Genomic DNA, 576,716 nt, shown 5'->3' with positions numbered 1-576,716 from the left:
TGCTGGAGAAACCATCAGAGATATCTCCTGTACGTGCCCATTTGAGATCTGCTCTGTGCTTGCTGGACAAACCAGCTACAATATCTCCCGGGCCTTCCCATTTGAGATCTCTCTGGTGCTTGCTGGACAAACCATCAGACATATCTCCTGTACCTGCCCATTTGAGATCTCCCCTGTGGTTGCCAGACAAACCCTCTGTGATACCTCCTGTGCCTTCCCATTTGAGATCTCCCCTGTGACTGCTGGACAAACCATCCGAGTTATCTCCTGTACCTGCCCATTTGAGATCTCTTCTGTGCTTGCTGGACAAACCATCTGTGATATCTCCTGTGCCTTCCCATTTGAGATCTCCCCAGTGCTTGCTGGAGAAACCATCAGAGATATCTCCTGTACGTGCCCATTTGAGATCTGCTCTGTGCTTGCTGGACAAACCATCTACAATATCTCCCGGGCCTTCCCATTTGAGATCTCTCTGGTGCTTGCTGGACAAACCATCCGATATATCTCCTGTACCTGCCCATTTGAGATCTCCCCTGTGGTTGCCAGACAAACCCTCTGTGATACCTCCTGTGCCTTCCCATTTGAGATCTCCCCTGTGACTGCTGGACAAACCATCCGAGTTATCTCCGGTACCTGCCCATTTGAGATCTCTTCTGTGCTTGCTGGACAAACCATCTGTGATATCTCCTGTGCCTTCCCATTTGAGATCTCCCCAGTGCTTGCTGGAAAAACCATCTGAGATATCTCTTGTGCCTGGACATTTCAGATCTCTCCTCTGCCTGACCCGTATCTCTAAGGGACAAATATCAAATGTTCTTGTGTCCACGTTTTTAACTGACATTTGGCACTTCATGTGCCTACAGAGTTGTCAATTAGTAAACATCCTTCCAGGGGTGTGTATTAATTTCTGTAATCGTTGGTTCCACTGGAAGTAATGTTGCAGTACCTGCAACCCCATCGATGTCATAAGAAGTGCATCAATGAAATGTGAACTAATGTCACAATAGATGTACAACTAATAGAAATAGCTGCAAAACCCTACTAAAAAATGTTTACTAACAGACAGAGGTGTCCAGATTAGGGCATTATTATGAGTACACATGGTGGTAATGCCCCATTTTTGCAGTCCATAGGAATTTTTGGTGGATTTAACAGGCTGGGAGTCTGCTGATTTCTTAAGATAAAGTGGAGGATTTACTTCCAGCAACAAGCTGGAGGTGAATCTGCCACTTTTCCTCCAAAAATCAGCAGATTTACCGCACAGTAATTTCACCGGCGGTAAATCCCCCAACAATGATAATTTGACAGTATGTGAAAAACAGTGGTAATTACGTTACCACCAAAAAAGTGGTGATAACAGAATTACCACCCCTTTTTCCTGCTGCGGCAATCTTGTAATGAGACCCTAAAAGTTCAAGAGCTATAATCATCAATAGGAAAAAACTCACGGATAATCATATAATCAATATAAACGACATGATTTTCTCGTCTACTACCGGAAAAGCCTCTTTTGGCAATCATGGGGGTGGGAGGAAGGCCTAGGTATGGTTACACACGTAACATTCACCAAGGCTCTAGGCTGTCGGTTGCCTGAGCAGTGCAGCGACTGCTCTTTCAGGCAAGGATCCAGCACTGCAAAGTCCTACCAATGACAGCTGTGCGCTATACAAAACACCTTTGACATTCAATAAAGACACATATGTTTCTCTAATTCTGAAATTAACGGTAATTTACACAAATAACCCCTACTACTCTAGTCTAGCTCCAAGATGTTGTGGATGCCATAGCAACAGCCAAATAAACATGTATAGTGCCCTATTGCACCCAAGATGCCTGTCAAAAATATTCTTTGGGAATCACTACCTGTTATGCAACAGCGTGGCCACTCTTTGTAATTAAATATAAGCTTTTGTTAGTAAATATAGCCACAGCTTCATATTTAAGCAATATTGTGGCTATTCTTTTTCGGGCTCACCACCGCCACAAGAATCACTATTATACATGTATTAATCAATGATCCTTAGTCATCTTGGGTAGGTTCCACAAGTAAGCTTTATTCAAGATACATTAAAATGGTGAACATGAACCACTGGGTCCCATCACCCAGACATCCTGTCTGTGCCTTCAACATCAGCCACTCATTCGATGGAAGATGCCCACCCATTTCTACCCATACTCTATTACTCTTAATCACGTGAACTCGGAGGCGTCCCCCCCTTTATTCACATACACACCTAACCAATCCCTCACTTCACTTTAACTCTGCCACGTCCAAAAGTGTGATCCAATGACCCCACCTCACACCGGAGGAGAGACCCGATACTATACTATACTATACAGAAACTTGGCACGGTGTCGCCAGAAACCTGTTACCTTCCTCACTCTGGAGTTTTTCCACCCTATACCATACATCCAAAAATACTAGTGACCCCTCCTCACACTGGAGGAAGGGTCCCATACCATACTATACAAATACTTGGCACAGTGTCGCCATTAACAGGTAAATCCTCCCTCATACAGGGCAAGTCCCATACCGCACATAACTACCCAAACATCTTTAAACCACTCTACAACACTTATACAGTGACATTTGTAAACCCTTTTTAACATGCCTTAAAAGTCCCTCAACTGACGACATCTGATGACTTGAACCTCCTTGAGCAAGTCAAACTACCCATACTTTCAACTGACAAGTTTTTAAAGGTCTAAATAACCTAATTTTAACGAGATAAGGATCGCATCCTAAAAGTCCATAGCTGTAATCAGCTCAAACCTGAAAAATCTCAAAACATGTTGCCCTTTCCTATACCTTGTAACATTTTAACATATCCCTAAAAGTCTATAGCTGAACACAGCTCTAAACTTAGAATTCCACAAGGTGGATAAGCTAAGAACATACAAGTATCCAGCCGAAGTTACACTATCATACTCACTGCGTCACCAACACACATTGTGCCATGAGTACTTCAACAAATTACTTCCCAGTACTGTTCCCTTATCTCTCCATCTGTCATGATCACTGTTCCCAAGGAGTCAGGACTAGCCCAACGTCCTTGGGAGCAGGCCCCTAACCCTAATCCTAGGCACCAGCCGGTCCCTACTGGGACCTTTTGGACCCTGTCCTGGCGCCGGTGGCACCAGGCTCATCAAAACCATCGGTCCCGGCACTGGAAGCGCCGGGCTCATAATTGGAGTGAAAGTGCTTGGGTGGACTTACCTGCAGCAGACCATGCTGCTTACTCACCAGCCACTTAGAAGCCCTCTGTGAACAGGAACTACTTTCTTACCTTCTTACCTGGGTGGGGCAGCTCCACTCCCTGGATACAGCACTGGAACTCTTCTGGAAACTGGAACTCTTTTCTTACCTAGGCGGGACCGTGGAAGAAGACGCCTCATCACTCCAAGGCTATTTAAACCACACCCGATAGATGAAACGTGCTTCGCGTTATCCTGCATCTGCAGCAGAACGCTCACCGAGTCTGTTCCAGCCTTTCCTCTTTCGATCCTGAACCTGCAAGAATTATACTTACCATTCCTGTATCCAGTCAACATCAGCACCTGCGAAAGACAAGAAACAACAGGTTAGCAAGACAAACTCTACACACGGTGCTTTCTCACCTGATCCATCAGCAGCGGCCCTGTCTTCACGCTGCACATTCGCCTGCAAAGACAAAAGCATTGTTATACTTACCGGCACGCCGTGAATTCCGGATTTCTTCATTCTGCATCGCCGCCTGAGAAGACAAAGTTTGGTTAAAACTTACTAGCATTCCGCTGACTCCGGCGCTGCAAACCAACATCTGAAAGACAAAAGAAAAAGACATTAAGCAGGTACTTACTCACGCCCATCACGCTCGTCGCAATAAAACGCCTGCGAATACTCCGGCGTCTCTTTAACACGAACTAAGCTGCAAGGAAAGAGACAATTAGAGCGCTTGCCATACTTACGAATTTCCAGGCGCTTCACTCCATCTTCCATCCCAAGAGTCCTGCAATACATAAGGGAAAAGCATTATACAGAGTCTTCAATATTAACGTGCCACGCATTTAAAGACTATAAAGACAAAAGGTGTCCAGAAACTCACCGCTCGTGCAGATAACGACGGTAACCATCCTCTGAATTCAAGAGGCCAATGTTTCACCAGTGAAGGAACTGGCAACGGCACCCTGCACCAGACGCAGATGGAGAGCCCAGCATTCACCTATCTAAGGTGAGCACGTTGACTTGGGGGGGGCTCCACAGAAAAGCTGGGAAGAGAGAGAGAGGGACATTCAACAACCCAGGCCATTAACCCCCATATTCTTTCACCTGCAGAAACCTCACTCTTCGAGTTCGACACACAGTGCGAAGAGGTTCGACCCCAGAAGCCAATCGAGTCCTGCACATCACTTTTCGAGTCACAGACACCTTCCTGCCAAGACCCGCGCCTCCGTGGGAATCAGGTGAGCGTTACACCATCAACATATACAAATACTTACTATGCAGTGTGCATACTTTTCATAAGATCTTTTCCCAAGCTGAGATTTGCTACATAAACTAATTGAAAAGTACTTCTGATACAGCATATGCCACCACTGTGTTGGCATTGCACTAGGGCATTTTAAATACCCTTCAATCTCACTGCAAGGCACAGGAGCATAAAGCAGCAACTATGGATACCTCCTGTGCAATTCAAACTCAAGCCGACAGTACGTCATATTTCCAGGATTCCCTCCTGTATCCTCACACTTCCTCGATGCCCCTCTACAGGGCCGACCTGTCACGGTGTTCCATATACAGTAGACGAGAAAATCATGTCGTTTATATTGATTATAAGATTATCCGTGAGTTTTTTCCTATTGATGATTATAGCTCTTGAACTTTTAGGGTCTCGTTACAAGATTGCCGCAGCAGGAAAAAGGGGTGGTAATTCCGTTATCACCACTTTCTTGGTGGTAACGTAATTACCACTGTTCACAATGTCAAATTATCATTGTTGGGGGGATTTACCGCCGTTGAAATTACTGTGCAGTAAATCTGCTGATTTTTGGCAAAGTAAAAGTACTTCATCTTTACCTGCTCATCCCATTATGCACTCCGCCACGCAATCCACAACATCTCCTTCTCACTTGGGAGGGCATCACATTGCGGCCACTATTTTGCCCTTTGCGTGTTGCAAAACCTTTTGAAAGTGTCGCGCTTTGACAGTGACCAATTTGCTGGTGAACCGGACAGCCAAAACCCGGCTGGTGGTTGCTGAGTCCCTCCTTCTTCCTAGTGTAGCATTGAATCCTGTTACACCGCTCTTACGTACAAGGATTCATTTTTCTAATAAAGGCACACTCCCAGAGTTCGGGATCTGTTCGCCTTCCACAGAATGCAGAATTGTTGATACAAGCTGGAAGTAAACTCTCCTTAGGCCTAGATTACCTATGGGAAAATTAACTTCCGTTTTTGAATATTATCTGGAGTATATATATAGCCCTTATGAGAGATCACTTTATATTCGGTTCAGGCATGGGCACATTCATACTAGCAGAACATTGGAAAAAGTATCATCAGATCAATAACAAGGTTGGAATGAGGTTTATAGGCCTAAAAACAGTACCAAAACAACCCAAGGGCTGGTGACAGATAGAAAGAGTTCAGGAGAATGGAGGCAAAAATGATATTGCAAATATAGAACAGTATTGAAAGGCATTAACTCAGACCATGACATGGGGGTGTTCCTGTAAAGATAGCATTGTAAAGGTTTGGTGTATGAACAATGTGTCTGCTGACAATAACATGTTTCAAGGGCTGATAAATTTGAGTATACTTAAAAATGTCAAGCAAGGATTTTGAAGGTTGTCAAGATTTAATATGAAAGTCATGGTTCTAAATAATGTGTTTGAATGTCCACCAGCGAGACTTAAGTATTATTTTAACATATAATTTGTGAACAAAATGAATCATTGTTTGCTAATTCAGCATCTGACTGAGACCAATTTAATATACAAATTAAGTAGTTAGTCCCTAAAATGGTTAAAAAAAACTAATTGAGTAAGTTGATTAGCAACAGGGGCTTCGATATGGGCATTTTAATAAGGGTCAACATGACACATTTAGATTGTCGATTAAAGGGCAGTAGAACGGACAATTATGAATATGGAATTGTCAAGTTGAGGGGTGTGCACAGATGCTCATTCTTGCAAAGTAATTGGCTGGATATATTTATGTTTTTTTTTAAAAAAAAACAAGTAATTGATTATTTTAATGCAACTTGAATATGGGTATTTTGATAATAGTCAACATGACACCTTTAGGGTAGATTAAAGGGCAGTAGAACAGACAATTGTGAGTATGGAATCATCCAGTTGAGGAGTGTGCACAGAAGAACATTCTTGTAAAGTAATTGGCTGGACATATTTATGTTTTTTTTTCATTAAAAAAATTGATTGATTATCCAAAGGATGATAATTTGTGATTTAGTGAGCAAAGCTGCACTTTCTTTAAAGTCCCGTTCAGGGCTTGGTGAAAAGATTATGGCTGTATGATTGGCTTAAGGGGATTTGCGAATTGTTAAATGTTGATAGCTGATGTTGATTATATGCCAAAGCGGACTCAAAAAATAATATTGAGGGTGTATGAGTCGGAACTCAATGGAAGAAATGCTACTGTGGTTAAAAAAAGAGAAGCTTCTTTAAGGAGAGAGTTGGCATATCATAATAACAGGCAGGCTCACGCAATGAAACGTTGCTTGTGGAGAATTTAAAATTAGGCTAAAACAAAATGGCACCCTCACGCCGCGTGGAACGGTGCTTAATGGAATTGCTGGAATGGAACAGGTTAAAGCTGTGGGAGAGGTACTCTATTTGAGATAGAATGTGAAGAGGATGGCCCTTTGAGGATGTCAGATTAAGGAGTTCCTGGTAAATGTTTCTGTTGAAATTAAACTCCAAACCCAGCTGTGGCTGTGAGATTTATGTGGTAGATTTGAATTGGCTAAAGCTTCAATGGACCAACTAGGAGAATTCTGTTTTAGGATTGATGAGGCAGAATGATATCTCCATGAATTAATCAGAATTTATGACAACACTTATATGTTTGACGCATTGAGCGATAAATTAAGGTTTGGGACAACCTTTTTTGTTGATAATACAACAGGACTTCCAAGAGTAACTTGAAAGATGATTTGCAGATCTATATGTTCTGTGATTAGGTTATAAGAAGTAGGAACTTTTGTGAAGGTTGCTGGTCATACACCACAGTGTTCTGAAATTGGAAACATTAGGTAAGAAAATTCCTTGTAAGGAAGATGATCCCTCCAAACATGCACAACCCAGATCCAAACGTTCTAGTTTCAGCGACACCATGCTTGATGCACAAGCCCCCCTGGCTTAGAAGGGGCTTCCTACCCACTTAAGACAGGCTAATTCTATTGGCCACTTTAAGAAAGGAGTGAAAAGCCAATTGTTCAAGCTTGTCCCAAATTAACTATTTTTCCTGTTTTTCCCTCCGCACTTCTGAGTTTTGTATGTTTGTAATGTTTGGTGTTCGGTGCACTCTGAGGCCCTTGGGCGGTTTAGCACGTTATAAAAATTACATAAAATCAACAATTTGGCAAGTTCAGTGGGGAGTATGCAACGGTCGCACAACGAGTTCTTGACAATATTCAAATCCACACATTCTCGAAACAAAGTGAAGTCTGCAAAAAAGTAGTCTTACTCCCCCCCCATACCAGGTATAACTTCTTGAGTAGTCACCCTGCAAATTTCCATTCAACATATACAATCCTACAGATGCCAACCCCATTGACCACTTCCTTCCAGACTTCACCTTATCTCGTAAACCAATGTACTCGTTATGCCTATTACATAATTCTGCCTCCGTTACTATTTCAACACACGTTGAGTTTAAATCACCCGCCAGGATAACTCGACCATCAGGTTTCTCACATTTCCAATGTAAAATTAGCCTGGTGATCACACTCAGAAGCCTGTCACAATCACTCACCCCTTTGTGCCAATATATGTTTAAGAATAGCAGTGGTTTTACATCATCACAAGGACTCCCTGATAATAATGGCTCCACTAATATACCAAATGGGAGATTAGGCAGTTTTCTGGCTGCCAAGTCTTGATAAGACTTAATTGCTGATATAAGTTCCCCTGAAGACCTACCCCCAACACTGGGTTTCACCTCTTGGGTGAAGACTTCAAATCCATCCATAAGGCAGGTATCCTGTAGAAGTAAACATCTGTCTTTCAACAGGAGCATCGCAATCTCATTATTGAAAAGGTGAGCACTACTCCGTGAGTTCCACAAGGCGATTTTCATTCTTACTTCTCTACTAAAGAAATTGTTTGCTGCGTGCAACGGGCCTTGTCAATGACACTGCCACCCAAGACCAGTCTACTTTTTTTTGTTTTCCCTTGGATTATTATTCCCAAATACAACTTCACAGTATGAGCCAGCCACGGCCTGTACTGAAATCATTATGTCTCTCCCCCTATCATGGGAGTCCTGTGCACAGAGCTCTGATGGGTGATCTCGATCGATATTTATATCGAAACCCGTTAATGCCAGGTTTCTTACTATATGGGAACCAAAATATAAAACCAATCCGTTTTGATCGGATCAACAAATTCAACACTATGGATATGATAGGAGGAAGCCGCACTGAGATTGGGAATTTCGGCAAAGATGGCCAACAAGTTAGCTCTATTTAGGCAAATAGGAATGTCTTTATCCCACATGCTCATCTACAACACCCTATTTTTTCCAGGGCTTGGAGTGGTTTTGTATTTTTAGTTGTAATCAGGAGAGTTGTGTTCGTTGTACTCTCCTTTTTTCTTTATGAGCCTTGCCTTACCCTATCCATATTGATCTTGACACTCAGTAGAACCTCCCAAATAGTTAGCCTTTATAGTCAGGGTAACTCCTGTGATTTTGACTTCCTTGTCACTTATTGCCAAACTCTTTGAAATCCCCCCACCCCCGTCCAGGTAACTCGGAATAGAAATGTTAGGGTGAGATGTGCAAACCGGTTGACTCTGAAAGCAATTCTCCCTCAATAGTTCAATTTTTTACTTAATTTCGCTCAATAAGAGGGTGCGAGCTCTCACTTGCTCGCAAGTGTTGCCATATAACTCGACGAAGGAGCGCAACATGTCGGAGCCGAAATAATGTGGGAGGTAAGCTTAAATCGCTCATCCACCTCCCTCAATGTGTGATACAAAGACCTTGCCCGCCCCCCCTCATTTCCACTTCCTGAGAGGATTTATTATCCAGCAAGTAAGTTAACTCTGGTAGATCCCGGTCCCTGTCCCTCCCCTGAACACTGGTCTGATTCCACACTAAAGAACTCTATGTCCTCCACCCGTATGGGCCTCTCGGGCCCAGCATGGTCTAAAACCACATTTTCCACACAATCAATCATACGGATATCGCTGATATGAGAGCATTCAGTTCGAGCTATAGCACAGACGGCGTTGACTGAACACATTTCTGTACTCGTTGCTGACTTGGGGGGAAAAGTCCTTTATTTTGTGTGCCACAATTGGAATAGCTACATTCACTAGTAGTAAAGCTGCCTTATCTCGGAGGACCAGTTCAGCTCTTTCATGACTTCCTACTGGGGTCACGGGCTCCCCTGGGTTATGTACGAAATCTGTAACCAAGATTTCCTCTGTAAAACCACCATTTGCCCTGGATTGACTAATGTGCAGGGCCACCCCAGACTCAATGTTAAAAATGGGGTTAATTTGACTTCTTAGACCATAAGTAAACGGCCTGCCATAGTTCCAATCACACCAGCAAGCAGTGCAACTGTAGGGCTTATGTAGCACTTGCCTTGTGCATGGATAACTTAAAATACAATTGCCAGGCCCCAGTCAAGATCAACAGTGAGCTACGCCGCGCCGATGCCAAGCTGATACTCGCAGGAACATCCCTTCGAGTCCAAATGGAAAACCGAATCCCCGCATTACAATCAGTTACTGGTATGTTCACCACCAGCCAGAGTCCGACTTTATGCTAGACCAGTGACGTCAAGCGTGTTAACAACTGCACAGTTAAACTGTAAGGGTAATACGGGTCCTAGTGCACAGTTGTCACAATAGTCTCACAGATGGAGACAAAAACAGAACAAACAGCCAAGAGTGTGTTTCCCAGCACTCACAAACCACCAGTGGTCTAGGGGCGCTTTTGCCAAGAATGCCACTTCACAGCTCACTCCTGATACCCAGCGGACCACTGCAGACCACTCTGTTTGCCACTCTGTGTATGTCTGATCATTTTATGGCAAAGATGCAGAGATCCTGCTGTGTGTGCCGGTTAGGCAGAATCCTATGCGGTTCCCTTAGGGAGCACTACAGAAGATTAGGACTACAGGTATATGCAATAAATCCCCTTTAGTATCAGTCTGTACCACACAGATTTAGTTGGTAGCTTTGGCTGAACAGTCAGACTTATCTCAAGAGTGAGATGAGCAATATTCAGTGTTTACACAATAGGACCATGGAACTATGGGACAAGGAAACACTGACTAAAGCTTTGTATCAAAAAGAATATATATTTATTTTACACACGTTTAACTCTACACACAAATCACTATCATTAAAGCAAGTTAAAGCAGTCACGAAAAGTATACACAACTCCCTATTTAAATTGTAGACAAGTTTGAGCAAGAGTGAAAACTGAGTAAAATGGCAGTGTAAACCAAGCAGAAATGGCACTCTAACAATTTCTTCAGAGGAAGGGGAAAGGTCAAGTTATACAGGGGTCAACTTCTAAACACACCAGCAACACTTCCCAATTGGATTGTGAACAAGTTAGGCAAGGTAGTACTTTAGCACAAGCAACACTTAGGTGAAAACCGAGCAAAATGGCACTTCAACAATATATAAAGGGGAAGGAAAGGTGGTTATAAGAGTTTAGGTGCACCAACACATTTCTTGATGAAATGCAATCTAGACAAGGCAGTTGTAACAGAATTAGCCATTGTCAATAGGCCTGTGCCAGAGTCAGTGGTACAAGGCAAAGTGCCCAGGTTCAGACTGTTCTAGTAGCTGCAGTCAAGTCTTTGTTTAAGGGTTGAAAAGGTGGGTGCAGAAGGTAAAAGATAATGTTAGACGATAGGGTCAGCCAGCTCAGAAGGTAAGTAAAGGATTTAAAACACCTTTAGAAGTACCCACCGAAACGGGAGGCCTGGCGGAACAATGTACCTTAAAAGTGGATGAGGCTCCGGCAGTGGCGGTAGTGCCTGGCAGTTCCTGCAGTTTGGGAGATCCAGCAGATGAAGAGAGGCTCTCATCGTGCAGGAAGGTTTGGTTTACTGCACTGCCCAGGGATGAAGCCGGCCGCAGTGATACCAAAACAGAATAAAAAGTACACTCCTTTAAATCGCGGTCGTGTTGGACGGGTGCCTGTATATCTGGTCTCCTAGTGCTTGGCACTCGCGATTCGACCAAGGCAGGTTCTGGAAGGCGATTGCCGAACTGGTTTGTCCCACCAGCTCAAGGGAAGAAGGCTCTTGCCGGTGAAGATCTTCTCATGTCGTTGGAGAAAAGTGGTGAGGATCTGCAGCAGGGCTTCACCGGTGGTTCAGTCGTTGCAGATGTCTTCGGCTTCTCTCCTCTTCGGATTTCTTAGGTCCAGTGGCAACGTCTCTCTTCCAGTCCGCAGGTCCTTGCTTTTATGCAGAAAAACACCCATTCATACAGCCTAGCTGTCACTCACACAGTGGGGTGGTTATCCTGGCGGGATAACCCCCCAGCCTATCAGGAAAGAGTGTGACTTGGGTTGCTTAGGCAACCCTGTCCAGGGTGCCTATTCCCCCCCCCACACATCCTGTCTACCCCAGACTCACTGGATCCTGAAGGAGGGCTTCTGTCCAGAAGCCCGCCAAAAGGACGAACAAAGGGTCCCAACCTCGATTTGGATTACAGAGAAAGACACGAGAAAGAAATATTATTAAAGATCTGGCAAAAAAAACACTGGAGTAAAGTTAATAATAAAATAATCCGGCGGTATGTTAAAGGCTATCATAAAAAGTGGTAGCCTCGAACAATGGAAAAATCCCATAGAGAAATATTTGCGGTCGAATATTTATGGTAGTAACCACTGCCACCAGCCAGAAACTTTGGAGAGAGGGACTGGACAGTACCCTCTCGAAAATGAACACCAGGGAAAAACTATTAATCCTTCCCAGTACCTCCATAGTAAGATGGTTTGTACTGGTTTGTTCATAACTATTGACTAGCAAAGTCAATGCTAACTGTGCATGTCCTGGGAGACAGTAGTCAGTCCCAGGGTATGGAGTCTATGTTTAGGGGTCACTATGACACCCTGTGTTGCTGCACTCAGGGTGTTGTGTAACACACATATAAAAAGATGATACCTATGGAGTGAGAAAAACTCCATAGACCAATAAGCACAAAAATAGCCTCAAACACACATCCAAAATACAGCTAAGAGTGGGAAAAAGAGTCTCACTCTAAGCAGGAGTAAAAAATAAACCCTAGAAATCCAGCAAAGCTGCTGGGGGACTCTACAGGTAAGGGAAATTAGCCTTTTAAGAGAATTCTCCCTAAGAGTGCCACCTCCCACAATTGTCACAAAAATAAATGCTCATGGTCCTGTCTGGAATAACATGAATGGGTTATTTCTATATGATGCACCCTAAATCTGTCAATCAGGCAATCCAGATTGTTGCCCTTTTTACAATATTTCTGCCATAAATACTGAAACATAGAATTAGTCTCCATAACCGACACTATTTGGAATTCCATGCTCAATGTTTTAATATTTTCGCCATCAATGCTGTTCCAACCATTCTTCTACACTTGCCTCTCCAAGGTCCCAACCTCCAATGTAAGCTCTCTTTCCTGAGGTACCTTCAATTTCTTGATGAGTGATTCCATTTATATCAGAGCACCCCAATAGTGACTTTAAAGCCCTCCCACAGGTTTGCCACGGAAACCTCCCCGGTATCATTACTCCACAGTTTGTTCCTGGTTTCTTTTACATGTGGTCATTATAGATCCACTTAGCTTTTGAATTACCATCCAGCCAGCTTCGAGAATTGTATAAGAGAAAGCATGATCAGACCCAGGCAAACGATACATCATGTCTCTACCACATCCCACAGGGAATGTACTTGGATAAGGCCGTAATCTAGGTAGCCCGATTGTCATCCCACACTTCTAAAAACCTGCAGGTTTGGTTTTCAACCAGGTTTCTTTCATTTCTCTCTTTTGCTGTAAAGGATTTGGACAGGGTATCCTTTGTAAGATTTCTTCTATGTAAACAGGTATACATTGATTTTGAGCTGTTTCAAAATAATAAGAACAGTAATAAGAGTCCAGTGCCAATAGTTAACCACACCATGTAAAGCCTGGCAGCAAACTTCAGTTTGCTTTGTTTTCTCATAGGCACCGTACAAAAGTTAAATTCAAAGGAACACCTCGACATCGGTAATATACCGGTCTCTCAAAATAGCAGGTATATATAACTTCTGAGATGAATAGAAAAACAGCTCATAGAGCCTGCTGAGTATGGTATCTTAGACACTGATCAGACTCTGCAGTGACAAGAAGATTAAAACCTTCCCGATGGCTATATTACAGACCCTGGACAAGAACAGACCCAGAAGGCGAGTGAATACAAAAAGGTTGCTTTGGGATATAGCTCAGACCCTGGTAGAGACCAGAAACTGGGAAGGAAGGAAAGCTTCTAACCTGTTGAGGGCTACATCACAGACACCGACCGGGTCAGACACCGTGAAGATGAGAAACCAACGAGACCATAGAGGGTGTTATCCCAGACACTGGCGGGGCCAGACAATGCAAAGATGAGAAACCAGCAGACCCTCACAAACTGGCAGGGGCCAGAAACTGCGAAGATGAGAAACCAACAAGACCATAGAGGACTATATCACAGACACTGACTGAGCCAGACACAGTGAAGATGACAAACCAACAAGACCATAGAAGGCTATATCCCAGACTCTGGCGGGCCAAACACTGCAAAGATGAGACACTAACAAGACCATAGCTGGCTAAATCCCAAACACTAATAGGACCAGACACTGCGAAGTTGAAAAACCAACAAAACCACTGAGGGCTATATCCCAGACACTGGCAAGGGTCAGCCACTGTAAAGATGAGAAACCAGAGCTGATATTTAAGCATCTCCAAATGCTAGTGCAGAGGTTCATATGGCAGGGCAAGACCCCTATAACCAAGCAATCCACTCCTACCCTTCACAGGGAGGAGGGAGGCTTCGGCCTTCCGGACTTTCAGCTATATTACAAAGCAGCCCAACTTAGGGTTCTATTGGAACACATGCGGGACGACATGGGAACATATTGGTCGTAATTAAAGGCTATGGAAACACACCCACTCAAAGTAAGGGATCTGATATGGGCCCCAACAAAGAGATTCTGAGCAGGTTACTCGACCACCCCACGCTGGGAGTGTTGTGGTCAATAAGGAACGGGGACAAGTATACAGAGACCCTGTCGTCATGGCCCTCCCCGTTGTGCTCTCTCTGGGGCACTGACATAAAATTGGGTGACAAGGGATTCCGGATCTCCCAGGATTGATCAGATAGGGGGATGGAAATGGCAGGACAATTATTCCTAGAGGGGGGATTCCTCTGGTACGAAGCAGTAGCTGAAGTCCTGGGCACAGGGAGCATCTCTATTTGAATACTTGCGGTTGAAAGGGCTCCTGACTGACAAGAAATGGGGATGGAAACTATGGCAGCCACTAACCCTGCTAGAAAAAACTATAGACTCAGCCAATACTCGGAAGGGGATGGTCTCCAAACTGTACAGGGTAATGAATGCAAGTGATAAGAAGGATAGGCAGGGTTTTAAAATGTTTTGGAATGAACTGGCTGGAGAGGAACTCAACGAAGAGATATGGGGCAAAATATATAGAGTAGTGTATCAAGGAAATCTCTTCACAGCAGACATGGACCAAATTTTAAGGTTCTTTAGGCATGGCAAAGAGATCCCCTTAAGATATCCAAGATGTTTGCAGGTGCCTCCCCGCTGTGCCCAAAGGGGTGCAGCCAGATCGGGGCACGAGAATGTCATGATTCCTTCCCCTCATGTCCCCAGCCCTCCAAGATGTCAGGCTGGAGCCAGGCCATGATCACCTACATGGCCCTCAAGGGCCTCTCCATCCCTCCAAAGACCCACTTGGAGTCAGACTTGGCGCTTGTGGCACCAGACTCACTCACTCCCATAGGATAACATTGGAGATTGGATTTGTGGTTCATTAATGGGGACAAGATGGATGCCCCACATATTTCAGTTCCCAGAACTGCATGTGCAGTCTAGTCTTTTGGGTGTGGTTCAGCCCAGAGACACCTCGGATACCCAGAGACTATTTAAGCCACACCCAGGCTGAGAAACATGCTTTGTGTTTTCTGCACCTGCAGCGTGACACTCACCGTGTTCGGATCGGTCTCCAATAGGCCTGCATCTTTCTTCTGCGCCCAGCTCCTGCAAGAACAAGAACACTGTTAGGAAAAGCCTTACCTTGCGGCGCTTCTGCCCATCATTCATCACTCCTTCTGTTCTGCGGGCATCTTCGGCGGCGTCATTCCCATCCCGGCATGCCGCTTCCTAAGGAAAAGGGAAAAGAAAAGAAAAAAGGCATTAGTAAGCATTCAGCGAATCTTCGCTTATTTTTAAAGACTGTACGAGCTTCAAACGCTTACCTGAATCCCAGCTGCTCTGGGCGAACTCTCTCTGGAAATTCTCATCCATCTGCAAGAGGCAAAAGACACTCCAGGTTAGCATGGAAACATCTAGAGGCGCTGCATACCGCGCTTACTCACTGCATTTCTTCTTCATAACCACATCCGCGCTGAAAACGTTGCGGCACCTAAAAGACACAGAAAAAAACTCAGTTCAATACAAATACGAAAGGGTCACATCGCGCATTGCGCTCTCACTCACCTTCAGCGCTACTCATCTCAGCAGCACGTCGCCATCCCCGGACGCCGGCCATCATCTAAAGAAGGAAAGGAACGAAGTTAGAGAACTGTTCAAAAGACTCATTATACTTACCTGTTGGACTCTTGCCAGTGAAGTAACTAGGCAGCAACGAGCCCGCATCAATCAACGTGCCCCTGCACTGAAAGCAGGATGGAGAGAATACTTTCCAAGAAAACAAGGTGAGCTGTGAGGGAAGGGTTGGACCCCGGGGAAGAAGGGGTTCAAGCACACAGAGACAATAGGGAGTTCAACTCTACCAATCCTGTGTTTCAGGCCGATTCTCCAGTTGAATAGGCGCCAGGGAAGGGTTTTAGGTTGTGAGAAATCAGAACAGGCTGAGTGACGTCCCCGTGGATACCAGGTGCGCGTTACAGAACACAAAGCCTCACATCAAAATCCACCTGGGCGTCATGGAAACATCAGAAACCAACCAGTTAGCCCACATGTTGGGCCAGCTACGATCCGAAGTACATGCAGCCAGGCAGGAGACCACCACCCTGAGGAGAGAGCTGATAGTAGCCAAAGAACGCACTGATGATTTAAGCGGGCAACCTCTCCAGTCACAAGTAGGGCATGCACCATTGCCTGGAAGCATGCCCTCGATGCCAGCACCATCAGCCAATCCGTTCAGATAACCCTTCTTGGGGCAGTTCCCTTGGCCACACCCGAACGGTTTGCGGGGGATCCCAAGAGGTTTGCAACGTTCATGAACCACTGCCGCCTGCACTTCCTTTGTAAACCAGGGGTCTTTCCGAATGACCAATCATGGGTCACTTTTGTGCTATCCTACCTGAGTGGTAGCACCGCGGACTGGTCTTTACCCTTTGTGGCCCAAGACGATCCTTTGCTGCATGATTTCAAGGGCTTTCAGCAGGAGATGGAAAAGCTGTTTGGCCGTCGTACTCATGGGCAGGTATTAGACAACGAACTTCTGTCCCTACGCCAAGGGAATCAAGACCTATTAACATACATATCCACGTTCAATAGACTCGTCGTTGAAGCAGAATGGCCAGTGGAGAAGAGAACCATGTTATTTCATCAGGGTTTGCGGGGGGAGCTCAAGGATGTTCTCGCACAAGTAGCGAACCCCCCGAAAGACTGCTCAGAATTCATTGACCTTGTTATTCAACTGGATCATAGGTTGCAGGACCGAAGAGCAGATCGAACCAGACCGGACCGTCGCCCTATGTATGTGCGTTCAAAGGACAATATTGCCCACACAATGGAAGGTTCAGGAGAACCAATCCAAATCGTGGGGTCAGATCCCCCTTGACTAAAGCGGAAAGGGATAAAAGGAGACAGCAGCACTCATGTCTGCACTGTGGAAGGTCAGGTCATTTCCGTAAAGAGTGCCCTGTGAAGCCACTGAGGAGGACGGTAGGAGCCACGGACAAGGAAGATACCATCAAGGAATCGGAAAACTCCCCAGCCCGGCAAGTGTAGGGGTCCACTTGTCGAGCGAAGAAAGTGAACTACAGACCTCCCATTTTTTTTTCTGTGGTCTTGATCAATCACCAACAACCATCCTAGATGCACGCAGTAAGAGCGTACATAGACAGTGGAGCCATTGGGAATTACATCGACCAGGATCTTGTGGCAAAGATGGGGCTTCCGTTACGCCCTAAATCAACCACCGACACTGTTACCACTGTCGACGGCATGGAAATAGCTTCTGGTTCAGTATCCCAATGCACTGCAGCTTTAACTCTTCTGTGCCATTGTTTCGACCTCATTAAGGCACCACAGTTCCGGTTGATTTTGGGAATGCCATGGTTGGTAGCTCACAATCCTCGAATCGATTGGCAAGCAAAAGAATTGGCCTTTCCTGAGACTTGCGCCCACACATGTTATCGCCAAGAGAAACAACCAATAGACACCAGAACATCCACGCTTGCAACTGTGGCAATCGGCACCCTACCAAGTGAATAACAGGACTTTCAAGATGTCTTTCAGAAAGAACAGGCTAATAACCTGCCACCGCGTAGACCATATGATTGCCAAATCGACCTGATACCCGGCGCACAAATCCCTTGTGGGTGAATTTACGCACTCACGGAACCAGAAAACCAGCACCTGAAGGCCTATCTTGACCAATACCTGGCCACCGGGTTCATCCGTCCCTCGAAATCTCCAGCAGCCAGTCCTCTATTCTTCGTACCGAAAAAGGAGGGGGACTTGAGAAAGTGCATCGACTATCGCGCACTGAACCAGATTACCGTAAAAAACCGTTACCCCCTGCCACTGATTCCTGAATTGCTTGATCAAGTCAAAGATGCCCAAATCTACATAAAACTAGACCTGAGGGGGGCATATCACCTTGTTCGCCTAAAACAGAGGGACAAATGGAAAACCTCTTTTCGCACCAAATGCGGCTTAAACGAATATCAAGTAATGCCCTTTGGCCTTTGCAATGCACCTGCAGCATTTCAATACTGCATGAACGATGTCCTACGAGAATTGATTGATGTCTGTGCTCTAGTGTACATTGACGATATTCTAGTATATTCCGCATCAAAGCAGGACACGTTAAACACGTCCGATCCGTATTGGAGAAACTCTGTCAACACCAGCTTTACGCCAAGCTCGAAAAGTGCTCATTCCACGTCTCACAGGAGGAATTCCTGGGCTTTATTCTCAGCCCGAATGGATGTACACAAGGTAGATGCTATCCTGAACTGGCCATCCCCAAATTAATTCAAGGGGGTTCAAAGTATGCTGGGTTTTGCAAACTTCTACCGCTGGTTCTTCCCAGGATTTTCGCAAATCGTGCATCCCATCATATCATTGCTAAGGAAAAGCAACAAAAAGTTCCAGTGGACAACAGAAGCCATGGAAGCTTTCCAGGAACTCAAAGCAAGATTCACATCTGCCCCAATCTTATGCCACCCTCGCCCTGATTTCCCATACCTGGTGGAAACGGATGCCTCAAGCATTGCTATGGGAGCTGTGCTCTCACAAAAGGACCCCGAAACAGGCCAGTTACACCCTGTTGCCTTCTGGTCGCGTAAATGTACACCCCCTGAACTCAACTACGCTATCACAGACAAAGAACTCCTGGCCATTAAGTCAGCCTTTAAGGCATGCAGCACTACGTCTTGGGTGCCAGACACACAATCACTGTAATAACTGATCACCAGAACTTCCAGTACCTAAAAACGGCAAAGGCCCAATCCTCACGACAACTACATTGGGGTTTTTTTTGCTGAATATGACTACGTGAATACATTTCGACGAGGGGTGAAAAACGGGAAGACCGATGCCCTTTCCCGTATGGGGGTGGAGGAGCAAGGGTATCAGACGCCTGACCCAATAGCAATCATCCGAGTGACAAGCTCCTAGGAATCACAGCAACCATAACTCAGAAAGAATTACATGAAGAAATCCAAAATCTGATGAGTCCGGAGCAATTACAAGCGTGGAGTGCATAAGAAGAACATTACATGATAAAAGATCAGTTGCCCTACTTCAGGAATCGTTTATTCTTACCAAACCAAGAACTATGAGAACAAGTCATGTCTGGTTATCATGATTCCTTGATTGAGGGCCACCTCAGAATCGCTAAAACCCTAGCCAAGGTAAAACGATATTATTGGTGGCCCACGTGGCGTAAAGACATTATCCAATTCATCCTATCTTGTGGAGTGTGTGCTCAAAACAAGTCATCCAAGCAGAAACCGGCTGGGCTATTACAACCATTGGAAATCCCACCAGCACCCTGGCACACGTCGTCCATCGATTTTATTACTGATTTACCACCCAGTCAAGGGTTTAAGACTATTCTTGTGGTCGTGGACCTATTTTCAAAAATGGCACATTTCATTCCTCTTAAGGGGCTCCCAAATGCTTCCACTCTGGCAAAGATATTTCTTGAAGGCATCGTACGGCTCCATGGGTTTCCTTCAGTTTTGGTCTCAGCCTGAGGTACTCAATTCGTATCTAACTTCTGGAAAAAATGCTGCTCTATGGCCCAGATCGACATCCGGCTATCCACCAGTCACCATCCCCAAACGGATGGTCAAACTGAGAGGACAAATCAGGTGCTCGAGCAGTATCTGCGTTGCATGTTACACCAAGGTGAAGGAAGCTGGTTCGACCTATTATGGATAGCTGAATATGCTTATAATAATTCCCTACACACCAGCACTGGGCAGACACCCTTTTATACCATGTATGGCAAGCACCCACGTACTTCTGAGTTAGACGTTCCTACAACCCTGGAAATGCCAGCAATCAAAACCTTGCACACAACCATTTCTCAAACCTTTAAAAGGGCAGCTGAACACCTACTTCAAGCTAGGAATCGCCAAAAGAGGTTTGCTGATCAAAACTGAGCAAAGGCCCCCAGCTACCAAGTGGGAGACGAAGTCTGGCTGGCATCTAAACACGTGTCCATTAAAGGAACCCGAACTTTCCGTCCAAGATACCTGGGTCCATTCACCGTCACCTCCGTGATAAATCCTGTGGCGGTCAGACTAACTTTGCCGTCAAACATGCAGATTCATCCTGTGTTCCACGTGTCTCTCCTTATACCTGTTCAACCTGGGACCCGGGTAGCAACGCCACCGCAGCCAGTAGTAGTCGCTAGGGAGCCAGAATTCGAAGTCAAGAATATCCTGGATTCAAAGTACGTCAGATCCAAATTATACTACTTAGTAGACTGGAAGGGGTATGGTCCACAAGACAGGACATGGGAGCCTTGTGAGTACATCCATGCACCTCGCTTGCTTAGACGATTTCATCAAAACCACCCAAACAAACCAGGACCAGACAGAAGAGCCACCTTGAGAGGGGCCTTGGGGGCGGGGGGTGAGAGCTGTCATGATTCCTGCCCCTCATGTCCCCAGCCCTCCAAGATGTCAGACTGGAGCCAGGCCACGATCACCTACATGGCCCTCAAGGGCCTCTCCATCCCTCCAAAGACCTACTTGGAGTCAGACTTGGCGCTTGTGGCACCAGACTCACTCACTCCCATAAGATAACATTGGGGATTAGACTTGTGGTGCATTAATGGGGACAAGATGGATGCCCCACATATTTTGGTTCCCAGAAATGCATGTGCAGTCTAGTCTTTTGGGTGTGGTTCAGCCCAGGGACACCTGGGATACCCAGAGACTGTTTAAGCCACACCCACGCTGAGAAACATGCTTTGTGTTTTCTGCACCTGCAGCGTGACACTCACCGTGTTCGGAACGGTCTCCAGTAGGCCTGCATCTTTCTTCTGTGCCCAGCACCTGCAAGAACAAGAACACTGTTAGGAACAGCCTTACCTTGCAGCGCTTCTGCCCATCATTCATCGCTCCTTCTGTTCTGCGGGCATCTTCGGCGGTGTCATTCCCATCACGGCACGCCCTTCCTAAGGAAAAGGGAAAAGAACAGAAAAAAGGCATTAGTAAGCATTCAGCAAATCTTCGCTTATTTTTAAAGACTGTACGAGCTTCAAACGCTTACCTGAATCCCAGCCACTCTGGGGAACTCTGTCTCTGGAACTTCTCCTCCATCTGCAAGAGGGAAAAAACACTCCAGGTTAGTATGGAAACATCTAGAGGCACCGCATACCACGCTTACTCACCGCATTTCTTCTTCATAACCGGCATCCGTGCTGAAAACGTCGCGGCACCTAAAAGACTCAGAAAAAGAACTCAGTTCAATACAAATACGAAAGGGTCGCATTGCGCTCTCACTCACCTTCAGCGCTACTCATCTCAGCAGCACGTCGCCATCCCCGGACGCCGGCCATCATCTAAGGAAGGAAAGGAACAAAGTTAGAGAACTGTTCAAAAGACTCATTATACTTACCTGTTGGACTCTTGCCAGTGAAGTAACTAGGCAGCAACGAGCCCGCATCAATCAAAGCGCCCCTGCACTGAAAGCAGGACGCAGAGCACACTTTCCAAGAAAACAAGGTGAGCTGTGGATCAAAGGGAAGGGTTGGACCCCGGGGAAGAAGGGGTTCAAGCACACAGAGACAATAGGGAGTTCAACTCTACCAATCCTGTGTTTCAGGCCCAGTCTCCAGTCGAGTAGACTCCAGGGAAGGGTTTGAGGTTGTGAGAGGTCAGAACAGGCTGAGTGACGTTACAGAGAACGTGTGGTGGCACTGCCCACATATACAAATCTATTGGGGGAATTTAAGTGGGTAGATGGCGGAAAGCATCAGGGAATCACTCCCGCTAGACCTGTTGCAAATGCTACTGGGGATACCTCTCAGGGGGACAGAGGTGTATGGATACCCCAGGATGTGGGAAACTATGATGCGGGCGGGGTGGGGGGCCCTCACCCATAAATGGAAGAGTGCGATAACCCTGAATAAAGAGAAATGGTTGAAAAGAATTGAAAAACACGCTCTAGAGAATCATGATCTTAACAAAAGGGAGGGGAAGTCGGTCTCAGGGAAATGCAGGGATGCAACTAGACAGACAATTAATGAACAAAAGTACGCAACCTGAGGCCGATGATAGAACGGATGCATCGACCACGAGAACAATTATGCCAACATAGTCATTTATGGCAAATACGATCAAACAAAGGGGAGTGCTCTCACCATGACGGGGGACACTCACTCTGACAAATACTACTGAGTACTCTGATAACACTGTGTAATAATACCAGTACTGTTTGTTGTAGGAGGATGATGGGGGGGGAGGGGGTGGATGGAGGGATAGCAGAGCTTTTATGTAATTTGCAACACACGGTTTCTGTTTTGGTCTTTAAAAATTCCAATGAAAACCAAAGTAAACAAAAAGAAAGATGAGAAACCAACAAGATCATAGATGGCTATATCCCAGACACTGGTGGGGACAAGGCACTAGGAAGATGACAAACCAACAAGACCATAGAAGGATATATCCCAGACACTGGCGGGGGTTAGACAACGTGAAGGTAAGAAACTAACAAGACCATAGAAGGCTAAATCCCAGACACTGGCGGGGCCAAACACTGCAAAGATAAGAAACCAACTAGACCATAGAGGGCTATATCCCAAACACTGGTAGGATCAGACACTGCGAAGTTGAAAAAACTACAAAACCACAGAGGGCTATATCCCAGACACTGGCGGGGGCCAGCCACTGTAAAGATGAGAAACCAACAAGCGCATAGAGGGCTATGTCTTGGACACTGACGGGGTTGGACAACGTGAAGATGAGAAACCAATGAGAACATAGAGGGCTATGTCTTAGACACTGTCGGGGGTCAGACAACGTGAAGGTAAGAAACCAACAAGACCATAGAAGCCTATGTCCCAGTGACTGGCGGTGGCCAGCCAATGTGAAGATGAGAAACCAACTGCATCATAGAGGGCTATAAACCAGACCTCGGAGGAAATGAAACATTGAGAGATAATAAAGGGGACCCTGGCATCGGAGGAATGTACATGGAGCTCTTGAAAATCCTAAGCAAGGTGGGAGCATTAAACCTTGCCCTGTACCCCAAAGCAAGGGGGAGATGTGCTTTCCGGTAGGTGAGATCAAGGCACTGGCTGGGTGCTACAACCTTGAGACTGTGCTACAAGAAGCACTCTGAGTGCTATGCACTGGACACAGTAACTTCGCTCCAAGAAGCGCTACATCACAGGCACAATGAAAGGATATATTGGGGAAGAACAGCATTCCCATGGATCGGCCCTATACTCACATTGAGCGATCCCATCCCGCCAACTCTACCTCGGGCATACTTTATTGTTTCTACATTAGTTCCCCTAAACTGGGCGGGAGATAACCTCACCCATATGGTTCTAGTGTATAAAAGGGTTGCCCTTCACTAGCCACTCCTCCTGATTCTTCATTGAACAGGGTTCAGTAAACTTCTTAGAAGCCCCCATTTCATGACTAGACGGAGAATTGATTTTTTGGCTTATAAAGAGGTCTTGTTATATAAGAAATATGCTATGATATGAAAAAAATGGTGTATTTGAAAGTACCTTTCAGTGTAGCATATACAGTAACACTGGAAGCTGGGCGAGGCATAGCTGCCACAAGCAATGGCTATGCAGGTTCATCTCACCAGTGGAGAAGCAGTGCCTCCTCCAATGCTCTGCAAGGCTGCACTGCACACTTCTCCTAGCCTTGCCTGCAAGTGATTAGTGGGTTGTAATGGAGTTTGGCCAAAGGGCACATTTCTCAACTATACTGGGTATACACCTATAGGTTCTACAGACATGTGTGGAAGGCATCTTACGAAACAATTAAAGTCTTCAACAATAGCCAACCGGAATGTTTCCACTGCATCTGAAAATACGTTTACGTAGAAGAATTGTATTGTGTCTAGGAAATGTAAGGATCAAGGAATTAACTATCAGGAAGAAGTTTTAAAGTGATGCTGGATGTTGATTGGATGTCATTCTTTTATGTGTTGGTTCTTGCGAAAGGTTTGCTTTCATTCAAAACACACTTAATAATTAACAAAATGCATGTAGGTGTACAGATCAGAAGCAGCACACAGGCTGGAGAGAATTAGTCCCAGAGGTACAAGATCCTATGTCATGCAGTAGGAGAGATCACGACCAAATGAAGTACACCACAAGAGACACGATCAGTTGACATGAAAAGGAAATCACTCTGCAGGAGAATGTGCCATCAGAAACCATATAAAATGTGTATTAGAATTCATGGGTCAAACACGCGCCCATCACAGTTCCTCTACCACAGAGTACTCAAATGGGAATTACTACACCACAGAGTACTACGATTGGAATCCTTGTGTCCCTTCGTTTACATTTCCTGAGGCCACTTGCTGGTGATAGGTTTGTTTAATAATGTCTAACCTGCAAACTCGAATGCCTAAATGCATTCAATTGCTCTTAGATTAGATTGTTGTGCCACACAATGCCTGCCAATCAGTCGCCTCCTTCCTCTTCCACCCCATCTCGTCACGTCCGTCATTTCGTTCAGTCTCAGCCTCTCTCCTGATTATCTTTGAGCTCGTTTTCTCTCTCCATCCACGTGTTTCTCTGTCCTCTCTACACCTATTTACTGGCCCTTCTATCCTTCAGTTTCCATTTTAGTCACGCTCTTCTCCTCATCCACCATATCTACAAGTCACCCTTCTTCTCTTTCTATTCTGTTTGCCCATCTCTATTTCCATGTTCTTCTCCCGCAAACGTCCTCCCCGCTCTCCTGGCTCCACTCTCTTGCAGTGCCCATTCCCCCAACTCTCTGTGTACCCTCCTCCTATATCTGTGCCCATATCCCGCCCTTGCTGCACCCGTTTTCCTCTCTGTGTCTGTCTCTCTCCATGTGCCTTATCTCCTTCTATACCAATCTCACTAAGTGTGCCTCCTCCTTCCTTCCCAAACAGGCACAAATTGTTAGAAGATGTACAAATACAGAGTTGTACTTCTTTCAACCAAGATCCCTCAGATTAGATCCCTCTTTCCATTGGATTACCCTCCAGGAGTGGTGGTTCTCTGCCCATGGGTCAAGTTCCAATCCTACAGATGATCAGGGGCACCCCTCTAGCATATCAGTGTGGGGAAATTGTGCAGGTCTTTGAGGACTAGGGCTGGACAAGCAACGCCCCCGCAGCAATCTGGGGTCCCTCCCTGTGATTGTATCCTGAGGTTTCCACATTCTGACAATCTGGGTACTTGGTGTGTACTCCCTTGGATCACACCACTGGCTACCATAGCGCCAGTGAATGCCAACACATGCAGTGGGAGGATGTGGTCAATGCCTGGCCAACAGATCTGTAGATGCCCACTCAGCAGCACTGTGTGGGCCTTTAGAGATGTTAATATCCCTGCGGTGGGCCCAACTACATTAGATTCAGACCCCACTTGCTAGACAATCCTGGCTGTGACTGTGCAAAACATACAAAGCTAAGGATTGGCACTCTGGTCAGCCTCTTGGGAAGAATGTATATACCAAGGCCCCTCATGGGTGATGTGCAAGCACACAAGGGCAGAGCGGGCTGTCCTGTGCTCTGATCTTCTTCCCCATTCCTGGTTCCCCAGGAAACATTGGCACAGAGTTCTTGGCAATCAGTTAGGTGTGGGGATGTGTGGGGATGCCCTTTAGTTAGGCTGTGTTGCAGTATGCGTACCCCTGCAGAGAGTCGGTCTTCTATACTGTTCAGTGCCTGAGGCGGGAGACAGGGTCCTCCTGTGCGGCTCTTCTGTGTCCACAGGACAGGCCAGCCTGGGGACCCCACATAAAGGACTACACTGGCGGGGAGAGGCCCACCTGATGCTAGGAGGGTTCTCGGATTGATGGGTGTCTTAAGTAGCTTAATTATGATTCCAGATTCCCCTGCCTCTACAAAAACTCATTTACTCCGCGTAGCAGACGCGGAGTGGCAGTGAGTGGCAGTCTTGCAATCTGCTCCCACCAATCCAGTATTTCTTCCAGTTCTACTACCTTGGAGGTGTGTTTCCAGATTCCCCAGCCTCTACAAAAACTCATTTACTCCGCGGAGCGAACGCGGAGTGGCGGTGAATGGTAGTCTTGCAGTCATGCCAGGCAAGACGGCAAAGGCTACAAAGTCTGCACCTCCCTGGACGCCGCCTCTCGACCTAGAGGACGCCACAGGACGCTGCCTAAGGAGTTCTCGCAAGGCGTCACCAAACAAAACTATAAACATTGTACAAGAGCCCAAACAACCTTGCTCTACTCAAATCGACGAGAACCTGGTAAACCCTTCTAGGAATGGAGTCTGTGCACATTCAATACTCAAAGTATGCAGTGAAAAACATTCTCTACTCCAAAAAGAAGCAGCTGCTTCCTTTCGTGAAACTAACACTACCTTGGATGTCTCCTGCGACGGAGTTCGGGTCTTCCCCGTAGCTTCTGCCCCTCCGCACGCTGGCTCAACGCTTGCAGGAGCTCCGCGGTCCCTCGGAGGGGGGGGCCACATCGAGTTCTTCGGCTTTACCAGCTGGCGCCCTGCCTGAGCGAGCTACGACGGTTCCCGCTGTGGCCGGAGCGCTGCAGTCCCCCAGAGGGGTGGCGGCGTTCAGTTCTCCGGCAGCGCCGGAACTGAAGATAGGAGACTCCACCTTGGCCTTGCAGGCCGCCCCCCTGGTGGGCCGTTCTGCTGGTCCGCCCCCGAGTAGGGATGATGATCGAGGACTCGATCCTGCTGAGGAGAGCCCGCCTGCAGAGAAGGCTCCATCGTGCTCGCGTGCGCCGGGAGCCGTGTGTTCGGCTCCAGGCTTGGAAAGCGAAAGCAACACTTTCCAGCTCCACCCATTACTGTATTAACGGTAAAAGCACTGATTCATAGTAAGCAAACTTTAACGTTGTCCCTCGAAGAGCAGGGACTTGAAACAATTAACACCATCTCAATGCCCCAAACAACGCCCCATGAAAAGGGGGAAAAACATCTGACAATCAAAAAAAAAAAGAACTCGGACTATGGAAGATCCAATTGATGAAAACCTTGATAAAGGCAAAACAAATAAACAAGTAAAACCCTCAGCAAAGCAAAAGACCACAGAAAAACAGGGCAAGGCCATCAAAACGGGCCGTGCTGGCCCCAAAGGTGCAAGAAAGGGTACTAAAAAACCCCAATGCCCTCTAAAACTGCTATCAGACTTCTTTTGCAAGCACTCTAGAGTCATTCAAGAAAAATGCAAAGAATTAGCAGACGCTGAAATACTTGAGGGGGCAGATGAAATCACACCCCCTCGCAAGCAGTGCAGGCTGGTAGTAGCCCAAAGAAAATCCTCTCTATCCATCTTAAAAGGAGACAATTACCTAGCCCAAATGATAACCAGGGCTAACTGGCAATTCACAGAAAAAGTCACTCCTGCAAGCGTACAAATAAAGCCGGCCGAGTCGCCTGTTGAGCTTGTCCCAGACCCAAACCCCCCTTCAACGTCTTCTACAATAAATTAAACGATAAACGCAGCAACTGACAAGACCAAAGTCCCTGAGCCAACTCAAGAAGAATCACAAACCTCCAACATCAATGAGCCCGAAGCTGAACAGCAAATCCGGAACCAGCCCCAAGAGGTAACAGAGGCGGTGAGGTCCCCAACTCCACCAAATAGTCCGATCACACCAATGCGCGGATGTTATGACACAGCCAGGCCAACTTAACCTCCGCCTCAAGACCCGACAACTAATTGGGACCCAAAGCTCTGCATAGGGGAAAGTGATAACCACAAAGATCAAGTATTTGACCCCCTACCTCTGGCCCCAGAAGAGCCACAGAGATCTAATACACAAATTTCAGAATATGAGCACGGAAATAAGTATCTCCTCAAATCCAAAAACAGACTAGAGTTTGAGAAAACCATAGACTCTTTCTACTCAAATTTAGACAATTACAACAACCAAAGAAGACACTCCTTAGATCAACCAATCAGAATGCCGTCTTCTGTAAGCATTCCAATTACGTGCCCACCTTCTCCAAGTAGGGGTAGAATATCCTCTCAAAGCTCCACAACTCCAAAAGAACCACAATCAAAAAAACCTGATGTGTACCTTGATGTCAGCATTAACGATAGCCCTTACTCCATTCATGAAACTGTACGAAACAATTGGAGACACCTTGAAAGATCACACATCGATCCAAGCTACAATGTTTACTAAATTGACTTTCCTCGAAGGTTACATTATGGCTTTAGAAGCAAAGAAAATCTCGGCCGATAGTACACTAAACCAAGATCCACCTTTAACTCTCCTTACCCAAGAAACAGCATTGAGTACGAGACCCACAGGCCTAGTAAAGCTATCCACAAAATCAGAAGGTACACAAACCTCAACATGTATCGACCTAACAGTCCCAACGTCTTCTCCGACTGAAAAGCGCAGGACCCTTAAAGAAACTATTGAAGTCAATCCCAAACGTAAAGTAAACCTACTACTTGAGCCTATTTTTCAACAATAAGAGCTAGTTAAGAACAAAGTGATACCTCCTCAGAAATGTCCAGCGTCCCTTCTGAAATCGAAGACCAAAGTAAAAGATGCACGAGAGTCACATAACGAAGAAATTGAGACAATCAACTAATCCCCAAGAGGGGTTGAAGCCTTCTTAAACAACGAGGATATGATGAACATTACCCAACATATTGCAGACCCAACAACAAGCCCACACTCGGAGCCCCAAGGCAATTCCTACTCTACCATAATGCTCTCACACTTAAATACCAACGAAGAACCAGAGAACTCTGAATCTCCATTCCTTACCCTTGAAAATCAAAGACACTGAGCTATTAGGAATCATAATGACTCACAAAAGCTCCCACCTCCTCAGTTTACCCCTACCTCTCAGCCTAGATCTAATCTTCAAAAACATGAAAGAAATAAGTGAGACAACCACACACATCGGTTGAGGACACGACATGAAGATAAACCACGTAGAAGCTCCAGGGAGCACCGCCTAAATGTCCAACGAGAGAAAACCCCAATCAGAGATCACGCAAAATTAGCTCCAAGGATTACCTACAAATCCAAAACGGACAAGTGCCAAACGAAACCTCAAACCCGATGGATACTAAAATTAGAGCAGATTCCTGGGAACCACGACAAAGTCATGTTAAATAGAAGAGCTGTCATTGACCTATTCAGCCACATCCCGAAATTACGCTCAGTGAAATCTGCTGACCTCCAGATAGTCGATCCAAGTCATTACCGCTCTAAGGCGATCTCACATCTGTATATAGCATCATCGTCCATTAACAACCTCCTAAGAACAGCACTAGAAGACCTGCTAATAATGGGCTATGACCTAACTGAATCCTAGAGAAAAATAAAACCATGCAAAAACCTGAAACGTAAAGAGACCCATGAGTTTGAAAAAGAAAGCGATCGACCCAGACCATCATACCAAAAACATCGCAGTTCACCGAAGAGAACTAGCACTACTGTAGGGGCTAGGGAAAGGCCGAATAAGGCCTACTGGAAAACCGAAACAGTAATGCCTTCAAATTGAACTGTCAACTCTATAAAAGTGGTCCACAAAAACCCAAGCCATCAAGACCCCTCAGAAGCCCTAGGCTCTCAATTTAGGACCAAACATCCAAAAGACGATGAGAAAATTCAAAGGAAGGTCCAGAACGACGTTTGTTCTGTCGCGGCTATACCTCTTCCAAGTCCCTCACTTCAGTCCATGTGATCGTGGCTGCCAAAAGCCTTAAAGATAAATCGCCAAAAGTAGCCACTCAAGAATAAGACCTACAGCAACTCGAGCGACCCTCGGACAACTAACGATCAAGATCAAATAAAAATGTGTTCATGGAACACACAAGGCTTTCTCCACTTAACAACTCCTGGCTCTATAAACTTGAGCGAGTATGACATTCTCTGCCTTCAAGAGACATGGCTACTCCAACCTCCTATCCTCGACGGCTATGTGACCAGTAGAGTCCTGGCCAAAAAAGGATCTACGGGACCCCCAACAGCAGGCCTACTTATTGCAATCCAAAGTGGACGAGGCCTAACTGAAATCCAAAAACAAAGAGAATCATTACATGTTGATGGTGAAGTTAAATTGGCTAACAAGTGACGTAAAAATGAACATAACACAGACGAGGAAGATAATCGTTATTACAATCTATTGGATCCCTGCCACCATAGACTGTGCAAAATACATCAGCACAATCGAACTGGAAATCGACTGGGCTCAAGCAAATCACCAACTTGACCATATAGTTATATGTGGGGACCTTAACATCAACTGCCAACCCCCCACCGACGCCACCGCGAGCAAACCAAAAAAACTACCAACGGACCAGAGGTCAATTAAATGGCAAAACCTGATGAAATCCAGATCCTTCGCCAACCTTGACCAAGTCTTTTTCGACCCAAACAGACTACCAACTTGGGAAAGAGCCAATTCTAAATCAACAATTGACCATATTTTCGTGTCACGATCCTTGTTACCGCAAATCACCTCATGCAAAGTGGTAAGAACACCTGAAAGTGACCACAACCTTTTAGAAACTACTTGGGCCTCGAGTCCACCGAACAATCAATTAATGAGTGCAAACATAGAGGTAACACCGCAAGGTATAAGACTCAGGATGACAGAAAGGGCAATAAATTCTAGGACATCGGCCTACAAAGGCCTTAGCAACCAAGTACACCGGATGGAGGTGGACTATACCTCAATGCTGACCACTTTCAGAGTCCCACAGAGGAAAAAGAAGTTAACTACGACTAAACAAAAACATATCTACGACAAATTGATTGCTGAAAAAAAGAGAGCTCTTAGGAAAACAAAAAGGCAGGCACGAAAATTAGACTTCCAGCAGTCTTCAAACATCATCAAAGCAGCCGTAAAAACCTACAAATCATGGCTGAGAGGCCACCGCCATAAACTTTACCAACAAGATGCCGAAAACATCCTTAAGGCTATAAATGGCAATCACGCTAGAGACTTCTGGTCCCTCATCCACTGAACAACACCAGGTGCTCGACCATGCCAACTTAACGGAATTGGACAATCGGCTTGGGAGGCCTACTTCGAAACTCTCTTTCAGAGACCCAAAATCACTCAGGTGATTACGGGAAATTGTGACGCTCCTTGAATCCGTCTGGACAAAACTGAGGACATTAAAGATCTGATTAGAAAATTAAAACCATCGCGCGCCCCAGGTCCTTATGGAATTACCAACTTTTACTTGAAAACACACCCAGAAGCTTGGTCAGCCCTCCTGAGTCTAATCTTTAGTCGCTGCTCCTCCACCAAGTCCATCCCTCCATCATCGACATGCGCGAACGTAGTGCCCATCTACAAAAAAGGAAACAGGGCAGACCCAGCCAACTATCGCCATATTGCCCTTCTAGACGCATAGGCAAACTTTTTGGGTCTCTTCTCTTACAACATTTTACTTCTTGGGCCAACAAAGCTCCTTGCCAGGACAAACTGCAAACCGGCTTTAAAAAGAATCTGGGCACAAACACAAACATCCTTATCCTGAGCTCGCTTAAAAGCAAAATCCTAGAAGGTCGACCTTGTCTATTCATCACTTTCGTAGACCTTACCCAGGCGTTTGATAAAGTTGATCGTTCAAGATTGTGGCAGAAACGTATCCAATGGAAATGTCCACAAGATTTACTTGGTCCAATTAAAGCCCTATACTCTAACACGTCCATGCGGGTCCAATTGAACCAACAAGGGACCCTCTCAGATTAAATAATTATGGCCAGAGGTGTTAAACAGGGCTGTCCATTGGCCCCGGCCTTGTTCTGGACTTATTTGGGCGATTTCCAGGAAACCGAAAAATCAGTACGAGCTTTCCCACCAAAACTCGGAGGCGACCAGATCAGCCGACTGCTTTATGCAGATGATCTAATTCTCTTAGATCACACTCCAATAGGCTTACAACACCAACTCACCAACTTGCAGCAGTATATGCCGAAAAACAACCTGGAAATTAATGAAGCAAAAACAAAAATGATGGTCATTGAAAAAACAATAAAAAAGAAGGAAAAGATCCACCTACATTTGGGTATGACCACAATCGAGAGAGACACTAACTTCAAGTACCTTGATGTTATCCTGGACAGCTCGCCTAAAGAAAAAGCGATGCAAGAGGCTCTCCATGCCAAAACCACAAAATTGGCAACCCAAGGGAAAGTCATCGTCATGAAATTTGGCCAATTATCAATCATCCCAGTCAGAGATTTCTACAAAAAGAAGGTCATACCTTCTCTGGCCTATGGCGCGGACGCCATGCCGAATCTTCCCACAGAACTGTGGCCAAAACTAGAAACGATCTTTTGGAGATCAATTCTTGGTCTCCCAAAAATCGACACCCATCACATTGATTAGACGCAAACTCAGTCTCTCATCTTTGGCAACAACAATAGACTGAAACAGCGTCCTGCTATACAGGAAATGTATCTAGAAAGATTCGCCATACGCCTATCGCCTGATAAACGAAGAAATACGGCTTGGCACTTGCCAAATGCTGATAAGATGGGAAACCAAGAACTTGTCCATTCTACATTCAGTAGAAAGTAACGCGTACAAGCTCATAACCAACCCAGTAAGAATTATCAAAAAGATCAGAGAGCTTGACTGGATTAAGACTATCGAAACCGCTAACAAATACAAACTCACCAGCCATCTCCCACCGTTCTTCAAGAAGTTGGACTCTTTACAATCCTACCTAAAGCTTTTCCCAAGTAGGTCGGCGCGTAACTACTTTAAAAAAAAAAAATCCGACTGAACCTAATGGAAACAAATGAAGTTTTGGCTATCAGACAACTATCTTCAACCAATTGTTGAAGAATTTGCAAATCCACTACTGTAAAGGAAACAATTCATCATCTCCTCCTGAACTGCTTAGCAACGAGAGATATTCGTTTTGCATATTTGAAAGACAGTTTATCTAACTTCACACTTCAAGATGAGGAAAATTGTTGGAACAAATTGGTAGGAGGTGACAAACAGAAATGGCTCCTAGCCACAGTAAACATCATGCAACATATTTTCAAAGTGCCGCTTCCCTCTCAGATCTTAAACACCGTTCCAACTATACCAACAAACTAATTTCCCTCATCTTCCTTTTAGTACACTGTCCGTCCTTTCTCTTCTGCTAGTAAACTGTTTTTCTTTTTCTTTTCAGTTCGTTCTACAGTTGTTTAGTTTTTCTGTTTACTTGCTACAACTACTACACTTCTTTGTAATAAAATCTGTAGAGATTAAAAACAAATAAAAAAAAAGTAGCTTAATTATTGAATTGCGTGACTGACTGCAAATGCTTTGTGCAGAGTTGCTTAGCACAAGCTGTAAATGCAGGGTACATGTTTGGATAAACACAGTCTTTTTTATCTTTGCTGAATTTAACAAGTTCCTCGACCCTTAAGAACTCAGGAAGCATGGGCACTTCAAGGCCCTGCGAAAAGATATGCTACTGGCAAGGACTTCACTTTTCGGTGGTATGCATCACACTGCACCGCAATCCGCATCTACAGCATTCGGCCCTATTCTTGTACTGGTGCTCATGGCACAGTCTACATCGGAGTCTAACCTGAGCCAAGCTGCACCTATACTTGGAGAGGCAAGGAATGTTCCCCCTGTTGTGACCAGAATATGTCTTCGGCTCACCTGTTGTGCAGGGACACCCTGGAAGTCTTTGAACCCTCTTAGGAGATGGGTGTAAGGTCGGGACTGTACTGCATACATTCCCCAACTCCGGCTTGTCCCACCTGATGGTGTGCATGCGTTTATCAATGTAGTAATGCTTTGTGAACCCCTCGTTCAAATCCCTCTCGATTTCCATGTTGGCATTTTATTGGCAAATTGGAAGCATTCCCCTACATATATTTTAATTGTTCACCTTGCTAATCCAACTTTACCTGCAGGATTTCCTTGGTGTGGTTAGCTACATGTCTCCAAAAATGGACTTTTAGCTAATTGCCTTAGTTTTGTTTAGGTAGTACACATCTGCGCTCCTAACATTGATCTATTGAAGGTTTTGTGTCAATCAGACCATTACTGCCGAGTGCAGGATAGAAGAGAGAAGGGAGTGTGAGAGTGAGCACAAGATAGAAACCAAGACGGATATTAAAATGAGAGGGAAAACAGTAGCCTTTAGGGTTCGTCAGAAGCCGCAATAGTTCTCTTGGAGATGAACATGGGAACGGAAGGAGGTTCCATAGGATAGAAACCAGAACAGCAAACACTCAGCCTCTCAAGGCGCGCAAGGAGAATTTTGCAATGATTGTAATGGCTGGGAGGGCATAGCTGGGGATCTGAGGGGTCTTGCAGATTGGTAGACCTTGAAGGAATTATTTTCGTATGTAAGACATTGGTCATGGATTGCTTTTTCAGCCATACAGAGATGTTTGAATTTGATTTGGGAGCCAATAACTCCTCTGTCCACCTCCTGAGGTCTAGCTGAACTGCCTCGGAAATTGGAAGCAGCACCGACTGGGGTGGAGTTTCTTGTTCCAATCAGCAGCCAAATGCAGCAGATTCTCACTTATGCGAAGCGTTGCATCCGGGGCCACTACAACACGTGACCCCATTGGTCCCACTCCCAGAACTCACTGGGGAGAAGAGCAGCAGCACATCCAGGAGAATGAGGAACAGATATGCTGAATCATCACCCGGGGTAGACACTCTGTTCAAGTTGGTGTCCCAAAGAGGGACAATGTATTGGGTTTGCTAATAGGAATGAGGGAAGACTTCCTCAAGTTGACTGTCCGGCCCAGATGGAAAAACAACTCTAAAGTAGGGAGGGAAGGAAGGCACATCCTCCTTGGGCATTGCCACCCATAAGGCAGGTGGTTATCCAGGTATGGAACCATGTGTATCCGTCGCTGATGAGGAAGTGTGATTACCATTGCCACCATGGCTAAACTGTAGGAACTGGAATTGAAATGACTGCATCAAAAGAGAATGTGAGGAATTTCCAATAAGGAGGCTGAATGCATATGTGCATTTATGTATCCTGGTTGTCTAGTCAACACAGCTACTACCCCAGCTGCAGTACACAATCTGCGCTGACATGCCCATCTTGAACCTGCCCATGAGGAGGAACCTGATGAACTTGAAAGATCCACATGGCCTGCAACCCCCCTTGTCTCTCTTTGGAACTGTAAATAAGCAAGAATAGAAACTGTGCAGGGGGCCTGATAGGAGGCTTGGGGAAGGGATGCCTCTATCCCATTGATCGGAAGTGAACTGCAATTTCCTCCCTCAAGTTTCATGAAAGTTGGGTGGGGTGGGGACGAGTATGAAATCATGCTGGACAGCCGAGATGGACCATTGCTCAGGGTTATTTGTCTCCAGGAAGGAAGATGTAAGGAAACCATGCCCTCTTCTGGTGTTGGATGATACTGAGGCTGAAGACTGCTGATGATAATTCTGCTCATCTGCAGAAGATGTCCCTGTTTGGCAGAACCCATTGTGGACCTCCCAAAAAGGCGGTCATGTTCATTTCTACAAGATGAGAGCTAACCTGAACACCACGGACGCCATGGCAAGAGCACCTTGTATTGCCCGTTTGTACTGAAGAAGTGGCTGGCCCCTACTTTCTCGGTTGTGGCATAGAAGGATTTTGCATTGAGGGGATTGGGTTCCTGGTTTGTGAGCTCATCAGTGGAAGGATAAAATAAATCGAGGGAAGCCCTCACAGTCTCATGTGCCTCCATAATCAGCTTTGTGCTTTGCAGAATTATGTGATGGCATACTTCATGCCCTAAGCACATGCCTCTAGATGCTGTATCATATCAGGAGGACTGAAGTGTATCATGGGTGATCTGTTTAGCAACTGCGTTTCGATCTGCAAATTGTTGCTTGCCGTCTGGCCAAATCTAAAATATGTTACCAGAGTTTAGCGTTTAGTCTGCGAAAAGAGCACCTGAGGTGTTCTTAATTATTCCCTCCATGTCCAAGGGTTCAAGAAAGGTTGGGAGAAAGACTTGGTAGACTGCCAGACATGTGCTGGAGAAGCCACACTAGTACCAATTAAACTGGTGGATACGAGTTTAAACACATCTTTTCATCTGCTGCCATGGGATATTTTAAATACAACCATTTATACATGTTTTGGGACTGAACTAGCATCCCAATCATCGTCAAACAGTTACCGGTCTGATCATAGGACTGCCAGAAATGCACCAGTTTCCAGGAGAGCAGCTTAATTGTAGGTCTATAAAATTAATTCTATAGTTATCAGTGATGCCATCAATGACATTTGTGATGTCATCTTTGATGTCCTGGGTGTTGGTCTTAGCAGTGCATGGTGGTGGCATGAGTTATGGTTGCTTAGCTTACCATAACTGCGAATTTCTGAGGTGTGTAAGAATAATTGGGCAGTATCCAATATCTAAGTGTAGCCATTACAAAATAGGTGCAAATTAGGTGCACAATAGGTGAAAAGCAGTTTTCATTAACAGCCAGCAGGCAATTTTTCAAAGCATTTAGTAAAAGGTTTTAGCACTGTGTGCTTTCATTTTAAAATGAAGAGGTGCACTTTTTTACAGATTGGATGTTTTCATGTATGCAAACTGCATTAGAAATACATAATTAACATTGTACTAATTGCATTACTAATAAGTTAACCCCAATCCCTCTAAAATTAATGCAGTTTCTGTGCACAATGAAATGTATACTATATTATTACATGCACGGTTTAAAATCCACTTCATTTTCCATGAAGAGATGCACACTCTGATATTCATTCCATGTGAGTGTTTTCCGTGGAGAGCAGAAATATGCCACGGGCAGGAAGGCAAATGGAAACAATTGCTTTGCAGGGCTGAAATCTTCATTGCCTTGAAAAACGAGGGCTAGTACAGTACCCAATCTTTTATTCCGATTGGTAGAAATTGGGGGTGGATGGGCCACGTCAATAGAGGGCTGACCTAGGGGTGATAGGCAGGAGGAGTTTCCTTAAGGAATAACTAGGGGGGAAGAGTTCAGATCGAGCTGGGACAGAGGTACAGACAGTGCTTCCAAAGAAATGCTGCTGGACTCCATGTGGGTGTGAGCGCTGGCTACAAACTTAAACAGCTGGGAGCTCCCCACACAAAGAGGTTGAGTTGCTGGCTTTGACGCAAAGGAGTCCTTAGCACTGGGTCTGCAGATAAGGTCCTGACAACGAGAGTTTCAAACTTCACTGGCCTGGGTGAGTTAGTGCCAAGTGAGGAAAAATAATGAATGGGAGATGACATCATTTGTTGGCAGTGCATGGAGTTAGATAAAGAAATAATACTGCATTTTCATCTTTCTCCATGTTTAAAAGTGCTGAACACCAAATTCGTTTTATTTGCAATGTGCCTGTTGTTTTCTGTTCTCTTTTATATTTTGTAGGCTCAATGCTGTGATATCATGTGGTAAGATGTATTTCTGTTTATAATTGTTATATAATACAGAGTGTACAAAAAGCAGAGGCTGGGATTTTGGTGTCATTTCATGCGTCTGTGAATCATTTCTACACAGGGAAATCACAAGGGTTTGATGTTTATACCAGAGCGGTAAAGCATTTGATAATTTACCACTGTAGCTAAAATAGCAAGCAAGCAAAAGTGGATAAATACCTGCAAGGTAGGAAGGTGTGTGTAGGAGTTGTGAGTGAGCCCTTCTTTGCATGCTGAAAAGAAGGCAGTGTCAGATGAGACACATAGATTACTGGATGTAAATAAGCCAGTAATACCAGCCACATACAATAGGTGGCATTCTTGATAAACTCACTGGGTTCTCTAAGGGTGTGATACGTCTGGGGGGCTCTCTACAGGCGACCAAGAGATATTCTGAGAGAGGAAAGATGTGTTTTATGGTGGGGCTGTAGTACAAAATGCCATGCTCACCAGTATAACACAACAATAAGGTAATTCTGAAAATAGCTCAAAGTAAGATACCACTAAAATTACCACCAACACAAACTAACACTATAGTATCACCAGAATAGGGTAATACTAAACTATCTCTAAATATAAGGCCAGTGTACCACCAAAATATTACAGTAAGAAAATACCACCAAATCCCAAATTTGCCCCAATAAGACAAAACCTCCTACATAATAAATGGTGTGTTAGGCCTGTGGGAACAGACTGTAGAGCAACTACTGGGCATAGCAAGTGTGTTCCACACCTCCATACGTGCATTAAAGGGAACTCATTTTGTGAGAGAAGTGTGACACTGAAAGTGAATCTCAGAATGTGTTCAAATTGATGCCACATTCCCAGAATTGATGAAATATTTAGAGACAAAATTATATGCACATGGAACATGGTCAGCAAATAATGCCACAGAATGGCATGTCCGTATCTATAGGGAAGTCCAGAAAGAACGACTGGACATCATTTTTGAAGAGGGTTGCATAATTCAGGTCTGTCTTCTGAGATTATTAAATGCTGCTGACAAACCTGCAGGGAAAGACTGTTTGATACGGCTATGTGCCAAAACATGGTTCATTTTAAACAGGTCTCTGCGAATGCAAGAAAATTATGCCAAGCTAATTAGCAGACTAAAAGTCGAATTAGATGGAACTAGTGAACAGGTGAAAAAGTTAAGCGCAGAACTGGAGGTATGTCAAAAGGACATCCAATCAAAGTGTAAAGAATTCGACACTCAATTGTCTCAAAGTAGAAAACAGTTTGAGGACAATGAGCAAGAATTAAAACACTTGAAAGGATTGGTAGAGGTCACATTAGACAAGATAAAGAGGAGGCTGTTTTAGAGATGCAAGTTTTACAAAGAATGAATCTAGAGAACCAAGGTGAGCTCCAGACTGTTGAACAAGAGATAGCTAAAATGTTTCAAGAAAGGGACAAGCGGGACAAAGAGTTTAATGAATATCAAATGCAGATGAGCAATATGCAAAATGTGATTAATAAAATGGGTGATGAAAACACATACTTGCGTAAGGAGGCAGCCCGACTCCTTAAAAAGTGCAAGGATTTGGAACAGCAGATATGAGATTTCAGGTCCCAGGGCAAGCGAAAGGGCACCACATTCAATGGGATTGAGGTGAATTCCATTTCTACACGGGGAGATAGCACCCCAGTGGCTGTGCCGGTGTCTGGGCTTGGTTTCAGCACATTTGGGGGGTTTGACTCACCCATTGGGGGTTGCCACCAATCCCATACACCTGAGACAAAGGTTGAACCACAAAGTAATGCAATTCCAAATATAGCGCCAAGTAACCCTATCAAGATAATGAAGTCAATCAAGGCCCTGACCAAACCATTCAAAAAAGGAGGGGAGTGCTTTATAGAGGACCACTTGGAGGCAGTGCGCGATATATTTAAAGCCCTACACATACCCAAGAAAAAATACAGACAATACTTTCACTTAACTCTGGATGCTCCCACAGCGAGCATCATCAGGGGATTGAATGAACAGGAGAACATGTCATGGGCAGAATTTGAAAAAGAAGTTAGGCATCATTTTTTCCATTCAAATCATTACATGAGGCGAAGAAAGTTGCATACACGATCACAGCTGAGCCAAATACATCACCTCGCCATTTCTTCAAGACTTAAAAAGAGCTTTTTCTCATTTTGATGTATCTTTTAATCCCAATTCCAATGAGCTTAAAACTGCCTATCTTTATGTTTTGCAGAAAGACATTATATCACAGTTAGTCCGCGAGTTTGATTGTGAGAAGTCCCTTGAATGGATTGTGCACCAAAGTACAAAACTGTATGAAGTGCTTTACTGTCAGGGTAGAGACGGCAATAAAATGAAAGAAAAAAGATCAAAACCTAAAGAATCCTCTGCAACAGTAATGGAGATCATGTCAGCTAATATGTCACTTGAATCCGCTCAAAGTCCAGGCAAAAATAATATGACACCCGAACAGAGGGGTACTCCACAGAGGTTTCCTCCATTGGCACCGATGTTTCAGTCACAAGATTCTAGTAATAGGGAGAGTTTAATAGGGAGAGTTATATTAGACCTAGGTACTTAGGAGACAGACCCCGGCTTGATATCTGCCCGATATGTCAGGCATGAACAACAATCAGAGACAAAATCAAGATCAAAGTAGTAATAGTCCCTACCAGACATTGGGGACACAGAGCAGATTTGACCCCAACACCATGATATATGGTAACCAAGACAGACCACGGTATGTGGATCGATTTACTGAAAATGGGAATCAGCATAGGGGACAGTACTCACAAAATGAGAGACAGGACATGAAGCAGAATATGAACTATGCTCCACGTCAATACAATCAGTCATCGCCACCAGGGGATTACAACCAAAGAACAGGTACACTGCGCTCCCCGCCCCACATGAATCAACAGTTCAGAAATAATCCAAATAGGAATCACTCTCCTGAGAGATACCAGAATAGATTTTACCAGGGGGAGAACAACCAATATCGGCATAGGCCGCAAAGAGAAGATTCTAGAGAAATGGAAAGATTCCAATGTCTCGAGGCCCAAGTAAAAATGCTGGCTGAACAAATAGTAAAACTCTTTACAGTTCAAAAAAAAATTTAGGGGCAGAAGGTCATAGAAGTGACCTGGTGGCTTCTGATAATAAGTGACTAAATATTCATGACACCTGCAATGATAAAAAGACAGATTCCCCTGAGCTGGTTTTGCATAATGGCCCTGAGCTGTTTACTGATTTAAAAATGAAAATACCTACAAATGAACATAAGGCAGAAGTTGCAGACACATCTAAAAAAGAGGTTTGGTTTAACCTAGAGTTGAATCAAACGTTGGAAATTTGTACAAATGAAAAAGGAAAAGGATAAAAACATGAAATTCCAAAGGAACAAAGAGACAGATTTAAGAAAGACAACTCATGCACTGATAAAATAATTGATGAGGGAGTAGATGTGAATGTTAGGAGACCCTCCCTAGACAATCAAGATGCTAATAAAATACAGGCAGGAAGAATAAGTACTAAAAAGGAGGGTACAGATCAGTCACCTGAAGAGTTATTTGAGCCACAGATTTTTGAAGAAATTAAAAAGACTGGTATCATGCCAACTACCCACAAATGCCCAGAATTAGAAAATTACAATTTATCAGGTGATGTTTATACGCATATTCAGTTGGAGAATTGCAGTGTGAACTGTGATGATCCCCGGATGGAAGTGCGAACAGTGGCCACACTCCAAATGACCTCTGAACATGGGGAGATGGGTAAGGTTTCTCAAATGGAAATGGACAGAAAGGAGGGAAAAATGCCCTTTCATTTACCGATGTGCGTAGCCAAGAATGAGAAGGGTCTGAGAAAAGTGAGTCCTGAAATCAGTAAAAATTCACACTTTTTGTGTGTATTAGAGGAAGTTGAGGACAGATATTATGCTCCCATTACTGTGGAAGAGAAGTGCAATACATTTGCAATAATTGAACAGGCCACAATTATGTCCAAAGAAATGGTAAAAAGTATCAAAGAAGGGAGATCTCCACAGAATCAGATCAAAGTGAGACAGAGTGAAGGCCCAGTACATAACTTTAACAGTGAGGAGGTGCCTATCGAAAGTGTCACTGAAGTTGACATAAAGATAGAGAAACACAGAATGAAACAGGAAGTATTGATCAAATCTATTTGTGAAATGCCATTCTTGATGGGAACAGATCGCCTGAAAAGATGGTCTCCTCTCATTGATGGGGTAAATGGGGTTCTGTGGTCTTTAACAAAAAAAAACATTAAGGTCTAAGAAAAGAAAGTCACGAAACAGCAGCGTAAATGAATGCCATGTTGTTTCCAAATTGAATGATGCAGTGGAGGTGTACCTCCAGAATAGCTGTGCCCCTTGTGTCACTGTAATTTTGATGTGTCAGGACAAAATGCAAAGTGAAAAAGAAAAACAATATGTGCAGATTTATTTGAATCCTAGGAAGAAATGGCAAACTGAAATAGATGAACACACATAGCGCTTCTGTTTAAAAGTGAAGAAGTGCAAACAGAACACCATCCTTAAAGCAGACACAGAAAAACACATCACCACTCTTGCGGCAATACATATTGAAGATGAGCAGTCAGGGATTCATATTGGTATAAATGGCCATTCTAAAATGATAAAAGCCACTTTGGCACTTGAACAGGAAAGGAGTTTTGTTAATGAGAAACTACTGCAGAGAATAGCGGAAATGGAGGAGATCCCGGAGTTTAGAATTAAAAACCAATACATTTCTGGATTGGACAATCCAGATTTTGAAAATCGAATCGCGGAAGGTGCATGCTAAAGATTGATGTTGGACAAAAAACCATCTACCACAATGTGTGGATAGTGAGTGGAACACAAAATGATTTTTATCTGGGCAATGATATCATGCACAGGATGTGCATGGTCTTAGATTTCCTTAACCAAAAGGTATGGTCCAGGCTAGGCGGGCTTGCGCCCGAATTTGAAGACAAAAGAAAGGCTTATCATTGTGCAAAATTGGTGCCATACGCAACTGAACTACAGATGAAGAAGGATATTATTATTCCTGCATTCACCAAGCAGGTTGCTATAACACTAAAGCGCAAGAATGGACAGCAAATGAAGGGTTCTGAAGCATTTGTGTGCTTGGTTGAGTCCATGAAACAGCAAGAGCTGGATTATGAATATACCCCATTGGTAGATACTGGGGAGGGGTCCGTCAAAACCATGGTGGATAATAGAGGATGTCAAGATGTTCATTTAAAATAGAATTCTGTGCTAGGAATGGCAATACAAAAATCACACTATAATGCAGATTTCAACAATATGGTAATTGGAAATATCACTGAGAGATATGTAAATGCACAGGGTGTCTTGCCAGAGTACCTGGATTCTCAACCCAAAGGGATGTTCAAAATTCAGTCTGTGTACCATTATGATTCGAACGAGACAATGTGCTGTCACCAAGAGAATTGTATATTATTTGATTTAAATGAAAATGAAACAGGAAATCAGCACATTGAAATGGAGGCTGATATGCCAAAATATTTAAAAGTGTCAGCTCTGTAGAGAGATACAGCCACACAGTTGGAAGAAAGCACAGAGGTTCATCCATTGGAGGATTTCCCAGAATTTTCTAAAATGGTAGAGGAGCAGATTCTGTTAGCAGATGCCTGTGATAGCGAAGAAGATAAGAATGAATTGAGAAAAATATTTATGGTATTTAAGGAAGTTTTTGCCAAAGGCGCATATGATTATGGCCTAACTGATTTACACGTTGCCACATTACCAGAGGGGTGTGGTAGAAATCCAGTAGAATTTGCCCCAATAAGACAAAACCTCCTATAGGTTATTCGGTTTTACTTGTAACAATAATATCCCTTTAACAATGTTTTTTCATTGAATTTCATAGGTTTTTATTAGTGCAACTTAACGATGATGTCCCTTTCACAATGTTTTTTCATTGAATTTTATAGGTTTATATTAGTGCAACTTAACCATAACGTCCCTTTAACAACGTTTTTTTCAGTGAATTGTATATGTTTTTATTGGTGCAACTTAACCATAACTAATATCATACTTACCCCAATATAGCAACATTTTTGTCCAATTTACAAAGTTTCACCTTAAAACTCTGCCATTTCCAACCTTCTAGCATAATTTTTAACACTTCTATACATTTTTCACTGTTTTTGCTTCCGTTGACGTCTGCAAATGTCTGCGTCATTGTGGAATGTCCGTACAGTACCACGTGACCATGCGCTTGCGTGCAGCATGTTGACATGTCCATGAACGTGTTTGCACTTTGCGTTCAGGTCCTTGCTTCGAGGACAGTTCAGAACTGCATTTTCTACTGATCTAGGAACTTTCAAGCTCAAAATGCACCATTGCACAGCTCCTACGTCTATTCTTACTCATTATCCATTAACTATCTAGTACAAAGCACATACTTGGAAGAATATTAGCAAAAATGCTATTTATCTTAAAAATGGCATCAGCTTTTGCCAGCGCTCCTCCCCAAGAGCCAGCAGCACCACCAGCTCGAGGTCCTACACAACAACAAAAGCACAGTACTTCTAAAGACAATGAAGAGGACCAAGAAGATGATGTAGGGGAAGTGCCTACCTCTAGCACCCAGAGAGAATTAAGGGTGTGGCAGTTCTTTACCACTGTTGGGAATGTACCAAAGGCTAAAGCTACAAAAGTGAAATGCACTGAGTGCAACTTTGTACTCAGTTGCAGACTACCTGGACATTACTTTTACAGGAACAACTCCATGCGCTGCCACACCAAATCCAATTACCACAATGCTCTCAGAAAGATTGTTCCTTTCGTAGCAAGTAGTAGGCTGTCTTCCTCCACATCATCTTCCTCAACCTATACTCTCACCACACAGCCTACTTCTGTGGGACATAAAATCCCACCAGCTACCTTGCAAGCAATAAAAGAGGCTGCTGATCCATATCTTTGAAAGACAACAGTCCTTTGTGTATACTTTAACACACCACTCTGCAGGGGGAAGCAATTTCGACGTGCTTTTGAAGCTATAATCAAAGTGCATGAGAAACACTGCCCACTACCTTAGAAGTAACACATGCGCAACCTCTTCCCCTGTCCACCTGCCCCTCCAAAAGAAAGGTTCCTTTAGGAACCACCTTTCACAGTAAAAAAATAGAACAAAAAAAAATCTTATAGACTCAGTAAAGTACATAGACTCAAAGGGCCTCATTATGACTGAGGTGGTAGCCGTGCGGGTAACTACCGGCACGGCTGTGGTCGGAGTCATGAAATTACTAGCACCCGGCAGTGGGGTTCTACCAGGGCATTCCAGCCCCGGCGGACCAGGTAATTCCCCATTTCCAGGTGCCGGTAATAATTACTCCCATTCCCGTTTGAGCCCCATTGGGCTCAAACGGGAATGGGGAGGTCTGATGCAACGGCACCATTCGTGAATGGTGCCGGTGCATCCGACATGGTCTGGTCAGACCTGATGGGCGAAAAGGCACCCGCGAGCAGACCTCGTAGTTTGCTGGTCCGGTAACAACGGTACGGCAAGCTTACTGGTACCATTGCTACCAGACCGGCAACCTTATAATGAGGCCCAATGTGTTTTTCCAACCTTTCCATTAGCATTTTGTGTTATGCTAATGGGAATAATGTGACATTCATCCCCCCGTTCTGGTCTCTAGAAGCCCAAGTTATCGGCCCAAGCAAAGTGTGTCTGTGTGCGCCCTGATATCTGCGGGGTTAGGCCAAATAATAAATAAATGAATAAATAACGAGGGCTGCTGACCATTATCCTCCATTGCAGCCCCTGCAATGGGAGATAAAGGCCACTAGCACCCCTGGTTCCCAAAGCGGGAACCCGGGGTGCTAAATAATAGATTGTTCTTCCTACAGTGGGATGCCTACGGTGTCCCGCTATAGGAAGGAAAATCGTTTTCCAAGATGGCCACAATAGAAAGAGAAGACAGGGCTCCGTAAAGAGCCCCTCTTCCCTTTCCATGGCAGCCTGCAGAACCCCATAACCATATTACAAGGAGCACATTTTTTTTCCCTTTCAAACCTATCCTACTTTCGAATAACTTTACCACATAGCCGGTCCCAGGTGGACATGGCCACTTTAAGACCATTTTTCGTCCCTCGCGGTCATGGCCAGTAGCCAGATGGTCTGGGTCATGACCTTATGCCATCATCTAGACAATTTGGCCACGGCCCATGGCTACTGGCTATACCTCAGTTACCAAAGGTATATCACAATTTGTTGTACCTACATTATGAGACTGGTCAAAAAATAAAACAAGGGAACATTTGCAAAACCATGCTTCAAGGACCTTGTCAATGCTCCTTACATGAGTTTGCTTTAAATCTGTGCAGGTTTTATTTTTTCAAAAGTGTCAAAACGTATGTGCATACAATAGTCAAATAACTTAGCCCCCACTTGACAAAATCCATTCAGTCTTTACACAAACATTGAAGGTTGGGTCTATAATCTTTCTGAAAACTTTTGTCCACATTCGTCAAACGGCAACAAAGTTATAAGCCATCTAAAAATGTTGAGACGCCTCCTCTAATTTTGCCCCTCTTGAGAAAATGCCACCAAACATTAGAAAAACATTTATATCTCGATCTAAAATCTTTTTGCAAACGTTTGTGTAGATTCGTCAAATAGCACCACATTTATTAGCCTTTACATTATTTTGGGACCCCCCTCTTCACAGAATCCCACCAAACTTGCCAAAACTATTCAGGATTGATGTCACTAGGGAGCCAGGTCCAATGTCATCACTTCTGGTGATGTCAGCAGAGATCAAGGGTTGTGTAATGTCACTTCCGCTACCCCAGGCATTTTGGTGAAATGACGTCCCTGGGACAATGCCTCATTTACATGCCATATATTCATCAATTTAAGCAAGGGGAATAAGTATCGGGACCTTAGGTCCTTGTAACCTGTGCAGAGCAACATAAAATAAAGAGACTCTTCACACACACACCACAAACTTGGCACCCCGTACCTTCATAACCATGCTAATTTTTCATAAAGCATGCCGCTTGTAATGTGTTGGTGTGAAGTTGTATATGTATATAAAGGGCATGTGCTAGTTGTTTTCTAATGACGTTCAAATAGATTTTGTACCCAAAGTTCTTTGTTCTCAAATATGAGCGACTTGTACTCAACAGGTTGCAGGCTACTTCCATGGTCCTCCAGGCTTCTTCTAGGCATGCGTATTTTACCAAGACATTAGTACGAGTATTAATTTCTTGCTATTCTCTACAGAGATTACCCAGATTGAGCTGCCGCAACCCTTGCCGAACATGGTTTAACCCCTTCCAACGATATTACATGAGCAGGAGCTTCTCTCTATTTTCTAAGAGATGTGGTAGTCCATAGCTTTACCCAGTAGAGCAAGAGTTTGGTACCCATCAAGGCCTCAGTAAGTGACCGGTCACATTCCATGCGAAGGCTCGAGCCTGGAGCTACCCTTGGTAGCATCAGTAAGGATTTCATCAATTTATTTTCAGCCATGCTTAATGCCTGGGCTCTCACGTGTCCCCAGATTTCCGCCCCATGAAGAGCTTGTAGTCTATAAATTTCCACAGCAGGCGTGATGGCACCCCCAACATGTGTAAAAAAGAATGTTCTGATTGCCCCAGGAAAGTTTCCCAGATTCGCTGCTGCTTTGGTCACTTGTTTCGACCTTAATATTTTTGAGGACCAAGGCAGTCCAGTCACAGGGTGGATAATTATTACGTACCTTAGGGTCAAGGGTAGTTTTCTTAAAGAAGAGGATACACCACAGACTCCTTAAGAGACTGTCGTACAACACCTTCGACTAATGTTTTATGAACAACTATGTTGGGTGAACAACGAATTGCTAACAATACCAATGGATGCTGTAACATTTAAAAGAGACAGTTTACCATGTTACCACAATTAAATAATGTACTTTTTATAATTGCAGTAGTCTGTGATTTCATCAAGATCATTTAGTTAATTTGTATTTAGTTCGACTCTTTTTTGCTAGTTCAACAAACAAAAAAATATATGTACATACAAGTGTGCGGGAGAGTAATGGAGGGGAAGGGGGAAAAGGTTAGCTTGGGGAACCCACCCATTAAAATAAAACAAATAATACTAACAAACAGTCAAACTAAAAGCAAACAAATGTTGTTGATGAAACCACAGAGAACTTCAAATGCTACATTCACTGAATATATAGACAATTATGTCTCGAAAAATGTCTTTACTTCTGGTATAGTTCAAGGCCAGAGTAAAAACAATGATCTGTTGCTTCTATGAGCACCACAGCAATTTTTGATTTCGTGTTCTGGCCACTGATTGGTTGCTGCTGTTGCTGAGCAGGCATGTTAAGCAGTATACTGTTTTGTGGGATGGGTTAGCAAAATATTTCGCTCTAACCCCAGCCCCACCATTCAGCCTCGCCCTCTCATTCAGGTCACTCCTACAAGCTAGAGGTGGAATCCCAGGGTAAATCTTTACTTTTTCCAGCACTGTTGACAACGGCATCTACTGAACGACCAGTGCCACACTCCATCTCAGAGTGGACAGTTAATCATGGTGGCTGTTTCCCTCTTATGGGATGTGCTCTCAGCGCTAGTCATGATAGTTGTCTCTTAGCCAAATGCAAACAGAAAAGGACACATGCCATAATGACAAGCCCCTTAAAAAGTGTCTTACCTTTAACTGAACAGGTGAAAGCCGCAAATAACTGAAGTGTGCCTTTAACGTTTGCAGTTCTGTCAATTGTAGTGGTTGAGGTGAAAAAGATTACATGAAGCACTGTGTGTTTAAGGACGGATTTATTAATATCTTAACATATAATAAAAAGGAGTAAGTGGGAGGAGATGATGTTGCGTAGTGATTACGCCGTAGGCGCATGTGCGTAGTGAATAAAGGAAGTCCCGGCCGGCAGTTGCGGCCAGGACCCCGAGCAGTCAACATGCGTCCCGTGTGGGTTCTTACGTGTGAGTGCTGGCGCATGTGTGAGTGCCTGCGGGAGTCCGGGGGGGTCCCTCGCCAATACAACACTGGCGAAGAGGAGCGGCGGCGACGGGGAAACGAGACATTGCTCCGATCGAGTCGGAGATAGTGTCTTTTCCTCACATCGTCGCGTACCTACGCACTTGGCCGGCGGCCATCTTGGATAATACGCGGATCGCAGCGGTAGCGGCCCAGGCGGGTGCTCGCGCCGGCTGCGATCCACTTTGCATATGAACAGTTTTTGTACACTCCATGGCCCTTTCTGACTGAAGGGCCGTGGCTAAAAAAAAAAAAAAGCTGGAAGTGATCTGGAACGGCTGGAGGCATCACCATCAACAGCTGCAGGGCCAGTACTCATCCAGCCTGTGCTTTTGGTGCCTGGGCACCCTTCCTGTGGCTGGAAGGTCAGGGGTGGTTTGGCTGGTATACCCTCAACCGAATTGTCATCATGGGTGAGGAGGGGGAACAAGAGGGAGCTCCTGCGCCTGTCCCATGCAGATTGCATAGCACCCTAGCACCCATGCCTGAATTTGACACCACAGGCCCACCATCAAAGCTAGGGCCGAAATGGCTACTGTGGGTGAAGAAGTTGGAAATGTTTTTCAGGGCATCAGGGGAGACGGATGATGATGCGAAGGTAGCCACGATGGTATACTCAGCTGGCCCGGAGGTCCACAGGATCTATGACTCGCTAAACCTCCAGGTGGTCACCTATGATGCAGTGAAACAGGCCCTCCAAGACCACTTCCTCCCCATGGCGAATGTCAATTTCGACAGATTTGTAATATGTGCAGAGAAGCAGCAAGGAGAGGAGTCACTGGACCAGTTCTGTGCACGGCTGAGGCACCTCGCAAGCACCTGCAGGTGGGTGAATGAGGAGGAGATGGTGAGAAACCAGCTGATCCAGGGGTGCAGCTCAGGGAAGCTGAGAAGGCAGGTACTGAGAGAGCCGGGCCTGACGCTGCAACAGATCCTCGACACAGGGAGAGCATACGAACTGGCAGAGTCCAGAGGGGCGAAAATGGATGCTGCTATGCACCCGGGGAAGGGTGAAGACGCTTTTGCCATCGGGCGTTCTGCCCCAGGGAGAGCGCGATGGGAACCTAGGAGGGAGGACAGCCCCTCTGCACCTGGTTCTCCCCAGTCATGTCCATACTGCGGATATGACCTGCCACATGCTGGAGAATGACCAGCGAAAACTAGGATCTGTGGCCGGTGTGGCACACCAGAACACTATGCAAGGGTGTGCAGAGCCTCTACCCCAGTGACAGCATCGAGGGGGCCAGCGAGGGCAGGCAGGAGTAATGCTTGGAGAGTGAGGGGTGTGTCGTCGGTTGAGCAAGGCATGCAGGATCTGGACATTGCTGAGGAGGAAGAAGAGGAGGAGGAAATCTTCATTTCAAGCATTGCTACAGGGGCCAGGATGAGTAGACAACCGACGTGCACAGTGAACATTGGTGACGTGCCCACCCCCGTCCTGATAGATACAGGAGTGTCGGTCTGTGTGCTGGTGGCCAAACACTATGAGGCACTGGCAGGCGCTCCCAAGCTGGAAGAGTCCAAAGCCCGGATATATTCTTTCGGTGGGGATACGCCGCTACCGATTCAGGGAGTGTTTGTGGCTCTGGTTTCACACAGGCTTAAGAAGATCAAGGTGAGGTTCTTTGTGAGGAGCGTGAGCCCGCACTCTCTACTAAGTTGTGCTGCTTCTGAAGCCCTTGATATTGTGCATTTTACGCTGGCTGTATATCACACTGACATTGATCGCCTCCTGCAGTGTTTTTACGGCCTCTTTCAGGGGGTCAGAAAGCTAAAGGGTGACCCCATCAGGCTCCACATTGACGGGTCTGTGAGGCAGACTGCCCTCAGGCATCGAAGAATACCCTTTCACCTGAGGGCACAGGTGGAGAAGGAACTTCAGTCGCTCATCGACCTGGACATTATTGAGAGGGTGGAAGGCCCAACCCGTGGGTCTCCCCAATTGTCGTTGCCCCTAAGCCCAAACAGCCAGGGGCCGTCCGCGTTTGCGTGGACATGAGACTACAAACATTGCCATCAAAAGGGAGCACCACCTCACGCCCACGCTGGATGACATCGTCGGTGAGCTGCAGGGAGTGAAGGTCTTCTCCAAAGTGGACCTGAGGTCTGGCTACCATCAGCTGAAACTCCTGAGTCGAGGTATATCATTGTCTTCACGACTCATGAGGGGCTGTACCAGTTTAAAAGGCTCAGTGTCGGTGTCTCGTCGGCAGCAGAAGTTTTCCAGAATGCAATCTGGGGAGCCCTAGCAGGACTGAAAGGTGTGATCAACATGCCATATGACATTTTGGTCTTTGCACAATCGGAGGCGGAGCACCTAAAGAGACTGGAACGGACACTGGAGAGACTCAAAAGTTTGGGGCTCACTCTGCACCGAAAGAAATGCAATTATTTGGATTTGTGTTCCATGCAGGCGGCATCTCGCTCGACCCGGAAAAAGTGAGGGACACACCTGAGGCGGCACCGCCAGAGTCACCGGCCGAGATAAGGAGCTTCCTCAGCATGGTTAACTATTGTGGACGATTAATTCACGACCTGGCGTCTGTCCGAGCCATTGCGGGACGCGACAAGGAATGACGCGGCATGGGCCTGGACGTCGAAGGAGCAGAGGGTGTTCGCCGAGATCAAGAATGCCTTGTCTGGCCAGGAAACAATGGTGTATTTTAACCCAGACAGGGAATCGGAGATAGTGGTAGATGCCAGCCCGGTGGGGCTGGAGGCGGTGCTCATGCAAGCAGATCCACAGGGGATCATGCGTCCCATTGCCTATGCTAGTAAAGCACTCACAGAGACTGAGAAGTGGTATTCACAAATTGAGCGCGAGGCCCTAGCCATCCAGTGGGGCTGCAAGCGTTTCCGGATCTACATCCTTGGCAAGCCTGTGGTTGTGATTACTGACCACCAGCCACTGATTCTGATTATGGCTGGTGCCTCCTCCAATCCACCGCCGCGCATCAAGAGGTGGATGCTGTCGCTCATTGAATATGGGGTCAAGCTACAGTATCGCCCTGGCACCCACAACCCAGCAGATCATCTGTCCAGACATCCGGGGCAGGGCGCCCTCGAGACTCCGCCGAGGTGGTGGGCTGCATTGAAGTGGTGCAGAACGTGGTGGAAGCAGCCTTGGCAGTAGCCCTGGCACGCCAGGACATCGCGGACACGTCGAATGCAGATGAGGTATTCCTGGTTATCAAGGAAGCCATGGACAGCGGGGAGTGGCGTGAAGTGCTCGTGAACAATGCCAGGAGGGAGATCGGGGCACAAAGAGATCTCTAAGCACTGTGGAAGGTACGCAATGAGCTGTCGGTTGCAGAGGATGGCCTTCTGCTGAGAGGGTGCCAAATTGTCATCCCGCGCATCTTGGTGAAGACTGTGCTACAGCTCGCCCACAAAGGTCACCAGGGAACAGCAAAAACGAAGGCACGGTTAAGACTGAAGGTATAGTTCCCGGACCTGGAGAGCAGGGTGGATGAGTTTGTGTGCTTATGCATACTGTGCCAGGCGGCTAGCCCAGTGGAGAGAGGGCCGCCCATCCAAGCAATGGAAAGGAGTGAACAGCCGTGGGGGACGGTGCACGCCGACTTCGGCTCCACAGGCAGAGGAATGTACTTTCTTGATGTTGTTGACCAGTGGTCGCGCTATCCCGAGGTGGAGTTGGTAGAATCCATGGCCAGCGACCACACCATTCTGGCCCTGGAGAAGATATTCGCCACCCACGGGTTCCCTACCGTGATTTGTTCAAACAACGGCTCGCCATTCCAGGGGCAACAATTTGCCCGATACTGTGAGAAGGGGATCAAGCACTGGAAAGTCACCCCGCTCTGGCCCAGGGCGAATGGGGCGGAGGAGCAATTCATGCGAACACTCAACAAGGTCTTCAGAATCTCACTGAATGGGGGAGAGGAACTGCGACAAAACCTCTTTGAATTTCTGCGTGAGTACTGCACGACCCCACATCAGTCCACCGGAGTCACGCCAGCCGAGGCCCTATTCAAGAGGTGTCCCAGAGGACTGCTACTGGAAGTGGAGGAGCGCAGCCCTGGAGTGATCGATAACAACTGGGTACGTGTGAAGGGGCCCCTAGGGTACCCTCACGTATGGAAACAAGGCACAATCACCACACAAACTGATATGCCAGACACAACATTGTATTCCCAAAAGCTAGGATTTATTGCAAAACAAATAGGCCCTCATTACGACCCTGGCGGAGAGGGGATTACGCCAGCGTAATGCATGGCGTACCTCTCCGCCAGATTACGACTTTCCGTAGCGCCATGGTGATTTTTACGCCCGGATTTTCCGGGCGGAAAAATCCATGGCGCTACGGGACCTCTTGTTAATTACGCCACCGTAATCTACAGTGGCGTAATTAACGCCTTCCCCACTCCCATTATACCCTATGGGGCAAAAATGGGAATGGGGAAGGGTAAATGGGGATTGGGGACTAACCGCCCCGCCAAGGTCGGAATGGGGCGGTAAGTCCGCCAACCCCCATGGCGGAGTTGGCAGCTCTGCGCCATGGTTCATGGTGCAAATTGCACCATGGATCTCCGCAAGGGTCGTAATGAGGGCCATAGTCTCAGTTGGCCAAATGGGTCTCACGCCCCGCGAAGTGTGTCTCCAGACCCCAAGGGACGCAAGAGAGCGAATCATTCTACAACAGTTACATATATACAAAATGAGCATCTTATAATCAGCGGTGACACATTAAATAGGCCCATAATGCATTTCCTTTGAACTGGTTTTGATGATTGACAATTGTGACGAGTATGACACCTTCAGACATTCATTTTAGCAACAGTTTGCAATTTTGTGAGCCTGCAGACAAAGTTCTTTGTTTAAGAGAACACATTGCTTCTGTTTTTGCAAGCAAGCTGCGTGCAGGGGAGAGACACATTCCAGGCCTCGCTATCTCCTAGTTTCTATTCACGTGCTAGGGGTCAACTCGCTCTCCTGAGCTCTACAGGGCTCAGAAAGGGGGGCCGCAAAGAAGAGCATAATTCAAGCCATTAATTGTTTGTTTCTACCGTTCCCACCGCATGAGCGAGACTGGCTGGCACGTGTGTAATGATTAAATGACTTGCTGCTTACTTCCAAGGACTGTGAGGGAGGAGACCGGGCATTTCTGTCTGGGTCGCCTGTGTTATGTTTCAACAAGCATCTCGCCGCCTTGCTCTATACATGAACAACAATAAAATAATAGTCGAGCAGAATAAGCTTTCAGCAAAGCAGATTTGACAGAAAAGCAAGAGGCGAAAGTTAAAAACAAAATGGCGATTTCAATCACTTCAAAATGGCTGCACTTTAGTCAAGCTGATAGAAGCGTATTTCTAAAATACAATGCCTCCATCATTGGGGGGGGTTCCTACTTTTTCTAGACTGACAAACCCTCCTTTTAGCCATATGCCAAACGCCTCCTCCATACATTTCATCCTCTTCTGACCAATTATCTGATTCTGAACCTTGCATACTGCTAGTTTCCTCCTCATTATCATTATCATCAATATTAATTGACATGAATTGTTTCACTGTCTTTATTTCATCATTTATTTGAGTATCTGTTTTAGTGGTGCTCTTTTTTGTTACTATCTGTATACACTCCTCACTTATTTCAGTACAAACTATAGGTAAGCAGTGTATACAACAACATGTCATAAATATTCCTAGTACTGCTACTAGGATCGCAACTAATTTCCATCCCCATGAGCGTAATACTTCCCAGAACCAGGAGCTTATGTTCAATTCCCAACTTCCTTCTGGGGGGTGTAGGTCAGAGCTCCAAACGGGCAACTTTCTTATAGCTTCGAAAATCGTAGGGGAGGAGTCGCTTACAAATACGCAACATGCTAATCCCACGATTTTGCAAACTCCCCCACGATCAACCAAGATTACATCAAGAGCCATCCTATTTTGGAGTGTCATCAATCTAATTCCTTTTTCCTCTAATGTCATATTGTATAATATATCCGTTGTCCCATTTATTGTTTTTTCTAATATTCTAGACCGTTGTCTTATATTATAGGAGTTTATTGCTTGGCCCCAAAATGGTATAAATAATTTTGCTATGTCTTCCGCGATCAAACCTCCTTCCTCATTTCGCCGCGGTCTTGACCTAGACAATTTGGATATGTCTGCTGTTCTTGAAAGGAATACCCCCGGGAACAAAAGTCCCAGGTAACAAGTACCTCCCCAATTTCTAAGCAACCAAGGATACACTTTTTCTCCACATATGAAAGAAACAGGTTCACCTCCATAAACTGGTTCTACCTCTCTATCAAGGAATGCTATATTCATGCATCTAGTGAATGTCCCCACTGAATAGGAGCCCTCTTTTCTTAGGCAAAAGGGGACAGAGCGTGGACTGTAATTTACTGTATAGGAGGGGGGCACTGTGTCTTTATTTCCTTCTGGGTTCATATGAAACGTGATTACAGAGGATTTATGAGGCACAAATAATCTGTCTTGTGGCATCACTACTGGTGTGATCAGTTGTGCTTTGTGAAATATAGAACAACCTACAGGTTTCATAACAATCTCCTCGAATTCATTCATATTTGTTCTAATTGACCAGATTCACGTTTGTTCCATTTGCCATAATATAATGCACTCAAGGACGCGTAGCATGCAGAACTCAATGGCAGTGGCTGCACATACCAACCAATTCCCTTACCGCCATGCTGTTACAAGTGGGCACATACCCAATTATTTTTTCTCAATACTGAGTGAGTCATATTCATTATTAACAATAATGTGTTATTCCCATAAACTTCCCTGTGTCTTTCTTCCATCGGGGACAAAGTGTAAGTAATTACATGGACTGGGCTTTCAGTAGTGGAGATGTTTCTAACAGGCACAAGCACTTCCAATGTGTGTATTTATTCTAAGTAGCATAATACCAGTACTGTTAATATTGGGGCTAATATACTCATCACACACATGACTATTGTCAAGATCAGCATACAATTTTTTCGGCAATTTGTTTTTGTAACCTTCCAGTCTCTATAGTTAACTCATTATCAGCAGTGGTGCAGGAGGAGGCAAAACCTGGTCCCGGCATTTTTCTCTTGCTGTCCATCCCCAATTCTATGTTCATCGTGAATATCTCTTCTCGTTGCACTCGTTCAAATGTCAATAGGTTCGGAAAATGTCAACAGTTTGTTCTGCCAGTTCTCAGCAGCCTGGATTGCTATACGTTGGGCAAGATTTCTGTGCATCTGCACATTGCTCAAAGAACTCCAGAGCAGTTATCAATTGCCTTCGTACCATGTGAGCCCCTCTTGTCCATAAGGGGTGATCTGCACATGGATTTTTTTAGCACCGAAGAGCCGCGCTCTTGAGCTGTCTGATTTGCACAACCCTCACGCCGCTCTCCCCTAGGCCTCCGTGATAGGAAACAGAGGCAACACAAGATCAAAAGAAATGAAGATTTGATCACTCCTTCTTCGAGGCCGTAAATTATACCGCCTTGCTCCTGGTATCGTAGGATCAATGAATAGTGCGGGTGCACTTCCAGACTCAGGCTCAGAGTCAGCTTGCGGCACAATGACAGATAGTGGGCGCCAAAGTGGTACACGCTTTGTGTCAGCCAGCCGTGATGCAGGTTCTGCTGGACAACGTTGGGGCACTCTTTGCCCTTTCTCCTTTATAGCAATTTTTTCAGGCTTCGTTTCAGGCTTTTTTTCGGGATTAGACAGATTCTGTGGCAAAGAACTGGCAACAATTTCTTTCGTCTCAGGGGCCGCCATCTCTTTTTGATTGTCTCGATCAGGCAGTTCTTCAAACGACAATGGGACCTTCTTTGCATGCGTTGCATGTATCCATGCCTTTCTCCCGTCAACGCGGATTGCAGTCTGTGTTGCCAAAAGTATCTGGTAGGGTCCACGCCATCTGGGTGCAAGTGATGACTTTCTCTCGTAATTCTCTCTAGAACCCATTCGCCGGTTTCCAGTGAATGCCCCGGACCAGTGTACCTGATGGGTAGAGCCTCCTGCACCTGCTGATGAATCAAACGCAATTTCTGAATTAAAAGATTACAGTAAATGCTGAGCACAGGATAGTCTATCTCATTTAGCCGCTTTGGCTGTGGTGCACACCAAACATTCGCTGGCCTCCCCATCACTATCTCGTATGGGGAGAGCCCAGTTCTTGCCTGCACAGATGTGCGCATGCACAGTAATGCTAGCGGTAATGCATCCACCCAGCTCAACTTGTTTCCTGCACAAATTTTACTTATTTTGGCCTTTAAAATGCTGTTGTGACTTTCAATAAGACCGGCCCTCATGGGGTGTCTAGAACAATGGAATCTCTTGTCAATCTGGAGACCTGGGCAAATCTGTATTATCACTGCGCCCACAAAATGCGGGCCGTTATCTGACCATATGACACGGGGCAGACCAAACCGGGAAAAATACTCCCTTAACATTACTTTTGCAGTGCTCATGGCGGTGCAGTCTTTTAAAGGATATGCTTCCACCCACTTACTGAATGCACATATAACCACTAAAACATATTTCAAGTTTTGGCACCTCTCCATCTCTATGAAATCAAAATGGATCACCTGAAATGGCATAGAGGGAGGGCCGAAACTGCCTGTTGGAGTCACCGTTCCCTTCCCCACATTGTGTTGTAGGCACGTGATACAATTTTGGACCAGCCTCTCAGCATTTTTCTTTATGTGTGTGTTCTCCCATTCTGTGGCTAGATGCTGGACTATCTTCTTAGCACAAATGTGTGTAGGGCTGTGGGCCATCGTGACGATTGCAGTTACATAGGGGTTGGGCAGCTTCCAGTTTTTACTTTTCTTGTCTACTCAGCAACCTTCTAGATCTAATTCTGCAGAGCCCTCAGCCCACCCTTTTATTTCGTCAGCAGTATCTTCTGCCTGCATCTCTTTGACAGTGGCAATTCCATTTTCTATCATGCAGGGCACTTCCTCAGACTGTACTGTCAACATTTTGGTATTTAAATCAGTGGCAGTTTGCTTCGCAATTCTGTCTGCAAATGCGTTTCCCTCTCAGCCCAGAGTCTGCCAAAGTTATGAACCACACCAAAGGCGTATTGGCTGTCAGTATATATGTTTGCACTCATGTTTTCAGAAATCTCACAGGCTCTCGTCAAAGCTATTATCTCCGCAGCTTGTGCAGAGTTGTAGGGGATTCTTTTGCTTTCTACAATACTTTTCATTGTGGTGATAGCATAGGCAGCAGTTGATGTGCCATCAGGTAATTTAAAACAGGAGCCGTCACAAAACAGTTCTCCATCTGGCTCTTTTTGTGGGGTATCCATTCAATCAATTCTTCCTTTCATTTCTTCCTTAGTGGTCATTAAACAATCATGGGAGGTGATTCATTCTCACCTAATTCTCCATTGGGCTGTGGCATTAATTCTGCAGGATTCAAAGCGCTACACCTCATAATTTGGATGTGTGGCGGAAACAGGACAATTTTGTATCTAAACAGTCTATCAGATGTGAGGTGTTGCGTCTGTGTTCTATTTAATAGAACGTCTATGGCATGTGGCACCATTAAAATTAAGGTGTGCCCCATTACCATTCCTTCCATTTGTTTCACTGACGCAGCAGCCGCTGCAACAGCTCGCAAACAACATGGTAGTGCGCGTGGTACATGGTCCAGCGCGGAAGAAAAATAGCCGCAATGCCTATTTCTTCCACCTTGTTCCTGTGTCAAAGCAGCCAACGCACAGCCTTCACTCTCATATACAAACAATCTGAAATTGTTTTCATAATTTGGTGCGCCCAAAACTGGATCAGAACACAATGCAGTTTTGAGCACATCAAATGCTCTCTGACGTTCTTCATTCCACTGCAAAGGCATCACAACATCCTTTTCTGTCAATGCCACCATTGGCTTCACAATCAATGCAAAATTCACAATCCACTGCTGGCAATAAGAAGCCATGCCTATTATAGCTCTGACTCCTTTCTGTGTTTTTGGAATAGGAATACCAGAAATACTCTCTATCCTTTCTGGTGTTAGTCTTCTCCCTCTTTCGAAAGTAGGTAGCCCAAATAAGCCACCTCCTTTCAACAATATTGTAATTTCTTTAAGCTTGCTTTATGGTCATGCCCTGCTAAGTGTGACAACAATAAAATGGTACTTTCTTTAACAAATCTCCTATGTGTCAGCAGCGATCAACAGATCATCTATATATTGTAACAATAGACATCCGGTCGGTAATTCTAGCATATCTAATTGTTCTTTCAATGCCCTACTGTAAATACTCAGACTCTCTGTGTAGCCCTGTGGAATGCGCGTAAATGTAAATGATCGTCCTCCTAATGTGAAGGCAAACAGATATCTACTTTCCTTGTGTACTGGAATACTGAAGAAGGCATTCTTCAAGTCTATAACACTAAAGTTCTCTGCCAAGGTGGGAATCATTGTCAAAAATCGTGGTGACGTCTGGGACCAATAGGAATTGAGGGTCAACCACTTTGTTTAATGCGCGCAGATCAATTATGAAACAATATGGTACTTGATTACCCCCTTTCTTATATACCGGAAGAATGGGGCTGTTACATATACTGCCAGTAATCTCTTCAATCACCCCCAGTTTTACCAAATCTGAAACAATACTTTTCAATCCTTTCTCTCCTTCTGCTGAAATGTTATACTGTCTAATACGTGGCAACGTTACTCCCTCTTTTAAAACAATCTTCACTGGCTCTATTTTCAAACATCCCACATCGTTGTCATTCATTGCCCATATGCAAGTTGGCACTTTACTCAATTCTCCTGGCAAAGGTTTGGACAAAAATTCAGATACTGGTACATTCTGTGGTGAAATTGTCAAGAACACTCCATCAGGAGTGCAATGAATAACTGCACTCAGTTTTTTCAATAAATTTAATCCCAAGAGATTTTCCCCACAATTTTCTATTAAGAGAAATGGACAATATTCAGTGAATGGACCTATTGTCACTGCTACTGGTTGGGACACTGGATTGATCACTGGGTACCTGCGAACCCTACTGAAATATTTCTTTGCCCTGACAGTGGTATCTCCGGAACCAAGCGATGGTCTATCGAGCACTTTTGCGCCCCTGTATCTACGAGAAAGCTATGCTCTCTATTCCCGACTTTCATTTCTACGTAGGGTCCTGTTTGATTCACAGGAATAGGCACTGGTTCCGACCCCTGTCTTGGGCTGTCCTATTGAGGGAACAACACATCATCCGATGTGTAATCACTACTATAATACGTATTTGGTTGTGTATCAAAAATGTTTCCGCCCCTCCCTCTATTTCCATTTTGCGTGTTCTGTTGGCTCTGGTTTTGGCTAAAAGCAGTCTGATTTTGAGCTTGGTTCTGGTTCTGGGCAACAATTCCTTGATTATTTTGGTGCTGCTGCATATTGTTTCTATTCTGCCCATTTGTTCCTGGGCGGCCCCTATGCTGTCTTCTCTGTCCATACCCATTTCTGTTTTGTAAATGTGGACATTGCGCTCACCAGTGGCCTTCCTCTCTGAAGTACGCACACTGATTTAATCACAGAGGCCCTCCATGCATGTTTGAATTACTTCTGCCTTGCGTGTTTCCTCTTCCTTTATTGTGTCCTGTCACTTGCTGAAGTAGCACCCTTGTTTTCAAATTCGCCCTATCCTTTAGCTCTTTCTCTGTATTCACTCTGTTCTCATAATATTGGGCCATATGCAATACTTCGCTCAACGTTTGTGCTTGTCATTTTAACGCCTCTCTTATACATACTTTTAGTTTTTCACTCGCCGGTCTTGACGGCGGAAGAAATTGCTGCTGTACATATGGTATTGCTGCCTCCCTACTGTCTCTCCTAACATCTTTATTCCTGTACCCCGGCATGGCAAACATTTCAGCATATGCATCATCAAGTTCATTCTTAAATTCAAAAAGCCTGTCTACATGTTCCTTTATTTCTTCATCTCTCTCTCTACATCGTGCCAACGCATTCAAATCGAACAACTGCTCTGGCGGTACCCTCCAAATGCACTGCTTCCATTTCCCCTTTAAATATTCCCCCATGCATTCCAACACTACCTGTCTTTCATTGCTCCTCCTGAAATCCTACATCGAAGCCAGCGTCGACATTTCATCATTCCCGGCTATAAACATCTCAACCTGTTCTTGCAGCTCCCGTTTTCTCTCCTTGCTAATCGTGCTACGGGTCACCCTAGTGCATTCACTTTGTCCCGTCCCCTCTCTTCTTTCAGTGAGTTCAAGTTCAATAGGTGGAAGTGCGGATGGGACAACGGGAACGGGAAGTAACTGCTGCAGCGCTGGCTGGCTAATGGGAGCCGCTGTTTGTATGATTTGTGGCTGTGCTGGGATCTGAACAATAGCGAGGGTCTGAGAAACTGGAGGGGGCTGGGCAATAGTCACTGGTGTGGTCTTCCTAGTCTCTCTCATTGGGCGCTCTCCCCTTGTTTCAGTTAGTATTTTGCTAATCAACTCATCTGATGAATGCAGCTCTTGTGGATATATCTTGTCTATACACAACTGATCACGTCTGTTTGATTTTCTCAAACTATCATCCCACTCCTCCTCCTGCTTTTCTTTCACTCTTTCTGCTTTCGACTTATGCCTGCGCACGCTTTTCTCTCTGCTTTTCCAAAGAAGCATAGCTTCCCTCCTCCAGTCTTTAAGGATATCAAATGCCGCAGGGCGTGTTTTCTTTTTCAACAACACCTTCTCCAAATAATTCAAATAATCTATCCTCAAAATCTCAAAACTCCCATGATTCGGCTTTTGTAGATCTTCCTCTTTTCTGGTTTGCCTATGCCAAATCTCACAAAACATTAACGCCCATACACCAAACTTCCAATACATCTCATACGCCGGCGACCCCACGGGTGGTGCGACCTGGCCAGTTTCCAAAGATTGTCTACCGCAGTGGAAAAATCCTGCTAAGGTGGACAATACCCCAGGCATGTTTTAACCTTATCCTCGGCTAATCAACCTTACACTGGGCGTTTGATTTTGCAAAATCAACTCTCAACCAATATCAGGGTTACTTCGAATCAGGGCACGACTCACCTGATCAATCTAGTCGTCTTTCAAGACGCAATTCGTCCGTATACTGATGCAACCAATAATCGTTGTGTCTGCGTATCTTGGCTCACTCTGCCTCATTTCGGGACCCTCGCCTCCTTGTTCTCTGGCCGGGCACGTCGATCAGGGATCAGTTGTGTACGGATCTGCAAAGGAGTCTCATCACCTTCGCTGGGGTGCCCCGAACACCTCTTGATCCCGGCTCGATCGTCCCATCCTCGCCGTTCTCTCCGCCTTCCTTATTTTACAATGTACACGATGGAACAAGTGGGGGAGGGTCCCTATTCGGGTGCCATTTTGAAGGGGCCCCTAGGGGACCCTCGCGTATGAAAACAAGGCACAATCACCACACACAAACGGATACGCCAGACACAAGGTTGCATTCCCAAGAGCTAGGGTTTATTGCAAAGAAAATAGTCTCAGTTGGCGAACTGGGTCTCAGTGCTTTTTGACTGCTTACTCTCTTTTCTCTCCTCCTTTCTCTTCTCCCTTTTCCCATCTCCTCCCCTTACTTTCTTCTATGCACTTACTCTATCAGAATTGTCCCTGGACCTAATATGATAGCAACCTCATCTGTTTCCTCCACCCTCCCATTACTGTTTTTTTCCTCCCCACCACCCCTCCAGCACTATCTGAAATGTCGTCAGGCCTTGATTGATAGTCGCTTGTTTTTTTCCTCCCCTCCCTTTCTGTACCCCTCTCCGTCACCTTTTGTTTTTCTCCGGCTCTACCAGAAATGTTGTCAGGCCTAGTACGGTAGTCGCCTGTCTGTTTCCATTTCCTTCCCACTCTCCCCCTCCCTTCCTTATCTATGTCTTAGCTCTTGCACTATCTGAAATGTCGTCAGGCCGAGTACGATAGTTAATTTCACATCCTTACTGTTTATGGCCTATAAGAATGTGGTTGTATTTTCCCTTGTACCCTCCCTTGCCTTGAAGCGCTTTGAAACACATTGTGTATAGGCGCTATATAAATAAACAATCATATCATATCACGCCCCGTTGTTGTTCATTTCTACCGTTGCTACCGCATGAGCGAGACTGGCTGTCAGCTGTGCAATGATTAAATGCCTTGCTGCTTACTTCCAAGGACTTGTGAGGGAGGAGGGCATTTCTGCCTGGGTCGCCTGCGTTATGTTTCTACAAGTATCTCGCGGCCTTGCTCCATGCATGAACAACAAAAAAATAATAGTCGAGCAGAATAAGCTTTCAGCAAAGCAGTTTTGACAGGAAAGCAAGAGACGAAAGTTAAAAACAAAATGGTGATTTCAATCACTTCAAAATGGCCACCCTTTAGTCAAGCTGATAGAAGTGTATTTATAATACCCACACATGAGGCGGTTGGTCTTCGGCCAACAAAATACATTGCCTCCATCATTGGGGGAGGTAACTACTTTTTCTAGACTGACACGTGTGGAGAGGGGTATCCAGAACGAGCAGGAAAGCACATGCCGGAACCTGCCGGAGAAGTTAATTGCAGTAGGGGACACTGTTCTGGTCCAGAATCGGAGGCCGGAGGGAAAGCTATCACTCCCATACGAGGCCCAACCGCTGGGCATGACAAGGGGTCTATGGTCACCGCGGCCAATGCTAAGGGCACCATCACGCGGAATGTGTCATATTTCAAGCGGATCGAGGCAACGCCTCCTCCTGTGCCGCCTGAGGCGCCCAGACCCAGGCCCAGGGCAGAGTCCTCGCCAAGGAAAGAAGGACCTCCAGAAGTTCCAGGGACACCGGAGACACCTCGAGAGGAGTCCAGGAGGTACCTGAGCCGTGAGGGGCGGAAGCTTCCGCAGAGGTTCCAGGACTTTATTATGGACCCGGTATCATGATAAGTAGAGAACTGCTCTGGAGTTCCAAAGTTGTTGTTATTGCCTGTTGATGTTATAGTTGTTTCTTGTTTGGGGGAAAAGGAGGGATGTTGCGTAGTGATTACGCCGTAGGTGCATGCGCAGCCCGTAACGAGGCTCGCGCATGCACGTATTCAATAAAGGAAGTCCCGGCCGGCGGTTGCGGCCGGGACCCCGAGCAGTCAACATGCGTCCCGAGTGGGTTCTTATGTGCGAGTGCTGGCGCACATGTGATTGCCTGCAGGGCCCGGGGGGGTCCCTCGCCAATACAACAGATGTGAGCCCCACCGATCACCAGCCCATATAACACGTTGATCTTCAAACACCACGTCGAGTTCCATGGTGCTCGCACATGCGACACAGGCATCTCACAAGCCCAGAATATCACGCGCTGATGCCTAGTGGAGAGCTGGATAGAATACTGCACATCTCCCTTGCTTGGTCTCTTTATAACAAAACAGAGAGTCTCTCCCCAAGGTTCTTCACGTACATTATACAAAAAGAAAGTCTCTACACTAAGTCCTTCTTGTAGTGAGGTCTGAGACTAACTCTTCCCCATCTTGACAGGCGTGGATTATCTGGGGTAGTTTTTGGCAAGAAAAAATGTAACATTCCGTTATCCCTTACAACTCTCCTCACACCACCTGATTCACTGACAGATTCTGCACTCTCACTACCAACTGCATTATTATCATCCTGTACAACTCGGGCACTATGTGGCTTCACCACACACACTCTTTCCATATTCCAAATCCTCCCGTCTTCCACTTTCACTGTATGTCTGAAAACCTCAATTACTCCTACAGGTTTTGATCACTTACACGGCCCATCTCTCAGGACGGGAGGAAGTTTGATCCTTACAAATCCTTCCACTGCTGGAGACATCACCTTCCTACTATAAGTAGGATTCTGTCATGGGCTAGTTTGTTTCCAAGTTGGGAGTTTCTAATGTTCTCACATACAGATCCAAAATCTTTCTTCACATTTTTTCTCTCCATCTAAGACAGTATTAATTTGGTGTTCGCCTTCCGCCCCCTACTTAACTCAAACGGGGATAACCCCGTCGTACAGTGTGGAGTGAAACGGTGAGTAACATTTTTTTCTCTTACTGCTTCCTCCCCTTTGAACCCATTCGACCAAGCCCATCGAATGGCATCTTTGAGTACTTTGTTGAAATGCTTAACTACTCCATTCGCCTGAGGCTGTTAAATTGCACTCCTTTTGTGCTCAATGGAATTCTTCACACAGAAATTGTCCATTTCTTTTGAGCGAAACTGAGCACCAGTGTCAGTCATAATACTTTTTGGGACCCTTCTCTCCCACAAATCTCAGATAAAAAAATCAGTAACCGTTTTGCAGTGATACATGGGCTAATCAATACCTCCACCCACCTGGTTAGTAAATCAATTACTACTAAACAAAACTGTTGTTTACCATCATTGTATATTGGGCATAAAACATCCATGCCCAACTCATCCCAGGGTTTCCCTGGAATTTGTCATTACCATTGGTTATTTCACACTCATGCACGCTCTATCACTCTCATTGCAAAGGATACAAATATGAATGGATCTTTCAATGTGTAGGTCGCATCCTGGCTACCAAAAGTCATCACATATCTTTTGCTTGTTTTTTACGACCCCTTGATGACCCTCGTGACCTAATTCAATAAGTCTCTGACGTAATCCTGTTGGCGGTTTAAATCTGTTGCCTCTCATCACTCTGCCATTCTCTACATTAGGTTTGTCAGCAATTCTCCAATACTCCATAAAACCAAGATCTTCAAACTTTGTCTTCCTGAGAGAACATTGACTTTGAATAAGTTGTTTCAATCGTACCATTAAGGTACCATTAAGATATCTCGTTCTTCTGCTTCCTCCCATTCCTTTTTTGGTATGGACATGGTCTCTATGCTCAGGACTACCTCGGAGTCATTCTCATTTCCATCATCTACTTCAGAAACACTGGTGAGCGCGACAAACAGTCAGCAGCAAGATTTTTTTACTCCTGGTACATATCGTACTGAAGTATCGTACTTGAATTCCTGTAGAAGTATCACCCATCTTCTTATACGGTTTGAAACTTTATCCAATCCCTTATTCATTATGACATGAATCAATGGTTTGTGGTCAGTGCGGAATTCCACCTCGACACCCCAAATAAAACTTCTGAATTTCTCTGCTGCCCATTTGATGGCCAAGGTCTCCTTTTCTATGGCAGCATAAGGTTTTTCAGCACCTTTCAGTAGTCTTGATGCAAAGGCAATTAATATTTCTTTTCCATCAACTTCTTGGGTAACGACCGCTCCTAAACCTAGATTACTTGCATCCGTGGTAATTATAGCTTTCCTGTCACTCCTGAAATTTTTTAATATCGGTGCTTTGGTCAACGCTGATTTGATGAGCTCGAATTCTTCTTCACACTCAATGTTCCATTCAAAAGTTTTCTTTTTCAAGAGTTCACATAATGGAACATTGTGAAGCGCAAAATCACGTATGAATTTTGAATAGTACTCCACCATCCCAACGAAAGTACGCACTTCCTCCTTAGATTTTGGTTTGGGCATATTCCTTACGGCATCAGCTAACTGTTAGTTCAGACGTATCCCTTCTGCTGAAATTGTGTGTCCAAGATATTCAATTTCAGAACTGTTTATGTTGCATTTGTCTTTACTCAGAGTCATTCCTGCCTCGTACAGTTTCCTGCAAACATACTTTAATCCCTCATTGCACAATTTCTGGTCATCGCCATGTATTGAGACATCATCTTGAAAGCATATGATGCCTTGGTCTCCTTCAAAAAGCTTATGCATAATCTTCTGGAAAACAGACGCAGCAGACACTAACCCAAAGGGCAACCTTTTGTACTGATATAATCCATTAGGTGTGATGAATGCCGTAATTTTTCTGGAATTCCTATGCAATTTTACTTGGTGGTATGCTGAAGTCAGATCTAGAGTGGAAAAATATTTTGATGGACCAATTGTGGAGACAATCTCTTGAATGTTCGGAAGTGGGTGTCTGTCAGGAACCACACATTTATTAATTCATTCATGTCTACACATATCCTCACCTTGCCACTTTTACTGGGTGAGGTGAAAGATGACATGAAGCAACGTGTGTTTAAGGATGGATTTATTAATATCTTAACATATAATAAAAAGGAGTAAGTAGGAGGAGATGTGAGCCCCACCGATCACCAGCCCATATAACACATTGATCTTCAAACACCTCGTCGAGTTCCATGGCGCTCGCACATGCGACACAGGCATGTCACGAGTCCAGAATATCGCGTGCTGATGCCTAGTGGAGAGCTGGATAGAATACTGCATCAATATAACAGCTTAACAAGCCCTCTGGCATCCACTGTATGTACATACATTTCTCTCTAAGTTGTGGCTTGGGGAGTCACGCTAGATGCTTCATTTCCTGACACATATTAAAAGTAAGATCACGAAGCAGAAATGAAGGGGCATAATGCCACTGTATTTGTATAAAAGGCAATACATGGTTCATCGTTAGACCCAGTTTGTACCTCACTGGCAATGCAGGCTGGTTTGATCAATGCAATAAACCAATCAACAGGGAACAGGCCTAAAAGGGCTGGGGGGGTCGGGTAGAGTTTATATAACACAATGGTACCTCTCCTCCTCAAAACCTAAGCCCCCCGTGACACCCGACTCGCTAGAGGCCGTCCACCCCCTCCTCCCTGCCACCCTGTACAGCTTTATCCCACCTCTGTGCCACTTCGTATTATCCTGCCCCCACTGTATATCTGTTCTGTTCTGTTACCTCTTAACAGTGGTCCGTTATGCCTCTGTAGTGTTGTATACCTCTGCAAAGCGCTCTGTTGCTTCTGGAAGCTAGGTCAGCGCTCAATAAATACCATCATAATAACAATGTTATGAGTCTTGCAGGAACAATGCACCATTCCAAGATAATAGAAATAAGTGCAAAAGGTGTGCACCATTCAATTAACCAACTGTGGGCTTAATACTTATTTATATGATTCTTGAAAAGATAAGTGGTCATATCCAGCGTGCTAGCTTTGCACTGGGGGAACAAAAACGATTAAATGTACTATTGTCCTTACCCTTTGAAATGAGGACAAATCCTTCCAGTAGGATCAAAGGAAAGTTTATTTCTAAAACAGCTACACAGCTAATGAATTCAGCAAGCCTTCTCCTTCAGCCGTACCAACTCAACTCCGTCTCTCCCCATTCTCGATCTCTCACACCGCATTCTAAAGTTCAACTACAAACATCCCAGTTAGAGACTTTGCCTGCAAGCTGTGCTGTGCTGATATTGTAATATGATAAACACTATACAAGTCACCTCTTCTCCTTTGAACATGAAGAGAAAGATGAGGGTGCCACAGGTGGTGGTGGGTTAGTGAAGGATGGATGGGGTGAGGAAAGGAAACGAAGGAAAGAAGAATTGACAAATAACAGAGAAAGAAGTTAGGATGGCACCATTACATAGTAACAGCATAGCACCCAACCAACCGTGACCACTCTCCTCGTATTCCACACAACACCACCTTCCAAACGCACAGCACTCCAATCCCTTTCAACCTCCCTTTTGCCAGAAAATCTGGACTCAAATTTAGTCCATTTCCTGGGAAGCTTGATTTTCACTTGATCTCCAACAGACAACTATCCTCTTACACCTGTGCTTGACATCGTACCTCAACTTGGATGCCTCACCACAGTCCCTTATCTTGTCCCCAATACTCAACAGTAACAACCATCTTTGAGCAATTCAACCCATCAGGAGTAAACTGGGTGTTGGGCTTCTGTCTTCTCATGAGTTCAAACAGAGAGAACAAAGTGAAGTGTTTATTTTCCTTTGCAAAGCTTTGGGTCCGACTAGAAAGAGCTTCAAGAGCTTGCATCTCGGGAGTGGGTACATGCCAAGGGGTTCTGTGACTCCCCTGCCAAGTGCCTGAGACCAAGGGTGGGTGACCAGGGGACCCTCCCCAGAACTTTCTGGGCCCATCATCCACTAGCTCGGGAAGGCCCCTTGAGTAACCACCTTCATGGTTCCCATAGCACCTTAGAGGTCCTTGTCACCCCACTCATACATCCCATCTGCAAATGTCATCAGGCAGGCTAAAGGGTAACTCTGGAGTAAATTGAAATGCACAATGCAACTGTTTGTGACAAGTAAGATGAAATATAGCCTGTTAAACAAATGGTAATTCAGAGACTGTACTTGCAAATATTCACTTATCTAAAATATTTTTTTAAAAGGCAAATTACAGTAACCTGTGCTTCTGGTTCTGACTTCATAACAGCTGCCCTGACTATGTGGTTGGTTTATTAGACTAGGACATTGTGTAGAGATGGAATGACAGCACAATGTCCCTCGCATTGGAGTTATGCAAATTACCCACATTTGTACATTTTGTAGGATGGGCCACAGGGATGTGGGGCACGCACAAGTGACCTTCAAGCCCACTGTGAAAAGTTGGCTTTGTTCATCTAAGCCTTCCACACAAGGGTCTTTGGGGTTAAGTATTTTAAAGACCTACTGGTAAGCTGATAGGGTGAAGTGTCACACTGTACTGAAATACTCTCCATAGTAAATCGCTCTGCCAATAGCTGTTGATCAGTACATACAACGTAACACCATACATGATGGTGTGGTTGAACCGCTCAACACATCCATTACTCTGAGGGCGATATAACGTAGTTCTCTTGAGGACTATCCCTTCATCCTTAAGCCACGAGTAAAATTCATTTGACACAAATTGTGTTCCATTATCACTCACCAACTGTGTTGATTAACCCTCTCTCTGGAACACATTTTCCAAAGATCTATTCAGGTTCCTAGAAGTGACCTCCTTGACAACTCCCACCTCAGGCCCTTTAGATAGCAAGTCCAACAACACCACGACAGAACTATCCCTGGACCCAGAAAAATTCAAAGGCCCAAGCAAATCCATTGCTACTGTTCCGCAGGGCACTTTACACACTTGTGAAACAACCATAGGAGGAAATCTGGTTTACAGTATGTTGTCACTATTATTATTATTATCATTTATTGAGCATGAATACGGAAACAACCAACAGGTATGTAAAAAGGAAAGGCAGCCAAAACAGGAAGGTTTTTAAAGAAGGGCAAATTGAAAAGTAAGGTGCTCTTGAGCAGGAAGGGCTAGAGGGAGAGCATTCCACAACCTCGCAGCTGCAACAGAGAAGGCCCAGTCACCAATCCTGGACCTTGGAATGTGAGGCAAAGAGATGCTAAGAATATTTTGTGATCCGGTAGTGAATTTTGCTTTGGATATATTCAGCTCCGGCTCCATAAAAAACACCTGATGCACCAAGCACAGAGATCCTTTTACCAACCGGGAGCCAATAAAGCTGCTGCAAGATGAATAAATATGCACTGCAAAAGGAGGATTGACCACTGTTCTTGTAACAGCAGAGGTAAAGGGAGTGGATGAGTCCGACCAAAGGCTGGGTGCATATATCGCATAAGATAGTGGGCAAAGTGGAGCTTGAGGTACTCCGCAAGACAGAGGCTCTGGCTCAGAGTGAAAAGTAGGAAGAGAAAGAGATTGAATTTGACCTGCTAGGAAACATTTGAACCAAGAAATGACCTGAGTGAACAGAGCAGCACTGGCAAGGTGGTCAAGCAGGGTTGAGTGGTCAACCATGTCAAAGGTGGCTGAAAGATTTAACAAGATTGGCACCCTCACTCCACCCTGATCAGCAAGACATGTTTAATCATTGACCACCTAAACCAGCACGGTTTCTGAACCGGGCCAGGGCAGAAACCTGACCGGAGGGAATACAAAATATCAGCAGTCTGCAAATAAGAGCTAAGCAAAGGGGAAATCAAAGATTCTAACAACTTCATGAAAAAAGGAAGTAAAGAAATAGGACAAAAATTACATAGAACTGATGGAGCTAAAGAAGGTTTTTTAGGAGAAGAACGATCAAGGCATGTTTAAGCACCTCAGGAATAATACCTTAGTCATTGATAGCATAGGTAACCCAAGGGGCAATGGCCTGCATTATTATCTCCTTAAGAATCGGGAAAAAAATTGGGTCCAGAGGAGATGCTGATTTTAATTTCTTATTAGCTGTGATTATGTCCTCCACTAGAAAAGACGGAAAAGTAGACCATGAAACTAGCGGGGCAAAACCGCTGCTGTAGGATTAGTTTGAGTTTGATCCAATCTCAAGCTAGACGAGGCAATCAAACCTCAAATATTCACGATTTTGTGAGTAAAGAATTGTGATAATGAATTACATAAGTTCTGTGAGGGCGTAATCCCCCCCTCTTGTGAGGAAGAGTGAGTAGACAGGGAGCAAACTAGGTCAAACAGAGTCATCGGCAGGTTGATTGCAGATTCAACACCATTTGTGAAGTACATTTGCTTTGCCTCACGAATTGCTGCGTGATAGATAGCAGAATGGTTGCTCAAAATATCGTTATCAGCCACGCCCCTCCAGCGACGTTCTAGTTTCTAGTCTAAGAGATGTTAGTTCATCATTACACCAGGGTTGGGATAGTTTCTAGATGCACACAGCTTCTGTGGCGCTAGATTATCAGCAGTGCTTTTGCAGATTGAGTTAAACGTAGGGAGTTTAAGAAACTCTTCTCAAGCCACGTGCGTTGAATTGTGCTGCAATGCCAGCCACTTGGAACAAACGCCACCTCTGTCTCAAAATAGCAGAGTTTACAGGCTTCGTCAGTGGGCCCTTGATCCGAAAGGAAAAAGGAACTAGGAAATAGTTAGACCAAGTGACAAGTAGCAGAGGTGAAACAAAGTGTAGAGGAGCAGCCAAATGCCTCTACAGGAAGTCCCACCCCTATTTTGCCTATATGTTGGAAACCCGAAATTGCAACATGTGCAACCCCAGCAATGATACCTATACCATGAAGAGTCTTTGGGGCAAGGTATCCGTTGAGAAGACCCTACATGAAGTATCCCCGAAAGACTGGTGCTCTCCCAAGGGAAGCACCTGAAGAAGTGTGAAGACATGAAAAAAGGAAGCTGGTTATGTCACGAAAGATGAGAATGACGCACTGAGAAGGATGACCAGAGAAGATAATGCATAGGCGATATAGAATCTGATGACGAAGTAAAGAATCCAGACGATTTTCATGTGCGGAATGAAGACTGCACGTGGGAAAAACACTGCAGAAAACACAAGTCGTTTAATAACTGTACAGATGCTGCAACACAAGTAGACTAAGTATTCAGAAGGCTGGCTATACGTGGTATATAGACTGCAGGCAGTGCCACCAACATATATGTATATAAAATTCTAGACATTCAATGATACAATTTTAGTAAGCGAGTCTCCGTGAAGGAAGACGGATTGAAAGCTATGTGTGTGTCGCAGCAAAGAATAGGCTTGAATTTGAAGCAAGACCACAGAGGCTGTCTAGCTTAATGTCAAAGACTGGAAGCAGCCAAGAACTGGTTATCAGCTCCGAAGAACAGTATACGTGAGAAGCCGAGGCATTCCTTGTTAAGTTGCAAAGAGAGAACACCATGAGTGGCAAGTTTCTTTATTAAAGACAATTGAATGCCATGATACGGGCCGATTCACGGTCTCTGATCACATGAGCCGAGGATGAAAATAGATAAAGAGCATGGTGCACCGGACTGAAGATAGCGCGTGCTCACACTCCTTTATATTCCCAGAGACGAGAAGCTACTACAAGGAGGAGTTCAAACACAATGTGAATGACAGACGGCATGAGTGATGAGAGATGATGGGCTAATTGGGTGGGAAGACACAGTCACGTTCACCCATCAGCACCTGGGGTACCAACGTACGTGCTGCTAGAGAATCAAATGTTCCAGAAGGGTACAAGCGTGCCAACCAATTGTAGAAGGCTGTATAACAAAGAGCCTTATAGTTTAAAGAGCCAATGGTGTGTAGTGTTTCTAATTACTGTAGAAGATGACTTGCACTTTGGGAGGACATGAGTGTCCCACCTGACTATAGACACCCAATCATGATCCTATCCCATATAGAAAGTATACTTAAATAGTACCCTTCATGCAACCACAATCTCCTGTAAGTTTTCCTAGTTTGCCACATATTGTAACATCATGCATGACACATTTATAGTACACAAATGTGATTTTTGTATGAAATTCGTTGAGATTATTCTGTGCGATGTCCGTTGATGTCCGTTGTACTCAGTTTTAGACAATTGCAAATAAAACAGAGTTATTTGCCAACTTCCTGAGTCGGTCTTATTGCTTAATTTGAGAAGTTATTCTGCGTCCCATCCATAGTATGATGTGTTACCTTGGGTTCAAAAGATAGGGCTTTCTGATGCAAATATCAGATCCAGCGTGTTGCCCAGGCTCAGAAACAAGCTCTAAGAAATCCAATTGGACTTAGCTGCAATAAATGATGCTGCAGGTCAAGCATTGGTTTGATTTATTCTAATATTAAAATCACTAACCCATAATACCTTTGGAAATTTCAACTGTAGGTCAGATACAAATTCACAAAATTGTTCACAAAAAGAATCTTGCCCAGGAGGCCGATAAATAGTAAGAATATACTGCGAGTTAGCCATAGTCATAGGAAACAGGACTACAAGTGCTTCCATATTAATATTATGGACAAGAGGTACGGAGATATCTGCAAATCTCACTTTATGTATCATGGCATCTCCATATCTTGTGTGCGTGGAAATACGATCACACTGGATAACACTGTACTCTGCTGGGAGGGCTTGAGACACTGCTGGACCAGAGCAGTCCCAAAACCAAGTTACAGTTACACAAATCAGGTCAGGAGAATAGTCATCTAATAAGTCATAGCATGATGCGGCATGCACCGACCAAGGAACAAGCATTGAGTAAGATGCAGTGAAGCAGGTCGGCGGTAGGCTGTGGGGTGCCTTTTTCACCCGGCCTCTGTATCCAAAATCTCTCTGGTAGCACAATGCCAACAGAGAGCAGATGATCTCTAGACAGCATAAACTGTCCATCCTGCTGTGGCTGTGGAGGATGAAGAGCTGGCCACAGCCCTTCCTACACATGGACGAGCACAGACGGACTAGACTTAGGTGTGACTTCGGCACATGAGACTGTAGCCTGCTGCGCTCGTCTGCTGCACTTCTGATACTGGGGGCCAGCATGAATACACATGCTACCGCAGCAGCCAATCCAAGGCCACTGCCATGATAGAAGGTGAAGAAAGACTACGCCGAGTGAATGCGGGCAGTGAAACAATAATTGACAGTGTAACTGGGACGAGACCCAACGACGCAGGGAAGCCAGGCAATTTCCCACCGAATGGGGTTTGGTTACAAGCAACAAACAAAAAATAAATGAAATAGCTAGAAAGCAAAAGTAGATCAGGAGTAATTAAACAAAATACATGAGTGTGTCGGCAAGAGGGAAAAGCCGTGTTTGACAGGAAATTAAAACTATTGTGACACTCTTCACATTCCTTGACACGCATCCCAATAAACTCCATATGCGGCCACCAAAAAGCCAGGCGAATATGGATTTCGTCCTCCAACACACATATGGCCTCGGTGACTTAAATTAACAACAGTCACTCTGGACCAGCTGCCTGTGTCCTGCAAAAAAACGAACTCTGCTTCAATGTTCAACTCACCTTTCACCCTCCTGTAATGCTTCTCTTTCAGCTGTCCTTCTTCAACTCCCTCTCTCCCCATTCTCGATCCCTCACACCACATTCTGAAGTTCAACTACAAACACCCCAGTCAGAGCATGAGCCGGCAAGCTTTGCTGTGCTGACATTCAAATATGATGAGCACTGTACAAGATACTCCCGTTAGGAATTGGAGGAACCTTCAAAGTCAATCATACAGCATGAGTCAAAATTGGAGATCTAATTTACTAGACTGAGAGACAGAATGTTTACCCGAGGATGGACGAAGTCCAGAAGGCATTCTTTGCCTGTGTTATTGAATTTTGGTTCACATATAACACCATTGCTCAGAAGTTTATTTACGTCAAAGTTATTGGAAAATATTAAGTATTTTATTCATGGAGTGTCCATTAGAGGTACTTCCAATTCCAAAAAGGAGTGTTATGACATTACTACGTTTCACTATCGAAAGACAGTGGCGCACCTTTAATACGGCGCTGCAATGCACATGAATCTGTCATACGTCAGCCTGGTATCGGTCTACTTGTGAAGCCCGGGTGTTATTTGGGCCCGTCATGGCAGCATTTGCACGACCGGACCCAAAGCCAGGGCATGGCTATTGTGTGACCAACACTGCTCCCCAGGCCAGATGTAGGAGAAAGGTTAGTCAGGCAACCTGCAATACCAAGATGAGCTACAACCAGCCACAACTAAGTAATTGCAGACCGCCACTCTCCGAGGTGGGGCTCAGTACCTGTGGTCCTCACCAACCTCCATGCGACCTCCATGGCAGTGTCTTGTGCTATGGTGTGGGTAAAAAGAAATCACTGCGGCCACTGGAATAATGTGCTGACTTCGTGGCGGTGACCTATGCCACCCCACACCCAGGGTCACCCCTGTCACTACTGAGGGGGCCGGAATCTTTGTTGTCCACATGGGACCCTATTGTCAGGTGGGGGCTGCCATCGGCGCCCCAGCCAGGAATATAGATTTAATTGCGGTGCACAATACCTAGCGTGGTGCTAATGTCTCTGTTGTCCCCCGGAACGCCTCTTGCAAGTGTGGAGTCCATCACACATCTCCCCAGCTTGATGGAACCTCCAAGCTGGCCGCATCCTCTTCTCATCCTGGCCGCATTATGGCCAGAGCCGAAGCTGACCGGTCTTCACAGCTCACCCCCCATCTGGCCCCGGGCAGGGTAACTTCACATCACAAGCCACTCTCACGCCGCTTGGATTTTCATGCGAGAACAAATACTGGCCATCCCTACGGGGTCCACATGTTTTATGACCCCGAGATCCATTGTAAGCAGTGCCATGCTCGCATGCCAGGCAGTGTTTACAATTACAATGAAACCCTCCTGGACATGCAAACATGTCGTGCAGGGTTTCATTTTAATTGTGAGAGACGCTTGCCATGTGCCAGGCAGCGCTTACTCAATGTTCAGGGCAAAGGGCAGCATACACGTGTACATTGACATTTTCCCTGCACTTTTGCACTACGCCGTGCAAATGACAAACAGAACCAGCACAGGAACAACATAGACAAGACCAGCACAGGCGTTCCTCAAACAGGTACTAGGCTATTGCAAGCTTTCTATAAAATCCATCAGGAACTGCATGGGCAGGGCCAGTGGATGCTTTCCACAGCAGGTAAAGCATAGGAAGGGTCAATTCAAGCTTCTCCAACAGCCAAGTAAGTAAACATACAGCATAGGCAGGGCTGGCGCATGATTCAATCTCAAACATATACAGCAATAATACAAGAGCAAACTTCTCTCACAAAGGATTCAGCATGGTCAAGTGAGCGTTGCCTAACAAAACGTCAAAGCATACGTCCCTCACAAACAAGTACATGGAGAGAGTGGACAGGCCAGCGCATGTTTCCCTCACAAGTGGGTTCAAGTGCAACACGGACAAGTCTATTACAAGTCTCCCTAACCAATGGGAACACGGAGAGCATGGGTAGGGTCAGGCAAGCTTCCCTCACAAGCAGATGCAACAGGAGGGTTAGTGCAAGTCCTGTGCAAATAGGTACTGGCATGGTATGCCAGGGACAGTGTAAAGTTCTCTCATGAATATGCACAAGAAAAGCATTGGCAGAGCAACTGATTGCATAGGCCTGTGCACACTGTGCTCAAATTGGTACATTAATGGCACAAACAGGATCAGTGAAAATTTCCCTCACTCACTGGCACAGGTGCAGAATGTGCAAGTCCAGTGCCGGCCTTCCGCTTAAACTTGTTCAGGTGCGGCATGGTCGGAGCCAGGGCCTGGACTACAAAGAAATTGCGGAACGGACCTATTAGGGTAGGCCAGTTCTGTTGGGTAAAGTGGGCACATTTATTTGATGAAAGTGGGCTATTTTGATGAGGTACTTCACTGTGCCACTAGTACTTTTAGCCAATCTAACTCAACGAAGAGTCTTCCAATTAAGCACCCAGTAATTGACAGACCTGTGCCTGCCGTCCATGCCTTGCCCTACTGGTAACCCTCTGCAGTGCAGACTCCTCCTAAAATAACCTGGAAGGGCACACCCACCAGATATAGAGGTCGTTCTGGGGTCGTTTTGGGCAGGGCAATATCTATTCTAGACAATATCGCCCCTAGTGCATGAAGCTCTCCAACATTTTGAAATACCTAGTAAATTGTGCGAGTCGCCGTTGTCAGATGGCAAAAGCTGCCAATCTGTGACAGTACCTAGAAATTATGCGAGTACCTTACTGTAGGATTACAACACCTGTAATATGGTGCGAGTATGTGAACAACGTAGGAAATGATGGAATCTTGTTGATGAAATTATAACGCCAAGCGAATTGTGATTGTACATGGGCATGTGATCTGAAAGACTACAGTAGGAGCAAAGAAAACATCCCTTCTTTCCACAGCAAATCGCGCACACAGGAAATTAATTTTGGACTCCTGCACATCAAAAAAAGCAGCTGTCCCCCTGACCGCAATTCCCTCAACCGTCAAAACCTCTTCTGCTCTAAACCATTGCCCTCACATTTCTCCAACTTCTGGCCACTTTGCCTAACACTTCAAAGACAGCACCAAACATAATGGACAAAAATGTGCTTTTCCCTCTACTTGTGCAAACCAACATACCTTGTTATTGTGATTCCATGTCACCCAAACAACTGTTCTCAGGTCCTGGGCTTTCATCTACCATGCCAATTCATTTGGGGAGTTGGAGTCTTTTTTTTTGTTTTTGACTGGCTAAAAATACCAGAAAACAATGATATGCAAAAGAAACCTCAGTGGTGTGTAGATGATGTGGAGATACTCATTTGATTTCACAAAAACATCCCACAAACATGAAAATTAGACTAGTTTCCTTCTGCAGGACTATACATGAATGCCAATTACTCTCTTCATCATATATCATGCCTTACTTTGGCCGGTTACTTCAGTCTTCCACTTCTACCCCCACAAACCCCTACTCCTGCAGACAGTGCATGGTCCTTTTGATTAAGCCAGCAACAGTGGTCGAAGTGGGCGTGAGCGGTCGGGAGCAGTGCTACTCTACTTCAATTAAAGTTTTACTGTTCCTATACTTTTATTTTAAAAAGAAACCATTTCCGGAATGATTTAGTTTTAAAATAAAAGTGTAGGAAGAAGTCGAAACTTGCACTTCAGTGCACTGCACTGAACAGTCCCTTAAACAGCAGGTATGTTTGTTTGGGATTTGGATTGCGCGTGGGAGGGGACGTGGCAATGGGGTTTGTGGTGAGCACAGGCAGGCCAGCAGGGAACATGGTATCCACTATGGCATATCCCCGGTCCAGTGGCTATAGATTAAGGCTATTAGCACACTGGGTTACCAAAGCAGGGTGCTAAACAACAAAAAATTCCTTTCCAAGATGGCCACCATGGAAAGGAAAGTGAGGCTACGTGCGGAGCCCCTCTTCCCTTTCCATGGCAGCCTTTGGGAACAAGGGGAAGGAGTGGATGCAGGCGGCAGAGGAGTGTAGGAGGGGACGAGGAGGGTTCATTAAATGATGTATACAATAGACAAGAGATTGTCAATTCGGTACATCTTTGAATTAAAATCTCCACAGTAATTACAGAATTAAGACTTACACAGCAGATCCCCGGGACAACATTGTGAATAACAGACATTGGAAAAGGCTGGAGAAGCCACTCTAATCTGCCTGGATGATCAAATGCCATAACCCTGGCCTCTCCATCCTGCTTGCCCAACTCACTCCCTTGACCAAGGCTTGCAATCCATGCAGCATGGCTGCTGATAAACGATGCTACTCTCTGTTGAAGGGCCCTAAGGACAACAACACAATATTAGCAAGTGGAAGATGTACCTTTTGGCGTTTGAGAGAACATATATGCTGGTTACAAAAATACAGTTGCCAAAACACAACAGCATAATCAAACTAAGCCTGAAACAATGCATGCCAGGGCTAAGAAATAAGTGTCAAAGCTGGCAAACACCGTTACAAGTGATGGGAGGCATTTACGAGGTGTTCCCATGGAATGCAATAACCCGTGCATCTGTCCATTTTGGACCCATTACATAGCCAAAACACATTCCCCTTTTTCCCCCAGAAAGTGTAACCTGAGTCTTGCTTTGTTTTTTGGCATAAAAAGGCAGCAGATTTATTTTCCACAATATCCTAAAACACACTGTATACATTAGTGGAAATAATACAGAAGATGCGGCGACTGCTCTGTGTCCAAAAACCTGCTTCCCCCTTTCCTTCCAAAAGTCCATCATAGGCCCAACTCTCCCAACCCTTTGCGCCTGAGCCTCGCCTGCCCATGCAGGTGTTCGTGGGCGGGGAGAGTGCCGTTTCCTTGGGGGAAGCTGAGCCCTTGTTGTTCCCCCAGACGCCCCTGCCGTTTAGGCTCCCAAGGGGCGCTGGTCCCAGAAGAGCGAAGACCCTTCCAGCTTTCTCCTGGCTCATCCGGAGTCTGTCTCTTGTGTTTGGTTGCTCAAACACCGCCACGCCACAGGTGGGTTACCGCCCACCGTGGCTCCCCCCTGCTGCCTTCCTTACATTTCTAGGATTTTGAGCACAGGTTGCAGAAGAATAGCCCCAACCCCGGTGGTGACAAATGTACCCCATCTCTCAGAAGATACTCTGGGGAATTTAAATTAATCAAGTCGTGCCTGATCTGGCCAAACCCCCTTCAGAATTTTGCCATTGCCCCCTTTAGCTTTCTTCTGGACCTCTCCACCGCTGCGAGGTTATCTGCACCCCTCCATTCTGGCCTTGGGTTTATCACTGACCGGGTGATTTCTGTTTCCCCCAAGTGGCCTGTCTATTCCTGCAGAGAGCCCATCATTTCCCGCCTCAGAGCCCACCTTCCCAGGCTTGTCAGGTTGTTACCTCCCAAGTGTATGCCTCAACTGAGTGTCTTACCACCCAGACCGATCTCTTTTCCTTCCGAGCTGCCGCTGGCGGGGAGAAAAGGTGGCAAGTCAATTTTACTTCTTAAAACACCAAGACCTCCCTCTACCAAGCTGCCTGGATGCTCATTCCCCCACGCCCATGGTTGCGGCTGACCTGGCTGCCCCAAACCGAACTGAGTGCGGCCCGAGTACTCCCCTTCTCTCCCCAATTTCTTCCAGCGTCAATTCCATACCCTCCTGAAATGGACGCGGCTTAGAGCTGTCCCATTGTGCTGCCCCCGTCCTGTCCGGGCATACTCTGGGCCTGCTCTGGGACACACCTGCCTCAGTCACCTTTCCATCCTGTTCCGCCTTAACCAGGGCGGGCCTGCTCCAGGACACTTCTGCCCTTGTCCTTTTCCACTTGCTCTACCTTAACCAGGGAGGGCCTGTTCTGAGACACTTCTGCCCCTGCCACCTTTCCAACTTGTTACTCGTACTGCACCCGCCATAGGTTCCTTACCCCTTTTATTTGGCAAAAAAGCTCCCCAACCACTATCTTTGCTCTGCCTGCCCTTGCAGGAGTTACCCTGTTGGGAGAGGGTCGTTCCTGGCGGGTGCGGTTGACCTGTATTCTTTTGCTCGGTTTCCAGAACCAACAGTGCCTTCTTTGCTCCTTTCCGGGCTTGCTATGGCTCCTCCACCATCCTTTGTCTAGCAAATGCTCCCCAACCAACTTCCTTGCTCTGCCTGCACTTGCAGGAGTTACCCTGTTTGGAGGGCGCCATTTCCGGCGGGAGAGATTGAGCTGTATTCTTTTGCTTGCTGTTCCAAACCCCTTTGCCTTTGCTGCTCCTTGTCGCCCCTTATCCCTTTCTTTCTCTTTCCTGGGCTCCCTCCTTCCAAATTCCTTGTCCTGTGGGCCCACTTCTCCCCAACCTCGGCTGGGCCCTTCCCTACTTCTATTCTTTTGGCAGGCTGACCGGCAGCGTTGGACTTGCTGACCTGAAGAACCACACTCCAACTTTTCCACCCTACATTGCCAACACTATACCCTGCTTACTTGCATAACACCTTACTTTCTAGACGAACCCTGCTTACATCCCCTTGTAGCTTGGTCCCGCCTGCCACCTCTCCCACAGGCATATCTCCCGACCCCTACTACCAGACCTAGCCATGACATGGTACACCCCTTTGTCCCACGCCAGTCTGCCTTAAAACGCCTGAACGTTTAGCTCTTTTAGCAAAATTTACTAGCTGTATGTGACTCACCCCTAGCTGGATAGTCCGCAACTCGGGGCTCAGTCCCCCCCAGTTAAAATGAAAACGCATAGAACATCGTCTTTGAATTAGTGCATTAAGCGGGCCTCAGGTCTCGAAACGCTGTTGTTCGGTTTGTAGGCCAGTCACTTCGCCACTGTACTACAGAACATGATGGAAATTTTAAAATAAGTGAAGGTGAAATGTCCCAATTCGATACTGTGAGTTTCGGGGGAAACCTTTGTATTGGTTCTTGGAAGATTTAAATTGCACACCCTCTGTGTTCCACAACACTATCAGACGAAAATATCCTCTCTTGGCTTCGTGTATGTGGATTTTATGCAAAGCAAATGCCACTCGTCCCGTTTAATTTGGGTGTTAATACAAAGCCCATGACTAAATATGCATATTCCACCTTGACATGCTAATTTCTGCCGTAGTCACATCCCATTGCCTTTGCTGCGGGGTCCCTCCGCTTTAATTTTTGGACTTGACCCCAGCAGCAACTACACACTGCCGCGTGCCCAAAATGGGCACCGCAACTGACCCTATTACCTCCACTTCATCCCACAGATGGTGTACTACCAATCTGGGCAAAGCCCTCACCTACACACCGCTCCCTTCCCCTTTGTTTTTTGGGGCAGTGCCGTTTTACTTCCACTGGTTGTGATTCCGCACCTTCCATGCAAGAGCGCCCCCCCCCCCCCGTGTTACAACTGTGCTATAGCCTCACACTTCCCCTAAAATCCAGTGCCCCCAGGGGCCGTGCTTGCATGTTCCGCGGCCCACATATTTGACATCAACCCCGCCCCTTTGCTGCTTTACTAGCTGCTGTTAACCCAAAGCCCATCAGGAATCTTTAATGCAGAGCCTGCCCCTGCGTTAAAACATAACCAGGGCCATGTCAAGAATACCTTGTGCTACCATTACCAGGAACCCCTCAGCAAATGGAAGCCCTGTACCACGCCAATCTAGAATCTTTACGCTGCCTGTGATAATTTGACATCAATAAAACACACCTGCGCTTCCTCTCGTATTCCTATAACAATCCAATCAATCAATCTTCATCCAGCTCCTTTTCCTATCCAACAGCAAAACCAGTCAAACCATCTCCCCCCGACCCACGGATCTCGCGCTAGCCACACCATGAATTTTGAATCACACACTTAGACCGTCTTTACCCATTTAACTGTTTACCATGCGACCTGGGGATACGAACTCCCAGTCGCCAGATTCACCGGTTGGGCCCCCTGGCCGCTACTCCATATAGACTGGGGAAGCAATGTCATGGAAGTCGCCTTTCGAACTGCACTTGTTACCGTAATGGCCTCCCAGTGCCGCGGCCAGTCCACCGCACCCCCCCTCCACCCAGGAGTCACCCATCGGGATTGCACGGCGCTCCCCACCCCAAATGAGTGTGAATAATCACATTTGATATAAGTGCGATACAAGTGCCATCTCATGTACTCCCTTCGGCGCGAACAAGTAATGTGGTGGAGAAACCCATAAAAGTGTTTAAAAAGGACTTGCATGCCGGTGTGGGCCATCTTACACGGCAGCCTCAGTACAGCGCGTTTTGACCAAAACTCCAAACCCTTCTGCGTAGTAATGCGCTTACCTTCAGTTGCATTGGTCCCACCTCGCAACGCACCACAGCCGCCCATGAACAACACATTATAGGCACAATGCCTTCTCCCCCAGTAACACGAGCCCTCTTTCATACTACATTGCCGCCATTTAAAACATGCCCAGTTCTCCTTCTAAAATCTAACCGTCGTTCGCCGCCATTTGTGCAGCCATGGACCCCGAATACAATGCTCGTTCAGAACCTTGTTTCAACTCCCTGGCTGCTCGTCAGGTCGCACCCCTTGAAAGTCAGATACCGGAGGAACAACGTGGCAACCCAATGCATTCCTCCCCAACTCTCCGTAAGCATACTCTTTCCATTTTTATCACGACCCCGCGGTCAAAAGCCAAACCCCATGCACCTTGCTAGCAAGCCGAGCAATCGCATTCCACCTGTCCGTTTCACAAACCTTTATATGCATAACATTCATAACGAATGCATTGTTCTAAAGCATTGATTTACCTCATAATTGAAAAGTGAGCCATGAAACCCTCGTGTATAAGCGTGCTATACTGCCATTTTGTTACATACCTTAAGCCGTCAACTCACAAAACCGCCTACTCACCCAGCTTGCCCATTTGTATGCACCTTGTTCCTCTGCGAATGTGCACCAGCCCCCAAGCCACTGCATTAATTGTGTGCGCCTATGCGATGCACTGTTACTCGTGGTGCAACCAAGCCGCGGCAGACAGGTCCTCAAATGCACACCATTTCCCTCTATCCCTGAGCGATATCCGTAACAAAAGGCTTTCTCTGCTCTCCATTCCGCAAAAACCCAATACCAACGTCACTCCATTTCACTTACTGGTACCTTTGAACCTCCTAAAGCATTCCATATGAAACAATTAAACCCACGCCAACCTGGCGTGCACCCGAACACAGCTGCCGTTAACCCTTTCTAAACAAGTTAATCACGCTATCCGTGAAGAGATTAGCACATTCGAACCTGCCACAAAACTTACTCTTATGTGCTGCATTCACAACTCTAATTTTACCGCTGGGTTTATACGAAATTGTTTAAATAACCCTGCACGCAAAAAGGCATCTAGAAGGACTTTGTAGGCTTGCATATGTATTTATTTAATTTGCATTTTGTAGCGCTCCGGGGGCATCGGGCGCTGTTACGGGAATATGCCTTAGTTGCATAATTCTAACGTGCTTAATACCCAGAGGTTTCTAAGCGCGGACCCGGGGATTTAACCTATGCTGCTTCTTGTCGTCTTGTTTGCAAGGCGTGCACGTTGCCGGTGAGCTATCCTGCCGGCCATATCCCAAAATTAGCAACCGTATACTGCAACGGTTTCCGATAACAAATCCGTCAAACTTTCCTTAAAACCCCCATGACTATCCCATGCACACCTTAAGCATGCGCACCCCCAACGGCGGCTTCTACCCGCCATCCAAACTCCATAGCGTATTGAAATACGATGTGCCGCGCGAAGGCCATGTAAACACGCATGAACATCCTGCGTTCATGCCCCGCTTTCGACCTCGCCGCCTCCTGCAATAATTCTGCGCACCTCGAAGGGGGGGGGTAAACAAACCCCCCACCCCACGTTTCAAGTGTACATAACCTCTTACCTAATTAATTTACAACGGACCCTGGGCAAATAACAGATTACCCCCAAGACACCCATCCCGTGTTTAATCGACCCCGGTATCCACCAGCGTGCCTCTCAAAAGGCCTACCGTCAACCGCCTCGCATTAACCCCTTTCAAAACGTTTTCCCGAGCCACAGCCCCCAACGTTATGCAATACTTTCAACCAAGTACCCGCCACTTCCTTGTTCCGGCGCACCCCCACTTTAATGCCCTTACCCGACGCACCCTTGTTGCTGCGGCTAACACGTCTCTTTTTTCTGGAACCCGAGCTCCTGCCAACCGGAACACATCTTCTTCTGGCACCGAACTCGAACAGCATCCCGAAAAACAGCCTTCCTGCACTGCTCCTGGAACGTAAAAACGAAGTCCTCTGTTGGCAGGCGGGCATCCCACTGTCGAGGCTGGATGCTGCCTGCAGTGGGGAGCCCGCCTGCTATAAAGAGGGGATAGCCCCGCCCCCTTCCATTGTAGCCCTTCGCGGGCTTTTCCTTCATTTTGCCGCGCCGTTTCCTTTTCGCGGGCTTTTCCCTGCTTTTCCGCGCTTCGGCGGCTACTTCCCCTCCATCCTGAGGAGGGGGAGGGCTCTTAGGAGGACACCGCCCGGGTTATCTGGGTGCCTCCTCCATTTTGGGATTCTCCGTCGTCACTGTCATGCTTTACGGCCAGCATCAGAATCAGATGCTGGCGGTAAATGCATGAGTGTTTGGCAGGTATAGTAGATGGGATGAAAGAAACGTATGTTTTGTTCAACCCAAATACGGTAAAATCTTCTAAACCAACAAAAGATGTGTGAAACCATATGTAAACGTTTAACATATTCTTTACTCATCTTTCCCCAGTCAGACACTCGCCCCATATATTCCAGGGCTTCAAGTGGGCCTAGGAGGCGCCCCGTAATTCTTCGATAACTGTTCCCAAAAGACACTCGCCCCATATATTCCAGGGCTTCAAGTGGGCCTAGGAGGCGCCCCGTAATTCTTTGAAAACTGTTCCCAAGCTAGGACGCCGACAGGGCTCTGTCCACCCACCAATAAGTGCCTGCTGCGATTTCTCCTGTGCGTGCGTCTGGACATGCCCCACTAGTTTATCATTGCAGGGACCTAGCGATTGCTTTACAAGCTGTCAAATGAATGGATTTAGATGAATAATAATCCGTCCTCAGCTCAAGCAGCACAGCCCAAGCAGCACACCCGAAAGCGCAGGCTGTCCAAACGTGTAGATTTAGAATGTAGAATGGCAGAGTGGAATGTCAAACCTCACTATGCGATGCAGAACGTTGAATAGCAGTGGCATGTTTTTAGAAATCAGTTGGATGCCAAGGATGTCATGAGGGATGTGCTGGGGGGTCTTAAGGATATTACTTGAAAGAATAAAGACTTTGTTCTGCTACACCTCAACCGTGTAAGCAGCATCTTTACAATTTGGTCGGTAGTGCACACATTTCACTGTTAGGGTGAGTGTTATGACAAAGGTTAGCTGGGTGCCATAGATCAGATTCTGGTGGGATCAACCAAGGAAAAAAATAAGACTTGAGAAAGGAAGAAGGTAAAAGAGCGAGAGAGAGAGAGACAGCTATAGTCTAGCCAGGAGCCATAGTCATGTTTCTGGTGGGACGGTCACAACACCAGCAAGGAACAGAAGAGAAGATTCCCTCGATGTGAATCTGAAACAAGGGAGCATGTTCAAAATCCAAGCCAGAGAGGCTCATTGCGAGATTGAGCTGGAAATGCTTGAACTGAACCAAGCAAGGACGGAGTCCTCCAGAAAGATTCTAGAACATCCAGGATAGGAGGAGTTTCTGTGAACTGAGCTGAGAGCAGGACCCAGTGGCATCCTGGAGAGAGCAGAGCCTGGCTATTTCTACAAACAGGACCAGACCAAACAACACTTCCCTCGGCAGAGGTGCCCAAGTTGGCGGCTAGAGTGGGACAATAACCCCAGGACAGGAGGGAGTAGATCAGCTGTTATGTGAAATCCAAGCAAATAAGCGTGGGAGGCTAAGCTTTCACCAGGAGCCTCCACGGGAGGCTGTCAGGAGCAATAGATCCCTGCGAGAGAATGCGTGTACATTTTACAGGGAATGCTCAACCTGATCACAAATCACTACAGGCTGAAGAATTTATAATTAGACTTCAGACACTGATCCTATTGTAAATCAGTATTTAGTTTTGCAAAGATCCCTCACACCCTTTTCTTGCTCCCTAAACCCTTCCAAACGTTTGAGGAGAAGCCCCTTGTTTGGTTACTTCCTAATACCAACCTGTGTCTTGGACCGAATGCATTTGCCTCAGGTCAACTATTTCCTCCTCAGTCTTTGACATAGAAAATAGGTCACAAATCAGGTGGCCGAGCGCCAATGACTGAGGACAGAAGTGCCGCACAATGTCTACCTCTGTAAACAAGAGCTCTCAGACTCAGAGGTTGTAAAAGAGAGCTCTTCCCCTTACCGAGTGACAAAGAACCAAACGAGTTGAGTTATCACTGAGCCACCAGAATCAACACCTCTGGAGATTTCAGAAAGTGTGGAATACTTCCAGATTAAAGGTCCTGTTGGAAAGGCAGACATCATGTCCCTCCTCAGGAAGTCATCTCCCACAGAGGATAGTTCATTTATCATCCAAGAGACAAGCAGTCCTTTATGTTCATAGGAATGAAAATGCCATTTTTACGATTAATCTTGAACAACAAAGAGGTTGTCCACAACTTTGTCATGCAACAAGGATTTCTAATGAATACAAACTCCTCCCAAAGTTTTTTTTTAATTAGTATTTCAACTCACAAACATTACATATAGCAACCATAAAACAACAACAAACATCACAACACTACTGGCACATCTGAGTTGGGGTTTGCACTACTTCTGCCTTCTTCTCGGTTTCCCAGCGAAGCCTTCTCTTCCACTGTCCACAATGTTCGTACGCTAGTCGGTATATTTCACCAGGGTGCGGCCCTGTCAAGGCTGCCTCTCTAACTTGTGTAGTCTTTTGCTTGCTGGGCTCTCCCCCACTGCCTTCTAGTTAATCCTCTTCCGGAGCCCTAGGATCTTCTGCACTGTCTCCCTCCTCACTTCCGAGCAGGGCCTGCACAAGGGTGTTCCATGCTAGTATCTTGGACTCACTTTCGCCCTCTACCCTTTGCAACGCCCTCATCCACAATGATGTTTCGCCAACCGTCCATTTCCTCAGGTCTGCCCACCACATTTCTGTTGATGGTCCCGTGCTTGTGTTCCACGCCATTGCTCTGCAGTGCTTCGCCAGCACGGTCATCAAGTCTTTCATTTTTGCCAAGTGTGTCCTCCGTTTATCTCCTCTCGGGAACAGGCTCAGCAGATAAGACTCCGGCGACCATGCCTTCATTTGGATTCCCCCCTCAACGCCCTTTCCATGATAGAGTCCCAGAAGTTTGTTATCACCGGGCAGAACCAAAACATGTGCAGCATATCCGCCAATTCTGCAGCGCAACACAGGCAACTCCGGGTCTGCTTGCTCCCCATGGCCGACATTCTTTTAGGCCTAAGGTATGCCATATGTATAAAATAAAGCTGCATCTTTCTGAACCGTGCGTTCCTGGAAACTTTCTTTGCGTATCGTTGGGTTTTGCTCCATTCCCTGTCCGTAAAGGATTTCTGGAGCTCTTTTTCCCATCTGGCACGTGCTTGTAACTCTCTTGCATTATCTACCCCCAGTAGCTGTTCATAGAGTCTGGACACTGTGTGTCCCCCCCTCCACTATATCAAACCATGCATCCAGTGCCCACCCTCCCCCCTGTGTCACTGCCTCCGGCGGGGTTTCCCCATCTTCTCCTGATTATTCGGACCATGTTGTTGTACAATATGAATTGGCCGCTGTGGATGTTCTGCTCTTCTGCCAGAGTCTGGAAGTCCACCCAATGTCCATCTCACCATAAATCCCTGATCTGGGCTACTCCCTTATCTTCCCACTGTGTTCAATACGCTGCCACAGTCGCTATGCGTGTGTCTACCAGTCTCGCGAGAGGGATCTGCCTGGAGCAGGGGTCACATATCCCTTGGATTTTCCACGCTCTCCTCCACAGGGCAAGGCACAGCTTTACCATGTTGCAGAGTGTTCTGACTGAGGCTATATCTATCCGCAAGTAATATTGTTGCATTGCCGGCTGCAAGAGCATTGAGTCTATGTATGTGTGCTCTCCCAGCCACTGTACCACAAATTGAAGCTGTCCTGCCAGATAATATCATTCGAAGTCCGGTAACCTGATGCCCCCCCTCTAGTCCCTTTGTAGTGTGCTCAGTGCTATCCTGTTTCTCCCTCCTCCCCACAGGAATTCCCTCGCCATAGTGTGTACTAGTTTAAAGAACGACCCAGGGATGTTGTAAGGGATGTTAGTAAAGTAGTACAGAAGATGGGGTAATACCGTCATCTTCAACAGGGCTGCCCTCCCTATCATCCCCAGCAGTAATGTCTTTCAAACCTGCATTGCTTTCCCTATGTTGTCTAGGGCCACCAGAGTATTAGCATTGTGTGAACTGCTCCCAAAATTATCCAATCTTTCTATATAGGTCCAGTGATATAATCCAGTAATCGTAAAAATAGCCACAGGAGGAGATTGGAGCAGCGTCAGTGGCACAGTGACAGTAGCACCAACTTTGTTGCAAGCAATGACAGCAGAATATTAACATTTATTTTTATTATTTTATTTATTTATTTATATCATTTATATGGAGGTAACCTTATCAAAGAAAATTATATATGGACCGCTTTACAGCATAAAAATACACAATCAAAAACATAAAACAAAGTGTAACAAACTGATGGTAAAAAAACATGACAAATAAAATAATGAATCATAATCCATTATTTAAAAACAAATTTAATTCAAAGTAAAAGGATGGGTTTTCGGTAATTTCCTAAACCGTAGTGAAGTTTCTGCTGTGCGGATGCAGGTAGGTAAAGTGTTGCAGAAGGTTGGAGCAGCTATGAAGAATGCCTGTTATTGCGTTTGTGCTTTCTTCACTTTAGGAAGCACCAACTACAAATGTATCTCCATTTCTAGAGTTCTCATTTCTTCGTAGAACACACATTTATCTAAAAGGTAAGAAGGGTGATTTTAACGAAGGGTCTTAAAAAAGTTAGACAACCCAGTTTAAAAAGAATATGTGACTGAAGAGGAAGCCAATGTTGAGATTTCAGCATAGGTGTGACAGGATCACATTTTCTGGCACCTACAATCAATTTAGCAGCCAAATGAAAAGTTATTTTAGAAGCCTTAGAGTGAAGTTATGTACCCCAATAGGGAATCGCAACCCCTCCATTAACGAGTGATAAGGGCAGAGCTAGAGAACGGAAACAGTTAAAGGGAAGAAACTCCTTGATTTTATGAAGCAGAGACAGCATTTAATGAACGTTTTGAATCCAAGAGGAATCCTGAGGATTTAGCATATGCGTTTGTTTAAAAAAGGTTTATTTCCCAGAGTTAGAAGTTGAAAACATGGTTGAATAGGTTTCATAATGTTATCTGACCCAAACCATATAATTTCTGTCATTGAGCTATACAATTTTAGATAAACTGACGTCATCCATTTTTCATTGTCTAATAAACATTGGCCCAGCTGAGAATATATTTTTCAGAAGAAACTTGCAGATATAATTGAGTGTCTTCTGCACACTGATGGATGGCAATCCAGGCCTAAGTACTAGATCTCCCACGGGTTCCATATAAAGGTTAAAGTATACTTTGACAATTTTATGTCTGTACGAAACAATGAATGGAACCAGTTTAGAACCATCCCCCTACCACCAACCGATATGAAAGGATGCTACGTTAAACAGAATGATCCACAGTATCAAATGCTGCTAAAAGATCTAACAACACAAGAAGGTAGGCATCTCTCTCCATCAGCAATGCGCAAAATATCAACCAGCACCTGAATGGTTGCAGTTTCAGTACTATGACTGGATCTGAGAAGAGTTGATTGATAAGGTTGCAGTAGGTTAGCTGTATGAATGCAGTCGTTTAGTTGCACAGCAACTAATCTTTCTAAAAATGTTCCCCACAAAGGTAGATTAAACACTGGACAATAATTCTTCAGATCCACAGAGTCCAGTTTAATAGAGGAGTGATAATGCGCATTTACAGCTGACCAGGAAAGAGGTCCTCTATAAGGGAAGAAGCCGTAATCTGGAATGGTATATTAAATACTCTTGCTGATAACCTTTTCATGATTTTAACCAGAATTAAATCACTGGCATAGAAAGTGAACATTAAAGAGTTCCTCATATTCAAGAACATCTCTAGCGCAGGAAGAGAGAAATGGTCCCAAGTAAAATTCAGATATTTACTTTTGGAATGAACATAATAATTTAAAGATTGACCCTCATTATTCCATATAAATTAGCTCAATTTTCTTTGAGAAATAGTTATTCAACTCATCAGAGAGATTGAATGAGGAGGCTAAAGTGATTGTTTTGATAGGATTGGCACATTTGTGCACAATATTAAAAACATTTTAGAAGTGCGGTTAGTGAAAATGTTAGCATTCGAATAGAATTTCGTTTTTGCATTTTTTATTTGTTTCTTCCTATCTGTACGTACATTTTCTACTTTAAAAAGGTCTTCACCAAGATTAAAAATACACCATTTCTTTTCAACTTTACAAATAAGGCATTCATTTTAAATCTGATGTATTCCAAGCATTGTAGGATTGTTGTCTAATCTCTATGGGTTTCATGGGAACCAATTAATTTCATATTTATTTTACTGTCTCATGATAGCTTTCAACTAGTTTATTTGTTGAGAGAGAAATATCTAAGCATTGTACACTAGAAACAATAGATTCTTCAAGGTTAAGGCGCAGGAGGGAAAATGGTGAAAGTTACTATCGTTTTTGCGGACCATAAAACAGTAGTGGATACAGGCAAGAACAAAGATATTAAAAACTGGTGTGACAAGTCTAGTTTGTTTGGGGTGCCACATTGCAATGGTGAGGATTCAGCAATGATTAAATACAGCGGATTCCCTCCAACATGAGCAGGGAATACTGCATTACTCCATATTTACTAAAGTTTGCATCAAATAATTACAAAGAGACTGTGTTGACCCATGAGAAAAACGATGGACATCTCTGTAAATATGTAAAAAAATGTGAGAAGTCACAGCATCACTTAAAAAGCTTAAAAAGTCTGTCTAAAAAGATAGCACAAGCTTAAAAGTCTGTCTAAAAAGATAGCATATGATCCAGTGTGGACAATATATTAAATGAAAACCAGAAGAAATTAGGTTTGTCGAAAGACATTAAATTGTATCCAATGGTTTTGGACATGAATGGTTTTGCATTTCAGAATATTCCTAAAAGTAACAGCAATGCCTCCTCCACTCTTTTCAAGTCTGTCCATATGTAAAATTGAGCAGTCCTGAGAAGATAGCGCAACAAAACAAGGGAAAGGGGTAGTATGGAACCAAGTCACTGTCAGTAACAATAAGTCAAGTTTGTGCAGCTGAATCACATTTTGGATTTAATTGGAATGTGCAAAAGCAGATCAACTATTCAGCAATGTGGCAGAAACTGACCCTTTCCTAATGTAGTTATTAGTTTGGAGTCAACCAGGATATTATTCCTATTCCTTTTTTACCAACTCAAACTGACCGTTGAATTTAGGACATTTAAAAGAGGCTGCTGATCCAACAGTAAAAATAAACAAGATATTTTCAGAAAAGCACCACATAATAAAACACTTTGAAAGAATCAAAGCCTAGTCTTGGCAAAACCAGCAAAAAAAGGCATTTAACAGTCCATGATTCCGCAAGAGAAGGTTGATGAGGAATCTGCGTGAGGAAGATTGTCTCCTTCAAGAACTCATGGAAGGTAAGAAATGTGTTAATTATAATTTTTTTGTTGTATTGTTTAGAGTGCGGATCTAGCTCAAGAGGATTGTACAGGGTACAGTTGCCCACGGTTCATAGTGATAATACCGAATACCAAAATCTCGAAAACCAAAATCTCGAAGACAAAAGGCCGAAAAAAAAAATATCGAATTTTTTTTTTTGACGTTTTTTTTCGAAATGGGGGGGTTCCCCCCCCAACCCCCCTTTTTATTTTTATTTTAACCATTTTTTTTACTAACCTGACCCCAAAAACGCATATAAAACAATTAATAAATAATTCGATATTTTTTTTTTTTCGAGATTTTGGTTTCGAGATTTTTGGCATTCGGTATTATGTATTCGGCCTTTTGACTGACCACCGTGGGCAACAGGGCAGTACTTTGAGTTGCGGCCTTTGCACCCATCAAGTTTAGTCCTTGGTCAGGTATTGTTAAAAAAGCCACGTTTTGAGAGCTTTGCAGAATTGGAGAATCGTGGGGTTATTCCGAACTGATACAGTGATCCAGTTGTAGAGAGTGGGTGGAGGATTGTTTGGGGGTCTTCTTTTTGCAGGAGAGTTGTGATTCCAGTTGGTTGGTCTATTTGCTGCATGAGAAGCATGTGCCACCAGATTTGTGTAGCTTAGCTGCCAGGTGTGTTGATGTGGTGTTTCGTGACTGCATTGTAGATGTTGCATGTATTCTTGAACAGTACCCTGGCCTAGGGAGGAACCCAATTTAGTCCCATTAGGACATGGTTGATTTGGTCAAATGTCCACACACCCGTAATGAGACATGCTGCAGCATTGTGCACTGCTTTTAGGGGAGCCAGGTGAACTGCTGTAAACCGTTAGCCCCATCCATGTGCTGTACACAATGAACAAGGGTCTGCACTGCAGTTTGGAAGTCCTGCGTGGGATGAAGGGTTTGATTTTGCAAAGGGTGGAGATTTGGAGCCTGGCTCTTTGGGACTTCACGGCTATGTGCTTCTGGAAGGACAGGCTTCTGTCGATAGTAAAGCCTAAGGATTTTTCTGAACCTGAAAGTTGCAGATCCAATCCTTCTAGATGCATACCATTGAGTCATTGTTGGAGGAGGAGCTGTTTAGTGGGTGGATCAATGAGGTTGAATTTGGTCTTGAAGGGAGGATGGCTCGATAAGTTCAAATGTGACTGATGTCCTTTGGGGTTTATAGTCTAAACTGAGTATCGGCAGTTTATTGGTGGTTGTCTATATTAGGAACTTTGAGGTGTATGCCCAGAGGTTCCATGTAAAGGTTAAACAGGATCTGTGAGAGGATGGAGCTTTGGGGGGGATCTGCAGGTATCAAACGGATACCATACTACTGTTCCAAAAACATCTCGCCAATCGCTGATCATGCCACTCATCCCTACTACGTCCCCTCCAGCCCTACTCCCCTCACCTGCTCCCCCTACACGTCCCAGAACCTTTGCTACCCCTGCATCCTACTTGAAACACCCAGGTGCATTCCCATTGCTTCCCAGCCAGGTGTGCACTTCATAAATCCTGTAGAGCACATTCATACATTGACTCCCCTCAGGAACATTCCAAACATTTTTTAATGTAGGATGGTGGGATGCAGATTGCAAGAACAACTTCCCTTATTTTTTCTTAGAAATTGCACCAAAACAGACCAAACAGGACAGGCTTCCTCCAGAGCCATAGTTCCCAGACAAATGCTTGGCCAAGGCATGGAATGACTTGGCCTGTGAATCTCACCATGTCTGCGGAGTGAAAGTGGGAAAAGGACTCCTGTTCGAGCAAACTCAAAATCCTACAGGCACCTGCTGACACACCACTAATAAAACAAATGTTTAGGAACTGAACAATCAAAGTAACAGGGATCTTTCAAGGACCAGCAAAGCCAACACAGAGCCGATTGTGAACTTATAACTCTTTCCACATAGGGACATAGTGCCTGGCAGACCTCGCCATATTCTACAAGTTTCAAAGCATATCCTCTGACATTGACAGTGATATATCCGTGCTCCTTGTAGAAGGCCTTTCTGAAAGCTGAACCACTGGTGGCTTGATTTTCTTCATGCAGTTTGCTGCGGAGTTCAACGTTCGTGAAAAGTCCTATAGTGAGAGAACATTTAGCCTAACATCAAATGCATTGTCCTAACAAAAAGGCCCATGTTTTAATCTAGTGCTGTGTGATCTAGGATTTGAAAGGCATCAAAGAAAACCAAAGGTGCCCTCATGTGGGTGCTTAGCCCAGACCACACATGCAACCCCTAATACTAATGCAATAGTTTGCCACCCAGGGGTTCCAAGAAATAAAGAACGTACTCTGAGAAGGTACATGGGCTTTGTGGGCATTAAAACACTAGAAAGGTTATTAAAAAACATGCATTTCTTGAAACAATAGGAAAATAAACTGCTTCTTATGTCAACAGGAGACAGTACCTTCCACCTCCAGGGAGTTGCAGGACTCTCAAAGAAATAGAGACTTTCTTTCAGGGGAGAGGTCAGTAAGAGAGTCAACGGGTTTTATGAACACCTGAGGTGTCGCCCGGTTCCCCCGAGATAGGTCCCCCCCATGAAGGAAAGACTGCGACGAGGAAGAAACTTAAAGCAGTCATTGCCAGTTATGATTCTCTGTAGCTGGGTCAGAATGGGGTGGCAGAGGTCTCTCGGAAGGGCAAGCTCAAAGTAAAAGAAGCTAGCAAGAGTATATCCTTTCATCTAGAAATTATGTGAATTCCTTGTATGACATTTTCTATTTGTAATGTATTCTTATTTATTGTCTGTGATTTTATGGAAAATTCTATTCCTAAGTAAATCACATTTGATGACCGATGTGTGACTGTGCGTTGGAGTCAAGCTTCCCATCACAGACAATAAAAAACACGATGACACTGTTCCATAAAGGGCTGATTAAATAGTGAGAGAAGCAATACGATCGTATAAAGCCATCAGTCCTTTACAGCACAAACAAGTCATACACCCATAATCCTGTCACCGAGAGCCCAGCAGCCTATAAACACACTCAAGCACAGCAGAGAACCCAAGAGGCCTATTAACAGGTCACACTGCCCAAGAGAAGGCACAGACACAAAACAAAACAAAAGCTTCATAAATCTTTATGGAATTAAATAGTTTACATTTGATTTTCACAGGACATTGATTCTTCCAGTTTTACCAGCATAATAACATGAATGGCAGGCAGACCCTCGGTTTTGTCCCTGGGATTCACACACAGCACTGTAAAATATGTGCGTGGCCCCAACTGGCTTACGGCATGACCCCAGGGGGCTGGATAGAGTACTACAACAATGGGTGTGGCTACCATTGAACGACAGCTTGGGAGGCACACACACACACACACACACACACACACACACACACGCACACGCATAGAAGCACATATATGTGCGCGTGCATTCACACACGCGCAACCACAAGCATGCCTGAGGTGATGTACCCACCAGTTACCTTCAGATTAACCCACAGGAGTCATTCATTGCCATATCGCTAATTGGCAACAAACAGGAATTACTGCATTTGCCTTACTCACTACATGATAAGTCCAACCAGTAAGGTGCAGTCCCACAGGTGTCCAACAAGGCTGGCAAGGACATAGAGGACTTGACAGAACTAATCATTCAACTATCCCGTTACCATCATCATCCAGTGTGATAAAATTACCAACTGTGTTGAGCCACAGATCTGTGAGTAACGCTCAACACAAGGGGCAAGAAAGCAGTCTTAAAATCCAAAAGCATAATAAATCGCCCAACCTCAACACAGTGTGCGGGAGCGACCTGAAAAGATCAGATCTGACAGTGTATGTAGACTTGGATCCAGAGAAAGTCACAGTAGCCTCTGCAGACCAGTCCGGCGAAAGGAAGAACCCAGAACAGGGGGGGGCAGTGAGGCTGGTAACAAACAGCAGTAAGCAACACCTAAGAGTCTGTATGAAGTAGGGTAAACCTCCAACCACAGGACCTTCAAGGTCAGAGCTCTTGTTCTCCTGGTGTTGGATGAGAAACAGAATGATGGTGCAGCCACACAGGGAATGTAACAGTCCATTGACTCATCGGGAGCTGCGTCTCAAGGTCAGACTCGCTGGATCTCAAACAGTTTGACATCTGTGTCGTACCAGATAGGGGGGTCCATATTCCTATTGAAAACAGAAAATGACATTTCCATCAGTAAGGAGTTCAGCTTTGAGAATCTCCAGCATTATAGTCCCATGCACACCCACACTGGCCAGTGAACATGCTCTGCCCACTAATGTGACACGCATGTACTGTAGACGTTGCTAGTTAGACTCACCTACAAAATGGGCGAGGGAGATATGCATTTTTGGAACCCAGCCCAAATACTGTCCTGCTCAAGACAACTCAAGAGGACTCTGTACATGGTTGACACACTCAGTGGTTAAAATGTATGATTTATTTTCTAGGACTCTCCAGGTGTAGACTAGTTAGGCAAGACCAGAATTCTACAATTCATCACACCCACAATGTGCTACTTCTGCTAGAAATATTGGTACACCATCGAAACATTTTATAAAGTTAACAAGTGATGAAATCCTAATTAAAAAGGTATACAAATGGTCAAGTGCTGAAAAATTCCTATTAGATTTAATCACTTTACAAAAACGAATGTGACCATTTACCATTGCTTTAAGGACTCCATCGCTTAAGGGCTGGGAAAACCCCATTTGAGAAATTAGAATCATTCTGAGAAATTGAAAAAAATCATTTTGTAGTCTTTGAGAATTATTTCTAAATGCACAGGTTATTCAAACGGTGTTTGTATTACATGCACTGGAGTAAAAAGTAAAAATAAAAGCAATAATAAACGGATCATTTTGAAATAAATTATTTCTTTTCTGCATGCTGGTGATTTTGCGTCGAGGGGAGGAGCTGCTGCAGCTGAGGAAATACAGAGCTAGAAAGAAAATAACCCAAGAAAAGTAGTGCTGGGAAGAGAGGAATTTTGCTTGTGGTTTATAAAGGAGCAAACAGGAATGGGAGGTTATAGTGGAGAGGGGCTAGGAAGGATGGATGTATTGTGGAAAGAGCCTGGTGTTGTGTGGGAAGACGGTTGGGTTCCTCCATCAGCCTACTATGCGATATAGGGGTGAACATGTTGTGTGAAAAGTGTTAAGGGCGTGTTGCACCAGTGCCAAAGTACACCGTCTCACTCAGGGAAGTGAGTGGAGGAAGGAGGATGGCCAAAGGGGCCATCAAGCAAGCAGACTAGGTCCTCCTTTGGTTCAGGTCATGTGGCAGGGGACAGTCGGAGACCAAAATCTATACAGACGCCCCTCTCCCCTCACCCCCAAGGAGAAAGGGCTTGAGTGTCGAACACTGGCTAGATCCAAAGTCCCAGAAAATGGATTCATCGACAGCCATTTTACATACAAGATACTTTAACCCCCACATTGTTACTGTCGATAAAGATTCAGCGGCAGAGAATAACCCATTCCAAAGGCCCAGAGAGAGTGAGCCCAGTCTTCCCGCATATGATACAATGCTGGCCACTTGCCATTTTTCGAGCAGTTCTACATAAAAAAGATACGAACTTCCCACCTCATTGTCTACTGGCAGAGTCTCCCCTTCTGCAATAGGTACAAAATTGTGAATTGTTCAAAGGGGAGGCATTCTTTTAAAATTCAGAAGGATTACAAAAACGGTTATGGGATTTTCAAGTATCGGAATCACACGCTTGGAAGGAGCTGTATTTTTACCATAGAGTGCCATTCAGTAACAGGGAAGGGAGAGTGGATTCCAAGATTGTGGACAGAACAGGCAAAGGCTTGGTCTGGCCTCCAGGCACCAGTGTAATCTCAGGTGAGCCTGTGAGGTGCAGCCAATCCCAGCCACTCATCAATCCTAGGGTGCAGCTGAAAACCCTCCTGCAGTGCCCAGTCCAGGTGGAGTGTGGGGGAGGTAAAGGGCTATAGAGCCTACATGCTCAATATGGCAGGATGGGAGCAGAAGAAAGGAGTCAAGCTAAAATTACACAGAGTAGAGTCTGGATACAAAATGAGGCAAGGAGGTGATTGGAGACAATAAGGAGACTGGGAAACATGAGAAGGAGGTTGGTGGAGAACAGGAGGTTGGTGGAGAAGAAAAGGAGTTAGGCTGACATCAGGAAGAGGTTGCAGGAGCAAAGACACATCAAAAGGAGGTTGGTGACATGCATCAGGAGGAGGTGGTAAAAGAGAGAAAATATCAGGCAGAGGCTGGTGAAGGAGAACCGGAAGTTGCAGGACAACAACAGAAGGCCGGCGAAGAAGCACAAGAGTCTGCCAAAATATATCAGGAGGGGGTGGAAAAATGTCAAAAGCAGGTTAGTGAGCAGAGGATGGTGGTGGACAGGGGTGGTAATCTCTACAGAAGTTGGTGAGGAGCGTTTGAAGAGGAGGTAGGCAGCGAGTAGGGAGAACGGTCATCGGAGTATAAAGAGGAGGACAAAGAACATCAAGCGGTGATGAGGGGAAAGGAGGTTACAGGAAATCAGGAAGAGTGGCACAAAGTAGCCAAGTGTAGGAAGATCCCAGTGTACTGCGCTGGCAAGGGGCAGGGAAAAGAGGCAATAGGAGTCATGGGCATCCAGCAGCGAGCAGCCTGGAGGTACAGAAAGACTAAGGATTGGACAAAGACCAAGATCCAGGCAGGAAGGATAGCCAGATGCAGGAAACCCAGTCTAAGGACAACATGATGTGTCTCATCCTGGACACCAGACATTCACCGCCTCTGTGATTCAGAGATATGAGGAAAAGGGAAGAAAGTGTGAGCCACAGGGGACACTGATGAAGGGTTTGGGACCTTAACACACAGCAGTAAAGATGCAGACACAGAACCCCTGCAACCGGCAGTGACTCACACCCTCTCAAGGAAGCAGTGCGAGACTGGGTGAAAATCCCAAACATAGGAAAGATAAGTCTTGGGTGACAAAGACCCACATGTTCGTCCATATTTGTTTTATTTTGGCCCATCCTATGAACTACATGAGTGGCCTTGGGATACTTCTTGATCCCAGTCACGTCCTTGATCCCAGTCACCTCATGGCACATCCTCTTATGCTTTCAAAGAGAAGAGGAAAAGGACGACCTTTGAATTGGTGCACTTGTAGGAGTCATCATTAATGTAATTTTAGTTTAAAACAGTAACGTTTGAGGTCGATTTGTGGTAGAATCACAGAGTACATACATATTGCCAATTATGGGTTTGAAATTCGAACATTGAAATACATTTAGTTATTTTGGAATCCCTTGCCCCCAAGGAAGACATGCTTCTCTTTCTTCAAAGAACAGGTTGGTAGGCAACGCATAACCAGGGCACTAAAATGCACATGACAAGAAAACAATATCATCTGGCAAACTGAGCTCTGAAAGGGCAAACAGTGACATGTAGTTCACAAGGAGAATCCTCTGACCATGTTTGTTCCATGATGTTGACGGCAACCATGCCTTATTGAGGGTGCCCCATACGTCCTTGCCAGGTGGAGGGTGTCCCATAAGCCCATCCCAGGTGCAGGGAGCCTCAAATAACTGATATGAGAAATCAGGTGTTTGTCACCTTTTGACAATAGAAAGTGAGTTTTGTCTCATAAATGATAAGGGAAGCAATTGTAACGTCCTTTGAAGTGAATGAACTATCCATTTTCTTTGAATCACGAGGGTATAAACAATCATGTGAGGGATATGTCTTGGCAAAGGGGTCAACACATGACTCGAAATCCAAATGTAGTTCAATGTTTTCTTTATTTTCGACAAGGTTAGGCTGGACTGTCTACAGTGATGGGTCTCTCCCAGATCTCAGAAGTGCTCCTTCGGCAGGTTAAAGAGTCACTCACAGTCTACAGACTTGTGTGGGGTCCCAAACAATTCTTTCTTGGACATTTCTAAAGTTGTCAGAATCCGATGTTGGTCCTCCAGGATTCGGCTGGTAGGTTTCCCCACACAGTAGCCTATGTTTGACGGATGCGTTCAGGTGTCAGACACTGCACCAAGTGATTGACCCCAAGGTATTTTAAACTTTCTGCCCCTCTTTGGCATCGACAGCCTAGTCACTCAATTTTGGTTAGGGATTTTCTCCTCAAATCTCGGTCTCTGGCCTTTATTCTGGGGCTTGTCCAACATTTTAGAATGGACCATTTTGGACCCGGTCTTAAAGGCTGTTACTCCCTTGAGATTTTACTTCTGCTGCGAACAGTCAAACGGCCCTGCAGTCCGAGGCCATGAGGAGCTCCTTCTTCCATCTTGAAGTGAGGCAGTGTAACCTTTCTGTTCGCCAGACACCGAGATGGCACATCAGATGTACGCAGTTACCTACTGCTGCTCTCAGTAGAACCTGCTTCCTTCCGATACTGACTGCACCCTTCTGCCCATCTCGATGGGACCATCCGGCAGGATCTCGAATTAACCATGTTTGGTTGTTTCTCAATCGTAATTTCATAAATGTCCCCCTGCAGCTTGTAGAGCCTTCTGCCACTGGGCTCACGAGAGGGATATTTCAGTTCTCAATGACTTTCCCTTTATGTTTGCACCTCACAGCTTACGAACCATGGTATCTCACGCTGCGAAAAGCACCCTAACAAAAGGAGGTTGGTGATTGCTTGAAGGCCCTCGGGAATCTGCCCTACACCACAACTGGGGCCAGCATCACAGAGCGTAGTGGTCCCAAACCCCTTGGGCCTCCCAGGTCCCATTTCCTTGCCTCTCAACTGTGACCTCAACACAAGGACCAGGGCATATCATGTTCCTAATCCATTTGGCTTCTTCTATGAAGAGATCCAACTGAACGCTCCTTTCATGGATTGAGTGGCATGTCCATGCTTCCACTATCACCACCATCAATACTGATGCCATTCTCACATTTACAACACTTGAATGTTTGTATTTTTCGGTGTACAGCAACTGCTAAAATAGTTTACTTCACTATAGTTGATGTATTTAAAATACAAATCTAAATACATCTATTTTATTTAAAAGCAGATCTTTATGTAGAAATGTGCGGTGTTCAGAAAAAATGTTTAAGCCATTGAGGAGTCTACTTGCTCAACAGGGACTGCTGATTTAATCAGTAGTCCCTCTGGAGCAAGTCTGCTCCTGTTGAGCCATGTTGAGAGACAGACTTTTATTATTATTATTATTATTATTATTATTATTTTATTGAGTGATATCTTCAGGAAGCAATGGAGCGCTTTACAATCATCGGGTGGGGGGGGGAGAAGAGGGTGAAGCCATCAAGCATACTCCACACTTACCCATGCCCTTTTGGTTGCTTTGCATATGTCAACCACAAAGCAAGCACTCACGATTCATCCATTCCAGCAGACACTGATTCCTCAGCGGCTGGCATCCTTACTGCCCATGTTGGTCTCAGCAGTTGGAAGACAGCAGTGGTACTCTGGTGCACTTACCTCAAGTAGATCACGCCCCACATGTAGGTGCGGAACCACATGGCAGTACCAGAGTTAGCTTGGTATTTACGTATCAGGATGGGATGAGGTACTGGCAGCAGTCCCACTAGCGTCCCATGCTGAAGGAACTTGAGGATCTCCGACTCATCCGTGAGGCCCCTGCAAAGAAAGGATGCATTAGAAATGCCGCTATACACACATTTTCTGGTTGTATTGCGCCCTGAGCCACACACCGACACAAACACACAAGGAGAACAACTTCAACAGGCCTAAGAAGCATACTCTGGAAGATGGATGAGTTGCTCTCACATTTGAGGGCTATTACACCACATTCAAAAGGCATCCTTAAGCAAGACTTGGGAAGTGGGAGCACATGGGGAGCCATTCGGCAAAATGTGCACCTCTCAACTGCATCTTTGCCGGATTCTCTCTAGCCATGTTTCAAATGGTTTGGGCCAGACCTATTCAGCCTTCACCCTCCAAGACACCAGTAAGAAAGCAGCAATCAAAACGCATTCCCATCTGGTGTTCAGCTCAGTGGCCATTGTGTCGTGGTGTGTGCGAAAGGAGATTCGTCATAGGTGAACACTTCTCACAGCCAACTCCAACACACATTATCTCCTTTGTTGATAGGTTATTCTTCCTTCCATTTTGGTACAAAGAGCTGAGGGCATCATCTGGCCAGTCATCCTGCATAGCACAGGTGTTAGTGGGCATATTGGGGCCGCTCACTCTAATGAGAAGGACAGTCATTTTCTGTGCTTAGTCCAAGTACTTTCACAGTCAAACATATTCAGAGCAGCATGTAGAAGAAATTCAGAGCAGCATGTAAAAGTGATTCAAGTGCAGCGCGTAGAAGTGATTCAAGTGCAGCGCATAGAAGTGATTCAAGTGCAGCGCGTAGAATTGATTCAAGTGCAGCGCGTAGAAGTGATTCAAGCGCAGCGCGTAGAAGTGATTCAAGCGCAGCGCGTAGAAGTGATTCAAGCGCAGCATGTAGAAGTGATTCAAGCGCAGCATGTAGAAGTGATTCAAGCGCAGCGTGTAGAAGTGATTCAGTGCAGCATCTAGAAGGGATTCAGAGCAGCATCTAGAAGTGATTCAAGTGCAGCATCTAGAAGTGATTCAGTGCAGCATGTGTTCTCAAACGTAAGCTCATTCATTGATTCCAGAACCAAAAAACTCCCTCCCCCATTAGCCCGCACCAATTCCTCTTTTCTACCGATACTCATTATATACGTACGACTATGCCCCTTCCACTACAGCCAGCTTTCTTCCCAAATCATTGACACTTTTCCTATCACTTTCCCACTGTCTGCCCCCTACCTCTTAAAGATCTGTGCAGAAAACATTCCTGTACGTCCAGTATTGGTTCAGAGAGGTATTGCATCTATTGACCACTGAACGTGCTAATAATGCTTTCTTTAAAAAAAATCACTCTTTAAACATCCATGTTTTTAATGTTTCGCACAACTATGCATCCTCCTGCCCAAAAAAGATTATGTAACCGACAAACTGTAACTTCCAATACCCGTTTGCCAGAGCAACCAAATAGCTTTCATATGCTACAGACTGGCTTTTAGGCCTGCCAAAGAGAGATCCCGTTACTTTTTTTTTTAATACTTTGCTAGTAAGCCATTCCTCAGTGTGGAGTCTTTCATGTGGATCCGCCTCCTTTCAGTCTCCGCTCTGGAGGGACCTACACGGGGCGGGGCTCCTTCATTTGGCAGCAGCTTAGTTCGGCGTCCTTTGGCTCAAGTGACTCATCCCCGTTGTAACAGATATAGCCAACCATCTTTTCACCTGCGAGTACATGGCATATTCTGTTAAGAGTACAACTGAGTGTCTTAAAAGGGTGGAATAGGTCTCAAAATGCGCTTGCAAAGTACTAGCTCTGCAGGTGTAGTACGTACTCTATGCCCAAAGAGGGACATGCTATTACAAAACATTTCCTTTGTGTAGGGAGGTATTTGTGCATGCTGCATTGGTAAAATGCCCCAAAGGAAGGAGTTGCACACGTAACTCTCTCACGTGGTAGGCTTTTCCCTCCTTGAAATCCTCTTCACCCTCCTGGACTACTTCCTTGTATTGACGTACCAAGGAAATGGAAGCCTGCGAGCAGAGCTTTGCTGGCAGCGGTGAAGAGACAACTCAGTGTGCAATGCTGCATTGCCAATCCTAGCCCAACAAGTGTCAGCTGTGAACCAGAGTTTGAATTTGGGAAGCCAGATCTGCTTCGGAGCGGACCACACAGCATAGATCAGAGATTTGCTACTCGCAGGTCCAGGAGACAGGTGCACAGCCCAATAAAAGGGCTTCACCCCAAAATACCGTAAACACCATGCCAGATGCGCTTTTTTGCGCATTCGTCCTGATACAAAATGCTGAATCCCAAAATGCTGAACTAGGTGAGCGGGGGTTGCGCGCTTGTCACGCGTACCTCTAGTTCGTCATTATGGGCTTTGGTGGACAAACAGCCAAAAAACGAAAATTTCAAGCAAGTCACAAAATGCGAACAAGTGGGCTTTGCAGTTTTGTGACTCAAGCTTTTCGTATCGGTACTGTAAGGCAGAACCCAATAGAAGGTGCTCAGGAAACCAATCCAGGGTGGTGGTGGTGGTGAGTGCCAAGCAGAGGTGAGGAAAGCGAGCAGGAGAGAATTCTAGAGGCAGGGGGAAATAAGGGTATGGAGCTAGCAGGAGAGAACAGTGGAGGTAGGGAGTGAGGGAAAGCAGAGTAGCCAGGAGAGAACAGCAGAGATGGAAAGGGCAGGAAATCTGAGTAAGCGGAAAGGAACACCGGCGGCGAGGAAACTGACCACGCTAGAGCATACAGGAAGAGGAGGAACCATGAGGCTAGCCTTGGAAAAGGAGAGAGACAAAAAAACGTAGGTGAGAAAGATTTGGGGGTGGAGGGGAGGAGGAAACAAACGGGAGAGGCAAAATATAGGACGGGAGAGAACGAGTATAGGGGAGGCAAGGGATCCAGAGAAGGAACAAATAACAACATAGGAAGACTAAGAAGAAATATAGACAATAGAAAAAAGTCTGGAAAAGGGACCATGAAAAGCCAGAATCACCCAGAGAAGAAGAAAAGTTAGCAGGTGAGTCAAGAGGGCCAGTTTCATTTCAGTAAATCGAGGAGGAAGACACAGGAAACACACAGAAAAAGGAGGAGTGCAGGAAGTTGAGAAGAGAAGGGGGGAGCATCGGAAAAGACAGCAGCAGCAACATGTGCTGTGCTGGTCGCAGCATTGGCAGAACCACTTGCCAGTGTTCTGATGGGCCATCCTAAGGACCCTGCACCCAGTAATATGTGTAGGAATGCGACCCAAGAGTGGTAAGACCCGAAAACAATTCCAGGCCCCACAAGTCCGGCAAGTGGGGCCGTCCACCTAAAAAGAGCTCAGCATCCGTCTACTGAGATGACAGCAGAAAGTGGACTACAGTGGCTGCAACAGAAAGACCTTACCCAATCCCAAAAGAATTGCAGGGGACATTGAAAACCCTACTGACTGAGTGACTTTAGTTTGACTGGCTCAAGGTAGAATTTCAAGGGAGCGAGAGATGGACTGGCAGACTAAGATCCGCAAGCAACTTGGAATTGCTCCTTTTTTGTTTCCCTGAAGAGTCCCCAATCCTTTTATCCAGTTTACCCTAAAATCCTGTGATAGTTGTGTTGTACAGAATGCTTGGCTGAATCCCAGATCTTAAGTTCCGAGTTGTGGTTAATTCTTCGGCCGTGACTCGCCCCTACCAGCCATTTGTCTAGAGAGGGCAGATACAGGCTTGGATTCTTCTCAGGAAATCTGCAACCTCTGAAAAACACTTGAAAAAAGCCTGTAACTGTCTTTGGACCGAAATAAAAGATCCAACATTGAAGATGTCGTAATGGAAGGAATTAGCAACAACACATTTTCAACTTGCTGTGCTAACCGTGATGAAGGAACGAGCTAGGGCTGGACGGGTAGAGTCTTTGAACCTCGGGAATGGGCAACAGGGGTTGGGCTTGGAGGTAGGTAAGTTTAGGTGAATACTAAATAGACAGAATGCAGGGAAAACACCGCAGGGAGAGGATCATGAAAGGGTTCAACATGGGGGCCACAACACCAGGGTTAGGACAGAGGGTGGGCATGGATCTCGCCCTGTAGCATAGTAGACTGGCTGGCCTCATGCTCGCTCATAAGAGGCCCGCTAGGCTTGCTAGAGACGGCATCTTCAAGTGTGCAACTGCCCAGGATATTTTTTATTTATTACATTTATAAAGCGCACGAGTCGGCCCTGCTGGGGCATCGTGGCGCTGTTACAGTAAGATTACTTAGTTACACGAAGCAGGAAAAAACAAAGGCACACAGCATCTGAGGTCCTTGGTTACAGTGAACCTGTGTCAGAGCGGGGTGCTTGAGGTATCATTGGTATAGTTACATTTCAAGGTTATATGGAAAATCCCTCAGGGCATCCAGGGGGAAATGGGCGATGTGAGCAAGAGAAGCATCAGCATTGTAGGTATCAGCTCTACTTTACAGGGGGAGGACAACGTGTGACTCTCGATCGCAATAAAGGTTTAGCATGTAGACCATCAAAGTGACTGATTTGACATCCCTTACATTTTAGGCAAAGGGATTTGGCCAAGAGTCCGTTCACCTTATGATGCCTTCAACTCAACCTCTGGTTCATGATTTAAAACTCCTTAAATACTGGTTTACAATGCTCGGGTATTTCTTTGTAAAGTTCAGAAGTTGGGTGTTATACATGCCTCAAAATATAAATATAAAGACAGGATCATGTGAGTGCATAACATGTACATTGTGTGGTCTTCCCTATACACTGACTGTTCTCCTCTCTCCCATATCACCCTCACTTTCCACAAACACTTACTTGTCTATGCATATCTTCTCTACTTGGGGGACCAGCACCTGTAACAGCCTCATGATCGTCTGCAGGGGGAGCTTTGACTTCCAAGATATCACCTGTCGATTAAAGATCAGCATATCAGTTTGTCTTGTTTTTTATGTTTAGCAAACAGAGAATATCCCAACTCATTTTGCTAAAATTATCACAGACTTGTGCAGAGTGGCGGCTCAGCGCAAGGAGCCAGAGTGGTGGCTCAGCACAAGGAGCCAGAGTGGCGGCTGAGCGGCAAGGAGCCAGAGTGGCGGCTGAGCGGCAAGGAGCCAGAGTGGCGGCTCAGCGCAAGGAGCCAGAGTGGCGGCTCAGCGCAAGGAGCCAGCGTGACAGATCAGCACACAAAATAAAAGTCAAATACAAATACAGAGCAGACCAAATTATAGATCCCCCGCCGCATACTACGGTCATATTCATAGACCACCACTGATCTTTGGATTCAGAAATCTACACTTGAGCTTGGTTGGCCAGGAGCTGGACCTAAAAGCCCAGTTTCTACAAAAACACATTTGACATCCCCTCTGCCTCTCACCCGCACGTTCCCAACCAGCACTTACCCAGTCAGGGGTAGGATTCCACTGTGTAATGGAAGACGTACTGGAGAGGCGTCGGCGGTCCCGTCTTGATCGAGCAGCTTCCTGGAGAAAAAAAAACAGTTAAAGCTGGAACACCAACAAACGAAACACATTATCAACATCAACTCAACTGCCTCAACTCAACATGCCAGTCTTTTGCAACTCCCGATCACATCACACCACCACATGCACCATAGTTCCACATCCCATCTGTGTCTTCTTACCCGTTGCAGGCCATAGCCACATATCGCCATGTTATGACAATGATTTTACTTCTCACTCATCCCCATGCCCAGTGTCTCTCTTCCACATCTCAAGTCCTGTGTCTCTTTAGAGTTCACAGGCCCACTTTAGAGCTCACAGGCCTGCGAGCTGTAAATTGTCTATATTAGGCAAAGATGGATTTGAGGAGTCCATCTTTGCATAATGGATGTATGTCTTTACTTTGCATGCATTCACTTCGCCATACATTCTCTTGGTCACTTTCACTTTGCCATATCTTTACTTCTCCTGTCTTTCACTTCTCCTAGCTTTCACTCTGTCATTACAGGGGGAAACTCCGGCAACCCCCCCCTTCTTTTCTGCCCCATATTCTCCCCCCTGCCACCTATTGACCCCAACTCTAAACTTTAGATAACCTTTACCACATCCATTGCCACCTTTACAACGTGAAGACAAAGGCAAAGTAAAGTCATTAAGAAGTAAACACGTGACTATGACAATGTCTGGTGAAGTCAATGTAGACAAAGTAATTGAAAATAGAGTTTTTGGGTCAAAGTTAAGGTGCAATACCTCACAGAATATGGTCAGGACCCTTCGGGTTTCCACATCTTACCAGCACACAATGGTTCCATGTTAGAATACCCATTGGCTATATCTAAAGAAAATTGACAAAAGTCTCCCTGTGTTTTAACTCCTCGCATGATTTCGAACCCCCTGTTCTTTCCCATCTTTCCTTTTCCCTCTTATGCCCTATTTTTCACTAACCTTTCCCAAGACCCTTTTTAATAATAGGCCACTGGGGCCAGGCCATTAGAAACAATTTGTCAAACTGTCTTTTTCCATCTTGAAATGGGTCCATCACAATGAAATAACATGGTCAATAACCTGTGGGGCTACTACTAGATTTTACCATCCCCAGCTCTTCCGCTACCACTTCTTTGTCCCAACCTCTGAACCTCTTGCACAGATCAGGAATCCCACACCTGGGCCTACTTAGCATCCCTTGTCCACGTCCTAAGACTCAGACTTATGAATCAGTTCAATATCTCACCTGCACCCATTCTGAATATCTTGCTCATCTCTGCGCACCAAGCTCCATCTCCCCAGTTTCCACAACAAAATGCTGCAATTGCTTTCCATATCTCGCTGTCGCAGGCTCTGAGCAGCATCTTGAGCTCCATGACACTGCCATGTCCCACCAATGCATGCTCCAAGAGTCCCTCCAAAGCACACTGTTTCCTGCTCCGAGATCCATGCCCCATGAACTGGCTCTCCTGCAAAGCACACTGCCCCATGATCTGACTCGCCTGCACTGCACAGTACCCCAGGATCTGGGACTCCTGCACAGCACGGTGCCCCAGGTTCTGGGACACCTGCAGTGCCCCAGGTTCTGGGCCTCCTGCCAGGCACAGCGCCCCAGGTTTGGGGACTCCAGCACAGCACAGTGTCCCAGGTTCGGGGACTCCAGCACAGCACACCGCCCAAGGATCTTGGACTCCTGCAAAGAATACCACCCCAGGATCTCCGACTCCTGCGAAGCACACCACCCCAGGATCTCCGACTCCTGCAAAGCACACCACCCCAGGATCTCCGACTCCTGCAAAGCACACCGCCCCAGGATCTCCGACTCCTGCAAAGCACACCGCCCCAGGATCTCCGACTCCTGCAAAGCACACCGCCCCAGGATCTCCGACTCCTGCAAAGCACACTGCCCCAGGATCTCCGACTCCTGCAAAGCACACTGCCCCAGGATCTCTGACTCCTGCAAAGCACACCGCCCCAGGATCTCAGACTCCTGCAAAGCACACCACCCCAGTCCCAGGATCTGGGACTTCTACAAAGCACACTACCCCAGGATATGGGGCCCCTGTAACACTGCCTCATTGTTGTAGACTCCTTTACATCTCTTTTTGACAAGCCCAGAGTCTCTTTGGTCTTCCATTCTGTGATAACGAAATAGCCTCCCTTAACCAGTGTTCCTGATTCCGTACATTTACATAAGCTTGCTTTAAAGTTTGGAAATAGAAGTACTACTACCAAAACCATTGCCATGATGACAGTCCGTAGTCTTTCTGTGACCGCCTACACCACCATGTGCTGCTTATACAACACAAAGAAAGGCAACAAAGAGAGGACTTTAGCTATTCAGCTAGAGGTGCATTGCAGGTGCTCCCCACACAGGCTTTAATCAACATCTAAAAACAGCTCACAACCCATGAAGGGTGCGCGTGACCCCAGGTGTCCCTCCATGCGCCAGGGCCTCCCTCTCACTGTTTCAGCTCTGACAGGTTTAGGGACTGTGAGGTGAATTATGGAGACATGTGAAGGCAGCAACGAGGAAAATGCAGAAGTGCTGATAACGCGTGTGCACTTAAGGTAGATTTATAGAGGCTGATCATGCTTCATCAGAGGAGTGTGGGCGGAGGGGGCGGCGTGCACGTGCAGATATTGCAAGGTAAGGAAGGGTCAGTGTTGGGTGACTTGTGGTACAGCTGAAAGAGTATGCAGCGGGTGTGTACCGAGAGGGAAGGGGAAAAGGTTTGCAGCAAGGGAACATGGTGCACGTGGAAGGGTTGGCAGAGGGTGCAATAAGATGTCTGCAATGGGAGATGGGGGAACGCGGCGGATAAAGTAACTCTTTCGGCAGTGTGCGTCCAGTGGTCAGACCTATACATCTAGTGTTTAACTTCAACCAGCCCCCAGATCAGTTCTACTCCAGACTGTCTTTCCCCCCTTTCAACCCGCACCCCCAGATCAGCTCTACTCCAGACTGTCTTTCCCCCCTTTGCGTTCCCTAGCTCCGATGCCAAATGTCCTCTTCCTCATGCTGAAAGGTCAGCTCCTACCCAATCGCTCTTTCCCTCAATGGTTCAACCCTCATGCAGACATTCCGTCCCATGTCCCAATCCTCATCTCTCCAAGAGTTAAGCTCTCAGCCACAGCTTTTCTGGCCTACACATCTTAACTTGCACAAGGTCCAATCTCAGTGTCATACTTGCTTAGCAGTATAAGCTCTTGCCATAGGTTAGTTCTCCCCCATATGTATGGTCCCCCAAAGTCTAGCTCACATTCAAGAAGTCCTGTCTCTCCCATTTCAAATTTCACCCAGAAATTATCCTGGAGACATCCATTCTTTTTCTCTCAAAACCTTACCGCCCTGCACCATGGCTTCCTGTCGACTCCCGGAGCAGGGTGCTGGCTGCGTGGTGGATCGTGGGCTCGGTGAACGAAGCTGTGCATTAATCCAGGCTGGGTGACATAGCAATTGGTGGGAGGCCTCATTGCCATTCTTTTTGCTCCCATCTGCATGGAGGGAGACGCTTTTCAGGAACTGGTGGGCCATTGTGAGTGGGAGCTGGCAGCATGGTTGCCATTGATATTTAGATATACCATCATGATGAAAGGCACAGGGAAGAAACCTGGTGGCATGGATCACGCATGCAGTGCCCAGATCAAGAGATGTGTCGCAGAAGGATCTTGCAGGAGTTGGTGGTGGGTTGGATATGCAGTTGGTGGCCCACTGCATATACAGCAACTTCTCACCTCCATGCGGAAGGGCTTTGATTCAATCAATGGTAGACTCAATGACATCTCAGCCAATTTAGCGTCTATAAGATCTCAGCTTAAGAGGGAGTCCCAGCGAATGAATACTGTCAAAGAAAGGATCAGTATAGTGGAGGACACCCTAACGGAAATGCAGGTTACCAATAGCTCTCTAACCAAATATATGAAATCAGTGTTAGCTAAATGCGATGATCTTGAGTCACAGTCACGCAGGAATAATGTGTGCATCATTGGGGTCCCAGAGGAATAATTTCATGGGAACATGGAGTGAACAGTGGAAGAGCTTTTTTGAGACATTTTGGGGTACCCTCCATTGTCGGCAAACTTCACAGTTTAACAAGCACACTGCGCCCTGACCCTCCAAGCCCAAACTTGTTGATAACCCATGTCTGAGAATTGCGACCCATGAAATTAAGAAAATTAGATCTACCCAGACTATTCTGTTGCTGTATAATATTAAAGAAAACAATTGCTAGGTGTCAAGAAACTCCTCAGGGAAATGAACATCTGTTTAGATGGATTTCTGAACTCTGACCTGGTGGGCAGAGGTTCAGGAGGACAGGGTAACCTTCTGGACAAGCCAGACCAATCAAGGTAGCTTGGCGGCAGTCAAGACTAGGCCTCAGGAGGGGTGAGGGTGACTGAAAGACCTCAATGAGCACACAGAGTAAAGGACACTTTCAAATCACTCCCAGTCAGGTGTAGATATAGATATATTAAAATACATATACATTTATTTCAAGGCCTTTGAGTTTCAACACACAAATCAAATCACAGTAATACTTATTAAGCCAACACAATCCTATCTAAATACATATATACAAGACCATTGGGGTCTAAAGGGTTAATGCACAAAATGGGCCCACAACCTAAAAGGCGAAGGAAACAGGCAGTGCAAATCGTCTTTAGTCCCTTCTGCATCCAACACACTCCTAACTAAGAGGCAGAAGAGTGGAGCCTAATGCTCCAATGTACATGCAATGCCAGCGCACGCAGTAGTTCAATTGGGCAAAACAGGGTCTCTTCAACGGTCTGTAGCAACTCAGGAAGGTGGGTGAGGCGATGAAGAATAGGTTCCCACTATTCAAGGAGGGCCTCTGCTTGAGGGCAGAGTCGATTCCAAGAGTTGGGTATAGTTGGCTAGTTCGCACTAGCAGTGGAAAGGAGAGGGGCCCCACGGGCCACCCGTGTGTAAAAATGGATGGAGGCGCTAGGGACCACCGGTTAGGGTTGTGATTATTCACCGACCCCCGGCGCACTCCGGACCAAACTTCGGCAGTCGAGACCACTTCGGTTGCAGGTTAAAGTGCAGCAATTTGGCAGCTCTGCGGCTTTCAGCGACAAAGATACAGTGATGATTCCCAAATGGGACAGTGGTGATTTCTCTGCTCCAGGTGGATGGATCAGGCCAGTTTCACTACAGTAGGCTTCCGGGGCAAGAGGGGCACAAATGCAGCACACCTACAAAGATCGTCACCACGGCTGGGCGACGCAGTAACCGCGTATACTCCGGTTTGGGCGCACTCGTCTCACTTCCGACCTGGGAATGCCAAGTGTATGAAATTCGGTGTGAGGGTGCCGTGAACACAGAGCTAGCGATACACCAAGTTTCAAGGGCCTCCTCAAAACGATGGCAGTGTGAGGGCAAAGAGCCTGCGTAAACTGGTCAGCCCACTGGTCGGCCCAGGGACACTTCCGGGAAGGCTTACTTGCAGGTTTTGATGAAGGTGCCCAGAATAGTTGGTCCCACTATTCCAATGGGTCAAAGTGTCTTCGCAGACCTTCGAGGACGATCAGATGCAGAGGGGTCCCACGGGACGACAGCAGACTCAGGGTGCCAAACCTTCCAGCAGTCCCCAGCAGTTCCTCGACTCGGCTTCTTAGTTTCAGGTTACTTGGATCCTATCCTTCTTTCAGTGAGAACTCCAGATATTGACCTGGTACGGGTGTTTGGGGCCTTCTCTTATCCAGAATCTCCTTCACGCCAAAACGAAGAGGACCCAGTGGGAGATCTGCTCACATACAGGCATACCATATGTGGACCAATCATGGACCACGGTGGTCCCCGCATTCACAGCACTCCAGATTCTCTGGCACCCAGGAAGTGTGTTGGAACTAGACGTTCCAGCCCACATCCTGGAGGCACACACACAAGGCATGCAGAAGTCCGCGAAAGCTTGCCGTTTCACGGGAGAATATATGATATGATATGATATGGCATTTGTAACGCGCCTATACACAAGTGTTTCAAGGCGCGACGAGGCAGGGAGGGGGAACAAGGGGAAGACAGACAACGATCCTACTAGGCCAGGTGTCATTTAGATCGCGCAAGTGCAGGGGTAGGACGGAGGGAAAAGTGCAAAGGGAAGGGAAGGGAAGGGGGAGAGTGCAGTACAGGGTAAGTAAAAAAAAAAAAATGGGGCCAGGTGGTGGCAAGTGCAAGTTAAGTGCAGACAAGTGCTAGGGAGGGGGGGGCTGTAGGGATACAGAGACAGTCCCGCAGTGCAGGGGTTGCCAGGGAGGCAGTGCAAGTGGAGAGTGGCTGGGCCAAGGACCGAGGTCGGAGAGAGTGGCCCAGTTGAAGATTCAGTGCAGTTTCAGTGAAGAATTTAGCAGGGGAGAGGGAGAGAGAAAGCAGAAGCAAAGAGGAAGCTTTTGAGGTGCTTCCGGAACCGGAGATGGTTCTCCTCAAGTTTCAGGGAGGCAGGAAGGCTGTTCCAGAGGGAGGCCCCTGCCGCGGAGAGAGATCTACCCCCAGCTTGTTGCTTCGAGAAGCGGCTGACCCTGAGGGAGTTGGAGAAGGATGAGCGAAGAGCTCGGGAAGGAAGATATTTAGGAAGAGAGAGTTGAAGGTATTTAGGCCCCAGGCCCCAGAAGGCCTTGTGGACAATGCAGAGGGTTTTGAACTTAATCCTCGCAGCCACTGGGAGCCAGTGTAGAGATTTCAGTCCTGGAGAGATACGGTCCCTGGGCTCGAGGCCAAAGACAAGTCTCGCAGTCCTGTTCTGGATGAGTTGCAGAGGGCGGAGAGTGGAGGCAGGCAGATTAAGATAGAGGCTGTTACAGTAGTCCAGCTTCGAGAGGACCAGGGCTCGGGAGACAGTGAGCTTCTGGGGGAAGGAGAGGAAGGGAAGAATACCTCTGAGGAGGTGCAGCTGGTAGTGTGACTTCTTAGAGACGTCAGATATATGAGGAGAGAAGGAGAGTGTGGAGTCGAAGATGACCCTGAGGTTTTTTGCCTTGCAGGTAGGAGCAGGAAGAGGGCCAAGAGAGGCTGGTCAGAGAGCTGCAGGGAAGGAGGGAGTGGGTGTGCCGATGAGTAGAATCTCAGTCTTACTGGCATTAAGGCAGAGGTCATTGGCGGCACACCATTCCTGGATAGCAGACAGACAGTCAGAGATGAGGGAAGGAGAGGAGGAGGCCGAGGGTAGCCTGAAAATGAGCTGGGTATTGTCCGCATAGCACTGAAAGTTGGGGCAGAGAGCGGCGATGCGGTGAGCAAGGAGTGGCCCGATGCACTTGCATTGTCTAGGTTGATTGTTTACTGTTTGGAGGGGGTTCTGCTACACTGCTACAGTTTGGGTAGTGGTGGGGGTGAGGGGGATTGTTGGGGAATTTGGGAGGATATATGGAAATGGCACTCGGTGGACAAGCTATGGGGGCGGGCAGAACAGCGGGTATACCTCTGGTAATTTAGTGAACAAGGGCACCCTTCGCTTGAATGACTACATCAAGGAGAGGTGAGGAAAAGGTCACGCTCATCAGCTGGAATGTGCATGCTTCAAGTAACCCAGTTAAGGCCCGGAAGATACTGTTGCATGCTCAGAGACATGGCGCTCACATATTATTTTTGCAAGAGACGCATGTGACTGCGACTCAGGCCTTAACCTTTGCAAAGCATTGGGGTGGGCACAGATTGTTTACTACGTGCTCGACACATGCTAAGGGGGGAGATGACTCTGGTGCACAAACAAAACGATTCCAGGTTTCGGGCACTAAGATAGCTAGGCAAGGGAGGTATGTTATAGTGCACAAGAAATTCAATCTATTGGAGGTGCTAATAGCTCATGTTTACAGCCTGTCATGTCTGTCTAGACTCTCAGCTGTAATGGGCCTAGAGGGATTTATTCCTTTCTGGGTAGTTGTTTAACTGGAGAGAAATAGAGGTGCACGTTATTTTCCTTACCTTACATTACAGAAGCAGGAACCCTTCCCAAGGTCAAGTGCTACACTTAAGCAGTGATTGGCTGAGGAAGACTGCTGGAATCTCTTTGAACATCCTAAACTGCCTTTCATAAAAGTCTTCAGGCAGGAAGGTCCAGGATTTGTGCGTCTCCTATTAGGTTTAATAAATGTGGTCTAAAAAACGTTACCAGATACACGAAGAACAATTAAACTTGGAGGTCAGGAACAGGTTAGGACACGCCTGAGGATAAGATGATTCTCTATGGTGCCACAGTTTTTAGCGGCCGCTACTGTCAAAGGGTTCCATGTAATAATGTTCCCTCAAAAATATCACCATGGAAAAAAAAAAATCACAGAATAATTGCAGTTTTTTGTGCGGGGACATTATTACATGTAACATGCGGGGGACACCACTGCAACCCCTCAAACCCCTTTTTTTCTCAAAGGGAGTGGGGGACACCCCTGCAACCCTTGCTCCCCCTGTCACTATATATACGGTCACCTATATAATGTCTCCACAACCTTTTCCCAGCTACATTATATACGGCAACCATTTATAAAGAGATATTATTAGCCGATACCTGTAAAAGCACGGCCGCCAGTTCTAACCAACTTGTAACATGGAATCACAAGAAGACACATCCTGCGTGCGAAGAACCTGGTTAGGAACATAGAGCTGACATTTTGCCTGGAGATATTCTGCTTCCTGTCCATACACGGCCCAGTGAGCGACACAGAGTGATTTGAACTTGATGCGTTGTATTACCGACAGCCAGTGAAGATTCCTTGGGATAGGTGTAATATGGGTGCCATAAAGAGAACCGGTGGCCACACGGGCAGCCAATTTGTTAAGTAGCTGAAGGCGCTTGATGATACACAGAGGCTGTGCCAGGTACAAACATTTGCAGTGATCTGGGCCTTCTACAAGCCAAGCAATGTTTGTTAATGAAATGGAAAGGTGCTGCCCCACCTTCTGCTGACATGTGGATGTCTAGTGTGTTTTCGGCCAATGATATGGTGGAATTGGACATCGGTATTGCCTTTTGCGCACACCTGAGTAATCGAGCAAAAGAGGGCAAGACTCCCAACACAGAACATCAGCAGGATGATGCATTGAATAATGTAATATAGGGGGGGTGCCCTGCACAGTCATGGTACACTTCCTTTCACACATCATCTGAATGGTATATTGGCCGTGATACCTCCAGGTCTGGGCGCCATCAACAAATACAATAAATAAATAATTATTGTGTGCATTGTACCACCAAGTGCTAATAAACAATGAAAAAAAGGCATACCCCATTGAAGGACTCTGTGTCACTGAGGAGAGCTGAAGGGCTACTCTCTACCGGGGACTGCAGGGAGGGCGAAGGCTCCACAGTGCGTAGCGTGCCATCCTCAGAGACTTGTGCTTTCTCAGTCAGCTTGTCGATAGCTTGTGCAAGTAGGAGAAAATATGTTAATATAGTTCGGGCTGGAGGAAGTACATGAAATGTGAAAGACTCACATCAAGAACAAACAATCTATAATAGCCTTTTCGATGGTTCTATGTTAGAACAATGTATTTTCTTTCTCCAAAGAGGTCAAAAGAGATGGGGATAAATCACACCAGCTGGGGGTAGGAGTATGGGCGAAGGGCTGAGAGGAGATATCATACTGGAAAGGTAAAGACATGGAGCAGAAAACAAGCAGAGGCTAAAACAATAACTTCGTCATGAGTCACACATTCTTCTAAAAAATATTTTCTTTGATAATAAAAGGTGAATTCTGCTCTGATATGTGGTTTTGAGCTGGAGTCTCCTACTTCCAGAAAACAACACATGTTTCTTTAATTTTTCAGGTTAAGAATATCTCCCACTAATAAAGCTTCAACTTTCAACTGGAGAAAGGGTTGCCCGATGTCTACATGCCTGCAGGGACACCATGACCCAGTACTGCACTTTCACTTCTCCATCAAGTGCCTGCTGGGAGATGTAGTGTTGGGTGGCTTTAATTAACTAAGCTAAAAGCAAAGCCCAGCAGTGGACTATAGTCCCGCTAATGACAAGAGGTCGTCAACGGGTAACCCTAACCAGTGAGTCATCATTTTTGCATTCAGGACTGTGCAGAAACAGTATTGTCACCCTTTCTCACTTTTAGCCCATCTACTCACATGAAAAACGATGCACGAGGCAGCCACAAATGAACAACATGACTGCACAGTCAGGACAGGAAGTCTGCCACACTATTTAGGATCATGCATAGATTGTGTGAGAAAAGCCTCAAAATAAGCAACAAGGTGTTTGGGATTGGAGAACAGGTTAAGATATTGATATTTTATTTATATCGCGCTCATACACAGGTGTTTCAGAGCGCGACAAGGCAAGAGAGGGGAAACAGGGGAGAACCAAAAAAATAAATAAGTAAAAACAACGATCTTACTAGGCTCCGTGACATTGAGAACGTGCAAGTGCATGGGAGAGAGGGAGGGGAAAAGTGCATGGAAGGGGGGGAGAAGTGGAAAGTGCGGAGCAAAGGAGAAACAGAATAAATAATAATAAAATAAATAAATAAGAGGCAACAGTGGTAGTGCAGCCAGCACGTGGCAAGTTCTATGTTTAAGGCAGTAGACAGGGTAAGTCTGATAAGTGCAGGAAGAACAAAGGGGGGAATGTATGGGTACAGATACAGACCCCAGTGCAAGGGGTTTCCCAGGGGCAGTGCGGGAGGGTGGCAGCGTGAGCAGGTACCTGGGCCCGGAGGACGGAGGGTGGCCAGGTGCACAGTGCCAGGAGAGAACAAATCAGCAGGGGAGAGTGGGAGCGTAGGCTGAAGCAAAGAGGATGGTCTTGAGGTGCTTCCGGAACTGGAGATGGTTCTCCTCTTTTTAGAGTGGCAGGGAGGCTGTTCCAGAGGGAGGCCCCAGCCGCAGACAGTGATCTACCCCCAGCTTGTTTCTTTGAAAAACGGCTGACCCTGAGGGAGTTGGAGGTAGAGGAGCAAAGGGCTCGAGAGGGGAGGTATTTGCGGAGGAATTGCTGAAGGTATTTTGGACCCAGGCCCCAGAAAGCCTGGTGGACAATGCAGAGGGTTTTGAATTTAATCATTGCATCCACTGGGAGCCAATGGAGTGATTTCAGAGCTGGAGAGATACGATCCCAGGGCTTGAGGCCAAGGAAAAGTCTTGCAGTCCTGTTCTGGATTAGTTGCAGAGAGCGGAGAATAGAGGCAGGTAGATTTAGAAAGAGGCTGTTACAATAGTCCAACCTAGAGAGAACCAGGGCTTGGGAGACAGTGAGCTTCTGGGGGAAGGAGAGGAAGGGCAGAGTACCTCTGAGGAGCTGTAGTAAGAAGTTTGACTTCTTAGAGACCTCAGAGATGTGGGCGGAGAAGGTTTCTTAGCCTTGCAGATGGGGGTAGGAGGAGGGCCCAGGGAAGACGGGCAGAGAGTGAGGGGAAAGGATGGTGAAGGTGTACCGAAGAGGAGGATCTGTGTCTTACTGGCATTCAGACAAAGATCATTGGCGGCACACCAATCTTGAATGGCAGTTAGGCAATAAGAGATGAGAGAGGGAGAGGAGGAGGGCGAAGGCAGCCTGAAAATGAGTGTCATCAGCGTAGCACTGGAAATTTTAGCAGAAGATGGCAATGCAGTGGGCCAGAGTTTCCAGGTATTGGTGGAAAAGCCAGGGCGAGAGGTTAGACCACTGGGGAACACCACAGGTAGAGAGGAAGACAGATGAAAGGAAGGACCCAGGTTGGACCTGGGAGGGTCGATCCAAGAGAAAAGAGGTCAGCCAGGCCAGGGCCTGATTAGTGATACCCAGGTTATCACGGAGACGGTTGAGCAGGATGGTGTGGTTGACCATGTAGATAACATGGACATGTGTCTATGAAATGAAGTGAGGCCCAGGAGAAGTGAAAAAGTGGGGGCAGCCTTGGGCAGGGCGATCACCCCAAGGTTAACTTGGATTTCCACGACCCCTGGTCTCTTGAGCCTTGGGGCCTCTGCACCAGAGGTCATGGGTAAATAACAATCCCTTCCGTGTGGCTCCTACGACATTTCCATGCAATACGAGTTTAGTTCTTTCCCAACAGTCTTGGGTCCATTTTCAGGTCTTCGTCATCATCGCCCTGTATAGCTAAAGCAGTCCTGCAGGGTTTGGGTTACTAGGATGGGCTCCTGCCACTCTTCTCCCTTTCTGGTTTTATCTCACATATGCCTACCACAGGCCCAGTTTTTTCTTAGGTTTCCACAGCCCTGATCAACTTCCAGTTTGCCTACTCTCAGGTACCCAGGGAGTCTTTGAGGTTAGTAGCTGTAGGCATTGGACCGCTGGGTAAGTCATTTGTATCCTTGGTGGGTGTGCCAATCCACCATATATTACTCCCGGGTATCCTATTTTACTCGTCCAAGTCTTTCTCTTTGAGGGATATTTTTCTTTAGTATGGTTGGCAATTCCACCAGGTCTGTATTATGCTACAGGCTAGCCTGCCACTTGTGTGTTTTACTCTCTTTCACAATGGTCTGTAGACTTGGGCTTTAGGAGGCTTCAGCCCCAGTACCACAAGGCTCTTGCCATCCGAGTGCCTCTTCCAGGAAAGCCCCACTGGCTCCCCCTTCCACCTCTTGGTCCCCCCTTCAAGCTGTTGAGCCCTCAAGATTGGACAATGTGGGATTGCTGCCCTGTAGCTTGTTTTCCAGCACCTCCTTTTAACATTATTCCTGCTAGCGGCACTCTCTACTTCCCTCCTCCAACTACTCTCCTCAGTCCTGTCTTCCTCCCTTCCTTTTCTTTTTATCTCCCTTCTCCCACTTCTTCCTTTCTCCATTAGCCTTCCTTCTCTCTTCTCTGGTGGTTTCCTCCTTCCTGCCACCCTTCTGACCTCACCATCATACCGCCTTCCTTCAGATCATTCCCTATTAATATACCTTCCTCCCCCTGCTTCCTCCTCCTCTATCCTGTGGGCTCGCTGTTTCTCTCCTTCCTTCTCAACTTCCTGCTCCTTCATGTTGCTCTCCACTCTCGCCATCTCCAAACTCCCACACTTTTATTGTAATGAATGATTTAATGTTTTTTATTAAACATTTTTGGCTGGTCAAGCCTTTCATGAGAAGACATATTAAAAACAAAAGGAGGATACAGAACAAGGTAGAAAAGAACACAAAATGACCCAGCCCCATTTTGTATTCTGAGCCGTAGGCTAATGGCAATGATAAAGCTTTAAAATGTGGTACCCGAGTGGACTTTCTATATACGTTTGAGGTTTGGTCCATGCTGTTCGACCCCACCCTCACCCCGGTGAAGCTAATGGATTCCAACATGTCAATGGGCAGCCTGTGGCTCTGTGGGCTGATAATATACATGCCTGGTCATCATCTTGGCATTAAGCAGCTTTCTCATGCTGGCTGACTCCAGCATGGCTCTCTCCATCTCCACCATGTGTTTCCCTCTAGTGGATTCCAACGTGTCAATGGGCAGCCTGCGGCTCTGTGGGCCGATGATATAAATGCCTGGTCATCATCTTGGCAACAAGCGGCTTTCTCAGGCTGGCTGACTCCACCATGACTCTCTCCATCTCCACCATACGTTTCCCTCTCCTGCCACATCAGGCATTCACAGCCAGCCTCTTCCACTTAAGCGTCAGTTTGCAGCCTGTGGCATGCACACATCACTTCATTGTCAAGGGCCTGTACCTGTGGCCCGCAGTTGTCAATTGTGCTTGTGCACAACCTGTGTTCTCTACAGCAGACTGTACTGCCTCCTTTTCAGGGGACTGACCGCTGATTCCGAGTCATTAGACCTCATTATGAGGCCGGCGGTAGCCGTACCGGTAAAACCAGCATGGCTGCCGCCAGAATCATTTATTTTCCAGCGTCCAGGAATGGGCGATTACCGGGGCATTACAGATCCAGTGGACCTGGTAACTGCCCATTCCCGGGCGCCGGAAAATATTAGTCCCTATTCCCATTTGAGTCCCGTTGGATTCAATGGGAATGGGGAGGCTGGATGCACCGGCACCATTCGTGAATGGTGCCGGTGCATCCAACATGGTCTGCTCGCGGGTGCTGGTCTGCCGGTAAGGCACCCGCAAGCAGAACTCGTAGTTTGCCGGTCCAGTAACAACGGTACCGTCATGCTTACCGGTACCGTTGTTACCGGACTGGCAACCTTATAATGAGGTCCAGTACCTTGAAATGGGGGAAAGGCCCATAAGAATCCCCTGTGCGCCACCTGTGAGGATGAGATTATGCAGCAGCTCGTCCTACCCAGCCCCTAGGGTTCCTCTCTAACACTTGCCAACCTGAAATCTGGGACTTTGTCACAAGTATTCTTTCGATACCAGAAGACCTGCTAAATGCAGAGCTTGGAGGGCAAAGCCATATTAACTCCCTGCATCTTTAAAAGGATTTTTAAAACGTGCTGAGCAGGCTATGGAAAGGAAAAGAATGGCACCAGGGTTCTTCCCGGTCATAAGCAGTGAACACAAGACTAAAATATATGGAGCATACACATAGAACATTCCAAATACTCATTGCTGAGATCATCTTACTCATTACTGAGGTGGAACAAGAAATTAGGACAGAACTCACTGTTTTTTTAAGCATGTCCTTTCGGATCGTATGAGTTTTTTGACTGTGCGAGATGAAAACCCATATATGGCACTCTGACGGTTGTCCAGACACTTTTTCACTTTTCTGTGATGGGCTCAGCGATTTCGCCCTCATATGTCCTAAAATAATGTCCAGTCAGAGACACCAGTCCACCAGGGTCAGTGTCACGGTACGCTATATGCACCTTGTTTCCCCTATGGAAAACAACCTGCTATAAGTGGCTGTTCAGGTGCCATTGGCTAGTGAGCCTTACAGCGTCCTCCTTTACTTTATGTTAAACTCCTCCCAGGGGCTGTTCCCATTGGTCTACTGTAAAATGGTTGTGGCCATATATGGACATGACGCTGCTGGCCTCAAAGTTCAAGGGCCAAAGATCTGCATCTGGTTGGATGTATGAATGGAGTATGGTTGCAGTCCTGGACACACATAAGTTAGAACGCCTTAGAGGGAGCCCACACAGTCTGAATGCGGTAGCCCCATCAATATTGAGGTGCTGCTCCTGCGACTTGAAGACCCGTGAAGTTGAGTTTCTGAAAGAAGCTGGCAAAGAATGAACATGAGGTATATTGCTGCATGCTGAAAAGGTTCAAGACCACTAGAGACAGAAGCCCTACATTAATGAGTGCAATCAGATCCATCAGTGTGAGGCCAAGAATGGTGCTCACTTCCTCTGACTTATTGGGAACCAGCCTTGTAGAAAGTCTCGTACCCTTTGTGCTCAAGGAAGGCTGCAGTGAAATCAACAACCAAAAGATGAGATGCTGGAACAGAGACGCCTGCTGACAGACTATTTTCACACATGCACATGCGTCTTGCCGTTTCTGAGATCCGAAGGGCTGGTAATAAGTTGAAGCCAAACATTGTGCAACAAACAAAAACAAACTCTGAGAGAAACAGAGTTCCTTGTGTGTTCGACTGCCTACTGTCACAGGCAGGTTGCAGTGAATTTTTCCATGCATGTGTGGAAATAAGTACATTCATAAGGTTGAGTGATAAGACCAACCACCAATCACGATAGAATCCATTAGTCTTGAGGCCAGCGCTCAGACCTACACGCAATTAAGTTCAGTGGCAAGAAATGCTATACACTCACAGGGTAAGTGTGAAATATCACCATGATGTAAAGAAATGTCCAGTCCTGAAGAAGGCCCAGAAAAATGCAGTTGACAGGCGTTAGGGATAACACCCACAAATCTTGAAGGGCCGAAACATATGTCGACCATCCAAAGCCATACTAGAGAGCTTTTTTTTGAGGTTACATCATCAAGAAACCTCAGATTGTTTTGTATTATTTTTCTTGACTGTTTTGTGCCAACCACTAGTAAAGAATGCTGTTGAAGAAGGGAGAAAATCTCCATCTCCCTTTTTATGTTTATGTCCGTAAATAATATCACACAGGACTACGTATGTTACACAAGTCACGTACAAACCCCATTACACACAACAAATTGGTGTATTTTTTTGAAAAAAAGTGAATAGCATTTACTAAATCTTTTAGTTGTTTTCATATCAAAATTGTTTTTTGTTTACACATGAAATATGTTTTTAGAACGACGAGATTTTGAATAAAGTATATTGGAAATTAACACATGTTTTGGGATAAATCAGTGTGTAAGAGAAAGCTGGCACGCTGTAAGTAAATGTTGCTGTATTTGATTTGTGTGGCATTAAGCTGCCTTGATAGGGACAGTGTGGCATCTAGGTATACTCCCATGGTCTTGGCATTGCTGGAGACAGGGATGGAAATGCTCTCAATGGTGAAAGCTTTGTAGGAGCGGCCCAGTTTGTTGGGCAAAGTTTGAGAACCAACCAGGAGAATTTTCTTTTCGTTGTTAAGGCAAAGAAGGTGGGAGGCCATCCATTCCTAGATGGAAGGGTAGATTGAGCGCAGGTTATCTGAATACGTTGAGTAGTTTCCAGTGAGAGGGAGAAGAATCTGTGTATGGTCAGCATAGTTGGTGTACCAGATTCCCTGGGCATATAGTAGGTCAAAACAGGGATTTGTAAAGATATTTGTAAAGATATTGTAAACACACAAACCTTGTGGGATACCACAGGTGACAGGAGCAATGGGGCAGAGGGAATGGGTAAGAACACTCTTATGGATCTGCCTGATAAGAAGGAGGAGACCGAGGAAATGGCTTCTGGAGAGAAGTGCACTGCTGAGGCAAGATGCTGGCACAAAATGATGTGATCCATAAGGTCAAATTCTGCTGACAAGTCTAACAACAGGAGGAGGGCAGAGTTACCAGAGTCCTTCATCTCATCCAGTTGTTTTTTTGAGTCCAACAGTTCTGATTATGTGCCATGGCCTGGTCTGACGCCACATTGCTGCAGGCCAAGGAGGTTGTTGAATTCAAGATAATATTGGTTCTGCAGGTACACCACTCGGAACAGTATTTTAAGGAGGAAGGGGGCAGTAGTGACAGGGCAAAAGTTAGTGGGAATAGTTGGGTCAAGCATGTTTTTTTTTTTTAGCAGAGAAAGGGCCCACGCGTCTTGAGGCTAGGGGGCACAGTGCAAGACGAGAATGAGGCATTGATAAGGGTTGTGTTATGATCAACTGTCAAGAAAACGGCCATAACAAGCAATAATCGAATATGCAAAGACAAGTTCAAGAGTTAGATAAATTGGTACCTCTACTTTAATCGGACAGGTAGGCAAGTCAGGATCAGCTACCACAAAAATAGACCCTCCCAATGATACCCCCTACTAGCTAATTTAACACAAAAGCTAGATGAGTTTATCATTTGAAAGTGCACGGGATCCGAAGCACCGGAAGACAGCAGGCTGTATAAGAAAAACACATCAGGAACAATGCTACTAGGATGTTACAGATATCTGAGAGTCGGTTCAAAACTGACCTGGAAAGTGGAATCCCAGGCTTCAATAGAGGTGAAACGGAATTCTCTCTTGGTAGCCCTAAAAGGCAAGAAAAGATGGTACGAAATGACCATGTTACGGTGGTAATCCTGCCCCCTCCCGTCCCCGAATATGGCCCTTCCAACAGTCTCCTTACCGCTAATGTTGATGCTCCAATGGGTAATTGATGATCACGTAGTCCAGAAAGAGATGAAGGAACAAACAACAGGAAGGGGAAAGATTGGTAGGGAGCTAACCCAAATGGCACGAGGAACGCTCTAGTGTCAGGCTGGTGCACCTGAAAACAGCAGAGCATCCAGAGTTCTATACACTAGTTCGTATCAAGGGAAGGACACAAGGAATTTGGACCAATACTTGAATTTTAGAGGAGGTAAGCAGACTGTCACCACTACACCCTTCGGCTTATTTTTATTAAGGAGAATACTAGATGCAATGGAGCTCTGAGGAGGAATGAGCTAATGAAGTAGCTGGAATCACTGGAGCTCTGAGGAAGAATGAGTCAATGAAGTAGCTGGATTTCCTTTAACGCTGAGGAAGAATGAGCTAAGGAAGTATCAGGTGTGGGATAGAACTCGAGAATCCCTGAAGCAGAACGTGATGATTAGTTCCGGGAAAAGAGGAACTCGAATAGCGAGGTAGGGATCCCACACAAGGTTTACAACGAGGACACATGAGTAAACATATCGAAACAAGAAGAAAACAAAACAAGCCATTACCAGTCAGAAGAAGATTGTGGCTTCAAACATGTCATTGGCCTGAAAGCCGTAATCCAGGAAACGTTTGTTAGAATCTTCAGGTACAGGATACAAAGTATCAGCGTATTTGTAAAGATATTGTAAACACACAAACCTTGTGGGATACCACAGGTGACAGGAGCAATGGGGCAGAGGGAATGGGTAAGAACACTCTTATGGATCTGCCTGATAAGAAGGAGGAGACCGAGGAAATGGCTTCTGGAGAGAAGTGCACTGCTGAGGCAAGATGCTGGCACAAAATGATGTGATCCATAAGGTCAAATTCTGCTGACAAGTCTAACAACAGGAGGAGGGCAGAGTTACCAGAGTCCTTCATCTCATCCAGTTGTTTTTTTGAGTCCAACAGTTCTGATTATGTGCCATGGCCTGGTCTGACGCCACATTGCTGCAGGCCAAGGAGGTTGTTGAATTCAAGATAATATTGGTTCTGCAGGTACACCACTCGGAACAGTATTTTAAGGAGGAAGGGGGCAGTAGTGACAGGGCAAAAGTTAGTGGGAATAGTTGGGTCAAGCATGTTTTTTTTTTTTAGCAGAGAAAGGGCCCACGCGTCTTGAGGCTAGGGGGCACAGTGCAAGACGAGAATGAGGCATTGATAAGGGTTGTGTTATGATCAACTGTCAAGAAAACGGCCATAACAAGCAATAATCGAATATGCAAAGACAAGTTCAAGAGTTAGATAAATTGGTACCTCTACTTTAATCGGACAGGTAGGCAAGTCAGGATCAGCTACCACAAAAATAGACCCTCCCAATGATACCCCCTACTAGCTAATTTAACACAAAAGCTAGATGAGTTTATCATTTGAAAGTGCACGGGATCCGAAGCACCGGAAGACAGCAGGCTGTATAAGAAAAACACATCAGGAACAATGCTACTAGGATGTTACAGATATCTGAGAGTCGGTTCAAAACTGACCTGGAAAGTGGAATCCCAGGCTTCAATAGAGGTGAAACGGAATTCTCTCTTGGTAGCCCTAAAAGGCAAGAAAAGATGGTACGAAATGACCATGTTACGGTGGTAATCCTGCCCCCTCCCGTCCCCGAATATGGCCCTTCCAACAGTCTCCTTACCGCTAATGTTGATGCTCCAATGGGTAATTGATGATCACGTAGTCCAGAAAGAGATGAAGGAACAAACAACAGGAAGGGGAAAGATTGGTAGGGAGCTAACCCAAATGGCACGAGGAACGCTCTAGTGTCAGGCTGGTGCACCTGAAAACAGCAGAGCATCCAGAGTTCTATACACTAGTTCGTATCAAGGGAAGGACACAAGGAATTTGGACCAATACTTGAATTTTAGAGGAGGTAAGCAGACTGTCACCACTACACCCTTCGGCTTATTTTTATTAAGGAGAATACTAGATGCAATGGAGCTCTGAGGAGGAATGAGCTAATGAAGTAGCTGGAATCACTGGAGCTCTGAGGAAGAATGAGTCAATGAAGTAGCTGGATTTCCTTTAACGCTGAGGAAGAATGAGCTAAGGAAGTATCAGGTGTGGGATAGAACTCGAGAATCCCTGAAGCAGAACGTGATGATTAGTTCCGGGAAAAGAGGAACTCGAATAGCGAGGTAGGGATCCCACACAAGGTTTACAACGAGGACACATGAGTAAACATATCGAAACAAGAAGAAAACAAAACAAGCCATTACCAGTCAGAAGAAGATTGTGGCTTCAAACATGTCATTGGCCTGAAAGCCGTAATCCAGGAAACGTTTGTTAGAATCTTCAGGTACAGGATACAAAGTATCAGCGTAGAACATAGTACAGCGCAGAGCTTCAATCAAAGAACAATCAGAAGCGCCGGCTTCTCGCAGAGGTATTGGCTAAATAGAGGACACGTGACACACTGCATCCACGTGATCGCGGGGAGACGAGTTAATCACGTTCCCCTTGCGACGTGCTAAAGTACCACCGCATAGTCACCATGGCGACCACCCCAACAATCTCTAGTGCGTATAGAACGGCTTAGAAGCTGTTTTGTATGCAAACGGGGAACGTCTTGCTCCGAAAACATCTGAGGCTCTGCAAACAGGTGGGACAGGAGGACAGCGCTTGATACCAGCAGTCCTGGAAACATTGGCAGGCATGACAGTACCATCCCCCAAAGGCCCCAGAACACCACTGGAGGCATGAAAATGACAAAGAAGCAGAGGAGCATGAATGTTGTACAAAGGCTCCCAGGTCCGAGCCTCCAGACCGTAACCTTTCCAGTCAACCAGGTAATATGAAACCACAGCACACCATCGTTCTACCAGCAAAGTGTTCACCACATATTCATCAGACCCACAAACCGTGACCGACAAAGGACGAGTGGGTGAACGAGTAGCAGGAGAACAGGGTTTCAGGAGGGAAACATGAAAAATCCGGGTGGACCCACCACCTGGCGGGGAGCTTCAACAGTACGGCCACCGGGTTGACACCTCGTGCGGATCAATAAAGCATGGCAACAACGATTTACCAGGTATCTGCAGGTTTTTGGTAGACAGCCACACCCACATGCCCTCGCTATAAACTGGAGTAGTAGACCTATGGACGTCAACAAATCTCTTGGCACGATCCAGAGCCCTTCTTAACTGTGACCGCACATTGTCCTGTATCTTGGCAAGATTGCGCGCCCATGAAGCAGCAGATGGAGGGCGCAAAGACTAGGATGGATCCAAGGGCTTCGACCTGGGGTGTTGTCCATACAAAGCATAGAATGTAGAAGTACCTGTAGAGGAATGTAATGAGTTATTATAGGCGAACTCCACTGAAGGTAACACGGACCACCAGGACAGACAATGCAGATACTGCTCCAAGGTGCTGTTTGTGCACTCGGTCTGACCGTCTGTCTGAGGATTATATGAGCTGGAAAATCTATCATCGATTAGGAAAGTGTTCTAAGTGCTCTCCAGACATGCCAGGTGAATTGAGAACCTCTGTCGGTCATAATGATGGAGGGCAAGCTGAAAAAACTGAAAACATGACGCATGAACAGCTCTGCCAGCACAGGAGCTGTTGGAATGCCAGTGCATGCAACGAACAAAGCCATTTGAGTGAAATAGTCCACTATGACCCAGATAGTGTTGAATCATTGGACCGTAGGCAGCTCAACGATAAAATCCATAGATACCATGTGCCATGGTTTATGGGGCACAGGTAGTGGATGTAAAAGACCCACTGGTTTTCCAGACAAACCTTTGCACTGAGTGCACACAGAACAGGAGGAGAAGTAATCCAGTAAGTCACGATTTATGGATGGCCACCAACACCACCTGCAAAGGAGTTCTAACATTTTATTTCTTCCAGGATGGGCAGCGACTAAGGATTCATGACCCCACTGAAAAGCCCTGTTCTGTATTTCATCATTTTGCAAATACAACATTCCTTGAACGAAAGGAACACTGTTGCGAACATCGAGATTGAGTTCGTATATCTCCTTTGGTTTGGCCATGACCCACTTCCAGAGTTGCTCTTTTAGAGAGGTTTGAGCCGTGCAACTGCATACGACATGGTCTGCCAGTACCTTTTCCTGTTTTGAACGTGACCGGGGCACCGCAGTGTCCAAACGCGAAAGAACATTAGCCTTGCCAATCTGTCGAGCCGGGCAATACATTATGTGAAACTCGAATTGTGTACAAAAACGTGTGCCAATGGGCTTGACGTGCAGTCAAGCATTTCATTGTTTTAAAAGTCAGCAAATTGCGATGATCAGAATAGACCGTAACAGGATTTTTCGTCCCCATGAGGCGATGGCGCCATTCTGAAAAGGCGTCTTTAAAGGCCAACAACTCTCTTTCTGTCACCATATAATTACATTCATATGGTGCCAGTTTTCCTGAAAAGAAATCCACTGGATGTATTTCACCGCTTTCGGAGCATTCTTGGGAAAGGATAGCCCCGACAGCAACCCCGGATGCATTGGCTTCGACAATGAACGGAACTTCAGGATTCGAGTGTTGCAGGATCAATGCTGTGGTGAAAGCTTTCTTCAGATATTCAAAAGCAGATTGAGCAGCGGAATTCCAGACAAATGGCATTTTGGAACTAGTCAATGTTGTAAAAGGCGCAACCACCGAAGAAAATTAACGGATAAAGCTCTGGTAGAAATTGGCAATGCCAAGGAAAGATTGAAGGGTCTTGGTAGAAACAGGTGTAGGCCAGTTCAGAATGGCTTTTACTTTGGAATGGTTCTTCTGGATTTTTGTGCCTTCACGAATAAGTGTTGTTCCCACAAGCATTGTAAAACAGATGTTATGTGTTGGATATGTTTTTGGTATGAAGAAGAATAAATCAATATATCCTCCAAGTAAATGACGACATGCTGATCTAACATGTCTCTAAAGATGTCGTTCATGAAGTACTGAAAAGTAGCTGGCGCATTACATAAGGCGAATGGCATAACCAGGTATTTGTATAGGCCATACAGCATCTTGAAGGCCGTCTTCCATTCTTCACCTTCCTTGATGCGTACGAGATTATACGCACCACGCAAATCCAATTTGGTAAAGATCTCTGCTGAACCCAATTGATCGAGTAACACCGATATCAAAGGCATGGGGTACTGGTTCTTTACAGTTATGGCGTTAAGAGCCCTGTAACCGATGCATAGTCTCAAATCACCTTCCTTCTTTGGGACGAAGAATAAGGGAGACGCCGAATGCGAGTGGGACTGATGGATGAATCGCATCTGTAATGTCTTGTCTATGTACTCCTTGAGTACTAGATCCTCCTGTTGATTCAGGGAATAAACTCTTCCCATATGTATTTTGGACCCAGGAATGAGTTTGATAGGACAATCGTAGGGCCTGTGTGATGGCAGCTGTTCAGCTATGCCCTTATCAAATACGTTGGGGAAAGCGGCATAATCATTTGACATGCCATTGCCCTTTGAGGTTACAGACCCAATGGATGGAGTTACCTCAATGAACGCAAGACAAGGATAACACTGTGTGATTTCCTGGTTCTGAAAACAATGTTCATTGCAGTAAGATGAGGGAAACTCCACTAGACGAGCAGCACAGTCAATACCGGGGTTATTTAAGGATAACCACGCCAGACCCAGATTATTGTGAATTGTGGAGCAGCAATAATGTCGAAGACTATTGCCTCGGTGTGTCCATGCTCCGTAATCATCCTTAGGGATATGGTTTGTTAAGTAAACATACTAAGACCAAAGCTGTTCTGTCCACAGTGTTTACGTCTTCAGGTATTGCCTTGGCTACTACCACAGGAATCCCGAAGGTTTTTGCATGTTGGACATCCATGTAGTTGTTGGTTGCACCGGAATCGATGACTGCATTAGCCTGGATTCTTCAGCCATCAATATCAATATCCAGGGATATTGGTAAAATAACAGGGGGGTGTGTGGATGCCGAGCCCGGGTCTGAATTCAAACCCAGCAGAGGGACCCCTTCTAAAGCAGAGTTTGGCATTTCCCGACATTCGGGGCGGTTTCTTTGAGCATGTACTCAATAGGTGTTCAGATGATTCACATTGTTTTTCCAGCGGCTCTCCCTCTCTGCAACGCATAACCAACCGCGGACTGCCCCGATCTGCATAGGTTCTGCCACGCTTGGGGTAGCTACTGGATTATCAGTGCATGGTAACGGTTGAGGTAGGGGTTTCCCTTTTCCCTTCTGTTCTGCTTCGCGCAAATCTATCTGAAGAACCAGATCCAGAAGTTCTGAAAAACCCGTAGGAACAACCGGGACAGTGGCAAGGAGGTCTATCACCTCCTCAGACAATCCCTTGTAGAACACAGCCGATTTCTTGGCCTCCGGCCAGTCGGTCTCAGCTGCAAGATGATTAAACCGGGCCACATAGGCCAAGAGAGAGAGGTTACCTTGCTGCAGGGTGAGTAACTCCAGGTCAGTCACCTGAGTTTTGTACCTAGTGTCGAACACCTCGTCATAGAGGAGATATCGGTTAGTCTCAAGCACAGAATTCGCCCAAGCCGTAGCTGTTACTCCAAGGTACGACAGCACAAAAGCTGCCTTAGTTGTAGAGTCAGGAAATGAGACAGGGCAACAAAGGAAATGAAGCCTGAACCTTTCTGGAGGAGCCTGGGGAAATTGGATAGACAGAAGGACGGGAACGATATCCTGGCAAGGAGCAGGAAGACTTGTAGTAGAGGCAGTAGCTCCATAAAGAACTTCCCCTGGGAGGAAGTGCACACCACATGTTGCAAGACATCGATTCTATGGCACATTGAATTATGTGCCGCAATCATGTCGTTCCTTAAATCCGTAACTAATTGCATCAAGGAGCCTAGGGTTTCTGTTACATCAATTATTTTCTAGGCTTCTGATTCTGTTATGATCAACCGTCATGGTCACAACCACAAACAAGCTATAATCGGATATGCAAAGACAAGTTCAAGAGGAAGATAAATTGATATCTCTCTACTTTAATCGGACAGGAAGGCAAGTCAGGAACCGCTACCACAAAAATAGACCTTCCCAATGATACACCCTACTAGCTTAGATTAACACAAAAGCTAGATGAGTTTATCATTTGAAAGGGCGGAGGGTTCAGAAGCACCAGAATTCACCAGGCTGTAATTGGAAACAAGCAACAGGAACAATGCTACTAGGATGTTGGATATATCTGAGAGTCAGTTCAAAACTCACCTGAAAAGGGGGATCTCAGGCTTCAGTAGAGGCGAAACAGAATTCCCTCTTGGCAGCCCTAAAAGGCAAGAAAAGATGGTACTAAATGACCCTGTTACGGTGGTAATCCTGCCTTCCCCCGTCCCCTAATATGGCCCTTCTAACAGTCTCCTTACCGCTAATGTTGATGCTCCAATGGGTAATTGATGAACATGTAGTCCAGAAGTAGATGAAGGAACAGCCGATAGAAAGGGGAAAGGTTAGTAGGGAGCTAACCCGAACGGACGAGGGACGCGCTTGTGTCAGGTTGGTGCACTTGAAAACAGCAGAGCATCCATGAGTTCTGTGCACTAGTTCGTATTGAGGGGAGGACACAAGGAATTTGGACCAATACATGCATTTTAGAGGAGGTAAGCAAACTGTCATCACTACACCCTTCGGTGTACTTGTATTAAGGAGAATGCTAGATGCAATGGAGCTCTGAGGAGGAATGAGCTAATGAAGTAGCTGGAATCACTGGAGCTCTGAGGAGGAATGAGCTAATGAAGTAGCTGGAATCACTGGAGCTCTGAGGAGGAATGAGCCAATGAAGTAGCTGGATTTCCTTGAGCTCTGAGGAGGAATGAGCCAATGAAGTAGCTGGATTTCCTTGAGCTCTGAGGAGGAATGAGCTAAGGAAGTGTCAGGTGTGGGATAGAACTCGAGAGCCCCTGAAGGAGAACGTGATTAGTTCCGGGAATAGAGGAACTCCAATAGCGAGGTAGGGATCCCACACGGGGTTAACAACGAGGATATGTGAGTAAACTTATCGAAACAAGAAGAAAACAAAACAATCTGTTACCAGTCAGAAGAAGATTGTGGCTTCAAACGTGTTACTGGCGTGAATGCCGTAATCCAGGAAACGTTTGTTTGTATCCTGTACCTGAATATTCTAAGTATCGGCGTGGAACACAGTACAGCGCAGAGCTTCAAAGCAAGAACAATCAGAAGCGCCGGATTCTCGCAGAGGTATTGGCTAAATAGAGGACACGTGACACGCCGCGTCCATGTGATCGTGGGGAGACGAGTCAATCACGTTCCACTTGCAATGTGCTAAAGTACCACTGCATAGTCACCATGGCGACCGCCCCAACTATCTCCAGCACGTATAGAACGGCTTAGCAGCCGTTCTGTATGCAAACAGGGAACATCTTGCGCCAAAAACCTCTGAGGCTCTGCAAACAGGTTGGACAGGAGAACAACGCTTCATACCAGCGGTCCTGGAAACACTGGCAGGCATGACGGGTTGTGATAAACGGTGCCAAAGATTAAGCACAGGCCTTAATGACTGGCAGGGCAAATGTCCCCTTGACAACATGAGGGCTTAAGGCCTTTGATGATCAGAATGACCTCCGATTCTGAGACCTGTTTGAAGTTGAAGACAGGTAATTCGTGGGGGGAAGGTTGTGCCCCAGTCGTGGGAGGCATAGGTGCGATATTACATAAGGATTTATTTTCAGGACTATTTTATTCTGAAGTGTGTTAATTTTGTGTAATAGGGAATTTCGGATTTTAACACATCAGGTGTTATCTTGTGTACAGTGAGTGGGAGAAGATCTGTGTATCGTCAGCATAGTTGGTGTACCAGATTCCCTGGGCATCTAGTAGGACAAATGCGGTGGCGCCAGAGTTTCGAGCTCACACAGTTGCCAAAGAGCGCTCGAGCACTCAGGTTTGCATTTGCAATTCTAGTGTCTAGTGTTGTAAATAGAACTTTTTGCATGTAGGATAGACTTTTTGTAGTTATTTGCTGCAAACGTAAAATCAATTTTGTTAGGCTCCGTAGGATTGTTGTTTCATTTAGTTTCCTCCTCCCATTTAAGGATGTAGAGGGCTTTGAGGTCAGCAGTAAACCAGGTATTCAGGTGGTACTCTTGTTCAGAGGAGAATTGCCTAGCATTTCGGCGCTGGACTGCCCCAGGGCAGGACAAAGGCTGATATGCGGGGAAAGTTCTTCTCTGTGAAAAGGACAGTGAGCTAAAGACTTGGTAGAGTCTCTCCCAGGGGTTATTCACCCAAGAACAGGTCATTGGGCTGTGTTCGTGCTGGTAGAGAGATTCCCAGACCCCCCTTTGTTTGTATTGATAACTAGTGTGAGGGTATGGTTGTATGTGTCGACGAAGATGGCAGAGTCGTAAGCGGGTGGCTGTGAGAGGAGTAGCTCATCCAACATGGGTAGAATACTTGTTTTGGTGATGTTACGAGTACTCTGTGTCACCGTAGGCGGTAAAGGTCGAGGACCCCAGGGGTGAGGGGGACTTGCCAAAGGAAGTTTGAATAGAATGATGTTGTGATCTGGCCAAGGGTAGGGCAGTGGAGGGGAGGTCGCTGTTGCAGTTAAGGTCGATAAGACAGTCTAGGTGGCATCCATTAGAGTTTATTAGGGCTAAAGATACGTTGCACGAAGACAAGAGCTTCAAGGGAACTAACTAAGGCAGAGGCATTAGTATCAGCCTCACCCTTGAAACCTGGGTTGAGATTGCTAAGGAGAATGGACTTGGTGGAAGGTTTGGAGGACGAGAGGCTATGCAGGCTATCCTCTTCAAAGCGTAGAAGTCGGCCAGGAGCACGGTAGACAACGTACATGTTGACCGTGGACATGTGGGAGAGGCTTATATTCATAGACAGAAGTTTGTCTGAGGATATGGTGAGGTTGACGATTTCTCAGAGAGGTAGTCAGTCTCTAGCTAAGAAGGCAACCACTCCTCCTCTAGCATCCAGCCTATCTTTGCGATAGACGGTGTACTTGCTGGTATTGCTAGGGATAAGGATTGGACAGAGGCTGCATGAAGCCAAGTTTCCTATATAGCTAGCAGGTTCAGGTTTTTGGTTGTGATCAAATCAGCTATGTCCAACGCGTGGGCAGTGATCGATCTGGCATTCACCAGGGCACACTTTTCGGGTTTGGTGGTCGTTTTAGATAATGCTTTTCAGCATTTAGTCTGCGTGACAGGGGGAGAGCAGGGAGCTTGGCGGTTCAGCGCCATTGTATTAGAGATCTGTTCAGAGTCAGCAGGAGCAGGCAAAGGAGAATCATGCAGGTGAGAGCTTGGGAAGTTTCAGGAATAAGAATATTAGAAATACTGCACGTGGCATAGTTTTTAGGTGTGTTAGAAATGACCTGACTGTCACCATAGGGTGGTATGGTTTTGGTGAAGCAAGATATGGAACTAAGGTTGGTTCTTAGAGCAGAAAGAGGTGAATACCTAGGAGCGGGATTGTAAGTGCAGCGCATAGGGTTGGAGGGAGGAAGGTTGGCAAGACAGGCGGCTGACTGTGCTGAAGTAGGTCAGTGGGTGAAGCAGCATAGAGTGGCGGCTGAGGTGGCCGGTAACCCACCTTCACTAAAAGGAACCACAGGGCTGCCATAGATGTTTGTTTGAATATTGGGTTGTGGTAGGGGGATAGGAATGCCAACTCCCACTTCTTCTTGGTGTGGTCATGCTGCTGTGGTCATGAGGCTGAAATGTCCACGCAGAAAGGCGAAACAGCCTTGCAGAGCCGGTACACTGCATCTGCATGCAATGAGGTGATCTAGAGGGAGTAATAAGGAGACTGATCAGCAAGTGGCCAGTGCAATGTCCACGCTGAAAGGCACGCCAGCCTTGTGGGCCAACACACAGCAGTTTTTAGTAGTGGGATGCACGAGAAAGTGACCTCAGGCTCCTAGAGTCATAGATCGGACATGCACTAGGCAACTGTAAACCACAGAGGGCACAGGAGGGCCCGAGGTCCGCATCTGGACTTTGAGGAGTGTAGGAAGATGATGGCTCACACGTCCGCCGGAGAAAGTGGGTGTAAGTGGCTACGCAAGGGCACGCTCGCACCATGCCACGGGGACAGGCAATCGGACACAGTCTGCATGTGAAGCCACGGGAGTAGAAGAGAGTGTGTACGAGGTCATGGGGGCAGGAAAAGTGATAAAAAGGTGGCAAGAATGTCGAAGGGGGAATAAAGTCATGCCGGGGCATTTTCAGGGGCACAGTAAACTTAACAGATGAACAAAATGGAAGTGTGAGGACATACCTAACTGGGGGGCATAATCTGATGACTTCCATGGCCTGACAAGTTCAGACAGGGGGCATCCATGAAGGACTTAGAAGAGGGCATATGCAGGGGTCCAGTGTCACCTTCCAGATCCCAGGGCCAGGAAGTTGAAAATCAGAGGCCATCCAATCGGATGGTGATATGTAGGAGGCGGGCAGTCCTCCGAAGTGAAATCAATTGTAAAAGTCAATGGCATCACAGCAGCCATTTTTAAAGGGCTGCATTTCATTCGCAAAGCGTTTCCATCACAACATTTCGGGTCACTAAAATGTATTTCTGCAGTTGAGCACTCGTTACTTAAAAGCCCATCACGGCTTACCTTAATTCAGAATATGCTAGGGTTCAACTGTGTTTCAGCAGAGTGTGCTGATGGGCCTGGCAGGTACTCCTGTACCACTGTAGAGTGGGCACAGGGCCAGACAGGGGGCATCCAAAGTGGGCCTTTGCAGGGGGCCGGCATCACCTGCTGGCTCCCAGGGCAAGGAAGTTTAATATCAGATGCCATCCAATCGGATGGTGATGGTGTAGGAGGCTGGCAGTCCTCTGAAGTGAAATCAATTGTGGAAGTCAACAGCATCACTGCAGCCTTTTTTAAAGGGCTGCATTTCATTCACAAAGCGTTTCCATCACAGCATTTCAGGTCACTAAAATACATTTGTGCAGTGGAGCACTCGTCGTTGCTTCGGCCGTTGATCCTATTATTGGGCCATTGCTGGGTCGCTACCACCTCATCCCCCCTTATGCTCATGTTCATTGCTTCGACTCATGTCTTCTCCATTACTTTTCCTGCTTCTGTCTGGCGGGTCATCCTCCTGGCTGTCTAGGTTACTCTTCTTTTAAGTTGTCTGGGTAGTCACATGTTGGTTCAAGTCTCTTGGCAATGGATCTCCTTGCCAGGCCAGCAAAGCAACCTCCATACTTAACAAGTTCTCCCACCCTTCCTGGGACGAATAGTGACTGGCTCCATGAGTACTTGTCCCAGTGTCCTGGGGCACTGATCTATTCCTTTAAGTCTTCTTCAGGGATCCCCAGGGGCAGAGGATAGTGACGTTTTGTAGACCCCCTCCTTCATGTACTACCATTAACTTGCATTGGTCAAAATCCGGCCCTGCACCTCCGACTGCCTGGGTTTTGAAGCTGGAGCTCTTTAATGGTGTTAGCGCTATGCCCATATGTGGGTCTTCTGTGAGTTGGTTTCTCCTTTGGCTGTACCTCTGAGGTAGATCTGATGCATACCTTACTTTACCATTTGGCTGAGCCTTGCCAATGAGCCTCGCCCCGTTGTTCCCTATGGGGAACACATGTACAAACTCGGCCTCCTCTATCACCTTTTGATATGGCGTCTGCCGCATCAGCCTAGTCACCTCAAAAAATACTTCAATGCCACCTCAAACAATTATATGGAAATCAAGTGTTCTTGCACCTAAGTCGGAGGTGATGTCTATGATGTCGGAGGTGATGTCTACTCCTCATTAAATCCCAGGCCTGTGGCTACACCTGCAGCAACTGTAACAAGAGTACCATTTTAAAAAAATTGCCAGTCAAAGACTGCCTCACATGGACCACCCGGGCAGGAGAGTAAATGTTTGGAGATCTTTTTCATACATAAAGTATCTCAAAATAGAAGGACAAACCTCTCAGGTACAGGATATACATCAACAAACTAATGGCATCCAAAGTCATCGACACAGGACCCCCAGTCAACAAACTTCCTGCATGAAAGTTCTGAAACATAACCTGAGGCCGATGGCTACAAAGTACCAATGTACACATATTTGTCTATGGCATCAAAAAAACCATTTCACTCAAGGACGCACTTGTCCCATTCATCACTCATGGATCATCATCAAGAGTATTTAAGGCTGAAGTCGAATCTGACATGTTTTTGAGCTGCAAAGCTGTTGAAGCACTCAACTTAATCCATTGCACCTTTCAGCTGCATGCCTGACCTGGAGAACCTCCTGGATGAATTCAAGTCACCCTTCTCAGGCATAGGCTGCCGAAAAAGCTAACCCATAAAACTTCATGTTGACTCTTCAATTCGGTCTGTCAACCTCCCCATCAGCAAAGTCTATTCTGTATGTGCCAAAAGATCAAAGAAGAGGTTATCAAACTCGAAACAGTGGCTATCATCAAAAAATTCTACCCGCTCGAAAACAAAAAAAAAACAATCAGGACAAATACACTTCTGTGTTAACAGGTGGCTCCCAATCAAAGTCATAAAGAAGGAATGGCATATCACCCCCAACATCAACAATGTAACTAACCTGAATGGTGTTACCCCCAACTCAAGCTACAGAAAAGCTCCAGGGCAATAATCACCCACACCGGGCCCATGCAATACACAAGAGCAAACATCTGTATTTCATCTGTTGCAATCTGGAGTTTGCTTACTGGCCTGGAGGGTGTCCACAATGTGAGTAGTGAATCTCTTTGCACTCGGCCACAAAAGAACACCTTCACACGGTAAAGGCAGTTTTTCAATGGAAGAGTGTGGCCTCACGTTCCGCTACGGCAAGTGTGAACATTTGAGGCACTGACTGGAATTCTTTGGGGACATCTACGACGACAATGTCATCAGAGCAGACCCGGACAAGGTCAACAGAATTAAGACAGCAACCCCACACCAGCAATTGGTGTGTGAACGCCGCAGATATCTCAGCATGGCCAAGCACAGTGGGTCGTTTATCCAGGGACTGACCATCATGGCAGAGCATCTCAGAGACCTGCACAACTTGGAAATGAACTAAACACCACCAAATTGCATTTCAAAACAACAAAGACACTCTGACTTGCAACATGACTGCGGTGTACTTTGACTAGCAGAAGTGAACATACCTTTTAGTAGAAGCCAGCCTATGCGGTCTGGGGCGGTGCTCACACAAATTGAGAAAGACAGACACCACCGTGCAGTAGTCTGCACCAGCACGGCCCAACCATTAATGGAACAACTATAGGACTGGTGCAGACAGTGTACATAGAAACACGGGTTCACGGTAGTCTACCTAATGACCACTAAAGCCATAAAGTCAACCAAATTGATCGAGGAGAGAGAAAAGGATGAGTGACTACAAGTTCTCCTTAAAGCAATTAAACCTCATAGGTGGAAGGACATCCTTCAAGAAAATGCACATTGAACCCAGGACTTTCGTACACGCGTAGCAGCCATTGTGATAGAAAAGGGAAAACTATTCAGATTGGCATAGGCACATGAATCGTGAACATGGAATCCATTACTGACCAAGTGATCTAGTTAGCCCAAAAAAAGATATCAAGGCATCATATACGCAAAGATCATACAAGAAAAAGTGTGCTGTCCCAACAATAAAAACAAAGTTGAAGCAATAATAGCCCCATGTGCCATTTAACACTCTATGGAAATAACCTGCTGCCGCCCAATCACTCACAAGACCGAGGTGACTGACCATAGAACAAATTTAGCACTGACTTCTGCTCACTACCAATGGCTCACGATAGCCCAAGGTTGAAATGGTACCACTACACAGCTGCCACACCAGTTATTCCTAAACTAGGAAATGTAATGGTGGGCCCATCGTATACAACGTGAAATGAAAACCGACAGCAACATGACTTCCCCGACTACCCTGAGTGTTCAAGAATCTGTCGCCTGAAAATCAGACCATGCTGGCCATAAGCTATCTGCGATTCCAAGCACTTCTTGCTTACATTAAACAAGGTGGCCCATATTGCCAAAGCAGGCCAATTTGGAACACAAGACAAACCAATTTCTACTGAGCTATCACATCGCCCCAAACCTTTACAGTAACTGCTCATCTCCAATGACTGCCCACTGGCAATAGTGTTGATAGGCTGCCCTGTTGCCATGACCATTCCTAAACCACTCATCATGGTAATCAGCCAGCATCGGCAAGGAATGGCCAGGGGCCACTATCCTATCAACCACATCAGTGCAATACGGGAGCAAGAGAGCCAGACTTCAAGATAGAAGACGCTGTGCTTATTAAAAATACAAGCCTGAGGAAAGGCAACGTTTCTGCTTGCAGCGAACCCATTGACTATCACACACAGACAGGCAACCCTAGTAACAATACATGGTGCAGATGGAGTAATCAAAAGAAACATGGCCCACTTCAGGAGGCTTGATGGACAACCTCCAAAGCCCACAACTTTCATGACAGCATCAATTAGGATCTACATTACTCGCTGTGATTGTATTTGATTCTTGTATCTGCTTAGATTCACATGCTATACATAGGCCGACATCTAGTGGTCGTCGCAGAGTATTACATGATTTGTTTTCGTAACTCAAAAAGAGACGTCGAATGGGCATGTTAGTAATACTATCCCTAGTGTGACGTCTACTATACCTATGGTCCTTCACATGTCGCGGTCCCTCAGATTGTTTTTTTTCTGACATGAGGTTGCATGAAGTGCAGCACGAGTAAGCAGAAAGGTAGATCGAGAAACATCTATGCACCTTCGACTCCAGGAGGGGAGGAAGGGTGGGCGTATGTGAATGTAAGCAGATACAAGCATAAGAAATATGATTACGGTGAATAATGTATGCCTTTTGAGGTTTGTGGATGTGCTTAGATCACAAGCTGTGCATAGATTAGCGAGCAGTACCCAGAGAAGGAGGTGGGTAGTGAAAAGGTACAGCAGCAAATAGATGTTAAAGCACCTTTGGATCTGTTTTAGAGTGTGTGTTAATGCGGAGTAAATATATGTATGGAGCTCTAAGTGTCTGACTTGCAAATTGCATCTAAGGGAACATTCGCAATAAACGTTAAAGTAGCTCCTGTACCTCTTGTAGAGTGAGCTCTTGGTGTAAAAGGCAGAGTCTTCTTTGATAGTGAGCAGGAAAGCTGTATGCAGTTGACTATCCATCTGGATATAGCGTTCTTTGAAATATGATCTCCTTCCCTGCTGGGTTCTATGGAAACAAAGACTTGGTCTGTTTTCCTTAGAGTTTTAGTTTTGTTTATGTAGTACAACACCACCCTCCTTACATCTAGGGTATGGAGACTTCTTTCCTCTCAGTTTGATGGTTTGTGGGAAAAAGTAGGTAATTCAATGGACTGGTTAACATGGAACCTAGACATGAATTTATGTGAGAACCTAGGGTGTGTTCTAAGAACCACTTTGTCTTTGTGGATGATAATGAAAGGGTCTTATACTGAGAGTGCCTGTAGTTCACGGACTTGGCTTATATAGGTGATAGCTACAAGAACGGCAGTCTTAAGTTAAATGTTTCATACTGGCTTTGTGCATAGGCTCCAAGGGGGGGACCCATGAACTCTGTGAGTACAAGATTAAGATCCCAACCTGGTGGAGGATTTAAAATGGGAGGGTATAATCTCTATTCCTTCCATGAATGCATTGATAGCTTGTACCTTCCAGCATGACATTTTGCTATGGGATGTAGTGTACTCAGACAGGGCTGCTAGGTGCAGTTTGAAGGAATAAAATACTAAACCTGAGTCTAGTAAGTAAAGCACATAGTGAAGAATGTTAGATGGTGAACATTCAATTGGATTTATGTTTTGTGATCTGTACCAAATGACAAATCTCTTCCACTTGTTAGAGTAGAAGTGTCTAGTGTTGGGTTTCCGTGCTTCTTTGAGGATATCCATATACCTTTGTGGAAGACTTAAGTGCCCAAACTGTATGACTTCAGGAGCCAAGCTTCCAAGTTCATAGTTTGAAGGTATGGATGGAGTGTTGTCCCCTCGTGATGGAACAGCATGTTGAAGGGGCATGGATGTTTGATTGGTTTGCACATTGCTAGTTTGAGTAGGTGTGGAAACCATAGTTGTAGTGCCCACATTGGAGCTATTATGATTAGAGTGACTTGTTCCTGGTGGATCTTTTGCACTATTTTGTTGAGGAGTGGTGTCAGTGGAAAAACATAGGAAAATTTCCCTCACCAACATCTATAGGGCGTTCCCCTTGTTGGATCCTGGTTGGGGAAACCTGGATGCAAAGTGTGGGCATTGTGCATTTAGGCTTGTTGCGAACAAATCTAGAGGTGGATGCTCCAACTGGGTGAACATATTGTTATCCTTGTGAATTTGCCACTCGTGCTCCTCGGGCAGTAGAGAACTTCTGCTTAGAGTGTCTATCAGAGCATTGAGTTCCCCTTCAACGTGTTGTGAGACTAGGAACATGTTCTGTACGAGAGCACATTTCCAAATCTCATGGGATAACCTGGACAGACTTAGGGAGTGTGTCCCTCTCTGCTTGTTTTGATAACACATGGCAGTGGTGCTGTCTGTGAGGACTTGCAGTGTTTGGCCTGCTAGATGTTGTTGAAAAGCTTGCAGTGCCTTGAGTGCTGCTAGAATTTATAGAAGGTATGTGGTTTTGGGCTGTTGTTTGTGTCCACATGCCATGTGCTGTGTGATGAAGGTAATGGGGCACCCACCATGAGAGTGAGGCATCCATTGTCAGAACAGCTTTTACTGGTGGATTGTGAAAGGGTTTTCATTATAGCAAGTTGTCTTTGGATCTCCAGCGTGGAGCTTGTACTAAAGTTAGCAAAACAACCACTAAATCATCCCACGGACCGCTTGCCATGGGATGATTTTCAAAACCATTGTTTTGCTAACCACTCCTGCGTTGGGTGCATAGGCAGCCAAACATGGGGAACCAGATCGATGCACGAAGCTATCATCCCAAGCAGGCGCATCGCCTTGCACATGGTTATTTGGCGACTGGCTAAATAATGAGGTACTTGGAACAATCTTTCGTTTGAGGGGAAGACCAACTCTTCTTAAGTCGTTATGATTGCTCCCAGAAATTATTTTCATTGACTGGGGACGAAAATTGATTTTTTCTTGTTAATGGAGAATCACAATTGTTCGTTTGTTTGTTTATTTATTTATAGCGCGCGCCAGACCCGAAGGTATCCGGGTGTGAATGCAAGAATTCTCTAAGCTTACAAGTTACAGTTACACATTTCAAGTAAATACAAAATACATTGACAGCAGGAAAAATGGTTACCCTAAAAAGTTTGTACAGAGGGTAATATGCAGGGTTACATTCACAGATATTCATACATAGATATGTATACACAGTATACATTGGGAAACAAAAACAAGGTGGAATAGGCTAGTGGAGGAGCATGTTAGTAAGCGTTCAATTACAGATTGATAGATAGGGTAGTCCTGGTGTCAGTCAGTTACAGGTAGTTTTCGTTGAGCCATTTGATACAGTCAAGTCTGAAGTGTGGATAGGATTGGTCAGACCTTAGCGAGGTCGGGAGGGAGTTCCACCACTGGGCTGCTTTGACAGGGAAGTTGTTCCTTCCAGCAGTGCTCAGTTTAAATGGTGGCACAACTAGCTGGTTAGTGTATGCTTCTCTGATGGGTCTCATGGAAGTTCTTATTTTGAACCTTTCTGTTAGGTATTTGGGGCTAAATCATTAATACTTTTGAATGTTAGCGATACTGTTTTAAGTTTAATTTTGTCCGCTGTAGAGAGCCAATTAGATTGTCTTCTGATATCTGAGATATGCTCTCTTTTTGATAAGGGCGTTATTCTGTAAGGTTTGGATTTTTTGCAATGTGTGTTTATTGGACCCTGTATGAAGTGTGTTACAATAGTCCAATTTGGATAATACCAGAGCGCTTGCTAGGGTGAGGCAGCTGGTAGTGGACAGGAATGGTTTTGCTGCTATAATCAGTTTGCAGGTGTATACAGTGCTAGAGGCCATCAAACTCACCTGCTTTGTTAGAGAGAGGCACGAGTTGAGGTAAAAACCTAATGTTTTTACCTCTTTTGCTACTTTAATGGTATTGCCATCTATAACGAATGATGAATAGTCATCGTTCAGTTTTTTTATATTTTGTGCATTCCCCAAAATGATGAGTTCCGTTTTGTCATCATTCAGACATAGACCGTGATGGGCCATCCATGGCTGAATGATGAGGTATATCTTGTTCACCAAGGCCAAATCCTGTTCATAATCCCCCGAAAGTGGGATGAGGGTCTGAGTGTCATCTGCGTAGTTCGTGTAGGTGACACCCAAAAAGTCCAGTTCCACGAACAGGGGCTTTGTGAAAATATTGTACATGGTAGGGGGGACGCAGGAGCCCTGGGGAACGCCACATGTGATAGGTACTGGGTCAGCCGCTGCAGAGGCAGAGAAAACCCTTATAGTTCTACCACTTAAGAATGACTTCATCCATGCAATGGCATGTGTGGAGAAGTGGGCTGCAGATTTCAAGTGGGTACAGAGCACATCATGATCTACCAAGTCAAAAGCTGCTGAGAGATCAAGTAGGAGGAGTTATCATCGACCTGGGTTTTGAGATCGATGAGCGCGGTTGCTGCACTGTGCTGAGGCCCGAAACCTGATTGTCTGGTGCCTAATAGTTGATGCAGCTCCAAGTATTTTTGGATCTGTAAGTAAGCCACTCTGTCTAGTATTTTTAGCAGAAATGGTACTGTTGTAATTGGCCGGTAGCTAGACGGGATGGATGGGTCCAACGTTTGCTTTTTAAGGAGAGGGAGGACACATGATTGTTTGAGGTTTTCTGGTATCGCGCCTGATGCAAAGGAAGCATTAATGAGTTTAGAAATAAATGGAGATAAGTCTCTGGTCGCACCTTCAGTTGGGCTGGGCATATGTCGCCTCGACAATTGGAGGGTTTGAGTGAGAGTATTATCTTTTCAATCTCTGGAATAGTCACTTTAGTGAAATGGAATGTTTGTTCTGGCTTGGTAGGTGTGGGTGGTTTACCTCTTTGGGTGGTTGAAGGAGGAATATTTAGTTTCTTTTTCTCAATTTTAGATTGAAGTGTAGCTATTTTGTCATTTAGTGCTTTTTGGATGTTCGAGCACCACGTTTTATTTTTGTTGCAGTTGCCCAGGGCAGGGATGGGGTTTTCCAGTTCCTTTAGTATAATGAATAGCCCGTTGGTTCCGGATTTAGCCTGCAGTATTCTATTGTTAAAGTTCTCTTTTTTTGCTCTCTTTATTTCGTTTTTGTAAGTCCTTGAGGCGTTGGTGAGAGCAGCTTTGTTAGCCTCAGATGGAGTTAGTCGCCAGACCGGATTCACATTTGCGTTTTTCAGTCCTTAGGGATTTGAGGTGGGGGGTGAACCAGGTGCTTAAGTCTGCTCTGGGCTTACCTTTTCTCATTTTCAAGGGAGCGATGGTGTCCAAGGCTATGGTCATGGTTGAGTTGAATTCATTCACTAGAGCTGAAGGGTAGCAGTTTGTCCGTGATTATGTTTTATTTTATTTCTGGTAGGTAAGGGGGGAGCCAGTATATTTTCCTTAGGTTGGGTAGTATTTTCATTTATAAGGAAGGTTATAAGCGTGTGGTCTGTCCAGATTTGTGGACTGACATCAGTAATGGTTATGTTACAGTTGTGGTTGTCTACCCAGTTGAGTGTTCGACCTTTTATGTGAGTAGGTTGAGATATTCTTTGGGTAAATCCTAATTCTGTGATCGTTGAAATCTAAGTTCAGGTCTCCCAGAAGGATGGCTTGTGATGAGTTTTTTAAATTATTTGAGAGGATAGTGGAGAGGTCCTCCTCAAAGGTTCCGATGGGGCCTGGTGGCCTATAGATGAGGTGTATATTAATAGATTGAGAGGATGAGATTAAGAGTTTGGCGGTTAAGGATTCACAGGATTTGGTGATTGATGGCATTTCTATTTTTATGGTGAGATTATTTTTTGCGATGTTGGCTAGACCGCCTCCTCAAGAATTGGTTCTGTCTTCTCTAAGAATGTTGTAATTTGGGGGCATGGCAAGCATCAGAGCGGGTCCTGCTGCTTGATGAAGCCAGGTTTCCGTTATTGCTAGGAGGTCATAGTCACCTGTTTGGATGAGATCGGCAATTTCAGTGGCATGTGCTATTAGTGATCTAGCATTAATAAGGGTACCCTTCAGAGGGGTGTTTGGTTTAGGTGTCGCTGAGGTGGCACGACTTTTCTTTTTGGATGTCCTATTACTAAGTTTGCAGTGAGGGTTAATAGGATTATTAGAGCAGGTAGTCTGGGGGCGTGGCTTGGAGCCGATGGAGGGCAGAAGCTGATCTGCCGGGCTCCGGCCGAGACGCCGCTTCCTGATCCTTTTTCTCCGGTACAAGAGTGGTTGCAGCCAGCGGAAAAGCACGCATCGGTGGGGGAAGTGCTCCCCATTAGGAATTACTCGAGTGTTGGAATTTTCGGAGCCCCCGTGAGGAAGAGCGGGCTCCGGATCCCACCCTCCCCTCCGCCGCGCATTGATCCAAGATGGCGCCTGGCACAGCTTCACGCAGCCCCTGAACCAGCGTCCCCTGACGGAGCGCTTTGGGGATCGGCAACAAGGCCGGGGGGGGCGACCCCTGTCTGACACTGGTTCGGAATCGACACAGGCCCCCAGGCCCCTGACTCCGTTACCCCTGGGCTGGCCCAATTTATGCAACGCGGACTACAACTAGAACCACGTGGATGGCATCACATAAAGAGAAACTCGCCACCTCTGAGAAGCAGCACCCCGCCCCACGGCCATCACCCGAACGACCTGATTCCAGCCGAAGCACTCGGGGGCCCTGAAACTCAAGGTGCGTGAGCCGACATAATACCCTTTGGTGGGCCCCTGACCACCACCGCACCCTTGGGCCGCCTGCACTTGACTCCCCGACTCGGCTGCCCCGGGGCACGCACTTGCCCCTGCATGTTCGGCGATCTACGTCCAGCGGCTTCAAGATGGCCACCAAGAACAAGAGCAGGGCCGCCACCATGGACTCCTTTGTCTCGACCAAGGCGAAGACCTCCACCCAGTCCAGACCTAGCCTCTCCGAAAACACTCATCCGAACGAAGGGGAGGTCAACGACAATCGCTCTCAGATATTGGATGCCATTGCCTCACTGAGAACCCACATTGACTCCAAGATTGATGAGTTCAAAATAGACATACAACTCATCCGCCAAGATGCCCGCAACTTGACGGAGAGGGTAACGACCGTCGAGAATTCCACGACGGAGCTGTCCGGGGCCACCACAACCCTGAAGTCCGAAGTCTCCGATCTAAAGAGGAGGGTCGCCTTCCTGGAGGAAAGGGCGGAGGAAGCCGAAGGACGGGCCAGACGGGGGAACATCAGGATCCTGGGTATCCCGGAGGGAACAGAGGGCCTAAACACCACATCCTATGTCGAAACCCTTCTGCTACAAGAGATCGGGGCCGGAAAACTAACCCAAGGCTTTGCGGTCGAAAGGGCACATAGATCCCTCCAGAGACGTCCTCCCCCCGGCTCACATCCACGGCCAATAATAGCCAAAATATTGAATTTTCAAGATAGAGAAATCATCCTACGGCACTCCAGGGAAGCAGGTCCCATTGAAAGGGGGGACTCAAAAATTACTATTTACCCCGACTATACCCAGAAAGTGCAGAGGGAAAGGAACTCATTCGTCCCGATCAAGGCGAAGCTTCGCCAACTGGACATTAAATACAGGCTCCTGTACCCCGCGCGCCTGAGAGTTGTTTATAATGGGCGAGCGATATTTCTCGAAAACCCGGAGGCGGCCAATATGTGGCTAGAAGATAATAATTTAGCCGATGGCAAGGATCCTCCTCGGAATGATGATTAAGTCCCGAGTCTCCTCGCACCACCAGTAACCGGACCCCAGCAGGTAATCCAAACAACAGTTTAACTTACGGAAGCGGCCCTCGCACGGCCCTGCCGCCTCGCACCAACCCTACCCCCAGCAGAAAATCCAATTGGGCCAGTTCACCGCCCGACCCAGCTCACGCCCGATTCCCGGATGGGTTCAGACGGCTCGAGAGCGCCTGAGCACCGCGACAGTGTTGTAGTCGCTGGGCGCACCAGTTTGTGTTATGTTATTAGTTTAGTTGGTTTTGCAGTCTACGAATCATCAATGTTGGTAAAGTACAAGATGGTGGCAAGTTACGACACAAGACTTCATGAACCAGGGCCCCCCCGCCCGCAGAACGCCACCTGTGGTTCGTTGTGCCACCGGGCCAGCGGGCCAGAACTCCAAGACGAATTCAGAACACCGATCCGATGGCGTCGCAACTTGTTGTGATGACATGGAATGTGAGGGGAATGGCTTCATACCTCAGAAGGAACCGCGTACAGTCCTACCTCAGGAGGAAGAAGGTCTCGATTGCGCTATTACAAGAGACCCACCTTACAGCGGACTCCATGTCTAAGTTAACAGATCGATGGGATGGGACCACGAGGGGGTCTCCTTACTCCAAATATGCGAGAGGCGTACTGATATGGGTGAACCCGAATGTGCCTTTCCAGCTAGAAGGCTGGGATTCTGACAAGGAAGGGAGATATACATCAATGTGGGGCACCATAGAACAAACCCCAGTGTGCTTCATTAACACATACTTTCCGCAGCATGGAATCCCGTCATACTTAAGCACGTTGAGTGCTAGACTGGCACAACACCGAGGCAGGACCTTCGTGTGGGGGGGAGACTTCAACTGCGTCATGGACTTAAGCAAGGACAGATCGCGCCCTCCTCCTCAGCCAAGCAATCCCGCATCCACCTCCTTGACGGAAACACTCGACCAGCTCAACCTGGTAGACATCTGGAGAGTGCAACATCCAGAGGCCAGAATTTACTCACACTACTCAGCTCCACATGGCGTCCACACAAGGATCGACTACTTGTTTGTTGATAAGGAACAATCTCCACTGGCCACATCCACTGAATATTTGGGGAGATCGATCTCCGACCACTCCCCGCTCGCCATGCATTGGCAGCTGCGTGGACCCAAACCTCCAATTCCCATGTGGAGGATGCCTACAGCAGCGTTGGATGATCCAGAGTTCAGAGAGGACCTTGCTGAGAAGCTAGAGGAATATGTCGAAATCAATAAGGGATCGGTGGCTACCTGGTCCACACTGTGGGAGGCCATGAAGGTGGTTACCAGGGGAGAAATCATTTCAAGAGCGGGCGGAACCCGCAGACAACTACAGTCCTCTCTTGAGGCCCAGGAATTAGAGATCGCAAGACTAGAGTCCGCCCCTGACATTTCCCCAGAGTCCGAGAAGATCCTTAAAACAGCCCGTATAAAATGTCAGGAATCATGGGTCAGACTGGAGAAATTTGACTTCGCAACACATACCGCCAGATCCCACAGCAAGTCTGACAAACCCGGAAGATTGCTTGCCTGGCTCTGCAAGCGGGAACACCCTAAACACCTGCCAAGGGAGATAAAGGACGAAAAAGGAGTAACACACAAGACGCAGATGGAGATCAACGAGACTTTTGCTAAGTTCTACTCCAAATTGTATGCCCACGAGTCCCAGGTGCCCGCCGCAGAATTAATCGAAACATTGGAGGAGATAGGCCTCCCTCAAATCTCCAGCGAGCAGAGGGAGGAACTGGACTCGGAAATCACTTCCGAAGATGTGACAGCGGCCATCAGATCGCTCGCTAATGGCAAAGCCCCCGGCAGTGATGGTCTCCCGTCCGAATTCTACAAGACCTACGAACCCATTCTCACCCCCATCCTGCATGAAGTTTATCAAGAAGCCTACACAAATGGCATCCTGCCCAACACCATGAAAGAGACCATAATTATTCCAATGCTCAAGCCGCACAAGTCACCCACCGATTGTGACTCTTATCGACCTTTGGCCATGCTGAATTACGACAGCAAGATCCTCACTTCTATATTAGCCAACAGACTCGCCAGAGTGGTAGGATCCATAATTCACGAAGATCAAAATGGATTCGTCCCAGGACGCAACACCACGGCCAACCTCAGGAGACTACAACACATCATGGCCGAAACCCACGACCGAGAGGAGGACCTGGCGATACTGTCACTTGATGCCATCAAGGCCTTCGACTCTATCTATTGGGAGTGGCTTGTGGAGGTTTTGAGGGGCTTCGGCTTTGGTGCGGGCTTCATCAGATGGATCCAGGTACTTTATAATTCGCCAATGGCAAGGGTTAAAACAGGCAGAATTGTCTCGGGATCCTGGGCAATACAAAGGGGCACGAGACAGGGGTGCCCACTCTCGCCCATGCTGTATATATTGGGCCTAGAACCAATAGCCATACACTTTCGCCAACAGTTTTTTGATGCGGGCATTAAGGTGGGCAACGTTTACAACATAATTTCATTATACGCGGATGATGTACTTCTCTACTTGAGGAACCCTGAGCTCAACGCACCCACAACGCTAGAAGTTCTCGACAATTATGCAAAGTACTCAGGGATACGATTCAGCAGACACAAATCAACTGCATTCCCCCTAGCTAGCCTGAGGGGCATTGCAGTAGACGACCTCCCGCCTATCGGAATACAGTGGCAACCTGACAAGTTCCGGTACCTGGGAATCAATGTGGGTCACACCCCGCTACTCACACACGAACATAACACTATAGCAGCAGTCACCGGCCTTCGGCCTTCAATCAAATTTTGGTCCAAACTACCACTGTCAATGGTGGGTAGAGCGGCGATTGCCAAAATGATAATCCTTCCTCGATTCCTGTACTTCTTTGCCAATATTTGCCACTACGTTCGCCCGCCTTTCTTCAAGACACTAGAGGCCATCATCAAGGACTTCTTGTGGGGTCCGCGCAGACACAAGCTCACACTGGCCACGCTGTCTCTCCCACATAAGGAAGGCGGAATAAAACTCCCAGACCTTCACCTTTACTACTTGGCGGCCCAGCTCAGTCACATTACGAAGTGGCTGTCTGATGACACATCGGCCGAACTGGAACTACTCAGGCAATCTTCCACAAACTTAATCCCCAAAGAAACTCTATGGTTTCCCCCTCGGCTACCTCCCGAAACTCCGCTGATTGTCAAGCTGGGCAGGCAGATATGGGCCAGGGCCTGTCACATAAGGCAAGTGAAACATCCGTACTCACCGGATAACCCCATAATGGTGGATGTGTGCAAGTCGGAGGAGGAACCTCCCACTCCCAGGAGATGGGAGGAAGCAGGCATATATACATGGGGAGACATGTTCACTGACGGGGAATTCAGGGACTTCGAGTCGTTACAGAACATTGAAGGACTATCCAAGGGCCAGTTCCTCTGGTACCACAGGATCAAACAGATCGCTAAGAAGCAGTGGAACAGCTGGCCGGAAGAGCCCACCCCAGGCCCACTGCTACAGGAAATGCATGACCTCTCAGATGGATGGAGACCAGTTTCCAGACTTTACAACAGACTCATAGACAAGCCTAACCCCAAAGGTCAGGCACTGAAGGCGAAATGGGAGGCAGATCTTGAATCACCACTTACTGACAAGGAATGGGAGAGAGCACTGATCTACCCCAAGAAAGTGTCCCGGAATTCCAGATTCGGACAAATACAGCTGAATGTCCTTTACCGGACATATATGACTCCCCACAGGATCGCCTCATTCAACCCGAAAATACCCCCGACGTGCCCATGGTGCGGAAATGACAAGGCAGACATGATCCACATGTTCTGGTCCTGCATCAAAGCGAAATCACTCTGGTTCAAAGCCAAACAATCCTGCGCAGAAGCTGGCATGGTAAGACACGACTGGACGCCCGGAGAGTGCCTACTAGGTATATATCCTAGACCGGGCAAATTTAAACATTTGGTGAAACTAATGGACATCTCATGCATTTTAGTCAAGAGAACAATAGCGATGGCCTGGAAGACTCCAGCGGGCCCCAGCCATGCTCGGTGGCTGAGCGAACTGGCGAGATGGACGACTGCTGAAACCAGGGCCTGGCAAGACGGGATCACAACCAGCGGAGAAGCCACAAGTGGAACCCTGGACTCCTGGAAAGCCCTCCTGAGTGACATGCGCTTCAAGGCAGACTATAAGCCTCCCTGAGGGACTGTAGCGTCCTACAACACCCGATTTTTCATACTGATACAGAGATGAAATTACCCGAATCTGTTCCCCTCGCTTCCTGTAACATCGGAACTATAATTTTTACTTGCCACCAAACATCTCATAATTAACGCTACATGTAGACTGCTGTTGTTTTGGTTGTTCTCACGTTACTTTTTTTTGTTGTATCGTTACTTTATTACCACACTTGTAAGTTTGTAATGTTTCTCACTTTCTTGAAAAAACCAATAAAATACTTTACAAAAAAAAATTAGAGCAGGTAGTCTCTTTTAGTGGGGGGAGGTGTTGACATTAGTGGCATTAAATTGGGCGTCACTTCTAGTACTAGGTTTGGTGGCTAGTCTGGCTGGTGGTTCGTAGATTTTAGGTAATTTTAGGTAATCTTGATCGTAATTTGGCATTTCTGCTTAAGGTGTCGCATGGGACGTTTGTTAAGGAGTGGAAGGGGATAGGTAATTTTATAGGCTGAAGGTCAGTAGCTGGGGTGAGGGTCAGTAGACGCTCATCAGAGTTTGATATTGCAGTGGGCATAAATTGCATTAGGAGGTTTACTGTTATCGCTGTGGACCAGAGAGTGGTCAAATAGAGGAGGGTGGCAGTGATCCTATCATAAAGATACTTATCTATGTCTTGTGGGGGCCACAATGATGTCTGGGTAATCATTGATAGATTATGGAGCTCATAATTTGTGACATTATGGTAATACCAGTCATAGTGGTGGAGAGCAGAGTATTGTCTTTGGGTGTTCAGTTTGCATATTTGTGGTGTTTCCTTGTTTTTGCCCAGTCATCCACGTAAGGGTACACTGGGATTGATTCTCTGTATAGGTGCATCGCCACTACTGCTAGTACTTTTTTGAACACTCTGAGCTGAGGCTAGGCCGAAGGGGAGTACCTTGAATAGGTAATGTTCTCCCACTATTTTGAAGCGCAGATAGTCTGTGCTCTGGGAACATTTCAATATGAAACTATGCATCTTTCGTATCCAATTGTGCCATGAAATCCCCGTTTTAAGAAAGGGATTACCTCCTGTAGCGTTGTCATGCAAAACTTTGGTGGTTTGACATATGTGTTTGCTGGGCGCAAGTGTAGTACAGGGCGCATAGTTAAGTCTTTCTTTGATACAAAGAAGTACGTTGAATCGATATCCTTGTATACCTGGTTTTCTGGAACTATTTTTATGGCGTCCATTTCCAGCAGGGTCTTTACTTCTAGAGTTTTTCCTTTGCCGTGATTTTTCTGTGTCTTGGCGGATTGTTGATTGGTTTCTGCAGAATGTTGATGCCGTACCCTCCTGCCAAGGTGGACAATGCCCACTTGTTTGATGTGATGCCCTCCCATGCGTGGGTGAATGGAGAGATGCGCCCCCCGACTGGAATAGAATGGAATAAGACCTGGATCTGGGCATCATTGTTTAGAAGTATTCGATCCCCTAGTGGCAGAGGCCCTACCTCGAGTTCTGGATATTTTGTAGCCTCTTTGAAAGCTGCCAGATGACTGGCCCTGTGAGTTACCCCACAATGGTGATTGGCTACCCTGGTTGTAACCTGTGTACCGTTGTCTACAAAAGAGAAATTACCTGGTGATAAACGCCCCTCATTGGACAAAAGGTGAAGTAGTCAGTTGTCCTAACTCTGTGGGGCATTTTCTGCACAATTACTGCGCTGATAATTGCGCTGCAGTAATTGAGCCGCAGTAATTGCACCGAAAATGGGCAGAAAGTCAGCGCAATCACCTCCAGCTAAAAGGATTGGGCAGAGCGGTAATGCAGCTGTAATAGCGCTACAGCTGCATTTTTACCACTCCTCCCAACCCGTGAAGAGGACCTTTAAAGTGTCGTGCTCTTCCTTGGCACTTTCTAGTGCATCCTCAAATGCTTTGTCAAACAAAGCGTTAGGTTTGATGGGCATGTTAAGTAGTGTGGCATGTTAAGGAGTGTGGCCTGCGTCTCCAGCTTGAAGCTTGACTGCCTTGACTTAACTTAGTTTAACCAGGCATGGCGCTTGATGAAGGTGCCCTCAGCTATAATACGGCGTAGATTATCTGGGGCATCCAGGATATTTGTTAAAATGCATTTAGCAATTTGTTTGCCTTCGGTATTGTTTTTGTGAGCTGAGATTTAAGGAGCTCGGGGACTGCATCAATGTGCTGTTGTAGAGAGTCCCACACATGGCAACTATAACTGGCCAGTAGAGTGGTGTTTGCGATTCTGCTATGATAAGCAGCAGAGGATGCCACTTTCCTGCCAAGAATATAAATCTCTTACTCTCTTTGCCAGGAGGTGCCTCAGCAGAAGATATGGGTGTGCCAGCCCTTTTCCTGGTTGTGGTAACGACTAAAGTGTCAGGTTTCAGTTGACCTCTGATGTAAAGTTGGTCAGTTGGTGCTGGCCTGAAAACGTTCTCAATGCGGTGGTTAATCACTTTTGTGAGGCTGGGTGTCAGTAGGGAGGGCTGAATGCACCTCTGCACTGACTGAAGGATGGGTATGAGTTGCGTTATTGATCTCTTGTATCCTAAAATGTTGTTCACAAAGCCCTTGTCCTGTTGGACCTCTTGAGTTTCAATCTTAAAGTGTTGGTGGCTTTTAGCAGCAGCTCATTGTATTGGAACTGGTTATCTATGGGAGAGTCAGCCACATGCTGATCCTGGTCCTTTGGAGACTGTATGATGTAAAATTCGGGGTCATCATCGGCATAGTATTGTTCTTGGTCCTGACTGTGTTCGTCGCCTTGAGACCCTGGATCCTGTGAGTCTGAAGGATCTACAATATATAAGTCCTGTGAGGAGTCGTGGATATGTGAGGCAACAGTAATTTGGGTAGAAGTTCTGGGTTGGGAGCTGTCCAACCTAACACTTTAGAAGGTGGTTCACTACTAGATACTCTTACACCCAGTGCAGAATCCAGTTGGCTTCTAAACTCTGCTGGATGGCTATCCATGAAATCTACGAAGCAAGAGATCTTTCTCATTACCATGTCAAAGTTTTCAGATGTCCTTTCAGTGGACATTGGGAAAATGGGAGGGCAGGTGTCTGTTGTCTGCTTTTTCTGATGCAGTGCCCCTCATAGTGTGTCCTCAAATGGAGTGTCCAGTTTCCTGTGGAGAAGCCCTTTGACGCATGAAAGGAGGGCCTTTTTGGGTGCTGTGTCTGAAACAGGCCTACTCTGTGACTGTTTAGGAGATCTGTCATGTGGCGAATGCGATGGCCCAGCGGACAAATTATTTTGAATGGGATTTCTCCTTAGATTCTGCAAGGGGTATGTCTTTAGTGCATCGTGGAATGTGTGTGCTCTTGCGCCGGGTGACCTCTCTTTAACAAGACCGCTGGCCTGCTTATTTGAGTCAGATGCTCGTTGATAAGAACGGTGACGCTGCCATCGCTAGATTCACCTGCCACATCTATGGAGGCCTCGGCTTGCATGGCATGGGTGGCCCAGCACTTAGTGCAGCAGTCTTTTAAGGTCTTCGGTCGAAAATGCTTTTCAGGATTTGCAGTGCTTCTCAACGTGATCCCGTGCAAGATGTGGTTGCACACCCGGTGAATGTCCTTCTAGGGATATTTCTGAACGCAAGACAGGCAATATTTAAAGGGTGCGTTTTCCATATTGAATGGGAAAGGCAGCATGGTGATAAAGGGGAAGAGAAGGTGGCAAAATATGCATTCTCTAAAGTAAGATTGTATGACCTCCCCCCCCCCCACTCTCCTTACTGTAAAGGGCCGAGGCCCGGTGAGGCCTGCGTAGGCCACAGTCACTGTTAGACGAGGCGAGGCGAGGCTTGGTGTTGACGCTGGGTCTGTCTGTCGAGAGCTGTCAAAGTTGTCCTTGAAGACGGCAGGTAATGGGCAGTCGTAAGAAATTTTAAAGTTAAACTTATAATAACTAAGGCGTTAGCCTGGAGAAGTCTCCGATGGTGCAAAAAACAATCTGAGGGATATCGATGCGTGTAGGACTATTGATACAGTAGATGTCACAGTAGGGAATTGTTAATACACCCAGTCAGCGTCCCTTTTTGAGTTTCGAAAACAAATCATGTAATACTCCACGACTACCACTAGATGTCGGCGTATGCATAGCATGTGATATAAGCAGATCCACAAGCCTCAAAAATATATATACACCTGACAAATGTGTCTTGAGGAGATGTCACAAACACCTCAAACGTGCATCGATGACAAAGAGCCCAGGTATAATATGTGACGTGGCAGTCGGCTCTCTACCAAACTAAGAAACTAAGATCTGAGTTGGTGAACAGTCAATCCAGTGCTGGCATGACCAGCCAGTGTGGTTTAATTCGACTAGATCTGTCAAATGTCAATGATTTTTTTAGGAGGGATGTAATGTACTATGGGTTCTCTCGGCCACACATGGCTCCAGGAGGAACGACAAACCCAATAAAGGGCCTACATTCGTGCTGGAGAACCGCAAATGGCAGAGTTTTCACAGACTGTGTCTTTGTTTCTACACTCAAACACGGACGGGGATGAGCAGCAAAGCCCGGTCTTTCCTAGGCATCACACTATTATGGATGAATGATGTTTTGAATGAATGTGCTTGTGCCCAAAATACAGGCCAGCTTTCCCACTGTAAAACACTTTCATGATCCTGTGCCCATAATATAAGTCCACAGACACAAGAAACGTTTAGCTGCCATAGCTCAGCATGGCTGGTGCGTCCATTTGGCGAGGTCAGTCATTCGCCTAGAGCGCACAATGTTAGGGCAGCATTTAAGTCATTTTTTTTTGCTCAGGCCTCGAAAAAGCAGAAGCAGTCAACTTTGGTTTAAAATAAATGCTACATTGCTTAATTTCTTTGCAGGGCATGCTCTACAAATTATAATTAGCCAGTCAGGATTCCGAGGTGACTGGCAGGTCATGGGACCCCGGGAGAGGAGGAAACATAATAAATCAATAAGTCATTTCAGAGCTCATGGTGGAGCCGGTTCAGGCCCACACAAGTGCGGATACTGCTGCTGTTTATGAACTTGCCTAACAGCGCCTGTCCTCCTCGGGCTAGTTGGCTCATGCAGGCTCCTGTGCATTTGATGTGTGCAGGAGACGGCTGGTGATCGCCACAGCAGGTCTGTTTGCAGCGCTTACATGTGTGTGCTTGGATGTGTGCAGAATGAATCCCTTATGGCGCCGTTGGTGTTGCCTCCGAAATTGCAGGCAACAGCTAACTCCCTGAGTTTGGATGAAGATTCACACACCATCTCCACAGCTTGTATCTTATGACGTAGAATTTCAGGTTGTATTTTTTGTTGCATTGGACTTTGAGTTGCATCTTTCTGCCACTCTTTTAAAAGCTGATTCACACTTTTCCTGGATAGTTGTGCCATCTGGATTTTTCTCAAGGTGGGGGCTGTGTTGAATATATTCAGCTCTTCAGTGCCCACAGCAATTAATAGCAGTGCTGCACTTCTGCCTGCCAGCACCTCCTCTGCTACTAGTGGCTCAAAGTACACTTTCTAGTTGGTCCTCCCCTGGCCCAATGTGATCACTAGTCTGTCCGGGGTGGGCAGAAACACCAGCTGAGGTGTTAGTCGCCTGCCCTGCTGCTGTCATTTTGCTCCAAGCTCGTTGTTGGGTGTAGGTCTTCTTGTTCTCCTGCTTCCACCTTAGCCCCTGCGTTGTTTGCATATATCCCACCTTTGTCATTATTGTGGAGGTTTTGCTGCTTTGCAAAATTGTGCCGAATACTCTGGCACAGGAGAGGACGTGCACGTGCCCAGGAAAGTGCATAAGCCACCAAGTGTAGGAATGGAGCCCGAACCAAGTAAGGGGGTTTCAGAGGGGGAAGGGGACATTTTAAAAATATTGGGTTAAAATGGTGCATTTTGCAGCATACTTCCTGTGAAAGATTGGGTCAAAAACCACAACATTTACATTTGGTTTTGTAGAGTGACAAATGAAAAAATCCAATAGATGCAAGTCACCAACGTCGCACAGAGCATTGTCCAACTAATTTTCTTGATGGCTTTGGCCACAATATATTCAAGAAAAAAAGAAATGTCATGCTGGCTGCACCAATAAATGTCAGATTTATCATATTAGAACATGCTGCCGTTGGCTTTGCCAGTAAAAAATGCCATGCTGCAGTTATATATATATATATATTTTCTATTTTATTTAAAATGATATAGTTTATATATACAATATATCCAGAATAGATGCACCAATGTATGCAGTATAGCGCTAAAATAGCACTCATTTCTGCTTTAACCCTGATGCTCAGTAAAAAATGCTATTCCACAGGAAGAAAAAGTAACCATAGTGGCTTCAGGAATGTCAATGAAAGTGAAGTGATCTTCAAAACAGAGTGAAAATGCTCCTTTTTGCAGATTCATGCCAACACCTCCTCATACCGGTAGTGGCTACAGACTTTGGGCAAGACTCACATAAAATTGCGCAAAGTAAAACATTTGCACAGAATGGGTTTTTTATTTTACTTAGACCACGTTAAGAAATGTGCAGGTCACCTTATTGAAAAAGGAGACTTGCACATTTTTGTAGGCTGTGCAACAGTGCAAATGATGTGCTGACCGGACCACTTTCATACAGTAGTATGACAGTCTCTCAGCACACAAATTGGTTCCGGGATCCTTTTTTACCAAGGGTCCGTTACTGTGAAATGCAAACAAACAATTAAAAACATTTCTATCCTTCTTTGGGGGATAGAAATGCATGTGTGACAGCTGTGTTTCATACACTGAGGCATATATGTCTGACCATGCCATGTGTTGCGCATCCCCAAACAGGTGCACGTTCCATTTCAGGATGCCCACAGAAATACATAGAAACACCCCCTTCTTTGCACAAATGGGGTAAAAAAAAAGGGGCTTGTGAATGTGTGCACTATTATGGGCACATTCACATGCCCTTTTCGATTTGGGTACATCTTTTTTTGGCACAAATAATGAGATGTGAAAATATGTCTCATCACTTGCGCCCCAAAAACGTTTTCAGGATATGGCTGATTGAGGTCCCAGTTTTGGGTCATACAACCCTCCTCAGACAGTCACTCACTCACTCACTCATTCATTCATTCATTGGCAGACTAAATATTATAAAGTTACATGCATACTGGCAAGCATTCGCGTGGGAGTTAGCAGTAAGATTACAGCTTACGTTTTCACGAAAGACAGCCGAAAGCGATGGCTCCCGGAAGTCGAGAGGCAGGCAGTTCACTGTTTCTGCTCCTTACATAGAAATGTAATGCAAGCTAATTCACACAAGGTAAAATCTTGCGAGATTCAGTCTGGTTGCACGCTGTGTCGACGAGAGCAACTTGAGGACGAAACTTTGCAAGGGTTGTGATGCAATTTGGGCGCCCATCCAATGGGGCCTTGTCTGATAAAACAAAGGAGCTTAAAATTGATCATGGAACAGGACGACAGCTGGCTAAGATTTCGTCTTTGACTCCAAATATTACTCGAATATCCGTGTTCTGTGTTTGTCCAAAATGGTTCATTGTTGTATTGCAAGTGTGCAAGGCCGGTACAATAGAAAGGCACCATTAACTGTACAGACAGGAAACCTCCAGCACTGGGGTGCCATCGGTAATATCCACTGTAGGTCCGTTTGCCCTATCCTATTATCAATCCTGTTATCAACACATTTGGGTTCAAAGGGGAATTGTTTGTGTCTTTCCTAAGTGGCAGACACCAATCAGGCCTCCAATAGCTTGACAGATCAGTTCAGATTGATCCTAGTATAATTCTAATGTTTTTCAGCTAAATTATTCTGTTTCTCTCAGTTAGGATTGGCCTTAACTTATAAGACAGTCATTTGGATGTGCAATGTTTTGGGCAAAAACCATGTAGTCCAATTTAGGGCAACAGTCAAACCTTAGTGTTTATACATATCTTCACATGTTTGGCATGCTCACAACTGTGTTCATTTTGGAAGTATGTTTTTTTGTTAATGATGACTTTTCATTTCTGACGTACAATGCATTGTTGATTGGGATCTAATAGGCACGTTCCGTGACTAAGTCGCTGCTATCCAAAATCACGTTTAGTGATATAGTGGCGTTGTTAAAAGGTGCACACGAAAGCGGTGCCACAGAGCACTGCTGTCATTCTTCATTTTGGCAAAGTTTGAACACTGTGTTCTTTTACGTTCACTGAGTATGCCCTTGGGTCTGTTTTCCTCCTCGTCTTTACCATGCGGCTCTCTTCTTTTCTGCTATCCATCATTTCCCCTTCCTTTACCCTCACCCTCTTCCAACACTTTGCAGTTCTTCACTCTGTCCTCGTTCCTCTAAGCCGATCTCCTAATATATTCTCTACTCCCTTTATCTAATGCCTCCAGTTCTGCATCCACTCTTTCCTCACTGTTGTACTAACACATACGCCATCGACTCCCTCGCCACTTGATGAACACCTAGGGACTCCTTATATCCCGTTCTCATTCTCCCTCCCCATGTTTCGCATGCTCTACTACCCTAATATCTCATCTTCCTCCCACCCCTCCCTCTCCCAACAATGCACAATGGTACACTAAGTCATACCCTTGTCTCCTCTTTCACCAATTCATGCATATGGTGAAGGCACATACTTCACATCTCTCTCGTAATTACTGTATGTAACTACTTTCCTTTCCGTTATCTCGGCCTCGATTGTGGAAACCCCTCTTTCGCACGCTTTCTGAACATATGGCAAATCCCTTTCTATCTACTGGGTATTGGAGGTTGGGGTGGGGACAAGTTGGTGGGCGCCTATCAGACAGTTCTCCTAGTGCAACAAAATACCTTGCACCGGCCCGGTAGATCAGGAGGGTCCGATAAGCCGCGCACTGCTTAGCTTTACTTTAAGTACCTTTATCTCTACCACGTACAGGACCAATTAGGTGACCCTTTTGATACATTGTATTTTCATCAATTGTCACTCTTTTTCAGGCACTTGTCCAAGGTTGTACAGATCACAAGTAAGCACGCTTATCTTTTCAATCACAGACATCCCCAGCTGATTCACTTCACTGATAGCATCTTTCTTCTCTACTCCGGTGATAACATGTTTCTCTTCACTGCGGGAAGGATTAGCTAGCATCCAGCCATGTAAAATATATTTTAAACCTATTTTTTCGCCCCGACATTTGTGACACAATGACTGCTTTAAAGCTCCAATATAAGTGAGGACATTTTCTTTTCGATCTCGGGCAGAATGAACTGCTCTATTCTGCGTAACATTAGAAAACATCACACCTAGTTAAAATCACCTATGAGAAATGTTAGGTACTCCCACTATACAGCACTTTACCGACATATTATAAGACTGGAGCTCGTTTATATAATTATACCGTTCGCAGAATATTTCAGGAAATAAAAACAAATATATTGTTTCTTTAATAGAGAGAGATGTTGGCCGTTGACTGAGGGGTATTAAATAACAGGGGAGGGTTCATGCCTCATCTTCCTATTGTTTAATTCACACGCCTTCAGAGAGTTACACATGCTACTACATAGAATAATTCAACTTTTAATCAAGCGTTCCAGAGAGCCGGCAACGGGTGAGGCAGCCAGGGGAGTTGCTAGGTCTGGAAAAGACCTGGGGCTACGCTGATGTCAGAACTGTTGGGACTGGGGGCTAGCTAGTCTTTTGGCTGTAGCTCCTGCGATTCTATCCGGGGCTACAACCAAAAGATCAGGGGCTATAGCCCCCTTAGCCCCCCCCTAGCAACGCCCCTGGAGGCAGCTGTAGGTAATTGGGGCATGGGTTAGGATGGTGTAGGGAGTGGTTGTGGGAGGGACAAGTGGCGAGGGAGCAGAGAATGGGGCTGGTGGCAAGCAAATGCTTTCACCCCAGGAGGTAAGATGGCAGCATACTGCTTCTCAGGAGGATTGGAAGGCGGGCAAAATCATGAGGTAAAAGTCCCCCCTTCCAAGCTTCCTGACTGACTGTGAGGTGCCATTAAGTCACCTACTGGGTTGCCAATCGAATAAATAAGAAGGTTTTGTGCCTTAGAGTTACGAGTGTGCCATCTCCATTTTGCAGCCAGCTTTGTCTGTTTTTTATATTACGTTTATGTGGTTTCGTGAACTGATCTTGTAACTTATTTTAGTACATAGGTTTAAAATAAGGTCAATGTTTCTTGCCACAATTAGTAAATGTCGAATCTAAAAACGGACTGTGGCGATATTATGATATATACCCGCATTCTAGCAAAGCGTATACTATTTGGTACACAATTATTTAGAATATGCACAGCCTTTTAAGAGCTTTGTTAAAACTTCGGTCCCTAAGAAGGCCTTTTCCTTCATGTACACGTTCACTTTAATGAAGGTCATAGTTTGGCCTCTTTCAGATATAATTGAAACTCTGATTATTTAAATCGATGATTAACGTTTAGGTTACATCTGTTGCAAGTCCATTAAATATTTATTTTTTCAGTAAATCATTTTAAAATAATTTCTATCATTGCTATAGTTGTGAAAATATATCTATTTTTGATGTATTTGTATATAATTTCTGTTACATTTGATATGTTATGATTTATTCAGGAAGGTTTGTTATATTGATCTATCTCAATTAGATTTACCCAAGAATACGCCTGAAAAAACAAAATACAAATATTCACTATCTATTTATCTGAATTCTAATGCTTTTATAATTAATGTAAAATTTAGCTTTGAATGGTCCCTCAGGAACCCTCTTCTATTATTCAGTGTTCCTCTTTTTGCACCTGCAATACAAGACAGCACTGCCATTGTAAAACACTTTCATGATGCTGTGTACATAGTATATGCCAGCATTCCCACTGTGAAGCACTCATGATGTTGGTGCCTCCAGTATATGCCCTCACTGCCACAGTAAAGCTGTTATGATGCTGCAGCTGCACCTACAAAGTAGTTAATAGAAAATGATTCCAGGACTCTGCGCCAGTAAGTCACAGTTGTTTGAACTTCATTCCGTAAATGTGCCCTTAATGATAACACGTGTTTCGTTTCGGCAGAGCCTTTCTCAAATCTGACCCTTTTTGGGACACATTAATGCAAAGAAAATAACTGATTCATGCCATGTATTAACACAATAATCACATAGAAACGACCTGATTTAAGTATGATAATACAGGTTGGCATTAATTATAAGAATTGGGGAATACAGCAAGCAGATGGTGCAAGCAAACCAACTACAGAATGCAAGCACAGCCAATAATGGGGTCAAATGTTAATATGTCATTTACAGGAAGGTATTGTGAGATTAATCCCAACTAAAAGGAATACTACTAACTCAATGAGTGAAAAGGCGCTATATTCCATTGGGTATATTACCCACTTCCTATGAAGGAATCATTTATAATTTATTTGATGAATATTACTGACATGATGGTTTGAATACTTTCTAACGGGATACTTCTTTCTCTTGTTTCTTTCTTGTCTTTCCCACTTTCTCCCTCCCCTTATGACGAATTGATTATGATTGCAATTTTTTTATTCCCCACTAATCCTCCCCAATACCAACCCTTATTTTCTGTCAGTATATTTGCTATTGCATGTTATGCTGATTAACAACAACTATATGATTTCAAATGTGACAAATAATGTTTTCCAATGGTGGAATATTTGGGCATTGGGGATGCCAACATGGCCAATATGATATATACGGTATCCAGTTAAAATTTCGAATAAATAATTTCGAATGTCTTTTGGTCGTATGTAAAAATGTCGAAAAAAATGTCGAAAATATATTTTTTTATTTTATGTTTTTTTTTGGGTTTAGTTAGTACAAAAAGGGTAAATAAAAAAACCGGGGGGCTGAGAGGAACCCCCCCATTGAAAAAAAATAAAATAAATTAAAAAAAGAAAACCAACATTTTTTTTCAACATTTTTGATTTGAAAAAAAGGCATTCGAAATTATTTAATTCGAAAATGTCACTATAAACCGATATATACCTTATGTCTTGTGAACAGCACAGCTTCACTGCAAGTTGTTAATTCAATTTTGAATATTAGCCCAGATTTGAGAAAGGCTCGGCCGAGCCGAAACACGTGTTATCGTTAAGGGCACATTTACGGAATAAAGTTCAAACAACTGTGACTTACTGGCGCAGAGTCCTGGGGTCATTTTCTATTAACTACCAAATAACGGGTTAGGCTTTATACCGTTGTACTCCAGAGATTTGTGACACTCTGTTTTACATGGACATACTACACTCAAGCAAATTCTTTTCTATAATGTGAACATTGTGGTTATCAAGATATTTTGGTTGATGAACGAGTTGCCCAGCAGACCAGCTGTGTAAAAAGGCCAAACTCTCCCATCGCACCTACAAAGTAGGGCAGCATTTCCACTGAAAAACCTTTCATGATTCTGCGCGCCCAATACCTTCTAGTATTTCCACAGTAAGCATCTTCCATGATGCAGCACCCACAATGTATCCCCGTCATGTGCAAAACCCAATTTGCCTATGTTTGCAAGCGTGCAAAAGTAGTCCTTAGGTATGCAGGCTGTGCTACGGTATTGCTGGGCAATTTACAGTGCATTCTGAGAGGGTGACAACATCATCCAAAAAAGTGCTGTAAAGTCTTAAAATATGGCTCTTATACCTATTACAAGTGGAAGCTTACAAGTGTGTGCAAACTGGCCTATGTACACTATTAGGGGAGCAGATCACAGAAGAGATGTTTGGCAAAGGGTTTGATACTCCTCCGGGGAGGGAGGGTGCTGCTGCCTCCATCTTCCTGAGTTCTTAAATTGAGTACCACAATGGGTTTTTGTTTAACAATAAAGGTAATTAGTAACGCCAGTTACACAGCACTCTGAAACTGGAATTTCCGCTATGCAGCACTGGATGAAACACTAGTATGATAATAATTACATTAAGAGTGTACATCGGGACAATACTTCTGTCCGTTTCTATTCTTAATGTAATAGTGTGCAAATTGTAACATGCACACATTTTTTAAAATGTCAAAAGTAATTACCAGGGGAAATTAAAGTAAGCTTGTAAATCTGGGTGCCAGTGGCTGCGCCATGAAAAGTGAAGTCGTTTCATTTAATGCTAACGTTCAGTTGCATTGGTGACAGATTAAGGCACAGTTAGGAGGCATAAATGGTCAGCAAAAATCGTATTGTGGGGGCAAGGTGGGGAAAAAGGGACCAAAGGTAGCGCCGTCAAATGAGTGACAAGAACATGAATCCATTCATATTGTGCCTGACGCGGTCACGAGGGGACACGTGACATACAGAGAGGAAAGGTCAAGTTAAACTACTGCTGTAGGTTAAACTCATCTGAAGGGAAACACTACACACAAATATGTTGGCCAGTTCGGCAACCTCCAGGCAAAACTATAAAGGGCGCGCCCGTAGCCAGCCGGTTGGAGAGGCGAAACGGCAGGCACAAAGGTCGCCATCATTGTGAGAAAGTGTGCATATTCAACAATAAATGAAGAACTGTGACTAAAAGTGCCGAGGTGAAAGCACCTTTTCACCTCTGCTCCTAGTTTAACGTGCGGCCTCTAGCCCAGAAATACATGTCTGGCCTCGTAGGCTGTGCATACTATCATATTATGCGTTAAGGGGACGACCACCGTGGTTTGTAAACATGTGCATGTGGCAAGAAAAATCGCATTAACTGTCTAACAAAGCTTTTATTTAGTGTTTCAAAATAAAACATCTTTCTTAATCTTGACTTCATGGTGCTTCGGCTCATGAAAGTCCCTTATGATCTCTTTGGGATTTCCTTTCATTCTCTAGGTGCAAGTTCTAAGCGTTTCAATATCTTTTAACAGATTCTCTTGTGAACACTTTGGTACCTCATCTCCAGGAAAGAATGACGTATCTGGCTTTTCCTTCGCTCAGGGTTTTGATTGGATACTTTAGCACTTGAACTACAACTCACAGAGAGTTTTCTTTCTCTCGCAATCTTACTGGATGCTTTGGTACTAGGACAGTTTTTCCAGGAACGCATCTTGTGAGCCTTCCATCTCCCAGTCTACACATGGGAGAATGTAGAACGTTGACTACAGCTCCCAGAGTATACTTTCCAGCTTTTCTCAGGGTCTTTATTCAATTCTTTGGTTGTTTGACTAACATTCTAAGAATTAAGTGCCTGAGCTTCCCTCATCTCACATCGTTACTGGATGCTCTAGTACGCTGATATTTTCCAAAATGTGTATTCGTGCAATGTGTAAACAACTCGATAGAATATGACTACACTTGGCCTTGCCCTTCCCGTTCCTTCCCTCTTGTATTTGTAGATGGACTTCCAGCATCAGTGGCTGTTGTGGATTTTCACGGCACACTGTTCGCCTCTCAGAACAGCAGCCACATCTCTCCCGCTCTTGTAGGACCTCTCACAGATCTTGTGGCGGAGCATCCAGCGTCCCTTACATGGGTAGGGGCATCTCCCTGATTATATTCAGATGTCCTGCCCCTAGCTCTAGGCACCAGAATCCCTCCAGAAGCCTAGTTACTCTGGCGCAAACTTCCACCTTGGTCCAGCCCCAACAACATTGAAACGTCTCCATCGCAAAGCCCTTTCTGGGGCATCCCTCCTCCACGCGTTAGTAGCTACCATTTCTGTATTGTCTTTTCCAGGTGCACACAGCTGCCCTCCCTTATCATATCGCTCATGACGTAATCCCATTGAGAGGTGAGGCGGGGCGAGGGGAAACCCATGAAATGTTCTGCATTTATTTTTGGTCTAAAGGTCTAAGGATCTGCCCCGTTGCTTACAATTCTCTGTTTATGATTTTTAGTTACAAGGTTTAGGAAGTGGAGGTTATTAATTGTCAGGCCGCCATCTTGGATTTCACAGCCATTTTGTTCTGGGACTGTTTGGCCAGCACTCTGTGGCCTCTTTCTCCTAGTTTACCAAAGGTGACTGACTGCGTGATTCTGCTTATACCATGATCTGCATGCAATGGAGAAGTCACTTTGTATGTGCATTTAGGATGCTTTATAAAGGGACTTTGCCACAGTATGCCACACATTCCAGTCACAAACAATGGAGAGTCCATGCATCTAGGTTCTAGAGCGGACCCTCATGGCCCTCGTTACCCAGCATGGATGCATCTTCAAAGTCTAGCGAGCCCACTACCCAGAGGCTCGTGGAAGGGCTCAGCATAATGACTGCACGCAGACCTGTGGTCACAACGGCCAACCTACAACATGAGAACAATACAGCCCAAACTGCTGTGACAAAAGTTAATCCCGCCATCCAAAGATTAGGCTGTAGAAGTCACAAACAAAAAGAAATAAGATCTCATATGACCTGGCCCCAGGTACAAAGCATCTCTGGGACCACAGTCACCATTGGCCGTGACACACAACTTCTCGATTGGGTTCGTTGTTGGCTTATAGACTATTCTTTCGATGCAGTGGTGGGCAATGTATGGACTGTGAGCGAGATGTGGACCTTCAGGACATTGTTTATGGCACTTCCAAGTCACACGATTTATGCAGAAGTGTTGTCTGGACAAAAGTCTGTCAGTCATTTAGTCCCTGTGGCAGTCATGTCAGGTGCACAATGCACCTGTGGTCTTTGCATCCTGATACCTGCAGTTTTCCCTCTATTTAAAAACATGATTTCTGTCTCATAATACAAATAAGTGAAAGTGGTAATGCCTTTACAAGGCTATGCATCATAATGTTACAGTTCAAAACTGGAGCATTAGTTGAGAAGTGCACCTCAAAACCCAGGTTTTATTTATTTTTTTAACTCAAATTCGAGCACTGGAGTCTCTAGCACCAAGCTTGTCCCCCAAAGGAAAGTTCCGAGCACTATATGATACATGTGTGGTACATTGGGCTCTCCAGGGAAAAGAGTGGTGCACCCATGCTCCAAGTTATCCAAAGCTTGAAGTTCCTCAAATAACAAAATGACTGATCCAAATGCGATGGCATATACACATCTTTACAGAGAGCCAAGTCAACAGGAAAGGCTACCTTCCCATCAACCTCACAGAAGGATCCGCTGACAGACATCCTGGAGTCAAGGCCCATAATGCCATGCCTAGTCTTAAAAAAAGATTTGTTGTGCAATTCTGAATTCAACCACTAGTGCGTATAACCATGGAAACGATGCAGATCTAGAACTGCTTCAAGCTACAAATCAGCGGCACCAGGGACTACGGCGCAAAGATGGTGTCTTACCAGGCGTGGCGATCAGGCTGGTTTTCAGTGTCCCCGGCTCTGCAGGAGCGGCAGGCCGGGATCCCTCCATGGAGGCACTCTCCTGTGAGTTGGTGCGGGAGATGGGTTCCGGGGCCTTCTTCTTTCGCTGTAGGGCCTTCTGGATGGAGGGTGGGTCTGTCGGAAGGTTGGCCAGCTGGTGAAAGACATTCCTCTTCCGGATGATGGCGTAAACTAGGCTGGAGTTGCCTTCAATCCCAAAGACACAAGAAGAACATGGTAAGGAAAATGCACACAGACTGGGCCACTGAACGCCGGCATCATGTCTAAGCAGTAACCAATCACAGCAGAGTAAACTCAGTATATGAAGACCACGCCCAAGCTCCTAGTAGGTCTGTCAGTGCAGAGGTGTGACCTCAAAGCAAGAGCCCTACAAATTAGGAACTGCAGCAGAGTGATCTGGGTTACATACCGTCAAACTGATACTGGATGATGTTATTGAAGACTTCTAGCAGGAAGAAGACGAGATGATGGTTCTGAACAGCAGAGAAAAGGAACCAACTGGTGGAGAAAGCCTCGAGCAGGTGCAGGAGCTTATTGGCAGCCACCATGGAGAGCGACTTCAGGTATGGGGAGACTGAGGAGAGTACAAGGAGATGGTTAGATGGAGGAAGGAGAGCAGAAGTTCACATAGAGCGTTGAATCAGAGGAAGGTGGAGGGAATAGCTAAAGTAGAGGGTGAAATGAGGGGCAGTGGAAAAGTGCATTTTCCAAGCAAAGGGAGGAATCGGAGAAGGGGGTGGGGAGTTCAAAAAATCAGAGCGAGAAAGGAGGGTGCAGCCAGGGGAAGGAGTGGGAAAGGACAATGGGGAAGCCGAGGCCAGAATACATGGGATGAGACAAGCCGACGATCAAGACATGCACATCGACCCATCACAATATATAGATCAGACAGAGGAGGGGCACACAGAGGCGTGGTTGAATGAACTTTATTAATAAATGTAAAGAAAACCTTTTCTAATCCCTACCTCCCAGATGGGTTCCCTATGCTACAAAACAATAAAGAGGTGTGTCAGTATGTCTCACAAATAGGTTCAGTTTTCCATCCCAAAACCTAGGCTAACCTAGCACTAGCCTAGCTCTATTGAAAGAAAGAGGATAGAAAACACATACTTCAACCCGAGAATTACTGCGGGCTGGTTTCTGACCTCCTCCCAGTAGTTCAAAAGAAAGGAAATGATTCCCCAAAAGAAAATGGTCTCTCAAAGTTCCTTTGTGTATTAAACGAATGTTCTGGTTTTAGCCCATCTCCAGGGATATGTGGATTTCACCCACGAAGGTCGGTATTCCCAAGTACAAAAATGTTTGTTCTAGTGCTCTTCTGAGGTCTCTCTCCTGGTGGGCTCGGATAGGTGCTGGGCTTCTTCGGCCCTGCTTGATTCGTTCTCGCGTTTCATGAGCTAGTCCCCCTCTTGGCCCTGGGTGGGCTATGGCGTCTTTAGTCCTGTTGGAGTCTTGGTTTGGTTCACCACCTTGTTGGAGTAGTCCTTCGGTAAGGCCCTTGTGGGCAAGAAGCAGGGGGGTCCCGAACAATGTATTGTTTGCTCAGTGGGGCCTTGGCATAAAAAGTTTGAAGACCACTGCCCTAGTTGGTTGCTGCATGTCATTCAACCTTCCGTGCGATAGCTAGTTCTTCTGTTGGCCCTTCATGGGTCATGGCCTTCCTGGCCCTGCCGTATGCTCGATTTTCATTCCCCCCCCCTTCCTGGGGTAGTCCTTCTTTTTACCCCTCATGTGCTATGGGCTTCTCTATTCCCTTCGGTTGCTGCATTTTGTTCACCCCCTCCTGTGGTAGTCCCTCGGTTATCCCCTGGCAGGCTTTCGGCTTCTCTGGCTCCGTCGGTTGCTGTGTTTCATGTACTCTTCCTAGGGTAGTCCTTCGGTTAGCCCCTTTGCGGGCTTTCGGATTCTATGGCCCTGTCAGTTGCTCAGTTTTGTTCACCCCTTCCTGGGGTAGTCCTTTGGTTAGCCCCTCGTGGCCTATGGGCGTCTCAGGCCCTTTTGGTTCCGTGTTCTCAACTCTGTCAAAGTAAAGGCGGTTTGCGGCCCCAAGTTTTTTCCCCCCTGCTGGGAATGTTGATGTTGGTACTCCGGGACGCCGGTACCTCTTGGCTTCAGTGGTGGTGGGGCTTCGAAGATACAGCGTTCTATGCGATGTCTCCGGTCTCCACCCACTACAGCGTCTTTCTGGGATTCGGCTCCTCCTCAGTTGAGCTCTGCAAGCCTGCTGTCCTCACTCTATGGCTCCTGGTTGATGTCCAGCAGTTTTTAAGTTCCTCCCTTGAAACGGAATGAGAGATTTGTTTGGTCCGGTCTTCCACAAAGAGGTGGCAACAAATACAGGTAAAAAAGCAATCCACCCCCATTAACGGGCCCCTGTACATAATTGCCCTGTTCACTTTGCATATAGGGAACAGACATGTTAAACTTAGGAGTAATGGGGTGGGATGTAATACCTTTTCCCCAGAGGGTGGGTTATCCCCGTGGGATCCCGCTTGCCCCGTCCCCTCGGGAGGTTATTGCATAGCTGGCTCACCTCTCTAGTCCCAAAGGAGGTGGCTCCTCCTACGGGATAAAGGACAAATTCATGGGATTCACCACAATACACACTGGGTCTGATTTCCTATCCTGCTTGTGAGGGACAGAGTCACATGCCAAAGGAGCCTTATGACTCACCACTCGGTGCATGGGCATTGTGAAGTGATGGCAAATCTATAGCAACAATATATTGTGCATATGCATACAACTCACATACAGGTGGCACCTCAGGATTCACTACCCTATGAATGCAACACACTCCTGCTAGAAGAGCTTCTGGACTTACAATCCTACATTTATGTGAGCAATGCAATCCCCGGAAGTAGCCTGGGAATTAACTATACTGCATGTATGTATGTTAACAGCGCTTTCCCGTGGAGTGGCCTGTGAATTTACTATACTGCACGTAAGAGCTATCCCCTTGAGTAGCTGGGGGTTTTGCTATACTGCATATATGTGAACAGTGCTTTCCCATGTAGTAGTATGGGGATTAGTACCCTGGGTATTTATTATACTGCATGTATGTGAACAGTGCTTTCCCCTGGAGTAGCCTGGGGATTTACTCTACTGCATGTATGTGAATAAAGCTATCCCCTGGAGAAGCCTGGGGATTAGTGCCCAGGGATTTACTCTACTGCATGTATGTGAAAAGCGCTATCCCCTGGAGTAGCCGGGGTATTTGCTATACTGAATATATGTGAACAGTGTTTTCCCCTGGAGTAGCCTGGAAATTTACTATACTGCATGTGGTGAATAAAGCTATTCCTTGGAGTAGCCTGGGGATTTGCTATACTGCATATATGTGAACAGTACTTTCCCCGGGAGTAGCCGGGGGATTTGCTATACTGCATGTATGTGAACAGCGCTATCCCCTGGAGTAGCCTGGGGATTTACTCTCCTGCATGCATGTGAATAAAGCTATCCCTTGGAGTAGCCTGGGGATTCACTCTACTGCATGTATGTGAACAGCGCTATCCCCTGGAGTAGCCTGGGGATTTACTCTACTGCATGTATGTGAACAGCGCTATCCCCTGGAGTAGCCTGGGGATTTACTCTACTGCATGTATGTGAACAGCGCTATCCCCTGGAGTAGCCTGGGGATTTACTCTACTGCATCTATGTGAATAAAGCTATCCCCTGGAGTAGCCTGGGGATTTACTCTACTGCATGTATGTGAACAGCGCTATCCCCTGGAGTAGCCTGGGGATTTACTCTACTGCATGTATGTGAACAGCGCTATCCCCTGGAGTAGCCTGGGGATTTACTCTACTGCATCTATGTGAATAAAGCTATCCCCTGGAGTAGCCTGTGGATTTTTACTACTGCATGTATGTGAATAAAGCTATCCCCTGGAGTAGCCTGTGGATTTACACTACTGCATGTATGTGAATAAAGCTATCCCCTGGAGTAGCCTGGGGATTTACTCTACTGCATGTATGTGAATAAAGCTATCCCCTGGAGTAGCCTGTGGATTTTTACTACTGCATGTATGTGAATAAAGCTATCCCCTGGAGTAGCCTGTGGATTTACACTACTGCATGTATGTGAATAAAGCTATCCCCTCGAGTAGCCTGGGGAGTTACTGCCTTAAGAGCCCTGGGAGTCACTATCTCGAGGGTACGCACTGCTCCACCTGCAGGAGATCCTTAAGAGTAACCATCTTGTGAAGTGCAATGTAAAGTGCTGGGACTTCTCGGCAGGCAGAAAATACTTTACAGGAGAGATACTGGCACTTCTTTGTGAGATGCAGGTGCTGTGTATGCAGGTCCAGTGGAGAAGCCTAGTACGCGGACAGCACTGCCTACTGGTGGAGTCCAGGGAGTTCCTAGTCTATGTGCTGGGCACAGCACTGTAAACAGGAGTAGTTTTGGGTTGCCTATGTATCTGGGGTTGACAGCAGAGCCTGCCGGAAAGCCCTGAATTCCCAAGCTTAGTGGAGGAGTTATCTTGCTCATTTGCACTGCACACTGGCTGCCCCTCTATAGGAATGTATCCAACAGCATCACCCTCGGAGCGTGAAATCCATCGCCCTCGGACACACCTTGCCAAAATATAGCATGCTCAATGCCATGGCTGCCATGCGGTGTGAATGGGGTCCGTCAAAGGAAGACCATCTGTGAGAGGGGGAGCATGCACTGAAAGGGTGGGAGCAGAGAGTCAACTAGTGGGCAGGGAGGAGACAGCGGGAGCACGGATGGAACAAGAGAAGATGATAGAGCAAGCCGATAGTCCAAGAGTGGGAGACCCCATGGGTGGGTGAGAACTGGGGGAAGCAGGTGGTCTGTGGGTAGCAGGGCGAGAGGGCACAGGAATCAGAGACTGTGTGGGCATTAGACAGGCTAGGCAATGGGTGCCTGCATGGGCGAGAACAGAAAAAGAGATTTAGGGTGTCAATGGGTGTGACGTAAGAGGGAGAAAAGGCCATAATCGGTCAATGGGGAGGTGGGAAGTAATGGAAATCCAGGAGTATGCAGGGAGAAAGGGGAACAGAGGGATCCGGGGGCAGGGGAGGATGCATGGGTGGGAAGGGATGAAGACAGAGTGAGAAAACAAGACAACGCAGGGAAAAAGGGGCGCAGAGCCACATTCCAGAGAGAGAGAGAGAGGACAGGAAAAATAGGGAGTCTGTGGCTGGGAGAGCAGAGGGAGCAGCAGGAGCTGGATGCTGGAAAAGGGGCCCACGGGGGGAGGGAGCGGTGAAGCAATGAGCCCACATGTAAAGGGCCGCCAGGGATCCCATGGGGTGTGGTGCTCTGCTCAGGAGATTAGGGCAGCACTCTTCTCTTTTCCCTCAGCCAGGTCAGGGGGCGCTGGGCGCAATGCCTACCATTCACCACGATAGTCAGGAGACAGTCGAAGAGAGGCTGCAGACGCTGGTGCCCGCTCGTTATTATCTTGTGAAATACCTGTGGGGGGGAACAAATTTACACACGTATTAGTGTACATTGTAAACGAGCAGTCCAGACTAGTGCAATAACAAACCCACTGTGTACAACTATCCCTTGTATTACATCCGCCCCTCAGATGGCATTATCTGCATGTACACGGCGATCGGTGTGTATATGCGCATGCCATGCTTAGAAAGGGCAACGTATGGACAGGGTTAGCTGCATGCGAGCTGCATGCGACCCAAGTATCTGACGGACACATTTTCTAGGAAAGAATCTACTAGACCCACCAGAGCCAACTATGCCCACTGTCTGAACATTCCTAAATTCAAACTTAACAAAGCAGCAGGTTCCAGTTTTCCTGTGCTCGCGGCCAAGTCCTAGAACAAGTTACCACCTGCACTAAGGACAGACCCAATGTTCCTTTCATTCCGGAACAAAGTAAAAACTTGGCTGTACTCACAAACTACCACTATGTACTATCGTGACTCCAGGACCCAGCTACCCTATCGGCCACGTCCATAGCTTAAGTATGCCCCACCAACTGGCCTCCTGTGGCTTATTGCAATACTGTCCTAAGCTATGTTATGAACCCTGTACATATTGTATGTATATTTCCTCATTTTGTATATTTCTGTATATTACTGTATCTATTACTGTATTTTGCATTATTGTCGTAACCATGTTGTACCCTAAGAAAAGCGCCCAGATACCTTTGGCTATATAAGCAAATAAAACAAACAAACAAACATGCTGGCACATGGATTATCTGTGTGGGCCATGCTTATACCGGGTAATACACGGTCACAGTGTAAGGACGATCTGCTTGCACGTTCTCACACAAGAACATGACTGAAAAGTTAACACTGGATTATTACTACTGCAGCATGTGTCTGCACAGTGTCCTTGCAGGGCAATGTTTAGGCCTGTCCATGGACCAGTTCTGATTGAGGAGCTCAGAACAGGCTATGCATGTGCTGGCGGGATGGGTGGTGTGAGTATGAGTGTGCAGGCATGTGAGAGCTTGCCTAAGTGTGAGAGAGAGAGAGAGAGAGAGAGAGAGAGAGAGAGAGACTTATTCAGAGACGTTGTGCCCCTCAAGGATTACCTGGGCACACCAATCTTTGACTGGTCTGCACACACTGTGCTTATACACAACTATGTGTATTCTATGTGCTTACACATGCTTATTTGACTGCATAATGCTTATGCAGACACCTATATTTGTGCACAGTGCTTATTACACGGCCATCTATAAGCAATATGCCTATAGGTGGTCTAGATGTGTAAAGTGTGCTAATGCTAGGATCATCACCGAGTACTGTGCTTATATAAGGGCAGGTTACTGTGCTCACACAGGAACTATCCGTGTGCACACAAGGAAGGTGTAAAAGGTGCTCATAGGAAGACGGCTGTATGAACTTTACTTAAACAGGAACTATGTGTGCACTGTACTTGACCAGGGCTCATCTGTGGGCAATGTGATTAGACAGGGACAGCGCGTGAGTGTTCTTACATAGGACAAAAGAGGTTTGTTGCTCCCGGCTATCTTGCTTGGAGTTTGTGAAATAAATATTTTTAACTCTTTGGTTGGTATGAATTAATTTGTTTATTGTTGGTGTTTTTCTTGGGTGGTTTTTTCATAAATACATGTGGTTTTGAGAAACACTATTTGGAACTTGACGAGCAAGTTAAGGTCAGCCGACACGTGTTTCGACCCTACGGTCGTTCTCAAGGCCAATTACGGTTGCTGTGTGCCCTCAGTGGGGTTCTGTAGTATTGAACTGTCCTTAAGGCAGTCCTGGCTCCTGTTGGGCCCTGTATGCTCTGTCTGGCGTCCCAGGCGGTGCTCTGCTGCTTCTGAACCCCACTGAGGGGGTAAACACATGTATTTATGAAAAAACCACCCAAGAAAAACACCAACAATAAACGAATTAATTCATACCAACCAAAGTGTTAAAAATATTTATTTCACAAACTCCAAGCAAGATAGCCGGGAGCAACAAACCTCTTTTTTCCTACTCACCAAACTGGGGCTTAGGCTAAACCCCAAAACCGCTCCTGTGATCTTGCCCAAATCACAAACACAATACAATTGGAGCTTAGCACTGGCAGGTTCCACTCCTAGAGCCTAAAACCCACCTCTTCTTACATAGGACATCGCTGCGCACATTTCTCATCAGTGACGTCTACAGACGGTACCTGTGAGCGGTGCTTATACAGGGCCTATGCATGCACAATTCTTATAGAAGATGACACCTGCTCATTATGCCTATGGCGCGACTATCGAGGTGCAATATGAGCCCATTCACACCTTTTTAAAGACAGCATATCGTGATAGCAAAGATTCAAAGGCAGTTGAAAGGAGCACAGCACTGCACACACACCATAGAGCTGCAGTCCAATCTCAGCACAGGGACCCCTCACGGGAAATGGCCCTTGGATCCACAATACATGCCCGGTCCAGCAGCCTGGCACTACTGTCGTGTGCCTAATTTGCACATCACGTGCATGTCAGCAGGCCACATTCTCAAAGTTCCCCCAAGAGGGTATAGAAGCAACATCACACGTGTGTGACGGCCAGAGAATGGAAGACTAGTGACCTTTGGCGCTCTCTCTCTCTCTCTCTTTCTTTTTTATTAGTGATGTTTGTTCAAACAAGGAATTTTTCACCACCCAAAGAAAACATACAAAAACATACATATCAGCAAAGACACACACCTTTCCTAATAGATTAAAACATTTTTCTTTCACACGTGTACACAAAGTTTTTAAAAAATGTAAACATTTAGAATTCATAAATTAAAACAAATTCCAACTGTTTGCCACATTATCGCGATAGACATGATCATTGTCCAATTGATCATCATAAGACAGTCGTAAAAAAGGCATATTACCTGACTGGAACAATTCTTTTAAAAAGCGCAATGCTGCGAAATGCAAACCATTTCTTCTAGAGGTCAGAATGTATTGCCATACTAGGCTACTTAAAATCCTTTAAGAGGTGACCAAAATAAAAGAGACGTCTATGTTTATTCTAAGTGGTAGATTGTCTCAATACTCCCTTTTTCTTGACAAAATCCATAACTTCTAAGTTCTCGCTTAACCTTCTCCTGAGCCCAAAGGATCGCTTTAGTAGGAAAAAGTTGTAGCTGTAGAAGCAGAAATACAGAGCGCCAAAATGCACTCAGGAATGTGTTTAAATATTCAGGTAATGTCGCGAGGGGCCTCACATCCAATAGAATTCCTGAGTGGAGCCGGTATTTGCGTACATCTTGGATAGAAAAGATCCAATCCAGTTCCCACATGTATTTTCTCCGTTTTGTGGGACTTGTCCTATTAGTTCCAAGGTTACGTTATACCGTACCATAGCTTGCCCACATTTAGTCTCCCACGTATTACACGATGCACTAAGGTTATTTCTGATCTTTTTTAGTTGCCACCAGTTAGTGGATTCCTCAAGTGATACGATCTTTAACAATAAGACCGTGTTTTTCCATAAAACATGCACCACGAGGGAAAGTTGTCCCAGTTCAAACACTGTTGTTTACTTAATCCTTCTTAAAGTTCTGGTTGAGCAGCTTCTTTGTTAGACAGGGCCTCCGATTATGTTTTATGCTGTTCGTCCTGTCTGCGCCCTAACACCCTCGGGTCCATGGCACCGCTATATAAATGTCTTAAAGTTAAATTTCAAAGTTCATATACAATAGCAGCTGCTGAAACAACCACAGGGGTCTTAAAACGTTCTGCCAAAAAAAAAACGAGTTTACTCCAGTTGTTGATGTTACTAAAAGGGTTCCCGCACTATAAGTAACAACCGGAACTACTTTCTTATTATGAAACTCTATGACAGGGATAAGAGAGAAATGACCATATTTCTTGTTTATCTGTGTAGTGTGGACTGCCAAGGAGAGCATCTTTGATCATTAGAAAACTGAATGGGACTTAATAAAAATGCAAATAAATAAAAATGAGCCACCATTTCAAGTGGAGTTCTTTTCCAAAAATTACTATATGATATGATAGGTTATTTCTAACGCGCTTAATACCCAGAGGTTTCTAAGCGCAGCCCCGGGGATCGAACCTGTGTTGCTCCATCTCATCTTGCTTCCAAGGCGAGCACGTTGCTTCTGAGCTATCCTCCCAAGACAAAGTTTCCTTCCAGGTCGAAAAGAAAATACCTTTGTTTTCTCTACATTTATGATCCGACTATTGCACTAGGCATATTCTTCAAGGCCAGCAGTGGAGTATAGTCCATCAGGACCATATCGTCCGCATGTAAAAGTTCATCGGTTTGATGCTAATCGTGGTGGGAAGCAACGAGTTTAGTTAAAAGCAGAGGCAATGGCCAAAATAAACAGACTAAAACCAAGTGGTGCTAAAATGCAGCCCTGTTTTAGGCAGCGGTTCTTTCGGATAGGTGGGGAAAGTATACCCAGTCTATTAAGTCTGACCCGAATAACAGTACTAGAGTGCAGAGCTACGATCAGGTTTAACAAAGATGTAGGGCAACCCCAATTTAGAAGTTTTAAACTATTCCTATCAATACTTTCAAAGGCCGTGGAGAAGTCGATAAAAGCGATATATATATTGGTATGGACCTCTGCACAGCTTCATTTTTGAGCAAACGGAGAATAAAACCATTTGCGTATGTTTCGGTGCCCTTCCAGAAAACGGTCAAAATATCTAACCTCTTAGTCTTCTTGGCCCATGCTGTCAAGTCCTGCAGCAGTAAAGATGCAAGCATTCGATGGGACATCCAGCAAGGTTATAGGTCTATATTTGGACGAGTTTGGTCTGCGTCGCTTTTTATATATGGGTATTGTTAACGAGCTTAGCCAGGAGTCGGGAATCTGCTTATGAGCCAAAACCCATTGGAAAACTGCCAACAGGGCACTTCCCCAGAAAGGAACATTCCCCTTAAAAGACAGGCCATCAGAGCCAGGAGCCCTGGAATTACTGCTGCAGGAAATCAAACCACATAAACCATCCAAGTCCATCTCAAGTTGCCAAGCCTCTTCAACAGTGTCTAATACTTCAATCGACTCACCATTCGTATTGGCACTGCTGAAAATGCCGTATCCATTTACCTTCTGCAACAGGGTTAACTTGTGTACTCGTTTGCAACTTTGAATCAGCGCGTATTAGTCGGCAAACATCTCGTGAATCTTTGCTATGCCTTCAAGTACTTTCTGTGAGTCATTCAACAACTGGTTGTGCTTATAGTGCCATCTCCAATTCCTGTACAGGTTCCTTATACTCTTACGCGGAATCATAGCTACAGTGGGGATTCCCCTCAAAGCTCTTTGCAATTCTCTTTTGTTGCACTGTAACTCGGGGTCATAAGCGTGTTTATGGACGACCTGGGACTTATTAGGAGACTATCAACTCATATACCTCCTTAATGATGTCCCAATAGGCAACATTTCTTAATAGTTCATCAAACCTCTCATCTGAATACATGACAGAAAGAGTTAAAAACCTTTGTATTGCGGCTTTTTCCAAGATATACGAGTTCTACGATGGCTAATCTCCCAAGCAATAGAATACAAATCATGGAACACGAGCTTCAGCTGAACCCTCCATTTCAAAAGAAGAGGGAAGTGATCGCCAACTGAAAACCTCACGATTCAGGGATTCACTGTTTATAAAAATGTCCGCCGACGCAAAGAAGTCATCCAAAACATTGGTGTGAGACACTCTATAGCAAGTGTAGGAAGGTGTTTCATCGCCCAACACATTTCCATTTAAAATGCAGAAACCCCCATGCATCCATAAGCGGCATCCATGCCCGTCCCCTTGTCATCACGGCATTATTTGTGGATGTACAGCGTTCATCCTTTAACATTGGAACACAAAGCATTCAGGTCACCACTCAAAAGAATAGAATTAGAGTTTCTTAAAATGTGCTAGTTAATACAGTTCTCTATTCCATCAAAGAAATCTAATTGGGAGACCTTCGAAGGGCTCCAATACAGATTCAGTATCCAGGGGAACTTTAACAAAGGATAAAGAGAAGTGTCGCAGTTTAACTCCACTGCTTGTACAAACGCGCTCGGTTGCGCGTAGAGTGCTGGTTGAACCTGCAGACTATTACTAACACTGCACAATAATCCAGAGACAGGTACCCTTATCCCCTTTCTATGCTGGGGAAAGTAACAAGGTAAAACCATCCACAACAGGGACCTCCTGAAGGCAGGGCTCCTGCAACTGTGCATACATCCACACTCTCAATTTGAAACAGATGAGCAGAACCCCCACTGTTGCAGGAAGTTAGTGGAATTTTTCTGCTCAAAAGGTAGTGACCCCCTGTTATTGAGGGTGGAATGGGCGGGTGTCAAGGGCATTACTGCCTACCAGTGAAAGCGCTCGTTATCTGTTGCTTTAAACCGTTTTCTCTATAACATTTGATCTGTAAGGCAATGCTGATTCGGGCTACAACCTCTGTTCATTTGGCTTTAGGTCACTCCTATTTTCAACGCACATACTGGGTTTCGGCAGAAATATAGAGCTATCATACCCCCATGACCTAACGTAGTCTGCGGCAGAAACAACTTGCACCATAGCTAGATGGGAGGTAAAATGCAGGATCACTTTATCAAAACGGTAGTCGGTGCAAAATTCCACTAGAATCAGAGGTAGCCTCACAGCTTCCCTTTGCAATTATTCTGGCCCAAAGCTTGGCATGTCAATCGCCTTGGCTCTTCTAATGTTAGGAAGGCAGTCGCCACAGGCCGTTCAATGAGGTGGATTTATTAGGGAGGACTTTTCCATTGATCTATTGTCAGTAACATAACCCCCATGATCTGCCTGATGGTTGTCCGCAGCTTGTTTTGTCAGTCCTGCCTCATTTTGGAGCTCGTGGGCCACCAAATCAAACTGCGTAGATACACAAAACAAATGAACTAGTGGGTTTAATGATGGGGTATTTCCCTAAGTGCCAGCCCATTCACACAGGGGAGTGCACTTCCTATTTCCACGGCATCCTCAGACGGATAATGGTGTTGAGGATCTCTACCATCACTCGGTTGTCTATCAAGTGGCTGACCATCAGCTAACGCGTTGGTCATCGGTGGCGTGGTCAGATTTCACATTTTCGAGACCCTTATGATGCATTCTCTTCTTCCAGCCTTTTTATTTTTTTAAACCTTCTTTGGGTCCCCTTTTTAGGTTTTCTCAGCTGGAGTACTGGAAAGTTGCCTGTCTCCTCAGGCCCCTCCTCCTCCACGACCACTACACTTCTTTCACCGTTTTCCTACATTAGTTCCTCAGCCACTTGCAGACACTCGCACTTGGGGGAGGAAAAAAAATAATGAAGCCGTTTGCCCATCCTCAAAGAAACTCTGGTTTACAAGAAGGAGGGAAACTTGTAACCTAGCTGTTCCCTCTACTTCCTCCTCGGTCCTCACTAACAATTTCTCCATGTCCAAACATTCCGTGGTCTGTGCTGAGGCATCCACCACAACTAGATTAGGTTTAGCATCTCTTCTAATACCAGCAATATAACCCTTGATAGGGGAACATTGAGTATTTAAGCTGGCTATCATAGTGCTCCCTTAGAGCACTGGCCACATTGTCATGCCATTTCAGCAGAGCTGAGAGGGCCAAGGTCAAAGAATGATGCACAGGAGCCACCCCTACATGTGGTTCTCACCGGAGCACGCCATTAGATGCTCATTTCGAGGGGTCAGGTGCTAAACCGAAAGAAACTTTGCAAGTATTCATCCACCCACCCCTGATGGATGGCATGAAGGGAGAGAGAGAGAGAGAGCCTTTTGCCTCATCAATAGGTGGGGAAGAAGGGTGGCTGGTACAGTCGACTTAATCGTAGGGGAGAGGTAAATAGAGCGGAAGCCGAAAGTGGGCCACAACACACCCCTCCAAACACTCTTGGGAGATTGCAAAAGTTACAATGACCCTCGAGTGATGCCGACACCTTTACAGGTGTAACTGCCTTATGGTTAACAATGTCACAGTCTACGTCACACGCCGTAAGAACAGCGGGGATGGGGGGAAACTGCCACCACCTCATTAGCACGCATGGAGCGAGCAGTCGTCGATGTGGATGTAGGTGCAAGGGCACACTCTGATAATGACACAGGCACGGCTCTCAGAAATTCAACGCGCATGCATTCAGCGTCTTCATCGACATTCATTTTAGCTTGTGGGAGGTTGTCTAGTGCCTTGTTGTTAGTCTTCGTGTTTACCCCCTAGATCTCGTTTCTCATAGAAGGATCCGGTAGGAACTTAGGATCAGGAAAAACACATCTGATTGGCCTTATCGTCTATAGCAGCCCGCACCTCCACCTGCCCACAATGTGAAATACGCTCCAGATCGGTGATTTCCTTTAGCAGTCCTCTGCTCGATGATAACAAGCCTTGAAAAGAATCTTCTGAAAACCACTGTGTGCCCTATAGCACTAGGCTGGGGGAGCAGGTTTCGATGGCATGTAAACTGTATAAACAGAGGTTTACGGTGTTGAAGCAAGCAGCTGTACTACATTGTGGTTCTTAATCACTGGAGGGTCCTTCCGAGTCAAAAAGACATCAGCGCTGCACATGGGCTAACACCCCCTTTGCCCCACCAAGTAACTCAAAAGCGTTGCCTACCACAGGGATTTCAGTACAAACGAGCTACAGGTACCTCCCGTTCTGTAGATCCACAACAGTTGACATTTCACTCCTTAGGGCCAATGATGAGCAAACTTTACTACGAAGCCCAATGTGAGGCATACTGCTGGTTGCTACAATTAAAGTGAAATCCGAGGAATGCAAGAACAAGCCACAGCAATAGCAGGGGGTCACCCCCATGATCAATACGATTCGCTTCGATGGTCAAATAATATGCCCGAATGGAACGACCGGGAACTGCAGACTGCCTAGACACTCCATCACACACTGTGCGCGCTCCGCAGAAAGATGGGGTTTTAAATCCTTGTGCAGCACACAAAGATGTCCAGGCTCCAACATTGCCTGGATAGCTGCAGGTACTGCAGGGACACTCCGTCAAACATACTCTTGTCTATGTGCAGGGACTTGCTGACATTCTGTCCAGAGGCTGAGCTAGATCAGGATACATTCAGTTCAGAGGCGCAGCTAGTTCAGGATACATTCAGTTCAGAGGCGCAGCTAGTTCAGGATACATTCAGTTCAGAGGCGCAGCTAGATCAGGATACATTCAGTTCAGAGACTTCGCAAGATCAGGATACATTCCGTTCAGAGGCTTAGCTAGACCACGATCTAAGGTCCTGTCTTTACTCTCTCCATTATCCCTTATCAAAAGATCAGGTGACTTATGCAAACAATTTTGGACAAGGCCTTGGCCCATGTGTGTATTTAAAGGATGTATACAGTGCCAGCCTACATACAAGAATGTTGTCCAAAGGAAGGGTTGGCATACAGAGAGAGAAAGAAAGAGTGGAGCAGCGAGAGGTGCCATCACATACCCAGCCTATGAACTGCAAAGGCAAGAAGCCCCAGTCGATGCGAGCTGCAATATGCCGGCCATGTGGATTCTTTATTTATTGTTAGCCGGGTCCATCGCTGGGCTCTGCGTTAAACAAAAGGAACAGAAAGAAAACACTTCATCCCAGAAAGCTTCACCTAGAAGTGTCAGAGAAAGGAAATCAAGGATAGGATAGATATCTGGATCAATTCAGATGTAGGCAGCTCCACACACACACAGGGACCCAGAAACCAATCAAGCAGCTGCAAGAGAGGGTGTGGTAGCTGGTCACATTACTCAGTCCATGGCCAATCTGGGGTCCGATGAAAAGACAGCAAAGCCATCATTACATACTCCACTGCTTAGTGAATAACTAAGTCACCATAAGTAGGATGTATGCCCAGACTCGAGCCCCGAGCTTCCTGTGAGCGAGAGGGACCACTTGTATAGTGTAGACTGCATAACTGCATCGCCTCTTGGCATTGGTCATCACTACAAAGAGCTTAGTTAGTAGAAGCGAGCAGCATGGACTTCGTCAGAACGAATGGAATGTCTGAACAAGCTTTTAAAATTGAGGACAAGATTACGGACACAAATACTTGCTGGAAACCTGTTCCATTGATTAGAACCCCTAACTAAAAAACGGCAGTCTCCAGGTAAACGCAGCGACCATTGGGAACATCAAGCAGGCCTTTATTGGTCGATCTTAGAGAAAATGGGGGATTATAGTGATAGTTGACAGATTTAAGATAAGCTGGTGCTTGACCCCAAAAACACTAATGGATAAGTCACATTGGGCCTCATTACGAGTTGGGCGGTGCAGTAAACATGCAGCGGTAATTATCATAGCAGCCGCATTACCGCACTACCCAACTACAAGTTTGGCAGAAAGTTGGAGGTTTCACCTCCAGCCATGAACTCTGTCAAGTTTTGGCAGAATCACTGCGGTGGAATTTCCACCACAGTATTTCTGGCAAAAATGCCGCATAGAGTTCAATGGACTCTGAAAAAATGGGGACTAACTCCGCCACCACCGGTTTTCTGTTGGGCAGTATTCCGGCAGATTTAGCACCGGAATACTGCCCAACTCCTAATGACCCCCATTGTTTTAAATATGATGCATTTTTTTTACATTAAGCCAGTGAAACAAACTCCTCCTGGCAGATGTTATCAGATTTCCTATGACCTAGAGTAAGTCTCACAGCGGCATTCTGAATATCTTGCCGTTTGCTGATAGAAGACTGTGGGAGTCCTGCTAATAGGGCATTGCAGCTCCCACCCACAACTGCTCGATCCTCTATGACAAGAAAGGGAACAATAGGTATGTATTCTCGAATAAGCAGGTTTTCCTAATTTCAAGGTTATGGGACGGAAGGGGCATTATGCATAAATTCCTGACTGGACGTTTGATACAGTAACTGTAGTAAGACGATTCAGTAGCTCAATCCCTGGAATGAGATGTTTAGTGCTCCTTGGGAGGGCCGAGAATAAAGGTTTTGGTTTTGAATTTATTGGATTCAACTGTAGCAACATCTTGAGCATTCAATCCTGTCTGGCAGAACGGCAGGAATTGAGGTGGTCAAGCTGAGTTGATGGGTGGTTCAAGATTTCAAAAGAGTTGCACGTCATCAGGAGATGACTGATATCCCATGCATGAATGATGCTAATAAGAGGTTGAATATACAGATTATCAAGTAAGGACGCGTTGGATGTACCCTGATGTACTTACTGCATCTGGGACATCAGAAATTGCTGAACCAAGTATAAGCCCTCCCTGTTCTTCCAAATAGAAAAGAAAATAGACAATAAATAGCTCCTTGAGTGAACTCTGGAGCAAGTTTCTGTGGTCCACCTTATCGGAGGATGCCGAAAGATTGAGCAAGCAGACCGTGGAACAGTGTCCCTGATCGTCTGAGGAGTAGGGTCCCAGATGAATAGGAGAGTGGACTTGGTGCTGTGTCCCAGATCGATAATCATCTAGAGGTTTGTCGGTAATTACAAACTCCTGCAAATGAGTGTGAAGGAGTCCAGGAGTTTGGAGACCAATGACAGATTAGCAACAGGTCGATCATTACACGAAGTGACAAGGTTCAGATGGGATTTCTTTGATAATTGGGCAAATCGAAGCATGATTGAGACAGTCATGAAAAGGAGATCATAATGTTAGTCATAATCAGAACACTGATTTTAGAGAATTCTCAACAACTGAAGTTAGTTTTTGATCCACTTGATAATTTTAAAGTTTAACAGCTAAAAGTGCAGTCTCCACTTCGACGCAGGAAACACCATGGAAGGAAAACAATTTATGTGAAGAGAGTTCCTAATTTGCAACGATTGTGAGTTCCTCCTCCTGTGTTCCCAATTACAGAAAGGGGGCCCTGTATTTCACTTATTTTACTCAAAAAGAAATTCTGAACCTTATCACAGAGTTCCGAAGATGGACTCAAGGGTCTGGAAGTAGCTTCCAGAGATGAAAGATCCTGTACTACTTCAAAATTGCCTCTGTATCTATTTGCATTTTCTCTGATTCTGGTACTATAAACATTTCTTTTGCCTTGTATATAGCTTGATGACAGGGGATGAAGGAAAGTGTGTAAAGTATATTTTCCTGGTCCATATGTTTATGCCACGTTGTTTCTAGGGCTCTTTGCTTGGTTGCGTAAATTCTTCACTATGTTGCAAAAGCATTGGAGCCTTCCCTTTCTGGGCTTTATATATTTTTACTGGGTCCAGAATGTCAAACTGACATTATAGCAATGATACACCAACTAAGTCACTGCGGTCATTATGCCGATAAGTACCATCAAGCATGAGGACTAATGCAGAGGCGAGAGAAGAGTCTGAAATATCTCGAAGGGAGCAGAAACCAGAGATGACTGCCAGAGAAACCTGGGGAAGCAAGACAGTAGGATGGAATAACCACTTGAAAGGTTATGGGACAATGATCCAACCAAGTAAGAGTTGTAGGAGGATGAGTAAGAATGAATTACCCTCCAATAGCAATAGCATGTAAAGAGGACCAAAGGTACATGTGCCTCCTACATCATTTATAAGACCGAGACCACGGATGCACCCTACCGATGACACCCAGCAAAGTTGCAACATATCTGGGGTTCATTATGGTCTCATGCAGAAAAGATGTGACCAAGCAGATTTTGTTTGACTGGGTCTTTCAACTTCTGTAACGACATGGCAGTGTTAAAACCAATGCTTAGAGGCGTTACCCAGAGCAATGCCAGCAGTTATGATTAATTCAAAACCTTCTAAGTATCTCTCTTCAATTTTGCAGAAGCTGTTAGATAGGTCATGAGGCAGGGCATGGCTGCTTGTGAGGTCGTGCATGCACTCGTGTATCCCATTCGTAAAGAATCATTTATGAATTTGAAGTAATGTGAGAATGCTTCCCAGATTCTGATGTTCTCCAGAGAGAGAAACGTACCCAAAACACCAACAATACTTGTCAAATACTCACCACAATCAACAGGTCGGCGTGGGTCCCGGTGAAGACTGGGATGTCCATCGGTACACGCACAGAGTATGGCTTGTTCAATCGGACCCCAAAGTTTCGCTCCCCACTGAGCAGCAAGAGGATGAAGACGCCAATGTGCATTAATCCAACTCTGGCTGTTGAATGAAAGTTAGGACAGAGAATGAGCAATAAAGTGTGTGAAACATTGATTCTCCCGCCCACAGACGGCATTCAGGACAGTGGCAGTATGGGGAGCACGAAGTCCAGCTACTAGACCAGACTGCCCCCCGCAGAAGGCGAGCATGGAAACGAGGGTGGGGGATACTCCCAGTCTCCTTTCCTTGTAATGCCTCCTACCCTGTTGTCTGGAGGTCTCTGCCACTCTGTGAACGCTGCCAGTATATGAGGCACCAGGGGCATTCTCTTTCATACCTCTAAGCAGGAGATTAAGGGGCGCAAGTTTTGATGAGGAAAATGGAGTAAAGGATGAACAACGGGGTACCCCATAAAAACACACACACACACACACACACACACACACACACACACACAGTCACTCCAGCAGTATTAACACAGTAACATCATTGCAGTGAGGCAGCAGGACCTCGATAATGTCAGAACCCAATCACACCAACGAGCACCCAGGAAACGTACTGGCTCTGCTTGTGCATTTCCAGCGTGATGCCCCATTTATATGAGAGACCCCTGTGGTACAGTGTAAAGGGACCTCACCACACTCCTCCTCTTTCATAAAACTGAGGACACAGAGTGTAACGAACAGTGTTCGCACATCCACAACATAGTCCGGCAGACGTGCAGGCTGTCTTCTGGACTCTGAGGGTACCTTTTCCCTCCTTCATGCTCCGGGACAACCTCCACCGCCCCGAACAGGAGCACCATGTTCTTCAAGGACCCAAGACACCTCTTCATCAGGGAAATCATGAACATTCTCTTCACCAGAACGTTCAGCACCAGAGGGGTATGGAACAGTCTCCTCTTGGATGGGGTCCCAGGCAACCATCTTCTTGAAGAAGCAAGAGTTCCTGGTCACAGTGTCACGACCATTGGATGCCGTCACCATGGACCTTTTACATCCACAAGCTCCAGCGGTCTTGAGGGATAGGTTGCCTTCTGGGTGTCGGCACCTCACCAGCACGGTGTATCCTACCACCAAATTGTAGTCCTGCAGACCTCGTCTGATGCCCTCATAGTTGTTTCTCATCCTCCTTTCTGCCAACACCTGCTCATCCTCAATCAAATCTGGGACTCTACTCTATGGGTCAGGTATTAAACCCTGGGGACATCTGCCAAATAACGCTTCTGCTGTGGGAATCCCAGAGGAACAGTGAGGCGGTGTACGATACTCACGCAGGAACTGATAGAGGGCACGTTTGAGACATAGGGCCTCAGTACAGGTCTGCTGGTATCCTGGTGAGATACCACCAGACGATTACCCCGTTCCTGCCACTTGGCCTGCTGGAATTACAGGCAGATTACAAGTGGCGCAAAGGGTTGTTAATCCCCATTCAATAGAGTTCCATAGTCCCTTAGTACTTCATGGGGGAATTGTTGGTAGTACCGGCAGGCTGTTTTTTGCCTGTGGGGTGCCTGACCTTCCTCCAGCTCTTGGCTTGTAGATTGCTGATGCGGAAACATATTGGTTAATATTATTACTGATATATTTCCACACCAGCAAATTTATAATGAGGCCAATAGTTCCTGGTCAATCCGGAATGCCTTGTTCACGGTTCTCATAAACCGCTCTGTTTCTCCATTCACCCGGGGCCACAGTGGTGAGATCTTCCGATGGTGAATACCAAGAAAATCACAAACCCTTCGCCCTGGAAAGGTGGCCCATTTTCAAAGCATATTTCCTCCGGAAAAACATGGCACGCGATGATCTTTTCCAGCGCCGGTAAGACATCTCTCAATGCAGTGGACATCACAAACTCCCCCCTTCGGGTATCTTGACCACTTATCGATCACCACCAGGAAGTGAGTGTCCAGACGAGTGGATACAAAATCAGTATGCACGATTTTCCATGGCTTGCAACTCCGTGGCATGGATTCAATTCAAGGCTCCCTTTGTATTGGAGTTCAAGCCTAACACTAGACATCTCTTTACAAAGTCATTGAGACCGTCCTCCAACCCCGGAAACCACACCTTCATGCGTAGGCGGCCCTTAATTTTGGCCACCCCTTGATGCCCATGGTGAGCCAACTCAATCATTCTCGGGACCAGATTGGAGGGAATTACCAGCCTCAACACTAAGCCATCATCTGCAAATGTTAATTCACTCGTGACTCTCCACAGCTGCCCAAGAGCTGTTTTAGCAGATGTTGTTCGCTTGTCCAGACCATTCAACGCCCATTTTCGGTCTCCTTCTTCCACTGCATCGAGAAGCTTCCTGGAGCCGTCATCACTCCAAGATGCCCCTCTTAGTTCTTCCATAGACATTGATTTCAGCATAGCAGATTCAATTACCAGACAAACAAAATCTTCAGTCTCTGCAGCATCTTGATCAATGGTGGAACAGTAGTTGGCAGAAAGTCTCGACAAGCAGTCTGCAGCGTTGTCATGGCTGGGGCGATAGACCAACTGCACTTGGTACTTCATCAATGCCAGCATCCACTTTTCAATCCTTGCCAGCAGGTTGGACGAGAAGTCGGCCAAAATAGGAATCAAGGGTTTATGATCTGATTTTTATTTCTGATGATTTTAATTTCTTTCTAACACAGCTGTGTGTGTTCCAACTTTTTTGCTATAGCCATGGCCTCCTGAAATGATGGCAGCACCATAGTGGTATATATTTTTTCAACCTTGACACACACCTGTGATTTTGCATACTATACAAAACATTACATCAATCAGGAAGGGGAGGATACAGAATTTCAATCAGTACGGAGATGAAGGAGACAAGCAGGAGTGAGAACGATTGCCATGTCAATCTTGCACAACTCTCTGAAAGTATTGTGGAATAACTAGCTTATTTGCAGGTACTGAGATGAAGAAGACAAATAGGAGCGATAATGATCAATCTGTAAACTTCATGCAACTTACTTAGCCAAAGCGTTACTGAGATGAAGAAGAAGAAAACGTGTGTGCTATTTGGCCTACAATATGGCGGCACACGCCCTCACATCGTGGGGTCCTTTTTTCTAGTCCCTTCCATGGCCTTCAGAGGGGCTTCCTTGGTACACGTCATAACACGTTCATGTGGCCATTCCTCAAATGCTCAGAGGCTGTTACCAATAACGTGTGCAAGCTCTCCCTCACCCCAAAATGCCTGTTAAATCTTCAATTTAAGGCAGCATAGTGCACTCACCGCTCTTTGCTAGATGCTGTACCAGATTTTGAAATGAGGCACCTTGCGGCTGCTTCCATATGGATCCGGAATGCTGGTGGCGGATTTGTCACCAAAATGATGTGCATTATTCTGCTTCTCAAAAAGACCATGGACCAGAGCAGGTAATAAAGTTCAGTTCTTTATTCAATAACTGTCAGCAGCCACATGCTGTGCTCCTTCTTCCTCCAGCTATCCGCCACCCCCTCAGCCATCATTCTCACTTCACCACATTCCACAAGCACACATTCTAATCCTCATATTCCACATATGCTCCAACACAATACACACTTCGCCTGGGGCAGCATAACGTCCTACATCGTTCCTGCATCATGAACGAATGGTGCCTTTGTGGAACCAACCCAATCCTTAATTCCACTCTCTCCTGTACCCTCCCAGTTACAGGACAATGTCAAACTTGGTGAACGTTTTAAAAGGGCAACTTACACTGATCTGCACGGGCATCGTTCAGAAAGAAGAGGATGGGAACAAGAACATCCAGGACATCACTACTCTTAAGCACAAAGAACAGGAACTTCTGCAAGAGAGCAAAAGAGATCGAAGAGTAAGACAGGTCTCCCATTGTAGGCTCAAATACCCTTGGAACGCTGCACTTTGGCATGGTTTACAGAACTGGCACAATACTACAAAGCTGCAGCCTATTCAACAGTAGGGTGACGAGTCACAGGAAGCCCCCACCATGCTCCCCTTACCACAATTAATAGGCAGGACCCTCCTTCAACTATTTTAAAATGATAGTGCCCAGAGTTTTTTTTTCTTGTTGGAACAGAGGGAACGTTCAAAACCTTTTTGCCAAGTTGCAACCCATAGTTTTAGCCTCTTTTTGGACAGAGTGTGGTTCATTCAACACGCAGGGGGAAGCTGTGCTAAACCTATGACAATGAAAGTTCCCCAGCGTGGCACATTGTGAGAAATCTTTCAGGATCTCCTGGCACACCATTCTCTTAAGAGGACCCTTGTACCTTGTTGAAGTCACAGAGCTTCCAGAAGAGGACCAGCAGCTCCTGGTGGAACTGGATCTTCTTAGCCGAGTTCGGCAGATATGTCTGCGACAAGGGATTCGACAGCAAACGAGCAACTCCCTTCAGGATGAACTGGAAATCCTGCGTAGAGAGAGTGATTACAAAGAGAGATGCTTTTAAAACCGGACGCGCAGTGGCATGGAGATCAAGTAAACACAAAGGGGGTCATTATAAGTTTGGCAGTATCCCGCCAGTAACTCCAGCGGGAAACTGGAAAAGGGACCTACCGTTACCGGTGCCTGATACACCAGAATTTCTGGTATATTACAGATGCCTGCAACAGAAGTTACATTCCCATTCCATGGAGTACATAGGACTTCATGGGGGGTTGCCGGTATCACCCGCACCAGTAAAACCGGTGCCAGTAATTCTGCCCCCCCACATCTTTCCCCACTGGCAAACAAGTAGTTTGGTTCTGCGGGAAACGTGGCGGTAACGGAATTAACCCCACTTTTCCTGCACTGCCAAATGTATAAGTAGGGCCAAAGAAAGAGGGATTTACCATGAATAAGAGCTCTACAGCATTGAGTTTCTAAAAGGATGTTGGTAAAATTACCTTTTTTATCAGCCAAGTTATAAAGCATTTACAGGGCACTCCAATGTATAGTTTATCAAGGTCATTTAGAAGGTAACCCATCTACTCAATTTTGTTTGGATACAGATAGGACAGACTTCAAAGAAGTTCCCTTGCTATTACATCACGCTTCTCTTTTTTTAAGGTCTATTCAGAATAACCTAAAATCGCCAGAAAACCGATGCCACAACTGTGCATTTGAAGGTCACACAGAAGAGCACCATTGCATGTCTCCTAGGTCATTTTCCAGCTTTTTACAATAAATAGTTACAACCTGGTTTTTTTGGTTATAAAGCCCTAATAAATAATTCACAATACTTTACAATCACAAAAAGAAGACAGAATATTGCCTGGAAACCTGTTGCTACATTTTCTCCTCCGCTTTCAATTGTACACCTTTAAACCTGGGGATGACTCAGGTGGAGGTGGGGGGGAGGGAACACACAGTGAAGATAAAGGTCATCAATGAAATAGACCCTCCATTCACACACACACAAATACCTCCCAATGAATAGCAGAATAGAACTGCAGGAGCCAATCATAGGCTTTACTGGCACAAATGTAAGGCACATTTAGGAAAGATGGCCAGTTTCATGATTAACTTTGAAGAGGAGAAGAACATCAGCGAACATTGACATATCACCAATCGAATTTACTCTGGGAATCCCTAGACCCTTTCATGGGATGGGTGAAAGGGGCGAGTGGTCAGAGTGCTGTGGGAGTGGGGTGCTTCCACAGCCCAGGTCAAGCAGCACCCGATCTCCTCAAGGAACTGAATCAAATGCGTCTGCGTCTTATTTTGGGAATATAAGAATAACCACAAAACGGTGTGTCTGAAAGAGGTCTGTGACAGTGATTCGCGCATTAAGCCCTTCTAGGCAAGTAACGCAAACTGCGCTCTCTGCTCATTCCATGAGTCACAACACTCACCCCAACAGTAAAGTGTTTGAAGACCACAAGCCACACACGCTCATCTGGAGTGTATCCGTTTCTGGATGTGAGAATTGGCTGTTTTGGACGTCTCATTTCCCTAAATGCAGTTAAGCACTCAGTCCCCCACTTACTGAGAGTCGCCTGAAGCACCACTCCACCTGTACAGGAGATATTGTTTGGGCTGATGCATCACAGATGGCCCTGGTAGTTTAGGCCAAAATGTCCCTTCGGTATCTGGTCTTTGCATCGAATGCCATTCCATCTAAATTTTTCCATCTAAAAAATGTCAATCTAATGCATACTTGTTGGGGGATAAAGGGTTAATTTTTGTTCAGGTGCATTTTAAAGGGTAAAAAAATAGGGTTTCAAAACAAAAGAAAAAAGAAAAAAAATGTTAAAAAATGCATTAGATGGACATTTTTTCGATGGAAACATTTCGATGGAATGGCATTAGATGCAATGGCATTCGATTCAAAGACCATAAACCCGTCCCTTCAGCGAGACACATTTTGTCGGCCTGTTTCCCAGTCTTGTTCCAGCCCAGTTCCTCCCCTGCCTATTACCAAGGGTCTTTAATTATTTTGAAACTGCCCATATCCCTAACTGTGAACTACCTGAAATACAGAAACTATTAGGTAGGCCTATTTCAAACAATATGATACAAAGAGTGAGGAAAGAAACCTTAAAACATTGCAGCTGTGGGTCTTCTGAATCAAACACCATATTTTGTGGTAGCCAGTCCCGCCTTTTCTGACAATTCGGCACCAGGGCATGGGATATGTGATTTGATCCAACTGAAGCAGAAAGAGTTCCTACCCAGTGTTAGGTTTCACAGAGCCTTATTCCCAGGGTGCTTGGCTCTGTACCCAGTCAATTTAGCGAAAACAAGTCAGAGTGGTACATTTCACCGAAGACCATAATACCGAAAAACATATAAAATATAAAATAAATAAATATATATATATATATATATATATATATATATATATATATATATATATAGATGGGGTAGTGGGGTAAGGGGTTAAAATGAGTCGGGTTCGGGTGGCATAGAGAATCGGCTGGCTCGGGGGGTGGAGCCCCCCAAATAAAAATACAAAAAAAGAAGTCAGTGTGTTTTGTTATTATGCTCGCGGTGAAATGTACGACTCTGAATTTTCCATCAGTAAAATCACATATCCCTTAGGTCACACTACCAATGCTAACAATGTTATTGACACAATAATTGCATTTACCAAAGTAGTGAGAAAAGATGTTAGACATCTGTATACAGGGTTTACAATTAAGGCACACGGCACCATTAATTGCTAAAACTTCACAAGACCAACAGTAGCCTGTTAAGAATATCTAGTAGTCTCTTGGGTATCCCAAAAGGTTCCTGAGGGTAGAGGTGATCAGCCCGCTCAGTTAGTGCAGGTAAATAACTAAACTAAAATTATTTAGTGCTGGGCAGATGCAATAAGCAGAATAGGGAGTTTGTGGTGAAAGGGAAAGCAGCTACAACCCATGAGGTCCAAAAGGAAGACGCACATAAGTACTCACCCAGACACATTCAGCCTCGACCAGCCACAAAAAGCTCTAACGTAAGCAGTACTTTGCACCCAATGCAAACCTAATCGTGGGGCTGGTTCAAGAGATATAAGTGGTTGTAGGCCCCCAGACTCCTAGCCTAGAAAGAAAGGTTCCAAGGAACAGTAAATTCCTGGGGGAAGACGCGCATCACTGTTGCTATGCAGGGTGGTCAGTACACAGGTTCAAGGGCAATCAATAGTGGGTGTCTCTACGTAGCAGTGGAGACCTCAGTCGGTAGGGGTTACACCCAGGTTCGGTAACATAATGAAGAAGAGACCCTCAGGCCTCATAGATGCAAGTGTTCCACTGACCCCGGGTAGAGCCTTGAGAATGTCCATGATGAGTTACAACCCTTCGACCAGCAAGAAGGCCTTGCAATGATGCACAGCTGGGCCAGTGCCTTGCAGAGAAAACGCAAAGATGCACACTGATGACCAAGAACAGGCGATGTACCTCAACCAGGAAAGCTGACAGGTTGGTCCCACCTGTCAGATGGAGGAAGGCACCTCGCAGAGGCCTTACCTGTTGATTACAAGGTGGAGGCTCACACACTGTAGTATTGGCAGAGCCAATGTTGGCTTCTCTAGCAGTCCCCTGCCGTCCATCAGTCGTTTTTTTCCTCTGGTTGTTTCAGCTCCAGTGGTTGACTTGATTTTTGGGTCCAGCTTGACTCCTCATGAGCGACCCTGGCCCTCCAATAAGGACACATGCAACATTCAAAATTTGAAATAGTTGTCTAATAGTGGACAGCCTCCCTGAATCTGCCCAGGAACCTCCAAGCCCCTGGAGGAATGGGGATTGGGGGCAGAAAGCCCATCCCCACTGCCTACCAGCTCACACACAAAGGAGAGCCTTGGCAGGCTTCTTGCAAATAACCTGCCAAGGTGCATGAAGAAATGGGACCCTCCCCCACCCACCAAGGTAGAGCAACCAAAAAAGGACAGACCATCCTGAACACGCAGCGAGGACGTTTTGAGTGTGCGGTCCTCTTAAGGGTATTACCATGACCAAAACGGCAACACAAGATAATGCACCAGCAAAACGGTAAACATGTAATGGCTCCCACCAGCCTATTCAGAAGATGCTTGGAAAGTGGCACACCACTCCACTCCACTCTATGTATGATGGCTTGTGCTGCAAAGGTACACACAAATCATAGAAAGGAGAGGACTACTCCTGCACTGCTAGATCTAAGAGCTACCCAGTGCACCCAAATCAACATTGCAAAATGGGCCATGAGTGTCCTGGCAGCACATTGCATAAGGTGGTGGGGTTGCCATAGGAAAATCATGGCAGCCAAAACAAGGCCTCCCTTCGCCGGAACCTTAAAAAAAAGGGACCAGCGTCTCAACAGTGAATGTGAATGCAGGAGGTGAGTGAGATCAAAAATGACTCAATCACCTTGAAAGTCAATGAAAGTAATCAATGGGAGTTCTTTAGTACTCTGTAGGGTTCCAAATTGCTGGCAGCTGGGAGCCATTTAGCTCCTGCTTCTACCTAAGGAGAGCCTAGTGAGCTTGAAATGAACACCTACAAAGAGCTACTTTTGGATGCCCGGGCCCACTGTTGCCTTACACGCATGCATATGTGACATTAACGTTGCGTGTTTGAGAATGTTCCTAAAAGAATAATTAGGACACATTTAAAAATAAAGGATCATAAATAATGACCAAAGTGTGCATATCATGTGGAGGTTGGATTTGCTGTGCGCTGTGTATTCCCTCTCGGGTCTTCAGTAGTAGCTCCTGCTCGCTTGGTGACCAATGAAACCCAGGAGCTGGTTTTAGCACCAGCTCTTCGAACCCTAATTTCAAACCCTGCTGTGTCAGTGTCTGTAATTGCTGAGAGCTCAGAGATATTTAGATCCTGGCTATTGCCTTGGAGTGCCTCGTTGGCCTGACAGCGATAGCTCCCAGGAGCTACCTTTGACTCCCCAAGCCAACTGGTGCTATATATAGACATACCTATGTGGCATTGACTCTGTGCACTTGAAAGGGTCTAAATGAGCATTAGGTCACACCTAGGAGACATTTAAATCATAGTGGATCACATATAAGGGAGAAAATGTTGTAGTTTGCATCCCATATGGAGTTACATTTGCGGCAAGCTGTATATTAGCTCCTCATTCCCCAGAGGTACCTCCTGCTTACTGGGTGATGCTAGAAGCCCAGGAGCTGTTTTTAGCTCCCGCTCATCAAATCCTTATTTCGATCCCTTATGCTGGAATGCCCGGGACAGAGAGGGTAAGATTTATAAATCTCTCTAACAGTTTGCATCCCATCCATCCATCACTAGGGCGAAAATGCCTTCGAAGCAGAATCCAATAGGAGCTATTGAGGCCTAAAGCTTACTCCTTTTTGTAGCACTTTCGTGGTCTTTCGTCTGCCAGCGTTGGGATCAGTGGTCTTGGTGTGGTGCTGCTGCCTGCCCCACTCTCCCTTCTTAGATCATCATAAAATGCCTGCCTGCTGAGGTAACAGCTAGAGGACAAGGCAGAGGGACAAGGCATTCTGGAGGACGCCTTGCCTTCTTGGCGCTGCCGCTGACTCACTCTCTGCTGGAAAGGTCTTTCATCGGCTTGCGTTGGGACCTGCCGTTGTGTTGCTTTGTTTCCAGTCCTCCCCGAAGGCTGAAACATCAGAAGATGCCTGCCCGCCGAGCGGGAGGAAGGCAGAACCCAAGGGAGGAACCAATAAAGCAAGTGCAAAGGACAAAGCAGTCTGGGACAGTGCTGGGTGTCAGGGCTGCAGGAACTTGCTGTGCAACTGGCATCCTGGCCTCATGTTGTTTATGATACTACCTCAGCCAAATAACACTACTCCACACACCCCCTTTCAAGTGTTAAGTCCACGGTTCTTTTGTCTCCAATCCATATCCATTCTTTTTCCATCATTTGCTTTTTTACTTGGGCTGGTTTTTATAGCAATAATTCTAGAAACACCTCATAATATTCCATAATTAAATCACATTTCTCCTTAAACAAAATGCCCCTCACCGCACAATTGGTCATCTGCTTCGACAATAGAGCATAGATTGAATTGCCTCCCCCAACCAGCAATTTATGGAATAGTAAAATAGTCCTCATCTGTACAATGGCTATCCTAACCTACTACATGAAATGTTCCGCAATTTAGCCAACAGTAGGTCTTCAAACTGAAATGTCCAGACCTATCCAAGAAAATACACCATTCCTTGTGAGAAGACTCCTCTAATCTGTACACACAGTCTGGAACCACTGTAGTTGTCCAGCTTTTACCAGTGCTCTAAAGACCTCCTTCAGAATGTGGGTTCTGTTCACAGGTTCTCTTTCGCAGCCTCGGGTTTAATTGCGTACACAGCATTCTGCGTGAGCAGGGAGATGATAAGCGGTTTTGGGTGCCATCAATCGATGACCCAAGGTAGCCTTGACCAATCATGGGCCGAAATATCCCAAATGATAACTTTACCTGCTTCGGTAGGCAGGGAGGTGGGCCTGTGAAAAAAGTTATCCTTGCCAGGCTCTCTTTTTTCAGTCTCTTCTCTATTTCTTCTTGATGGTTCCCATAGCTGAAGGCCCAAAGATGTGAAACCAAAGAGGTCTGCTCTCAAGAACAGCCATAGAAACAGTCGCACGTTATACATTCAGACTAGGGCTCCTCAGGTCCCAGGCAGAATTAATGTAGCAGCAACAGTACACACGCCAGTCATATGTGAAGTTTGGGGGGATAGGTTTGGATAAGGAAAATGGGTAGTTCTACAACGAAAGGGGATGACCTTCTCCAGGAACAATCAAAGCTAAACAGAGCCAGGAGGAATTAGCTCCAGGTGTCCCAAGGGCCTAACTATGGATATACAAACTGTCCCAGGGATCCCTAATCTAAGATGCTGTGTTAGGATTATAGCTCCCAGTCTGTTTTTGCTCCAGCTTTCAGTCTCGGGAATATAGTGCCTGGCAGTCTATGGCTTATGGATATAGTGCCCTGCTTGCTTACTGGTGAATCATAGGTTTCTTGTCAGCCATAGATCTACTTACCCTCTAGCTGTGGGTCCCTGAAAAGTTAAATTCACTCCTAGCAGCAAGCATTCCTTGCCCCTTGCTTGTTTTTCTTTTCAGGATGTGATACTGTTAGTCACGAGCCACAAACCTCCATCCTGGGCCTCCTGTTCCTCCAGCTGTCAAATATGCTCACCCTTTGGTCGTACATCCTCCTGGGCCAGTACACCATCAGTCCCTCGCTCTGTTTTTCTTCTACCAGTGTCTGAGGTATTCTGTACAGTTTCCTAAAGCATTTTTATCATGTGCCACCATCATAGCTCATCTGGTCTCTGCCAGTGTCTCGGGTACAGCACTCAGAAATCAGTCACATCTGGTCTCTGGTCCAAAAATGTTTTAAGTACTCATGTAGCCAGGGGCTTGGTCAGAACCCCCCCTCTTGCCCATGCCCCCCCCCTCAGCCTAATAATTCAAGTGAGTGCCCCTTCATTCCCCAGTCTCTGCCTTGGTCTGCGAGACTCACTGCAGAGCCCTGGGATCCTGGATAGTGTCCTTGACGCATTTGCTTATACACAAAGGCCCCGGATTGGCTGTTATTAGGAGGTTTCTCTACGAGTCCTCTGGTGAGGGTCTGTGAAGACCACCTTAAGTGGGCATACAGGTCACCCACTACATTAGTCCAGGCATTCACAATGGTAACGGGGCTGAGAGAAAGGGGATACTAAGATACAGTAAGTCACACGCGTGCACACAATGCATGTAAGTGCACACAGTATGTTCACTGAAAAATATACGCTTTATTATAAAGTCAAGCATCAAAAAACATCTACAGTGCAAGTATTTACAAATAGATACAATTATTCTAAAAAAAAAAGTAATGTGCCTATTACAAAATATGTAGGACGCAATTTAACACTTGAATACAATGTACAGGTTATTTTAAAGGACTCTAAATGTGTGCCAATCAAACAAGTGCTTGAAAAATAAAAGGCGAGTAGCTGAAAATCTGAAGAGCATCCCTAAATATCCCACATCCCCATCTGAATAAATCATGAAAAATGAGGTGTAATATAGTTTTAATCTAAGAGCTATTATTAAAGTGGTGCTTCCATTATGTGTCTGTCTTGGAACAAAAGAAGGCCGACAGCATGACAAAGAGAGGAAGAAACACAGTGTCTCCTTTATACCTAAGGTATGAAGGACATATCTACGGCGGCTGCATTCTGCTGTGCCAGGCCCTATATCCTGCAGTAAAGGATTCTTACACAGTGTCTCCTTTATACCTAAAGTCCTAATCTCATGAAGGACATATCTACGGCGGCTGCATTCTTCTGTGCCAGACCCTATATCCTGCAGTAAAGGATTCTTACACAGTGTCTCCTTTATACCTAAAGTCCTAATCTCATGAAGGACATATCTACGGCGGCTGCATTCTGCTGTTTCTCGGCCCTATATCCTGCAGTAAAGGATTCTTACACGGTGCCTCCTTTATACATAAAGTGCTAATCTCATGAAGGACATATCTACGGCGGCTGCATTCTACTGTACCAGGCCCTATATCCCCGTGTAAAGGATTCTTACACAGTGTCTCCTTTATACCTAAAGTGCTAATCTCATGAAGGACATATCTACGGCGGCTGCATTCTGCTGTGCCAGGCCCTATATCCCGCAGTAAAGGATTCTTACACAGTGTCTCCTTTATACCTAAAGTGCTAATCTCATGAAGGACATATCTACGGCGGCTGCATTCTGCTGTGCCAGGCCCCATATCCCGCAGTAAAGGATTCTTACACAGTGTCTCCTTTATACCTAAAGTGCTAATCTCATGAAGGACATATCTACAGCGGCTGCATTCTGCTGTGCCAGGCCCTATATCCCGCAGTAAAGGATTCTTACACAGTGTCTCCTTTATACCTAAAGTGCTAATCTCATGAAGGACATATCTAAAGCGGCTGCATTCTTCTGTGCCAGGCCCTATATCCTGCAGTAAAGGATTCTTACACAGTGTCTCCTTTAACCCAAGGTGCTAATCTCATGAAGGACATATCTAAGGCGGCTGCATTCTGCTGTGCCAGGCCCTATATCCCCGAGTAAAGGATTCTTACACAGTGCCTCCTTTATACCTAAAGTCCTAATCTCATGAAGGACATATCTAAGGCGGCTGCATTCTGCTGTGCCAGGCCCTATATCCTGCAGTAAAGGATTCTTACACAGGGTCTCCTTTCTACCCAAGGTGCTAATCTCATGAAGGACATATCTAAGGCGGCTGCATTCTGCTGTGCCAGGCCCTATATCCTGCAGTAAAGGATTCTTACACAGTGTCTCCTTTATACCTAAGGTGCTAATCTCATGAAGGACATACCTACGGAGGCTGCATTCTGCTGTGCCAGGCCCTATATCCTGCAGTAAAGGATTCTTACACAGTGTCTCCTTTATACCTAAAGTGCTAATCTCATGAAGGACATATCTACGGCGGCTGCATTCTACTGTACCAGGCCCTATATCCCCGTGTAAAGGATTCTTACACAGTGTCTCCTTTATACCTAAAGTGCTAATCTCATGAAGGACATATCTACGGCGGCTGCATTCTGCTGTGCCAGGCCCTATATCCTGCAGTAAAGGATTCTTACACAGTGTCTCCTTTATACCTAAAGTGCTAATCTCATGAAGGACATATCTAAAGCGGCTGCATTCTGCTGTACCAGGCCCTATATCCTGCAGTAAAGGATTCTTACACAGTGTCTCCTTTAACCCAAGGTGCTAATCTCATGAAGGACATATCTAAGGCGGCTGCATTCTGCTGTACCAGGCCCTATATCCTGCAGTAAAGGATTCTTACACAGTGTCTCCTTTATACCCAAGGTGCTAATCTCATGAAGGACATATCTACGGCGGCTGCATTCTACTGTACCAGGCCCTATATCCCCGAGTAAAGGATTCTTACACAGTGCCTCCTTTATACCTAAAGTCCTAATCTCATGAAGGACATATCTACGGCGGCTGCATTCTGCTGTGCCAGGCCCTATATCCTGCAGTAAAGGATTCTTACACAGTGTCTCCTTTATACCTAAAGTGCTAATCTCATGAAGGACATATCTACGGCGGCTGCATTCTGCTGTGCCAGGCCCTATATCCTGCAGTAAAGGATTCTTACACAGTGTCTCCTTTATACATAAAGTGCTAATCTCATGAAGGACATATCTAAGGCGGCTGCATTCTGCTGTGCCAGGCCCTATATCCTGCAGTAAAGGATTCTTACACAGGGTCTCCTTCCTACCCAAGGTGCTAATCTCATGAAGGACATATCTAAGGCGGCTGCATTCTGCTGTGCCAGGCCCTATATCCTGCAGTAAAGGATTCTTACACAGTGTCTCCTTTATACCTAAAGTGCTAATCTCATGAAAGACATATCTAAGGCGGCTGCATTCTGCTGTGCCAGGCCCTATATCCTGCAGTAAAGGATTCTTACATAGTGTCTCCTTTACACCTAAAGTGCTAATCTCATGAAGGACATATCTACGGCAGCTGCATTCTGCTGTGCCAGGCCCTATATCCCAGAGTAAAGGATTCTTACACAGCGTCTCATTTATACCCAAGGTGCTAATCTCATGAAGGACATATCTACGGCGGCTGCATTCTGCTGTGCCAGGCCCTACATCCTGCAGTAAATGATTCTTGCACAGTGTCTCCTTTATACCTAAAGTCCTAATCTCATGAAGGACATATCTACGGCGGCTGCATTCTGCTGTGCCAGGCCCCATATCCCGCAGTAAAGGATTCTTACACAGTGTCTCCTTTATACCTAAAGTGCTAATCTCATGAAGGACATATCTACAGCGGCTGCATTCTGCTGTGCCAGGCCCTATATCCCGCAGTAAAGGATTCTTACACAGTGTCTCCTTTATACCTAAAGTGCTAATCTCATGAAGGACATAACTAAAGCGGCTGCATTCTTCTGTGCCAGGCCCTATATCCTGCAGTAAAGGATTCTTACACAGTGTCTCCTTTAACCCAAGGTGCTAATCTCATGAAGGACATATCTAAGGCGGCTGCATTCTGCTGTGCCAGGCCCTATATCCCCGAGTAAAGGATTCTTACACAGTGCCTCCTTTATACCTAAAGTCCTAATCTCATGAAGGACATATCTACGGCGGCTGCATTCTGCTGTGCCAGGCCCTATATCCTGCAGTACAGGATTCTTACACAGTGTCTCCTTTATACATAAAGTGCTAATCTCATGAAGGACATATCTAAGGCGGCTGCATTCTGCTGTGCCAGGCCCTATATCCTGCAGTAAAGGATTCTTACACAGGGTCTCCTTTCTACCCAAGGTGCTAATCTCATGAAGGACATATCTAAGGCGGCTGCATTCTGCTGTGCCAGGCCCTATATCCTGCAGTAAAGGATTCTTACACAGTGTCTCCTTTATACCTAAGGTGCTAATCTCATGAAGGACATACCTACGGAGGCTGCATTCTGCTGTGCCAGGCCCTATATCCTGCAGTAAAGGATTCTTACAGTGTCTCCTTCATACCTAAAGTGCTAATCTCATGAAGGACATATCTACGGCGGCTGCATTCTACTGTACCAGGCCCTATATCCCCGTGTAAAGGATTCTTACACAGTGTCTCCTTTATACCTAAAGTGCTAATCTCATGAAGGACATATCTACGGCGGCTGCATTCTGCTGTGCCAGGCCCTATATCCTGCAGTAAAGGATTCTTACACAGTGTCTCCTTTATACCTAAAGTGCTAATCTCATGAAGGACATATCTAAAGCGGCTGCATTCTGCTGTACCAGGCCCTATATCCTGCAGTAAAGGATTCTTACACAGTGTCTCCTTTAACCCAAGGTGCTAATCTCATGAAGGACATATCTAAGGCGGCTGCATTCTGCTGTACCAGGCCCTATATCCTGCAGTAAAGGATTCTTACACAGTGTCTCCTTTATACCCAAGGTGCTAATCTCATGAAGGACATATCTACGGCGGCTGCATTCTACTGTACCAGGCCCTATATCCCCGAGTAAAGGATTCTTACACAGTGCCTCCTTTATACCTAAAGTCCTAATCTCATGAAGGACATATCTACGGCGGCTGCATTCTGCTGTGCCAGGCCCTATATCCTGCAGTAAAGGATTCTTACACAGTGTCTCCTTTATACCTAAAGTGCTAATCTCATGAAGGACATATCTACGGCGGCTGCATTCTGCTGTGCCAGGCCCTATATCCTGCAGTAAAGGATTCTTACACAGTGTCTCCTTTATACATAAAGTGCTAATCTCATGAAGGACATATCTAAGGCGGCTGCATTCTGCTGTGCCAGGCCCTATATCCTGCAGTAAAGGATTCTTACACAGGGTCTCCTTCCTACCCAATGTGCTAATCTCATGAAGGACATATCTAAGGCGGCTGCATTCTGCTGTGCCAGGCCCTATATCCTGCAGTAAAGGATTCTTACACAGTGTCTCCTTTATACCTAAAGTGCTAATCTCATGAAAGACATATCTAAGGCGGCTGCATTCTGCTGTGCCAGGCCCTATATCCTGCAGTAAAGGATTCTTACACAGTGTCTCCTTTACACCTAAAGTGCTAATCTCATGAAGGACATATCTACGGCAGCTGCATTCTGCTGTGCCAGGCCCTATATCCCAGAGTAAAGGATTCTTACACAGCGTCTCATTTATACCCAAGGTGCTAATCTCATGAAGGACATATCTACGGCGGCTGCATTCTGCTGTGCCAGGCCCTACATCCTGCAGTAAATGATTCTTGCACAGTGTCTCCTTTATACCTAAAGTCCTAATCTCATGAAGGACATATCTACGGCGGCTGCATTCTACTGTACCAGGCCCTATATCCCCGAGTAAAGGATTCTTACACAGTGTCTCCTTTATACCTAAAGTGCTAATCTCATGAAGGACATATCTAAAGCGGCTGCATACTGCTGTGCCAGGCCCTATATCCTGCAGTAAAGGATTCTTACACAGTGTCTCCTTTATACCTAAAGTGCTAATCTCATGAAGGACATATCTAAAGCGGCTTCATTCTGCTGTGCCAGGCCCTATATCCTGCAGTAAAGGATTCTTACACAGCGTCTCCTTTATACCTAAAGTGCTAATCTCATGAAGGACATATCTACGGCGGCTGCATTCTACTGTACCAGGCCCTATATCCCCGAGTGAAGGATTCTTACACAGTGTCTCCTTTATACCTAAAGTGCTAATCTCATGAAGGACATATCTAAAGCGGCTGCATTCTGGTGTGCCAGGCCCTATATCCTGCAGTAAAGGATTCTTACACAGTGTCTCCTTTATACCTAAAGTGCTAATCTCATGAAGGACATATCTACGGCGGCTGCATTCTGCTGTGCCAGGCCCTATATCCTGCAGTAAAGGATTCTTACACAGTGTCTGCTTTATACCTAAAGTGCTAATCTCATGAAGGACATATCTAAGGCGGCTGCATTCTGCTGTGCCAGGTCCTATATCCTGCAGTAAAGGATTCTTACACAGTGTCTCCTTTATACCCAAGGTGCTAATCTCATGAAGGACATATCTACGGCGGCTGCATTCTGCTGTGCCAGGCCCTATATCCTGCAGTAAAGGATTCTTACACAGTGTCTCCTTTATACCTAAGGTGCTAATCTCATGAAGGACATATCTACGGCGGCTGCATTCTGCTGTGCCAGGCCCTATATCCTGCAGTAAAGGATTCTTACACAGTGTCTCCTTTATACCCAAGGTGCTAATCTCATGAAGGACATATCTACGGCGGCTGCATTCTGCTGTGCCAGGCCCTATATCCTGCAGTAAAGGATTCTTACACAGTGTCTCCTTTATACCTAAAGTGCTAATCTCATGAAGGACATATCTAAAGCGGCTGCATTCTGGTGTGCCAGGCCCTATATCCTGCAGTAAAGGATTCTTACACAGTGTCTCCTTTATACCTAAAGTGCTAATCTCATGAAGGACATATCTACGGCGGCTGCATTCTGCTGTACCAGGCCCTATATCCTGCAGTAAAGGATTCTTACACAGTGCCTCCTTTATACCTAAAGTTCTAATCTCATGAAGGACATATCTAAGGCGGCTGCATTCTGCTGTGCCAGGCCCTATATCCTGCAGTAAAGGATTCTTACACAGTGTCTCCTTTATACCCAAGGTGCTAATCTCATGAAGGACATATCTACGGCGGCTGCATTCTGCTGTGCCAGGCCCTATATCCTGCAGTAAAGGATTCTTACACAGTGTCTCCTTTATACCTAAGGTGCTAATCTCATGAAGGACATATCTACGGCGGCTGCATTCTGGTGTGCCAGGCCCTATATCCTGCAGTAAAGGATTCTTACACAGTGTCTCCTTTATACCTAAAGTGCTAATCTCATGAAGGACATATCTACGGCGGCTGCATTCTGCTGTGCCAGGCCCTATATCCTGCAGTAAAGGATTCTTACACAGTGTCTCCTTTATACCCAAGGTGCTAATCTCATGAAGGACATATCTACGGCGGCTGCATTCTGCTGTGCCAGGCCCTATATCCTGCAGTAAAGGATTCTTACACAGTGTCTCCTTTATACCCAAGGTGCTAATCTCATGAAGGACATATCTACGGCGGCTGCATTCTGCTGTGCCAGGCCCTATATCCTGCAGTAAAGGATTCTTACACAGTGTCTCCTTTATACCTAAGGTGCTAATCTCATGAAGGACATATCTACGGCGGCTGCATTCTGCTGTGCCAGGCCCTATATCCTGCAGTAAAGGATTCTTACACAGTGTCTCCTTTATACCCAAGGTGCTAATCTCATGAAGGACATATCTACAGCGGCTGCATTCTGCTGTGCCAGGCCCTATATCCTGCAGTAAAGGATTCTTACACAGTGTCTCCTTTATACCTAAAGTGCTAATCTCATGAAGGACATATCTACGGCGGCTGCATTCTACTGTACCAGGCCCTATATCCTGCAGTAAAGGATTCTTACACAGTGTCTCCTTTATACCTAAAGTGCTAATCTCATGAAGGACATATCTACGGCGGCTGCATTCTGCTGTGCCAGGCCCTATATCCTGCAGTAAAGGATTCTTACACAGTGTCTCCTTTATACCTAAAGTGCTAATCTCATGAAGGACATATCTAAGGCGGTTGCATTCTACTGTACCAGGCCCTATATCCTGCAGTAAAGGATTCTTACACAGTGTCTCCTTTATACCTAAAGTGCTAATCCCATGAAGGACATATCTACGGCGGCTGCATTCTGCTGTGCCAGGCCCTATATCCTGCAGTAAAGGTTTCTTACACAGTGTCTCCTTTATACCCAAGGTGCTAATCTCATGAAGGACATATCTACGGCGGCTGCATTATGCTGTGCCAGGCCCTATATCCTGCAGTAAAGGATTCTTACACAGTGTCTCCTTTATACCTAAAGTGCTAATCTCATGAAGGACATATCTAAGGCGGCTGCATTCTGCTGTGCCAGGCCCTATATCCTGCAGTAAAGGATTCTTACACAGTGTCTCCTTTATACCTAAAGTGCTAATCTCATGAAGGACATATCTACGGCGGCTGCATTCTGCTGTGCCAGGCCCTATATCCTGCAATAAAGGATTCTTACACAGTGTCTCCTTTATACCTAAAGTGCTAATCTCATGAAGGACATATCTACGGCGGCTGCATTCTACTGTACCAGGCCCTATATCCTGCAGTAAAGGATTCTTACACAGTGTCTCCTTTATACCCAAGGTGCTAATCTCATGAAGGACATATCTACGGCGGCTGCATTATGCTGTGCCAGGCCCTATATCCTGCAGTAAAGGATTCTTACACAGTGTCTCCTTTATACCTAAAGTGTCAATCTCATGAAGGACATATCTAAAGCGGCTGCATTCTACTGTACCAGGCCCTATATCCTGCAGTAAAGGATTCTTACACAGTGTCTCCTTTATACCTAAAGTGACAATCTCATGAAGGACATATCTAAAGCGGCTGCATTCTACTGTACCAGGCCCTATATCCCCGTGTAAAGGATTCTTACACAGTGTCTCCTTTATACCTAAGGTGCTAATCTCATGAAGGACATACCTACGGAGGCTGCATTCTGCTGTGCCAGGCCCTATATCCTGCAGTAAAGGATTCTTACACAGTGTCTCCTTTATACCTAAAGTGCTAATCTCATGAAGGACATATCTACGGCGGCTGCATTCTACTGTACCAGGCCCTATATCCCCGTGTAAAGGATTCTTACACAGTGTCTCCTTTATACCTAAAGTGCTAATCTCATGAAGGACATATCTACGGCGGCTGCATTCTGCTGTGCCAGGCCCTATATCCTGCAGTAAAGGATTCTTACACAGTGTCTCCTTTATACCTAAAGTGCTAATCTCATGAAGGACATATCTACGGCGGCTGCATTCTGCTGTGCCAGGCCCTATATCCTGCAGTAAAGGATTCTTACACAGTGTCTCCTTTATACATAAAGTGCTAATCTCATGAAGGACATATCTAAGGCGGCTGCATTCTGCTGTGCCAGGCCCTATATCCTGCAGTAAAGGATTCTTACACAGGGTCTCCTTCCTACCCAAGGTGCTAATCTCATGAAGGACATATCTAAGGCGGCTGCATTCTGCTGTGCCAGGCCCTATATCCTGCAGTAAAGGATTCTTACACAGTGTCTCCTTTATACCTAAAGTACTAATCTCATGAAAGACATATCTAAGGCGGCTGCATTCTGCTGTGCCAGGCCCTATATCCTGCAGTAAAGGATTCTTACATAGTGTCTCCTTTACACCTAAAGTGCTAATCTCATGAAGGACATATCTACGGCAGCTGCATTCTGCTGTACCAGGCCCTATATCCTGCAGTAAAGGATTCTTACACAGCGTCTCATTTATACCCAAGGTGCTAATCTCATGAAGGACATATCTACGGCGGCTGCATTCTGCTGTGCCAGGCCCTACATCCTGCAGTAAATGATTCTTGCGCAGTGTCTCCTTTATACCTAAAGTCCTAATCTCATGAAGGACATATCTACGGCGGCTGCATTCTACTGTACCAGGCCCTATATCCCCGAGTAAAGGATTCTTACACAGTGTCTCCTTTATACCTAAAGTGCTAATCTCATGAAGGACATATCTAAAGCGGCTGCATACTGCTGTGCCAGGCCCTATATCCTGCAGTAAAGGATTCTTACACAGTGTCTCCTTTATACCTAAGGTGCTAATCTCATGAAGGACATATCTACGGCCGCTGCATTCTACTGTACCAGGCCCTATATCCCCGTGTAAAGGATTCTTACACAGTGTCTCCTTTATACCTAAAGTGCTAATCTCATGAAGGACATATCTACGGCGGCTGCATTCTGCTGTGCCAGGCCCTATATCCTGCAGTAAAGGATTCTTACACAGTGCCTCCTTTATACCTAAAGTGCTAATCTCATGAAGGACATATCTAATGCGGCTGCATTCTGCTGTGCCAGGCCCTATATCCTGCAGTAAAGGATTCTTACACAGTGTCTCCTTTATACCCAAGGTGCTAATCTCATGAAGGACATATCTACGGCGGCTGCATTCTGCTGTGCCAGGCCCTATATCCTGCAGTAAAGGATTCTTACACAGTGTCTCCTTTATACCTAAGGTGCTAATCTCATGAAGGACATATCTACGACGGCTGCATTCTGCTGTGCCAGGCCCTATATCCTGCAGTAAAGGATTCTTACACAGTGTCTCCTTTATACCCAAGGTGCTAATCTCATGAAGGACATATCTACGGCGGCTGCATTCTGCTGTGCCAGGCCCTATATCCTGCAGTAAAGGATTCTTACACAGTGTCTCCTTTATACCTAAAGTGCTAATCTCATGAAGGACATATCTAAGGCGGCTGCATTCTGCTGTGCCAGGCCCTATATCCTGCAGTAAAGGATTCTTACACAGTGTCTCCTTTATACCTAAAGTGCTAATCTCATGAAGGACATATCTACGGCGGCTGCATTCTGCTGTGCCAGGCCCTATATCCTGCAATAAAGGATTCTTACACAGTGTCTCCTTTATACCTAAAGTGCTAATCTCATGAAGGACATATCTACGGCGGCTGCATTCTACTGTACCAGGCCCTATATCCTGCAGTAAAGGATTCTTACACAGTGTCTCCTTTATACCAAAAGTGCTAATCCCATGAAGGACATATCTACGGCGGCTGCATTCTGCTGTGCCAGGCCCTATATCCTGCAGTAAAGGTTTCTTACACAGTGTCTCCTTTATACCCAAGGTGCTAATCTCATGAAGGACATATCTACGGCGGCTGCATTATGCTGTGCCAGGCCCTATATCCTGCAGAAAAGGATTCTTACACAGTGTCTCCTTTATACCTAAAGTGTCAATCTCATGAAGGACATATCTAAAGCGGCTGCATTCTACTGTACCAGGCCCTATATCCTGCAGTAAAGGATTCTTACACAGTGTCTCCTTTATACCTAAAGTGTCAATCTCATGAAGGACATATCTAAAGCGGCTGCATTCTACTGTACCAGGCCCTATATCCCCGTGTAAAGGATTCTTACACAGTGTCTCCTTTATACCTAAGGTGCTAATCTCATGAAGGACATACCTACGGAGGCTGCATTCTGCTGTGCCAGGCCCTATATCCTGCAGTAAAGGATTCTTACACAGTGTCTCCTTTATACCTAAAGTGCTAATCTCATGAAGGACATATCTACGGCGGCTGCATTCTACTGTACCAGGCCCTATATCCCCGTGTAAAGGATTCTTACACAGTGTCTCCTTTATACCTAAAGTGCTAAACTCATGAAGGACATATCTACGGCGGCTGCATTCTGCTGTGCCAGGCCCTATATCCTGCAGTAAAGGATTCTTACACAGTGTCTCCTTTATACCTAAAGTGCTAATCTCATGAAGGACATATCTAAAGCGGCTGCATTCTGCTGTACCAGGCCCTATATCCTGCACTAAAGGATTCTTACACAGTGTCTCCTTTAACCCAAGGTGCTAATCTCATGGAGGACATATCTAAGGCGGCTGCATTCTGCTGTACCAGGCCCTATATCCTGCATTAAAGGATTCTTACACAGTGTCTCCATTATACCCAAGGTGCTAATCTCATGAAGGACATATCTACGGTGGCTGCATTCTACTGTACCAGGCCCTATATCCCCGAGTAAAGGATTCTTACACAGTGCCTCCTTTATACCTAAAGTCCTAATCTCATGAAGGACATATCTACGGCGGCTGCATTCTGCTGTGTCAGGCCCTATATCCTGAGGTAAAGGATTCTTACACAGTGTCTCCTTTATACATAAAGTGCTAATCTCATGAAGGACATATCTAAGGCGGCTGCATTCTGCTGTGCCAGGCCCTATATCCTGCAGTAAAGGATTCTTACACAGGGTCTCCTTCCTACCCAAGGTGCTAATCTCATGAAGGACATATCTAAGGCGGCTGCATTCTACTGTGCCAGGCCCTATATCCTGCAGTAAAGGATTCTTACACAGTGTCTCCTTTATACCTAAAGTGCTAATCTCATGAAAGACATATCTAAGGCGGCTGCATTCTGCTGTGCCAGGCCCTATATCCTGCAGTAAAGGATTCTTACATAGTGTCTCCTTTACACCTAAAGTGCTAATCTCATGAAGGACATATCTACGGCAGCTGCATTCTGCTGTACCAGGCCCTATATCCTGCAGTAAAGGATTCTTACACAGCGTCTCATTTATACCCAAGGTGCTAATCTCATGAAGGACATATCTACGGCGGCTGCATTCTGCTGTGCCAGGCCCTACATCCTGCAGTAAATGATTCTTGCACAGTGTCTCCTTTATACCTAAAGTCCTAATCTCATGAAGGACATATCTACGGCGGCTGCATTCTACTGTACCAGGCCCTATATCCCCGAGTAAAGGATTCTTACACAGTGTCTCCTTTATACCTAAAGTGCTAATCTCATGAAGGACATATCTAAAGCGGCTTCATTCTGCTGTGCCAGGCCCTATATCCTGCAGTAAAGGATTCTTACACAGCGTCTCCTTTATACCTAAAGTGCTAATCTCATGAAGGACATATCTACGGCGGCTGCATTCTACTGTACCAGGCCCTATATCCCCGAGTAAAGGATTCTTACACAGTGTCTCCTTTATACCTAAAGTGCTAATCTCATGAAGGACATATCTAAAGCGGCTGCATTCTGGTGTGCCAGGCCCTATATCCTGCAGTAAAGGATTCTTACACAGTGTCTCCTTTATACCTAAAGTGCTAATCTCATGAAGGACATATCTACGGCGGCTGCATTCTGCTGTGCCAGGCCCTATATCCTGCAGTAAAGGATTCTTACACAGTGTCTGCTTTATACCTAAAGTGCTAATCTCATGAAGGACATATCTAAGGCGGCTGCATTCTGCTGTGCCAGGCCCTATATCCTGCAGTAAAGGATTCTTACACAGTGTCTCCTTTATACCCAAGGTGCTAATCTCATGAAGGACATATCTACGGCGGCTGCATTCTGCTGTGCCAGGCCCTATATCCTGCAGTAAAGGATTCTTACACAGTGTCTCCTTTATACCTAAGGTGCTAATCTCATGAAGGACATATCTACGGCGGCTGCATTCTGCTGTGCCAGGCCCTATATCCTGCAGTAAAGGATTCTTACACAGTGTCTCCTTTATACCCAAGGTGCTAATCTCATGAAGGACATATCTACGGCGGCTGCATTCTGCTGTGCCAGGCCCTATATCCTGCAGTAAAGGATTCTTACACAGTGTCTCCTTTATACCTAAGGTGCTAATCTCATGAAGGACATATCTACGGCGGCTGCATTCTGCTGTGCCAGGCCCTATATCCTGCAGTAAAGGATTCTTACACAGTGTCTCCTTTATACCCAAGGTGCTAATCTCATGAAGGACATATCTACGGCGGCTGCATTCTGCTGTGCCAGGCCCTATATCCTGCAGTAAAGGATTCTTACACAGTGTCTGCTTTATACCTAAAGTGCTAATCTCATGAAGGACATATCTAAGGCGGCTGCATTCTGCTGTGCCAGGCCCTATATCCTGCAGTAAAGGATTCTTACACAGTGTCTCCTTTATACCCAAGGTGCTAATCTCATGAAGGACATATCTACGGCGGCTGCATTCTGCTGTGCCAGGCCCTATATCCTGCAGTAAAGGATTCTTACACAGTGTCTCCTTTATACCCAAGGTGCTAATCTCATGAAGGACATATCTACGGCGGCTGCATTCTGCTGTGCCAGGCCCTATATCCTGCAGTAAAGGATTCTTACACAGTGTCTCCTTTATACCCAAGGTGCTAATCTCATGAAGGACATATCTACGGCGGCTGCATTCTGCTGTGCCAGGCCCTATATCCTGCAGTAAAGGATTCTTACACAGTGTCTCCTTTATACCTAAAGTGCTAATCTCATGAAGGACATATCTACGGCGGCTGCATTCTGCTGTGCCAGGCCCTATATCCTGCAGTAAAGGATTCTTACACAGTGTCTGCTTTATACCTAAAGTGCTAATCTCATGAAGGACATATCTAAGGCGGCTGCATTCTGCTGTGCCAGGCCCTATATCCTGCAGTAAAGGATTCTTACACAGTGTCTCCTTTATACCCAAGGTGCTAATCTCATGAAGGACATATCTACGGCGGCTGCATTCTGCTGTGCCAGGCCCTATATCCTGCGGTAAAGGATTCTTACACAGTGTCTCCTTTATACCTAAGGTGCTAATCTCATGAAGGACATATCTACGGCGGCTGCATTCTGCTGTGCCAGGCCCTATATCCTGCAGTAAAGGATTCTTACACAGTGTCTCCTTTATACCCAAGGTGCTAATCTCATGAAGGACATATCTACGGCGGCTGCATTCTGCTGTGCCAGGCCCTATATCCTGCAGTAAAGGATTCTTACACAGTGTCTCCTTTATACCTAAAGTGCTAATCTCATGAAGGACATATCTAAAGCGGCTGCATTCTGGTGTGCCAGGCCCTATATCCTGCAGTAAAGGATTCTTACACAGTGTCTCCTTTATACCTAAAGTGCTAATCTCATGAAGGACATATCTACGGCGGCTGCATTCTACTGTACCAGGCCCTATATCCCCGTGTAAAGGATTCTTACACAGTGTCTCCTTTATACCTAAAGTGCTAATCTCATGAAGGACATATCTACGGCGGCTGCATTCTGCTGTGCCAGGCCCTATATCCTGCAGTAAAGGATTCTTACACAGTGTCTCCTTTATACCCAAGGTGCTAATCTCATGAAGGACATATCTACGGCGGCTGCATTCTTCTGTGCCAGGCCCTATATCCTGCAGTAAAGGATTCTTACACAGTGCCTCCTTTATACCTAAAGTGCTAATCTCATGAAGGACATATGATATGATATGATATGATATGGTATTTGTAACGCGCCTATACACAAGTGTTTCAAGGCGCGACGAGGCAGGGAGGGAGGGAAACAAGGGGAAGACAAACGATCCTACTAGGCCAGGTGTCATTCAGATCGCGCAAGTGCAGAGGTAAGGGGAAAAGGAGGAAGTGCAGGGGGAGGAGGTGGGGGGGAAGTGCAGTACAAGGTAAGTAGCGTAAAAAATAATAATAAATAATAAATAAAAAGGGCCAGCTGGTGGCAAGTGCGAGGTAAGTGCAGAGCAAGTGCTGGGAAGGGGGCTGTAGGGATACAGTGACAGTCCCACAGTGCAGGGGGAGCCAGGGAGGCAGTGCAAGTGGAGAGTGGCTGGGCCCTGGACCGAGGTTGCTGAGAGTGGCCCAGATGCAGGTTTAGTGCTGAATTCAGTGGGGAGTTAAGCAGGATTAGCAGGGGAGAGGGAGAGAGAAGGCAGAAGCGAAGAGGAAGGTTTTGAGGTGCTTCCGGAACCGGAGATGGTTCTCCTCAAGTTTCAGGGAGGCAGGAAGGCTGTTCCAGAGGGAGGCCCCTGCTGCGGAGAGAGATCTACCCCCAGCTCGTTGCTTCGAGAAGCGGCTGACCATGAGGGAGTTGGAGACGGATGAGCGAAGGGCTCGTGAAGGAAGATATTTAGGAAGAGAGAGTTGAAGGTATTTAGGTCCCAGGCCCCAGAAGGCCTTGTGGACAATGCAGAGCGTTTTGAACTTAATCCTCGCAGCCACTGGGAGCCAGTAAAGAGATTTCAGTCCTGGAGAGATACGGTCCCTGGGCTTGAGGCCAAGGACAAGTCTCGCAGTTCTGTTCTGGATAAGTTGCAGAGGGCGGAGAGTGGAGGCAGGCAGATTAAGATAGAGGCTGTTACAGTAATCCAGCCTTGAGAGAACCAGGGCTCGGGAGACAGTGAGCTTCTGGGGGAAGGAGAGGAAGGGAAGAATACCTCTGAGGAGGTGCAGCTGGTAGTGTGACTTCTTAGAGACGTCATATATATGAGGAGAGAAGGAGAGTGTGGAGTCGAAGATGACCTCGAGGTTTTTAGCCTTGCAGGTAGGGGCAGGAAGGGGGCCAAGGGAGGCCGGCCAGAGAGCTGCAGGGAAGGAGGGAGTGGGTGTGCCGATGAGTAGAATCTCAGTCTTACTGGCATTGAGGCAGAGGTCATTGGCGGCACACCATTCCTGGATAGCAGACAGACAGTCGGAGATGAGGGAAGGAGAGGAGGAGGCCGAGAGTAGCCTGAAAATGAGCTGGGTATCGTCTGCATAGCACTGGAAGTAGGGGCAGAGAGCGGCGATGCGGTGGGCAAGGAGTGCCAGATACTGGTTGAAAAGCCAGGGAGAGAGGTTGGATCCTTGGGGGACACCACAGGTGGAGAAAAAGATGTCAGAGAGGAAGGAGCCCATTTGGACCTGGGAGGGTCGACCGGAGAGGAAAGAAGTCAGCCAGGCCAGAGCCTGACCAGTGATACCCAGGTTATCACGGAGACAGTTGAGCAGGATGGCATGGTTGACAGTGTCAAAGGCAGAGGAGAGATCGAGCAGAATGAGAACACAGGGAGTGTTGGAATCGAGGTTCAGGAGCAGGTCCTCACGGATGTTCAGGAGAGCAGTTTCCGTGCTTCTGGCCGCTCTGAAGCCGGATTGATGGTCATGAAGATTACCAACAGATTCAGCATGGAGGTTAAGCTGGGAGATGGCCAGTTTCTCCAGGAGCTTACCCAGGAAGGGAGTAATGGAGATTGGGCGATAATTGGCCGGGCAGGAGGGGTCGGCAGAGGGTTTCTTGAGGAGGGGGTGCACAAGGGAGTGCTTGAGTGGGGATGGGAAGACTCCAGAGGCGAAGGAGTGGTTGCAAAAGTCAGCCAGGGCAGGAGCCAGGGAGTCAATGTGGTCCTTGATGGTTTTGGAGGAACAGGGGTGAACCTGTTTAGACGAGGCTTTCATAGATCGGACTTGTCTGGAAACCTCATCAGCAGAAAAAGGTGGAAAAGCAGAGAAGGAGGGTGGAGGGGCGGCTGCAAGAGAGCAAGAGGAAGAGCCGGGAAGAGAGGGAGGGAGGAGAGAGGAGGAGAGCGAGGACAGGATGTCCTGAGTTTTTGAGATGAAGTGCGAGGCCAGTGCAGTGCAGAGGGCCTGGGAGGGGACAGGAGAGGTAGAGACTGCAGCGGGGTTGGCCAGCTCCTTGCAGATTTTAAAGAGTTCGGCCGAGTTGTTAGATGCCTCAGAGATGCGGGCTTGGATAAGGGCTCTCTTCTTGGTGAGAACGGAGAGCCGGTATTGCCTTTGGAGCAGGCGACAGGCCAGTTTGTCAGAGGATGAACATGAAGCACGCCATTTCCTCTCTGCCACCGTACACTTGCGTTTTAGGGTGACGAGATCCGAGTCATACCAGGAGTTACATTTGGCTTTGGGCTTCAGGCGGATTCTCATGACGGGGGCAAGGATATCGAGAGTATCAGATATAGAGGAATAGAGCATGGAGAGGGCTGTGTCAGGGTGGGAGTCAGCCGAGGGGGGAGGAGGGGGCGAGAAGGTAGCAGCGAAAGCCTCAACTGACACGTGCTTCATGGGTCGGATGACCGAGAAGGTGGGTGGCAGTGAAGAGGGTGGCTTTGCCTGTGGGGTAGAGAGGGAGAGGTGGGAGGATAGGAGAAAGTGATCGCTCCAGGAGAGAGGAGTGGAGAGAGGAAGGGAGAGGGGAAGGTCAGAAGAGATCAGAGCATCAAGAGTGTGCCCTGCAGAGTGAGTAGGCCCAGATGGGAGAATAGAGAGTGAGAGAGAGTTACAGAGTTCGCGAAAGAGACCAGTGGGGGGACAGGAGGCATCGAGGTGGATGTTGAAGTCACCGAGAAAGAGGAGTTGGGTGGTTGAGGACAGGAGTGAGGAGGAGAGGTCAGCCCATTCAGAGAGGAAGGAGGAAATTTGACCAGGTGGCCGATAGATAGTAGCCACGGTAAGGGAATGGCTAGGAGAGAGAGAGAGTCGGCAGACAAGGCATTCAAAAGAGGAGTAGGTCTGCGTAGGAGTGACAGAGGCAGGAATCCACTCAGGGAAGATAAGGGCAACACCACCCCCTGAACGGTTGGGCCTGGGCACGGAGAGGATCTTGTAACCGTCAGGTAGGAGTGTGTCGAAGCTGGTGGCAGAGCTGGCAGTGAACCATGTCTCAGTGAGACCGAGGACGTCGAGGTCCAGTTCCTCAAGAAGGCGACAGATATCAGAGGAGTGCTTGATGGCAGAGCGAGCATTTAGAGTGGCAATGTGGAGAAGGTTGCCACCTTTGAAAAACTTCCGGGGAGGGGTACAGATCAGAGGTATGCCCTGCGGAGGTGTTAGAGAAGGAGTTGAAGAGGGAGCAAGAGAAGGGGCAGGGAGGGAGGGGAGAGGCAAGGTAGCCGAGGACAGAGGAAGGGGGACAGCGGGAGCCGAGAGGAAGTTGATGAGGCGTGAGAGGCGTCTATCAAAGAGGTGAAGGTTGGCCTGAGGGCCTTGGACCAAGACGGTCCCGTTAGCATAGACATTAATGATGGCCTTAGAGGAGTGGAAAGGGGCCAAGAGGACATCCCAACGGGTGCCACCATTAATGGGAGAGGAGGAGAAAGGAGAGAGCACAGAGACCATGTGAAGGGTCCATAGGTCAGGTGAAGGCACGAAAAAGAGAATGTCAGTGAGAGTTTCCTTGGAGCAGGCGCTCGTGTAGGTGTCAGCGATAGGGAGGCCTGGGATGGAGACCAGGATGTCCTTTTTAAACTTTTTCCTACCGGATTTAGTGAGGAGAGCAGGATAGTCAGGATATCTAAGGCGGCTGCATTCTGCTGTGCCAGGCCCTATATCCTGCAGTAAAGGATTCTTACACAGTGTCTCCTTTATACCCAAGGTGCTAATCTCATGAAGGACATATCTACGGCGGCTGCATTCTGCTGTGCCAGGCCCTATATCCTGCAGTAAAGGATTCTTACACAGTGTCTCCTTTATACCTAAGGTGCTAATCTCATGAAGGACATATCTACGGCGGCTGCATTCTGCTGTGCCAGGCCCTATATCCTGCAGTAAAGGATTCTTACACAGTGTCTCCTTTATACCCAAGGTGCTAATCTCATGAAGGACATATCTACGGCGGCTGCATTCTGCTGTGCCAGGCCCTATATCCTGCAGTAAAGGATTCTTACACAGTGTCTCCTTTATACCTAAAGTGCTAATCTCATGAAGGACATATCTACGGCGGCTGCATTCTACTGTACCAGGCCCTATATCCTGCAGTAAAGGATTCTTACACAGTGTCTCCTTTATACCTAAAGTGCTAATCTCATGAAGGACATATCTACGGCGGCTGCATTCTGCTGTGCCAGGCCCTATATCCTGCAGTAAAGGATTCTTACACAGTGTCTCCTTTATACATAAAGTGCTAATCTCATGAAGGACATATCTACGGCGGTTGCATTCTACTGTACCAGGCCCTATATCCTGCAGTAAAGGATTCTTACACAGTGTCTCCTTTATACCTAAAGTGCAAATCCCATGAAGGACATATCTACGGCGGCTGCATTCTGCTGTGCCAGGCCCTATATCCTGCAGTAAAGGTTTCTTACACAGTGTCTCCTTTATACCCAAGGTGCTAATCTCATGAAGGACATATCTACGGCGGCTGCATTATGCTGTGCCAGGCCCTATATCCTGCAGTAAAGGATTCTTACACAGTGTCTCCTTTATACCTAAAGTGCTAATCCCATGAAGGACATATCTACGGCGGCTGCATTCTGCTGTGCCAGGCCCTATATCCTGCAGTAAAGGTTTCTTACACAGTGTCTCCTTTATACCTAAAGTGTCAATCTCATGAAGGACATATCTAAAGCGGCTGCATTCTACTGTACCAGGCCCTATATCCTGCAGTAAAGGATTCTTACACAGTGTCTCCTTTATACCTAAAGAGCTAATCTCATGAAGGACATATCTAAAGTGGCTGCATTCTGCTGTGCCAGGCCCTATATCCTGGAGTAAAGGATTCTTACATGTTTTAGTCGACCCAATGGTTTGTGTTGCTCATGAGAATTGCATTTATTGATTATGAACTCCACCTGAGAATCATGCATATTGATTATGGATATAAAATCTGCCCATTTTCACATGAGAATTATGTTTGTTGATTATTAATTACAAGGGTGGCCCACACATGATTCACTCAACTCTGAGCTTCCTCGTGCCCATTGAATAATTGGGTGGTGTTCTATCATATAATAATTTCAAGTTAAACTGTATGCACTTGACAAACGGTACATTCACACAAATTCTTTGGGACCCTGTATGTGTATGAACGGATTCATCGTGTGTTAGTCACAGGTAAGTAGCGAGTCATCTTCATCTGGACACTGTATTGACTCTCAATGTTAGTAGTTTGATTATTTAATGTTGGCTTTGGTTCATTTGGAACTTGTGTCAATGTCTCGTAGGCTGCTTTCTTGTCGCCATGATCTTGAGTAGTAATTACTTTGTTGTGAGTTCTAATACGTGTCTGAAAATACTTGAAACGGTAGCGTCCCTTGCATTCCCTAAATAGATAATGATGACTCACTACTTACCTGTGACTAACACATGAGTACATTCATATCATACAGTATAAACGTAAAAGTACAAATGTTAAAATTACTAGCTAGAAAATTTACAATCTGTAAATGTTGGAAATGCCACCGTTAAGGTTCCTATAAACAGTCAGTGTAAATTAAATATTCCTAAGCATACAGTTTCTCACACTAGAGATGAAACCTTAAATCACATTACAAAACTACTTCACAAAATTAATTGTAAATGTGAGGCAGTTAACATGAGGAATATGCCATGGTTAAAATTAGCCTTGTGAAGTAGTGGTGTGAATGAAGACTTAATTTGTAGTGTGAGAGACTATATTTATTTTTATGAATATTTAATTCACGTTCACTGTTTATAGTAAACATTAATGATGGTACTTCCCATGTTTGTAGACTTTACTTTTTATAGGTAGTAACTAACTGTTTGCAAAAAAAAGTCATTGATATCTGTCAGCCATTACTCAAATAGTCCTGCTGTGGCTTGAATCTGTTCAAAATCACACGCTTAGCAAGTGCCGCCAACTAGTGGTTGATGCGGAGTATTACAAGTTGTTTACTTCTCAAGTAAAAGGGTGACAACACAGGTGGTGCTGCCACACTATCACTATACTATGCTATGTTTGTACCCAAGATCACCAGACGTCAACATCCTCAGTTTGTCCACGTTTGATAGCAATAGAAGAAAAAGAGAAGGCAGTCTTCTGCCACTCCAAAGTGTTGGTGCATGTCACTCTAAACAGACATAAGAACACAGAAATATGTAGGTGGGCACCATCGTGAGTAAAGTACGGTTCGAGAATTTACTTGTATGATATGATATGATAGGTTATTCATAACGCGCTTAATGCCCAGAGGTTTCTAAGCGCGGACCCGGGGATCGAACCTGTGGTGCTCCATGTCGTCTTGTTTCAAAGGCGAGCACGTTAGATTAGTGATTTGGTGAGGGTGAACATGAATACAATTTGTAAGGATTTTCAAAACGATCTGGAACGTGGGAGTTTATTAAGTCTTTCCCTATGGGGGAAGGTTAATGCTTTAAAGATGGTATCGACCCCCAGGATCAACTATATCTTGAGTATTATCCCACTGAATATAGATACTCGGTACTGGATGGAATTGGACAGTAATATTCAAGGTTTTCTGTGGGACAAGAAACCACCTAGATTGAGCTTATGGAAACTACAATTACCAGTGGAGAAATGTAGACTAGGAGTGCCGAACTTTAGAGCCTATGACCTTGCCTTTATTTGTGACTTCATAATTGATTTCTTGGCACCGATATCTGATGAATGGGCTGTGGCGGAAGCAAGTTGTAATGGTCCTCTGTCACCCAGAGCCTTACTGACTACAGAATCAAGAGTGAAGAGTGTGAAGGACCTATTGACTGTCTGTCTGAGATACTCCTGGAAGAAATTCAATGGTTTGCTGGGTGTGGATGCATGTAGAGATCCTGGTGCGTCATTGTGGTACAATCCCTCTATTAGATTGGAAAATAAGACGCAATTCTGGGCAGACTGGTTTTTGGGTGGTGTGAGTTGGATTGATGATTTATTTAAGGAGGGGAAATGGATGAGTGCTAGAGAGTTGCAACAACAATTTCATATTGAAAATTTCAGGTTTTCGGATTACAGGAAATTGAAGATTGCAGTTGGTGAGATTGATTTCCAGGCGAGTTTGAATTTGGATTTTCTTACAAGAAAGTCATTGGTAGGTGAAGGTGGCTTAGCTAGCCGGGTGTACAAACAAATATTGAGTGAATATCAAGACAATGTTCAGCTCAGAAACGAGTGGAGTCGAAGAATTGGCTCTGAAATTACAGTGGAGACATGGACAAGGATGTGTGCAAATGTCAAATTTTGTTCCCTGGGTTTGACTGAGAGAACGAGACAAATAAAGGTATTAAACAGGGTTTATTGGACACCTGAAAGATTATGAAGCGAGGTTTGACAGATGACTGAGTGTTGGGCTTGTATTTGTGAAACTGGTACACTGGAACATATGATGTGGGATTGTAGGAAGGTGCGTGAATTTTGGAATGAGATTGGTGTGGTGATGGAAAAGGTCTTGGATGAACCGATAGGTCTTGATTTTGAGACATTAATACTGGGAAATGATGCTACCTTAGATATACTCACTCAAAGCCAAAAGAAGTGGTTATTTAGGGGAGCCATGATGGGGAAAAAAATCATCCTTAGGAATTGGAAATCCGACATTTCTTTAAAAAAAGAGGACTGGTTGAAAGAAATGCTTGATCTGGCGGATGTGGAAAAATGTATATATAGGAAACAAGGCAGGAATGGGTTGTTTAGAAAAATTTGGGGCAAATTTCTGACATTGTATTGATTCTGACAATTTCATATTATATGATGTGTACCTGGCATCTGTAAGGGGGGAGGGGAGGTATTTATGTGTTTGTAATTATGTATATAGTTTTTGCTACCAATTTCTTTGTTATTTCATGTTTTGTTGTTATAAGTAAAATGAAAATAAAACATGAAAGAGAATTTACTTGTATGATATGATATGATAGGTTATTCATAACATGCTTAATGCCCAGAGGTTTCTAAGTGCGGACCCGGGGGGGATCAAACCTGTGGTGCTCCATGTCGTCTTGTTTCAAAGGCGAGCACGTTGCCCCCGAGCTATCCTCCCGAGACGGGTAACAGTCAGATGTGGGGATAAGGAGCACGACAGTTAAACCAAAGGCACTTTGAGCCTCATCACGAGTTGGGCAGTATCCTGGCAGTAAATTTACTGCCAGAATATCGCCCAATACAATTATTGTTACCGCCACTTGGTCCGGCGGTATTACCGCTGGATTACAAGTGGCGGTGTAAATCCTCTTTTTTTTTTAAGTCCATAGGACTCAATGGGGTGTTTTTGGCACAATTACTGCGGCCGTAATTGCGCTGTGTTAACTGCCCCGAAAAAAGGACAGTCGGCAGATTCACTTCCAGCTCAGAGTTGGCCGTGAATCCTCCAACTTCCCCCAAAAATGTCTAATTGTGTGGTGCGGTAACATGACGGTAACGCTATTACCTCTGCATTTTTACTGCACCACCCAACTCGTGATGAGGCCCCTTGGGTCATGAATACTGTACAAAGAGACTCTAGAAGCAATTTTCCAGAGAGCTGCATGCTCACACCTGGAGCTCGAATGAGATTCAGAAACGTTGGTATATTAACCGAAATGTCTTTGTTTAAAAAATATTTGAAATAAGAGTTCAGCCAAATCATTAGTGGTTAGATATTTGAATGTTTAGATCCCATACAGTGACTATTAAGTCTGCCAATGCATTTCGGACATGAGTACGTCATCAGGGCAATACACAATACATACACATACATGGCGCAGATTGCCCTGATGACACTTTGCTGTTCACTGCATGATGCAGAGTTCTACACATTTTAAAGCATGAACCGTTTCCTAAACACAACTAAGTTCTTGGCAATATCTTTACTGCTGTTTTTCTTAGTATGGTGAGAGTGACAAACCAAACAGTGAGGGGAAAAGGAGCAAAAGAGTACAAACGAGAGAGCAGCACTAGCAAGAAAGTCAGACCAAGAGAAATAAGACGGAGACCTCACTGCTGCCAAGCGGTCCCACGACATGCGTGATGCCTTCCGTGAGTGAACACGCTGGGGCTTAGCCGTTAAAAACATAGCCCTACAAGTTCTAGCATACCTTGAACAAAACCACGTTTGGCTGCAGGCATCACGCATGACATGGAGTCACTTGACAGCGGTGAGATCAAATAGGAGTGAGAGGCAGTGGCGCTGGCGAAAAGCAACATTCGGAAGCAAGCGGCCCTCACAATCAGCATTCTTATGGACGCCCTCTTCTGGCCCAGCCAGAGGTTGCAGGCATTCAGTGGCAAGAGAGTTTCCCACTCGACTGAATCCCATGTACAGTGCTGGTGTTTAACTCACTCCTAAAGATCAAATTCAGGTTTCAAAGGGATGCAACTTTCAACTTGAAATGTGTAATATTCGTTGCAAACGTGTGCTGAACCTCACGCTCATAATAGCTTTAAGAAATGCTTTCCCCCTTTCAAACATGAGCCTAACTGCTGCTTTAATAAGAGGGGGACGCAACACAACCCTTTTTCCTGTGACCATTTTACTTTTAGAAATATCTGATTCTGGTGCATAGGATTACTTGCGAATGTCGCACTTCCTCTGGAAGAGCCTGCCTGCCTCTCTCGAACCTGAGCAGAACCAACTCCGGTTCCAGAAGCAACTCAAGACTTTCCTCTTCGCTTCCACTTTCTCTCTTCCTCGTCCCTACTGCTTCACGCACTGCTCACCGGGTCACCCTCTGAACTCAGGCCCAGGCTCCTGCATGTCCAGTTGTTTGTTTTATTATTTGTAATGCGCACCAGACCCGAAGTTGCACTTCGCACTGCCTCTTGGTTCCCCTAGCACTTGTGGTCTATATCTGCAACCCTACAGTCCCTTCTCTCTGCACTTATGAGCCACCCACTGGCTGCACTCCTTGAGTTACCTGCACTAGGCCACACGATGGCTGCACTTTTGAGTTACCTGCACTTCTTCCCTCCCCCCAAACGCCCTCCGACACTTCTCCCCTTCCACTTCCCTGCACTTGCGCGATCTGAATGACACAGTGCCTAGTAAGATCTTTGTTTTGTCCTCCCTATGTTTCCCCCTCCTGGTCTTGTCGCGCCTAGAAACACTTGTGTACAGGCGCAATATAAATGCCATATCACATCACCCTTTGAATGGGTGCTGCCCCTGTCATGGCATGGAAAGTCCTGTCTGCCATATACATCTAGGCAACCGTATTTCAACCTTGAGCTTTCTTGACGGGCTTGAAGGCTTCAATAACAATAGGGGACCTCCTCTCACGTAGAAGCTCTTAGCAGCCTGTCTTCTAGGAATGGGACCACTGTCCTCCGATTGCCAGTGATGAATGTCATGTCGATGTATGTGCTTAATGGACACCCCTGTAGCTCGAGTGAGCTTTACTAGGGAGGTCTCTTCAACCAGTACCATTTTTGTTGGACCATCCATCTAGGAATCTCTTGACACCTCTTCTTGCAGAGGATTAGGCCGCAACCATCAAGGTGGGTTGATCATACGCCGAAGGGCCTTTTGTGATGGTTTGTGATACGCACCCACAGCGAAGTACCTTCATCAAAGTACCGCATGCTCGCTTCCTGCACGAGACTCTGTGCTTTTTCCTTGCGGACACAGACCCGGACTATTGTGAACCAGTGAATCGCAGAGGTACCCAAGTCTGCCTGCTTCTTGCAACGCACTGCAAGCCTGAAAAGACTAATTTTTCTTTTGTTGGTTTATTTTCAGCAAAAATATTTTCTAAGTGTTGAGCTACGCCCCTTACAGGGTTGGACTTGTGTGTGTTTCCATAAAAAAGTGCGCACGCGCGCACCCACAGCGAAGTACCTTCATCAAAGTACCGCTTTGCCCGCTTTGGCCGCCATGGCTGAGCGTACTTGCACCTTTTACTTTTACTCATATACTGGGAACAATGTCCAAAATTCAATATTTGAAATTCAATCTTTGTTATTAATTGTGTCTGTTCTCAAGTCTTCAGGTTCATGTTTAATCATTTATATTCCTTAAAGTCGGGCATGCCTGACTGTACCCTTCTTGCATCAGCTAATCTGCATGCGTTATGTAGAACGCACATGTCAACTATGCATACCCCCCAGCCATAATAGTAAAGGCACAACAAATGCCTTTACAAATGTGAATAGTCTCGAGTGCACACACACTTTCAATACGCATTTACCTAATAAGCTACCCAGTCATTTGTCTTTGCCTTTTGCAAGAGCGGGTCCCGCAAGCGAACCTCGTAATAGGGTGGAATGGGGTTACCGCTCCGGCACAATTACCGGCGCTGTTAAACCCATTCCGCCCACCTCGTAATGAGGCCCATTGTCCTCTGTTATGTGCTAAAAGACAAATACATTTTAACAAGTTTTGCTCTTCCTTTGCTACCATGGATTCAAATCAATGCTGGTTATATATTTTTGGTTCTCCTAACTTGGCCCTTCAGATAGCAATTGTAAATGTTTTGTCCTCATTGAAATTAGATATTATTTGAAATTTTATGTTTTTGTCTTTCTTTTATTCCATGGCATTGTGATCTGCTTTAATACACAATGGGCCTCATTCCGAGTATGGCGGTAAGGGATAGCTGCCACCGGTAACGAGACCGGTGGCGGTGATCCCTTACCGCCATACTCAGAGTTCCCTCTGCGCCCTCGCCCTTAACGCCTGCTTTGAGCAGGTGTTAAAGTCGAGGGCGCAAAGGGGCCTCCAAGCCAATAACGGTGACCGTAATGAACGGTCACCGTTATTTGCATCTTCCCCATTCCCATTGAGCCCTATGGGGGCTCATTTGGGAATGGGGAAGAGCCTTGGTGAATGGGGAATTACCGCCCCGCCAACCTTGGAATGGGGCGGTAATTCCGCCATCCACCAAGGCGCTGCCGGTCCGGGTACGGCGTCAACCAAGGCGTTAATAGCGCCATTGGTTAGCGCCGTACTCGGAATGAGGCCCATTACCTTGTTAATAATCATTGAATGATGTTATGTGATATTATATTATGTTTATAATTTGTTTAAATGGTTTTATCATCAAAATTGTAAAAATGAATTTGATATGTGTCTGTAATCGAAACTGTTATATGTATATTGAAAAGTTGATTATATTCAAGTAAATCAATTTAAAAAATATATGGTTTGTGATACTATAAAGCTTACCCAGAAGCATAAGATAAGGTCTGTCTTAGAGCAGAGAAACCCCGTGATAAAACTGGACATCTCTTTCCTTAGAGCCTGCTCTTTTAAAGAACAATGAAATAGTACGAGTAAAATCTGCTCTTTTCATAGCCTCTATGTTCTGAAAGTACCCGGTGGGGCTGTGAATTCAGCCTCCCAGCCAATGAGGACAATCAGAACCTGGGCTTTACCACATGGACAAATCCCCCGTTCCGAGGGGCTGCCATCTTCCCCTGCCGCATATTCAGGTAAGTGCTCCACTGTGCCCCCATCCCCACCCCATTACCTCATAGTTAGCCCCCCCTCCCAGACCCACCACACTAGCATTACACTGCTGTCCTTCGCCGGCACTGGAAACAGTAGTGTTCCCGGCCCATCCCTGACACACGAATAGCCGCCATGGAAAGGGAGAAGGGAGTAGGAGTAGTTCCCTTCTCCTTGATCCATGGCGGCCATCTTATTTTGCAGTCTTTTTTAAAGTTGCGGAACAGCAAACACGTTATTGTTCAACTTTAAAAAAAAAACACTACGAGTTCCCTGGCACGTTGTACCAGAGTACTAATAGGAATATTCCCCTCAAAGGGAACCATTACCAGGGTGGCTCATGCCCCCCTTGCTCGGGTAATATTGCTTAAATATACAATACAAATTGAACCACTTACATAAATGCAATTTGTCCACGGACATATTCAACTAGTAAAATGGAGGCTGAATGCCTGCATTGAATGAGCACAGCTCATCACCCGCTAACAATGTGTCAACCCTAGTGTGGCAATTGACTCTGCACACAGGCGTGGAGGAAACCATCAATGGTGCCTTCTATGTGCGGGCCGCGTGTTACTCATGTTAAACAATCAGAGCTTTATACCCCACAGGTCTGGCATACTGGCATGCATTTTGACTGACATGCTCTCGTCTTGGACAGCACCACTATTGGCAGCCCCGCAGTCACTTTATTACCACGCTTTTCTGGTAATAATAAAACTCCACGTCTCTGAGCCACCCGTAATAATCATCATTTGAGGGTTTCCGTCCCTCTAGCACGGCCTTCCACATAGAACATTCACCCTGCAAATGAGGCATCTACTCTGGCCACCATGCCAAATAAGTGCTTACGAATCTCTCCAATGATGTCCCTGTCCATTCTCTCTCATCGCATCTGGGAAAGAACCAGTGGGGGCGTCCACTCTGGAGGTTCACTTAATGTCCATCATTCTCGGATATCTGCTCATGTAGTTACCAGCAGCACCCTGAGGATACCCTTCTGGATACGCAAATAACCATCTGTGTCGCCATTCTGCAATTGAAGAGATTGGTGCTCCCTGTGGCCATCGCACTGCCCTCCAGTCCGATACAGGGCTCAGGCGCTCCCAATACAGTCCAACTGCCCCTCCCTCCCACGTAACTCTTGGTACCTCCACTAGCCCAGAGCAACCTGGGTCCCTCCACAGCCCCCCTGAATGGTCCTAGTGAATTCTAATTCCACCGTGTCCTCTAAATACCCCCAATTACCCCCGGCACACCTTTACAGTGGATCGAGCTCAGTGCCTCATGCATACCTCTGGGCATTAAGGAGACATGTAACACCCTGTGTCTCTTTTCCCCGCCTCTCAGCCTACTTTTCCTAACCATATGCTTCTTTTCTGCACCTGCTGCGTTGGACTCTTTTGTGCCACATCAGTGCTCCTGCCTCACCCCTCCCCCGCACCGTGGTCTTCACACTCCCCATCCATCCTTGCCCAATGATTCCTACCCCTCCACCGCTAGTGCTATGCGCTCCCCTCCACTACAGACATGTTGGAGGGGCCATTGAAGCTACTCATATTGATATTAATATTTTATTTCTATCGCGCTCGTACACAAGCGTTTCAGAGCGCGACGAGGCAAGGGAGGGGATCAAGGCAGAACAAAACAACGATCTTACTAGGCCCAGTGACATTGAGAACGTGCACGTGCATTTCGTTTGTGCCAATCCTCCCACTCTAAAACTTCAGGCTCCTCCAAACCCCAAACGCACAAACATACTTTCAGAGGACCAGACCTATAGCCATGATGTAAAGACGTGTCACAACAGAACGAACGCAAATAAGCACACGCATGTTGGCACAGCCTGACTAAGGAGATGCAAGGACCTCATTTTCAGGGCCCGAGCAGGACTGCAGCACGTGACCTTCCCTTCAGCAGGGGGTGGAAGGGGCTGCCTCTTACCTCCTCGCGGTGGATCCTGGACAGGTAATTCACAAACAGGTTGTCTGGTCCTGGAGGCTGGAGATAAAGAAGAGGGGCGAGTTACAGAAATAGCCAATCTGCTGAATGGATCACAATCACCCAAACACAAAGCATCCCAGAGGCACAGCCATTATTCCAGAATGCAAAAGCTTGCCACAGAGTGCCGAACAACCTGGAAGATCCTTCTGAACTCTACTCTGGGGCTTTTGTTCATCTTTGACGCTTTAGTGGAGCAGAAGCTACCAGTATGAACTGTATTTATTTATATATTTTGGCGTTTGTAAAGCGCACCTCCTAATCCTCGGACATCTGGGTGCTGACGTTCTTAAAAGGTTACATGTTGCAAGAATACAAGGTAACTGGTTACGTACATGTGAGCAATGGTGTTCTTACAGGTGAGACGTACATGCATGGTATTGGAAACAATAGAATTAGCATACAGTTTACTGGTTTACATTCAAGTAGGGCATTAGCCATCCTAGGGTGTAGCAATGTGCCAATGAATAGTCGTAGCTGGCAAATATGTAAGAATTAACATCTAGCTTAGTTAGGGGTGTGTCGGTATTCCATCCTTTCTGTTTCGTTCTGGTATTGTGATGTGCTTAAAGGTAAACACTATGGGCCTCATTACGACCCTGGCGGAAAGTGACTGACCGGACCGCAACAGCGTAAATAGCGTTTCCGCCATTGCACGAAGGAGCAAAGTGCGGCTAATTACGACCCATCGGGCACGAGCATTACGCCATGGCGGAATCCGAAAGGCTGCGATGGCGGAAATGACCCCAAAACGGCCCTTACCGCCGCCGTACGCTGCACCAGGTGCAATACCGCCACCCATCTTAGCGGTCACCGTAATGAGCGGTCACCGTAACGAGCGGGCACCGCAAATTACGGGCACCGTAAATATACGGAAACGGAAGTAAAAGCATGTGGCCGGAACGGGAAACAGCACGCCGCACAACTATAAAATCCGAATCCCAACACAACCATTAAAAATCCGACCCTGACACACATCCCAACCCGTTAGCAACCCCAGTTAAAAAAATAAATATGGGAAAGGTAGCCAAGAAAGCGTGTGATCGCAAGCGGCAGGTACACTTCTCCCGAGAGGAACTGACCGTGCTCACCGAGACCCTCCAGGAAAATGCCGCCGTCGTCTTCTCCAGTCAAATGACCAGGACGGCCCTTGCCAACAAGAAGGCCATATGGGCCCTGGTGGCACAGCGCGTAAGTGCGGTGGGGACAACACCCCGCACGCCACAGCAATGTCGCAAGCGGTGGGACGACCTGCGGATCCGCGTACGCAGCATACTTTCTGCGAACAGGAACATCGCCACAGCTACCGGGGGGGGTTCAGAGTCGCCCATCAAGTTGACCCCCTGGGAGGATATCTGCGCCTCCACCATAGGAATGGAGAGCATAGAGGGAGTCGGAGGGATGGAGAAAGGAGTGCCGACATCCGGAGAATCAGGTAGGTTGGCCAAGAGAAACAATGCGAAATCCACAAAACACGAACATGTGCAGTACCATGTGACCCCATAGTGCAATACATACTTTGCCCTGACAGCGCCCTCTAAAAGTCAGAATGAATAAACAAATCAATCGAGATGCCATAAACAACCCCTACATGTGCAGCATGCACCCCCTAACTGCAGGCAGCCAAATGAATGCATCCTCAATCCACACGAAAATGAGACCACCTCCAAGGCCCAGTCCCAAATCAGCCTCATGTACCACCCCAATGCATTTGATACGTTGCCATTCCAAATCCGACAGACCCATAACTAACGCTCGCCCCTCTTTACTCCACCACAGGGTCCGATACCAACAACGAGCTGCAGGACACCCCTACCAGCACGCCTGCAAAGAGGGCCAGGACCAACGTCCCAAGAGCCTCCACCTCAGGTGCAAGGATCAAGACACGGCAGCAGCAGGAATCAAGTGGCAGCACACTGGAGGGGACTGCAACAGGCACCCCAGCAGCCAGCAAGTCCACAACCCCAGCACCACAGGTCCCCCCAAAGAACGTATCTGATGGCACTGCCTCTGGTGGTAGCAGCACCATAGGTGACACAGCTGTCATGCCAGCATGCTCCGACACGGAAAACAGTGCTGGCGACGTAGGTACCATCCATGACCTTTCCCAATCCCCCTGCATGTTCCATCCCCTACACCATGACGAAACCACGCAGGGGCACCCTGAAGACGACGACTGGCCAACCCCCACAAGTCCTGTGCCAAGGCAACATGTGTTGAGCAGCCCCCCTGTCACACCACCGCAAATGTCCATGGCCCAGCAGAGGCAACAGTCCCTCGACCTGCTGATCGAGCAACAGCAGGAAGTGTCCACGCTACTCAAGGACCATGCAAATGAATGCGGGGGTTCCAGGGCAGCCATGGAAACATCCACCGAGACACTCAGGGCACAAATAGAGAAAAGTAGTGAGAGCCTCAGGGGAGAAATGGAGAAAAGCACCGAGAGCCTGAGAGCACAAATGGAGAAAAGCACCGAGAGCCTGAGGGGGGAACTGCATGCGACGTCCAAAGACGTTTGTGCTGAACTTGCTGCTGTGCGCCGTGTGCTCTCGGAGCTCTCACAAACCCTCAGAGACATGCATGGACGCGAGCAGGCAGAGACATCATCCGTGGCAAGTTCCGTCCAGGGCAGCCCCCAACGCAGATCTGGCAGGAACCTGCGCTCCACGGGCAGGGGTGCCCCTGATACCCGTAGAGGGGGCTTGCAATAGCGTCTAACCACGGACAGCATGCATATTTGGACACTGGTGTTGGGGGGGGAGGTAGTAGGGTGGAGGGGGTGTGTTGGGCTTCACTGGGTGGCGGGTCCATAGGGTGTATAAATCAAATCACATTAACAATACAGCACCTCATTATCATCCAATGACATGTGTGGACATTGATATTTGCGTACGAGGCCTTCATAGGCGTACAGTCCACAATGTGCCTGTACTACACACACACAGTGCCACAGGTCCCCTTTCCGTGTAATAGGCACCATGCGTGGTTGCTAGAAGCATGCATCTATGATGCTCTGTCGGATTGCACGTGCATCCTGTGCCTCATGGACTCCTTGAGGTGCCTCCACATCCCCACCCTCATCATCATCATCATCTTCAGGTGCATGCAGTACAGCGTCAGGGGGCATGGGCACATTCCTACGTATGCACATGTTGTGCAGCATGACACATGCCATGACCATCTTAGAAACCTTCTCATGGCTGTACATGAGTGCCCCGCCAGACCTGCTGAGGCTGCGGAAACGAGCCTTCAGTAGGCCGAATGCCTGTTCAATGACCACACGGGTACGTGAGTGGGCATGGTTGTAGTCCTCCTCATGCTCGTTCTGTGGGTTCCGGATTGGTGTAAGGAGCCATCTCTTCAGTGGATACCCGGCATCACCTGTATGAGACGAATAAAGGGTGTCAGTGGAATGATAGTGCTAAGTAGCCCCCCCCCCCTCCTGCAAGGTCATTGACGCATCAAATGGGCCACGATGTCATGCATGGAATGAGACTCACCGAGTAGCCAGGATCTGTGCCCTGCGTGTCGCTCCATGTAGCGTGGTATTCTTGTGTTCCTCAGGACCATAGAATCATGGGTAGATCCTGGAAATCTGGCACAACAATGCGTAAATATCTTGTTGGAGTCACACACCATTTGCACATTGATTGAATGAAATTGTTTCCGGTTGCGGTACTGGACCTCCATGGCATGTGGGACAACCAATTCAACATGGGTGCAGTCGATGGCACCAATGCAACCCGGGATGCCGCCAAGTGCATGGAATCCCACTTTTGCGTTGGTAATCTCCTGGTACGTGCGTGGTAGTGTGATGTGGTCGTCGGCGTGCTTCAGGAGGGCATCGTGCACTTGGAAGAGTGTCCGTGAGAACAGTGGCTGTGAAATGCCATGCAACTGTCCCACTGTGTGCTGGTAGGTGCCTGTGGCCAGGAAGTGGAGTGCAGACACCACCTTCAGTAGGGGTGGGATGGCGGTTGGGCTATCTATCATGCTCACGAGGTCAGCATGTGTCATGTCCACAATGGCGATTATGGTGTCCCGGTCCAAACGGTAGAGGGTGTGGATCTGCTCAGCAGTGAGGTTGAACGGATCGGCTCGGAGGCGTGGGATTGCGGGCCGCCTGCGTGGTGGTAGTGGCAGTGCTTGTGGGCCTTGCTGACCCTGCCTTGCCCTCCTCCTCCTCCTTCTCCTCCGTCTCCCCTGTGCGCCCGGTTGTTGTACCTGTTGTTGTTCGTCGTCTTCTTGTAGTTGTAGCACTTGCAGTGCTATCTGGTCCCCCAGGCCCAACATCGCTAGTCCTGCCGGTAGCATTTTGGAGTGGGAGTGGTTGTGGGAGGGGTTTGGGTCTGCTATATATGTGCTGTCGGCCTGTATGGCCTCCACCTGTGCTGATTGAATGAATCTGTGGCAGATGCAATCCCTTCTGGCCGAGCACGTCCCGCACGTAAGGCTGCATTTGGCCGCATGGCATCTTGGGATTGGAATCATGTATCAAATCCCGATGGCAGTGTGATGTACTTTGACTGATTTTCATGCTATGCTCCCATTGTTACACATGCTATGATTGCAGCCGCTTACATACCTGTGAAGAGTCAGTGGTATGTAGGGCTCGATCGATGGCCGACCCTCATGCAGCACAGTAACGTACTTCACCGACGGGCGTGGCGTCCCATTTGTGATTGCAGCCAGTTAGCATTATGACACACAGCCGCACTACATTGATGTAATTGTGAATGCAAGCGTTCACAGAAGCCTTTTCGACGTAATGTTGCAAGTGAGGAATTCGAAGGCCAGCATTTTTGGTTTTGAAGTAGCGGCGAGGATACGCCCACAGGTCTGGCTGGAAATGTAACGTTCTATTGTAGAATGTCCTTGGGACATGGCCCATAACGAGCAAGCAATGAATGATATGAATTGAATGGGATGCGCAATAGCGTAGTGGACGATAAGGCAGGACGTTCCCAAATCCATCTTGCTTCACAACACTACAGATCCGGCCAGGAGCACAGTGGTTTTTGCAGACTGCATTACGCACAGACGCGATGGAAGTTTCACATATTATGTGAGTGAATATTCATGCGTTTTCATTGCGGGATGAGGGAATGATGAATGGATGCATGGACAGATGATTCCGTTTAGGGTCTGCCATGTACATGGGTTTTTTGAATCACTCCCCTTCCCCTGCGCTATGTGATGCAAGGCTGCCATAGTGGGACTTACGTCTATCTGCCCTTGTCGGATCCTCCCTGTCTCGACGCGCCTTCATACACTTGTGTCTAGGCACGTTACTAATCCCATGTCATGGGTTCTATCTTGACGGACGCATGCACAGTAACCGACGTTGCCAATGGTGTATTTACCTCGATTGATTTCGTTATGAATCGATACTGATTTAGGGGTCTGTATATTCCTTTGGAGTGGGCTAGCATGCATATGGGTGTGGATTTGGTGTGTTGAATGAAGATTGTAATGCATCATGAGTCCCGTAATGCAATCGGTTAATTTGTGTTTCATTTGGGTGACAGGTATCTCCTGCCCTATTGCAGATGCCATCTCTACGCCACTCCTCCAGATGGGTTTTACTCTCGACACCTGCAGCTTCGGGTGAATCAGTGGAGCACCATTTCGATCTTATGGGACGATCGCCAATGGGCCACATGCCCTTACGCTGTACTGGTGGCTAGGTGCAACATTTCGGCCTTTCAGCTCGACTAGTGCCTGCCTCATGGGACGAACCTGCGGTTCTTGCCGCTTCCATGTTGCCTTTTGGAACGTTGATGTAGGCCCTGTGTGCCATGATGGTACAGGGCGTCACACAAGTGGAAGCTGGTCAATTATTGCAGATGCAGCCCTCGGTGATGATGGATGTTTTGGTGTTATTTTGCAAATTGCTGTGGGGCCTTTGTCATTTGGATGTGCATTTAAATTGTATTCCGATATTTGTCGTGTTGCGTTATTCTTTGCAGGTGATGTGGCGATTTTCGATTTGTGGCGGTATGTATTGCGAGATGATCTGCATTGTGTTCCGCCTTCTGAGTTGAGTTGTGTGGTACAGTACTGGCCGCGTTTGCCTACGTAGCACAGTATGGTCACGGATAGGGGCTGCCATTGTGACTGTTTACATGATGTGCTGTTCAGGGGCGGGGGATTGGCTTTTGGCCGACTGGTGCCTGTCAGCCAGGTCGATTGGTGGAATGATGGGATGTTCAGAATGTGGCTGGTCACAGGTGACTGTGTTTGCGTGCGTTTGTTGGAGGGGGACTGGGGTCATGTCCATTGGAATAGCTTCTGTATTCATGCCATCTGTGCCCTGCAGCTCCCATCGGCCCCTCTTGGGATGAGCCTGGCTGCTCAGTCACTCTGCCAACTTGTGTGGTACATGCTTCTGCTGATGGTTGGTTTGTTTACTGGCAAGAGTACAGGGCTGGTGCAATCCCCCTCAGGATGCTGTTTTGGATGTTGCCTTGCGCTGGTGGCAAGCGATGGGGGACTACTGTTGTTTTGTGTCATGTGTTCTTGATTTTCATTTTGATGTATTGTACCTTCACATGCCTGTGCTGCATCAGTACGGCTATGGTGACATGCCGTACATGGATGCCCACTCACGGGGCGCTTTGAGCCCCTGCATGCATTTCTACGTTGGCATGCATGGGTGAATTGTAGATTTCACTGGTTGCATAGTGTGAGTACATTGCGCCTGCCAGGAGTTGTGCAATGTGGCCAGGGAGTGGAGTACAGGCACTCAGTGGGCCATTTACGGTTGGTTCACGATGCCGTATTTCTCGCCATGGCGGAATGGTACTTTACGACGTGCTTGATGGCGTTCAGTACATGTCCGCTAGGGTCAGAATTCGCGTACCGTTGCGCCATGGCGGTGATTCCGGTTTTGCAAGGCGCGCGTGCGCGTACTTGGTGCAGTTAGCGTTGCCGTTCACTGCGGTGTCGCTAATGGCATCGTACTTTACGGTGACGGGTCATAATCGCAACGAGCGGTGTTCGATGGCGGTATTGCATTTCCGCCATCATTTTTCCATTTCCGCCAGGGTCGTAATGAGGCCCTATGTGTGTGCCTTAGTTTTCATTGATTATCTCCGATGGCAACAATGTGCAAATGTTATGTTATGTTATTTTTATAGGCATTTGTGTAAGCGCACGTTCGCCCAGAGGCATCTTGGCACTGAGGAGGGAGAGACATGCTGCCAGGAAGTAGTTAGAAAAGCAGAGTTTTTAGTCTCCGGCGGAAATCAAGGTGATCAATAGTAGAGAGGGGTAGAGTATTCCAGGCTTGAGCGGCAGCCACCAAAAAGGCACGACCTCCCTTGCGGGCCAGCTTAAAGCGAGGTACGGCAACCCGCCGAGCAGTTTGGGAGCCTAGAGTGCAAGCAGGAAGATAAGGGGTGAACTTAACTTGCAAATATACCGATCCCACACCATAGAAGGCCCGATGGACAATACACATGGATTCAAACAAAATCCGCTTGGCAACAGGTAGCCAGTGTAATTGTCTCAGCAAGGGAGTCATATGGGCTCCAAAGGGTGGCCTACGGATGTATCTCGCAGCAGCTTTTTGGAGTAGCTGCAGACGTCTAGTAAGGTAGCCGGTTACGCCAAATAAAGGGGAATTACAGTAATCTAGTTATGTTATGTTAACAAATTTATATTGCGCACCTGGTACCCGAAAGCTAATGGGCGCAGACTAACAAACACAACACATACAAAAAATACAGCAGAGTAATTATCTAGACCTAGTAACCCTAGAGGGGTTTAGGCAAAGAGCAATGTTTTCAGTTTCTTTTTAAAGCGTTCAGTTGAGGCCAGCGTTCTTAATGCCGTGGGAAGGGCATTCCAAGCGATGGGTGCTGCAACTTCAAATGATCCCTGCCTTGTTTTGTTATTCTTATGCCTAGGAACACCAAGTGTGTTGGAATAGTCGGATCTAAGAGACCTACCCTTATCCTTCGCGACTATAGCCTCCTGCAAATATGAAGGCATTTTTCCAACAATACATTTTTGGGTAATGAGCAGAAGCCTAAAATGAATTATCTTTCCCACCGGCAGCCAATGAAGACTCTTTCTGGCATCTGATACATGATCTCTTTTACTCAAACCCTTAACTATTCTCACAGCCCCATTTTGAATTACCTGAAGGCGATGAATCTCTGTCTGAGTAGTTCCCACCAGAAGACTACATTCATAGTCTAATTTGGAGCCAATGATTGCTCTCGCCAAGGTTTCAGCATTTTTTTCCGAAATGAAAGGACGAAGATGACGGAAAAGTTTCAGAAAGTAGGAGGCTGATGAGACAAGACTATTCACCTGGGCCTTCATATTAAGATGCGAGTCCAAACATACGGCCAGGGTCTTAACTTTAGATAAGTTTTGATAATACAATCGTCCAGATTGATGTTCTTGTATTCTGCTCCTAACTTCTCCAATTTACTTGGCGAGCCTACCAAAAGAAGTTCAGTTTTAGCACTATTTAGAGCCATGCTATTGGATACCATCCAATCTTGTATTTTCAAATAAGTGGCATTAATGAAAGCTAAGTCCTTTCGATAAATTCCTGAAATGGGAAGGATGCATTGCTTGTCATCTGCGTAGTTGGCAAACACAATCCCTTCCTCCTCCAGCATCTGAAAGAAGGTGATCATGAAGATGTTATAAAAACATGGGGACACGCACGCTCCCTGAGGGACTCCAAATAGTAGTAGCATTGGATCTGCTTCTGCTATTTCACTGGCAACTCTAATTTGCCTATCCTTAAGAAAGGATGATATCCAAAGGATAGCCTCTTCCGAGAAGGACGCGTTTTCTCTTAACCTGGTGGACAGTATAGAATGGTCCACCAGGTCAAAAGCCGCCGAAAGATCTAATATCATCAGTAAGGAAATCTGGCGGTTGTCCATACCCTGAATGAGATGGGATTTAAGGGCTAGGAGTGCTGTTTCCGTGCCATGATTGGGATGGAATCCTGATTGATACTTGTGCAGAATTTGATTTTGTTCCATAAATTAGGAAATCTGGTTATATGCCACCCGATCTAGAATTTTAAGAAGAAAGGCAGTGTTGGTAATTGGCCTGTAATTCGATGGGGTAAGCGGGCATAGGTTTGGCTTTTTTAATAGAGGTGTGATCCAAGCGTTTTTCAGATTGGTAGGCACTACCTTCAATTCAAATGAGGCATTGACAAATTTTGTGAGAGCTGGTATTAAGGTGAGTAGGCATTCCTTAATTATGATGGCAGAACAAGGATCGCCTTTACAACTAGTGCTCTTGAGTTGACTAATGGTTTTTGCCAGTTCCTCTTCAGAAACTGGCATAAATCTGAATACCGGTTGATCTTGATTTTTAGCTGGGGTACGTATAGGCTTCTCCTGCTGATCAGATATGTTCAGGGCGCGTTTTTTAATCTCTATGGTTTCTCTAATCTTATCTAGTTTATTGGACATAGCTGACTGAATTTCTGTACACCAAGCCTTATTCTTAATAATTGGGGCTGGTGTGGGTCCTGGCACGTGTTTGTTCCTTTAGTATTTGAAATAGTTCCTTACAGTCTGATTAAGCATTACTAATCCTCTCATTTAGTATCTCCTTTTTGGCTATTATAACCTCCTTTTTGAAATTAGCAGCACTGCTTTTGTACCTTTGCAAATTGCTAACAGATTTATCTTTTCTCCAAGTGTGATAAAGTTTATTTTTCTTAGATTTTAATTCTGATAGCTCCTTGGAGAACCAGTTGTTATTATGATTGGTTCTCTTCATTTTATTTTTGATTGGGGCAAGCTTATCGGTTACTTTTTTAATTGAATTTATGAGCCTGACATGGTGTCTAGGTCTCCTAGTTTGCCTATGTCGATGTTCAAAGATTGGGCCCAAGGATACAATGTCTCTTTATTCAGATTTTTTCGATTCTTACTAATAACGGATGTTTTTGGAAAGGAAGATTTAGTCCTAAAGAATTCCATCCTAGACTGAAAGCCAATACTAAAATGGTCCGACCATGGGCATGGTTGTATATCTACATTGGTAATAGAAAGATTAAAAGTAGAAATCCAATCCAGGGTGTGCCCCTTGGAATGTGTAGCTGCTCTGACATGATGAATAAAGCCTAAGGCGTCAAGGGTATTCTCCATCAACTTTGCTGTGGTATCCGAATCGCTGCCCAGCCAAAAGTTGAAGTCTCCCAGCAGAACTAATTTCGTGTTTGGTTTCAAAAAAGAAAGTAATAAACCATTTAAAGATATAGGAAAGGTGGGGTCTACTGTAGGGGCTCTATAAAGTAAGAGAGCAGTAAGAGTGGTTTCTGCGCTAATAGCAATTTTGATGCACAGTATCTCTGACCCTGGGATGGAGTCAATTTTGGTTTCCCAGGTTTTCAGGGAATTTTTAATAATAAATGCCACCCCCCCACCCCGGCCCTGAGTCCTATCTCGTCTGATCATATGGTACCCTTCAGGAATGGAAAGTGACAATGTAGGGTCTGCCGCATCGTGACTCCACGTTTCCGTCAGTGCACAAATGTCAAGGTCATATTCTTCTAAGATCGATGCCACTTCTGTGGCATGTTTTAGGAGAGACCTTGTATTAAGTAGCAGGTATTTAAGAGAACATGTTGTAGTATTGGCATTGGGGGTTGCCTCCTGGTTATCTGTTGTTATTGTAGAACCTGCAGCTAGAGGGGCATTCGATGTCTCCACATTCATCATGCCATTCTGTGGCAAAGTACAAACTCTATTCTCTTTAATTTCAATAGTAGATATGTCCGGTGAAGTGTCTTGCAAGGCAATAGACAATGTCTGGGATATACCAGCAGCCTTTGTCTGTGAAGTTGATTTAACCTGCAATTTACTGCAGTCAGGGGCCGGCATAGATAGAGAATTCCGATGCCCATTATGGGATGTGTTCAATTGAACGCAGTTAGCTGGTGCCTTATCATGTTCACTTGCGGATTTATCTAGAAATATGGGCCCAGCAGGAGTGATGCAGAGCTAGTACACTGAGAATTAAGGCTCCCACCACCAGAGCCTGGCAGGCAGCTGGAATAAACGGAAGAACCTTCCGAGGCACCCGGAGTTTGAAGTGGCCAGATTTGCAGACCGCGCCAACCTGCTCATCCATGGTGAGAGTAGCAGAAACACGAACTCCCAGGTTCCAGACTGATAAAACAGGTATGGGGGGGAGGCCCCAGTGATGACGGCCAGAAGTCGGGTGTACAGTACAACTGAGGGGTAGAGGCCCCTACAACCAGGACCTCGTTCTTGCTACCATTCAGTTTAAGCCAGTTCCCAGTCATCCAGGTACCAAGTTCCTCCAGGCATTTTTTTTAGCATACTAGTTGTATCAGATTTTGTCAGGTCCAGACGGACCAGAATCTCGGTATGGTCAGCGTACGAGTTGAAATGAAACCCATGAGATTGGATGAGGAGCAGGAGATATCTTATGTAGATGTTGAATAGAATGGGAGACAATGCTGAGCCCTGAGGGACCCCACAACAGAGGGGGGCAGGCATCGAACAGAAGGGGGGGAAGAGAAACTGACTGAGAACGAGCAGTAAGTAAAGCTCTAAACCAATCAAGGACTTGGCCAGAAATGCCGACCTCCATAAAACGGGAAATAAGGAGAGAGTGGTCGAAGGTGTCTAAAGCAGCCGACAGATCTAATAGCAGGACTGTTCCGACACCGCCCTGGTCAACCAGGTGCAGAAGATCGTCCATCACTGAATTAAGAACAGATTCAGTGCCTCTGCCCGGCTGGAAACCAGATTGAAATGAGTCAAGAAACTTGGAAGATTCCAGGAATGTAGACAACAGGGGAGATACCAGGGCTTCTAAAACCTTCATTAGGAAGGGAAGAAGTGAAATAGGGTGGTAGTTGGCCATCACTTCAGGGTCCAGAGAGGGCTTTTTGAGCAAGGGAATCACTAACGCATGCTTAAGTGGACCTGGAATGGTTCCAGTAGAGAAGGAGATGTTAACTGCCGAGGTTATGTGATTAATCAGATCATCAGATGTCTCCTGCAAGAGGGCAAGAGGTATGGCATCCATAGGTGAAGCAGATTTGATTTTTTTTTTTTTATAGTGGATAGAACTTGCGTGTTGGAAAAAAAGGGGAGAGGAGGACCACAAGCCTCTAGTAGGTGGGCTGGGGGGGTTCACCGGCACTGGGGTGGCTTTAATTGCAGCAGCTTCAGTGGCAATGTTATCCCGTATGATGGTAATTTTGGAAAGGAAGAAAGTAGAGATGGAATCACAGAGCTCTTGAGAGGGCGGAACTGCATCTTGTCCTATTTTAGGCGTGGAGAGGGATTGGACTAGGTTGAATAGCGCCTTAGGTTTGTTAATGGCTCCCTCCACCGTCTGAGCAAAATAGGCTTTTTTTGCATTTACCACATCTGTGTGGTAGGCGGCAAGAGTGCTCCGGTAAAGAGTTTTAGGTTGGCGGAGTAACTATGACGCCATTTCCTCTCAGTTTGCCTACAACAGAGTTTGCTGTCCCTGAGTTTTTGAGAGAACCAGGGTTCCGGAGGGCAACTGCGTTGTTCACACAGTGTGTAGGGTGCCAATGTGTCAGCCCACATGAGGATGGCATCTTGTAATGTGGTAAGAGAGCAACTTTCCACAGAATTACAATAGGATTGTAGCAGATCAATCTATTGAGATTTAGGAACCCCTTTCCAACTACGTCTACGAATGGGGGGTTTCAGTGTAGCAGAAAAAAGGGCTTCACAGGGAATGGAGAAAGGAACCAGGGAGTTATCTGTCCATATAAGAGGGATGAGAATATCAATATCTGCATAGGAAAAGGGAGTAAAGATAAAATCTAGAATACCGCCCCCTTTGTGAGTAGGGGTAAGAACCCCTTGACAGAGGCCTAAATCAGCCATTAGTAGCGTGAAGTTGGCAACCAATATAGTGGTGGGACTAAATAGTCCCAAATATCTGAATCTTGACAGAACAATGGGCCTCATTACGAGTCCAGCGGTAACCGCAGCGGTAAAACCGCCTGGTTACCGCCGGACTCGTATTACCATTCCGCCTCCGTGATTCCCGGAATTACCGGGGGAATTACAACCCCGGTTTTCCGGGAATCACGGAGGCGGAATGGTGTAAATCCCCATTACCATTGAGTCCTATGGGACTCAATGGGAATCGGGATCATGGAAACACCGGCAGCATCTCGTAATGCTGCCGGTGTTTCCTCGTCCGCCTGCATGCGGGAGGTGTTAAACCCGCCAGGTCAGACCTGGCGGGAACATCACCTCCCGCCTGCAGGGGTCGGGATCAGGCGGTCCGGAAACAACGGTGGCGGCGGGTTTACCGCCACCGTTATTTCCAGACCGCCAGGGTCGTAATGAGGCCCAATGTTTTTTTTTTTTGGCCATTGGGTGTTGCCCATTTAAAATTATTGAACAGGGGTTCAGTTAGACAGGAGATGTTTTGTGAGGAGGGACACATCTGCACTTGACCATGTGCTTGTTGTAATGCTGGGAATTTCGGGTTTCCTTGTGAGCAGCAGAGTACTCCAGCAGTAGTCGTCTTCTTGCTCTTGGGTATTCTTCAGAGTTAATGAGGTTCTCACTACAGCAGGATATACGAGACCCCAGTGGCGCCAGAAAGGTTAACAAAGAGAATACAGACTACAAAAATGTTGAGGCGCAGTGATCACATAGATCACTTTTCCCCCTTCCCCATACCTGCTTCCCCTTTATTTATCTACTTATCTTTCAGCAGCACTCTTGTCCCCTTTATCCCAGTGGCGTCAGTTCCCTTCCACTAGCGTGGGTCAGATCTGATGTAGCAGGGTCCTTTTTTTCCGCTTTATTGTCCCCCACTTTCCGTCCCCCGTTTTCCATGTAGTGGAAGCAGGGGACACCCCTGCAACCCCCAAACCCATTACACCGAACAAGGGGAGCAGGGGTGTCCCCCGCTTCCCTTGTTTGGTGTAATGGGATTCAGAATTTTGTTAGGCGCCGAATGCGTTGTAAAGGCGCATTTGGCATTTTCTAGTCGCCATTTTATTATGATCCCCTACAGTGCATCACTGCTCGTTGGCATCTCTCTGAGCTCGTATGTTAAAACACTGATCGCAAGACTCCAATTGTAAACAACCTCCAGTAATTTACAATCTTGGCCTTTTCTTTCTTCACCAGTGGATAGTGTACATTCATTTTAGCATAACAAACCAAATAACATTGCTGAAAAAGAAGCACCCTTACAGACAGGAGATTGTCTGATAGTTTTCATATAGCCAATGTTCCGCACCTGAGACTCTAGCACAGGAGAGTCTCTGAATAAATGTGACTGTTTACTTTGCCCCATTTTCCGTTACTTGACACATCCGTCTGTGCACATGTTAATACAGTGCTTCCTATATCATTGACACTCCATACACCACTCCCATTGATGACTGTTAGGGATGGTTCCCTCTACCCTGCATTCAGGGGGAGCACCCTGTTGTCATCGAATGCACCCGCAGCTGAGGGAGCATTTAATAGCAACTGCCCATCTGCCGTGCCTTCTCCTGCTACGCCAGCTCGGGTGAGCCCTTGAAAGACTCCCCTGAGCTGGCGTGGCGGGGACTAATGGCACCCTGGGGGTCGTGGTGCCTGGTCGGTCACCCGGCGCGCCCCTTCCCCCATCGCCCCCCCCAAGGCCGGGCTTGGTTCCAGTACCAGGCAGATGCAAGGGAATTCCAGCGTTCAAGTAAGAAAATGTACTCCTCGGAGTCCCAAATAAATTCTGAATTTCCTTAGTAGTTAGTTTTGTAAAAATAGGACTGACGCGAAATCCACTATTGGTGCACCGGTCTGTTTGGGACAGAGTGAACCAAGTGCAGCAAGGCTTCCCAGAAAGCATGGGTCCGTGGGGGTTACTGCCAGAGCTAATCCCACTGGGTTAGGGGCAGGGAGCTCCAATCCACCAGTTTCCTCTGATCTCTTGAGCCACTCTGTATCGACAGACAATAATACAGCCGTGCGATCAGGTGAGTCGTGACAGATCGCAGTTGCAAGGCTTCCTCGTTTTCAGCTTTTGGTTCGCATTTCAGGACTCATCTCAAGGTCAGACAAAGGAGTGGGACATATTCCCAGATTATTTGAAAATATTAGGAGTGGAGTGCAAAATGATCTTCAATCAGGAGAGGTCATCTATTTGCCTTTTTTGCAGGCCCAGATCACTGGTAGCTACGTCCATCAAACTTCCCAGGCACGCACTATACATGCGATCTCCACCAACGAACTGCACACCAGCCAAGCATCCCGCCAGATCTGATCTCGCCTTCTCCTGAACTAGTTCTTCCAAGGCAGGCAGAAGCAAAAACACGATATGGCTCTTACAGTTTCTGTACGCACAATGGGAATAAGATTTAGCTTTAAACATTTCTAACACTGTTTGTCCCCTTGAGCCTCCCTTCAGGTAAAACCTGCCACCAGCCAAAAGAAAGAAGCAACTAACTGTGTGAGAAGACTCACACAGGGTCTCAAGGGAATTGTGAGAAACCTAGGTGTATCCTCATGTAGACCCAGAGAATCCTCTATTCAGGTGGCCCAGGGAGGGTCGTCACTTTCGGATCGCAACCCTGGGGCTGGACGAACGAGGGACGATAACCTGGGTAGGGAAGTCCAGAGTTGCTTTTGTGGGAATACCCAACGCGAGTGTTGGTATCCCACGAGATGACAAGGGAAGGACAGGAAATCCCAGAAGCCTTTGTGGGTTATGTTGATTCTGTCATCCCTGACCAAGATCTCCCAAAACTCAACCCAAGAGAGAACAAGAAACATGTAAGACAAAGGCATGGGGCCTCATTACACGGTAGGCGGTAAGGGTTTACCGGTAAGGGCACCGGTACCGGTAAACCCTTACTGCCTTACTACGAGGTCCCTTTGCGGGACCCGACTTTAACAGCTGGTTTTACCAGCCGTTAAGGAACGGGCCCGCAAAGGGACCTTGGTGCTAATTACGGTACCGCAATTTGCGGTACCATAATTAGCGCCTTCCCCATTCCCATTGAGCCCTATGGGGGCAAAAATGGGAATGAGGAAGTGCCTTGGTGAATGGGGAATTACCGCCCCCGCTCACCTTGGAGTAGGGCGGTAATTCCGCCATCCACCAAGGCGGACACAGTACAATACCGGCGGCAACCATGGCGCTAGTAGCGCCATGGTTACCGCCTACCGTGTAATGAGGCCCATGGTCTTAAGGGAAGCATCCCTTTATATCCATCTAGCCTAGACCACCGGAAAACTTCAGTCCCACATATGTATGCTACTAGGACAGGAATACAAAGTGACCTACTGAGAGAGAAAACTACTTCTTCAAACAAAGCCTAAGCTAGAGGGCTTTCCTGTATCCCCTGTCAGTCACCTGTCATTGTTTCAATAAACAAATCCAACCCACAGCCACATTTTAACTCCCTCTCCCCATTTCCACATAACACATGGACGAAGAAGAGGTGAATAGGAGCACTGATGATTAACCATAGGAATACCCTGGGGAGAGTAAGAGAAACCTACTTTAGAGAAAACCACTGTCCCACTAATAGAGTGAGGCATTTGTTAGTAACCATTCACACCCAACTCCACTTGACTGTGTTCAGCTATAAAAGGCGCGACTTCTCACAGTTGAATGAGTAAGATGAGGATGCTGGTTGGAACGTGGAAGCTGCAGCACAGGAAGCCTGCAACGAATGGAGGAGAGCCGGACACCGAGACGCTGACCCAGCATGGCAGCAGGGTTGCAGCGTGGCGAGGGAGCTTTGTCTCCATGGATCCAGAGTAAGGCGAGCTGCTCATTGTTGGTCATGTCCAGGCCAGTGCTCATTCCTCTGGCACATTTGCCTGTACCAGCGGTGTCTGAGGGGCAGGTGGTGAGACCCTGAACTCAGCCCACAGATAGCGGGTAGCTGGCCACCCGTGCCGCACAACCTGGGTGCGTTGGAAAGAGAGAAACCCAGTGGCGTGCGTGTGGCTGAAGTGAGGCAAAGATCTGAAAGTTAAAAGTGAGCAAAAACTACGTTCGTTATAACTCTAAGCAGAATAAATGATGAAAGGCAACTGAGGTTAATTTCGAAGTTGAAAGGCAAAGGAAGAAAGGCATTCTGGGATTTGTAGTAAATTAAACTGAAACCTCATTGTTAAATGAAAAAAGGCATTATGGGATTCATAGTGAAGAAACCTAACATAGGCAAAACTAAGGAGATTGCGAGATCAAAGCCAAGACTGAAAGTCAAGTATTAAGCAAGGGGAAAGTATGCCCAAACAAAAGTAAACAGTGAAAGAAGGCAAAAGGTTGCACATGAAAAGTGGAATCAGTGAAAAAGAATGCAAAGGTGCACAAGTAAAAAAGAAAAGTGCAAGAAGAATAAGTGCAGAATGATGAGGCACAGAATGTGTGCAAGAGGCACAGGAAAGTGAAAGGAAGGTGTGAGTGTGCATGACGGAAAAGGAAGAAGTGAGAGGCACAAGGTGCCAGATGAAAGGTGTAGACAAGGAGCGGGGAGTGGTCATGCCTGGGAGGAGCAAAGAGACTGGCATTCTCGAAAGTCTCTGACACTACCCCCATGAAAGACATTTGTTAAAGCCATATTCTGACAAAGTAAAATATGTTTTGGAATACCTGAGAGGCTTAAGACTTGGTTAATTTTTTTTTATTTTTTTATTTTTTTTATTTGTAACAATTAGTTTGATTTTCAAACTTCAATTACAATCAAGAAAACCAAAACAGTTCACATAAATCATAAATACTCAGTATAATTGTTTTCAACGCAACACAGCATCCAGTGTATTGGTTTCAAGAAGTTGGTTATCATACAACACTGGTGTTTGGTGAAATAAGGAAATCATCGTTCAGGTTGTGCTCTAGAAAGCCACATACTGCACATGTGAGTGGTACATTATTACTCCATAGTATCCTGTACCACCAGCCTTCAGTGTCACCGTCGACAGACGCATAGCTCCTGAGATAACTAGTTCGCGAATGCGTAAATTGTGGGCATTTCGTGATCAGATGTTTCAATGATTCTGTCGAAAGTTCACAAAACCTGCACAAATTATTGGAGACATGTGTGTCGCGTCTAAGCCATAAAATCTCCTTAGTTCTAAGTGCATTCAATCGAACTCTCAAGAATTGATTTCGATGTTTCCTTGATGGAAATTTTCGCAGATATTTCAGTAGTCCATCTAAGCTGTTGACTGCTAGTCCCAGATCAATTGAGGTTTTCAGAACATTTCTTCGTTCCAAATTTTGGATCCAATTTCATTGTCTCCATTTTTTTTTGGCAATTTGCGGTGTTGCTAGTAGTGTTTCCCATTTTATGTCTGCATATTCAAGTATCCGTTTTAGTTTGGTTATGCATTCTAACAGAATGCCATGATATGATTTAGAAGGGTCTAAGGATAAGATTTGGTAGGCGGGAACCGGATCTTCTAGTGACATCTTCCGTAGCATAGCCAAAGATTTCCATACAACAGTATTGTGCATGGAATCAATTCCCAGCTCGTGTCTTATGGAGATCATCGATACACTCGTTGGCAGTTTGAAAATACGTCTCCAAAACATTCCCTCCAGGGAAGACCACATTTTGTAACTTAGATTCCAGGCAGCCTCAGCTCCAAATGTGATCGATGGAATCACTTTTTGGGAGTAAAAGGTTAATATAGGGTTCAGTGTAAATTTCCCGTATTTGGCGTGTAACTTTGCCCCTTGCAGTGAAAAAGTTGTCATGCGTTGTTTTAAATCTTTCATCCATTCGAGTTCTCTGATTGAGGTGTTAAATTGGATGCCTAGATAGCGGACCACTGAAACGTGTTTTATCTGCACGTCTGCGAGTTTCTATCTAAATTTTCTGATTAGTCTTTTGGATGAGTCACCAATTGCCACAATCTTAGACTTCTCTACATTAATTTCTAGATCGTTGTCCATTAGGTAGCCATTGAGAGCTAATAGCAGTCTTTGAAGGCCAGTAGGAGTTGAGTCTATTAGAACAATGTCATCAGCATAGATGGTCCAACTGATATTCTGATAATTTATTTTTGGTGGAAAAAATTGCACCGATGGAAAGGCTTCAAAGACATCAGATATGAATAATTTAAAGAGGAGGGCAGCCAAGGGGCACCCCTGTTTGACTCCCTTGTTAGTTATTATCTCCTCAGAAAGGTCCCCTACCTCATTTATTCGTACTCTGATAGAAGTGTCTTTATGAAGAGCCATTATTGGTTGCAATAATTCTGGTGGACAGGACCATTTCTTTAATTTTGTCCATAGTTTATGTCGATTTAATGAGTCGAATGCTTGTTTCATATCTATAAATGCAATAAACAAGTTTTTACCATTTTTACCAGATTTAATTCTGTGCCAACACCCTTGGTAAAACCAGTTTGACGTATATCAAAGTGACCAGAGGCTGAGGCCCACTTCGAAAGCTTCTGCTGTAGGAAAGTTGCAGAAATCTTGCCCACAATGTCCAAGAGGGCACTGAGACGATAGTTTGCCAGATCGTCCCGATTTCCCTTTTTGAATATGGGAACTATGATGGCAGAGTTCCACGAGTGAGGCAAGGTCTTCGTCGTGGCTATCACTCGAAACAAATGTACGATGAATGTTGCCCAAAGCTCGTTGTTTGCTTTTAGCATCACATTTGTGAGGCCATCTGGCCCAGCAGCTCTTGAATTTTTTAGATGTTTAATAGCTGTTATGATGTCTTCTTTTGATTCGTTTATGTCCCAAAAGTGATCAGCTGGTGGAATATTATCGACCTTGGTATTTTCTTTGATTGTAAAAACCTTTTCAAAGTGTTGTTGCCAGATTACTTTTGATATACTGTGATGCATTTTAGCATTCCGAAATACATCTTTGTTGTTTATGATGCTCCATAGTTCCTTAGTTTTATGACAGTTAATCATCATTAGAGTTCTCTCACCTCGCTCTTGGTCTCTCATAATTGCGAAGCATTTCAACCAATTACGGTATTTCATTTTGCGTTGTTTCATTAGCGCAAGCTTGTTGAAATCTGGTCCTTTTTTCAATTTTCGAAGATCTTGGTGTAATTGTCTCTTCTTTTGAGATACTAAAGCACTAAATTCATATTTCTTTATATAGTTACAATTGGTTCCATGATTGTATGTGATTTGGAACTGTGCCAACAGTGCCGTATAATTTAATTTGTCCTTCGCAGCAACAATTTTTGAAGACATGTTTTTAGTTAGACTCTCAATTTGTCGACTATTTATTTTGAGTCTGTTGCCTCTTTAATTTACTTCCATCGACAAAGTAAATTTACTCATCGCTGTTTTTGGTAGCGCTTTCCAAGTTAATTGTAACGGATTATGGTTGCTGAGTGTAGAATCCAAAATCTTCAGATGTTTGATATCATAACACATCGTTTTAGAGGCCCAGATGTAATCAATTATTTTTTTGCACCCGTCCCGGTGCCACGTGTGATTTGGAGGAATGTCTCCTCTTGTTTGACCATTCAACATCATGCAGTTTCTGGTGATCAATGCTTGTTGAAATTGGTAGCCTCTACCAGTAACATTAGTTTGGTGTTTATGCTTTGTGGGGATTTTACCATCTTCGAGCCAGGAGAAATTTAAATCTCCACACAGGATCACATTTAAATCGATGTAGCTTTCCATGCTATCATCAATGATTTTTGTTATTGACTGTATGAATCGACGAGAAGAGATCATCGTTGTATTCCAATATGTATTAAGTAGGAGCAGGTGATTTGATTTTGCACTAGCGCCCAGTTTGTTTTGCAGTATTGTTCCTTGAACAAATAAATTTGGGGAGAAAGACTGCAAAATCTCCCAACCATTTGCATTATTTATCATGGTCAGCAGACCTGAGAAAGGGCGTCCGAGTTGATTTTTCCCTGCGGGATTAAGCAACATAGAGTATCCATCTCTTAATGGTACCTCCCGCAGCCACGTCTCCTGTAAACAGACAGCAAAATTGTTTTCCAGGGAGACCTCAAAGTTCTGAAACAAATGTCGGAAGCCTCTGGTATTCCATGATATTAATACATTTGTGTCATCTCTAATGGTTTCCAATAGCTAGGTTCTTTGGGCTTTGTTTTGTGAGATGCAATTTGAGAAAGCTTTTTGTGTAGAAGGTTGTGAGTGTCTTTCATTTTCTGCTCTTTCATTTACGTTGAATCGTTTCCTGAGAGCTTCTCGTCTTTGTTCATGTGTAGACTCGCGATCTTCATTAGGTCTTTTTTCAAGACAGTTTTTAGTTTTTTTGGTCTCTAAAGTTAGATCAAAGCCATACGACATCAGTTCATCTTTGGCAGAGATTAGTGTGTTTTCTACAGCTTGAGAGTTGATGTGTAAATAGACTTTGTCTAATGAGTCTTCATCGATATATTCGACGATTGCAATGTCATTTGAGTTTATCGTTCTTAGCGTGGGGAACTTATGTAGAAGACACATCACATTTTTGCGATTTAAATTTACCTCATTGTCATCAGAAAAGATGTTCTCAAGCCTGACCTTCCAATGATTATGATGTTTGGTCTGCAGTGCATTCGATGGTTCTTTTAATTTAGTTAGATTTTGTTTTCGCCACTGTGCAGCCGTCATCTTTGGATTTAGCTTTGTCGTGCTTGTCCTTGTTTTTTGGTCAGCTACCCTTTTTTTCTTCTCGTTTTGACTTGAGTCAGGACCAGAAGAGCGACTTTGAGTAGAGCGCGTCGCTTTTGCATTTCGAAATTGATCTTTTTCTGTTCTTTCTTGCTGTGATTTTTTCGCAGCTGGACAAAGGCTCATCACGATAGAGTGTGAGTTGTCTAAATCTTGTGTAGGCGACGTTGTTTCATCGGATTCAACTGAATATGTTGAGAGGTCACATAGGTCGGTAACACTTAAGTCATTTCTATCTGCCCCCGATCCGGACTCCAGACGTCTTCTTTTGTTTGGATTCGGTTTTTCCACCACCGTTGGATTAGCAATTGCGCTTGACACTGATTTAGCTGATGTCACTGTCACAATGCCGCCCAATTGAGTGTTTTGTGGACAGCGGTAAAAAAGACTAAGCTTTTGAGGGGTGGAAAGATTTCTCACGAACTGTTTAGTTTTAGATCGGTTTTTGCTCACGTTAAATTTTCTCTTTCTTAGATTCTGTTTGGAAAGCGATACTTTTGTTACCTTTTCACAAGGTTTTGACTGTTATGAAAATTCAAGCGTCTTTGCAGGCCCCATGAAAATTCCAAAAGTGTTAAGCTTCCCTATTATGGGAACTACACCAGCGATGTTTTGCTGTTCGACCAGTGGGACTGCACTGGGTAAGTTATTAATTGGTGCTGAGTTGCAATTAGACACTTGATTTGCAGACGCAGTTGCGCCTTCCTCGAGGTCTTGAACAGTAACAGCGGCCGTTGGATCGAGTATTGTGGAGGGCACTCCATCCATCTTGCTAGTTTGGGAGGGGCCGTCATTGTTATTTTGGACATTACTTTTCCTGGTTTTAGTCTTTCCACGGGGTGCCGAAGTGTTTTGTGTTGGGTTTTTTATTGGGTTTTCACTTCCACATCTTGCTTTCTGTGGGTGTCTTCCGTCTTGATCGCTTCCGACGGCCACGGATCTCGCTGCATCGGCGTGTCGGACCCATTTCAGTGTTTCTAAGATCGCTTCCATTAGATCGGTTTTGTCGGTATGGTCTCTCATGGCAAGGTCGCCTAGCCGGTTTTGCCATTGGAAAGAGATCTCGGCTTCGCAATCGACTCTTGCCATAAGATGAGCATTGGTTTCTTGGAGAGTCGCGACTTTGGTTACCAGATTTTGCAGCAATACGTTTTGATCTTTTGATGTTTCACTTAGGGTTTCATATAGCTTAGTAAATGGTATCAAAGCTAATGATGTAGCTGCTAGTACGTTGTTGTGGCTCTGTATTCCGGCTGCCACTGAGAGATTCTCTTTATTAACTGTGTCTAAATTTATGTCCTGACTGGACGGCTCTTCTGGTTGGCTTGCTCTATTTTCGTTTGTAGCATGCTGGTGAGTTGCTGTTTTATTTCGTTGATGATAAAGAGTACTAGAATGATCTCTTACTGATTTTGAGTTGATATTTGCTATCGTGTCTGACTGAAGATGGACTTCTTTTTGAAAGGGTGTACTAGTTCGAGCATTAAAGGTGTCATTCCTTGACTGCTGCAGGTGCATCCCTCTATTTTCAAGGTTAGAAGGTATTTTTTCTTTTGCAATCATACTAGATGAGGCGTTTGTAAAGCTGTTGATCAGTTTCTCTTTCACCATTTGATAGTCTGCTGTGAGACGTTCTGTGAGCCGTGCTTCTCGCCCTGCCAAGTCAACTCGAAGGCTATTCTTCTGAGCTTGATTCGACAAAAAGTGATGGGATACTGGGTTGTGTGAAAGGCAACCCGACTCTGCAGTGGTGGCATTAGGAACAGCCTTAGAAACAGCCACCGCACTTCTAGTTGCGGCTACAGCTGTAATTGCTTCATCATTTGCAGGTAGAGCCATTTCATTGCAATTGGCATTTCGGGCAGCTTCATTTTGTGGCATGCGAGATGTTTCCGGTCGCCCTCTGCCCATTTCTATTACTGGCATCTGTGTTTCCATGGATGGATTTGAATTAGGGCAATCAATAGACAGCCTGGAAATTGTATTGCCAGTAGTTAGTGGCGGAACAAATGTAAAGGTTGCATGGTCACCTATTCCATTTGGTAATTTTAATGCCAGAAGTTCGATGTCAGTGACATCAAAGGGGGATTGGAAAGAAGCAGTGTCAATTTCCACCATTTCACTTACTTCCAGCGTCTGAGTCGATTTGTTTTCATTGACTGCGTGCACATCGATTAGTAGAGGCAACAGATTTTTTTCTGCCTCTTTTCGAAGATCGTTCACAGCATTTATAGAGGCCTCTGCTCTCCCATTTAATACTAGCAAGCGTTCATTATCCAGCGCAGTTGCAGCTTTGGTATCGGGTCCATCGTGTTCAATTAGAGCCGTACATATTGGCTCTTTGCACGCTGCCTTTATCAAGGCTGGATTTGCTGTGTTAGGCAAGCACTTTTCGGTCGGGTGGTCAGCCATCACAACAGCTGCTAAGGCATTGGGAGCCATTTTATCTTCGCCGTCTGTATCGGCTGTCCTCATTTTTAACGAGCTGTCGGCTTTTCGAGCCGAATCAAGGGCAGGAGAAGGGGAAGGAAAGGACGGGAGGGAAAGGAAACAGTGGGTAGGAACTATGGAAGAAAGGGAGGAAGAGGACGGAGAGAGGGAGGAAGGCGGAGAAGAGGGGAGGGAAGGCAGCAGCTCAATTTGTGCCTTTGTTACTGGCGCCGCCGTGGGCTCAATGTTTACAGACGATTCCCCGCGGCTACGAGCGCTCAACGTTCTTAAACGAGTTTGTGGTCTCGTGTCAATTATCATTACCATGTTGACTCTTACCAGAGGACGGCAACTAGACACGTTTTTCTTCCGCTTCTTCAACTTCAGCAGCGGTGCGCGGCGGACTGGAGGCAGACTGGACTCTACACCGGACTCCGCGCCGCGCTCCGCTATCTGGGGAGATTTTTGAAGTGGAAGTCAGTCGCAATAGAAACAGGACTGACCACGTAGTGCAGCTCCTCACACCACAGGTAACAGCAGGGGACTGGAGGCAGACTGGACTCTACACCGGACTCGGTTAAAGGAACCTTGAGAAGCCTACCAAAGAGGAACTGTTGTGTAGAACCATTTGAGAGCATGAAACTTGGGGAAGGGAACCCTGAGTGATAAAGGGAACTGTGTTAAATTGCTTTACGTTTATGTTACAATTGAAGAATTGCAGCTTGGGAAAGGGAACCCCAAACCAGTGAGACTGAGAAACTGACTTTGTGTTGAAATCTGGAAGGGGACTGAGCTTGGGGAAGGGAACCCTGAGAGGCCCATTGGGCAAAGCAAAGTGCATCTTGATAAAACTGACTTAGTGTTAATGAGCTGCAAGGGGTACTGAACTTGGCGAAGGGAACCCTAAGAGACCCAACCAAGTTGGAGACTTATTGGCTTTCTTTATAGTGTTGAAAGGATTGAAGCGTGGGGAAGGGAACCCCCACCCAAGAAGCTTCAAAAGGAACTGTGTTACATTTCATTTGTGGCGTTTGAAACTTGAATAGGTTGAAGCATGGGGAAGGGAACTCCAAGGAATCAAAGACACTGAAGGTATATGAAATCATACCAAGGACCCTGTGGCGAAGGTCTTGCAAGCAACCCTGTTTGATGGAACTCATTCTTGTGAGCCTAAAACCACGCCTGGCAAGAAGGCCATCGGAAACTAAACGTATTTTCCTATTTTTCTGTTGAAGCATTACTTTTCTTTTTTGACAAAAGACACCTTAACACATTTTTGCATATAGTGAGGCCAAGCATAGGTTTAGACACAGACAGACTTTTTATTTGGACTTTCAGACATCGACGACCCCTAGAAGCATCCTTTCAGGGAAACACCCCTTTAGAGTTAAGGCCAGTTAGGTATTACACCAACCCAGAAACTTTAAATAAAGCTTTTTAAATCGTACTTTCTGAGTCTGTCCCTCTCTTGTCACCATGCCTGGCTCACATACGACTCGCACAGGGTCTCCTGGAAAGACTTGCAGTGTCCCCAGGGAAGACTCACACAGGGCTCCAGGGAAGACCAGCGCACGTTGACAAGGGAAAGACTCGCACAGGGTCTACAGGGAAAGACTCGCACAGGGTCTCCAGGGAAAGACTCACACAGGGTCTCAGGGGAAAGACTCGCTAGGGTCTGCAGGGGAAAGACTCGCACAGGGTCTGCAGGGGAAAGACTCGCACAGGGTCTCCAGGGGAAAGACTCGCACAGGGTCTCCAGGGGAAAGACTCGCACAGGGTCTCCAGGGGAAAGACTCGCACAGGGTCTCAAGGGAAAGACTCACACAGGGTCTCATGTGCATCGGATGAGGAGTCCTTGGTGGGGGAGAGGGGGGGCTAACAATAACTAACTCAGGAGAAATGAAAGGCAAAGGGCCCATCACTGGAGTTATGGTTTAGAGATTTTACCATCACAGTCATCTTATGATTTACCAATCCACTAACTGCATTTCAAAGTGCATTAGCAATGTTGTCCCTCAGGAACTAGACTCTGCTCATATGTCCATCTGAAATGGCAACTGCCCAGCAGCAGCAATGGAGGACCTGCAGGCAGCGTGCAAAATTGGACTCAAACCGATCCAATCACTATGTACAAAGACCTGCACCACAGCCAATGTCTTCCGCTGCCAAAAAAGCTCTCTAAAGTGACCACCAGGCAAACATGCATATTTATGTATTCATAACATTTATGAAATGCCCAGACCCGAAGGTATCACAGCGTTGGTACAGTACATAGGTGAACACGAGGATGACAAACAGGGAGAATACAAATCAAGTGACTCATACTTGTCAACCAACCCAGTGGTAGTGGTAAACATATATACATTTCTTTCTTACGTTTCCTCCCACCACCTGTGGATGCTGCTATTTATCAGTCTGAGGAGTGGCAAAGGGTCAGAGTTTACAGTGACAGTGCCGCTGTCCTCGGGGTTCTCCTTCTCCACCTCTTTGCCAACATTTCTCCCTGTCTATCTCAAGTACCCCCAGCTCTCATTTACAGCTCTCCAGATGTCATTACACATGATATATATATGTATATCATGAGGAAGAGTCAGACAGCAAGATAACAACATATATTTAATCCTGGGATCTCCCTTTTTCTAGCCTAGATCCTTTCATAGTTAATCCAGCAGGCAAAGGATTTCAGGGCAACGCTTCCATTTAACCAACCACGTAAGATCCACCAGCCTTCCTGGGTCTTTGCTTGCATCTTTTCTGCTCCCACCATCTCCCCACCTGCTCTAAAGAATGTCATGCAAAGATTCAATGCACAGCTTTAGCATCATATGATATGAAATGATAAGTCATTTATAGTGCGCCTGTACACAAGTGTTTCTAGGCGCGATAAGACAACGAGGGGGGGGAGGGGGCAGAAGGAGGACAAAACAACGATCTTACTAGGCCATGTGTCATTCGGATCACACAAGTGAGGGGGGTAGGGGGAGAAGTGCCAGGGGAAGAGGGGGAAGGGAGGTCAGGTAACTCAATTAGTGCTGCCAGAGAGTGGCTAATAAGTGCAGAGAGAAGGGATTGTAGGGTTTCAGATACAGACCCTTATGTGCTGGTGGAGCCTGGAGGCAGTGTGATGGCAACTGCACATGCAGGAGCCTGGGCCCGAGTTTCAGTGTGTGGCCAGGTGACCATAATGCAGTGCGTGCAATGTGGGATGTAAAACAAGTTAATTGTGCAACTAATCATGCATATTTGGCATTGATCATAAATGGAATGGGAAATGCATGTATTTATACTTCTTCGAACATGCATCCTTTGTGTAGAGGGTCACCCTTGGCCCCACAGTGGAATGGTAAACTATCCCTGGAAGGAATAAATCATTGGGCAGCAGACAACTGTGGATAGGAAATTCTGCAGTAGAAGGTTACGTTCCCTTGGCAGTCTTTCAATGGCTTCCCTTCTGAGGGGGTGGGGCTAGGGCTGGTGGCTGGGGCTATTCCTTTCCCAACCTGAACAGGAGGATCCCTTCTCTGCCATCTTTAATGTAGCGGTGGACCTAGCCCAAAATCAGTAACTTCCACAGACTACATGCAAGATGCAGCTGCATGCACTGGAAAGAATGACCAATGCTTCCTTCTCTCAAGGAAAGCGGAGGCACTAGGAATCATGGAGAAATCAAAAGAACCTAGTTCAACTATAATGAATGATAAGAAACCTCCTGTACATGAAACTGCCTTGGGAGAAGCACTGCTCATCTCATCTCTGGCCTGGGACAATGTGGATGCTCCTGTACACAGGTTTGCCAATCCCTCAAAGGCTACACAAACAGTAGCATGATCTCCGGACTGAAAAAGACACAACCGGAGGATAGCTCAGCGGCAACGTGCTCGCCATGGAAGCAAAATGACACGGAGCACCAGAGGTTCGTTCCCCGGGTCCGCGCTTAGAAACCTCTGGGTATTAAGTGCGTTATAAATAACCCATCATATCATATATCATATCACTACCATCTGGGGTGCTTGCACTGACAAAATAAAAAACGGACGCAACCGCATACTGTATGAATGCTCGGCTGAGCAGGCAATGCCAAGCATGCTCTGCCAAAATCAAATGTTAAGTGGGGACACAACATTCTCTACATCCCCATGACTCAGACAGGTCAAGGATCTCATGCAGTCTTGATGACTGAAGCCGCACCTGCTGGAACAGCCAGCTAAGACTTCAAGAGGCACAGCCATGTAATAAATCCATAGCACAGTAAAGTGCCACTTAGCCCATCAGTTCACGTATGGTATGCAAATTAATAAGTAGCCTGTTCCCGCTGAAGGGATAGCAAAGACCCGGGGCTACCAAGAAAGGAGCTAGTGACACAGAGCGATTCATATTATGATCAGCTACTGATCAGCTACTATACACTCCCCCTTTAATAGGGGCAGAAATATAGATCTGGGGGTGCATATCTTTATCACGCTCTTCTCCTCTGCTCTGTTCACAGCTTTTTGTGCCTAAGTCCCCACGTCCTATAGTTTTCCCTACACAAGTCTGATTCCCATGGGGACACGTCCACTTGCATGTTTTAACTCTGTTTCCATGCAGCATTCTGCTTTTTCCAGCTGGTGATGGCTCTTTTTTCCTTTGAAGGGCGGCTTATTTTTCAGCCCCCGGTCTTGCTCTGCCTGCCCCCCTTTTTCTCCCCCGCTCCGGCAAGCATGCACATTCCCCAACATCCTCCGCACAGACCACGGTCTCCCCTTGTCACCACACTCCCTTGCTGAGCCAACACACACACACCCCTACACCAGCACTCTCTCCATTGTGCAGTTATTTTCTGCGAAGCAAGTGCTGCATGATAATGAGCCGTGCTGCACCTGCACTGTGAAAAAGACATGACACCAGGTAGGGTAATCAAGTGGGATTGGTGACGCAACCCAATGCTGGGCTCAGTGGCGGTGCTGGATGTATCCCCTGGCTACCGCGTACCCTCTATCATCTTCGAATACTGTTGCATTATCAATAAGGCTGCCACCCTGAAGTCCCCAAGCTACCTCACTGAGAAACTCAGCATCTCTGGAGGCCTGCGATCCACCAGAAGTAAAAACATGTGCAGACTTCAACTCTGAGTTGCCCCACCACTTCTACAGTTCAGGAAAACCCTCAAGACTTTCCTCTTCAAGAAATGGCTTCGCCCTAACACCTAGGTCCATACACCCTCAACTCCCAACGTTACCTGAGATTGGGTGATCTGATCCCCACCGTCTCCACCCCTGGTCGCTTGTAGAGCCCTTGTTACCAATTGCTCATCCTCCGGCTCCCTGCTCCCTTTTTCTCTGCTTCCCTCACAATGTTCTTCCCCCTATGATTGTATAGTGCTCCATTACTCCCAAAAGCTAGGTCTGCCCTCAATAAATACCCTGATAATAAGAATATTGCCCCCACCTTGGAGATAGGCAGGGGCTCGTCGCATGACGTTATAGCACACTAAAATAAGGTCATGTAATACTGTGCAGACAAATTGCACACACAACATGTAGACGTTTTACACGAGTCACACATACCCAGAGGCCCGCTGAATTGGCATTAATGCTCAGAGACATACACGTAGAGTCAGAGCGCAAGCGAGAGCAAGATCCCACTCATAATACCCAGTGGGTACTTTCTGAGGATGGCAAGTGGTCTAAAGAGTTGTAGTTCCAACCATAGTCCGACAATTAGTGCCAGTCGCATACCAACATTCACACAGGTGACTTTCCTTCTAGAATTAAAGTCCCAATCACTACCCCAGCTGGGACACAGGGGCTGGAACAGGTCTAGTGGTGTGTGGATGTTTGAAGAAGCCCCAAGAGTGCATTTGGAGACCGCTGGAGCACAGAGAGGGAAAGACAAAGTGGGAATAGATAACATGCAGGAGGTGGGAGAGAGAAGGAAGAGGGTGGAAGGAGTGATGGGAGAAAACGAGTCTAAAGCAGGGGAGCCTGGGAGGGTCGGAGGAAAGAGCATGTGGCTAAGCATGGAGGAGGTGCCTGGGAAATTCAAGAAAAGTGAGGAGAAGAGCAAGCAAATCTAGAAGCTTCCCTTAGGCACAAGCACATGGCGAGGTGTTGAAGTGATTTAAGAGGCTGGAGGGTGCAGTGCAGGACTCAATAGATTAAAGGTAGTCCGAAGCTTCTGGAAACCAAGAAAGGGCATTTTATATGGTTGAAGCTGTAGGCCTTGATGAAACTACATCCCAGATTTACCCTCCAGCACAAGTCTAACTCACGGCTGCAGAATCCACAGCCAAGGCCAAGGAAGCTGCCTAACCACCCAAGCACCAGTGAAGGAGTCATGAAACCAGAAAGATCAAGAAAAAAGAAGAGTGGCACCCTTTATCCCCAATCATGAGTAACATGGGAAGAAAGAGGGATGCACGATGAGTCCACATAGACAATTAAAGACTTGATGAAAGACAAAAAGAAGTTTTTCTGAAGGTTGGATCATTTTCCTTTGCCCAACCTTGTAGAAATTCCCAAACACAATCCCTGTTAATTATATTGCGAGTGTTGTACCTTTTCTGAAATGCCCTCGGCTTTCTGACACTTATTGTTTTGGTCTATCGAAAGCATGCAAAGATGACCCCGAAACGATGAGCATATCCTACCTAAGGAAAGCAAAAATAACTCCTATTTCTCTGGCTCAACAAACCCATAGTCCAAAATAAATCTACAACAAATAAGCAAGTCACCAAGGATGACCAAGATAAAGGGTGCCTGGGGAGAAACTTACATCAGAGTCGTCCATGGCAGTGCTGGTGGTGGTGCCGTCCACTGTGGGGCTGGTGCTGGCTGCAGAATCGTGGTCCAAGGTAACTATCAGTACCTGAGCCGCCTCCTCCACCAATGGCTCCCGGTAGTCCGAGAAAAGCAGGTGGTTGTAGGGAATCCCGTAACCCACAGGGTCATATGCACAGACAATGTTGAGGAGAGAGGTGAATAGTGGGAGGGCATGCCTGACAAAGAAAGAAAATGTTTAGGCCAGTTTGAAGTGGCACTTTTCATTAAAGGCGGGGCTTGTAGGTAATACAATATAGTGTAAAGCAGCAACAGAAGAGCACTACTTGAAGCGACTTAAGAAATTAAAAAGGTACTCACCTGTGACAGATTTGGGGGACATCCACCAGGCAGGACCCTGGGACACCTTATTTTGTTTTCTTAAAAAATCTGATCAAAAACAAAATGCCTACATATTTTATTTGTAATCGAAATGTTCCAATCACATGGATGGAAACACATGCCACTCAACTAGAAGCCTAATATGTACTAAAAATCAAAATATGTATCTATGTACGGGAACATAGGTGGAAAGCAATGGAGAGCTTTACATAGGGAGGGCACACAAAGGGTCACAGGCAGGGTGCACTGGAAGCAGAGGAGATGGAATATGTAATGTTCAGAGGGGAAAAGGTAGTTTTAAGTGGAGTGACAAGCAATTGATGAGATACTCTTACACAAATGTATGGCTGGTGCCTTCTGAAGTATAGGAATGAGGGAGCCAGTCGTACCCTTGTGGATAACTTGTTCCAAAATCAGGGAGCGCAGTATTAAAAGGCCTGTGCCCAGTGTTCTTCCCTCTTTAAGTTCTTTGTTTCCAGTATGGCGATGTAGCTTCTGGTGGTGCATTGGCCTCCAGAGACAGTGGGTTTCTTAGCCAGGTAGAGTGGTGTTTTAGTTGCGACTCTTTCTAGATGATGCAGGCTGTCTTGAACATGATGTGTGCTTGAAGGGGTAGCCAGTGCAGCATGTTAAAGGTTGGTGGTGATGTTTTTTAATTTTCTTAGTCCTGTGAGGAGGTGTGGGTTGCATTTAAAGACCCTAGGCAGAAGCCCCTCTCACTTGAACAGCAGAATGTAAACACTGCAACCAAAAACGGCCTTGCTTTACTTTTATGTCACATGAGGGGCAGGAATGTATACACTACAACCAAAAACGGTTTTTGCTCTCCATTAACAGCAGCCCTTTAAACACTGCAAATGAAAAAACAGCTTGCCATTTCTTTTGTTCATGTCAAATTAAAGAACCATGTGGAAGGGGGCCATCCCCTCATTATCAATGGGCCAACAGCAGATGCAAACTTGCTCAAAAAGGAGAGAAATCAAACAATCGTGTGTTGCAAGACAGGGCTTTAAACATCAGAAGCAAAAAGCCTGCACACCTGTGTGAGGTGGTCAAAGAGGCAACAGAATCAAGGGAGGATCCTATTCTAGTAATGAGACCCAGCCAACAAAAGGTTTACACAGCAAATCAAAAGAAAACTACATGTCCCAGAAACCACCACGAGAAACGAAACCAAGGAGGGGGCAGAGACAGAATTAAAAAGGGAAAACGGCATAGGTACAACCCAATCATACAGCATGGAAATAGGTGTACCAGAGATTGGCACTGGTATAAAGCAGTCAGCCCGCATGTAGATCGGTGGCCCCAGAGACATACAGGGTGGGGTCAAACAGTGCATGAAACTGGGTGGACTGAGGAAAGAAAAACGCCCTGCAGGTGTGGGGAATGGGAGGGAAAACTGGCTGGAGACTGAAGGGAGGGGAGGAGCAGAGAGGGGCTTAAATGCAGCAACAGAGAGCTCACCAGATGTTTCTGATTACAGCTGCAAGCCGAGCCGGAGACCAGAGAGGAATGGAAAGGTGATTGTGACTGGGCGTACTAGAAGGCTCACTGAGAGGCACAGGGGAGATCCCTATCAGAGGCGGACGCTGAGGAGAAGCGCCAGCCGTCAACCATTAATCAAGGACTGTGCCTTCCATGTGGATTTTTGTTTTTTTTGTTTTCTTAACCCAGTGAACAGAGGGTGAGTCAGTCAGTGGAGAAAAAGAATTAAGTTGACTTTATTTTCCCTTTTAAAGATGCGAGAAGCCAAGTGGAGCTTCTTTTTGAACTCTGGACTGCATTAACCCTTTCACGGAAACCAAACCTCATGAAAACTAATACCGTTTGATGTGCACAAGGAGAGCTGTTGTTTAAGTACATCCGACTACAGCCTACTATTTTACAACGTGTAAAAAGAAAAATGCTTTAAAAAGCCACAGTGGAAAGATAGCACTGCTCACGCAGAACATGTCAGGGAAATATAACGGGGGGGGGGTTGACCAAGCAAATGCACATTATGCTCCAGTCACCTTTGAAGACACACATACTACAAGAAAACACAGTTTGGGCTAAGGCAGGAAACTTCACAATTAAAAACCCAGCTCCTAGCTGGAAGTCGCACCTACCAGTGAACCATCCCGCAATAAAATGTGATGCTGCTGAGGGCATCATAATTCCCTGCTCTGCCAGACATGAAGGCAGGGGCCCATTGATTTCAAAGGAAGTAAAGTGTGGCTAAAGCATGACCAGGAGGTGTGAGCCCTTTCTGCTCCCACCTCAAAGAGCAAACTGAAAAGTTCAAAAGGGACTAATAAAATCTCTGGTTACCGGCTGAGCCCAGAGGAAGACAGATGGCTCTTGGGGGATGAGGATGAAGCGGCCCTCCCAAGGGGGGACCGGCACTCCCAATTGACATTAAAAAAACTGATTTCATTTTAGACATTTTTCGCAGCACTCAAAATGAGAATTCGTTTTGTTGTCTGATATTTTTTTCATGTAATTTACAGGTGTTTTTAAGTGTAGTAATTGCATTTTCGTAGGACTGTGGGGACTGAAAGGGCCAGTTAGACTAGTTTTCTGGCTGATCTAAAAATGGGGCAAATGTGACAGTTGGTGAAAAGATGGAAAATGAAATTAGGAACATGCTTGATCATTTGCAGAGTCATAACTATTGTACATTTTATGAAAATGACAAAAATTTACCAAATGGCCATGCTACATCGTACGAAGTTGGCGATCGGCTTACCCAATTCCTTATGACCAGCTAAAACTGCCTATCTGTTTCATATAGCAGTGATTAGTATAGGTATGAAGTTATGATACATAAATAGTTTTTACCAAAAAGTTGAGCTGAGAACAAAGCAGTGTAATAAATGCAAACAGACAGATGGTGCTCTCTTCCCTTGAACCAATCATGCCAGGGGGAAGAGAGAGGAATGGTAAACTGTCCTATCCGAGCAGCAGGGATAATTACAGTGTACTCCCCCTGGATTGTAAAGTTAGTGATGTCATTCATACTATAAAAGGGGGACTGTACTAGGTTAGACAGACACCAAAATCCGGGAGACAGGAGACGGAGGAGGGAGAGAAGGCTGCTGAACCTTACCATCTTTGAGAGTGCAGTGACCCTAGCTGTCCAGAGTATCCTGAGATCCAGCTGGCTTTCCTAAACCCCAAACCAAGGCTTGCTTTGTAAGCAGCATATAACCCCTGTCCAACATTGCACAAGCCCTTCATTTTTGTAGCATTGCCTCCAATATTTCTCCTATTGAAAACCCCATTTAAACCCCCATTGAAAACCCCCAAAATTGCCAGTGTAATTCAGTCACCTTCCATAGAAGAATCTACTAATAGCCTCTGTATGTTAAACCGCTCAGTGTCTGTGTAAACCCTTAGTATATTTTTAAGTAAATGAATTAATTCCCCCATTGAAATTCATGGTACAAGATTGTTGAAATTCAAAACTAACCATCTTGTACCTGGTGTTTGTATTTAATTGTTAAAGTAATTAAAGTGTTGAATCAAAATAATTAGTCTCCTTGTACTGAAAACCAAATTTGTATGTGCATTGTGTGCATTACCAAACAAATTCCCATTTGAATCTGTCCTGTTAAAAACCCAAACCGTTGTTCCATTGTTAGCAATCCCTTTTTCCTAGCGGTCTACCGGTTATGTGCCTTTGTCCTTGTCATTGAAAACCAATTTCCCTATTGTATGCTGAACCCCTTCCACGAGCTGCCTGTCATTGTAAACCCAGTGTAAACGAATTTCCATTTGCCACTGTATTTTTCCCTTATACACCGATTTTCCCACTTCATGTCTATTTTTGCCCTGGTTTGCTGATTAGTATTCTATAAACTTTCCCAATCTCCTAAAGTGTATTCAATACGAATTTCCTTTCATTCCATTCCCCAGCAGTTGTGAATAATAATTGAAATCCCATTCTGCCATTTTGCTCCAAAAACTAATTGTCACTTTCTTTGCCAGCTTCCCATCTTGTGGTGGTGGGCTTTACCCCAAATCCGATTTTCTCTCTCTATTCCTACTCCTTGCCACTGCCTTCCATTCAAAGGAATTCAAAGGAATCAAGTTTAGCTGATGTTTCTGGGTGAGCATTGCAGGGGGGAGTGCTAAACCGTTGGTTCTATCAATAGGTACATTTTTTTTTCTGTTTTGCCATTAAAGAACTGTGTGAATTGTAATAGGACAGCTCAACCTAATTGTTCTGTACCGATCATTGCAGTAGTGTTGCCACAACATTGGTGGCTGTGAAATTGTTTGATTTTGCTTTTTCATTAAATAATAAATTAATACATATCTTAGTGATACACACCGGCCTGGTTCCTAGTCCATTGTGACACAGGGTGTTTGTAGAGGTTGGCTGCGAGACGGATTGGAGGCCTACTCAAAATGAATCTGTAGTATATTAAAAATAAAAAGCGTTTTTATTGTACACCACATTCATTGTCGGGGAAGGTGTCCCTGGCTGGGGTGTGGCGTGTAATAAAACCGTGACAGAGGGGTGCTGCAGCATGCTATATGGCTTTTAGATGAACTAATGTGCTATCTGGGACTGCGAGAAGGGTGTTGACACTGTCCAGGTGGGAGGTGACCAGACATTAGTCAACTGTTCTGAAACTGGGGGCTGGGAAGAAGGGCTGTATTTGCAGAAGAGCACAAGCTGGCCATGCTGTTTGGGTCTGAATGGAGGTCAATGACGAGGGTAAAGCTGACAGCTCTTGCATAAGGAAGGAATTCGGGCATAATGTGGTGAGCTTCATATCAGTAAGGCCATCCTGGACTTGGGCATGCTTTGTGAAGTTTCATAGGAAAAATAATCAGTCTGGGTTGACTTAAACTTCAGGTAGGTGCTTAACATTGAGGTTTGGATGAAGAACAGACCGTGCTTGAGTATATGAATGTAGTTGATATTAATAGTGTGTCATCTGCTCATTGGTGTATCTTGATGTTGGAGTGGAGTTCCCCCAGTGGTCCCATGTAGAAGATGAAGATGACATGGGGCAGGATGGAGCATTGTGGAACTCAACATGTTACTGGGTGCACTGGGATCAGTTGGGGCCCATTTGGAGGAGTTGCTCTCCGTTAGCAAAGAGGTAGAAGCCCAGCTACAGTAGGAACGTTCCATCAAAACCCAAGGCTTTATGGCCAACATTAAAAAAGATGGCAGAGAGGTCAATAGAAGGTATAGGTTGGTGTGCCATTTGAACAGGTTGTGGAGAGCATCATTGATTGCATGGATGTTGGTGGTCTCTGGTAGCAATATAGATGTATAGTCCTGTAGGAGATCCTTTCATACCATTGAATAGCAACAGTTGCCTCAATCCCTTTGCCAGGAAAGGCGAGATGCCTGCTGGGATGTTAGTTCACCGGGTAGTCCAGGCCAACTGTGGGTTTCATCAGCTGGGGGAACATCAGTACCATTTTAAGTGCTTCTGATGAGGTGCCTTGTGTGAGGGGTGCATTGATTAGGGTGAGTATTGGTGCAAGAGCTTCACCTTTGAGGACATCCTCCCCTCTTGCATCGTTACAGTCATCAGGGCTGCAAGAGTGCTGGCCAGGCCTTCTAGAGAAAAATTCCTGAGTTTTCTACACCTTGACATCTTTCAGGCTAGTATGGGTGGGCGTCTGTCATGTGTTTGGAGCTGTAAATGTTTTGCCTCATCTTGTCTATTTGGTCTGTGAGGAAGTTGCTGATGGCATTGCATTTGTCAGTATGTTGGTGTATTACAGGGTCTAGCAGGAGGTGGATGCAGTGCTTTACAGCTTGCAAGTTCACTCTGCTCCTGTTTGAGGCCCCCATGATGGTCGTTGTACAGTACCTGGATTGGTTGTAACTATGAGTTCCCTGTATGATGAAGAGAGAGTTCGATGTATGTACCTTGGTGTGGGGAGCTTATGTTTGTTGACTCAAAATTTCAGGGATGAATGGGAATTGGTGCTCCCAGGGTGTGATTCAGTGCTCGAAGCTGGGGGTAAAATGTTTGGAGGGGTCAGACATGGAGGCGAAGGAAATTAGGTTTTCTTCCAGTGAGCCCAAGAGCAACATCTTAAAAGAGCAGTGGGGTGTCTTGGGTGGTTGACGTTCGTTGGCTGCAGGAGAGGTATGAATCAGATCAGTGGACTGTCCAGTCCAAATTTGGGGAGGGGGATGAAGACATGATGGTTGGAAAAGTGGTGATTACCAGGATAGGTGTGCTGACTTTGTGGTAGTTTGTTCTGCGACTTGGTGTTGAATGGTCATGGTGCCGAGCAGTTCTTCTAGAGTCTATCTAGTTTTCTTTGTGGCTGGTCCATGAGGAAGATGTTAGTTGTGCCGCGGTCTGTGTTTCCATCAGTAAAGGCCTTTTTGGTGTGGGGAAGTTGATAGATATGATTGATAGGTTATTTATAATGCACTTAATACCCAGAAGTTTCTAAGCACGTACCCGGGGATCGAACCTGTGGTGCTCCGTGTCGTCTTGCTTCCAAGGCGAGCACGTTGCCCCTGAGCTATCCTCCCGAGACCAGGTGGGAAGGTGGCTGTCTTGAACATTGGTGAGCTGGAAGCAGTATATGTGAAGTTCCATGGATGTGAGCATGGTGTGCTCCTGAAGGGTGCACGTATATGAGATCTTGTGGACAACAGCCTGCCCTCCACCACTATTCCCAATTGCAGCACTTGTGTTGGCTACTGTAGCTGGTAAGGATGAGAACATCCAGGATGTGTTGAGTTGGGGATGACACATGTCTCTGTGATAAACAATGCATCTAGGTTGTGAGTGGTGATGAGGTCAGGAGTGTCTGCTGCACGCAGTACTGTTCAGTGAGCTTTGATGATCATGGGGTTGTCTGGGCGTTTAGAAGGTGTCTTGTGAATGGTTATGAGTGGGATGTTGATGGGGTTCTATTGGTTGGAGGTGGGTTGGTGAGGGGTGCAGACTCCCTGTTTGTATGCGAGTGAAGTGTTGTTATGCATATACAGCTGGCCTTCCAGGGATATGTGGGGCAGGAGGTTCTGGCCTTTCCATTTCCCAGTAGGAGCAAACAGGAACGGTCCCTATCTTGGTCTGACCTGTGCTTAGTACACATGGGTGAGAGACACTCTCAGATATCAGAGCTTAGAAAAGAAGCAAAGGGGAACGCAAGGCAAGGAGCTTAAAAGGATAACCATTAATTAGCAGGTATGCAGGGCAGAGGTTACGTGACCTTGATCCACTCACACCATCTGAGAAATTGAAACTTTAAAAAAGGCTGGGACGCAGTTGAAGAAGGGAAAGAAAAATGCAAGGCTGACAGAAAGTGTTAAAAGATTAGCAGTGGAGCAGGGAAGGTATCAAGTGACTTTGGCAAAAGCAGACCAACTACAAAGAAAAAGAAAGAAAAAAAACAAGAGCTTTACATTAGAAAAGTGTGAACTGCACCATATAGAAGATCTTGACCACCCATCCTTTCAAGATCCACTATTGTCTGAATACAAAATAGAGGTAAACTTGTACACAACAGTCCAAAGAGCAGCAAATTTGGTGTTAAAATGGATTTTCAGAATCAACCCAGGGGGAATATTCTGAGAGGCCACCCTATTATAGTAAACAGGAACAAAAAAAGACACTTAAAGTCTTGCCAAACTCTATCAAGGTAGGCAACTGAGCTTTAAGCCCTCAACTCTGCAGAATGTGCAGTGGTGTATTGGTTCAAAGAGACACACATCACTATAATAGTTCAATTTAGACAGGAACATACAACAAAGTATTTATTATGCCTTGAAAAAACCCATGACTGGCAGAAACATTAGCAGGTGCCCCAATTGGATAATAGTTAATGGATAATGTTGTCACTTTTTGTAAATACACAAGATTGAAATCAAGAGGGTCACAAATCCAAATAACCCTCTAACTGGTATTTGTTAAAAAAGAGACAACACAGAGATTGTGGTTTGCCAAATGCAAGGCAACCCAGTTTATTTCAATAGACTGGGGGAAACACAGATTAAAAGCCAAGCTCTCACTCCAGCATTCTCCAATGGTTGAACAGACAACAGGAGTTTATATAGCACAAATTAGTCACTCTGATGTCATCACGATCACTGAGTTATGAAATCCTATCGCTCCTGGTCATTGGCTCCCTCAAGTAAGCTACATATGGAATCCTATGTGTGCACAACTAGGGATTGGACAATTGTTATCTAGCTCCCACCCGTGAACCTTCCCATAAAAAAGTGAGTCACTCATCACATTTGAATATCAATGGTAGGCCCTAAATTACTTCTTTAGTGAAAAGGTTATGTGCTCATCGGTTAGAATGCGGTCACACTATCCATGAACTGGCTGCATGATGACATGTTTATGTAGATGAGAGAGGGAGAGAGAGAGCGAGCAAGCATATCGCCTTTGTTCTTTAATTAAATCAAATAGCCCATGTTACATCCCCTGCCATGAGTCGCCATCGCCATCCTGCTCTTGACACATTTATGAATAATTATGTTGTGACTCATCCTGCTTTTACCCTGCTAAGGTCTCATTGCTGCAATTAGTTATTTTTTCTAGTCGCATTTTGCGTCCTTCTGTCACGCCTAGCCGTGCACAGAAACATTAATGTGCCAACTCCTTCTGACTTCCTGGGATGCCCAGTTCGTCCGATAAACTTGAAGCGAAGCGGTCTGCCATGTCCTTGCAACTAAATTTATCTTGCCAGCTGAATGCACACAATAATATCTTGTTACGCCATGGAACCCCACCCCCTGTAAAGTCTTTGAGCATTCAGTTCCCATCTAGCTGGCTAAAGCATTTTCCCTGAATTAAGTGCATTTGTTCAGGCGTACTTAACTGGGCTTTTCCTTAAAGCTGCAAAGCTGATTTCTCTGCTGGTTTTAAAATGGCAGCTGCTTGTCACATTCTGTTCCTCTGCAGGCCACATTTGTTCTGCATTTATTTGCTATCTACCGTGTCCCAGTGCATGCCTGGCACATGATTTTTCTCCCTATGGGTACGCTGCAACATGACCCTACCTATTATAGCCATGCTGCCCTACATGTGTAGTGAGGCCCTTATCCTGGGTACACACCTTCCTGTAACTTAGTTTATTCTATTTAGAAACACATTCATTGTGCAAGCAAATGCCTCATCTGTCCCTAATTGTGTAGCGACACCAACTATTCTTTGTCCCAGCTGCATTTCCAGGAGGATTTAAAGTGCAGTTTTAAATGTGTCCTTTCTGATTTTTTAATTCTTTTTTTTCTGGGGAAAGCAGGGGAGCACATGCTCTCTAGTCAACAATTGCCCCATTACAATATATATGGACTTTTTAATAAATACACATGGTACAACGCCATCTTTGCATTAATGGTTCATTTACAACTAGGAATAGTTGCATACTACTTATGCTTTAACAGTATTTATTAAGCCTGGACACTTTTGCAACAAATAGGTAAGTAAAATCACTAAATCCACACTATGCACACACATACATCCACAATGGGGTGCTAGTGCTAAAGAGCAACAGAACTTTACTTTTTGGACAGTCGAATACAGTTCAGATAAACACAAGTAAACTGCATGTCGTAAAGTAAGTGGTATTGTAAAACCTGTTAGAAACAGGTAGGTAATGAGAAAAACAGTAGAAACACTTATACACTGCCTTATAAACTAAAGCCCCTACCACTTAAAAGGTAATTCCCTGCTGAAGCGAATGAGACCTGGTGTACTAAGAGTCACAGGTCCCAGGTCCCAGAGGTAGCCCTTTGTAGGGAGTAGGGAGTTTTGAAAAGTAGCAGAACACGTTTTGGCAAAGTCAACAGGTGAGTGAAAGTGTTCCAGGAATTCAAGAACAAAGGTAAGCAAAGTTCTTTATAGGTTATCTCCCAATTCCACTACAATAAAGGGACAACTGCTGGGATCCTTGGTGAGAACTCCACCGATTTCCACCAAACAAGAGAAATGCAGGGTTGAGACTGTGTGCCTGTTAAACCCTATTGCGGACTAGAGGAACAAAGATTATGTGAACTTTACTCTCATTCAAGTAGTTCCTCCCTAGGATTCCTTAATTCGATGGGCCCATTTACTTCAGTAAAAGGTTTTGTTGTAGGGGGAGTCGAGGGACTGCAGAAGCAGTGATCACTTTCGGAGCACTGGGATTGGGTCCGCTAGTCGGCAGTTCTGTGCTCTGGCATGACGGTTCCTGTAACTGGAGAGCTGGACGACCCAGGCAGAACAAGATGAAGACCAAGATAAGTCATACAATGTCAGAAGACCCTCGGGACATGAAGGTGAGCTGCAGCAAAGATCACTGCATTCAGGCTACGGAAGGCAAAGACAAAGGAGCTGGTCCTTCAAGCCACCTCTTCACGCTGGACAGTAGCAAATGCAGGGGGTGGTTGTTGTCTCAAGCTGAGAGTCTGCAAGTTCCAAGTCCGAACTCTGGGCATGGACAAGTGAAAAGAAGAGGCCTAGGAGGTAGTCTGGTTAAACATTTTGCACAAATTAAACACTCCCATGAAGACTTCAGATGGGTCATCCTGAAGAAGGTGCGTGGCAATGGCAAGGTAGATACTGATCGAAAACTTTTGTTATTTGAACAAAGAATGATATTTAAATGTCAGAGCCCTGTACTTGGTCTAAATGAAGAAATAGAGTGGCAACACACACATGCTTAAACATGGATATTTGTACACTGACATTTATTTTTCTGAGTGTGGTTTAAGATATTTACCGTAGATGTAATAGTAGTAGATATGTACACTGTGATAACAGTGTTAGCAAGGCACAGTTTTATACCCTTGGCGTGTTCCATCAGGGGAATGATGATTGTTATGATTATACTGAGTTCAGGATGTAAAATTAAGAAAAGATGAAATTGTGTCAATTCCTTATTATCTATATGATATTGGCTATACTGTTTGGAATGCACTGTGAAGAGACGAAAAACATTGTAAATCATAGAGATCAGTAGTTACATATACCATATGCTCGTGGCCATTCACAATTGTTTGATTTTATATATTTTTCCACATGCAATCCAGGACCCGTTAATTACTTGGCATTCAGACTCTGTCTCCATTTTTTTCCTAACATCTGAAGGGAGCCCGTGAATTTGGGTAGTCTTTTTTCCATTTCTATTATGTTATGGGAAATAATAGACGTATATATTTTTTTGTTCTGCATATTAAGAATTGGAAGTTGACATCCGTTATATGGCCGCATTGCTTCATTGTACATTTCACTATGTACTTCGTGTGTTTGCAGACGATATGTGCAGTACGTTGTCCCTTTCTGGAGTCCTCTCTATATGCCAATGAATTTGTAAGCCGTTCCACATAACGCATACGGAACATGCGAGGATTAGTGTCGGTGTGTGCTGTTGATTGTGGACGTGCTGAGGGTTCCCCTGCACTGAGACTGTGATTAAATCACTGATTTCAAGGTATGTAACTACGGGAACCTGCGTGGATAATACAGAACACTGTGTATTATTGTTTAGGATGTGGCACGCATTGTGCTCCATCCGCGATGTAGTTTGGACATGCGTTCACGTTTATTTTGTTTCACTTCCAGTTTGGCAACACTGTGAAAGTGTCAATGCGTTACGTGAACCGCAGCTTGGCGGACAGGACGATGTTTTGGAGTCATTTGAGCCATATGAACAGATAAGGAGGTACCCCCATGACACTTTTTGGCAATATTGGGGATGGTGGAGAGCAGTAGGGCACTACGAGTGATGTTGGTGATGGGTCTTTAAACGCTATTTTTGTCGGTGACATATTTCACAGAAAACTTGTTGTGTTGTTCTGTGTTTGTTTGCAGGTCTGTTTGAGACAGTGAGCTATATATGAGCTTCCAAGAAATATAAATAAACTTGACAAGACGAAGTTTTGAGCTATCTGTGGATGTACTTATGACATCAGCACTACAAACACTATATCAAGAGGTATGTATTTTTTTTAAATTGTGGAGGCAGCGTTGTAATACAACCTTTGTATCTAGTTCTGGCACTTTACTATTGGGGTAAAGGGTCAGTAAGATTAAGCTATTTTTGGAGCTTGTACTGACTATACCAGAATTTGGATGGTGGTGTATGGTGACGGCCCCCTTCTTTTGTTGTTTTAGGAGTAATCTTTTATTCAAATTTGGAAACCTACATACATGTGGCCCTGGATTGCATGGTGATAATCAAGAAATTGTGTGCTTTTCTCCCCTGAAGAAAGTTCATGCAGTCACAGCCGTGAAGAACTGAAACATGTCGGGATTTAATGTTATTTGAGTTACCTACTCAAATATCTGATTACGTGTATTAGTCATTTACGTTGTACAAATTTGTCTATTGTGTTTAAATGTTTGCTTTTTTTGATTTATGATCATTTTGTATTTACCATATGTTGATTGTAGGGTCATGGTCATTTAGAACATTTTTATGAGTATTTTACATGTTTATAAACTTTATTAAAATATTTTTAGTATTGTATATATATTGTTTATAATTGGTTTATTTTTTCTGGCCTATAAGTATACGGAGGCATTTGACCACTGTCCTGGTTGGTGTATAGATCAGCAAAATTGAAAAATCTGTAACTGAGTTTTCTCGTTCTCCTTTTTGTACAAATGAATGTGGGCCACCTCTGACCGTGTGAGAGAGGAAGTATCTTTTGAGGTTTTCAGCCTTTAGTAAGGTTACTAGGAGGTAGCTGGTCAGTCCACAGGGTAGCTTCGAGGGCGAGGGCGTATGGGGGTATTTGCCCGGTGCTCAGATTTAGAGAGTAGACTCGGAGCTGGCATGTCTGGGTTTCCTGCCCATGCATGTACCAAGTGAGCCTTACTTCCTGGAAGGTGTTGTCCACAGCTCTGTTGTCAGATAAGGGCTACCCATTAGAAAGCAATTCATGGTAAATGGTAGGTGAGGGAAAGGCCATCTTCAGCGAGCCTATCATATGCACAAATGTAATTCTTCAGCAAAAGTACCAATGATGGGTTTAACAACCCATATGCCCATATGCATTTTAAAGGCCACCACAGCTCACAGGAGTTGATTGGTTTATTTATTAAAGAAAAGTACTTGTTTGACAAGCAAAAACAATGACCTCATTGGAAACCTGCACTTTGTATCCACATAACGCAAAACAGGTTGCATGCCAGCTGCAAATAATAAAAAAGCAAGCAGCCTTAATTGCTACTAGCAACCCATAGCAGGCGGTAGTATCTTCTGCAGATGGCCCTGCGTCATGGGTGGCGAGGATATGCAGCCCCGCCATCTCCTTTTCCGGCATTCTGTCACTTGCAGCTGTGCATGAAGAGAAGCTCCCGATTGCAGATAAGCCCGCCAAAGAATCGGCACCACTCCCCCCAGAGAGGAGCGATAAGTCCATATCTGCATTAGATCCCCACCGCATTAGATCCCCACCGCAGAAGCGGCACCACTGCCCCCAGAGAGGAGCGATACGTCCATATCTGCATTAGAACCCCACCGCAGAAGCGGCACCACTGCCCCCAGAGAGGAGCGATACGTCCATATCTGCATTAGAACCCCACTGCATTAGATCCCCACCGCAGAAGCGGCACCACTGCCCCCAGAGAGGAGTGATACGTCCATATCTGCATTAGATCCCCACTGCATTAGATCCCCACCGCAGAAGCGGCACCACTGCCCCCAGAGAGGAGTGATACGTCCATATCTGCATTAGATCCCCACCGCAGAAGCGGCACCACTGCCCCCAGAGAGGAGCGATACGTCCATATCTGCATTAGATCCCCACTGCAGAAGCGGCACCACTGCCCCCAGAGAGGAGCGATACGTTCATATCTGCATTAGATCCCCACCGCAGAAGCGGCACCACTGCCCCCAGAGAGGAGCGATACGTCCATATCTGCATTAGATCCCCACCGCATTAGATCCCCACCGCAGAAGCGGCACCACTGCCCCCAGACAGGAGCGGTACGTCCATAGCTGCATCAGATCCCCACCGCAGAAGCAGCACCACTGCCCCCAGACAGGAGCGATCCGTCCATATCTGCATTAGATCCCCACCGCAGAAGTGGCACCACTGACCCCAGAGAGGAGCGATACGTCCATATCTGCATTGGATCCCCACCGCATTAGATCCCCACCGCAGAAGCGGCACCACTGCTCCCAGACAGGAGCGGTACGTCCATAGCTGCATCAGATCCCCACCGCAGAAGTGGCACCACTGCCCCCACACAGGAGCGTCACGTCCATATCTGCATTAGATCCCCACCGCAGAAGCGGCACCACTGCCCCCAGAGGAGCGATACGTCCATATCTGCATTAGATCCCCACCGCAGAAGCGGCACCAATGCCCCCAGACAGGAGCGGTACGTCCATAGCTGCATCAGATCCCTGGCCTTTGCAGAGCGACTGTTGAATACAGCGCCTTACCAATCACAATAAACACGACTGCAGCACACACCTTCAGTTCCACTGTGCTCAGCGCCCTGTCATGCAAATACTGAGCCGCAAAACACTTATCACGCACATCATGATGATCTGGCGAAACAATGCAAGCCATGCCACTTTCCCACTATGCTAGTGGCCAATCACATCATAATGGCACCTCGAAGGTGCCAGGCTGAGATATGCCCCTGGCAGCGCAGCCCGGCAGACGCGGATCTGCTCATTGGGTCCCGCCCGTGAGCAAAGGTGATTGGATTTAGTGGGAGGTAGTTTATGTAAAACACGCCTTTTGCCGGACTGGATGGCTGGGTGTGTGCATGTAAACAAGCCCGCAGTTTTTATTCTGTCTGCATGTCACTAACAGTTGGTACGATCACTTGAAATTATATGTTTCTGTTCACCTCAGAAGTATGAAACGCCATGTCCATGCATCAATAGTTTGTATCTGTTTCATAGATATCTCTGTCTCTCTCTCACACACCCCACCCCCCAACCCACCAACGTTGTTAAATGTTATGTAGACGTATAGGTTTTTTCAACGAGTTTGTCATCTTCTCAAAACGTTACTCATGGTAAATTAGTGTACGTCACTGATTTTAGTACATACCGTTTTTCCCTTACTAGCACTGTAATGTTGAGACGGGCACATATATTTCAAATCTAGATATCTAGCTGGATGGCCTTTTAATCATTATCCTCACTCTCGATTGAGCACTTTTCCACGTTCGGACGAAATTATACTGTTTATTGTCAGGTTGTTGTACCATTTGGTTGTGGGCTTTGTGAGTCAGATTTATTGACCACATTGTACCAGTGTTGCTTTCATAAGACAACTAATGCAGAAAGCATTGAATGCAGATGTAAAACTAAAGATGGGCGGAGATATGCAGGGCCATTACGAGGAGTCTGGCGAGATTTCCCCGAGTAATACCTCCAAACTTGTTTCCTGTTACCGTCACTGGCATTAGTGGTGCATGAGCAAGATTATGAGTGGCCGTAGCGTGGTGTTAGTCCCCAATTCATGGACTCACACGGGGCTCCATTGGGGGCTTGGAGGAATGAACACAGGTGATAATTGCACCTGTGGTAATTCATCCTGTTTTTGGAGGTAAGTGGTGGAAATACCTGCAGCCTGGTGATGGATGCATTTCGTTCACTTACCTGCAAGCTCCTAATACTTTAGTGTGGTGCAAGTGATAGTAAAAGCACCACCACCTTTTCACCATAGCACCATTCGCTTTATGGCCCCTATAGACTGCCTGAATTACACACTATAGAACCAGGCTAGCTGCCCTAAAATATCAGCTTCTCCACTTGAACAAAGTATGTGAGCCTGGCTAAAACACTTGACATCGCTCTCCCATAGCTTCGTTATCTGACAAAAGAGTTGATATGTATTGTATAGGGAGTAATTAGTAAATAGTTCCATGTCCAGGTGCCCTATCTTTTTGCTGTGACATCACAGCAGAAGGTTAATGAGGTATGCCAGTCCACACGAGTTAAAATAAACAAAGATGTTTATTTATCAATTACAGCCGGCGCCCTGCATGCCGCTCACAGTCTTCTCCCTGTCTCTCACCCTCGTTCCGTTTCGCTTCCTTCAAACATAAACATTCCCTAGCCTAACCTCGCGGCATGCAGGGCGTCATCAAAGAACACATGGCATACTACACCACCTCCCCCTTTTCAGAGAAAAACACATTTTTAGGAATACGCTGTGAACAATCCATAAACATTACACTTTAAATAGTGTGAATGAACCTAAAAACTTGGGAACCATGTGTGGCTGTGGATGGTGGTAAAAACTAACACCTATCCTTTCCCCCTTAAATTATTATTATTTTTTTTTTTTTTTTTTTATGTAACCAAAAGTGTGAAAGAAAACAACAAACAAAAAAAAAAACAAATGTTAACAATGTAGGTTAACCCAAATGCTATGTATAAAACAAAATTGGTAGTGTGCAATATATATAATTATTTTCCCATGACATAGTCTTTTGTCCAGAATGGCAATTTTCTATCTCTGTGGTTGTACATACTCCCACCTGCCACACATCCTTCTTGAATTCCATCCATGCTTCTATCATCATTAGTAGCAGTGCCATTACTTTCTTGGACAGATTCAAACTCTAAAGGAGTATCTTCTTGACCATTGCCTCTCAATGTTTGACTATCCGCTCTGACAACTTGGTCCTCTCTTACATGTATGTGTCCCTCCCCAACTTGAGGTCTGACGTTAGTATCTGAATTCAATATGTCTCTTATGTTATATTGAAAACCTATATCATTTCCAAACCAATTACTTTGATCCTGCCTGTGATTCTGCCTGGGATAAAATCTTCTATTATCCTTAAAATCCCAATTCAATTTGCTTACTCTATTCATATTCCATACTGATCCACCCATTACTCTTATGGCTTTGCCTAGGACTTGTAAAACTTTAACTGGTCTGCTGTATTTGGACTCACCCTTTCTAACAGCACGCCCTAGTTTTATCCTTACCATGTCTCCTGGTACAATTCCGACTTTGCATTTGTGACTATTATTCCAATTATTCTTGCTTTCAGAGTATTTACAATGCTTTGCTTTATCTCTATGCTCTGATGTCCTTTTGTAATTCACCCACTCTGGAGTAAGTAATGTGTTAGGGGCTCTGCCTCTCATCAATTCAAACGGAGATACTCCTAGATCTCTTTTGACTGACATTCTTGTACTCCATAACCTATCTTTAAGTGCCTCTTCCACAGACATGTTATTCCTCAATGCCAACTCTACCGTCTCTACAACCATTCTGTTACATCTCTCGACTAGACCATTTGTTTGGGGATGATACAAAGCAGAATATTTCCATAAAATCCCAGATGTGACGGCAAACTCTCTTATTTCTTTGCTTTTGAATTGAACACCATTATCACTGATAATGGATTTGGGAAAACCCTCTCTCCCGAAGATTTCACTAAGGAATTTAATAATTTCTCTTGAATCAATATTTTTAACAGCTTTCAATTCTACCCAACTTGAATAGTAATCAATCAATACAATTAAAAACCTTTTATCCCCAATTAGTCTCTGATATGGTCCAACAATATCAATTCCAAGTTTCATCCAGGGAGCTTCTCCTTTATCTATAACAAGCGGCTCTGACTTAAAACTTTTACAACTTTTATCGCTGTTTTGACAAGGCCAGCAGTTTCTAACAAATCTTTCAATCAAAATATCCATTCCTGGCCACCAATATACAGATCGCACATTGCATTTGGTACCAGTAATTCCCGGATGACCTTGATGCGCTTTTTCTATGAGCTCATTATATAATGCTTTTGGAGGTATCAGTTTATTCCCCCTCATCAAAAATCCTTCCTCCATGGACAATTCATCTTTCACTTCCCAAAACTTCATGCATTCTCCATCAATTGATCTCTTATCAGACCAACCTAACATTGTAAAATTTGCAATTCTATTTAACGTCTCATCTTTAGAGATCTCATCTAACCATTTTTCCTTCGAGGTTACTTCAAGAATGACTGCCACCATCTCCTCAATACTTTCAGATTCTACACTCACACTCTTTAATGGCAGCCGTGACAAATAATCTGCAACAACATTCCTCTTACCTGGAACATACTTTGTCACAAAATGATAATCTTGTAATTTAATGCTTAATCTGGCTAACCTAGGTGATGCCCTACACATGCCTTTAACTGTCAAGACTTCTACAAGTGGTTTATGATCTGTCTGTATAACAAACTTGCAACCCCACAAATACTTTCTAAAATAGTTTACTGCCCATGAGCATGCCAAAAGTTCTTTTTCAATTACGGAATACCTGCTTTCTGTATCTGAAATTGCCCTGGAGGCGTAACATATTGTCTTTTCCTTACCACCTTCTTCAATCTGAGAAAGTACCGCTCCCAAACCATTTCCACTCGCATCCACTGTAACCTTGGTTGACCTCCCAAACACATAACCACCCAATTCCGTGGAGTCACATATTTCTCTCTTTATGCAATTCACTGCTTCATCACACTCGTCACTCCATTCAAATTTGGCATCTTTCTTTAACAATTTCCTTAAAGGTTCTGTTATGTTAGCAAACTTCTTGACAAATTTGTTATAGTATTCACACAGGCCCAAAAACGACCTAAGTTCATCCTTATTAGAGGGATTAGGCGATTCTCTGATTGCTTTCATTGCATCACTTTTGGGTTTGTAACCATTGCCATTTACCGTGTGTCCCAAATAATCAACTTCATACATGCCAAATTTACATTTACTCTTTTCAATTTCCAAACCAACACTCTCCAACTTTAGTAAAACATCTTTCAATCTCATGTCATGTTCATCTCGACCTTTACCAAATACTATGATGTCATCTTGATACACAAAAATGCCCTTCAACCCTTTCAAAACGTGTTCCATGACCCTTTGAAAAACGGCCGCAGCAGATGCCAAGCCAAATGGCATGCGTTTGTACCTATATAGACCATGTGGAGTTATAAATGCAGTGATGTCTCTGCAGTCTTCCGTTAAAGCTATCTGATGATATGCACTGGAGAGATCTAAAGTTGAAAATACATTTGCATCACCTATGCGATTCAGCATTTCTGATATGACTGGAAGTGGAAAGATGTCAACAATAATGTTTTTGTTAACATCTCTAAGATCTACGCAAATCCTGACTTTCCCGCATTTTTTCATTACAACTACAATGGGGCTTGTCCACTCCGAGGATTCAATCTTTTCGATTACTCCTTCAGACTCCAATTTAGTTAATTCTTGTTCCACTTTGTCTGCTATGGCGAAAGGTATAGGTCTTGACTTGACATGTCTGACAGGTATTGCTCCATCTTTCAATCGAATTCTGTGTGAAAAGTCTTTCAACAGTCCTAATTTCTTGTTTCCTTTATCTTCTAGGGTTTTTGATTCTCGCTTCTGTTTATGACTGGAGTTTACTATCAAAACCTGTTCAGATTCACAAGGATCCAATCTGATTCGTAGACCAGCTTGATCTCTCCAACCAATGACGTTAACTCCTTTTTCTGCAACATATATCTTCACTTCCGCTCGTCTGTCCTTGAATTCTATGATGCTTGAAAACCAACCAATCATCTTAATTGTCGAGCCTTCAAATCCACCCGGGTTTTTAATATCAGGTTCAAATAATTTACTTTTTAGACCACATGCCAATAAGTTCTTCCATGTTTTCTTCGTTATGATCGTCCATGGTGAACAGCTGTCTACTTTTACTTTGAGTTTCCAGTTGTCAATTATTATGACACAACTTGGGCATTTGAAATCTCCCTCAGGTGGTTCACGAATGGCAAAAACCCTGTCTTCGTCCGAATCTTCCTCTTCCTCTTGTATGACCGAGATTCTCTTTTTCCGTCTACACACGACAGCAAAATGTCCCTTGCCTCCACAATTGCCACATTTTTGTCCAATTGCAGGACAATGCTTGGCATAAGCAAAATGTCCTAATCTTCCACAGCTGAAGCATCTATCACCTTCTCTAGATTGTGCTGGAGCTGATCTGTTTTCAGGTCTCACCCATCCTCTTCCTCTCATTGACTGGCCTCTATTATCAAATCCTCTTGGCCTATTGGTCTTGACCAGGTGATTTTCCGTACGTTCTTTTGTTCTTATTGCATTGACTATATTTTGATCTCCAGATTCCAATGAGAATTTATCATTCTGTAATTGCATGTTTATGACAGCTTCTTGTTTCTTATTTTTTATCTCTTTAGAGCACAAATGACTGTGTTCTATTCGCTTGGCAATGGCCATTGTTTCTGGCAGAGATGGGTTTCCTACCATCCAAAGTCTGTCTTGGAGCAAACTATCTTTGGCATGTATGATAATTTGATCTCGTATGAGTTCATCTAGTGTGATCCCAATGCCAAATCTGCATGTGCGTGATAGTACCCTTAGAGCTGATACTTAGTCTTCAATAGATTCATGTTCTTTTTGAGTTCTGGTATAGAAATTATACCTGTTTATGGCTACGTTGGTCTCAGGGGTATAATATTTGTCTAGTTGCCTTATGGCCTTTTCGTGTTCATCAATATCTCCAGCTTCATCCACTGGCAAATCCGGTAACTCCCTGTATTTTCTCTGTCCTTCTAGGCCCAAAGCATGAAGCAGTAGCGATTTCTTTTTATGAGTAGATAGGCCTTCTTGATCAATGGTCTGAACATAGTTTAGCCAAAACTCTTTCCATTCTAGCCAGTTTACAACAGGCTGTCCAGGTGTTGGAAGAAAACATGCCGGGGGTTGTATGCTAATACCTTGCATACTTCTTCTGTATTATGTCAGTATGAGAGGAAACCAGAATACTATTTATCCTGAATTACGTTTTGTTCTGCTTCTTAAGCTTCTTTTTTTTTTTTTTTTTTTTCCAGGGATGAATACCATGTACTGCGAGGAGGATGAGGAGTCTATTCTTTACTCCTCATTCTGCCTAAGGCCAAAGGGTGAGTCATGCAATCGGCGGTCCTTTACTCTGAAGTGGAAGTGGTGTGGCCAATGGGATCGTGTCTAACAAACTCGAGTTAGACAGACAAGAAAAAAAAAATCATCACAGTGATGAAATGTCAGCACAAACCAACGTTTGATTAACTTCAGTTCGGAGCATCTGCTTTTCCTCCCTCTTCCTATCGTGCAGCACAAGCCAGGCGCAGCGTTGCACAGCGGCTCGGAGCTCCGCCCTGGATTAATCCTTCCTGGTTTCTGTGGGTTCTGGGACGCCGGCTATCCTCGTCGCCAAAATGAGGTATGCCAGTCCACACGAGTTAAAATAAACAAAGATGTTTATTTATCAATTACAGCCGGCGCCCTGCATGCCACTCACAGTCTTCTCCCTGTCTCTCACCCTCGTTCCGTTTCGCTTCCTTCAAACAAACATTCCCTAGCCTAACCTCGCGGCATGCAGGGCGTCATCAAAGAACACATGGCATACTACAGTTATGAAATTCATAATCAACTTCTGTGATGTCACAGCAGGGGGATACAGCTTTTCCTCGGCCAGGTAGGTTTTTCCTGCTTAAGATGCTGTGGGGTGAAGGGAGAGAGAACTTTGAGTCTCAGTACAAGTTTGACAGCATTGCCGCTGCAACTCGTTTACCATTTCTGCCACTCACGGGCAGGTACATACACCCGATTACATGTGGTGGAAAGATAATGTTGATCCCCATTCCAGTGGTCCAGAGGGCGGTATTCTGGATGTTGAGGATTTCCTGCTGGTGCTAATTCTGCTTGTGGGGAATCGTCCACTTTTGGAGGTAAAGTGAAGGTAAACTGGGTCAATCACACGTTTCCCTCTCAATCACCCACAAACTCAGACTTTGGCAGTGCAGGAAACTGGCGGCAGCAATGGAACTACCCTGATTTTACTCTCTTTGTATCGGCTCAGTCAAACGCCTAATGACGGCCTTGAATTTTTTATGTTGTATATAGTCCCTCATGCCTCCACTCTACACCCCTTGCAAAGCTGGTCCATAAAGGACAGGGCATGAGTTAGAAAGGTGCAGGGGGCATACAACACAACATTATAGATGGGTAGTTTTCCAAATATATGGTGCCTTTCACCAACGCCATAGACAACTCAAGCGTTGCTCTTGTCATCTATTAGATGTCACTCGGAACATCTTGGTGGAATGTATCCCTCTAGTGGGTAGCTATTCACATATCCGTGGTGGAATGTATCCCTATAGTGGATAGCTAGCCACATATCCTTGGTGGAATGTATCCCTGTAGTAGGTAGTGTATGGGAGGAAAACACTTCTAGGCCCCCTCCCCTCCATTCCGACCCTATTGCACACGATGCTCGTCCTGCGGCTGCCCATGCGCCTGTGGCCAGAGGTGCCGGACAGCCGCAGAACGACACACGCGGATGCAAAGCTCAATCAAAGGGCCGATTACTGACTCCATTTTGTACCAAACCCAGACTTCATTTTGCACATGCTAAAGTAGGTCTCATAGCAAAGCCAGCCTGCAGGGCTGCAGCTCTCCCTTGAAATTGCACACAGTGAGCCAGTTATTTCCCCCCACCTGCTCCCCTCTGTGTCCCTGCAGCAGTCCTGTTCTCACGGGAGACTAGGCACGAACAAGCTACAAGTTAAGCACTGTATCTTTCGCCTTCCTCCATCCATCACTGACCTATGAATGACCAGGCAAGAGCTTGCGTCTGGAAAAAACAACTTATCTCCACAAACATGTCTCAACACTTGCAGACCCTGCATTTAAGATATATACTGTGGATAACACCCCCAACCTCACACCCCTTTTGATGTAACAGATACATACCCCACACCTGTGTGCCACTCTGTTTCACCCACAATGCTAATCCCCTTCTGTGGTTGTTTATATGAGATGTAACAGAGCGATCATTTATTAACATGTCTAAATCAATTGCAATGAACGTAAAGTTATGATCCACATGTCTGGGTCCTATATTATGGATTAACACATCGTTCCCTACCAAAGACCCTCGCTAATGTATGACATGCTAAGTGACTCGTTCGATATGATGCAAAATGTATGGTCCACATGCCTCCCTCTTCTCCTCGAGGGACCCAGAAAGCACGCCTGGATCCGGGTCCCGCGATGGGAAGCTTGTAATCGGCGCTCCCGGAATGACCGGCCCCCTTCATTACGGGTGCGCCAGCCTTATAATGAGGTCCAATGTATACTCATAACTGTGTTCAAATGGTATAAGATTCTCATGCGTACAATATAAACGGCGAGGCCACAAGGCTAATGTCAATAGAGCTATTCTGCAGCACAACGATCATGGTCAATCAGAAGGCATAGCTTATAATGTTATCAGAGCTCGCTTATTACTTGTTGTAAATGAAGTGGAAATAACTTGTCTTTACCTCATTCTAATAATTCACGTATAATCCCACTAATCAAACTGAACCAAACTTAACAAGCCTCAGGGCCTTCTCTCCCCTCTCTAGCAGCACCGCACACACAGCCCCCACCATTCTCCCCCTCTTGCTGGAGTGATGGCCAAAGGCCCTCGTCTTACCGATGCTTTAATGCAACAAATGTAACCTCTCTCCCTCCTGCTGAGCCAGCACCAAGTATCCACCCCCCCGCCCCAACGATGACTCCACAAACCCGCCTCACACCCACAGACTCTGTTTAAAGAAACAAAGGCAACAAGCCCCTCACCACAAAGCCTTTTGATGTAACAGTTGCATGCCCCTCATCGGTGTACCACCCCAGCTTACCCGAGACCACTGATCCCAGGTGTGGGAATATATTCCCTTCACAATAACAAACAATAAACCATTCTTTCATGGGATCTAAGGGAATGTTTGATGAATGTGTCAACGCAATATTGTGAATAGATTAGGTACCTGGACCCATGTAGTCTCACTTTTATTGTCCAGGTCAAACATCCAGCGATATAATTTGTATATGCCACAATGTATAAATAATGTTCAAGGTATGTGTGGCCACAAGGGCGAATGTTAGACAGTATATATATTTTCATTATTTGGACATCGCCTGACCCTGCACCCCACCCAGATGAGCCCAGCTGACCCACGTGCTCCACAAAGTAACCAGTTCTATGCCAGCCAATCCAGGAGCACCACCCCTACAAAATGGATACAGTCCTGTCCCCTTTGTCCAATGAGCGTAACTCAATGTATCCCCTATAGCACACGTCATAGATGACGTGATTTTGTGATATAATGTGCATTTTCTGATGTTTGGGCAGAGCGCTCTCGGAGTTTGCAGAATCCTCTGCTTGCCCTATTTTGACTTTAGATAAACTTTACTTCTATTCTCACCCGCACTTGGTCCTGGTCTCATTCCCTCCTGGGGTGTGTCCATTATTGACTCTCATTGGAGAGTTATTACTGTATTTTTGGGGGACGCTCACTTTCAGTAGCTAGCCACATATCCTTGGTGGAATGTATCCCTGTAGTGGATGATATCGTTCTTTTAGTCAGGGGTGTTGCTAGATCTGGAAGAGTTCCGGAGCTACGCTAATGTCAGGGCAGTTGGGACTCGGGACTAACTAGCCTTTTCGTTGTAACGCCCAAGCTTCTGTCCAGGGCTACAAGCAAAAACCTGGGGTTATAGCCACCGCAGCCCCCCCCCCCTCCAGTAACGTTATGCGCTGCACAGCCATTCACTCGTGAATTGCTCAACAGACTGCAGTCTTACAGTTTATAGCATAATATTGGCCATTTATATAGTGCATTCAAAGAGCTGAAGTGTCTCCTATGTCACTCATAGCTACATCAATTGTAAATCTTGGTTCCGGTGAAATCGGGAGGCAAGGGGGTGATCGGCAGGGAAACCTAGATCAGAAATAACTGATTCTACAATGCCCGTAATGTGGGTGTAGGATGGTTTATGGTATTGGAGGTGGTTTGAGAGCACAAATGGGAAATGTGCATAGGAACCCTGAAAGGATTCAAGCAAGATCAGAATATGTCCTACAAATGAAGAGAATTTCTGAAGACACAGCAGTCACAGCAATATATAGCTATTGTTTCTATTAAAAGTACACAATAAAACGCTGGCTACTGTCTCACCACTCTCTCCATTTTAGTTGGAGGCACTGCTTTGTCTTGTTGTGAAAAACTCAGAACCACGCCGTCTAGGTCAGATAGCACAGCGAGCTAAGTAATCCCCCTGATATCTCTGTGCAGCCTGCTGTGGCAAGTTCGACTCAGCCTTCATCCTTCTGAGGTTCATACAATGAGTACCACTCTGTGGGAAAGTAATGTCTTCTGTTATTTGAGCGCTCTGATACCTATGGGTGTGTAGCTCTATATAAGAACTTCATCATATTTATTATTATTATTAAGCTAAGCCCCCACTTACCTTCCAGCTGATTTAAAGAAGCATTACTCCTAATATTACACCTCGGTGTGGACAGCTCATTTTTCAAAGTGATACATTGCTTAAGAGAAACCGGCCTGCTTAGGTTTAGGAAGGTCTAGTCGCACCCAGTACACAATGTTTAGCGAACCTGCCCTCACAATTCACAAGAATTTGATTCTGCATATCATATCAGAGGCAACCGGAGATAATAGTGTAATATAAATCACTGATACGCCGTACCACTAGCTAGTTTGCTTTTTACATAGCGTACCTTTAGTTCAAAGGCTCAAGAAAAGAATTGTGGATAAGCTTGGACCGCATATCCCAAGTCACAGCCAGGCATAGAGACACACACACAGCGGTCGTCTGTGGCTCTGCAGCCTGAGCACCTTAACGACCTGCAGACACATTTCTTCTATCAGTAGCAGAGCCTTTCCTATGCATGATGTAATATTTCCCACAGAAAGACCTCGCAAAGCACCAGTTATCTTACAAATGTATGACCGTTAAAGTAAGCAGCACAAAGCCCCCTTTTAAAGATTTGTTTATATCCATGATGTCTACTAGCCTGACCTGCAAAACAATAAAGTCACTTTATTTCACTAATCAAATGTTCTGAACATCATGAATGACAACCAAATGGAGGTTTGTAGCAAAGAATATCCATATCCATATCCATATGTATTGCACAACTTCTTTTATTGCGCGTCTTAAATCACTTAGGTACAGTGCGGTTAAATAAATATTTCAGATTTGTATTATCTTGCCTTCTTGGATTTATAGTTTGTCATTCAGGATGTGAAAACGAAAGTCACAATGATATTCTTTTGGCTTAACATGTTGCTTTATTTACACGTGGTCTTCACACTTTGGGTGTTTTGTAAGTAAACTCTATAAAACAGTATTATTGTAGGCCTTGAAATCCAAAACTTAAATATTTGTACCAAGTAAAGCTTGCAAGGTTCGTGGTCAAATGTTCAGAGTGGGTTAAAATCACAGCTTCACTCTTTGGCTAAAGAGTGTGATCCTGGCCAATTATTTAATCCCACTGCGATTTACCTGCAAACATTAGAGTCCTTATTTCAAATAGTGTGAACCTAATGACACTATTTGAAAAAACAACACCCTTGCAATGGGACTGATTGAATGAATAGGAAGAAAATTGGGTACACCTGTGCTATTCTGTTAGTGGACCTAAATCTGTCACCTAGAATTTCACTATTGGTGCACTGGCCCTCGGTCAGTCCTAGATCATTTGATTTGACAGGCAAACAGACAGCCTCAGCAGTCAGTGGGTCTGCTACACTAGAATCTATAGTACACTAACTGTGGCAGGGCTAACATTAATTTTCTTTCTTGTTGCTGTCAGTCACAGAAGTTGCTGGGGCCACGGCGAGTACTACTGCACAAGAGAATGAGTGAAACTCTTTGCTGTGTCCTGCTATGCTATTTTATTGCATCTTTTCTAGCACAGCTGCTGCCCTTTTCTCACTTTCAAGGAGCCTCAGGCTCTGCAAGCAATGGGGTAGGAGACTGATGCAGTAGCGGGGGACAAGGGCAAGATTGCTTTGTTATGATGTTGATTGTTCAGATCCAAGGATGTGGCTCTACACACAGTAAGTTTTAGAAATTTTGTGAGCTGTCTTGTGCAGTAATTATTGTGCACCCCATGTTACTAAGGTACTTGTGTGTGTGTGGTTGTCTGTGAGAGTGGTGCTTAAGGAGTGTGAGGAGCTCTGTTGGTGTATCTGTGGTGGGTTAGTTTGATGTTTAGGGAAATGTAGTACATATACGTGCGTCCAGATGATGCATGTTCCATTTTGTAAACTGTTTTTTTTCAGTGCACAGATTGTGTGCCATGATATATTTTCAGTTAGGGTGGAAAGTAGAGTGGTTCTCAAGTAGCTATTGTTATCATACCTTTCTCAAATCAATGTCAAACTTGATGGCATTGACACACCATGCAAGAGTGGAAAGTGTAGGCTTTCAAAGGACACATGAACCAGAAACTACACTTCAGCTTGTTTTTGACAGATTCACCAGAGAGTCAAGGACCAGTCAAGAGGTGGACCGGAAGAGCAGCTACTAAGGGAGCCAAAGACCAGAGGAGAGTTGCACACCAGAACAGCCAAGGAACAGAGGGGCGAAGACCAGGTGGATGACTAACCAAAAAGCTTTGCTTGTATAGTAGTTTTACTTCAGTCCATTATTAGTTTTGCTTGTAAGCCGAAGGTATTGCACTCGAGTGAAGCTAGGAAGGAGAGGACACATGAAGAGGGACACACAATGTGAGTTTGTGGTTTAGTTATTTACCAACCCATTGACTGCCCATTGCCATTTTGGTCTCCATTGCCATTCCCACCCACTACTGGCATGTCCTTCACACCCAAAACACATCCTTCTGAGATGTGTTTGAGCTTGCTCTATCAAGCATTAACATCAAACGTTCACCTGCCAGTGTTATTTCTAAGTACTCTGCTGAGAGCTGAGAGTTACTGGGTTAATTACAGCTGCAAAAGTGCTAGTTTAATAAAGAAGCGTCTTAAAAAAGTGTTCCGTCAATCACTTGATTTATTTATGTCCCTTGCACCGAGGACCTGCCTAAACAAATGTTGACAAATTCAACAGTTTTGGCTTGTGTATAGGTATTTGATAGGCACATGCCAGAGGCTCATAGGCCTAGTTAATCACGCCATGTTCCAGTTGTTGAATTTTATGGTCAAGTAGTACCATTATGACAGTGCCTGGCAAATGCCTATCACATCCCTACACAAAAGCCAAATCTGTTGTCTTTGCCATTGTTTGGATTCAATTGAATTGAGTGCAGCCAGACGATTGCTGCCAACTACAAAGTGTGTTAGGTTTAAGGTACGGGTATGGGCATACACAGAGTACTGCATTTCTGTTTTGCCCAATTACTGTTACTTACTAATCTAAGTGTTCATTAAGGAAAAAGATACAGTAACTTAAAATAACATTAAACTTTCACCCGTCATAGATGGAATAACTTACTGTGCTATTCATGTAGGAAAATGACATTGTTACCTACTGACAATGTGTGGAGCCCTACACAGTTCTCCTTGTATTGCCAATCAAAACTATATGTGTAACTGCGTTGTAATTGTGTGTTTTAGAGAACACTAAAACATGTTCTACAGAAATGTGTGCCAAATAGCATCTTTGCATGCACAGTCGTATCAAAGATTTCTATTTATGAATATATTGTGTTGATATTTCTGTCAGGGATGACTCTAGTGCCATTAGTTTATTATTGCGGATCATGTCTAGTCTGGCCACAATCAAGCCCCTGTCCTCGGAACCCCACCGCCCCCCTCTCCCCTCTGTCCGCCATCCCACTCCCACCTTTTTGGATGCAGCCAGAGTACCACTGCTTCCTTTTTCCCACTTCCGCCATTGGAGGCGCCACACTGCCAATGTGCTTTTATTGTTTTGCGCAGGACTATGAACTGATGCCAATTTCCGGCCCCTTCTGAACCCTGCTCTGATCTGCAGCTTAGTCTGAAATGTCCACAACGCAAGAAACCTCCAAGGTACAAAGTGCCTTAAAAACCGATACAATAACAGCAAATGGATGCGCTACACCGCAGAAGGCAGTGGGAGTGCAGGATTGGTCACTTCAGGCAAGACAAACATCGAAACAAGGTGACGCCAGAAACCATGGAGTGAAAGTATAAGAAGGGAAAAAACAAGCTCCAAACTTCTTTGCTACGATTGCAAGGTAAAGTTCTGGCGTGAAGTGTTGCGAGTTATACAACTGCAAGTTGGAGACCTCAAATAAAAATAAAAACACACACCAACATGTACAAACCTTTCGCGATGGAAATCCTACATTAAATCACACATGAGGTAAACTTGAATACTTAACGAATGGTTCCATGCACAAAGGCGGTGGGAAATGGCAGGTTCACATGCATTGTCTCCTGCTGCCATCTACAGGATACATCAGGAATTGCTTCACAAAGTTTGAAAAGTAAAATAACCCTACAAGAAGCGTCACCTCGGATTTTTTTTTTTTATACTTTCTTTAACCTCAAAGGTTTTTAAAAGGTTTTGTGTTCAAACTCTTCATTTCTGCATTTTTACATTTTACAGTTTACAGTTTACTCTACACATCTTCTTTATTTACAGTCGCGAGTATTGTGTCCAAGATTTTGGCGGTTGCAGTAACCCATGTAGTACGCCCACCTCCGATTAACCTTGCCCACCAAATCTCTTCGACAAAGATATGTGCCGCTGCTAACGTCGTCTTCAGGTAAGAATTTCTTATAAACTCTACGCCTGGACAAGTTAGGAGTAGGTGTCTTGTGGTTTCTACCACCACTGGGTCTATGCAGAATCTGCATTTGTTTGTTGCTAGACCTCTTATCTTGAGAATTTCGTTAGTGTGGAGTAAGTTGAGACGAGCTCTTAAAAAAGTGTTACTCAATTTACGATCGGGATATCTTTTCACAAAGGGTTGGAGTTCATGTAATTTAAAGGTCACGAGTGGTAAATCGGCCACCAGTTTGTAAGAACCTGCTTGTTCCAAGGTGTTGACCCAATCAAGCTCGTTTAATTTCTTTTGAATTTTCGTTGGGTTTTCCACCAGGTCTTTTTTTGAGCAATTAATTTCATCCAGTTTCGCTTCTTGATCCTTGTACCACTGGGTCAGGACAGCGGAGCAACCACTTTCAGCTTCTACATCTATCGCTTCTAGTAGTTTCGAGCGTTTTTCAAGAAGTAATTTTCTGAAAAGCATCATGGTGTTCCTTTCTACTACTGCGGTCAACGAGAGCTGGCTCATTTCGCGTCTTAGAGGTGTGGAACTCGGTAGATTTAAAACTTCTCTCCAATATTGGCTTTCTAACATGGGCCAGATTTGTTTTGGAAGGCCAGGCATAGCGTCAACTCCATACACAAGTGTGGGTGTGACCTTGGTTTTGTAAAATTCTATAACTGGTATAAGAGAAAAACGGCCAAATTTCTTGTCTATTGCTTTTGCTTGAGATATTAAACTCTTTGTTTTTCTCAAGAGTTGTTTTTGCATGGCGTTTTCCTTTGGTGTATTATCCACCATGATACCCAGATATTTAAATTCTGTCACCTTTTCGATGGGTTCTCCTTCCAAAGTCCATGTGAAAAGATCACTTTTTGTTTTTCCTTTGCCAAAGAACAGAATCTTAGTCTTTGGCTTATTTATCTCCAAGCCATTTGCGGTGATATATGCAGCAAGATTTGTCAGTTGTCTTTGCAACCCTATTGCTGTCTGGTCTACTATAATGATATCGTCCGCATATAAAATTCTTGAGATTTTCGTGTTTCCAATTTGTGGAGGGAAGGAACGAACCATGTGCTCCGTTTCTTTATAGTCCCCTATAAAGGTCAAAAAGAGCGCCGGGGCCAGCGGGCATCCTTGCTTGACTCCTCGGTTTGTAGGGATCTCATCAGAGAGTGTTCCTTGGTGGTCAAGCCTCACTTGGATTCTAGTGGCCGTGTGGAGGGCTATGAGTGGTTGTAGTATGCTTGCTGGACACTTCCAGACCCTTAGCTTTTCCCAAAGCCTCGATCTATTTACCTGGTCGAACGCTTGGCTAAGATCGACAAAAGCCATGTAAGTTTGTGGGCCGCCAGAAAGAGACTTGCTTTTTAAGATGTTAACCGTGAGAATGTTGATGGTTGTTCCCACGTTCTTTTTGAACCCAGATTGAAAGGGGTCATTGCATGGCACGTTCTCTGCCCATTTTTGGAAGTGTTTAAGGAGTAGAGATCCATAAACCTTGCCGATCACGTTTAGCAAAGCGATTGGTCGAAAATTTCTGGGGTCATCTCTCACCCCCTTCTTGAAAATAGGGACAATCACCGCATTTGTCCAGGAGTTTGGTAGAGCTTTCGCTGTGGTCACTCTTCGAATGACTGCACTTATAAACTTTGACCAGACCTCCGGATGTTCTTTTAAGTGCACGTTGGTCAGGCCATCGGGCCCAGGGGCTCTTGAGTTTTTCAACTTTTTCAAGATGTATAAGATATCTTCTACATCGTGGAGCTCCACCCACAGAGATTGGTTTTGTTCCTGGATAATGATGTTGTTTGCAGCGACGTCGAAGAAGAGATTTTCAAAATGGATTTTCCACTTTGTTTCCGAAATGCCATTGATCAGGGCATCTGAGTTGATTTGATCAGTCACATTTATCAGAGCCCAAAAATCTCGAGGATTTTTGAAGGACACACACCATAGCATGTCTTCTGAGTCCTTTTGATACATGGTGTGTCGGCGCTCTATCAGCCAGGACTTGTAGGCCCTTAATTCACAGGTCCAGTCTTGTTTATCGATGTTTGAACCGGATTTCGTGTATCTTCTCTTTAGCTTTCTAAGTTTTCGTCTTCTGATGACCAAAATTTGGTCATACGTATGTATTGACTTGTTTGTAAGTGTACTGTTTTTAATTTTTGGTTTCATGAAAACGTTTAGCAGGTCACTATAGTCCGGTTGTGCAAAGGCGCCTTCCAACAGATCTCGCTTTATGTAGTTGGTTGTTAGGGAGATGACATTTTTTTGACTCAAAGCGAGCCGATTTCCTTTAGGATTCGTTTTAAGCTTTGGAGCGCGCATTGTTTTTTCATTTGCAGTGACTGGCCAAGTTAGGCATAGCAGATTGTGATCACTCGCCTTAGTTTTTTGAATGTCAAGGGATGCAATGATCGGCAGGAGTGTGGATGAAGCGTAGATGTAATCAATTGTGGCCATAACATTTCTACCTTCCCATGTTGGAGGCAGATTTATCGTTTGTAATGACGTGGCCACATTTTCAAGATTTTTTAATTTCATCAAAGCTGACCATTTTTCACCTCTCAGTTCGGCCTTTGTTCTCGCCTTGCCTGAAAATTTCTTAGCACATACGGCGTTTAAATCTCCGCAGATCAGCAGATGGACCTCAGAGTATTCAATGTAAGCCTTGTCAATTTCTTTTTCTACTGAGTCCAGAAAGTCTTTATCCGAAATGGCATCCGGATTCCAGTACAGGTTTATGATAATCAGGGATGTTGTCACTGATTTGGTCGTTATGGTGTTCCAGTAGTTCCATTTTATCTGTACTGAGATCATGAGTAATGATGACGTCAGGATGTTTAACAATTCCATTCCTTTTCCATTTCTGATTGCGATTAACACCCCCGAGGAGGGTCTCCCCTTTGATCCCTTTTTTGCTGTTTCAAAGGCTATATCATATCCGTCTAGGGTGGGCTTTGAAGTTAACCAAGTCTCCTGTAAACACAGGATATCAAAAGAAGGCAAGTCAACATCACTCTGTACTGTAAGGTGCTTAAATCCACAGGTGTTCCACGAGCCTAGTTTGGCTCGTTTGATGTTTGTTCCTCGTGTAGAGTCGTCGTAGAGCTTTGTGGAAACGAGTTGCTATTTCTTTTGTGTGGTCAAGGCTTTGGGAAGCCAGGCCCAGAGATTTTGCAAAGGATTTGATTTTTCTTTGTCTTTTCCATCTTTTTGCGATGTTTTCACATTCTGCGTACATGTTCTTTTAATTTGTATTGGTGGACCTCTTGGATTTCTTTCATATTTTGTTATTGACTCGTTCAATCTTCCTTTATCGTTGGTTTTAGATATTCGAGATGTTTCCAGTTTTCTTGCAGCTTCTGGTCGAGGACTTCTCTTTTCCACACTAAATGTCTTCTCTGTGTCTAGTGATAGGGGTTTTATGTTGTTTTTCTGCCCCAATACTTGTTTTTGAATCTTCTTTTTGCAAGATCTAGAGTCTTTAGAGGAGTCTGTTCTTTTCCTTAAATTGCGGTAGGAAGAGCTGGCTTTCCAGCGTTCAGGCTTTTGTGTAGCTCTGGCTGCTTCGGTTTCACTTAGGTCATATCCTAATTTCATTAACTGTTTTAAGGAATCACGTAATTTCTGTTTCACTGATGTTGATGAGATGAATAAATATGCAGTTGCTTGACGACCTTCGTGTATTGGTTCCACTAGTAACAAGTCTCTTGATTCCACCGATCTCAATTTAGGGATACTATGAAGCAGTCCCATTACCGTTCTTCTGTTGAGGATTACATACTCTCGACAGTTTCCAATTTGTTCCAATTTAAAGGCGGGAACATCCCTCCTCGGGTCAGGTTTTGGTTTGGAAGTGACCCTGCTATCCTCATGATCTCTTTCCTTTCTATTTGATCTTACGTTTTCTTGACTGTCTTCCCATCTATCCTTCTTCCTATATCCGTCACTTGTTTGCTTACTTTTTTCCATTTCCTTATGTATGGGATTTGCCCCAGTGCCACTATCTAGTTTTGACGCGTTTCTGTGGCTTGACTGTTGCAATTTTTGATTTGTGTTTTTTTCGTCCTTGTCAGTTGATTTATCTAGGCCCCAGGTTGCCTTTCGGGTCAGCTTCTTGCAACGATCTTCTAATGAAACAAATGGAAAGTAGTCTCCTATATCTATTAAACCTTGGTCCAAGATCACTTTTGATTGATGTTCACGTGGTGTTTCTCTTTTCGTTTGACACTCCACGAGATCAGAGGCAGGTTTTTCGCAAGGATGGTTTAAGTTTTCGAGGACCTCTTCCATCAAAAGGTCTTCTGTAGATTTAGAGGTGTTTGAGGCCCCCGACGTCTCTATTAGATCAATGCACACTGGGGTCTGGGCCTCCTGGTTTGTTGGAGTTGAACAGTTTAAGTTTGATTCTAAACTTGTTCCACCTTTCTGAGGCTTCGTTCTGTCATTAAAGCTTTTTTCCTCCACCGGTAGGCAGAAAACCAGTTGCCTCTTGCTGTTAGTATCTGGAACGTTTGTCGGTCTGCAGTCCTTGAAAATAGTAAAGTCTTTGTTTATCGTAGAATTAAAAGTCTTTGTTGGATGAGTCTCTTGATCAAGGCCCATTGTATGATCTTTTTTCTCATTTAAACTAGCTTGGAAATCCTTCTGTCCCTGGCGAATTCCAGTAGTGCTTTTTTTTTTATGTCGCTCTGCGACAAGTAGAAGGGGTTTGCCTTGTTTATCGGAAGACGAACATTCGTGTTTAGCGTTGTTTTCGACCTTTTGGTGGTCTTAGTCTCGTTCAATGATAAGAGAGTCTTGCTAGACGCAATATGCAGAGTTTGTGACCCCCTTTCGGTGGTTCCATTCGCACAAGGTTTTGCGTTTTCCTCTGGCGATGTTGGTCGGTGCTGGACGGTGCAGACCTTTGTTTTTTCTTTTTCTGCTGCAGTGACATATCCCTCCAAAAACATAAACTTTGCATGCATAGTTGTCAGTAAGGAGCTATGGTCCTTTAAGGAATCATTTATGGCCTCATACAATTTTGTGAAGGGCGCCATGGCCACTGCAACTGCACACATCAGCGTTACCATGTCCGGTTTTTTTTCAGATGTTTCCTCTGGCATAGAATTTTGGCAGGGGCTTCCATCCCTTTCTTTTGCAGGCATTATAGTTTTAGGTGTATATCTATCTTCAGCCATTGAGATATCCACTTCAGGTATCAAACTTGCCACAATAATGTCGTCATTTGTGACAAGGCTCTCGTTGTTTATCTCCTCTTTGTCTTTTTCATTTGGCGTTTCATTTGTTATAAGTATGTGTGCTTCGATACTGTCCATCAAAACCTCATTTTCTGGGTTTACTAAAGGAGTTTCGTCCAGTCGGTATTCCGTCCCAGATTTGTTTAAGAATTCTTGTTCTTCGATTTTGTCCATTTGATCGGAGGTTAGATTACTTTTAGCCTCTAGGCTAGACCCCCGTACAACTGGAATTGTGCTAGGTGTCTCAAGCAGCAGATCATCTGAACTATAGACAATTTCCAGCATATCGCTGTCACTTATTTCACAAATGCTCTCAAATTTTCTCTTGCGGTGTTTCCCAAAAAATTCCACTAAGTTTTGTGATGAGAAGATGTTGTTTTCTGGTTGCCACTTTTTGTCTGTAGTTTTCAGAGATCGCTTTATGGTCCGTTTTGCTCTCTGTTTGTCAGTGTTGTTCGCGTCAGCTCCTTTGAACCTTCGTAACCGGGCTGGTTTTACAATTTTACTTGGGGGGGGGTGACCGCTGGTAAATTTTTTTCCGTATTGTTTTGGGCTGTTTTCAATTTTTTTGGGAGTGGACCGTCTTCTATTTGGGCTATCGGTGGTTTTAAAAACGGCTGTTGGCTCGAGTCATCACTGGCTTTATTTTGGCATTCTTCATTTGAGCCAGATGTTTCGCCTGGTATGTCGAGAGGCAGGAGGCGGATTTCCACATCCACCTCCACCGGTATGTTTCTCGTTTTGTCCCCAAAATCAAAGGCCTCATCCAAATCCCTCGGCAGTTCACGAGCCTCGCAATCCCCACGCGGCTCGCCCCTTGGGAAGCCCTCCTGGGCGTCCACCCCAGGGGAATCGGCAGCACTCTCCAACATCTTCGGCCCGTGGGTCTCCACCAGAGGGCGCACTGCTACCTCTCGGTCCCAAGCAGTCGCTTGGCTCTCGCCTTTTCTCGCTCGCTCCCGCAAGTCCGCCCCTCCCGTCTCTCCCGGAACCGATACCGTCCGTCCTCCGACGGGCGGCAAAGGGTCCGCGGTCGACCGGGGGCCGCTCTGCGTGTGAGCGGCGACACCCGCGCCATTTCCCACCGGCGAGTCGATGTCTCTCGTGCGGGAAGAGCACTCAGCGCCCTTTGACGCCACTACAGCTTCACTCAGCCGACCAGAGGCCTGCACGTCGGAAGGGTCATAGATATCCTCCAGCACAGGCAAGTTGTAATTTATGTGCTCCGTCTTAAGATGTGCGGCCAGCGTGACCATAATTGTCTCGCCCCTTGAGTCCTCGCCTCTAGCGCTAATAGTATTTGTCTGGGTGCCCTGAGCGGGTGGAGGCGTATTTTCTGACATCGGCACCTGTTCCTTGACCCAAATAGTTTTCGGACACGAGCCTCCAAGGCTCCCAGTGCCTACAATTTGGTCATCGTGGTCAAGGCAAAGTGTTTCCTCAGTGGTGCATTTCTTTGCCAGTATTTCCTTGGTGTCAGTCGAGCTTGTATGTTTTGTATGAGTTATCACTTTCCCAGTACTCAGAGGCAGAAGTTTGCCCTCTTCAGCTCGAGTACGGGAACGGGAGCTCCGTTGGTGCAAGTCTTTACCGCACACCGGCGGGTGAAGCATGGGGGACAGAGTGGCGTCCACGGCGTCCATGACTGCCCAAGACTGCTACTCTGCCGCTACTCCGCGGCCGCTCCGCGGAGTCCAGAGGTTTTTGACTGGTCTGGTCCGGTTTGCACTGTAGACACTGTAGACAGACTGGAAAGAAAAGAGCAGCCTGCAGTCACTGCCCAAGACTGCTACTCTGCCGCTATCCACCTCGGATTTTAGCAGCCAGACCTTTATTGCATGCAACCAGAAACGAATAATAAAACTCCATCATGTACTGCCATCTTAGTACTGCTGTGCTAAAGCTTTCATGAGAGATCGGCATACATTGCGTGACCCACTGGAGCCTAGCAGTGTGTAGGTCACATGCAGATCCGTAAAGAATATCACGCTGTAAAACTAGAGTCACAGGTAAGTAACTGCTTGTAATTACTTACTAGAGATGCCTTCCGCCAAGCAGGGTAGAGTTTACGTACTTGGGTTAATAGGTGCGAAGCTTTAAAACTGTTGCTGACCCACCGTTCAGCCGGATCCTGCAATTTATTGTTTAAATCCATGCCGTCTTTTGAGATCAGCTCGCGATTCAGAACCTCCTTCCACTTACAGGGAGAGAAGCTGCACAATGTATGAGATCCAAACCCTACAGCCTCTGTGCTGCCAGCAGCCCACCCTACTGACCTGTGAGGATGTCCTATACACAGGGCAGGCAATGCTAACAGTTTCTATATGTATATATTTTTTAAAGATGCGCTTCGGCAGGCCGTCACCAGATGCACCGTACCCCACTGGGTCCACACATGAGAACCTCTTTTCTTTGAATGCACATAACAAGGTGGCTGCGCCGTCTGTAGGAAGGGGGGCTAGGAGTACACGTGCCGCGCCAGTGAACGACATGTACTTGCTTAAGCCACCTTCCTCCAGGCGCGTCAGAAGATTCCAAAGGATTAAATTCAGTGATGGGGATAAGCGAACTTTTGGATGCATATTGTTTGAAATCTTGGCCAAATTTCCAAGAGCCCACAGATGTCATTTACAGCATAGAGTCTAAAGAAAACATAAGACGTTTTCCACATGCTGCCTTTCAGATCAGGACTAATGGGGCAGAAATCTAAAAGTCCAGTGCAGACACCCTGGCCTGCACAGCACGTGCATGGATGGCCTCTGTGGAGGAAATTCAACACCAAAAAGTGATGGCTGGAAGGCGTAGGATAAATCATAAATACGGGCATCGCTCTGCGCAAACCCCCCAAACCATTGAGCTTGAGCCTGCTATGCCATTACAGAAGGGAAAAGACCATATGCAAATCTAGCATAGTGCCCCCCCAAATGGGGTAGTCCATCAAAAACTGCTAGGTCGAGTGGAGGAAGCCCGGCCTTTGCAGGACACTCCCAGGCACCAGAACAGACTCCAGGACAAGCAATAGGCATTGAGATACTGGACTCCCTCGACTAGTGGCACCATATGCGTGGAAAGGTGGGGACATCATTAGTATGAGTCCACTATGCTCCTGGGAAGAGGGCAAGAAAGGAGGGCAAAGGATAGAAGGAGGTAAGAAAAATCCCCGATTCATGTGACAATGAGGTGAGCCTTAGGTAGTGGGACTGACTGACTGACTGAGAACCTGTAGTTCACTTCCCTCCCAGTCAGATCAGATGTAACACCCCATTGCACTCAGGATTTAGCAATAAGTAGGAAAGGTCCCCAAGACAATGTGGAGGTGGTGGCGCTTCTCTGAGAACCAGTCTGCCAGTCGTGGTGGCACACATGTGGGTTAGTGTGGTGGGACATGGTCGTGGTGGCACAGGTGGAGTTTGGTGCAGTGGGACATGTGTAATCCCTCCTAGAAACTTTACAGTCAAATGCTCTTAAGGGCCATTACATCTCCAGGACAGTCATGTTTTCAATGCAAGGCTTCCTTTCATGCAGGCTCAGCAAGTGATGTGACACATATATTGTTGCATGTAAGCACATTATATCTAGCCATGCTTTACCCATCCACGGTCAACATGCCTACAGACTGCCCCTAGGTGGTACCGATGTGCGGTAGAAGGCAACATAACATATGTTTACTTTGGATTGTTTGAGCCTGTAACATTGGAAGCCGGTTGCATGCTTCTTGTATCGCTTTTCCTTGGTGTTAATCTGGGTGCATCAGAGGTCCTAGTTTTTAAGAGAGTAAAGGACAGCAGACCCCCTGGTTCTATTAGCGTGGCTCCTGCTTCGTCTCCCCGCACCTTAATGCCAACATAGACAAGTTGGTCAACTCTGAGGTGACCGAGTTTCCTCTCCTTCATGTTCAGGGAGTCAGAGGCCGGAAGGGGGGAGGAGGGGGTTGGGTGTCAGCAAAGTCCTACCAATTCACCCAAGAGCTGTTGAAAGTACCCAGACAGGTAACATTTATGTTGCAACGTTCGCACTAGATGGGATTTGTGTCCTTGCACACTTACTACATCCGCTTTGCAGAGTTGGCAGCACAACAAAATACAAAACGTGTTCTAGGTAACTGATGAACTGTCACTGGTCGGCACCGGTAGCCGAACGGAGGGCGCTTGCCACATTGCATAACGAACGCGGTCTACTAACGGAATGCAACAAGTGAACACGCAGTCACGGGAGCTCTCGACAACTGTGCGTGATGGAGTCCCCTGCTTGGCTCCAGGAGTTGCCAGGGAGGAGGTGGCTAAGGCGCAGGTACTTCCCAGAGTCAATGGATGCGGGGCCTGGGAGGCAGAGTGGAGAGGTTCCCCTGTTCCCTCTCCGTGTGGTGCAGCAGGGGACCACCACATCGCCACCAAAGTACCACCTCCATCCATAAAGGGCAGAGTTCAGAACGCCCAGAGGGCTCACGGGTCCCCAAGCCGGAAATCCTGCAAGCCACGCGAGGTTCACTGACCCGTCCACGAGATCTGTGGAATAGTTCATGTCCAAGAGCCCCACGTTGACCTTGGTGGGGGCTGTTTTGGTAGCTAGCTCCGGGTGTGGACCCGGATGGCATGCGCAGGGCTTCACAGAGCAGCGACCACCTTCCACGAGAGGGCGAGGGGCTGCATTTAGTTGGCAGGCGCGAGGATTCCATAGGTTTGGCACTGCTCTTGTTTTGTGACCATCGTGAATGCAAATACGAATGCCGCACTTCCGGGGAGCAGCCATGTGTGCACCCCGCTCAGCCCTCCACCACGTGACGATTCCAAATAAAAAAATAAAAAATAGCCTTTGCCCAAGTGCTATAAAGGCCACTTGTTGCTAAGCAAAATGAGCCGAGGCACCGGATACCAGACCTGGTCACTCAAGGAACAAACGATACATGCGATAAGGAGGGTGTTTCTTCACCGGCAAGGAACATTATTTTTGCGGTTGCAGGCAAAATGTCTGAATGGCCCCTCGAAATACAAACACAATAAACGTTTTCAATAATCAGGAGGGACCACACACAGAAGGCAGTGCAGTGTGGGGGGTCCTATCACAAGAACTGGGAGGCATGCGAACACAAAAGAGGCTATCGGATAATACCTACGGCGACCATCCCAATGTTCTGATGCCTTTTGGGAGTAGAGGGTGTGGCAAAACAGAATAAAGAAACTGCCCCCTCCAGTCCAGAAGAAGGGAATCCGATTCCATCCTGGAAGCAGCGTGACTGCGCACAGTACTCCATCTGAACGGATCCGAGGCGGCAAGACTGGAATAGTGGCTTTGGATTGCAGGAAGCATTTCCACCCACTGCCTATAGAGGCGCTGTGTAGCCCAGAGCCACAGCTCCACGTGTTCAAGTGGATCATTGCGTGGCCATTCTCCTTGGGGATCCGCACTCTCTTCCGAGTCCCTGGTGATCACTGGGTGTTGAAACTAGCCCCTGCTACGAGCTTAGTGCCCTGGACCTTTCCATAGTGTTCTAGTGCTTGAGAGATGGAATAGACGGTCCATCTCTTGGCGCTAATGAGAGGCCAGCGGAAGCCACTAGTTTGACCAAAGGTTACCACCCGAGCACAAGTGTTCTCTGAAACAATGAAGCTATGGTGAGGGCACATGAGGTTTGGAAGAAGTGCAGTTTGCTGAAGTTAGTGATTCTCTGGAAAGGGCAAAACACTTTTTCTAGGCCATGTGTGTGCAATGCACTAATCAAATACAGACGTTGGAAGGAAATCAAGGTAGCATTTGGCTGGAAGACTGGGCCCTAGACTGAAGAAGAGACACAGTAGATAATGGAGGGAGTTCACCGCCTCTTGGGGAAGGGGAACCTTACTAGCTTATCCTCCAAATAAGGATTGGTGCAGATTCCATAACATTCAAAACTACCAGCATCGTCCTGTTGAAGATTCTGGAGAAAAATGGGAGGTCCGTGCAATAGACAAACAAGTTCCCCTGAGAAAAAACAGAAGGACTGGCTGTTAGGCTGCAAGGAATTCCACAACAAAGTCCTCCTTCTGCAGGGCAGAATATCTGGCCAGGATGACTGGAGAAGGAGAAGGATTCAGTAAGGAGAAATATGTGGCGGTGGACATCAAAGTGCCAGTAGCGTAATTTCTCTTGTCCACAACAAAGAATCAGGAATGGAACACGTGTCACCTACCCAAGGAAAAACTGGCTCAATTATTGCCACCACTAGGGGGCTGAGCCTCCATCTGCAGCTCCACAGTGACCGGGTGAGTATACAGAGGGCAATCACTCTGTTACCTTCAAATCGGTCTACGACATGTGTGACTAATTGAGGGAATTCGTCCCCAAGGAGAAGCCCCCACTGTCAGGCTTGAGAGGTACTCCTACTCTGCAACGCCCTCCCTAGGGCTAGAGGCAAGTGGGACATCACCGGGAGAGACTCCCCCTTAGGGCTCACAGACTCCCATTCCTGTGAGGAGCTCCCTTCACCAGTAATCATGATGGCATATATGGGTCTGTGAAACCCTGTCAACTATCAAGAATGGACCAAAGAAGACGATCACTGATGTTATTTTCCCAAAGAAAGTTAATCCATCTCTTTAAGGAAAAGTGGCCATTCCACGAAGAAGAGTTGAACACTCACTCATCAAGTACGAGGTAGAAAGGGAGAGGCGAAGAGAGAGAAGAAGGCATCTCCAAGTAGGGGTGGTACCCTGGTAACGAGAACCTGGCAGAGGGAGGGCTGCAGGCGGATGTGGATCCCACAAAATCTAAATAATCGGGGAAGCCGCAGAGAGAATGCTGAGAAACCAGCATAACCGAGAACCTGAGAATGGAGGAGCTGAATGGGGCGCGAGAATTGGCGATGGTGTGAGAATCGTGGTGGGTAGCTGGTCCACGCAACTACGCTGATACCACCATATGGAAGCTGCAACAAACGGACAGCTCCCTGTCCAGACTATGAATAACAGAGAGGAGGAGCGATGAGCGGATGTGAGAGACGCTGAGGAAGTTGGCTCAATAGTGCGGTGGAGAAACAAAACCGTAGCCGAACCCGTAAGGTCCCCAAAGATGGTTCTTGGTGAGAGCAAAGGTAAAAGGGGAAAGAGGAGGTGCAGGGGAAGATAACGAACAAGTATTATACAACACGAATAACTCGTCTCAGTACTAATGAAAAATACCTGAAGATACATCGGAGATACTCTCTGAAGGAGAATTGAATGGAAGTCGAATATTCCTGTTGAATGTGAACTGAAACAGTCTGAGAAACAGAATAATACACAAAAAGGATTAATAATGATCCCTGAAATGGAGGGGAATGAGAGTGAGAAAAGCTTAACATCAACATTAATGAACTTAAGTGTTTTCAATAAAAGACAGAAAGACACAGATACCGGAAGGAGGGAATGATAAAGTGAATAGCTCTGTCCTGGAAAAACGGAAAGAACCTGTGTCCCAAGCAGAAGAGTGGAACCTAAGAAAGAAAGAGTGTGAAGACCAAAGTGGTCTTTATGAGAAATCAATCGGAACCAAGAAAAAACACATCTAAAGCAAAGAATGCATATAGCAAAGAGAGGAAAGAATTGAATGAACTGATACAAAAAAGAGTTGCCCAGAACTATTGAAAAAAGCACATATTCAGAAGACACCTAGCAGGATAAGGGGGTCATTCTCCTGCCCCTTTATTTTGTTTGGAATAGTGATAGGGTCGGGTGTTGTTCGTTTTTGGACGGAGGACAGATTCTTTTTGGACATTGGAAAATATGACTGCCGAGTACCTCAGTTATTCCTTTAGGTAGGCACTTCCCCATAGCCATAGGGATAGTGAGGGTTACACCTTATTATTTAATATACCTTGTTAAAATAAATTCCTTAAAGAGTCCGTGTCCTTCTTCTGACCAGTCACACATGCAAACCCCCTCAGCTGAATAACTCATTATCCACTGCCAACCACTCACCCCCCCCAACCACTCCAGCATCAGGTGTAAGGAAATGTGCCTTCATTTCATTCACGGACGGAATGTAATGCCGTGGAATTATGGTCCATTACATTCCTCTTAGCGTCTAGAAGGGCACTTGAGAACCACCACCTCTGCCAAGGCACTGTGAAGCGATGTACACCTGCACGTTCCCCGTCTCGCACTCCATCCTGAGGTCTGTACTAGTGCAATACCAGTGCTGGTCTACAGCTCATCTAAACTGGGGACATAATCTCATGTGGAGATGCTAATAATACAAATAAGCAAATAGCAAGGTGGGCCTGGGAAGGCCTGATGCCCCAACTATGCAAAGTGATGGCTCCTGGGCCCCGATGGATGCTTCTCCAGAATTCCAGATGATGGGCACTTCTTGATTGTGGGCACGAGGCATCAGCCCCGCTAACAGATCAAGGTCTGGGTTACATTTCTTCTGTAAAAACAGGGAACTCTGAGGTGCCCAGATTAACAGTTAGGCATAGGAAAAGCAGTACACCAAGCATGCAACTTGGGTCAAACAAGATGGAACGCCCCAATAATAAACTACATAGCCCAGAATGCACCTGTCTGAGTGGTCCCTGTTCTGTCGGTTGACCAACAGAGAATAATCTCTTTAAAGATTTGTGCTGCTTTCAGTTCTGACCACCAGACTATATTATTACATGTCCCAGGATTCATAAATGCCATGGATACAAAGCGGGGCATGTGGTAACTGGCTGAAGCACCAGTGCTAAAACTCACCCCTTGGCCCGGCTGCTTTCATAGCCTCATCCTCGGAAGGGACAGCTGTGCAAATGCTGGCTCATTACAAGGACTTCACACGCTCTTCACTTCAGTCTCAAGTAGGGTGGGGGGTTAGGGTGTGTGTGTGTGGCCTAGGTTTTAGGGAGAAGCAGATCACCCAGTCTGAAGCAGGGTGGGGAGTGGAGGGTGTGTGGCCTAGGTCTTAGGAAGGAGCAGATCACCCAGTTTCAGGTAGGGTGGGGTGGGGAGAAACGGTGTGTAGCCCCGGTGTTAGGAAGGAGCAGATCACCAAGTCTCAGGTAGGCTGGGGAGTGGAGGGTGTGTGGCCTAGGAGGAGCAGATCACCCAGTCTCAGGTAGAGTGGGGAGTGGAGGGCGTGTGGCCTAGGGAGGAGCAGATCACCCAGTCTCAGGTAGAGTGTGGAGTGGAGGGTGTGTGGCCTAGGGAGGAGCAGATCACCCAGTCTCAGGTAGAGTGGGGAGTGGAGGGTGTGTGGCCTAGGGTTTAGGGAGGAGCAGATCACCCAGTCTCGGGTAGAGTGGGGAGTGGAGGGTGTGTGGCCTAGGTGTTAGGAAGGATCAGATCACCCAGTCTCAGGTAGGGTGGTGAGTGGACGGTGTGTGGCCTAGGGAGGAGCAGATCACCCAGTCTCAGGTAGGGTGGGGAGTGGACGGTGTGTGGCCTAGGGAGGAGCAGATCACCCAGTCTCAGGTAGGGTGGTGAGTGGACGGTGTGTGGCCTAAGGAGGAGCAGATCACCCAGTCTCAGGTAGGGTGGGGAGTGGTGGGTGTGTGGCCTAGGTGTTAGGAAGGATCAGATCACCCAGTCTCAGGTAGAGTGGGGAGTGGACGGTGTGTGGCCTAGGGAGGAGCAGATCACCCAGTCTCAGGTAGGGTGGTGAGAGGACGGTGTGTGGCCTAGGGAGGAGCAGATCACCCAGTCTCAGGTAGGGTGGGGAGTGGAGGGTGTGTGTGGCCTCGGTGTTAGGAAGGATCAGATCACCCAGTCTCAGGTAGGGTGGTGAGTGGACGGTGTGTGGCCTAGGGAGGAGCAGATCACCCAGTCTCAGGTAGGGTGGTGAGTGGACGGTGTGTGGCCTAGGGAGGAGCAGATCACCCAGTCTCAGGTAGGGTGGGGAGTGGAGGGTGTGAGGCCTAGGGGTTAGGGAGGAGTGCTTGAGTTATAAAAAGCCACCCTAGATCACAATTTAGGACAACCTAATGATTACTGAAAAAGTTTCGCACCTAACTCCTTCCGACTACTCCATCCTACGTCAAAAAATACCAACAGGAAAGAGGAAAAAGCAACTAAGATGCACATATCTCCATCCTTTCATCAAATTGCCCATTCAGAGCTGCCCATCTGCAGCACCGAACAGATTGCACTACCTCTCACTGCTCCCCCATTAGCCTGCTACAAAAAACCCACATCCCCCCCCCACCCCAAGAGCCCCCAAAGCTGTTATTTGCGGCTCTCTGCTCCAGCCTCGCCCAACTCTTCCAACTTCAAACCGTATTTGAGAACTAGGGTTTCTTGGGGGTGATGACGTGAATTCCTATAGTCAGAAACTTGTCCAGGAGAAGTTTGCATACATTTTCTTGTTCGCTGGCCAAATTGTGTATAGCTTTGTTCTTTCCAATTACATACTGCTTGCATTGCCAAACAAAAAAACTAAGAAAAGCTGGAGAGATTACCCTGTTACATACTTGTAGGCCACCACCTCACCCAACTAATCTGTACGTAGTCTGAGAGAGTTGGCATACGGGCTGCCACATCGACACACACGAGTAAAGGCAAGGCAATAGAAAATGGAGTGCCTCTGGCCAGGTCCTAGGAGAAATCATGTGATGCTACTGCACAAGTTAAGTGCCTGTGCCATCAGTGGTTACGCTTCATGCACAATCGCCATCATCACCAGCTGAGAGGTAAGAGGTTGTGGGAGAGAAAGCGGTTGCATTTTGTATCCTATTTCATAACTTCTGTTTGTCAACTGAGTAAAGCTGGTATAGATTTTCTCTTGCAAGGAGATCTCTGTAACATTTGTATCCCTCCAACAGGTTAAATGTTTGAACAGTTTCACAGCCAAGTCTTAATCTAGGAAGCATCACTAGTGAAACACGTCACAATAAATGAACAATGCCTCGACAGCATCAGCACCCATAGTAGTAGCCCGCAACCATAGAACTCACCACTTTACCAACTGTCCGTCCAGGCCATATTATGATGTCTGTCATAGAACCTGCATCGCCTAGCCCGTTCCCCCTATCGGCAGCATGGACCAATTCAAGGAATGCCCTTTTCCAGACCTTTCGCTGACAGGCGACATCAAGACGTGCTAATGTCACCAGCAATGTAAATGTTGCCCTCCTCCCAATAAAGGCAAAGCTATACTTCCAGTCGCCTATATTCATTCAGAAGATCCGCCCCAGACTAGAAGCATCCTGGCAGAAAGCCAGAGACCCCAAAATCAAAGGAGAACTGAAAAGGCCAGACCTCTCTCTCATCAAAGGACTACATACCCAGCTTACCACGATTGCTATTCTTTAAAAACGCCACAAAGCCATGCAAATGGCAACGGTCACGCTATGTAAGACATAATAGCAAAGTCACGCATTGCTCAAATCGCCCAAGGAAAGTCTTCATGATCTTCTAATGATGTATTTCATCTGAATACAAAGAAACCACCATCCCACTTTCAAGGGGCCTCAGGCTCTGCAAGCAATGGGGTAGGAGACTGATGCAGTAGCGGGGGACAAGGGCAGGATTGCTTTGTTATGATGTTGGGTGTACATAGTTGCTGCATCCAGTCTCCCAAGAGATCAAACTGAACAGGTCAGCGGATCTCCATTGTGGTGAGCACAAGATCTGCGTTTCATGGGTGAGATGACCTTGGAGGTATTTACACATTAGGTTTTAAAATCAGCCAGAATACAATCAGTATAGGATGGGGGCATGTGTTAAGACTTACGTTGGTAAACTTTGCGGCCAATTAAGTGTAGAGAGAAATCCTCCTTATTTAAGATTCCGCCCTCAAACAAATCACTGTGCTGGCTACAGATCCTCATCTAGCGAAAACCTACATTTGAGAGTTCCCTTATTTTTTTACCGACAACAACAGAGTTACAAGGACAGGGATAACAGGACTAGCCTAGGACACCCGCCCAAGGTTAGCAGATCCTATCTCTCAAATCCAGTCAGACCACCACGTCAACGCAATGAAACTAAAGTAACCTTTGGAGGGGAAATCGCCCACTGGCTCTCTATCTGAGCCCAGATGAATGGCTTGGGGATTCAATTAATGGCTCACGCAATGGTTCGTTTTATGGGAGCAGTAGAAGCCGTGTAAATTGGCAATTTTTCTGAAAGCATTAAATTAATATAATGAAATCAGACCTGCTGTTCCAAGTAGTCTTTAACATGAGCGCCCTTCCTTTATCAACAGGCACGACCGTTTTAGCTTTGAAATCACTGCTAATTGTGAAAAATTCTCATCTCGTTTCAAAGCAAACACTAGTCCTCATTACAAGTTTGCCAGTACAGAATGAATGGTGCCGGTAGAACCGTACCAGCACCGTTTTCCAGACTGGCAAACTACGAGTTCTGCAGGCGGTTGCCGTCCCGCCCGCCGGGTCTGACCTGGTGGGAGGAACGGCACCCGCCCGCAGAGATGCACGGAAACACTGGCACCATAACGACATAGTGCCAGTGCTTCCGCGATCCCCATTCCCGTGGAGTCCTACAGAGTCCTACATGTCATTGCAGACCTTGATTAAGAATTCCTACAGCAACAGCTGCAGAAATCATGACCATACATGAGATACATCTTCATGATTTTTTGAGAGGATGAAGATTCAGTTAAATAATTCCAAGAATCATTCAAGAGCTTCCAGCAGCACAAGCCCTTCATTCAGACTAGCACATCCACATTCTGGATACAAACATCTCTGCAGGAAGGAATGGCCTGCTGGCAACATGCATTAACACAACTGAATAGAAGTTGTGTTAATGCACACAATATTCAGAAGGGATGAACACTGGGAAGACAATTTCAATGCACTTCCAATCCATTTGGGTGCATAAAAATAACAATCTAGTAGAGTCCCTGTCTCCACTGTTCCACTGGATCAAGAACAAATGAGACGTGGACAGACCCATGCAACATTAGGAGATGTAAAACCTGCCAAAACATCTGCACCGAATGTACTGTAGCAACGCCACAGAACAGAACAGAACAATGGAGACTCGAGGGACTTAACAAGGCCACATCACCCAACAATGTGTATCTCATCCACTGCAAGAAACGCCTGCAAGGAAATGATGCCGGTGAATGTGGCAGGAACCGCGTGAAAGAATGAGCCTCCATAGACGTGCCATCTCCAAGCATAAACCCATGACACAGAAACACTGGCGGAACACCACTTTCTGCAAGATGGGCACACACCAAAAGGCAAGTCTCTTTTGGTACTGTAAGGAGATCTCCCCAACACACGAAACAAAAGAACAAGGGAACTCAACGTGTTGAAGATACTCGACCAAAACACAGAGGATTGAACAGAGATGTTGGTTTGATGTCTCACTATGGTGAACTTTGAGGCATAGCCCAAAGCGCAACATGCCATGTGAACACTGGTCACGTAGCCATGTGGTTGCTATTAATCACACTCCTTTGCAAGGCAGAGGTCACAGAATACATGTTCACACCATAAAACCATAGTCCGGCAATTAAGTGGCAGTGATCAGAATCAAACATAACAAAGATGACACAAGGCTAGCCAATCAATGCATGATGGTGCCCAAGTGTATAATCCAGAGCATTTATTTCACACACAGTTGTGATGCACGATGAGGCTTGATTATTAAGATTCAGACTGATGCGGCATAGTAGTAGATCAAGTGTATCGAACGTTAGTTTGTAGTGAACTGTGAACATTCAGTTTAGTGTTTATGTGGTTATTGTAAAATGGCGCCCACATTTGTAATCCCAAGCGTTTTACACAGGTTTACGTTGCTCGATTACACTCAACAGAGCTACAGAATGACGCGGATTAAACATGGTGGCAAGGAAGTCTCCCTAGAGACAGCGTCAGTACAGAATTCCACACGGGGAATGGCGGCATGCCGATTAACTATCCTCCAGCGGCTCTCCAATACGTTATAGGAGGACGTAAGTACTAAGCAAATAGAGGTAGTGTTCCCAACCCAAAACTATACTGGTTTTAGATGTTTTGAGTAATAAAAAGATTCCGTACAATTTTACAGGTCCGTATTCAAGTAGGTTTAGGACAGTTTCAACGACATTCATAAAGCACGCACACGTGATGTGCATCACATAGACGAAGGGTGATCAAGTATGTCCCAATGAGGTATGGGCCTTATTTATCAGATTGTACCTTTATGTATAGCAGGGATGTAGTTTCAACATACAATAATACAGAATATTCCTTCTGTTTAGTGTTTTACAGAAGAAAAGTGCGGGAAGCTAGTTAACAGAAAGAATCATTTTACACTTAATGGAAAGAGTGAATACATGATGGAAAGTAAACACATACTGATGGTACTAAAAGCAAGTAAAGAAAGGGGAACCGTAAGACACAGAGTGAACATTGCTTTTTATTACCAGCTATAAAGAACATTGAACACAAGACGCCTCTAAACAAAAAGGATGACCTAAGTGAAGACGAATGACTTTACGAAATAGATATCCATGGGCTGCTATATGGATTTCCTCCGGGTGAATGCCCCACAGTATCAGGGGTAGGCAGATCAATGCTGAGGTGTCGAATTAACACTATGGACACAATGGTCATAAGTGCAAAAATGAGTCCATCGAAGATGTGTCTATTAAGCAGTTCTTAAAAAATGGTGAAAATTTGGAAATTGAAAATAGATGGAACCCATGCTTGTGGTTGTTAATATATGTGTTTGTATTATGTTGTTTATTACATACAAAATATGTGGGCTACGGCGTGCTATAAATAAAAATAAAATAAAATGTAATTAATGTTTAACATAGATGTGAATTTTTGAAAGAATAAAATTGTCTTTAATTTTATGATGCATTGGATTCCTTTCATATAACAAACAATGTTGCTTGTTAGCACGGATGTTGTTCCTTCCCTGTTAATATATATTGTAAATCTCCAGGAGTTGGAGATTCCAGTGCATTGCTGGGTTTGCAAGATAGGTTCGAGGGTTGTTGCTTTCACGTTCACACAATGACCTTGAAAATGTGTTCCTCTCACACTGTTGCTTACATGAAAAGAGTGCTTTTCAGGAAATACCTCGAAATCAATCTAACAATGCCTGGCTGCTTTGTACAGTAACTCCGCCAGTTTGCTCCCTAGTGCTAAGAGGGCACCTCCGATCGATAGTAAACTTTAGAAATAAACATTAATGGAACATCTTGGCTCTGCTTCTTTTACCAGAACTTTATCACTGAGAATTAGAGCTTGTGTCTATCAACAAAATCAGTCTACGCTAGGCTCCAAGGGGGCTTTGCCCTAGTCCAGTAAAGCACACTCCGGAACTCAACAGGATGAACAGTAATCATGCAGGGGATGAAGATGTGGTGAGGCAGCTGCAGAAAATGGCCTGCCAAAAATGATGACTTCCTGAAGCCAGCGGTGTGAAGCACACAGCAGATCAAGTCAAAACAAAAGCCAGTCCAACCAGGAAAACTAAACAAAAAATAGCTTTGCAAATAAATTAACTAACACCAGCACAATTGCTCATAAACATGGATGGGAAATGGGGCGACAGCAGGGAAAAAAATCCCCCCCCCACAATTTTAATCAGGGGGATACAATATGATTTATCCCGCCAGAATCTGGAGCAAGTGAAAGGAAAGGCTGCTTATTTATCCGATTGGGAAGCATGGCCTTCAGTTCAGAAACCTGCCTTTCTTTTCCCAAGGGCTAAACATGTAAACAGACTGTGCTTTCCTTCCTTTGAATTGCCCATTAAGGTCACTGTTCTGTGGATTAGTGGTGAGTGGGCGCATATCTAGATGCTGTCGCGCCCTCTCCGGCCTTCCCGTCAGAGGCTGGAGGGCAAGTCAGAGAAATCAAAGGCATTCTTCAGAGCATCTTTTGAAAGATGGTGAAAAATTTTTACTATTAAGCCCACAACACCACTAAGTAATTTGTTTTGTATGATTCAGAGTTGAAAAGATATTAATATTCAAATAGAAAGGCTGCATTTCTCCAATGTATTAAAAGCAAATAAAAGCCATTTAACCATTCCCCGTCCCTACCACATGCACTGGCCTGTGACAAAAGCACAGGTGGAGTGACAAATGGTTTCAGACTGGCCTGCCCCCATTCACTGTGAAATTGCTTTCTTTAGATTTAGCAACGTGAGCATTGCTCTCCTGTTAAACACATACTGGTTATTGGTTGTATGTGATGGGTTGGCGAGGACACCTGTGCTTTTGTACCAGCAGGACACTAAAACATCACACTTTAAGAAAGATGGGTGCTTTATTAGCAGTACATGCTGAGGGTCTGACCAGAAATCTGTTGCAAAACTGATACTCCACAGTTTGCCACAGAAAGAAGATGTGACCATTGTTACCGGAAAACACGTTTTTTAGAAGAGGGGTAACATTCCCTAACCATTTTGGTTGGGTGGGCAACATTTCTTCTGCAAATCACAACCCAGGTACAGAATGAAAGAACAAATAAAAGACAGATGCTTTTGTTACCAACTCTCCTCCCGTCTACTCCCTTCACTCTCCCCCAAATCACCTTATCTTCTCTTCCATTCCACTCTTCCATCAACCAGTGAGAGGCTTTCAAATGGTTGTTAAATACTGTGAAAAACCTAAGGGTATTCTCTCCAGTAGACCTCGAGAATCCCTTATTTAGGTGGCCAGGGAACGGCTGGCACTCTCAGATCCCAACACTAGGGGTGGACGAACGAGGGAGGATCACCTGGGTTGGGGAGCTCAGGGTTATGCTCAGGGAAATGCCCCAGGTGAGGCGCTGTATTATACTGAAGAAGAAGGTGAGGAAGACGAAGTCCCTAAAGCCTTTATAGGGTGTTCCACATATACCTCCGTTCCGCCAAAAGGATCTCCTTTATTTAAATCCAACGACGACTCCATATCTGGTAAATTCCCTAGGAACTCAAACCCCGGTACACTTAGAAACCATCTCTCCCGGAATGTCTGTTTACCACCTCCATGCCCGAATACTCCCAACCATTCTACTCCAAGTCCCTATAATAATTATTTACCTAACACTCAGAAAACTTTCACCAACAACTACCGTTCCCATAAACCCTTTTACTCATTTCACAAACCCTATAAAAAATACCCTTCCGAGATTACCCAAACCCCTAGGACAAAAACTACAATTCCATATAACAACTCTTTCCCTTCCGACCCTGTGGGACACTTGGAAACTCTACCAACTTCCTTTTCCAACACAAACATCTTTGCCTACAGTAAAAGACAAAGGACTAATTCTCCAGACCACCACTGTGAATTCTCTGATCAAGGGAGCTCTAATTAACTCTAGATATCTGGTAGCTCATGCCATAGAAATTGCTGACTTAATTATTAGTGAAGACTTAGGGCCTCATTACACGGATGGCGGAGAACCATGGCGCTATTAGCGCCATGGTTCATGCTGGTAAAATACTTCGGTGGAAAGGGGAATTACCGCCCCATTCCAAGGTCGGCGGGGCGGTAATTCCCCCTTCCACCATTGCCCTTCCCCATTCCCATTTTTGCCCCATAGGGCATAATGGGAATGGGGAAGGCGCTAATTATGGTACCGCAAGTTGCGGTACCGTAATTAGCTCCCTGGGTCCCTTTGCGGGTTGGTTTTAACGCCTGCAAAAAGCAGGCATTAAATTCCCCAACCCGCAAAAGGACCTCATAGTAAGGGGGTAAGTATTTACCGGTACCGGTAAAATACCGGTACCGGTAAACCCTTACCGCCATCCGTATAATGAGGCCCTTAGACTTCCTCGCTATCACCGAGACCTGGTTACACCCTGCAGCAGGCCCCATGCTCATGCTAGCAGTCCCAGACGGCTACTCCATATTGAGACAAGACAGATCAAAATCTAGAGGAGGTGGTATCGCCATCATCCACAAATGTAGCCTCCCTAGGAGAATAATCACTCCTATTGATGTCCTTTCATGCGAACTACTATCTATTAAAGTCCCTCTCTCTAATGCCCACACCCTTAATATCCAACTGATCTACCGCCCTCCAGGCCCTCCTGGAACCTTTGAGGATGACATTAACACAATTTTGTCCAACAATCTCAAAGGTTCTACCCAAGTACTTGTACTTGGAGACTTTAACATGGGCTTTAATGACCCTTCAGACCAGCTCGCCCTTACCGCACGCAATACCCTTTCAGAATTAGGCTTTACCCAAATAAGTAATGTACCTACCCACAATAAAGGCAGAATACTTGATTGGGTGGCAGATTATAACTGCCAAGCCAATATCCTTGCCATCTCACCCCTAGCCTGGACCGACCACTACCTTGTGTCTTTTATGCTCTGTACCAACAGACCCCCCCACTACCTGCCATCAGGGCTCCACCTATGCTAACCAGAAATAAAAAGAGTATCACCGTGCATAGGATTATCCCGACTTTACTCCCCACCCTCAACTCGCTCCCTGAAAATACTGATCCGGAGATCCTGGTCGAAGAATATAATAAAATTATGACCACCTCTTTGGATTTGCCCCCCTCAAACTTAGACCAAGCAAGCTTAAAACCCATTTGAATAAATGGTTCACGCCTTTCTTAAAAAAAGGCAACAAAAAAGAAGCTGCGAGGCTGCATGGCAAAAACGACCTTCAGCAGCCAACAAACTTAAACTCACTAAACTTTCATCCCTCTATAAAAAAGAAATAGGTCTATCAAAACGCACATCCTTCGCTAGGCGTATATCCCAAGCCAAATCTAACATGAAAGAACTATTCTCTATTCTCAAAGAATTAGAAACCCCCATAGCTCCCCCTGACACTTGCATCAAAGATTTAAAAAAATGGTGCTCAGAGATCCAAAACACACTAGACAATAAAATAACCACCTTACAAAATAAAATTTCCTGCAAAAGAGCCTCTTTAAATGACTCCACCCAATCCAAAACATTTGAGAGCAGCACGGCTAACAAATCCACCCGATTTAAATATTCCACAGTCTCTATTCTTGAAGTAGAAAGAATTATCTTGTCCCTGAAGCCATCAACCTGCCAGGGCGATCTCTGCCCTGCACAGCTCATCAAAGATGCAGCCCGAGACCTCTGTTCCTTTCATTACAAAACTAATTAATGCATCCTTCTCCACGGGAACTATCCCTAACAATCTCAAACAGTCTTGGGTACTCCCACTCTTAAAAAATACCTCTTGATCCCTCCACACCAACTAACCACAGGCCAATCACGACAGTACCTTTTCTTCTAAAAATCTTGGATAAGGTTGCCTATGTACAAATCCAAAAACACCTGGAAGTACACCATCTACTGGGAACCAGACAAATGGGCTTTCGCCCTCACCATGGAACAGAGACAGCCCTTATTGATCTCAAGACTCAAGTTGACAAGCTCAGAGACAACAGCAAAGCTGCCCTACTCCTCCTCCTAGACCTTTCGGCCGCATTCGACCTGGTTGATCACACCCTACTCTGCAACCACCTTAACACAGCGCCACACTTTTCTGATAATGCAATTACATGGATTAGATCCTTCCTAAACGGTAGAACCATGAGGGTTTTTCTCCCACAGCAGCTGCCGACCCGATACCAATCACCTGTGGTGTGCCCCAGGTTTGAGCGTCTCGCCCATATTGTACAACATTTTTACCAAGCCCCTCTTCGATGATCTGGATCATCTCTGTATCACCTACACTAACTATGCAGATGATACCCATATCCTCCTCCCGCTTTCGGGGGATTATGAAGCGGATTTGGCCTTGGTGAATAGAGTGTACATCATCATCCAGGCATGGATGGCCACACATGGTCTATGCCTGAATGATGATAAAACTGAACTCATCATCCTGGGCACTACATCCAGTCTAAAAAAACTCACTTACTCCTCTTTCACAATTGATGGCAACAGTATCAAAGTCGGACATGAGGTAAAAACATTAGGTTTTTATCTCGACTCAAACCTGACATTCAGCAAACAAGTTAACTCGCTACCATCCTCCACGGCCTACACGTGTAAGCTTATCCACACTGCCAAGCCATTTCTATCTGACACTAGCTGTACTACCCTAGCCAGAGCCCTCATCTTATCTTGCCTGGACTATTGCAATACTCTTTACTTGGGGTCAACTAAAGCTATTACTAGAAAAATCCAAACTCTCCAAAATAATGCTCTTAGAGCGGCATTAGGAATCTCCAGAAGAGACCACATCTCCGAGATTAGCCGACAGAACAACCGGCTTCCAACTAATGATAACATCCTCCTTAAAACTCTGTCGCTTACGCACAAATCCCTTGATAATGCAGCGCCTACCTACTTGGTCGACAGATTCCACTGACAGATATCTTTGAGACCGTCGAGAACTGCCTACAAAGATTGCCTCACTATTCCCAAGTTTAATCTTTCTACAATTGGCGGTAATAGTTTCCCGGTGAAAGCAGCTAAATTGTAGAACTCCCTACCTCCCACTCTGAGAATTAACCTACCCTACCAAAACTTCAGGACTAATACCATTTTGTGGCTGAAAGCGAATGCTCATTAACATGTTATGCAACTAGGATTCATTGCCTGGACTTAATCCCATGTCTCCCTAGTTGCATGCCTGCTCACTTTTACACAATCATCACCTATTCTTGTATACACTGTTGATGTAAGTAAGTTGTATGTATCTTTTGCTCTCCTGTTTTTGTTCCTGTCATCTGTAATTAGGTCAACTTGTATATACTTTGTATGTAATACCTGTCTGTAAATATTTACGCTGTTGTAACTAAGCTTCGTGGAATTGCTGCGCCCTGTTACCTGAGGGTATGTCGCGCTTTATAAATAATAAAACAAACAAACAAACAAACAGCAGTTTAACAGACATGTCCCAACCTGAGGGCAAGGCAGAGACAGGTATTTGACCCGAATCACACACACCTGATGACCCTTTCCTTTCCCCAAAGGGATAAAAGGTGGAGCAGAAGAGCACTTGGGGAGCAAGGCAGACCACACAAAATGAGAGCTAACTCAGCACGGCAGTTCAAGAGGAGAATAAAGACTTTGCATACCTAGAGGGTGACAAGGAGAGAAGTGACCTTGCCTTTTCCGACCAAGCCTGTGAAACCTCAGCAGAAGGAATTATAAGACCACGAACAATAGCCAGCGTGTGTTGCAGATGTCTTCGGTACATGAGACCCTCCTCTGCTGATAAGCAAGTCGGGGAGAGGCACGGGTCTCTGTGGTACCAACCATGACTCGAAGAAGAAGAAAGGCAATTGGTTCATCACTGCCAGTGAGTCGAGGGGAGAATCGATAAGAAACGGAACTGTGTTGAATGAAAAGTAGCTAACGGCTAATCTGAACTTTGAAAGGCTTAAAGATACGATTGATGGAGAAGGGGGAAAAACCAGTAATATAGGAAGCCGGCACCATGTGGGTGCTCTAGCAGGAAACTCTGGGCGATTACCCTATGGCAGAAACTACCATAACCAGAAGACCTTGGGAAGAGGCGAGAAGAGGTCAAAGTGGTCATACAGGGGGCTTGTAAAATCCTCTGTACCATCAAATGTCTTTGACCAACAAAGTAATGAAAAGCAAAGGGAGATGAATCCCGCTTGGTGAAACTAGTGCATGAGCAGTGTGTTGACAAGAATTGGCAAGAGTGAACCCGAAAGAGGGATGCCGATGGAAACGGGCAAAGTCTAAATTCCCGCAGAACGGTGTTAATGAGAGTGAACCCGGCAGAGGGTTATCCACAGTGAACTGTTTTCTAAAAGTTGGCAAGAGTGAACCCGGCAGAGGATGCCGACAAGAAAGGGCGAAGCCTGACACCTCACGGAACATTTTGTGTTGACAAATGTGAACCCAAGAAAGGGAGGTTCACAGTGAATTGGTGAAAAGACATTGTGCTAGAATGACATAAAAGATTGTTCTGGAAATACAAACCAGAGTGAACCCGGCAGAGGGAGGCTAACATTCAAGCCCGGAAGAGGGGAACCCAGGGATGAAGCCAGTATCACCCAGAAAGGGAAGAACTGCTAAAAACTAAGATTCGTGAACCGAGAAAAAGCCATAGTGAACCCGAAGGAGGGAGGCTGACGTACCAAAGGGGTCTGAACCCAAAGGAGGGAGATCCAGAGGTGGAAAGTCAAACCCCACCCCAAAGGTCTATTTGGAAATGAACTTTGCATTTATTTTGTTGAGTATGATTTGTATGGGGTTTACGCCCAGAAGGGCAAGACCCAGGGGTGAAGCCGTCACCCAACGTACATGAAAAACAGAACGGTTTGTTTGTTTGTTGAATACATCAGGCCCTCAAAGGCAAGAGACTTTTTTACTGAAAAGAGACTTAACCATTGAAGAACCTGATAGCTGGTACGGAACTGTCGGTTCATGCTGGGAAGGTTTGAGTGTGTGCTGTAGTCAAGAGACCCACCTTGTCCCATGCTCAAAACGTGGGGAAGGGTGACCCCTAGCAATCGCATGCTGACTTACTATTTGTGAACACTTTATCTTTATTGAAAACTCTATCCCACACTCTTTTCTGTAATTAGCGTAAGGACTGGCAATAGGTTTTTCTTAGTATATGCCCTTTTATTTGACACAGCGCCACTAGGACTGCCTTATTTTTCATTTGATGGTAGAATCTTGCTCCTATCTTAGATTTAGGTTTAGTTTAGATGTTTTTCCACTTGCATTTATAGTTTGATTAACACCATTGAACTGTGATCACTTGTGCCTGTCTTTACTGTGGTCACCATGAGTACCTTACAATACCCAGAAATCCAATATTTCCTTCTTGCTGGACAATTAACTTTATCCAGCATCAACAAGTATTCTTCAGTCTCAGAACTGGGATCCTTCTCATTGAAAGAGCTTACTTTGCACAGGTGACGCCACTGCAGATCCTCCGAACTGTTCCAGCTTTGTCCTGCGAGGCTGATAGAAGCTTCACTGTTTTGTAATGACTGAAATCCTTGCTACATTCACCAATGTCTCAGAAAAGGCTGACTCATGCTGCTGTGTGCAATATACATACAGATAACATGGATCTGGAAGAAATATCATCAATAGCAAAAGAATGTGTCATGCATACTGAACGCCACAAAAAACTTAATGTTCATGATCCTCACTGACTATGAAATAAATGGCCCTTTTTACACTGTGGCTATTCTCCCAAAGAGAGATGGCGAAGAAGAAGGCACACAGCAACCAAAGAAAAGGGGCTAGTAATCAAGGAGACGGGGCTGATCGGTCTAGATGGAATTTTATGTTTATCCTATTTGTCATATTGAATCTATTTGATATAATTCCACTTCTGACTTATTTTTCTTTATACCCTTGTAAATGAACAAATGTGTGTTATGTAGTACATATGCATGAAAACAAAATATATATTGTGAATCACAACATTTGTTGCTCAGGTTGTTGTTTATGGATAGGTGAGATGTTTTATCAGTAAGCAGATCAGCACACACCACACTCTTAATGCTGCCTGTGAATGTTGGTGACAACGTCAAAGGTGTATACATGTGAGAGGATGGGTCTGCCTTGATCTCCCCTCACACACCATGTGTTATCGCAGACAATTAGTGTCCCGTTAGTGCTCTGGGGCCCTAGGACTCTGCACTTCCCCCAGAAGTGGCACCCCATGTACCAGAAATCACACTATGTGGGTTCCTTGCAAACTATGCCGCCTTAGAGCTATAGGAAACAGGCACTGTGGTTTCTCCACCAATGTATTGTCAGCTATATAAGGCTCCAACGTAGTTTGTGTAGCAATAGCTCCAAAGGTACATTTAAAAAAGAAACACAAATCTGGATTATTTGATTGTTGAATCTAAAATGTTTTTTGGAGAAAACTGTAAGTTTCTTCAACCTGTGCCCAATGTTACAGGAGTCCGGCAGTGCAGAAACATATCTCTGAACTTTATTTCCTCATTTGGAGGAACCTCATTCAAATATTGATGTTTACTTGTTTGCATAAAAGACAACCACTTATTGCGATCCTCTATAAAACATTCTTCAAGTCCAACACATCAGTTAAATAATATCAAATCCCCCTCACTACAGCTACATCGGGATCTTCAAAGAGATTTAGAGTATTGTTTTTCCTTAGAATCCCTGTTAGATTTCAAATGTTTGACCATTTGGTCTAGCAGTGCACACATACTTTATTTCTGTGTTGATAAAAATTACAATCATCTTTACGTTTTGTGCCATAGATGAGAAATCTCATTTGAGGTGTATCTGTGTTTTTAAACTGCAATTATTTGGTGTACTTTCTTAAAATAATCTAACAACATATTAGTTTATATACGTTGTAACATTTCAGCACTTAGCCCAATGGCAGTTTGGATTGCGTCTGTAGCAAAGTCCACAAGGTGTCCCCTGCCCTCCCCCCCAACTTTTGAGTGTCTCCTACACCCCTGCTCATAGATATGTGTGACAAATGATTGAATGATGGAGACCTCCCCTGTAGGACTAGGGTGGTGCAGCAGCTAACCAATAATCCCCCTAGGGGTGGTAATACACGGGAGGGCCTTCCAGAGGAGGGTGCCCCTCTTGGGATAGAGAAGTTCATTCTGTGGTTCCCTTCCCCGACTCCCTTCCATCTGAAGCCCCAAGCTACCCACCACAGTCTTATAACACTCTTTATAGTGCCAGAAATGTTATATTGTAACATGGCCAAATCTACTAGTGAAAGAAACTCCAACCTGTGCATCGGGAGTAATCTCATTTGCCCCAGTGGCAGGGACAACACTACAAGTGAAAGGGACTGTAATTTGTACTTGAAAGTGATCTCTTTTGGCCCAGTGGTGGAGAAACTACTGAAGAAAAGAACTGTGCAGTGTAGGTCAAAATTAAACTCCCTCATACCAATCTCATCAAGAGAGATACTGTTCAAAGTTGGGAATCATTGGTAAATCATCAGAGAACCAAAGAGGGGATCTTTGGACCATTACCCAGGGTGCAAAGGATGAATGTGTAACACCCATTGGGGGACTGTGGCAGAAGTTACAACCTCTGTTGGAAAGTCATATCAAGGAACTATTTACACCAGGAGAATGGAGGGATTCTGCTGGTCGGCAAATTGGACCCTAGATTAACAGACAAACTAAAACCTTGGGAATACGTTTTGGAACCGAGTCAGGAGAAGTGCGTCATTCTCCTGGTGTCCCTATTTGAATTTGAAATGTTGTGAGGAACCTGAGGGAGTCCTCACTTCTTTTCCCCCAGCATCCTCTGCTCAAGTGGCCAGGGAAAGACCACTGCTTTCGGATCCTGACCCGGGGGGTGGATAAGCGAGGGAGGATCACCTGGGTGGAGGGAACGTGGGGAGAGGACGTCCTTGGTTGAGACATGGTATCCCCATTCCCTTTTCACAATGAACCTTCTACCCTAACAACCTTTGTAGGTTACGGTCAACCTTTTCCCTTTTCTTCCTCTCAAAGTGACCCTTTAGAAATGCCATTGTTTTACTGGGTGAGGAAGAGATCAACTAGGAGGACACATCCTTATTTGGGCGGGACCCATCATCCTCCTCTTGTTAATACAGATAAACATCAGCCGAGTACCAAAATGAGAAGGAAACAATCAGGAATTATACATATTTCCATTCATTCACACCACTTTGGTACTGAGCCGAGGAAGAGGGCTTTGGAGGAGCCCAATTGTAATAACCATGCTTGTCCAGCTAATAGGTTTCACCATGGTCAGGCAATTAAAGCGAAGGACTCGCACATGCAGTCATTTAACAAGTCCTAGGTGTGTAAAACTGGTGACCGCCCAGCAGAAGGGGAGAGACGGCCCGGAGAGAAGGACGCAGGCTGGAGAGGAACTGGCTTGAGGGAAGCCGTGCTGAGCAGGAGTGCAAGAGATTCCAGTGGTCAGGCTGTCCATGAGAGGGTAGAAAATCCTGCTGTCCTCCCTTCCCGGTGACCACAACAGGAGCTGTTGGACACTAAAGCCTCCTGATAGCTGCAGGTCTCAGAGAGCGAGTGCTGCTCTCAGTGGCTCCCACTGGGGAAGAACACAGCTACGTGCTTCAGGATTCAGGGATGTCAAGCCTTGCTTGCTGTAGCTCCCACGAGGAAAAGGCAGAGCGAATAGAAACCATGAAGCAGAACAGAGAAGCCTGAAGGAGCAGCCGCATACCAGTGATTGCAAAGAAGGGAACACTCGTACTGAGGTGCTCCAGGGGCTAGAAACAAGCACATCTGAATGCAGAATGAGCTGAAAACTATTACAATTGCGATGAAAGGCCAAATCCAGTGTTTTTAAATACCGAACAAGCTGCAAGCGATTACAAGTAGTTTTGAAAGACGCAACCAGCATTATTGAATACCGAACTAACTGAAAGATATGAGCATATTTGAATACAGCACAAAACAAAAGCAAGTGATGGGCACTTATGAATGAAGTGAAATCAAGGTGGTGAAAAGGGGTGAAAACCACAGAGTGAGTTGTGTGAGATACAAATTGTGGCAAAGCCAAAAGACTGCCAAGGAGAATCTGAACGTGTGGGCCAAAGATACAAAGTTGTGGAAGACACAATTTGTGGCAAAGTCAAAAAGATTGCCAGGATGAATCTGAAATAGGTTTTCAACAAAGATACAGGAGCCCAAGGAACTACAGGTTCAGAAAGCAGACCTGTGCTGGCGAAAACCTGAAGAATACAGAAGCATAACAAAGGGCCTAGGGTTATCGGTTGCGTGACCTGTGATGGGTGTACCGTGTGTGCCTAGATGGAGTGACCCCTACTTGAAAATAGCCAAGGAAAACAAATGTAAACAAGCTTGTATTTTACAACAGCCGATGAAGTGAATGGTAAACGCAGAAACAGAACAACTCATGTGAACTATTGAAAAGCCTAGCTGACCAAAGATAGTAACTGATATTGGTTTTGGAAGCTAAAAGAGCTGAATTCTTGGGGAAGAGAAAGTCGAGTGCTTTCATTTGAAAGCTAGAAGATTTGAACTGGTATTTGTTCCTTTTCTTTTTTTTTTTAAAGCAGGAAATTTGAAATCTTGGAGAAGGGAACCTAGAGACCTTAAATAGAGAAAAGCCTGAAAACTAGAAGATCTGAATTGATATTGTCCTTTTTGCAATCTGAAAGATTTGTACCCTTGGGGACGGGATCCCAGAGACTTTGTGAATTGGTTTCAACTCTTAGAGAACAAAACCTCGAGACCACTGTAGAACTCTTGGGGAAGGGAACCCTGAGGGCTTTCGGACTGTTCTGAACTTGGGGAAGGGGAAGTTGAGTACAAGCCAGGAGATGGAAGAAGCTCAGATCTTTATTTTTTAACACTATTTCTTTTGCTGCCAACATCCCTGCACATTGTATATGGTTTGTTGTGAGGGCAAGTATAGGTTTTGGACACAGACCGATTTTGAGTTGAATTTACAGACACAGACTATCCTTAGTTTTCTTTAGGCAGGGAAATCCCACCTTAGCATAGGGCAAGTTAGGCCTTGCTCCATCCTGACTTTTAAGTAAAATAAAGCAAAGTTGAATCTGTTGTCTGTGTCTTACTTCATGATGCCTTCACAGTTTTTAGTGCTGGAAGGCAGTAATTCTCCTGAATAGTATTACGTGATTTTTGTTAGTAGTGATCGGGTTAGTCCAAGAGTTTGGACGGAGGTCAGATTTATTAGTTGAACAGACATTCTGATTACACTGACCCAAGATTATTATTTATTAGGTAGGGGAATCCCTCTATTGTTAGGGCTAGTTAAGTTTTCTTTTCTTATAAATAAATCTCATTTTGAATCTTGCCACCTCTGTGCCCGACTCATGCTTCTGGCGCCTTGTCACATATGACAGTAGAACAGTGTTGGTGGTTCAGTTCTACACCTTTCCCAGAGGTGGAAAACACAGGAACTGGTTGACAATGTTTGGCGATACATAGGTAGAGGGAGGGGCCAGGTGCAAATGGGCATACACAAGTGTAGAGGTCCTCCTTTTCCATTTTCACACATCATAATTTGGAGAACATTTTCCAATCAAACACGAGGCTACAGACATTTTCAAGCAGTAGGAAAAGCAGTAGAACTGAAAAAATAAGCAATGAGGAAAAATCAAACCTCCAAACTTCCAGGACCATCAATGCAGCAAATCTGCCCCAGGGCTCAGACAGCTTCTGTGACCCATACGACGCAGTGTGCATAATTCGCCTTACCCAACTCAGCTCACCTGTTCTCTGTGGAGCAAAAGAACTGCACCCAAGGATTGGCACCGCTGCCACTCTCCGGGGATGGTGCCAAATACATGGCCTCTGAGAAACAGGTCAGCAAGAGCTTTAGCAATTCCGTCCTGTGAAAAGAAAAAACACAAGATGCAAGATGGCATGAAAAAGTCATCAAGAAGGCAGTGGTTCTACAGGTAGTCGAGAACAATCTAGTTATAGAGTCACCTGTAGGAGGCTAAGGTCCAATGGGTCCTAAGCAGATGCCACAAACATATATACAAGTGGCAGTGGTATGACAGTAGCAGTAGTAGTAGTGGTAGTTGTCACATATATATAGCATCTTTTGCCCAATTGTATGTCCTCAAGGTGCTTTGTGGTAGGAACGCCCTCAGGGACCAAAGTCCAGGTATAGGAACATTCATTCTCAGAAAAGGCTTAGATTGTGTGTGTGCATTTGGTCAAGATTAGGAATTAGACAGGCTGGTCAGGCACCAGTAAGCAACCCAGGAGGCCAGACATGTGAATGGATGCTGAGTGAGGTCACAACAGAGCGCTGGTGCAAGAGACTCGATATCTGACCAGCTAGATCGAAAGTTGCAGTAGGTTGTCTCTGTATTTGAATGGCAGAGGTGTTGAGGCAAACCTGGTGTCAGGAGCGAAGCTGTTATCTGCCCAGCTACACTGAATCTGTCATAGTCGTAGCTGCATTCTAAAGTGTGTGGATGAATAGCCCTGCCTGCGACAGATGTCCACCGAGGTGGTGCATTTACACATTACTTAAGCTCAGATGGAGCTTATCTTTGATCTCGCTGTGTGATCAGATTGTCTGTGTGAAAACGACAAGCTACCCTCCTATGCTGTTCTAGGCGCTATACAGAGGCTACCCTCAGAGTTCTCCAAGCACAAATAGAATGGCTATATCATACTGTCTTCTAAGCATGACAGACAGACTGCCTTAAGTTCTAGGGTCATAGGATTTACTAGCACAATAGATGGACTACCCTTATAGTGTTACTCTTTCTATATTTAGACAAGTGAACATCTCTGGGTGTGTGGCTTGGCAAACCAGTGTTCCTTATACAATTCCACACCGTTTCATCAATCTGCACCAAATTTTCCATAGTTACCTGTTAGGACACCCTATACATTTCTGGCCACATACCCTTTGGACACCCCGCCCCTTTCCCTGGATTTCAGCACCTTCACACATGAGATGGTTGCCTGAAATCGGCGAAACATCAATGTGGTCATAGAAGGACCAGTTCTCAACCCTAGAATGCACGGTTTCTGGGACATTTGCACCACAATCCACCACAACGAACTGCAACACGCCATTGTGAGGCAACAGGTGGGGAGAAAGCACAGTAGGTCCCAGTATGCAGCAGCACACCAACTCTTGCCTCCCCCCAATGTCTGCTCTGGTGTATGTCAGCCAGCCACACATGGCCATTCTCAGTGCAGTTTACTTCAGAGTGCAAAGCAGATCAAGCGATGAGCAAATCAGAACAGTGACCTACAGGATCGTTGATTCCAAATAATTGATAAGAGTGTTGTCATGCCTGTCCACAGAACCCGTTCAGAGAACGGCTACTTGTTGCTAGTATCTTCTAAGTTCCTTAATAGGCAACCAACAGACATCTTCTAGTGCAGTGTCAAGGATAACTGCATGTATCATTATGTGTTACAATGGCTAACTTATAGATCTTATAATGCAATGTGATAGGATATCATTATATATCTTCGAGCACAATAAACAAGTTAACATTATAAGGTGTTGCATACTGGTGCTATCCCAGATCTATCCGGGTACAGCACATTGCCCACCGTTCAATCTGTGTAACCTTCACAGATCGGTCAAGACATGTGCTACGGTTTGCAGTTTCTTCTAAGCTAGCCTACTCAATTTAATTCTACGAGCAATGCATGTGCTAGCCTTCTCATTTCTTCATATGCAATACATCTGCTAATCTACATAATTTCTTCTTCTAGGTGCAGCACCTGTTAACCTACCCAATATCTTCTACCCCCGAATTCATCTAAGTGCAACAACATTCCTGCCCCTAAATACATCTAATTGTGACACATTTCCTGGCCCCAAAGATCCATCGAAGTGCGACACTTTTTTGTACCAAATATCCATCAAAATGTGGCACGTTTCCTGCCTCCGAATTACAGCTAGGTGTAATACATTTCCTACTCCTGCCTTTCCTACTCCCAAATTTAAAGCTGGCTGCATTATATTTTACCCCCATAATACAGGCAAGTGTAATATATTTCCTTCCCCCAAATATCCATCTAGATGCAACACCTTTCCTACTCCCCGAATCCAGGCACCAGCAAGAGATCAAAAGAAAACATCCAAGAGGCCTGGGTCCAGCACCTCCTCCAAGAAGGAAGGGAGGGAGGATAGCTCAGCGGCAACATGCTCGCCTTGGAAGCAAGACGACACGGAGCAACACAGGTTCGATCTCCGGTTCTGCGCTTAGAAACCTCTGGGTATTAAGTGCGCTATAAATAAGCTATCATGATATTATGTTTATTTATATAGCACCTATACACAATGTGTTTCAAAGCCATATCATATCATAGCAGAATAATGTCCTGAGAAGGCAGGCAGCTGAGAAGTACACCAGTCAGGAGAAGCAGGAAAACACCCACAAGAGTCAGGAGTTTGGGGGGTCTCTCAGAGGTACCAAGCCATAGTGATAACCCCAGAGAGGAATTAACGTTATGTTGGTTTTAATTCAAACTGTACATACACAGATTTCAAACGTATTCACAACTACATTTCATTAACCGTACACATTAATGTACTAGATATGTAGTGCAAATAAAGACTTTAAGGCTAACTTAAGTGTACACTAGATAGATTATTTTAAAGACTGGTGAATTGGTGTTTCAGATGTCCCCAGAAGGCGTAAAGTGCAAGAATGAACAAGATTTGCCTTCCCTCCATACTGCAACCCCTGAAGCTATCTGCAGAAATGGCTTTAAGGTTGTGCACAAAGCACCTAAATAATGGGTGTCTGAGATTTAACGTGGCCCTGCAGTGGATCATCAGTTGTTTTATTGATTTGACCTCCCCTGGTCTCTTGCACAACTCTTAATTTTGTCTGATCTTGTTTCTTTCCACAACTATTTCCTCTGGCAAATTAAACCTAAAAAAACATGTGAAATCTCCTTTCATCACTGCTCCGAAACTTGCAAACATATTTACAAGGTACCACAATATATCAGATCTATTTTTGTATATTCATTGCTTGACTTTTTCCCTTCCAGTTGTGAAAAGTGTATACCCATTGTAAGGAGAAATTTCCCTCGTGTAATGTAATAATCATTTGTATAGTGCTTTTTCCCATTTGCATGGTCTGAATGTGCTGTAGGTGAACGCCCTCAGGGGACCGAAGTCCAGGAATGGGAAATTTGTCAGAGGAGTTTAGAATGCGTGTGTGCATTTTAGTCAATACTCAGGTAGGCACGGGTGGCCAACGCCCTGCTAGCGACCATGTCAAGCAAGCATATGGATGGTGCTGTGAGGTGTAGGTAGGTGTGGAGAGTATGCAAGAGCAGGAGGCTCATTATGCATGAAGTTATACAGAATTTTTGTCAAGGGGGTAGCTGCATTCTTATGGCAGAGGTTTGTGCCATGTGTCTTAGAGTAGTGTATGAGAGATGTGTGCGGAGTGTGTGGAGGGGTAGCTGTGCCTTTGGCTATCTTCCATAAACATGGAGTGAGATCCATACCGGTGTGTCCTGACTGATTTCTTGGTTTTATAGATTCGGCTGAATTTAGAAGGGGGCGAATTCAAAGTGCGGCAGAATTCCAAACAGGGGTTATATTCAAAATGCGTCTGAATTAAAATTGGTGACTATACTAAAAAAGCAGTTAAGTGTAACACAGTGGCTATGCTAAAATGAAAGGGGTCAATTTAACAAATAACTGATTTCATGTAACAGATCAATTAATGGCTGTTTTAGGTATTGGCCTCCTATCATGGCTCGATTCAGGTCACAGACAACAGAACTCTATTTCGCGGTTCCATCTTATACCACATGCATATCTTTCTAAAAATTAGCAGCTTTGGCAACAAGATCAAAGCAAGTTCCATCCGGATTAGCTAAATGGGCCAGTGCTGGCCAAGAGAAGGTATTGTCTTAATCAATGGAGGACTTCTCAAACCTGTCATGGATGTTGCTCCAGGTGTCCAGAGTATATCAAGATGTCATTGAGGTAAACTATAACAGACCGATGCAATAGATCGGAAAAAACATGATCGATAAAATTCTGGAATGTGGCAGGATCGTTGAAAAGTCTGAAAGGCTTAACCTTTTAATTATAATGCTCGAAGTGTGTGCCGAAGGTAGTTTTTCATTTGTCTTTAGCTCGTATTCTGATTAAATGATATGCTCCCCTGCGATCTTATTCCAAAAATATCTGTACCTATCATAATGTCTCCAGGATATCAGACATCAGAGGAAGAGGATAGTTGTCCTTGATGACAATATGTTGTAATCCTTGGTAGTCCAGGCAGGGTGCTTTTCAGTTGTATATTGAATGTTTTTGTACAAAAACAGTGAAGCACCTCCTGGGGATTTGGATTCCTAGATTACGCCATTCTGGAGAATAAGGTCCAACTATTCCTTTAGGCTGGTCATCTTGGCACCAAATCTGTATAATTGACTGAAAAAAAACCTTAATGGTGGATTTGTTTGAATTCCGAACACATCCACCACTCAGTAGCATAGTAGCAAACACGGGGAGCTGGGGTGTACCCCGCACCCTTGTTTGTTACAATGGGTTCAGGGGTTGTGGGTGTGTCCCCCGCTAAGTCAAGAAAAGGTTTTATAAAAAAAAACAAAAAGAGCCCTGCAGCGCCAGATCCCATGTACGTAAGTGAAGGGAACCAGTGTCGCATGGGGATAGAGGAGTCGGCGGCACACACAGAAGTGTGCCGTCAAAAGGTAAGTAAGGGGGTGGAGGGGTGCAGGTTACCAGAAATGCTCGGGGGGAGTGTAAACTACTTTTGTTTTTTTCTCACTCAAACATTTCTAATTCCGTTAAATCATGGACATTCTCTTGGCACTGGACAGGATATACATTCACCCAAAGAGAACCATTGAATCAGGAATAAGGTCTATTGCACAATCATATTGACAATGAGGTATTTTGGGATTCATGAAACACATATACATAGTCCTGATATTTCCGGGGTATCTCTCATATGGTAACAATCATTTCACATGCACTTTGAAGTTTCCAGTCTTTGAGGATCGCAGTTTCTGTGACGATTCACTAGATGTCGCCACTTCTCCCCGAGGGGGATCCCTTTCCCATGAAGCCAGGGGGGTGAGGATACTACCAGATAGTCCCCCCCTGTGGGTGGTATAATGCAGGAGGATCTCATGAAGAGGGACTCCCCCCTCTGGGGATAAGGACGACCATCTAGGGTACAGCCATAATGAGGGCATCACACCCCCACATACTCCAGCCTCTCCTTTCTCTGCTAACCTCTTTGTAGACAGTAGACCTATGTACTGTTATAAGGAAGAGTACGCCATGGTTCTTGTAAGTACTGAGACGAAGAAGAACGACAGGAACCTAGGTAATCCATGTAATGGGATGAGTTGACCCCGTGGAGCAATAAAGATGAAACATATGAACGAGACTTATACAAGACAAAGGGCTTATACAATGGGCCCAGACACTGCTGGCAATATTGTATAAAAATTGACAATGGACTAAAAACTTGGTGTCGGGCAGCCGCAGAAGATATCAGGTGTGATGTGCAATGAACAAGGAAGATTCAAACCTGCGTCTCTGATCTGGAGGGGGAGAGCTCCAAGGATGCTGGCAGTCAGCCACGTCTGATGATCGGGAAGTCTGCAGGAGCAGATCTCGGCACAGCAGTGTTGAGAGGAGTAAGGAACGCAGATGGCAGGAATGCCGTCACACAGCTGCAGGGAAAGCAAGATGCTGGAGAAGCTGAACCGAATGTCTGCCATCCCAGGAAGCCATGGGGATATGCCGAAAAACCACAACAAGGTAAAGGGAGGCATAGAAGACCCAGAACAGGATACAAGGCAGCTTACCAAGAGGGCACATGCAGTTGTCCCAAGGCCCCTTTGCAATCATAATGCTTGTGTAGCACGGCAGTGGCAGAAAGCCTACAAACCTTCTCCTCCTCATCGCAGTGGTGGAAAGACTCAGTTGATCACTGGGGAAGGATCGATGACCCCAAGCACAATAAAGGGAACTTGAGAGGGAGAGATCCTCATGACAGTGGCAGAGGTAAGCCCACTGACAGCTAAAGGAGGGTCAGGGACCCAAAACAAACTACAGGTCATCTTCCTTGTGGCAATACTTGGAAGGAAGTGAACCAAGTGGGTCAGTTCAAAGAAGAAGAGAAACCAGGGCATGGGAACCAAAGCAAGACATTGATACGAGTCATCTTCCTTGTGGCAGTACTTGGCAGGAAAGTGAACCAAGTTGGCCAGTTCAAGGAAGAAGAGAAGCCAGGGTTGTGGATCCTTCTAACACTTAGAATTGGGTGTTGTGGGTGTGAAGCCTAATGAAAAGAAGATCAGGAGAAGGGAGTCACTTCCCTTGGTTGTAAGAAACTGATAGCAAGATACCAGGAGAAGGGAGCCCTTTTTCCTGAGAACCTGGGCCGGCATTAACGTCCAAAAAGGCCTGGGGAACGGAGTAATTCCCCTGGGCTATCCAACACCAGACATCAGGAGATCTCCTGACCCATCAAGAAAATGTTGATAATGTGTGAGACACAAGACTGTGCTAAGGTTTGCAAACTGTTTCAACAAACCAGGAAGGGAGTCATTCTCCTGGGACCAGAACAGTACTGTCTTATTCTTTAGTTAAGGGGCTGAAATAAGGTTTCCTTGACACAAGACGGAGGATCCCTTTGAGTTGACAGATATCCTGACAGTCATCTTATGTCTTTAGTGGAGGCAGGGAAACTACTCTTAGGAATAGGGATAGATAGGTTTTCTTTTTCTTTCCTATTCAAAAAAAGTCTTTAACATGCCACATTTGTGTCAGCCTCCTTCTTCTGCACCGTTACATTTCCTATATGGCAATGAGCGGTCCAGTTTATATAAGGATTGTGGCACTGGAGCCATGGGATCTCTAAAACCAGTGTGTGCAAAAGAAAATTCCTTGGTGTGTTGGCCAATTTTCATCCTCACAGGTTTGGTGTTCCCGATCACTGGCCCTGGAGAGAAATACAATCAGTCTATTCCTCCATTCGGTTTGGAAGCAGTCTTGGTTGTTCTTGGAATATTATGTCTGACGATCCAAACTGAGTCCATGAAGCTGTGAGCTAGCCTGCAATCCACAAGAGCATACATATAAATGAACATGAGAAGCAGAGTATTCTCCAAAAAAAGAGAAGTCATGATTGCTCTATTAAAATCCCTAATGGCTATACAAATCATTACTGAAAGGGCACTTTCTATGTTAAAACGGAGCACAAAACATATTAAGTTAAATGGCAGAAAAAGAATAGAGGGGAGTAATGGCATATTAGCAGACAGATGCAGCAAGAAAGCCAAACACTGTCTGTTCCTCACACAATAAGGATTGTAAAATCACTAGTATTGCACATGCTAGGGCTTTGGACATAGAACAAGGGAAAACCTCTCTGTATATTGTATGGGGAGAGAGGCAGAACTTATTTGAAAAAGCTGGTAGTAAAAACAAAATAGAAATTATTAAAAGTAGTTTGCCTTCTGCTGAGGGTTTGACCACAGGTCCCAGTAATGCCTGTAAATCTAACCATAAAGGTACAGTAGTAAGGATTCCTGTGAGTGTTCAAAGGCAAGTCCATGGAAAGGTTCTGCTGGGAAATGACCTCAGAGATTTAAGTCTCGTGGGGGACACAGCAGAAAGACCATGTACAAGGTCACAAACAAAGGCTGCCCCGGCCAAGTCCAAGACTGAGCCAAAGTCTAAGGGGAAACCCAAGGCTAAGGGAGTCAAGAAACTCAGAAGAGGGAAAGAGAATATTCCCCTTAACTCACCTACCACTGAGATTAAGGTAGTTGGCCAAGCACCTGGTCCTGACGAGGAAGGTGTGCTGCATGAAATTCTTAACCCACAAACTCCAAAGTTTATTGGTTGAAGGTGGCCCTGATAGGTAAGAGTTTAGTAAGGGCCAATGTGAGTGCCCATCTTTAGATGGCCTAAGGAGACAGACCTGTTCCCAGCTTTAGGGTGAACCTCCTGGGAAACATAGGATTTATTGGGAAGGTGGGCTCCTGTACAGTGAGCCCACAGAGTCTACTGAAAGTGACCATACGAGGTTGGTGGTCCCTCTTCAAGTAAGACCTTTCCTCCTGCAAATGGTGCATGAAGTTCCTCTAGCTGGTCACCTTGGGATCAGGAGAACCAAGCAGAGGCCATCCATGCATTTCTACTGGCCCAAAATGGGGGTCCAAATAGAAGGCCATTGTGGGAGTTGCGCCCACTTGTCAGATTTCTGGCAAGAGTGGCTCAACAATCCAAGCTCCATTGGTGCCACTCCCTGTGATGGGGTGCCATTCAAAAGGGTAGGGATTGACATGGTTGGTCCCCTTGATCCTCAGAAATCCTCTGGCAATAGGTTTATCTTGGTGCTAGTTGACCATGTCACCCAATATCCTAAAGCCATCTCATTGAAGCCTGTCACTGCCAAGTCAGTTGCAAAAGCAATACTGGGAATTTTTCACTAGGGTTGGCTTCCCTAAAGAAGTTGTGGCAGACAGAGGCAGCAACTGTATGTCCAAGTACATGCAAGCCAAGTGGAAATAGTGTGGGGTCATTTATAAGTTCTCATCAGCTTATCACCCACAAACAAATGGCTTAGTTGAGATGTTTAATAGAACTCCCAAAAAGTATGATTGGGGCTCTGGAAGAACCTCAAAAGGGAAAATGGGATCTCCTGTTGCTATGTTTACTTTTTGCCCATCGAGAGGTACCTCAGGAAGGTGTTGGTTTCAGCCCCTTTGAGCTTCTTCTTGGTCACCTTGTTAGGGGACTACTGGCCATACTCCTTCCATCACTACTAATGTAGTGGACTATGTGTTGGATTGAAGGAAGAGAATGGTCCTTCTAATGGCTCAGGCCAGTGATAGGTTGAAAGCAGGTCAGGCTCTGGTGAAACATTTGTATGACCAGAAGGCTTCACTTGTTCACTTCACCCCAGGCCAAGAAGACATGATTATGAATCCTATAAGGCCTAGAGCCCTACATCACACATGGTCAGGCCCTTGCACTGCTGTGGAACAGCTGGGTGAGGTAAACTATTTAGTGGACCTTAGGAGACCTGGTAAGGCCCCAAAGTGTTTCGAATAAATAGGTTGAAGGCTTTCAACCAAGGGGTTGAAATCGCAGCACTACTTTTGCCATCAGACAGAAAGGAAGACGAGGCTCCATTGAGGGTGTCCATGTATCCCCTCACCTGACTTCTACCCAGCAAGAAGTAGCAAGAATTTTGCTTGGGAAGTTCTCCCCCTTGTTCTCTCTGAATCCTGGTTTGACACCTTGGTGCAAACACAAAACAGGAAACAAAGTACCTACCAAAAGTAGGGGTACAGGATGTCAGATACAGTGATATCTTACATCAAGACGGAGGTCAAGAAGATGTTAGATCTTGGGATGATTGTACCCTCTAGTAGTCCATGGTCCAGGCCTGTGGTTCTGGTGCCAAAGGAAGGTACATCTGAGATGAGAGTCTGTGTGGATTACAGGGCTCTGAATGCTGTCACTATGCCACATGCTCAACCCTTGGTTAGAATTGATGAGCCAGTGGATACCTTGGGTGCCTCCAAGTACCTCAGCACATTTGACCTCACTGCAGGTATTGGCAAATAGCACTAGCAGAACATGCCAAGGAGAAGGTAGCATTCTCAACCCCAGAGGGTCTTTACCAATTCAGGGCAATGCCCTTTGGATTAAAGAATGCACCTGCTACTTTTCAAAGGCTTGTGATACATGGCCTAAATGGGTTAGATACATTCTGCTTAGCATATCTGGATGATATAGCAGTCTTTAGTGCTACCTGGGAAGAATATGTGAAACACCTGGGAATAGTATTGCAGGCTCTTCAGAAGGCCAACATGACCATAAAGACCAGTAAGTGCCAGATTGGACAAGGATCTGTGGTCTACCTTGGCCATGAAGTAGGTGGAGGGAGAATTCAGCTACTACCCAGTAAAGTACAAGCAGTACAAGACTGGCCTACCCCATCTACCAAAGCTTAGATGAGAGCCTTATTAGGTCTCACTGGGTACTATCAAAACTTCATGGCAGACTATGTCACCATAGCTGCCCCTCTGACTGCTCTCACCATTCCAAAGAAACCCAAGAATACCTCTTGGTATAAGGAGTGTGAGAAGCCCTTCAATGGCTTAAAAGGCTCCCTGTGCCAGGCCCCCGTTCTCAGGGCCCCTGACGACAAATGTGTATTTGTTATACAGACAGATACCTCTGACACTGGAATAGGTGCTGTACTATCACAAATAGATGGGCAAGGCAAGGAACACCCGATTGCATTCATTAGTCGCCAGCTTAAGGACAGAGAGCTCAGGTGGTCCACTGTAGAGAAATAATGTTTGTCTGTCGTATGGGCACTAAGGAAGCTGAGGCCCTACCTCTATGGGACCCCCTTTACTGTGCAAACTTACCATAAGCGCTTAAAGTGGCTAATGAACATGAAGGGAGAGAATCCAAAGTTGCTCAGGTGGTCCATAAGCCTGCAAGGGTTTGACTTCACCATAACGATAACTTTGTACATAATGCCTGTAATAACTGTAAATAGCAGTACACCCTGTTTTGTAAATAATGTCTCACACTTTTGACTCCCTGTAACTAAGCTTTGCACTGCCTTGTAATTGCTGCGCCCTGATACCCCTGGGTATGATGTGCATTATAAATAATAAACAAATAAACCATTGAGCACAGGCCAGGTGTCCAACATAGCAATGCTGATGGGTTGTCCAGAATGTTTAGTCAACCTAAACATGAGACTCATCCAGTGGTGGATCAAGTCCCCCTGTCCTTAGGTCTTGGAAGGGCAAGTGTTAGGAAAGATGTCCCTTAAGTGCAAATTTCCCTCCATTTGTGAAACACCCAAACATTTTGCTTTCTTTTGGAATACCTAACTTGACTTTATTCCAGTGGAGCACAGCCTTCAGTTGCACTCCTCTGGGCTTTCGCTCATTTGTTATGGGGAAACTGACTCGTCCTTCAGGCTGTCAGTACTGGGAAACTATGTTTCCTTAGTCTTCCACTATGTTGCCATTTCTTGTTAACTTTTTATCTATGTGCCATGTAACTTACAGTACCGCGCATAGGGGTCATTTTGTTTTATGGCCCTAGCCACCCCCTAAGGATTTTTTTGTGTTTGTACAAGTGTGCCTAGTATTTTTACTTTGTTTTTATGGACCATAACGCGTTTACCTCGTTTGCGCCAAGACTGTGGCCAGTGCCGAAAATGGCTGTGTCACTAAGTCGTTTGTTCCGTCCTTTGGCCATTTTGTCCCTTTGCCTTCCACCAGGTCGAGAGACCCAGGAATTCCTTATTTAGGCATGCATTCACTTGTGAAAACTGCATCTTTCAAGGGCTCCTGCATGTCATGTGTGCTAGTACCCAGGTAGAGGGTTGGGACTGTCTCATCCCAATCCACACTACTGGTTCCAGTATACCTGGTAGCCATTAATGACTGGAACCACCATGGCACACGATTGGCCAACGTCTGGCGTGCATGCAAGAGAGCAGATATTCAATTGGCTATCTAAGATTTGAGCACAAACCGAATCTTGTAGAAGAGAAGGGGCTCTGCATTCATTCCGGATCGATCTACTAAGGTTCACACCAGACTTCATTAGGAGCCAAGCATCCTTAACAAGAAAGCAGACTCAAGGAACCACCAGTGACGTGCTTGGAAGGTTTGGCACCCTGACCCCGATGTTGTCCCGTCAGACCCCTGTTTGTTCATCAAACCAAGAAGGCCTGCAAGGGCCCTTTGCCCCTTTGGATTAGTGGAAACAACTATTCGGCTTCTCTTTCTTATCCTCGAAACGAGCCTCTTTGGAAGTGTTCCCAAGCCGTCCGGTGAACTGACCAGCTCAAACCCAGGGTATCAAACAGGAATGCTGCCATTCCGAGTTGAGACTCAAGATTCAAGGAATCGCTAGCTTGTGGTTGTGGGTTCTCTCGCACAAAAACCCGTTGTCCTAGCTCCTCTGGGTCGCGATTTACGAGAGTGTGCCACGTGTGAGAATTTGCAGTTCCTGCGTCGCCCCGCTGTAGTGACCATAGCTGAAAGTGCCTGCAGTTCTTGCCTACCGTGTCCTGAAATGTACTGCACCAGAAATATCCTTCCTCGGTCGAGAGCGGAGTAAAGGCTACTGTCCCACCACGGAACATCATCTTGTCCTCAGCGGCTGAGAGCCGGTGTGTCCTGAAACTGCAGGGTTAACACCTATAAGTGAAGTGGGCTAGACTACCAAAGTTTGGTCTGGACTGTGTCGAGGGTCGGTGAGTACTTTCCTAACTTAGCGGTGGCCTCCTGGCACATCCTTCGCCTGTGTATGCACAGGTGTCACTCAAAAGACACTCAACTTGGCTGGGATAGCCTGCGCTTCCCAGCTAATCCCGAACTCCGAACGTTGCTCTGTCTCCAAGGGTAGACCCTCTTCTAGGAATAGGAGCTTATTCTTCATCACCTCAAGCCTCTTCCTGAGCAGATACAGCCCCCTGAAGAGTACCCGTTTTTGTTTACGCACAACAGCGCGTTAACACATGACTGTACGTTGAGCGCAAGGCTCCTCACCTCGTAGGGCTGGAGTACATAAATGAGGGATTATTGATGGACTGCCTAAACTGATATATGTATTGATTTAACCCCTTTCTGTTACAGGTTGCGATTATTCTCCCCCCTACCCCACATCATCAGCCTTAGGCTTATCACATTAATTTATATATGTTAGATAGTGAAGGAGCTTGTGTGGTAATTGTTTTATTGATAACTGTGGTTTAATCGTGTTTTTGTTATGAAGGCCTATAATAAATATATTTTTGATATACCTCTGTCTAAGGGTAATCTGTGGAGTTTTACTACGTGTCGTCATTGTGGGCTTCCGATCACTCTCAACCCTCCTGAGACTTAGTCTTGACCGCCTGCAAAGCTACTGTAGATTGGTCTGGTTTGTCCAGGAGGCTCCCCTTTTCTACTAAACTAGTGTGGCCTCCTAAACTTCTGTCCACCAGGTCAGAGTTTAGAAATTCACCTTCACACTCCCTTCTTGGGAACTCTTTAAATACATCCTGTCTGTCTTGTTTTATTCATTCAACACTCTTATTACCCACTGTGTCGTACCATTCTTTATTAAGTGGTGTATCCACTTATCATCAAGTAGCTTTCCTGGACTTTTCTTCGGGGGTGCTTTTAACACAAAATGTTTTTCGCTGCTAAGTTAATGCCTCACGTTCATCATTATTCTTGAATATTACCTCGGATGTCTCAATGACTTGGGTTTCTCTTAATTTCTCACACTTCTGACTTTTATCCTTTCAACTCAGTATTACGAGTCTTCCCGGCAGGGCTCAGCACTTGCGCAGGTTCCTTGGTTGGCTCTCTTGATCTTCTGTTCGCTTTCTCACACGCCCCTAGTTTGCTGTGCTTCTTGGCTTCTGCCTTCAATGTACCGCGGTCCCTGAGAGCTGGTGCCAGTCTCAGCCCTGCTGGTCTCTGCATAGTAGTATGGGCTCCCGGCCTACCAAGGGATGTCCATAGTCACGCCACCACTTTGGACGTTGCTTTCTCGTCTGCTGGGACAATGGCTTCCCCACTGTCCGCCTCGCCAGCCCACAGGCATCTCCGATGGGGCTACTCCGCTTCCCGGAGTGCTGCCGGTTCCACAGCCTTGCATGGCTCCACCTCTCTAAGGCATTCTAACGCAAGAGGGCTTCCCCTGCATAATGTTCTCACTCCTTTTGCATTTCCTCGTCCTACTTTTATAGGGACTTGTTATTAAAGGGGTGTGCCTTTCGTTGTCCCATGGCTTTCCTGAGCTAGCATTGTCTGAATCAGAATAGAAGACACGTTGTTTTTAATATAAGGTAGTCACTCCCAGTGAGGGATTGCCCAGACCCATAGAGAGGGTCTGGCATAGCAGGCTCATTTCCCTAGCCTCACAGGGGCTGGCTCCCCTTCTGGGAGAATGGATGAATAGTCCCGATTTGTAACAACCCATAAAGTGTATATCTGATAACACAAGAGCAATGGTGTGTGGTTAGGCACCTCGTCCTGAGAATCACACTCCCCAATCCCAAGGTTCAACCTTACCTGGAGCTTGGCATAAAAGCAGCCTATACAGCACAAGGAATAGGCAAGAGGCCTATAAAAATCAGAGAGTTGGGAATGAGACTTGCTGATCATGGAAGTGCATGCAACAAATTAGTTATTTTCCTTATTGGTAAAACTCTAATCCGCATAGATGGAGGTTCCAAAGTGGTTGAGGGGACTTGGGGTCAAGGAGGCAGACACGTTGGGGAGTGGACGTATGAGAAAAAGGTGTACGAAATACAGAACTAGAAGGACCATTGTCCTAGAGTATTGAAGAGGTGTGCCCAGAAGGACTGAGGGTGGCCAAAAATGTGCGTAAAGCAGATATAAAAGGGCAATTCCAAAGTAGATCCACGTCTTTTCGTCTGCTTATGTATAACACCACAGGGATAACCTAGGCATTCGGTACTTCGCTCCTTTTCGTGTACATTTTCTTTCTTAACAGATTCACAATAGGCATATTTCTGAGAGAGTGAGTGTGTATGTATGTCTGGTGTGTGTGTGTATGTCTGGTGTGGGGGTGTCTGGGTGGGTAGGGGTGTCTGGGTGGGTACGGGGGTCTGGGTGAGGGGAGTGTCTGGGTGGGGCAGTGTCTGGGTGAGCGGGGCTCTCGGCGAGCAGGGGTGTCTGGGAGGGGGGAGTGTCTGGGTGGCTGGTGGGGGGGTGTTTCTGGGTGGGGGGTACTAGGTGTGTGCATCTAGCTGTATACTGTGGTATGTCTAAATGAGGAGGTGGACAAAATGGCATTTCGGGTAACGTAGATCTTTATTTTAATACCAAAAACCCCATACTATCCCTATGTGTCTCAGCCCTACTCTTGAAGAAAAGTAATTTAAAAGGGAGCTCTTCAGGATGTCCAACAAAATAATTCAAGTCTACCAGCCACAAACCTATCCTAGCCCAATTCCTGTCCCTACTACTATAAACTAAAAAGAGCCTAACTTAAACAAAAATGTACTTTGAGGAATGAGACGCAGGCACAGACAGCTCAAAGTTTTGGCTATAAACCTATAATAAAAGGAGGTTGAAAAATGCCTAGCTGTCCCGATTCCAGGGGGCGTTTCCCTACCTCAACCTAAACTAAGGGTCTGTCTGATGTCAAGATGGACAAAGCAAAAATGTCCTGTGGCCAAAACACTATTCTGGCCCTCACATTCTAAAATGAACTCTAAGGTGAGTTCCTCATGTTATTCACTTTACACACTTGCCAACTTGACTTTGCCTGGCATACTCTCCTGTCAGGGCTTTCTTGTGTGTTTCACCTGACACACTTGCAGACTTGTACATATCTTGCAGTCATTCCGTTATTTATTCTTTTTAAATATTGGGTCTCATATTCCCTTGAATGCGCTTCATTTATCTTTGTCCTTGGCAAGGTTGCCAAACTGCCCCGGTGTCCCAGCTTCCCTCCCGAGGACTCACTGACTTTCTGTGGAATCTTTGCTAAGGCTGCCAACATGCCCCATTGTTGCAGCTTCCAACCGGAGGACTCACCGGCTTACTCTGGCGTCTTTCTGTTCTCCCACAGTGAACATGACTTGGCTCTTCGGCATCCCGACCCCACTTCCCGGGTCCACCGACTTCGCTTGTCGGCTCCTGTGTCCTTTGCGGCTCCTGCTTGCCTTCTGTGTGATTCTCGGTATTCGAGAGGCATGTAAACTACTCTCAGGTTCCCGCGCACACCAGGAAGTCTTCCCTACTCTTCCTCTCGTGGCCTCTAATCGTCAACCCGGTTCTTGCAGTCTTCTTTCTCTGGCCTTCCACTTGAGCCGCTTGGCTGCGCGGTCTTCCTTGCAGCACAGTAGTCCCTCGCTCAGCAACGAGACGACAGGGCTTCACCAAGCAGCGTCTCTCACTTGTCAGCTGGTTAGAGTTTTTAAATGTCTTGGCACCTATTATGCGCTTGTAACCACTAGAGGGCATCTTGGTCTTCTCGCCTTTTCTGATCCTCATTACTCTGTTCAGCTTTCTCATTGGAGTACTTTCACATGCATGGAAATGTTAGTCAGTTCTTGGTGACTTGTGTAAAGAACATTGGAAGGTATTCTCAGTAACTTCCATGGGTGGTTACAGAGAGCCTTGACAATATGCCATTAAGGCATGGGGAATTGAAAGGGGATCCCTAAAAGGAATAAGGTGGATAGCATGTCTTATCCAATGTTGTTATATCACCCCTCTGAGGGTTACCTCCCCCCAGGTGGTCCTCCCTCATATAGCCACCCCCAGGGTCAGGATCAGGTAGCGTCTGCCATCCCCTGGCCACATGGGGAGAGGGTACAGCCAGGAAAAGAGTGATGACATCATCAGATTCATCAAAGTACCACCATAAGGGTCTTCTACCGAAATGATGGAATGGTGGCTGGTTTCTGACCCCACTGTAATGTCTCTGTATGGCCAGGAACTTTGCCTTTTTCTCAGGTCATCTTGCACCCTTGGGATCACCCTTGGAATCCCCTGGCTCGTAGGTGCACAACTGGTACTCTCCGTGTAGTACCCTCTATTGGCACGGGTAGTATAGCTCAGTGGCAACGCACTAGTCTTGGAAGCAAGACGCAGAGCAACACAGGTTCGAAACCTGGGGCCGCGCTTAGAAACCTCTTTGATATTAAGCGCGTTATAAATAACCAATTATATTATACTATATAGAACCACATGGTATTTTCTCCACTCAGGTACCTCATGGCTTTTACCCCTTCCTGATGTCTAAGATCTTACACCTCGCCGTGGAATTCTGTTTCTCTCAACCCACCTCGGGGCCTAATTTCTTTCACCTCGGCTTGGTGTCGTATCCCTCCCTCCTCGCCTTGGGGTCTGATTTATGTCACCCTGCCATGGGACTTGGTTGCAGGCACCCACCTTGGGAGCTGGTTGCGGGCAGCCCGCCTTGGGATCTGGTAGCTGGCACCCCGCCTTAAGGTCTGTTCTGGCCTTTCTGCCCAGCAACCTGTAGCAACCGTGTACCTTCCGTCTCTGCGCAATGCTCTTCCGGGTAGGTGTTCAGGTAGGCTGATGGAGCTTCTCCATTCTGGCCTCTTCGGTTGGTTTTACGTGTGTTGGACCTGGTGCTCCCTTCCTGTGGGGCTTCGGTTTAAGTTCCTCAGGGTGCTGCTCAGTTGCTACTCAAACGTACGCTAAAGACCCTTCGGGCTGGGTTTCTCTGGTCTGTGTTAATTCCTATGTAACCAACAAAACTATTAGATTACTGGGATAAGGGAGGATAATATATATACACCAAGAGGTGAGCCCCCCCCCAGTGGGACCCTGTTTGCCCTATCCCCCTAGGAGGGTATTGCGTAGCAGGCTCCCCTCCCTAGTCCCAAAAGGGTGTGCTCCCCCTTACCCCTCTTGGGGAGTAGGGATGAATCCCCTGGATTCATCACAGAGGCCAGTTTGTTCATTTATTCTAATGTGTGGCATAGCCTTTTTAATAGCAAAGCCAATAGGAGTATGTTGTTATGTGGTGGTATTGCCATATCTACTTTACTTTATTAATATGTATAGCGCTGTGAACAAGCCGCAGGCATAAGGCATAGTAGCACTAACAAACAGACATCGACAACACAAAACCTAACAAGACAAGTGCAGGGGGAAAAACCAGATAGGAATCAGTTAAATAAAAATGTCTTTAGTCCATGTTTGAATTTGCTAGTGAGGCTCTGGTCCTTAAGTCAGGAGGGAGGGCATTGCAGATTCTAGGTTCTACATACGAAAATGACCCCAGGGAGACCAGGTTGAGGTTGGCTCTGGGCACCTGTAGGAGACCCGTATTGTTCGATCACGGCCCTCTTCGTGCGACAAACAGGATGGTCTACTGGATACATTTCTGGGGCTGATGTCATGGAGGCACTTAGATGTGATGCAAAGGAGATGAAAGGGGATTCTGCTGGCAATAGGGAGCCAATGCATCACCCTTCTGGCCTCCAAGGCCTGATCTTTTCAGTGAAGACCCACCACGGCCCTGACTGTGTTGTTCTGCACAATCTGGAGCTGGGAGATTTCTCCATTGCCAACACCTTACAACAGGCTAGAGCAATAATCCACTTTGGCCCCAATAATGGCCTGCGCAACAGTGCCCAGTTCTCATGTTAAGTTCTTGATCTAGAACTATTTATTTTATTAAGTGCATTTGGTTACATTTAAGTTACCTTTAACACTAAAAATTAACACTTAAACAATTAAAAATTGAATAAAAATCACAAACATAAAGCACAATTGTCGAAACAATATAATACATTTCAATTGCGATCCATTTCCAATGGCCTGACTCACAATACTTAGAAATCACTATGGATGACAGAAGCCCAACTCAGGAAGATCTACGCATACGTCCCCCAACAACAAACCTACAGGTCCAAGGACAGTCTCCCCACCATCCTTTGCCATACATGGTAGGCAGCTAACACCAGAGATTGAGCACCGCAGCTAACACCAGAGATTCAGCACCGCAGCTAACACCAGAAATTCAGCACCAAAGATTGCGCCCCAGAATTGATCAGAGGTGTATGGGCGAGCTGTGGTGTAAGCCCCGTCATACACCGGACTCAGCGCCTCACACCGAGTCAAAATGTGACAGGAAGTTTCCACCTCTGTGGAGCATAATCTGCATAGTCTTTCTGCTCTGGGTATACCCACCCATGCCCCCGTGTGGTCGAGGATGGGGAGGGTTTGTAAATGGAGCACCAAGATGAATCTTACCAACATGCGAAGGCGCACCTTTGTCAAGTAAGACTTCGGGCGGTCCAGTGTAAATCCCCGGTGGGAGTAAGATTTGAACTTTCATAGGCCAGCCAGATGGTTTATGGCAGCACCCGCATCATGGCGGATACATTTCTCTTGAATTCTTCCCAGGTCAAAATCCAGCCAGGACTCTGAGATGCTACCAAAGCCAATCTCCACTAAGAAGAGCTTGACCATCCTCTCATGTCCTTAAACCACACACTCTTCGAGGATCTCTTGGAGTGCCCCTCCACCCAGCTCAGCAGCATATCTGTACCTAAGCAACCATAATGAATCTTTGCCCAGAACTTGCTAGCAGCAAGTTTCCAGTGTCAGCAAAGAGGGGAGGCCCAATTCTAACCTGATCGCCTCCACAGGAACCCTCCTGGGGACTCCAAGTAAGGATCTAGAACTATGCCCATGGTCTTAACCTTGGGCAGCGCAACAATGGCACACCCCCACTATCTGGAAAACCCAAAAATCAAGGCTTAGCTTTTTCCCGCCACGCAGCCATGCCCACTTATCCTAAGATCTGTTTTTGAGTTATTCAGAGCTAGTCCATTGTCGGCCATCTACGACTGAATGAGGGTGCAAACGGCATTGATGGTTTCAGCGTCCTTGTTGTAATCACCCGACAAAGTGATGAGACATGGAGTATCATCAGCATAGTTGGTGCAAAGTACTCCCCTGGCGTCAAATAGATCAAAGAGGGCCTTGGTAAACAGGTTATACAATGTGGGGGATAAGCAGGAGCCCTGCGGGACCCCACAAGTCACCCAAACATCGTCCAATTTGGCATCCTCACAAAACACTCTGGTTACTCAATCTCTCAGGAATGATTCCACCCATCTGGCTGCCAATGGAGAAAAAGAAGCAGAGTTTCTAAGTCTGGAGATCAACATGGTATGATCGGCCAAGTCAAACACTGCTGTACCGCCCTTATCCAGAATTTCCAACACATTGGCCTTGAGATTGAGTAGGGCAGATTCTTGCAAACCTGGACTGTCTCAGCCCCAGGATGTTATGGCAGAGCCAGCTAGGACATGTTTTCTCATGGTATCATTACTGGATGTAGGCACAAAGCAAACCTGAGCATGTTCCTATAAGGAAATACTGGCATACCGGTTCAGCCAGCATCAAAATATATGGTCATATCTCGTGTGAAAATGTATTTTATACTGACATATATTGTGGTAAAAACATCATAAAGGTGCATTGGGAAATGCTCCTGTGCACTTTTGGGCACTTTCATCTATTGGATTTTTTATGAGTTACCCAGCAAAAAACGATTGCAAACTGTCTGGCTTTTTACACCATTTGTTACTTAAAATGTGCTGTAAAATGCACCATTTGAACCCATTATTCAAAAATATTTCTATGGGGAAGTAGACCCCCACCCCCAAAACCCCTGTTGACAGGTGCAGGCTGTCTCGTTATGATCGGTACCTCTTGCATATTTGTGATACATATATACACCGCTACAATTTAAAAAATTCACCAGCCACCACATGTGGATTGCACATTTGGGTGCCAGAGCACAGGCACCAGCCTCTTGTTTCTATACGTGCACCTTTGATCATCATGGGCTTTGCCTATGTGTGGCGGTCCAGGTACATCCAGGGGTGTAGAACGGCCCCTACTTTGTTGAGGATGTTGGGGGCGGGGAGGGTCTCAGCATGGCTCTCAGGGACCTCAAATGTTGTTCTACGCCACGAATTACGCTTTCAAAGGTAAGCATGGAAAGTGTCAGAGGCAATGTTGACTAGGAAAGCTTAAAGTCTGGAAAAAGATTGCCTCTAAGCGGTCAGCACAAACCGGGAGAACTTGGAAAAGAACTAGCGGAAAGAATATAATTAATGAACACTTTACTTAAAGAGCCGGATCTGCTCTTGACAGCCTGAAGCATAAGTAAGGGAAGAGAAGGAAGGTAGTTTGACTGTAGGTTATGTGCATACAGACTGAAACACCATGATGTTAGAAAGTAATCTACCTCATACGCAAACTCTACGGGTAGCCCACTTATGGATTTCATGGAGACTAATCTATACAAAATGAATACAAATGAACAGTGTCAATTCATTAGGAAGAGTGGAACTGAGAAATGCTTCTCTTTCTGATAGAAAAGATCCAGTCACTATGGAATTTTGAATGACTGCTACAACACGACTAGATGGATCTGGCAGCTCATGTAGCGCAGATTTACAACTATAAGATCACAAACAACGTTCTCATGCAGTGAAGAAAATGATACGATACCCCTGTGTCTCCAATCAAAGGTAGAGCCATGCTGGAGTGAGCCAATTATCACCCATGCTATTTATAGGACATGAACATAAGGACTTACTGGGAAATCTTTATGAGATTAGATCCCGGAAGGGCTTTCAACTTTGCTTTGTGAGACACCTGAAATAAGTAATTCCACCACTCAAACTGGAGTACTCAAACATGGACTCCTCTAGATGTCATATATAGACCCTTTTGATATTTTAACTTCAGAGAAAATCAAGCAACCATGCCCTTCTTCTTGCAAGCTTTACGGTAGCACCTTAACAGCTCTTGCAATCGCCATCGAAGAGAAAACTAGAAGAAGCAGCATTACTACCATAGGAGGAGAACACTAACTAACGCAGTTTGTTAATGATATGCCTTTACCATTGTCACACTCAAGCTAAATCAATTCCAACTCTAATTCACGTTAGTAACTCTTTTAGCACATTTGCTGACTAAAGGATCAATTGGACTCAATCTAAAATATTGCCCTTGTCCAGTTGTACCTTTAAAAGTAATTGCCCTTGTTATGATTATAGATGGCGCGGTACTCAAATAAAATATCCTGACCTTATTTCCAGTTCTAATAGCCCTCATTTAAATTGTAGCTCCAATAAAATATATCTTTCACTCCGGGTACAAATGAGTACAATCCTGCCTATGACTTTACATGTGCCAAGTATTCTACCAATTAAATGCAGGGAATATGCATTTGCCAACTTTGATGAAATTAGCAAGATAATTCTCTTAGGCGGCTCATGGTCCCAGTGATGAGGAGAGCATCGGATATCCCAAATAATGATGATTTCATTTTACACCAACCAATATCTATACTGTTTTATGCATAATAGTTTTAAACATCTGGGTGGATCACTGTGGAGTAACAGGATGTAGGGGCAAATCTGTGTGCTGTTGCGCCAAATATCCAGCTATAACAAGCAAAAGTGTTTAAGGCTGGAATGCTTTGTTAGAAAGCGAAAATAAGATCAGCTCAAACTAAGATTGCTTTTCTGATTGAGCTTCAGCTATTTTTAAGAATATGTTGGCATGGCAGGGTCAGGTCCTTGACCCCATCATGCAGGGGAACAGGGACCCCTACCCACCCTGGGGCAGGAGGCCTATTGGGGTGTTTTCTAGAGCTAGTCCTGCCCAGAGATGGGATGAGGGAGGGCTCCAGTCTCTGCACCCTCCTCCCCAAAGGTGCCATATTAAATGGATATAGTGCCACTGCCAATCACACCATGCTTGCCGTTCCAATGACGGCCCAAGTTCTTTTTGTTTCCCGGCAGGAATTCTGAAATACCCAGCAGCCACCAGTGAACGCTGTGAACTGAGGGTGAAAGCCCGCAGTCATCAAAGTCTACAAAGCACCTGGCTTCAAAAAGCTACCTCCAGTGCCAAACCAACTCTACTTACTACCACGGTTCAAGAAGGCTGGGCAGAGGAAACACACTATTTTCCAGCGAAGTGCAAACTTGAATTTGGATGCCGTACAGAAAAAGGGGCCAGGGCGCAAAAAGGGGCTTGTCAAGCTTGGCCACATGACAGTCCACCCCAGGTTGGGTGGGGGGGGGCGGACCAATGGAGGGCAGGGGGAGCGGGCAGGGGGAAAACAAAGGAACAGGAGGGGGGAGGCTATAAGAGACTGGCCCACAAAGAGCAGAGTGAGTGGTGTTTGGGTGAAGTCAAGAGGCGAGAGGGGGAACCAAGTGGCCAGGTGGAGGAAGGATGGTGATGCAGGCCTTTGATGATACTGTGGAGGAGAGTATTACAGGTGAGGTGCTGGTAGTAAGAGGGTGGTACCAGATAGTAAGAGTGAGGCTGTGCATGAGTGTTTGGTGGGCTGAGTGAGGAAGGGCCTAGATGTAGAGTGGGGTAGGTCAGAGAGGGAAAGAGGAGAGTAAAGGGAAGAGGAAAGGAGACGGTGTGTGAACATCACAGGCGCAAGCAAGGAGAGCAGGTGGATAGAGGAAAGGAGGAATAGAGAGGATGGGAGAAGGGCAAGAGTAGAACAGAGTGGAGAGTAGGAGCGAGAACACCCAGGGGAGCGCATGAAGGGAGAGACAGGCATAGAAAGAAAGAGAGGAAGAGAAAGGGGGGAGAGGGACAGGGGAGAGCAAGAGTGCGAGAGAGAGGCTGGGTAACTTTAAAAGAACAATATTGAAAAACAGTATCCCACAAATTATCCTAGGGGAATAGTAGAATAGAATAGAATAGGAAATCCCTTAGAAGAACCCCAAAGGGAGGCAGAAAGAGAATGCCACAGTCTTAAGGCTTCCACTACAGTCAGTTATTGGACAGTAGCAATTAGCTATGGTTAGTTACCACTGTGGGTTTAGGAGCTCCTGAGCTAGAGCAATGGGGAAGAAGAGAGAGAGGGGTGCACATGAGTGTGTCTCAATATCTGTTACTAAAAAAGAAAAAAAACACATTTCATTTTACAATAAAACGAAACCTGAACCACATTTAGGAGTCCAAGAATTTGAAAGGCGACCATCTGTGACATTGGTCTCTCTTACAAACATTCAAGCTTGTCATTAAAGGATATTTCAACTACTAGCAGGGCTGTTCTCAGGCCAATTATGTGAATGTAGTTTGCAAGCTGCTTTCACAGAACAAAATGGTGATTGTTTACTGAGACTAGGGAACTACTAATATGAATTTCCAAGTATTTTGTTCTCCTACTTCAGGCTCTCTGATCTTTGTTGCCAAAGTGGGAAAACACAAGCTGGCTTTGCTAAGGAAAAGGACTACAAAAATTCATGACTTTGGCATACACACTTTTCTGACTTTCTCTTTTTCTTGGTGCTCTCACTCTCCGATAGGATATGATATATTTATATTGTGCTCGTACACAGGTGTTTCAGAGCGCGACCAGGCTCTGGGACAAGGGAGGGGAACAAGGCAGAAGCAAAAACAACGATCTTACTAGGCCCAGTGACATTGAGAATGTGCAAGTGCATGGGGAAGGGAAAAGGGGAAAGTGCATGGGGAAGGGAAAAAGGGGGAAGTGCAGAGCATAGGAGAGAACGAAATAAATAGAAGTAAATAAATAATTAAATAGGGTGTTAGTGCAGCCCGTGAGAGGCAAAGGTGCTAGGTTAGTCAGATAGAGTGTATCAGATAAGTCCAGAAGAAAAGTGTGTGGGGAACTGTATGGGTACAGATGCAGGCCCCAGTGCAAGGGGTGGCCCGGAGGCAGTGCAGGAGGATGGCAGGGTGAGCAGGTACATGGGCCCGAAGGACAGAGGGTGGCCAGCTGCACAGTGCCGAGGGAGAGGGCAGATCAGCAGGGGAGAATTGGGGCAAAGGCAGAAGCGAAGAGGAAGGTCTTGAGGAGCTTCCGGAACCGTAGATGGTTCTCCTCAAGTTTCAAGGTGGCAGGGAGGCAGTTCTAAAGGGAGACCTCAGCTGAAGGCAGATCTACCTCCAGCTCGTTTCTTTGAAAAACGACTGACCCTGAGGGAGTTAGAGGTAGAGGAGCGAAGGGCTTGAGAGGGGAGGTATTTACGGAGGGATAGTTGAAGGTATTTTGGACCTAGGCCCCAGAAAGCCTTGTGGACAATGAAAAGGGGTTTAAATTTAATCCTTGCATCCACTGGGAGCCAATGAAGGGATTTCAGAGCTGGAGAGATACGATCCCAGGGCTTGAGGCCAAGGACAAGTCTTGCAGCCCTGTTCTGGATTAGTTGTAAAGGGCGGAGAGTGGAGGCAGGTAGATTTAGAAAAAGGCTGTTACAATAGTCCAACATACTTACACTCACAGCTGTCCTTCCGCCTTACTAATATGCACAACCCTTGCATAAATCTGAACACGCTTCATACAGACAAATCCGATAATACCAAACACACAAACATACCTGCCTACCTCCACACTTGTGTCTACAGACTGCCCAAATCCCTATAAACACACCATCACGTGTTCCCTCGAAGCAGTGTGACCTCATCGCCTACATGTGGAAGCACCTGAACCCCCCGCCCATGAAAATATGATTTAATTATCCAAGACCATACACACCTGATCCTTCACATACGAGCAAGCTCTCTTTTGATCGGTCACCCAAACTTGACCTCTCCATCACACACCAGTGACTGACCCCATCTCTCACATACATCGCAGAACCATTGTCATATATGAAGATGAAAGCATTTCTCAGATACATGGCGCCTACATGCAGAGTATGCACACACTACTTCGCCCCACCTCCTCAGAAAGACAAATCAGCCTAGTACCACACACAAACCTTTATCCCAAACACCCCACCTCAAAAGATCCATTCAAGCAATCCCATATCCGTCTACTTACCTATTTAGGTCATGTGTGTAGTTGGGCTGAGGGGAGTGAGCAAATCCAACACCAGCCTGCCAGATGTACTCACAGCTGTCAATGGAGTGGATGTCCTCTGCAGTCTCCTGTGGGGGTAGGGAACATGTCAGACAATACAAATTGACTTGCAAAGGGTCCATGCCAATTTAGAATCACTGCCACGAGAACCACAAAGCTTGTTTTCTTACCGCCGACACAGAAATAGGCATTCTGGACAAGGTCTCCAACTAGTTTGCACAACACTAATCACTATCTAAGTCTCAGAGCTCTGTATTTTCACTGATACACTTCATCCGCTAGACCCGGACTATCTCCAGCAGTAAGGGCATACTCCAACTACAAGACTACCTAAAGTAGGATGCCAGGTGACAAGCTCAAACCACACTTGACCAAGTTCATCCCCCTCTCTCCAACTCAGCTTTCAAACTGCATTCAACAAGCCTGGGTGCCCACCACCATATTCGGTGCAGCCAAATCATGGCATTTCTTGCTGGATTCCCATATCATCCTGAACGCGCATCTCATTCGGAACGCACATGTCAAACCAATTGCTAAATTTGCTTCTCTTTTCCTATAGCAACTTGATCGCTGGTCCATACGTAAGTCATTTCTAACATCAAATCCGAAAAATCTTTTACAGAGTTTCCAGTGACCATTCCTATTGACTGAAAACTCTTCGACAGTCGTTATGCTGCGCGCCTCACACCGGGATTGAGATGAGAAACACATGGCACCAGAGTTAAATGGGGATATACTGAACAATTCTGGAAGCAATGCTCATGTTTTAAATCATCTGCGTAACACACGAAGCACTTTCATCATCATGGCTTTTACCATGTTGGAGACCAATTTAACATCTCCACAAACTAAAAGACAGCATTTTAAGAGTGCATGGGCCAAAGTTCAGATCAAAAAAAGTTCTCAACCAGTCCTTCTGATGCTGATCTCCTACGAACCAATGTTCTACATTGAACACCGAGAGCACCTACCCAACTGGATTAATTGCCCCTTCTCATGGCCAGTATTGCCAATGAACTCCTCCTTTGCACCAGCCCTTTCGACCTGGGTACTCTGGTGGACGCACTGAAGGACTGGGTCCTCGAGCTACAGCAATCTAAACCACCCCTGATCCCCCAGATTGCTGTGCCCTCTAGTCTGGCTGCACTGTCACTATCTTTTAAAGTAGACAATGCGTGCCAAGTCAATCTGCATAGGGACACAAAAGATCAGGATACGCAAGCTGGTCTTCCCACCGAGTATTCCCTAGGAGCCAAGGGCTCAACTTTAGTCACTGAAGTAAGAGTCAATTTCCTCAAGACTAACCTCATAAAACCACTAAAGGAATTATCACTATTGGCCCCTACTCCTAACCAACATTCAGTTAAACAACTCGCAGTGGTTACCATTGGAGCCAAGAAGCCATCCAAACGGTGTTTTCTACATAAAAAAATCACAGATGCCTAAGTTAATTGATCCGAGTACTTTTGATTTCATTATGAATCAAGGGAACATTGTTTTTACCAACATCCTGAGGCTGGAAGGACTTGAATCCAAACAAACCCTACGTCTTAAAGTCCTCGCTTGGCTACAACAGAGAACCGGTCCGGGGGTCTTCAGAATGGCTGATCTGACGATTCTGCGCAGATTGGAACTAAGTGACTGGTGTAGTCAATCTAATTCTGACCGTGTCATAGTCGGCTGCGGGGGTAGCTCTCTGCCGGCTTATCTAAAACGCTCCAAATATATCCCTAAAGGAGCCTCGTACTGTAGTCTAATACTGTAAGGTGTCTTCTTCCTTGTTGCTCCTTTATTGTTCATTGACTATCCTGTTAGCACCCTACCTTGATCCCAGCTATCCTCATAATGGCTATCTTTGTCTGTTTGGACTTCACGTAACCATTCTTATCCCTATTCTCTTTAATTTTTTTTATCATTTTGTGTTCTATGTTGTTGAAGTTGAACTTATTTTGTTTTTGTCCTTGTCTGCGCCCTCACGCCTCAGGGTCCAAGGCTGCGCGTTATAAATAAATTGAATTGAATTGAGCATACACACATTTGATCAACAGCAATATAGCCGATGTAACGTCACTCACTGCGTTTGTGTCTGAAAACAAATATGTGAAGTTTTCAGGTGGTGGGTATACACAATCACATGCCCTTCTAGGAGTGCAAAGACAGTCTCGGTTGTTCCTGTGCGCAATGTCCTGGATGCGTCTAGTGCAATCTGACAACCTCCGGCTCAGCCTTCGATTGCCAGTCACGTGTGAATCCTAAAATGTGTCCAATATGGTCCTGTGACAAGGGAGAATTTGGCACCATCATAAAAACACAAAGCCTGTAAATGCTGTGGCAGAGCTCTCTCTTGGTGTTTAGCCAAATCATGTACTCTTTTTGTGTTCATCCCTTGACTCCACAAGCCCCCACTTCCCTAGTTCAAACCACTGCCAAACAAAATGACTCCCAGTTCCATCTTCGAGTCCATCTCTGGATTTGTTTCTATCGGAACTGGTCCCAAACTCCAGTGTCGTCTCTGTTTCAGGATCCAGCCTCTTGCTCGTCTTTTTCTAGCAATTACCATGCATGTGGCTTTTCACCCAATGTTTCCAACAGTCTTAAGACCAATGCAGCCCCCATCCTTTCAACCCCAGTTCCCAGATCCTCACTCAATGAGTGGTTGCATTATTTTCCACCTACAGTCCAAAGTGAGTGGCACTAGTGGTGTGATTGGTAATATGGGCTTCACTCCCTCCAGTCTGCAGGCAATGTACTGTATCACAGCAGGGTGACTTTGCAGACGTGAAGCAGTTCAGATATGTTAAAGTCACCACAGACTCACTCTTTGATCTTTATATTATCATTTGCCTGAATATGATCAAAGAGTGGTGGCGAGGGTCTAGGAGTATGGAAGGCAATGAACACAATCTGGACTGGAACTTCTGAAACAGAATCATGCTAAAATCCCATGCCCAGAGAATTAGTAGGGTAAGATGCAAGACTCAAATATTATCAAAACTAGAACCTTTTCAAGATGGAGACGAGAGGCATCCACTGCCTCACATATGTTAACTGAGGTGCCATGGTCAACACACAAACACACACACGGCTCTCATCCCTTGTTGATTGTGAACACCAACTCTCTATGTGAGAAGCTCTATGAGACTTACCACACTGCTTTTCCTGTGACTCTGGACTGTGAAGTCAGGACAAAAGAGCAGGTCGGCCACAGCCAGTAGGAGGGATTCTGCCAGTGGGCGGGAGTTGTCTTCATCCTCATCACTCTATGAAAGCAAAAGAATGAGATTATAATATACAGCCAAACAATTAGACGGTACTCCCCACCAGTGCATAGACTCTACACCACATTCTTGCAATAACCCACATTCTACTACAGCACCCCATCAACAAAAGGATCTCCTCTCCATTACTATAGGATACCCACCAGCAGATGACCTGCTAATTTCCCGGCCATTCTCCCAAGACCCTACTATCAAATGGACCCATTCTCCAAGGAGAATGACTTCAGTAGAACTAAGATCTCAACCCCAGGAAACCCACTAGAACAAATACACTGGGATACTGATAACCTCATCATTGTACAATCTCCTTGTAGTTCTGGAACCCTGGGACTAAGCCTACTATGGACCATCCAGCATAAGCACTCCCTCACTATTACCCAAGAACGCTCACCAGCACATAGGCCACATCCTCATTATCATCATCCCAGGAGCTAACACACCCAGATATCTTAATTTTACCAGGATCGCAGAACTCTTCCTCACAACATTCTTCCACAAACCTATCAGCATAAAGACTCTCTGCATAAGCAAGTGATGTTCCTCCTCATTCTATCAGGGTCCACCAAGCACACAGACTTCTAGTGCCTTTCTGTGAGCTTGGGAACCATAAAGGACAGTGATGAGGAGACTTGGAGGTGGTGTGAGCGATTCTTCATTGGTGATGCCCACCAGACCTCCATGCGTTAGTTACCTACATGTACTCATTGAACTCTGATGAACTAACATCTTTCCACTCATGCAACTCAATAGACTGTCATTGCAGTCACACTAGAATCGGGAAAACAAAAATATGTAGGCACAGACCGCTCCACGCCCCGCTCCTGGGACAGTTGACCAAAAGAAGCCCCTCCAATCTGGATCCTCGAAGATGTAGGGAAGAATGCGGGTAAGGAGCCGTGCGCAGTTCAGGACAATCTGCTTCTCCTTTTCCGAGTGGCAGCCACTCTCTGCTCCTTGAACCAGTTTCTCCACAGCCTGCCAAGGTAAGGGGAAGGGAAAAAAGAGAGCCATTGTCTCTTAACCACAAGAACCGCCGGGTGCTCCCTGCAGCACTATGCAGCGAACTGTATTGCAATGTATATAGACCAACATGTACAATTGCACTGACACACCAGCACCTTGGCCACACTACATGCCACTGACCAGTCCCAACTTTGCCCCCACCCCCTACCGCTCTTCCAGAAAACCCCAACACTTAAATGCACTCTTTTACAGAGATCTTTAATTAAGAGTGAAAATTGCAATCTCGCGTACTGCCGTAAGAGGGGCAGCTCTTAAATCTGGGGCAAGCTTTGGGCTGACGGGTATGGCACAGATGATGGGGACAAAATCAAGTATCCTAAATTTCAAAAGTGGAACACAGAGGGCCACACAGCTCGGCTTGTTTCATGTGTGCGCCCTTCAATGTATTCAGAAAGGGGCATTGACAAAGGGGCAGCTAAGGAATGCCAATCTGCAGACTGCACCAACACCTAACACTAAGTTTAATCTGAACGGGAATTGGATATATGAGGTGCAAGTAAATACAAGCATTAAAAAGCCAATTGTTTAGGCATTTGGATCTGCATTTTATGGGTATTTTCTAGGTGGCAATGTAAAATGAGAGTTGCTAGAATGGTAAGCTCTGACAGTCGCATCAGATGGCAGCTATCGTCTTCATAACAGTATTGCCTCAAAGGCCCCCCATCTCCAATCAAAGGTCATGTTTGGCCACTGTATGGAAAACCTAAACTTATTGGAGAATGACCCAACAAATAAACCAACTCAAGAACTTCTCAATAACATGAAGACTCTTTGGTTACTCTCAATTGATCCAAGACCTAGCCCTAGGCATCAATTGCCCAATTGCCCAATGGGGACAACAATGCTGGCCAGACGACTATCTAATTATAGGACACATAGGAGCTCATGTTCCAATGAGCCGTAACGTAAATGGAAGGTGAAAAAGTCTTGCGTAAGGCTTTCATGCCTTCCATTCATGCCACGGCTCATCTTCAATCGTTTGTATGGTGGAGAGGAGAGGCGGAACGCAACTTGCGTTTCCTCCACCTCCCTTGCTCTCCACCATACAAATGCTCGAGCATTTGCACTGGTGCAAATTGTGGAGATCCCTATGGAGATCGTCTGACTTATTCACCAGCATAAAGCAGGCAGACCCTGTAAGGATCCATTGTACATGCTGCCCGCCATGCTGTACAACTACAATCAAATGTTGCCCGACATGCTCCCATGTTGGACAACGTTTATTTGTACTTGTGAACACCGCTTACCTTTTGCGCATGTTAAGTAGTGTTCACAATGAGAATTAAATGCTTGGCGGGCAACGTTTAATTGCAATTGTGAGCACTGCCTGACACGCGAGCATGATCCTTTACTTACTTTGCATAGCGGTGTGCAGAGCAAAAGGTTGCGTACACACGTGTAGGCCGCTTTTGGGCCTGCACCTTTGCACTCCGATGTGCAAATAACGAACATTAGGCAGCGGGGAGCCACTTACCACAGCTCCCCCGGCCAAATTACACCTCGGAGCAACATGAGCTACAAAGTCTTGTCCGCCCATGTTGCACCAACTAATAAAAGCATACAAACGGAACTTATAAAACTTAGACATACTAAAAGCATTCCACATGAAGCATTGTGTAGTGCCGGCTGCGTCCCTGAACTCGACCTAATACCACGCACAATTCGAGGCAAATCGATGTATATAACCTTTTGACAACCTAGCCCTGCCATTCTCCCAAAAAAAATAACTGCTTAAAAAAAAGAGCCAATAAGTGGTTTGGAAAGGAGCAGGCGTTCCCATAACGCAAAAAGGCAAATGGAACCTAAATGGCATGCCCCTTAACACAGCAAAGACACATTGCCTTGCAAGATCTACACAAGTGTGTACCACAACAGAAACATACTGGGCTGAGAGGAAAGAACACTGCTCTGCACTGCCTGTCTCCTAAGAAATGTGCAAATAAAAGAGCAGAATTATTCAAACTCTTAAATCAAATTCCGAAATCCAAGAACTGACACCCGGCCCCATAACTCACACTCCCAACGGCCTTCGCCTACCCACTTACTACTTTTCACTCCTACTAGATAAAAGCAGCTCAGGACAAAAAAAGAATTTGCAGGAAATCCTTCTCTGCTCAGATCTAGCATGTCCCGCCAGCCTGGCTGAACGTCACTTCCGCTGCATCCTTACGTCTGCCGGATTGTGATCCACTTACTGCAATCTATTGCAAGCTACCCATTTGAGTGGCACACCCCACTATTTTCCCCAGGGGCCCATGGTGCCTCAAATTCAGATTCCCAATAAGGAGATAAGGATGTATGAATAAGTCTATAGGGGCCACTTTATTTAGGATGTGAACATAGACCCTAAGGGCACTCGGAGGGTTAATTCAGACATGTTCACTGATTGTGTATTGCTGGTTTGGTGCCATTGCTACCAAATCCTCAAGTGTCCATCGATTGTCTACCACCGACTGTGCGTCAATGTATTTAATGGCGTCATGGCAACTGAAAACTAAAGTGCCAATTACTCCAAAGCGGACACTGATGTGCAACACTGACAGGGTGGCATTGGTACCAAGTCCCAACGTGCCCACTGATTGTGTGTCACTGCAAGTGACCCACTAGGGTCCAGAGTTTATTCTCGTCAGTGGTGTCCTTGGTAAATATTTTTGGGGGGATTCGTGGGGGTGGAGGGGTCAGAGGGATTGTCATTCGCATTTTGTCGCAAAAGACAAGGATTTCAGTCTGAGCCGTTGGATTTAAAAAGCTGTTGACGGGCCATCAAGGAAGCATATTAATGTGGCCCCATTATAGCATCGTAGCCTGCTGACAAGGGCTATACGGGCCCTTAAATCTCTCCCAACAAGTTATAGGCCCAAGCCCTAGGAAAGGGCCTAGGGGCATGGAGAGGGAAGTAACGGCCAGCATAGCCAGAAGTGGAAGCGCTATACAGGCCCTTAAATCTCTCTATAGGCCCAAGGCGCAGGAAAAAGTATGGAGAGGGAAGTAATGGCCAGCATAGCCAGAAGTGGAAGAACTATACAGGCCCTTAAATCTCTTTATAGGCCCAAGCCACAGGAAAGAGACTATAAGTATGGAGAGGGAAGTAACGGCCAGAATAACCAGAAGTGGAAGAACTATACAGGCCCTTAAATCTCTTTATAGGCCCAAGCCACAGGAAGAGGCCTATAAGTATGGCAAGGGAAGTAATGGGCAGAATAGCCAGAAGTGGAAGGGCTATACAGGCCCTTAAATCTCTTTATAGGCCCAAGCCACAGGAAGAGGCCTACTATTATGGCGAGGGAAGTAACAGCCAGCATTGCCAGAAGTGGAAGGGCTATAATGCTATTAGATCATGCCACCTAATGTATAACGTTTTGTTTAAAACAGGAAAGGAAAAAGGAGAAACCTTGAAATGTTGGCAGTTATGTCTTATACCAGCCATTATTGCCCTCTCACACTGCATTGTGTTCAGTGTAATTGCCAACATTCCGATGTTCTAATCAAGCTTTACAGACCCGGCTTGAGGGCCGTAACAGGCGTTATGGCTTGGAGAGCAAGTTAAAGGCTGGAGCGCAGCAACAGCTTTTTACAAGGTTTATGGGAACATAGCACCTGCTGCGCCTAAAGCCCTGACACCACCCCCGCACATCTGTGGGCTATACAAGCACACATAGCCCTTATTGTCCAATGACAGGACCCTACACACGTTTCGATGGGAGAGGCAAAAGGAAGAGTGACTTATTTGTAGAGATTGCCACACTTGCAGGGATGCAGGAGAACATGCCATGCACTATTCTTGCTTTACTTTGAGACCAGGGAATAAGGTGGGGTAACGTCCATGCACTGCCACTTTAGATGCCAGCCCCAGGCACTACCTTGAATCACTTGTGGAAAGGGGTTCATTCTTTATACAGGTCTTTGTAGGTAATAAAAAGAATCTTAAAAGATGTTCTCCAATGTGAGCACATTTCCCTTGATACAATGGGGGTCATTAAGAGGTAGGAGGTAACCATGCTGCTATTAGCGGCATGGCTAGCCCCTTACCGGGTACCGGGTCCGGGTTCCTTGAATGAGGAATTACCGGGCCATTCCGACCTTGGAGGCCCGGTAATTCCTCATTCAAGGAACCCAGACCCGGTACATCCCCATTCCCATTCAAGCCCCCATAGGGCTCAATGGGAATGGGGAGCATGTCAATAACGGGCCCGTTAATAACAGGCTCGTTGTTAGCAGGCTGGGCTGCTCGCGGAACCCCCCCAAGCTAAAACCAGGCATCCTTAGCGGGTCCCGCGAGCACAACTCGTAATGAGGCGGTAAGGGGTTGACGGCCCCGACACCTTCACCGGCGCTGTTAACCCCTTACCGCCAAGGTCGTAATGACCTCCAACGTGTCCTGCGTTTCTCATATTTCTTGGATCCGGCCATCCACCAAACGGCAGCATGTAAAGCCCCTTTGATCATCGTCGGCTTTGGGAAGGCCTTTACCCTATGGGTGAACACCAGGGCTTGCAGGGCCTTCTGGATGAACACGAGGCAGGTTATGTATGATTTAAAAAAAAAAATCTTTTTCTAGTTTAGATCTTTTTATTCGATTAAATTTTACATAACCGACATCGAGTCATCATATCATGTTCTCATATCGCTCCTGCGGTGCATTAACAAAACAATCATACCAAACAAAACCAACCGCTGGCACAACTTACATCAGGGAGTGCCACGCCTTTGTGCCTGCTTAGGCCGCGTCACATGCGAGTGCCACGCCTTTCTGCCTCCCCCCCCCCAGCCTTCCCGCCATATGTTGCACACTTCTCTTGCGCCACAAGGCCACATCCTAGATCCCAGGTGTTCGCCTCAGGGGGGTCTATCATCCGCTGAAAGAAACATCTCTTGCACAAGCGCATTCCAAGCTGTTGCATTATCGCTTCCTTCTCTCACTGCTACGAGTCGTGGACTTTATGGTTTCAAGAGTCAACAACAGGTGGAACAGGCCCCCTCTCACTCCGCCTGGCTTGCGGGTGACTAGGGCCTCCTTCCAACCGATGCATGAGAAACTTTCCTCCCAAGAGCACAGACTAGGAAAAACACCTGACGCGCGAGGGGCTTGAATGGAAAGGCAGGAGCCATAGCAGAGCTGTAAGGGAGGAAGAACAAATAGAGACAATGAGGACGGAACCCTTCTGCACCCCACTCTTACCTGTTGCTCTGTTTTGTGGAGCGGTTAACCTACTTGCTGTGGCGCAAGCAACCAAGGCAGAATGATGTGCAGTGAATGCCAAAACAGAACGGTACAGGAGATGGTAAGTTCCTTCAGTTGGTGGTTCCAGAGGGAGACCCTAACCCGGACGGCACAACGGCATAACTAAGGGGGAGTACACAAAGTCGCCAATGTCCAAGAAGGGAGAAATGACTCAGACTCTGTCTGTAGCAGTTCCGATGGAAACAGGTGAAAACCAGCTGCAGGGTAAGTAAACACAGCAGAGCGTCCTGAATAGAATAAGATTCCAGTATCAAAGAGAGACGGGTGACCTCATTTGATGGCTGCATAGTGTCCCGGAGGGTGAGGCACCGGACTGCCGTATAGCGTTCCAGGAATTCATGGGAGATGAGACGAGGCGATGGAAGCAGGTAAGCAGGAGCTTTGGTAACGCGGAAGCAAGCAGCGTGAGTGGTCCAGTAGAAGTCGGGAGGCGCTCACGCCAGGGTAAGGGGGCCAGTGCACAGGGTACCAGAGGGCAAGGCAAGAGAGTTACCAGCAATTGAATACCAGAGGTCAAGGTGGGCTGAGTAAACAGTCCCAGGGAACAGGGACACAGGCACGGACTGGAGCAGAGTGGAATCCGGCGTAACGAGCCAGGGATCAGTAACCAAGAATCAAGGGTGACAGGATCAAAACAAAGAGCAACTGTACAGTGTAACCAGCAACGGTTTACGTGTTCCACATGGTCGAGGCACAGCAGGACACATGGGAATTGTAGGTGATTGCCTGCAGCGAGACTGTCGCTGTCTGTACAAGACGCCGCGGCAGTCTCCAACAGTGCCGCAACTGGGTGATATTGGGAGGACCCCAAGGTATGACAGTCCCCTCCACCCCCGCAAAGGAGGCCTTCCCCGGGAAGAGCGCATACGTGCAACATGGAAAGCACGCAACAGGCATGGGGCATGGATGTTAGATGTAGGCTCCCAGGTCCGGTCTTCAGGGTCGCAGCCATTCCAATCGATTAGGTAATAGAGGGTACCACCGATAACTTGTGTGTCCAATATGGCTTGCACCTCATATTCGCTCTCACCCTGAACAGAGACAGGGGCAGGAGAAACAGTGAGCCTGGTACCTGCCACATAGGGCCAGAGTAGCGAAACATGGAACACCGGATGTATTCTCCACCGCGGTGGAAACTCCAAACGGAAGGCAGCAGTATTGATGCGTTTGGTGATGCGATAGGGGACCACATAATTGGGAAGCAGCTTGCGTTTCCCTGGGATGCACAGATGTTTGGTAGATAACCAAACCCTGTCACCGGGCTGGTAATCGGGAGCCAGGGAACGGTGCTCATCAGCCTGCGTCTTAGTGTGGCGCTGGGCGGAAAGCAAATGCTGGGTGACCACTGAGCGTATAGAAGCAAGAGCTTGTCTTGACGTATCGTCTAGAGGAGGGCCTGACGTGAGGTAGAACTTTCGGGTGTTGTCCGTACAGAGCATAAAACAGTGAACAGCCCACTGATGAATGGCAAGACTTGTTATACGCAAACTCGGCTGCCCCTAAGACCGACAGCCAGTTGGATTGGAACTGAAGGCACAGGCAGCGCAGGTACTGCTCCAAGGTAGCATTAACATGTTCCCTTTGGCTGTCGGTCTGCGGGTGATAGGAAGATGAGAGACGAGCATCAATGCCCAGAGACCTGGTTAGAAATATCAAAAAATGGGAGGTAAACTGCAAACCACAGTCAGAGACGAGTATAGTAGGCAGGCCGAAAAGGCGAACCACATTGTCAAAAAACAGGGTGGCCAGTCGAGAAGCGGATGGTACCCCCCCAGCAAGGGACAAAACAAGCCATTTTGGTGAATGCGTCAACCACCACAAGAATCGCAGACATGCCTTTGACTATCGGTAATTCAACTACAAAGTCCAGAGAGACCATATACCAGGGGCGATGTGGGATGGGCATAGATTGCAAAAAATCCATAGGTTTGCCCGAATGTGTTTTGCACTGGGTACAGACAGAACACCTTATGATGTATTCCACGACGTCCTGTTTCATACGAGGCCACCAACACCATCTGTGGAGTAAATCGTACGTCTTCGCCTGCCCTGGATGGGCAGCTAGTCGGGCATCATGCGAGCACTCAAGAGCTTGCAGTGTGGATCGGGATCAGGGATGTACAGAAACCCACGGACGTCCGGTAGCCCGGTAACAAGTTGGGCCTCCAGTGCATCAAGATCAGAAGGTGATCATGCGCCCAATGCCGGATGCCATTCAACAAATAGCATGGCTGAGCATACGCAGATCACTGACCTCTTGGGTAAAACGGGCGTAACGGATGTAGGGTCGTCATAATCTTCCCCAATAAGAGACAATGCATCAGCCTTACCATGCATGGGCCCATAGTGGTAAGTAACAGTGAAATTAAACAATGCAAAGAACAGATGGCAATGAATTTGGTTGGCATTAGTACACATAGCATGGGACAATGCTTGCAGATTCCGATGATCTGAGCATACCGTAATCGGGAGTCTCGCCCCCAGGAGAAGGTGCCTCCATTCCTTGAAAGCAGCTCTTAAGGCTAGAAGCTCCCTCTCCATTGTAGTGTAATTGCGTTCCGAGGGAGACAGAGTTCTGGATTAATACGTCACCGGGTGCAGACATTGCGTACAAGGGCAAGTTTGCGGGAGTATTGCACCCACTGCTACGACGAACGGAAGAGAGGGATTCGGGTGTTGCAACAAGGGAGCGGAGGTGAATGCCTCTTTCAAGGCTTGGAACGCCAACTGTGCTTCATTACCCCAAAGGAAAGGAATAGAAGGGCTAGTGGGGCGGGTGAGAGGCACCACAATAGAAAAAAGGAAGCAATGAGGCGCCTATAAACATTGGCAAATCCCAAAAAGAACTGTAAGGCCTTCAATGTAGTAAGGAAAGGCCAGTCCAGCACTGATTGTACCTTGGTGTTGCTCATGTGTTCGCCTTGTGAGGATATTTGGAACCCCAAGTACAAGGCGTGAAAAACACACTTCTCTAGTTTTGCGTACAGGCTGTGTTCCCGTAGGCATTGCAAGACAGTGCATACATGGTGGACGTGTTGGTCTTAGAGAAGAGGAGGATATCATCCAGGTATACAACCACAAAACAATCCAACACATCCTGAAAGATGTCATTTATGAAATGTTGAAAAGTGGCAGGGGCGTTACATAACCCAAAGGGCATGACGCAATATTCGAAGAGCCCGTACCTGGTTTTAAATATAGTCTTCCACTTATCGCCTTGTTGCATTGTCACAAGGTTATAAGCCCCCCTCAGATCAAGCTTCGTAAAGATGTTTGACGCAGACAGACTATTAAGTAATGTCGAGATGAGAGGCAGGGGATATTATTTTTCTGTGGTAATGCTGTTCAGGGGCCTGTAGTCCACATAGGGGTGCAATTCCCCGCCTGTCTTCGGCATGAAGAATATGGGCGAGGCTACGGGTGATGGGGATGGTCCGATATGTCACAAGCAAGACGCTTTGTCTATATAGTCCTTCAGTAGCTTCTCCTCCTGTTGAGTAGGGGAATATATGCGGCCATGGGGACTGACAAACCAGGTACCAGATCTATGGTGCAATTGTAGCTCTGGTGTGGGGTAAGCTGCTCAGAGATCCCCTTGTCAAAGACATTGGAATAGTCCCGGTATACCTGAGGTATATTGTGTAGTACCACAGATTGAGGGTGTACTGGAGAGCAGAGCCAAACAGGGAGATGATATCACCCCACCCTGAGATTCAAGACACCTACCAACACAGGAGGGAGAAGAAAAATATACTGTGTGTCCGACCCAATCAATGGTGGGATTATGCTCCTGGAGCCAAGGAAGGCCCAGGATAAACCCGAAATGGGGTGCTGAAATGAGGTTGAAGGTGATCCATTCTGAATGTCCTTCAGAGGTACTCATTAATACTGGGCAGGTCTGTTCAATTACTTGTCCAGAGACCAAACACGAGCCGTCCACAGCATGCATCTCCTCTGGATTGGTCTTGGGAACAACAGGTAGGCGTGTAAAATTCATTGACTTTTGCATGGTCTGCGGACATCGGGACGCACCCGCTGATCGGGTGGTGAGAAAATGTGAAATGCGTCGGTTTCAGCGAAACGTCCGCCGTGTTGAATTTGCTGACTTTTTGGGGTCCGCAGACAGCACAGCAAATTCTTTTTAAAAAAGCAACATCGCACTTGTCAAACTCAACAAACAATCTCTGGGAAGGTGGGGGGGGGGTGAGGATGGGATGGGATATGGCCATAAGAAGCCAAAAAACGGGTTGTTTCACCCCTGACAGTCCGTGCACTCTCCAGATGTCCTGGGCAGTCCTGTGGCGTCCGCGGACACTTCAAATGTCCTAGGACATCTGTACCTATTTCTGCTTTACAGGGTTGGGGAAAAGCAGTTTTTGGATGGCTTATAACTTTAGCACCATTCAATGAAACTACATTTAATTTTTGAATTTTATTCTAGACCTAATCTGGAAGGGTTTTGCAAAGTTTTGTGGGATTCTGACAAGAGGGGGCAAAATCAGTATGTCATCAATGACATTTGTGATGTCATCTTTGATGTCCTGGGTGTTAGTCTTAGCAGTGCATGGTGGTGGCGTGAGTTATGGTTGCTTAGCTTTCAAAGCATGGAACATCTGTATCTAAATGTGAAAAATAACAGGAAATTTAACAGAGAACTTAGCTCATACAGACGCATATAGATAAAGAATTACAGCAGAAATACCAAAATATGCATCCCTCAAACCTCAAGCGGTATGGTAACAAAGTGCAGAAAGTTCTGACAACCAAAAAGAAGAAACTAAGGAGCGAGAAAACGAGAATAGCCAGTAGAGAACCTGCTAAGCAAAAACGTTATTTCAAGCGGAAACTAACCGCCAGGAATCGGAATTGGGATTTGTTGACCAGGAACAAAAAGCAGCTCCTGGATATCAGACATAATCAGTTAGGCAGGAGCTACCTCTGGGGATGTAGGAGCTAGTACAGTGTGTGCAGGAAATCTAACTTTGCGCAAGATGCAAACTCTTGTCCATTTTATGTTATCCAATATGCTCTATATGTCCCTTAGGTGTGTTCTTTATTCTCCTTTATATACATTCCCAAACATACGGTTAATATTGTGTAGCTTGGTTTGTATGGCACCACTTGCCACAGAAGTCAAATGTAGCTCCTGGTAGCTGTTGATTTCAAACCAACAAATCTCTGTATGCCGACCGACCAGGAGCTACATAGCGCTCTGTTCCTGGCAAATTTCGAACCCTGCGCTCGCAAGTAAAAGGCACAGGTGATGCCATTGTGATTTCATAGTAACCATTTACTTAAGTTTGCCTGAATTAACTGGATTCAGAATTACTTTTCTAAAGGTATGTTAATAGTGTGGTCAAGTTTTTTTTGTAAATGTCCATAGAGTGATAGTCCTTAGAATTTACTGGAGGTTATCCTTGTTAGAGTCATCCTTCCCCAGGAAGTTCAGATAGTTGTCCACATATGTTTGTTTTTGTCCTCTTTGGTCTTCCTGAAAAGTTACCTCTTGCCCGCTACACATGTCGCCACTCCCTTTTAGTGGCTCATCAGGAGGGATTGTGTGGTTCAGATTATGATAATTCGTAATTAGTCAGTGTCTGTTAGGAAAATATACATAATGCATGTGTGAGCCCCTTGTAGGGGTATAGATTAGAGTCAACTAATACATAGTAGTGATAAAACATGAAAAAAGAAAGGAAAATTAAAATAGGTTGGCCAAAACTCACCCAGGGGAGTTCTTGATTGCTTACGCAAAGATTAAGGTAAGGATTCCCCTGGGAAGGTGGTATATCCTAAAATAAAACCAAATGTATGCATGCATACAGGGTCTAGATTAAAAGCTCAATAGGTCCAAGTTTCAAAAAATGGTGTGACAAATGCCCTTACCTATTGGTGGCTGTGCGGATAGATTTAGTAACTCCAGCATTCTTCATCGAAAAACTAGCGCTCCTGCTGGTAGATTTGGTGTTTTGGGAATTGCCGGCAGATATAATTGTCGCGTTTGACATCCGCGCGCATGCACATGTGCAGTGACGTCCTTAATGATGCGTGATCGTCACTAGCAGTACATTTTGAAATGGTGCCATTCTGAGCGGAGAATGGCAATAACGCTGTAGAATTCTAAACTTAAATGTTGAGTTGGTAAGATATTTGTAAATATGCGTCTAAAGTGGCAAAATTAAGTAACAATTATGACTGATGGCAATTGTCACGGAATGAGTTCAAAAGGGTTGGTAAAAGAAAGGCTGAGAGATGAAATAAATGAAGATTTGGCAGTTTAAATATGAATCTGACATATGGAAGTCTGGGACAGCTGCATTCTAAGGGTGAATCGTTGGAATAAACTACTCTGATAGACATCGGTTGGCACAATAGACTGTTAGGAAAAGTGATATATTATAAAGAGGGTTATTCAGTGTATTGCCTATTACCAATTCTTTGTAATGAGAAACAGGTGAGTGCTTGTACATTTACAGAAAGTTGAATAATTCATTATCCCGATTTAAACCAAAGAAGCACGCGTGCATAGAATATATCCATTGTGCTTCTCTCTGGCGAAGGAGTTGTTCTTTGTTTCCTCCTCTTGGTATATTTTTTTTTCTTCTAGACCAGCACATTTTAGTAGTGCTGGGTTTCCATCTGTATATTCTTCTACAAAATGTGCTGCTAATGGATATCTGATGCCATTGTTTCAAACACTTCTGACATGTTCCAATAGTCTGGTTTTCATTTTACAAATGGTGCTGCCTATGTGCCATTTTGCACATAAACATTGAATAACATCTATAACATAATTTGTGTTGCAGTTGACAAACTGTTGTATATTTTTCTTGGTGCCATTAGATAAATTGATGCCTTTGAGTTTATTCAGCATGTTAGGACAGATCTTATAGTGTTCACATGTATGGTTTCCTATGGCCTCAGGCCTGTTCAATGATACTGCCAGAGTTTTGGGTTTTGCTTCTGCTCTCATATTGCTTGGGTTCAACTGGTTTTTGATAGCTTTCACATTTCGAAAGGTGATGGATGGTTTGAGGGTCTATATATTTTTTTTAGATGGTTGTCCAATTGTAGAATATTCTAATATTTAACTAATATTTTTCTGCGAGTTGAGGCATTAGAGCTGTAAGTGATGATGAATCTGATAGTTTTGCCTTGAGGTTTGGTTTGAGGGCCCTTCTTTATTTTTATGGCGTTCAGATCTTTCTTTCAATTTGGCTCTTGTTTCAGCTTTGTTGAGAAGTTTTGTTACTATATCCCATTTCTTTGATTTCAGTTTGTCTGTTTTGTTTATGTTGTTCGAATTTTGACATTTCACTACAGTTCCTCTTGATTCTGAATAGTTTTCGATAGGGTATATTGTGTACAATATGTCTAGGATGGTAACTTAGAGCATGCAGTGTGCTGTTTCCTGCTGTCAGTTTCTTGTACAAGCTGCTGTGTATGGTATTGTTATTGACATAAATATCCAGACAATGAAATAGATTCTCCCAGAGCTTTCATTCATGGTCAGTGAGATGTTGTAATCATTGGTGTTGAGGTATTTGACATAGTGGAGAAGAGATTATCGGTCTCCATCCCAAATGATTATAATGGCATCCATGTAGCAGCCCCAGAAAATGACTTGGTTGCTGTCATTAAAAGCTGGGTGTGTCCAAGCATGCTCAATTTCGAAATGGCCCATAAATAAGTTGGTATGGGGGGGGGGGGGAACATATTTTGCCCCATGACTGTTTGTTGTATTTGTTGGTATATTTGTTCATTAAAGTAGAATATACTGTTTGTTCGTGTAAATTCCAACATTGATATTGTTTTGTTCAAAGTATGAGACCAATCTCAATTTGAGGAAATAGTGGTGTATTCCCTTCTGATGCTTGATGCTGTAACATCTAGTGTCACAAATCTGTACGTCTTAAACCAGGTGATAGAGTCTAGTTGTTGGAGCATATGAGTAGTATCTCTGATGTAGGAAGCCAAGCCGGAGGCTAATGGTTGTAGGTGGGTGTCAATGTAGGCAGATATTATTATATAAGATTGGATAGATTCATGACAAAGTTCATTTGTTTCATCCCCCGATTTTTTGTTGGGATCTTGTTGACATTCCTTGTCTACGGTTTCTTAATTCCTCCTCTCTTTCCTCTCTTGTGGGTCTTGTGTTGTTCAGGGTATTTGGGTCTGCGGTAGTATGTGTCCCTGGATTGCTACTGTCTATTTCCTGATGTGTGATGTTGGTACTCTGTATCTCCCGAGTTCTTCTGAAAAAGGACAGTCAATTTCTGTTGGGTTTGTGCTCACAACAGATTCTTGATCTGTGTAGCTACTGCAGGCGGATTCAATTTCAGAGGAAGGAGGGGTTGAGACTGCAAGTAATTGCACTGTAGGTTTAAGGGTGCATGTATTGCCTGTGCTACCGAAGGGTTTGAGATCATGTTTTTTGTGAAAAGTATAGATCCGTTTGTTCTTATAGTCGTTCTCATCTCTGATAAATTTGTTTTTTTTTTGTACTTTAATTCCGATGTACATTTTTGCAAATGGTCATCTAGAATCTGGTTGTTTCTGAAAGTCAGCTCCGGTAGACTAAGGTTCTCTATCTTCAGTTTGATTTCTTTCAAAGTGCGATCATGCACTTTAGTTGACTGGTATATTTAATAATCATTTCTTTTGATGTATTGGTCAACATTTGTTCCTAATCGTTTAGCGCTGAAATCTCTTCTTCAAATGTAGTAAAAATGCATATTCTAAAACCTCTTGGTATGCAACCCACTTCCATGTATGTCTTCAGTGTTTTAATTTGCCACCATTTAGAGAGTTTTTTTTTAAATTATATTTCTAGTTCTATGAATAATTTTCTGAGTTATACTGGTGATTGACTAGTGGGAATGGAATTATTTTAAGTTGCATGTCTCAAAAAGAGATCATCTGATTCTGCATCCTTGGATGGGAAACCATATTGTGTGGCTTAAAATAGTGACGTTTTCCATGGAGGTTCTGCCTAAATTTGTTTTGCTACTGGCTATTAGTTGTTAATTAAATTTTCCACTTAAGACGCATATTTACATATATTTACAAATATCCTACCACCTCAACTAATACGTTTATAATTCCACAGCGTTTTTGCCATTCTCTGCTTAGAATGACACCATTTCAAAATGGTCGACATCCGTGTACCACTAGTGACAATATCCTGCACCATTAGTGATGTCACTGTGCATGCAGAGTGTGCGTGATGATGTCAGACGCAGCAATTATATCTTCTGGCAATTCCCAGAATGCTGAATCCCACAGGATCGGCACCCATTTTTTTATGAAGATTGAAGGACGATCACTCTATGGAGATAGAAAGGCTAAAGATGCACAATATCCACATTTCAAATGTGCACTATTGAACACACAACCCCTATCTGCACAAGATAGACTTGATAAGACTGGGGGAGGGAGTCGCCCTCATCCACAAAGACACATTATCCTTGAGACTAGCAGAACATAGCACATGGGCTGGAAATGCCGACATCCTATCAGCCAAGCTCACGCTCTCCCCCAACAACCTAATCAATATCCTCATCACATATAGACCCCCCCCGGTCTCCCAGCAGACTTCCAAGAGCACCTCTCCCATAGGCTAAGCAACAACATCAAAAAATCCTCAAAAATCCTCCTATTAGGAGACCTAAATCTAGGAGTTAATGATTCCGAAGGACAAAACTGCCACACTCTTAGCCACAGAACTTGCAGACCTAGGACTCTCCCAAAGAGTCACCACGCCCACCCACTCCAAAGGCCGCACCCTTGACTGGGTCATGGATCACAACTGTGCTTCCATCATTAACTCAAACACTGCTCTCCCATGAATGGGCCACACGTGCATAGAATTCACTATCTCCACCAACCCCACCCCTAAGATTACTACCCACGCTCCACCCGCCATAACAAGAAGTTCCAAAAAACTCAGCACAGAAAATCTGCGACCCTACCTCAAAAACCCCAGCCTAGCACCGCCTTTCTCTCAAGACCCAAATATACTATCAGCAATCTTTAATGATACTCTCACCAATGCCATAAACTCTATAGCCCTATTAGAAAGCAAAAAATAAAAAAATAAATTTCACTACAACTCTTGGTTCTCGGATGAACTCCAAACCCTCCGAGCGCAAAAGCGTCAGTCTCTAAAAACATGGCAAGCAGATCCCACTGACCTAAATAAGACCCTCTTCAAACAAATAGCCCTCCAATATAAAAAAAGCCATCTTAATTACAAAATCTAACTCTTTCGACGACAGGATCTCAAAGGCCAACTCCCAAGCGAAAGAATTATTCGCAATCTTCAACGAACTTGTCACACCCCCAGCTACCGCAGACGAAATAAATAAAGACAAAGCCTGGTGCACGAGCACCCAGTCCGCAATGCTTAACAAAATAAAACTTCTCCAAAATAAAATTCAAAACCATTGTAAAGCCCTCCCGAGCCCAAAAACTAACAGCCCCACACCTGATCAGGGTATTATTTTCAGCCACGCCCGATTCGCACTCAGAGACATCACTGTACCAGAGGCCCTTCATATCTTCAAAAACCTCAAACCATCTCTCTGTAAAGCAGACATCTGCCCTCCTAAAATCATCAAGGAATGTGCCAACGACCTAGCACCCCTTATTACTGCTTTCATTAATGCATCATTCCAAACAGGTATTGTCCCAAACAGTCGTAAGAAAGCATGGGTGCGGCCTCTACTAAAAAAGGCCACACTTGACCCAGCACAATCAAACAACTACAGACTGATAACGACTGTCCTGTTCCTCTTGAAAATCCTGGACAAAGCAGCCCACAACCAGATCCAGTCATACATAGAAGCAAACTCCATACTAGGCAAAAGGCAATCTGGCTTCCGCATCGGGCATGGAACAGAATCAGCCTTACTAGACCTTAAACCCTCCCTGCTCCTTCTTCTTGACCCATCAGCAGCTTTCAACCTGGTAGATCACCAAACACTCACCACCCACCACACTCACGCAGCACACTTCTCTAAACAAGCTGCAACCTTGATCACATCCTTCCTCGAAGGTAGAGCCATGACGGTCTACTCCGACACTGTAAACGCAGACCTTACCACTTTAAACTGCGGTGTCCCCCAAGGTTCGTGTACAGCCCCCAACCCTCTATAACCTCTTCACGAAACCCCTCTTCGACCTACTTGATTCCATGGGTGTTGCATAGACCAAATATGCAGACGATACTCGAGTACTTATACCCCTATCTGGACTCTATCACCAAGACGCTAAGGCCCTCCACAACATCTATGTCACTATCCAAGCGTGGGTGGCACTCAATGGCCTCTGCCTAAATGGGGAGAAGACTGAAATTCTCATCCTCGGCCAGAAAAACACTATAATAAAGCTTAACCCCCAGTACGCCAACTTCAACATAGACAACTCAAACATCCCAGTATCATCTTCCGTCAAGACACTAGGGGTTCACATTGACGCAAATCTATTTATGAACAGACAAACCAGCGCCATAACCTCTGCATCAGCGCTCAGCATCAAACTCATCAACGCCATCAAACCCTACTTATCCGCGCCAAACCGCCTAGCCATAGCTAGAGCAACCATAGGCGCCAAACTCGACTATTGCAACGCTCTCCTAGCTGCCACCTCTGCTAAGAACATTGATGCCGGTCAAGTGGCACAGCAAGTAGAGCGCTCGCTTTGACATCCGTGCAGAGCTTGCTAACGCAGGTTCGAATCCCGGCAGGGCCAAACTCAGCCTTTCATCCTTCCGAGGTCGATAAATGAGCACCACACACCGTGGGTAATAATAAGCAGCGCTCAGATACCTGAGGGTTCGTAGCGCTATATAAATGCTAAATTATTATTATTATAGACTGCAAACCACTCAAAAAATGCCCTAAGAGCCGCACTGATCATCCCCAGAAGAGACCATATATATATTTCATGCCAGACCTGAAGCATTGTAGCTTCAGGTCAAAGACCGCATTACCCTGAAAATCCTTACCATCACACATAGATGCATTAACAACACCGCTCCCACCTACTTAGCCTAAGCTATATCAAGAACCACTTCCACTCGCCCCACCAGAGCTCAGTACACCAACCAGCCACACATACCTCGCATCAAGAGAGTCACAGCTGGAGGGCTAGGCTTCTCCTACATTGCACCAAAACTATGGATCTCACTCCCTGCCACCCTCAGAGCTGAAACTTCCATCTCCGTCTTCCGCAACAACCTCAAGACCACTCTCCTCTACGAGTAACGCAATCTCCTACCCTACCCCTGTCTTGTATATTGTAACATAAACACAAATGTAATATAACTATATTATAAACCTGTATATTTACTGCTATCCCTGCTCACTATGTAACATATGTATGATTTTTGACCCTGTAACTAAGCTTTGTACTGTAACGAGTGCCACAATGTCCTCGGACTGCTGTGCGCTATATAAATGATAAAACAAATAAAACAAACAAATAGATCAATAACTTCACCACACTTAACAAACCTGGAGAAAAGTAATTCTGAACGCAGTTAATTCAGACAAACATAAGTAAATGGTTAACCTGTAACCTTACAAATAATAGCTGTCTGATGTTTTTTCTTCTTTTCAAAACATTAGTCACACAACCCACGCAAAGAATTGTATGTGCTGGCGCAGGATTTGACCTCAACAATTTTTCTTAGTCACTCAATATTGGGCAGGCACAATTTAAGGGCCAAACCAGCCACAGCAAAAGTGACTGCATCAACTCAGTACATTAGGTAACTGCATGGTTCGCCATAGATTTCTTTTATATCTGCAATTTATTTTCAATCGACACCATACATGAATTGCATTGCATTGTTAATGTACCTCATTTTTTGGAGAGTCGTTAAACTATTTTCTATGAAGCTTGTTTCAGTATTTTCAATTCAGACCCTTGTATCCCATAGCGTGCTCACTCAGATAATATTTCTTGATACAGCATTTTGTGTATTCTTTTCAGAACTCATTGGGAGAATGTGGATCACTGCATCTTGAGCTTTCCTACTGCATTCCCTTTTTACACCACATCTTTTGAGTGCAATAGGGTCATCTATTCAAGCTTCGTTTTTAACCATCAAAGGAAAATATTTGTTCACACACAAATGGGTCTACAAAAAAAGACTGGTGTCTTCGTCACAACTCTGGGCAATTGCACTTGGTTTAGTTATGGGGAATATGATTATGATTCCCAGATACCTTTGGGTTCATTGCATGCCCTGCTGTTCTGCTGGTGAGTGGATGGTGTCTCTGCTGCTGCTCTCTCATGCTGCTCCATCTCAGGACTTGCCAGACAAGACCTCTGCAGCTGTACTTCCTTGAGGGAACCTCCTTTCTCCAGCCTGCACGCCCAGGTCCTGATGGGAGTCTCTACTGTCCTGTACTAAGGGTCATAAATGGCCTGTCCTGCTGCTGCTCCTTGTTCCACCGGTCTGAGGGTCACCTCCTCTGGGTCCTTTGACCACGTCTGCATTGCTGGGCCCATCAACTCCTCACCAGCGGCAACGTTTGCAGTCCATTTGCCTGGAATTTTAACAGCAACCTGTGGAAAACCCAACATCTCTATTAAACTATGCATTCATGCACGGGAACGTTTGGCAGCTTCTGGCAGCCTTGTCCACATCTTTGGGGTTTTGGACTCCTACTCGGTCACTGGTCCCATTGAGTAGATGGGGGATTCTCTGGCAGACCTTCCTCCGGAGTACTTCAGCCCTTCTGTCTGCATTCCACTCTTGAAGTCTCCACTGCAATATTCATCTGTGGGCTACTTGTGAGAAGACTATAGAGCTGGATCTCCTCTGGTGGGATCCCTCAGGGACAGGAGGCGGAGGGTTACCTCCTCCCCACCCCCGCAGCTCTCCTTGGAACTTGGTAAAACTTAAACCATTTTCCCTATAAGTGGCAGCTGCATATTTAATGTGTCCCATTAAAGTCTGTAGATTGTTATTGCATGCCTTTCAGAGGTACCTTTGACGTTGTTGATACCTTCTTTCTATGTTTGAATAATTACCTGCATTATAGACATTTCTTTTATGCACCCTTTCATTTAAATAGCAGATTTTCGTAATACAGTGTGCAGGCCTTTCTTTGTTCGAGGTTTAATGTAGATGTGTGCTATATGTATTTTATTACCATTCTTCTCCCCTCCTTAGAGTGAAGCTGTTCTGCTTTGCCAATGCAACTAATGTGAGAGTCAGCAATATCTTAGGGTTGCTCTTCCTAAGCCTTCACCATAGGATGTTAGGAACATCTCTAACATTAGACAACTGACTATACAGGCAAATGGGCAGATATTCTTTCTTTCGTCACAAAGGTGGGAAACCTCCAACTAGCAAGGCCTATCAGGGTTCGGCCCTAATTGCAGGGTTCTACGAGGTTCTAGGTTTAGTCATAGACAACTGTTTGTGTGTGTGCACTTTATTCGTGCACTTTTTGTCGAATTGGGAATTCAACCTTTTTTTCTAGAATGGGGGTTCTCGGACATATCCTCCCACATATCACACCCCCTTACAAATGCATATACATGTATATGTGTATGTATTTGATCAAATTAGACAAGTGCACTGACAAAGTGCCCACAAACAAACATCAAACACAGCATTACGTTCTACAACAGAGGTACAGAGGTAAAAAGGACAAAAAAAATGACTGAAGATTGTCCAATGTAGTGTATCTCATCAATGCAAGAAATGTCTGCAAGAAATGTATGTAGGAGAGACCCGGCAGGAGCTGCGTAAAATGATTAACCTATATAGGTACAACCTCTCGAACCACAAAACAGAAACGCTAGTGGATCGCAACTTCACAAAGAATGTACACCTATTGTAGGATCTATTGGTGACGGTTCTGAAGGGAAAATAAAAAACAGACCCCATCTCTCTGGTGGTCCGATGCAGTCCTGTAAAGTCAATTGTCTAATTTTCTGGAACATTTCCATAGGTCTTCTGATGAGAGCTTCACACCGGGTAGAAACACTCTTCAGGAGCTATTGATGATGGATTTGAAAGGTGACCTCTCAAATACCATACACAGAAGAACATGTGAGCTCAAGTACTTGAAGATGCTTAACCTAAAAGACAGGGGTCTGAACATAGATATATGTTTTATGACAGACAATGAGTAACTTTGAGCCCAGGAATAGCAAGGCAAACGCATCAACAATGCCATCCAGTACCGCCTGTCGGGAACCTCTGTCTGTCACTACTGTTCAGAACCCCTAATGGGTAAGGACACAGGACAACAGAAACATTGGGTGTAAATCTCAAATGGTTGACTCCCATTATCGAGCATGAAGCACACTGAGGTGACAGCCGGCATTGTATCATTCACAAATGGCAAACATATTGTATTTGCCACATTGTATGCAGCCAAAAAGCCATTCTTAAGAGGCTTAGGCATGCTGAAGTAACATTGAACACTTCAACATTTAAATCTTGAACATAGTTTGTAGTGTTACATTGTAGACTAGTAAACATTAGCAGCTGCATTGATTTAACAACATGGTCCCGACACGATATGTAGGCTGCAAAACACACTTTTAGACTATGTGAGGAACATTAGTAATGTTAGGAAATCACTGTGGCCCACCTTAAGACTGCCTGTGCCTCACTGAGAGGGAGAACGTAGTACATTCAACAGGTACATTGTTTTCTTAAAATAAAATTCTTAAAATGGGAGCCGTTTACAGTGAAAACTGTTGTCTTTCATCAGTTGTATGGCCCTTCACAAAAGACAACAATCCCAGACCTGCCCTCCATTCAAACTACACTTTCACCAAATGAGGTTTAAACTGAATGGTACTTTTTACTTCGAGAATTAACTGCCCAATGTGCACTTCTTTGCCACTCATTTTATTCTGCGCTATCTGGTGAAGGATTCTATGGCACTTGAAAAGCAAATATATTGGTCCATCTAAGCATTATAATTCCAGATAGCTCAATAAAAGGTATCAAGACCTGCAATTTGTGTAAAGAATATTGCAAAAATTCAGTAGAAGTACCATATTAGTTAGCTGAACAAAGCATTAAACATGCAGTACGTAAGCCAATCTTGAGAGGGTAACACCTTTACTAGGGAACTCCCCTACGGCCATACCAACCTGAATGCACCCAATCCCGACTGATATCAGAAGCTAAGCAGGGTCTGGCCTGGTTAGTACTTGAATGGGAGAAGGGGACACATTTGTGCTTTTCAAATTTTCTGGATAATATATGTTTCTTATTCATGCACCTTGCTTCTCTCCGTGAGAAGGGGCAGAAAACTAAATACAAATAAATGTAAAAAAGTGAAACATCCTATAGAAGCCATTTCTAAAAGGTACTCCCCGATTCCCAAAGGTTTTCCTCAACTGTATGGGCCCACAAGTCAGACACACTGCCACATTCTGAGGGTGCCACAATTCACAAAACTAAATCTGCTAGCACTACGGCATTGCACTGGTAAACCTGTGGCACATGAAAAGTTTGCAGACATGGGTTGCGCTGAAAGAGGGACTTCTGCAAAATGTTCTTCTAGCTCATTAAGGAAGTGTGGCCACCGCAGAGTCTACATCTCCTAAACCTAGTCTCCCCTGTTGGAAGCCGGATGCAGAGGGAAACACAATGCAGCCAGGGTTCAATAAAGAACCCTGGCAGCATTTTTGAGCCCCAAACAGAAGTGCCCATGCTTACCATGAACGTCTGTTTTTTTCACATTTTAACCTCGGATACAGAGGTGGAAATGTAAGATTTGCCCTCTGCTCGCTGACCTTAGCGATTCTCCCCCTCCTCACCAGCCAACCTGTGTTCAGATTCTCAACACTTAGAAGTGCAACAATGAGCTTAGGGCTGACCTCTTTCATCCACAACAATCCTCTTCTCCTAGACTTAAATCCCTGCTCGGAATTGGGGATGGGTGTGGCACGCGATGTTAGTCAAACCTTGAGGGGCACTTTGCTCCTCACATCCGGTCCATTGTCAGTGAATTATTCTCAATATGCAGTGATAGGCAGCAAAATGAGAGAAGATTCAAATCTAGGACTCAAACAGGGCACACTGCTTACGTTTCTTGTAACTCCTTATGTGGTGGAAGTGTACGAAAAGAAGTAGTGGAACTATGTTCCCTGCGGGCCGGCACATGCTCTACACAAACCCCATCGCTGCGCCCCCTCCCACACACAATCCAAACCCCCAAACGAACACACCTGATATTTAAGGGAATGTTCAGTGCAGTGCACTAAAGTGCCAGCTGCAACTCCTTCATACACTTTCATTTTAAAACGAAACCATTCCACAATGGTTTCCTTTTAAAATAAAAGTATAGGAACAGTGAAACTTAAAAATAAAAAGTATAGGAGCACCGCTCCCGCCCACTTCGACCTATAATACAGTGTCCCACATTGTTCTGAAATAGCCGAAAGAAAGCTAGTTGGTTATGCAAAAAACATCTGGGCAAAAAAAGAAACTAGCAATCACTTTGTAAATAGCAACGTCTAAAGTTTGCCAACTATGCACATTGAAGTCAGGGTGTGTCCTTTGGATATTTGATGGCTTGCCACAGCACGTGGGTACAATCATTTCTGGCAGGTCTTAGGAGCCGTCATGTGCATGGTGAGCCATACCTTGTAGCAGAGTGTAGCCAGGTTGGATGGGGATTCTTCCCTCACCGCTCTGATTTCTGCCGCTGGAACCAAAGCGAAGACATCCTGAACTGACGTGGCTGTGTCCGCCCAGAACTGGTCCCAAAAGGCATCATCCGTCGCCTCCACTGGCTGCAAATAGATAAACCAAGGGAAGGCATGAGAATGTGTCAAACTGCAGGTGGGGGTGAGAGGGGGGGGGTTGACAGAATCCACTGGTGATATCACTCTCCCCAGAGCTACCCACTGTGGAGAAAAAATGCAGTAAAGCCTGTCCACAGATTGGACGAAATACCTTCTATCAGTAGGGCTCAACAATGTTCATTCCCACCTTCTCACTCAAATACCCTGCACACTATGTGTAGTGGACTGCATGGATCAGGTGAATGTTAACTTTAATTGAATGCACAACCTGTCGTTTACTAGTTTCGGAGTAACATTCTACAACCTTGCTTTAGGAAAGTACAAATCGTGGTGCTCAAATAGCATCTTGGGCATGAATGCACTCCCTTTCCCAGGCAATCTCTTCTGGAAGGCATTGCACCTATCATGAACATGGGGGGATGACAGTGCAGCCGTAGCAAAAAGGCAAGTCTGGGAGAGAGCCTTTGAAAGTGCAGTGGAGATCCTTGGGGAAAAATTTGGTTTACAGAACAGCTCACTAAGTAAAAATTGCAGCAACACCTTGGATTTCCGCCAGTAGCACAATAATTCTCCCATCTCTATCAGAACATTGCTTTAGAATTTTAACTGGTGCATTTCTACAAATTAATATCGCAACCCCTCTAGATCTTGTGGAATAACATGAGCGAAATGCACTACCTACCCCACATCTTCTGTACGTTTTTTGATCTCCCCTTTTAGCAAGTGTGTTTCCTGTAAGAAGTAAATGTCACCCTGCATGTCATCCATACAATGAAAAACCTTCAGTTTTTTAACCTGATTATTAAATCCATTAACATTCCAAGACGTGACTTTCAAGTCCAGTCCTGTAGCCGTCACCATCTTGTAAAAAAGCACAAAACATAAACAAGTATCAACTAGTTCCAAAATCAAGCAAAAAACAAAAAATCCCCCCCACCCCCTATTAAGGAAAAGCTGGAATACCAACACCAACAAGGAATCCAAAACCCTATACCCCTGGATCCCCTCCCTATTCCAAATAAGAACCTAACCTAATTAAGTACTAAAACATGTTCTGCTTAAGCAGCAGGGAAGAAACGCACATCCCGCTTCAAGTCAACCCAGAAATGTCATATTTACCCATACAGAACCACAGACATACGGATATTGATCACCTTCACTAGTAAACATAGACCCCACCTGATAGCAAGCCACAGTTAACCATCATTTCAATAAAATGTATCCCCTCCCTAAACTCAGTATATCGACCAACAACAAAAAACTGCAGGCCAGCCTTTAATTTGATGCACAAATAAGAACTGTGAACATCTGCAATCTCGCTGGCCCAAATAGCTGCCAATTTATCCTTTTCACTTGCTCCTTCTCAAACACAGTAAAATCACATGAATTCATGTGCATCACATTCATCGATAGCAGATTAGTCAATCAGCACATCCCGGCTTCCATATCCCACACAGCATTTGGAGATTTGAATTTCAGCAGTACATGTTCCACTTCTAGAAACTATACCGAAAAAACAAGGGCAGTCTAGAAGCTATCCAACAACCCATGCCTTACCAAAAGGTTAGGTAAATAAGCTTCTCGAACCTCTTGCCCCCATGTCAGGGTTACATATGAGATGATTGGAAATACTTGTATGAGTTGTGAAATCAAAATGTTTAGCAACAATTGCTTCCTTATTATATATGGTTTCATTGCTATGGAAGGGAGATGTTATGGTTTTGGTCTCCCATGTCATTCTGGAGCTCCCCACGGGGATTCGAGAACGACATGGGAGAGCAGTTAGAGTGAGAGCTGATTCGGGACAGCCCGAGTTGTGGCGTTTCTCCCGATGTATGAATAATCTTACCCCAAATCCACAATTGTGTCCGGTCGCATTTAATCCTAACAGCGCTACAAAATGTCTGGCATGGACAGTCCTTACCCAGGCCTTTCTTCAAAAGTTTTCATAGAGGTCCTTGGATTCCACCCAATGCTCCAGATAAGATTTTAAGGTGGGAGTATTTTACTCCTTATTTTTAAACTTTGAGAAAAGTAAATGTGATTTCAAGAGAGTAAAAATGACTTTTCTCCTTTGCAAGAGAGTAAAATGTATGTGACATCCAGCCAACGTGTGCAAAAACTGCATGGAAATCATTACTATGCAGCAGCTTTCTGCATTGTGAAAGAATAAACCTTTCATTATTTTTCTAAAGTCTGGCCATTTGATCTCTCTTGTATATATTTAAATGTTGAAAACACAAAAACATAGCCAATTACATAGTAAAGCAAACATGAATTCTAGTGTGTGTTTTGAGGTTCGATAGCAGAATTGTCTTTTGATGTTTAATGAAAGTCCTCATTTCCTGGAGCTATTATGCCAATTGTTTGATACAACAGTGCAGAGAGGCAAGGACTCCATGCTAAATTCTTTACCTAATAATCATTGTCAAATGGTTATTTATATGGCGCTTTTGGCACAGTGCTGTACATACAACATATTGATCACAATTACAACATATCGATCACCATTATCACCAAACCGAAGTCGGTACTCCTTTATCGACCTCGAAAGGATGAAAGGCTGAGTTGGCCTTGCCGGGATTCGAACCAGCAACCTACAGATCACGCACAGATTGCAGCAATGAGCGCTCAAACAGCTGAGCTTTCTTATTGGTAACATCTTTCAGAGGACAGTTAAATGAGTATCAACTGAGGTATAATAACAACAGTGCCTAGATGTTGGGACTAACCATGTATGAAGCGCTACATAAAAGTTAAATACCTTTCTGGATTATCACAGGGACAGGTTTTGCTGAGTTTCTATTCCAAGTACAAATATAACCTTTACTTGTTTGATTTTGAACAGTGCTTGTCCTTCCTGGAGAGTCAGGTTTTGGATGTTTTAATTGTAGTCTTGACGATTCGAGAGGCTGTATCATCTGTAATTGGTGTAATGACAATGACTCGCCACTGAGCAAACACTCTGATGCCACTGACCACATATAGTAAGGTACCACATTGACTGCAAGGTTGAATGGATGTAAACTATACCATGCACACTCATCATTTTACACACTGTTTTTGTAATTAGAGTTTAAATCATAAGTGTAAAAATGATCTGCCTCTGCATGATAATGCACACAGCACAAGAACTCTGAAAATTACAATTGTGCAATACTGGTTTGCTTTCATTGGAAAAAAAGCATAATTTGTTACAAAAGATGAAATTGTAATGTTTATGCCCCCTCAGTTGATGATGGATCATTCTTCAAGAAAGTCTCTCAAATCATGCAAGATCTTGACTCGCCTAACCTTATTTTGGGAGGTGACTTTAACTTGGTAATGGATCCCCTGTTAGATCGTAGTGGGATTAGGACGGTAAAGAGGAAAGATTGTCATTATTCTTCATTTGAATCCTTGGTTACTGAACATGATCTAAAAGACTGTTGACGGCTGGAACACCCAGATTTAAGAGAATTCAGCTTTTAATCTGGCTCACATTCTACTTACTCTCGCATAGACATGCTTCTTACAATTGGTAGAATGACTGACAATTTTTAGATCAAGTGAAATTGGAAATATTATGGTAACAGACCATGCACCTAGGTCTATAGCTTTGAAATTAGGCTTTGAAATCTGCAAATCTTTTACATGGAGGATGAACACATCTATCCTAAATGATGAAGATTTGCTTGAAAAGATTAGATCAGAAGCTAATCATTTTGTGACTGAGAATCGCACTGTTGATATAATTACAAAGGTTATTTGGGAAGCTTTTAAGTGTACCATAAGGGGCCTAGTTTTGGGGCTGTCCAGCGGGAAGAGAACAGCATGAAGAGAAAGAAGATGGAGAAAGTGTGGTTAGACTTGGACAGGCATATCAAGGAGGTAACAGATGATATCATGAGGGATCCGGGGTGCCCGGGTATGAAGAAAGAGTTGTGTAATTTGAGGAAGGAGTTGTATGGAATTGTAACGGAGAGGGCAGAGAAACATTTGTATCAAGTCAAGTGTTCATAATTTGAGAGAGGCGAGAAATGATATGATATGATATGATGATATGATATGGCATTTATAACGCGCCTATACACAAGTGTTTCGTTGGTTAGCATATAGGCTTCATCAGCAATATTCTGATGGTGCGGTCACGTCAATTTGTGGTCCTGATGATCTTAGCATGTTTAACCCGAAAGGAATTAATGATGTTTTCAAACATTATTACACCACTTTATATCAGAATGAACCGGGTATTACAGGGCTTGGTGACTCTTTTTTCCGTGATTTAGATATTCCTAAAATTACAGACACTAATAAAAAGACACTTGAAAGCACTATAGCTACAGATGAACTCAGATTTGCAATACACAAACTGAACACAGGGAAATCACCAGGGCCGGATGGCTTACCTGTGATATTGCCGGAGTCTGCGTTGGATTTGTTAAGGGATATGTTCATCGCCACTAAGAGAGACGGTCTGTTACCACCTTCCACTAATCACGCTACCATTTCAGTTTTCTTAAAGAAAGGAAAGGATAGAAATCTGCCCTGTAGCTACCGCCGAATAAGCTTGATTAATACAGATAACAAAATCTTGGCAAAGGTTTTAGCCTTGAGAAACAAACACTTGGTGCAGACTCTGATGCATGATAATCAGTCCGGCTTTGTTAAAAACTGTAGTACTTCAAGCAATATACGAAAGCTGTTACTAACAATATCTCAGGCCCAGAACTCAGTTGATGATGCAGCGGTCTTCTCCCTTGACGCTGAGAAGGCGTTTGATCGGGTGAACTGGGACTACCTCTTCTCGGTCCTGCGCAGAATGAATCTTGGAGAAAGTTTTCTCTCTTGGATAGCTCTCCTATGTGCACATCCAACAGCTGACGTTAGGACAAACAGATTGCGGTCAGATCCATTTGATTTAGGGAGAGGCATCAGACAGGGCTGCCTTTTATCTCCACTGCTATTTGTTTTAGCTATTGAACCTCCGGCGATGGCACTTGGATGTAATCAAGGATTGAGGGGCATCATTTATCGGGGGGGGGGGTTGAGCAAAGAATTTGGTTTTATGCAGATGATTTGTTATTGGTTCTACAGGATCTTGACGGTTCATTGCCTACATTGATAGATATTCTTGGCAAATTCCATGAAGTAGCTGGTTACAAAATTAATTGGTCCAAGTCCAAGGTTATGCCTTTGTCGTACTTATGTGATAAAACCTCCATCATGTCTTGGGACTTCCAATGGTGCGAGAAGCGAATGAAATATTTGGGCATATGGTTGACACCGTTGATCAGAAATATGGTGGATGAGAATATTAGTGAAGTATGCAAAGATTTCAAGGAGAGTCTTGAAAGATGGGCTTTGTTAAATGTGTCGCTTTGGGGTAAAGTGAATGCTCTGAAGATGACCTCTGCACCTAAAATTAACTACATTCTGAGCATGCTTCCATTAAAAATCAGCCTGCATCATTGGAAAGATTTAGATTGCTTGATTCAATCTTTTGTTTGGGATCAGAAACCCCCAGGCTCAAGCTGTGGAAACTTCAGCTTCCATTGGAAAACTTTCGAGCTTACCATCTGGTGTTCCCTAGTCAGTTTCTTGTACCGTTTTTAAGAGATCTGCCAGATGATTGGGTTGTCTGAGACATCCAACTTAGTTTGCAATAGAGATCCTATGACATCATTTTTACGTGATACATGGAAAAGTCTTTATGATTTGTTGGGTGCTGATGCTTTGAAATCGCCTAATGCATCGATCTGGTTAAATCCTGCAATTAAGGAGAAGGGAAAGGTTTTGTTGTGGCCAGATTGTTTTATGAGTGGGGTGAACTGGATTGGTGATATTTGGAAGGATGGGAAATGGATTTCTGTGGCAAAATTGTGCGTCAAATGGAACTTTACTAATTTTTCTGATGTAGACTATAGACGGTTAAAGAAGATTGTTGGGAAAGTTGCATGGTGTGATGATGTGAATCTGGACCTCTTTACTGCTAAGAAAGACAGGATAAGGAGTGGTTGCCAGCAGGGTTTATAAGCAAATTGTGGCAAAGTACAAGGAAAATGTCAGCTTGCGAGATGAATGGAGTTCAAGGCTGGGTTATAATATCTCGCCGGAGATGTGGCGTCGTATGTGTGAAAAAGTGCATCTCTGTCCGTTGAGCTTTGGTGAGAGATCAAGACAAATCAAAATTCTTAACAGAGTATACTGGAGTCCTGAGAGATTGATGAAACAAGGTATGCTGGATTCAAGTGATTGTTGGAAGTGTTTGTGGGAAGTTGGTACTTTAGAGCACATGCTTTGGAGCTGTGTACGTGTATGAGGTTTCTGGGCTAATGTTTGTAGTATGTGTGAGAGGGCCCTTGGGATGGACATTGATCTGGATTTTAAAACAATGGTTCTTGGCTGCAATGATTTATTGGATATACTGTCTTTATCACAAAAGAATTTCGAGGGGCTTCAGTCTGTAAGAAAATGATTTTGCGGGGTTGGAAGTCTCAAACTGCACCGCAATCAGCAGATTGGATTGAGGAAATGTACAGTCTTGCAGGTATTGAAAAGGTAATTTATAGAAGGCAGAGGAAGTTGAAGACCTTTGTTAAAATATGGGGGAGATTTTTAGGCATGTACTAGTTCCATTTTGATTGTTACTGGGTTGTGTGGGGTGGGGGGTGGTTGAGGTCGGTTCTTTGAAATTTGTATTGTCATATGATGGTTAGGACTTCGAATTCTATTATATATTTCTATTGATTAATACTGTTTGCTGTATACCCTTTTATTGTATAAATAAAGAATTAAAAAAAATAATAAGGAAGCAATCAAACGGGCAAAAAGGGAAGGCGAGGTGGGGGAAGAAAAGGGAGGTTGCAGTAATTTGATAAGTAAACCAGGTCAAATCTATGAATTGTACATGCTATCAACATTAAATATAGTCACTCTTGAGATTGGGAATGATCCTTCTGCCCCTCAAAGGCATCGTTCTGGACGGAATATTGCCACACATCGAATTTGAATCTGGTTCCTCTGTCAACAGTCCAGGTTTAGAAACCAATCTCGCACTCTCAGGGGAACGTACCACATCATCAAAAGACCACCTTCTCCCATCATCCAACGTAACACATTTCCTTCCCACGTTTATTTACCATCTGAGCATCTCTGAATTTGGAAAGGCCCTTGAGAACCTTCTTGGGTTATTTCACACACGCCCAATCTCCTTCCTGAAACTTGGAAACCCTTGTGCCCTTGGTACGTCATAATACTCTTTGTATTTCCTCTGCCTTTCGCTCACTCTCTTGAGTACATCCTCTATATCAATCTTCTTGACATTCTTCAGAGATAACCATGACAGGCGCAGTCTGTTGCATGGCAACCTTCCCCTCATCATGACAAATAGCTCCACCTCAGTGGTGGAATGGTGAGTCATCCTATGGGCATTGAGAGCTTCCTTGAGAGTGTCTTTCCATGGCAAAGAATTTGTAACTGCCAACTTAAACCAATTAATGCGCGCTACAGCGATGTAAGCTTGTGCTCAATCCCCCGGTCTTTCGAAAAGGACTGCATCTCTTCAGAAACAAATTGAACTCCATTATCAGTCACTATATCTCTTATGGATCTCCTTCTCTATTGACAACGCCTCCCAAAAATCTCAAAATTGTGCTTGATGTTACAGTGCTCATCATTACACCCCATTCAAACCACTTGGAGGTATAGTCCATTAACACCAATGCGTAAATCGTGGGTGCTTCCAAAGTTTCATACGGTCCAGCAGTGTCCATGGGCAGTTTTTTCCAAATGGATTCTGGAACCGCCACCTGTTGCAATATGACTTTTCTTACTTTTGGCACTAAGGGCACATGCTTGGCAGTTCTCCACCAGCTCTTCAGCATCATTCAGTACCCCAGGTCTACAGTAAGCCTCTCCAAGTCTTCTTTTGGCAAGATTTCTTCCTAGATGACCTCCATGTGCAAGATTTAAAATCTTCCCCCTTAGGCAGGCTGGTCGAATGATGCAATCCCCTCAAATTTTACTAAATGCGCTCTCCGCTATCTTGTATCTGGGAATACTGGCTGTGACTGTTTCCTACTATTTTCCACCCTCCAAGGATAACCTGTCATAAGAGCTTGTGTTCCGAATCATCTGTGGATGCTTTGATCCACTCCTTTGAAGTTCCTGTCTCAATGTATGCAATATTGCATCCTCCATCAATTTCTGAATACTGCTACTGTTCCTCTGTATTCCATGGCAACCTGGAAAAACACTCTGCAATTATGTTCCCCCTGCTTGGTGTGTAGACAACTCTTATATTGTATTGCATTATGTCAAGAATCCATCAACGTATCCTTGACTTGTCCTAGATACGTCACCTCCTTCTTTGATTTTGCATTTGTCGATCTTTAGTGCGAGTCCTTTCTCTTGTATCACCTGTGGGGCACCCAATAATTTAACATCATGTTTATCTTCCATTAAGGTCCCTATAAGGATATCGTCCTGGAAGTTATACACTCCCTCTAGGCCCCCAAACAATTATTGCATCAGTCTCTGGAAGACGGCTACAGCCGATACCAGACCAAATGGCATACGCTGATATCTGAATGCACGAGGGATATGACAAATGAGGTTAAATTCTTTGAAGCTTCATCCAACACCACCTGGTGATACGCTGACGATAGGTCCAACATAGTAACTATGAAACCAGCCAAATATTTTACTAGCATCTCGTTTGTTTGGCAGAGGATGTCCATCTATCTAGATGTTGGCGTTCCAAGTCCCTGAGATCTATGCACATTCTTATTGAACTTCCGGGCGTGCACATTATCACTATATGAGAGGACTATTCTGAAAATTCAATCAGTTCAATGATGTTCTGGTCACACAATGTTGTCAACTTCTTTTGTAAAGCATTTTCCGTGCCAATGGGAATGGTTCTTACTTTATGTGTAACTGATCTGGCACATCTCTTCAGTACAATTCTAAGCTTGAACCCTTTAAACATTCCTCTTCTTTCGTTTAACACGAGATGAAATGATTTGGCCACACCTTCTCTCTAGTTAAAATGTTGGTTTGTCACACATAGAATTTGAGTCATCTCACACAGAATTTGAGTATGTGTATCCGGAGAGCTGCCTGCTCCTCCCATCCTACCACAGATGATCCATTTGCAGCTACGTATAGTTTACATTATGTTTCTCTGTCTTTAAATTTGAGATGGACCCACTTGTATCCGATGATGTACATGGGACTTTTGCCGTATCCTGTGGCTCTGACATTAGTAATTCTCAGATATCCTAGCTGTGCTTTCAACTCCTTTTCATAAGGGAGCACATCCACCATCGTGTACGGAGATCCCTTATCTACCATGATGTCCAGCTGAATAGTATCAATTTCCATGCATTGCCATGGTCCATTCTTTTTTTTGGGAGCATACAGTAAGGATTTGGATAGAATCTTCCTCATCACAGTTTGATATGTTCAGCAAACTGCTGGGACCACCTATTTCTTCTAAAGCTCGGATGCCCGAGGTGGCGTTCGCTCCACCCCTCCCTTTGTTGCTCCTACATATTCTTCCACAATGCCCTATGTTCCCACTTCGGAAACATTCTGCAGTCATCACTGGGCATTCCTTTTCTCCATTAAAATGCCTGCTGCTCCCATAACATCTCTGTTGTGTAGGAGGTGTTTGGCAGTGTTGTTACAACGTTTCTCTTTCTTCCACTTATCTGGTACACTGGATTTGATCTTTGATGCTGCAGTAGACATCTTCCGTATTAAGGCTACCATGGCGTCCTCACATTCTTCATCATCTTCCACTTGTACCTTCTTAACTTCAATTGCATCGGATTTGTTTTGGGTTGGACGTCTCTCTTGCATCTCTCTCCCAATGTTGGATCCTTGGCTTGCCACAACTTACATTGAATGTGGGGATCTGCAGTGTGCAACATCAACTGGTCCCTCAAATATTCAGCGGCCACCCCTGTGAACTTGCACGTGGCTAGAAGTCCTCTTAAGGCCGTGATATATGTGTCCATATGTCCACTGTCTCATTTGTTCTGCTTCCTAGTAAAGAAGTGATACCTCTCAAGAACTACATTGGTTTTATTTCCAAAATGTTTTTCTAATTTTGCTAAAGCAGCTAGATACCATCTGTTCATACTGGAACTGCCAGAATTCCCTGTGCTATCAGGGTAAGGCACAACAGGAAGTGTGCAAAACATTCTCAATGCTTCTGCCCCAATACAGTTAAGTAAAATAGACTCCTTAAGGTCATCATTGAATTTGGCACCCCCTAATGGCCCTTGAGTAGGCTTGGAACGAGTCTATCCATTGTTCCCATGGAGTGGAGGCATTGCCTGGTTAGCAAGAAAGGGGCATCGAGCTGGAACATTCTGCATCTTTAGATGTTAAATGAATGCTCTTTATTTTGTCTTTTTTATTTTTTATTTTTTTTTAACTGTCCCTTTTCATTCTGTAATGCATGGTGCAGCTTTTGGTTTCCTTATTTGTGAAGAGAAATATTGGTTCCAGACCAAATAGGTCAAATGTACTGGGACAAATAAGCTCTGCACGGGTTCAGTCTAATGTTTGCTGTTGCTGCAGTGCACATTACCAGGGCAACCAAACATGAAGATGGCAGCCACACTTTGAGCAATGCTGCACTGTCCTTTCCTCGCACTACAAGTCTCTGCTTTGTAACTCGTATTGTGTTGCGAGTGCACAACTAGTCTCTGCTTTGTATAATGTGCATTGCATGTGGTCCCCACCGCCACCATGCCTACGCTGCCCCAGTTCAGGAGTATCCCAGACTTGCCCGATGAGGACCCGGAACTTCCAATGTGGTGGGACACAATTGTGGATTTGGGGTATGTTTATTCGTACATCTGGAGAACCCCCTCAACGCAGGCTGTCCCGCATCAGCTCTCACTCCAACTGCTCTACTGTGTCCTTCTCACATCCCTGTGGGGAGCTCCAGAATGCCACAAGAGAATAAACCATAACAAGCACTGATCTCGCTGCCTGGCTGTTGGTGACAACTAAGTTCTGATCAAGTAATCACGTAATCTTTTCTTGGTTCACAGTAGTATGTACAGTTTCTACATTCACTAAAGCACAACTTACATAACATTTTCACCATTCTTTGATGAGTGCATTGATCACATGCAATAACCAAAGTTGAAATGCATATTGATAGATAAGAGTCCAACAAAGGTTAAGATAGCTCAGTGTGTTAACAAAGTTAACTCTTGTACCATCAAAGTGCCAGGCTTTTCAAAATTCTTACATTATTAGTTTGGTCTTCCCACTCCACAACCTTATTCTGACAACATTCAACTTTATACATGATCCATGATTGGACTAGGCCTACCTTGACTAAGTTTTAGCTGCCCAGAATTCTGCCATATGACCTGTGTGGCACAATTTATGGATACGGGCAGGCAATTTAGCCGCCAATCTTCCAGGATTGCCAGAGCACATTCACGAGCCCCTCATGACTCAAACATTGCACTCATTTACAATTATCCAACTCTGCCTTGGACACATATTCCAATACGTATTACACATTGAGAGCCAGTTTTGTTCTCGGCCAGATCGGAAAGATTGGTGGCAAATGCCATTTATTTTCAATCAGATTTTGTAAGGCAGATCTAGGGAGCAGGACGAGCATAAAATGTCCACTCCCCGTCCACTGCATCGCCTCAGAAATGTGTCTGCATTACCGTCAGCATGTATTTTCATAACGGTGGTACTGCAATGGATTCCTATGGAACCTGCCTGAAATTAACACTTAAGAAAAAAGCAGGCATATTCCATATACGAATCCATAGCAAATGCCTCCTGCAATTACATTTTCCACCAACTCATTGAAAAGTGAGGGGTCATGATGATTTCACGTATGTTTTATTCTGAACGTTTCCAGCACATTGTGGAAAGGAGGAACATTTCAAGGAGGGGATTTATTTGTACAATAGTGCAAACCGAAGCAGTCACCTCTGTGCAATGTACATGGGCAATCAAAATGACCCACAATACCCTCCCCTCTCTTGCTCTCTCCATAACAATGCTACACCCTATGTCAGGCCCCATCTTCGCCCTGTCCAATCAGCACACCCTTTGTTTTGTAACATTTACCCACTTTCTCATGCCCTCATCTTCCTCTGATTATTTATTTAATCCGGTTGAGTAGAGTCGAGATTCCCTGGGTAGGGTTACAATACACCACTTCTCAGACAAGCTCGTAAACTACTGCCCAGGTTATTTGTCGCAGTATAAAAGCACAGTGACATGGCATACCTTGCTGTGGAAATCTGTGTTCATAGGCCAGATCACAATACCAAATGCCGGCAAGGAAAACTCAGCCTCTACTGAAAATGCAAGGTTTAATCTTGTGCTAATAAACGTTAGTGATAGTAACACTTACTGTGCTATGAAACCACTTAGCTGTACAGAAAAGCGCTGGTTATAAAAACGAAAATAGCATTTATATAGTGCAGATCTGTTTACTAGCCCCAAAGGTGAGCAAAATACGTTAGTCGGGAAAAGTGATTCAGAAGCCAAACTGAAGACACTGGAAGCCTAAGTGCCAAGACTCAAACTGGATTAATCACCCGGTGATACTTTGATCCTGCATTGATCACGGTATCTGACACCAATTGTTAGGACTATAATTGTTCTTTCATAACACGCTTAATACCAACGAGTAGTTTCTAAGTGCAAGATCGTGATTTCAACCTGTATTGCTTCCAAGACAAATGCCTTGATCCCTGAGCTATCCTTCCTACCTAGTGCTGCAATATCTTTTGGTATTCTTTCCTCGCTTGCCCTTTCCTTTCATGTAGGCCAATTCAGTGGAAAAGGTCCTAGCCCTCTTTTCATAGGTTATAACAGACTGTTTTTCCCCCTTACAACATATGCTTTCTTTATATTTCTGTCAAGTACCGTGTGTGGGTATTTTGTCCTGCATTCACTTGGTCACCACATTGCCTGATCACTATATTTTGTACTTGATTCTGGCACACTGGACAGTAAGCCTGCCAACTACCATTGTCGGAAAAAAACGCTTCTGCCACCTATGGCTAAATCTTTATTCTGCTCTACAGAGACCCAGTGACAGTTGGTGGGGGATGGGGCTCTGGCAGGCCCGCCCTGTAACTATCCAGAGTCCCCAAGCTAGTCCCTGCTCTAGGAACCTCCTCCTTTCCCTATTCCAACAAATACCTTCCCCAACTGCCCTACATTGTAGCCTACAATTAACTTCCACATCTCTAGGCTCAACTCCCCTGACCTGGGAATCACACAACACGTCTTAGCAACAGCCAAACAAACACTCCTGCATAGGGAGGTGGCCAACCCTGGAGGGTGTTGGAGCAACACTACGCATCCAGGCAACAGCCAAAGACTCCTGGGTGAGGAGGGCTGGCCCTGGAAACACTTGACCAAACAAACACTTTCCTGGGTTAAAGGCTATTCCTGCAGTGGGCGGAAACAAAAGACGTATATAAGGCTGTGGAGAGAGGACTTAACGTCTCCTTTTTTTCCTTGGCTGCTGGCGATGTGGTGTGCTGACGTGGGTTGGGGCAGAGACTGCAGAAGCTCTTCTGGAAGGTACCCTTCCCCTATCTGGCCTTATCCTTCTCCTCAGGTTACCTTCCTCCCCAACCCTGGTCCACTTTTTCACCAGTCGGTCTCCTGTTCTCCATCTTTCTTTCCACTGCTTCTCTCTCCTGGCCTCTCTGCCTCTGCCCCCTCCCCTGCCTGCCTCTTTGCACCTCCCTGTCCCTCACTGCTTCTCTGTCCCCCTTGTGTCAGCGTGTCTCTCCCCAAATGTGTCTCTGCACCGGCCTCTCTCTCATTTGCCCCCTCACCATCTCTACCAGCCCCGCCCCTTTCTACAACCCTTCCCTTTATCCCTTGGTGTCCCTTCCCTCACCTTTGCATCCAAGGGTAGACCACAGGCCCAGGGTTCCATGTCAGTGGGTGTGTCTAGCAAGTCCAGTGTGTCTAATGTATCCTGCTGGCAATGGGCGTACTCCTCTTCCTGTAATACATCTGTTCATGTTTTTTACAAAGACATTGGTGCCTTCATTGTGCTCCCACTTTTCCATGTAACTTGCCTGTTATTACCAGAGGGGGGACCCAGTTCGTCTGCCCTGGTCCAAAACTGTGGCTCTGACTGGGGTCTCCCATATGGCCTCCCCCATGTTGGCCTGCTTCCCACTTCCACACAATTAGTATCCTTGTACTTGCTTATAGACTCACATACGATGTATAAACTAAAAAGGTACCATCATGCTACTATTGCATGACAAAGGTGTTTTCTTTAAATATTGCCATGTTGGTTAATATTGTGATCTGTGTACTTTCCAGTCTGGTCTGCGAAACTGGGTATCATTTAATTTGATTAAACTCAAACATTCATGCCCCTTACAGTACAATGAAGTGAGAAACAATGTGGTCAAGTGTCGAAATTGTAGAATACCTTCAACACCCAGTTTATCAAACTAGCTAAATTACATGATCAGAAGTAACTCATTTGAGCTCTTAATTAACTTGGAAAAATAATCCAGTTCTATGGACACACTCTTTTATAAAAACGCCTCACTCTTGGGTTAACAGGCTATACTCTGGCTTCATATATAAAAAAGGGTCTATTCACAGATTGCATACCACAAAGACATCGGTTTCTAGGCTCACTGAAGGCCACACCATTTGAAACCATGTGCACATCTCATCTTACTCTGTGTGTGGATACGAGCACCTTCCTACTAATTTCTATTCAGTAGCCTATAGTAAACATTCGAGTTGCTTTCATTCTGTTTCCTGTACCCATACTTAAGCACTTGTATAATGTGTAAAGTAGATAATCCTACATGTTTGATAGGTATTTGTCAGGGGTGGAAAACAAAGTGCGGGGCTCCCCTGCAAGCCATGCTGACCTCCTCTACAAAGCACAGGACAGTTCACACTCGGGTCCGGCCTGAACCACCATGCATGCGCAATGTTCATTATGATGATGCTGCTGCAGGGGCCGGGCTGCACTGTGCTAGGTGAAAGATACATGTTTTTTTTAATCAAAGCTGAAATCTTTCATAAAGCGTAGAAACAAGGAGGCGGTGCCTAAACCCTGGCACTCTAATGTACCAGCCACCATAATTTTTTTGGAGTGCCGTAAATATTTGCCAGAAGTATGAGAGAACACCCGAGTGTAGCGAGGAAGCCCAAACCGATGAAAGGGGCCTCTGCCTGGGGATTTGGGGTTTGTCGGTCTCCCCCTCCACCAAGAATTATTTTGTAATAATGTGTTAAATTGGTGCATTATACAGCACACTTTCTGTGATACATTGGGTAAAAAGCTGGTTTGCAATCAGTTTTCATAACTCATGATAAAAATCCAATAGATGCAAGCCACCAACAGTGCAGAGGAACATTTCCCAACGCATTTTCATGCCTTTCCCCACAATATATGCCATTATAAAAACATTCACGATCGCTGTGCCAGTACACCCACGTAAGAACATACTCCTGTTGGCTTTGCCATTAAAAATGACAATGCACAATAAGAAAATGTGTCCAAACTGAACACGCATGCTTTATCATGAATGCCCAGAAAAAAATGACATACTACAGTAAGCAATGGCTAGACTGGCTGCATCAAATTTCCAGTACAGCTACTTAATATAAAGTTGGCTTTGCCCAAAAATGGCAGTAAAACATGTCACTTAAGGAAATGTCAATAATGCTTCCTGGGACCCCCAAAGACTTGCACGCACCCATAGTCACATTCATGGCCATTCACCCACTAGTCACTCACCCATACATGTTCTCACACATTCACATTGCAATCTGCACACAGGTACCCACTCAGAACATTCACACAGAATCACATTCATAGCCACTCTTCCACCACTCACTTCCCGATACACCTTCTCTTACATTCATGCACACTGCATTCTCCACATATGCACCCACCTACCTAGAATAGTCACATTCATACCCATTCACTCACCTACCACTCATCCTTACACATTTCACACTCACTCACACTGCATTCTATACACAGGCACCCACCCAGAACAGTCACAAACGCACACACAATCACATTCATACACATTCACTCTCCCATACACCTTCTCTCACATCGCATTCTCCAATTGAGCACCCACCCAGAAAATTTACACATTCATACACATTCACCCACCAGTCACTTACTCATTTACCTCCCTCTTACATTCACTTCATTATCAAATCACACGACAGCCCAACTTAAATACAGGTACCCCTAATCACGCCCACACCAGATTGTTCATCCCTCTAGGGAATTAAGGCCAAGAGTCTTGTCTTGCAGGATAATAATTTAATCTGTACAAAACTGAGGATGGGGGGGCAAAGGACCCTGCTCCCCCCGACTAGCATTCTGTCCTTCCGTGGCCAACTCCTCCACACTGATGGCAAGCAGACGCATTTACATACTGTTCAACTTGGTTACTGGATACTGGCATAGCTCATTCAAAACTGTCTTTCTTCCTTACAAGGGACGCAGCAGTCTTCCTTCTTGCACGACCAGGTTACAAACTACTTAGCAAACTACTGCACAGGCAAGAATACATTGTAGCTCCTGTTTGGCATAATTTTCTAGATTATAAACATTTATATATAAACACACCTTCCCGCCATACTCTCAACACTTCACTCAATATTCTTATATCTTATCTGGTCAAGTAATTCTGCTTGAAAACCTTGTTTTTCCATGATGTTGTATGTCGTGCATTAAGCATGTACACTCCTATTCTTAGTATACATGGGCTTTTGATGGACAGGAAACAGATGCTCAGCCACTTTGTGTGCTCTGGCGGAGCTAGCCGACACCAGACAATGCCTGTGGTCTATTTTTAGCAGAGGCTGCATTCACCGTGCCTTGAGATTTTAAAACTACATACAATAACATTTACAAGTGTATTCAACTAATGGTTATTTGCACCTTATATTTAAATACTATCTTCATTTAATGCCTGGCCATGCCTGTGTGTGATTATTTTTGAATGAAAAAAAGCTTTCTCTGTGCTCTAGTGCTTAGGGAAGACTTGCCTAATTGTAAAGCGCTTGGGGCACACTAAGGCGCTAGCTCCTCCCCAACAGCACTAACCACCCACACATACATGAACCATTGGAATTACCCATTTTGATTGTTAAGAAATTGATGGAATGGTACATTTGACTGATTACAGCCAGTACCATTAAGTTTAAACTGCTGCAGTTATTTCTAGAGCGGGGGTTGCCGGGGTGCTCGCTTTCTCAACATTAGAGGCAGGGGACTAAATAAAAAATGTATTTATACAAAAAGGGACCCTGCAGCGTCAGATCAAACCTGTGTTAAAGGGATGGATCTGACGCCGCAAAGGTGCAGGGGAAGCAGCGCCGAGCAGGCAGGTAATTAGGGGGTGGTGTAAGGCACATTTGGGTTTGTTTGGAAGAAATGCAAAGCAATTTGCGGCAAAATTGACTACGGTCAATTCCGCCACTAATTATTACACTTCGGTCATACAACCCAAATCCGAACCATTCACATGCATGCACACATAAGCATACATTCAGCCATGACATTACATACATGACATTACATACACAATCATATCAGTCATGCACGCACTCATACATTTTACATTTAAAAATGGTTTCCATACCTGTTCCACTTAATGCTCTGTCTTATCTACAGGGCTCTGGCGCCGCACTGCATGCAGACAGGAAGCTGGAAGCAGGATCCCCGATTCCGGCTTTCAGTCTGACATGTGCAGTGGAGCGGGAGAGACACCTTCCCGCACCACCAGCTGCAGTCGCCCCAACCCAGCCCTCACCCTGACTGACTTGAAGTCAGGGTGAGGGCTGGCCCAGGGACCAAGCCCGGACCTGGGGTGGCAGGGCCCCCCACAATGCGGTGGCTGCAGGGGCCCCTGTTACACCAATAGTCTTTGTGTACTCATAGCTTCTAATCCTTGTCTCTCAGCTCTCAATCTGTGGCCTAGCACCTTCCACATGACTTTAGACTTTGTAAATCTAGATCTGTATTCTGGTATAAGCAATTTTCTTGCTGTGTTTAATCCTATCCGTATCTATGGTGGGATAGGTCTACCTTCTTTCATTTGGCTAATGATCTGTGACTCCTGCACCTATAGCCAACCCTGCATAACCTCCTTGTGTCCACTATTGAGGCAATATGCCCCATGGTGGTTGGTCAACCCTGTAGGTAATGGCCCGCCATCCAAGATAAGGGCCTGAGCGCACTGAGGGTCCCTTAACAAGGGTGGTGTGCCATTACCTACAGGGTGGCCACCACCGAGGGGTGTGTAGCCATTAGCACCTGTGTAGTTCTCTACACAGGGGCTAATTTTTATTAATTTTTTTAATAAAAAAATGTATTTACTGCTCAGCCGTGACCATGGTGCACAGTACTATCATCAGGGTTGTCATGGAAATGGAAGGTGCTCACTTTCACCTGGAAACATCTACTTACCTCGCCCAGGTGGAGGGCGAGGTAAGTAGACAGGGGTCGGGGGGTGTTCAGTGGCTACCTTTAGGGATGGGAGGCAGGGGAGGCTAGGAAAGAGCATCATCGGATGGAGGACTGGTGCAGAGAGCACTCTGGTTGCTCCGAACGCGGGCTTGCATCGGTATATACAGCCAGGGTTTGGAGCAACCTGATTGGCTACGCACCCGCAGAGGGTGCTAATGATAAACGTGTTCTAGTATAGGGGCAGGGCAAATGCATCCTCATCGTGGCCTACTAATGCTGTGCTTGAAAAGCCTAATGTTTATTATTCTGAATCCACCAAAGGGTTTTACAGGGGCAGGGAGTACCCATGCTTATTGTATTGCTGCCAGGGGGTATGTCAACCTATGGGTTGTAATCCGGACGAAGGATTGGGGTGTGTGGGTGTGAGCAGGAATCTTTGGATAACTGCATTTCTTTGGATTGGGGCAGAAATGTGTATGTGCCCTAGACTCCAAAGAGCCTTACGATGGCCTTGCACACCACACATACCAACTTCTTCCCTTGAGCCCAGGAGCACAGGATTAAAAAGTGCAGCACTCATGTTCAGCTTGGGAATGGGAAAGGCAAGAGGAAGGTAAACGCAGGTAAAACGTGTATTCTGAACTGGCCTAGTCGCTCCCTTAAAGGCTGTGCATTGATTGCACCCCTACCCAAGGCAAGCGGTTTTCTCAAATCTCCTTTGCTGCCAGCAAAGAGAGGAACCTCTGTCTGAACCAAGGAGCCACGTGTTTTCCTGGGAACATCTTGAAGGCTGGGTCGCTCACAGACTCAGGCACGTTGCTATTGGACACCTTGTTACAGGTTGGCTCAGAGGAAACAAGGCAAGTTCAATTCAAACTGCATACAGCAGATCAAGAACTAAATGTGCCTTAAAATGAATCAAGTAAGACAAACATCATGGTGGTTGGAGCCTTGTACTATGTGTAGCCTGCAAACCCTTGGCTAGTGATATTTTGAGAAAGCACAAACCTTGCTGCATGGGTGCAACGTATGTTCAAACACAGGAGCAGGATAGTCAAGGGGAGACCCATAAGGTTATCTAATTAAAGTATTGCCATTTGTCACACAATAGTCTGATTATGTATTCCCATCCCCATATCCATGGATACTGTTTTATTGGCGTCTGTTCTATGGCAATAAAGCAGATGGTGCGGACACGTTTTGTGCTTCAAGCACACTTTGTCAAGGTTTGATTTACTATGTAATGCGCTAAAGTGAAAAATGGGGCGCTAATACATTCAAAGTATTTAGTGAAGTGAGCATATAACAAGACATAGCGATTTAAGTAAAACTTAATTATAAGAGAAAAACAGACAAATACATACTTGAATGGTCAGCTAAGTATAGCGAGCAATGGTCATCTCAGCAGTACTACATAATCTGTAACCAGGTGAGGACAGCATGGATTTAGGGCATTTCTTTATGGTTTCGGTCAAAAGGCTGTTGTGGGGAAAGGATCCTCCAGAGAAATCAAAAATAATTCACATTAGCACCCGCGACGGGGATAGCAGCAAATCATGTTCATTGGATCGCGGGCTAAAACTGCTAATCTCAGTCCTCGTTCCATGGAACCTGAAGACCGCTTCCCTAGGCCGCAGCCCCATCTTTCCCCCACCCTCCCTTATCTTTAATATTTGTATGTTCCTTCAACCCTGCCTCCCACCCCACATACATGTTTTCTTCGGTGGCGACAGCCCCTCTGCCGCCACAGACACGCTTCTGCTCCCGATCTGTGGCAGCCATGGAAATGGAAGAGGGGCTGCATATGAAGCCCTGCCTTCCATATCCATGGCGACCATTTTGGGACAGTATTTTCAATCATTGAAAGGGACGTGTGCGGCATACCGCTCAATGAATGAAAATGCTGATTTTTTTTTTTTTTTTGAACAACCCAGTCTACCGCTTTGGTAAACAGGGATGCTAATGGCTTTAATACCCAATCAGGCCTGCCAGATCAGGTGTTACCGCCACAAAAGCATTAGTGGAAAAATACAATTCATCATATGTAATCTATGTGAAGTAGTGGGACATGAAGAGGCTGCCCAGCCGACTCTAAATGAGTATTTGGAAAAGTATATGAAGTACCTGATGCTTCCATGGTGCGGTCCGAGCAGAGACAGGGATTCCTTCAAACCCAGTATTTCCAGTGGGCTAAGGTGGATGGGAAAAGTATTGGGCAATTGAGGCAGCCATGAGGTTTGAAGCACTGTGTGGTGGAAGGGGAGGGACGGGAGTTTTGGCAGAATCTCAACTTTGGTCAAGCAGTTTCTGTTGCGAAATGGATCCTGAAGAGGTTACATTCCACTAATGTCTGGCTGTGCTTATAAAGCTGGGTCATTATGGAAAAATAGGGGGTGGACAGAGGCGTGGCCAAGAACAAGGCAAGGTTGGTGTATTAGCATGGGCTGATTACTGTGGCCAACTGGAATAATTTGACAACCACGTAGAAATTACAGGGTGCGGTATTGGGCCTAAATATTAATTGTTTGAAGACATTTGTGACCCTAACTAAATGGGAGGGGGCTATGTGTGAGCATGGTAAATGTGGTGTATTCAGAATAAAACCTGACTTTACTAAGGTGTCCCCACTCAAGAGGATACCTGGAAGCTGCAGACTTACGGCAATAGGCAGGGCTCTGCTGCCAGGAACCATAGAGTCACACTTGTGAAGATTCCAGGAGAGAAACTGAGGGACGTTGAAAATGAACTGTTGAGGAAGAACACGGTTTGGAGGTTGTAAAACAAGGAAGGAGAGACAGCTGGTGTGCTCCCTGGGAAAGGTGTGTAACTTGGAGCAGCCCTAAGGGCTCACTGGATCCTGCAAGCCGGGCGGAGGTATCCAACGCCGAGGCTGCATGTCAGGAGCAACCCAGGCTCATGCAGGACATTGCTGTCGGCAAAACCAGGGACCAATCCGGGCAAGCCCCACTAAATGAATAAGTCCTGGTCTGCACCGAACAGTAGTCTGGGTGAAGGAGCCACAATCCGGGGCAGCCTTCGGTGCGGGGGTATGATTTGTGATCATCGAAGGTCCAGGCGGCATGTGCTGGGTCCATTGGCCGAAGTGTACAAAAAGAAGTAGTGGAACTATGTTCCCCACTAGCCTGCCACGGACCTGTCTGTGAAGGGCCAACCTTGGAGCACTAATATCCAGGATGCCCTTGCGAATACAATCACTGGCCTACAAACAAAAATTGAAAATAAAAGTCTACAACTCTCCAACAGTAGCTCCCCACCCACCCCTAGCCCCCCTAACCCCATCCTACCCTCCACCTCTAACACTAACCATGGCTTTACCTTCAAAAAAGTAACTGCACTAGAAGTGCAGAAAATTATAACTTCTCTCAAACCATCAAACTGTAAAGGGGACAGCTGCCCGGCACAGATTATAAAAGATGCAACAAGAGACCTTTCCCCTTTTGTTTCTAAGCTCATAAACATGTCATTCTGCACTAACTCAGTACCTAACAACCTTAAACAGTTATGGGTCCTCCCGCTTCTAAAAAAAACAGACCTTGGACCGAGCCATTCCCACTAATTATAGGCCTATCACCACCGTTCCTTTCCTGTTAAAAATCCTTGACAGAGTTGCTTACCTACAAATTCAGCATTACCTAGAGTCCAACCAATTACTCAGATTGCGTCAGTCTGGCTTTCGGCCGCAACATGGAACTGAAACCGCCCTGTTGATCTTAAAAGCCAGGTTGACGACATCAAAGACAAGGGCAAGGCTGCTATCCTACTCCTTTTAGATCTCTCTACAGCCTTCGATCTGGTCGACCATAAAATACTCTGTAACCACCTTTCCTCTGCCGCCCACTTCTCCCCATCTGCTGTCACATGGATACAGTCCTTCTTGGCCAATAGAACCATGAGAGTCTTCTGCCCGGTGGCAGCAGCAGACCCTATCCCTATCACTTGCGGTGTCCCACAAGGCTCATGTGTTTCACCGACCCTATACAATATCTTTACAAAGCCCCTCTTTGATTAATTGGACCGTCTCGGTGTCACCTACACAAACTACGCGGATGACACCCAGATACTCCTCACCATCTCGGGCAATTACAATACTGATGTTTCCAGGATCAATGAAATCTTCTCTGTCATTCAGGCATGGATGGCCACACACGGCCTCTGCCTGAAAGACGAGAAGACTGAACTGCTCATTGTCGGTTCACCGAACAATTTACAAAAGCTAAGCCCCAACTACTCCAAGGTCATAATCGATGGCAATACTATCACTGTCGCCAAACACGTGAAAACACTCAGCTTTTACATCGATGCCAATATTAACCTCACTAAACAAGTTAACTTGACCGTCTCAGCTACTGCCAATACAGGTAAATTAATTAGGGCCTGTAGACCATTTCTTTCCACTAACAGCTGCCTTATGCTTTCTAGAGCCCTCATTCAATCTAGGTTAGACTACTGTAATAGCCTCTACCTAGGTGCCAACCAAGTGATAACTATGAAACTCCAAGTCCTTCAAAATTAACGTGTTACGTGCAGCGCTAAATATTCCCAGACGTGAGCATATTTCTGCCACCAGAACGGCTTGCAAATGGCTCACTATCCAACAGAAAATTGATCTAAAAACCCTCTGCCTTACCTACAAAGCTCTCAACCATCTAGCCCCCCCCCCACCTTACCAAAAAAATTCACCATGAAACCATACATCAGAACTAGGAGATCCTCCAACTCCCCATTTCTCACAGTACCTAGATTTATCTCCAAAAGAGCCGGAGGCTCAAGTTTCACTGTCCTCGCCTCCCAACTTTAGAACACCCAGCCACTGAATATTAAGTCATCCAACTCCTTCCAGTCGTTCAGGAAACTTGCCATTGAGTGGCTTCTGTCAAAAAGCCAACCTTAAGCAAGATTCAGCTATAAATTGTATATATTACAGATGCCTCTTTTATGTCTTTACTGGCTGCTATCACCGCGATTTTCTGTTTATGCTATATATTAGTTTTGGTAACTTATCACTGCCTATTAACATTTATTGTGCCTTGTAACCTGTACTAAGCGCCGTTTAACTCCCGGGTCCGGAGCACAATAGAAATAAAATAAACAAAACAAAAAAATAAACAAACAATGCCCCACAAACCCCATTGCCATGCCCCCTCCCGCGTGCAATACAAAGACCCAAAAACAAGCACCTGCTGTTTAAGGGAACGTCCAGTGCATTGCACTGAAAGTGCAAATGTCAACTTCTTTCTACACTTTTATTTTAAAACAAAGCCATTCTGGAACAGTTTCTTTTTAAAATAAAAAGTATAGGAACGGTAAAACTAATTAAAAAAAGTAGAGGAGCACCGCTCCCATCTGCTCCCTCCCATTTCGAACAAATGGCCCGGTTCACCATCACTGACAAAGGGCCTGTGTGGTCTCTGTAGTAAAGCTGCTAGTCAAGGTAGTTAGAAAGCAGTTTATTTACTTAATCATAAGCCGTATTCAAAAGACCCCCAACACAGTCAGCATCCAAGGTACAACTGACTCAAATCAAGAATAAACATATTGATGGCATATCATTCCAGAGTGGCACAGATGCCAGGGATCCATTCTGGAATTACAGATAGCTTGCCTGTAAGAACATAGCAATGGCAAATACACATAGCAACAGTAATAACAAAATATAAAGCATTAGTGCTTTATATAACACATCCCCCTCCCCTATGAAATAAAATTCTTTATTGATAATAAAAGAAACAACATCATGAATATAAAAAAGGTAATTTTATCCTTTTACTTTTGCAATTCGGGCCAAAGACCATATCTGACCACTTTCTACACATACAGCATTCTTAAATACTCGCGTAACTCTAACTGGTTCTGTGTAAAGCGGCTCCCCTTTCTTGGAGATGACCACCTTCCTTATCCTCACCAAATCGCCAGCTTCGACCACAGTAGTTTTCCTAGGATGTCTCTCATTCACCTTTTCCACCCATTTATCCTTTCGAATACGCATCTTTTTCTTTACCACACCCACCACCACATCTGTTGCTCTCGCCCTGCCCAACCAAGCTGGAGCAACACAAGTGTTCGCCATTCACCCTCTCATAAGTTCAAATGAACTAACTCCTGTTTCTACTTGCGGAGCCATTCTCAAGGCATACAACCTGTCTCTCACTGCAACTCTTTTGTCCAAACCACATGCATTTGCTCCACGAATGGCATCCATAATACATCGATTCACTCTCTCAACCATGCCGTTGGCTTGGGGACAATACAAAGGAGTCCTTTTGTGCTTAATACCACATTTGTGGAGATCCTCCATAAATAGCTTTCCCACAAATTGAGGACCGTTGTCGGTAAGTATACTCCTCGGTAAACCTTCCCTCTCAAATACATCCTCCATACATTCAATGATACTGCGGCATGTGACTTCCCTCAAAATCCTAAATTCCATCCATCTAGAAAACATATCAATCATGACTAAGATGAACCTTCCTCTAACAGCGCCCATATCTACGGGACCAAGCACATCCATGGACAAATCTTGCCACACTCCCTCTGGTATACTTGTTTTCCCCATAGGCTGGGTTACCGCTATCACATTTTTACCTGACTTGATACAATCATTGCACGCACCAACCACTTTCTCGATTTCCCAATCAATCCCTGGCCACCAGTAATCAGCTTTGACAACCTCTTTAGTTTTACAAACTCCTATATGACCCAGGTGGGCACAATTAATCAACTTCTTTCTCAGACAACCTGGAACCACCAACTTATATATCACTTCCCATATTGCCCTTTCTTCACCAACCAAAAGTCTTTTATCTGGCCATCCTTCTGCCACAAAACCCATAATTCGCTTCCACATTTCATTTGACTTAAGAATTTGAATCCACTCTTGTTTCTGTATTATACCTTCCACAGTTGCAAAAACCATCTCATTCTCATCATACATACTTTTTCTGTCATCCACTATCTTCCAACTTCACCCTCGAGGCATGGTCGGCCTGTACATTCTCTTTACCAGCGACTACTTCTATTTCAAACTTATGACACTGTAATCTGGTTACCCAACCTGCCACTCTTCTTGAAACCTTGTCGAGGCCTTTACTTTCAAAAATCGCTTTGAGAGGTCTATGATCTGTTCTCAGGGTAAAATCTTGACCCCAAACAAAATGTTTCATTTTTTCAATTCCCCAATGCCATGGCAATGCTTCTTTTTCCAGTACTGAATAGTTTAACTCTGCTCCTCTCAACATACGAGATGCATGCATTGGCTGCAACATAACTACACCTACACCTGTGTCACTGGCATCTACTGCCAAAATGGTTTTCTTTCTCGTATCGAACATCGATAGAGGTTTAGCCATGTCAATTTTTCCCTTCATTTCTTCAAATTCTTTTTGACATTCATTACTCCACAAAAATTCAACACCTTTCCTTAACAAAGTTCTCAAATTAATTATGGAATCAGCATAGTTATCCACAAATCGGTGATAAAACTCAATAGTACCAAGGAATGATCTCAGTTCAGCCTTATTCGTAGGTGCTTGTGTTTTCAAAATTGATTAAACTAAATTTCTTTTTGGTTTCAGCCCTTTTTCAGAAATTTCATGTCCTAAATAGTCAACCGTTTGTGTCATAAAAACACATTTTTCACCCCTCAAAGTTATTCCTCTCATTTTAAATATCTTAAGGACCATGTCCAGTCTTCTCTTCAACTCAGGTTCATCCTTCCCACATATCAAAACGTCGTCCTGAAAACATCACACTCCACCAACATCCTTCAACAGTTTATCCATGACCTTTTGGAATACAGAAGACGCTGATACCAACCCAAATGGCATACGCTTGAACTGATAGATTCTCTCATAGGTAATAAAAGCGGTTAACTTTCGTGAGTCTTCATCTAAACTAATCTGATGATACGCACTAGCCATATCAAGTTTTGCAAAGTACTTTGCACTCCCTATCCTACTCAACAACTCGCCTATATTTGGAAGTGGATGGCGGTCTGCTACCACACAGCGATTAAGTTCCCTCAAGTCGATGCACACTCTCAAATCCCCATTATTCTTCTTCACCACTACAACGGGGGATATCCATTCTACTGCCCTAGCTGGCTCAATAATTCCCTCTTTCTCCAGTTTCACCAACTCATCACGCAGAGCGTTCCGCATGGACAGAGGCAACGGTCTAAGCTTTGAAGCGACAGGACTGCTTCCTCCTCTTATCTCAATCTTGTGCACCATCCCTTTGAGCAAGTATCAGCAAGCATTTTAACTGAATGATCATTTACTTCTACCCATGCTGAGGAATGCTCACACTCATCAGACCCCGAACACACCATATGCACTGTAACTATTTCGTTCTCGGAAACATCAGCTTCTTCAGACGACACACCATCGTATTCTTCAATTAACAGTGTTCCTTTTCCACCCCCAATTCGGTAATTTTTGCAACAATTCTCAAAGTGCCCCCATTTCTTACACAAACTACAGTTAACCCGTCTTCCAGGGCAAACTGGAGAAGTGGATAAATGCTGTGAACTTCCACAACGAAAACATAATCTATCTTCTCTCTTTACATTAAAATGGGTAGCATCTCTTTGGGGACGTTTGTTGGATTGCTCCCCACCCCCTTTGGTATGTGTATTCTCATAACGCTTATTGGGCTTGGTTTTAGATTCCTTCTTCTCCTTAGGACAACCTCCCTTCTTGTCCCCAACCCTCAACACTTCAACACCCAGTGGTGGTTTATTTTCTTTAAGCGATAATTTCGCTACACACTCCAAGGTGTGCTCAATTCTCTTCGCTATATTGATGACCTCATCTAAATTAGGGTCGTCCTTCAACCAAATCTCCTCTCGTATCTTGTCATTAGAACAATGAATCATGAATTGATCCCTTATATGTTCTTCCAATCCACCCCCAAATTTACAGTTCAATGCTAAATGCCTCAAAGCAGTTATATAGTCTTCAACGGATTCACCCTCATGTTGACACCTCATGCCAAAGTGATATCGCTCTAATACTGTACTTGTCTTTGACTCAAAATGCCTATCAAGTTTTATTAAAGCCAGATCAAAATCATTTGTCCCCTCTTCCAAGTCTAACACTGCAATATCTGGAAGCTTCTCATATATCCTCTGACCTTCTTAGCCCAAAAAATGCATTAGCATCGCCACCTTACATTCTACTGACATTCCATTTCCACATGTGGCCTTAACATAATGAAGAAAACCTTTCTTCCAAGGGGCCCACTTGATTTTTGGTGGGCCTGGTGTGGGCATAAACACTTGAGGACCGGGCACACCAGACAAAGCCATGCCTGTCTTTTGTTTTCAATAAGTTATAAACAGCAGTATCTTCCACTGGGACTGGAATGCAAAACAGAATAAAATGCACTCACTGCACCAATATCAAATGGAATGCAAAACAGAATAAAATGCTTTCACTGCACCAGTATCAAATGTCAAGCAGGATTATTGAAAACAGCTCAATGTCTATGTCACAATGAGATTTAGCTCTCCCAATCAAGCAGTCTTTCCAGTACAGTAATGTTCCTCCTAACGTTAGGAAACCAACGCTCCTTCAGTCATTGGAAAATACATCTGCAATCAAGGGAACATACACTCCCTCACCTGCGTAGTCCTTAAATAATATCCAATTTGCTCGCCTTCACACAGGGGCCCTGGGCGAGTCCTCGTAACTTTCCTCCGTTACGCTGCTGACAAATGCGTGCGCCACATCCGCGTTCAGGCAGACGCGTATTGAATGGATGGAGGCTTCTCCTTCCGCGTCGCTACAGCTGGCACGCAGCCGGCGTAGCAGGTTCCTTGACAGGGACGTGGCGCGGTCCGAAATTCCCTCTTTCAGGACCACGGGACCGCAGCACCATCAGGGTTTAACCCTTCACTAGCCAGTCCCGACGGCGAGTGGCCAGAGACGAACGGCAGGCGGGATACGCCGCGGCACTGCTGCCCCAGCGCAGATCAGCTGGGAATGAGGAAACAAAGAATAATGCTCCCCCGCAGTACCTGCAGCCTCTAACGCTTCCTCAGCGTGTGCAGTACAGGTCAGTGCACGCAATACCCGCAGGCTTCGTCGTTCAGCGGCGTAGGATAGCTATGGGCCACAGAAACACTGCTCCAGAGCCCAAATCGCACGCCAATCTTCCTCAGATTTTACCATGCTGAGAAAGAGGCCCTCCTGGATGTCGGGTCGCGCTGACCGCTCCTGACTGTTTCTCTCCAGTTCCTCTGCCACACAGTTGGGGGTCTGGCTTCAGTGGGAATTCATTCCAATCCCATCTTCGTCGCCATTGTAGTAAAGCTGCTAGTCAAGGTAGGTGGAAAGCAGTTTATTTACTTAATCATAAGCCGTATTCAAAAGACCCCCAACACAATCAGCATCCAAGGTACAACTGACTCAAATCAAGAATAAACATATTGATGACATATCATTCCAGAGTGGCACAGATGCCAGGGATCCATTCTGGAATTACAGATAGCTTGCCTGTAAGAACATAGCAATGGCAAATACACATACCAACAGTAATAACAAAATATAAAGCATCAGTGCTTTATATAACAGTCTTGGCCCCTCCACGAACCAGATGGGGAGGCAATGAAGAGGCCTACCTGGATCCCTGGCTGCTACATACAACGCAGCCATAGAAAGAAGTAGAGGTAGAGTGGGGTGGGACTCTTTCTCTGGGGCTCACCCCCAAGGTGCATGCTCAGTTTATTTAACTGCACAAATAAGAGCACCACCACGGAATAAAATTGCCTGTTAGAGCCCTTCAATTAATAAAAGCACCACCACAGAGGAAAATGTGCTACTCTAGCACTGAAGATATTAAAAGCACCACCATAGAGGAAAAATGGGGCACATAATTCAGCAATGCCCTGCCCAGGAGGGACAAAATAGGTAGCCCATGGCAACCACCCACATTAGAGCAGGGGGGTTGCATTCAGTTCTGATAGATGCCACCTTAAACATAAAGGTGCTGTAAATGGACAACAACAGTTGTATAAAAACTATGGGGGGTCATTATGAGTTTGCCGGTATTATTGCCAGTAATACTGACATATTAAGAGTTCTGGCACCGGCAGTAAATGCCCATTCCAGGCAGTCCCATATGTGAAAACTAGAGGGCATTTCACCGTCTATTCCCTGGGGATTTATTACCCAGGTGGCCAGGGCACGGCCATCGCCTTTGGAACCAGTCCATGGGTGTGTACCAGTGCGAGAGGATCATCCGGTGGAGGGGTCCTCTGGGAGTGGAACACCCAATGGTGAGACGTGGTATTCTCCCCTTTTCAACACCCCTAGCCCGTCCTATTTTTTAGGAAACTCTGACTTGCCAACTTCCCCTACCCCTTTTTCACACAACCACTGGGACTGGGAAGAGAGGGACTGAGAGGATAAAGAGTACTGAGAAACTACACACTAAGACAGAGGACAGACTCTCCCATTTTACAACAGGCTGTCCTGTTAATGAGGAGGCAGCGAAGCACGAAGGCGAGGGGCTGTTCAGCTGCAAAGGACAGCAAAAGAAAGCCAGGCGGGAGAACCATGCTTACGAGAGGCTAGAAGGGCTTGTGACGTGGAGCCAAGAAGCTGGTGAAAGCATCCCTTTTTGTGTCAATAAATGGGCCATTCTCCTCTTGGAGAGGAGCAGAGAGGCTGATGCTAAAGTCCTTTTCAGCAAACCAGCTGGAACAAGTGGAAAGCCTGAACGCTACCGGTGAGTGAGTGAATGAAACAAGAGAGTCTGGTTGGTGATAGGCACCAAAGATAAAGAGGCAAGAGCAAGGACTTATGGTACTTGTAGTCCAGTTGGGAAAAGAGTGATACTAAGTAGCGGAGTGGTCCGGTGAAAGAAAGTAGCCCATTCGAAAGGCTCCGTGAAAAGTTAATTGTTTGAAGCGATAAAGCGTATGAACAGCAAAAGTGAATTAAAGAAGTTTCACTCCTAGAGAAGGGGAGAGTGAAAGTTGAACTGTAAACTTTGAGTCGAAGGAGTCCTGCAGTGGTCTGAAAAGTAAGCCACGCACATTCGAAAGTGGTACGAGCTCGACAGAAGGAGACACAAAGTGAAATAAGCTTGGGAAAGGGAGCCCCCCTTGCAAATTTGTGTTGAACTTTATCGTGAGATGTCTGAGCCCAGCAGAGAGGGACCCATGAGAACTGTGTAGTGAAAGGTCTGAGCCCGACAGAGGGGGACCTTTGTGAACCTTTTGGTTGAAACATTATTTTGGAAGAAGAGAAAAGAGACTTAAACGTGGAAGGCCAGTCAGGCTCATGCTGAGCCAGAGTGTGTCATCCTGCCTACAGGGACAGCCTTACTCCGTGAGGTCTAACGTGGGGAGGAGACCTGGTGCAACCACACTTATTCATTTGAACACTGATTTTTCCTTCTGCATACATTTCTCCTTTTTACACTTTTTTGTACAAGAAGGGCAGGCATTAGGTTTTATTAGCATATGCCATTTTGTTTTGACAGACTCCACTAGGACTGCGTTATTTATTATTTGATGTTCGAGACTACTCCCATCTTAGTTATAGGGCAAAATCAAAGTTTCTCCAACCCCAACAATTTCAATAAAGGTTTTAATAAAGGTTTTTAAAATGCTACCCATTGTGTCCGTGTTATACTTTTGAAACCATGCCTTCTCAACACATAGGACTTTGTGTGGGGACTTTGCCAGTATTACCGTGCCAGTAATACCGGATGTTTTTTGCCAGTAGGGGTTGGATTTTTCTCCAGCTCTTAGCTGGAGGTAAATCCTCCATCCCTACCAGAAAACTTCTAGTTTGCCGGTCCAATAAAAGTGCAGGTAAACGTGTATTACCGGCACTTTATTACCAGACCGGCAAACTTGTAAGGGCCCCCTATGACTGTTATTAGGGACATAGGATATTAGTTTAAGGCAGACGGCAGCTACCCGTAGTCGGTTATCCTAAATGGGATATATATGATTTGAAGTGATTGGTAGCGGATGGGGCCCAGGTGAAGGTGAAACTAGGAGCCTGCCCAAGAGTCATTAGTGTAGGGGGTTGCCCAGAAAGTTTTTGTTTTAACCCCATCAATAAATGGGGTAACTAGTGAGGGGGAAATACAGAGGGGGGCCATGCTAAGCAGGATGTATTATGTTGGCCTGTTGTGTTTTCAATGTAAATGCGCGCGAGGGCTAAACACTCCTCCCCTACTACCTGTGCACTGCACTTCTTGTTTCCCTCAGGAACTCAGATTTGTGGCCCATCTACTGATTGCATTCAAATCTTCATGTTGAAGGCTGCGGAGCACCCTTTCCTACCCAGCTGGAATGTGCGCACATGCCAAGGCCAGGGGTCATGAAAGTCAGCGCTACATATTAACTTAACAAAATACTTGCTCAGTAAATGAAGCGTTGACAAAGCGCGCTTGAGGCGGAAAATAAATACCAGCATCACCTGCTCTACTGTCATAGAACCAACACCAAAAAGGATTATAGCGATGGGCATGCAAGTAGTAGTCATGAAGACTGGCATCTCATAACTGGAAATACTTAAATGGCATGGGGGTACCCTGTACTGGGTATCCTCCCTACTTTCAAGCGCTTAGCGACAAGGTACTGCCCGAGTACCTCACCATACCCAGCAACAGCACACTGTGTGTATCCTACAGGGCAGTGCAGGCTTTTCAGTGCTCCTTGTTCTGTATGTTCAAATATCTTTTTGCTTAAAAAATATGACATGGATTTTCGGAAAGGTAATTTTTCAAACACAGTCATGTAACTGAGTCTTGACTACTCGGTCACTTCTGCATGAGGCATACCGTGTTTGTAGGCCACTGACTAAGACTAAATACCTCTTTGGTTGACGAAAGGGGCACCAGTACATTCAAGGTCACTTCTGAAAATCATTGTATCGGCTTCCAGTAAGCAGTGCATACATTTTAATGAAGCATGCATTTTCCCTGAGCCCTTTTGCTATTGTGGTCATCGCTTTCTGGAAGAGAAAATAGAATCTTCTGCCTCCAAAATGAACCTTTGCACATTTACATTCCTTGTACTCGGACTCTTAGTGTACTTACAGTAAGAAAGCGAAGAATGGGTGGAACAGACTTGGGTTTTTTATTTTGGAGACCATCAGCATCCATTCTTTAATCAATATTACTCCATCTCTATACCACACCCTTGAGCCATCTTTGGAGCAACATGCAAATGAGACTGTAGATGAAAATGTAATTGTATATTGAAATAATGTGGTTATGGGAAATGTTATTCATTTAAAAGACAAGCCCAGAAGTTAATCGGAAAAATGGGCACCATCTTGGCTGATGCGTGCTTGACGAGGCAAAATACTAAAAGGCTATGGCGATAATGAAGCCTTTACTCTCACGTTTGAATTTGCTGCACTGGTACTCTTGTTTAAGAGAAGGGTTCTGCAACCTTTGTCCCTGCAGATGTTTTGAACTACAACTCTCATCACCCCTAGCCAGCAGAGGTAATGGTGAGGGTTCGTCGGAGTTGCAGTCCAGCAAGTCGGGGGAGCTGCAGGTTGCAGACACGTTTTAGAGGTACGCTTTCACTACTGAATTATAATAAGTGTGCACTGATCAGTTGCCTTTTACGCTACTACTGATAAAATAGTATTCAATGTGTAACTGTATTCACTGCTCGCAGATGCATGGGTATCTTGCATAGACTAGACTTCTAACCGGAGATGCCTGGGACGGTCCGCCATCACAGTACTAGATTTTGTGTTAATTGGAGAAGACCTCTCCTCCTTAAGACATCTTGGTAATGTTCCACTCTCCTGTATTCCAACTGATGGTGCATCAAAGGTATACAAAAAGGTGTTGCATTCTGCGGAGGGGTGCGAGGGGGGTACGCATCACATTTTCAAACTGTACAGTGATCAATAGGTCTCTGTTCTTTCTTGTATGTGTTTTTGCAGTGCTGTGAATTACAGTTTTATCGAACTAATCTCCACCCAAATCGATTTCTGCAATTATTTCACCGACACCCCTGATCAAGGAGAATGAACTGGCACTCACATCATAAACTGACATTCCTCAGTAGTGCCTGGGAATTGTGGAGGAAGGGAATTAGAGGTCTAACTTGCCCTAGTCGGGTCTCAATTAAAGGGAGCTGGGGCCAGTTACACAAAAACAAATCACATTGTTAGGGTCAGGGAAGGTTTGGAAAGGTAGGCGGTTTACTGAGAATGTACTCTAGTCTTGCTGCCACTGCCACTGCTGCCACTAAAATGCAATAGAATATCAAGTGGTCTAGTGTATCACAACCTCTAACATGTGTAATGCTACGCAACGAATTTCAGCTATGGACAGACAAAAGAGCTATTGCAAAATGGAGACATAATCAACTATAGGCATGGCCAACATTCCTCACGGCGGGCTCCCTAAAAGGTAGATGAGCATCCCCCTGACAAGCCTCCTGGTTTCAATGCTCAAGAGTGCACTAGTTAATGAGCCACACACATCGGTGTAAAAGGGAGTGATGCAGAAGGAATTCCCTGAAGAATCACTAATTTCTGTTTGGGCTATCACTACAAAATCATATCATTGCAATGTAAGCCTTTGGCTGGAATCCAACCTCTAGAAGCATATAATAATAGTGCAATACCGCAATACATGTTTTGTGTGCACGAGGGGTTGTGACATGACATTTACTAAAATTGGTGGTTGCTCCTTAAAGCTTACCTTTCTCTGGGAGCCTTCCTAGCCACACACAATATCCACGTCCACCAATATGCCAATGACACGCAGCTATACCTCAAAATCGACTTCATCAAGAACATCCATAGGCTCAAAACCAGCCTCTCACCGATCCAGTCGTGGATGTCCAGTGTATACTTGAAGCTCAACACCTCCAATACCGAATTCATACTCCTCAACAATAACACTGAACACCCAGAGATACAGACCTGGTTATCAACCATGAACTTTGAGGGCTTCACACCAGAGCTCACCTCCTGCGCCAAGTCCCTCAGGTTCCTCATCGACAAACACCTCTGCTTCAAGACACACATAGCTAAGAAAACTCCGACAAATTGGTTTCAGCTCTCCCTCCTGTGGAAAGTCAAGCCCTTCCACCCTCTCCAGACAGCTTTAGATCCACCATTCAAGCCCTAGACCTATCCCACCTTGATGGGGCAATATACTCTTCAAAGGCCTTCCGTCATCCTCTCTTGTGCCCTTGAGAAGTGTCCTACAAGCGGCCACACGCCTCATCTGCTACCTTGCAGAGAAACTCCGCATCTCCGGCAGACAGCGCACCACCAGAAGCCAGGACGCATGCAGACTTGAAATCCACCACTGCAAAAAGGAAAAGACCAGAAAACAAGCGTTCTCTGCCTATGCCCCAAGTCTATGGAACCCTATCCCCATCAGCATCAGTCTTGCCTCCACGCTCCTTCAATTCAGAAAATAACTCATAACCTACCTCTTCAAGGCGTTCCTCCTCCTCAACACCTAGGCCATCACGTTGCCCCCTTGCGCCACCTGACTCGCTAGATGCCGCCCGCCCCTCTCCTTCCAGCCACAGGTGCACCCCTCCCCTGTGCCCCTGTGTATCCTACCCTTGCTGTAATATCTGTTCTGTGGTTACCTCTGAAAAGAGCTCCGTTATGTATCTGTACTGTTGTACACCTCTGCAAAGCACCCTGTTACATATCTGCTTTGTTGTATACCTCCGTAAAGTGCTCCGTTGCTTCTCAAAATCAGGTCTGCACTCAATAAATATAATAGTAATAATACTAATGTGTAGGGAAATAGTAGCCGATATCAGACATAGTGCTTCTTCTTTGCAACGGCTTTGAGTAACTCATATAGTCTGATTTGATCTGTGCGTACACTTGCTCGTTCTCTATTTGACGCTTGCAGCTACGTTCACAATTGCCTGCCAATGGCAGACCCAAAAAAGCCTCTTAAGTAAAAATGCTACGTGCGAGAATCTGTCAAACGCAGTCAATGGAAAATAACAGGCACAATTAAGAAGGAATACTATAAATATTTAAACATATGGCCTTTGCTTCTAGGCTGTCTGGAAGCTGGAAATGGTACTGCGTAATCACATTTTCCAACTGCTGATCTGCAATGCAATGCTTCACAAAAGCATAAATAGATTGTGAATTAACTAACCTCTTTTCGTTCTTATTTCTCCAACTTTAATATTTTTATGGACATTTAATGACTTTATTGGTGTACAGGCAGTTGGCAAGAAACAGGTCTGGACCGTGCTGCTTTGGTATGGGAGAGGGAAAATCCAACACGCCTTTGGCGAGTGAAGCTGTGTGGTTGCAGGGGGAACAGGCATACAAGGAAAGCAAACACCAGAAACCTTAGGGAAAAGTCAGGTGTGTCTGGAGGGCAGAGCCTAGGCTCAGTCGCAAGTACACACAAGCTTCAAAATGCAAAGACGCAAAGAAGAAAACAGACCATGGTGGTGCAACGGTTCTTCCATGTCATGAATGCCATCCCATTAATATAGGGGAGGGAGGGCTATGAATTACAAGGGTGTCTGGTCAAAGGATCGAAAAAAAGGGTCAAATGGTCAAAGGATCGACTCCAAAGGACCGAAAACCAAAGGATCGAATTTTTTGTTTTAATTATATTTTTTTTTTTGTTGGTTTTCGTACAGGTAAAAAAAATGGTTTTTAGCAAAAAAACAGGGGTGGCGAGTGGAACCCCCCAAAAAAAAAAGTTTACAAAATATTCGATCCTTTGGTTTTCGGTCCTTTGGTGTCGACCCTTTGACCATTCGATCCTTTTACTGTCGATCCTTTGACCCGTAACCAATTACAAGCACAAGACTCAATATGAGAAGTCGCTTTTTTGGAAACACAACAGCTTTGTGATGGCTATTAAAATGTTTTACTGTTCCTAATATCAGTATGAAACCATTGTTACAGAAGAAAGGGAATGGGGGTTCTGAACTGAGAATATCTGGTTGGTATAGCAACCGGCAATGCTACAGCATGAAATTTACAAATCACTCAAATCTTTTTCCAAACTCCTCTGCCAAACTACACAAGGAGAAGATCCTTAACAATATTTGCTTCAATCAACAGCTTTGTAAGTAGGAAGTCGGGTGCCAGGCTTTGTATTTCCCAGCTGTGCAGTGATTTCATATTGGACTATAACGAGCTATTTTTCACAGCCAATTGGGCTATATTTTGAATAGCTTGATGGCAAATCTATTTTTCCGTCCTCTGCAAGCTGCTTTTCTACACCCACCACACTCTCACTCTTTCTAACCCCACCCACCTCACCTCCATTACATGTGCTGCTTGGGTTACGTTTGGGCTATTTTGGGCTACTTTTGACAAGTCTTCTGATGAGTCTGACGCACACACAACGTGGTTAAGACACTCAAAGGTTTTATTAAGATAGGAACAGGAGGCAGCAGCCACCTCAGCCCCAAGCTCTCCTCTAACTGCCCCGGGTGCCAGATCCCCTAGTGATTCTAGAGCCCAAGAAAACACCCAGAACATAACACTTAATAATTAAAGACAAACACAAATAAAATTAAATAAAAGCACAAAACACCCAACAGTAAACCCCTTAACAATGCACTACAAAGCAGGGTAAATAAATGAATAAGTGAACTGACCACAATCACAGATGTGCAATTTACCACAAAGAAAATCTTTAAACTTGATAGGAAATGTCCTGACTCTTCCACCAACACGTCCCCCATCCATAACCATACTTCTACTAAGACAACCTTCACCACTCACACTACCCCCATCCATTACTGCATTACTTCAACTACTATCACTCTCCCTTATTTGACTCTGTCCTTTACACACCAGTTTACCTTTCGACCACACCTCCCCACCATCAACAATCGCCACACTATCTCTCACTGCTGCAATACTTTTTGGCCTCAGAAATGTACCCTCCAAACATGTGAGGCCATACCAGGTATTCTTAAAAAGTACAACATCTGCAATCACCACGTCCCTTTCCTTTACTCTAGAAGTTTCATCGAATGCCTTCTTGTATTGACACTGAACCAATCTCATCACCTCTTTGTGATTGACATTCACACTGCAAGCCGAACCCACCCAGCCGGGACATAGTTTGGCAAGAGGTTGTTGTCCCTTTAACAAGACAAAGGGAGACACCTTTATGACTGAGTGAGGTGTAACACAATAGCTCCACACCATTTCTCTCAAAACCTCACTTCATGGCAGCCCTGACCTCATGGCCAATTAAATACCCCCTTTAAAGGAATCTATTTGCCCGCTCTACCAGCCCATTTGCCCTGGGATGATACAACGCGGTGTGTGTGTGCAAAATGATAAATCGCAACAAAAATGTCCTCATAGTTTCTGAACCAAACTGCACACCATTACGTCACAGTTTCTGTGGGGAACCCTTCACAAAAAAGAATGTCATCAATTCTGCTGTTGTGCTTGCTTAAGCCCTTTCCACTCCATCCACTTTGAATGATAATCTACTAACACCACAATAAATTTGAAACCTTCACCCAAACCCTATACAGGACCCATCAAGTCCACTGCACCTTCTGCCATGGCTCTTCAGGTACTTGCACTGGACGAAGCAGCGTCTCCCGCACCACCTTACTCTTGTCACTCGCTACACAAACATCACATTAGTTATTCTTCATTTTGATACAATGTTCAAAGTCCTTTAACTTCCCCAGATTCTCCGAAAATAGTTTTGGAAATTCTGTGGCCCATTTGTCCTCTACCTCTGCTATCGTCACCGGAAGGGGTGCATTAGCTTGAATGCAAACTCCTAATTTCTTTTGCTCTTCCCATCCTAGCAAGGATGATCCTTTTTTCGCTACTAAAAGGTTCGCTACACATTCTCTACCGTTCTAAACACATGAGCCCTTGAAATTTCCCTAGTAACGATCTCAGTCTCGCCGTAGCCACATGGTTGTACCTGAGGTGGTGACAATTCCTGTAAATCTCAACAAGGTGCTTATGAAAGTGTATTCCAACACAATGGTCCAAGGGGAGGCGGAGTCTACCTTCATTGACAACTTTGAGCCATCAATTTGAAATACACCCACTTACACTACTCCAGACATTTCCGATATTTCAAATATGTGTCGAGGTTTAGTTTCCCCTCTCTGGGTAAGCGGGGCACCACTTTCTTGTTCACAATGATTTTGCTTGTGCTCCACCGCATTAATGGTAGACACTTTGCGCATGCGTGCGAAATACCCCTTGCGTCTGCATTTGATGCACTCTGCATTTCTCATCGGGCAGAACACACTGGTTGCTAAATGTCTAGGGTTGCCACATCTAAAGCACTTGTGTCCCATCCACTCCTTTCTTGATCCAAATGACCTTTTTTGGTTCACAACGCATATCTCTTGGCAATTCCTTTCTATCTTCATTTCTTTCATATATTGCATTGCCTGGTCAATACTCCTGGTCAGCTCTCCTACTTGCTCCAGAGTCAAGTCCTTTGCCAGCAATTTTTCCTGTACCCTAGGATTATTGGTGCATCTTATCAGTTGATCGCTAATCAACGAGTTTGTTAGTGCACCAAACTCACAAGTATGGCTTAATGTTCTCAGTGCAGCTACGTACCCTTCTACTGGTTCCGACAGTTCTTGGGTTGTGATGCTGGAAATGCTTTGGAGGGACAGGGCCTCTCTGTCCTTGTCCTGTGGTCCTTTTTCATTTGTGTTCTGTATTGTTTTCTGCCCAGGAGTCCATATGGGACTCCTGGCAGTGCAGCTCTTCCTGTTTTTGGTTTGGTGTACAGACCCATGGGATACCCTTATGGCACCCATGGGTGGGGGTGCAACCCTGTGCCCCTAGTGTATGTTTTTGGGCACCTGTGTGTGGCCCACAGAGCAGGGTATGGGCTGGTGGCAGCTCCATGCTGAATTTGACAGGTGCTCCGAGTATCCTCCATTTTGGGATATCCAGGCCCTGCCATTGGAATCAGTTGATTCCTGATAGGAAACAAGATGGCCCCCGTGGCCTCTTACTTTCTATTGCCCGTTATCTTGTTTTCCCAAAGTCCTGGGAAGCCCCGACTCTTTCCCTTCCCCCTGACTGGCTGTTGGGTGGAAGTTCCATATATGGTGTTGTTGTGAAGTCCAGGCCAGACTGGCTGGAGCCTTCCTAGGGACTGTATGTTGTGGGTACACCCTGTCGGTGGGACCTGGGTGAATGGAGTGTGTGACCAATATGCACTTCTTGTTGTGGATGTCTGGATTCTGGTGTATGACACAATGACAGAGAGGCCTACCCAAAAGTGGTATGAATGCAGTGTGTAGGTCTGAATGGCTGGGTACTTGTCCCAATCCACATTCCTTGTTGTGAGTGTCTGAGAGGGAGGAGTATGGCCTGAATGCACTGTGTGCCTTATTGGCTGATTGACTGCATGAATACCCTTCTGTATGATTGGCTGCTGAGTGTGACCCAGCAGTGTGGATGAAAGACAGAATAGTATATCTGGGGACCTCTCACCACTGGAAATTGTTTGGAAGCTTGACACTTGAAGAGTAACTGGAACTGCTTATCCTTGACTCCCAGCTGGAAGAAGAAGAACTGCTGCTGCATTTGTTTCGACCCGATCCGAAAGCGGTTGAGTTCATCAAGGACTGGTCCGGGAGAGGACCTAGTTAGGCGCCCTCTTCCCATGCTCTGAGGGACCATCAAGCACTGCTAACCTTCGCCGAAGCTCCCTGGAAGTCAGACCCTTGAAAGGCTGCCGACCGGAGACGTGGACTGCCAAGGAGAATAAAGTAAAGCAACCGGACATCAATGCCGTCGAGGTCCATTGCCGTCGACCAGGGTTCGGTGTATCGCCGTAACAGCTGGAGGCCCGTCAAAGCCGGATTGCCCAGAAGAGGGGACCAGTTGACGCTGTGCCGTCGACGACCGGAGCCGCACGCTCCTTTGCCTAAGACTTTTGATTCACGGATGCGCTCATCCTCACCACCGCCCACCTTATCCCGCCGGAGAAGGCCAGGCCGTCGATGCACCGAGGAGCAGCCACAAAGACTTCGACGACTCGACGCCTTTGTCGGGCCACAGTTCTTCAGCAACTATTTGCGGTCTTGAACTATGAAACACTGAGGTGCCCCGCACACCTCATCCTCGCAGGGCATCGCCGACAAGCACCGCCTGGATCGATGCTGTGGTCTCGGCACCATCGAACTTTTCATCGACGCCAAGTTCACCTTCTTCGACGCCTCTTGGCGATCCGTGGCTCCTGCTTTAAAGGGAGTCACTCAAGAAGGATCCATCGACGCCTCATTGAAGAACTCTACTCTACCAGGTACATGGGGGGGTACAAACCTTATAGAAGGAAATAAGACTTATAAAACAATATATGGACTGGGCTTGTGATATATCTTTAATTTACAGGTTGCCCAGGTGGGGGGGGGGGGGGATCTCCACACAGAATTGTGCCTAGTTGGTAGGGGTCAATATTCTGGCCATTGTTCTAACCAACTGCTTTCCTCCTAAATCTATTGTTGGTTACTTTTATTCCTTGATCTGTGTGACATTTGACCAGAGTATAGTTTATGCACTTTAATGAGATCTGATAATAATTGTGGTACCACTTTAGAACTGTATATATTTGCCATTGTGGATTTTCTGAGCACAAAGTGAGTTATTGTGATAGTGTACATAACCTTGAATATTAATTATATAAAGACTGTGTTTTAACTAGTACAGTGTGTGGACATTCCTTTGTGGGGGCTTGGGGACTACACTGTATTTAAGAACCAGCCTGCATCACCTCCTGAGAAGCTAGGCCTTGATTGCTCGACCAGCGCTATCCTATAGAGAATCTTGGCTGGGGTCCTCTGTGCCTCTCCTCTGCCATATAGACAGCAGGAGTACAAACGCCCCCCTCCATTTTTTACATGGGTCCTCTGAAAAAAGGTGTGTCTTTCAAAAGTTACATTTTATTTTGGTTCAAAATGCTCCTCTATTTTTCTCTCTGCCAAAGTAAACTTGTCTTAGTCTCTTGCTCCTTCGCTTTGCGGTTCTGGAAGTCCATCAAAAACGCTGTGCCCCTCTGGGCCTAAATTGTGCAACAACAGTGCTTGTTTTCTGGACGGTTAAATTTGTCACCACCCATGGCCACTAAACAAGTCTCCAAAAAATGTTTCCACCTCTCCCATCTTATTGGTGGTGTTCGCGGTTCTGCCATGAATGGTGGAGGAGGAGGTATTGCAGCAGCCATGGTTGCACTTTTTAGTAGTTATATTTCCTTGTTCATTGTTTTGCACTTCACCACTCACTCCGGATTTTCTTCTTTGGTTGGTTTACCAGGGTGCTTCCCACTCAAGTTATGTGCGAGGTTTACTGTATTTTCACTAGTCTATTTCCTTTTTACTTTGCACTTTTTTTTTAGAATTCGTTACATTAGTCTTTATTCCACTTTGAGAACGTTTGCTTTGTTCCCTTTCTTTTCCTTTAGTAGCACGTCATAATGATGGCCATTCAATTTCTGTAATAACGTGATGTGTTGCGTTGCTTAGCAACGTGGCACAATGCTGGGCTGGCAGAGGAGGGCAACATCACGCATATGTTGCATGTGACGTTAAACGTGGAGGCAGCGCTCGTGAGCGCTACGTTAATTGCTTGCGAGCTATATTCATTGCAGTATTTAATTTCTTCCAGTTTTGTTTGTTGGTTTTTTTCCGACAGGCCCTCTGCCCGTGTGTGGGATCGCGCTGCGCCCCTCTCACCTTGTTACTGGGTGACACTGCGATCCTACGATTCCTCCTCTTGGCAGCGACGGATGTGCTTATTTCCGCACCGTTGTGCGTAACTGCGGCTCCACGATCCTCATTGCCACTGATGTGTCAGACATACACACAACGCGGTAAGGGTACTCAAAGGTGTTATTAAGAAAGGAACAGGAGGTAGAAGCCACCTCAGCCTCAAGCTCTCCTGCAACTGCCCCGGGTCTCAGATCCCCCAGTGATTTTAGAACCCAACAAAACAGCCAGAACATAACAAAGGCTGCTTTGTTCTTCATGTTTTCTCAGTGACGTCTTTATGGGAGTGCAAAAGGGGCACTTGCCCCGGGACCTCGCCTTGGAGCGGGACTCCACAAGGCTACCTAACCTAAAGAAGTCAGTTTCATTGTTCACCAAACATAAATGGCACATGTCAGTATATTGTATGGCATGCAGCTGAGGCTATTGCTTGTCTTTTGATGACAAGTACATTCTGCTCTGATTAATTCACCCTGTAATGCTTCCTGTGTTCACTGTGGTGTACATAGTTTGCGCATTCACTATTGCACAACTGTAGCATTCCGCCTTTCGGTGGGGATTATATTTATCATGTGCAATAGTAAAAGTTGAAATGTATATTGGTAAATTTGAGTGATGCAATGGTTCAAAAGGTAGCTCAGTGTGTTAAGCACTCATTGCAGAGATCTGTGTTCATATACAAGATTACAAAACCAAATTCAGCAAGGTAAACTCAGCCTTTCCTATGTCTGAAGTTGATAAACATGCATGTACATTCACTTTGTTTTGTAGCATATCAGGTGTTATCATCAGTAATGTACCTGCACTAGATAGTGGTTGCTATAAAAACAAACATAGCGTCGGTATGGTAAGGTCTAGAAAACGGTTTCTTCAGACAGGTGGTTGTAAAACCTATGCACCCACCCCTAATGATGGGCATAACATGCTTATCTGGAGAGGTGATTAGCGAACCAAATTCAAGACTGCAAAACCAAGACGTTCATCCTCTTATCCTGGCTTTGCCAGCAGATGATACAGTGATCCTGGGCAAACAGTCTTATCTCTGACATTTCTCTGCTGTCTTCTGTGAAAAGGGTTGCCATTTCACATGCTGCTGGAATTTCTTTGCCTATTTCCTGGTCTTTCTTTTTAGATATGCCATGCGATTGGGTTCTAGACAAAAGAAAGCGACCAGATTTCGCAGGCCTCTGGCAAGCATATTTACGGTCTGATCATTTGGCACAAAAAACATTGTTTTGTACAATTCAAAGGTTTATATTCACGTTTATAAATAACATTTTCACAAGCCTGTGTTGTGGGCACATTTAAAGCTTTAAAATACAAAAAAGAAACAGATAAAATATTTTAAGATCACATCATTAAGAATGCTCGTACCTATATGTACTTGCCATGATGATGGAGAAAATTAAGCTCGAAACATTCCCATTTTGCAATATATACGCTTCTATAGCATTTGATTTTTAAACATTGTCAGGTTGGGTTGCGATTGGTGTACTTAGTTCAAGGTAAGAACTGGAAAAGCAAGTGGTTAAGTGCACAAATTGCAGAGTGGACGCGAATCCCATCAACCGATGTGTGATCCTCATCTCATTTAATCTTGTGTTGTCAAAACTGTCAAAAATAGCCAGTCCGTAAACCTTTCAAAGTGGTCACTCCACAATGCTGGGCTGGCAGAGGAGGGCAACGTCATGCGTGCGTTGCATGCAACGTTAAACATTGTTATGGTCTTGGTTCTTTAGTTTGTAATTAGTTTCTTTAGTTTGTAATTACGAGCCACCACAGATTACGAGCCACCACAGGTCATGCGTCCTTATACAGCTTTATTCATATTTCAACTGAACTTCCTAAACTTCACATTCTAGAATCCTATTCCTACCATTCTAGATTCTATCTAGGCTACAACTATGTTAATCTATGCAACAACAATCTATATTTGGGCATGGATGCCTCTACCCCAATATGGCTGTATTTGGTATCCTCATGTCCACACAGAGTCGAAGCCGTCCATCAGCCTTGGGAACTACCACCAGAGGAGAAACCCATGGAGTTGGGCCCTTCTTGACTCTTTCTATGATATCATTATACCTCAATTGTTTCAGTTCCTGTGATACTCTTTTCTGCAGATGAAAACCTATACGCCTTGGGTGTTGTGGGACAGGCTGAATCAAATTATCAATGTGTAAATGTATGCTATTGGATCTCAACTTTCCAATTCCTTGGAACAATTTGGGCATTTCCACTTTCAGTTTTTCTAGTTCCACCTTTTCTTTCATTATGAATCTTACGGTTTGAGACTCTGAAGGAATTCCTTGTATCTTTTCAGATTGATTGTATCATACATCAATGAGACCCACATTAGTTGCAGTCTTGCAACTGATGAGGCACCTGCTAACAGCGGGACTTTTAATGACATGTACTTTGGTTGGTATGCATTTCCCCATGTGAATTAAATTGCATTGAAACAGTCCTATGTTCAACAATGGCTGTTCCGCTCCCCAATGGAAAATTGTGGCTCTCGAGGCCCTCAGAGGATATTGCTCGGCTACCTTTCTGTGCATTTCCTCGCTCATAACGTTGACTGTAGCTCCAGTATCCACCAGGAAAGGTATATCTTCTCCATTCAAATTCACTATTACTCTTATTGCATTTTTGTCACTTTCGTTGTTGCCCATCAGCCTCACATATTCTCTGCTGTACCTGTCATATTTGTATTCTTTCTGGTAGTTCACTGGTTCCACTTCTTCCTCGTATGACATTGTTGATATTGATGGATTCTCATATGGGTCTTCATATTTTACTCCTTCTTGAGTTTGTGATTCATCATTAATTATCATTCTCTGTCCCAAATCCTGTGTATTTTGATCAGTTCTTACAATCTGTAATTCATCCATGGCTCTAACGAATCCTGTTCGAGCCAATTGCGAATTTAATCTTGCCCCAGGATAAGGCCTCATATCCCTTTCCGTAGGATTCCGCCCTCCAACACTTCTTTGGATATCATATCTTCTGTTCGACATCACTTGTGAATTGTTATTAAGCGGCATGTTTGTCCTTTCTCTGCACATTGTCTGGAAATGGTTCTCCTGCCCACATCGTAGGCATAGCTGGCCCGTCGCGGGGCAAGGCCCTTTGTGGGGAAATTCAAAGCCACATCAGTAGCACTGTCTTTCATTGCTGCCCCTGAGCATTAAATTAGATGATCCCACTCCAGGATGTCTCCTTTGCCACTGGACATTCCTATTTATGACAGCAATGGTGTCTATCTTCTTTGGGTTTTCTATGCTCGCCGCTTGTGCGTCTACCCTCTCATATACTCTGGCAAGTTCTAGTACCTCTTTCATAGGTAGAGGTTTCTTTAACAAGTGCTTTCTAAATTGTGATGATAGGCATCCTTCAATCGCCCTCAGCCGTATTACTTCATCATCATTGAAGTTAGTAAATTCACAGAATGTGGTCTTCTTTTGCAATCTCAGCACAAATTGGGCTATTGTCTCGTCAGGGCTTTGTGTGCACTGGTTAAAGACATATCTCTCGTAACCTCTATTGAGCGGGATTATTATCTGTGCATTGATTGCAGCCACCAATAGCGGATAAGTCATTCTCTCTTGGGGAGGAATCATCTTGATAATGCTTTTTATTTCCTTCCAGACCATTATTTGGGGCATTTTGATCCCCTCCAGCCCTTAGGAACTCCTCGAATTCCTCAATCCACTCTTGCCACCTTTGGCCCTGTGTTTCTTGTGGTTCCAGCGTAAATGGATTTGGCCTTCTTAGATAATTGAGTGGATTTGTTGACATTAGTGTGCTTGCTCCCATCTGGGGCATGCGCTGTTGTTCATTTGCACCCCCCGCAGAATGTGTGTCTTCAAGTGACATTTTTGTAACCTTCTTGGTTTGTTATTTCCTGGGATGTTTATATGTGTCCTCTTTCTGCTTTCCAACTTTATAGCTGTTTTCACCTTCTTGCTTAATCATGCATTTGTATTTCTACTCACTATGTTACTATTTTATCTTTAATTGGATGGCTTTTACCATTTATTTGTCCATTTAATATTTTATTCTCCTTTTCAAAGCTTCAGTATAAATAGTTTTCAGTCTTTATCTGTTTCTTTCTGTTTTCTCCTTATTCCGGTTTGCAATTTTGTATCCCTTTTGCATTTCTGTGTATTTAAATGCCCCTCAATTCCTCCACGAATTCGTTCGTTCTGATTTAACTCTAGCGTTCTCAAAATGGCGGCACATATTTCTACTTCCGTGGGTCCTTTTCTCTAATGTTCTCTTGTTATTTCCTTATTATTATGCGTACGTCTGCGTGCGCAGGTCCTTTTTCTATATCTGCATCGCTCGCGCATCTAGGTACGTTGCTTTTCCGCTTGAATAATGCCTCAATGTCCCAAATTATTTCGTTTGGCCACACAATGTATGCGCTTCTACTTTTCGCTACCAGAGGTCATACTTCAACTCATTGCCGCTCCTCCCACCTTAAGCTCAGCTGATTCAATAAGCTGTGTGCCGTCTGTGTTCTCCGCTTTATCTTCTGCAACGCCACACCTCCGGCACTTTTGTTTATGGTCATCAGGGTCCCGCTTGCCTTCAGGTGAATCTTTTAATTATGTCCAGTTTATCATCGTCGCCATTGTTATGGTCTTGTTTCTTTAGTTTTTAATTACGAGCCACCACAGGTTATGCGTCCTTATACAGCTTTATTCATATTTCAACTGAACTTCCTAAGCTTCACATTCTAGAGTCCTACTCCTACCATTCTACCATTCTAGATTCTAGATTCTATCTAGGCTACAGCTATGTTAATCTATGCAACAACAATACACAACAAACATGGAGGCGGCCCTCGTGAGCGCAACGTTAATTGCTTGCGAGCTTTATTCCTTGCAGTATTTAATTTCTTCCACTTTTGTTTTTTTTTTTTTATGACAGGTCCTCTGCTTGTGTGTGGGATCACGCTGCGCCCCTCTCACCTTGTTACTGGGTGACGCTGCGATCCTATGATGTCTCCTCTTGGCATTGACAGCTGTGCTCCTTCTTTCCGCCCCATTGTGTGTTCCTCATCTCATTTTATCTTGTATTGTCAAACCTGTCAAAAGAGCCAGTCCCTAAACCTTTCAAAGTTGTCATTCCACAAAGCTGGGCTGGCAGAGGAGGGCAACGTCACACGTGCGTTGAATGCAACGTTTAACGTGGAGAATTCGTTCTCAGGGTCTGATCATCAAAAAAGCCTCACTCGTGGTTTCACTGACTATAGTGTTGCTTCCTCTATAATAATAATGAGAACTTATATAATGCACACCACAACCACTTGTTTAGCAGCTCTCTAATGGCAACACTACTAGAAAATGTGTAGCTTTGGCTTTAACTTCCAATTGGTCTCCTCTATCCATGCTGGAGCACGTTTGCATTTTGCGAGGCAGCTAATCCGTGTCGTTTGTCTATTCTTGATTGCGTGTGCCTTTTTAATACGATCTGTGTCCTGCATTCATAGTATGGCCCGTTTTCCTTCTTCGTGACCACTATTGATGAATTGTCCTGTACCTATGCTAGGATACAAGCACCCTCGTCGTGGACTGCTAAAGTTGCCCTTGAAATGCTACTTGTTTATCATTCTGATTACAGCAAGAATGAAAAAAGGGTAGGGGGTCTGAACGGGAGTACACTTGCTTATTCTGATCGCTGTGCGGCAGGATATCAAGCTGTGGGTGGGGATTGCGATGGGGTGGGCTCAGCCAGATATTCAGATCCCTTAGTTCCTTTGGTTCGGTGGAGAGGGGCCTCCAAAAGGTGTTTGTGTACCAGGCCCCAATAGGGCTTAGAATGGCCCTGTGTTTTTTACCCCCAACCCTAACCATCATCCACCGAAACCCAATCTTTCTACCCCTCCCACCCAACTCTTTCTACAAGCCACCCCACCCCACTCTCAAGCCCCTCTCATCTTTCCTCTCACACATACAATATTATATATACAATGACAATCAAGAAGATCAAAATAGATTTTAGTATTTAAGTTTGGTTTTGGAGATTCAAATTAATTGAAATGTCAGGGTCGATGTAAAAACAACACTATGTTTCGGCGACCAATACACCATTATCCATGACCTATGGGATAGTTCTTTTTTCTTTGTTGGACATATTGTATCATATTAATGTCGGATCAGAATGTATATGTGTTTTTATGAGAAACTCACTTAAATCAGTGTATAGATTATATACAATCTTATTGGGCCTTCTGGATAGCCTTAAAGAGCCGGCTGTTTGCATAATCCTGGACCTGGGCACTTCCCCATGCCAACAGACCTACTTGACAAGTCATGCGTGTAACCTGTTATGTAACACTGCCTTGATGCCCCTGGATTTAGTGCGCTTTATAAATGAAACAATAAAATTGATTTGCAATTGTGTTCTATCATGTCATTTGTTTGTATGACTCACTATGCTTTGGTGTGTATAAAAAACTCTTGATAAAACCATTGTAATCATTAAACGTGTGGTAATAAAAATAATTGTTATATTTGAGAAATTCTTTTCTCTGACATCCCTGAAAAAAATACATGGGGATTCCATGTTACCAGGCAAAGTATACATTTGTCTGTATTATGAATAGGAAGAGTCAACTACATTAGTAATTATTTTCCGTCAGAAACCCCATTTTGTGTTGCTCTTCATTCTATCAAAATAGACATAGTTGTGTATTTACATGTAATCAACTTTCTGCAGCCAGGCCATGGGGATACATAGTTATATATATAGTTTGAATCACGGGCTCCCACGTTTAGGGCATCCAATGCGTGTTGGAATTAATGGGTTTCCAGAAAGGAACACATGTTACACTGTTCCTGCTATGTTACAAAATCTCATTGAAAGTGCAGGTATGTCAGCACACAGAATTCATCAAAAGTACACATGTTCACTAAACCTAGACAGCATGAAGCATTACAAGGTAAGGCCTGTTTAGCAGAGCTCACTTTTTGAGAAAGAAACCGAGCACCATTTCATGCCGCACAAAACATTTTTTTAAAAGCTACCGATATTTCACCTTCGCAGGTGGCTCTGATTCCCAATACCAACTTATTGTCTGGCCTACATTTTGGAGGGATAGGTTTCCTAGGATACATTGAGACAATGTATCGTCGTTTGGCACTTGTTCAGTGTGCCATTACTCTCCATCAGTAAATGCATGTATTTTCGATTCACACATCACTCAGTGGGCAAATTAATGTTTCAGGATGCTAATTGGGAAAGAGTAAAATGAAGGAATGCAGGAGGGAGAAGATTTAAAAACCTATTATTCCGTTAATATGGAGTAAATCAAGAGATCCGAGTGCATGGTAGGTGTGGTCCCAGACGCGGAGGCCCAGAATCACAGCCGCATTTATGGCAAGCTTAAGCTGATTCAAGAGTTTCTTCTTTAAGAGTTCTAGAAATGAGAGACCAGGTTGGCTGAACCTTATGACCCATCTTAAGTTAGGGCAGAATCTTCTTCAGCTGCTGGAGATGGACGTTTGCATGTATATTCATGACATATTCTGATATTTGACTTGGCATCATTATTAAGCCTAATCAGCTCTTGGATATCATATGCGTACAGATGGAAAGTGGTGAATGCTCAAAGAGGTCTCCAAGAGTTCTTGAGTAGCATTGAATAACTTGCGAGATTGTTCCCTGCAGGCTAATGTGTATGGCTGGAACATGAAATCGTAACTTGACACTGGACAATCGACCTTCAAGGAAGAAGGCTATCCACCGAGGGCGGATCGTACGAAGTCTATATTGTTCTGTAATTGATCTGGGAGAATTTCAGGATCAACGGTGTCAGAGGCTGCTGTCATATCCGAAATATCCAAGATTGATTGGCTGAACTCACATTCTGCCTTCATCACTGACCACTGAAGTTGGTGACCATGTACAACTCATTTAATGTCACTGTGTCTTATCTAAAACACTTGGCAGCTTATAGAGGGGATTATGGATATGTAGGAGGCAGGGAATTGCTACCTTTTAATATGGCAGAGTGTGTTAATGTATTTTGATTAATGCCCAGGGCCTACTCTATATGGGTGGAAGACAGGATGCCCAAAAGGACCAGTGAAAGCCACCCAGCCCCTGTAGGGCTGGAATATCATCCGCGGATATTCCAATTAGCAAGCTGCTAAAATACAAACATACCTCTAAGAACCATGTTTCTATGTCTGCCATTAACACCAGTACTCCAGGATAAATCAAACCACTAGAATAAGCTATCAATTGTGCCAGAACACTATCCACCCAAACAACAGGGCTCCATCTGGAACTAACATGTTCACTGGACATGGAAATTCCGTCACTTAGTCATTAGGCTCATAGGTGTCCACCTATTATTGAACAGCCGAGCAGTGCATACAAGCCAAAGCACCTGGGTTTTCAGCTCCCTTTCATTACCTGGACCGTGTCAAGTGTTCAGATTCCCTTCATCCATTGCTGCCTCATGAATACACATCCACAACTAAACCAATGAAGCCTAAAGCCAGTCAAAAAACAAAAAAGAAAAACCTGTAGCCAACCTTCCAACACTAATCAGCCTAATTAGCAGTTCATCGGCAAACAGCCACAGCATTTTGAATAGAACTACGTTTTTTAACACCGCTGTATTTCTCTGGATCACTAAAACATGATGCAAGGAAAACCACAACATGCAGCCGCCTGGCTATATATACTGCCACCTGTCTATACATTGCACGCCACTAACAGGACTAATGGACCAGTTGGAGGAGTAGCTAACATAAACTCTGCTAGCCCGCCATCATCCTAGTTACAACTCCTCCCTGCAAAATGGCTGCATGAAACGCTCAAATCAAACCCGCTTGAGCCACATCTTGATGATGGGAGGCAAACATTTGGTTTGACGACCCACGGAAAAAGTGTAAGAGACCCGTTATGCTGCATGTCAAACATGGGGTTGGCCCAATTCATTCAGGACCGTATGCACAGAGATGGCCATAGACTGGAAAAGAACTTTTCATTTGATGTGATTGTCAACAATGTGGCTACTATCAAATAATTTTGGTAAGACCACTTACTAAATCAACCACAAGTTACACATTACAACCCTGGGTCCCTTAATAATGCACTCACTCATAATTCCACTACATAGTTCAAACTAGCCAGAACGGAAACACTTGAGGATTATCATTCCTGCAAAGGAACGCTCAGATATCCACAAAGGCATTGGTTTATGGCTACTCAAAATCCGTCAAGATTTTGTATGGATCCATAATATCCTGGATCCAGAAATTAGCAAGAGACCAAAAAACGCAAATAAAAGTGGTTTGACTAGACTTTCGCAAACATCAAGAGAAAAGAGAGAACACATGTTTAGCTCTAGCACAAAAGAAACTGCAGCAAGGACACATTGGCAAGCAAAGTCCATGTTGTGGGTACTATACAAATGCAATAAATAACACTAGTACAACGGTATCACAGGCATATCTAAAATGGCCTCGAAATGTGTTCAGGATCTATCATGAACTTACAAAACCATCCCAATTAAGGAATATGGTGTCTCCAACCTAAACATTGACACAATCTTGCTTCTAAAAAAATTTTTAAAAAAATCAATGGTACCAAACACAGTATAGACTATAATCGCTGGACTGCATTACAAAGCCTTTAAAGGCCTCCCCACTAATCGGTCTTCGTTTCTTCATGCACCAACATATCAGAGAGCTCAGAGATCAAGACAGTGAACAGAAGCTAGAGGCCTCATCTGCCCAGAGAATACCATGCCCAGTGAACTTCCTAAAAAGTCAACATCACCACTTTGAGCCCAACTCTAACCACCTTCTGCAACAGATCACTCAACACAAGACTGGAGACATGACACCTTAGAAAAGCATTGATCACATCACCTTAAAAAAAAAATGAAAATACTATGGCAAATGTTTGCCTCATCGTAAACCTAGCCTTGGAGACCAGGATCCTGAAGAAAATGTTCACAACTGCAGCAGTACAGAGAATGCAACAGCTCGCCACAAGTTCAGACCCACTTGGGGCACAGAAACAACTCCCAGAGTAAGGATGGCTCCCATCCATTGAATACAACATCCTAGCCACTCTGATCTTCCTCGACTGGTCTGCAGCCTATGAAACATGGGACCAGAACACTCTACTCCACTAAATGGCAATCTCTGGGAAGATCTTCGACCAGCTCTCTTCTTTCCTCAAACAAAGAATATATCATGCATGCATGGACAGTTGACATCAAAAGCCATTCCCCAGGAATGTGGGGATTTACAGGGGTCACCAATGTCCAGTTGGCAAGTATACATGAGACAGTTAGCCTCAGCCACAGATTCCTTCTCAATTCTAACTATAGACCTATAACCGTCAGAATTCTCATCCGCCTAGACGACACAGAAAACTCAAATTGAAACATTACTGTCGCCTACAACCGAAATCTTTTGGAGCGGAAATTTAACAACATCTTCTACTTCAAAGGGAGTAAATCAGATATCCTCTTATGTGGGGTGCCAGGTAAGTTTGTCACCTCTCCCCAGGAGGTTGGAGGGGGGGCTGCGGGGCTAGGGAGGTGGGCATTCTATGCTTAACACCCCTAGGGGAAGGGATACGCAGGATCCCTCTGGAGGTGGCTCCCTCCCCCCTTATGGGACAGTAAAGCCCCAGAGAGGGACTTAAGTCACCATCCCACCCCTCCCCCAACAGATACTAACACCTTTATGGGATATGTAGGAGCGAAAGTGTAGGAGCATCTTCTAACCCCTTTTTCAATGGCTGACTCAGCTTCTGACCCAAACCTTAGACAGTACTCACTGAAGACAGCAGAGAGATGAAGGGATCAGCCTCCACGGTGAGCGCCATTGAAGAAGACAATCAGAAGGGAGAATCCACAAACATCATTACACAAACTCTATATAAAATGGAACTGTGAACAAAGACAAGAGCATATGCTAAAGAGACAAGGTTGGGGTCAAAAGCAATGAGCCATTTTTTTCCCAAAGTATCTTTTGGTTGTATTTGTATTCTCCTTTTTAGAGAAACATTTCTTTTTAGAAAGAAACTAGGTTGGAATACGACTCTGCACCAATGACTTCTTTTATGTAAGACATCCTGACGAATACTCTTTTTGCTTCTTTCTTTTTAGAGCAGGGTTTGGCCTCTGATGCTTAGGGAAAGGTTAGGCCATTTAGTTAAAGAAAGAATAAAGGTGTTCGAAAGATCAAGCCTCCTTGTTCACCTTCTGATTCTGACAAACCACAGTCCCAACAAAGCCAGTCACAATAGCAACAAACCTATGAATCATTTTTGACATACATGTTTCTTTCCAACTACACATGAACACTGTCAAAAGAAATACCAGCCACATGATATGATATGATTGGTTATTTATAACGCTCTTAATACCCAGAGGTTTCTAAGCGCGGACCCGGGTATCGAAACTGTGGTGCTCCGTGCCGTCTTGCTTCCAAGGCGAGCACGTTTCCCCGGAGCTATCCTCCCGAGCCTATAGAGAAGAAAATCATCCTCTACCTAGATTTCTGACACAGCGTGGATGTCATTGTCTTGGCAAATATTTGTAGATGTCCTGTGCGGCTTAGTTTCGTATTAAGTTTGTGGAACTTAGTTATTGTTACTGATACACGATACACTTTACCTGTTGAAGTGTCACTTAATAGGTTATAGTAAAACATGGGGATGGGGGTGTACCCATTAGATATTGGTGTAAGCAAAGTTTAACATGCACTATTTTTTTTTAAAGGTCAATATGAAAATGTATAATTTCTTACAAGATTAAGACAACTACTGTTGCAAAATCGCATAGTTATAAATATTAGAAACAAATTGCAGACCCTTATAGCCTTTAAACAAGCACTATGAAATACATATATTCAAATGAGTATGTGCGCACAGTAAAAATAATTTTAACAAGCAGGCCAACACTGTTTTCAGGCTGTTGTCTCAGAAGGCCACTAAACGTGCTTTTTAATGTGACAATGACAAAGAGGAGAGAGAGGTGAAAAGGTAGATCCAGAACCAACACATTTTTCAAGAACATCTTCAGTAAAGCAGACCTCAATTTTCCCTTGTGTCCATACGATATTATATGGCATTTATAAAGCGCCTATACACATGTGTTTCGATGCGCGACGAGGCAAGGGAGGGGGAACAGAGGGAAGACAAACAACGATCTTACTAGGCCGGGTGTCATTTAGATTGCGCAAGTGCATGGGAAGGGGAAGGGGAAAGGGAAAAGTGCGGGGGGAAAGGGGAGGGTAAAGTGCAGTACATGGGATAATAGAATAAATGAGATAAATAAAAAAATACGGCCAGCTGGTGGCAAGTGCAAGGTAAGTGCAGTCATAAGTACAGATTCAGTTTAAGCCAGGAATTCAGCAGGGGAGAGGGGGAGAGAAAGCAGAAGCACAGAGGAAGGTTTTAAGGTGCTTCTGGAACCGGAGATGGTTCTCCTCAAGTTTCAGGGAGGCAGGGAGGCTGTTCCAGAAGGAGTCCCCAGCCGAAGAGAGAGATCTACCACCAACTCGTTGCTCGGAGAAGTGATTGACCCTGAGGAAGTTGGAGGAAGATGAGCAAAAAGCTTGAGAAGGAAGATATTTAGAAAGAGAGAGTTGAGGGTATTGAGGCCCCAGGCCCCAGAAGGCCTTGTGGACAAAGCAGAGGGTTTTGAACTTATCCTCGCAGCTACTGGGAGCCATTGCAGAGATTGTAGTCCTGGAGAGATACGATCCCTGGGCTTGAGGCCAAGGACAAGTCTCGCAGTCATGTTCTGGATGAGTTGCAGAGGGCGGAGAGTAGAAGCAGGCAGATTTAGAAAGAGGCTGTTGCAATAGTTCAGCCTAGAAAGAACCAGAGCTCTGGAGACACAGTGAGCTTCTAGGGGAAGGAGAGGAAAGGAAGAATACCTCTGAGGAGGTGCAGCTGGTAGTGTGACTTCTTAGAGACATCAGAGATGTGAGGAGAGAAGGAGAGTGTGGAGTCGAAGATGACCCCATGGTTTTTAGCCTTGCAGGTGGGAGCAGGAAGTGGGCCAAGAGAGGCCGACCAGAGAGTGGCAGGAAAGGGGGGAGCGGGTATGCCGATGAGGAGCATCTCGGTCTTACTGGCATCAGAGATCATTGGTGGCACACCACTCCTGGATAGCAGACAGACAGTCAGAGATGAGTGAAGGAGAAGAGGTGGTTGAAGGTAGCCTGAAAATGATCTGAGTGTCATCCGCATAGCACTGGAAGTTGGGTCAGAGAGCGGCAATGCGGTGGGCAAGAAGTGCCAGGTATTGGTTGAACAGCCAGGGAGAGAGGTTAGACCCCTGGGGAACACCACAGGTAGAGATATAGATAGAGGAGAGGAAGGACCCAAGTTGGACCTGGGAGGGTCGATCCGAGAGGAAAGAAGCCGGCCACGCCAGGGCCTGACCGGTGATACCCAGGTTATCACTGAGACGGTTGAGCAGGATGGCATGGTTGACTGTGTCAAAGTCAGAGGAGAGATCAAGCAGGATGAGGACACAGGGGGTGTTGGAATTGAGGTTGGAGAACAGGTCTTCATGGATGTTCAGGAGAGCAGTTTCTGTGCTTCTGGCAGCTCTGAAGCCAGACTGATGATCATGAAGACAACCAACAGATTCAGGGGGAGATTGAGCTGGGAGAATGCACAGGAAACAAGTGATGGAGATTGGGTGATAATTAGCCGGGCAGGATGGGTCGGCAGAGGGTTTCTTAAGAAGAGGGTGCACAAGGGAGCGTTTCAGGGGGGATGGGAAGACACCTGTGGCGAAGGAGTGGTTGTAGAAGTCGGCCAGAGCAGGAGCCAGGGAGTCAATGTGGTCCTCGATAGCTTTGGAGGAACAGGGGTGAACCTGTTTTGACGAGACTTTCATAGATCAGACTCATCTTGAAACCTTGTCTGGGGAGAACAGGGGAAAGGCAGAGAAGGAGGGAAGAGAGGTGGCCGAAGAAGGGCCAGAGGAAGAGCAGGGAGTCGAGGGAGGAGGGGGAGAGGAAGAGAGAGAGAACAGGATGTCCTGAGTTTTAAAGATGAAATGAGAAGCCAGGGCTGTGCAGAGGGCCTGGGAAGGGACAGGAGAGGTAGAGACTGCAGCAGGATTGGCCAGTTCCTTGCAGATTTTAAAGAGTTCGGCCGAGTTGTTAGATGCCGCAGAGATGCAAGCTTGGATGTGAGCTCTCTTCTTGGTGCGGGCAGAGATCCGGTATTGCCTTTGGAGCAGGCGGCAGGCCACTTTGTCAGAGGATGAAACAGAAGCATGCCATTTCCTCTCAGCCACCCTGCACATGCGTTTGAGGGTGACGAGGTCTGAGTCGTACCAGGAGTTGCACTTGGCTTTAGATTTCAAGCGGATCCTCATGACAGGGGCAAGTACATTGAGAGTATCAAATATAGCAGAGTGGAGCATGGAAAGGGCTGTGTCAGGGTGTGAGTCAACCAGAGGGGGTGAGGGTGGAGAGAAAGTGGCGGCGAAAGCTTCAACTGACACGCGCTTCATGGGTCAGAGGACCGAGAAGGTGGGTGGTAGTGCTGGAGTTGGCTTGGCCTGAGGGGTAGAGAGGGTGAGCTGGGAGGAGAGGAGAAAGTGATCGCTCCAAGAGAGCGTAGTGGCGAGAACCATGTCTACCACGAAAACCAGATGCCCACCAGTCTTTCTTTTGTTGTAGATGCACAGCGATACCAGGCTATAAAACTGACCAAGCAGCAGCAACAGCGCCCACGCCCAAAGAGCACCTGGAGTTCTACCGAGTGACCCATGCTGCCTCTAGAGCCAGAAGGAGAGTTGCATAGTCAAGCCGTGAGCATGCGAGTCAAACACAGAGTTGGTGCGGTCCCAAATGGACAAGCTGGGGCACCCGCTAAACCAGCAGAGACAGAACAGAAACTAATCAACAACATTGTGGACATTTTCTCCATGAAAACTAACAGTTACCAGGGACTCGATGCACCGCCATTACGCGTTGAGGACCCACAAAACCAGTAGATGGGGCTTAAAGGAATGGTTCGGTCAAACATGTTTATTGCCCCTACGGGTCGGCCATGTGTTTTTAAGCATAAGTCGCTCGATTTTAGAAAAATTTCCTATGGACCTTACCCGAGTTTTCGCCCATTAAACGCACGTGAAAACAGGCATCAGGGAGCTGCCATTTTGTGATAATCCTATCATTTCCCCCCATCGCACCGGCTGACCTGCTTTTGCGGCACTAAATCATATCCCCCGCCCCTGAGCCTGACATTATCAAAACATTCATATTCCCTGCCTCTCTCCGTGACGTTTCTGTGCTGCATAGGCAAACGCACCCAGTCGTCTTCTACACCACTTCACACAGAACCCGGAAACCAACACAGATCAGCTCACAACACAGAGCGCCACAATTCGGAATATGAAACTGTACTTCAAACAGCAACACGGTAAATTTGGTAAAGTACATTTATTTGACATTAAATGTTTATAGAATATTCAGCAATTGCCATATGAACTCCGAAAGCCATTTATTTTCTTTTATCTCTATCCGCAAATTCGTAACATTTTATCGTGAGTCACGCGCTGTTCCTTTATGGTACACATGGTGTTGGTTTTCGTTCAAAGAAGCACTTTTATCTCACGTTGAACCACAAGGCTGTTCCATCAAGTAGGCACTAGGTCAGCGTAAAGGTTGATATGTTGCTTCTAGCCGCTAGTACCGTGTAAGGGCATATGGGCCCTTGGCGATCGTCCCATAAGATCATCAGAATGGTGCAGTTGTTTACATTAAGTTGCAGCTGGCGGTTGAAGAAACTGTCTGCCGGGGTCTGAAACTGGTGGCAGTGGCAAAAGGGAAGTATATACCTGTTTTGAAAACATAAAATTTATAATTAGTCTCGCCTGCCGATCTTTATTAATATTATTCATTCTATTTATTACGGCCGAGCTGAAACTATTTGCTTTCAAGGATAGTGCAATGGAGTATGTTCGGCTCTAAAATCAATGCAAAAACTAACAAAATAAATCGAGGTTAGTACACAATGAGAAACGACTTTTTGTCTACATGCGTGTGGAATGTGGACCTGCATGCCCATGTGCCCGCTACAAGGACGATCCCACAAACGTTTTCAAAGCTCTTCATTCATTCATTTATTCATGCATCCATTCATTAATTCTTCATTCCGGTATAAAAGCGTCTAAAGAGTTACTTACATTATATTTGCAATTTCCTTTGTGTCTCTGCGTAATGCAGTCCGTAAATCTCACTGTGCTCTTGACAACGATTTTTCGTATACTGAACTAACATGAAACTCGGTCTAGTTTAAGAATTTTCTGCCTTATCGTCTCTTACGTTATTGCACCCCCCACCCACCTTCAAATGAAGTTCTTTCGCATGGTCCCTGTCTCTCAAGGTCAAAAAACAATAGAACCTTATACTGCCAGTGTGAGTTGTGGGCCTCTTCAGGGCGCGAGCTGAAAATCAAAGCCGCTGACCTTCACTAGAAATGAGCATACATTCTTTCTTTGCAACATCCCGTAGTAAAGCCATCTGTTAGAACTTGAAGTTTCGAATCCATCTATGTAGTGTGCCTCAATGTGCAAATGCGAACTGGCTCCCACCTGCAACGGCTCGCTTGATGCGTTCTAAGGCCCCCAATTTTTTCCTCGTTGTCTGCGAGCTTTGAAGCCCCAAAGAACCATAACTATTGAGACTTTTAATTTTTTGGGGAAGGTCAGGGAAAGTATAAAGTACCCGAGGAGTTGAGTTGAAAGTGAGATTTATTGTTTGTTTGTTTTATTATTTGCAATATGCAAGCCCCCCTCGGTTAACAGTGCCCAGCATTTATAAGAGATTTACATCAACAAAAATATATACATACACATATAGACAAGACCAGCAATATGAGGTGAATAGAGAGAGAATTCAAAGATGACACCCAGGTAGTTCGGCACCCAGGATGGTGAAGGTAGGGGTTAGGGTTAGCTTATGCACACTGTACAATAACATTTATTTACAAAAAGACAATCGTATTACAATTATTTAAACCGGGATTTGTACTTCACAACCAGCTCTCCTTTGGGTGGACATGGCACAGTGGCAATGTTGGGTGGCAATGGATCAGTGCTCTGCACAGAAACGTTCAAAATTCCATATCTGTGCTTCTCTAATCCAGCAACAATAAGGCTTTTGACCAAGTCGAACTCCATTTCCTCATAGACTGGTTTGATCACCCATTGCTTACTTCTTTTTGAAAAGGCCTTAGTGTAGCGAGGCATCCTTACATTACCCTTAGTCCTAGATTGTTCACGGCCGAGATTCTCGTTATGGGCCATGAAGGCAAGTAGAGTCCTATGTCTCATGCCCTGTATGCTGAAATGCAAGCGCTTTGGCCTGTACTTTAGGCACATATTGTGGAACACCTCCAAACCTCCTGTGTGACAGAATTCTGTCAGTCGCCTCAAATCTCTTGATAGAGTTTTGTGTGCCGGTGAAGATGGATTCAACCACTACTTCTTCCGTGCCTCCACTGGGGACAAAGGGCCATGTTCACATTTGTGGAAATGTAGGTTTTCTGACCAGCAGTGCACATTGATACAGTGGTGCATCAGTGACCGCCATTTTTCAAGTAGTATTCCCACTGACCCTTCACAAGTTTTGGAGCTCCACCAAAGATGGTTGCTGATAGTCTGTGACCACTCTGAAATACTTTCCAAACCTTTTCCCTGCAGCCAAGATTTTCTTATTTTGATTGATTTAGCAAGATGCCATACGTCAAATTGATGTTTAATATGTGGGAACTGCTCTCTCATTGTCTTGGCAATTGAAACGTGCCTGTCCGTGGCTACGAGGTCAATGTGCATTCCCCTCGATTGAAGATATTCCACCGATTTTATAAAACCTAGTTTCTCCATGGCCACTGAGGATGTACATTGTGTTACCTGCACGACCACCAAACTCACAATTCTCTTACTATCCATGTCCTGAAAGTGGTAGGTGCAGTACTTGGCAGAAAATCCAGGGCTGTCGCACTGTCCATCGCCGGCTAGCCTGAATCGTTTGCCTTCGAATGTACTTGCTAGAGACAATTGTTCAATTTTCCAAGCATCACTAATGGCCGGAAACAGATAATCATGTTGGTATTTGTAGTACTGCGTTTTTTAAATGAAATGGAGTCCCACAAACTGAAAGAAAGACTAACTTTATAAAACTGGAGCCACTAAAAAGTCATGCAGCTGCACACAGTAGATTGCCTGCTGGCAGTTTTCCCCAGCATCGGTTGTGCAGACCATGATAACATATGATGTAATCTACAGGCGGCATGTATTGTGATGTGATATTGTGATGTTACTGCCTTGTTTTTGACGAGTCACATCCCACATACTTTCCCTCTGACGGAATGCCCACATTTCAGCAAACTTATAATATCCATCAAACAACTGTCGAATACTATGTATTTGCCCTCTTTCATTAGACTGTCATCCGTCGTCAAAGTTGTTTCGGCCTGTAACATTGAGGACATATCACCACATTTGAAAGAAATATTGCTGCTATCAAGATCTGATGCGTCAGTGAATGCTGCTGCTGGTTCAATCTCTGTCATTTCAACATCTGCTACTTCAACATTGATGGGAGAACACAACAATGTCGACAGCTTTTTTGGTGGCAATTTATTGGCGGGTTTAGATTGTGTAAATTGATCTGCGACTACTTCAGAGCTATCTTCAATACATCCAGTATCATGTTGTTGCGGTGGTGCGATCGTACTGTAGCAATGGTCCAATACAACTTTGCCGGATTCTCCGGACACATTCATTTCATTTTCTGTACATTGGACATGAGCATCCCGAGTCTCAACACGCCGCGTCTGAATTAATAGTTCCTCCATAGCCTCCATAGTGTAAATGGTCTGGCAAGCAACATCTCTCATTCGATTCACTGTCTGTGTATGTATAGTTCGTAGACCCACGGGTAACTAGAGGACAGATTGGAAAAGGGATGTTCAGTTTAAACACAAGATAAAGTATAGTACAATTGACTTGAAAAAATCATAAAATAGTCCCCAGCACAAAAACATTTCTAAAGTTATGAACTGTTTGTAACTAACCTTATTTTTGTTTCTTTTCTTTGCAATTTTTTTGACTCGACCTTCAACATCTGCACGCTGTTGCTCCGATACGTATCTGCATGTCTCCCCTTCCTCTTGCGCTGCAACGACTATATTTTCTGTATCCGCATAGACAGCACGGAATGAGGCTCCATCGACTCCCTGAAACATAGTATTTTCATTACTGTGTATCAAAATATTGTTAGCATAAATCACACGTGAGGACGAACACACATGTACATCTCAATAGCCAAACACGATTTAAACAGTGTGTGGAACAATCAAACGACAAGTATTCGAGCTCTGATGAACTAGTTCGATGGAGCTGTCAGTATCCATACCTCTGGCTCTGCATGGACTGCCACGAATTATTGTATTGAAGAGGAGGCATCAGCAACTCCCTGAAACACAGTACTTGCGTTAGTATGGTTTTCAATACTGTAAACATAACACACACTTGGGGTCGACGGCACAGGTACATATAAAGAGATAACCACAAATGGTGCATTGTCTAAAGGAATCAAGGAATATTTAAAAATGACCAGATTTTATCGACTTATTTCTCCGATTTTTTTACATCTGCATCATCTAAATGGGATCTTGTGATTGTAGTGGAAGCTCCAGCGTCTCCCTGAAACACAGTACTTGCGTTAATAGGGAAGAAAGTATAGCAAATGGAATCACATTATATGATCACGCTCGATGGAGCTGTCAGTATCCATACCTCATGCTGCCGAAGAATATCTAGGTCTGTTGTCAATGTGGTGCGCACTTCCGAAAGCTGTTGCGTCGTTTCGTATCCGCATGCTCCCGCTTCCAACGGAATTACTTGAATGTCAGGCTCCACATTCAACAACTGCCTGAAACATAGTATTTGCATTAGTAAGCATTACAATATTGAAAACACAACACACGCTTGGGGTCAAACGCACAGGTACATATCAACGGCTAACCACAAATGAAACATGGTGTAGAACAATCAAACGATCACGGTCGATTGAGCTGTCAGTATCCATATCTCGTGCTGCTGAAGAACATCTAGGGCTGTTGTCAATGTGGTGGACGCTTCAGCATCTCACTGAAAGACAGTACTTGCATTAGTATGGATAACACTAATTATAACTGAAAACAAATACCAGGGGACGACAACTAGGGTGTATATCAATTGGAAAGCACTAACCAAACAATTGGTAAAATAATAACACAATACATACAAACTATTACATGACATGTATTAAACAAGTCTGTAGCGGAATAGCCAAGTATGATTACCGGATATTCGCTAGAAGTGGTTGATAACTGCGAGCATGTGACGGAAGTAGAAAGTTCTTGCTTCAGATTCAAGGGATAGTCAAGAAGTTGTAAAGGTAAATTATTGTTTGATAATGAAATGCCAATATTTAAAATTGCCATGTAAGGAGACAGAATACTTGAGTAATGCGCAATTTAGCACAGTTCCCTGTGCCCATATATAGATTTTGTTTGTGAGTTATGAAATCTAAAAAACATATATTGATAAATGTCATTATTCAAAAAGCTATACACTCATATGAATGTGGAAAGTATTACAAATTGGAAACAACACCTAAAATATCAATTAATCCATTCAGCTACCTACACACTACCGCAAGGCCTAAAGCTAAAAACGGACACTTGACTCACCAGTGGCAGATTGTGGACGAATAGAGTGGGAATAGCGTTTGCGAGCAATTTTCGTGCCGATCGCCGTTTATTCTTCTTTGTTACCCAAGATGTGGTGTACATGTTCGAGGGAAAGTAACGGCTGCAGATGCGGTATCGATCACCCCTCTTGTCCTCAAAGACTTGTTGGACTCTACTTTCCAGCTCATCCAGTGGATATCCGCAATGTCTGACCCATTCTCTTATTCGATCATCAGTTTTCGGGAATACATGCATTGTTGTGCCTTCAGATTTAGCATGGGTCTTCGAAGGGCAACCGCTAATCGAACAGGCAGGCATTGTTGAAAATTCTGAAAAGTAAATATCAAGATTATTATAAAACCTTGATGAATAAAAATGTCATAAAGTAAATGAACCATACCATGCTTAATGCAAGGTTTGTTTTGGTCGCAGGAACTATACCAGTTCATCATGTGCAGCTTAGTATTTGCATAAGTTACAGAAATGTTTTAAATTATGTGACTAAACTCTGAACATGTGACTCGTCCCTTGGATGTTCTGTCTTGCACGAAAAGGAACCATGCTTACATTAAAGACTGGACCCCCGAAGGATGCAATTCGATGACAATTGACACAGATGAAAATAAATAGATCTATTGATAGCATAACAATTGAAACTCAAGTCAATAGCAATGAGACAAATGACCATAGCTCTTTTGGGTACTGTAATAGCAAATAGATTGAAATGTAAAAATGACCGAAATATGACTTGGATACATGGCCTTACCTTGACCACCAAACAGTTGGATTCAGCAGGCCGAGCAGTATGTTGCAGGAGAACAGGTAGATCGCAACAGGTAGCACACTGACGAGTTTGCTCGAAGCGGTCAAAGATAGCACAGCAACGAGCAGATTAGCATAGATCTCGGTGCTTCTCAGGTAGAAGCTTCAGGAGTTGACTTGCAAAGCACAAAGATGTTCTCATGAGACATATCAAGTGGTTTATAAAGTATTAGAATCAGGGGTGTGTTTGTGAATGAATGACGTGTGTATGTCGTGGTATTATGTTTATTGCAGGGGGGTGGCCTGCCTCAGGGGAGGCCTGCCTGGAGACACGGGGTCTGAGGAGGCCATGTGAGCGATGGCCCCTGGGCGTGGGATACCTTTTGAAGTGTACATGCTGTTTGGCACCTTGGCCGTTTGCGCCCGTCACAGCCCCCCATGCCAGCGCTCCTGAACCAAGCACATGGCTCGTTCATCTACTCAAACGTGCCCTTGCCCACGCACCCTCGCCAGTGGAAACTTACTGCCATTCTGACCCTGTGTCTCTGCAAGGTATTCTCTTCATGTGCCAGACCACTGACCACGCCATGATGCCCACCTAGCAGATCCCCAACTAACATTAGACCCCTACTGCAGTATATCGTTGCCTATCAATAACAAATGCCACATACCGGAGATTCTTGTGAGCACAGACCCACACTTCAAACAGCGTATTATAGTGGTCAAGACCCTTGACCTAAGGCCTGTATAATCCAATGTTAATTGATAGTATAGATATATGTGTGACTTTTATAGAGACATAACCGACTGAAAGACTTTGAACAAGTGTTATTTAGTGCATGCATATTGATAATATATTATGTTAGCTTAGATAGTGACCATCCCGCTTCACAGCGACCTGAACTTCACCCATTCCGAGCACAGATGTCTGACGTCCATCCTTGAATGGAGACACACTTGATTGATTTAAAAAATCGAAACAACCGTTGTTAAAAAATATGTGGTGTTTCATTTTGTATTTTGATGACACAAACTAACAAAACTTTACACATTGTACAGTTCAGGTTGCAGCACAGCGAGAGAAAATCCCCTGTACTGACCGCCGTCACTCGGGAACGTTTCTCTTATGGCACGAACGGCACAGGTGGGTATCACTCTTCGAACGCGGTGTCCAAGCCTCCCGTGAAGCCACCATGTAAAGGAACGATAGGCCACCAGCTTGTGCGACCTGTGAAAAGGAATGAAACAAACTGTTTTTAAATGACCAAGATAAGTTTAATAAACGTTTGTTGTCAATGACAATTCTTGTAACTAATGGCATTCTGCTCGGACAAATGCTATCTAGACACTGCACACTATTGAAAGACTTTCGTGCGTTACAATGATATGTATATGTAATTTTGGATATAGTAGAAGACCGTGGAATAGGAGTGGCATGGCAAGCAGAGTATACTTACTCGTTACTCGGATTACGAGGACGAACAGTTGCGCGAAGTTCGTGCATAAGCACCATCATTATCCTCAACACAGACCGTGTGAGGCAGGCTGCCCTGAAGTCTGGCAACTCGGTGATGCATTGCAGTCGAGGCTCGTCTTCCGAAATGTAGGCCACGCATCCCGAGTTTTCACAGCAGCAGCAGTTCTCGTCCTCGGTTGGCATTAGCTCTCACCGATTGCATGTGCACCAGGTGGAAACACCGTCCATGCTACTAGGTCCAGGCTCTTCAGCTGTTGAATCGTCCTCCCAACTGCCATCCGAAGATCCATCGTTTTCGCGTGTTTCCCTTTCCAGTATTTCCTCCTCGGTATACTCGGGCTCGTACATGTAGGGCATTATTGTAGCCATTGTGCGTTAAACAAACTAAAATAATTGATAGCGGTGGTACTGGTATCTGTTCACACGGGCTACAAGCAACGAAGGCAGCTGACCAGAGCACAGAAACGAGTCACAGAATACTCAAAGTAACACAGAGAGAGGAATGGAATCGGAAATCTGCTGCTGTGTGTTGTGTTTATACTTATTGAGGAAAGAGGCGTCCTGCCATTTCCATGGCGACACATCATTAGCTGAAGTGCAGCGAATGTTGACACGAGACGTGCTTTGGCGTTGTGAAATGGATGGTACGCGTCTGCTGATGACAGGCTCAGGGGCGTAGGATACGATTTAGTGCCGCAAAAGCAGGTCAGCCAGGGCGATGGGGGAAATGATAGGATTATCACAAAATGGCAGCTCCCTGATGCCTGTTTTCGCGTGCGTTTAATGGACGAAAACTCGGGTAAGGTCCATAGGAAATGTTTCTAAAATTGAGCGACTTGGGCTTAAAAACACATGGCCGACCCGTAGGGGCAATAACAAATTTTGACCGAACCGTTCCTTTTAAAGACACCCTTTGCACAACATGTCTCTAGGTGGGGAGAGCAAATTAGATTGGTTATTGGAAGCAAACCAATCCCCGAGATACTCGGGGGGAGAAAAGCACCAGGAAGTTATGGGCGTACTGGGTGTGGTCAGCAGTGAAGTTGAAAGATGACCAATGGGCCAGCAGGAGAAAGAAGGAAGCAGATCATGGAAGATATTGTTTTAAAAGGTGAAATTTTGGTTCAAGAGTGTTAATGGTTCACCAGTGCAAGTGTGTGAAAGACAAGTGTTTAGTGAGGATAGCATAAGAAGTGACTATGAGAAGACAGGTACTGGGTGGAAGGAGGGTGCTTGAGTAGTAGTGTCGATGAGTAGTAGTGGTTGGAGGGAAGTAGTGTGAGGAAAGGTATTGATAAGGGGAAGAAGAGAGGGAGGGAGAGCAGTAACATCAAGGGCAGAGACGTGAAGAGTGGAACATCAGCGGGGAAGAAAACCGATTGGGGGCAGGGAGGTACCGAAGGAAGAAGGAACAGGTAGAAGGGAAAGGTGAGACTGGGTACGAGTGGTATAGAAGATTCTTACAGAGCAACGGCAGGCACTGTTCTGACTTCCCATTAGAAAACGAATCCACAGCAAGAGTAGGGAAAGTTATGAAGTCCCAGGGGTTGTCAGTGAGCCTTTAGGGAAAAAGCTTATAGCAGAAGAACTAGAACTAAGACAGAAGGCGTTACGGTTCTATGGCACCAACCCTGGGTTACGGACATCTGGGCTAGTGTGAGAATCCCAGGTGAAGCGAGAGCAAGAGTGATTGCCCTAAGCCTCACAAATAAAACAATTAAAACGCTTGGACTGTCCTGGAGACTCAGTGTTTTCTGCGCTGACTATGACACCAAAAACAAATTCATTTTTATCCATACATTTCATATATCATGGAGACTAAATGGAAAGCAAAATAAAACAGAATTACACGTTTTTAATGTATACATTGCAATGAGTCCCTTTGTTTTATAATATCATGGAAAATCCAATCTGAATGTAATTTTTTGTTTTGGTGAACTTTTGTGGTACTTGCACCACCATATTACAAAAACCATTGTTACAGAAGAGAAAGAAAAAGAGAGGAAGAGGGAGAGAGCGAGGGAGAGAGAGGGAGAGAGAAAAGGAAAGGGGAGAGAAGGAATGAGTGTTCTGAACTGAGAATATCTTGTTGGCAGAGCAAAAGGAAATGCCATGGCATTAAACTGTCAAATCACTAAAATCCCTTTTTCCAAACTCTTCCGCCGTATTACCCAATGAGAAGTTCACCAAACAATATTTGCTCCAATCAACAGCTTTGAAAGAAGCAAGTTGGATGCTGGGCTTTCCATTTCCTAGCTGTGCAGTGATTTCATATTGGGCTATTTTTACGAAGACATATGCACTATTTTTGGGCTACCTTTGACGTCAAATTTTGTTTTGTCCTGATGCTGCCTTTTCACATCCACCTACCCCATGTCCACTCTTTCTACCCTCAACCCCCTCACTCTACTCCCACCAACCTCACTCCCACTCGCTCTACCCCCACCAACCCTCTCCACCTCCATTACGTGTGCTGGTTGGGTTTTGTTTGGGCTATTTTTGGCTACTTTTGACAAGTCCGCCCATAGATGATTTGTTCTTCATGTTTTCCCCCCAACCAACTACCATCACCCCACCCCAATTTTCTCTAACCCCGCCCACTAACTCCTACACACCCTACCCTCACCAGCTCACCCTACCCACTGCCTCTCTAACCACACCCCACACCCACCCAATCCCCCACCCTCTCTACCCTCACCTACCCAATCCCCACTCTCTCCCTCCCCTCGCCCACCCACCTTATACCCACCCTGTCTACCACCACCCTCTCTCGAACCCCACACACCCTACCCACTCTCTATCCCCACCATCCCACCCTACCTACACTCTACTGACCCTACAGCTGCTCTCTACCCCACCCACTCTACCCCCACTCTCTACCCCCACCCTACCTTCATTTTTTCTACCCCATCCACCCACTCTACCATCACCCACTCATTCTAGCTCCACTCGCCCACCATGCTGCCACCCTGTGTACCGCCACCCACCCTCTTTACCCCAAGACACCCAACCCCCACCCCAAACCCCAACCACCCTACCCTGATTCTCACAACCCAACCCACTCACGGAACCCTATCCCCACTCTATAACCCCACTCGCTCTACTGTGATGGATCCTGTGGCATCATCACAGATCCCCAGCATAAAATCTCCTCCCATGCAGCCTGAGGAAGGCAGCCATTACCTGATACTGATCCTGACCCGGGGATGGGGGGGCGGAGGTTTGAGAGTGGATCACATGGGAGGAGATGACTGGAGAGACGTGGTATTCTTCTCGTAATTATGAGGAAGACCCTATGATTCCTAAAAGCATGTTGTCACTTTACAAGTCCCTCCCATTGTAGGACCCAAATAACCCTTTCTGCAAAACACTCTAAGCTGAATAAAATTCACACCTCAGGTACACATGACTCACATTTAACATCCTTTGTCTCTGACGGTTTTATTCTAAGTAATGGCCCTAAACAAAACACCATTATTCATAATCCTCACTTAACACGTCTTGTTTCTAATAGTTTTGATTCAAAGCAATGCAGTTCTAAAAGGTCTCAAACTCCTATGGACTCTAATTCTCATAAAACCTCCAGTACTAGGAAGAGGAGAAATGAGTTAATGTGGAGCAGAAGAAACACCAAGCTAAATGTGCAGACTAGTTTTTGTAATGGAAATTACCTGTGCAGGACATTTAAAAATGGTGTGGCTTTTCAAGTTGAATGTAAAGGAGAAGAAGAGAGATGCAGAATGGGCAAAGTGATAAGCAGAACCGGAGGCAGACAAACAAGAGCGTACTTTGTGGAAGGAGGCAGGCGATTCCTACCAGCAAGGCGAGAGACCGGGAGAAGCACAGCAGGTGCTGCAGCAGTGGATAGGCTGTCAAGGACGCGGACACAGTGAAGAGTAGCAGTGCCACCGGCGGATGAAGGAGAAACCGGCGGGAGAACCAGAAATGCTTTCCCAAAGCACAGACTTCGCTGCAGCCATACGCCACGTGTTGGAAACTCCAGCAAACACTGGAGATTCCGGGGTCCGGAGAAAAACTCCCTTCTCCTGGACAGACTTGCTCAGCCTTAGTAAGCCATCTTAAAATAGCTTTTTGTGATTTCTTGAACCAGTTTTTTTTGTTCTTCCAGGGGACATATCCAGCTCCGGGATGTCCCCTTCTCTGCCTGGCACTTTGAAACACTATCTTACTGTATAAGTGCCTTGTAAATATCCAACAAATACATTTAAAAAGTCACTTGGTTTATCCAATGAGTGTTCTGACCATTTCCCTTCTGGTAACTTGCAGTGTCTCTCTCTTACTCTGTTTTCAGACTTGCTTGTTCTCATCTGAACCAACGTTTGTTCTGTGGACTCTTTAACCACTTGTTTCTTTTATTTGATATCGACAGACTGGGATGAATACACTGAGTCCCCAAGAACTCTTCACTGATTTTTCTACTTGGACTTGTAACCCGAGTCCCAAAGTATTCCTCATTTGTTCTTGTACTGGGATGAGTAGGCTGTGTCTGCAAGTATTCTTACTTCTTGTACTGGGACGATGTGGCTGTGTCCCCCCAAGTGTTCTTTAGTGATTCTTGTATTGGGACAGGTAAGCTATGTCCCCAAGTATTCTTTACTTATTCTTGTACTGGTACGAGTAGGCTTTGTCCACAAGTATTCTTTACTTATTCTTGTAATCGGATGAGCAGGCTGTGTTCCCAAGTATTCTTCACTTATTCTTCTACTACCCGCTTGATTCCCTCCACCTTCACTGGTACAGAGATAATTATTTGCGTTATTCCCTTTGTTGATATTTCTTAATTCCTTATTGGAATTCCGGCCTTCGGGCCAGCAATGGTTTACTCTTGAATTCTAATCAGCATATTCACTGAGACGAGTATGATTAAACTGTTTGTTAGTTCCGACATGCCTCCCGTGTCTCCCGCCGTCCCTGTTAACTTCTCGCCAGGGTTTTGGCATCAACTGACCTGTTCTCAGGACTGGAATTCTTCTCCTTCTGGTCAGGATAGCTGCCTTTTCTGACCCTCTTGCTATCTCGACACTCGTTCTGCGTAGTCCCGGTCATGGAAGTCTTTGGGCTGTTCACGGACGGCACTGTCCACCCATCTTTGGTCAAGCCACCAGTCACGACAGGTTGTCTGTGTTGGGGTTTTCTTCCCCTTCCTTCTCATGGTTCCAGCTCCCTCTGTACTTCCTCCATACACCAGCTGGTTGCTTTCATGGGGCACAGTACTTCCTCACTTCGTTCTGCTGTCCCTGCAATGCAGGTTTGAAAATCCCAGGCTTCTCCTTCCCGGTGTTGACTCTCCGATAACAGTCATTCTTCTCTTTTTAAGGTCCTTAGCTGGCTCCTCCCCAGCTGAGGATCATAGTACTCTTTCACTGTCCATGATGGTTTTTTCATCACTCTACTATTACCAGACAAATATCAAGCGGTAGCCGATATAAATATTGAAAGAGAAGAAGGAGGGTGAACTCCCATAAGGTAGCAATCGTGATTGCCTCTGCAGGGGTTGGGTTGGGACCCTGACCAATGGGATGGGGATGTATTTGACAGTACCAATACCGAGAGTGGTTCAGAGCAGGAGATATTGTCCAGGCCAGAGTCTGGTCGGAAGGAGGTAACCGTTAAACCAGTGATGCCAAGTGAGCTGACTCCAATCCCAATAAACACAAAGGATTATTCCCAGCAATAGGTTGGGGAAACCCTTAGCCGCTTGAAACAAAGGTCTGGTGAGTCTTTGTTAACTTGGATGGTTACATTATTTGACAGAGGGACGGCGGGTCTCCAGGTAGAAGCCACAGACGCTGCCAGGTTTCTGCCATTGTCACTGGAAATACATATTCAGGAGATGTTACGTGTAGGTCCTCCTTGTTAGGACGACGGGGGAGAGGTTAAAATTTTATTACAACTAGCCAGTTAAGGGTGTAACCGCAAGTACTCGATAGCATCAGCCTGGCCTAACGAGGAGAAAAAGTAGTACACCTTGAGAGAGGCCAAACAAAGAGTGAGGGAAAGGAGAGATTCATTTAGATAACGCGACCACTCCCATGTGCTGGGGGTATCTGTCTCAGTTAGAAATGCCATCATTCGAACCACACCAGCTGCATATAAGAAGGTAATTATGACCCTTTTAGTGGGAATGCCCGGTAGAATGGCAGATGAGGTGGTGGATGCAATCAGGCAATTGGCAGACATAGGGGAATGGGAAAAGGCTCAGGAAAGACCCCGAGAACTAGAGAGAAAGGGGGGGGGAAGTGAAAGACGGACTTCTGGGAAGACGTTTGACAGCTTAGACTCTTGTGTATCCCGGAAGGATGATACTACTAAAAGATGGGGTGCAACGTGAAGACATTGATATGATTGAGACCTGGGATATATATCAGTTATATAAAAAGCAAGGGCAGGAAGGTAAGGAGCTGTACAAGCAAGTGAAATGGCAGGAGGTACATAAGCCCAGTCGGTATCAGATACTTTCTGCGCCATTTGCAGAGGTGGTGGATTAAGAGTCCCCAGGTATGGCCCCACAATATCATCCGATTTATGCAGATTTGAGGAAAATGATGAGTGCGATGGTGGAAATGGAATCCAAATACATGTATTCACAATAATGAATATGATTGTGGTCAAACTCTTGCCCGAATTAAGGTAGACAGACGGCCTCATGTGAATTTGAAGTTATTTTGAAATCAGGAAATTTAAAAGCAGTCTGCGCCTTAATTGATACCGAGGCGGAGGCATCATTGATACAAGGGAATCCTTCAAGGTTTAATGGACGGCATTTCACGATCACAGGCTTGGGGGGGAAAAGAGACTCTTTGCTCCAGATCAAAATCGAAATGAAAATTGGCAATTTAAAAAGGGATACTTATCAAGTGCTAGTTGTCCCGATACCTGAATATATCATTGGGTTTGACATTTGAGGGTTTGACTCTCGGATTGGGAGGTAAACTCTATTAGTTTGGGGGGAGTGCTCTGACCTGTACCCCAGTTAACATGGGAAAATTGAAGATGCCCCTGGTGCAAAACAGGTATCTATGAAACAATATCATAATCCCGGAGGCAGAAAGATTTCAGACATGTTTAAAGGATCTGTTGAAGCCGGTGTATTGCGCCTCGTAACCACGACTTTGAACAATCCGGTCTGGCCTTTCGGACGGGAGCTACAGGATGCCTACAGAGTACCACGAGTTGAATAAATACACTCCTCCATTAATACCTGCAGTCCCTGATGCAGTTACTCTGATTGAGAACGTGCAGAAGTTTGAAGGAACTTGTTATGCAGTGTTAGATCTGGTTAATGTCTTCTTCACCGTGCCGATTGCCAAAGAATGTCAGGAGCAGTTTGCATTTTCCTGGAATGGGAGGCATTACACGTTCCAAAGTCGGCCAATGGGATACATGCATAGTCCAACCATCTGTCACCAACTGGTGGCAGAACATTTAAACAAAATTGCGTGCAAGCTAGCTGTGCAAATCGTGCATTACATTGATGACATATTGATACAGGGAAAGGATGAGCATAGCGTGCGAATGCACCTGGAGCTGATCATGGAAGGATTATGAAAGGAAGGATGGGAAATGAATGAGGCAAAAACCCAGGGTCCAGCAGAGACCATGATTTTTCTGGGAATTCAGTGGCATAATGGGCATTGCGAAATGGTGCTAAAAACTACACAAAAGATCCTGTAGTTTTCCAAACTGATGAACAAGAAACAGGCATCGGACTGTTTGGATTTTGGAGACAGCAAATACCACATTTGGGCCACAGACGGAACAGATTTTGCTGCCCCTTTACAGTGATATGCAAGAAATTCCATTTTGAATGGGGTGAAGAGCAAGAGAAAGCGTTCCAGCTAGCGAAAGATACCATACTTGGTGCTTGATTTATGGCTCTTAAGGAAAGGGGAGCTGGAGTTGAATGTGTCCATGTAGGATAATTATGCCAACTGAAGTTTGTGGCAAAAAGAGGACAGGAAGCGGGTGCCTTTAGGATTTTGGAGTCGAAAGCTGCCCGAGACAGATGACCGATACACTCCCTTTGAAAAGCAGCTGTTAGCCTGATATTAGGCACTCGTGGATACCGAACAAATGACAGTGGGTTATGATGTATTGATTCGACTGGAAATTCCAATCACGCAGTGGGTACTGAGCTCCCCTAAAACGCATTGAATAGGGCATGCACAAGAAGCCAGTATCATCAACTGGAAAAAGGTAAATTTCAAGATCGTGCCAAGACAGAGAAGGGAGGAGTTGCGAAGTTTCATGAGCAAGTGGCAGGGATTCCGTTAGTAGATCTGGAACCCATGGAGGGGACTGGAATTGGTGAGGCTCCGATAAAAATGGGGAATCCTGTACGGAGAATTAACAAGTGAACAAGTTGAACATGCCTGGTTTACTGATGGTTCAGCCAAATATGTGATGACTGAGCGACAGTGGAAAGCAGTGGCATATAATCCTAAATTAAAGAAAGTGTTAACCACCTCTGGAAAAGGGAAAAGTAGCCAATTTGTGGAATTTTATGCGATATATCAGGCTTTGAAGCAAGTGGCGTCTGGTTGTTGCTCATGGTCCGTTGCGAATGGGCTGGCTGTTTGGCTGCCTACATGGAAGAAGAATGTATGGAAGATTTATGCCAAAGAAGTATGGGGAAAGGAACTGTGGCAAGATATTGCTGAGATGCTGATGCATACCACAGTAATTGTGTATCGTGTAGATGGCCATTGTGCAACAGATTCATTGGAACGATGGTTCAATTCTGTTGCCGATAAACATGGCAAGATTTCGGGTCATGGACACTAGGTCTGAGGAAGATGATGTGGAGGGGATTGCTAAACGGGCCCAGCAGAAAAGTGAGCATCTCGGGGAAAAGGCTACTATCAGGTGGGCACAAGATAAGGGAATTAGCATTCCATTAGCGATTGTGAAAACAGTGATTTTACAATGCCCCTTGTGTCAAGATCAGAAGCGGAGATCTATTCCACATGTAATTCAAGGCACATTGAAACTGGGTAAACTGCTCGTACAGATTTGGGAAATCGATTATATCGTTCCACTATCCATTAGCTGAGGATGTCAATATGGGTGCACCATTGTGGACACGTATTCTGGTTACCTGATGGTTTTGCCATGCAAAAGAGCCACGCAATTGAATACGATTAAATTGTTGGATCAAGTGGCTGTGTATTATGGAGTACCCTTACAGATTCAGAGTGACAATGGGTCCCATTTCAAAGTAAAATTGGTTGTACATTATTGCCAGGAGAAAGGCATTGAGTGGATCTTTCATGTCCCATATCACCCTGAGGCTTCATGGTTAATAGGGAGAATGAATGTATTATTGAAAGAGCAGTTGTGCAAAACTGGTGAAGACACCCTGAAAGGGTGGTGTGAGCGTGTGTTGGATGTGGTTCACATCTTGAACAATCGTCCTATTGCTAATGGTGAGACTCCTTTAATGTGCATGTTAACGCCAGCCTTACAAATAAAACCGAACAGAGCTATGGAAACTTTGTTGTACTGGGAAATGTGTCATGGGGCTTTAGCTCCTTATCGAGCCACGCTCAGGTCTGCCAGGGTGGATTTGCATGTGAGGGAAGACATTCAACTTGAGCCTAGAGGCATTATTGTGATTGATATAGGGATTGGAGTACACATTCCGTCCGACCATATGGGATTAATTGCCCCTAGATCAGGATTGGCACTTAAAAGATATTCAGATACTAGGACGGATTGTGGATGCAGACTATCAAGAAGCGATAAAAGTGATTCTCATGAACAGTAGAGAGAATGTGTTACCCATCCATAAGGGGGATAGGGTGGCAAACTCCATTCTTGTACCCGTGAAATTGTCCATGGTGAAGAAAGGAGAGCAAACCACTGTAATAACAACGCGTGGGGATAAGGGTTTTGGCTCGTCAGACACAATGGTTCCGGGAGCTACGGTGTGGGCGGAGAAGCCTAATGGTCCACCCGTCCCGGCGTATGTAATTGCAGCAGAAGAGGATCAAGTGGTTCTTGTGATGGAACCCGGGATAAGGAAATGGACCCATGTTCCTGCTGATAAATGTTATTTGCGTGAGTGATGTACTCCACTGATATCTTGTTTTTGAATTCTGATTTTCTAGATCCTGGGTGTGCTGGTTGCCTGTGCAGAGAAGTGTGGAGTGTCTTCGGGAGGGTCCGGGGACATGCAAGAAGAGGCGGCAAATGTCTCCATCCTGCAGATGGAATCGGGGATCTGGATGATGACTAACGAGTTTGATGCAAGCATTGCACCAGATGACGTATCAATTGCGGCATGTCATAGTTCTTTGAGAAAACGACATGGGTGTTAGCGTGATGCCTTACCCCCTTCTACAGTTTCTATATCCTTAGTGCAACATGGCTATTTGGCCATTGTCAAGCAACCCAAGAATATATGGGTTTTTCTGGCTTGGCAAGTGTTGAACATTTCACATTTCTGCTTAGCGGATGTACACGACTGCGCAAATCTAATTTACACCTGCCGCGAGGCAATACCAACACCCGCCTCTGTGCTACGACATCTCTTTAGGGTGTTGCATGAGGATTCCTTGGTGGAGGAATCCAATGTACTGAGTTCTTTTTCCGTTTATGAGTATTGTAAATTCTGCACAGACACGGACCGCAAGTGGAGAAACATGACGCATATCATCACTTACAATATTGCTCCTGCTGATGTTTGTTATCAAATGACTTGTGATCTGAACTATATCGGTAAATTTCAACAACTGGATTTGAGTGATGAACAAGGAGGAACTGATTTTGAAAAGCACTTATGTGCTCGGCCAACGAGTGTGTATAATGATGTATTGCAATTTTACTGTTTTACCTGCCAGTTACCTGAATCATGTGAAACTTCCTACAGGTTGGTTATTCTCCTGTGGGAACTATCCATACTCATATATTCCTTCTAACATTTCAGGTAGCCCCTGTGCTTTAAAACGTCTTAGCTTAATGAAGTTTCCTTTACAGCCTGCTGTTCGGCGTTCTAGTCATTATACCTCCTTGTCACCCGACTGTGATTCTAATGTGCATTGGTTATCTGAAGGGGAAGTATTGGCACTGGCTATTTCATCGATAGGGATTTGGGGTTAACTGCCGGAGAATATAAAACTATGATTAAGATACCATGCATGGTATTGAAAGGGCTTAATGAGACTCTCAAGCTTTGACAGAGCTATTGTTAGATAGTACGAATTTTAGGAAGGCTATTCTGCAAAACAGAGCTGGCATTGATTATTTGTTTTTGAAGCATAATTTTGAGTTGCAATGCTGTGGAAGTGATGTGTTGTTTCAGCTTGGATGACTATTCCCATTCTATTGAAAAACATATTGGTGGGTTGAAAGAACTAATAGCTCAGGTCACACAAGACCAGGATGGGGGATGGTGGGCTCAGGTGTTTGCGTGGATTCCAGAGGCATTGCGTTCTATTTTTTTTGGGGAGAGGGTTTGTTGTTTTTGTTCTTTTGATTTGTTGTTGTATTTCGTTAGTTGCAATATTATGGGGGATCTTTCGTAATTTAAGGGAACCTTCTTTTCGCCCATTGGGTTATGCTAATTGATTGTCCAAGGGGTGAAAAATGAGCTAAATAACATGTTGCCGTTGTGCAGCCATTTTGGACATTCACTTCCATTACCGCAATGAAAGCCTACGTTTCCCTGGGTTCAGTAAGCAAACGTGAATCTGCAACAGTTGCAAGGTCACATAATGATGTCAGATGAGCTAAGTGGGAAGGATAGTTGTTGTATTGTCCACTGAAGGACGAGCCAGGAGGGAGTCAGAGCTTTGCAGGTGCAGTGATAAGGGGTGCTGGGAACGAAGGCGAGGGAGAGAAGCTGGGTTTTTTCACTTCTAGCTGAATTTTTCCACTGTGCTCCCAATGCTTGCTGGCTGCCCTACGGCCGAGGCCAGTCTGGTAACCAAGAAGGGGCAGGGATTTTCCCATAAAGGGAAGAGTTGTTATTCCTCATGAAAAAGACAGCGAGAATTGGACCCCCTGGTGATGCAGTCTCGCTGAGAGGGAGGACGCTCCACTCCAGACCCCGTTAGCACACGTGATCTCTCTGCCTACCTGCTCTGGGTCTAAGCAGCGTTGTGGTGGCCGAGATGAAGGGGTCTTCTGCAACCAATACTAACAGTGAAGCTCTTTTTCTATGCTTATGTATAATTCGCTATATGTTATGTTTTAGTTGCGTGTGCCTGTATATAGTGTGTGAATAAAGGGCCTGTAATGAGCCATTTTCTATTTCCAACTATTGGTCTAAGTGGGATTCATTGCCTCTCTGAGTCCATGAATTTTGCTGGGTCCGTGTAATAGGGTGTGTGAATCTGAGGTCCCTACACGGAGCGGACTAGGCAAAACATGGATGAAGTGCTCTACTAAATTAGAGAGGAAGTTCCCTCCCACCTTATGCAAGTTCAGAAAGGTGGGGGCACTATTCAATGTGGAGGCGAGCAGCCGCAGCACGGTCTTTGTGCTTGATATAATACTGTCTCTATTTTGTGAAGTGCTTGTTATGTGAAGATCTGCATCTAGGGCCAACACTGCAGCGCCCCATCCAATTGGCTGCTTCACTTTTAACCTAGGTCCACACATTCTACACTCCTAACCCGAGACTTGGCGAGCGTCACCCTTCGCACCCACGCCCAGTTCTTGCCCTGTTGCTTGTAGATCCCTTGTTGCAAATTGATCACCCTACCTCCCCCGTTGTTAGCTCCCCACTCTCTTGTAGCACTGTTTCCCTCACTGTATCCTTCTCCCTAAGACTTGTAAAGCGCTCAGTTGCTTCCCGAAACTAGCAGTGTAATTCATAGAAATTCGCACAAAAGTGGCGCACGCAGCTGGCGCACAGTGTCCCCGTGCGATACACTACGCCAGCCGCGTGCGATAAAATACTTTTCATCGCACAGCGTATTCATGGATTTTAGCCTCCAAAACCAGCCGTGGCGCAGAGTGGCGCAGCGACCCTGCAGCAGCGCCAGTTACGCCCCCAAGAACGCCCTCGCGCAAGGAAAAGCCTTCAAAATTCCAAAATCATCGCAAAGGGCTGCGCTAACCCTGGACCAGTTCACAGGGCTGCCAAACAGCAAACGCCAAGCGGGGAACGTGTATTTCAGTGGTTCTCGGGAAGTTTCACACGCGATTGTCCTGGGTACATGTACATCAGGGGTGCGCGGGAAGTAACACATGCAAAAACAGCAGGGTACGTGCATTTCAGGGGTGCACGGGAAGTATCACACGTGATTCCATCAGGGTATGTGTATTCCAGGGGTGCGCGGGAAGTATCACACGCAAAAGCAGCAGGGTACGTGTATTCCAGGGGTGCGCGGGAAGTATCACACGCAAAAGCAGCAGGGTACGTGCATTTCAGGGGTGCACGGGAAGTATCACACACGATTCCATCAGGGTACGTGTATTCCAGGGGTGCGCGGGAAGTATCACACACAAAAGCAGCAGGGTATGTGTATTCCAGGGGTGCGCGGGAAGTATCACACGCAAAAGCAGCAGGGTACGTGTATTCCAGGGGTGCGCGGGAAGTATCACACGCAAAAGCAGCAGGGTACGTGTATTTCAGGTGTGCGCGGGAAGTATCACACGCGATTCCATCAGGGTGCGTGTATTCCAAGGGTGCGCGGGGAGCACTACACGTGAATTGCCCGTGTGGATCCTCCCAGGTGTTCCCTCCACACCCTCCATGGCCCCTGCAGGCGGCCCACACCACAGGGGACTACCCTGCACATGTCCCGCAGGCAGCCCATTCACCATGCCCATGTCCCCCAGTCAACCCTCATGTCCCCCTGCACTCCCACCCCCCCAGCAGTGCAGGGCACCCTCCACCAGGCCCCCACTCATGTCCCCCTGCACCCCCACCCCCCAACATCCAGGGGCACCCTCCACCAGGCCCCAACTCATGTCCCCCTGCAATCCCACCCCCCAGCAGTGCAGGGCACCCTCCACCAGGCCCCCACTCATGTCCAACTCATGTCTCCCAGCACCCCCACCCCCCAGCAATGCAGGGCACCCTCCACCAGGCCCCCACTCATGTTCAGCTCATGTCTCCCAGCACCCCCACCCCCCAGCAGTGCAGGGCACTCTCCACCAGGCCCCCACTCATGTCCCCCTGCACCCACACCCCCCAGCAGTGCAGGGCACCCTCCACCAGGCCCCCACTCATGTCCCACTCATGTCTCCCAGCATCCCCACCCCCAGCAGTGCAGGGCACCCTCCACCAGGCCCCCACTCATGTCCAACTCATGTCTCCCAGCACCCCCACCCCCCAGCAGTGCTGGGCACCCTCCACCAGGCCCGAACTCATGTCCCCCTGCACTCGCACCCCCCAGCAGTGCGGGGCACCTGCCAGCAGGCCCCCACACATGTCCCCAGCCAACACGTCATCACAATCCAGATCCCAGGCTCCTATGCCCACCCAAATCACACGCCACGCCACGCCACGCCACGCCACCTCAGTCCAAACACCCAACCAAGCTTTACATCCATTCAAAATTGAAATACCCATTACATGATAGATGCCAAACAAGCAGTATGCGCATGAGTACAAGTCCGTCAGACCCACACAATGGCAACACATGACTGTGAAAACCCACATTCTGACAGGCATGAAACCAATGAGAGAAGTCCACACATTGAGATAAGAAACAAAAATGTATTACAGTGTAAATGAAGTGAATGAAATCAAAAGAAACAATAATGGCAACAAATATCAAAATGCAGCATGTCCACCAAAATAATAAATAATGAAAATGGGAATCCAAAATAACCGTAATGAAATTGTGTCCAAAGTCACCATCCATCAAAGCAAATCCAAAGGGAAAGTAAAGTGAAAATCCATTGCTCCATGGTGAAAAAATAATAAAAGATGAAGGCCACAAATCCACTGTCAAACTATGTACAAAGAGCAAATCCAGGGTCCATGATCCCAACGATGTAAATGAAACCTACAATAAAACCCACCAAACTAATAACTATATACAAAAAAGTGGGGCATAGTCCAAGCGCCCCAAATAAAAAAAAATTTAAAAAAAACAAACACTAATTAACTATATACAATGCAGCGGGCTAGTCCCACGGCTCACTTCTGGATGTTGCGGGCCAGGGCATCATCGAACTCCTGCTCAATGTCCCGGAGGCTGTCCTGTTCCATGGCCCTGAGGGTCCGCAGGGACGACGACATGTTCTCCTCCAACTCCCTGCGGATTGCCTCGAGGCACTCGGCCCGCCTCAGGGCCCACCGCATGGAGTTGTCTGCCCTGACCATCGTGAGCCGTGCCTCTTCTGCCCGCTGCCGCTCCGCATCTATGGCGTAGCCCAACCGCTGCCACACGGAAGACACTTCCCGTCCTGGGTCCTCCTGCCCTCCGGCCGATGCCTGCCCCTCCGATGTCGAAGGCCCCGAGCCATCGTGGCTTCCACCTACAGCCTCCTGCTGCTGCTGTTGCTGCTGCTGTCCATGTGCCCTGTCCGATGGTGCCTGCACATCCTCCTCCAGCTGGGGTGCAGTTGTTGATGTGGCCATCCCTGCTGGACGTCCGACTCCCGACTGTGGCAGGGATCTGTTGTCCACCAGCCTGGCTGCAAAGTCAGAGGCAGCTCCACAGGGCACCCAGGTGATACATGGGTGGGAAGATGGCATGAGGATGACTGGGGAATAGGGGGTTCCGTTGAGGAGCGGGTCGGAACAAGGTCCAGGAAACGGAGGAATCCGGCCATGGTGAGCTGTCCCAGTGGGTCAATGCGGTCAACGAGCCATGCGAGAAGACGTGCAGTCTCATCATGGAAAGACTGCAGGTCAGCTCGCATGGCCCGTTGTCGCAACGCCACCCCCCCTGGACAGGCTCAACCTGTTGCAGGATAGCCACATCCACAGGGAGAGGAAGGCCAGTTGGTGTAAGCCAAACCTCTCCCTGAGAACGGGTCTGGAAGTAGGCATCCCTGCTGGTGCAAGATGATGCAGTGACAGGAGCAGGGACAGGATTGCACACAGGCACCTCTGCGGCGGCCTGTGCTGCCACCTGTCCCTGGTCCTGCACTGCACCACTAGCACCAGTGGAATCCCCACCTCCAGACCCCGCCTCTGTTGCTTGCACGGCCGCCTCCTCCTCCACCAAACCCCCCCACCAACCTGGAAGACTCCGTGCCATCTTCCTCCGTTGTGCCCTATGGGGTCCCAGCTGCCCCTTCTGCTGCCGAGGAGTCCAACTCCAACCTCTGCCTCCTGGGCCTCCCCCCGGCAGCTGCGGCCTCGGACGCGGCACCGGACTCCTCACTCCCCGACGAGATCACAACCTGGGAGGGGAGCCGGGCCTTGCATCTCCGGCTGGTGGTGCGACCCCTGCCGCTGTGCTCCACAGCACCTTCTCCACCCTCTTCATCAGTTGATGCTGCAGACAGGGAGAAATAAAACACAGGCATCAGGGCACTGTATAATGGACTCATAAACACATAACAGTTGTACAAGAGTGGCATTGGCAAACCTCAGACATGGCATCACAATCCCCAAAACACGTCATTTCAACTTGCACACATGAGCTATACCACAGCCATATCGCAACAGCCAGCACCATCCATACACATACAACAGCATGAGCAGGCAAAGGTGAGCCAGACAACACATGCGACACAGGGAGTGCACTACACATGCACACACACCACCACACTTGCATGCATGTGTACACCTCCGCCAACTGTCGCAGTGTTCAGATCGGCATCCATGTCACACCTGCCAATCATTCTTCCACATCCTTTGCCATGCAAGCCTACACACACAAGCACCATCCATGTGTCACACATGAGAGCCCTCGCATGTGTCAGCCTCACGGCCCTGTACCCCCCCCCATACTTGGCCACATAAAACCACATGTGCAACCTGCACACTCCTGCCACACCACCACACGCACAGCTTACAATCAGTATGCATGTACACTTACTGCTCGACTCCAGACGGGTCTGCCTCTCAAGGACCTGGACGTGGAGCGCTGGGGATATGCGTTCCAGGACCCTCATCTGATCTTCCGACAAGTGGCCCCGGCGCCCCTTAGCATCCGCTGCTTTCAGGAGGTGCCGGGCCTTCCTGAGGGTCCTGGACCTGAAGTCCTCCCAGCGCTTCTTCACATGATGGAATAGTCGGACTGCCACCCCTGCCGCGTTGATGGCAGTCACGATGTCCGTCCAGATCCGAGTCCATCCTTCCTTGTCGGCGCGCAACCTTCCAAAGAGGGCATCATACTGCCCCAGGACATGCTCCACCAGGACACCAACTTCGGTGGCAGTGAAGCTGGTGCCCCTCTGCCTCCCTGGCCGGGGGTTGCCACTGGTGCCAGATGTTGCAGTGCCCGACATGGCAACCCCAGAGGCAGGAGTGGGTGGGCAACTGGATCCTGGGGCTGGGCTGTGGAGCGATGGTATCCCAGTCGGGAGTCTTCGGTTCCAGCAGGGGTGGTCACAGCAACAGCACCCCTGGCTGATGTGCAGGCAGCAAATGGCAGGACACGTGGGCAGCAGGCAGTCAGGCAGCAGCAGATGGCAGGTGGGAGCGTGCTCGGGGCTCTGGGGTGCAGTAATTCGGCCTTCTGGGCAGGAGCGTATTCTTCCGTGTGCTTACGCGTGGCCAGCTTGATACGGAGTGATTTGGCACGTGAATATCCAGCATGTCTGCGTGTAATTCGGGGAAAGGCCCTTAGCGCGTAAGCGCGTCAGCACAAGTACGTTAATTCATTGGCCCAAAGGCCCCCAGGCCCGTCTATGACGTCACACGCATGGCCGTTGAGAATGGCGCGTGTTAAAAAAAAATACATGTCTGAGTGTCAAAGCGTGTAATTGGTGGAAATGGCCTCAGCGCGTATGCGCGTCTGTGACGCGTGTATAAAAAGGTACGTGTAGAACACCATTTCCTTGTACGTGCTTTTCGTGGAGAGCGAGTGGGTGAAATCTGTACTTCTTGTCGGTTCACACGTGATTTACTTCACGGCGTTTCAAGTTCGTACTCCCGGTTACCTCTGACAGCTTTTTCTCTTTTCCTCTTTTTCCTGGGCCCGTTTCCTCAAACAGCGTTCCCTTCTACTGTTGTCCTGTCTCCTCAGACAGCGTACAATTCTTCTTTTGGCGGGGGTGTTGCCAACGCGCACACGCGCGTCTTTTACATGCTTTTTTTCCTGGCAGACGGTGAGTCGCGCACGTATCTAACATCTGTGCTTGCCCCGTGTGTCGCGTACCCCTTCAGAGGTCATTCTAGGCTGCGTGTGACACGCATACGTTCATTCTTGTGTTTCTGGCTGCCACAGCGAAGTGCAGGTTTATTTTTCCACACACGTGGTCTAGGAGGGGTTGCGTGCACCTTACTTCCCTTTTTTGGGGTGCCTGTGCGTTGCGTGACCTGTCATCTTTCCCCAGGGGTGACATACAGCCTTGCTTGAGCACTAGGGTACGATTACCATCTGGTACCCAACCCCTTTGACCCCCAATTGCCCAGGACAATAGTTCACAGTGACTCCGATACACACAATAACATCAGTGCCATGGCTGGGAGGCGAACAAGCCGTAAGGGTGGCAAAGGTGGCCGAGCCCCAAGTAGTGGCCATGGTGGATCTGGTAGGGGACGTGGCCGTGACTTGCAGGGTGCCCCTAGTCCCCCATGTGTGGAGGACCAGTCAGGGACACCCATGCCCCCCCCCCTGGTTGAGGGTAACGTGGCTGACACCATCCATGCTCAGCCCTTGTTGGACCAGCCCACTGTGGCACCAGACCTGGAACAGGGTAACTCCATGGCTGAATTCCAGGTCAGCAGGTCTAGGCCACGTGCGCCGGTGCACGTTGGTGTCATCAGGCCACATGGATCAGGGCAAGCTAGGTCATCTGCTGCCCCGAGTAGGCAGGGTGGGGAGGCTGCAGGGGCAGCTGTGGCTCCATCCACCCCACCTCTCACACACCCAGCCAGGACAGTGTCGGTCCAAGTCCATCCTGCTGACATTCCCCCTGACACCATCACACTTGAGCTAATGCCTGCACCAACTCCCATGCTGAGTGTGCAATCCCACACTCCTAGTACAGAGTCCACCGGGGCTCCTGCCCCTAGTGTCCAGAGCGGCGTAGGACACTCAGGATCCCCACCACCTTCCAAGCGGAAGAGGAAGAGTGCTCATCCAGTAGAGGCTGATGCCCCAGACACGGCTACACAGTCCGGCCCGTCAAGGAAGCCCAGTTTCAATGAGGCCGAACTGAATGCACTTGTAGAGTATGTGTCCGCACATGACCGCGAAATGGTGATTGTTGCAAGATCCAAATCCACACCTGCACAACATCTGGCACACTGGCAGACCATCGCGGACATCATAAGTGCCCTTGGAATCGTGAGGCGCACAGCTACTGAATGCTACAAGCGCTGGAATGACCAGAAGCACAGGGCAAAGAATAAGCTGGCCTCAAGTCATGCCGCTACTCTAGTGACTGGAGGTGGGTCTCCAGCAGAGGACATAGAACTCACTCCACATGAGCATGTTGCTGGGACCTACGTCACGGAGGAACAGATCCAAGGCATGGGAGAACTGGCAGATTACGAGGCATTGTCTGGTGAGTGCACATGCATGTGTGTGTCATCCATGTGCATGGTGTGTGTGTGAGGGCTTCTGTTTGGGTGCCGGGTGAGGGTGTGTGTGCCTGAGTGGTTTGGGTCACCCATGTGCCTCATCCAATACATTCTGCGCACCAGCATTTGGGTATAGCAGTATCCCTTCTGCCAACAGTAGACATCCAGCCCAACGCCACGACAGTTGCCCTTGAAGTGTCATCTTGCCACAACATTGTTGCTTATTTTTCTCTGTTTATTCAGGCAGATTGTTTGCATTCCACCACTTTTATTAGGCATTTCTCAACCCTATTGTCACATGTCTGACATGGCTATGGTACAGTGGACTGACTTTGTTTCCTGGATATCATTTGTTTAGACATGTCCCTGTGCTATCGGACCATTTTGGACTGGCAGCTCCAGGTTAAACATTTGAACCATTTCAATTAAAAAAGCAATTTCATGAGCAAACTAGACTGAATGAACAATTGGTGCCCTCCTCTCCCTCTTCACTTTATGGCTAGGGTACATGCCATCTGTGTGATGGCATGTGTATTTGACCTGCCAATCACAGGCCAATGTGTGATGCCACTGCTAGGCAGCATGCAGCAAATGTGTTCATCTTCCATCTTGGTGTCATCAATGTGTGCCATCTGCCTCCCCTTCATACGCAGTGATGGTGCATGCATGGGAGGGTTTTAGTCATGTGGGACATGTGTCAATCAAGTACTGGTTCTGTAGCTTCTCAGCCCTAATTGTGTGCCATAGTGCTAATGCCTGTTTCCATTTCTTTTCTTTTATGTCTTTGCAGGGGATGACGCACTTGATACTGCTGGGGTTGTGGAGATGGTGCAGACCCAGGAGGGGTCTCAGTGCCGACCGACCACCAGTGAGGGACGTGGTGTGGTGGTGGGTGAGAACCCACAACTGCTGCAGGTCGTGCTCTCAAGGGGTGTCTCTGGCTGCACCTCCCCCGAGCTGTATTCAGGTGTCGATTCGGATGATGAGACCTATGTGCCGTCGCAGGTGAGTGTTCCTGGGAGGGATTCTGTTCTGTCCGACCCACCTGCACCAGGGGTAGAACCCTCAGTGGGGATGTCAGTGTTGGCAGGTACGCCTTTGGTGGTTACGGATGCAGGGTCACACTCCGCAACATCTGATCCTGTTTCTGGGCCAGCAGATCAGAGGGGGAATGCAGTCCTGCAGCCTCAGGCAGTGCCGGCACAGCAAGGCGCAGTTCGCCTTGCTCCAGACAGGTGTGGTGCCCGCCGACGTGGTGGCTATACGCCACCTGGCAATACTGCATGGGAGCAATCCATATATGGTATGGCAACCCAACAGGCAGCATCATCAGAGATGATGGCTCAGGCCATGGATAGGGTGGCCACTTCCCTTGTCCCCCCAGAAAGGCTGATGGACCGACTACAGCAGGCAACAGACTCCATCTGCCAGTCACACAGGGAAGACATGTTGGCGTCCAAAAAGAAAACAGGCGGGCAGCACTGGAGACTCTGCGGGAAGCCATTTCTATTGAGTCCCAGGGCCACAGGGAAGCCCTGAGGGTGGAACTCCGTCAGCTCAGGGCAACTCTGGTTGAGCTTGAGGCTTCAGCTAACACAAGGACAGAACAGCAGCTGGAGCGGCTCACACGTACGCTCTCGGCTGAGATGCAGGCAACTAGGGCGGAGGTCCAGGCATCCCGTGAGTTGTTGCATGGGGACCTACGCACAATTATCCTCCAGAACCAGACCTTCCACACCTGCATGCTTGCTGCCCAGACTAGGGCTTTGCGTGGGCTGCCTCCCATAGTGCCACCACCTCCTGATGCAGCTGCAGAGGGTGAGGAGAGCGACAGCAGCGATTCTCCTACAATAGGGTAGCCGTGCAGGCCATGAGCCCATGGAGGTGTTTTTTTTCCTCGCAAGATCCACACAGGTGGGTTTTGGTGTGCACCCTGTCCTCAGACCTCCTGGGTGGCCTCCCCACCCCCCCCCCGGGGCCCATTAATAGCCATTTTTGATTTTAATTTTTTTTAATTTTTTTTTTAATTTTTGATTTTTTGGACAGTGTGTTGCCTTGTGTGGCTCCCGTGGGCATACGCTGTATTGTGGCTGGGCACATGCAGGCTTGTCATGAATTTGGGTCAGATGCTTGGGTTTGTGTGACACACACACCCCCTCCTGCTTCCCATTTCCATGGGCTTGCAAAGGGTGTGCCCAAGTGACATTGACGTACACGGTGACGTTGGACTCCCATTTGATGTGTGGGCAGTCTATAGTCAATACTGTGTATACATTCCTAGTGCATATTGTTGTTGTATTGTACACTGCATGGTATATTGATATGTGCCTCTGCATCCATCTCATCCTCCTAATTTGCAGGTCCATTTCTCATGTCTTCACAAGGCGGTCTACTTTGGAACTGGAGTCCATGTTGTAAGCAGTGCACCTACACTCTTGCGTGGCGCTGACACTGTATACTTGGAAGTGTTCGAAGTGCTGGCATTATCAGGTAGTGAGGCTACCAATTTTTTAAGTCTGTACTGTCATGTTTAAGGTAGGTTGGAGGTTGTGTAGGTGATTGGTATTCTTGGTAAGTATTTGGTAATGTGTGTTGTAGTTCCTGCATTACTGTGAACATTTCATGTGTGGCCAGTTTCCATTAGGGACACTGTAGTTGGTGACACTTGGGGCATGTTGTGGGGATTAATTTGTTTGCTCTCACATTGCATGACATGCCATGGTGTGTTGTATGGCCGTGCCGGGGAGGGGTTGGGTGACATGGCACTGTTCTCATGTAGTATTTTGCAAGTGGGTATTCATTTCTGCTGCATGGAAGTGTGTCTTTTGATGACACTGCATTGGTGGTGTTTGTGTAGGTAGGGATGCACACATTGTGACACTTCCACATGAACAATCAGGTTGGTGGTTTCCACAGAGGAGGAGGAGGCCGCTACTGAGGTGCACATGGGGCCTGGTGGGGGCATCCCTGCTGGTGCAAGTGGTGCAGTCCAGGGGCAGGGGCAGGAGGCAGCACAGGTCGCCGTGGAGGGGCCTGCGCATGTCACTGTCCCTGACACTGTGACTGCACCACCATGCACCAGCAGGGATGCCCCATCCCAGGCCCGTCCGCAGGTAGGGGGGATGTCCATGTCATCTGACTCCCCTCCACCTACGGACGAGGGGTCCCGTGGCCGTATGGAGAAGGTCCTGATTGGTGTCACATTGCGCACGGGTGTCATTCGTGATGACGTGCATGCTTCCCGGGAGGAGCTTGCACATCATCACGAAGAGCACCGTGCCAACGTGGCCCAGTTGGGATCGGCCATGGTCGGGGGTTTCATACATGTGTCGACCAATCTGGCGGCCCTCTCCTCCTCTGTGGAGACTATACGCCAATCGTTCTCCATGCCGTCTTCCGTCCCAGATGCCACCAGGGCCCCCTGTAGACCTGCCCTGACCAACGCAGCTAGCTTGGTGGGGATCCCATCCCTGCCACAGTCGGGAGTCGGAGGCCCAGCAGGAGTGGACACCACAGCAACTGGACCCCAGCAGATGGAGGATGTGCCAGCATCATTGGGCAGGGCACTTGCACGACGGCATCAGTGGATTCCATCAGCCTGGATGCCGTCGTGCTGGCAGAGGCAGTTGCGTCGGAGGCAGCAGCGGAGTCAACGTGGGAGGCATCATGGCTCGGGGCAATCTACATCGGAGGGGCAGGCATCGGCCGGAGGGCAGGAGGACCCAGGACGGGAAGTGTCTTCCGTGTGGCAGCGGTTGGGCCAGCAGATAGGTGCGGAGCAGCAGCGGGCGGAAGAGGCGCGGGTCACGATGGTCAGGGCGGAGAACTCCATGCGGAGGGCCCAGAGGCGGGCCGAATGCCTCGAGGGAATCCGCAGGGAGTTGGAGGAGGACATGTCGGCGTCCCTGCAGACCCTCGGGGCCATGGAACAGGACCGCCTCCGGGACATCGAACAGAAGTTTGATGATGCCCTGGCCCGGGACACCACAGAGTGAGCCGCTGGACTAGCCCGCCGCCTTTGTATATAGTTAATTAGTGTTAGGTTTTATTTCTTTTTTTAATTTGGGGCGCTTGGACTATGCCCCACTTTTTTGTATATAGTTATTAGTTAGGTAGGTTTAATTTACATTGTTGGGATCATGGACCATGGATTTGCTCTTTGTACATAGTTTGACAGTGGATTTGTGGCCTTCATCTTTTATTATTTTTTTCACCATGGAGCAATGGATTTTCACTTTACTTTCCCTTTGGATTTGCTTTGTTGGACAGTGACTTTGGACACAATTTCTTTACGGTTATTTTGGAGTCCCATTTTCGTTATTTATTATTTTTGTGGACATGCTGCATTTTAATATTTGTTGCCATTATTGTTTGTTTACATTTCATTCACTTCATTTACACTGTAATATATTTTTGTTTCTTACTTCAATGTGTGGACTTCTCTCATTGGTTTCATGCCTGTCAGAATGTGGGTTTTCACAGTCATGTGTTGCCATTGTGTGGGTCTGACGGACTTGTACTCATGCGCATACTGCTTGTTTGGTATCTATCATGTAATGGGTATTTCCATTTTGAATGGATGTAAAGCTTGGTTGGGTGTTTGGACTGGGGTGGGATTTGGGTGGGCATAGGGGCCTGGGATCTGGATTGTGATGACGTGTTGGCTGGGGGACATGTGTGTGGGCCTGCTGGCAGGTGCCCCGCACTGCTGGGGGGTGGGGGTGCTGGGGGACATGTGTGGGGGCCTGGTGGAGGGTGGCCCTGGCTGCTGGGGGGTGGGGGTGCAGGGGGACATGAGTGGGGGCCTGGTGGAGGGTGCCCCTGACTGCTGTGGGTGCTGGGAGACATGAGTTGGACATGAGTGGGGGCCTGGTGGAGGGTGCCCCTGACTGCTGGGGGTGGGGGTGCTGGGAGACATGAGTTGGACATGAGTGGGGGCCTGGTGGAGGGTGCCCCTGACTGCTGATGGGTGGGGGTGCAGGGAGACATGAGTTGGACATGAGTGGGGGCCTGGTGGAGGGTGCCCTGCACTGCTGGGGGGTGGGGGTGCTGGGAGACATGAGTTGGACATGAGTGGGGGCCTGGTGGAGGGTGCCCCTGGCTGCTGGGGGGTGGGGGTGCAGGGGGACATGAGTGGGGGCCTGGTGGAGGGTGCCCCTGGATGCTGGTTGGTGGGGGTGCAGGGGGACATGAGTGGGGGCCTGTTGGAGGGTTCCCCTGACTGCTGGGGGGTGGGGGTGCAGGGGGTCATGAGTGGGGGCCTGGTGGAGGGTGCCCTGCACTGCTGGGGGGAGGGAGTGCAGGGGGACATGAGTGGGGGCCTGGTGGAGGGTGCCCCTGACTGCTGGGGGGGTGGGGGTGCTGGGAGACATGAGTTGGACATGAGTGGGGGCCTGGTGGAGGGTGCCCCTGACAGCTGGGGGGTGGGGGTGCAGGGAGACATGAGTTGGACATGAGTGGGGGCCTGGTGGAGGGTGCCCTGCACTGCTGGGGGGTGGGGGTGCTGGGAGACATGAGTTGGACATGACTGGTGGCCATGTGGAGGGTACCCCTTGCTGCTGGGGGGTGGGGGTGCAGGGGGACATGAGTCGGGGCCTGGTGGAGGGTGCCCCTGGATGCTGGTTGGTGGGAGTGCAGGGGGACATGAGTGGGGGCCTGGTGGAGGGTGTCCTGCACTGCTGGGGGGTGGGAGTGCAGGGGGACATGAGTGGGGGCCTGGTGGAGGGTGCCCTGCACTGCTGGGGGGTGGGGGTGCAGGGGGACATGAGTGGGGGCCTGGTGGAGGGTGCCCCTGGCTGCTGGGGTGTGGGGGTGCAGGGGGACATGGGTGGGGGCCTGGTGGAGGGTGCCCCTGGCTGCTGATGGGTGGAGGTGCAGGGAGACATGAGTTGGACATGAGTGGGGGCCTGGTAGAGGGTGCCCTACACTGCTGGGGGGTGGGAGTGCAGGGGGACATGAGTGGGGGCCTGGTGGAGGGTGACCTGCACTGCTGGGGGTGCAGGGGGACATGAGTGGGGGCCTGGTGGAGGGTGCCCCTGGATGCTGGTTGTTGGGGGTGCAGGGGGACATGAGTGGGGGCCTGATGGAGGGTTCCCCTGACTGCTGGGGGGTGGGGGTGCAGGGGGTCATGAGTGGGGGCCTGGTGGAGGGTGCCCTGCACTGCTGGGGGGTGGGAGTGCAGGGGGACATGAGTGGGGGCCTGGTGGAGGGTGCCCTGCACTGCTGGGGGGTGGGGGTGCAGGGGGACATGAGTGGGGGCCTGGTGGAGGGTGCCCCTGGCTGCTGGTGGGTGGGGGTGCAGGGAGATGAGTTGGACATGAGTGGGGGCCTGGTGGAGGGTGCCCTGCACTGCTGGGGGATGGGGGTGCTGGGGGACATGAGTTGGACATGAGTGGGGGCCTGGTGGAGGGTGCCCCTGGCTGCTGGTGGGTGGGGGTGCAGGGGGACATGAGTGGGGGCCTGGTGGAGGGTGCCCTGCACTGCTGGGGGGTGGGAGTGCAGGGGGACATGAGTGGGGGCCTGGTGGAGGGTGCCCTGCACTGCTGGGGGGAGGGGTGCAGGGGGACATGAGTGGGGGCCTGGTGGAGGGTGCTCGTGGCTGCTGGGGGTGGGGGTGCAGGGAACATGAGTGGGGGCCTGGTAGAGGGTGCCCCTGACTGCTGGGGGGTGAGGGTGCAGGGGGACATGAGTCGGACATGAGTGGGGGCCTGGTGTAGGGTGCCCCTGACTCCTGGGTGGTGGGGGTGCTGGGAGACATGAGTTGGACATGAGTGGGGGCCTGGTGGAGGGTGCCCTGCACTGCTGGGGGTGGGGGTGCAGGGGGACATGAGTGGGGGCCTGGTGGAGGGTGCCCCTGGCTGCTGGGGGGTGGGGGTGCAGGGGGACATTAGTGGGGACCTGGTGGAGGGTGCCCCTGACTGCTGGGGGGTGGGAGTGCAGGGAGACATGAGTTGGACATGAGTGGGGGCCTGGTGGAGGGTGCCCCTGACTGCTGGGGGATGGGGGTGCTGGGAGACATGAGTTGGACATGAGTGGGGGCCTGGTGGAGGGTGCCCTGCACTGCTGGGGGGTGGGGGTGCAGGGGGACATGAGTGGAGGCCTGGTGGAGGGTGCCCTGCACTGCTGGGGGGTGGGGATGCAGGGGGACATGAGTGGGGGCCTGGTGGAGGGTGCTCCTGGCTGCTGAGGGGTGGGGTGCAGGGAGACATGAGTTGGACATGAGTGGGGGCCTGGTAGAGGGTGCCCTACACTGCTGGGGGGTGGGAGTGCAGGGGGACATGAGTGGGGGCCTGGTGGAGGGTGACCTGCACTGCTGGGGGTGCAGGGGGACATGAGTGGGGGCCTGGTGGAGGGTGCCCCTGGATGCTGGTTGTTGGGGGTGCAGGGGGACATGAGTGGGGGCCTGATGGAGGGTTCCCCTGACTGCTGGGGGGTGGGGGTGCAGGGGGTCATGAGTGGGGGCCTGGTGGAGGGTGCCCTGCACTGCTGGGGGGTGGGAGTGCAGGGGGACATGAGTGGGGGCCTGGTGGAGGGTGCCCCGCACTGCTGGGGGGTGGGGGTGCAGGGGGACATGAGTGGGGGCCTGGTGGAGGGTGCCCCTGGCTGCTGGTGGGTGGGGGTGCAGGGAGATGAGTTGGACATGAGTGGGGGCCTGGTGGAGGGTGCCCTGCACTGCTGGGGGATGGGGGTGCTGGGGGACATGAGTTGGACATGAGTGTGGGCCTGGTGGAGGGTGCCCCTGGCTGCTGGTGGGTGGGGGTGCAGGGGGACATGAGTGGGGGCCTGGTGGAGGGTGCCCTGCACTGCTGGGGGGTGGGAGTGCAGGGGGACATGAGTGGGGGCCTGGTGGAGGGTGCCCTGCACTGCTGGGGGGAGGGGGTGCAGGGGGACATGAGTGGGGGCCTGGTAGAGGGTGCCCCTGACTGCTGGGGGGTGGGGGTGCAGGGGGACATGAGTTGGACATGAGTGGGGGCCTGGTGTAGGGTGCCCCTGACTCCTGGGTGGTGGGGGTGCTGGGAGACATGAGTTGGACATGAGTGGGGGCCTGGTGGAGGGTGCCCTGCACTGCTGGGGGTGGGGGTGCAGGGGGACATGAGTGGGGGCCTGGTGGAGGGTGCCCCTGGCTGCTGGGGGGTGGGGGTGCAGGGGGACATTAGTGGGGACCTGGTGGAGGGTGCCCCTGACTGCTGGGGGGTGGGGGTGCAGGGAGACATGAGTTGGACATGAGTGGGGGCCTGGTGGAGGGTGCCCCTGACTGCTGGGGGATGGGGGTGCTGGGAGACATGAGTTCGACATGAGTGGGGGCCTGGTGGAGGGTGCCCTGCACTGCTGGGGGGTGGGGGTGCAGGGGGACATGAGTGGAGGCCTGGTGGAGGGTGCCCTGCACTGCTGGGGGGTGGGGATGCAGGGGAACATGAGTGGGGGCCTGGTGGAGGGTGCTCCTGGCTGCTGAGGGGTGGGGTGCAGGGGGACATGTGTGGGGGCCTGGTGGAGGGTGCCCCTGGATGCTGGTGGGTGGGGGTGCAGGGGGTCATGAGTGGGGGCCTGGTGGAGGGTGCCCTGCACTGCTGGGGGGTGGGAGTGCAGGGGGACATGAGTGGGGGCCTGGTGGAGGGTGCCCTGCACTGCTGGGGGGTGGGGGTGCAGGGGGACATGAGTGGGGGCCTGGTGGAGGGTGCCCCTGGCTGCTGGTGGGTGGGGGTGCAGGGAGATGAGTTGGACATGAGTGGGGGCCTGGTGGAGGGTGCCCTGCACTGCTGGGGGATGGGGGTGCTGGGGGACATGAGTTGGACATGAGTGGGGGCCTGGTGGAGGGTGCCCCTGGCTGCTGGTGGGTGGGGGTGCAGGGGGACATGAGTGGGGGCCTGGTGGAGGGTGCCCTGCACTGCTGGGGGGTGGGAGTGCAGGGGGACATGAGTGGGGGCCTGGTGGAGGGTGCCCTGCACTGCTGGGGGGAGGGGGTGCAGGGGGACATGAGTGGGGGCCTGGTGGAGGGTGCTCGTGGCTGCTGGGGGTGGGGGTGCAGGGAACATGAGTGGGGGCCTGGTAGAGGGTGCCCCTGACTGCTGGGGGGTGAGGGTGCAGGGGGACATGAGTTGGACATGAGTGGGGGCCTGGTGTAGGGTGCCCCTGACTCCTGGGTGGTGGGGGTGCTGGGAGACATGAGTTGGACATGAGTGGGGGCCTGGTGGAGGGTGCCCTGCACTGCTGGGGGTGGGGGTGCAGGGGGACATGAGTGGGGGCCTGGTGGAGGGTGCCCCTGGCTGCTGGGGGTGCAGGGGGACATTAGTGGGGACCTGGTGGAGGGTGCCCCTGACTGCTGGGCGGTGGGGGTGCAGGGAGACATGAGTTGGACATGAGTGGGGGCCTGGTGGAGGGTGCCCCTGACTGCTGGGGGATGGGGGTGCTGGGAGACATGAGTTGGACATGAGTGGGGGCCTGGTGGAGGGTGCCCTGCACTGCTGGGGGGTGGGGGTGCAGGGGGACATGAGTGGAGGCCTGGTGGAGGGTGCCCTGCACTGCTGGGGGGTGGGGATGCAGGGGGACATGAGTGGGGGCCTGGTGGAGGGTGCTCCTGGCTGCTGAGGGGTGGGGTGCAGGGAGACATGAGTTGGACATGAGTGGGGGCCTGGTAGAGGGTGCCCTACACTGCTGGGGGGTGGGAGTGCAGGGGGACATGAGTGGGGGCCTGGTGGAGGGTGACCTGCACTGCTGGGGGTGCAGGGGGACATGAGTGGGGGCCTGGTGGAGGGTGCCCCTGGATGCTGGTTGTTGGGGGTGCAGGGGGACATGAGTGGGGGCCTGATGGAGGGTTCCCCTGACTGCTGGGGGGTGGGGGTGCAGGGGGTCATGAGTGGGGGCCTGGTGGAGGGTGCCCTGCACTGCTGGGGGGTGGGAGTGCAGGGGGACATGAGTGGGGGCCTGGTGGAGGGTGCCCCGCACTGCTGGGGGGTGGGGGTGCAGGGGGACATGAGTGGGGGCCTGGTGGAGGGTGCCCCTGGCTGCTGGTGGGTGGGGGTGCAGGGAGATGAGTTGGACATGAGTGGGGGCCTGGTGGAGGGTGCCCTGCACTGCTGGGGGATGGGGGTGCTGGGGGACATGAGTTGGACATGAGTGTGGGCCTGGTGGAGGGTGCCCCTGGCTGCTGGTGGGTGGGGGTGCAGGGGGACATGAGTGGGGGCCTGGTGGAGGGTGCCCTGCACTGCTGGGGGGTGGGAGTGCAGGGGGACATGAGTGGGGGCCTGGTGGAGGGTGCCCTGCACTGCTGGGGGGAGGGGGTGCAGGGGGACATGAGTGGGGGCCTGGTGGAGGGTGCTCCTGGCTGCTGGGGGTGGGGGTGCAGGGAACATGAGTGGGGGCCTGGTAGAGGGTGCCCCTGACTGCTGGGGGGTGGGGGTGCAGGGGGACATGAGTTGGACATGAGTGGGGGCCTGGTGTAGGGTGCCCCTGACTCCTGGGTGGTGGGGGTGCTGGGAGACATGAGTTGGACATGAGTGGGGGCCTGGTGGAGGGTGCCCTGCACTGCTGGGGGTGGGGGTGCAGGGGGACATGAGTGGGGGCCTGGTGGAGGGTGCCCCTGGCTGCTGGGGGGTGGGGGTGCAGGGGGACATTAGTGGGGACCTGGTGGAGGGTGCCCCTGACTGCTGGGGGGTGGGGGTGCAGGGAGACATGAGTTGGACATGAGTGGGGGCCTGGTGGAGGGTGCCCCTGACTGCTGGGGGATGGGGGTGCTGGGAGACATGAGTTCGACATGAGTGGGGGCCTGGTGGAGGGTGCCCTGCACTGCTGGGGGGTGGGGGTGCAGGGGGACATGAGTGGAGGCCTGGTGGAGGGTGCCCTGCACTGCTGGGGGGTGGGGATGCAGGGGGACATGAGTGGGGGCCTGGTGGAGGGTGCTCCTGGCTGCTGAGGGGTGGGGTGCAGGGGGACATGTGTGGGGGCCTGGTGGAGGGTGCCCCTGGATGCTGGTGGGTGGGGGTGCTGGGAGACATGCGTTGGTGATCAGTAGTGCAAGGTGACATGTGGGTTGGCTGGGGGGCATGGCCATGGTGGATGGGCTGCCTGCGGGACATGAGCAGGGGTGCAGGGTAGTCCCCTGTGGTGTGGGCTGCCTGCAGGGGCCGTGGAGGGTGTAGAGGGAACACCTGGGAGGACCCACACGGTCAATTCACGTGTAGTACTACCCGGCACCCCCGAAATACTCGTACCCTGCCGAAATCGCATGTGGAACTTCCCGCGCACCCCGGAATACACGTAACCTGCAGAATTAGCGTGTGGAACTTCCCGCGCACCCCGGAATCCACGTACCCTGCTGAAATTGCGTGTGGAACTTCCCGCGCACCCCAGAATACACGTACCCAGGCCTATCGCGTGTGGGACTTCCCACGCACCCCGGAATACACGGACCCAGGCAATTCACGTGTGGGACTTCCCGCGCACCCCAGAATACACAGACCCAGGCAATTCGCGTGTGGGACTTCCCGCGCACCCCGGAATACACGTACCCAGGCAAATCGCGTGTGGGACTTTCCGCGCAGCACAGAATACACGCACACGGTATTTTTCACACAGATGGTGTCCGTGTTTGTCGCGTACCCCTTTGCACGTCATTTGTCTTAGAGGGCCACAGTATGTGACATTCATCATAGCTGTATATAGGTGCATTTTGTTGGCGCACATTTATTTCAGGGGCAGGGACACTACTGCCTGCTTTCTTGTGGCGGACGTGTTTGGGCCTGTGTGCGCTGGTTTGACCGTGCGCTGGTTTGCCCTATTGGATTCCATGAATACGTGTTGTAGGCTCGCGTGTGGGGGTTCCGCGCACTTGCCTCCTGTACTTCCCCCGTGACGCCCACATTTTGACGAGTTGTTCCCCATTCCGAGTGTTACGCCCCGTGTTCCGCCTACTTTTGTTGTGTGCGCCGCGCTATGTGCGATTTCGCTGTGGCTGTGGTGCACGCCGTTAGATATCCTGTGCGCCGGCGTGCGCCGCGCACTTTTTCAGCGCACATCTGATATTTTTCTCGTGCACGGCCTTCCATGAATCGATGTGCGCTGGTTTCCCTGCGATTTTCGCACTTGCACTGCGATTTTCGCACTTGCACTTCGATTCGCACGTTTTGGCACCTCTGCGCGGGAATTTTCGGCGCACATTGATTCCATGAATCGAGACATAGGTGTCACAAGAATAGCTGCACTCTAGAAAAGAAAAACTGAATACAAATAATAAGCGGCTTGAATCAGTCTATAACAATCTCATGATCACTAGGGGACATATACATTTTGATGCAAATGTAGTCTCACATTGCATCGCGACAAGGTGCATGCCAGTGGCAAACACTTACTAAAACCAGGTGACTTATCACAGGCTCTTTTGGAGCGAGTATATAAAGTGGTAGTGGAGTTCACAGACAGCTGTAGCTTTTCAGCTCATGTGCCTTTGCATTCTGGTACTTGTAGTCATAGTTCTAAAGGGAAACGAAATTGTACTACAGGTACAATCCAAGAATACAGGTGCTGAAAACATCACTTTGCATCGTTTTTTAAACTGATCATCTTGATGTTTTATTTGGCATCATTTGTACTAATGCATATGGGGTCGCACTGAATCTGAATGTTTTAAAAGATAATGTGTGGGTCCCTTTTATTAAAATATGTGTTAACGGTTTGTTGTACAGACCAAGGCACAGTAAAAACATGTTTAAATAAAGAAGTTTGAATGAAGCAACACGACTTGGTTTATTCAGCATTTCCTCCACAGTATGTCAACATAACAAGTAGCGTCTGATTCCAATCAGGTTGATGTACCGCAAGAGGACAGATGCGCCACAATTTACCAAAGGGAGCTTGCAGTGCCTCACTGGCCTATGGCGAGAGCTTGTTTTGCACTCAAGGCAGCGCCGCTGCTGGACTTGTGTAATGCCAGCTGTCGTGGATGGATCACACATTAACTGTGTGTTTGTTTGAATAAAAGCCAGTAAAGGCTGCCTGGAAGAAACTCGCGGAGGTGCTCGGCACAGAGCGGGCAGCTCTCTGCTCGCACAACAAAGCTTGCCGGGAAAGACATAATCCAGTTACGAGGATGACGCAGGCAGCAAGCGCAAAATGCGAGGGCTGGGCGTGCACGTCTGAAGGACAGGAAGAGATGCGCACATGCAAGGGCCAGGCGAGGGGGCACGGGACGCATCTGCTAGCTCCTGCATTAGTCACCGGCGTGTGGAGACAAGACAAATACTATACAAATCCTTCAGACACCTTTGCAAAGAGGAACGAACTCGAGGCTTTCGGCGTCCACGGGAGTTTATACAAACCCCCTTTTTTCCTCTACGGTATGACACCCACTTTTTGAAGCTCCCTGAGACTATCAGAGGTTTCATGGCGCTAGAGCTCAGATGCATTTACTAGCATCAGAAAGTGTGGCTTGGGGAAATGTGTCGAATAAATTACAGTGCCTCCACCTGGCATTGTTTTACGAAGCGGCAGCTGCCGCAAGAACACCTACCAATGATTAAAGCGCTTACTCTGGTTCGGTTATGTGCCAAACAAAAAGAACTCATACTTTTTTTTTTTTAGATGAATCTCAACTTTTATTTCATCCAGCGAACCATAAAAACTAGACCCCAGAAAAACAATACATATACTAGAAAACAATGGTACAGCAAAGTGTGTACAAAGAATTCAACACGATGTCCAACAATATTTCCAAAATGCTTATTCCACTGACATTGCTGGCGGCTGGGTCCAACCCGAACTGAGCCCATCAGACATAAAAGCAAGGCTTGAAGTGGGCTGGGGCACAGCCCCGGCAGGCTACGAAATTTGGTTCCGAGACGGTGCCCTGCCGGTGCCCCCAAATGTCCCCTGGCAGTTAGAGGACAAGGCTTCAGAAAAAAGGCCCTTTCAATTTCTATATATTTTTATTTTGTTATTTATAGTGCGCCACAGGCCCAAAAGGCCTCAGAGCACCAACAGAACTCAAATACGCAGATACATAAACAGAGAAGCTGCTACGTCAGGAACCGCATCCGTTTTTGTTTTTGTCAAATAAAAGATTCTTCAGCTATTTCTAAACTGGGCCAAAGACGAGGTCGTTTTCAGGGAGGAAAGTAAAGAACTCAAAAAAAGAAAAAAAAAAAAAAAGAAAAAAAAAAAGAGGAGCCCAGGCATCAAAGCTGGAACCACCAAACCTTTTTAGGGCAAACCGAGGGCAATGCAGGAGAGCATCCTTGTTGGAATGCAGAGTGCGTCTGATGGGTGCCCAATTAACTCGTGAGCTAAGGTAGCAGGGGGCATTGCCAAACAAACACTTGTCTACAAGGGTAAGGTCTTTGTGCCACACTCTCTGCTCCACTGGGAGCCAGTGTAACCTTCGTAGGGCCTCAGTGACATGAGTTTGCCGCCCAAGACCACAAACAGCTCCGCCCCATTCTGGGTTACTTGTATTTTTTTTAATGTTCGACTGTGAAGTGCCAGCCAGAAGGCTGTTGCAGTAATCATGTTTTGTGTTAACAGTGGCAAACGCCACCAACGCCCCATTTTTCTCAGATAAAGAAGGACTAATCTGCCACGGCAATCTGATTATGCGTGATCAGAACGAGCTACGGTTTGCCTCATGTTTATTAGACGTTACTTGAGAGTCCAAATAAACTTTTTACATGCTGGGCAACAGGTATGGCAACAACAGCAATCATAAAATGGCTATACTGAGAGCCCAATTTCTTTAGTCTAGCACCACTTACGATAATAAGCAGTTCTGTATTCCTATAATTTAATGCTAGGGAGTTAAGAGCCATCCAAGACTGAATTGCCGTATAGCCTTGATGGCCATGCCTGCAGCTGGAGAGTAATCCCCGGAGAGCTCGGCGAGGATCTGGGTGTCATCCGCATAATTAGTGAATTGCACACCCATACCATCCAATAGGTCACATACAGACCGGATGCAAATATTAAATAGCAAAGGGGAGAGACATGATCCCTTCAGAACACTGAAAGTAAGAGACACAGGGGAAGACTGGCAATCATTCTTAACAACTCTAGCTTGTCGTGATCCAAGAAAGGATTTAAACCAAATTACGGCCTCATTGGAGAATTTTCCTAGCCTAACAAGCGTTTCAATCAGTAGTGAATTGGCACCCAGATTGAACGCTGCTGATAAATCAAGCAACAGAAGCAATGCAGTGTGACCTTGGTCAACAATATTACCAATGTTAAAGATTTGAAGTTCAACAAAGCGGTTTCAGTACCATGCTTCATTCGAAATCCAGGCGGGCCTACTCCAAGTATCTTATATTGCTCAATAAAGTCGTTAAATTGACATTAGGCAACTTGGTCAAGAATTTTTAGCAGGAACGGAACATTAGTTATCGGCCTGAGGTTTGCAAAGATGGGGGATCCAAATTGGATTTTTTTTTTATAGAATAGGCGAGATCCAGGCCTCCTTGAGACAATCGGGATCCTTTGATTCAGAAAAAAACGTATTAATGATTTTTGTGACCCATAACATGGAGCAAGAAAGTCTTTAAAAAGAGAGGTAGGGAGAACATCACCTTGACATGAGGTGGGTTTCATAGTCTGAATGGTATTTTGAACCTCCCTCTCAGATATCTCCTTAAATGAAAAGAGAGGTGATGACTCCATCAATTCTACTGGAACAGGTAGAGATTGAAATTCAGCTGCAGGGTTTTCAAGCAGGACAACAGGTCATTGTGCAATGGCTTCTTGGTGAAGCGCAACCTTCCGAGAGAACTGAGCCTGGATATTTTGGCACCAGTTATGATCAACTTCCATAATGGCTTTAATAGACTTACCCTCTAGTTCGTGCAGGATTGAGAAGAGTTCCTGTGAGTTAGATATAGCTGCAACAAATTCAATCATTGGCTTTAAAGATCATGGGCCTCATCACGAGTTTGGCGGTAACCCTTAAACCCTTAAATCCGGCGGTCGCGCTATTACCGCCGGATTTAAGGGTCCGCCAAATCAGGGCTTCGGCGGATTTCTCCCCAGCTCTGAGCTGGGGGAAAATCCGCTGAAAATTCGCGCTATTACCGCCGGCGATCGTTTTTAAAATATTTATTTTATTGGTTTTATGCGCTTAGCTGCCCTATCTTTTTAGCCTTTACTGTCTCTTTGAAGAAAGCCACTGATTAGCTTTGCTTTGAATTCAATTCCGTTTTTCTGACTGTTCGCTTCATGTCCCAAACTACATTTCCCAGCTACCCCTTTAGTTCTTAATCCCTTCAGCAGTCGCGTGAGCGCTGATGCAGGTGTCTGGTTTGGTCCGATTTGTGTTAGGTACACGTTGAGGGACTGCTACTTCTGAGCACTTTAGTGTTCTTCCTGACAGCTTGTTGAGGTGAACTAGTTATCTTTTGTGTTTTTTTGTTTTTGTTTCTTCTTCATTCTCCCCTTACAATCCGAATTCGAATTATCCTTACGGATCAATGCAACTATAGCTTTCCTTGACAGGAATCGCCACAAGCGGGCGGATAATATAGTGCAATACTTATCAATGGAGTCTGAGATATCCCATGTCACCTGTCCTAACACAGAACATCTGCATATAAATGCTCAGCATACCACAGATGTATTAGTAGACAGTCCAATGGTATCTATACTACGTCGCTGGTTAAATCATCACTGTTAGAAAGCCCTACGACTGTACCTGTGTGCAATAATAAAGAGTTAAAAAAAAGCCCTACGACTTCTTTTCAAACTATCTCTGATGCAGTATACCATTCCTCACTGTTGTTCTATTCTCCTCACATCCCTGAGCCTCTTTTGGAGTTCTCATCGGTCCAACATGTGACCTAGGCGTTCAATCTGCTAGAGGGAAGACCAATTATGGCTTGTTTGGCGCAATCCTCTGTAGCTCATAATGCAGTGGGATTCCAGAACTATTTTTAGCTCTTTATCGGCTGATCCTTCGTCTCTGAAATGTACGCTCTTGAGTATGCGATCTTTGTTTTGTCATGTAGTGGAACTTGCTGAATACATACTGGAGTCGCAAGTGGATCTGCTTGTGGTTACAGAGAGATGGTTGCCGGATTCTTCTACCCACCACTCCCTTATTACCGCTCTGGAGGGATTTTTTTTAAGAGCTGACTGTTGTAGCTCCAAAGGAGGGGGGATGCCCTTTTTATATTTTTTAGCGACAACCTAAAGATTCATAGCACTGCTGCTATTTACTTGGAGCATTGTGAATCCTTATTGGTTGAGCAGTCTTTTACTACATAGGCCCCCCAGTCAGACCACAGATTGTGAGGAACAATTGATTGCTGCCTTCGGTGACACAATGAAATCCTCCCCTCATATTCTTATATTCTGGAACTTTAATTTGTGGGCAGACAATTCCTCTGTTAGGGTTTCCTCTACCCGCCTGTATTCCGCCTGTATTCATTTGAAGCCACTGGATCTAGGTAACATGTTAAAACAGTCGCCCATATTGGGGGCAACATTCTTGACTGGATTCTGACCAGGAATATTAATATATCAGCTGTAAGTGTGGGAGATTGTCCTTGGTCTGGCCATCACTGTATTTCGTTTCCGTTTTTTCTTACCCTGCTCCTTGTTTCCCTGTTGCTTAGAGGCAAAGAAACCTAAATTAGCTAGAAACATTTGGTAATTTACCTTCAAGGCTTTGACCTCATTGGTGCTTCCCCAGTTAGCTGAGCAATCTTTTGTCATTTCACTTGAAGATCTTACGAAGTATTTTCGAACAATTACCAATACTGAGTTTGATACATTGGCTCCCTTACACCCTATATCTCCCCAAAAAGCTTTTAAGCAAAGTCACTGGTTTAATACTGAAGTGATTTCATCCAGGAAAAATAAACAGGCTTTTGAGCAGAGTTGGAGGAAAAATCCCTGTGACTCTACTCTACTGGCCTATGGCTGTAAAAAGATACAAATATATTGAACCTCATCACGAGTATTACCACTGGCGGTATTAGCCCTACTGCCAAACCCCCGGCGCTATTAGCGCCGGATCATGGGTTTGGCGGTAATGGAATTCCCCATTCCCCACTGAGCCCATTTAGGAATCACCACAGTCCCATTCCTCCTCAAAATCATAGACGAAATTGCTTATCCAAGTCCAAGCGCACATCGAAAACAATCAATTACTAGGGGAAAGACAATCGGTATTCCACCCTAGACACAGTATGGAGAAAGCCCTATTAGATCTAAAAAAACAGATGGACTCCATCAGGGATTCCGGAAAACTATGCCTCCTACTACTACTTGATTTGTCCGCAGCATTTGATTTAGTAGACCACAATAAAATATGCCGAGCACTTGCAAATAACTTTCATTTCTCAAAGGAAGCAACCGCCTGGATCAAATCATTGCTCGCAGATCATACATCCAGAATAGCCATAGGTGATGTAGCGGCAGATCCCATATGAGTCCCACTGGGATTCCCCCAAAGATTGTGCCTATACCCAACGCTCTGTAATGTGTACACCAAATTACTCTTCGCAGTACTAGATGCAATGGGAGTAAAATATATCAACTTCGCAGACGACACACAAATACTTATCCCAATATCAGGCGACCTCGAACAGGATACCATATGTGTAAACAAAATCTACTCCATCATCCAGAACTGGATGGCAGCAAATAGCCTCCTTCTCAATGGAGAAAAACACAGAGATCCTCGTAGTAGGCTCCACTACCCGTCTAGGCAAGCTTCACCCACAATATACAGCCATAGACATTGACGGCACACCCATCACCATCTCCAACCAAGTTAAAACCCTAGGGATCTTCCTAGACTCCAGCCTTACCATGGGAAAACACATCAGTGAACTCGACTCTTCCACAGCCTACACTGCCAAACTTATAGCACTGAGTCGACCTTTCCCCTCTCCCCAAAACTACATCACTCTCTCTAGAGCTCTCATCTTGGCCTTGATCGATTATTGCACTACACTTTAACTAGGCACTTATAGAAAATATATAAACAAACTGCAACTACTACAGAAGGCACCAAGAGCAGCACTAGGCCTAAAAAAAGAGGGATCACATATCACAACATAGGAGAGAGGCCCATTGGCTACCTATCCAAGCCAGGATACTCCACAAAACTCTTACTTTAACAAATACATTTGTCTCGGGTAATGTCCCCAGTTATCTCAACCAAAGCCTTATCCGTAAAGCCTCAAACAGAACTCTCAGATCCAAGGCAGACACGCACCTATTCATCCCCTGCTTCAACAACACAAGAACAGACAGTGCCAGCTTCTCTGTAGCAGCCCCCAGACTTTGGAACTCACTCGCAACAACATGTGAAATGAGCCCTCCCTTATCAAATTCAAGAAACTCCTCAAAACCTGGCTCTTTAACACATTCTAACCTCAGCATTGAAACTACTGTGCCCATCTTACTAATCTGGGAAAACCACAGAAAACTAATTAAGACTACTACCTTGCAAACTTTCAAAAATGTAACTCGAAGACTGTAAGATTGTAAATCTATTTTTGCCATGTAACTAACGTGATTGTAAGTGGCCTGTAATTTTATCCTGTTTCATTGAGAAGCTACACTACCATGAAACTAAGTCATCTGCTGTGTAAAAGGTTTGTACCACTGTTAAACATGTATCAGCCAAGACCAAGTATAACTGTAAACTATGCCGTGATACCCGAGGGTTTGGGCGTACAATAAATGCAATAAATAAATCTTTATGCAAACTTTTATCCACATTCGTCAAACGTCAACAAAGTTATATGCCATATGAAAATGTTGAGATGACTCCACTAATTTAGCCCCCTCTTGATAAAGTCCCACCAAACTTTACAAATAGATGTATATCTAAAATATTTTTTGCAAACTTGTGTGGGGATTTGTCAAATGGCACCACATTTATAAGCCTCTACAATATTTTGGGACCCCGCCTCTAATGTTGCCCCCTCTTTACAGAATCCCACCAAACTTTTTGAAAACATTTATATCTAGATTTAAAATCGTTATGCCAACATTTGTGCAGATTTGTCAAATGGCATGAGATTTACAAGCCTTTACAATATTTTGGGACCCGCCCTCTCATTTTTTTCCCCTCTTGCAAACAGCTCCACACTTTCCAAAACCATTCGGAATCAGGTCTAGGATAAAATTCCAAAATGTCATGCAGTTTCATTGAGCGGCGCCAAAGTTATAAGCCATCCAAAAACTGCTTTTCACCATCCCAGTAATGCAGAAATAGGCATAGATGCCCCCGAACATCTGAAGTGTTTGCGAACATCACAGGACTTTACCCCAAGATATGGACTGTTCAGGGACATCAGGGATGAAAAACCTGGCTTCTTACGGCCATATTCCATCCTCATCAACCCCCCCCAAAGATTGTTTGATAAGTTTGACAAGTGCAATTTTGCGTTTTTTAATAGGTTTTTACTGCGATGTTTGCGCACACCGGCGGAACCGCGAATCCAACATTGTGGGTGTTTCCAAAAATCAGATGCATTTTACGCTTTTCATCATCCAATCAGGGGGCACACCCGTTGTCCATAGACCTCGCATCGCCTTCTGAACCAGAGGCCCATCCGTGGACCGACCATGGAAGTGAGTCAGCGGACCGAACCCAGATATCACAAATTTCTTTTTACCTCCTTTTTTTGCCGTTTAAAAAAATAATAATAATAATGGATGGATTTACATTAAATTTACAAAATGCACGCTTTCAGGACCAAGCCGCCGCACCTGCCGCAGATTTGGTGAAAATCCGGCCAGCAGGTTGGGCTGTAGACGTGAGCAAAACTTTTTTCCATTGCTTCTATGAACCCCCCCCCACAACTTTGCCCCCCCATTGATAAAACCTTGTCAAACTTGTCAAAAACATTCAGAGGGGGCAATATACTTTTTTGCAAAGTGTGTTAGGGATTCGTCAAGGGGGATCAAAGTTATAAGCTGCCCAAAAAGTGCTCTATGAGTTGAGCAACTTTACCATAACTACAGTGCCGCTTCTGCAGACTTTGTAATATTAATAGATATATATATAGAGCGAGTCAGGCTTTAGGAATAAAATGACCTGGCTTCCCATGGCCTCGCCAGGCATCGCTTTAGCTAAGAGGGGAGCTAAGAGAGATGCAGCGATCATCGCTGCATCTTTAGCTAAAGGAATGCCTGGCGAGGGGCATCCCCACCATTAAGGCTGAAAACATGTGGTGCTGTCCCCCGCTAGGTATCCCTTTAGTCAATAGAGGCAGAGTTCAGCAGCCTCTTCCCCAGGGGGGAGAGGATGCTGATCTCTGCAAAGGGCTGCCTAGTGGCGGTGCCTGTGGCCCATTAAGCCGGGGCTCATCAAGGGGGCATGGCCTAAGCCGGCAGGTGACCCCGCCGCTATTAGCTCGTGCCCGCTTGATGAGACCTGTCTCGTTTTCCCCTGCCGCTTAAGGAACTGCATAAAAGGTACTCCTCAGTAATCCATTGTTTTTACATTTGGAAGAACAAGTGGGTGACAGGAATACTCAAAAAACACACATTACTGCAAAATGAGTTCCTAGTCTACAGAGAAACCCTTATATGGATGCTCTATCACTCAACTAACTCCCACCGCCCTCCACCTCCTAGGCACATTACAACCCGAACACCTGCAGGGCATTCAACATGTTAGTGTAAGTGGACCATTAAAGCTTGCCAAAACAGCTCCAGCGTGGCACTCTAATTACGATCCTCCCGTGGATCTCTGTGTCAGAGTCACTTCTCCTGAGCTTTCAACTAAACACCTGGGTGGCATTCGCATTGGGGCACAAGCCAAAACCACAGAAGGTTGATGGATCTCAATGACCCATGCAAACACAATGCCTGGCATTTGCTCCTGCCAGATGCTCCTCGGACAAACAGTATAGAGAGGAGTGCCAGTGCTGGCACTCACATGCGCAGCCTAGGGCTAATGCTCCCTTGCGTCGGGTACAGTCTACTCTAACAACGCTATGTCTGATCTGCCACAAAACAAAATGGAGTTATCTAAATACACCCAGCCCAGGGGGGCCACACAACCAATTTACTTCTAACTTCTTCCTCCAGTGCATAAGTAAGGGGTAGGTGGAGGTCCCCCCCCATAGCTAAAGGAAAGGGTGCACCCCTGGAGTTTGGGAATAAAACATTCCTGTCCAGACACATAGGTATGGCACCCTCTTGCCAGAACACATTCTTTACCAGCCTTCTGCTCACCTTGCCACACAGAATCAAGTTCTGCCAGAACCAGAGGTCAAACCTGCTGCATTTCAGTGGGCCACGTATCCTACGAGCCAACCTACGCCCTCCCAGATAGATGACTTGCCATAGAGGGCACTTCTGCCCTCTACAGAGGATGCAACACCAAAGTTACTTATATATGACCAGTAAAACTGACCCTGGGAGTGATGTCCCTGCGCGAGAAAGAAGAGAAGTTGGCCAGATACATGCCAGGCAGCAGCCTCAAAGTAAATAAAAAAAACACTAGTAACAGACTCACATTAATGTTTTTCCCAACTCCCACTTTATGAAAGTTGCTACGTATACATGCTCTCAAAGCAAGGGGTGATGGAGGGCAGGAAGTGAAGGGCACAGATCTATGTGAATTGGCTGAATTTTAACCTGTCAAAATCCGTTTTAAAGTAATAAGTGGGTCTAGGTGCAAGAGCCCCAAACTCCCCATACTCTGCCACTCCCGTTTTCATATGCCTAATCCTAACCCACCACTTACTTATTTACCATAATAAAAAGCAGTACATAAATAAAATCAATAATTACATGTGTTGGCATTTGACCTAAACACATAAACCGAAGACGCAAGTCAAGGATATACGTAAGTAAACTGTGTCTGTGATGAATTGACTTCTGCCCTGCAGGAGAACAAGGATGAGTAGAGGCTAAGACACCCACTCATCCCTCTACAAACCAAGATCCAACACAATTATAAAGGTAAAACAGGCATAGGCAAGAGATATGCCTCCTTCGTCTTTTGTAGTAACGTGGGCTGAGGGTAGGCAATACTCTTAAGAAGGGTGTGAATATGATTCAGTAGCAATAGCAAAGTTCAAAATAAAGTAATTTCCAATTAAGGTTCTATACAAATATATAATTTAATCAGACACACCATATTCAATACTAACTAGAAAAACACAAAACTCACCCCTGAGGAAAGAACACAGAATAAGCAACGATAGTAGATGTGTTACTCTGGGTAATGATTCTGGAGTGAAAGGCAAGCAAAAGCAACAATGTTCTTGAAAAGCGATATCCACTTGTGAGCAAAAAGGTTTCAAAGTGAGCTAACCAGTCTCTAGGGCCCAGAAATGGACCAAGTAGCCAGCTGTCAGCCAATAGTACCTTCTTTTCAGTTCTTGGTGGATCAGCAGCACTGGGCCAGACTTCCTGGTGCTGTGTAAAGATCAGGAGAGAGCAAAAGATAGCAATGGAGGGTCCTGCTGGTTCAAATTTGTTAAACAGCTTTTGAAACACGCTACAAGCAGTTCAACAGCAGAAAACACTAGAATCCCAGCTGTTTCGCCTCTCAGAGTGTTCCAAGTCACAAACCAGGGGCTCAGGGACAAGATCAGCCCATTTTTCTTGGTCCCAAACACAGGGGAGACTGTCACACAACTGCAAGGGTTCTTAAACACAGCGAGGTCCTGGGTAGCGCTGTGGTTGGCAGAGAGGCAGGTCCTTTTTCAGAGGCAAATCACCTCCAATGGTCCATGCGGATGGTTAGGAGACAGTGATTGCCCCTTTCTTTGGAACACCTGCCTTCACCCAACAACTGGAATACTTTAGAAGTGACTGCTCTCTCAAACAAAATCTTCTCAAGTGATGATCCAGAGATGCTTCAAGATGATTCAAAAAAGTGGTATGTAACCCCTTCTTTTAAAGGTGAAAGCACACAGGTGATTGGCTGAAAGCTAGCCCAAGGGTTCCAATCCCTGCTCTTAAAATGAGTGGGCTTTGACCTTCTGACATCACACCCAAAGTGCTTTGTGCTACAAGAAGTGGAGGATACAGGATAGAGAAAGTAAGGCAGCGAGAGATTCTCAACAGAAGCAAAGGCCTTTAGAAATGCAACCCCCCTGGTGTGAGGCCTGGCTCTTTGTGAATTGTTCTGCCTTTTCATTTCTATTCCCAGGGCAGCATCCTATTGAGTGGCTGTTCCCTGGGAGAAGGGCATTACCTGCCCTTACAAAGGAAGAAAGTGAGGCAATATCAGCAAGCTACATTCCTGCCAGTAGGGCAGTGTCTGGCAGGTCTGGGGGAACAGATGTAACCCTTACACAGCCGAACTAGGCCCACAGGGCTGACACATATGCAATATCAATTTAATGTGGCAGAGATGCTGGCCACCATACCCTAACTTGGATATGGCTTATATTTACAGTTCCATGTGCCACCAGGACAGGATCTTCAGAGTTATGCAGTTTTTGGAACAAGGGTGGATATTTTAAATGCAGTCCCTGTGCTGCAGAGGCTTGGATGTCACTGCATCTGTCAAGAAGGCACTGGTGACCTCTGTGGCACTGTTAGAGCAGGTGCTGTGATCCTGCTGCAGTAAGGCACAAGTTCACACTATTCTTTTGGCATGGAGCTTATGAAAGGGAAATCCGATTAGCAGATTTCCCCTTCAGATATAAAATCACTTGCATCTTTTTATTATTTAATAAAAATCAAAAACGCCAGGGCTCTCATACCCTTGCCAGATGGCAATTCATCACAGCGTGCACGCACTTTTTTCAGAGGGCGGACGCTGTCCCCGATGGAGGAGGACGGCAGTGAAAAAGATTAAGGCTGCTGCCTTTAATTGAATGATTTAAAGTGTTTGAACAATGCCGAAGTCGGGATCGAACGCATGCCACAAAATTCACCACAAGACAACACTGAAGCACGTGGTCTAAAACGTCTCACAGAGGAATTTTCCTTTGCAGGAAGAATTTTGATAAAGATTCTGGAATTTAAAAGGTGTGCAGCTTTTAGAGTTTTTCAGGGACATCATAAGAAATTCTCCACTCTCAGGTTATTTTTCGTGTGTTGTTTTTTTTTTCTGAAAGGCAAATGGTTGTTTTCTGTTAGCAAAGCCCAAGTGAGTTAAATCTTCCTTTTTCACTACATGTGATGTCACGACCCATTCCACATGTTAATGAGGCCCCACTTTTTTTTTAAGACTTGTGCCCGGAGGAAGCCACCGTGCTTCTCGCATCGACTACACTGTGAAAGGGGAAGGAAACACCTAGGTAAGCCGCAGGTTGTGCGCACAGTAGGGCAGACTGGGAGGTCTACTTTGCTGTCAGTAGGCATAATCCATGAACAATTCTCTGTACTGGAAAGGGATTCAGCACAAGCATTCTTTTATTGGCTGCACCTCAGCCAACCAAAATGCAGCCAATAACTGCGGTTATTGACCACAAACATTTTAACTTCAGCAACGGCCTCAAATGTTGCAGATAAAAGGGTCTTGATTTTCTACACACAAATATCGTCACACAAATGGAAAGCCGCTTTCTTGAAACAATATATTCGGGAATTCTACAGGAGAGCAACGGCCGAACATTTCTCGGCAAAAGGAAAACTAAGCCTCCACAAGGGGAGGAAACAGAAACATCCAGAAACAAGACTTTATTGGTGTCATGTTATTTCATTTTGCCAAGAAACAGTAAAAGTCATTATCGAATGGGATCATTGCCTTTCCCCAAACTATCGCAAGTTCACCCCCATGATAAGGAGCACTCCTGTGATCAATGAGACTTAAATACAGAGATCTATTTATTCAAAGGGCAAAAGCAGTGCACAGTCTGGCAAAGAGCATATACAGTGTGTTCTGGTGGGCATAAAAACTGCTCGGTTCCCATTCTCCCACATGTGGGCTTGAGGAATACTCTGGCCTATAGCCTACTGGTTAGGAGCATAAACAAGGTCATTAATAGTACTCTGATCTTTGTTCTCTCAACATTAGGCACAAGGAGCTTTAGTAGCCCTACAAAGTATCCCGAGTGTTACTCGGCAAGTGGCCATAAACTAGACTCTGTTCCGCCGATGATTTTAAATATTGGCCCGCCTCATCTCCTGTCCATGGGGCCTTACGCTCTTTGCAGTGGGTATCAAGAATGCTGTGGTCTTCAGTCTGCTAGTGGGCATTATGGCACAAATAGTGCCCTGAAACCATCAAAAGCCCAATGGTGAGAAAGCAAGTGCGTCAACGATTTTTCTCCAAATTAAAACCATCTTTATTTCTAAATGCTTACAATCAAATCCATATGAACAAGATGAATAGCAAGTATGCCGATGAGTGTCCTGCCTTGTACTGAGGCTTTCCCTATTGGTACTCTCCTTTAAGCGTGCATAAAGCAGGAGGTTGCAACCTTTGGTTCTCCTGATGTTTTCGAATACAACTCCCATCAGTCCTAGCCAGCACAGTCCATGCTGAAGGATCATGGGAGCTGTAGTTGAAAGCATTGAGAGGCGCAGGTTGCAGACCACTGGGTTATGGTCTCCCTCAGCATGCAGCTGTCCCATCCTGTGGGATAGGATCCTTGCTCACCCTCTTACAGTTCCATGAGCCCCTAATTGGGGGAACCACGTCTCCTTCATGGAAATCATGAGCCCTTGCTTGAGCTGGCTCTCCAGAGGAAGGCATTCGACTCTTTGGTACGTGACTTCCTGGTAAACTGTACAGCACAATAGATCTTAACTCGCCCGCTATGTAGCATAGTATCCTATGTTGGCAACTGCTCCCCTGCGGATTCCTCTTACACCCCCTGTTGTTTCCTGCTCCCAGTGCTCCAGAAGTGGGATTATTTTTTAAAGTTGGGAGTAAAATTATTTTTCTAGGGAGTAAAAATTCCCAGTGGGAGTATTTTATAAGTGAGTAAAAATATGTTTTAACTGAATTTTTAAAAAAAATATGGATTTCTTTGCAGATAGTTATTCATGCACATTAAAAGATACATGTTAACTTCTACCAATTAAGCAGTTACAGTGTTAGTTCCTTCCTTTGGTACTACGTGCACTACTGGTGCAAACATATTTATGGAGCTGTGAAGGTGAAAGCAGGGATGCAAGATTCTACATGTCATTCCTCTTTTATTTGTTGGGAGTAGTTGCCCATTTTTAGGGTGCAAAAGTGGCCCATACACCCCTTACCTGTAGGGCTGCCTGCTCCTACGGATCTGGAGTCGTATTCCACATTAAATACAGGAATGACCCAGTGTTATTTGTCTGCTCCCCTACAGTGTCCTCTCCTTCTCATACTATGGTCAGCACTGCTCACCGGGTAGACTGTGCCTTAGGATCAATGGCATCCGTGGTCCCACGCAAGCCCATGCTCCATGTCTAACTCACCATGGACAGCATCATTCCATACTAGACCCAGGTACCCAACGGAGGATGCCTTTTTGGAAGCTTGACCCTTTGTCAGGTCCTGCCACCTCGATGATTCCAGAATCTTACACCAACGACCACACATCAGATTCTGAAAGACAAATAGCCAAGGACTCTTTCTGCTCACGCAGAACACGGTAACATACTACTCTTCCAATCAATCGCATGATGCCAGTGCTACAGATAAGATTTGGAAGTGGGAGTATTTTGCGCTCTATTTTTCAATGATGGTTGTAAAATGCTTTTTTGGAGCATAAACGATTAAGTCCCATTCCTAATGGTACCGTTATATAAGTGAGTAATACTGTGGTTTAACTGTGAAGCAGACATTATTTGTAATCACTATTTCTTTTTTACCGAGTTATTCATGGGCATTAAAGCATGCATTTGTGTGTCAGGCAGTGATATAATCAGAGCTCCTTCATGTGGCACTACGTGCACTAAAGATCCGTGGACTTGCGTGGGTGAAAGCGGGAGACAGGCTTTTATATGTCTTGTTTCGAGTTATTGTTGGGAGTATTTTTACGCCCTAATCGTTCTTTTTTGGGAGAATTTGCCTATTTCTTAGGGAGTCAGAGTGGTTGATACACCCTCTATCTGAAGACCTTCATGAATGTAGCATTCTCTTATACGCTTGATCCCCACTTTGTAGGGATTATTGAAGTTTTGTGAATTGCAATAAACACAATCCCTTACTAAATCAACCTCTTGTATCAGATATTTTCTGCAACATTACATGCATGAGGAATGCCTTGTTAGGTCCCGATTCCTCAATGGTGGTACTCTTATATACTGCACATCCATTACTGCGCGGCCAAAAAATGTCACATCCATTACAACTAAGCTATGCAAAAATAAATGTGGAGGCAGACCCCCGCACTGGCCCAATTCCCCCCACAGGGTTCGAAAATGAGTGGAGCTGGCAGCTATTTATCTCCTGTATGTGGCCTAGAAGAGCCTGGTTAGCTTGAAACCAAAAGCTACCAGCAGCTACCTTTGGCTCCTGGGGCCAACTGGTGTCTTCCAAACATGTAAATGTGGCATTAACTTTGAGTATTTGAGAATGTTAATAAAGAAAAATGATAACACATCTAATATACATTTAAACCCAATGGCTCATACAAAATGGACACAAAGTTAAAGGAGCATCTCTGGTAGCTCCTGGTTCCCCTGTGGTAGCTCATGCCTACAGGGTGCTGCCCGACACCCAAGAGCTGGTTTTAGCTCCTGCTCATTGAATCTCAATTTCGAACCCTGACCCACTTTAATAAATACCGTAACCCATCCCCGTCTATATTTTTGCATAGATTTGTTGTAATTTATGGAACATTTTCGGACGTGCAGTAATGGTCTGTGCAGTAAACGGGTGATACCCTTTCGTAAGACCATTTTGGATCATCCCCTTCTATGCAACTTTATACTCAAATAATATATAAACTCAAGGGAAGACACCCTGCGACAATAGATTTTGGGTTTTAATGGCATGTGATCCATGAACAAATATAAAATGCTAATTCAGAAATAAAGTTATTTTGAGAAAAAAGCAATTTTGTTCATGGATGGAAATATAAAAATGTGAATACTGCATTCAAAAATACAAATATATCCATGGAAAAAAAATGTGATGCAAGTAATACTGAATAGCTTTCAAGCAATTTAGTGGAATATAATTATTATGGTAATTATTGAGCGTGGACCCAGCTTCAAGAGGCAACGCAGCGCTTTACAGAGGCATACAACAGTACAGATGCATAACGCAGCGCTTTACAGAGGCATACAACAGTACAGATGCATAACGCAGCGCTTTACAGAGGCATACAACAGTACAGATGCATAACGCAGCGCTTTACAGAGGCATACAACAGTACAGATGCACAACGGAGCGCTTTACAGAGGCATACAACAGTACAGATGCACAACGCAGCGCTTTACAGAGGCATACAACAGTACAGATGCACAACGCAGCGCTTTACAGAGGCATACAACAGTACAGATGCACAACGCAGCGCTTTACAGAGGCATACAACAGTACAGATGCATAACGCAGCGCTTTACAGAGGCATACAACAGTACAGATGCGGAGAGGAGAGGGACGGGCGGCAACTAGTGAGTCAGGTGGCGCAGGGCCAACATGATGGCCTAGCTGTTGAAGAGGGGAGACTCGAGTTATTTTCTGAATTGTAGGAATATAGTCTCTTTAATATCAGAATAAGTAGAGTGGGCTATAAGAAGAAAACGTGAAATGAAAGACTAAGGGCCTGATTAACAGAAGCGTTTTATAATGGCGCAATCCCATAGGAAAACGTTCTGTGAATCAGATGCAATTCCCTTAAAACGTATATAGCACAAAGTACTAACTTGCTGAAAATATAATACGCTCATTAGGAAAACAGTTCCCTAATGCAGACTAGTAGCGACAGGCTGCAGCTTCTGACTAGTCTGTCCCATACAGCCAGCCCTATTAGCAAGCATTCAGTAACGCCACAGACAGAACGCGCATTGTCTTTTTTAGAGCAAGGAAGTCGAATATGGCTTTCAGGCACGCTGTGGAGGCGGCCATGGCCAGTGATCGTCCCATTGGCCCAACCGGCCATTGGCAACAAGTTCATGCTCATTTTAATCCTAATGGCCCTCCATCTGAGCGGAAAATTCCATCCCAGATAGTCTTGGCCTACTCAACTTTAATAAGGAAGATAACATAAAACAAAACACATTTCTAACTCAGTCTCCTCCCCGTTGCTCATTATTCAGCGATGCTTCTTGGATCTACATTTAATGAACCGGCGGAGTTCTGGTACAGATGACACTTTCTCAGTTTGGTCAATATCTGCTTGATGTGCAACGACCAATTTCTGCTGCGCAATTAGGCATTGCATGCCAATAGATCCCGAGTTAAAGCCTGGGTGAGCGAAAGACTAACTCTTCTATAAGGGTAGCCCCATCATTGATATTGACATTTTATTTCTATCACGCTCGTACACACAAGTGTTTAGGCCAATGGTGCCCCAGATATGTGTCAGACAACATCCAATTTACAGTGTCTATCCTGTGGCACTCTGGGACAAGTGCAATGGGGAGCGTAGACACTGATTTTCCTTAACCTGTATCAGGCCAAGTCCCATAGTCACCCCAGTTTCCCGAGCCCAACAACACCACGGCAACCCCGTTAGCTCTACGTCGAAGTTTCTCCAACTACTTAGCAAATAACCATTAATCTGGGCAGCCTCTCTTGCTTGGTTTTGAGGTTTGCCATTGTTTTATTTTTAAGAGAAGACAACCCCCAAAGGGAAAAAAGTTTTAAAACTTTCCCCCGTGGCTCAGTGAAGTCTAGTACACACGATATCTGACTTTGCAGCATTACATTTCAAATTTTGCACCACCGTAAAGTCCATCATGTACTAATGCCTGCTGGGTGGGGGTGTCCTGGCGAACAGGACCACGTCATCCCCATAAGCCTGAACACAAAGGCGCCGATTTCCCCAACTTTGGTGCGTCGATTATTTGACAAAACCGTGCAGATTCCCAGCTTTAGGATCAGGCCGACTGGTCTGTCCTTACCTCCAAATTGAAGAAAGCTACATCCGTCCAATAGCCACGCCGTGTGCAGTCAGGCACACACATAGCTCCATCCTCAAGGACCAATGGCCTCACTGTATATAGTTAGACACTTTCAATTTACCAAAAATGTAGTATCTGAAATCATGTCTACAGAGGAAGTGCGAGCATCCCGGATGAAGTGCGGGGATCCCCGATGAAGTGCAAAAGTGAGGGCATCCCTGTGCTCAGTCTCTGTACCATATCCGCCCCTGCCCTCCTCCTGGCAAACTGGCAAACATTCAACATGTTACTTTGGCATAGACTCTGCAGTCGAACCATGCTACTGTAACTGCGTGTATCAGGTCTCACTTCATTCCCATTTTTCTCCCAGTACCAAGCCCCACCACCTGTTCCATGACACCTCATAATGTGCACAAGGCACTTATGTGTACTGTTTCCCACCGGTACTCTGATCCACACGTTCAGCGCAGTGCGAGCCCGCACCTACCTGAATACCTGAAAGGGGGGGGGGGCTCTCGTAGTGAGCCTGTTCCCATCTGCAATGCAAAAATACCTTTATACCCACCTATAGCATGACTACCACCTGTACCATAGACCCCACCTGATCTCATCAAATGCACCATGTCGCCCAACTGTTCCAGTCGCCATCTGTTCTGTGACCGACCCGTAACAAGCCCATTAACGCCATTAGGCCACCATCCCACCGAAAACGGACACCCATCTGTGCCAGGCATCCATACATTTAATTTTAGCCCAGCCAACAAGCCATCCATGGGCTCCCACATTATACCGGTCAGCACATGCGCCATGCCCACACCTGTATGCTACGTTCCCTATCAGTACAGAACCCACCCCTGAGCCATGTGTGCCTCCTCATTTTATCATACATGATCGCCACCTGCAACACGGAGCTCCGGCTTACTCGCTTAGCATGACCCCATCTGTACGATGGCACCGATGTCATGGTCGCCTGGCCGTGGCCCTCAGCGCTACTGTGCCCCCACACCTCTACCTGGCGCAAGTACCTGGGTCTTGGTGGTGAGCTGTATCACCGCTTTCCTGAAGTTGAGCTTGGAGTCCGCATTCCCCATGGCGGGTGGTGGAAGCCCCGGTTCCCGGTCTCTTCCAGTACTGGTCTCGGCCTCCTCCCGGTGCCCGGCCGGTCTGCTCCCGGTGTTGCGGCCCTGCCTACCGGGCGCCCCCTCCTCCCGGATGCAGCTCCAGCGCTCAGTTCCTTGTTTTCCGCTGTCACAGGCTGTGGCTCAGGGAGCTGGAACAGAGGCCGGGTACACGCTCCGCCCCCGCCCGCCTCCTCCAGGGCAGGCGCCGCCTTCTCCCCCCGGTCAGTCCTCCGGGCCTAACGTCACCTGCTCAACACCTGCAGAGCGCCGGCGAGTGCCCGGGTCATGCCCACGCCCCATGCCGCTCCCGTCATGGTGTCACTCTCCCTGCAGACGCTTAGGATTCTCTGCCCCGCATGCCCACGTCAGGCCCATCACCCCCACGATGTAAAGGCAGGACACTCCCCTAACCGCTTCCAACCCCCCCTCCCCCACTTGTCATTTAGGCTCAGCTGTTGGAACACAATAAAATATAAAACCTGGGTGATGTTTCGCACCAATAATAAATACCATTTGTATAGTCTAGTAGAAAGTATCCAATAATTAAATGGGATAATTTATTTTACGTGAAAGTTTGGATTATTTCATACAGTATATACTCAAAGTTAACGTGGCAATGCGACCAAATTATTTTAGTGAATACACATTCTCTCCTTTTTATGTTTACGTTATGCCTAGTTAGCACATCGTATGCCTATTTCTAGGGAAAAGGCTCGTAGCACCCCATTGCAACTTTACATTATGCACAGTTATCAAATTCACAAGCCAGCTTAGCAGATAGTTGACAGTTTTCATTAGGTCCAGTTGGCCCCTCATGACAGATTTTCCGTATGCTCACATCATGTAGCCCATCATTGTCAGTTACAGCAGACCGGCTTGGCATAGCATTTGCAGTTTCCATTAACCTTCACATCATTGTCAGTTTCCAGTTTCCAATCTATACAAAGAATTCTGGGGAGGGAACGTCTGTGGTTTGATTTCCATTGTGGTCAACAACGGCGGAGGGTGGGCACCTTGGATCTACAAGCAACATGGGGAAGAAACAACAGGGGGTGGGGGGTTACGTGGGGGCATCCTCAAATTACGTAGGGGTCCACATCTATGACTTAGTGGATGTCTTAAAATCAAATGAGATTTTGTAAAACATCCTCTCAGTTTACATCATTCCTAGAAACAAAATAATTAATTTCTCTAATAAACCAGCAGCCACAATTGAAACTGGGTGGTCGAGACCTCAATCCAGAGACTGTCAAACCGGATTGGGAACATATTTATTTAGAAACTAATAATTCCATGACATCAGTCACATTCGCGCGTTTTGGCCCCATGGGTGCAGTCTTTGAGAGAAGGACACATGACTTTTCATACTACCTGAGCGCACACCACGTACATGGAAAACGTCTGGACTGCAATCTGGCCGACTCGCCTGGCTTCCTGCAAAATGCAAATATAACAATGACCGTGTGGGGCTATTGTCGAAGTATTCACCCCACCCAACCACCTCCCTGCATGATGCGTATAAAAACAATCTTCAACTTCATGTTAACAACAGTGATCCAAACTATAGCAACACGTTAAGTACTATAAACGGTATCCCTACATATTATCCCTACCAAAAATATCGCTGTCTCGCCATAGGCGATATTTTTAGGGGGGATAATTTGTGGGGCCGGGTGTTGCGGGGGTGTCCACCGCACATTTAAAAATAATGCAAGGGTTGCGGGGGTGTCCCCCGCGGGGTCCATGGCTCAATAACACCGCAAAAAGAAGGCGATATTTTTGTATTGCAATATTTTTGCAGGGATATTAACACATGGAACCCTATAAACTATTGCAGGTGGCGGTCACTGATCTGTCATGCAATGACTTACAATGAGATTCTCCTTAAGGCAGTGCTCAAACCAGGGCCACAAGTCCCTCGCTATCTCTTTCAGAAACATCTCACTCTAGGTAACCAATCAGAGGGTGTCACCTACCACAACGCAAATTGTACCCTTCCCCCTCCAAAATCAGCCCCAGCTCTGAGTGGTATCAGGTAATAATATCGCCACATATATGGTCGCCGTAAATAATATCGCCGAGAAAATGTTGTGGCGATATTATTTGGGTGACCATATATATGGCGACATGGGCATGCAATAATGTCGCCAGAAAAAACGACAATTTTTCGGCGATATTTTTGCATGGCGACATTTTTGTGGCGACATTATTACATGGAACCCTCTGAGTCTGTCTGTCTGCGTATGTTCACCCTCCACATACCATGGAGTTACCATAGCATGCGCTGTACACAATACCTTCTAGCTACATGGTGTCAATCGAGATGGTGGGGTAGCATGGACTACTCACATCATTTAAGATCATTTCCTGTCCTTCCCCCTTAACCTTTTCTTCCCCTTATCTTCTACTTCTTTACTACCTTATCTTTTTCAGTTTTGCAAGAGGAATCATCGCTTTAGTTACAAAGATTCAGTGCTGGAAATGGAAATGATTTGCTATGGGGTCCCTCCACTGATGGGGAATGGGGGGTTAGTGGGTGGACAACATTTAAACCTAAAAAGCTGTATTTAAATATTTCCTGCACAGTGAAAATCGAACAAGCAATTTCATAGGCATTTTAGCAGATTTCAGGTGGTCATGCAAGTAAGTGTCTCACTCCCTGAATGAATGACCTTGTAAAGGAGGAGCCAAAAGTCTCTACCAGAAGTCCCGCCCCTAACCTGCCTATATGTTGGGAACCCGAGATAGTGACAATGGCGACACCTGAAATGATGCAATTACACGAACAGAATTTGAAGCAAAGTATCCAATGAGAAAGCCATTCTGTATGTATCCACGAAGAGCTGGCAGTCTCTTGGGAAAGGTCCCTGAGGAACGACAGAAGATGAATGAAAGAGCAGACTGGTGACGTAACATGATGTAAAATGACACACCAAGAAGAGATAATAGAAGAGAATGTAAAGAGAACGTATAGAATCCAGTAATGAAGTAAAGAATCAAGTAACCGGTTACGTGCAAAATGAAGATTACATGTGTAAAAAGCACAGAAGAAAATGCAAACCGTTTTACAATTGTAAAAGATGCTGTAACGCAAGTAGATTAAGCAATCATAAAGGCTAGTCATACGTAGTGAATAGACTGCCAGCGGTGTCGCCAAGTTGCACATGCATAAGTAATCCGGATGTTCCACATTGTCTTTTAAACAAACTGGGATCCCATGAGCAGAAACACTGAAAGTGTGTCGCACTTGATTAAAGTAGCTGACGAGCAAGGAAGAATCAAGAAGGCTTGTCTCGCCCAGTGTCAAAAAGGCCAGTGCAGCAGAAAACTAGTTGAATATTCATAGGATACAATAAATGCAAGATACGAGCCAAGCTCCTGCCAAGGTACAGCTGAAAGATAATGAGTGCCAAGTTCTATTCGGTTATATACCACTTAACATCGAACTGAAGCGCGAAACGTGGTCTCCAGTCATGTGACCTGGATGGATATAGGCTTGAGCAGACTACTGAGAGACCAGAAGATAAGAGCATGCACACACTCCCTACTATTCCCCGGAGTCGTGAGGCCTACAAGACCATGTTCAAAGGCTAATTGAATGATAGAAAGTAAGAGTGATGATATATGTTGGGCTGATTGGGTGGGGAAGTATGGTCAAGACCAACCCACCAGCACCTGGGGTACCAGCTCGTGCGCTGCTAGAGAATGGAATACTCCAGAAGGGTACAAGTGTGCCAACCAATTATAGAGGGCCACATATCAAAGAGCCCTATAGCTTGAGGTCCAATAAATCGTCATGTATTTTGTGACGATGAAGATGACTTGCACTAGAGGAGGGCTTAGTTGCCCACCTAACAGTAGAGACCCAATCACAACCTCAACCCCATAGAAAGTATATGTAGATGTTCCCCATGACCAAATTAATTGACTTAAACTTCCATCTCAGTATTTTAGTGGCTAAGTGAACAGAGGTGTCATGATGTATATGTGAAAGTTGACTAAATTTGTCTGTTTGTAAATTTTATGTTAAAGAAGTATTGGAAAAAATGGCAAAGATAGGCTTTGTTGTATAGAGACAAAGGTTATTATCTATTCTAGGTCATTGTCGGTGCCGACCGTAGAGTAGATTGAAATTATTGAAAAGTAAAGGCTTTGAGCGGCAAGTGTGGAGCACGCTCATATTTATTATTTTTCTGAAATGTATCTTGTGTAAACACTGGTAAGTATAGAGAGTCGATTGAGACTTGTCAAAATGGGAGAAGCCACACCACTAATGCACATGTTCAAGACACTGCCAAAACATATGCCCAAGATCAAACAGTACAGTGCAGAATGGGTAAAAGACACAGTAGATAAGATGTTCATGCCATGGCCACAAGAGGGATCACTGTCAAAAGCAGTTTTGCAACATATGACCACATATTTGCACGCAGCATTCACAGGAAAGAAATTAGAGAAACTGTTAGCTATTTTAGTGCTCTGGAAAATGTACCAGGAGGTGCGAGAGGATCCGCCTCCTGAGGAATGGATACTTAACCAGAGCAAGGAAAAGGGTGCTGAGCCTTCTGCTCCCCCTACTCCGCCAGAAGTAAATGGCAATAGTACAGAAGATATAGAATTGTATCCATTGAGGGAATTGAAAGCGGCGACAGGGTATATTAATCCGATATATGAACCACCTGCGTATAGCAGTGGCGATAGTTCAGAAGATAGTAAGAGAAAGGAAGAAATCTTTAAAGCCTTGCAGAACAAGGAAGAGAAAAGTGAACGATTGAACGTGACCACAGATATAGAATGAGGGATACAGCTGACAAGATGATGCTTGTACACAACGAATGGATGGGTGGACAGATATTATTATTAATATTATTATCATATTTGTGCTATTATTATTATTATTATTATATTGCTTAAACTTGATGGGAAAAGTATCGAAGAAGTTAGACAAGGGGAAGACCAAGCTGAGCAAGATAAAAAGACAGGGAACGAGAAAGAAGGTTGAGGGAAGATGAGAACAAAAGAAAGAATAGACAACGGCGAGACACATATATCAGGAGGAACAGCAAAGAAAGGAAGAAAGGGCAGAGGAGCAAAATAAATATGACAACAGGCAAAGAGCACTCGTAGAACACGACAGATTAGAAAGAAAGAGAAAAGAGGAAGAAGAACAGAAATTGCAAGATAAAAGAATGCAAAGACGGAGAGATAAGGAAGTGCCTAGAGCAAACGAAAAAAGGGAAGAGAAAAGAAAGAAGGAGGAAAGGATTAAATGGGAAGCAAAGAAATTAAGGGAATTAGATGAAGAAATGGAACAAAAAAGGAGACAGAGAGCAGGCAACATTGATCACATTCAGAAAGAGCTAAGGGAAACAAGTCCAATAATAACATGGAGCCATATAGAGAAGTTTCTCCCGTCACAAGGGGTGACGACAGAGCCACTTGGAATAAACCTAGAGGAGTTCCTTTCCATTAAAGGAAGCAATGCCTGGGCCATCTAGAGTAGAAATAGATGAGAATGTTAAAATAGGAACCATAGGAGACAGAATCAATAAGGTTTATCAAGAAATGAGGACAAAGAGTGACTTGGGAAGCAGGGGAAAAGAAGATTGATCTATAATTGCCCAATTGTGAGGCAAGGAAGGAAGCCTGTTCAGTCACGAGCACAGAACCTTGTCTTTGGACAGGTTAACCTTGGATAAGAATGATAGAGAGGAGAGTCACACTGGTTGGGGCCTATATATGTCAGAAGAAGAAAGGACAGCCTTCCGAGGGGAGGAGGGAAAACACGCATGTGACCCGGAAGGATGTATGCTGACAGACAAAGAAGTAAGATGGTCAGATATGGAAAAACCTAAGGATAGGACACCAGATCCCATAACATATCCTGAGTGCACTAAAGGACGATTGCATAGTGACAGAGGAGAATCTCCTCCATATGTGAGCAGATTAAGGTCATTGCCAGTCAGAAGGCAATGCAGAATCATTGTTCCTGCTATTGACAGGCAGACAATGGGTGCCAATGGCAGATCTGGGTATACGTATTTCCCCCTATTAGAGAAAGCAGGGGCTAGGCCACAGTATATCCCATGGCCGCATAAGGATAAGGATAATTTAAGGTATATACTGCCTAGTTTAACAGCAGGTGCAGGAAAAGGGATCTATGAGCTCGAGGAAATGAGAAGAGCGCCTCTTGTATGTTGGGAGTGTGGCATGACAGGCCACATCGCCCGCATGCCAAGGGTATGTACAGAATTGGCAATTTTCAAGAGGGGACAGCTTATCCTCCGGCATATAGCCCACAAGTTAGAAATGGGTTTTCACAATATCCGACAATGCATCAACAGCAAGTGCCGCAAATGCAACAAGCACAGAAATCACAACAGGCACCATTGAGGCTGCCACAAGGGCAGTCACAACATGCTCCCATGAAAATATATCAGAACACAAACACAGGACAGCTAATGATACCTAGAGTGGGGGGATGCTACTGTGATGGAAGGGAGCATATATCCACAATAGGACAGCTCACAGGGCGACTTCATGTGTTCAGTACTATCAGTAACACCAGATCCTCAAGAGAAACCGAGGGTTGATGTATTGATAGGGGGCAAATCCTTTTCTTTTTTAGTAGACACTTGTGGAACTTGTTCATGTATACATGAGGGCAAATATCCAATGTTGGGAAATGCCATGAATTCTCAAGAATTCTCTGGAGCTACAAGTAGAGTTCCTTTTACTGATGAATTGCCAATCTCTGTGGGAGAATGTGACATGTTTGCGCCTTTGTTGTAGTCACAGCAGAAGCCAGTTAATATTCTGGGGCAAGATTTAATGACAAAACTTAATATGACGATTTAGTTTACTGATGATGGCATAGTGTGTTCCACTCCTGGGATACACTATTTAAACATGGATGAATTCATAATGGCATTTACAGGGAATATGGCTCTGCAAGGAGTGCCACTCAAACCTGATGTTTTCCTTTGTGGGATATGCATTCAGCTAACATGGTTGCCTGGCTTAGTGGGAAAGACTATAAGAATACCTGATGAATTTCTGTTTAGACCACAGATACCCATGGATGAAGAGGGGGGCAAGTCATTCCTTTAGAACTAGTTGCAGCTGTCATACAATACATATTAGCCATGCTCGAAGGATGGGATAAGGGCAGGTCATGGAGAACAGTAATTGCCATTGGGGATGGGTATAGACTGACTGATGTCACAGACGAGGATTTGTTTAAGATGATCCAGCAGACGATGAGTTACTATTTGAAATGAAAATTACCCGTTGGATTAAAATAGAGAAAAGAGAGGTTCGGCAGTGAATGATGATAGCATGGCAGCGTCCAGAATATTTTGACGTGGACTTTGAAAAAGTGCCATCCTCGTTATGGACTACAGGCTAGAGGTTCCTATTGAAGGGGGTAGGAAACATCAGATTAAGCTGAAACCAAGAGCAATGTTGCATTGAGCAAGGCAGTATCCCATGTCTCGAGAAGCAGATGAGGGTATTTTTAAGACCATTTCAGCATTAATGGAACAGAGTATTTTAGTGACGTCAGTGTCACCATGCAATACCGCAGTGTATCCTGTCAAGAAACAAAAGGGAGGGTCATGACATTTAATTCAAGATATGAGACTGATTAACCGGATTGTAGAGGCAGAGTTTCCTCTAGTTCCGAATCCTGTGACAATACTATGTAGTATTCCCATTGAAGTAAGATATTTAACGGTGATTGACTTGCAAAATGAGTTTTTCTCAATCCCGTTGCATAAGGACTCTCAAGATCTGATGTCATTTACTTTCCATCAGACGAAACTGAAAAGCACACGTTTACCTCCGGTGTACTGTGAGTCTCCATAGATTTTTAATAGGGTCCTCCAGATGGACCTAGGCAATATTGAATTGAAAGGGCAAAGTGTTGTACTGCAATACGTAGACAATATTTTAGTTGGCAGCATAACAGTAGATGAGTGCAGGGACGTGTCAATCCAGTTAATGGTTATACTAGCAGAAAAGGGATATAAAGTGGATAAGGAGAAATTACAGTATTGTCAGGAAGAGGTGTTGTACATAGGTCAGTTGATCTTGCATGAGGGAAAAAAGGTTACACCTGAAAGAGCTGAGGCAATTATGAGAACAGCAAAACCGCACACAATAAAACAAATGCAACAGTTTCTGGGATTATGCAATTATGTTAGAGCATGGGTATTTGATTATAGTTCATACACAAGAGACCTTTTTGCGGGCTCTCAAGAAGGCACAAGCAAACAAAGATAAAAATAGATTGGACTCAGGAGATGGATGGAGGATTTGATGAGTTAAATAAAGCAATTTGTATAGCTCCAGTTTTAGGGATACCCAGTTATTCTGAGGAGTATTTTCTGTTTTCCCACACAAATGGGACAGTCATGACAGCAGTGCTCACACAGAGGACTACCCTGGGGTATAACCTATGGCATATTAGAGTGGGATTTTAGATCCAGTTATGAGAGGACACTTTCCTTGCAAACAATCGCTGGCAGCAGCTGCATTCGCTATTGAGAAGGCTACAAGTATAGTGATGGGATGCTCTGTGACATTATTAGTTGAGCATGCCTTGTGTGCAATTTTGGAAAAAACTAAGGGCACATTGACACACCAGAGAGCTTCTGCATATGAAGTAGTTATATCAAATCCTAAAATAGTCAGATGCAGGACAGTGAACCCTGCCACATTTGTAGCTGAGCCAGTGGCAGAGGGTGAACATGTGCATGACTGTGCTAGCTATGAGGAGTTTTATGATGACATACCACATGTAAAAGAAAACGCATTGTCGGAAGGATTCTCTTTATTGATGGGTCTTCGAAGATCGGTCAAAATAATGGAGAAAGGAGGACTGGGTCAGCTGTAGTAAGATACAGGGACAATGGAGAGTTTGAAGCAGTGGCAAGCATAACGCTGCCATCTAATTTTTCTGCACAAGCTGCAAAAATGGTGGCGCTTATTATCGTGCTTGAGAAATACGAAGGGGAGGAAGTGACGGTGTACAGTGTCTCTGCCTATGTGATGTCAACCGTGCATGCAGGGCTAGCACTTTGGAAAAGGAGAAGCTAACTCGGAGCAGACGCATTCCAGTGCATCATGCAGTATTATTGGACAGGCTTATTAAGGCACTACAGCTCCCAGCAGCCATTGCAATAGTTAAATGTGCAGCACTTACTAGGAGAACTGATTTTATTTTGCGCAGAAATGAAGCCGCAGATGAAGAGGCCAAAAGGGTTGCAGATTCTTCTGATATTTCAAGATTTGATACTCCTAGTGTAAAGAGGGGAGTGACTATGGGTATGATAATGCAAGAAGGATTTAATCACTTATCGAAAACACAGCTGTTGGAAATTCAAGGGAATGCTCCACAGGATGAGAAGAGGCTTTGGGAAAGGAGGGGATGTTCTTTATCGCCCACTGAAGCCTTATCGTGGCAAGACAGCACTGGAAAGCCAGTAATGCCAGTAGCATTACTAAAGGTAGCGCTTGAACAGCTGCACTACCCTGCGCATGTAACTAGGGAAAGCCTTGCAGCAACTATTGCGGAGCACTGGTTCGTATCAAACCTGTTAGAATACGTTGCATTTTATGTAGTAAATTGAATCATATGTCAAAAGGTTATGGCTAAGCATACACTGTGAACAATTAGAGGAGTAATTCCTAGACTGAATGGTCCTTTTCAGTATTTACATATCGATTATGTTGACATGCTGCAGATATGTAGTGGATATAGGTATATCATAGTGGTAGTGTGCCCCTTTTCGAGATGGATCAAAGCCGGTCCATGCACACACCTGGATGCCACTTGCGCAGAGAAGTATTTAGCACGAGAACTATTACCTAGATCGGGAATATGTGAGGTGCTGAGATCCGACAATGGCCCCCTTTTCGTAAATGAATTATTTGAACAGATTAGCTTGTTACTAAACATATATCATACATTTTTTGTCTGCTTATCACCTGCAATCAAACAGGATATGTGAGAGACTCAAAGGTCTTCTTAAAGAGAGGGTCGCAAAGCTTAAATTGACACTGAAGAAGGGATGGCTTTATTGCCTATTCCTACTATTGTATGCATTAAGGAATCATTCTGGGCCGGACCACCACCTCTAACCCCATGAACTAGTTACTGGGAGGCAAATGAGAATGCCTCTGACTCCTCCATTGAAGAATAGAAGTGATGCCCAGAAGACAGCAGAAATGTTAGGAAATGAGATACATGATTATTTGACATGTATGATCTGTCATTTCAAATCAACACAGAAGCAAGGGGTGTCAGTCTCAGGATGCAAGTGAAGACCATTCAGCAACCAGACAAGAAAGATTACCTGTACCAAAATTATTTGTGGGAGCCCCAATTCTAATTCGAAACTTCAATAGGAAGTGGCATAAGCCCCGTTGTGTTGGTCCCTTTATTATCGAGAACATTACCCCTTCAGCAGTAAAAGTCCAGGAAAGACGTGCCTGGATTCATTTGGGTGATGTCAAGCCATATGCCGGTGAGACCGATCCACGCCCACCCGTTGAATTGGAAGCAAGTCAGCATAAAGTAGTTCAGCATGTGCAGAATCAATTGATGACAAGGAAGAATGACGCAGGAAGTGCTGATTAAATAAATGCAAGTGTGCATTTGGACTATGGCTCCCCTTGAATACTCCTTATGGATATTATAGCAGGCATGAAATACTTGTTGCTCGAGCCACAGGAATCTTTAAAATAAATTTGGACTTTAGAAAATTATTGAAGTCCTAAAGAAATATTCCAAATCTTGAGTTCCTATTTGATGATTGGAAAAGGGAACAGTTTCCCAATTCGTTCCTCACTGAGTTCTTGTTTGGTCTGATGTCGACACACATCGGCTCTAACTTGCTGTTTTCTTTTCATTTTGCAAGCGTATCCTGTACTGGTGGGGAGAAATACTGATATTATATTTTCCTGCGAGATCCTAAAAATGGTCCAATCGTGAGGAGATTGCTCTCAGCAATAATCGAGCAAATCCTGCAATTACCGAAGCATCTGACAAATTTGCCTGATTAAAGATTTTTTTACTTCCTTAAAAAGTAGTTCACAGGCATAATGTGGAGTCCTAATAATGATACCATAGCAGACAATGAACAAACTCAGCAACATATAAGGAATCATCGCTGGAGGGGATTAATGCATTGGTGTATAATATATGCATGCACCACATTCACCATTGTTTTTCTGTTTCTCACAATACACACTGTTTATGTTGTTGGTCCAAAGAGGGAAGCAGTCCCCTTGATACTCCCCATGCAAGTGACTGTTGCAGACATAACTGTTTCACGAAGGCCAAGGCCATATGTGATTATCCCTACATCAATGACATGTGTGAAGTCTCCTATCTCTTTGACAAGTGTCCCTATGATTCCCCCTGTAGGAAGGATGTATTCTGATATATTGCGCCCATCTGGTGATTAGATCTCGGATTTCTGACCATCCGACCTCCATTTTCAGTTTTTTGGCTTAAGGACTCCTTCATCTTCCCTCCTGCCGCCCCTGCTCCCCTCCAGGCTTCCTGATTCCTCCTAGTCCCGCCCACCCGCCCCCTGATTGGCCCAACACTTGTGTGTGTTTTGTTGCCATCAACTGCACTTCGAGCGTTTTTCCCCACTTCCATTGCACCCATCTGGTGAGTAGATCTCAGATTTCTGACCATCCGACCTCCATTTTCAGTTTATTTGGCCTAAGGAATCCTTCATCTTCCCTCCCGCCCACCCTCCCCTTGATTGGCCCAATACTCGTGTGTGTTTTGTTGCCATCCACTGCACCTCAAGTGTTTTCCCCACTTCCATTGCGCCCATCTGGTGAGTAGATCTCGGATTTCTGACCATCCGACCTCCATTTTCAGTTTTTTGGCCTAAGGACTCCTTCATCTTCCCTCCCACAGCCCCTGCTCCCCTCCAGCCTTCCTTGTTCCTCCAGGACCCGCCCACCAGCCCCCCCGATTGGCCCAACACTCATGTGTGTTTTGTTGCCATCCACTGCACCTCAAGCGTTTTTCCCCACTTCCATTGCGCCCATCTGGTGAGCAGATCTCGGATTTCTGACCATCCGACCTCCATTTTCAGTTTTTTGGCCTAAGGACTCCTTCATCTTCCCTCCCGTTGCCCCTGTTCCCCTCTAGGCTTCCTTGTTCCTCCTAGTCCCACCCACCCGCCCCCTGATTGGCCCAGCACTCGTGTGTGTTTTGTTGCCATCCACTGCACCTCAAGCATTTTTCCCCACTTCCATTGCGCCCATCTGGTGAGTAGATCACGGATTTCTGACCATCCGACCTCCATTTTCTGTTTTTTGGGCTAAGGACTCCTTCATCTTCCCTACCGCCCACCCGCCCCTTGATTGGCCCAACACTTGTGTGTGTTTTGTTGCCATCCACTGCACCTCAAGTGTTTTTCCCCACTTCCATTGCGCCCATCTGGTTAATAGATCTCGGATTTCTGACCATCCGACCTCCATTTTCAGTTTTTTGGCCTAAGGACTCCTTCATCTTCCCTCCCGTTGCCCCTGTTCCCCTCTAGGCTTCCTGGTTCCTCCTAGTCCTGCCCAGCCACCCCATGATTGGCCCACCACTCGTGTGTGTTTGTTGCCATCCACTGCACCTCAAGTGTTTTTCCCCACTTCCATTGCACCCATCTGGTTAATAGATCTCGGATTTCTGACCATCTGACCTCTATTTTCAGTTTTTTGGCCTAAGGACTCCTTCATCTTCCCTCCCGCAGCCCCTGCTCCCCTGCAGGCTTCCTGGTTCCTCCTAGTCGTGCCCACCCACCCCCTGATTGGCCCAGCACTCGTGTGTGTTTTGTTGCTTTTGCTTGACCTGAGCAGGTGAGCGCTGCCTCCTCTCCAACCTCCATTTGGCCCATATTTGTTTTTAATTAGAAAGTTTCCCAAGTCCCTGTGCCTGCATCCCCCATTCTCCCCTTCCTGCTTCCCTTCCGTCCCGCCTCCCAACCGCCCCCCACGCCGCTCCCACTAGTCCTTTTGGCCTTCATCACCGGTCCTCCCAGGGCAGCCCTCTGCCCGTGCAGCCCCCACGGCTAAGGGCCCTTAGGCAAAGGGTGGCTCCAACAGAGGCAGCTCCAAGAAGTGTCAGCATGTGTCCACAGGGGAAGCAAAGGAAGCCAGCAGTGAATAGATACCAACAAAACTGTAAGTGTGGCATGGGTGGGGTGTAGAGCAATTACTCTACTCCAGAAAGCCCTCGCCACTCTACCTTACCTCTCCATAACATTAACATTGAGTGTGCCCTAATAGCATCACTGTGTTAAAGTTGAACTTAAAATGTGTGCCCTAATAGCGTAACTGTAGAAGGTATTCCAACATCATTTATTGTGTCCTAATAGCGTTTCTGTGTTAGATTTGAACTTAGAAAGTGTGCCCTAATAGCATCACTGTGTTAAAGTTGAACTTAGAAAGTGTGCCCTAATAGCATAACTGTAGAAGGTATTCCAACATCATTGAGTGTGCCCAAATAGCGACACTTTGCTAGAGTTGAACCTAGAAAGTGTGCCCTAATAGCATAACTGTAGAAGGTATTTCAACATCATTGAGTGTGCCCAAATAGCGACACTGTGCTAGAGTTGAACCTAGAAAGTGTGCCCTAATAGCGTAACTATAGAAGGTATTCCAACATCATTGAGTGTGCCCTAATAGCATCACTGTGTTAAAGTTGAACTTAGAAGTGTGCCCTAATAGCTTTACTATGTTAAAGTTGAACTTAGAAAGTGTGCCCTAATAGCGTAACTGTAGGTATTCCAACATCATTGATTGTGCCACAATAGAGTCACTATATTAAAGTTGAACTCAGAAAGTGTGCCCTAATAGCGTAACTATAGAAGGTATTCCAACATCATTGAGTGTGCCCCAATAGCATCACTGTGTTAAAGTTAAACCTAGAAAGTGTGCCCGAATAGCGTAACTATAGAAGGTATTCCAACATCATTGAGTCAGCCCTAATAGCGTCACTGTGTTAAAGTTGAACTTAGAAAGTGTGTATTAATAGCGTCACTGGGCCTCATTATGACCCTGGCGGTAAGTGGCAAACAATGCTGGTAAAGGATTACCGGCATTGTTTACCGCTCCGGCCGATTATAACCTGACAATGCGCAATTAACGGCACCGTAATTAACGGTGCCGCTAAAAGCGTCAAGGGTGCGGGCCCGCGACCTGCCATGCCGTAAATACCGGCATGGCGCAAAGTGGGGAACATCACGAGTTGGGTGGACATGCAATTAACGCTATTGTGAAGGGCGTAAAGTACCTTACCGCCATGGTGCTAATACCGCCATCGCGGACCAACCGTAAACGGCCATGTGCAATGTTCCCAACTGCCACAGGTGCACACAATCAGCACAGTTGGAGGCTATACAGACTGGGCAAGCATAAAAGGAGCACACCCCACCCCTTCCCACACCCAGTCACACTCCACAATGATCCCAATACTACTAGCGATGCTGGGGCTGGAGGACCTGATTGCAGTGGAAGTGCTACAACAACAACAACAACAACAACAACAGGCAGCACAGAGGAGACGCAGGAGGAGAAGGAGGGCAAGGCAGGGCCAGCATGCCCTACCAGCACAGCCAGTGGCACCACGCAGGCAGCCCCCAATCCCACGCATCAGAGCCAGTCCATTCAACCTAACCACTGAGCAGATCCACACCCTTGACCGTCTGGACCGGGACACCATCACCACCATTGGGGACATGATACATGACGACATTGTCAGCCTGAATGAAACACGCACCGCCATCCCACCCCTACTGAAGGTAGTGTCTGTGCTCCACTTCCTGGCCACAGGCACCTACCAGCACATAGTGGGGCACTTGCATGGCATTTCACAACCATTATTCTCACGTACGCTGAACCAAGTGCTTGCTGCCCTCCTCAAGCACACAGATGACCACATTTCCTTACCATGGTCTGCCCAGGAGATCTCAAACACCAAAGTAGGTTTCCATTCACTGGCTGGCATACCTAGTTGCATTGGCGCCATCGACTGCAACCATGTGGAATTGGTGGTCCCACATGCCATGGAGGTAGCGTACAGCAACCGTAATATATACCACTCAATCAATGTGCAAATGGTATGTGACTCAAACAGGATCTGCACACATTGTTGTGCCTGATTCCCCGGATCTATCCATGATTCAATGATCCTGCAGAACTCAACGGTACCAAGCTACATGGAGCAACATGCAGGGCAGAGATCCTGGCTTCTCTGTGAGTCGCATGTTATGCCCATGGAAATGTGATGTGGGTAGGTGATTGACATATACATTCATACTTCATCTGGCTGTGAGTGCCAGAGGTAATGAAGCATGCTCATGCCCCAAAGCAGCCCAGACTGGACCTGACACATGACCACATAATGCAAGATGTAAGCAGCCCTACCATGTAAATGAAGCAGTGTCACAACCATTCCACAGCCATCTGCATGTGCACTGTACCAAATCAGATCGCATCCCCCTCATCAAAATGCAGCTACAAGCAATGACTATGGCCAATACACAGCACCAAACACCATCAACTGAAAGGACAGTCCCCCATTACTGAGTACAAAGGAGTCACATGAGGGTCAAAAACATCAATACACCACTACACTGACAAAGAGGCCCAAATGAATTGAATGACACCTTTTGTTGTGCGTAGTGAGATCATCATGAAGCTGACATCAACGCTGCCAGGATGAAAGCATACAAATCACCGGACATCTGCAACATCCCAGAAACAACCACTGTGGACTAACACAGTGCATGGGCATTCACAAGGAACTTGACCCCCCTGCGCCCACTAATAGATGGCATGCAAACCAGTCCATAAGAGGAATACACACATAGCAGTCACATCGTGTGTCTCCATCCATGCATGGAAATGTGCTTGAAAATAAGAAATACATGCATGCCATGTTGTCACTCAATGAGGTCAAATATGATGTGGTAACTTACACATACATCGTTGCCCACATGCAGATGATGCAGGCTATCTCTTGAAGAGGTGGCTCCTTGCCACAGTCCGGAACCCACAGAACAGGCACGAAGAGGACTAGAATTGTGCGCATACACGTACCCGTGTGGTGATTGAGCAGACATTTGGCCTTTTGAAGGCATGTTTTCAATGCCTCAGCATATCTGGTGGGGCACTCCTGTACGGGCATCAGGAGGTGGGCGAGATCATCATGGCATGTGTCATGCTACACAATATGTGCATCAGACGGAATGTGCCCCTGTGTTACGCTCACCTGGCTCCCACAGAGGCGTCGGTCTGAACTCGACAGCTGCGGTCTCCACCAATGTGACGTGTAGGGCCGAGATGACGGACTGGACTGGCCCACCTAGCCTCGTTTGCTTGGCCCGTAGGAATATTCTTCTGTAAATGGAGAAAGGGAATTAACCACCCGTGGGGTTGAGCATAAATCCCCCCACCCCCGCTGTTCTCCCCACAGATCACCTTTGATGTCCCCTCTTATAGTCTCACCTGATGGTTTGAAAAGATGAGCTCTCCATCCTGCATTGAGCACAGGGGCGCGTTGATAACCAGTTGCTTCACTGTCTCGAAGGAATTGGTGAGGTCCAGAACAATATTGACTCCGAAAAGTATGTAGTTCGTAAGAGTTCACATGTCTGACTTTCACTCTTGTCCGATTCCTTGCAGTTTGCAGCTTGACCCCAGCGAAGAGTTCCTCGTGGTAGCTGACGAAGTTCAGGTAAGGATTTGGCTTATCCTACACAGTTCAATAAAATAAGGCCAGAAAGTAACCTGTGGCTTGCTCCCTTATTCAGGTGTGGAGAGAAAATATGAAGTTCGAGGAATAATGCCTCTGGCGGTAAAATTAGGTAAGTCTATTGTGGTGAGAAGAGTTCCCCTTGTTTGTCCCTTCGTCTCACCTTGTTGTCCTTTTGTTCCCCTTAGGGGCCTGGGTACGGCGAGGATGCAATGGCGACTGCACCGACCCGTGAAGAGGAATAGTACCCCCAGCGGTAATCAGGTAAGTCTATGGGGGTAGTTACTATTGCCTCTGTTTATTCCCTTGGCTCACCTTTGCTGTTCTTGTGTTCCCCTTAGGTGCCAGAGTGCGGCAGAACGTGCAGAAGGATGCAGTGGATCGTGAGGATGCTGCGAAGGCCGGTGAGTTCAGCGCGGCGCTGCAGCAGGCGAGGCGGCGCGCGTAAATTGCTTCTTTCTTCCAGCTCGAAGGTGCGGTGGATCCAGGATTCAGGTAAGTATCAAAGGTTTTGCTCTTATTCTAACCTCTTCTTCTTCTGTTCCTCCCTTTTTCTAGGAGCTGCAGACTCGAGGCGGGCGTGACAGAAGACTGGATGCAGGCTTGCAGACACAGTGAGCGTTACGCTGCTGGATGCAGAATAACGCGAAGCGTGTGCTGCTCTTCAGGCGTGGTTTAAATAGCCTCCAAAGTAGTCCCAGGTAAGCATTCCTCCCCAGCCCCACCCGAGTAAAAAATAGTCCCTAGGTAAAATAGTCCCTTCCAAGCCTCATTTGGCTTGGAGCTCTGCAGCATGGTCTGCATCAGGTAAGCTTGCAGCATGGTCTGCATCAGGTAAGGTCTACTCTATGAGCCTGGCGCCTATGGTGCCAGGACTGACTCTCCCTATGAGCCTGGCGCAATAGGCGCCAGGACCGCACCCAAACAGCCCCTAGCAGGGGTTTTTGGGCTTGCTCTAAATAACTTGATGCCTGCTTCCGGGGTTGCTGGACCTGGTCTGGTTCCCCGGGGGTAGCCATCATGACACCCTGCCCCCTGACGCTGAACTGCAATCACCTGACAATGAGGATGAGGAAGTTGGGGATGGGGGAGCACCTCAGGGACGTAACAATGCACAGGAGGGACGTGCCATGCGTCAGACTCTGATCAACCAATGTTTCTAGCAGACATGGACGGGGGGGGTAACATGGAGATGGCACTCGTGGCACAGGGTGTGTCTGGGACATGGACACTGTAGACTGTTACCCAATTAAGCACACGTACGCAATAAGCAATGTCCACACATGTGAATTCTGATTAACCAAAAAGTGTATTGAATAAGCAAAACTAAGTGAACAGGCTCTCCACCCCACACACCCACTCCCCTCTCCCCCCTCAACTCCCCGACACACCCACTCCCCTCTGCCCCCTCAACTCCCCAACACACCCACTCCCCCATCCCCCCTCAACTCCCCAACACACCCACTCCTCCCTCCCCCCTCAACTCCCCAACACACCCACTCCCCCCTCCCACCTCAACTCCCCTACACATCGTGTGCAGTACTGTGCACCAGTGGACCACGTGGCACCAGTACACAAGGCTGTGCCTACTGGCATCCCCCTTTTCCAGCACCAGGTGCACTGCTGTCTGATCGCCGTAGGTTCCTGCCAGACCTGCGCACAGGGATGGTCCTGGTGGAACTGGCAGCCGAGGATGTACTCGGTTGCTCGGATGGACGCATGTCCCACATTGCTTGCACCATCTCGGACAGTACGTGCTGCACTGCGGCCAGTTCTGCACATATGTCCTTTGAGCTGGACTCAATTGCTGACCTCAGGGAAGCAGCACATTCACACTTGGCCTGCCTTGCACTACCACATTCTGTAATGTGCTGTGTCAAGAGGCCAGTGAGCTGCTGCTGGCGCCTTATAATGTCCTGGATCCCCTCTTGGGTGTTTGGGCCTGCGGTGGATGGTTGAGGGGTGCCCAAAATACTGTGTTCCTCCGGCACAGGTGTGGTTGGGCTGGGAGTTGCCGGCCATGAGTTAGCCGTAGATACCCCGTGTCAGGCAACCTGCATGGGGACAGGTGGGGGGAATGCAGGGGGCCAGTAGGGGGAGTAGCAACATGCAGCACATCCCCTTCCTCGTCATCCGAGATTGCTGCTGTGGCAGCTGTTTCCCCAATGGTGCTGCTTGCAGCTGATGCAGTTCCTTCGGCTGCCGACACTTGGCTGATGCTGGCTGTTGTGGGTGCCAGAGTGGTGGACGTGGAGCACATTGGTGCTGTGGCCTGTGGTGTGCTCTTGGCCTTTTCGTGTCGTCGGAGTTTCCTTATGCCCCTTGAAGTCGACGGCCGGTGTTGTCCCTCTTCGGCCCTGGCCTTCTTAGCTGGGGTGGCACCGGTGTTGTCATCGGCGCTGTCTGATTGTGTGCCTGTGGGGGACCAAAGGAGGGAGAGGGTTAGTGATGGGTCTACGGGCATTGAGCATGCATTATGGTAGCTGCATTGATATGGATCGGTGGATGAGTCACATTGGAGGGAGTAACATACAGGTTGTCTCACTCTTGGGTGGGTGATGCATGGAGGCATGTGGGTAGCAACAGAAATGGGGTGCATCATGCATGTGGACAAAGTGATGCTCTGCAGTGCCTGTAGGCAGTCTTGTGCTTATGTGTCTGGTGGACCCTGATATACATGATTGCACTTCCCATTCATCTGGACATCATTGTGGTGGTATTGGCATAGTTAGATTTGAGACACCTACCTGCATCGGCTGGTGACGGGGCTCCTCTCTCCATGTCCCCAACTCCCTCTATGGATTCCTTGCCTATGGTGGAGGCACATATCTCCTCCCATGGCTGGAGTTTTAGGGGCACTCTGCACCTCCACCTGTCACCATCCCAAGATTTCTGTTTGCCACCAGTTTGCCGCCACTATGCTTCTCACACGGAGATGTAGGTCGTCCCAACTCTTGCGGCATTGTTTTGGGGAGCGGGGTGTTGTGCCGACAGCACTGACCCTCTGGGTGACCAATGCCCAAATCTGCTTTTTCCGCAGCAGAGCTGGTCGCTATTTGCGGTGACCGCTAATGCCGATAGCTAGGATGCCGGAGGTGCTATTTGCACTGCATACGATGCCGGTAAGGGGGATTTTTCGGCCTTTAGCGGCATGGCAGTGATTTTATTACCGGCATGGCGCAAAGCTCGTGCCCGCGAACTCGTAATGGGCCGCTTTAAGCTGTCTATTGCCAGCATGGACACGGTAATTGCGCCATGCCGATAATGACCGATACTTACCGCCAGGGTCGTAATGAGGGCCACTGTGTTAAAAGTTGAATTTTGAAGGTATTCCCAACATCACTGTGTGTGCCTGGTCACATACACTTCACTGATTACCACAATGTCATGATGGCTACCCCCGGGGAACCACTACTACGCTTACTCTCTCCTATACACCACCATTCAACCAGAACACAGTAGTACTATGACACATTCGGTAAACCTGTTCTCATACTAACATGACTCATCAAACTACCCATCATCCTAATAAAACACTGCTAGCTAGCACATACCGGCTAGCTTAGGCATCTCCTCAGGCCTAACACAGCCAGAACTCAGTCTGGATGTCCACCCACCAGACTGAACACATTTGACTGACCTCATCAGCATCACAGTTACCACTAAGAAGCAGCTATCATGCAACATCCATACTAGCTGCACACATACCTGGTGTGCCCACATACTTTACAACTCTCTCTCTCTCAACTGACTTGAACTGCGGTTCCCGAGGGCATTCAACCTACCAGCTCCTTGAGATCATACCAATGGTACATAAGGCGCTATACAAATGCAAAATAACATAACATTTCATGAGCTACTTGCACGTTCTCTTCTTGTGAGAAAGAGACCCAAGAGAGTTCTAAGAGAGGATGATTATGAGTTAAATAATTATCTTGACAGTACAGCACATTTGGGGAATAACATGTGGTATCAACACATGAAAGAAGTGGGCAAAAGACCCTCTGAGGAGAGTTGCTATGTTTGTGCTCTCCTACCTTATGCATTGGGGAACTCTAAGATATTCATAGCTAGAGAAATATATGTCCAGACGGCTCATTGCCTTACTCACCTTGCACTCTGTCATACAAGAGGTTAATTCCAGGGTCAAACATCATCCTTAGTATGGGTAACAGAATGGTCAGTGCCAGAAGAAGATGATTATATTCAAGATCCGAAAATAAGAGCAAGATTTTACACCAGAAATCATATGATAAGATACAAACAGCCTGGAAAGAAGGGAGCAGGAATCAGATGGGAGATAAAGACAAAGCTTAATTGCCAAGGAAAGAATGATGAAGAAATTAGACGATGCAAAGAAAGAGGACAGATGCAGATTTGGGGAACAGTACTTTCACCAGATGGATGGGAAGAAGGCGTGGTTGTATGCAGAGCACAGGAAGTAATAGGATACCAAAAATCAACTATAGAGAATGTGGAAAGGTTATGCAAACCTCTATGGCCGAAGCTTGCCAAGCTGCTATCCCGGGTTGAAGATAGAGGAGGCCCAGTGCAGACAGTACCTTTGGCAAGTGCAGAACTGTGTTTCAGAAACAATGGCACAAGAAATGTTGGAGAGAATCAACAATACGGGTGAATTTTTGATGTACCAGGAATGAAGGAAGAGACAGTAGTGATAATGGACCACTACTGGGCATGTGGATCCAGAGCATATATGAAGCTACCCAGAGACTGTGGTGGACTGTGTTCTATAGGAATTATTAATGTTGTAGCATTAGTGATTCTGAAAAGTGACCTCAACATTGGAGAGTTTCCCAAAGCTGATGCTCATCTAAGGAAGAAGAGATCACTTGAAATTCTCAAATGAATGAAAAGGGAGAATTATTTCTCAGCTAAATCAAAAAAGCTTTTGACTCCATTCCATATGAACACAGGTTGTTCAGTAAGACATCCTCAATATTCACTATTATCTTCATGCCAGGGATCCAGGCAATGGCAAATACTAAATGGTTACAAATAACCAGATGGGAACTCCTGCAGACAATCAACACTACCACAAAGGGATTCAACACAATCAAAGAAGAGTTGAGAGCCATAAGACTAATGACACTCCAGAATAGATATGTCCTAGACATGATCACAGCAATGGGTGGAGGTGTTTGTGCCAAAATCGGGGAATCAAGTTGCACATTCATACCTTCTCATGATGACAAGAATGGAACCTTGACAGAGGGCATAACAATGCTGACGAACCTACATGCCAAGATGGAACATGAAGTAGAAGACATTGCAGATGACAGCTGGTTTGCATCAATCTTCTCATGGGTTCCACAGTGGATGGCGATCATGTTCAAGTTTATTGGAGCATTACTGGTGATGATAATGCTTGGATTCTGTGTAATCAGGATGACAATTACACAATGCAAGAAGACAAAAAAGAAAGCATTAGGGATGAAGATCATGATTGATGTTGAACCTGGATTGGAACCAAATGAGCTGACTTATGACGAAATCAGAGACTACGTAAAGGCCAGCATTCATGCACCTGAAGGAAAGAATGTCCTGTATCCAAAGGACCATAAGAACTATGTGGGAAGATGGATTTATTGTAGCCCAAGTGGACAATGCAGCCACATGGTTTGGAGTGTTGACTACCAGGTAAAATCAGCAGGATCTTTGAAAGGTTTGATCAAGATATGGACCCCGAAGAAACATTTCCTCAAGTAAGGATGTCTAAAGGTGGAGAATGATGAAGAAGTGGTTGATGAATCAACCAGAGGGGGGAGTGTAGAGGAGGAGCTAAAAGCCTCGACCAGAAGTCCTGACCCTAACCTGCCTATATGTCGGGAACCGGAGATAGTGACAAAGGCGACACCTGTAATGATGCCAATAACATGAGCAGCCTTTGAAGCAAAGTACCCATTGAGAAGGCCATTCTTTATGTATCCACGGAGAGCTGACAGTCTATTGGGAAAGATCTCTGAGGAACGACAGAAGATGATTGAAAGAGCAGACTGGTGACATCACATGATGTAAAATGACACACCAAGAAGAGATAATAGAAGAGAACATAAAGATAACATACAGAATCCATTAATGAAGTAATGAATCAAGTAACCGGTTACGTGCAAAATGAAGATTACACGTGTAAAAAGCACGGAAAAAAATGCAAACCGTTTTACAATTGTACAGCTGCTGTAATGCAAGTACGTTAAGTAATCATTAAGGCTAGCTATACGTAATGAATAGATTGCAGGCGGTGCCGCCAAGGTATATACATGCATAAGTAATCCGGATGTTCCACATTGTGTTTTAAACAAACTGAGATCCCATGAGCAGAAAGACAGAAAGTGTGTCGCACTTGATAAAAGTAGCTGGCGAGCAATGAAAATTCAAGAAGGCTTGTCTAGTCCAGTGTCAAAAAGGCCAGTGCAGCCGAGTGTCAGTCTAGAAATCTAATTTGAGACCGCGAACGCATTTTGGCGGCCGTGGGCCAACCGTCTCATGCACGATACGACAGAATATAAGTTTTCGAGTTTTCCAATGAACAACCATTTTGATGTAACAAGAATCGCCATTTTGTTTTCTAACCATTGCTCATTGCTTTCTGTTCCTATTGCTTCACAGTATATTTTCCGCTTAGACTGTGGAACATTGTTGTCTGTATATGAAAAGTACAAGGCCACAGGGCCGAGAGGTTAACAAGAGTTTCGCTGAAACACAAACGTAGGCAGCGCCGGGAAGAATGCCCGGCTTCCTCCTTAATGTAGCCTTGAAGCAGAGCCGGAGGGCATTTAATCATTTCACAGCTGCCAGCCAGTCTCGTTATATGGTAGAATATGTTAGAATAATACCACTAAGGCTTGAATTATGCTTTTCTAACGGCCCCCCCTTTCCTGAGCCCGCTAAGAGCATGTAGGCTCCCAGGACACGAATAGCACCTGATAGATAGCAAGGTCTGGAATGCAACTCCCTCTGTATGTAGTTCGCTTCCAAGGACAAAAGCGTCGTGTTCTATTCAATAACCGAAAGATGCCTACGCACTCACAAATTGCAAATTGTTACTAGAATAGATGTTTGAAGGTGTCATAGTGGTCGGAAATGTCCATCATCACACCAAGTTCAAAGAAACCCAATGAAGAGGGGTGTTATACATGTCATAGCTGATTGTTTGATATGCATTTTGTATATATGTAACTGATGTACGTAATTCGCTCTCTTACGTCCCTCGAGGTCTAGAGATACACGTCGCGGGGCGTGAGACCGAGTTGGCCAACTGAGACCTTCGCTTTGCAATAAACCCTAGCTTTGGGAATACAACCTGGTGTCTGGCGTCTCTATCGTGTGTGGTGACCCGCCTTGTTTCCATAGACGTCAGGGTCCCCTAGGGGCCCCTTTCAAGATGGCGCCCGAATAGGGACCCTCCCCCTCTTGTTCCTTCGCGTAACATTGTAATTGAGAAAGGCAGAGAACGGCGAGGACGGGACGATCGAGCCGGATCAAGAGGTGTTCGGGGCGCCCTGTAAAAGTAATGAGAGACTCCTTTGCAGATCTGCACACATCTGATCCCTGATTGACGTGCCTGGCTAGTGAACAAGGAGGCGAGGGTCCCGAAACGAGGCGGAAGCCAAGAAACGCAGACACGACGTCCTTTGGTGTGTCAGTATAAAGACAACTTGATTTATCAGGTGAGTCATTCCCCGATTCAAAGCATCCTGATATTGGTTGAGAGTTGACTTTGCAAAATCAAACGCCCTAGGTAAGGTTGATTAACCAAGGTGAAGGTTGAAACATGCCTGGGGTATTGTCCACCTTAGCGGGGGTTTTCCGCTGTGGTAGACAATCTTTGGAAAATGGCCAAATTGTACCACCTGGGGGAATGCCGGCGTATGAGATGTATGTGAAGTATGGAGTGGGTGCGATAATATTCTGTGAGACTTGGCATAGGCAAACCAGAAAGCAACAAGACCATCAGTGGCCGATTAATGGTAGTTTTGAGATGGCGAGGATAGATAACTTAGAAAGGGTGTTAATAAGAAAGAAAGCGTGTCCTGCAGCATTTGAAACTATTAAAGACTGGAGAAAGGAAGCAATGCTCCGATTTAAAAGCAGAGCAAAGCATGCGTGCAGGCATAAATCAAAAGGTGAGGTAGCGGAAGAAAAAGAAGAGGAGGAGTGGACTGAGAGTCTAAGAAGGGCAGGCAGGTGTGACCAGTTGAATACAGAAAAGATATACCTACAACGAGAATTACACATGACAGATGAATTGATAGAAAATATATTGACCCATACAAAACAAGGCCCAAGATGAGAAGTAAGACCAGATACGTCAGTAGCTATTGCCCAGACCCCGCCCATAGCTCAAGGTCCCCCTGCGGTAGCTCAAGCCCTCCCACAGCCGCAGACCGCGCACGTAACACTTCCTACTAGCCAACCAGGCCCACAACAGACACTCGCTGTTCCCATTGTCCCATCCGCACCTCCCGCCTTAGACACAGAATTGGTACCGTCCGTTCCTCCCGGGGTTGAAGTTGAAACCACGGGGGCAAGAGGCCGGACTGAACAACGGGGATGCACGAGGGTAACTCGCAGCGCGATCAGCAAAGAAAGGAAGGTGGAATTGCAGCAACAGGCAGAGATGTATATAGACGGGAATGATGGGACGGCAACATTGGCTTCGATATATGACTTTCATAGAAGCAACGAAAGACAGGTAGTGTTGGAATGCATGGGTGAATATTTGGTGGAGAAATGAAAACAGCTAATTGGGAAATTACCACCGCAGCGATTGTTAGATTTGAATGCATTAGCACGCTGTAGGGAGAGGGATAAAGAAGTGAGAGAACATGTGTATAGACTTCTTGAGTTTAGAGATGAATTAGATAATGATTATGTCGAAATGTTTACTGCACCTGTCAAAATGTTTACTACACCAACGTACAGGAGTAGGGATATCGGGAGACCTGGGAAGGGGGAAAAGAGGTCGCATAATAAACGGCAGCAGTTACCATCGCCGGGGCAGAAGGAGATGGTGAACGAATTATCGTTGCTAAAACAGGTGGGGGCAGACTTGAAGGAATGTCTAATTAGAAGACAGGTACTATTGCAGCAAGTGACAGGACATAATATAGGGTGAGGGAACTCACAAGTAAGGAGTAGTTTGAATATGCATGGGGGAACAGTGGGGCCGAATCAGTGTGCATATTGTAAAGAGGAAGGACATTGGCGAGCGCAATGCCCGCATCTACAGAATAGAAATGGGTCTGGTCAGAGGAGACAGCATAGAGGACACCCAGGAGCGAATGGACTAAATAGGAATAGTATGCAGCAGCATCATAATAATGGAGGTAATCAAAACCAAGGCCAGAACCAAAAATGCCCCAAACCAGAGTCAGGGACAGCAAAATCAACAATATGAAAATCAGAGTGGGGGAAATAGAGGGAAGAGTGGAAATGTTTTCGATACACAGCCAAACACGTATTACAGTAATAGTAATGATTACACATCGGACGATGTGTTATTTCCCCACTAGGACAGCCCAGGACAGGGGTCGGAACCAGTGTCTATTCCCGTGAATCAGAGAGGACCCTACGTAGAAATGAGAGTCGGGAATGAGGAACACTGCTTTCTTGTAGATACAGGAGCACAGAAGTGTTCAATAGACCATCACTTGGTTCCGAATATACCACTGTCAGGGCAAAAGAAAATGTCCGTAGGGTTCGCAGGTACACCAATCATAAACCCAGTGTCCAAACCATTCCCAGTTACCATAGGACCATTTACCGAACATTGTCCTTTCCTTCTAACAGAAAATTGTGGAGAAAATTTGTTGGGATTAAATTTGTTGAAAAAACTAGGTTCTGTTATACATTGCACAGCAGACGGAGTGTTTCTAACGATATGGCCACACGATGCCCCTGTGTCAGAATTCATGTCCGAAGCGTTACCAGGGGAGCTAAGTAAAGTACCAACCTGTATATGGGCATTGCATGACAACGATGTGGGATGTTTAAAGATAGAGCCAGTAAAGATTATTTTAAAAGAAGGTGTTACCCTACCGCGAATACCCCAATACAAAATTTCGGTTGAAGGTGAGAAAGGATTGAAGAGTATTGTTACTGATTTGGTGAAATTAGGGGTAATAGAGGAAATCACAGGCAGTACATGTAACAGCCCGATCCTTCCGGTTTATAAAAAAGGAGGTAATGAGGTACCATACCGTTTCATAATTGATCTACGCGCATTGAATAAAGTAGTACAACCGCAATTTCCTCTAGTGCCAGACGTCACTACAATATTGACAATGATACCTGTTTCAGCAGAATATTTTAGTGTAATAGATTTGAAGAACGCATTCTTTAGTATTCCAGTGGACAAGGATAGTAGATACTTGTTCGCGTTCACATTAGGAGGACGATCATTTACATTTACACGGATTCCGCAAGGTTATACGGAAAGTCCAAGTATTTACAGTAGAGCATTAAAAGAACAACTAGACATGCTGGAATTACCCGTGGGTTGTGTACTTTTGCAATACATAGACGATTTATTGCTAGCTGCAGACACAGAGGAGATTTGTAAAGAAAGCACTGTATTACTACTGTCACACCTAGCGGCACATGGCCATAAAGCTAGTTTGAAGAAATTTCAGTATAATCGAAAGGAGGTAGTTTACTTGGACTACCTATTTTCGAAAGGAGGGAGAAGACTAACGCCAGAACGCATGGAAAGTATTTCTTGTGTGCCTATTCCAAAGACACAAAAAGGAGTCAGAGCCTTGATAGGCATGGCTTCATATTGCCGACAATGGATTGGTAATTTTGCGTTGATTGTGAAACCATTATTGAATTTGACTAGAAAAGATGCAGTTATGCCTTTGCAGTGGGATGAGGAATGTCAGAGAGCATTTGATGGATTGAAAACTGCATTATGCTCGGCTCCAGTTTTGGGTACGCCGAACTATAAGAACATTTTCAGACTATTTGTGTGTGAAAGTGAAGAATGTACATTGGCGGTCTTCACACAGGAACAAGGTGGAAGAAATAGGCCGTGCGGCTGTTTTTCTTCTGCGTTGGACCCTGTAGCGCGCGTACTACCACGATGTTTTCCATCTGTCGCAGCGGCTGCTGCGTCAGTGAAACAAACGGAAGGGATGGTATTGGGGCACACTTTAATTCTGATGGTGCCACATGCCATAGACGTTCTATTAAATAGGACATAGATGCAACACCTCACCTCTGCTAGATTGACAAGACATGAGATTATCTTGTTCACGCCCCATATCCAAATTATGAGGTGTAGCGCTTTGAATCCTGCAGAATTCATGCCATTAACCATAAAAGAAATTGGGAAGAATGAATCACCCCCCCCCACGATTGCTTAATGGTCACTGAGGAAGAAACCAAGGGGAGAGTTGATTTAAGTGATATTCCACAGAAAGAGCCGGATGGAGAGTTCTTTTGTGACGGCTCATGTTTTAAATTACCAGATGGCACGACAACTGCCGCATACGCTATCACTACCCTAGAGAGTGTTGTAGAAAGTAAAAGAATCCCCTATAATTCAGCACAAGCCGCGGAAATAATAGCAGTAACTAGAGCCTGCGAGATTTCTGAAAATTTGAATGTGAATATATATACTGATAGTCAGTACACGTTTGGAGTGGTTCATAACTTTGGACGACTCTGGGCTGAGAGAGGGTTTCTGACATCACATGGTGCCAGATTGTACGATTGCTGTCTGCACTCACGTTTCCAAAGCGCCTAGCAATAGTGAAATGCGAGGCACATAAAAAAGTAACATGCAAAATAGGAGAGGGAAACGTGTTTGCAGACAGGATTGCGAAACAAACTGCCACTGATTTGAATACCAAGATGATGACGGTTCAGACAGAAGAAGTACCCTGTATGATAGAAGATGGAGTTGCGACTGTCAAAGAAATGCAGGCCGAGGCTACGGCCGATGAAATACAGGGATGAGCATAGGGATCTGCTGAGTTGGATTTGGAGGGTTGTTGGGTGGTCAAGGGAACTAGAAACTGGATGTTGCCAAATTCATATGTGACTGCAGTGGTCACAATGGCCCACAGCCCTACGCACATCTGTGCCGAAAATGATACAGCACCTTTCTACAGTATGGCAGAATGCAAACATAAAAAAGAATGCAGAGAGGTTGGTGCAGAACTGTATCACGTGTTTACAACACAATGTAGGAAAGGGAACAGTGACACCAACAGGCAGTTTTGGCCCGCCCTCCATGCCGTTTGAGGTAGTTCATTTTGATTTCATAGAGATGGAAAGGTGCCAAAACTTAAAATACGTCTTGGTGGTAATCTGTGCATTCAGTAAGTGGGTGGAGGCATATCCTTTAAAAGACTGCACAGCGATGACTACGGAAAAAGTAATGTTGAAGGAGTATTTTTCCAGATTTGGCTTGCCCTGTGTCCTATGGTCCGATAATGGACCACATTTTGTGGGTGCAGTGGTGTGACAGATATGTGCAGGTCTCCAGATTGATAAGAGATTCCATAGTTCAAGGCATCCGAGTTCTGCCGGTCTTGTGGAGAGGCACAACGGGATTCTTAAATCAAAGATTAGCAAGATTTGTGCGGGAAGCAAGTTGAGTTGGGTGGATGCATTACCAATAGCACTATTATGCATGCGTACGTCTGTGCAGGCTAAAACTGGGCTCTCCCCATACGAGATCATAATGGGGAGGCCGGCAAATGTATGGTGCGCACCTCAGCCAAAGCGACTAAGCGAGATAGAACATCCTGTGCTTAGTACTTATTGGGCCTCATTACACGGTAGGCGGTAGGGACATACCGTTACCGGTAAGGGATTACCGATATCGGTAAATCCCCTCCCCAATCACGACCCGGACATACCGCTATTAGCGGCACCGCAAAGTACGGTGGCACTATTAGCGGCAAGTCCGTGAGCGCGCGGCCCCTCAGACCGGAAATAGCGGCATAGCGCTAATATCACGGCATCACGAGCCATGCGTACATGGCAATACCGGCATGTACTAGACCCAAAGAACCCTTACCGGCAAGGCGCTAATACCGGCATCGCGAACCACACGTTAAAAGAGCACAGCAGAGTTCCAACCTGCCACAGGTAGACAAAATCAGCACAGGTGGAGGCAATGGAGACTGGCAGCACAAAAGAGCACACCACACCCCTCCCCACACCCATTCCCACACCAAGATGGATGCAATACTAGCAGCATTACATGGGCTAGAGGACATGATTGCTGTGCAGCAGCTACAACAACAGGCAGCACAGAGGAGACGCAGGAGGAGGAGGAGGAGGGCAAGACAGGCGCAGCAAGCACCACCAGTGCACCTAGTGATACCACAGAGGCAGCCACCAATTCCCAGGATCAGAGCCAGTCCAGTCAACCTAACCCCTGAGCAGATACACACCCTGTACCGTCTGGACTGGGATACCATCACCACCATAGTAGACATGATATACAACGACATTGTGAGTCTCATTGACATCCGTACTGCCATCCCCCCTCTACTGAAGGTAGTAACAGTGCTCCACTTCTTGGCCACAGGCACCTACCAGCATACGGTAGGTCAGATGCATGGCATATCACAACCAGTATTCTCACGCACACTGAACCAGGTGCTCGATGCCCTCCTGCAGCACACAAGTCAACACATATACATGCCACGGACTGCCCAGGAGATCTCCAACACCAAAGTTGGCTTCCATTCACTGGCAGGCATCCCAAGTTGCATCGGGGCCATCGACTGTACCCATGTAGAACTGCTGGTCCCACATGCCAATGAGGTAGTGTACCGTAACAGAAAGCAATACCACTCCATCAACGTCCAAATGGTATGTGACTCCAATAAGATCATCACACATTGCTGTGCCCGATATCCCGGTTCAACCCATGATGCAATGGTCCTGCGGAACTCGACAATACCACGATACATGGAGCGACATGCTGGACAACGTTCGTGGCTACTTGGTGAGTAGCAGGCTGACCACATGTCAGTGTGATGTGGATTGTGAGTGGGGGGGGGAGATGCATACTCCAACTGGCCGTGAATGGGGGGGGGGGGAGATGCATACTCCAACTGTGCGTGAACTTGTGTCATGAGAAGAATGGACATACATATTTGCATCACTGTACAGTGAGGCAGCCCACAATGGACCAGAGACAAAACCACATGCCGGAAGTGAGTGCCACGGCAAACATATCAATCCATTACGCCAAACAGGCCATTCCAAACAACATGCACACCGCACAACACACCATTCCCCCATTACACAAATCAGCAACATGCATATCAAAATCACAACTGAAATGTACGCTGAACTACATCAGAAATGGTCCGCGCACATGAGTGCATACAAATGGATCCCCTGTAGCCATTGTGGTGAGGCACACCCGTACCCCACCACAGAATTGCCATCAAACAGCATGGGGACATCAACTAAGGAATGGCAGTGTACTAGCAGTGTGGCACTAACGTTGCCAGGGCCAGGAAACACAAATCACTTAAACTCTGGCGGGACATGGCAATCCCTGCTGTATGCATGCATGGTGCATGTCCACTTGCAAGGACCACCTCACCTTCCCACATTGCAGTTACCCTGATTGCCATGCGTGCTTGGATCAGTGGATGTCGTTTAATATGCAATGTTTGTTTGTGTGACATGTGCACGCTCCACATTATGTAGACACTTACACATACCCATTGTTGCACCCATGCAGGTGATGCAGGTTATCCCCTGAAGAGGTGGCTCCTTACCCCTGTGCGGAACCCACAGAACAGGCACGAAGAGGACTACAATCATGCACACACCCGTACCCGCGTGGTGATCGAGCAGACATTCGGCCTATTGAAGGAACGCTTCCGGTGCCTCAGCAGGTCGGGCGGGGCACTCCTGTACGGGCATGAGAAGGTGGCCAAGATCACCATGGCATGTGTCATGCTTCACAATATGTGTATCAGACGGAATGTGCCAATGCCCCCTGACATAGAACTGCGACCACCGTCTGAGGATGATGACGGGGATGAGGATGGAGGAGAGGGGGCTGCAGGTCATGCAGGTGGCGATGCCCATGAGGGACGTGCTGTGCGGCAGCACCTGATAGACCATTGTTTCTGATGCACATGGATTAGGAGGGTGCAATTGGTGTTCAGCTCAGGGCACGGGGTGTATGGAGGACATAATCACAGTGCACCCTTCAACAATGAAACACACATACACAATTATCAATGTCGAGTCATGTGATTATCCATGCCATTACGTCTGTATTGAGCATTATGACATTCAAACGTGCATGTACCCTCCACCCAAAACACCCTCACCCCCCTCCCCCCACAACTCCCCCAAACACCCTCACCCCCCTCCCCCCACAACTCCCCCAAACACCCTCACCCCCCTCCCCCCACAACTCCCCCAAACACCCTCACCCCCCTCCCCCCACAACTCCCCCAAACACCCTCACCCCCCTTCCCCCACAACTCCACCGAACATGGTGTGCACATCAGTGCTGCATTAGTTCCCAAGTGTCAACAGGGACAGGCTGGCCCTACTTCCCTCCTCCACTACCACCATTGGGGGGTTGTGAGTCTGACCGCCGCAAGGACCGGCTGGACCTGCGCAGGATGGTTGTCTGGTCGGAGCTAGTAGACGAGGGCGTGGCTGGTTGATCTGCTCCCTGTGAGTGACGCATGCTCTCCATCGCCTCAGCAATGCGCGTTAGGACCTGCCTCACAGCGGCCATCTCCTCACATAGGCGCGTCGTGTTGCTGTCCATGGCAGCTTTCATGTCCCTTGACAACCCCCGGATCTCCTCCCTGGTCGAGGCAGCCTCGCTCACTTGCCGGGCAACCAGGGCATTGAGCTCCTCCTGGCGCTGGCGTATCAGGCTCATGGTGTCGTCTGCGGCCCTGCCCCTGTTACTCCTCGGCGCAGCTTGCTGCATGTGGCCGACATCAGGTGAGCTCGCCACGGGACTGAATGACCCATCCATTGCATCTCCGGCATGCACCTCATGGATGTTGCCATTGGATGTGTTGCATGGGCTGTGGAGTGGGGACAGCTGGGGGCTGGGTGTACGCTGCCCTTCCGGTGTCGGACATGGGTCGTCCACATCACTCATAGGTGCCGTGGCTGCTGCTTCCCCAACGGAGCTATTGGCTGCGGACGGCGTGCCTTCTGGCACTGGCTCCTGAGTGGTGGGGGTGGGTGGTGGGGGTGCTGCCACAGTGTCGGATGGCATTTCGACCCTTGGTGTGGTCGTTGCGTGGGTGGCTTTTGTACGCTGGGCCACTCCAGATATCCCAGTGCCCCTCGATGTACTGGGCCTGGTGCCTGCATCCTTTCCCTTGGCCTGCTTTTTGGGTGGTGGGGCCTGCGTTGCAGCGTCCAGCTCCTCACTGTCAGATTGTGACCCTGTGGGGGAGCAAGACAGGGATAACATCAGTGATGGGTCAACGTGCATCATGCATATGTTGTTGTTGCTGCAGTTCTTTGGATTTGGACATCTACTTTGGGCCTGCAGGTTGTTGGCCAGATGGGTGGGTCATCCGGACATGTGTCAGGGTGACACGTGTGTGAGGTGCTGCATGCATGTGGTTGTGTGGGGATGTGCAGGGCATATATGCAGGGTTGTGTACATGTGTGTGTGATGACCCCATCCATTAGCTGATTCCCAATTCACATTTAGGGGAGGGACTCATGCTTGGCATTGCTGTGTCTTGCGTGGTCACTCACCTCCGTCTGACGTTGTTGCCACACCACACTCCATTCGGCCCACTCCCTCGATGGATTCTATGCCAATGGTGCTGGCACATGTCTCCTCCCACTCCTGCATCTTCATCGGGGATCCACCTCCGCCTCCTGTGCCCATGGCCAGATTCCTGTTGGCCGATAAAATGCTGCGTACACGGAGGCGCAGATCATCCCACCGCTTGCGCACGTCCTTTTCCTTTACGGTGCGGGGGGTGGAGCCCACCGCACTGACTTTCTGCGCCACCTCAGCCCAGATTTCCTTTTTTCTCAGGAGTGCCGGGCGCCGCATGTCGCTAGCGAACACTACATCTGCATTTGCAGCCAGGGTGTCTGCCAGCATTTTCAATTCCTCATTTGAGAAGCGTTCTTTGCGCTGGCGCGCATCGGCTTTCTTTAGGGCCTTGGGCATTGTTTGTTCTTCTGGGATGTGGTTTTGCCAGTCGTGGTGTTGCTGCAGGTCCTGAGTGCAGGGGATGGCAATGGATTGTGTTTTTAAAGATGGCCGCCGGGCTCTTTCCCGTTCCGGTGCGATGACGCTATTTCCGGTTCCGGTGTTTTACGGTGACCGCTAATAGCAGTGACCGCTAATAGCAGTGACCGCTAACAGCGGTGGCCGCTAATAGCGTGCAGCATGAGGGCGGAGGTGCTATCAGCACTTTGGTCGGAGCCGGTAAGGTGCTTTTCCGCCATGGCGGTGGGGTCATTTACCGTCATGGCCCTATGCGCGTGTCCGCTAACTCGTAATGTGACGCTATTAGCGGTCTCCTACGATGGCGGACACGCTAATGGCGCCATGACGGTAAATCACATTTTTTAGCGCCTACCGTGTAATGAGGCCCATTGTGGCCTTTTAATGCAGAAATTGCGTTTGATTCATCAGCAGGTGCAGGAGGCATTACCCGTGCGGTATACCGGTCCGGGGCACGCGCTGGAGCCAGGAGACTGGGTGCTGCTAAAAAACTTCGAAAGAAAGTCATCATTAGCACCCAGGTGGCGCGGGCCTTATCAAGTACTTTTGACGACGCAGACGGCAATATGGGTGGATGGAAGGAAGACATGGATCCATGCCACCCATGCCAAGAAGATTCCAACTGCACTGAAAGTCTTGCCTGACACCGATGACCGGAAAGAGACAGCGGTCCCAGAAACAAAAGAAACTGTTGCCAGTGTGCAGCCACCTGATCTGCCAAAACGAGAAGTGAAACTCGAAACAAAGCCTGAGACGATTGCCAAAGAGGGGGAAGGGCAAAGAGTGCCCCAAAGTTGCCCAGCAGAATCAACATCACTGCTGACCGACGTGAAATCTGCCTTGCAGATACCAGCAAAACCAAATCGTGTACCCCTTTGGCGCCCACCAGCACTTGCCAGCACGCCAAAGACTGAATCTGCATCATTGGCGCGGCGCACACCAGCACCTGCAGAAGCACCACAGGCTGACTTCAAGCCTCAATCTAAAAGTGCACCGGCACTGTTCACGGATCATACGATACCAGGAGCAAGGCAATACAACCTGCGGCCTCGGAAGACAAAGTGATCCGCATTCTTTTTCTTTTGGTATTTCTGTCAACCTCTGGTTCAGATCATGGACGGAGAAGGAACCAGGGGTGTAGAGGAGAGAAGTGTGAGAATTGTGCAAGTCAGACAATTCAAGACTTGCAGCTCCTCGGTGCGATCATAAAGGTACATGTGTCCGGAACCAGAGCTGACAAGCTGGGCGCACATGGTACTATGACAAGTGAGATAATTGATTAACAGTACATGTGTCCGGAACCAGAGCGGACAAGCTGGCCGCACATGATACTGAGGCAATAACTGATCAAAGGTCCTCTGAGTAGTATAAGAAGGGACAAGTGATCTCGCCTAAAAACAAATAATCGAATCCAGGCTAAAAAAAAAAAGGACAGGCAAAACTGAATTGTGAGGAATCCATTGAACTTATAGATATCAGAGTAAACGCGATGAAGAGAGATATCGACAACGAACTGTGATAAGGAAGAAGAAGGATGACGAGAAACATGCCGGGACCGGTTCCAGCCTCCTCCTGCACCACCACCGCTGAGAATGAGTCAGTTATAAAGACTATGGGCCTCATTACGACCCTGGCGGAAATCGCAGTGCAAAATGCACCATGGAGCACGGCGGAAAGCTGCCGATAGCGCCATGGGGGTTGGCGGATTTTCCGCCCCATTCCGACCTTGGCGGGGCGGTAAATCCCCATTCCCCATTTTACCCTTCCCCATTCCCATTTTTGCCCCATAGGGTATAATGGGAGTGGGGAAGGCGTTAATTACGCCACCGTAAAATACGGTGGCGTAATTAACAACAAGGTCCCGTAGCGCCATGGATTTCTCCGCCCGGAAAAACCAGGCAGAAAACGCTCCATGGCGCTACGGGAACTCGTAGTAGGGCGGACGGGTCCTCCGCGAATAACGCTGGCGTAAACCCACTCCGCCAGGGTCGTAATGAGGCCCTATAAGTTTAAGAAAAACGCATGGTAAAACAACTTTATGCTGGCACTAACGATAATAATGTGCTTTATGAGCTTGGTAGCAAAAATATCGACAGCCCTAATATTATGGTGGGTAGAAACAATACACCCATTAGAAATGTTTTTACCAATAATTAATATATCCACTACTTAAAGCCGATTCAGGTGATCACTTATACCCTACCCCCAATGGAAGAAAAACACAAGGTAGGTTTTACTAATAACACCTTACTTCTGATAATGAACATGACACATGCAATCCTGAAGAAAACAAACTGCTGGGTATGTGCCCATTTACCACAGCATGCCGGAAAAGGAATAGGATGGTATGTGCAGCCATTACCATTAAGTTCTGCATGTAGTGCATCTTTAGGTGCAATGTTCTATGGGAAGTGGAATGAGACTAATACAGGTCAATTAGACAGAACCAACATGAATGAGTTTGAGGAGATAATAATGAAGCCTGTGGGTTGTTCCATTTTCCATAAAGCACAAGTAATAGCCCCAGAGCCCACGGAAGATAACACGACAAAATAAACGAGATAGATTGTCCCCGCCAGAAAAAAACATCTGTAATGACGTTTCGTGTAAGAACAAAAGGGGACAAAGATGAAATTCCCCCATTTTACATGGTGAATTATAGCCCAAGAACTGTCTCTTTTTGTCTAAAAAAGAAAGGATCTTTTTCAGTCGGAACATATACTGGTTGTATGAATACAGTGGTACTAAAATGGGAAATAGAACCAGTAGACCTAGGTGATCCAGTTTATTTTATATGTGGAGAGAAAGCATACCCTTGGTTGCCCAGAAACTGGGGAGGTACATGTTATCTCGGGCTATTGTTCCCAGGAGTATTCCTCTTGGAAACAGCAGCCATGGCTAAATTATCCAGAACTAGAGTAAAAAGGACTGATGAAGGTGTTTTAATAGCAACTGATGTAGCGAAATCAGTCATTCCATTTTTAGGACAGATAGTGAACTCCTATAATATAAGGCAACTGTCCAGAATCCTAAAGAATACAATAAACACAACAACAGATACATTATTTAACGTGACGTTGGAAGAAAGAGGAATCAGGTTAATGACGCTGCAAAATAGAATGGCTCTCTATGTAATCCTGGTTGATCGTGGGGGAATTTGCAAAATAGTGGGATCAGCATGTTGCGTTTATGTCGATGACTATTCCCCCACGATCTTTGAAGCAATAAAGAAAATGCACGTTCTAAGCTCTGAACTCCCCACGGGAGAAGGGAGCTGGGGAATAGGATCTTGGTTTTGGGGAATACTACGATCTTGGGGATGGAAGCTGATCTCAATGTTATTAGTGGTGTACGGAATATTCCTAACGTGCTGTTGTTGTATACATTGTTTACCCATAGTTTGTGCAGAGGTAACTGAGGGATGTACGGAAGGATACATGCAAATGATAACAAAGAAAAAACAACCTCATGATCGAACTAGCCCAGACCCAAATGAGATGAGAGTAATGAAAGAGTTGATGGCAATAGATATTAATGAAGACAATGATATCCACGATAGCATGCGAGACTCAGACATAAGTACTTCAGATTCATCATCACTAGAGGAGGTTTCAATAAATAGATGAGACGTTTGGCATACGGCCAAAGGAGGGTTTGTCAGTCTAGAAATCTAATTTGAGACCCCAAACGCATTTTGGTGGCCGTGGGCCAACCGTCTCATGCACGATACGACAGAATATAGGTTTTCGAGTTTTCCAATGAACGCCCATTTTGATGTAACAAGAATCGCCATTTTGTTTTCTAACCATTGCTCATTGCTTTCTGTTCCTATTGCTTCGCAGTACATTTTCCACTTAGACTGCTCGACTGTGGAACATTGTTGTCTGTATATGAAAAGGACAAGGCCACAGGGCCGAGAGAAACAAGAGTTTCGCTGAAACACAAACGTAGGCAGCGCCAGGAAGAATGCCCGGCTCCCTCCTTAATGTAGCCTTGAAGCAGAGCCGGAGGGCATTTAATCATTTCACAGCTGCCAGCCAGTCTCGTTAAATGGTAGAATATGTTAGAATAATACCGCTAAGGCTTGAATTATGCTTTTCTAACGGCCCCCCTTTGCTGAGCCCGCTAAGAGCATGTCGGCTCCCAGGACACGAATAGCACCTGATAGATAGCAAGGTCTGGAATGCAACTCCCTCTGTATGTAGTTCGCTTCCAAGAACAGAAGCGTTGTGTTCTATTCAATAACCGAAAGATGCCTACGTACTCACAAATTGCAAATTTTTACTAGAATAGATGTTTGAAGGTGTCATAGTGGTCGGAAATGTCCATCATCACACCAAGTTCAGAAACCCAATGAAGAGGGGTGTTATACATGTCATAGCTGATTGTTTGATATGCATTTTGTATATATGTAACTGATGTACGTAATTCGCTCTCTTGTGTCCCTCGAGGTCTAGAGATACACATCGCGGGGCGTGAGACCGAGTTGGCCAACTGATACTTTTGCTTTGCAATAAAACCCTAGCTTTGGCAATACAACCTCATGTCTGGCGTCTCTGTCGTGTGTGGTGACCCGCCTTGTTTCCATAGACGTCTGGGTCCCCTAGGGGCCCCTTTCACTGAGAACTGGTTGAATGTTCAAAGGATACAATAAAAGCAAGAGACAAGCCAAGCTACTGCCAAAGTGCAGCTGAAAGACAATGGCCCTCATTACGACCCTGGCGGAAAGTAACTGACCTGACCGCCATAGCGTAAATAGCGTTTCCGCCATTGCACGACGGAGTAAAGTGCGGCTAATTCCGACCCATCGGGCACGAGCACTACGCCATGGCGGAAGTGCAAAGTCCGCAATGGCGGAAATGTCCCCAAAACGCCCCTCACCGCCGTCGTACGGCGCCCTAGGTGCAATTCCGCCACCCATCATAGCGGTCACCGTAATGACCGGCAATCGGAAAATACGGTGACCGTAAATATACAGAAACGGAAGTAAAAACATGGTCCCGGAACGGGAAACAGCACGCCGTACACCTATAAAATCAGAATTCCCACACAACCATTAAAAATACTACCCTGAGACACAACCCAACCCGTCATCCACCCTAGTGAAAACAAGAAAAATGGGAAAAGTAGCGAAGAAAGCGTGCGACCGCAAGCGGCAGGTCCACTTCTCCCGTGAGGAACTCACCGTGCTCACAGAGACCCTCCAGGAGAATGCTGCCGTCGTCTTCTCGACGCAAATGACCAGGACGGCACTTGCGAACAAGAAGGCCATATGGGTCTGGTGGCACAGCGGGTAAGTGCGGTGGGGACCGCACCCCGCAACCCACAGCAATGCAGAAAGCGATGGGACGACTTGCGGATACGCGTACGGAGCATACTATCCGCCAACCGTAACGTTGCCACAGCTACCGGGGGAGGATCGGAATCACCCATCAAGTTGACCCCCTGGGAAGAAATCTGTGCCTCCACCATTGGAATGGAGAGTATAGAGGGAGTCGGAGGGATGGAAAAAGGAGTGCAGACATCCGAAGAATCAGGTAGGTGGCCCAAATAAAACAATGCTAAATCCACAATGTTCAATCATGTGAAGTACCATGTGTCCACATAGTGCAACAGAAACACATGGCCAGGAGAACGTCCACATACATTGGCCTGATAGCGCACTTTAAAAGTCACATTAAATACATAAATAATTAAAAATCCTAAAAACACCCTCTACACGTGCAGCAGGCACACCCTAACTGCAGGCTGCAAAACAACTGCATCCTCAATCCATACAAAAATGAAACCACCTCCAAGGCCCTGACCCAAATCACCCTCAGGTACCACCCCAATGCATGTGATACATTGCCATTCCAATTTCCACAGACCCATTAATAACGCTCGCCCTCCTTTACTCCACCACAGGGTCCGATTCAAACGACGAGCTCCAGGACACCCCTACCAGCACACCTGCAAAGAGGGCCAAGACCAACGGCCAAAGACCCTCCACCTCAGCTGCACGGATCAAGACACGGCAGCAGCACAAATCAAGTGGCAGCACACAGGAGGGGACTTCAACAGGCACCCCAGCAGCCAGCATGCCCACAACAGCACCACCACAGGTCCCCCCAATGGATGCCACAGAAGGCACTGCTTCTGGTGGCAGCAGCACCATAGGTGACACTGCATTAATGGCAGCATGCTCCGACACAGAAAACGGTGATGTCGATGTAGGATCCATCCATGACCTGTCTCAATCCCCCTGTTTGTTTCATCCCGTACACCATGAGGATACCACGCAGGGGCACCCACAAGACGACGACTGGCCATCCCCCACAAGCCCTGTGGCAAGGCAACATGAGGTCATCAGCCCCTCTGTGACACCACCGCAAATGGCCATGGCACAGCAGAGGCAACAGTCCCTCGACCAGGTGATCGTGCAACAGCAGCAACTGGCCACGCTCCTCAAGGACCATGCTGATGAATGTGGGGGTACTAAGGCAGCCATAGAAACATCTACTGAGACACTTAGGGCAGAAATGGAGAGAAGTACAGAGACACTAAGGGCACAAATGGAGAGAAGCACCGAGAGCCTGAGAGTACAAATGGAGAGAAGCACCGAGAGCCTGAGGGGGGAACTGCATGCGACGTCCAAAGACGTATGTACTGAAATTGCCGCTGTGTGCCGTGTGCTCACTGAGCTCTCACAAACCCTTAGGGACATGCATGGACGTGAGCAGGCAGAGACATCATCCGTTGCAAGTTCCGTCCAGGGCAGCCCCCAACGTAGATCTGGGAGGAACCTGCGCTCCACAGGCAGGGGTGCCCCTGATACCCGGAGAGGGGGCTTGCAATAGCGTCTGCCCACTGACAATGAGCATCTTTGGACACTGGTGTTCGGGGGGGAGGTAGGAGGGTGGAGGGGGTGTGTTGGGCTTAATTGGGTGGCGGGTCGATGGGGTGTGTAACATAATTTCACATATGCTATAAACATTGCACAATCAACCAATGAGATGTGTGGACATTGATCTTTGTGTACGAGGCCTTTATAGGCGTACAGTCCATATTGTGCATGTTCCAGACACACACAGTGCCACAAGTCCCGTGTCCATGTATCAGCCACCAGGCGTGAGTGCTAGAAGCATGAATCTATGATAATCTGACGAATTTCGCGGCCCTCCTGTGCCTCGCGGACTCCTTGAGGTGCTGCCACATCCCCACCCTCATCATGACCATCTTCAGGTGCTTGCAGTTCTGCGTCAGGGGGCATGGGCACATTTCTACGTACGCACATGTTGTGTAGCATGACACATGCCATGACCATCTTTGCAACCTTCTCATGGCGGTACAGGAGTGCCCCGCCAGACCTGCTGAGGCAGCGGAAACGAGTCTTCAGTAGGCCGAATGCCTGTTCTATGACTACACGGGTACGTGAGTGGGCATGGTTGTAGTCCTCCTCATGCTGGTTCTGTGGGTTCCGGAGTGGTGTAAGGAGCCATCTCTTCAGTGGATACCCGGCATCACCTGTATGTGGACAATAAAGGTTGTTTGTGGAATGACATTGCTACGTACGCACCCCCCCCCTTCCTGCCAGGTCATTGCCGCATCACATACCCCACATTATCATGCATGAAATGAGACTCACCGAGTAGCCAGCATCTGTTCCCTGCGTGTCGCTCCATGTAGCGTGGTATTGTAGAGTTCCTCAAGACCATAGAATCATGGGTTGATCCAGGAAATCGGGCACAACAATGTGTAATGATCCTGTTGGAGTCACACACCATTTGTACATTAAGAGAATGATATTGTTTTCGGTTGCGGTACTGGGCCTCCATGGCATGTGGGACAACCAATTCCACATGGGTGCAGTCGATGGCACCAATGCAACCCGGTATGCCGGCAAGTGCATGGAATCCCACTTTTGTGTTCGTAATTTCCTGCTCCGAGCGTGGTAGAGAGATGTAGTCGTCTGCGTGCTTCAGGAGGGCATCGAGCACTTGCGATAGTGTCCGTGACAACAGTGGCTGTGAAATGCCATGCAACTGTCCGACTGTGTGCTGGTAGGTGCCTGTGGCCAGGAAGTGGAGTACAGACACTACCTTCAGTAGGGGTGGGATGGCGGTTGGGCTATCTATCATGCTGACAAGGTCAGCGTGTGTCATGTCCACAATGGCGGTTATGGTGTCCCGGTCCAAACGGTAGAGGGTGTGGATCTGCTCATCAGTGAGGTTGAACGGATGTGCTCGGAGGCGTGGGATTGCGGGCTGCCTGCGTGGTGGCAGTGGCTGTGCTGGTGGGCCTTGCTGGCCCTGCCTTGCCCTCCTCCTCCTCCTGCGTCTCCTCTGTGCGGCCGGTTGTTGTAGTAGTTGGTGTTCATCTTCTTCTTGAAGTTGGAGTACTTGCAGTGCTATCAGGTCCCCCAGGGCCAACATCGCTAGTCCTGCCGGTAGCATTTTGGAGTGGGTGTGGTTGTGGGAGGGGGTTGGGTGTGCAATTTATGTGTTTTCAGGCTGTATAGCCTCCACCTGTGGTGATTCATTCCACCTGTGCAAGCTGCAATCCCCTTTGGGCGTGCACGTCCCGCACACAACGCTGCAATTCGACGCATGGCATCTTGCTATTACAATCATGTATTTAATCCCGATGGCAGTGAAATATTGGTTCATATGTTCATTCTGCTATAGTCCCATTGTTTCACATACTATCTTTGCAGTCGCGAACAAACTTGTGAAGGGTCAGTGGAATGTAGTACTCGATTAACGCTGGACCCTCATGCAGCACTGTACCGAGGTTCACCGACGGGCGGGGCGTCCCATTTGTGAGTGAAGCCAGTTGCCATTTTCACACACTGCCGCACTACATGGATGGATTTGTGATTTCAAGCGGTCACAGATGCCTTTTCGACGTGATGTTGCAAATGAGGAATTCGAAGGACAGCGCATTCGGTTTTCAGCTAGCGGCGAGGAGACGCCCACAGGTCTGACTGCAGATATAAAGTTCTATTGTTTAATGTCCTTCGGACAGGGGCCATGGCGAGAATGCAATGATTGATATGAATAGTATGGGATGCGCAATAGCGTAGTGGACGATAAGGCAGGACGTTCCCAAATACATGTTACTTCACAACACTGGAATTCCGGGCTGGAGCACAGTGGATTTTGCAGACTGCATTACGCACAGACTCAATGGAAATTTCACATGTTATGTGAGTAAATAATCAGGTGTTTTCATACCGGGATGAGAGAATGATGTATGGATGCATGGACAGATGATTTAATAGTGAGTTTGCCATGTACAGGGCTTTTTGGAATCTATCCACTTCCCCTGCGCTATGTGATGCAGGGCTGCCATAGTGGGACCATCGTCTATCTGCCCTTGTTGAACACTCCCTGTCTCGACGCGCCTTCAAACACTTGTGTCTATGCACGTTACTAATCCCATCTAATGGATTCTGTTTTAACAGACGCATGCACACAAACACTCGTTTGTAATGGTGTTTTCACCTCGATTTATATAGTTATGATTCGCAAGTGATTTTTGGGTGGGAATAATCCTTTTGAGTGGGCTAGCATGCATATGGCTGTCGATTTAGTGTGATCATTGAAGTGAGTGATTCAAATGAAGTTCTGATGCCCATACTATTCTTTTTCATTTCATTTGGGTGACAGGTATCTCCTCCCCTTTTGCCGCTGCCATCTGTATGCCACTCCTGCAGATGGCTTTTACTCCCGACACCTGCTGCTTCGTGTTAATCAGTGGAGCACCATTACGATCTTATGGGACGATCGCCAATGGGCCACATGCCCTTAAGCAGTACTAGTGGCTAGGAGCAACATATCGACCTTTCAGCTGGACTAGTGCCTACCTAATGGGACGGCCCTGCGGTTCTAGGCGCTTCCATGTTGCCTTTTTGAACGTGAATGTAGCCCCTGTGTACCATGAAGGAACAGGGCGTCACACAAGAAGAAGCTGGTCATTTATTGCGGATGCAGCCCACAATAATGAAATATATTTTGGAGTTCATGACCTAATAGCTGTATGGGCTTGGTGATTTTGTTGTGCATTAAATTTTGATTATTATATTGACCGTGTAGCGTTATTCTTTGCAAGTAATGTAGCATATTCCTATTTGTGGAGCGATGTATTGTGAGAAGATCTGCATTGGGTTCCGGCTTCTGAGTATAGTTGCGTGGTACTGTGCTGGGCGCGTTTGCCTACGAAGCCCAGTGAGGTCAGGGATAGGGGCTGCCATTATGACTGTTTTAATGATGTCATGCTCAGGGGCGGGGATTAGCTTTTGTGTAACAGATGCCGGTCAGCCAGGTGGATTGGTGGAATGATGTGATTATCAGAATATGGCTGGTCACAGGTGCCTGTGTTTGCGTGCGTTTCTTGGAGGGAGACTGAGGTCATGTCCATTGGAATGGCTTCTGTATTCGTGCCATCTGTGCCCTGCAGCTCCCATTGGCCCCTCTTGAGATGAGCCTGGCTGCTCAGTCACTCTGCCAACTTGTGTGGTACATGCTTATGCTGATGGTTGGTTTGTTTACTGGCAGGAGTACAGGGCTGGTGCAGTCTCACTCAGGATACTGCTTTGAATGTTGCCTTACACTGGTGTCAAGCGATGGGGGGCCTGTTTTTGTTTGTCTCATATTTCAGTTCATGTTGCTGTACTTGAACCTTCACATGCCTGTGCTGCATCAGTACGGCAATGGTGCCATGGCAAATATGGATGGCCACTCACAAGGCACTTGGAGCCCCTAGATTCATTTGTTCGTTGGCATGCATGGGTGACTTGTACATTTCACTGGTTGCATTGTGTGACTTCATTGCACCTACGAGGAGTTGTGCAATGTGGGCAGGGAGTGGTGTACAGGCACTCAGTAGGGCCTTTTACGGTTGGTTCGCGATGCCGTACTTCTCACCATGGCGGAATGGTACTTTCCGCCATGCTTGATGGCGTTAGGTATATGTCCGCTAGGGTCAGCATTCGCGTACCGTTGCGCCATGGTGGTAATTACGGTTTCGCATGGCGCGCGTGCGCGTACTTGGTGCAGTTAGCGTTGGCGTTCACTACGGTGTCGCTAATGGCATCGTACTTTACGGTGACGGGTCATAATCGCACCGAGCGCTATTCGATGGCGGTATTGCATTTCCGCCATCGTTTTTCGATTTCCGCCAGGGTCATAATGAGGGCCCATGAGTGCCAAGTTCTATTTGTTTTAATACCATTTAACATCGAAATGAAGCTCGAAACGTGGTCTCCAGTCATGTGACCTAGATGGAATTAGGCTTGAGCGGACTACGCAAAGACCAGAAGATAAGAGCATGCACGCACTCCATATTATTCCCAGGAGTTGTGAGGCCTACAAGGCCATGTTCAAGGCTAATTGAATGACAGAAAGTAAGAGTGATGATAGATGTTGGGCTATTTGGGTGGTGAGGTATGGTCAAGACCAACCCACCAGCACCTGGGGTACCAGCTTGTGCGCTGCTAGTGAGTGGAATATTCCAAAAGGGTACAAGTGTGCCAACCAATTATAGATGGCCACGTATCAAAGAGCCCTATAGCAAGGGAACACCGAGACATTGTGAACTGTGTTGAATTCTTGGGGAAGGGAACCCAAGAGGTTTTGGAACTATTTTGTACTTGGGGAGGGGGAAGCTGAAAATATGCCAGGAACTGGAAGAAGTTTAGAACTTTATTTGGAGCACTGTTTTTTTTTGTTGCTGACATCCCTACACATTATATATATTTAGTTGTGAGGGCAAGTATAGGTTTTGGACACAGACAGACCTTTGAGTTGAACGGACACAGACTAACCTTAGTTTTCTTTAGGTAGGAGAGTCCCACCTTAGCATAGGACAAGTTAGGCCTTACTCCATCCTGTCATTTAAAAAAATAAACCATTTATTTAAAACATTGAATCTGTTGTCTGTGTCTTAATTCATAATGCCTTCACACACACCAACTACAGATGAATGATCTGCAACAGACATGTAAGGCAATACTGATCGTAAAAGGTGAAGCCAAAAAACATTGGACTTAACTAGTTCCCCGACCTAAGGCTTACAGCCTAGATTGGACTGCCAATAACATCCAAGATTCTTAAATTTAAGTGCAAAGCATATTGGAGGACCAATGCCCAGGCTATCACATCGCCCCCGTCCTCCCTGACTCGCTAGATGGCGTTCACCCCTTTCATCCCTGCCACCCTGTGCAGCTGGCTGTGTCCCTCTGTATCCTACCCCATCTGTACATCTGTTCTGTTGTTACCTCTGAAAAATCTGAAAAGTGTTCCGTTATGTATCTGTACTGTTGTATACCTCTGCAAAGCATTCCGTTGTGTATATGTTATTGTTGTATACCTCTGTAAAGTGCTCTGTTGCTTCTCGCCGCATTCAATAAATACAATAATAATAATAATAATAATAATTATTATAATAATAATAATTATTATAATAATAATAAATATGAAGATGGCAGCCTGGAAGAATTCTTAAGTATGTGTTTAAGACCATTAGAACAAAAAGGGCTCCTGGTTACGGCCCTGCTATACCCAGGTGGGTTAACATTTGGCAAACACGAATGAACAAGGTCACTGAACCCAAAGCATACACTTCTATTAGTTAACACATCAAAGACTGATTGGTTTTACTATTTCAGAGAAATTTAATACACAACATAAATTGTATCTAACTTAAAATATATTTCCAGGACACTCATCAATTCACAGAAGGTATCTACATATGATACATTGGTGCTCCCCCAAGACAAATACCTCGGATCACGATACAAAACATATACATACCCTTCAATCCTTGAAGGATAACATGGGGAGAAATGTACAAAATCATTAAAGTGTGCTTAATTACACAATTCTTAGCAGTGTATGAGTTAAACACTGGGACAAAGACTCAAAGAGTCAACACAACTGTGTTTCGGCCATTTGAAGCTGTATTATGTAGCTGCTGTTATGTCAGCCTTCATCAGGACGGAACAAATTGTGGTGGGAGGGTCCTGTAAGATCTGTCAAGAGATGGACAGAGACATGTGTCAGAAGTGTATGCAGGGTTGTCGACAAAATCTTTTATTAATGATCAATGGCAACACATGTATTACTAAATATTGACAATCTCACTGTTAAGATCATGTCACAATTTTACCGTGTTATACAAGCTGGGATCATGGTGTAGATTTTTGATGTCTGGACTTACGAAGTAGTCTGGGGATGGTAACTGACAATCATCTGCTGATGCGTACCAAATTAATCTGTCTGTATGTCTGTGATGGGATGTCCACTTAGTGGGAATGAGGGTCCAATGTAGATGCTCACTCTCTGATGTGACTGCGGATCCAGAGCGGCTTGACTCCACTCACAATGCCACTGGTGTTGTTTTGTTAATTGACAATTTCAGGAACGCTTTTTAGGGATGAATGCATATTTTTCAATTTCCCGCCAGCAAAGAATGAACATATACTCTGTGTGGATGGAAGGCAAGGCCTGGCGTTACATTCTAATCTGCATGCATGCGAACCCTCATCAAATCAGCTAAAGAGTGGGTCATAAAATATTTCTGACCAGCACGGCACGACTGTAGCCCCACCTTCTTTTGAAAGTCCATCCGTAGCTCACTAGCTAGAATAGCGCGTTAGCAAAAATCCCTGCACAATCCTCTGTAAGGATTTCATGGTATAGGTTACCATTTGGGGAAAGAGGTGAGTAAGATGATGTATTGTATTTGATTTTATTCTTTTTTTTTGTTGAGGAACCAGTTTCATTTCGTACAGAAATGATTTCCCAAGTAGGCAATAGCAGAGAGCAGCGGTAGTACTAGGATAATGTGCCTTTACATAAGAGCATTGTTCGATGAAATGTTGTTCACCAGGGGGTGACGGATGGGAGTAGGAGCATATATCTGGGACAGTCACTGGAGGACATAACAGTTTGTAACATTGACAGTCCAGTATTCACACGTTGACACGGTTCCATGTGATAATGTGAACTGGAAAAAGTCACCAGGTAGGCGACTTTTTTTTCTTGACCCCTATAACACTTTCTGCAAATATTATACGAGGAGTATAATTTTATATGGTAAATTCAAATCCTAGAATATTTGGAGAAAGTGTTTGCTTTTACTGAGGGTGCATTTTCTGTGAAATGTTTCCCCCTGGCGGCCATTTCCCTGGAGACTTTATCACTGGACATCATTTACACAAACCAAAGAGTAGTCCTGATGGCAGAATTTAGGTGAGGTGGGCTGGGTGGTTCGTTTTGATCGAAGGGTGGATGGGTTTGGGAGGATATCTCCATCACCAGCAGGTGGAGATTGAGCTGCATTTTGAAGAAGCCACTGAAGAGCTGGCTTCGATGGGTGGGGGAGAACATTCCAGTAGAGTGGGGAAGTAGGGAAAAAGACAGAAAGCTGCAGGCGGCACATGGAGCATAGACTGATAGATCAGGAAGAGATAAGGAGCAGAGAATTCTAGAGGGACAGTACAGTCAGTAGTGAGGGCAAAACCATGGAGGTATTTCTAGACGAGTATCCAGACTTTAAACAGGGCTGGATCTGAGAAGGTTGAAAAGGGTGCAGGCTGCAAAGTTGAAGACTTTGTTGAGTAGAGGATAAGACCAAAAGGTACACTTGCTGAGCACAAGAGTAGAGAGAAGTGTTTCAGCTGAGGGGTGCATGGAATGTGGGCAGGTTTTTCTAATGTTTAGGAGATTGAGTCAGGCTGTGGTGGGTGTGGCGATAATGAACTAGAAGGGTTTCATCCCACTGTCAAAGAGAACCCCCAGGTTGTGAGCCATGGGTGAGGGGGTGAGGAGGTCAGGAGGTGATGAGATGGTACAGGGGAGAGGGGGGTTGGTGTTGGAAGAAGAGAGAAATATGATGTCCTTCCATGAGGTGTTGAGCATGAGCACGCGTAACATTATCCAGTGGTAGATGGAGGCTACGCATCTGGTTATGCATTCAGGCCTGACGCACAGCTCAGATAATCACTATTCTATGACTGTCAGAAGCAAGCAGTGTTGTTGATGGAGCTGGTGTGGCTTGACGATAGGGAGGCATAGAGAGGTTTTTTCCTCTAGCCTCTCTCAGGCCTGTGTGTCGGTGTTACTGAGTGCCACACAGAGACGCTCTGTTTCGAGTCCCGTGTGTTCTGCGGGTTGTGTCTTGCCTGGCTCTCCCCACGCGACTGCCAGTACTGTGTAGTACCGTGATCCCAGGAGTCAGCCGCCGAGGTGGGGCGATGTGGCTGTGAGCTGCGTTGCACAGAAGTGCAGCGAGATGGTAGAGAACAAACTCATCACAGGGGTGTTTGCAGTGAGTGGAGAGCCACCTTTGGGCTTGGGCACCAGGGTGTGGCGATAAAGGATGCGAGGTGAGGAGAGTGTCTAATTTTAAATTAGGGAGTTAGCAGATCTAGCAACCTTATGTATGATTGCTCTAAATCTAGAGGTGGAACCACCATTCATCTTTTGAGAATCAGGGTCATCTGTCCTCCTGATTTTGATTTATTACGCCGGCAGAACTCGTAACAAGTGTGGTTTTATTGTTGTCCTAATGTATGCTTTATGGAGATTTTCGAAGCCTAATGACATTTCGATTGTTGAGCAAATGTTAGAAATGGCTAGTGCAAGGGGGCATGTTGCACGCGACCAAGATGGTGGCTCTGACATTAATGTTGAGCTCCCACACCCAGCGCTGTCTAAGGAGAGAAACATACTTCCTCTGCAGATTACGGGATACTAGAACCCTACCAGTGTATCTCCGATGATGCCAGCTATACTGCAAAACCCTCCCGACCATGCCAAGTAACTCGAAAGGTGAGGGAAGAGCGGCTGAAGTCACTACGCTTGCAAGGAGCGGAAGGCGAGGGACAACGTGTGCTGTCCATCATCCTGTAAGGCCCGGCTAGTGCTGCGGTTTGCATTGGTAGTCTGGGTCACAATCCGCCCTGGTCCCTGATGAAAAGCGGCCCCTCACTATCTACACGGCGCTGGTGGATTAAGACTGAGGTAAGCCCGGAATTAAGAGAATCCCATCAACACTCTGGTACGGGGGAAACATTGATGAACTCACAGCGCCTCAACCTGTGACACCTGCAGTGGAGGGCTCCCTGAGTGGTCCCCATTTACTTGTAAATCTACTTCTGCCTGCATATTAACCCTGTATACACTGAGGTGGTGGTGTAGCATTGATTGGATATACGGTAAACCCTGCGGACACAAACCTGCCTGGACCCCCTAACTCCCGCCTGGGAATGCGTCTGATAGCCGTGCATGAGAGCCTCCTGGCGGCCATCCTGAGGCAACATTAAAATGATCTGCTAATCCCAGGCCATTGGGGCTGCTTCGGGGTGAACATACTCGTGACATGACAGACTGCAGGTACTGCTAGAGACTGAACTTTGTTGGGTACTTCTACTCTGCACGCTGCCTGGCACGGACCACGGCTTCACCAAGCCAAATCTCATAAGAGGCGCCCATACCTAACCTGCTAAATTTACTCTGTACTGGCCAACCACTTCAAGGCTCGGTACAATTTTCACCCACCTGCCCCTCTACCCAGGGGAGATACACTGCCATGTGACAGGGCGTACGCAGGGATCTGGTCAGCTGAGATGCCCAATGCACTCAGAGCGCCTTCCTCTTCTACCAGCAACCCTGGCCTCGCACACATGCTGACTAAAGGAGGTGCCAAGAACCAATGCTCCATGAGTCAATATACCAAATCTACCCCTAAACCACTGACCACTGGCGGGGAACCCGCAAACATGGATCCTGAACCCACCCCGATGGAACCCTCTGAAACACAACTCATAATGGCATGCATGCAGGAGGGATTCGCTAAAGTTCATAGCAAGCTTGACGACATGACCAGCACCATCGACTCCATCAAGACACATATCGATAAGACAGACCAAAGTCTATCAGAGGCCAAGACAAGGTTGGGCTATGTGGAGGATATGTCCACGATGAGGGGCGAACTGGTAACACTCTCCAGGCAAGTACTCCAGGTTGAGAAGAAGAATGACGACTTGGAATCAAGATCCTGCCGCAATAATATTTGCATTATAGGTGTTCCCAAATACAACACAAAATCCTCACTGGAACAATGGATAGAGTATACCCGGCTACCATTTCTAGGGAACCCAACACTATCAGCACAGTTTGCCATTGAACGAGCCCATAGGTCCCTGTCTTCTACGCCTATACCTGGAGCCCCTCTACGGCCTATAATTGCTTATATACTCAATTACCGCAATCAGGATGCTATCCTACGGGCGGTTCATGAACTGGGAGACCTACTTCTGGGTTCGAAGTGGATCCACATCTATCCTGACATTTCAGTGGCTGTTCAGCAAGAGAAGAAATCATTTTTGGTGGTTAAGAATTGATTACGCAACAACAAACTGAAATACGCAACGCTGTATCCCGCCAAACTACAAGTCGAATGGAACAGCAAAACGTTCTACTTTCCGATACCAGGCGAAGCCATGAAGTTCTTGGATGAAACTTTACTGACAACGTGAGCCTTGGATGCTTAACCCAATTGATATATTTGTGCAGGTAGACTACTCGCTGACAGTTTTGTGCGTCCCGGCTCCTGCTTTGTTATTTAATGAAGTCCTTAGAGGAGGGCTCTCCTCCACAACACTGCAGCAGACACTGGGAACACACGATGTATGTAGTTAGGAGAGGAACGGGCACAGATGAACACTCCGAGATTTTGGAATGGTTGAGTCAAAATATTGAGAGGGATGGCACTGAACGATCGGTATCAGGATGGGAGACATAACCTGCCTTAGTTGGAATATACGTGGCCTGGGGAATCCAGTCAAACATGGGAAAATACTCCTATATGTTGATAGGCACAATGTTAAAATCCTATATCTGCAAGAGACCCATGCTCTATCTGCGACATGCAAAGGGTTTGCTAAGGATTGGGGCGGTCACTATACCCCAGGTCGACTGCATTTGTTCTATAAGGAGGGGACGGGGGCATGCCCACACTGTATGTTTCCTAACGCTAAGTACTTTCATATGATATGGGACTGCCTTCAGCTCACACCCTTTTGGAAGGATGTATGTAAAACATTGTCTGAAATGACATGTAAGACTGTTGTTCGCCTACCATTACTGTACCTGTTCCATATCCCTGGCCCAGCCCCGAATAGCATGAGTAAATCTGTACGGATGTGCCTCCTCTTGGCCAAATGCTGTATTCTACTGCGATGGACGAGTGTCCATGCCCCCAACAAGGTCCATTGGCTAAGAGATATGGTGTGGGCTAATGATATGGAAGAACAATGGGCACTTATGCAACCACCCGAATCTCCAGTCCGAGGGATATATGGTCCCTACTTAAGTTGTACCTTCTTCAAACAATGTCAATGGCTGATGAGATCTCAATCACACAGTCCTTGTGAACTTTGTCCCCTGATACTGACGACCCCGCCCCCTGGACGTGGGCTGTGATATCAACATATCTGTTTGAATATGTCTCCTCCATCTGTGTTTACTACTACCCAAACCAGGGCCCCTCTGACCTGGCCTCTCTGCTGCTGTGGTTAAATTACTGCAATGTGACATGTGGTACCAAGTTTGTTAATAAAGAAAGTGTTAAAAAAAAGAAATGGCTTGTGCCCTTCCTTTGCCCATATCACCTGGTTGGGATTGTGAATGCCAAAATAATGTCTTTTTTTTATTTGGCATGTAAAGACAGAGAAATTGGTGCCCATCAACTGGATCAGATTCATTAGAAGAAGGGAATTCTGTACGCCATCTTGGATGCAGAGCCATTGAAAACCTTGGAAGAGCTTGAGCACAGAGAGGCTGATTTACCTGATTCTTGCATTTACACTCCTCCAATTTTCCAGAAACTGAGAGTGATGAAAGTGATATCTCAATTTCTTCATATGTGTCCACTCCTCGCCCTGGTCGAATGCGGCCTTCTCTTTCTCTGATGAAGCAGGGGAATCAGGAATCGAATGGCAATGCTAAAAAGGAATTGGTCGCTTTAAACTATGTACTTGCATCCTTGTGTCCTTGTATGCCAACTTAAAGACGAAAGTGAAAATGCATACCATACTTAATTCGATTAGAAATAAAGTAAATAACAAGGTTAGGGAGACAGAGTTCAAATCTCTATTGAACTCTGATTCCAATCTAGCCCAATCTGACTTGTCACAAGCATTAGCTTTACTGCTGAATTCTTCCGTGTTGTCTCAGCAGGTACAGGACTAGCACGTGGTTTGCCCATGTACGCTCTGGAGCCCTTCAGAGCCTTTGGAAATGGTACATGTAACCGACTCCTTGCCCCTGCCAGTTCAAGAGGAGGCAAAGAGTGCTGTACCTCCTTCATTGTCTGATAGGGAGAAAGATCTCCGCCTACAGAAGCAAGTTGGAAAAAATTTGACCTGTAAGAGGAAACAAGTACCTCAAGCATTGGGGAGGAAATCTGAAAACCTGAATAGTAAAAGCTTGAATAAAAGATCATCAAGAACATTCTTGAGGGTCCTTACGATCTCTGAGTCTCTTGTGAAATTTAAACCACCCTCCAAAAAATCACCCCCTAAATCTATTGACTCAGTTGAAGCTCCCACTATGCATACGCTCACTGACAGTTCCCCCAAGAATGAGTGTATCATAGAGAGTGGTTCACCCAATCAAGAAAGCATGGCAATAAGAATCTTCAAATCTATAGTGGTCCCAACCAGACCTTATTCTGTTATCTTACCTCCTAACATAAGTCATAGTGCAGGTAGTACGATGGCAGTGCAAACAGATTGTCCAGTTTATATGGCTACCTCCCATAGTGGGGATTTGACTGAAAATATTAACATTTACCCAGGAGATCCTTTTATTGCCCCCTCTACTAGTACCGCCTCCTTGAAACAAATAGGTGGAGATGGTCAGGAAATACGCACCTCCTTCTCGACGGTAAAATCTCATGTTTTTAATGTGTTGAGAGGTACTGGGGGGAGTGAAAAGTCCATACGTAGTGATCTGAAACCAACTAATTTTAACAGGGGTATAAATGGCTTTTAGCGTTTCGCAAGTAATAATAACCATATTGTGAGACCTACACTGCACCAGCTTTTAGTTGAACGTTTGTTTAAGGAAGACAAACAGCTTGTGTTGACTCAGTCGAACATGTTGGCTCTTTTTGTAAAAGTCCTGAATTTGCATTCTACTTCTACAGAGGACATTGACAGAGTGTGTGTTACAGATCCAACTCGAACTGATTCTGTTACACTTGATATTGGTTCCGAAATTGTTTTTGACGTTATCCTTAGGCAATCATCACCCTTGATAATATTGGGCTTTGACATTACTGAGTACAAACCATTGCCCATTATCATTGATAATAGTAAACGTTTGGTGTTTTGATCTCTAAATGTTATTGTTATATCTACTTCTGGAAGGGACCATCGCGATAGAGAAGTCCAATTTGTACAGTCCACCGTTGGAAAAAACAAAGATGGTCAGGACTGGTCGGGCTTGATGGCGCACTGCATAGTAACTTGAAGCATGATGTAATAGGACATGATCTTTAGCGATAATGTTCTATTGCACTTGCTTTCTTGGAACGCTTGAGGACATATCCATCTTTTTTCTAATGAAAATGGGTCCAGTCTTGAAACAATTTGATGTGATCTTAATACAAGAATTGTGATTGCTGAGTTGCCCTGTAGTGGACGCTTGCATAATATGTTTTCAGCCTGCCTTAAAAGGTGTGAGTGGCCGTCCGTTTGTTGAATTAATGACAGCCATCAATTCATGTTCACACTTTTGGGATATTAAGGAAATTAACAGTCGTCAGAGATCTCTTGCTACAGAGGTGACTGTACTTCTTCAGAGAACAGAAAGATCCTATTCATTAATATTTATTGGCACGCTGGTATTTGTGCCTTAAATACCGTTTGAGATACTGTAAAGGTGCGGAAGTACGGGTCGGACACAGTGGTGGCATGTTTTTTGGCAAAGACTTTTATTTATGTATAAAAGTAAAGACAAGGAAAACCTATCTGGCACTATTTCTAAGAACTGTGTCAGGATGTTCAATAAAGTAAAATGTCCACCATCCTGTGTCCAAACTTATTTCCATCCCTTACACTCTACATTAACTAAGGAAAAACTGGGTGTTTTCTTGATCCAGAAGGATTCTTCCCTCGTTCTGGATGTCAACTCAATTTTCAGTTCTTGTTGGTGAAGGCACGGCCACAAACGGAAAAAAGGCCAAGAGGTTCTTGCAAGGATAACAAGTTTTAACCACACAAAAAATAGGTATGCCATCAAAGAACTCTGATGCTCAAAAACTTTCTGCCGAAAAGTTGTACAAGTAGAATGCTGTAAGGAAACAAATCATCATCAGTGACGTAAACATATACAGTAATAACCCATGTGGCTGGTTGGTGAGACCTTATACATAGTCAGCCCGCTCTATAGGAGAGGCCAGGTGATTGGCCGCAGCCCCGTCCGTCAGTCTTCCATCACGTTGGGTCTGGTCGGCTCATCATCTCCAGGGAACCAGGTCGAGTTCGCAATTAGTTACGGTGTAAAACAATGCTACTCTATTATTATCGCATGCACCTGGGAGGCTCAGGGACTGGCACAGTGGGAGGCTTAAGATCACGCTGACCCACACATTCTTCACTCATTCTGTATCAGACTATCCACACCCAACGCTTCCACCCTCACTTTGAACTATAATTTATTCCACCCATGTACCTCCCATTACAAATCTTGTCATTATGAAATAAGGAAGAATGGTTCTGTTCCTTTAGATCTTTCATGGGCTATGGATTTATGGTTGGTGACCTGGGGTCACTTACTATTGTGGAATTCAGGGGTCTTGGACTGGGACAGTTGTAGGTGCCATAACTCATGGTTGGCTGGGTGGTGGTTGTTACGCTCAACTGGTATCCACAGGGAAGCCACCCAGCTGGGTTACTCGCTGGTATGCTTCTCAGCTTTGCCCTGATGTGGTCTGCGGGGAAGGTTCTGCCTGAAAATACAGGAGGACTGTGTTCAAGACTGACCGCCTGGGGTAAGTATCCTCCCTCCACCCCCGTATGCTTTCAGTCCCTCTGGCGCCCTCTCCTCACCTTTTGGTAGAATTAGGCGTGCTCTCCGTCCTTCCTTCTTTGCAGGGGCGAGTTGTCTTTCATGGGCGGGTGCGGTCCGGTTACTTCACTGACGCCGGCCCGTTTGATATTGTTCAGGTAGGTCTTATTGCTGTTCTTTAGTTTTGTTGCTATCCTGCATGCCTTTCTTTGTTTAAAATGTCTTTTTTTCTCCCTTAGGTATGCAGAGCTTCAGCGCGGCGAACTGGCTTGGTTGAGCCCCGCTGTTAAATGATGGTGCATTAAGAGCACTATGATGCGGTAAGTAAGCGCTATGCACAGCGCTGCGAAGTCTTGCCTTTGCTAACCTGTGTTTTCCTTCCTTGTAGGTCGCGGTGTTCTTCAGCGCGAGTGGAATGTCCGGAGTGGTGCCAGCCGAGAGGCAACCAGCCAGGTAAGCCTTTTGAGCAGTTCCTAATTTGTAAATGTCTTTACAGCTTTCTTTAATGTTGCCTCTATCTTCCTCTTTCAGGTCGTTCCGTCCGGAGGCGTGCAGATTCGAGGAAGCTGTTCTCAGTAGCTGCGAGTGTTTAAAGATGAAGACTGCAGGTGAGATGCTGCTGCTAATGATGTTCCTTTTGTCTCCTTGCAGGTTCTGCTTCTCCGAGGTTTGAGGGAATAGCTGGACACGGTGAGCATCACGTTGCAAGCTGCAAAGTAACACGAAGCATGTTCTGCAGTCAGGGTGTGGTTTATATAGCCCAGGTAAAGTAGTACCAGGGAAAGTAGTTCCAGACCTGCCACACCCAAAACACTAGACCGCATAGCTTGGTTCTTAGGAACCAAGCTATGTGATGCCTCCATGTTGGCTGACAATACAATAAAGTAGTTCCCAAGCACATTGTTGTTCATGGTGGATGAGCCTGGCACCATAGGCGCCAGGACTGGCCCCATGAGGGATTTTGAAGAGGATGCCAGGCTCTAGAGGCCCAAGTCCTGACTCCACCTGGCCAATGGGTTTGCCAGAGGGGGTTTTGGGCGAGGGTCGTGACAGTGGTTGGGGGCTTGCTTTGGCCTGGCTGTAATGAATATGCACTGTGAGGTGTGTGGTACTGTCTTGCGGCTTTGCAGGGCACATTCCTTCTCGGGATAACAGGTATCGGTAACAGTTGTGGAACAAAAGGAGAGTTTCTATGCAGGCCAACAGCATGGGACTCTCTATTTCAGCGCTTGAGACTATACAGGTTTCTTCGTTAGGTTTGTGGTCTGTGTCTACAGCACAGCCATGCAGGCCCAAATGTTTTTACCATAACTACAAAATTGAGCCTGTTCATATGCGTGCAGCAAGTCTAAGCAGCTGCATTTTACATAGTATTGTGTTAGTGCAGGGTCCCTACATACGCCTCCCTCCCCCCTGGCACATCACACATGTATTTATGGGATTCGCCTTACTTTAAAATGCCTAGGGGGGTGGGAGAGGTTCATCTCCTTCCCAACATTGGGAAAACCCAATGAGTTATTCTTTGACTTAAAGGTTCTTGATGCTGGATGCTCCTACAAATGTACACAAAGACAACAGGATGAATGGGGAATTGTCTTCCCTCCTCTATTGTTTAACAGTCTATTTTATCTCACAAAAACACAGTTCCCAAGTATCAGGGAGGAGTCTCTTCCCCTGTTCTGTCTCCGGTTCACAAATACAACATCAAGTCTGGTTCACTATCCTGCCAGACTTGACTGTAGGTCTTAGTGTGCCAGAAAATGTCCCTTCATTTGGCTATGGGTCCTCGGCCCCTTATCTTCACTTCACACACACCTCTCTCTCTCTCTCTCTCTCTCTCTCTCTCTCTCTCTCTTGTCCCAGACCCCTCTATGTTGTCTCAGGAACTCCCAGAGTTTCTGTGGGCCCTAGCTCTTTGATCATGTGCTTCTTCATACTGTTTTGGGTCTTTGACCCCTGTGTGCTGCTCTTTCAGGGCTTCCCCGACCTCTTATGAGTCCCAGACCATGGAGTGCTGCTCTTGCATGGCTTCCCTGACTTTGTATGGGTCCCAGACCGTGGTGTGCTGCTCTTGCAAGCTTCACCGACTTCATATGAGTACCAGACCCCTCTCTCAGGTTTATCGCATGTCGTACCCAGGCCTGGCTCACTAACCTGCAAGACACTGTTTCTCATATGTCTCTTACTTAGATCTTTCCAAGTGCTGGTCTGAGGGAGATGGGGTTCTTCAGCCTTCCGAAACCAACTCCTTTGTTCTCCATTGTCTCTACCACCTGATACAGTAACCCAAGTACCTTTTGTGATGTTAGCAACTTGATCGGGCAACTTCTGCCTGCTGTGGGCTTCCGCACACCTTTCAGCGGTCTCTATGTGTCCTTGCAGCGTTCCCAGGTATGGTCCCTCTTGGCATGAGCTCCTCGGTCCAACAAGGTGGTCCGACTCCCAGTCTCTCCCGGGCCTCCGATTCTCCAGCCTGGACAACAGGCAACACAGCGTGTGTTCGGTGAGGTGCCGCCAGCCTTTCCTGTTCTCAGCGGCGAGCCTCCATCCAGCTCTCGGTTCCACCAGGGAGGATCTGACAAAATACACAGTCCTTCTTCACTTTTTATGTTTGGCTCTGGTTTTAGTTGGCTGTAGTGCGTATTTTGGTTCTGCGGTAGGCTTTTGCCTCCATGCCTGTTCTTCTTCATGTCAGTGGTTACATGAACTCCATCTGGGTAGTCCTCACTCTTCCTAATCCAAGTATGGTCTGTGTGGATGGGCTCTTATACCCTACATAAATATATAGACGTGTGGGGAACCACAGATGACTGAGTCGGGTAAGAGAAAAGAAGTGACAGAAATCGTGGAGGTGCATACCGCGTTCTCCCAAGATAGTCATCACTAGTCCCATAGAGGGATTCTCTCCCTATGAGATCCACCCACTGAGTACCACCCACAGACGGACTCTCAGGTGGTGGCGTCACCTCCCTGGCCTCATGGGAAGGGGCTCCTCCTATAGGAGCAGTGACAATACCCTGGGATTCATCACATAACGTCATGTTTCATTACTAATTAGGCGGAGCTGACAGGCAGTGGTTCAGTTTTAGTTGCAGGTGATTTGAACTCCACTTTTCCATTACTTGATGACTATTTTACTAACCTAGTGTACATACCTTCAATGCATGCATGTTCTAAAAAAAGCACCCATGGTTTGCAATGGTCTACACGCTTTAATGGATTGGGCTTATACATGTTGAACGGGGTGTAAGGAATTCATGGTGACAACAGTAAAGACAGACACAAGTGATCACAGCTCAAGGGTGTTTATTAAATTGTAAATGCAGGATGAAAAATCACCTAACCTAAACCTAAATCTAAGATGGGAGCAAGAGTCGACCATCAAATGAAAAATAAGGCAGTCATTGTGGCGTCTTGTCAAAGTAAAATGCCTATACTAAACAAAATGCGATTGGCAATTCCTTACAAATAATTACAGAAAGAGTGTGGGATAGGATATTCAGAATAAAGAAGAAAAGTGTTCACAAATAATAAGTCAGGATGTGATTGCCTCAAGGTCGCCCTTACCCACGTTTTAAGCACTGGATAAGGTGAGACTTTGGAGCACAGCACACGCTCGAGCCTTCCCAGCATGAGCTAACAGTTCCGTATCAGCTATCAGGTTCTTCAATGCTTAAGTCTCTTTGTAATGAAAAAATTCTCTTGCCTTCGAGGTCTGATGCTCTCAACAAACAAACACAATGTTCTACAGACACTTTGGGTCATGGCTTCACCTCTGGGTCCCCCTCTTCTGGCTGCAGACCCCTCAGAAGTCGTATTCAACAAATTAACAAGACAGTTCCTTTCTCAGTGAACGTTTGGGTGATAACTTTCCACCCCTGGATCTCCCTTGGCTGGGCTCGGACCCCAGGTGACAAGGGGGACACTTTCCTTTCCCTTGACTTGCAATGCTTCTTGCTTTCACAAATCTTAATGTCTTTTTAAACAGGCTTTTGGTCTTTCCCTTGGTTGTCGACTTCCCTCTGCCGGGTTCACTCTCGCCGATTCTTGGGTGTCAACTTCCCTCTACCGGGTTCACTCTCACCAATTCTTGGGTGTCGGCTTCCCTCTACCAGGTTCACTCTCGCCGGCTTTTGTAACAGATTATTCACTGTATACACCCCTTGATCGGGTTCATTTCAATCATTACAAAATAACATACATAATATTCTTTACAATTCAGCATGTGATCTCATAATTTTTTCCCAAACAAACATTTGTACAATGTAACTACTTAAAAAGCCATAACATAATAAAAACTCTCTATCAACGGTATAGATGATTCTTTCTCATCTAAAGATTAGAAAATAGTGTTTTCTCAAATACTAGATAGTTATATTGTTATCTAGAAATTATTTAGGTTCACGCTGTTTAAATAGCCAACAATCGCATATCGCACACATTTTCTGTTAGTTTGAAATAATTCATGCCACAAGGTTTCTTCTGTCAAATCCACATAGCCCATAAAATATCTTTTGAGATGAACAATTCTATTGTCTAACAGCTTCCCACATTCAACCATCAAATGTTTTAGCGTCTCTGGGTATACATCACAAAATCTGCAGTTAATGGCTTGTATTGGTATCTTCTGCCATTTATCAAAACCTCCTTAGTGAGCCATATATTCAATCTAAATCTTAAATATCTGCTCGATGTGTAGAATTTGGAGATTGCTGCAGATAAGCTTCCACTTGACCATGTTGTTTTAAACAGAATGGATTTGTTTGGAATTTTTGTAATTTCATACATTTTGAGCTCGTTTAGATCCCATCCGACAGCCATAGTTTTTGCTTGGCTCTGTCCGGATTCTCGATCAACAATCTCTCTGTTATACCGGCACCTTGTAATGACTTGCACGCAAAATTGCGCCATCTCTTCGCAAAAACCTCATTGCCTTTTTTTAGATACTTAGAAATGATTTGTAACAAGCCATTGTCATTTTCCTGAATAATAAATTTCCTGTATAGTTGACACATCTTCCACTTATACATGGCATACAGAGATTATAAGTCCCAATTCATGCCGAATGGTGGCCATGGATACAGATTTGGGTAGTATTAATGCTCTTTTCCAGTATGAGCCTTCCCACTGCTGCCAGTGTTCGTAAGACTGGTATTTCCTTGTCTCTGAACCATAAAGCATTATTGGCACACATTTTTGTTTATAATATATAATTAAAGGGGTTATTGAAAACTTGCAATATTTGGCTCTTATTATGCATATTTGAGAGTGTGCAGTCTGTTGCTTGGATTTCATGTGATCCTCATATGGCTTATCATCATTCTCATTATGGACACACACACCCAAATAAATGTATGTCCTGACTGTTTGCAATGAAGTATTTTGTAGTTGCCAATGATACTGTTTATGTTTAGATTTACCAAACTGCATTATTTGTGATTCGGTGGTATTAATGCTGATGCAGTTTGCTATGGCATATTTATCTAGTGCGGTCAATAATGTTCTTAGCCCAGACAGTGTTTTTGATAAGAGGATCATATCATCCGCATATAAGAGCCAATTTATGGATGACCCCTGTAATTTCCGAGGGTCTGTGATCAGTCCTGTTAAACAGTAATATCTGCTAAAAAGAAATTAAATAAAGCAGAGGCTAGCAGGCAACCTTGTTTTAGTCCTCTAGCTGTTTCGATAGGATCAGTCAACCATCCATCATTCCTCAGACGAACTTGGATTGAGGTGTTCGTATGCAATGCCACAATCCACTTCAATATAGACCACAGGCATTTATGATCACATAACATTTTAAACAACAATTCTCTAGGCACTAGATTGAATGCCGACCGAAAATCAATGAATGCAATATATAAGGATTGTTTGTACTGTTTACGTTGAGATATAATGGAGGTCAATGTTATCAAGTTTATTGCAGTGCCTAAGCCTAGTATAAATCGCGTATGAAAAGGATCATGACGTTTTTTCATATCTAACCATGTGTTAAATTCATCTAATATCAGGGGCGCAAAGATCTTGCCTGGGCAGTCCAAGAAGGCAATGGGCCTATAGGAGGCTGGGTTGGTTCGCAAGCCCTTTTTAAATACAGGTATTATTATGGAGGTTTTCCAAGAGCAAGGGATCATGCCCATTTTTATAATATTTCTAAATATTAAGTTCAAAATATGGGCCCACGTTTCAGGATTTTTTTAAGCATGGAGTTGTGGAGCCCAACCGGGCCAGTTGCTCTGGAATTACTCAATTTGCCTATATGATATAGAATATCAGTTATATCAAATTCCATATTACTTTGCTGAATTAGATTGTGTATTTAAACATTGAGGCCATTGAAGGGAGATCGAAAGGCATCACCATAGTAATTACGCCATACCTGTTCAGTAATGGGGTTAATTTGTAAGACAGCTTGGTTTGGTTGGGAAGATCCATTTAGCAACGCCCATATGCCTCTGGATGACTTGAGCATAAGTTGTTTGAGCATAGACTTGCCATCGTGTTGATATTGGATGGCTCGTCTTCCTCTTTGCCAATGTACATATGCACTCTTAAGTTTTTTTTATCAGGTCTTGGTTGTTCCCAGCCTTTCTAGCATCACACATATTTTTCCTTAATTCTCTTTTTTTAATTTTTACCTCATAATCAAAAGTGGGTGCATGATTACCACGGTTTTGCCGATCGATCATCCCTTTAGACTTGAATACCTGCATAGACTCAACATAACTTATATTGGTGTTGCTATTAGGAGTCTGAAAAGAAGCATGTCATATATCTCCACACTTAAGCAGCTTTTAATTATTCCAAGCCACTTTAGTTCTGGCATTGTTAATGGTTGAGTCAGCCATGGATGGATAATTCAGTTTCTCTATCTGGGTTGTAGGCCAATCACATACCAAACATAATTGATCATGGTCACTTTTATCTGAAGTTCTGGTGTTCAATGTTCTAACTTTGTCCAGAAAATGAAAATGTACTTAAATATAATCCAATATGGAATATTGGCCATTTCTATGCCATGTCATACAAGGCGGCACATCACCTTGAATGGTTCCATTTAACATGAAATAATTACGTTTGTTCATAATTGTTAGCCATGTATGTTCCTCCATAGTTTTAGCGGTTTGAACACTGGACATCAAATGCATATTTAGATCCCCCATAATATGGTGTGCATGATCGTCTGATCTAATACTAGGTTGTCAAGGATGGATTGTAACTCATGTAAAAAATCATCTACAGACAGATGTTTCCTGCCCCAATAAATTTTAACAATGGCGATCATGTATACTCCTCGTTGTACTTTTAATACTTGAAAGCATGAGGATGAGATATGTATACTAGAAACTTAGAACTGTTTGTCTTTTTTAAACGCCATGAGGAGTCCCACCATAGGTCGCCCTTGAGAGTCTACTATAGCTGGTATCGTATGCATGTAGTATAGATCCCATATGGGGACAGTATAAAGCCACGTCTCCTGGAATACTATGATATCACAGAACTGTAATTCTGCACACTTGTTGTTAATAAAGTGACTATGACCTCTTGTATTCCAGGAGATGATATTGATCTTATCACATAGCTGGGATTGTTACGATCTATTTGCCTGATTTTGATTTAGCCTTGGTGTAGCTCTTATTGCTTGTGTTACATGGCCCTCCTGATTTTTCTTAGCGCCATATATTTGTAGGCTTGGCTGGACTAAAGGTTTACCCATAATTGCATTGAAGTGCGTGTCCTGATTTATAACAAAGCCCAGATTGTAAAATGCAGTGTGAGCTGACCATAAGGTGTTCCAAACCACTCTTGATTGAATATAGAATCTTACTTCTCCTGTGTCACGTGATTCTGTAAATTCGACTAAACCTATGTCAGGAGATCCCAGATTTTCCAGAGCAGGTATGTCTGAGCAAATGTTCAAAACCATTGTCCTGTTTAGATCATACCGTTGGAAAGGGTGGGGTCTACATGAAATCAATAAACAGTGATGGTTTTTATAGGGGCCCATTGTTTATTGGCAAAGTTCTCGCAATTCATTTTCGATTGCTGAACTCCATTCAAAGTGGGATAATTCACCCCATAATGAGGCTCCCAATTTTGTCCCCCAAGGTTGGCCAGATTTTGAGTTATAATGGGACCCCTTAATAACCGATTGACCTCAGGTACTGTATTCAACAAAGACTGATTACCACACAGCGGGTTGACAGGTATTCCACTGGAGCTGGTTTGAGTCATCTTTTTATATCCATTTGTATAGGCTGTAAATTAGGCTGGTATTTCCTCACATAGTTCGTGGATGAAATTGTAAAGTGGTTCTAAATAATCAGTCTGTGATCTGGGTGTTGTAGAGCTCATTGGCAAAATTTGATTTTGAGCCTGATGAGAGGGAGGGATTTCTAGTTTATTTCCACTGGTCTGTTTATTCAAAATGCCCAATGGTATATTTATCCTTGGTGTAATTATCTGATTTTTAATAGTTTGGTCAAGCGCCGAATCAGGTCGACTGGCTAGCGACACTGCTATAAGATCATCCAAGGGCTGATACCTCTTTGGGTGCTCCTTTAGCTGTTTGGAATTAGCAATAGCCTTTATTACTCTCTTTTTTCTCGCAGCTATTATAGCTGGTATAGATCTTTTTGGTATAATCTTCATGTCAGGAATCTGAGGAAAGCTTTAGGTCGGCGCTTCTTGCTTTGCAAGAGGTGATAAACTACATTTCCCATGAGGCGTTGGGAAAGGTGTAGTTCTCCTATCGCGCGCTACAACAGCTGCTCATTAGCAGCAAATGTTAAAACTCGCCGCCGCTCGTGCCTCGGTGCAGGTAATTAATGATTTTCAGCACGGCGGCGGCAGCTTAGGAGCAGGCATGCAGAAATTCTCAGACGCCGAAGGACTCTTGGAGCTTCCCCGGGCCGCGACGGTGACGAACAGCTGAATAACCACGGGCCGCGGCGGTGAAGCGGGCTCCCATAAGCTTCGGGCATCGCTCTTCAGGGTCCGGATGTCCTTGTGAGGCATCCGGACCATCAGTTAAGTGTTTTTGACCCCAGTGTTCATATTCTGGAGTTGCTATATGCTTACTTGTTTATTAATTGACTACTTCAACGCTGTAGTGGGTGTGTGAGGTAACACACCCTAAGATACATGCCATGCATTAGACACGCCATGTGGAGAAAACATGCTATAAAGCTCTGATCGCATAAAACTGGGCACTGTGAAAGATATAGAGACTATGTAAAGAACACGCATGGGTCCACACAGTACAAGGGCACGTTTGTGTGTGTCTTTTTTCCTCAATCATTGTTTATGGATTCACTGTGCCCGACGGGCCATGTGTCTCGTGTCTTCATAAAAAGGGAGACCCTTTTGTTTGTGCCATTTAGCTTGCAAGCCAATCTATGTGTGTTCAAGAAACGACTGTCCAAGTCCTACGTTATGTTCAAGCCCTATGTGTTCAAAGTCCATGTTCTAGGTTATCCGCTTATGTTCTGTGAGGTGCAAAGTGGAGTTTAAAGAGCTCTTATGATTTGTATGTAACAAGGTCATTACAGGTATAGGAGGTCAGGTTAGGTGTTCAGGAAATAGAGGTACAGGTTCAGGAATTTCGCTGTATTGTATGTATTTGCTTGTGTATGTTCCCCTCCTTTCCTTTGTCACTCCATCCCCTTTTCCCTAACTCCATCTTCCCCCCATTGGCTGCCACGTGGCTTCCTGTGATATCAGTCTTCAGGCGCCAGTGCCAACCACGGTAGGAGGGGTCAATCTATTTGGCTTCTGTGGTTCGCAAGAGGGGATTGAGACCCCTATTCCCTTATAAGTTTGACAGAATTACCTGCCCCCGATTTCGGGGTAATTGAACCACCCAGGCCAAATGGATATGAATCCTCCCCCTTTAGCAGATGTGCTAAAAGCACTACAAGACATACAAGTAGAATTGGTACAAGCTAGGCAAGAGTCTAGTATGTTGAAAGCTCAGGTACAAGGGTTGGTCGCACAAGGCACCCCGCTGGATGGGACTGGAACTTCTACGGGAGGGCAAACTGGTAGAGTCCCACCTACTGTAATTGTGCAGCCCTCTAATAGTGTGCCATTAGCCGCACCAGAAAGATTCACAGGAGACCCTAAGAAATACATCACCTTTTTAACACAATGCAGACTTCATTTTTTGTGCAAACCTAAGGCGTTTGAGACAACACAAGCTAGAACAGCATTTGTTATTTCCTATTTAACTGGAGATGCGGCATCATGGGCTATGCCTTTGGTGCAAAAGGATGATCCATTATTATATAATTGGGATGGTTTTCTAATGGAGTTTGGTAGGTTATTTGATCGCCGAGAGGTGTCTTTGGCTCAAGGCAAAAAATTGTTAGCTTTAAGACAAGGAACACGCGACTTGGTTTCGTATGTTACCCAATTTAACAGGTTGGTGATTGAAACTGATTGGCCTGAGAATAAACAGACTGTGTTGTTTTATCAAGGGCTCAAAGAGGAATTGAAGGATGCTATTGCTCAAGTAGAACCTCAGCCTAGTACATGTACCGCCATGATTGACTTAGCCCTAAGATTGGATCATCGTATTGGAGAACGCAAGGGGGAGAAGAAAAGACCAGAAGTGTTGTCTTTTGCTAGGTTGGATCGGGGTAAGGGAAACAGGAATACAGAAGGAGAACCTATGCAAATTGGTGGAATAAGGGGGCCCTTGTCTGTTGCAGAAAAAGAGCAACGGAAGGCTAATAACTTGTGCCTTTATTGTGGACAACCAGGATACTTTATTAGAACTTGCCCGAATACTCCCAAGAAAGGAGCAGGGGTGGATAGAAGCAAGGTTGAGACGGGAAAAGGACTGGGCCGGCCTTAGGGGGAACGCAGGCGACAGGCCCAGAAATTAATAGGTTCCCCAATTGGAGTGCAAATACGACAGGGAAAAGAAATTCACATTTGTACATTTTGGTGACTTTACTTTTTGCCTGTACTAAGCAGCTAGTGTCTGCAATGGTGGACTCAGGCGCCACCGGTAATTTCATTGACATTGGATTGGCGAAAAGATTGGGTTTACCTTTAAGGGAAAAAGCTCAGGCTGAGGGGGTGCAATCAGTGGATGGATCACAATTGGTTTCAGGACCCATATGTCAACAAACTAAACCCATTCTAATGAGGTGTGAGTCTGGACATATAGAGGAAATTGTATTTGATTTAATAGCGGCACCTCAATTCGGGCTCATTCTGGGCATGCCTTGGTTACTTAAACACAATCCCAGGATTGATTGGATTAAGCGGGAGGTGGTATTTGCGGGAGTGGAATGTGAGGGTCACATGGAGGAGGAGGTGAGACCCACATTATATTTGGCAGACCAGGTGGCAGAACCACAAATGGTGGGAGCAATGACTGTGAGTATTCCAAATCAGTACCAAGATTTAGCTAAAGTATTTGACAAAGGGGGAGCAGACAGGTTACCACCCCATAGATCCTATGATTGCGTAATTGAATTGGAACCAGGGGCTAAATTACCTTGTAGTAGAATCTACGCTTTGACTGAAAAAGAAAACCAGCATTTACGTGAATACCTGGATGACATGTTAAGTAAGGGATTTATTAGACATTCCACCTCACCTGTGTCGTCACCTTTGTTCTTTGTTCCAAAGAAAGAAGGAACACTTAGGGCATGCATTGATTATAGAGCATTGAATAAGGTGACAGTGAAGAACAGTTACCCCTTGCCTTTGATTTCAGTATTACTGGATCAAGTAAAAACAGCAGTGGTTTATACCAAATTAGATTTGAGGGGGGCTTACCATTTAATCCGTGTGAAAGAGGGGGATGAGTGGAAGACAGCCTTCAGGACTAAGTTTGGTTTGTTTGAATATCTTGTGATGCCTTTTGGTTTGTGTAATGCTCCGGCACCATTTCAATACTTTATGCAGGAGGTGTTGAGTGAGTTTCTAGATCAGTTTGTTATAGTTTATATTGATGACATTTTAATTTATTCCTCTTCTGAAAAGCAACACACAGAGCATGTGAGAGCAGTGTTAACAAAATTACAATACCATCAGTTGTATGTAAAATTGGAAAAATGTGCCTTTCATACCACTCAAGTGGAATTTCTTGGTTTTATTTTGACTCCCTCTGGTATTGTGATGGACAAGAAAAAAGTCCAAGCAGTGATGGAATGGCCAGCGCCTCAGTGCATTAAGGATATCCAGTCCTTTTTGGGTTTTGCAAACTTTTATAGGCGCTTTATATCAAATTTTTCACAAATCATTACCCCCATTACCAAATTATTGAGGAAAGCCACTAAGTTTGATTGGAACACCGAAGCAGAAGTAGCTTTTCAAGAGTTAAAGAAAGCATTTACATCAGCTCCTGTATTGAGACACCCTAACCCAGAAAAACCTTTCCAAGTGGAAACGGATGCTTCTAACGTGGCTGTTGGAGCAATATTGTCTCAAAAGGATGAAGAAGTAGTATGGCATCCAGTAGCTTTCTACTCTTGCAAGCTTACTAGCTGCGAACAAAACTATTCAATCACTGATAAAGAGTTATTGGCGATTAGAGCAGCATTTTTGGAGTGGCGACATTATTTGTTGGGGGCCAAATATCAGGTTACAGTGGTCACTGATCATAAAAACTTACAATACTTCAAGACAGCTCATACATTAAGGCCAAGGCAGTTAAGATGGTCACAGTACTTTAATGAGTTTAATTTTGTAGTCACTTTTAGACCAGGGAGAAAAAATGGTAAGGCGGACGCTTTATCTAGGCAGCAAAATATGGAAAGCAGTGTAACCGAAGTGAAGACTATCATTCCTGCGGAAAAGGTTGTAGGAGCAGTAATGACTCAATTACTGAGACAAGTAAAATAAGAAATGAAAGGAAAGGCCCAATTGAATTGGGGAAAAAATCCCACAGAAACATTCCACAATGGGCTTCCTTATTATGCAGGGAAATTGTTTTTACCGACGCTTGCCTTGCAGAGGAAGGCGAAGCATTGGTGTCATAATTCACCTTTAGGAGGACATTCAGGAAGCAAAAAGACCCAAGGGTTGTTGGAGAAATATTTCTGGTGGCCAGGGTTAAGACAAGATTCTATGAAGTACATTCAAGAGTGTGAAACATGTGTACGCAGTAAGTCAGACCATAAAAAAAAGGCAGGGTTACTCAAGCCACTACCCACCCCGGAGAAGATTTGGACACATATATCCATGGATTTCATTACTGATTTGCCTCTGGATGATCAGTATGACACAATCTGGGTGGTGGTGGATTATCTCTCTAAACAAGCCCATTTCATACCTTGTAAAGGAATCCCAGGAGCAGGGAGATTGGCGGAATTGTTCTTGCAACATGTGGTCAGATTACATGGGCTACCTCATAGTATTGTATCTGATAGAGGCCCTCAATTGTTTTCCAAATTTTGGCGTGCTTTTTGTAAAATGTTAGGCATGGAGTGTGCGTTGTCCACCAGTTATCACCCACAGACGGATGGACAAACAGAGAGAGTCAATCAGACGCTGGAACAATATTTACGGTGTTATTTAAGTGAGGGTCGTGAATCTTGGGTACAGTCTTTGTGGTTGGCTGAGTTTACTTATAATAACACTGAACACGCTTCATTGGGTATGTCTCCAAATGTGTGTTTGTATGGTCACACACAAAATATGTTACCAGAACATCTACCTGATATGGGGAATATTCCTATGCTTCAAGATAGAAAAGAGGTACTACTACACCTCAGACAGAAGGCACGAGCCAATTTAGACCAGGCTAAGGAACAATATAAAAAATATGCAGACCGAAATAGGAGAGTTGCTCCTCAGTATAAAGTGGGGGATAAGGTCTGGCTTTTAACACACAATTTGCCTTTAAAGGGACCCCGTAAATTTGCCCCCAGGTTTATTGGACCCTATGAAATTGTGAAATGTATATCTACGGGGGCATGAAAATTAAAGTTGCCTAATACGTTAAAGATACATCCAGTGTTCGGGGGCGCTGTTGCGCACTGAGAAGATGGCCGCCTAGACCCGAAGCTCCCGCACCGCCTTCACATCCTGCGCTGATAAATCCGTCCTTGGGCTGGCTGAATCGCTGTAGATTGGTGTACCGGTTGCGGCCGGGCTCGGGCGGCATCTGTGAAAATTTGAGCTCCCGGTGGCGCTGCGTTTACGAGCTCTGCCCCCGCGGAGTTCCGCCGGTGCGAGCGGCGCTTCCGAGCCGAATCCTGGTTCCAGGTGAACTTACTCGACAGTCGAGGCTGCAGGGCTCTGCGGGCCGCTGCTGGGTGGGGCTTTCTCCTTGGCGCCGGATTCCGTATCCTTCTGTGAGGACGCTCTGGAGACTCGCTGCAGCGCTGGATGGCCTACCCTTCCCCGGTCCTGGCTTTGACCCGACGCTATCTGCTGGACCACCTCTCCTGATTCGGGTATTATCCGACTCTCGCTGGTGCTTGGCCTGACGCTGCCAATCCGGCGAAGTAAGCTGTTGCCGGGTGCGGAACCCCGCCGGCGCCACTGGGTCAGTAACCCCCCGGGCTCTTAATCCCCCCTTCGGACGTGGGCCCCCCCTGCTGCACCACCTGCCCCTCTGAGCCCCTCCGCTTGTCTGTGCGGTTGGGTGCCGGCTACACGACATACCCGGACCGCTGGGCCCACGCTCCTCTCTTTTCATTTGGGACACTGAGTCTGCTCCCTGTGGGGTGGGCCGCGACCCTACTGAGATCCGTTGCCAGGTCCAATACACGTACAGTGAAGACACAAAAATGGGGGAGTCTGGTAAGTCAAACAGAGCCACCAAGACCCCTGGGGGCAAGAAGAAGGGCCCCATGGACACATTTACCAATACGGCTATCCAAACTGTGGCAACTTGCACGCAGCCAGATGAGGAAGAACAGATCGAAAGGGATGTGTTGGACAGGGAGGATAAACTGGCCACGCTAGTTCAGAACGGAGTTTCTGCTGTAAATACTAAACTGGACGAGATAGTAGCTACCATAGGCTCACTGAAGGCCAGGATCGATAAGGAGAGTGCTCGGGTCACCGAGGCTGAAGGCAGGATAAGTGCTAATGAGGATACTATTGGGCACCACAGCCGTGATATATCTTATATTAAAGACACGATGAGCAAGCTCCAGAGCAAGTGTGAGGACCTCAAATCCAGGTCCAGAAGAAACAATGTCCGCGTTGTAGGTGGGGCCGAATCCTTCGGCAAGGGCCAGATGGAGAAACACATGGAAGAACTGTTTAAATCCTTTTTTGGGCCTGAGGCACTGTCTGAACACTTCCTTGTTGAGAGGGCGCACCGTACCCTTGCCCCGGCGCCCAAGCCGGGGGTACCACCACGAACCATAATTGCTCATCTGCTGAACTACAGAGACAGAGACACAATCCTCCGTTTGGCTAGAGAGGCCGGCACATTGCATTACGAGGGAAACCGTATACATATCTATCCTGACTTTTCCGCCTCTGTCCAGGCTAGCAGGCGGTCATATGAACCGGTAAAGAGACTCCTTAGAGAACGGCAGACCAAGTACGCCTTGATGTTCCCGGCCAAAATGAGAATCCAACATGCTGGAAGGTCGCACTTTTTTGAGAACCCATCTGAAGCACTATCCTACATCGAATCTTCTATACCCCTCCCTCCGAGGGGGGAGCGACCTGCCCCGAACAATAGACCCCGGCCAGCGGACTAGGAATCACATATTTTCATGATTTGGCATTCAGTGGCTTTTTGGCCCTTGATGGGAGATAACAGTCAGCCATCTCCTGTGTGAGGTGGCGCTGGTGGCCGAGGATGGCGGTCATGTGAGACAACATGGCTACCCCGGGAGTATTCCACAAGTTTGGGATTGGTCACTGTCGAGTTGGGGTAGACGGTGAGGGTGGTGGGCGGGGTGGAATGGGGAAAGTTGGGGACTGTTTTCTTTGAACCCCACGGTTTGTGGTTGGATGGTTACCCAGCTGCATGAGTCTTTGTTTCTGGAAAGTTTTGTTGGAAAATGGTTATAAGTTACGGTTGAAACAAGTGGTCTGGAGAGCACGAGCATGGTCCATTATGCCTGACTTGACGTCTGAGGGTCTTGGGTTATTATCCTCACAATCGTTTTGCAAGGTTCTGCTCACGCTTTGAGGGTTAAACTTGTTTCATGGAATGTGAGGGGTCTAAATAATCGTTTGAAGGCCAAGAAGGTGGGAAACTACATGGTGAGGCATGGGGCTCAGATTATTATGCTGCAGGAAACCCATACTGTTGGTTCTGATAATGATTTACTGTTGCCTGGCTGGGGCAAGTCCAGGTTCTGTACCAACTACTCATCCCAGTCCAGGGGGGTCGCTACGCTCATACACCCGAATCTTGGGCTCCGACTCGAAAGCCATAAACTGGACCCTCAGGGTAGGTATGTTCTGGTCTGGGGCATGATCGCTGGTCAGCAGATATTGTTGGTCAACACATATGGGCCGAACATTGATGACCCTTCCTTTTATACGGATGTATACCAACAGATCTCTGCAATAGATATTCCTAATATAATCTGGGGAGGGGATTTTAATATTGCTATGAACACGGGACTGGATAGATCCAGCACGATTATTAGAGCGCCAACCAGGGCTGCCCTCACTATGCAAAGTATCCTTTTGCAGCTCTCCCTAGAGGATGCCTGGCGTGTCCTCCACCCGACTACGAGGGGATACACGTACTATTCATCGGTTCATGATTCTGAGTCCAGAATCGACTACTGGTTTGTCTCCCCCTCCTTGATCGCAGGAACACAGGCATGTGAAATACTGGCTCGCACGATGTCTGACCATGCCCCTATGACACTGGAGGTCACTTATCATAACTGCCCTAGACCCTCCAGGAGATGGAGGATGCCCGGGGGCTTGCTTAGGGACCCCGAGGTGGTGGAGGCATTGCACACTGAGATTTCTGAGTTCCTCGAGATTAACATCGACTCAGTCGATAAATGCTCCACTGTGTGGGAATCCTTCAAGGTTTGGGTCAGGAGTATGCTACTTTCCAAATCTGTGGGTCTTCTTAAGGGAGTGCGGACTGAACTAGCCCTGACTGAAGGCAAACTGAAAGTTCTGGAGGACACTTATGCTCGCATCCATGACAAAGTCTTGTTAGCTGACATACAACAACATCTCCAAGAATTTAACAAACTGGCCTCCAGGGAAGTGCAGTTCATTGCCGCACCAATCCGAGCCCGAAGATTTGGCGAGGGCAACAAGGCGGGTAGGACACTCTCTAATCTACTCAAACAGGACAGGCACACTAATCAAATTACCAGCATACAGAAACCCAACGGTGCGGTTTTGGTTAACGAGAACAAAATTAATGCTGAGTTTGCTGGGTTCTACGAACAATTGTACAAAAATAGAGACACTAAGTCGGCTACTGAGATAGGGGCATACCTTGCAGCATTGTCGATGCCGAAACTCCAAGAGGAGACCCGCCTGACACTGGACCAACCTATCACTGCAGATGAGATGTCTGAGGCGATTAAAGATTTAACTTCTAATAAAGCTCCAGGGTTAGACGGCCTGGGTGCAGAATTCTACAAGGAATACAGCGCTGAGCTTGTTCCATTGTTGCTGCGGGTCTGGGAAGAATCCTTTGAATGTAATATATTGCCTACATCCATGAGAGAGGCGTTGATAACTGTTCTCCCTAAACCTCGCCGCCCTCCACAGGATATGTCGTCCTATAGACCGCTATCTCTTATTAATACGGATGCCAAAATATTCGCCAAGGTGCTGGCCAGCAGGCTTTTGCCGGTGGTTCCGACACTCGTTGACCCGGATCAGAATGGGTTTGTCCCTGCTAGATCTACTGCGCTTAACCTGCGTAGGCTATTTGACATAATGGCCCAGATTGACCCGGGAAGAAACGCTGTGGCCGTCTCATTGGATGCTGAAAAGGCCTTCGATTCTGTGTCCTGGGCCTACTTACTAGCAGTACTTGAGGCATTTGGGATAGGCCCAAACTTCATCAGGTACGTGAAGTTGCTTTACACAAAGCCCGGGGCCCGGGTCCTAACCAACAGGGCAGTTTCAGATATGTTTCTTCTGGGACGGGGCACTAGGCAGGGCTGCCCGTTTTCACCTGTACTATTTGCCCTAACAATAGAACCAATGGCAATAGCGGTCAGGCTCCGACATTCCAACAGGGGCATTAACTTAAAGGGGGCGACCCAGCTGATCTCTTTGTACGCGGACGACACACTACTGTATATCTGTGAACCGAATAACAACTTAGAGCCTGTGATGGCGGAAATTCAAGAGTTCACTTCATACTCTGGCTACTCCATAAATAAGGATAAATCGGAGGTCTTCCCTCTCACACCGACAACCGGCTGCCCTAGCTCATTGGGTGGGCTGAAATGGTCTAGTGAATCCATCAGATACTTGGGAATACTTGTGTCACACAGTAAGGATAGGTTATACGCTGATAACCACGACGCCACATTACAGGCCCTAAAGACCAAGCTTCTATTATGGGACCGCCTTCCGATATCACTACATGGCAGGGTAGCGGTTCGTAGTCCTACCTAAACTGCTATACCTGTTTGTAAACGTACTGATCTGGCCGGGAAGACTCTTCTTCACTAAACTTAAGTCAATGGCTACAGCCTTCCTTTGGTATGGGGAGACTCCCAGAATTGGGTGGGGAAAAATAACTGAACCATACTCGTCGGGCGGCCTGGCGGCCCCGGACTTTGGATTATATTATTATGTGTCCCAGGCCCAGTTCTCTAAGTATTGGTAATACAGGGATGGCGGCCCGCCGCATGTTGATGTAGAGGAACTCACCACCGCTCCCACGAATACACAGTCCGTAATCTTTGATGCTCACTATAAGGACACGTGTGATTTCAACCCGGTTAGTTGTACTGTTAAGGCCTGGAGGGGAATATTTGGGAAACTGGGATTGTCGACCCTGTATAACCCGGAGGTCTCTCTCTGGAACTACCCGGGTATCCCTCCGACATATGATGTTTGTCTGCGATCAGCCTGGGACCCGGGGGACGAGATGCGCCTGGGAGATATGTTCATTGAGGGGAAATTCGCAACCCTTCAGCCAATAACTGGTGCGCTCGGCAGCGGCCCACTAAGGGTACTGCAGTACTACCATATGAGATCGGCTTTCCAAAAACACTGGGCAACCTTCCCTGATGAACCCCCTACACACCCCTGCGTTCAGATGATCACGGCCGTGGACCGCGTGAAGGTGTCAGGTATATATGCCATAGTCCAGACACACTCACCAACAACTAATCTGAGCAGAGATAAATGGGAGAGAGACCTCCAGATCCCTCTAGACGATAAAACTTGGGACAGGTACTGCTCTCTCACCAAGAAGGTTTCCCTAAACGCCGGACTACGAGGGATCCAGTTTAAAATCCTTAACAGGTTGCACTACACCCCTGCCAAAATAGCCAAGTTCGCTCCTGATGCCCCGAGTCAATGCCCCAAATGCAAAACAGAGTATGCGGGCTCGTTCCACATGTATTGGAGCTGCCCGGTGGTGACTGAGTTCTGGAGGGAGGTGGCAGATGTACTTGAAGAAATCACACAAATCCCCCCGGTGTTGATTCCACAGAAATACTTATTTGGGGATATAGGAAAGTGCTCCGAAAAGATCAGAAGACTATTTAATGTCACATGTGCAGTGGCCAAAAAATGTATTCTGCAACAATGGAAAAACCCGGCACCACCCACTATGAAACAGTTCCTCCGGGAGCTGGTCTATGTGAATGAGGCTGAAGAACAGTTTGTCCTCACATGCCCCTCTGTGAGCAGACCCAAGGACATTTGGGGCCCCCTCAGAATGTTTCTTTGTGATATGATCCCTGATGATGACAGTGATGTTTAGACTCGATACCCCTTGTTGATTCAGGTTATATGTACTGCTACCTCTCTATTTCTGTATCATGTTGATTTTAATTTGTACGACGCTGCTGGTACTGTGTTTGTGTTTCTGAACCACTAATAAAAAGAGTTTAAAAAGAAAAAAAGGTACATCCAGTGTTCCATGTGTCTTTGCTTAAACCCGCAGCGAGTACAGAGACCCCCAGCAATTATCAAGGATGGACAGGCAGAATATGAAGTAAAGAAGATACTGGACTGAAGATGGAGACAGAATCGTTTATGGTATCTCATCCAGTGGGTAGGATATGGACCTGAGGATTGTTCATGGGAACCGGCTAGTGCGGTTCATGCACCCAGATTGGTGCGACAATTTCATCTGCAACATCCAGAGAAGGCAAAACTTGGAAGGGGCACTGAGAGAGGAGGTACTGTAAGGAATCTGAGGAAAGCTTCAGGTCGGCGCTTCTTGCTTTGCAAGAGGCGATAAACTACATTTCCCATGAGGCGTTGGGAAAGGTGTAGTTCTCCTATCGCGCGCTACAACAGCTGCTCATTAGCAGCAACTGTTAAAACTCGCCGCCGCCCGTGCCTCGGTGCAGGTAATTAATGATTTTCAGCACGGGAGGCGGCAGCTTAGGAGCAGGCATGCAGAAATTCTCAGACGCCGAAGGACTCTTGGAGCTTCCCCGGGCCGCGACGGTGACGAACAGCTGAATAACCACGGGCCGCGGCGGTGAAGCAGGCTCTCATAAGCTTCGGCATCGCTCTTCAGGGTCCGGATGTCCTTGTGAGGCATCCGGACCATCAGTTAAGTGTTTTTGACCCCAGTGTTCATATTCTGGAGTTGCTATATGCTTACTTGTTTAATAATTGACTACTTCAATGCTGTAGTGTGAGGTAACACGCCCTAAGATGCATGCCATGCATTAGACACGCCATGTGGAGAAAACATGCTATAAAGCTCTGATCGGATAAACCTGGGCACTGTGAAAGATATAGAGACTATGTAAAGAACATGCATGGGTCCACGCAGTACAAGGGAATGTTCGTGTGTGTCTTTTTTCCTCAATCATTGTTTGTGGCTTCATTGTGCCCGACGGGCCATGTGTCTCGTGTCTTCATAAAAAGGGAGACCCTTTTGTTTGTGCCATTTAGCCTGCAAGCCAATCTATGTGTGTTCAAGAAATGACTGTCCAAGTCCTACGTTATGTTCAAGCCCTATGTTATGTTCAAAGTCCATGCTCTAAGTTATCCGCTTATGTTCTGTGAGGTGCAAAGTGTAGTTTAAAGAGCTCATATGATTCGTATGTAACAAGGTCATTACAGGTATAGGAGGTCAGGTTAGGTGTTCAGGAAATAGAGGTACAGGTTCAGGAATTTCGCTGTATTGTATGTATTTGCTTGTGTATGTTCCCCTCCTTTCCTTTGTCACTCCATCCCCTTTTCCTTAACTCCATCTTCCCCCCATTGGCTGCCATGTGGCTTCCTGTGATATCAGTCTTCAGGCGCCCGTGCCAACCACGGTGGGAGGGGTCAATCTATTTGGCTTCTGTGGTTCAGAAGAGGGGATTGAGACCCCTATTCCCTTATAAGTTTGACACTTCACTTGCGACTTTGTCTGTACTGATACTTTTTTTACCAGGGGTCCCTCATTGGTAGATTTTTTGGTTGTACGATTTTTGCCATTGTTAAATAGTGTGGTGAATGGATTGGCTGAAATATTTAATACTCCGGTCGCAGGTAATACATGCTGAGACACAAGTATCTCTTGGTTTACAGTATCAATCTCTATAACCGGTGGCGGGAGTATATTGTTCGTGTTCTCAAGTCTTTTTGTGTTTTAACTGGACATCATAATTATTTCACAACACATCTTTGACTCATCCTTTAACATTGAATAAGCCTTGATACTTGAATGTTTTCAAAGATTGTTAATCTCAGGGTTATTAATTTCAAGGTTGTTTGGTAAGGCCTGCATGTTCGGTGGCGAGGTTTGTTAGTTTAATTTTATCATAATTTGCATTAAAATGGAAGTATGGTTATTTATTTTTTCATCTAAAGCCTCATATAGTTTAGCCATCAAGAAAAGCGCTGTATTCATAGCCCCTAACGTATTATTTAAGGCAGGGGCTTTGGGGAAGGAAAACCTATGTCCCGCAGTCAAATTTGCTTGTTGATCTCTAATGAAGAAAGGTTGTTCTCCTATCGGAGCGTCAAATTTTGGGCGCCTTGGTGTTGGGGCAACGATAGATAATGACCTGTTAGAGCCGTTCATGTCTGTTTTATCAAACATGATAGGCGACCGAGATAATTCATGTTCTTTTGCAAGCTAGAGAGCCAAATTGGTAACAATCTCTAGTTTATTTTCAATGCATTCGCCTGTTGCGATGTATTCTTGGTCAAACTGTATCAAATCACTAGTGTTATAACAGATGTATTTTACCCCCTGAGAACCTTCTCCTTCATCATTAGCGGTGTTCATGAAATCCATGATTTCATCATTAATTTTCCAACCATTGTTAACCTATCATATTCTTTTCTCAACTCATGTTGGGCTTGTACCGTGCATACTCGCGGATGTTGAGATGATGAATTACAATTAGGTACTATCCGCTGAGCATCCATCGGAACACTATGGGTTACACACAAGTTACACAAGTCACCTAGTGGTTGGGTTGTACATAAATCGCTGTTTCGCATGCACATTCGTAGTAAAGTCCTTGACTAATGTGTTACTTTCAATTGTGTTAATCACCACGCTATTAGGCAAAACCCCTTGATTTGGCACGTTCTTTTATACAATCTCAGGTACAACTGGGATGTCAACGCCCTTGGCTCTCAATGTATCTAATGAGCAATAAGAGCGAATATCCACAGTGAGAGAAGCTGACTGTTGTGCTATTGACAATTTTTTTTCCTTCCGTTTAGGGAGTATTGTGTTTTTTCTTGAGAGGGGGAGTTCACCTGCATTACTCCCCTCAGCGACTCATAAAGGCATTCCAGTTTTTAAATTGTACATATTGAAAAAATAATTTGGATATTGGTTTTAGAGGTATGTCCTGCTGAGTTTATATCTACAGGTGAAGCTTATAAGGTTAGTACAACACTTAAATGTCTTATCGATCAAATCACTCGACCCCCCCCCACGCTATCCCGCTGGACAGCAAGACAGCCACACACTTGCAGCCAACGCACTTCAGCTCACGCACGTGCTCACGCATGGTCATAGCGATTTTGAAGGCGTCAGGCTGACGTAGGGGTGGGATCACTATCTGTGTAGAACGGAAGATAAGGAAAAGGAGTATTAGTTACACTGTTTGCTAATATCCTCAATGAACTCAGTGTTTCAGTGTATTTCAGCGATGCACAACCAAAAAATCCAGTCCGGGTGTTGAATCTTCACATAAGCCTTACCACGAGCACCAATCAATGGAAAGACAGAGTCCACAAAGTGCACAAGTGAAACCGCTTGGGCAGCAGCGTTCCCGGACAGCAAGACAGCCAACGCACTTCAGCTCACGCAAGCATCCTAGCATCCTGTCTTGCCTTTGTTCTCCCACAGCATGTGCACACAGACCAGGTAGGTTATGTGAGGGGGAGACAAGGAGCGGACAACATTAGGAAAACCTTAGATTTAATGGTAGGCCTCAGGGAGGCTGATAGCGACCCCATGTTACTGTCTCTTGACGCTGAGAAGGTGTTTGACCGTGTGGAATGGCCCTTCTTGAACGCTGTAATGAAATGGGTGAGGGTGGGTGCGGCATGGACATAGGGGGCGAGTGCACTACATTGGACAGCACAGGCGAAGGTCTCCATCAACAGCGTCTCTTCAGATCCTATTGTCATTACACAAGGAACTAAGCAAGGATGCCCCCTCTCTCCCCTTATCTACGCACTAGTTATCGAGCCCTTTGCCCAAATACTAAGGTCAAATCCCAGAATGCACCGCATCACTCGGGGAAACATGGAATACAAATTAGCAATGTTTGCCGATGATATTCTCCTGTATCTCACCCAACCAGCAGAATCAATGCCAGCCCTCTTCCAAGAAATACACAGATACAGAGCCATATCCGGCTTTCGCGCAAACCTCCAAAAGACTATAGCAGTCCCACTCATAGAGGGTGGAAACCCCCTCCGATCGCTAGACGAGAGTTGGGGTCTCAAAATACAACCCCAATCAGTAAGGTATTTGGTGGTAAACATCACAGTATCCCTTGCGGATCTCTTTGGGCAAACTATGTCCCGCCAGATTACCTCCATCAAGATGAATATTTTGCCCCATTTTCTCTTTCTTTTTCAATCACTCCCGATTATAGTACCTGATTCCTTTCTTGTCGAGATTAAACAAGTGTTATTGGTATGTCTGTGGGTGGGCAAAAAGCCTAGAATTCCTTACTCCACTCTTGTTTTACCCAAAGAATCAGGGGGTATGGCGTTTCCAGATATCCCGGAATACTACAGAGCCTCCCAACTAAAGGTATTAGTGGATCATTTATGGGAAATCCCTGAGAAACAATGGGTCGAAATAGAGAATACTACCTTTCCACCAGTCACTCTGGGGGAATGGTTGTGGGTCCCTCAGTCAGCCATGACGCGAAGAATACGTGAACATCCCATTCTAAAGGTATTATGGTCACTTTGACACCCCTCCCGAGCCACACAGGGTCTTACTACTTGGCCCTCTCCGTTAAGCTGTATTTGGTCTCCCCCTCATACAAAAACTAATCTGTGATGTCCACCGATTTCAGAATTGGTATGAAGCCGGAGTAGTGAGGGTGGCGCAAATGTGGAGAGAAGGGGTATACATCTCCTTAGAGGACTTGCGAGATGTCCTGCACGAGGGAAATGTTACCCCAATGCAATACTTGCAATTACAAAGTGTCTTAATGGACCACCGCTGGGGAGACAACCTGCGACGCCCCCTCACCGCTTTTGAACTGATTTTAAGTGCCCCCCAGACCATGAAAGGGCTCATTGCCTGTATGTACAGAGCCCTGATCACCACAGGCCATCTGAAGGTAAATGGGAAGCAGAACTAAATCAGGGAGATCAACCCAGGGTTTGGAAGGCAATACGAAGAGCAGTCTGGGGTCATCCCTACCCACACAATACAAGAGGCACAATGTACGCATACTAGTTAGGTGGCACTACACTCCAAAAAAGCTGTCCATAATGTTTCCAGGTACACCCCCTCACTGCTGGAGAGGCTGTGGGGAGTTTAGCGATTACTGGCATCAATGGTGGGGCTGTGATAAGGTGAAAATGTACTGGAAAGAGGTTTTAGGGTGGATCCAAGACATCAACGGGATTCCCAGAACACTCACACCAGCATTGTTATTATTTGGAGTGGAATTGGACGGGGAAGATTCCCATGAAACTCTATCACATATGCCACAAAACTTATTATTAGCTGCCAGAGTATGTTTAATTATCAAATGGAAGTCGGCAGTCCTCCCCTTCAAAAGAGAATGGCTTAGTAAAGCACATGCAATATATGAAATGGAAAGCCTTACAGCCGCAGCCACGGAATCTCATAGGAACATAGACTTGATCTGGTTAACCTTTAAGGAATATTATACAGAATACTGGAGTCCTCTGTGTCGCACTGAGTAAAGTCCACACCCAACAGCCACCTCCAAGGTGCCGACAAAGATGAGGATGCGGTACACCTTCACAATGTAGCAAGTCACGGAGCAATGAAGCCTGATCGATGACGTAGTGTGGTGTCCCTGTATTGGTTCTCTGTTTGTGCAATGCAGCTCAGCCTCATCTTTCGATGAGTGGGGGGTGGGGGTGTATGGGGGGTGGGGGTGTATGGGTGGGAAGGGTGGGGGGTGGGGATATACACAAGTTATGGTGTTTTGGTCAATTGTTTTTTTCAAATTCAGTGCATGATGTTAACTAAGAGCTCACCGACCTTTACTGTGAAGTGAACATGTGATGTGTCAGACTTGTAACAAAATCAATAAAGACTATTTAAAAAAAAAACATAGGGCCCTAGTTGACCAAAAATGCTATTTTTAAAATAAAGAGTCTTGGGCGACTAAATCCTGCATGCTAAAACAATTGATAATAATTGCCTCTCTTTTATGAAGCCAGCCATTACCTACTCATTCAGTGACAAATCACAAGAGACAAATGCAAGAGTTCTCCGGTATTTTCATAGACGGTGACCGGGCCCAGTGCATACGGTGGGGGGGAGGGGGTGTCAAACCTTCCCATGCTCTGGCCCCAATTTGTAGTGTAGCCTGAAAGGGGGCAAGCCCTACAGGATTGGCCTTAAATCTCTTAGAATTCAAGCAGCAAAGAGAGATGGAGAGAAATACTTGAATCAACGCTGCTTGAGCACTAGGAGTTCTTGTGAATAGCTTTGCATTCCATTGTGAGGGGGCAAGTGAGCCCTGCCATTGTGGAGGCAGACGCAACACACGGCATATAATGACAACCAGAAGAATTCCCAGAGGTTAAGTGTGCTTTCCTAACTGAGAAGGGTATGCCTAGGCGTGAGCTTCGAGTTCCCTGTGCCCAGGGACTCAAGCTGCCATCAACTATTGAGGTCCAGCAAGGTCGAGCCATGCATGGATGTGTTTGTGTTCCTGTGCAGAGGGCGTGTGGCCCATCAGGGCGGGGCAGATGGCTTCTTGTGTGCACTGGGATTATCTGCACATGGTTGCTGTTCTTCTGGAATAGCAAAGACAAGATAAAAAAACATGGAATCCTACTAATTCCCAGTGGATATGAAATGTTGCCACCTGTATGTCCATGTGTAACCTTTACCTTTTTTAATGTCTCTCTGAATTAGCCCTCGATCGTTTTGTGCTAAACATATTGAAGCAATACTTCACCAGCACCGCTCTGCAGTGATACTTTAAAATACTTGAAAACAAAGGCCAGGGAATGGTTTCAGAGTGTGCACCCCAAATCGGCAGGTGTGGAACTGTACTATAGAATCTAATGTAAGGTGGGGGTCCGGGCAGAATCTTGTTATGGCAAAGAAGGCCCTTGCAGAGTAGCCCTTGCAGAGTAGCCAGTGCTTCCCAGGGTTTGAGTGTTGGGCAGGCTTTTGTTCAAAGCAGACTCTCTGATTGTGTTGACGACTCCATCGGAGGTACTGGAAGTGAAGGCTCTTCCTGCTATTTCCTGGCATACATCAAACAGGCAAACAGAGCACGTTTGTGCCGGGTGCCACCCTGCTCAAACCCTATGTTCTAGTAAGGGGAAAATGACATTTCCATGGCTTCTTGGTGCTGACCACAGTCACGGTGGTGGACTGTCCTCAGAGAATGATTCCCTAGGGAAGGAAGCAACTGTGCCTCATCCCCTATACCATCGTGTAGGGGATGTGAGTATGCCTTTGGATCAGGGCTGGTCAGGCTTTCTGACCTTTGGCAACACCATGGTGCCAGTGCCGGTGCTAGTGTTAGGGTTGGTGTGCTACAACAACGCTTAAGAGGCAGGAAAGTAGACTCCCTTCTACTCACTCTGTGCACCTAGAGCAGCCAGGTTATAAAGGCAGGAAACTAGGGGCACTCTTAAATGAGGGTGCACTTTGAACTATGGCTCATCTGGGAGCAACCACCTGGGCCCGGCTTCTTATAAGTTTTGAGGCTCCCAAGTATGCAGATAGCTATAGTGGTGTGGAAGGCTGCATCCCTCAGGGCTTAAACTGGGCTCTTCTGGGAGTTAATTTGCATAACCCAGCCTTTCCTGCCCTCATTGGGCAAGAGCAAGAAAAGAGTATGACTGTGTTCTTGGGTCCCACAGGTGTGTGGAGTCAGTTTAAAAACGTACATGTGCATATCTACTTTGGGCAATATGAAAGGCAGCTTTGGTGGTGCATGCGTAGCTTTAAGTTAATTGTGTTGGTGATTTGCGGGTCTATCTTTTTTTGTGGTAGTTTACAGCAACATGATAACCATCTGAGTTTTCTTGAAATACGGATCAAATAAATAGAACTCTTACTATCACCATAAAGTGGTGTGGGCAATCCTTGGATTCCCCATCGTATTTGACTTCTAATACGACTCCAAAGGAGTATGAACACATCTCTGCATTAAAAAGAATACAAACACAGGAAACAGTTTGTGGAGAGGATGTTACGTCGTGGAGATCAGCTGGCCCACCCGTCAATCATTTTAGAAGTTGAACTGGGCTGTCCAGCTCCTTTGATGAGCAGCAATTACCTTTGAGATGGATGGGAATGCAGATCTAAGAGCAGACTCAGGAAGTTGACAAAAGTTAAACTGTTTAAATATCAAGTATCTAAAACAGGGAGCATAACGAACATCAATGCGAACGCTCGATCTTCAACTCTCAACATATTTAAGAAAAAACAGTATTTTTATAAGCAAAATGTGTCATCACTGACATCTAACCTGCGTGTTACCAACGTCATCCTACATGACAAACTACAGAAAACCAAGGGAGGAAGTGATTGGTTCTGTGTGAACTTCTAAGTATATGATCCATAACTAGTGTAAAAAAGTGTAACTATGTGATTGTTTTTTTAACATCATGTGGACAACTAAGCCCTCCTCTAAAAATGACCACTATGAACGTCACTAAATACATGATATTACATTGGTTTTCACACTATAGGACCCCTAAATATGCAGGTCCTCTACAATTGGTTGGGACTCTGTCCATCTTCAGTATTTTTCCACCTATGTTAGCAGCTTGCAGGCTGGCCGTCCAGATGCTGGTGAGGTTGCCTTAACTTTAGCTTCCCACCAATTAGCATATCAAAACAACATCACTTCAGTGGTCTACTGTCAATTAGGCTTTTGAACTTCGTCCTTGAGAGTGTTCGTAGCTATGAGGAAATTAGGGAGTGAACAGTACAGTCGCCCTTCATGCGTAGGTCTGATCATCTTGTTTGGCTATTTCATGCTTCCATGTGATTAGAGACCATAAAATCAAGCCTTTTGTGTATTTAATAATTTATTCCAATAGTCCTCTGATGTCTTCTTTGTCATGTTCACTCTTTCTGAACAGGAATCTTGTTCTTTGACACGATTTGTATCCAAAGTTAGTTAACTCCATTTTGATAAGATCTTGGCTTTCTGGGGCTCATCCAACCTTGACTTTCTGAGTTCTGCTTCTGTAATTCAATGTCTGCTTTTAAAACTGTGACACACTGAACTGAGGCCTTTTTGCTAATGTCCAACCTGCTTTAATACGTCTAGTGTAAACATCCATAATCTTCTTATAACTATATATGTATACGTTGGCGCTTGCCGCAATCTACTTTACTATAAGCTAAGAGCTAGCTTCACGATTACTTTGCTTCTTGCGTTTCCTCTGCATCTGTACATGCGTAAAATGATTTAATATCTTCATCTGTTTCTGTGGCATAAGTTTCTACACCTTGAGCCCAAGATGTCACTTATCCTTATTGCTTTCTTGATGATGCCTTATAGAATATCTGCATTCTCTGATCACTGTATC

General features: G+C 46.0%; 1 protein-coding gene across 1 annotated transcript; it reads right to left on the bottom strand.

Annotated features, from left to right (window-relative positions):
- Positions 1 to 95,019: 95,019 nt before the first annotated feature.
- On the bottom strand, positions 95,020 to 491,465 carry HID1 (HID1 domain containing). The gene is made up of 19 exons (XM_069654845.1): positions 491,231 to 491,465; positions 374,297 to 374,446; positions 351,205 to 351,375; positions 350,269 to 350,382; positions 347,084 to 347,190; positions 321,453 to 321,572; positions 258,267 to 258,489; positions 227,386 to 227,442; positions 190,316 to 190,456; positions 189,780 to 189,870; positions 185,992 to 186,143; positions 173,014 to 173,092; positions 168,061 to 168,225; positions 167,610 to 167,837; positions 116,085 to 116,221; positions 106,798 to 106,878; positions 106,214 to 106,305; positions 101,337 to 101,495; positions 95,020 to 96,075 (listed from the first exon to the last, which is right to left on the bottom strand). The coding sequence occupies exons 1-19, from the start codon at positions 491,294 to 491,296 to the stop codon at positions 96,012 to 96,014; spliced, it is 2,397 nt and encodes a 798-aa protein (XP_069510946.1). The 5' UTR covers positions 491,297 to 491,465; the 3' UTR covers positions 95,020 to 96,011.
- Positions 491,466 to 576,716: the final 85,251 nt, after the last annotated feature.

The sequence above is a fragment of the Ambystoma mexicanum genome, chromosome 3q, assembly GCF_040938575.1.
Source record: "Ambystoma mexicanum isolate Mex_15411 chromosome 3q, UKY_AmexF1_1, whole genome shotgun sequence".
Taxonomy (NCBI): domain Eukaryota; kingdom Metazoa; phylum Chordata; class Amphibia; order Caudata; family Ambystomatidae; genus Ambystoma; species Ambystoma mexicanum.
This window is presented reverse-complemented; position numbering and strand designations above follow the sequence as displayed.

Excerpts from the sequence above, each read along its gene's own strand:
- HID1 (XM_069654845.1), bottom strand. The coding sequence starts at position 491,296 with ATGGGGAATGCGGACTCCAAGCTCAACTTCAGGAAAGCGGTGATACAG. Across the intron at positions 258,490-321,452 it reads TTTTGCTCCACAGAGAACAG|GCATGCCCTCCCACTATTCA; the intron begins GTGAGCTGAGTT and ends TTTCTTTGTCAG. Across the intron at positions 101,496-106,213 it reads GAGAAGATATGCATAGACAA|GGGCCTCACGGATGAGTCGG; the intron begins GTAAGTGTTTGT and ends CTTTCTTTGCAG.